This window comes from Ambystoma mexicanum, chromosome 4p (genome assembly GCF_040938575.1).
Source record: "Ambystoma mexicanum isolate Mex_15411 chromosome 4p, UKY_AmexF1_1, whole genome shotgun sequence".
NCBI lineage: Eukaryota > Metazoa > Chordata > Amphibia > Caudata > Ambystomatidae > Ambystoma > Ambystoma mexicanum.
Window position 1 is genome coordinate 40,297,756 of NC_090927.1, and position 576,716 is coordinate 40,874,471.

Below are 576,716 nucleotides of genomic sequence, written 5' to 3' on the forward strand. Positions count from 1 at the left end.
CTCAGGCGCAGTAAGATGTTTTATGACTGCACAGGTGGGGCAGTTTTTGAGCAGTTCTTCTACTAGTGAATCAAGGTAGGGGAACCACAGTTTTTGTCGCAATTTTTTTTTGAGGAGACTATACCCCTGTGTCCTTCGTGGCTTAGCTCAAGGACTTTCTGTCGCAGATTGCGTGGTATCACGAGTTTGGTGCCTTTGAGTAGCAGTCCCTCATCTGACTTCGCAAGTTCCTCCTTTACGGCTAGAAAACACGTGAAGCCTTGTCCTATTCCTTCACTTACTGTTTCTTTGAGTTGTTTCGCCTGTTTCCACCGACCCGTCTCCAGGCATCTTAATATGATTTGCAAGCCTTGTTGAATTCACAAATTATTTGGTCCAGGTCGAGACCCTGGGGTGTGTTGCTTTGGATGACGTATCGTATGTATTGATCTGCAATAGACAGCTCAGGCTTGCATCCTTCTCGTGGGTGACGTGAAAGAAAGTCCCTGGGGTTTTGCTCTTTGCCTGGTCTGTGTGTTACGGTGAACTGGTAGTCCTGGAGGCGGAGTGCCCACCTCGCTATTCTGGGCGGCATCTTGGCTTGTGGGTTGCCATAGATGAAGATCAATGCCTGGTGGTCCGTGACTACGGTGAACGGCTTTGCGTAAAGAAATAGATTAAAGTGTTTGTAGGCCTTCTCGGCTTGAGAGCATGCCTGCTCGGTCTTGGACAGGCTTTGGCTGGCATATGACACTATGTGTTTGTCATGCCCTTCCTTTTCATCAAGTTGTGTAAGTATGGCCCCAAGGCCTACTGGACTCGCATCTACTATGAGTTCTGTGGTTTTCCTGGGATCGAAGTAGGCCATGTTCCTGCCGTCTATTAGGAATTCGGCTGCTGTTTGGTTGATTTGGATCATGAGCATTGGGCTGTGTTCCTTCGCGGTGTTGTTTCCTAGTGCGTACAGATAACCCTTTTTCCAAAGCTTCTTCTTGGGGTCTCTCATTTCTCTGGGTGTTCTCTTCCGAGGGTGCACTTGATGCGCTGTCAGACAGAGATTGTTCTACGAGGTACCTGACGTACCGCCGTGGTCTCCTCCTTTGTCTGGATGCTGGAATCTTGTTTTCTCTCCACTCTCTTCTTTCTTGTATTCTCTCGGGTTGCTTGTCGCAGTGTCTGTGATGTGTTGTAGGGTTGGTGTGTCGTCCGTAGTCGGGTTTGCTGACATTGCTCCTGTTCTGGTGCTGATTTTCCATTCCTCCCTGCTCCCCGTATTTTGCTGTGAAAAATCAGGCACACAGCTTTGTAGTGATTTTCCCCTCCGCAGGCAGAGCATGTTTGGCCCATGGTAGGACATTGCCCCTAATGGGGGTACTCGTGCCCACACCTGTAGCAAAATGGGTCACGGTTGTTTCTTGCGACACCTTCTATCTTGTTAATGTTCTCTTGCTCCCCATGTGTGATTTTCATATCATCGAGGCCTTCCGCCTGTGCTGCCAGTGCGGCGTCCAAGCGAGCCAGGCGTAGTATTTTCTCCAAGTTGTGTGGCTTTTGCAGCAGTCGCTTCCTGAAGTCAGCGCTTTCACACCCTGCTATGATCTGTGACCGAAGGGCTTCTTCGTTTGAATAATTGTTGAAGTCACAGTGTTTCATTGTTAGTCTTAGCCTCATTACAAATGCGTCCATGGTCTCACCTTTGAGTTGTTTCATGGTGTGGAAGATATACCTTTCATAGTCCACGTTTTTGTGTGGGGTGTAAAATAGTCGGTGAGGGTTGTCTTTAAACTGGTGTAGGTGTCTATGTTGCTTTCCGGTATTTTATCTAGAATGTCCCGCACATTTGAGCCCACTGCGTGGTTGAGTAAGCTGTGTTTCTGCTCATCTTCTATGGGTCCTACCGCTTTTAGGCACACCTCGGAGTCCCTCAGCCACCTTTTCCATCGTGATCCAGTGTGCTGGTGTCGGTGAGGTCAAAGTTCGATGGTAGTTGGGACAGGATGCTGTCCGACATTATGTTAGGGAGTGATATGGCCGGGGTCACTGGAACAGTCAGTGACTCCTCCTCTGAAATGCTCATGTGGGGATACTCAGAAGGTGTAATCACCAGGCTGGTTTATATATATATTGTCTTTTTTTCTTTTTTCTCTTGCCTACTGTGCCTGAAGATGTTCCCAGCGTGTTTCCCTATGGGTAGAATGAGGTCCAGGTGGAGGCGCTGTAGTGGTGCAGTTGTTCGGCTTTCCCGCCTTGCGCTCAGGCCTTTGCGACCTGTGATTGATTTTGGCGGGAGAACATTTTTCTCTGATGAAGTGGGGCCCAGCGCTGGTGGGCGGGTCTTGTCCGCTTTGTTTGTACGCCTTTGGGGCCTTCGCGCCCTTTTTAGGCAGGAGAATATATATCCTCAACCGCTGCTGGATGCCAATAAGATGAAACAGGGAGCGTGCTGCTCTCTTACTGGTTTTTGTGCTGGAGCGGGAGGACCAGACGTCTACCGCTCCTCGGTGACTCTGCGAGCTGTTGCTGTCGGCGGGAACATCTCTCCTCGACCACCCGGAGCTTTGTAAGCGGGGAGCCGCTGCTCCACCCGCAGATGTTTTTTGCTGCCATCGGTAGGGTCCCAGCCCTGCCTGGATTCATACAGAGGTGGCCAGCTGGCAGGGAGCCGTTGCGCTCCTTCCTGCCTTCCTCGTGTGCCGCTCACAGTGCCGGCAGCTCGTATCTCCTGTGGCGCCCTGTCAGACGTGCCACAAGCGCAGAGCCTCTGAGATGGCTGGCTTGGTGGGGCTTCCGATTCGCCTTGTCGCCAATGTTGTGTCCATTGCTCTGTCATGCTCTGAACCACAGTCGTCCTCCACACCATACAAGGAGAGGCGGACACAGGAGCTGGGGTGCAACACAACTTTAATCATGACGTGACATGAGGGCGGTGACGGCACCACACTGCCCAATTCGAACCCCCATCACTGGGTCCTCCCTGTACCCCCCGACCCATACTCACCACCCTCCCCAATTCAAACACCCATCACTGGGTCCTCCCTGTGCCCTACCTACCCATACACAGAACCCTCGCCAATTAAAACCCCCCATCACTGGGTCCTCCCTGTGCCCTCCCGACCCATACACACCACCCTCCCCAATTGAAACCCCCATCACTGGGTCCTCCCTGTGCCCCACCTACCCATACACACCACCCTCCCCAATTGAAACCCCCATCACTGGGTCCTCCCTGTGCCCCACCTACCCATACACACCACCCTCCCCAATTGAAACCCCCATCACTGGGTCCTCCCTGTACCCCCGACCCGTACTCACCACCCTCCCCAATTCAAACCCCCATCACTGGGTCCTCCCTGTGCCCCACCTACCCATACATACCACCCTCCCCAATTGAAACCCCCATCACTGGGTCCTCCCTGTGCCCACCCACCTGTACTCACCACCCTCCCCAATTCAAACCCCCATCACTGGGTCCTCCTTTTTCTCCACTCCACCTCACACCTCTGTGTTTTACAACAGTTCAATCAAGACTGATAAAAACACAATGATAGAAAGTGCATTTAAATGACTACCATTAGTTTGTCATTGCACATCATGCAGCTTTAAGCAGCCCCCCTTCCAATCACACACCATTCGCACCTCTTAAGGGATATGCCCAGGACTATAGCCACCTCGCCTTTACCTGTATTGACACTGTCTGCAGCACTGGAATAGTGCTCTGGGTCAAATAAAGTCAGCGCACGATGGCGGTTTTACCTAAAAAAATAAGGGAACGTAGTACCCAGTAGTTCCCACACACTTTGACCTCTGTCCATAAATAACCAGTGTTTCTTCTTATGACAAAGCAAATTTATGAATTTCCTGGGCCATTTGTAACTATCTCACCCTAGGTTCTGACATAAGTTCTGACCCTAATATTAGACACTTAAATCAAATTTACAGTGAATGCTGCTCCATGAATATTATGTGTGCAGAATGACTAATCCCCCTCACTATCATGAGAGGGGGTTTAGATTCTATTAAAGACAAGGAGGCGAGTATTATGCAAAACAATCTTTACTACTGACACATAGCAGCAAAGAAAAAACATTTGTGACACCAATAACTTTTTTATGAAAACAGAAAAAACACAGTATTCTGTAGGAAAACACAGGGAAGAAACCCAGACCAAGATGGGGCTCAGGACAAGCCCATGCTACCAATCAACAGGGACCCACCTCCATAAAAGTCCCTTGCTCTAAACACAGCTCCTCTTCTGAAGCTGCATTCTGACGCCATTGCAAGTGAAACAGTATACGTCAACACCCCAAACTGATGATCAGCTCCGCCGTCCTCTTGTGACATATCATCCAGAGATCTTCAACAAATCATCTTACTTCAAACTCTTCAACCCGAAGCTGTAAATGAAAAAACAAATCAGCAACGGGTGGGTGGGTGTGATAATACTCGCCTCCTTGTCTTTAATATAATCTAAACCCCTCTCACGATAGTGAGGGGGGTTAGTCATTCTATGACACGACAAGGAGGCTTCATATTATGCAAGTTCAAAGCCCTTGCATTACATCAATTACAACCTTAACAATACTTCTATGATAAAATAACTTCAATGTGAACCTCCTCAACGAGTCAACTGCTTTCAACATTTTGTTCAACCTCCCTCCAGAGGATGCTATGACAACTCAAGGCCTCCTTTTGGCTGAGAAAGCCCCGAAGGAAGCAATATCAATCCCAGGAAGTTAATAACCCCCCAAACCCGCATAGTCAGGGAGGTGGGAGATATATGCCCTAAGGTTACCCTAGGAAAGCAGTTGAGAGGTACCTGGAGATCATAACACATTCACATTTCAAGAAATCTTAGAATCTTGAAAAAAAAACACCAATTGCTGCATTGTGAAATGTTGGATACCAAATAAGAAAAAACAAGCATTTATTTGATCTAGACACAAGGAAAAACTACCCCAATCAGGAGAAAAAACCTTATGCCAAATCCAAAGATCCAAACTGACACTCCTTAAATTGAAAGAGAGACGAACAAACATTGACAACTTGAGAACTATGGTATGATGCTATCTGACGTGTTGTTTACAACCTGCCTACGACACAGAGGCCCCTGAGCTACTCTTCCGAGACAGAGGACACACTATCGTTACGGGCCCCGAGAGAACAACCTAGGACCCTATTAACCTCCTAAGAACTTAAAACTTGCATGTAGGGGTAATCTTAATGCGGATGGACCTAAGGGCCTATCATACTAAAAAGGCGTCAAATTCAGGAAAAGTCCTGTAAGCCATGCCTCCCTTGAACCTTTCAACAAAAAAAAGAATTGCTCAATAAATCCAACAACTAACAACTTGTATAGGAGGAGTAGAAAAGGATAGAGGTGTCAAGCCAAACACCAGTTCACAAAGCAGACCTAAACAGATAAAGAAACGTACTAAGCGGAAGCCGCCTAAGAACTCTTGATGACAACAGAGATCTGCGAGAGTCCTCGAAAGCAGCTAAAGAGCTAACAAGCGTCCAAGGCATACGAGAGAAAAAACACCCCGGCAGGACCAGGACGTGAAGAAGACCCGCCAGGTCCGTGACAAGCCGTGGTCGGATAGGGAGAGGGCACGGGATACCATCCAGTAAGCTGCAAACTACACCAGAGATGTGCAACAAGTAACCGCAAATAAAAAATGTTATCAACTTCCTACACACTTGCCTCAGAACTCGACTACCACAGAGAACCAGGGAAATTCAAGGAAAGAGACCCTGCCCAACCTCGGGAGAAACAACGGACGTCAAAATGTAAAACCTGACCTGCAATTGCGAGAGTGAGGAGAGAAAGAGTAAACTAGATAAATGAGACGCTAGGTCAAAAGGAGTGCCTACGAGAGGAGCTTCTTACAAGTCAGAGTGTCAAAGCACCAGAACCTCCCAGGGGTGCCCCCTCCATTGCATCGTAGATCCCCTATTCCAAACTATCATTTGTAATGGATCAAAAAACCCCTTCAAGACCTGCTGGGCGGACATATGCCTGAGGTAACATATGAGCTATAACCTGGCCCAGGGAACAATACCACTACTTGAGAAAAAAATACACTGTCTGGTGAAAGCGTTTTTCCCCCCCAGGCGCTGCGACACACTGAACGGAAGGGAGCTGAAAAGACGGTCTGAATGGAAGCAGAAGCCTTTCCCCTCCCTTCTCTGAAAACTTGAGGGACACTATTCCAACCCTAAAAGAGGGGAAGTCCCCGCCTGGTCCTAGCTAGTGTACCCATTGTGAAGGCTGGGTCTTTCCACAATAATTAGAAAAACTAGGGCTAACCACAGGGACCCTATCAAAGCAGGAGAGATAGGAGAATCTAGAAAATTCTATGCTAAAAAGGAGCATGGAGTCCTGGAGAAAATAAAACACAAACCCCCTTTCCCAGAGACAGGTAATCACTGGTACGCTACGTAGGGGAAGCACCACAGGCCGGCAAGAGACCTAACAAAGCCGAAGGCAGAAACAATGCAGAAGTGGAATCCCGTCCCGGGAACCAGAGAGAAAAGGAGCCCCTTAAAAAAGGAAAAACTGGAACTACCACAAAAAATGTCTCTGAGGTCTAAACAGATCCTCTAATCCCCAGAGGGAAAAAAGGTGACCCCGAGAAGGCTAATTCCCTTCATCATGACGAAACTGGCCAACCCTTAAATAATTGGGAATGTAAAACTCAATGACAGGATGAAACCCTCCTGGGATTCAGAACCAGGAATCTTAGTGCTGAGAAAGAGGGAAAAGCTGTAAAGGTGGCAGGGATCTTGTCGAACAAGGGGGAAGGAGGAGGAGACAATTGACAAGGAGCAAAGAATTCCCATTGAAACTTCTGAAACATTTGTAACCACTCAAAGTCTGAGGAGAAAAGATCTGAGGGAAAAAACAAGTAAACCTATAAATACACATATGTGGTAGCACCTGGAGCGGACCGCGCTCTGCCAACACCCCTGTCAGCACGTTGTTACTATTGAAAATCTGTCTGGGGATAAAAGGCTACCTGGGATCCTCTAGAAGAGGGAGAACGATAAGCCCCTCGCGAAGGAACCTGGAAGGAAGGGCCGGAAGGGCGGGCTGTACATCACCCCAATTCATCTAAAATCCTGGGGGCAAAAACTTTGTCCAAATTTGATTGGCCCTTATCAAGTGCCGTGAAGGTATGCCCGTATGTAGAGAGATCTTTAATGAACCTGTCTCCAAACAGGTTACCCAGGGCCTCAGGCCCAGCCTCATACTCTGCCATATGCAGCAGATTACAGTCAATGCGCATAAGAATTAATTTGCGCCTTTCCCTGTTAATTCCAGCATTGGCGCTGCCGAGCAGGCATAGTGATCTCTGCACCCAACCTCTGAGTGCTTGGACATCTACTGGGGAATTGGTGAGAGTAGCATCTTCCGCCAATTCAAATATTGGAGCCAAGGGTCCCAACACGTCTAATAACTTATCCTGACAATTGCGAAGGACCCTGCCAATCCCTCGGTTAAGGTCTTTTCCCTTCTGAGACAAACAGGACAGTATGGAGTGATCGATATCATGGGTACAGGCTACATTATCTGGAATAACAGGTCTTGGGCATTTCGAAATGCAATTTGTTCCAATCCTCCTCAAGAAGCGGTCTCCGTACCCAATGATGAAGAAAAGTACAAACCGCCTCTGAAGGATGTCAATCCGCAAATCTTGGATGTTGGATGAGAGAGGGGTCAGAAAATGGGACCCCGCTACCAGCCGACAACCGCCCCTTAGAATTCTGGGATAAACCCACAGGGATCCCCTTATTTCTGCACCTCCAAGGCAGGCAATCAGAACTATCTCAAGTATCTGCAGAGGAAAAGGGAGAGGGGGTGGCCTGAGTCAAAGTAATCAGGTGAGAGAGACCCCCCCCACAGTTTACGTTTTTTCGGACCCTAACGGGGGGATTAGCAGTAGAGGGAGACCTATACCTAGGTCTGAGATGTCCTCTTAAATACCTCGACTTCCTTGAACACTTCCTATTGACCGAGGGGGGACCCAGATTAGAGCTGGGATGGAAATCAGCCACCCTTGCAATCAGCCTATCAAAAGCCGAGGCTAGAGTTAAGTTCAAATTAACTAGGGCAGAGTCCACACAATCCTGAACCGCCCTAGATAATGCCGGGGGGAGCCGCTAGGGAAACTTCACCTGAACCTCCCCCCCCCAGAATCCTCCCCAGGCCTTCCAGTTTTATTAGAAGCCCTAACTTGGAAAGAAACATCAGCCAAAGGAAACCCCTGGGAATCCTTGGATGAAAACATAATGGAAGAACCCAACAAGCAAAAGGGAAATATCAGCACACACAAAAATGATGTGAAAAAACACAACCAAGGGAGCACCTGGAAGCGAACAGGCTGAACAGTCAAAGAGAAAATAAACAAATGCCCTTTAATAAGAACACGCGGGCTGCAGTTGGCTAATTAGCAAGCCAAGCAGACAGTGGAACGCTTCACAAAATGATTCATTGTACCAGGCTAAGCCTGGCAACCAAGCAGGATAAGCAGAGCCCACAAAGGAAAAGGGAGCCGTTATCTCTTCCCCCCACTCCTACAAAGCAGCGTATAGTAATAATGAACAGGCAGATACACTTATATTCGCCGGGCAGGCGAGTATTCAATCCAACATAACGACGCTCCATCTCACCCTCGGTGGTCGTGCCATGCCATATTATAAGTTCTGACCCTATTTAAAGTGAAGGCTGCTCCATGAATATCATGTGTGCGGAATTGACGTGCATCACGTCTCGTCAAGAGGCGAGTGCTCATCCAGTCCTTTTTTCTTTCCATTCGTTTCCGTGTCTCAGTAAAACATAAATGCACACATTTTTCATCACCTGGGAGGGAATATTTGTCTCAGAAAGCAGGGAAATAACTATTTTCCATAGGATTATTTTAGGAGGGAGAAAGTAAAAAATAGCAAATTTGTTTTATAGAAATCTTTTGAGTCTCCTGCCTAAATTGGAAGGTTTGGCATGCATGTGAAAAATCCATGGCTTAAAGTCGCAGAAAGCAAAGATAACTCTGGATGGCGCTAAGATTTCAAAATGAGTTGAAATGGGCCAAACAAAGGGTGAACTGACCCTGGCCCGCCATTCAAATGCCTTTTTCACTTTAAATTCCCACCCGGGGAATCTCTCGCCCGCAACAGCATCTTCTATAGTTGTACATTTTAGCCATCATTTTATGAGGTTTTTATTTTTTAATTATATAACTGTTTAATGTTTTTAAATTAGATGTAATCCTCCATTTACTCAAAAATGTTCAATGAAATGTGATTTGAATCTTGTTGAGGATGTGATTGTTATTTTCACTTTATTGGTCTTGTTCCTGAAATAAAGCATTTTGGATGATGATGAAGAAGCTCTTTTTGAGCATCTCATTGAAAGAAATTGAGACTATTATTTTCTTACATTTACACTGGTTAGAAGGATATGATCAATGGCCTCACTGCTGTCGGTGCCCCTTCCAGACATTTATTATCGAGGCAGACGCATGTCCTAAAAGATTTATTGCTGTCTGCCCTGGCTGTTGTCAACAGCTATGTTCAGATCTTATTAATCAATCCTAGAATACATGGCAGCCTGCAATACTGGTATAAAAGCCTGTTGTAATTTGCAAAGTCAACATGCTGGGGCTTCAGGTAAGTGAATCACGTGGATCAGAGACACTCAGGACCCATTGGTCTCCACCACCAAGGTAGCTCTTCCAACTGGAGCTCCTGGAACCTCTTGGAAGGAATCTTCCACAATATGCATGCATTCCAGAACTCACTCATGACATCACCACTGCAGGCTCACCAACACAGAGGAGAGGAAGGGAATGCAAGACAATACACACCTCCCTTGCTTCCACAATATGCATGCATTCCAGAACTCACTCATGACATCACTGCTGCAGGCTCACCAACACAGAGGAGAGGAAGGGAATGCAAGATAATACACACCTCCCTTTCTTCCACAATATGCATGCATTCCAGAACTCACTCATGACATCGCCGCTGCAGGCTCACCAACACAGAGGAAAGGAAGGGAATGCAAGATAATACACACCTCCCTTTCTTCCACAACAAAAACCTACAGAAGGATAGGGTATGGGTATGGGGGCAGGATACCACCCACCTCCCTATCTTCCACAACAAAAACCTACAGAGGGATAGGGTACAGGGATGGGGGCACCCACCTCCCAATCCAAAGCACGAAGCATGGGGCCATCAAACACCATCCCAGCCCCAAGTACACAGAGCCTGCCTACTGAGCCTAACCCAGATCCACGAGCCAGGGACTGTCATTCGTGCAAGACCAGAGCGCAGATCGAGACGCCACGTGCGATTCCTTGTGGAACAATCCCCCACAGACTCTGACTCCAGCTCGTCAGGGAGTGATCAGAAGAAAAGGGCCAACGTGTACGCCCTAGGAAACGCCACGGCACACAGCCCTACAATCATCATCAAACTCAACGAGCGACCGACTGAGTTTCTCATAGACATGGGGACCACGGTGAACGTGGTAAGTGAAAACGTATATGCTGACCTACCTCAGAAGCCTAAGCTACACCCCGCAACCGTAGATATATATGCCTGCGGTGCCAGGGCACCCCTAAAGTGTCTGGGACAATTCAATGGTCTCTGTCGCTACAAAGGACACGAGATGAAAGTACCGATACAGGTTCTGGCCACAGAGACAGACAGCAGTTGTGTCCTAAGCTTTAAGGCTGCTGGCGACATGGGACTGATTCATATTTTATACAACGTAATGGTTCAGAAATACAATCGACCCGGTCGAAATGGTCAACAATCTATATCCCCGGATATTCAAAGGAATCAGAAAACTAAAAAACAGACAAATCAAGCTCCACATAGACAACTCCATACGCCCAGTGGCCCCGCCATATCGAGGAATTCCAGTCAACATCCAGAAGAAAGTTGAGGACAAACTCCACAAAAATCTGGAACAGGACATCATCGAACACGCCACGGGCCCCACCACCTGTGTGTTCCCAATAGTTCTGGTACCCGAGAAGGAGTCATAGGCCATAAGACTGTGTGTGGACATGAGGCGCCCAAATCAAGCCATCAGGCGGGAGAAACATTCAGAACCCCGCATCACGGATAGGATCCACTTACTGAATGGAACGAAGGTCTTTTCCAAACTAGACCTACAAAAAGGATATCACCAGCTGGTATTAAGTCCTGAAAGCAGAAACATCACAAAGTTTGTCACCCACATTGGCCTTTTCAGGTATAAAAGACAGCTTTGGGGTGTCCTCAGCTGCAGAAATCTTCCAGGCCGAGGTACATAATGTCATCAAACACATTCCGAACTGTCTCATCTACAATGACGACATAGTCGTATTCGGCACTGACGTAAACGAGCATGACAAAACCCTGATGAAAGTCTGCAAAACCGTGAACGAAGCGAACCTCAGCTTGAACCGATACAAGTGTGAGTTACGCAAGAGCACACTGAAGTTCTTCGGGCATGTATTCTCAGAATCAGGAATGACCCCAGACCCTGAGAAGGTAGCAGCGCTAAATGAAACCTCGGCCCCCGCCAAGGTATCAGAACTGCGTTCCTTCCTGGGCCTAGCCAGCTACTGCAATTGATACATCCAGGACTTTGCATCCGTCAGTGAGCCGCTGAGACGCCTAACACACCAAGACGTGACCTTCAAATGGACCGACGACTGCCAGAAGGCATTCAAAATCATAAGAGAGAGGGTTGCGAAAGCAGAAAACATGGCTTACTATGACCCCAGCAGGAAGACCGAATTAACAGTGGATGCCAGCCCTGTGGGCCTGGGAGCCATCCTTGCACAAGTAGACCAAACGGATCCGTCCCAAACACACATCGTGGCTTATGCCAGCAGGAGTCTTTCCACCACCGAGCAGGCATACTCTCAAGCAGAGAAAGAAGGCCTCGCAGTTGTATGGGCTTGTGAAGACTTTCATTTATTCCTGTACGGAAAGCCGTTTCAAGTCATCACGGACCACCAAGCCTTACTATTCCTGGACGGAAATCCCCAGGCCAAGATGCCACCTCGCATTGCCCGGTGGAGTTTGAGACTGCAAGACTATGCATTCGAAATCATGAACAGGCCAGGGAAAGGGGAAAACACTGCAGATTGTCTGTCCAGGAGACCACGGGAGGGGTTCACACCGGAACCCTCTGTGGCTGACAGATACCCCATGTATCTCATTCACCAGACCACCCCGGGGGGAGTAAACACTGAGATACTAGCAAGAGAGACCGAAAATGACCTAGCCTGCCGCATCATATGAGAGGGACTAGAGTCTGGACTGTGGCGCAGGGCAAAGGAAAGAGGGAAAGCCACAGGGGACGGGGTACGAGAGGACGTGGAGCACCTGATACAGGTGAAGGATGAGCTAACACTATCTGAGAATCATCTGCTGCTGAAGGATTGCAAATTAGTAATACCGGCAGCCATGAGAGCAAAAGTCATTGAGCTGGCCCATGAGAACCATCGGGGCATGGCCTCCACCAAGCGCATGCTCCGCCAGAAAGTGTGGTTTCCCCACATGGACACCATGGTGGAGGCGGCACTGAAAGCGTGTCCCACATGCTGCGTTATCACCCCAAATCGTCACCCGGAACCACTGATCATGTCCGAGCTTCCACAGGGAATATGGGATGCTTTCACCGCTGATTTCTTCTGACCCATCGAGGGAGGGAGTTACGTTTTAGCCGTGATGGATGAATACTCCCGGTACCCGGACGTTCTATTAATATCCTCGACGGCAGCTCACCATGTCATCCCAGCTCTGGACCACATCTTCTCGGCCTATGGAGTGCCTAAGGTGCTCAAGGCGGACAATGGACCCCCATTCTGTGGGCATCAGTTTGCCCAATTCGCCGAATACTGGGGGTTTCACCATCAGAAGATTACCCCCTCTGGCCCCAATCCAATTGGATGATTGAGCGCTTCATGGCGTATCTAAAAAGAGCCCTACAGATTGCCAGGTTGACGGGATAGCCATACGAACAAGTGCTAAATCAGCTCATGAGAGATTACTGGGGGACACCCCACAGTACCACGGGGAAGACCCCGGCGGAACTAATATTTGGACGAAACACCCAAACGAGAATTCCCCAAGCCGGTGAAATCAGCCAACCTCCTGCCTTAGATCAGGATGTGCGGGAGGGGGATGAGGCCACGAAGGCCCGCATGAAAGAGTATGCAGACACCCGCCATCGGGCACAAGCGCCGCAGATAGAGGTAGGAGATGTGATGGCAGTCAGGCAGCCCATGACGCACAAACACACGTCGCCATTTCGAAGGGAACCTTTACTTGTCACGCACAACAAGGGTTCCATGGTAACGGCTTAAGGTTCGGAGGGGTCAGTTACGCAGAACTCTTCCCACTTTAAGGAAATCCCACACCTGGGAGCCAGGCGTCTGAGTGGGCGGGTGCAAGCGCACCAGGACTATGAATCGGATAACCCATACCAAGGGGATCAGTGGGACTCTGAAGAGTCGGATCAGGAATCTGTGAAGGGGAATGAGGATGTTGGACAGTCCCCAGCAAGTTGTCATGCACGCCCGCAGAGAGCCCGGAACAGACCTCGCCGATGGATTGAGGAAATGGACTAACGGGTCCTCCAGACCGTCACCTGTTGTGAAGAGTCTGGTAACTGTTTAAAATGGGGGGGATGTCATGTTGACGTTGCCTTGGGAGCGGGAGGCGGGAGTTGGGGAAAGGGAACTGATGTAGGGAGGGGACGTGATGTGGGAGAGGGGCGGGGGAAAGGGCAGTTCAGTCTGGTGTAAGAAATAAAGAAGACGTGTTAAAGACCTCCTGTCCGCGTATTATGTGCTGCGCCATGCGCGCCCCAGTGCGAACTGCAAACATAACAACCACCCTCCCCAATTGAAACCCCCATCACTGGGTCCTCCCTGTGCCCCCCCGACCCGTACTCACCACCCTCCCTGTTGTGTCCCTATGTGGACCGCCTCACGCTCTGAACCGCAGTCGTCCTCCACACCATGCAAGGAGAGGCGGACACAGGAGCTGGGGTGCAACACAACTTTAATCATGAACCCAATACTAGGAACTGCCTTTTCGCTTTCCCTGCTTGCACCTCCCCTTCCCGCTGCCCCGGGGCCCTCCCCATGTGACATGAGGGCGGTGATGCCACTACACCGCCCCGTTACTACACATGAAGTCCTGTCTTCAATTAATTTCCTCAATGAGCCGGTGGGGTTTCTTTCTGGCTCTCTGAGAACGGATGTCCACCCTTGCAGATTGGTCTGGAGGTGCCCCAGGTGGCATTTCATTTCCGGAATCTTCTCTGTCCCCTTCATACGATGTATCCCAGATGTGGCTGGCATCAGGTGAACAAGTCTCTGCGGCAGGTATGATCGCTGGCATTCGCCTGAAGTGGGATGAGTTCCGTGTTGTAGATATTTGCTTTCCTTCCGCAGTGATGACTGACCCTTTTGTCTTGACAACCGTGAGGGGCTCCTCATTGAATGCGGCCATGTTCTTGCGACTTTGTGGTTGCCTGACTATGACGATGTCCCCGGGTGCCAGGTCAGTTTCCTTGGCCCGCCGTCTTGTGTCAGCGGCCCTTTTCATGTCTTCTTTCATGAAGGCATCTTTCCTTCGCATTTCGGGTTCGTTTTCATATCGGTCTTCATCTTCTGTGATGTGTGGCAATCTTGTTCTGAATGATCTTCCGAACATCGCCTCTGAGGGTGTTTTCCCGGGGGTGCTGTGTGGGGTATTTCTATAGCCTCGCATTAGTTGGCACAACAGTTTTTCCACGGGTTCCCCCATGAGCCGCGCAATTTGAGTGGTGCGCTTGACGTTACTCATAAATCTCTCTACCGTGCCATTGGCTTGTGGCCACAAAGGTGTTATTTTGCGATGTCGAAATCCCATGTATTCTGCAAAGGTTTTGAAGTCCTGCCCTGTGAAAGAGGGCCCATTATCGGTCTTCACGACTTTGGGAACGCCATATGTGGCGAACATCCTGTCTAGCGCAGGAATGGAATGGTGAGCTGACGTGGACGGTACTATCTGCAGGTCCAGGTATCGTGAGTACTCGTCAACTGCCACTAATATGTGCTCTCCCCCTTCCATTGGCCCAAAGTAGTCAACCGCTATCTCTTCCCATGCCCCTTCAGGAAGTGCTGTCATACACAGTGGCTCAGGCGCAGTAAGATGTTTTATGACTGCACAGGTGGGGCAGTTTTTGAGCAGTTCTTCTACTAGTGAATCAAGGTAGGGGAACCACAGTTTTTGTCGCAATTTTTTTTTGAGGAGACTATACCCCTGTGTCCTTCGTGGCTTAGCTCAAGGACTTTCTCAAGGACTCGCAGATTGCGTGGTATCACGAGTTTGGTGCCTTTGAGTAGCAGTCCCTCATCTGACTTCGCAAGTTCCTCCTTTACGGCTAGAAAACACGTGAAGCCTTGTCCTATTCCTTCACTTACTGTTTCTTTGAGTTGTTTCGCCTGTTTCCACCGACCCGTCTCCAGGCATCTTGCAAGCCTTGTTGAATTCACAAATTATTTGGTCCAGGTCGAGACCCTGGGGTGTGTTGCTTTGGATGACGTATCGTATGTATTGATCTGCAATAGACAGCTCAGGCTTGCATCCTTCTCGTGGGTGACGTGAAAGAAAGTCCCCGGGGTTTTGCTCTTTGCCTGGTCTGTGTGTTACGGTGAACTGGTAGTCCTGGAGGCGGAGTGCCCACCTCGCTATTCTGGGCGGCATCTTGGCTTGTGGGTTGCCATAGATTAAGATCAATGCCTGGTGGTCCGTGACTACGGTGAACGGCTTTCTGTAAAGAAATAGATGAAAGTGTTTGCAGGCCCAAACCACTGCTAGGCCTTCCTTCTTGGCTTGAGAGTATGCCTGCTCGGTCTTGGACCGGCTTTGGCTGGCATATGACACTACGTGTTTGTCATGCCCTTCCTTTTCATCAAGTTGTGTAATTATGGCTCCAAGGCCTACTGGACTCGCATCTACTATGAGTTCTGTGGTTTTCCTGGGATCGAAGTATGCCATGTTCCTGGCGTCTATTAGGAATTCGGCTGCTGTTTGGTTGATTTGGATCATGAGCATTGGGCTGTGTTCCTTCGCCGTGTTGTTTCCTAGTGCGTACAGATAACCCTTTTTCCAAAGCTTCTTCTTGGGGTCTCTCATTTCTCTGGGTGTTCTCTTCCGAGGGTGCATCTCTTCCGAGGGTGCACTTGATGCGCTGTCAGACAGCGATTGTTCTACGAGGTACCTGACGTACCACCGTGGTCTCCTCCTTTGTCTGGATGCTGGAATCTTGTTTTCTCTCCACTCTGTTCTTTCTTGTCTTCTCTCGGGTTGCTTGTCGCAGTGTCTGTGACGTGTTATAGGGTTGGTGTTTCGTCCGGAGTCGGGTTTGCTGACATTGCTCCTGTTCTGGTGCTGATTTTCCGTTCCTCCCTGCTCCCCGTATTTTGCTGTGAAAAATCAGGCACACAGCTTTGTAGTGATGTTCCCCTCCGCAGGCAGAGCATGTTTGGCCCATGGCAGGACATTGCCCCTAATGGGGGTACTCGTGCCCACACCTGTAGCAAAATGGGTCACCGTTGTTTCTTGCGACACCTTCTATCTTGTTAATGTTCTCTTGCTCCCCATGTGTGATTTTCATATCATCGAGGCCTTCCGCCTGTGCTGCCAGTGCGGCGTCCGAGCGAGCCAGGCGTAGTATTTTCTCCAGGTTGTGTGGCTTTTGCAGCAGTCGCTTCCTGAAGTCAGCGCTTTCACACCCTGCTATGATCTGTGACCGAAGGGCTTCTTCGTTTGAATAATTGTTGAAGTCACAGTGTTTCATTGTTAGACTTAGCCTCATTACAAATGCGTCCATGGTCTCACCTTTGAGTTGTTTCATGGTGTGGAAGATATGCCTTTCATAGTCCACGTTTGTGTGGGGTGTAAAATAGTCGGTGAGGGTTGTCTTTAAACTGGTGTAGGTGTCTATGTTGCTTTCTGGTATTTTATCTAGAATGTCCCGCACATTTGAGCCCACTGCGTGGTTGAGTAAGCTGTGTTTCTGCTCATCTTCTATGGGTCCTACCGCTTTTAGGCACACCTCGGAGTCCCTCAGCCACCTTTTCCATCGTGATCCCAGTGTGCTGGTGTCGGTGAGGTCAAAGTTCGACAGTCGTTGGGACGGGATGCTGTCCGACATTATGTTAGGGAGTGATTTGGCTGGGGTCAATGGAACAGTCAGTGACTCCTCCTCTGAAATGCTCATGTGGGGATATTCAGAAGGTGTAATCACCAGGCTGGTTTATATATATATTTTTCTTTTTTTCTTATTTTTTCTTGCCTCCAGTGCCTGAAGATGTTCCCAGCGTGTTTCCCTATGGGTAGAATGAGGCCCAGGTGGGGGCGCTGTAGTGGTGCAGTTGTTCGGCTTTCCCGCCTTGCGCTCAGGCCTTTGCGACCTGTGATTGATTTTGGCGGGAGAACATTTTTCTCTGATGAAGTGGGGCCCAGCGCTGGTGGGCGGGTCTTGTCCGCTTTGTTTGTACGCCTTTGGGGCCTTCGCGCCCTTTTTAGGCAGGAGAATATATATCCTCAACCGCTGCTGGACGCCAATAAGATGAAACGGGGAGCGTGCTGCTCTCTTACCGGTTTTTGTGCTTGAGCGGGAGGACCACACGTCTACCGCTCCTCGGTGACTCTGCGAGCCGTTGCTGTCGGCGGGAACATCTCTCCTCGACCACCCGGAGCTTTGTAAGCAGGGAGCCGCTGCTCCACCCGCAGATGTTTCTTGCTGCCATCGGTAGGGTCCCAGCCCTGCCTGGATTCATACAGAGGTGGCCAGCTGGCAGGGCACCGTTGCGCTCCTTCCTGCCTTCCTCGTGTGCCCTGTCAGACTTGCCACAAGCGCAGAGCCTCTGAGGTGGCTGGCTTGGTGGGGCTTCCGATCCGCCTCGTCGCCAATGTTGTGTCTATTGCTCTGTCATGCTCTGAACCACAGTCGTCCTCCACACCATACAAGGAGAGGCGGACACAGGAGCTGGGGTGCAACACAACTTTAATCATGACGTGACATGAGGGCGGTGACGGCACCACACTGCCCAATTCGAACCCCCATCACTGGGTCCTCCCTGTACCCCTGACCCGTACTCACCATCCTCCCCAATTCAAATCCCATCACTGGGTCCTCCCTGTGCCCCCCCTGACCCGTACTCACCACCCTCCCCAATCCAAACCCCCATCACTGGGTCCTCCCTGTGCCCTACCTACCCATACACACCACCCTCCCCAATTGAAACCCCCATCACTGGGTCCTCCCTGTGCCCCACTGACCCGTACTCACCAACCTCCCCAATTCAAACCCCCATCACTGGGTCCTCCCTGTTCCGCCCCCCACCTGTACTCACCACACTCCCCAATTTAAACCCCCATCACTTAGTCCTCCCTGTACCCCCCCGACCCGTACTCACCACCCTCCCCAATTCAAACACCCATCACTGGGTCCTCCCTGTGCCCCACCTACCCATACACACCACCCTCCCCAATTGAAACCCCCATCACTGGGTCCTCCCTGTGCCCCCCCAACCCGTACTCACCACCCTCCCCAATTCAAACCCCCATCACTGGGTCCTCCTTTTTCTCCACTCCACCTCACACCTCTGTGTTTTACAACAGTTCAATCCAGACTGATAAAAACACAATGAAAGAAAATGCATTTAAATGACTACCATGAGTCTGTCATTGCACATCATGCATCTTTAAGCAGCACCCACCTCCCAATCACACAGCATTCACACCTCTTAAGGGACATGCCCAGGACTATAGCCACCCCACCTTTCCCTGTATAGACACTGTGTGCAGCACCCCCTTCCAATCACACAGCATTCACACCTCTTAAGGGACATGCCCAGGACTATAGCCACCTCACCTTTACCTGTATAGACACTGTGTGCAGCCTCCCCTTCCAATCACACACCATTCACACCTCTTAAGGGACATGCCCAGGACTATAGCCACCTCACCTTTACCTGTATAGACACTGTCTGCAGCCTCCCCTTCCAGCCACACAGCATTCACACCTCTTAAGGGACATGCCCAGGACTATAGCCACCCCACCTTTACCTGTATAGACACTGTGTGCAGCACCCCCTTCCAATCACGCAGCATTCACACCTCTTAAGGGACATGCCCAGGACTATAGCCACCCCACCTTTACCTGTATAGACACTGTCTGCAGCCTCCCCTTCCAATCACGCAGCATTCACACCTCTTAAGGGACATGCCCAGGACTATAGCCACCCCACCTTTACCTGTATAGACACTGTCTGCAGCCTCCCCTTCCAATCACACACCATTCACACCTCTTAAGGGACATGCCCAGGACTATAGCCACCTCACCTTTACCTGTATAGACACTGTCTGCAGCACTGGAATAGTGCTCTGGGTCAAATAAAGTCACCGTACAATGGCAGTTGTTATGCAAAACAATCTTTACTACTGAAACATAACAGCAAAGAAAAAACTTTTGTGAAACCAATAACTTTTTTATGAAAACAGAAAAAACACAGTATTCTATAGGAAAACACAGGGAAGAAACCCAGACCAATATGGGGCTCAGGACAAGCCCATGCAACCAATCAACAGGGACCCACACCCTTAAATGTCCCTTCCTCTAAACACAACTCCTCCTCTGAAGCTGGATTGTGACGCCATTGCAAGTGAAACAGTATACGTCAACACCCCAAACTGATGATCAGCTCCGCCGTCCTCTTGTGACATATCATCCAGAGATCTTCAACAAATCATCTTCCTTCAAGCTCTTCAACCCGAAGCTGTAAATGAAAAAACAAATCAGCAACGGGTGGGTGGGTGTGATATTACTCGCCTCCTTGTCTTTAATAGAATCTAAACCCCTCTCACGATAGTGAGGGGGGTTAGTCATTCTATGACACGACAAGGAGGCTTCATATTATGCAAGTTCAAAGCCCTTGCATTACATCAATTCCAACCTTAACAATACTTCTATGATAAAATGACTTCAATGTGAACCTCCTCAACCAGTCAACTGCTTTCAACATTTTGTTCAACCTCCCTCCAGAGGATGCTATGACAACTCAAGGCCTCCTTTTGGGTGAGAACGCCCCAAAGGAAGCAATATCGTTACCCTAGGGAGGCAGTTGAGAGGTACCTGGAGATCATAATACCTTCACATTTCAAAACATCTTACAATCCTGAAAAAAACACACTAATCACTGCATTGTGAAATGTTGGATACCAAATAAGAAATAACAAGCATTTATTTGATCTAGACACAAGGAAAAACTACCCCAATCAGGAGAAAAAACCTTATGCCAAATCCAAAGATCCAAACTGACACTCCTTAAATTGAAAGAGAGACGAACAAACATTGACAACTTGAGAACTATGGTATGATGCTATCTGACGTGTTGTTTACAACCTGCCTACGACACAGAGGCCCCTGAGCTACTCTTCCGAGACAGAGGACACACTATCGTTACGGGCCCCGAGAGAACAACCTAGGACCCTATTATCCTCCTAAGAACTTAAAACCTGCGTGTAGGGGTAATCTTAATGCGGATGGACCTAAGGGCCTATCATACTAAAAAGGCGTCAAATCCAGGAACAGTCCTGTAAGCCATGCCTCCCTTGAACCTTTCAACAAAAAAAAGAATTGCTCAATAAATCCAACAACTAACAACTTGTATAGGAGGAGTAGAAAAGGATAGAGGTGTCAAGCCAAACACCAGTTCACAAAGCAGACCTAAACAGATAAAGAAACGTACTAAGCGGAAGCCGCCTAAGAACTCTTGATGACAACAGAGATCTGCGAGAGTCCTCGAAAGCAGCTAAAGAGCTAACAAGCGTCCAAGGCATACGAGAGAAAAACACCCCGGCAGGACCAGGACATGAACAAGACCCGCCAGGTCCGTGACAAGCCGTGATCGGATAGGGAGAGGGCACGGGATACCTCCCAGTAAGCTGTAAACTACACCAGAGTTGTGCAACAAGTAACCGCAAATAAAAAATGTTATCAAATTCCTACACACTTGCATCAGAACTCCACCACCACAGAGAACCAGGGAAATTCAAGGAAAGAGACCCTGCCCAACCTCGGGAGAAATGTAAAACCTGACCTGCAATTGCGAGAGTGAGAGGAGAAAGAGTAAACTAGACAAATGAGACGCTAGGTCAAAAGGACTGCCTAGGAGAAGAAGCTTCTTACAAGTCAGAGTGTCAAAGCACCAGAACCCCCCAGGGGTGCCCCCTCCATTGCATCGTAGATCCCCTATTCCAAACTATCATTTGTAATGGATCAAAAAACCCCTTCAAGACCTGCTGGGCGGACATATGCCTGAGGTAATATATGAGCTATAACCTGGCCCAGGGAACAATACCATTACTTGAGAAAAAAATACACCGTCTGGTGAAAGCGTTTTTCCCCCCCAGGCGCTGCGACACACTGAACGGAAGGGAGCTGAAAAGACGGTCTGAATGGAAGCAGAAGTCTTTTCCCTCCCTTCTCTGAAAACTTGAGGGACACTATTCCAACCCTAAAAGAGGGGAAGTCCCCTCCTGGTCCTAGCTAGTGTACCCATTGTGAAGGCTGGGTCTTTCCACAATAATTAGAAAAACTAGGGCTAACCACAGGGACCCTATCAAAGCAGGAGAGTTAGGAGAATCTAGAAAATTCTACGCTAAAAAGGAGCATGGAGTCCTGGAGAAAATAAAACACAAACCCCCTTTCCCCGAGACAGGTAATCACTGGTACGCTACGTAGGGGAAGCACCACAGGCCGGCAAGAGACCTAACAATGCCGAAGGCAGAAACATTGCAGAAGTGGAATCCCGTCCCGGGAACCAGAGAGAAAAGGAGCCCCTTAAAAAAGGAAAAACTGGAACTACCAGGAAAAATGTCTCTGAGGTCTAAACAGATCCTCTAATCCCCTGAGGGAAAAAAGGTGACCCCGAGAAGGCTAATGCCCTTCATCATGACGAACTGGGCAACCCTTAAATAATTGGGAATGTAAAACTCAATGACAGGATGAAACCCTCCTGGGATTCAGAACCAGGAATCTTAGTGCTGAGAAAGAGGGAAAAGCTGTAAAGGTGGCAGGGATCTTGTCCAACAAGGGGGAAGGAGGAGGAGACAATTGACAAGGAGCAAAGAATTCCCATTGAAACTTCTGAAACATTTGTAACCACCCAAAGTCTGAGGAGAAAAGATCTGAGGGAAAAAACAAGTAAACCTATAAATACACATATGTGGTAGCACCTGGAGTGGACCGCGCTCTGCCCACACCCCTGTCAGCACGTTCTTACTATTGAAAATCTGTCTGGGGATAAAAGGCTACCTGGGATCCTCTAGAAGAGGGAGAACGATAAGCCCCTCGCGAAGGAACCTGGAAGGAAGGGCCGGAAGGGCGGGCTGTACATCACCCCAATTCATCTAAAATCCTGGGGGCAAAAACTTTGTCAAAATTTGATTGGCCCTTATCAAGTGCCGTGAAGGTATGCCCGTATGTAGAGAGATCTTTAATGAACCTGTCTCCAAACAGGTTACCCAGGGCCTCAGGCCCAGCCACATACTCTGCCATATGCAGCAGATTACAGTCAATGCGCATAAGAATTAATTTGCGCCTTTCCCTGTTAATTCCAGCATTGGCGCTGCCGAGCAGGCATAGTGATCTCTGCACCCAACCTCTGAGTGCTTGGACATCTACTGGGGAATTGGTGAGAGTAGCATCTTCCGCCAATTCAAATATTAGAGCCTAGGGTCCCAACACGTCTAATAACTTATCCTGACAATTGCGAAGGACCCTGCCAACCCCTCTGTTAAGGTCTTTTCCCTTCTGAGACAAACAGGACAGTATGGAGTGATCGATATCATGGGTACAGGCTACATTATCTGGAATAACAGGTCTTGGGCATTTCGAAATGCAATTTGTTCCAATCCTCCTCAAGAAGCGGTCTCCGTACCCAATGATGAAGAAAAGTACTAACCGCCTCTGAAGGATGTCAATCCGCAAACCTTGGATGTTGGATGAGAGAGGGGTCAGAAAATGGGATCCCGCTACCAGCCGACAACCACCCCTTAGAATTCTGGGATAAACCCACAGGGATCCCCTTATTTCTACGCCTCCAAGGCAGGCAATCAGAACTATATGAAGTATATGCAGAGGAAAAGAGAGAGGGGGTGGCCTGAGTCAAAGTAATCAGGTGAGATAGACCCCCCCACAGTTTACGTTTCCGGACCCTAACAGGGGAATTAGCAGGAGCGGCAGACCTATACTTAGGACTGAGATGGGGGAACCAGATTAGAGCTGGGATGGAAATCAGCCACCCTTGCTTGCAATCAGCCTATCAAAAGCCGAGGCTAGCATTAAGTTAAAATTAACCAGGGCAGAGTCCACACAATCCTGAACCGCCCTAGTTAATGCCGGGGGGAGCCGCTAGGGAAACCTCACCTGAAGCCCCCCCCACCCAGAATCCTCCCCAGACCTTCCAGTTTTATTAGAAGCCCTAACTTGGAAAGAAACATCAGCCGAAGGAAACCCCTGGGAATCCTTGGATGAAAACATAATGGAAGAACCCACCAAGCAAAAGGGAAATATCACCACACACAAAAATGATGTGAAAAAACACAACCAGGGAGCACCTGGAAGCGAACAGGCTGAACAGTCAAAGAGAAAATAAACAAATGCCCTTTAATAAGAACACGCGGGCTGCAGTGGGCTAATTAGCAAGCCAAGCAGACAGTGGAACGCTTCACAAAATGATTCATTGTACCAGGCTAAGCCTGGCAACCAAGCAGGATAAGCAGAGCCCACAAAGGAAAAGGGAGCCGTTATCTCTTCCCCCCACTCCTACAAACCAGCGTATAGTAATAATGAAGAGGCAGATACACTTATATTCGCCGAGCAGGCGAGTATTCAATCCAACATAACGACGCTCCATCTCACCCTCGGTGGTCGTGCCATGCCATATTAGAAGTTCTGACCCTATTTAAAGTGAATGCTGCTCCATGAATATCATGTGTGCGGAACTGACGTGCATCACGTCTCGTCAAGAGGCGAGTGCTCATCCAGTCCTTTTTTCTTTCCATTCGTTTCCGTGTCTCAGTAAAACATAAATGCACACATTTTTCATCACCTGGGAGGGAACATTTGTCTCAGAAAGCGGGGAAATAACTATTTTCCATAGGATTATTTTAGGAGGGAGAAAGTAAAAAATAGCAAATTTGTTTTATAGAAATCTTTTGAGTCTCCTGCCTAAATTGGAAGGTTTGGCATGCATGTGAAAAATCCATGGCTTAAAGTCGCAGAAAGCAAAGATAACTCTGGATGGCGCTAAGATTTCAAAATGAGTTGAAATGGGCCAAACAAAGGGTGAACTGACCCTGGCCCGCCATTCAAATGCCTTTTTCACTTTAAATTCCCACCCGGGGAATCTCTCGCCCGCAACAGCATCTTCTATAGTTGTACATTTTAGCCATCATTTTATGAGGTTTTTATTTTTTAATTATATAACTGTTTAATGTTTTTAAATTAGATATAATCCTCCATTTACTCAAACATTTTCTATGAATCTTGTTGAGGATGTGATTGTTATTTTCACTTTATTGGTCTTGTTCCTGAAATAAAGCATTTTGGATGATGATGAAGAAACTCTTTTTGCACATCTCATTGAAAGAAATTGAGACTATTATTATTTTACATTTACACTGATTATAAGGATATGAACAATGGCCTCACTGCTGTCGGTGCTCCTTCCAGACATTTATTATCGAGGCAGACGCATGTCCTAAAAGATTTATTGCTGTCTGCCCTGGCTGTTGTCAACAACTATGTTCAGATCTTATTAATCAATCCTAGACTACATGGCAGCCTGCAATACTGGTTTAAAAGCCTGTTGTAATATGCAAAGTCAACATCCTGGGACTTCAGGTAAGTGAATCACGTGGATCAGGAACACTCAGGACCCAATGGTCCCCACCATCAAGGTAGCTCTTCCAACTGGAGCTCCTGGAACCTCTTGGAAGGAACCTTCCACAATATGCATGCATTCCAGAACTCACTCATGACATCACCACTGCAGGCTCACCAACACAGAGGGAAGGGAATGCAAGACAATACACATCTCTCTTGCTTCCACAATATGCATGCATTCCAGAACTCACTCATGACATCGCCGCTGCAGGCTCACCAACACAGAGGAAAGGAAGGGAATGCAAGACAATACACACCTCTCTTGCTTCCACAATATGCATGCATTCCAGAACTCACTCATGACATCACCGCTGCAGGCTCACCAACACAGAGGAAAGGAAGGGAATGCAAGACAATACACACCTCCGTTGCTTCCCCAATATGCATGCATTCCAGAACTGTCTCATGACATCACCACTGCAGGCTCACCAACACAGAGGAGAGGAAGGGAATGCAAGACAATACACACCTCCCTACAGAGGGTTAGGGTACAGGGATGGGGGCAGGATACCACACACCACCCTCTCTTCCACAACAAAAACCTACAGAGGGATAGGGTACAGGGATGGGGGCAGGATACCACACACCTCCCTTGCTTCCACAACAAAAACTTACAGATGGATAGGGTACAGGGATGGGGGCAGGGTACCACACACCGCCCTCTCTTCCACAAACAAAAACCTACAGAGGGATAGGGTACAGGGATGGGGGCAGGATACCACACTCCTCCCTTGCTTCCACAACAAAAACTTACAGATGGATAGGGTACAGGGATGGGGGCAGGATACCACACACCTCCCTATCTTCCACAACAAAAACCTACAGAGGGATAGGGTACAGGGATGGGGGCAGGATACCACACACCGCCCTCTCTTCCACAACAAAAACCTACAGAGGGATAGGGTACGGGGATGGGGGCAGGATACCACACACCTCCCCATCTTCCACAACAAAAACCTACAGAAGGATAGGGTACGGGGATGGGGGCAGGATATCACACACCTCCCTATCTTCCACAACAAAAACCTACAGAGGGATAGGGTACAGGGATGGGGGCAGGATACCACACACCTCCCTTGCTTCCACAACAAATACCTACAGAGGGATAGGGTACAGGGATGGGGGCAGGATACCACACACCTCCCTATCTTCTATAACAAAAATGTACAGAGGGATAGGGTCCGAGTCCTGAGTAACATATTCCTCTGGAATCTGGGACAACCCAGATCCTATATTCCAATGTGCATTCTGATGTAATCGTATGCAGTAGGATACGACACCTGTAAATAATGTTCTTATTACAGGCTTGTTGAGACCTCAATACTGGCCTGTAATAATAAAATGACATCACTACTGCTCTGTAATCAGTTATTATACTTCAGTTGTGATGCCATAATGCCTGCTGTTTGAGCCAGCTGTGAGGAGTCTAATGAAGCCATCACGGATCCCTGGTGGTGACCTCCTCCCACGTGGATGGGGAACTGTAGCCGCTACCTGATCCGGACCCTGGGGCTGGTAAAGTGGTAAAAATGCAGTACAGCGCAGTAAAAAGGCACAAACCTATCAGCTATCTAGCCCATTAAGAAGGGAGGGAGCTTCATTGATAGCCACACAGTTCTATGCACTAAGATGGAGAATGCCGTAAATAATTGTGTTTTAAGAAAAGAACATATACGCGGTAAAGATGGGTTACAGGTAAGTATACAGGGCCTAATATTAGACCGCAGCACTGTAAAAACAGGCCTCAGAGCATGCTTTTCATTAGAACCAAATTCACATTTTATTAACTTGCTTAGTAGCTGTAGAGGCTGGAAGCACATTGCAAATGACATGTTCCCAGGATCACAGAAATGAACAGCCTTGATACTTTCAAGGTCAGGAAGTAAAGCTCCTGGGTGCTGGAGAAAGGCAGTGAGTGCACCATCATTTTATAATTCACCATATTAGTTCATGAAACTGGTCTACTGACGGTTTCAAAGTGTCCCACGGCGGTTTCAAATTTCCCCCTTGCACATGCAAGCCTGGGAAGATGTTTGAAGAGTTCTTCAGATGCAACATTAAAACGGTAACTTGTCAATGGTTCAAGGCTTCTTCAGTGTCATGATCAGTTGCATTCCCATGAGAAATGGATGAAGAGGACCGGCAGCAGATGTCTCAATGTTTTGCCACTATGATGTGGTGTTTATAGACCAGTTTATCGCATCAGAAATGGATGATGATGACCGGCAGCAGATGTCCCAATGTTTGGGCACTATGATGTGGCGTTTATAGACCAGTTTATCGCATGAGAAATGGATGAAGATGACTGGCAGCAGATGTCTCAATGTTTGGGCACCATGATGTGGCGTTTATAGACCAGTTTATCCCATGAGAAATGGATGAAGATGACCAGCAGCAGATGTCTCAATGTTTGGGCACTATGATGTGGCGTTTATAGACCAGTTTATCGCATGAGAAATGAATGAAGAGGACCGGCAGCAGATGTCTCAATGTTTTGCCACTATGATGTGGCGTTTATAGACCAGTTTATCGTACGAGAAATGGATGAAGATGACCGGCAGCAGATGTCTCAATGTTTGGGCACTATGATGTGGCGTTTATAGACCAGTTTATCGCATGAGAAATGGATGAAGATGACCGGCAGCAGATGTCTCAATGTTTTGGCACTATGATGTGGCGTTTATAGACCAGTTTATCGCATGAGAAATGGATGAAGATGACCGCAGCAGATGTCTCAATGTTTGGGCACCATGATGTGGCGTTTATAGACCAGTTTATCGCATGAGAAATGGATGAAGAGGACCGGCAGCAGATGTCTCAATGTTTGGGCACTATGGTGTGGCGTTTATAGACCAGTTTATAGACCAGTCCTAAGAGCTCAACCCTGAGGAGGCCGTGTAGACACAAAGTTCACAAAGGTCTTCCTGGTTGAAACACTCCCTGCACTCACAAGGGGGTGCTGGTCTTAAAAGGAAGACTCCAGTGCCGAGAGGACTCGAGAATCTCCAAAGAAGGCTACATGAGTGTACCTGTGCATGAATGCGCTGGAGGAGGGATTATTTTTATGGTTTATAGAATGCACCCTCAAGCAGTGGAGGGCGATTGGCCACAGTAGTCATAGATTTTAGGTCCAATTACCCAAAAGGGAGTGAATGGGCGGTGGCACATCTGCGTTAGTGCAGAGGGTTGCGCAGCAAGAGGCAGACTTCGTTAGACGAGAGTTGCGGGTGGTGCAGGTAATTGGTATAGTTGCATCCAAGCTCAATTGTGATCTGCACACCAAATTAATGAGTAAGTCCAAAAATTAAAAACAATAAATATCATTGATGTTCGGATGCAGGGGAGAAAAAAACACGGCTCTGGCACTAAACGCTGTTACAATAACATGAACAATCACAGTGTCCTAAGGTAATGGACACTCCCGTTCCCTGCGCACCTTCCTAACTGAAAACAGTCACATGTTTAGTAAGGTTATTATAAGTATGTAATGTTACATATTTCAAGAGATCCTGCAATTGGATAGTTCTCAAGAAGATTCAATTATGAAGAAAACATCATCTTCCATATTTCATTTGTAGATTATTTAATCAACACACAAGTAGTTAAAATTAGGAGCTCGACACGTATCGGGCTAGGCCCTTCCTCAGGAGAAATTATATCTTGCAAAATGTATTTCTTCACTCTATGGGTCTGATCACGAGTTGGGCGGTATCCCGTCTGGGATACTGCCAAACTTTATTAGCATTAGCGCCCACCCATCTGGCAGTATTACTGCCGGATCACAGTTTGGGCATTAACTGTTACACCCCATTCTCCACTGGGTCCATTGGACCCAATGGGGAATTTTTGGCACAATTACCGTGCAGTAATACGACTGGTGGTAACTGCACCAACATTTTTTATTTTTCCAGCGTGTTTACCCACAGATCTGACCTAGGGTTAACACGCCAGACTCAAGATTTGGAGGACCCTTAACCCCTTCAGTGCCAAGGGCGAGCTATCTCGTCCTTGGAATTACTTCTGTATTGCCAAGGACGAGATAGCTCATCCTTTTTGGCACCTTGTTTTGTGTGATCCCTGCAAAGCAGGGATCACACAAAACTGTAATCCAACCCCCAGGCTATGTGAGGGGGAGGTCCCCTCTCACTGCCAGGGGGCTGGATTACCTTCAGTTTCATGTCGGCGTGCGTAAAGCACGCCGACGTGAAAGTGAAAATGCAAGGTGAGTGTTCACCTTTCTCCCCCTCGATCTCCATCTGTATTTCAAGCCAGAGATCGAGGGAGGTGTTGTTGGAAAGGGGAGATTCTCCCCTTTCCCCGCGACACCCTTTGTGACAGCATTGCTGGACGCGGATCGGGTGCAGAGCGCTTGATCCGCATCCGGCAATGCCACTGGACCACCAGGGATACGTTTGTGACGTGGGGGGCAGCTTACAATAAGCAGCCCCCCCTGGCCCTCAAAGCATGGGGGCACATGTGTGCACAGCCCTGGGGGCAGATGGCTGATCATCTTCCCCCAGGGAAGGGGGCACTTTTCTTTTTTTTTTTAAATGAAATGGACCGGTGGTGCGGGTGAGCGTGGGCCGGATTTATTTTGCCCCCCTGAAAGGGTGGTGGCCCTGCCCCTCCCACACCAAGTGGAAAGGGGGGGAACCCCTTGTAGCACTCCCTGGGGGCAGATTGCTGCCCCATGCAGGAGTACATGAGATGCCCCCCCATCCAATTGGAGGGGGGGCACCAGGAATAAGTGTCCAGGACCCCCAAAGGATGGGGCCTGCAGGTTAGGGCCCCCTGGGGGCAGATGGCTGATCATCTGCCCCCAGGGAAGGGGGCAAAAATAAATGAAAAAAATAAATGAAAAAAAACAAAAGGGAGATTTGGGTGGGAGTGGGGGGGGCCACTAGCCATCAGGTATTTATTTGATGGAAAAGGGGGGTGGCCCTCTCTCCCTCACCGCAAGGGGAAATGGGGCCATCCCTTTTAGCCCTCCCTGGGGGCAGATATCTGCTCCTAGGAAGGGGCATCTGACCCCAGGGAGGGCTGCATGAGATGCCCCCCTCTTATCTGCCCCAGGGAGGGCTACATGAGATACGCCACCCCTCCAATTGGGATGGGGGTGGAGAGGTGCCCCCCCTTCACATTAGAAAATTCCCCAGTGGTGTAGGGTGCCCCTCAGCCCCCGCTAAAGGACAGTCTGCAATTTTGTTCTATTTTCTTTGATTACTAAACTTGCCTTGTGCAGAGGAGCACATTGGTGTGCCAATCTGGCTCTGGGGTGCCCAAACCTTACTGCCCCACCCACTGGGGGGCCTATCCCACAATTTCTGGGGGTCCTCTTCCACCCCACCCCAAATGGACGGGGGTGTACCTCACACAGCCGTTTGTAGGAGGCCCAGGGCGGCCTGCACTGTATGGTGTGCCCGTCTGGAAAAATCGTGCAATTCAGATGTCGGAAAAGACTTGGGGTTAGGGGTGTGTTCGGCTTGCCCCTTGGGGCCCAGGTAGGTGCACCCACACATGTGAGGTACCGTTTTCATCGGGACACGTGTGGAAATGCGGGAAGGTATGACATTTGTTGTGTTTGTGTGGTTTTCATAATGTTTTGACCCATTTGCTGGTGCCCTTTGTCACACAACCCTTTAATTTCCCAATTGTGCCCTACATTTAGTCGCTGCTTTAGGCACCATACACTTTTGTAACCTGCACAAGTCGCCTACCCTTGAAAAGGTCTGCCTATGCTCTTTCAAAAAATGTATGCTTGCCATTCCTCACCACATTGGTATTCCTGATTTACACATGCTAAGTACGTCTGTTTAGGACCTTAGGCACAAAACACCTGTGTACCATAGCTCAGTGTTTGGCTTGTGGTATTGCTTGTTTTGTGAAACACTGCAAAAAAAAGTGTGCTTTCCTAACTGCAAGAGTTGGGGGAATGTAACAAAGCATTGTTTTTCTCAAAATTCATAGAAGCCATTGCCGTACCAAGCCAACCATGTACACCACATACCTTTTTTTCGGTCAGTTTCCCGCTTTTCCCCCAATCTATGGCATTTTCCCCTACCTGGTTTTTGCCTGACCTGCACAAATCACCCCTTCCTAAACTGAATTTTGTCTACTTTTCAGAAATGTATGCCTTTCTGGCCTCCAATTCGGCTTTCCTACCCTTTTCTTCCATTCCGTCCATGCATGTGCAATTGGCAAAAATGGCCAAAATCGCCTACCTCTCACAAAACGGTTGATAACCACATCAAAATAATGTTTTTTCATTTCCACTCAACCTGTTCTTGAAAGCCAGAAAATTGGGGAATTCAGCACAGCACAGCAAACCATTGTTCCTAGCTCTTACAAGGAAAAAACCACAGGCTTCTTTGTACATCATTTTATTCACATTTTTTGAAAAAGCACAACATTTTCACCCTTTTTGGTTATTTTCTCTCACCCCCGTACAGCAACCTAGGTTATGACCGCCTACATGTGGCAAAGAAATGGGCCAAATTTGGCCAAGATATCTCAAAAAAGTTACAAGGCATTGAATGGCCACATACCGAAATCACCAAAAAAGGCCTTGGCACGGGGGGAAATACCCATGGCACTTAAAGGGTTAAATTCCGGTGGTAACACAGTTACCGCCGCATTTAAGGGCTTCCGCCCAACTAGTGATCAGACCCAATGTATAATAATTTACAGGAAGCAATTTATTTGTTTTGTTTGCACAATATCTGTTAAGCACACTCATTATAGAGTATTGCCCGTTTTAATCACCTGGTTAGCAGGAATAGTTTTGTGTGTTTGTTTCTTTGTTTGGCGCATCCAACCCAAGGGTATCTCGGCACCTTTCACACAGAGGTTACAAGTATACTTTCAACTTAGTTACATTGGATGCAAAAATACAGCATATATACAACAGATAGTGTAAATTATACACGATAAGCAACTTTACAACGAATCAGCAAATATACAACAGGTGCAGTGAATTATACAGGATAGGTGAGGGAATATATTCATAGAGTACCGGTGCAGAAGAGAATAAACGGGTAGTTAGGGAGAAGTTACTTAGCAGAGTCAAGAACTCGGATATTATCGTCTGTACAAGACTAGAACTATCCATTTGTGTCATTGGTAACCAGCCACTTTATGGTATTGCGCCTAAACATGAAGAAGGGTTGGTTGGCTCTCAATGAGGGAGGTACGGTGTTGCAGTCTAATGCTGCCATAACAGGGAAGCTACTTCCTCCTGCTTTTATTAGTTTAAATCTGGGCACGACCAGACAGGATGAATTAACTGTCCGTGTGGGTCGTGAAGTGGATTTTTTATGTTTCTCTCGGTGAAGTAGCTAGGGGCTGCTTGATTAAGGCATTTATGCGTTAATGATAATGTTTTAAGCATAATTTTGTCCTTAGTAGAGAGCCATTTGATCAGTCTCCTCAGATGCGAGATATGTTCTCTCCTTGGTATGCCAAGAGCTGCTCTAAGAGCATTGTTTTGCAGAATTTGGATTTTTATTGGTGATGAATTTACTCACCCCCAAGTACAAAGAGTTACAGTAATCCAGCTTGGAGAGGATAAGTGTCATGACCACTGCTTTCAAGGAGTCAGGACCTACCCAACACCCTTGGAAACAGGCTCATAACATGCCTTATCGGCACCAGCAAGTCCCAATAGGGACCTTTTGGACCTTGTCCTGGCACCGGTGGTGCCAGGCTCATAGTAAGGACCCGTCCCGGCACAGGAAGCGCCGGGCTCATATCAAGTGTAAAAGTGCTTGGGTGAACCTACCTGAAGCAGACCATGCTGCTTACTTACCAGCCAGATGATGCTTTACTCTCTTCTAACAGGAACTACTTTTCTTTCTGGGTGGGGCAGGCACCATTCCCTGGATCACTGATGCTGGAACTCTTCTGGAAGCAGGAACTCTTTTACCTGGGCGCGGCTGCTGTGGAAGAAGACACCTAAGTACTCCTATGGGCTATTTAAACCACACCCGATTGGTACCACATGCTTCGCGTTATTCTGCATCTGCAGCAGGACGCTCACCGTGTCAGCTCCAGCGAATCTTCAGCTCCGGATCCTGTAGTTACGAAAATTACCTGCTGGGAACCAATCTTCAATCTTCAGCAGCTCCTGCAAAACAAAAGGCACAGGTTAGACAAAGGCAAAGTTAGCGCTTCAACTCACCCGAGCCATCGGCAGCATCCAAGTCGTTTTCTTTTCTGCATTCCGCGTCCGGCATCGGGCCTGCAAAGACAAAGAACATTGGTTAGTAACGTTCAGTTACAATACTGCTTACCTGTGTTGCGCTTGCTCCAACTTTGTTCGCGCTGCATTCCGGCACCTGTAAAAACAAAAGGGGACATTAAGGTGCATTCTACGGCCCTAAAGCAGTCTTCCTACTTACGTGCCTTCGAATTCACCATCTTCTTGTTACGCTCTCTGCCACGAATCTGGGAGAGCATCTTCTTTGGCATCGACAGCATCCTAAAAGCAAAAGACATAGACATAAGGAAAAAGACATTTAAAGAGAGCAATCCAAAGAGAACTTTAATACTTACAAGTCACGCTCGTGCAGCAAAACGGCGGCATCGCTCTCACCTACCCTCTGCAATCAAGAGGCGGAACTCACATCCAGTGAAGTAACTGGACCCAGCGCCCCTGCACAAGACGCAGGATGGAGAGCTCAACATTCACTTACTTAAGGTGAGCACAACAATCATCTGAGTACCACGGGGAGAAAGGGAGAGAGGGGCTAGGAACTTCTCCCATCCTTCCAGCCACTAATACCTTGATTTTCCACTTGCAGACACCTCACTCTGCAGGTCAAGCTTTCGGTGAGTAAGGGGCCAAATCCGGGAGCCAAACGAACCCTACGCCTAACTTTGAAGACGTTTGCAGCGCCCAGCCCAAGACCAGCGCCTCCGAGGGAACCAGGTGAGCGTTACAATAAGTGCTCTAGCTAGGATTGTACAGCTTTCTTTTGATAAGAATGGTTTGCAGGCCCTAATCAACTTGCAGGTGTAAACTGTAGCGGACGCCAGGGCATTAACTTGTTTGTTGAATGTGAAGGCAGAGTCGAGGTAAAAACCTGGAGTTTTTACTTCTTTTACCACTTTAATGGTATTACTGTCGATATTGAAGGCAGTATAGTTTGCGCTAAATTTGTTGAGGTTATCTGTGGTTCTGAGTATCAGGAGCTCGGTCTTATCATTCAAGCATAGGCCGTGTGAGACCATCCAGGCCTGAATGATAAGGTATATTTTATTCGGTACAACGTCTTTTAATCGCGGGATGTTTTTTCGCAGGTTTTTTTTCCGCTAATTTTTTAACAAAAAAAGCCATAGAAATTTTTAGGGAGTTTAGACAATTATATATATATGGGGTGTGGGTGTTTGTGAATAAATAACCAATTAAATCTACTGAGGGATTGGGGGGAACCCCCCACAAAAGTAATGTAAAACAAATTCGATGGGTTTTTTCATTAAAACAATTGCGGTAAAAAACCCGCGAAAAAACATCCTGCGATGAAATGACATGGAACCATTTTATTCACCAAGACCAGGTCCTTGTCATACTCTCCTGTGAGAGGTATGAGGATCTGGGTGTCATCTGCATAGTTAGTGTAGGTGACACCCAGATGGTCTAGGTCATCGAACAATGGCTTTGTGAATATATTATACATTGTAGGAGATACACAAGAACCTTGTGGCACACCACAAGTTATCGGGATAGGGTCAGCAGCTGCTAGTGGAGAGAAGACTCTCATAGTCCTGTTGTTCAGAAAAGATTTAATCCAGGTGATAGCGTCTTGTGAGAAATACGCCGTTGAGGCAAGGTGTTTACAGAGAACTTGGTGATCCACCAGATCGAAGGCAGCCGAGAGATCGAGGAGTAGCAGTAGTGCTGTTTTGCCTTGATCCTTGAGTACATCGTTCAGCGGTTTTAGGTCTATTAAAGCTGTCTCTGTACTGTGACGTGGTCTAAAGCCAGACTGGCGGGCACCAAGGAGGTGGTTATTCTCTAGGTACTTCTGTATTTGGATGTAAGCTACTTTGTCAAGGATCTTGAGTAAAAAAGGTACGGTAATAATTGGCCTATAGTTAGTAGGGATTCAATGGTCCAGTGATTATTTTTTCAAGAGGGGTAAGAACCCAGGACTCCTTTAAGTTACTAGGGACAGAGCCTGAAGTGAATGAGGAGTTAATTAATTTAGTTATAAATGGCGCCAGCTCTCTAGCGGCATCTTTAGTTATCTGTGCCGGGCAGCTGTCTCCTTGACACTTTGATGGTATGATGGAGATTATTTTTTCTACCTCATAGATGGATACTTGAGAGAAGATGAAATTATAGTGTGGTTTGTTGGACTGAGCTGTGGCTGTGCTACGCTTGCGTTAGTTTTTTGTTAGCAATCTTGCTTTGGAGGAGAGACATTTTATTCAATAGGGCATTCTGGATGTTTGTGCACCAGTTTGTCCTTCAGACTACAATGGTCATTGTAGTATGGAGATTCTAATCCGTTAAAGCCACGTAACGATATTCCAAAATGTACTTATCAGGAATAATACGTGTTTCATGTTCATTGTGGCTGCAGTAAACACGGAAGGGCCGGAGCTAAACTAATATGTAAATATTGGAGGAGCTGTGTAGCACGTGCAGGGGGCACGGTTGAACGGAGGGAGGAGCAATCAAGCTCTAGGCACACTAACATAGGACATCATTGTTAAGGTGGTGGGCCTGTGGATAGGGCCATTTGTGTATCGACAAAAATTAACAAGGATTTATTTTTTTATTTTTGTTGCTTACTTCCTTTCACGGACATCTTGTTGCTTCTACAAGGACCTTTGCCCTAGACAGCAGGTGACCTCCTGGACGCTCTCCTGATTTCACCACTGGTCATTTTTTGTGGATTTCTTTTCTTTTCGTATGGATTATCCTTGGGACACTCTGTTGAATATTTGTGGACGCTCTGCTGATTACCACAGAACTTAATTTGGCTCTGCTTCAGTGTGCGCCCTCGTGCCGTTCGGGTTAGGTGGCTCTACACAGACTTTCCTTTGGATTTTGGAAGTTTTTTGGCACCGACAAGACACTACACCCCATTTACTTATCTTCTGGCATCAAGTAGGTTTCTGGTTTTCTCCTTTACTCAGCAGGTAAGAGTGGGAATTGAGGGGGGTGGTAATTACGGTCCGGCATATTGGGTAATTATTCTGAACTGTTGTATTGTTCTTTATTCCCTTAGCTCTGTTGTTGCTGCTCCTGCCTTTTCACTCAAGCCCCGGTCTGTCAGGTGATTTACTATCCTGAAGGCCGCGCTCTTGTGGTGAAAGTCCTATATACGTCGATTCCAAGAATTTTTGAGTGAAATGTCCTTTTGAGGGTGTGTTGTTCTATTGACCACTCAAATTTGTGACAGATTAAGGAGCCTATTAACGCCTGTCCGGTATGGATCCCGGGGCTGATCCAATGGCTGCTCTTATGCAGGCTTTCTCTGCTTTGCGTACCGACATGGCGTCTGCCCATGCAACTTTGCATCAATGCATGGACGTGCTACAGAGTTTTGTGCAGCCTTTGCCTCATGAGGAATTTGGTGATGCCGCGGCTGCCCCCCCCCAGCACCCCAAGCTCAATCACCTGCTCCAACAACGGTTGTTTTGCCCTGGCCTTTTCCTTTGGCTCCCACGGAATGCTTTAGGGGAGATCCCAAAGCTTACCAGACTTTTGTGAACCAATGCCGGCTGCATTTCCTTTGTCGCCCATTAGCATTTCCAGATGCCACTACTAAAGCGGCAATCGTTCTGTCCCATTTGGGTGGAACTGCAGCGGCATGGGCTAACCCTCTGCTAGAAGCAAATGATCCGGCCCTGTATGACTTTGATGCTCTGATCCAGGCCATGAATGCTGTTTTTGATGTGCGACACAATCCGCAGGCTTCTGACCTTGAGTTTCTTGCCATAACTCAGGGCAAGGCAGACCTTTTAACCTATCTCGCTCGCTTTAACCAGTTGGCGGCCGAGACCACGTGGCCTGAATAAAAGAAAGCTGCCTTCATTATACCAAAACGTAGCATCTCCTGGTGGTTGTTTATTGAGAGCAATAGTTCCGTGGTTTGCTGGGTTATGGGTCCAGAAGACAGTGGTTTCCCATCTATCCCTTCGACTGCCTGGATTGTTTCTTTGGATTCTCGAGTAATATTGTGCTTTAAGGCCCATTTGTGGTCCAAGAATATTCCCATAGCACCACAATCCACTAGGGCCTGGATGGAATGAGTCTCCTTATTGGCGGAAGACAAGGATGCCTCTAGTACCACCAAGGTGTTTTGATGAAGACAGTTCAGGGAAGGAGAAGAAGCGTAACAAGTACCTTTCTCCCAAAGCTGGCCTCCGCTCAAGATCGGAAGCTGGCGTTTCCCGAACACAGAGGTGGGGCTATTGGACAGTTTCTTACGAGATGTTTATCAGAAGCACAATACATACAGAGTCCAGTGTTGATCCTGCAAATCCTTTCTTGTGGAGAGATTGGACCCCGCAAGGAGCCAATTTGCATAGGTTCAGGATCAGGGGAGTGAGCAGTGGTTGTTTCTTCAGGGCTAGGATAATCCACGGGAACCTTTGGTGGGACTGTTCGTGTCTTTTTCTCTGCCTTTCTGACTTGAATACGGAAGTCGATTTGCAGAGACAAATCTATCAAAGCCTGGAAGGAACCTGGACGGGCCACTCTAGCCAATTCATCCTTCATTTAATCCTCGACGAAACAAGGTAAAGCATACCTCCTGGGTCCAATCTGCCTCCTTGTCCAGTTGCTCAAAGCGGGTTACATAAGACAACATGTCTTGGTTTCCTTGTTGGAACTCCAGCAGCTTCCCCGGAGCACTGTACACTTGTTCAGGGCGGTCAAACATGGCTTTGAAGGCATCCACAAATCCGTCATAGTTGTCCAGGAGCGGTCACGCGCATTCACCAAGGGAGTTGCCCAGGCTAAAGCATTTCCAGAAAGGTGTGAGATTATAAATCCCACTTTGGCCTGGGTGTGGAAAAATAGTAGGGTTTAAATGTGAAATGCATCAGACAAGAATCGAGGAATGAACGCAGTGCCTTAGAGGAACCGTTGTATTTGTCCACTATGCCCCCTACCAAGGCACTTTCCTGGAATGCTGAGTCTCTGGATAGCACAAGTTGTTTTAGTGCTGCATTTTCGGCTTTGAGGTTCTGAACTTCTGTTGTTAATTCTTGCATTCCTCTCATGAGATCTTGGACAGCAGCCTCCATATTGAATTCTATATCAAGTCTTTGGCGTCTCAAACTGTCACACTCTGCCTCTTGTCTCACCTGTTTGTCCTGTGAAGTCTTTTTTCTCTGAGGTCTTTCTTTGTTTCTGGACATTCGAGACTTGTACAGGTACGGACGGGTATCCTTAGCCTCCAGTGTGTAGACCGGACACCAGCCTCAGAGAGATGGTAAGCGGTCAATATTCCAGGAAGATCAGGTGAGTAATAGTCTAAAGTCCGGGATGGGTCTAGGAACCAGGGAGGAGTCGAGGTACTTGCACAGTACAGAAGGCAGAATGCAGGCACGAAAGGAACAGGACCAAAGGCCTGGGAAGGAAGAGGAACGAGCGGACCCTCAGGTGGGAGCGTGAGGAGTAGCACAATTAGAAACCAGGACGGATATTTGGGAACCGCTAACTAGAAGGGGAGTAGCACAGGAGTAGAGGAAAGTTAGGTGGGCACTTGCGGGATACTCAGAAAGGTAGCGTTGAGATGCGCAGAGCAGCAGGGGCGTGCCTGTGTTCTAGGAAGTGGCAGGTCTTGTGGAAACACTAGACAGCAGCGGCTTCTCAATGGTGTCGGCCATGTTAGCGGGTATGATGTTGCAGTGCTGGATGGACCATGAAGTCCAGAAAGGGCAGAAACGGCGAATCATGACACGTAAATTGTCACCTGCCGAGCGCATTACACTATCATGGAAAGGGAACTCGTAGCTATTAGAGTGGCATTTAAAGAGTGGAGACTTCATCTTTTGGGGCGAGACACCCAGTAACGGTGTACACTGATCACCAGAACCTCCAAGCCCTGTCCCATGCAAATGCACCAACGCCCGACAAATACGTTGGCATCTGTTCTTCACCTTATTTAACTTCACCGTTACCTACCGCCCTGGCCCTCTATGTGGAAAGGCTGATGCTTTATCCCGCATTGGTACTGATCACGACACCCTGAAACCAACAACACAGATTTTACCCTCTGGCTCGGTGGTGTGTGTCTCTTCCGTTTCTCCATCTCTCTTAGATAAGGTGCGACAATGGGCCAGTGATCATGCCTCGTCTCTTGACAGTTTGGGTGCCACGCTTGTTTCGGGTCTTCCCTACGTCCATGGGCTGTTATACTTTCCGGACAATGGGACCAGGAGAAAGGCTCTCTAATGGTCGATTGACTCTCGTTTGGCAGGACATCCGGGTCAAGCCAAAACATAGGATCTGTTGCACCGATGGTGTTGGTGGCCCGGAATGAAGAAAGATACTGACCAGTACGTCTCTATGTGTGCTGTCTGTACACAGTGTAAGCGACAATCAGGGAAACCCATGGGACTTTTGATGAATATGCCTTTGCCTCCACACCCTTGGCATACCGTCACCCTTGACTTCGTGGTGGAACTTCCCTTGGTTAAGGGCATGTCGGCCATACTTGTGGTAGTTGATGTGTTCACTAAAATGGCACGGTTCATACCATGTCCTGGTGTACCGACAGCTTCCTTGTTGGCAACCCTGTTCTTTGATCATGTGGTACTGTTCTTTGGCCTACAGTAATGGTATCTGATCATGGCTCTCAATTTATGTCGTGCTTTTGGCGCGTCCTAACCAGTGCACTGGGTATTGATGCACGGCTGTCCTCGGTTTATCACCCGCAGTCCGACGGGCAAACCGAGCGTACTTGTTGGAGTGACTTGTGGGGTGTGAGTTGAGAACATCTTTTCCTCCATAGTATTTCTCTTCTGAGTGATGCAGCCCTAGTATGAGGTCATAGAATGTTGTTCATTAAGTTCCTTGTTGAGGGATAATAAAGGTTCTAACTTTGTCAGTTGGAGAGAGAGCTGGAGGAGAAGGGACTCTCAAAGGTTGGGGGTTTTCTCATGCTGTTAAGTATTAAATAAATCTTAAGAACCTCTTACCTGGCTGCGCCTGCATCTTTATAACAATGGCGACGAGGATGGGATGCAGTGGCTTCAGCGGTTAAGCGAGAGAAGACCCCCAGCAGCCAGTCGTGCCTGTCCAGCCCTGAAGGCTGGCCAGTACCCGTGGAGAGGAGGCCGCCGAGTACCCGCGGAGAGACGATCTCCACAGCCCCGGAACCCGGGTGAAAAAGGAGCGGCCGCCCCATTCCAGTCAGTCGGAGCTGCGGTTCGCCCTGGGCTGCTCCGCACCATCTGTGTGTTGAGCGGGCCTAGCGCGGACGACAGGAAGATCGCCTAAGTTAGTCGGCGTGGAGAGTCCCGTGAAGCAGCGACCTGCAGCGCCCCAACCCCGTGAAGAGAGGTGGCGGCCCGTCCAGTTGACAGGAGCCGCGAGTCGCCGTGGGCTGCTCCGCATCGCATATGCGTTGAGCGGCCCGTCACTAGACGCTGTGGGGCTGCTCCGTGTCACTTGCGCGTTGAGCAGCTCCCGGAGTGAAAGTCGGGACGCCGTCAGGAACTCCGCTTGTGGCCACGGGAGACATCGTAGCTGTGAAGTGGGAGCGAGCGGGCCGCGACAAGACCAGAGGCGCAAGGAAGGTTGTTGCTCCGCCCCGCTCCTGTGCCGAGCAGTCGCCCACCCTCGCAGGTTTAGGATGATGATGTTCCACAGGCGTTGAACGCCCACCAAGCACCTGCATCTCCTCCAAGTAAGTGCTGTATATTTCCGTGCGAGTTCCTACACGGGATACATCCCACAGTTGTTCGACCTGAAGAAGGAGGAACCCGGTTAACCAGATTACCGTAGTCCTTGTTAAAGAGGGGCAAGTTATGTCAGGAGGCGTCGTCACTACCGCAACAGGTGTTATAGGAGGTAAATGAAAAATAATTCATCATTCTTAATGTGTGACAATGATTGTGAGTTATTTGAGAGGGCGGTAGCTGGATTGTGACAGCAAGAAGAGTTACAGTGAATGCAAAGGTGGTCCCGGCGCTGGGTTGATATACAAGGATCCTCTTAGCTACAAGTGAAACATAAGAAAAGAGAAGCGTTACTCTTGACTGAAAGTGTAATTTAAGACATGGCAGCATTACCCGGCATATCTGGACCACCCACGTTTATGCCTACGCCAGGGGCGGCAAAAATTGCGTGGCCCCAATGGCGCAAGGGATTCATGCATTATATGAAGGCGGCAGGAGGAACAGCATATTCCAGTGAAAGGAAGTTAGCCTTATTGCTTCATTTTTTAGGTTACGAAGGCCAAAGAATCTTTGAGACTCTCCCTCAGTTAACAAGTGATGGAAGCGGAGATGAATTGAATGATTTCGAGTCGGCTCTGACGAGACTAGACAAACATTTCAACCCAAAAAGAAGCACGATCTTAGAACGTTACAACTTCCGCATGCGCGTACAAGCCCATGGGGAATCCGTTGAAGACTATGTGACTGCCCTCCGTCATCTGGCTCTGACATGCAAGTTTCAGGGGAGCTTTGACGAGCACATACGTGATCAGTTCATGACACATTGTAGGTCAAATAAGATACGCGAGGAACTGTGGTTGAAGGACGAGCCAAACTTGGACGAGGTATTGGACCTAGCGAAACGAGTAGAACATTCGCTGGCGTGCGTCGCCAAGTTATCAAAGACCGAGGGAGGAGACTCTAAAGAAGCCAAGCCGGAAGTATTGAGGGTGAATGAAGGGAAGAACAAGAAGAAGGGAAGAAACAAACAAAGGGAGAGGAATATTGTAGAAGAAAGAAGAAGTCAAGAGTCGACGCAGAGAGAAGATAGAAAGGATGAGAGATTGTGCTATAGATGTGCCAGTGCAACACATTTTGCCTCTTCAGTGGTGTGTCCAGGGCGGAAGGCAGTATGCAATAAGTGCAAGAAGAGAGGACACTTTGGGACGTGTTGCAAGAACTATCAATTTGGGCAAATGAATCAGAGGAAAGTTGTATATGTGAATGAAGAGGAGGAAGGGAGGTCATCAGAAGATGACACCGTACTGGCATTGCAAAATGTTATTGTGAACACGGTCAATGTTGTTGGTGGGGATAATGTCCTAGATGATTGTGAGTGTCCCTATACTGTTTTGACCGTAAATGGATGTAAGGTGTCAATGATGGCTGACTCGGGGTCAAAGATCACTTTGATATCAAAGTCCGCATTTGAGGATGAAATGAAAGGGGCAGTGTCGACGTTGGCGGTGCCGGACATTTGTCCAGGGGGGTACAACGAAGACAAGATTGAGCTGCTAGGGTATGTCTGGAGTAAGTTTGAATTTAAAGGACGATGTTGTGAAGGGAAGGTGTATGTGACTAAGAAAGGTCAATCCTTGTTAGGGTGGAGAGAGCAGAAGAATTTGGGAATCAGGTTGGATCCCAACCATCCTGATCAAGTGTTGCAAGTGTCAGAAGTGTGTTCGTTGTATAGCAAGTATGTGAGAGAGCATAAAAAGGTATTTGATGAGACATTGGGAAGAGTGAAGGGATTTCAGCACCAGATATTGTTGAAAAGAGGCAGTGTCCCTACCGTGGCGAAACTCAGGCCCGTCCCTTTTGTGTTAAGGGACGGAGTGAAGAAGGAATTGGAGAAACTTCTTAAGTCAGGTGTGATTGAAAGAGCTGGGGGAGTTGAGTGGGTTTCCCCGGCCGTCATTGTGAAGAAAAGTTCAGGAGATCTAAGGCTGTGCGTTGATATGCGCGAGCTGAATAAGTGTGTGTTGGTGGATAGACACCCGCTACCAAACATGGGTGAATTGTTAACCATGGTGGGTGGAGGGAAGTACTTTTCTAAACTGGATATGACCTCAGCATATCATCAGGTAGAGTTGGAGGAGGGATGTAGAACAGTTACGGCGTTTGTGACACACGAAGGAGTGTTTCAATTTAGGAGGATGCCCTTCGGGTTAGCCTCCGCTTCATCAGTGTTCCAGAAAATCATGGATCGCTTGTTGAAGGGGATTAGGGGTGTGTTCTGTTTTCAGGACGATGTGTTAGTCAGCGGAGTGACATTGGAGGAACATGATAGGAATTTGTGTAAGGTGTTGAAGATATTCGAGGAAAGAGGAATCACTCTTAAGGAAGAAAAATGCAAATTTGCGGTGACTAAAGTGTACTATTTGGGACATGAGGTGTCAGGAAATGGTATCAGACCCAAGGAAGAGATGGTGAATGCCATAAAGAGAATAGAAAGACCTATTGATAAGAGTGAACTACGCTCTTTTTTGGGAATGACGGAGTTTTAACAGAAATTTGTGATGAATTATGCTGATAAGATACATGAGATGAGGAAGATTTTAAGGAAGGGTGCTGAATTTGAGTGGAATAGTCAGTGTGAGGCGGAATTCAATGGTATAAAAGAGGAGATAAATTTAGCCCAACCATTAGGTTGTTTTGACACAAGAAAGACATCCATCATCACAGTGGATGCCAGTGTATGTGGTTTAGGTGCTGTGTTGTCTCAGAGACAAGACGACGGGTCCGAGGAGGTGATAGCTCATGCCTCAAGGGGCCTCAAGGGAGCGGAAGTGAGATATTCTGTTCTCGAGAAGGAGGCGTTGGCATGTTTCTGGGCGGTGCAGAGATTCAAAAACTTTGTGTGGGGTGTTGAGTTCGTAATTCGTACGGATCATAAACCGCTAAAAGCCATATTCGAGAACAAGGGCCTTGATAAGGTTTCTCGCAGGGTGGCAGGATGGGTTACCAGAATGCAAACGCATTGTTTCAAGATGGAGGTTATTCCTGGGAAGGAAAATATATTAGCTGACAATTTATCTAGGATGAGAGTAATTGATACTGATGTTGTGGAAGATGAAGATTTGGAATTAGTGTTCGTTAATACGGATGGTATTGTGTCCAAGCAGGAGTGGTTGGAAGGGATGCGGAACGATGAGAATATGAATAGAATAATTCCGTATGTTGTTTCCGCCGCATGGCCTAACAAAGCGGAAGTGGCGGAGGGCGCGAGACCGTATTGGGAAGTGAAGGATGAATTATCGGTCATTGGCGGGATATTGTTCAGATGGGGAAGGGCTGTGGTTCCAGTTGGACTGAGGAAGAGAGTGATAGAGCTGGCACACAGTGGTCACATAGGAATTACCAAAACCAAAGGGGTGTTGAGGGAAGACTATTGGTGGCCGGGCTTTGACAGGGAAATAGAAAATTGTTTAGAAAATTGTCAGTTTTGTGTCAAGAGTGGGAAGGGATCGGTGGCTAAGAAGCAACCATTTGTGGATGTGGGCCTTCCGTCCAGGATATGGAGTGATCTCGCCATGGATATCCTGGGTCCTGTGGAATTGGGATATGGACGTGGAAAGTTCATAGTCCTGGTGGTGGATCTGTTCTCGAGGTGGGTGAATTATAAAATTGTGAGAGATGTCACTGGAGAAACCATGATAATGACTCTGCAGGAAATATTTTCCAATGAAGGTCTGCCGGAAAGTTTATTGACAGACAATGGTCCCCAATTTGTAGGGGGGAATTTTACAAGCTACTTAAAGAAATGTGGAGTGCATCACAAAAGGGCTTCATTATATCATCCCGAATCCAACGGTGTAGTTGAAAGGATGAATAGATGTGTGATGGAGAGTGTTCGCATGGGGGAAGAATGTGGTTTGGATAAATTGGCTGTGATACAGTATAGGATCTGGGCCCTAAGAATGGCACCTCATTCTACGACAGGGTTGTGCCCATTTGAGCTTATGAGGGGCAGGAAGCCATATTCCATGGCGTGTCCGCCGTGGCTGGGTAGAAGTAGAGAAACCGATTTGGTTATTGATGAGGTAAGGAAGTCATTGGTGAGGAAGAAGTCTGAATGGGTGGCGCGTGAGAACCTGAAGAGAGGTAAGAAAGAGTTGCGCGTAGAGTGTGGAGATTGGGTTAGGATCAAGAAAGGAATTGTGAAAAGAAAAGGAGATTCCCTGTATTCGGATCCAGTCAGAGTTGTGGCGGTCATGAAGGGGGCCGTACGTGTGACTGGAGGGCAAGTATGGAATAAAAATAGAATTGCTGTGGTTAAGAGGGGGTATGTGTAGTATGTGCCGAAGACTAGAAAATAAAATTGAATGAGTTATTGAGGTCACTATTATGAGATCTCGAGATCATATTATATAAGCGAATTTAAAAAAAAAAAGGGGGAGATGTGTTGGAGTGACTTGTGGGGTGTGAGTTGAGAACATCTTTTCCTCCATAGTATTTCTCTTCTGAGTGATGCAGCCCTAGTATGATGTCATAGAATGTTGTTCATTAAGTTCCTTGTTGAGGGATAATAAAGGTTCTAACTTTGTCAGTTGGAGAGAGAGCTGGAGGAGAAGGGACTCTCAAAGGTTGGGGGTTTTCTCATGCTGTTAAGTATTAAATAAATCTTAAGAACCTCTTACCTGGCTGCGCCTGCATCTTTATAACAGTACTAATGCCACTATGGAACACTACCTTCGTTGCCTGTGCTTACAACATCAATCAGATTGGTTATCGGTTTTGGGAGCCGCTGAATTTGCATATAACAACTCCAGATACTCATCGGTGGGTTGTTCTCTGTTTTATGCTCTGTACGGTCTTCATACAAGGGTTCTTCCTCTTGTTCTACCCTCATTCGACCAAGTCCCTGCAGCCAAAACCGCTAGGAACTCACTTGTTGACATTCGTAACGTAGTCGTTTGTCATCTACGGGCTGCACAGTCTCGAATGAAACGGCAAGCAGATAGGCACCGTTCGCCTGCTCCTTCCTACGCTTGCGGCGATCGTGTATGGCTCTCTACAAAACATCTTGCCATTCCAGGAAAACAAGAACTGTTACCCTGTTATATCGGCACCCGGCTTCCTGCTGCCCCGGCTCCATTCCTCTCCAAATGCGAGAAAGAGTTGGGAGGAGCCCCTGAGTTCACTCATTCTGTTGAGGTAAAACTTCAGGGTTCGCCTGACGTCCAAGTTGTGCAAGACTTTCTCGGCATCCGATGCCGGGTTAGGAAAAAAGATGGGTAAGGAGATGGATTGGTTCAAATAAAAATTGGTAACCACTTAGGCAGGAAAGAAGGATGAGTACGGAGCACAAACTTATCCTTATGGAAGGTGAGGGACGGATGTTCCATAGAAAGAGTTTAGAGCTGGCTTACTCGCCTCGCCAATGTTACTGCAATCAAAAAAGCGACCTTCCAAGAAAGGTATTTGAGATCGGTAGTGGCCATGGGTTCAAATGGTTTATGGCACAACGCGGTCAGGAACACATTCAAATCCCATATGTGATGAGGAGTGCGCACCGGCGGGAAAAGATGCAGAAGACCCGCAAAATGCCTTTTAATTACCAGATTAATCAAAGAAAAGGAACAGCTGTCAGTGGACAGGTAGGCTGCAACGGCAGATAAGTAAGTCCTGCAAGACAAGACATGAATGCCCGAAGCTGCGAGGTGAGACACGACTGATAGAACAGTGTCCACCTTAGCGTGCCTGGGGTCAAGTTGCTTAACTAAGCACCAGTGGCAAAAACAGAGCCATTTGCTCCTATATTGAGCACTCCTAGAAGGTTTTCTGGCTGAACGATTGTGGGGAGGGGTGCCACATCTGGTGATCGCACTGGTGAAGCAGGTTGGGAATCGACAGCAATCTGATCGGAGGAAGAATCGACAGATGCTGAAGTTCCGAAAGCCAGAATCTTGCTGGTCATCAAGGAGCTATGAGAAGGAGAGTGCAATTCAATGCATTCCTGAGCTTGCAGAGTGACCGATGAATCAGAGGCAGTGGCATAAGCCTTCATGTTGTGCCATGGAATCTCAAGAGCGTCTCCCAGGGAGGACACCCCGAGACCGTCTCTGGTTGCACACAGAGGAAGCTTCCTGTTTGTAGAAGTCGCAAAGAAGTCCACTTCTGGAGTGCACCATTGGGGGAAAAATGGTAGAGTGAACATCTGTGTTCAATTCCCACTCGTAACTGGCTGCTGACTGGTGGCTGAGAGAGCATGAAGTTACATTGATGTGACCCGAAATGTGTACAGCCAAGTGCCAAACCTTGTGCTGGATGGTCCATTCCCAAATCTGTATGGCTAGGTCCACAAGGAGAGGTAACTTGGTGCCACCTGGCTTGTTGATGTAAAACATCACCACAGAATTGTCTGTGCAAACACGGACGACCTTGTTCATGATGGATGGTTGAAAGGCTTTGAGCACCAGAATAACAGCCAGGAGTTCAGGTTAATTTATATGAAACTGTCTGTCCTGAAGTGTCCAAAGGTCGAATACTTCGAGGTGACACATCGTTGCGCCCCACCACAGAAGGGAGGAGTCTGTGGTAACCGTCACTTGTGGGCAGGGCTCCTGGAAGGAGGCCCTCACTGAAAGGTTGTCGGTAGAAGACAACCATTGTAGATCCGCCGTCATGCAGGATCAAACTGGGATTATCTTGGAATCCGGGTCCGAAGCCTGAGACCAAGAGCTCCGAAGGGCCAGCTGAGTACACCTCATCTTCAGACGTGCAAGAAGAAGGGCTAGCACGCAAGAGGCCATGAGGCCCAGAAGTCTCTGGAACCACCAAGCAGTCCTGTGCGAAGACTGGAGGAAGAGCTGGCATGTGGCTGATGGGTCCGCAATCCTGTCCGCCGTTAGGAACACCTTGGTACTGATCGTATTCCAACAGAAACCCAGGAAAATCAGGTCTTGAGAGACCGTCATGGAAGATTTCCGCCAGTTCACCGACAGCCCAAGGTTGAACAGTAGCTGGAGGAGAGACTGGAGATTGATCAATGCCGTCTGTGGCAAGGACTGTATAAGAGCTGATAGTCCAAATATGGGTATACATGAACGCCCTACAGCCTGAGGAAAGCTGCGATGACTGACATCTTCGTAAAGACACGCAAAGGTGAGCTGAGACCAAACGGGAGCACACGGAACTGGAAATGTTCCCCTCCGAGGGAGAACCGCAGATATTTCCAATGCAGCGTTCATATCAGGATGTGCATGTATGCGCCCTGAAGGTCCGCTACACTGAGCCAGTCGCCCTTACGAAGAGAGGACTTATTTGGCAAGGCGTAATCATCTTGGTGGAGGGGGTCCAATAGGAAGCGGTGGAGGAGGTGGCACCGGGACCTGCGTAAAACCAGCCGGGGCAGAAGGTGGCACAGGAGGTTCAGGGTACATTTCCCTGAAAATATGTTTGATGGAGTCAGAATGCATGAGCATCTGAAACTTCCCAAAAGAAACTCATCCTCATCCAAAGTTTTTGGCTCTGATACAGGCAGAGGCCGCTCGGGAGGGGCATACCCTCATGAACGCAAGGAGGATGGTTACCAGGAGGGCCCACCACCGGCCGGATCCACATAGATAAGTGGTGCGGAAGCAGGAGGGAGCAAGACTGTATGAGGCAGCAGTGCCTGAGCATGCCAGTTAAATGAAGGGCGGAACATGTTTTTGTTGTCCACATAGAGTGGAAAAGGCTGCTCAGCTCCCAACATCAGACGTCGTGAACGTTGGTGTAAGAGAGGTATCCAAAATGGCCAACATGGATCATGGAGGTGGGCCGCCATTTTGTCAACACCTGAGGAGAACTGCGTCACATGCAAAGATGAGGTAATTGTCTCCTCAGGGGAGACAGGGGACTTAAGTAACACTTTAACCTTGACACAAGGACATCTTAGAAACTGCCCGAGAATCAGCCTCCAGTGGAGGAACCTGAGCAGAGCCGGTACTGGAAGGCCTATGGTCCATGACCGCCCTCTTTGCCCCCTCGATAGATCCAGTACCATCACAACCCTGAGCGTGGGACGGCTGAGGAACGTACCTCACCGACAAGATCTTCAAAGAGGATCTCTCGAATCCGTCAGTGCTGACTTTAGCCCCAAGAAGAGGAACCTCGTGTTTCAACCTGGGACGAATAGCTCCCTCAACAGGGGCCTCGAGCCGTAACTCGGTGTTGAAAGCTCCAGAAATGGAGACCTCAGGGCATACCCCGGTGTCCGTGTGGAAAGCTCTAGAAGTAGAGACCTCAGGGGGAACCCCGGTATCCAGAGCCACAGAAGAACTGAGATGAACTTTAGCACCCAAACGGTGAACCTCGTAACAGAGTCCTATTTTGGCAGGTCCGATGCGGGAACAGAGACCATAGCTCAGTGACAACGTGATCGCCTTGGAAGCAAGACGACATGGAGCAACACAGGTTCGATCCCTGGGTCTGCCCTTAGAAACGTCTGGGAATTAAGCACGTTATAAATAACCTATCATATCATATCATATATCATATCACTCCAGTGCACCTATTAGGCCATTGAGGCATCTCAGGGGAACCCCGGGTGACAGAGCTACTCGAGACCCTCCCTGACCTGGAAGACCCCGGGAAGGAGTCCCCTGTCCGGGGCACCCTAAAAAGTAAAGAACTTACTGGGCAGTTCTTCTTTTCATCAATGTAAAGCTGGAAATGAGGTTGAGGAACGCGCTGAAACACTTCCTCCCACCGAAGACGATGACGTTGGAGTGCCCGGACGGAGATGGAATCGCAATAGAAGCACGTATCCCAGCGATGCTCCGGGCCTAAACACTCCAAGCAAAGAGAATGGGGATCCGCCCTCGCGAAACGACATTCGCATGAAGAACAGGACACGAATCCCAGATGCTCTGGCATAGACAGAGGACTAGATGACCGTGGAACAGGAGCAGGAAGGAAGGACAAAGGGAATCAAAATAAAAATTCCTGGTGATGCTAGTGCATCCAGCCCCGACCGCACGAAGAAAAGGACTGAAGGGCCACGTGCGCTACCCCGCGTAAAAATAAAAGGACAAACATTCAATATTTTTCATGCTTTTTACAAGGACGGAATGTCCCCACAAGTATGGAGGAAAGGGGACGGGACATACGAGTATGCAGGGAAGATGTGGTGAATGCCAAATGAGTACTTGTTCAGACCAGAGATCCCTATGGACTAGAAAGAAGGGACAATAGTGCCAATAGAGATCAAGGCAATAATTCTGAGGGACGAGTGGATAGTAGTACATGGGATGGACGAGCATGGCAAGCAGTGGCAGAAGGGTGCAGGCTAACCACAGTGACAGACGAAGAACTTGTCAAAGATGACCGGTCAGCGCACGAGATGGTGTTCGAGATGAGTGTGACATACGGGCTGAGAACACACTACAGGGAGTTGCCACAGAGGATGGCAATGGTGCTGAAGGCACCACCATTCTTCTGTGAGAAGGATCTGGCCTAGGTACCCAGCATCCAATAGACCACATGTTCCTATGATGTGGGGCTTCTGAAAGTGATAGGGGGAGTGAAGCTAAAGTTAAAACCAGGAGCAATTTTACTCAGAGTCAAACAATATCCACTCTCAAAGGAGGCAGATGAGGGCATTTATGAGACGATTGCAGCTCTAGTGGAGCGAGGCATCCTAGTACCATTAGATTCCCCATGCAACATGGCTGTGTACCCCGTCAAGAAATCAATATAAGAATTGGGTTAGAAGCTATAGATATTTGCTCCTGCAAAAACAAGGGGAAGAAATGTTGCACGCTATTTCCTCTCAAAATTCAAAGAATTTCTAGTCACTTGTTAATCATGCAGACCCCTGTATTAATTGTACCCTAGAATCAGTGGGAGAAGAAGAGGCATGGGTGGCCCATTTCATAAAGGTTTATGCTCCGATTCTCTCTGAATCCCATTATTACCAGCAAGACTCCATATGGACTCTTAATTTCGAAGGTTCTTCCCTCGATGAGTTATGGTCTAGAGTGCGATCCACAGTCCTTTGAATTCAATTGGGAAAAAATTGTAGAAGACATTATGAGTTTGATGAAAAAATCTTCAAACTCAAGGGCACCAGGGCCAAATGGCCTATCGAATTCAGTTCCGAGAAATCATCCAGCTTTATGGGAAAGCCTACCGAAAATCTTGTTTGACAACATTATCAATACAAAAACAACTCCGGATACATGGAAACAGGCTATTATTATTCCGGTATATAAAAAGGGAGATCGGTCTCTGCCGATTAATTATAGGCCAATTTCCCTTCTGGATGCAGATGGAAAGATTTTCAGTGGTTTGGTCCTCTCAGAACTAGAGCATTGGGCATCCTCAAATGATATAATCCTCAACCAACAAACAGGATTTCGAAGAGGCTTATCAACTACTTTGAATATACTCATCCTCACTTGTATCTCTTCATTTTCCTTTGTCAAAAATGGTACTCCCCTTTTTGCTGCCTCGGTGGATCTCTCCCAGGCGTTTGATACCATCAATAGAAAAAGGTTGTGGGTCATATTAAAAAATTGGGGTTTGCCGGATGGCCTCCCTAATATTCTTATACACCTTCACGAAGACTCTGTCATCAGAGTTAGACTAACAAATTCAGGTCTTCTAACAAAGAATATTAAAACGGAGAGGGGGGGTCCTTCTTGGATCCTTTTTTGTTTATATTGTTCATGGTCGGACCTGTCAAATTGGTTGCTAGAGAAAGGATTGGTGGCGCCTAGGTTTGGGGGAGGTAAAATAGCGTGGCTTGCCTATGTAGACGACATAGTGGTTATGGACCACACACAAGTCGGGCTGCAGAGGCTTATGATGGCACTATCTGAAAACACTAGTCTGAATGATCTGACTATAAATCCAGCGAAATCTAGGATCGTAATCTTTAAACATCCCCTCAAAATAACTAAACACTATCCATGGAAACTGAATGATATTATGGTACCAACAGACAAGGAGGTTACTTATCTGGGTTGTTAGATTCCATCTTACGCATCCATTTCTCATCTCCTAATTACAACAGAACCCAAGCAAAGAAAATTGGGAGCCCAAATGAAAAAAAGTCTACATTAAATACTGTAAGTTCTCATTAATTCCACTGATAAAATTCTATGGGGCGAAGGTTCTTCCCTCGATGAGTTATGGTCTAGAGTGCGATCCACAGTCCTTTGAATTCAATTGGGAAAAAATAGAGTCTCAGCTATGAAAAAGGGTATTACTATTACCAAACTGCATACCAATGTCAAGCCTTAGATATGAGCTAGGCCTTGCTTCCCTGTTGTCCTTAATGGAATGGAAATGGGTAAGTCTATATAGACTAATATTGTGCCCTCAAAAAGGGACAATGTATCTGGATGCAGCAGATCAGCTGGAAAAGGGGGACAACACTTTTCTAAATACACTAAGCTCTGAAAATATTGGTAGCAGCAGATCCTTCCATTGATATTCTAATCCAGAATCCTTTAATGGTAAAGAAACATCTAACTCGAATGGATTGGATTAGAACTATCGCGAAAATGAGATAGGCCAAAATTTCGGCTTGCTGGAAAAAAATCGATAAGCCTATTCGATCTCTGCCGGCCTCAATCCTCAAATCCTCAAACCAGAGAATAATATCAGATTTCGTAATATTTAGACTAAATCTGGTCCTAACGCTAGAACTAAAGCCTATTAGAGATCCAATTGTTTATCCATGTAATATCTGTGATAAATGTGAAGAAGGTGTTAAGCAAAGCACGATCCATCTGTTGTCGGAATGTGGGGGGACGTGGACATTGAGACAGAAAAGATTTCAAAGATTTGTACACAACCTGCAATCACTCAACCCCACTCTCTTCTGGGAAAGACTCGTGCAAGGTCAATAAACTTTTCTTAGCTTTGAAGTAATCTGCTTTCTAACAGATATGAATTTATTGTCTGAGAATAGTTAAGGGAATGCCTGCTGTGCATTGTTAAGGCTGATAGCTAAATTCCTTTTCTGTTGGTGTTTGATTTGACTTTTCTCTGATTCTCCCTTTTCTTCTTTCTTCTTTTTCTTTTTTGGTTTTAGATATAGAAAAGTCAAATTTTAAATTGATTCTGCTTCTTACTGTTAACTGTTTTGTGATAATGTTTTAAGTATGTATCTATTTGTATGTGTAAAAAAACAGATTTTGACTAATACCACAGTAAAAAAAAAAAAAAATTAATAAAAAATCAAAAGGGGGGTGGGGTTTGTGGGATTAAATCCAGGACTTACGCCCCCCCCCCCCTAAACCACATTGTAGAAGCAGTATCCTTTGGTTCCAAATCCAGCGACAATTATGTGCAGCATTCCGGCGGAAGGCGGCTGCTTCACGGTTAGACTTGAAAAGCACAATTTTCTCTCAGTGCCACTACACGCAGACTCACAAGACTTGACATCCTTTACATATAGAAACCTCCTCAAGCGTACTGCGAGTCACCCTCTATATTTCACAGGGACCCCCAGATGGACCTAGCAAATTTACAGATGGAGAGCACGGTCCTGCAGTACATAGATGACATTTCATTTGCAGCATGACAGAAGACAAGTGTAGGAATGACTCAGTACACATGCTGCCAAAGGTAACAAGGTTGACAAGGCTAAACTAAAGTACTGTCAGAAAGAAGTACTATACATTGGGCAGACAATTTCCCAAAATGGCCGACATATCATGCCAGTGGGCGGAGACAATACATACAGAAACGTTCAACCCTCACCAGCACCTCCCTTCCTCCATGCTTTGCTACACCCACTCCAACATTAATCTTTCCTGTTCTTTATTGCCTTTGTACTAGAGTTCAGTCCAAAATGTAAGTGTTCTTTAGGGTACTGTATTTCCTTAATCCACATATTTGCAGTTGTGTTGTCACCCCACACTGCCAGCACACCAACACTGACCCTGCACAACATGCCCTGCTCATTCAAACCAGGCCTTCTCCATACGGGGCACCCAGCGCACCCTTAACCTCAATTTTCTTTTTTAAAATTCTTTCTTTATGATGCATTTTTGAGGTTAACAAAGCACATAAGAAAAATATCATCCCTCAAGTAACACGCATCCCCTCAAGAAGTGAGTGAACTTGGATACACATCGAAACGCATAACTTTGTATAGACAGACATGGGAGTCTAGTCTGCCCTCTAGTTTCTTAATTTCCTTGCCCAGTTTCTCCTTCTTAAACCTTCGCTCTCGTTTCTTCCTGGCTCCCTCCCTTATTAGAGCCCGCCATCCATGTTGCATTTCCTGCTTCCCACAGTGTTGTCTCCCCTACCTCCCCGTTATCGTTGATCTGGAAATATTCCTCTATTACAGCGGTGAGATCCCTGGCGAAGATTTTATCCCGCCACGAGTACTCGTTGCTGCGCCACTTAGAGTCACCTCTGTTTATGCCCTCCATCTCAAGGTCCATGGTGACCATATCGTGGTCTGACCAGCCCACTGAGCGGATTTAGCTATTTATTATACAGGACTTGTGCTCTCTGCTTATTTAGTAAATTCTCAATTCTAGTGAAGGTTGCGTGAACACTTGATAGGAATGTGTACCTCTTCCGGACTGGGTGCCAATACCTCCAGACATCTTGTAGGCCTCTGCTTCCCAGACTCTTTTTAAATTTGTCTCCTCCTCCCAATTGCGTCCCCCTGTGCATCGCTCTCGTCACTTGTCTGTCCATTTGTGGTCCAGCCCATGTGTTAAAGTCTCCTCCTATTATGAGTACCCCTCTACTCCTAGTCAGTATGGTGGAGAGAGCCTCGTCGTTGAAAGCGCTCTGGTCCTGGTTAGGGGTGTATATCAAGTAACACCCTTTCAAATTCCCGCACCACCAGGGATCTCTTGGTGGGAGAGTTCATACCCTTGATATTTAGCGTTCCCACCCTCAGGAGACTGTTCCCTTTCGCTTCCCCTAATTTTCCCTCCATTCCTGGGCTACCTCCTCTCGCTTATATCCCTGTGCCGTGGACCTTCCGTTTCCCCATCCGATTCTCCCCAACCCCTCACTTTTTGCTAGTCGACCCCATCCGTTTCCCCCCTATCCCCTACAAACTGATAACAAAACTAAGAGAGTATACCAACAATCGTGTGCCCCAACCATGGTACCCTGTGTTGAGATGCCCTCTTTGAACTGAGGGCCGCTAGGTTAGGAATTCCCCACTGCCTGGTGTCTTTTTAGTTATTCCCTTCCCCTTTCCCGTTTACCTCCTGGAGCTGTCTTTTTAGAGCTGGCTGAGTGCCCCCATCTGGGTCAGGGTGGCTTCGAAGGGGAGCTCAGTTTCACGTACTTCCTCCCCATTTTATTTCTTTTGCGCCTCTGATGTCTTACTTCCACAAAGGGGTACCCCCACCTGTACCATATTCCTTAGTCCGTGAGCCTTGTGGTGAGCGGCCTGCATTCACTTCTATGCCCCTAGGTGAGGCCCGACAGGTCCTAGTAGATTTTGACCTTGGATCCCTTGTAACCCTTAAATCCAGCGGAAGCGCTATTACCGCCGGATTTAACGGTCCGCCAAATCAAGGCTTCGGCGGATTTTGCCCCACCTCTGAGCTGGGAGGAAATCCGCTGAAAAAGTGCGCTAGTACCGCCGGCGGGAAATCCGCCAGCGGTAAGAGCGCAAATTTTCCCCTTTGAGCCCAATGGGGAATGGGGCATTCCCGAATGGGCTCAATGGGGAATGGGGATTTACTTCACCGCTGAACTCGTGATCCGGCGGCATTAGCGCCAGGGAGTTCAGCGGTAGGGCTAATACCGCCAGCGGTAATACCACTGGCGTTACCGCCCAAGTCGTGATGAGGCCTTTTGTCTGTTCTGTGGGGTGGCAGGGGGATTTTGCCGGGGCTCACCGCCCGGCCCGCGGGTCGCATTGTCCCCTTCATCCTAATTCAGTGGGGGGGTCGGTATGGAGGGTGATGCCGCCCCGCCCTGCATCTGCAGCGCTCTATGCGGGCCGGGGCGCCGGGCTTTCTCTCACCTTCATGCACTGGTCGGTCCGTGTTATTCACTGCTCCTCCGGGCTGCCTCGGCGGCTACCTCCACTTTGCCTCTATTCCCCAATGCTTGTTGCCGGGTCCGGGTTCTCTTGTGGCTCGCCTCGTTTCTTCGGTTTACTCTTCTCAACTGCTGGGTTTGCGTGCCTTGGATTAGCAGCACCTACCTCTGGTCGCCACACTTCCCCCACCTCTCGTTCGCTTCCCTCTTGTGGTGGGCCGCTGGTGACGGTTCAGTGGTGGTGTCAGAGCTTTTCTGTTTAGCTCACAGTATTTCTCCTTGACTCCTCGCCTCGCTCCGGGTTACCCCATGTCCTTCTGACACCACTCTTCGCCACAGCCCACACCGCAGGCTTTGGCGTTTGTGGATCCTTCTATTTCGGGGGAACTCCGGACCGTCCTCCGGGGTGGCGCCCCCCCCCTCTTCCTTGGTTACCACCTGTGGCCGTCCGTTGTTCTTGGCCTGGCCTCAGAGCCGGCTCCTCTAAGCTGCGTTGTTAGGTGTCCTTTTCGGGGTCCGCTATCACTTTGGGGAGCGCCGTGCACTCTTGAGACCATCCGGCATCTCGGCTCCCGCTGCAGCCGCTTTCGGGTTTCGTGAATCGCTTTTTCTCATCTCATGTCACCCTCAGGCTTGTGGAGCTCCGCTTCAGGGAACCATTGCCATCCGCGCCCCCTAGTGGTATCCCTTAACCTCAATTTTAAATGGTCTTTTTCACATCCCCCGGACAGTACAACCTCCAACATGAGTTTAAGACTGCTGCCCACCTACACAGCTACACACCATGCACAGCACTGACCCTCACTTAACCCAAGCCGCCAGGGCACCTCACCTATCGGACCCCCATGCAACTCTCCTGGGCTGTACCCTCAACCACTCTCTCCAAAAAACCTGATTACTATCCAGGGACCTCTGAAATATATGCAGGTCCTCTCCCTCATCTCCCACAGCTTGCTAATCAGCAGAACCAACAACATAGGAGCTCCTAGCCCAGCTTAATGCTTAGAAGCTGATACATCCCGGTAAGATATAACACAGAGCCCCTTTCCTGATGTGCCATACAGCAGCTCCACATCCCATCCGGGTGCAAGATACTATTAACCACCCACTCTGTTTTATCTCCCCCCCTTGGTGCTTTTTCTGTTCCACCATGTTTGACGTAACAACTGTTTAATTTGCAACGACTGTGTGTAAAAACTATAACCAATGCGATTATTCTAACCATGATGTTTTAAACACACACCCCGATAAAAATACAATCCATGTATACGTAACCAATTACTACTGCTACCTTGAACACCATGCTTATTATGCAATAACGCTCGTATCACCTTGCGGATCACATAACAATATCATGTCCAATGGAATACCACTACGCCTGTGTCACGTTACACATGTTTCTCCATCACAATGACAAATTGGTCATTACTCACCTCAACTCCTTACGTTGTCTCACGCACAATGCAAACTGCACTATTTCTGTACCACCACAGCCTTGATAAAGACCCTTGTTGGGTCGAAACACATGTCAGCACCTTGTATATTAATATTCTATCACTTGAACCCAACCAAAGTGACAAGGCTTCTCATTTGGTGCTTAATATACTCAAACCCAATTGGACAAACCCGAGTGCACGTGGTTCTTACAAACCTTTTCCTACCATTAACTGGGACAGAAGAGCACTGTACCCCAAGAACCCATCAATCGGCAGCAGGATTCACTACTTAAACTACCATGACCAGCGCAGTGATCTAGTTTTCCTGGTGCTCTACCCCCTACCTTGATGCTCAACCAGTGAGCCCATGATAAAAGGGTTGGGATACCAGGAGAAGTGTGTAATAACCTGAAAGGACACTGGAAAGGAACAAAAGAACCCTGTTGTTCCGTAGCAAACTATATGAAGTAAAATGCAGACTATAAAGTATAAGAAATGTTCTCGGGTGAGAAACCTCCCGCCAGTTATGAGAGGACTAAAAATCCCATGGCTCTGCTATCCAGCTGATACCATCCTTTTGGAGCAGACCCCCATTGGTTTACAGCGCTCCATCATTGCACTTAAGTCAAGGTGTATAGCACATCGATTGTCCCTGGTATTCTATACAGGGCTGTCTATCTGGACGAGGGGAATAATTCCTGGATGGAAAGGATAGAAGGAAACATTCTGAGATCTATTTTAGGAGAGCTCCATGGTGTCCCGGGTGAAGCACTTAGAGTGGAACTGGGGGTCTTATCGCTCAGATCTCTATGGCTCATCACCAGTTGTAAACTATGTCGCACCATTATTCTAGCAGGGGCGGGCACGCTTCTATCCCAGATTGCCAATATACCCTCTCCAGGGAAAAACTATTTTATGGCTAGACTTCAGTGTACTTTTTTCTTTTTCTTTGCATTTTTAAAGCGCTCACACAGCCCGGGTGCATTGGGGCCCGGTTACAGAAATATGGCTTAGTTGCGTATTTATAACACGCTTAACACCCAGAGGTTTCTAACCACGGACCCGGGAATCGAGTCTGTGTTGCTTCATGTCATCTTGTGTCCAAGGCGAGCATGTTGCCACTGAGCTATCCTCCTGGGACCAATACCCTAGTGGCAGGGGCATTTTTCACTGCAGTGCCCACTATCACTTTTGAATTGAATCAAATTACATTTTGATCCTTGGCAGATCAGAGGGGCGACGGAGCAGAGAGCAGCCATGGACCAGGGGGCAAGTGATCAAAGCAGCCAAGGATCAGAGGGGCGACGGAGCAGAGAGCAGCCAAGGACCAGGGGGCAAGTGATCAAAGCAGCCAAAGACCACAGGGGCAACGGAGCAGAGCAGACAAGGAGCAATGAAAAGTACCTCACCAGAGCTGCCAAGGACCCAAGGGGCAACAGCCAAAGCAACAAAGGATCAGAGGAAAGCAACTCACCAGAGCAGCCAAGGACCATAGAGGCAATAAACCAGAGCAGCCAAGGACCAGAAGAGAGTAACTCACCAGTGCAGTGAAGGACCAGAGGAGAGTAACTCACCAGTGCAGTCAAGGACCAGAGGAGAGTAACATACCAGTGTAATCAAGGATCAGCGGGGCCACAGACCACAGCAGCCAAGGGCCAGACCAGATCAGTCAAAGACCAGAGGGGAAACGGAGCAGAGCAGCCAAGGACCAGAAGAGAGTAACTCACCAGTGCAGCTAAGGAACAGAGGGGCAATAGCCCAGAGCAGCAAAGGATCAGAGGAAAGTAACTCACCAGAGCAGGCAAGGACCCGAGGGGCAACAGAGCAGAGCAGCCAAGGACCAGAGGAGAGTAACTCATCAGAGCAGTCAAGGACCAGAAGAGCATGGCCAACGCCTCACGCTCTATTACAGAATACCTCTCCTCAGCCCCTCTGAGCGGTCTGGAGGCAAACGCTATCACCCTTTCCACCTTGTTAACATCATACTGCAACAGCGTAGCCCCCAAACTCAATGTACTGGCATCAACCACAAGCACCGTACTGTCAATGGCATCAAATTTCCCTATGGAGGGAGCCTGTACAATTCCTTGTTTGATCAATCTCAAAGCTTCCTCACATTGTGTGGATCACTGAAACCTTACACCTTTTTTTAATAAGGCCCTTAATGGTGTGGAAATACACAAAGTCTCTCACAAACTTGAGGTAATATTGCGCTAACCACATGGAGGACCTGACTTGATCTTTATCACTGGTACATGCGAGCTTTCTGAATGGCATCCACTAGACTTAACTTGGGTTTAATACCTTCCCTTGACACCACATGACCTAAGTATTCAACACTATCTACAGGTAGTCTACATTTACTCCTTTTCACTGTGAGGCCAGCTTCACCCAACTTTGTCAATACAACTCAACAGCTTGGCATGCTCTCCACTAGACTCTGCATGTCACTAGACCCTTCCCCCTCCCTCTCCTCCTCCTTTCATTCATTTTCCTCCTTCTAATCTTCCTTTCTCCGCCCACGCTCGCAACTTAGTGTTAGGCAGAAACCTGTGCAGTTCCCTTAGGGAACACTGCAAAAGATTTAAGACTACAGATGTTGGCAGTAAACCCACTTGGTAGCAGTCTACACCACCCAGATTTACCTGGTAGCTGTGGCTGAGCAGTCAGACTTCCCTCAAGAAGAGTTAGACAGTATGCAAAGTATACACAATAGGTACCCAGATACAATAATACAAGCAAACACTGACCAGAGCTTTGGTATCAAAGTATATCATTATTTATTTAAAAACACAAGGTTTGAAACACTCCAGCACTCTTGTTGTAAAATATTCTAAACACAGTTACTATTGTAATATATACACCCCTTTTCCCTTATCAGATAAGTCACAGTAAACACCACTTATTTTCATACAGAGGTGAGCGCTTAACTAGATGGCACTCCAATAAGTTTGTGAGAAAGGGAGGGAAAAAGACAGAATATGGAAAGGTACACCACTCGAAGAGCAAAAGTCACTGGTGAGCCAAAGTCCAGAGGCTGGGCCCACTCTTAGAGAGAGCAGAGCACAAATGGGCCCAAGATCACACAGTTATACTAGGCTTTGAAAGTCTTGCAGAGGGTTCAAAAAGAGTTTAGAGAGGCTTAGGAAAGTTTAGCCAGGGTGTCCCAGGCTAACCCAGGTTCGAAAGCCGGGGGCTAAATCTACCCCGTACAGTCGGTAGCAAGGGAAGCCAGGTGGGACACGGTACCTTAAGTGGGAAGGATCCTCCAGCGGTGGCAGTTATTTCTGGTAGTGGGTGCAAGTTGCGTCGTCGTCCAGGGGAAGAGAAGATCTCAACTTGGGGGAAAGATGAAGGTCGTTGCACTACCAGGGAAGAAACCAGCCGTGGAGTTTTCCGGTTAAAGGTGGTACCTTTTTTTCACGGTCGTGGTAAAACGTGGTATCCCGGTTGCCGGGGTGCTTGGCACAGGCAAGGCGGCCACGAGGTACGTCGGGAAGGCGAAAAGACGGTGAAACTGGTTATCCCCACCAGTCAAAGGAAGAAGACTCTCTGGCGGGAGATCTCCTCTGTCGTTGGGAAAAGTGGTGAGACGGTCCAGCAGGGCTCCACCGGTGGTGGTGTCGTGGCAGGTCGGCTCAGCTTCTCTCTCGTCGGATTCTTAGGTCCTGTGGCGACTTCTGAAGTTCCAGTCCCCAAAGCCCTGCTTTTATGCAGAAAACCCCCATTCACTCAGCCTAGCTGTCACTCAAACATGCTAAGTGGTGAGCCGGCCGGCTCACCACTTGGGCCAATCAGGACGGAGTGCGACTTGAGTTGCCTAGGCAACTCAGTCCAGGGTGCCTAAATCCCCCTCCACCCCTCCTAAGTACCCCAGACAGAGTGGCACCACTTTGGAGGGCTTCTGTGGAGAAGCCTGCCAAAAAGTGGAACAAAGGGCTCGACTTGGGTTGGAGTCACAGAAGAGAACACAAACGCCATTTTAGAATCAAGTTTTGGCCAAAAATGCCAACCGGAGAATTAATATTAATTAAATAAACTGGCGGTATGTTCGAGGCTACCGTAAATAATTAAATAAAGATAGTAGCCTAAAACAATGGAAAATCCCATAGGAAAATATTCACGGTTGAATATAAAAAGTAGTATACACTGCTACCAGCCAAAACTCGATCAGGGGGGACGGAGACATGCCCCCTCGACTAACAGACCCTGGGGCAGTCGAATTGCCCCAGCCAGTACGTCCACAATATGATGGTTTGTACTGGTTCTGTTCAGAATTTAAAACTAGTAAAGTCAATGGTGACTTTAGATGCCCTGGGAGACAGTAGTCAGTCCCAGGGTACGGAGTCTATACTGGGGGTCACTATGACACCCCTGTGTCACTGCACTGAGGGTGCTGTGTAACACACATCACAAAAACACATGAAGCCCTATGGAGTAAAAGACCCCATAGCCCATTAAACACATCTAGATTCAAAGAAACACACTCAAATCATGCCCAAGAGTGAGGGTAAAAGAGTCTCACTCTTGGCAGGAGAAAAAAATAAACCCCAAAAATCCAGAAAAGCTGCTGGGGGACTCACTAGGTTAGGAAATTCAGCCTAAACAGAGAATTCTCCCTAACACTTAGGCATTCACTTTGACTCCTCTCTCACTTTTTCCCCATCGTATCTCTCTCACCTCTCGTGCCTGTCGCTACCACCTCTTTAATATTCACAAAGTCTGCCCCTCTCTTACTTTCCATGCTACTAAACTTGTAATCTCCTCCCTTATCTTCTCTCGCCTCTTCTACTGCTCCTCCTTACTCTTTGGTCTACCTACTTCTCATCTCGCCCCCCTCAAATCCATCTACCATTCTGCCATCCGTACCCTCTGTCTCCTCACCTCCCGTGACTCCATCTCTGCTTCCCTTTGCTCCCTTGGCTGGCTTCCCTTTCACTCCCAACTTAAATTTAATTTTCTCTGCTTAGTCTTCAAATCTCTCAACAGTCTTGCTCCCCCTTATCTCTCTTTCTACACTCCCTCTCGCTCCCTTCGCTCAGCTGACCACTTCCTTCTCACCGTTCCTCCTTCCCCTTGTGCCTCCTCCCGTTTCCGCTCCTTCCAACTCCTAGCCCCCCTGCACTGGAACTCCTTACCTCTCTCAATCCGCTCTATTCCTACCTTTTCCTCACATCCCTTAAATCACTCCTTTCCCCATGATCATCTCCCTCCACTTCCCCCTCCTCCCCATTCTCACCCGTTTACCCCTTCCGTTTTCCTCCTCTCCTCCTACCTATTCCTCCCTCTTCCTCCCAGTTCTACTGCACTACTCTCCCTCTTCCCTTCTGTCTAATTGCTCTACATACTGTTTTGTTGGTCTGATTCAAAATTGTAATTTGCTTCTACCGTTACTGTTAACTTGTTATTGTTATATGTATACTGTTGTTAAAATGTGCAGCGTTTTGGAGTAAAGCGCTATATAAACTTAATAAATACAATACATATACTAATATGTCATCCTGAAAAACTATCACATTCTGAACACCCTCCATCACCATCTCCATCACCCTCTGAAAGACAGCGGCTGCTGAAGCCAATCCGAACGGCATCCACCAGTATTTGAATGTTCCCTCAGTGGTGATGAAAGAAGTTAGGTGTTGACAGTCCTCAGAGTGGAATCTGATAATATGATTGTGATAAGTAAATTACTGAAAAGTTAATCGCCTTGCTCAATGTGGCCAACTCCTCACTGATGATCGGTAGAGGGTGACGATCCACCAACATATTATTAAGGTCCCTCAGGTCAACACAAAGTCTTATGTCTCCACTGGACTTTGTAGCTACAACAACTGGCGACAACCACTCCGATCATTCTACTCTCTCTATAGTGCCTCTTTGAAGTAATGCTTCAATCTCCTCCTTCACTTTGTGTTTGAGATTCTGTGGAACCAGACTGACTGTGTATTTTCAGAAAACAGCTCCCTTCTTTAGTCTAATTCGATGTTCATAACCTTCTAATCTCCCTAGCTCCTCAGTGAATACATTCGGAAACTCCTTTTCCCACTGGTCTCTCACTTCTGCAATCGTGACTGGACTCTCAGCTTTGGCTTGGATCTTTATCCCGAGCTTCTTCTGCTCACTCCAGCCTAACAATGAGGATCCTTCTTTGGTGACAAATACATTAGCTTCACAACTCCTTCCCTTCAATTTGATGATAGTTGGCATACGCGTAGGGTTCTATGCCCGGATGCTTTAATTGTTCAATGTTACCATTTGTGCACTTTTAGAAGGTTTGCCGAGACATTATTGTCCATGGGGAACAACTATCCACTTTCATGGTGACTACCCTGCCATTGACCATGAAGACATCAATTGGCCCCTTATCACCACTGGACACATCTCCAATTTCCAAAACATGCTTAACTTGTTGGTACTCTCCGGCATTTTCTTCCTGTTCCGGACATCTAACATTGGCATTGGCCTCTATGTTCTCCACTGAAGCATTCTCCCTGCAGACTCTGGCAAAATGCCCTCTCTTTTTACACTTGAGGCAATTTGCACTCCGTGCCGGACAGAATGGATTTGACGAGACATGCCATTACTGCCACACTTAAAACACTTCAAATTTCTTGTATTGTTGGGCTTCGTGCTATTTCTGATCGCTGCCACCTTGTCCGTCCTCATGCTAACCATGCATTTGGACGTTTCCCTCCATGCCCCTTGCAACTTCCACTGCTTGTTCGAGAGGTAGGTTCTTTGACAGCAGCGTTTCTTGCACCCTGCTATTGTTAGTGCACTGCACCAACTGGTCACGAATGAGTGATTCTGCCAAGGATCTAAATTCACATGAATGGCTGAGGGTTCAAAGTGCAGCAATAAAAGTTTCTACGGGTTCTTGGAGTTCTTGGCTCCTTGAGAAGAACTTGTGTCTCTCGAAGGTAACATTCTTCCTTGGCTCAAAATGTAGTTGTAGTTTTCTAATTCTATGACAAGACAGGAGGCACGCATTATGCTTTACTTTCTTTTTATTACTGCCAATAGCTTTTTAAATTCAACTTTAAAACATAACATTTGTGCTTTTTTTATTTCAAACATAAAAAATCTGCCAATTTTAGGTTTAAAAGTTCTTAAAGGATCTCTTCCATCTTTATTCTACTTAAACTAAAAGTCCCATAAACCTATGGCGTTTGGTAGTCTTGACCTTCTCCTCTGCACCTAGCCGCTCTCAGGTCACCCTATAAGAACCCTTTGCACCAGGTCCTTTCCGATTTCTTTTTTGCTGCCAGCAAAAGATAAGTACCTCACAGTATATTCTCTGTAGTATTGTGTGGGTTCTGGAATATTTTCATCTAAGAAAATGGGGTAGCGCGTAGGCAGCACGAGTAAATATGACCCTAGAAAGTTAACTATACATAATTTCCAAAGCGCGTGCGAGCGCGACTTTAGGCAGCGTATTCTGTCTGAGCACAGAGCCGAGGGAATCTCTGCAGCAGGTGAGTAACAGCATGTGGAGGAGGCTGGGCCGGCGCCGTGAGCGAATGCGCCCGCTTCAGGCACCCAGCCCCGCTCCTCGCAAGCCAGAGCCACGTCGGCGAACACAGCAGGCGGCAGGACCCAAGGGAGCTGGAGAGTCTAATTTCCCCGGCATCCCCTGGGAGCTCTTCCGCCCGTGCGCATTATTGATTGCGTAGCGCAGAGCGAAGAGAAATGACAGATTCTCCGTACCATTACCCAAAAAAAAAGGTTTACACCGGAGTGCTTGATTGAAAAGGGTGATTTACAACCATTACGCTGAGCAGCGGTTACAGGCCCGTCAGAAGACATGAAACATAAGCCTGAACTGTATAACCCCTTGCTGACAGCCTAGAAGTGGCCTTGCCACCAACAGTATGGCACATTGCAAAAGCCCCGGTGTTACTCCTTCTACCTCACCAGAATGGTCAGAAGAGGAGTGGGAAGAGGGTCCTTACCAGCAGGACAGAGACCTCTCGCAGAGCTTCAAAAAGGTACTAAGGGATTCTTTGTCAAAGGCAGTATCACAGGGTGTACAGCCTATTACCCAAAGATTGGACATGTTGGAAGCTATAATTCAAGAAGAGCAAGCGCAGCTTGCCAAGAGGAAGAGGGCAGAGAGCCCACAGAATTAGCTGTCAGCCAGACACCCCAGAGAAGGGGTTGAACCTAAGGGGCGGAAAGCAGCTCAGAAGAGTAAGCACTCTTTGACCCCCTCCCCCGAGCAATATGGATAGGGAGGATACTGCTCCCCAAGGAATAAGTGACCCTTTCGCTAGGCTAAAAAGAGCCTTCCTGAAAAAGAAACAAAGCCAGGACAGACCCCTACCCCAGGGGTGGACAATTTAGGGGACAATGATGAGGGCTATATGCCCGACGATGAAGGAGGTGACGATATCAACTCTGGTCGACGCGCAGGAGAGATAGTTGATCCTCAAGAAGAAGATTATACATCAGACATGTTTGATCCAGAGGCTATCAGACACCCGAAATTTTCGGAGTGGGTTCGATCGCCCAGAGTGGCCGCTTATATGGCAATTCAAATATGTAAACCTCTAGACAAAGAAGTAAGATTGCGTATGCGTTCAGAGTGTCCTAGGCCAGAGCTACCGGGGAAGCTAGCAGAGACACCGGAGCTAGACCCCAAGATGGTCACTTTTGTGACAAAAACGGCAAAAGATATATGCAAAGGTGTAGACTGCGCCTGGCGAGGTTGCCAGGATAAGCTTCTCAACATGGCGGGTCCATTAGCAAAAATAATGGACCTAGCGGAGATAGCGAAGGACACGGGCATGCCAGTTGATGGCTCCGCCCTAGCTAACTGGGCTCAAAGAGCTATTTGCTTTATGGGCAATGCGAACTGTGCCCTTTCATCTGAGAGGAGAAGGGGGGTACTTCTTAAGATTGACAATAAATTAAGAGATTTAACGTTGTATGAAGCAGGGGAAGGTGCCAAAGTCCTGCTTTTCGGCGAAGCTTTCGCCAAAGAAATGTCACAGTTTGTAGGCACTTATTCAGCGCTGGAAAGAGCACACAGCTCAATTAAGAAGATCTTTCCCGGTCGTGTTTTTTTTGGGAACGGACTTTACAGGGATCGTTTGTCCGGTCGCTCCATCTACCAGTGCAGACCCCAAGGGCCACGGGCCCAATACTGGGAAGGCAAACAAGACACCTTCTTTCCGTCCAGATCCAGGTTCCCCAGAGGCCGTAGAGGACGAGGTTCCTATCACCAACCCAATGCCTCAGGAGGTGAGTGCACTGAGCTTGAAAGTAGGAGGGAGAACCCTTCAGTTCCTGAGCGCATGGCAGGCGTTATCGCGCGATGCATGGGTGTTGCAGGCATTTGCGGGGCTGCGTCTAGATTTTGTGGGGGTCCCAGTCCAGAGCGCAGAACCCTATCCCATTCAAGTCTCAAAAGAGGAAGCAGCGTTGTTACACAATGAATTGCTCAAACTGGTAGACAAAAACGCTATACAAAGAGACGTTCAAGGGGGACCAGGTTTCCTCAGCAACATGTTCCTCGTACACAGAGGGGACAAAGTACGACTTGTGATAAATTTGAAAAATCTGAACAAATGGGTTGTGTACAACCACTTCAAGATGGAAGGAATCCATCTACTCAGAGATCTCCTCCAAGCAGGAGACTGGTTGGCACGGCTAGATCTGAAAGACGCTTACCTTACAGTCCCGATAGCGCAGGAGTTTCGAAAATACCTGCGGTTTCGGTGGAAAGGCGAGACGGGCTGGCATCAGCTCCTTGGGCTTTCCCCAAACTAATGAGGCCCGTGGCAGCGGCCATAAGGGAGAGGAGAATTTGCATGATCATCTACCTAGACGGCATACTAGTCCTAGGTTCAGACAAGACGTCCCTTTACAAGAACGTACAGTGGATCTTTTCGCTCTTGTCATCTCTAGGATTCTTAGTGAATCTAGATAAATCACAGCTAGTACCTGTCCAAAAGATAGAATTCCTAGGTTTCGATATAGATACTATCAAAGCGACCCTCGAGCTCCCTCAGCACAAGGTGAGAACAATAAAAAAGGAGCTCAGGGTAGTGATAGCGAGGAAGACCATCTCCTTACGAGCTCTCGCAAGAATTGTAGGTCTACTAGCAGCCTCGATTTAGGCGATATTTCCAGGCCCACTTCATTATCGAGCACTGCAAAGGCTCAAGATAAGACATCTACAAGGAGGACTCGGCTATCACCAGTTAGTGACTTTAGATCAAGAAGCAATATCGGAGTTACACTGGTGGCTTCACAACATGGAAGCCTGGAATGGCCGAGCAATCTTTGGGGACTCCCCGACCATCGTAGTAGAATCAGATGCAAGCAGATCCGGGTGGGGAGCCCGGTGTGAGAACATGGAGACAGGAGGAAAGTGGTCAGAGCAGGAACTCCAGCCCCACATAAACTGTCTAGAGCTATTAGCATGTTCTTTTGCAGTCCGCGCCTTTACGAAGGACAAGGTGAAATGTTGCGTGCTGCTCAGGATGGACAACATCTAAGCAGTTCGATACATCAACAAACTAGAGGGGGCAAGATCAAAGATGCTAGCAGAATTAGCAAAAGACTTCTGGCATTATTACCTAGAGAATCACACTGCAGTCACAGCAGAATACCTGCCGGGGACTCTCAACGAAGTGGCAGATAGGAACTCTCGTTATCTGGTAGACTCCAGCGATTGGAAACTACACCCAAGAGTGTTCAAGAGATTACAAGATCTCTGGGGTCCCTTTCACATAGATCCGTTTGCGTCCAGACTGAACGCACAGACACAGATGTATTTCAGTTGGAGGATAGACCAACGTGCAGCTGCCACGGACGCCTTTCTCCAGTCATGGCACGGAGCGATGCACTATGCCTTCCCTCCATTTCTCATGATAACAAGGACACTAGCGAAGGTTTGCAGGGAGAGGGCAAGCCTAGTATTAGTGCTCCCCATCTGGAAATCTCAGCTTTGGTTTCCAGTAGCGATGGAACTTTCTACGGATTTTCGAGGACAGTGTCTCATCAGCCGGACCTCCCGCTCGGCCCAGCCGGTCAGGTGCACCCACTGATAACAGTGGGCATTTTGCGACTGATGGCTTTCAAGGTTTCAGGAGAAAGTGGGAGTTGCCACGCATTTCGCAGCTCGCTGCTGACTGCATCAGAGATTCCTGGGCGCCTTCCACCAACAGGAGCTATAACGCTGCATGGAATGGTTGGGTCCAATGGTGCTCAGAACACAGTTTTGATCCCGTTTCTGCCCCTGTAGTACAAATTTCAAACTTCCTAGGAATGAAATTTCAAGCAGGCAGTGCCTTCAGAACAATAGGAGTGCTTAGATCAGCGATATCTGCAGGTCATAACCAAGTTGAAGGGACCGCGGTCGGCGAGCAGCCCACAGTACTACGACTTCTAAGGGGCATGAAATTGAGAAAACCGCCAGAGCCGAAATATACAAAGTTAGGGGATGTTAGAGAAGTATTCCAACTTTTCATGAGATGGCCAGATAACGGGGAGCTTTCCCGGTCACAATTATCAGGCAAGCTAGCGATGCTACTGTGCCTTCACGCTTGCCGAAGAGTATCCGATGTCAAAGCACTAGAGAGTGACAGAAAAATATCCTACCCGGAAGGAGTCGCTTTTACGATAGCTAAACGAACGAAAACAGACTCTCGAGTTATCTCATACCCATACTTTGCAGAAAATAAAAAGTTATGTGTAACCCAGTGTATCAAAGATTACCAGACCGCCACAGCGCAGTTGAGGCCGCAGGGTATGACGCAGCTACTAATAGTGTGTAGAAAGCCTTATCACGCAGTAGCATCAGCGACAATTGCTAGATTGGTCCGCGAAATTATGCATTGGGCAGGGATAGACTTGTCTCAGTTTGGAGCGCATTCGGCTAGGGGAGGAATGGCGTCTAGAGCTTTCATAGCAGGGGTTCCACTTCAAGATATAATGAAAGCAGCAGATTGGTCTTTCGGAGACCAACACATTTTTTTTTAAACACAATTATAAGTTTCAAGTCTATTCTACTGTGCCAATTTGGGTTGAAGCTGTGTACATGCACTCCGCTAGCCTATACGATATACACAGTGCAGTTAGATGCTGCAAGTATGAAGAGGTAATTTAAAAAACTAGGGAATGCCAAGCCCGCCCAGGAAAAGCTCACTGCCTCCTAGTACTGGGTAAGCTGATCAAACAAATGTGCTTGCCACTCTATTCCATAATATACAGTAATTGAAGAGCCAACTTATGCTTGTCGCTCTACCACAGTCATTATGGTATATGGTTCACAATTGGGGTTGTCGCTCTATCACAATCAATACTGCAGCTGAGGAACCAAGTTCCTGCTCTTCACTACAGCACCCTGCATCACTTGAGGCCAAACAAGTGGGCGGGGCAAGACGGGGAAATGTTGCCATCTAACGTTGGCCGCATCAACGCTCAGGGGAAGAGCAGAGCGGCTTGCACAGGAACAGCAACACAGCTGTCCCTAGCCTGGACCTGTGATGAGCCCCGTTGGCCGCTTCAACACCCAGGGTGAGGGGCGGAGTGGCTTGCGTGGGAACAGCGGTCACAGCTGTTCCCTCTCTGGATCTCCGGCGAGCCTCAGGCTATTTGTTTAGAAGCGCCTTACCGCACAGCCGTCTGCTGCTCGCTCGTACTGCTCGCCCAGGACCTTTGGTGACATGGAGCATGTGGCAGGCCCTCTGTGAACCTAGTCGCCAATGAAAAGAGGTACGGACTACGGAATAATGTAGAATTTAGTTTTAATCAAGCGGGCCCACCTCCTCACGGTTCCGCAACCGTTTCATATTAAAAACCGCATTCCAGTTCCATGAGCCAAAGCATCAGTGTTTGAAGGTTCTGCAGGACGGACTGCATGTGGGGTTCGCCTCATAGTAACAGTTACTGGTCAAAGGCATCAGTGTTTAAAGTTTCCGCAGGATGGACTGCATGGGTGGGGGTTTCTTCATAGTCCGCTTACTTGGGGAAGAGCAAGATCAACATTTTGATCTTAATGATTACCATTCAACAGCTGCGTTATCAGGGAGGAACTGGATGTCCATCTTCTTTCTGCCCTGAACCAACGTCTGCATTCTGATTGCAGTTTGTGAGCCTTTCCTGATATTTCATCATCTCTTCTCTCCTCGTGCACTCTTCTGTCTTGAATATCACACGTAGGGTCTCAAGCAAAGCGAATGGACTTTTCTCAATATGGCATTTATGAAATGCAGGCTTGTTTCTGTGATGTTGTGTAAAAGTGAATTCATGACAGACACTTGTCTGGCCTGGAAGTCAAACCGTTTTCTCCCATGTGGGCTCTTTCAGATTGAATTAGACCAGCGACCTGCAACCTGCAGCCTTCTAGGTGTTTTGAACAGCAACTCCCATAAACTCTTACCACCGACTATGCTCAATAGAGCTGATGGATGTTGTACTCCAAAACATCTGGAGATCCAAAACACTTATTTGAATTAACTAAATTGCTGGTCTGTTATCATAGGTTGTCTTGTGCGTAATGTGCGGTCTTGAATCTTTTTAGCACCCCCTATTACCTGTATGGTTTTTGGTGCATAATAAATAAAATCCAAAAGGTTGCAGGCCTCTGAATTAGACTTGCATCATATTTTCTGACATCCGTTACACAGAAAGGGATTTCTCATGTGGCCTTAAACTGATTTTGTAACTAAAGCATTTCAGACATGCAGTGAACTGACCAGCTTTGTGTCCTTTGTGTATTTTCTCCCATCTCGATTTTGGTTGCCTTTCTGACTCAGGCTTTCCTGATATTCAAAGCACTGAAGGTTCTACTCCTGTTTGGATGCACATGATTAGCTGCTTCATTTCTGGAAGATACTTCTCAGACACGCAGGGTGCTTCCCAGACATGCAGGGGGCTTCCCAGACATGCAGGGGGCTTCCCAGACATGCAGGGGGCTTCCCAGACATGCAGGGGGCTTCCCAGACACGCAGGGGGCTTCCCAGACATGAAGGGGGCTTCCCAGACATGCAGGGGGCTTCCCAGACATGCAGGGGGCTTCTCTGCAGGGTATTGTCCTCTGTAGTATGTCACAGAGAGAATAAAAGATTATTAAGGGCCGATTTTTTTCAGACATTCAGCGCTGTAGTATGGTTCTTTTGATGCATGGGTTTTTTGTATTAAGTTAGTTTAGATTTCTTGGCTGAAGATCTTCTGTCATTCACCGCAGGGGAGGTTTCTCCTGTGTGGCTTCTCTTATGGGTGGTTAGGCTGCTTTTTTGACTGAAGCATTTCTGACATTCAGAGCACTGATAAGGTTTGGCTCCTGTGTGGCTTCTCTCATGGGTAGTTAGGTTGCTTTTCACACTGAAGCATTTCTGACATTCAGAGCACTGATAAGGTTTGGCTCCTGTGTGGCTTCTCTCATGTATAGTTAGCTTGCTTTTCTGACTGAAGCATTTCTGACATTCAGAGCACCAATAAGGTTTGGCTCCTGTGTGGCTTCTCTCATGTCTTGTTAGGCTGCTTTTCTCACTGAAGCAATTCTGGCATTCAGAGCACTGATAAGGTTTGGCTCCTGTGTGGCTTCTCTCATGTTTAGTTAGCTTGCTTTTCTCAATGAAGCATTTATGACATTCAGAGCATTGATACGGTTTGGCTCCTGTGTGGCTTCTCTCGTGGGTAGTTAGTCTGCTTTTCACACTGAAGCATTTCTGACATTCAGAGCATTGATAAGGTTTTACTCCTGTGTGGCTTCTCTCATGGGTAGTTAGGTTGTATTTCTGACTGAAGCATTTCTGACATTCAGAGCATTGATAAGGTTTGGCTCCTGTGTGGCTTCTCTCATGGATGGTTAGGCTGCTTTTCACACTGAAGCATTTCTGACATTCAGAGCACTGATACGGTTTGGCTCCTGTGTGGCTTCTCTCATGGATGGTTAGGCTGCTTTTCACACTGAAGCATTTCTGACATTCAGAGCACTGATAAGGTTTGGCTCCTGTGTGGCTTCTCTCATGATTAGTTAGGCTGCTTTTCACACTGAAGCATTTCTGACATTCAGAGCACTGATAAGGTTTGGCTCCTGTGTGGCTTCTCTCATGGGTGGTTAGGTTGCATTTGTGACTGAAGCATTTCTGACATTCAGAGCACCGATAAGGTTTGGCTCCTGTGTGGCTTCTCTCATGTTTAGTTAGGCTGCTCTTCTCACTGAAGCATTTCTGACATTTAGAGCACTGATAAGGTTTGGCTCCTGTGTGGCTTCTCTCATGTTTAGTTAGGCTGCTTTTCACACTGAAGCATTTCTGACATTCAGAGCACCGATACGGTTTGGCTCCTGTGTGGCTTCTCTCATGGGTAGTTAGGCTGCTTTTCTGACTGAAATATTTTTGACATTCAGAGCACTGATAAGGTTTGGCTCCTGTGTGGCTTCTCTCATGGGTTTTTAGGCTGCTTTTCTCATTGAAGCATTTCTGACATTCAGTCCACCGATATGGTATGGATCCTGTGTGGTTTCTCTCATGGGTAGTTGGGCTGCTTTTCTGACTGAAACATTTTTCACATTCAGAGCACTGATAAGGTTTGTCTCCTGTATGGCTTCTCTCATGGGTATTTAGGCTGCTTTTCTCACTGAAGCATTTCTGACATACAGAGCACCGATACGGTTTGGCTCCTGTGTGGCTTCTCTCATGGGTAGTTAGGCTGCTTTTCTGACTGAAACATTTTTGACATTCAGAGCATTGATAAGGTTTGGCTCCTGTGTGGCTTCTCTCATGGGTAGTTAGGTTGCTTTTGTCGCTGAAACATTTCTGACATTCAGAGCACTGATAAGGTTTGGCTCCTGTGTGGCTTCTCTCATAGGCAGTTAACTTGCTTTTCCAACTGAAGCTTTTCTGACAATGAATGCACTGATAAGGTTTTACTCCTGTACGCATCTTCTCATGTAGAGTTGGATATGTTTTCTGGCTGAAACGGTTATGGCATTCTGTGTACTGATTAGGATATTCTCCTCCGTGGGTTTTCTCATTTTGAGCAGGATGGGTTTTCAGACTGAAGCTTTCATGGCATTCATTGTCCTGGCAAGGATTCTCTGGGGGTTTCATTTCTCCAGCTTGGATTGTGTTTAGCAAGAATGCCACAGCAACGTTAACCACATTACAGGGTCAGCCATTTGTATAGAATGCTCTATATTCATCCCTCAGTGCGCTCCTGGTTATAATTGCATTGTACAAAGGAAAGCTCTTTTTAGGAGCTTCGATTCTTCACCTCTGTGTGTCCATGCAGGTGGAATTTTTGACAACATCTCCCCATTTGGGTGTTCTCAGAGAATCTTACTGCTTTAATGTCTTATGTTGTTAGTATGCTGATTGGGAAAAGAACATGTGTGTTAGGGTTATTGGATCCAGCCTTGGTATGTAGTGTTCTCGAATTCAATGCACTGATATGGTTTTCAGCTATTTGCATTCTTTTGTGAATAAACATGCTATGAATTTAGAATTAAATAGTAATTCCAATTCAGCCTTGTTTTCAGGCCTCCTGCTCATCCATGCATTTTGTTTTATTTTTCAGAAGCATTTCCTTCTCCTGTTTACCTTGACACTCTGAATATGCAATGTGTGTGATAATAGAAATCCTTTTAATAATGCGTAGTTTCCTCCACTTCCAGTTCTTGACCAGATTGGCCTTCTAGAAACGTCCATTCCATGAGATATCCAATATCCTCCCTTTTGTTACAGATAAACCCATTCTTCGGGCATTTTACATCTTTAGCCTTTGCATTTTCTATGCAGGCTTTAGAAAACTGTAAAAGAAAATTGACACATTATCTTTCTAAACAATGAAAAAAGAAATATTAGACATGCACAGTTTATTTATTTTTGAAATAGTGTTTCATTGGCTTAGAAATATTTCACATGTCTTTAAGGCTTCAAATTCTAAACCAAAGTCGTAACATAGCCAAAATTAAGGAGACCTCCTTTCCCGTTAAAGCTCCAAGCCAGAAGAACTAGTTACTCTTACCTTGTAACGTTCTTTCGATGGGATGTTCCTCCGACGTATTCCTTATCTTAGATAGAAATCCTTCAGCTTTGCTGGCCTCGGAAAATTTTTTCGCCAGAGGGCGCTGCGCGTCGATGATCGCCGAGTCGATGACCCTCGACGGCCTCCGTGCCGACGTCGACGTCATCCTGCCTATAAAGGCCGCGCGCAGCGTCCGTTGCTCAGTTCCGTTTTGTAGTCCCCAGTAATATTTTTGGATTAGACTAATCACCTTGAAGGAGCATAGGCTGCAAACCCACAGGAAGTCATACTGCGGGGATGGATGGGAGGGTCGATAAGGAATACGTCGGAGGAACATCCCATCGAAAGAACGTTACAAGGTAAGAGTAACTAGTTCTTCGAAGGGATTGTGTCCTCCGACGTATTCCTTATCTTAGATAGACTCCCATAGCAGTGGTATTGTGACTGGAGGCGGGAGTAATAAAAGTTATGTTACCCTTCCAGAATGGACAGAGTGTAACACAGCCTTGCCGAATCTAGTTTCTTGACTAGAGGAGGAATCCAGGCTATAGAATTTGGTAAATGTATGTGCGGACGACCATGTGGCAGCCGCACATATATCTCGAATTGGCACCCCTCTTTGAAGGGCTGAGGATGTTGCGATACCCCTGGTAGAATGAGCCCTTAGATTTTGAGGAGGCTCCTTTCCTGCCAATTTGTAGCACTCCAGAATGGCTAAAATAATCCATCTGGAGATGGTTTGTTTTGTTATTGGAAGGCCCAACTTATGTCCTGCATAACCTACAAAGAGTTGGTCTGCTTGTCTGATCTTAGCCAATCTGCTGATATAGAAGCTCAAGGCTCGCTTAGGGTCCAGCCTGTGCAGTCTCTCTTCCTCCTTCCCCGGATGAGGAGGAGGGTAGAAAGAAGGTAATATAATCTTCTGAGTGATGTGAAACTCCGAGACTACCTTCGGGAGGAAGTTAGGCTTCACCTGAAGAACAACTTTGTCCTTGTAAAAGATTGTATGTGGAGGTTTACACGATAAGGCTTGCAACTCGCTAACCCTTCTAGCAGATGTCAATGCTATTAGCAAAACAGTTTTGAGGGTGAGAAGCTTCAATGAACAAGAGTGTAGTGGTTCAAAAGGGGCACCCTTTAGGAAGTTTAAAATTAGGTTTAAATCCCATAAGGGAACTTGAAAAGGTTTCGGGGGATAAACATTAGTTAATCCTTTTAGGTATTGTATTACCAATGGAATTTTGAAGTATGAAGGCTCCTCTGCAGTGCGCTTAAAGATTGATAGCGCTGCGAGATAGCCCTTAATTGTGCCAACCTGTAGGCCTGAATTAGCCAGGTAAAGTAAGAATGACAACACCATAGGTGTACCACAAGAAAAGGGTTCAATATTCTTTTCTCTGCACCAGCTGCAAAATTTGTTCCAACGGCAGCGGTATAGAGTTTTAGTTGCCGGCCTTCTGGCCGAAAGCAACACCTCCATAACATCATCCGGAAGGTCCCAATCCTTGTACCTCAACCTTTCAGACACCAAGCGTGAAGGTTGAGGGTCTTGATGGCTGGATGGAGAACCTGACCTTCCTTCTGCGAGAGAAGATCCTCTCTGTATGGCAGTCGAATTGGAGGGCAGATGGACATGTCTAGAAGGTCCGGGTACCACGTTCTCCTGGCCCAATCCGGGGCAATTAGGATCATGGTCTTCCGAAACCTTCTCAACCTCCTGATCATTTGAGGAATGACAGGGACCGGAGGGAACGCGTACAGAAGTGGGAACTCCCAGTCCACTACGAACGCATCTCCTAGAGCTCCTCTCGGGGGAAATTCCCTTGAGCAAAATCTGTCGCACTTCCTGTTGATACTGGTGGCGAACAGATCCACTTGAGGGGTTCCCCAAAGGGCGAAGATCTCTTGAAGGACTTCCTGAGCTATCTCCCACTCGTGAGAGACTGTGCTCTGCCTGCTCAGAGCGTCCGCTGTCAAGTTCTTCTCTCCGGCTAGGTGAATTGCCGATAGAGAGATTCCTTCCTGAATTGCCCAAAACCAGAGCTGCATCGCCTCTCTGCACAGTGGTAGTGAGCCTACGCCTCCTCTTTTGTTGAGGTAGTGCATGGCCACTGTATTGTCCGTCATTATTAGGACGTTTCTTCCCCGTACAGACGGCAGAAAAGCCTTCAGCGCTAGTCTGATGGCTCTCAGCTCCAACAGGTTGATATGTAGTCTGGACTCCGATGGAGACCAACGACCGCTGATGGTCAAGTCGTTGGCGTGAGCTCCCCACCCCGTGAGTGAGGCATCCGTGACTACTGTTATCTCCGGCCATGGTTGCCAAAACATTTCTCCTTTCAGGATGTTCTCCCGACAGGCCCACCACTGAAGGTCTCGGGCTACTTTGACCGGGATCCGAAGGAGATCTGTCATCCTTCCTGAGAACTGTGACCACTGAGTTCTCAGTGCCCACTGGAGGGATCTCATTCTCAGGCGAGCCTCCGGCACGAGGAATATGCAGGATGCCATGAGGCCTAGCAACCTCAGAAAGTCGTAGGCTGGGAGATATTGGGCATTCTGAAATCTGATGACCATCTGCAGAATATCTCGAGCCCTCACCTCTGGTGGCAAGGCTTTTCCCAGGGAAGTGTCCAGGACTGCTCCAATGAATTGGAGTCTCTGTGATGGTATCATCTGTGACTTCTTTAAATTGAGGGAGAAGCCCAGCTTGTGAAGGAAGTGGCAAACATAATCTAGTTGTCTCTGAGCCTGTTCCGAAGATACAGCTCTGATCAACCAATCGTCTAGGTAAGGGTAGACATGAATCCCTTCCCTCCTTAGACTTGCAGCCACAACCGACATTAGCTTGGTAAAGACCCTCGGGGCGGAGGTTAGCCCAAATGGCAGAACTCGAAATTGATAATGAGAGCTGCCAATTGCGAACCTCAGGTATCTCCTGTGCCTGGGATGGATCGGCACATGGAAATAAGCGTCCTGGAGGTCTAGAGATACCAACCAGTCCTGAAGCTGGAGGGCCTGAAGGATCTGAGAGAGAGTCACCATCTTGAACTTGTCCTTTCGGAGGAATTTGTTCAATTCCCGTAAGTCTAAGATGGGTCTCAGTCCTCCGTCCTTCTTCGGTATTATGAAGTAGGGGGAGTACCAACCCTTGTTCCTTTCCGCTACAGGTACCAGTTCTATGGCACCTTTCTCTAGCAGGTCTAAAACCTCCTGCAAGAGGAGCGGATCTGGAAGCTTCAAAGGGTTGTTCCCCGGTGGATGACTCTGAGGGATATGTAGGAAGGGCAGGCAGTAACCTTGGGCCACTGTCTCCAGAGCCCAAGCATCTGACGTAATAGCCTGCCATTCCGTCAGATGGTGAGTTAACCTGCCCCCTACTGGTGTTCTGTGAGGGGAGACCTCAGAGTGGTTTTGAAGCGGCTGATGCAGTTGCCGAAGGTAAAGTGGCTCCTGCTCCTGCGGGTGCGGCTTTCTTTCCCCTACCCCGTCCACCACGGGTAAATCTTCCTTGGCCTCTTTGAGCCGGTCGTCCCCTGCCCCTTCCATATGAGGAATAGTAACGAAAGGACCGTCCTCTCCACGATGATCCCGAAGGACGAAAGGTATTCTGACGGATAGCAGCTCCCAATGACTTGGCTGCTGCCTTGGACGTTTGCAGTTTCTCCAAACTGTCATCCGCCTTCTTTCCAAAGAGGGTAGAACCGTCAAAGGGCATATTCAAAAGCCTGGTCTGCACGTCAGAGGCAAAACCAGACTTCCTCAACCACGCATGCCTGCGGATTGTGGTACTTGCCGCCATGGCCCTGCTGATACTGTCAGCAGAATCTAGGCCAGTTTGTAGGGTCTCGCACATCGCATCTTTACCATCCCTGATGATGTTTAAAAATGCGTCCCTTTCCTCTCCTTCTTGGAGGCAGTCAGCCGCTGATGAAGCGCACTCCCAAAGGGTGTGGCTGAACCTAGCGAGCGTACAGGTCGCGTTAATAGACTTTAACGCCATGCTACAGGCAGAAAAAACCTTCTTAGCCATGGCATCATACTTTTTGTCATCCCTATCCTGCGGAGCAGTGGGGTATGCAGATGTGCTGCCTGATGAGGTTGCAGCCTGTACAACCAAGCTCTCAGGAGTAGGGTGTTTTGACAAATATTCAGGGTCAGAACTAGCCACCCTGTATTTTGTTGACAGTTTTTTATTTACTGCCGGGATAATTTCTGGCGTTTCCCAGTTTGTCAAAATCCTTCTCTGTAGAGCAGAGTGAAATGGAACCACAGGATCCTCCTGTGGGCCCTTGTCCAGTATGTCAGTGAGGTCATCCTGCTGAAAGGCAGGAGAAGGTGCAGACCAACCCATAAATTCTATGATTCTAGACATCAGAGCTCTATATGGAGTCTCCGCATGTTCTCCTGGGTCTGGTTTGATAAATTCTGCTTCAGGAGAAGTGTCCAAGCCACTAGCTTCCTGAAGTGCATCCTGAAGATTTTTTAATCTTCCTTCCTCAGAGGCGAAAGTCTCTGGCTCTGGTGATGTGGTCCTCTGTAAATCAATATCTTGGTCTGAATCCTCCCTTTCCTCAAAAATCGAGGTTAAAGGGGGATACATTGGTTTTTGGAATGGTATAAACCCCATTTCCAATGCAGAAGGAGCCATCATCACAGGCCTTGAAAACGTCGATGTCGTCGACACCGACGTGAAAGTACTCGAAGGCGCCGTGAAAAGCGTCGAGAAATGTGTACTAGGCCTCGAAGAACTCGAAAGGATCGGAGTCCTGCTCGAGAACGACGTCGACGTTCTCGGCGTCGAGTCGGAGGTCTTTTGTCTAACCGTTGGCTGTGGAGTAGCCGTGGTTCTTTCCTTCACCGGCGTCGATATCGGCGTCGACGTCGGCGTCGACTCGATCGACTGATGCGCCGATGAATCCTTCGACAACGGCGTCGATGGCGCCGACCTCTGTTTCGAAGGAGTTTTCGACGATGGCGTCGATGATGCTTTATCTCCCGATGGCTCGAGGCGCTTTCGGGTTGACTTTTCCGCCGGGTACTGCGACTCGCGGCGTTTAGATTTTTTGGGTTTTTTACCCGGGGTATCACCCTCAGCTGTCTTCGAGGGGGACGAGGCCGCTTTCTCGAAGACGCTTAGCATCTTTTTCCTGAATTCCTCCCACTCAGCTTGCGAGCTGCGTTTTGTGGGGCAATGAACTCTCTCAGGAGAACTCGACGAAGATGACGAAGGGGATCTCCTACGTCTCTTTTTCGAGTGTCTCGATGTCGACGAGTGGTGGGAGCCACTTCGTGATCTAGATCGAGAGTGTTTTTTATGGTGAGGAGACGAACGTCTCGACTCTACCGAAGAAGCTTTCGAGGAAGTTAAAGTTGACCTACCTCTCTCGAGCTTCCCCCTACGCTCCTTCAAGGCTTTCGCCGTCATGGAAAGGCATTCCTCACACTCCGAACTCTGGTGCGTGATTCCCAGACACCACAAACAGACCCTGTGAGGGTCCGTCAACGACATTTTCTTCCCGCAGTCTCGGCACTTCTTGAAACCGGACCGAGGGGTCGTCGGGTCGGAGGAGGATGCCATCGATATCGAGGTAAATAGTAGTTATTATATACGTTATCTTGACGAGAACTGAGCAACGGTGTTCCGAGGCACAACGAAGCGCGGAAAAACGGAACTGAGCAACGGACGCTGCGCGCGGCCTTTATAGGCAGGATGACGTCGACGTCGGCACGGAGGCCGTCGAGGGTCATCGACTCGGCGATCATCGACGCGCAGCGCCCTCTGGCGAAAAAATTTTCCGAGGCCAGCAAAGCTGAAGGATTTCTATCTAAGATAAGGAATACGTCGGAGGACACAATCCCTTCGAATATTGCATTTTTCCGATCATATTTCTCTACAAATCTCCTCTGCATTTTATTCAGTCTTTGTGCAGAGTACTAAAGAGGTGCAGATGCCTTAGTGACCCCACCCTTCCCTTTTCATTACATACTCTAAAAATACTTTCAATGTTTGGAATTTTAATACGATCTCCCAGTACCCGTCTTAACTGGATCCCCACAGCTCCTCTTTCAGTAATTTCAGAAATATACTGGGCTTCCCCAATGTCTTGTATCCAAATAAGAGTGCTCTTGTTCTACCTGGCAACCCATATATTAATACCAAACTCTGAATAAAGATATTCCATGCAGGAGACGTTCCCCAAGCCAAGGGATCATCTCTAAAGTGTGTCCTCTATGCATTTCAGTCAAGTGGCTACAGTACATTTCATCAAACGTCCACAGACCGTTCATAATCAGGGAGGTGTTTATTATTTCAGGCTCATGATTTACCCACATTATTCTAGAGCTTGGTTATTGCTACTTTTTCCTCATTCCAATACCAATTACACAGTCTATTGTACTTATGTGTAAAACTCAATATAAAAGGGTTATATTGATATTGGTCTTGGGTCATTAATTGGGAACACATTTCTGATGAGAAATAAGCATTCTTTGCAAGCTTATTGGCAGTGTAAAAAACATTTGTGCATCGCAACCACTAAAGATTTTTGTGCCTACATTTTTGGGTGGAAGTAATGGAAGTGGCCAGGATGCAACCCTGCTTTAGGTCACTGGTCATCTGACTATTGTGCACAAGCTCCACCCCCCCCCCCTTTAGTATCTAGACGCCCCTGAACTGGTGCTGTAATTAAGGCCAGTATTTTACCCGATACACATGATAAAATGATTCTGAGAAATCAATAGATGGAGGATATACTGGGTGTCAGAAGGCTGCCTTACCTGAGGCATCACTCGCTCTTGCAGCATTCGCCCCACTGGTGCTTGGGTGTGGGTTCAGTCTTGTTGCCACATACGCAGCATTCTTAAGCTTGGGGGTCTCCATGGTTTCCAAACTGCACATACGTGGGGGTATAATCAGCAGCACAGTTCCATGCATGTGCTTTGCCCAGGGCAGGAGTCAGTCCAGCTAGGAGGCTAACTCTCATGTGATTCACCATAAAACCCACAGGAGTTTCACAGGCATTTGTGTGACCATTGCTTTCAGTCTGCAAGGTGACACTAAGAGTTGGTGTTTTTAGCTTCCTGCTGCCTTGTGCCAGTTTTGCCCAGGGACCTCCTTGCCTCTTCCCAGCCCAATTTCTTCTCTTCCTAATAATTCCTCCACCATCTTCCATTTCCCTCCTTGGGACTAGTTTTTGGTAGTGAAAACACAAGGAGGGGTGGGCACAACCTTGATTTACTCAAACTCAAGATCTACTAACAATTACAAATAGGTATTAGGGCAAGGCAGCATTATCCACCTTTGCAATCAGGTGGCCTATATAATGTTAAAACCAAGACAAGGAAACATAACCCTGTGGTGCCACCTTATCCCTTGCAAAACTGCAACTGGTACTTTAACTTTCACCTGAAAAATCAAGCAACTGATCAGAAAATATATATCGCAGTACACCTTTCCCCATCAAGTTCTCAATTGGTCGAATTCCAAACGAGTTGTTTGTACAATGAAAAGGAGGCGATCAGATAATTCTGTGCCAAATGCATTTCAGATTTGTACTAGTCTTTCCTCAGGGACATCCCCAGAACATATTCCTTATTCTAAACATAAGCGATACATTAAAAAAAATACATGTAGAATATCAGAATCATCATAGAAAAAGAAAATAGGGCCGCTTCAATATAAAACGCAAAAAACAAAACACAAGGACACACATTTAACAATCAAGAGGAAAAAGAAAAAACATTGATAAACTAATATATACCTTTGTTTTCAGGTATATACTTAGTAAACAGACGCACCAGGACAGTGCTGTCACTAAATGCACTGTCATGAAAACTATAGACAGACTTACAGAGGGGGGCAAAGGACGGTCAACAAGGCTGAAGTTACCAGATATTGAACTATGTGGGCAAGTGAACACTGTAGATAGACACACCTACCCGATGCCGTCGTTATCAATAACATGCATGATAATAACAAACTCACCGCAATAATCTAATGCCGGGCTCCGGGGCCGAATGAAAACAAATATCCATATGCTATCTTCTGGTAGTCTCTGTCCTTCAATTCTGTCTCCCTTCTTTCTGGCTACCCTTGATCAGGGTCTATCACTGTTCCAATATCATGCTAATACGCAAGAGATCTTTCTTTTGTGGTACTGGGAGAAGGATCTTCAAACTAACAGGAGTGAGTCATTCAGTGCTGGGTCGAAGGGAGAGAGGGATCCCCCCACACACGGTCCTTCCACAAGAGCAGACTAGACTCTAGGCCTAGAACGCTACTCTGGTCCATCAGAAGACCCATGTATCTGGTACAAGGTGTGAGAAACCTGAAGGTGTCTCACTTACTAGTGCCCAGGGATCTGTCATCCAGGTGGCCGGGACACGGCCATCGCTATTGGATCCAGTTCCTGGGGGTGGACTACTAAGGGAGGATCACCTGAGGGATCCTCGGGAAGTGGAAGTGGGCCACCTAAGGGTGAGACGCGGTACCCCCTTCCTTTTGACACCTTTTCACCATCCTGACCAGTAGGATACTTAGAAACTCTACCCTCCCCCCTTTCCGACACAAACACGTTCTCACAATGTGAAAGACAACAAACTTACTCAAGCCATTTTCCCAACATGACCCAACAGAAGGGTCAGACAATTACCGACAACTACACACACCTGACTACCCATATGGATAACAGGCGGAGCACACAAGCACACTCTGTGCAAGGCCAAACGCACAACGAAGCAGCCATTCCAGGACGGCAGTTCAAACGGAGGAGAAAGGTGGTGAGAACAGAAAGGACGTCAAGGAGTGAGTTGCCGTTGTCCTTTTCAACCCAGACCCACAAAGCCTCTGATGAAAGATACGCAAGACCGGGAATCGCAGCTGGCAGGTGGTGCAACAGATGTCAGCGGTACATGGCACGCTCCCGCACTAATTGCCAGGGCGTGGAGGCGGGTGGCCATCAACGTTCCATCCTTGACTCCAGCGGCATAAAGGGACAAAGCAAGTCCAACATAGCCGGTGAGTCGGAGGCAACTGATAGTTGACCGGCTTGTGTTAGGCTCGAGGTTGCAGTAGCAACAGTAAGAAGATAAGTTAAACAAAAGGTTGTTGATGAACAAACTGGGTACCAGAGTCAGAGTGGTCCAGCGCCACATGGGCGCTCAGTCGAAGGTCTCTAGCTGGTGCCCCTCTCCTGAACGAAGACTGTGTTGAACATTGCGAGTAAAGGAAACTACAAGTGCCAAGAGGCCTTAAGGAAGGCCGGTATAAGGTGTTAAGGTGGTCATACAAGGGTCAAGTCAAATCCTTTGTATAATCGAAGTCCTTGACACACTAAAGAAGAGGTTTTGTTGTTGTGAACTAGCGTTGGCGCCCGACCGAGGGGAAAGCCGTACAAACTGTGAGGATAGGAAGCCAGTGCATGCCGTAGGCTAACAGAGTGACCCGGCGAGACGTGATCTCCCTTCTGAAAGTCTGAACGCGGACGAGGGGGGCCTAATCTGAACATTGTGCTACTGTTTAAAAAGACATTAAGACTTTTGATTATTGTAGGGGAAAAGAAAAACTAAAACAAAGGAACTGTGATACTGGGGCAAATGTGAACCTGACCGAGTGATGCCTGCTAAATCATAGCGATGATAGAACTATGTGAAGTCTGACTGGGGGCTTAAAAGAAAGCCTGACTGGGGGAAGTGAATCCTGCATAGTGTAAAGACACTTATGAACACTGTGATGACAAGTGTGAACTCGACTGAGGGATGTCCACAGTGAGTGGTTGGTCTGAACCTGATTGAGGGAGGCTGATGATTAAGAGAAGATCAGAGCCCGGCTGAGGGGGGTCCAAGGGTGACCGGTATTCACCCCATGTAATGATTACCAGAAGGTACTTTTATTTTTGTTATTTTGGCGTATCAGGCCCTCTGAAGCAAGAGACTTTGCATGAGAAGAGACTTCAGCACAGAAGCCCTGATACTGGAAAAGGAACTGTAACCTCGTGCTGGAGAAGCCCAGGAGTGTGCCGTGCTCGAGAATCCCACCTTGTCCCGTGCTAAAAACGTTGGGAAGGGAGACCCCGGCCAACACTTCTTCCTTTTCTTGTGAACATTATCCCACACACTTTTCTAACATAGCGGTAAGGATTGGCAATAGTTTATTTTTAGTATAGGCCCTAATTATTTGACTAGACTCCACTAGGACCGTATTATTATTTGATGGTCGTAGCTTGCTCCCATCTTAGAGTTAGGTTTAGCTTAGGTGTTTATCTCACCCGTTTTACAGAATAATAAATACCCTTGAACTGTGAGCACTTGTGTCTGTCTTGCTTTGATACCATGCCTTCCTTACAAAGGGGAGTGGGCCGCTTTACAGATTTTGACGCGCAACTAATCCTACGGAGCCCAAAATGAAGCATTGCAAGAACTATGGGATGAACTAGAGGCTCTCCACAAACCAACTCACAGAGCGCACCTCACAGTACTGCACTATTGGTAAAAGATACCAGCCCAAATGCTAGCTATCCTTAGGGCCTCATTACGACCCTGGCGGAATGGGTTTAACGGCACCAGTAAAGGTACCAGCGCCGTTAAACCCATTCCGCCCTATTACGAGGTCCCCTTGTGGGTCCCGCGAGGGGCCCAGCATGCTAACAACGGGCCTGTCATTAACGGGCCCGTTGTTAGCATGCTCCCCATTCCCATTGAGCCCTGTGGGGGCTCAAATGGGAATGGGGATGGTCCGGGTATGGGTTCCCTGAATGGGGAAATACGGGGCCCTCCAAAGTCGGAATGGCCCGGTATTTCCCCATTCAGGGACCACGGACCCGAGTTTGGAGGCAGCCATGCCCTTATTGAGGGCATGGCTGCCTCCAAACTCGTAATGAGGCCCTTAGTCTGTACAGCACCCACTGCTCTCGAAGTTGGTCTCCGCTTTAAAAAATAATAAAATACAAATATTAACCATGCGTATATAACTCCTTCAGAGTCTCACTTGGGATCACCTATTTTTCCTGTACATGAAAGAGGGAACCCTTCAGCCTTGCATTGATTCCAGGTTATTGAATGCAACGACACTCGAGGATATACCCATGTTCCTTGATAAAAGACATGCTGGAGTCCTCAAGGGAAGTCAAGATATATTCCCACCTGGAACTCTGTGGTGCCTATCATTTAGTCTGAATTAGACCGGGACACGATTGGAAAACTGCCTTCTAAATGCCTTTTGGGCATTACGAATACAACTGCTCTGGCAGAGTTGCAATGCTTTATGTGGGTTTACCTGGATGATATCCCTGTGTTGCCGCCCTATGAGTCATACGTGTGTCATGTTCAAGAAGTCCCGGAGCGCCTCAGGAAACAATTTATAGGCCAAACTGGAGAAATGCATGTTTGATGTCGCTTTTATGGACTTCCTGGGGTACATACTCAGTCCTAAGGGTATTGAAATGGATTTACAGGTACAAGCCATCATAAACTGGAAATGCCCTCCATGATTTGAAATCTGTTCAGCGTTTCTCGGCTTTGCAAATTATTACTGTGGCTTTATAGCAGACTCTGCATGGCTATCACAAGATCTGACCCATCTTCTGAGCACCGGACGAAGATTCCAGTGGGCTGAAATAGAAAGGGCGGCCTTCCAATCTCTCAAATAGGCCTTTATTACGACTCTGGCGTAGCACCCCGGACAATCCCCTACCCTTTGTTCTGGAAACTGATACCTTGGGCCAAGCCATGGGTGGCATTTTGTTGCAAAACAAAAAAAAAAAAAAAAAAAACTTGAAGTGGGAATCCTTAGATTGGAGGTCTGCAGAGATCACTGCAATCTTCAAACTTTCATACTCAACAATGCAGAAACAGTAGACAAGCCTTGTGGGTGTGACTGTTCACTGCAGTACTATCACCTTTCTTCCAGGAACTCAAAACAGAAAAGTGGATGCCTTGCCTCATTCTCTACATGAACCAGAGGAAAGAAATCCTGTGTTACTTCCTCTCACCCATAAACATATTCTAGCTGCTGTGATTCCCATTCTACGAGTACAGCATCACAAAGCAGTGAATGCAGCCTGGACGGACCCCTTACTAGTCCCTGGAAAACACATGGCTGGTAATTTTTGGTTTCTTAACAATTGTCTATAGCTTCCGAAGCTGATGTGCAACGTCAAGTTCTGTCTTTCTTGTGCGATTCAAAGCTCGCCATACACAGAGGGGTCCGAGGTAACAATGACCTCAGCTGCAGTTTTCTTGGCCCAAGATGGGTAATTTAAGTGCAGGAATATGTACGCTGTGTCCATCCTGCACCCAGGAGAAAGTAGAAAGAGATCCCACATACTCTACACTGAAAGCCCCAATCAGCCCATTAATGGCTCCCAGTGGCTCTACTTAACTGACCGACAGGCAGAATTGCATGCAGTACCCTCTGGGACCGCCACACACAATTAGGGCTACAGGTGTTAGCCAAACCAACCTTTGGTATAAGTCTGTACCACACAGTTTTTGGTAGCGAGCTGAGCAGCCAGGCTTATCTCAAGAGTGAATGTGAGCAGTACAAGAGGTTACACAGAGGTCTTTCAATCACAGTGGTTCAAGTAGACACTTATACTCAAGTTGTCTTGGTAAAAACACTTATTCATTGATTACACAATCATTTAGAAAACATTTCACTAGAAGGAGGTAACTTAATTATTATATACCAATACACTTGAACACAAAACTCTAAGATTTAAAGACAGTTAGAGCTCCCCTGAAATAGGAGCCAAATGGCAGTTCAGTTACTTAGAAGTGAGCAAAAGGGGCAAGGTAAGTAGAATAGTTCACATATGCTTGTTAAACAGTGCAAATAGTTTCAGTTCACCAGAAGAGCTCAATTCAAGTCAATAGGCCAGGCCAAAGTCAACGGGCTAGTGGAGCAGTTCTGGTATCAAACGGTAAAGTCTTTGCAAAAGTTCTCCAAAGTAATTTAGGCGAAAAAGAATCATATGTCGGGTCACAAGCTGATTCAGCCTGTAAATTGGGAAAGTTTCACAAACTTTCACCCTCAGAGTGGCGTTCTCTCAATCGGGTTGGCACAGTACCTTAGTATGAAGAAACACTTGCAGCTGAAGTCGGTGGTTCCTGGCAGTTCCTGCACATCTCACTGTTGCCTCAGTCGTGGTGACAAGAGGGAGGACGTTGGAGGACTCCTGCACTGCATGGGATCGTCGGAAAAAGCAAACAAGATGGAGTTACTTCAGTTTCAGTAGCTGTAGATTCAAGCACACAAGCTGGTGTCCCTCTCCCTGGTTATTCCTAACCAGCTCCGAGAATGGTATCCAGGTGGCTTATGAGTTGATTGGTCCCACCAACTCAAAGGTCGTCCTTGAAGGGGCTTCTCTTTCGAGATTAACTTGGCATTTCGGACCTGCAGCAGGGCTTCACCGGGCAAATCAACGGTCCAGGAGTTGCAGCAGCCGTCCTCTTCCAGCTCTTCTTCGGTTCTTTCGTTCCAGTGGTCGACTCTGCTCTCCAGTCCAAGAGACTCACTTTTTTAATAGTTGTCTCCCTTTCATTCCAGCCTAGCTGTCACTCACCCAGCAGGGTGGCTGTCCTTGCCGGACAGTCAGCCAGCCAATCACGCCAGAGTGCATTTGAGTCTCCTAGCAGACTAAGCACAGGGAGTTTCGGGCACCTCCCTCACTTCCTGCACACCCCAGACACTCAGACGCCAGAGGCAGTCTTCAGTCCAGAAGCACGCCAAAAGCATACGAACAAAGGGACCAAACCTGGTTTTGCGCCCAGAGACAAACACTAGAAGGACCTTTCCAAAAAGAAACTGTGAAAAAATAAGACAGGGACCTGTTTAAACAAAGGGGCTTAAGGCGCCATCTTGTAAAACATGACTCCCGTGATTTTTAGCTACCCGTTTTCGCGGTTGGTAAAAATCATGGTAGTTCATTGTAAAACCACTACCACCAGCCTTTTCAATAGGAAAGGGTAGCATTTGACTGCTACATGTGTATTTAGACACAGGGGACACTATGTAACCCCTCCAGCACTCCATGGTAAGATGGTGTGTGCTGGGTCTCGGAATTTGGAAAGACTAGTAAAGTCAATTTCACTCTACATTCTCTGGGAAACATTAGTTTATCCCAGAGAAGGTATTTAAACCTTTGGGAAGTCTAAAAGACATCCCTGTATCACTGCACTGAGGGTGCTGTGTAACACATGAAAAGATGATGCCCATGGAGTTATCTAAAACTCCATAATCAGAGAACACAAGTGTATAAAACACATCAAAATACATGAAAGAGTGAGGAAAAAAGGCTCGCACTCTTTCCAGGTAAAAAAATAAAATCCTCAAAAATCCACCAAAGTTGCTGCGAGTCCCTAAGGTGAAGGGAAATAGTACATATTATAAGAATTTGCCCTAACACGGACCATCTCTAATCTCCACCATCAATAAGCCAGGTACCACACCCCAACCAATGGCTCCAGCCAGGTGCAATTACTGCAAAATCTGTTAGAAAAAAAATGCTTTGAATCACCCCCACCCTCTTCAACCCCTGAGATTCAGGACATGTACCTTGAGGTTGAGCTGAGCGGGATTGAGCGGTCACCCGTAGCCCTTTGCGGCCAGCCGTGAGGCTGTCCTTTCCAGGCCCCGTTGGGCTTACAGTGAGTTTTTCCCATTAATTAAATCAGGCACTGTTGTTGTTTTCGTGCTCCGTGGGTGTTGTGCTGCCCCCTCCCTCCACCTCACTTCCTGGTCCTCCTCTCCCCTCTCCCTTCCCGCCTACCCCCCTCTGATTGGTTCTCCTCGTGGTCCCTCCAGGACTACGTGATGACCGCTCTCCACGCTCGCTTCTTTGTTGAGCTGAGCGGGATTGAGCGGTCGCCCGTAGCCCTTTGCGGCCAGCCATGAGGCTGCCCTTTCCAGGCCCCGTTGGGCTTACAGTGAGTTTTTCCCATTAATGAAATCCACTGTTGTTGTTTTCGTGCTCCGTGCGCGTTGTGCTGCCCCCTGCCCCCTCCCTCCACCTCACTTCCTGGTCCTCCTCTCCCCTCTCCCTTCCCGCCTCACCGTTTGCGCACACCCCCTCCTCCCCTTCCTCTCCTCCTGCCTTTAAATTTTACCCCCCCTGGGGAAGCCCCCTGCCCGGCAGCCCCATCGGCTAAGGGCCCCTTAGGCAAAGGGCGGCTCCTATGGCTGCGGCTCCCAGTGTGTCTGCAGGTGTCCGCAGGGGATGCCAGGTGCCGTTCCGTGTTCTATCTGGTTAGCTCCACCTGCTCGCCCAGCCCACCAACCTACACCTGTTCACTTCATTCGCATGGTATCTACACTCACTGTGTTCCGCAATTTGTGGTAAACTAGGGCTTTTTTCTCCCCTCGCAGGACTGTCAAACTTAGGTGGCCTCTACACTGGGTACCTAATACGCATTACTGTGTTACTGTTGCTCTGAAATTGTGATAAACTAGGGCTTGCCGCTCATTCCTGTCCGCTCGCTCTCGTCTGACTCCGCCCCCCACTCCCTCCTTATTCCATGGTGCTCTCTATCTCGCCTATCTTCTCTAACTGCTTCTCCATTGACTATCCTGCTCTCCTCACTAAATCTGGTAGGAAAAAGTTTAAAAAGGACATCCTGGTCTCCAACCCAGGCCTCCCTATCGCTGACACCTACACTAGTGCCTCCTCCAAGGAAACTCTTACTGACATCCTCTTTTTCGTGCCTTCCCCTGACCTGTGGACCCTTCATATGGTCTCTGTGCTCTCTCCCTTCTCCTCTTCTCCCATTAATGGTGGCACCCGTTGGGATGTCCTCTTGGCCACCTTCCGCTCCTCTAAGGCCATCATTAATGTCTACGCTAATGGGACCGTCTTGGTCCAAGGCCCTCAGGCCAACCTCCACCTCTTTGATAGATGCTTCCCGCGCCTCATCAACTTCCTTTCCTCTCCTGCTGTCCCCTCTTCTCTGTCCTCAGCTACCTTGCCTCCACCCTCTCACACTGCCCTCTCACAGGCTCCTTCTTCACCTCCACAGGGCGTACCTCTGATCTGTACCCCTCCCCGGAAGTCCTTCAAGGATGGCAACCTTCTCCACATTGCCACACTCAACTCTCGCTCTGCCGTCAAACATTCCTCTGATATCTGTCGCCTTCTTGAGGAATTGGACCTTGACATCCTCGGTCTCACTGAGACATGGTTCACAGCCAGCTCTGTCACCAGCTTTGACACACTCCTACCTGACGGTTACAAGATCCTCTCCGTGCCCAGGCCCAACCGTGCAAGGGGGGTGTGGCCCTTATCTTCCCCGAGTGGATTCCTGCCACTGTCACTCCTACGCAGACCTACTCCTCCTTTGAATGCCTTGTCTGCCGACTCTCTCTCTCTCTCCTAGCCATTCCCTTACCGTGGCTACTATCTATCGGCCACCTGGTCAAATTTCCTCCTTCCTCTTCGAGTAGGCGGACCTCTTCTCCTCACTCCTGTCCTCAACCACTCAACTCCTCTTTCTTGGAGACTTCAACATCCACCTTGATGCCTCCTGTCCCCCTTCTGGACTCTTTCGCGACCTCTGCGACTCTCACTCTCTATTCTCCCGTCTGGGCCGACCCATTCTGCAGGGCACACTCTTGATGCTCTGATCTTTTCTGACCTTCCCCTCTCTGTCCCCTCCACTCCTCTCTCCTGGAGTGATCACTTTCTCCTATCCTCCCACCTCACCTTCCCTACCCCACAGGCAAAGCCACCCTCATCACTGCCACCCACCTTCGCGGTCATCCAACCCATGAAGCGCATATCAGTTGAGGCTTTCGCTACCACCTTCTGGCCCCCCCACCCCCCCTTCGGCTCACTCCCACCCTGACAAAGCCCTCTCCACTCTCCACTCTGCTATATCTGATACTCTTAATATCCTTGCACCTGTCATGAGAATCCGCCTGAAGCCCAAAGCCAAATGTAACTCCTGGTATGACTCGGATCTCGTCACCCTTAAACACAAGTGCAGGGTGGCAGAGAGGAAATGGCGTGCTTCATGTTCATCCTCTGACAAACTGGCCTGCCGCCTGCTCCAAAGGCAATACCGGCTCTCCGTTCTCACCAAGAAGAGAGCCCTTATCCAAGCCTGCATCTCTGCGACATCTAACAATTCGGCCAAACTCTTTAAAATCTGCAAGGAGCTGGCCAACTCTGCTGCAGTCTCTACCTCTCCTGTCCCCTCCCAGGCCCTCTGCACGGCACTGGCCTCTCACTTCATTTCAAAAACTCAGGACATCCTGTCATCAGTCTCCTCCCATCACCCCCCCTCTATTCCCTGCTCTTCCTCTGGCCCTTCTGCAGCCACCCCTCCTCCCTCCTTCTATGCCTTTCTCCTTTTTTCTGCTGACGAGGTTTCGAGACAAGTCCGATCTATGAAAGTCTCGTCAAAACAGGTCCACCCCTGTTCCTCCAAAACTATCAAGGACCACATCGACTCCTTGGTGCCTGCCCTGGCTGACTTCTGCAATCACTCCTTCGCCTCTGGAGTCTTCACATCCCCCCTCAAGCACTCCCTTGTGCACCCCCTTCACCCAATCTCTATCACTCCCTTCCTGGCAAGCTCCTGGAGAAATTGGCCATCTCCCAGCTTAATCTCCATGCTGAATCTGTAGGTAGTCTTCATGACCATCAGTCTGGCCTCATAGCTGTCAGAAGCACGGAACCTGCTCTCCTGAACATCCGTGAGGACCTGCTCTAAAACCTTGACTCTAACACCCCTTGTGTTCTCATTTTGCTCGATCTCTCTTCGGCCTTTGACACTGTCAACCACACCATCCTGCTCAACCGTTTCCGTGATAACCTGGGAATCACTGGTCAGGCTCTGACGTGGCTGACCTCCTTCCTCTCCAATCGACCCTCCCAGGTCCAAATGGGGTCCTTCCTATCTGACATCTTTTTCTCTACCTGTGGTGTCCCCCAGGGATCTAACCTCTCCCCCTGGCAGTTCAACCAGTAGCTGGCACTTCTTTCCCACCGCATCACCGCTCTCTGTCACAACTTTCAGTGCTACGCGGATGATACCCAGCTCGTTTTCAGGCTACCCTCGGCCTCCTCTTCCCCTTCCCTCATCTCGGACTGTCTTTCTGCTATCCATGAATGGTGTGCCGCCAACTACCTTAATGCCAGTAAGACTGAGATTCTACTCATTGGCACACCCACTCCCTCCTTCCCTGCAGCTCTCTGGCCGGCCTCCCTTGGCCCTCTTCCTGCTCCTACCTGCACGGCAAAAAACCTCAGGGTCATCTTCGACTCCACACTCTCTTTCTCTCCTGACAGAAGTCACACTACCAGCTCCACCTCCTCAGAGGTATCCTTCCTTTCCTCTCCTTCCCCCAGAAGCTCACTGTCTCTAGAGCCCTGGTTCTCTCGAAGCTGGCCTACTGTAACAGCCTCTATCTAAATCTGCCTGCCTTTTCTCTCCGCCCTTTGCAACTCATCCAGAACAGGACTGCGAGACTTGTCCTTGGCCTGATGCCCAGGGACCGTATCTCTCCAGGACTGAAATCACTACACTGGTTTCCAGTGGCTGCGAGGATTAAGTTCAAAACCCTCTGCATTGTCCACAAGGCCTTCTGGGGCCTTGGGCCAAAATACCTTCAAGTCTCTCTTCCTAAATATCTTCCTTCTCGAGCTCTTCGCTCATCCACCTCCAACTTCCTCAGGGTCAGCCGTTTCTCCAAGCAACGAGTTGGGGGTAGATCTCTCTCCGCAGCAGGGGCCTCCCTCTGGAACAGCCTTTCTGCCTCCCTGAAACTTGAGGAGAACCATCTCCGGTTCCGGAAGCAACTCAAAACCTTCCTCTTTGCCTCTGCTTTCTCTCCCTCTCTCCCCTGCTAAAATCACTGAACCTGCACTGAATCTGCAACTGGGCCACTCACCGATCACGGTCCTTGTCCCAGCCACTCTTCCCTGCACTGCCTCCCTGCACTACGGGACTGTCTCTGTATCCTACAGCCCCTCCTCCCGGCACTTACCTTGCACTTGCCACCAGCTGGCCCTATCATTTTTCTTGTATTCTTCTAACCCTGTACTGCACTTACCCCTCTCCCTTTCCCCTTGCACTTTTCCCTTCCCCTCTACCCTTGCGCAATCTGAATGACACCTGGCCTAGTAGGATCGTTTTCTGTCTCCGCTTGTCCCCCCCCCTGCCTCGTCGCACCTTGAAACACATTTGTATAGGCGCGTTACAAATGCCATATCATATCAGATCATATCATACCTCATTATGTTGTAGACTCCTCAGTGCATCAGCTTTCAGGACTTGTCTTAATTAGCATCACATTGCTTTATGAACACTGAGTCCCGGCATTGAGACTCCTGCACCCTGGCTCCCCCAACCGGTCCTACAAGAGTACTCATTGCAGGGGAGGAGTGGTGGCAATAGTCCACAATCTGTTCCTTTAACCATCACGCACTGACCATCCCATGAACAGATAGGGTGGTTTATGTGGAGTGGGCACACAAACTGTTGCAGGCTCCTACCCAGCCATAGAACTCGACAACTGGAATAACAGAAAAGTCTCTGGAGCACAGGAACAGCATTTAAGATATCCGCCCGCCCCCGGTAACAAAACTGCAATGGTCTGACTAAACCATGCAGGTGGCAGGGCAAACTCTCAAATAAAGCTATGGCACTATTTATGATGACCGCCATATCCCAATTGATATGACCCATGTGTCACCTCTGCTGAGGAAGGGGATGTGTATTCTGGGCAGCCGGGTGGAGACTGCAAAATGGCAGGACGGGAACCTGGAGGACTGGGCCTATTTGGTCTCTTTTGTGAGGGCAGTTAACACCATCCACCAGAGACAGCCACACAGCAGGTAGCTGTCTTGGCCCAGGCAGCAAGGGAGCACACGCAAGTGGAAGGAGCAGTCTCACTCCATGGTGCTGCATCTCTAAAGGCCTTTGCTCTTGGAGAGAAGGGAAGGGGCATGATTAGAGTAGGCAGGAGTGCTCTGGTAAATGGAAGGAGACTTCCACCATATTGTTTCTCTCTGCCGCTCTCTTTCCTGTCCCCTCCACTTCCTCTGGAGCAAAGCACTTTGGGTGTGACATCAGAAGGGCAAAGTCTGCTCGGTTCAAGAATAGGGATTGGACCACTAAGGAAGGCTAGTTTTAGTCCAATCACCTGGGGACTTGCGTCATTATAAGAAGGGGACTCCAACCCCTTCTTCAGATTCTCTCAGATCCTCTGAAGACACAAACATTCGCTCTGGAAGAAGTCTCAGTACTTTGGGAAAGTTGAACTTTCCAAAGCCCTCAGCCTGAGGTGAAGGAGAAGCGGTCCAAGGCAGAGGATCCTTACCCACATTGGGACTAAACATTGCTGTAGAGCAGGACCTGTCACTCTACCCCGGAATCGCCTAAGCTGGAAGAGCAGACCCTGTACGGAGCCATCCTGTCCTCTAATCCTCCAGAGTGGGACTCACAGCAGCCTGAGGGCCAGACCAGCCAAAGTTCACGGTTCTGCTGCACCTTGAACGAGAGGGAAGACACTGGTTTTTGCACTCCTCCAGAAATCTTTCATGCGCTTCAAAACCAGCTCAATTTTGAGGAGGAACGGAAAAGTAGTAATGGGTCTGTAGTTGGTGGCGATGGAAGGGTCTAATGTATGTTTTTTAAGAAATGGTAGAACCCACGATTCTTTAAGATTTTAAGATTAGTTGGGACAGTGTTAGAGTTGAAGGAGGCGTTGATGAGTTTTGAAATGAAAGGAGCTAGCTCTCTGGCAGCATCCTTGATTACTTGCGCGGGGCAACTGTCACCCTGGCAATTGAAAGGTGTCAATGAAACTATAGCCTTTTCAGTATCCAGAATGGATATATTGGTAAATTTGAAAGGCGTAATCACGTGGGATATAGTAATGGGAGGAGTGGGGCGAGTCTCAGTAGGGCGCAGGGAGGCTTTTTTGGCCGCTATTTTGGACTGCAGAGTGGCTATTTTATTGGCTAAGGCATTTTGGAAGCTGGTGCACCATTGTTTGTTTTTCGGGACATTGCCTGTAGGTAGTGTGGGATTTTCCATTTCGCGAAGGATAGTGAAAAGCTCCTTAGTATTGGAATTAACTTTGGCGATTCTTTCATTAAAGGTGTTTCTTTTAGTGTGGATTATTTCCTTTTTATACATATTGGCAAAGTTAGTTAGTGTAGTTTTGTTCTCAATAGTAGGGGTGTGTCGCCAGATGGCTTGAAGCTTCCTCTTTTGTAGTGTTAATTCTTTAAGATGTGGGGTAAACCACGTATTGAGGTGAGCCTGTTTACTTTTGCGAAGTTTAGAAGGTACAATGGTATCAAGGGCTTTCAAAATAGTATCATTAAAGGTGGTTACTAGAGTACTGGGGTCAGTACTGTAGGTATTAGATAGCGTGGGTAGAAGTAGTGGGAGTAGTTTTTTCCGCTGTGATGTCTTTTTTTACTTCTGGTGAGGAGCGGTGGTACTAATACAGTGTTTTTCTGTTTTGGTGACTCTATGGCGGTTGAGAAGTTGATTAGATAGTGGTCGGTCCATAGTTGGGGGGTTATTTTGGTGATGGTGATGTCACAGTTTAGATTGGCTATCCAGTCTAAGGTGCGCCCTTTTTTTTTTTTCCCAACACTTTATTAGTTTTCTCATAAACAATAATAATAAGAGAAACAATGTTTCACAGAGAGTATAAGCATGAAACATACAAACTGACAAATGCATCTTAAACAGTTCATTTCAAGCTGAAAACCAACCATAGTGAAACAACCATCAAAGAGAATCACAACCACACCAGACAAGACAAGAAAAAAAAAAAAAAAAAAAAAGAACCCCACTCTCTACACCTCGAATACCATTACCACCAAGCAATGCAATATCCCCATCAGCCATACAGGTCCATAAAAGGACCCCACAATTTCAAATAATCTTCATCCTTATCTTTATTATGGAATGAAACCTTGTCATACTGCGCCAACACATGCAATTCTGTCAGCCATTCATCAACATTAGGTTTCTTCCTTGATTTCCAAACCCTGAGAATCAACTTAATAGCCACCATAATGGCCCTATCAATCCAGCAAGAATGACTCGCAATTCGACCTCTCCTATTTTTACTTGAAAGTAAGATGACATTCACTGCCGACCTCCGCAAAGTTACATCAAAAATCAAATCAATTCTATCAATCACTGCCGTCCAAAAGTCCAGCACTCTCGGGCAATCCCACAGTAAATGCACTAAAGTACCTCTATCCCTGTTACAACTCCAACACAAATCATCCGGTCGGAGCCCCAATCTAAACATCCTAACAGGTGTCCAGTACACTTTCCCAATAATTTTTGTCGAATTAACCGTAAGCCCATATCAGGACCCAAATGCAAATTAACCTTTAGAATGTATTTCCAATCTAATTCAGAAATCTCATCCAGAACATCATCAGACCAAGTAATTCTCAATCTAGACCATGCCTCCCGAAGTTTCTCATTAATAGACATAAATTGCATATAAGTACGCACTCCATATTCCGGACCTTCCAATAAGGTAGCAATCTCCGGTTTATTTCCAATAGACCCATCAGCCAAAACTAATCTACAAGTTACCAAATTTTCAAAAGCCAAGTATCTATTCAATTCACTTCGCCGCAAACCATATCTGTTCACTAATGCCTCAAAACTTAATAACCTATTCCCATCCAACACATCTGCCAATTTCAGGATACCCTTATTAATCCAACTAGGCCAATTCAAACATTTATTATCAATCTGCAAAACAGCATTGTACCATATAGAAGCATCTCTACTGAATCCGTAATTCATATCATTATCCCGAAACCACTCCCTAATTACATGTCTAGTAGCCACAATCGGGCGCAACTTCAATCTCTTAATCGGCAATTTATCCATACTATATATGGATCTCAAGTCAAAGGGAGCACAGACACCCCTTTCCATACGCAACCAAATTGGTTCATTCACCGCTCTATCCCTAAAGTAATATGAGCTTTTTTTAAGTACAAACGCGTTATAGTATTTCATCAAGTCAGGGAATCCAAAGACTCCATCCTCCACTCTTTGCACTAGCATGTATTTCGGAATCCGAGGTCTCTTACCAGAACCCCACAAGAAAGAAGAAAAAAGTTTCTCAATCTTAAGTAACTGTTTCTTATACAACAACAACGGGATGGATTGGATAACATACAAGACTTTTGGCAAAAGAACCATCTTAATTGCATTGATCTTTGCCCATAGGTTCAGAGTCAATTTCTCCCATCTCCTAATTAACAATGACATTTGCGCATGTACCAAATTAAGATTATATTGCTGTAATTTCTTCAAGTCCCCAATAATATGAATTCCTAGATATTTAACCCCCTCTGGAGACCATTTACAATTCCATGTGTTCAAAACCGTATTCACACGCCGACCAGACAAAGGAAAAACCTCAGTCTTGTCCCAATTCACTTTGTGTCCCGACAATTCACCCACTTCTTGAAACATTGATTTTATTACATCTCCACACACTTCCGGATTTGATATCATAAGGAGCATATCATCAGCATACGACAGAACTTTCACTTCAACCTTCCCAACATTAATACCCTTAATAATCTCACATTGTCTGAGATAAGTAACAAGAGGTTCCAACACCAAATCAAACAAAAAAGGAGACAACGGACAGCCTTGCCTCGTGCCCCTTAACAACTGAAATGGATCTGAAATCACCCCATTAACCAACACCCGGGCCCTAACATCATTATGAATACAATCTACCATCTTCATAAAAACTGGGCCAAAACCCATTTTCAGTAAAGTGAATTCTAGAAATTTCCAGTTTACCCTATCAAAGGCTTTTTCAGCATCAAAAAAACCTGACTTCATTTGTGGCCTTCCCAAATCGGTCATCAACCACATTTAACACGGTTCGAATATTGTCATAGCCATATCTCCCTGGGATAAAACCCACCTGTGACCCATCAACCAGATCTCTCATACAAAAACCCAATCTGTTAGCCCAAATTTTTGTGAAAATTTTAAGGTCCACATTTAGCATTGAGATAGGCCTATAATTCCCACATCTAGTGTGATCTTTATTAGGTTTTGGGATCACCACAATCATTGCCTCTTTCATGGAATCACACATCATACCCGATACTACAAAATCATTATAAAGGTCACACAACACAGGTGCCAACTGAACATCAAATTTTTTATAAAATTCTGAGACAATACCATCTGGACCCGGCGATTTTCCATCATTCATTTGCGATATAGCCAAACTAACCTCAGCAACCTCGATTGCAGCATCAAGAGAGGTACGTTGTTCCTGAGTCAGGCTTGAGAGTAAAATTTTTCCAAAAAATGTATCCAGCCTATCAGAAGTCGGGTCTCCATCTTCCCCATACAATGCCTCATAATAACCCTTAAAGTAACTACAAATATCGCCATTTCTATTTAAAGTAACCCCCCATCAGTTTGGATAGAAGTGACACATGAATCAGACACCATCTCCCTAAGTTTATACGCCAATAATTTGCCATTACGATCACCCGATTCCCAGGACTTCTGTTTCGAATAAAACAAACGCTTACTTGCCAGGTTTTGAATATGGGTCCCCAATTCCGCCTCCAACTTACGTAATTCCAGTTTGGATTGTCCTGAACCATTGGTAGCACAGACTCTCTGCAAATTTTTTATCTTGTCCTCCAAATCACCAATCAAACGTTGTTTTTTTTTCTTCAGATGAGCAGCTCTACTAATCAATTCACCCCTCAAAACCGCCTTAAAGCAGTCCCAAACAGTCTTAATACTGGCCGAGTCTAAATTTTCATTAAAGTAATGACCTATGAAGGTCTCCAAGCCCTCTACAACCAAAGTATCCTTCAGCATTTCAGCTTGCATCTTCCACCTCCTCGTCTTAGTACTCTTACTATCCAAAATCAGCTGGAGGTCCAATAGAGCATGATCTGAGATACCTCTCTCTAGTATGTTTGTCGAGATTGTTTGATCACTCAAAGTCATACTAATAAAGAAGTAATCAATTCTGGAGAAAGAATCATGAACAGGCGAATGAAAGGAAAACTCTTCTTCACCACGATGGAGTTCCCTCCATATATCAATAAGATTGTATTTGAACACAAATGCCCTGAGTTCCTCACTAATCCTCTCATTATAATACCTACACTCTGATCTACGATCTATTTTACTATCCATCACTAGATTAAAATCACCACCCAACACTAATGAATCACCCTCCATACCATCCAACAAAAGGCTCAATTGATCAAGAAAAGATACAGCTGGCGAGCATGGCGCATACACTGATCCAAATGTCATTTTTTTCCCATCTAGGAGCACATCAAGTAATAGGATTCTACCTTCCCCATCCATAACTGTCTTTTCAATCTTAAACAACAAGCCCTTCCTAAACAAGATACTTACCCCTCTAGATTTAGAATCATAACAATTCGAGACCGCTCTAGAATATTTCGAGTTGGCCAAGTATTTTTCAGTTTGTTCATCCAGATGAGTCTCTTGAAGAAAGACTATATCAGCACCACTTCTCCACAATCGTGCTAGAACCTTGCGTCTTTTCACAACATTCCCAATCCTCTTAACATTCCAAGAAACAAAAGTTAACGCAACCATAACTCCCAAATTAGAACAGTATCATAGGAGCAGTAACCATCAAGATCAGAGGCAGAGTTCCAAAAAAATAAAATAAAAACAAAGTGCATAGACACAACAACAACCAGACATTTAAACGAACAAACAGATAGCAAGTACAATCATTGCACAAAAAAACCACTCCGATAAGCAGCGGACCTAACACATTTCATATTATGTACATCGAGTAAACCATTCTGAACCATACCCACCAGAGACGAATCTCCAACCCAAACCTTATTTATAGTAATTCACAATAATATTCCACCCCCCGAAATCAATCCAGCTCATGTGAATTCCCTTTTTACCACCCCCCCCCACAACGTAATCAGGTAAAAAAAAAAAACTCAGTACACCATATATATACAATTCCCCAACCACAAAACCAGAGTCTATGCAAAGGCAACTACTAGACCCCCATAAACCCAATAGACCATTCCCCATTTAAACCCCACAGTCAACATGAGTCAAGTGGTCAATGAAATCAACATGTTAGCCCGCAAAAATCACAGTACTACACCCCCATCCCCCTATGAGACCGGACACGAGGGTGTGAAAAGAGATCAGTTTCCAAGTAGACCCATAGAACACAAAGCATTCAACCCATATTTAAAAAATATAGAAAAAGATGGAAGAGGGAATGAGTATAAGCAGCCGGAAGTCATAGAAACACCTCTAAAAAAAAACCGAGCGCTGAAGGTGTATGCCTCCAAGAACCTCTCGTATTCAAAGGACAGTTATGTGCTACCCCTTTCTTTAAAATATCTGCAACCATATAACTCATCCTTCAGGGGTACTGCAGTAACAATAAAGTCAATCAGGATGAAATTTCAGCATTCCCCCACCCCCTTCAAAAGATCAACAACAAACCACATGTACCCCATATACAACAGCATCCCAGAGATGAACCAGCAGGGAACATCGCAACTGTGGAATTTACATGAAATGTATAATGCAACTAATCATAACCACTTAAAGAAATAACATACTTATTACAAAAATGCATGCAAAACATCAGTCCCATATCCAATTTCCCAGCTGCAGCTCCAGTGTACAGTTCCAAAGTCCCATAACCAGAATATTCCTCAAAGCCAACACGTTTGTATTGGGTGGTGCCTGAAAGCCAGTTAATTCCTCCATACCACCTTAGGTCTTGTGAGAGTCTCCCAGAGTCTCCCTCCTTCCGATGTGACTCCGGTCCCTGTAACGAAGTTCAGCAGAATTCCTGAAGGGGGTTCTCTGGGGGTTACGATGCATCCATTGTCATTATAGGCAATGACTGTGGCATTATAGGCAAGTTACACACAATTAAATGTAGCAAGGCATTTAAGGGACACGTGCGTTTTCAAGTTATGCTATGAGCAGGAAGCACCAGTGAGTTCGTTGGAGGACAGCTACGGGTGCGCCCTTTTATGTGTGCCTGGGTGAGGACTTTTTGGGATAGGCCATGATCAGTCAGAATAGTTTCAATAGATAAACCATGCTTATCCCTGGGGTCGTTGAAACCCAGGTTGAAGTCACCTAATAGTAAGATCTGTGAGGTGTCTTCGATGTTATTAGTGAGGAGGCTGGAGAGGTCTTCTTCGAAGGTGCCAATTGGACAAGGTGGTCTATATACTAGAAAAATGGTTAAGGTGCTAATGTCAGAGATAGGGAGTTTAGCAGAGAGTGGTTCACAAGATCTAAGTTTGGGGGATGTAGATAGCCTCAATGCTAGTTTAGTTTTAGCTATGATGGCAAGGCCACGCCCTCTGGCATTGGGTCTATCCACTCTAAGTATTTGGTAGTCCTCGGGTATGGCTAACATGAGGGCTGGGCCAGCTGCATCTTGAAGCCAGCTTTCAGTCACAGCTAGAATGTCTAGATCATCCATAGAGAGTATATCTGCTATTTCTGTGGAGTGGGCCAGGGGGGATCTGGAGTTAATAATGGCTCCAGTGATGGTTGTCGCTTTGTGTTGCCCTGGGGTGGAGGGAGGTCTTTGTTTATGGCTGTAAGTTTTAGGATGGGTTTTGTACACACTTTCTGCAGGTTGTATGGGTAGGTAGACATGAGCATTTTTCATGTTATGCCGTCTGTCAGAGACTTGGGAGTTGAGGCTATTAGTCTTAGGTTTGTAAGTCTTAGGCAGTCTTGCTCCAAGTCTTGTGTTTCTTTCCTGCGAGGTGCAGGGTATGAGAGTAAGGTATGTGTACACTAAGACGTAGCAGCCGTGTAAATGTTAGTTGGAACTCAGGAATTGTCATGGTTTAGTTAGGCAGAGGGGGAGTAGGTGCCCCCAATGGTAAGTATCGCCGGAGTGAGCTAGGGGCAAGGTTAGTACATAGTAGGGGTATGTGCTACCAGATGGGAGGGTTAAGACACATCATTCCACAGTGTATCCTTACAAGTACAATCCATTCAAAATCAGGCAATGCGTATTAGGGTGCATGGAGGTGCAGTACAAGTTATTAAGAGTGTGTGCTAACAGGTATACACGTTCAATTCATAAAGCAAGTTCACGCAATACACTATTGAAGGTGCAGTAAGTTCACAGTGAGTTGGCAATGTGATGTTGGCAAGAAAGGCCAATTTGATTAAGACTGATGACAATAGGCTATTTATTTTTATTGTTTATAGTTTTTCAACCTTTACAAATTATATATACTAAAATCAGATATGAAGCATTCTTCAAACAGCAATATAAATACATATCACTTAAAACATCAACATTAAACATAAAACATACATTTGAAAAATGTAAACAACCTATCCATCACAACAGAATACCAACATCATATTTCATCAGATATCAAACATTTCATTACAAAAAATATAAAAACAATATATCACTCAAATCAATCAATTCACTAAAACCAGACCAAAAACCCATAAGCAACAAAATAACTATTCCTCCTCCCCATCAATCATAAGCAATGATTATGATGTTTCGAGGCCCAAACGAATAATACACCCGTGGTCTAGATCTCCAGAACAGATTACAAATTCAGCTGATATCCTCAACGTACTCACCATCCTCAACCAGTCAAATTCTTGGCTTTTTCAGATAATTTTTCTTCAATAATTAGCAAAATGTTTGTTAAACCAAGAATGAGCGTCTGGCTCCTTCCCCACATACATCTTTCCCAAAGCGTCTCTCTGCTCATACTAGATTCTGTGTAAAGATGATCACCAAATAGATGTTTCCTAACAGATTCAAAATACAAGCAATACACCGTAAGATGTTTCAAGGTTTCAATTGTCATTAGTATTGCAAAATCTGCATAACCCTCTATTTAACTTATTTTTATACTGATTCCACGACATCGGCTTCTCATTTGTGAGTAACTGATTCAATCGAAATCTCAAATAAGTTTTCCTCGCATAGTTACACGGGAAAATAATCTGATACTTTGGACGAAAACCCTACAGCCAGGTAAATTTGGCATATTCATAGAAGGATTGATAATTATTAATCTTCTCAATCAACAAACACCAGTGATACCTACAATATTTAAGTTTGCATGACGGTAAACCTAGTACCAGGTCATCGTGATTAATCATAGCGCTAGATAACAGTTCTTCCATCTTGATCCTAAATTTCAAGACGGAAGGAGGATGTCCTTTCGCTATCATAGTCGCGAAATCTTTGTATAATGAATTCTTAGGGGGAGATAACATTTTCCAATAATTAGTGAGTAATCGCCAATGCCATTTGACCGATAACGGTACTAAACCCAACTCATGACAAACAATGGCATTCAGCGTCGAAAGGGCCAAACCCAAACACTTTTCAACATTTTGCCCTGGATCAAGTCTAGCATACCGTCAAGTTCATACAGACATACATCCAGTGTATATAGCAGAATTGGTTAAAATTTTTGCAGATAGAATGTCAGCATAGGGAGGACCATAGAAAATTTCCCGAGTCGCTGGTGTATCAATTTCAACTGTACAGTAAGCGTTTTCGCTTTACTATTCAAGATCATCTTCCACCCATCAAGGGAAGAAGTACTTGCTGGATGATAGCCTAAGTAACGCATGGAAAGTGACCTGGGAATGGAGATACCATTAAGGCACCATGTAAATTTAGTGGATCTTTTCCGTCCTTCAACAAACGTGATAATGAAGGATTGTTCAGGATTAATCTGTAGATTGAGAGTACTGGCATATGTATGAAGTAAGCCCAGCTTCGTCTGTAGCCCAAAAGGGGTCCTATCAAAAAACAGTAAGTTGTCGGCAAAACTTAGCCAGTTGAGTACTATTGGACCCAGTTTCACTGGGAAAATGATGGCCTCCTTCCATTGCTCATCCAGATCTAATAGATATAAATTAAACAGGACTGCAGCAAGGTTACAGCCCTGTTTTAATCCAATTTCAGTGGGGATGGTGTCAGTAAGTGCACCGGCTTTAGTAAGACAGATTCGATAGGTTGTTTGTTTATGTAGGGCAGCAATGATAGAGTCCAGCTGAACAGAAAAGCCATATTTAATAATTTTTTTCCACAATAGTTCTCTAATCACTGAGTCGAAAGCAGCAGTCAGATCCAGGGCTGCCATATACACCGGCCCTGCATTAAGTGCTCTGGTCTGCTTGTAAACATGGGCAATAATAGTCACATTAAGTTAACAGCCCATGTAACGACGAAATCCAATCTGAAATTTAGACAATAGATTAGAGTTAATGATATGCTGATGGATAAATTGCAGTAAAAGACTTGTAAAAATGTTTGCTGAGGCATCCATCAGTGCTATTGGCCTAAAGTTCGCCGGTTCATTCATTGGACCCTTTTTATAAATCGGAATATAGTTGCAGAGCACCAGGTGCTAGGAATGTGCCCAAGATAATAAATGGCGTCAAATTTTATTTTGAAAATTCCCGCCCACAATTCAGGATTGAGTTTAAGACATGGTGGAATTCCATCAGGCCCCGGAGCCCTGGAGCCTTTAGATTTCATGATGGCCATATGTATGTCCACGATCGTCCACGGGCACCCACCAATGGAGGGACTAAATGAAGTCATATCTACATACAAACAAAAACCAGATGGCTTGGCAAACTTGGATTTAATATGACTGACCCAAGTAACAGCAGAGATGGCTGATTCTTCAATCAACTTTGCATTTCCAAGCAAAGTACGAATCGTGGCCCACACCTGTCTAGTATTTTTCGTAAGTAGTAGAGCAATGAGGTTCTGATTATCGGTATTAATTAACTCATGCTTCAGCATTTTTATTTGTCTTTTGTAGGTCCTAATAATTAGGGCCTTTGACTCATAGAACTCATAAGCAGCTAAATCTCGAGAGCCCAGTTGCCTAATAAGTTGGCGTTTCTCTTTCCGTAAGTCAACCACTTTTTGATTGTACTGATGGCGATGCGTGGTCGGCCAACTAGAGTCAGTGGAGGTTGTCATAAGTGACATATGAACGGCAATTCTTATCGAGTCCTGTATCTCTGCCGCAACACCAGATACTCCTCTTAACGACTTACTCAACATAAGTAAGGGGTCCTCTTGAATATTAGTACTGACTTTCTTGCACCTTTTAGAGGTCCACTTAACCGATAGTCGGACTCGATCAAATTCAATATCAGATAAAGTCGGGGCAACATCAAGGCTACTGACTTTCAATCTAAAGTTAGTATTCAATGCAAGATGATCTCCCCTAAGTAAGTTGCCAATCAGTATTGGATCAATAAATTGTAATAACCATGTAGATGCAAAGATATAATCAATCAATGAAGTCCACAGACCTCTTGCCCAGGTATAATGATAGGGTCCTATTTCAAACGGAACCATTTGAATATCCCAAGTGGTAAAATATTCCAACCACTTTTTACCATTCGCATGAGATTTTTTCTTCAAATCATGACTACGCTGGTTCCCCTCCTTATCGACAGCTACACAGGTGGCATTAAAATCTCCCCCAATGATTACATTCAAACTTACTTTATGGGCAAGTATCTGTTCAAAGATGAGATTCAAATGATTAGTGATCGTTTCAAAGGAAAGTCTAACATCATTCCAATACAGGTTAGCTACAAAAAAATCCTGGCATAGTGGCTTATTACTTGAAATTTCAACCACCAACAATGCGTCATCGGCCCACAACACACAGGATTTCAATCTCAAATTTTTATCGATTAAGATAGCTAGGCCGCCAGCCGGGCGGCCTAGAGTCCCTCTTTCAGCAGGCTGATGATAAGAATCAAACCCCTCCAACACTAAATCACCTGTAATCATAGTTTCTTGGATCAAGCAGATCCCTGGATGAGTACAGCTATCAAGCGAAGCATTCCATGACCTCAAGTTGGAACTACCACATGGGTTCCAAGACAGTAAGTTCATACAAAAGTTTTAATCCTACTTTTTACCCATAACGGTTGTAGTTTGAGGAGGATTCGAAAACCCCATACCCATCATGCCTAATAAAGAAGCAGCAAAGTTAATAAATTGTTTCAATACTTCCTCATTAATCAACGGTAGAGTTCCTGCTGAATTTAAGGGCTGAGGAGGATCTGGGAGGGTCGCAATGAACATTTCAGCAAGTTCTTCGGAATTAAATAGACAAGGGAAAAAGCGCAGTAATTCTAAGTCATCGCGCTGTGCCCAAATTAAACTTGCAATGATGTGTGAATGGTAGCCACATATCATTCGAGTTGGATTATTATGGGACAGGCAAACCTAGTCAATATCATCACTTCTTATGGTGCGTAAGGCTGGGATCGCCTGAAAAACCTTCAGCATTGCAGAACGATTTAGGCTCACTTTTGCGGAGGTTGGTTGCTTAATTTCCCAACCCATAATAGATGGCATATCTGGGGTTAACATCATTACCTCAGTCTTTGGCATCGGCTCGTAAGTATTAAGGTATGATTCATGGACCCCTGTCTGAGCTTCTGAATTAGATCTATCCCTGGTCATATTTATATTGTTCTTACAGGGTGACGAACCAAGCCCTTCAACTTTAACACCATGATCATTGACCACATTAAGAGCGGGTTCTTTCACCACACTGTTGGATAACACCTCCTGAACTGAGGCGTTATTGGGCAGTTCACCGTCCAGACTAATATGTGTATTTAAGGTCGTCTCATTCGATCTGATTGGTAAAGGTTTATTCACTGATGTTTTTTTCAAAGATTTGCTGGGCCCTGCCACTTTGATTTTGTTAGAAGCCTTCTTCATATAGAGGGCCGGAAAAAAATTTACCAGATCAGTTTGCTTTTGTTTGGTAACACAATGGTCTTCCACCTGAGCCGCAACTCCAAGCCCTTTTCCAGTCAGTTTGATCATCGGCAACTTTTGCGTGTCACCTGGGCTCTGAATTGCTTCAATGTTCAATAGAGCCCTTGATTCTTGGTTAAGTTGCAGGAGATCAATCTTCTCCACGTCAAGCGAGGAATCCTTTAGATCAACCTTTAAGGAATCTAGTATCACCTTGGGTGGATTTTGTTTGTTCCTCGACTTTATATTTTTGGCTTGTTTGAGCTTACGTTTGGTAGCTCTCAACAGAAGTCTGCTTCCTTGATAGTACCGGTTCGTACGGCTGATCCTCTACCGCAGTCTACTTCACTGATCCAGCCTGCTGATGAACTTTCTGTGCATCATCTTCGAAATCAATTAAGTTGGTCAAGGTCGAAGGGCTATCTGGTGGCTCATCTATACTTAGACAAGGCACCAGTGGTACTGAGTCAGCCATCACGTCGGCAGTAGGGGACTGCGACACCAGTAGTTGTTCAATAGGATTGGTCTTTGCTATACTTAATAGTATCTGTTGAATGGCCACTGCATTCGCCGATACCATCTCAGTCAACTGATCTGTTACCTTAGCTACAGCCCCATCTTTTTTGCTAGAATCAGATGCCGTAACTGCAGCAAAAGTAGTCATTGCATTGGGCCCCAATCTTAAATCAACTGGGGTTTGGGAGGCTTTAGTACACATTTGGGTGCTCTCCCTTTGTTTCCCCTTGGAAAGGGCAGCCACAGCATCACAAGTAAAAAGGAGCCCCTCGATTCTATTGACTTTGGTTAGCAGCTCAGTTATCATGCCATCCGAATACATAAGTTGCGCATGAGCATGGTCGTGTCCTTTATCAAGCAGATTAAGGATCCTAGACAGAATCGGAAAATCAACTCCGATGTCTGAGGACTCCATTAGATTACGGTCTGCTTCAACTTCAAGTTCAGAAAGGCTTGTTTGTTGTTCAGCAGGGGAGGGCGGCCTCACCGGAATAGACCCCGAGGCCGTATCAGCCAAGTCACGGGTATTTTCTATTTCCGAGGGCGAGCTAGTCTCTTGATTTTTAAACCCCTTATTAGCCACATTATTTGCAGAATGATCATCGAAAAAAGCATGTACCTGGGCTTGCGTCGCAAGCACGTAATCAGAATCAGTGTGCACATGCACATCTTCCATGCAATATTTGTTGACTTTAACCAGGGTAGAGGGCCGCCTGGAGAAACCCAGCCTCTTGTCCAAAAGTGCCTCAATAGCCGGGGCAATAATGGACACATCAGAGAATCTGGGTTTAGTTGTAATAATACCCATTTTAGCTAATAGTTCTTCATTAGGTGGAACTCCCAGGCCCCCACACATAGCCCCATTATTAAACCTAAAACATACGACTGGGGGACAGAAGTAAACATACAACAAACGCCACTCAGACTGACTGAACGTGATATTGACAAAATTAAAAGTTCTTGGGAGCAAAATCACAACAAAATCGGCAATAAAGATACTGAGGAAAGACCTAATTACTTGCCGCTATTACTTCCCTTTCATAAGAAAAGTTTAAACGGAACAAAGAAGATAACAAATAACATGCACACCTATAATAAAGAGCTGGTAAAAAAAAGACAGATTGTGCGCAGATTACTAAGATGTGCGAAGAAAACAAACAATACAGAAGACTGGACTAGTTGGCAACTGGAAGTAAAAAAGTATAAAACCTGGCTTAAACAGAACAGGGCCAGTCGCTATCAAAACGATGCCGAACAGATGACGTCCGCACTACAATCAAAAAAATCTAGTCAACTCTGGTCATTGATAAAAGACAACAATTGTACCAAGAGTTCGACTTTTACAAATGCAGTCCCAGAGGAAACCTGGATTCAATACTATACGACCCAATTCAAAAGGCCCCCAGATAACTCGAATGGGGTTACACCATTCCCAGACACTGTTTGGGCCGACCTATCAAATCCGGAAGACATCGAAACGGCCATTAGAAAACTAAAAACCTCCAGAGCCCCAGGCCCCGATGGTCTGACCAATGTAGACTTAAAGATCTCCCCCCCCCCTAAATGGGCTGCGGTAATCAGTAACATCTTTGACATCTGTGGCAGAACGAAGAAGATCCCAGAATCCTGGCAAAGAACCGTCATTGTTCCAATTTACAAAAAAGGACCAAGGCAGGATCCGGCTAGCTACAGACCAATAGCGTTGCTAGATATCCTGAGCAAATTATATGCCACTCGCCTTTTGGCCCACTTTCGGATCTGGGAGAAAAACAGCGAGGCCAATGACCACTTCCAAACGGGCTTTCAGAAACATGGTTCCACGACCATCAACCTTTTCACTTTGAACATCTTGAAAGCCAAAGTGAAAGAAGGAGCACCCAAAGTCTATCTGGCTTTCGTGGACCTCTCGAAAGCCTTTGACAAGATTGACAGATCTAGGCTATGGGCAAAGCTGCAAAGCTGGAGATGCCCGATGAAAATATTGGAGCCCATTATGGCACTTAACACGGATATAAAGATGAGAGTAAGACTCAATCAGCAGGGTGATCTGTCAGAAGAAATACCTGTGAAAAGAGGAGTGAAGCAGGGCTGCCCGTTCGCGCCAGCGCTATTTATCGCCTTTTTGGGCGACTATCAGCACTCTGAAGCAAAGATCCGAGCGTTCCCTCCAAAAATTGGGAAAGTCAAGATCCCTCGTCTACTGTACGCTGACGATATTACTATCATCGATCAAACCAAAGTGGGTCTCCAACGCAAACTATCTAACCTACAAAACTACATGGAGGACAACTTGTTAGAAATAAATAAATCCAAAACAAAAATCTTGGTATTGGAGAAACTGAAGGCAAAGGAAACTTCTAAGCCCAATATTTATCTGGACAATGAACATATCGAAGTGGTCACTAACTTTAAATATTTGGGGACACAACTGGACACTTCTAAAACAGACCTTAGTCTTCAAACTCAACTGTGGGCAAAAGTAAAATGCCTAACGGCTCAAATAAGGGCGATCGACCGTAAGTTCGGAAAGTTCTCCTTGTTACCAGCCATCCTGTTCTATAAAACGAAAGTAGTTCCATCCCTGACTTATGGAGCAGAAGCTTCGTTATATCTTCCTCCGCAAATCTGGACCAAACTGGAAGGATATGTGTGGAAAACGTTGCTGGGTCTCCCCAAGTCTACTGCAATAGCTGCCATCAGAAGGGAGCTAGGACTGGTTTCTTTAACATCCCTGGTAAACCAAAGCGCGATGCGCTTATATAGAAAAATCATCTCTGCGGACACACTACCGATTTTGAACATCATTCACGCAGAAACTTCCACCGGCAACTGTTTCGCACTAAAAAATTGGGTTAACAGGAGACTAGAAGATCTAGAAACGATCAAATGTTCCCCGACGGAGCTAAAGGAAAACCCAGATCGTATCAAAACAAAAATGGAAGACATGGATTGGATTACCACAATAGAGCAGACAACAAACAACAAACTATTGAGCCATCTACCACCCTCTTTTAACAAGCTGAAAAAAACCCTAAATTACTGTGCAAAATTTCCGGAAAAAAAACTGAGAAACGTCATTATGAGAGCCCGCTTTAACTTGCTACCAACCAGAGAGATATTGGCGCTCAGAAATCAGGGTTCTGTATTACTCTGTCGCCTCTGTAAAAACCCAAATACAACTGAAACACTAAAACATCTGATAATGGATTGCATCGCCATTAATGACATAAGAAATGTCTATCTACTCCCTTTGTCTGAGAGACTATGGTTTTTGCAGAAAGACGACATATGGAATAGACTAATTTCCGGGGAGAGCACCAAATGGTCTCAGGCACTGTCTAAACTGATCGATTTAGTCTTTACAAAAATCATGCAGACTAACGCCAATGTGTTCGTGGAAACTACCCCCTCATTGGCCTCAACAATGGCGGAATGACAAAAAGGAAGTGGTCTCTCTTCCTTTTTCTTCTCTCTTCTCTCCTTCTGCTGATCCCTGAAGAGTTTCGTCCTGGTCGGATCTGCTACTGTTTTCGTTGACAAAACTCAGTTTTAACTGTGTAAAGTTCAATAAAAAAAAAATTAAAAAAAAATAAAAAAAAAAAAAAAATAGCCCCATTATCCTGGTCTTGGTTCATCTCTTTAAGCTTAAAGGTCTTTGGTATCAATAAGGAATTAGTTTGCAAAGACAATAGTTCGTTGCTAAGCTCTTTTACATGTTCCAACACACTTTGAGAAGCATGACAGCTCACATCGCCCTGCAGTTCAACACACAGAGATGTTCCCACCTCATTGAGAGATCAATTTCATTATTAACTACTGTAGAGGTGTCTGCCATTATAATATGATTTCCTAAGGAATCATTCATAGCCTCACTCGTATTATCACGAACCTTACGCCCACTGCGGAGCCCGTTAACCATGTTAACTACCTGGTATCAGCAATACTTGCAAAGCCTTTGCGACGGTCATGCAGTACGACCAAAACCCGCAGCCTGCACCACGCGCCGTGAACAGTCAACAGTACTTCTCGTACTTCCCACGGTGCGTGCGCGAGTGCGCAGGCTGCTGGGATTAAGTAGAAACAGAAAAGGGGCGTCCAAATCCAAGGGGGCGGGACCCGGCAAGGAAGCCTTTAACCAAAAAAGAAACAAACAAATAATCAGTATCTCAGTGCTTCAAAACAGACAAGCACCACATTAAACACGCAGTGCACAGCGTACACGCTAAACACGCGTACACGCTGGGCCCACACATACGATTCAACAGTCACCTTTGTTAGTTTCCAGTAAATCAGGCAACAGCGGTGTTCACCGCAAAGACGTCCTCCAGAAGTTCTCCCAAAGCAGGTACAACTGCAGTTAACTGCGAATGCAGGACAAATCCGAAATAAAAAATCCAAGTCCACAGTTGCTACTGCAACCAGCACGACGAGACAGTCAACAGTACTTCTCGTACTTCCCACGGCGGACTGTAGGCTATTAAGTGGCAGGTTCGAGACACACACCGCACAGCATTCCGCGGTGTAGGCTTACAGGTGCATTCAGTTCAGAATCAATAGTGGAGAAAAGTGTGTTAGCACCGGAGGGCAGGTTTCAGAACAACATTGGTAACAATATAAGCTAACAGGTAGGCAAAGTTCTACTCATGAACAGGTCAAGGGTATATAATTGAAGGTACAGACAATTCACGGTAGATGTGCACTGTAAGGGTGGAGGGGATGGGCAAGTTCACTTTATCGGTAAAGACATTGGGCCTGATCACGAGTTTGGCGGTAACCCTTAAATCCAGCAGTCGCGCTATTACCGCCAGATTTAAGGGTCCGCCAAATCAGGGCTTCGGCTCTGAGCTGGGGGGAAATCCACTGAAACTTTGCGCTATTACCGCCGGCGGGAAATCCGCCGGCGGTAAGAGCGCGATAATTCCTCATTGAGCCCAATGGGGAATGGGGCATTCCCGAATGGGCTCAGTGGGGAATGGGGAATTCCAATACTGCCAAACCCGTGATCCGGTGCTAATAGCGCCGGGGGTTTGGTGGTAGGGCTAATACCACCAGTGGTAATACCGCCGGCATTACCGCCCAACTCGTGATGAGGCCCATTATGTATACACAATGGCTAGTTAGGCAGTCGTATGAATACAATGGTCTGGTTTGAGACGCTTAACAACACCATCTGTTAGTTTGAATGGGCGCACACTCTACAGTATACTGTTCATAACATCATAGTATAATAGGGGTTTATAGTAGCAGTGTTAACTGTCGTCAATATTTCCAATACTAGGCAGAAGTCTTTTATGCTATGCACATCAGATGGTGCAAACAGAAGCTCGAGAGGCAAGAATGGAGATATAACGAGTACAACATGATAACGAGTACAACATGCAGTGCTGAGTTGCTAGATCGCGAATCTGCCTATTGTAAAGGAAGCACAGTATGAACGTATGGGCTATAACATTGGCTTGTGCTGCGAGGTAATAGGTGACAGCCGTTGCAGGCGTAGTAGAGTTCATAGCTCAGTATGGAGGACATGTGGGGGATGTTCGTTGCCACGTAGATGGGGTAGAGGCGTGATAAGTTTCCAGTGTGGCCGTAGGTGCAAACCATGGATCGGGGCACTTGCTTGTAGAGCGCAGAAGGCGACAAAGCAAAGGTGAGGAATTACCTTAGTAGCGGTGTGTGCATCTATCCATTTGGTCCTGGACTGCCGGGCAGAGAGCCTGGCGGACGGCGTGATCGGCCGGGGAAAGGAGGGGAGCCTTCGTTGGAGTGCCGGCTTACGCCTGACGGCTGTGGATTGGTCCAAATAATGCCGTGGGCAGCCAATCCTAGCGCAGCCTGCAGGTTTTCCAGGTGGATAGGTTGAGATTGCACCTTAGGTGCGAGGAACGGCTATCTTGGACTGTAATAAGCCTCGTGGAGTACAATGGTGGATTGGGCACTTCGGGAGGGGATCAATAGGAAAAATTGTGTTTTCGGGCTGAATGGGACGCCGGCATACTTGCGGGCGCTGGGTAAAATCATGTGCAGCCACTGCTCCGGATACAAATAACAGCAGTCGCTGACAGAGGATGAATTAAGCCATGTGGCTTACCTCTTTGTTGCTGTAGGTCTTGGAGGAGCCACTGCTCCTGCAGTGATAGGAGCTCCAGCTCCACCGGGGTATCTAGCTGCTGAGTTTTTTACCCCTACTCATCCTCATACTCCTGTGGAGCAGAACCCAATTCGTCACAACTATATATTGGAGTAGTATAACGTGCTAATTCATAGGGATACGATTCAAAATGTAATGCAACGTTAATTTCCATAGCGCCTTTCACAATTGGTACGGTCTCAATGCGCTGTAGTATGAACGCAGTTGGGGGACAGAGGTCCATGTATAGGACATTTGTCAGGGAGTTGTAGAATGATATGATATGCTATGATAGGTTATTTAAAATGCGCTTAATACCCAGAGGTTTTTAAGTGCGGACCCGGGGATCGAATCTGTGGTGCCCCTCGTCGTCTTGTTTCCAAGGCGAGCACGTTGCCCTTGAGCTATCCTCCCGAGACAATGCGTGTATGCATTTTAGCCAAAACGAGGGAAGTAGGGTGGCTAAATCCATGTTAGTCACCCATGTCGAGCAGGCATGTAGATGGGTGCTAAAAGGGAGTTTGGAGAGAATGCGAGGGCAGGAGAGATATGATGTGTGCATCTAGACTGAATTTTGTCATGGGGGTTAGCTGCATTCTAATGGAAGATGTGCTGTTCACTGTGTCTTAGAGTGGTGCAGGATGATTTGAGAAAAACTAAACAGGACATTGGTTATGATACAAATGTGCAATATATACACATATATGCCATTCATCACTCACCGTAATCGTATTTCTGGTGCTAGTATCTGCTTAGATTCACATGCTGTGCATACAGTCTGACATCTAGTAGTAATCACGGAGTATTGCATCTTTTTTTGAAGATCGAAAAGGGATGTCGACCTGGGCGCGCCTGTAACACTATCCCTATTGTGACGTGTAGTGTACCCATGGTCCCTCACATGTCTAGGTCCCGAGGTCCCGCCAGTTGTTTTTGTTCTGCCATGAGGGAGCCTGAAGAGAATGCGTGAGCGAGTACAGAAGCAAGGAAGATGTAATATGTCCATGTTCCTTCAACTCCAAGAGCGGAGGAAGGGTGGACGCATGTGAATCTAAGGAGATACAAGCATCAGAAATACAATTATGGTGAGTAATAGATGTCTTCCGATGCTTGTGAATCTGCTTTGAAGCACATGCTGTGCATAGACTATCAAGCAGTGCCAGGAGATGGTGTTAGGAAGTGAGAAGGAACGACAATGAAGAGATGTCTTAACACTGCTTGACCCACCTGAGAATCAGTCTTAGAATGTGCATCTAATCAGTAATGTTGAGTGAAAGTGTGAACAGAACTCCAGGTAGCAGCCTTGCAAAGAGAATCAAGAGGAACATTTGCAATAAAAGCTATAGTAGCTTCTGTGCCTCGAGCAGAACGTGCTCTAGGCGTAAAGTAAAGGGTAACAGAGTAACACTTGACTTAGAGAGCGGGTCCCCCTTCTCTACCAGCGGCAACAGAGACAAAGAATGGATCCGTCCTTCATAGTGGTTTTGTCTTATAAAGGTAGTAAGTATACGACTGCTCTCCTAACATCTAGTGTATGGAGGCTTCTTTCAGCTTAGTTGGTGGGATGGTGAGAAAGTTGGGAGTTCAAGGGACTGGTTTACATGAAACCTGGAAATCAATTAAGGTGCAAACCGTGGGTGTGCGCAGAAAGCCACTTTGTCTTTATGAATAGTAACAAACGGGTCTTGAATTGAGAAAGCCTGCAGTTCACTAACCCTCCTAATGAAAGTAACAGCCACCGGAAAAGTAGTCTTATAGGTGAGAGGCTTAAGAATAGCCTTGTGCATGAACTCGAAAGGAGGAAATCGCAGTGTGGGTGTGTTTTAAAATACAGATTGTATGGGTTTAAACTTCATTAGAAGCAACTGTTGCCTCAATCTCACATCTAACACCTCGAACTACAATATCCAGGAGTATTGTAGTTTGCGGGTTATTTTTATTTGCTCACTGGCACGTGATAAGTCGGTCTGTGCCGGTCCGTGCTGTCAGTGCTGTGGGGCTACTGAGTGAGTAAGTACTTTGTTTTCTACACAGTACTTGCTTCCTGCTACTGGTTATGCATCCTTGGCAACTGATTGAGATGGCCAGAGCAAACTCTGAACTACATTCTCCTTCGCCTGTGCATCGCTGCACCACCACGCATTTCACCAATGTGCTGATTCAGCATACACAAAGTGTGTCCTTCCCCCCATTCTGTTTGGAATAAAACAAACAGTCGTGGAGAACGCGTACAAGGAAAGGGTTATTACACTCTTGAATCCAGTGTCTAATAACATGCAACCCTTTCCTCTCGCTACACAAGGACATGGCAAATGCAAAGACCTGCAAAACCCAGCTGTTCAGGGAGCCTATGATATGGCTGTCCATAGTCTCTTTTCAGAGCCCGTGATTACTCAAAGGGATGGGGCGCCCGTATCCAGTGATATTCCCCCCACTCCCTCTGCTAATGTCATACTGGACCCAGCTGTTCAGAGAGCCTATGATATGGCTGTCCATAGTCTCTTTTCAGAGCCTGTGATTACTCAAAGGGATGGGGCTCCAGTATCCAGTGATATTCCCCCCACTCCCTCTGCTAATGTCATACTGGATCCAGCTGTTCAGGGAGCCTATAATATGGCTGTCCATAGTCTCTTTTCAGAGCCCGTGATTACTCAAAGGGATGGGGCTCCAGTATCCAGTGATATTCCCCCCCACTCCCTCTGCTAATGTCATACTGGATTCTAATCGGAAGATGAAGTTAGCACTCCTGAACACTCGCGCCATCATTGAACATGCCACCGAGGTGGCAGACCTATTGACTATTCAGAATCTTGACATGATCTGTCTCACAGAAACTTGGCTAAATGCATAAACTAATCATGCTGCACTAAAAAGGGCAGAGGTGGTGGAGTTGTTGTGATTTTTTTTACATCCTGGATCCTGGCGAGCATGTTGTAGGCAATCGGACCTGGCGAATATAAAGCAGATTAAGATTTATCAAATTTGGTATAAAGGAAATCCACTTTCAAGTTCTGAAATCATAAAAAAACACAAATTATCTTTCAAAAAGTGAACACCACAATATGAATCTCTCCTGAGGAACCATGGCTAAAAGCTGTGGAGAAACATGTGTTGGGAGAAAAAGTGCTTGCATGTAAACTTAGATGATTGGAATGTATGAAACTAATACATGAAGAATAAAATCACCTATGAATACAAAAACTAAGAATCTATCGTATTATATTTGGTGCAGGAGTAGCACAAACTGCAAGTGACAACATATGAGAAAAAATATGTGGGATATAAAATGATCAGATCAGATCCTAAAAAGGGCAGAGGTGGTGGAGTTGCTGTGATTTTTTTTAAATATCATGTTCTTAGCACTAACATTCTTGATGGCTGTAAACATCTCTCCATTAGAATCTGGATGCTACGGCAAGATAGGAGGCGAGCGTTATGCTATAACTTCTTTATTATGGCTTCCAACAGCTTTTAAAACCTTCAACTTTTTCTCTTTCTTATTTCTTTTTTCAGTTTGCAAACTGCAATCACGAGAAAAAACAAACAAAACACAGAGAGAAAAGATAGCTAAGAAACTACAATCCCCATGAGTGCCTGCAGCATAGTAGTCCTGAGGCTCTGTCCTGCTGTCCAATCAGGGGTCTTCCTTAGGTTCAAATCCCTGCTGCTCTAGGTCCTTTCCTCTTCTTATTTGCTGCATCCGACAGCTAAGTGACTCTATACTACCTCACAATACAGTGTGTAGAATTTGGAGTATTTTCTAATAAGGGCTTAGCATTGCACGCGCTAATAATGTACAATATATTATTGATGTAGAACGTCGCATCGGTAGATGATACGCTTACGTTTCTCACCGGCACCCCTCATTCAGTGCCATCGAGCGCGTTGCGTACATACTATTCCAACAGCAGACCAGGCCTGCGAGTGATCGCTTGCACAGGGCTCCGGTCTGCTTTCACATTCCACTTTCACCTTCTGTAGTATTATTACGGTGCCTTACTTGACAGATTGCAGCCGGCCCGATCACACAGCGGTGATATTTATGACGCGCCAAACGGTAGCGCTAATACCGCCGGATTTAAGGGTCCGCCGAATCAGGGCTTTGGCGGATTTCGCCCCAGTTCCGAGCTGGGGGGAAACCCGCCGAAAATTCACGCTATTACCGCCGGCGGGAAATCCGTCGGCGGTAAGAGCGCGAACATTCCCCATTGGGCCCAATGGGGAATGGGGCATTCCCGAATGGGCTCAATGGGGAATGGGGAATTACTTTACCGCCAAACTCATGATCCGGCGCTATTAGCGCTGGGGAGTTCGGAGGTAGGGCTATTACCGCCGGCGGTAAGACCGTCGGCGGTAACGGCCAAGTCGTGATCAGGCCCAATGTATTCAAATACTGAACGAAGAACATCTGTTTAACTACATTGCATTAATGTTTAAGAAGGCCTGCATGGAAAACTTTAGAATACACAGTTATTGCATACGCTTGTTGATACATGTATTAAAGGCAAACCAGTTATATGCGGTTATTTGAGACTTGGCACGAACCCTAGATCAGTGATGTATTAAAAGGAATATTAACCCGAAGTGGGGCTGTGCATCGCGCCCACCAAATGTATAAAAAGCAAATGCATTCTAATGTACAGCGTCTCTCACTGAACACACTATACCACGCTGGAGTCCGTTGTGTTGTACTGAGGGCCGATAGCTATCTGATTTTGCTCTGTTTTTGTAACTGGATTCAGTATAAAAATAAAGTACTTTGTATGTTCCTTTGTAACCCGTGTTCGGTGTATTTCCTTTTGGGGTACTCAGCCTCGATATTCTTTTTCTGTTTTCACACACTGTGCTCAGAGAGACAAAGCTTCACCTCACTGATGAGGCACAACAAGGCTGAAACACGTGTATGGGGTTGCTTTTGGTACTCTTGTTCAGAGAGGAATTGCCATAGCATTTCAGTGCAGGACTGCCCATGTGGGCGGGACAAAGACTGATATGCAAATGGATATTTCCAATCTGTGAAAGGTACAGTAAGCAAAAAGCGTGTGCTGCAAACTCATCTCAAAACAGGTTATCATGCCATGTTCTTTCTGGAGAGAAGCGCCTGCTACCCTTTTTGAAATATTTGCAAGGAACTTGGGGTTGGTCACCCTGAGTTACATGGGGACAACCAGACGTGGACTCCCTGCTCAGAGAGAGAAAGCTTCACCTCACTGATGCGGCCCAACAAGGCTGAAACACGTGTATGAGGTTGCTTTTGGTACTCTTGTTCAGAGAGGAATTGCCATAGCATTTCGGTGCTGGACTGCCCATGTGGGCGGGACAAAGACTGATATGCAAATGGATATTTCCCATCTGTGAAAGGTACAGTGAGCAAAAAGCGCGTGCTGCAAACTCTCATCTCAGACCAAGTTATCATGCCATGTTCTTTCTGGAGAGGAGCGCCTGCTACCTTTTTTGAATTATTATAAACCATTACTTTACCACCTCACATGTCTAGTAAATGCTAAAGATACGCTCATTATTAACTTTCCAGAGGTCTCTCCAGCAGATTTCTCTGCCAAGTCTTTCATCAGGGCAATTGTGAAGGAGAAATGTATTCATTTGGGTGTAGAGGGGCCTAGTTCCTTTTCTAAGGCCTGAACAAACTAATGGTTCAGGCAAAGCAGCTGCCCATGTGGTAGAAACGTGTTCAGCAGGATCTCCGCCTTCAGGACAATGTTGCTGCTTTGGTTCAGCAGCTTCAGGGCATCCAGGAGGAACTTGACAACATGTGGAGAGTGCTCTCTGCCAACATAAGATTCTCCTCAGCATCGCATATCAGTGCAAGGCCAAGAGAGAGCATGCCCATCCACACGACTATCTTCCTTTCACTGAATGGGTCTCCAGGAGCCAGGCCGAACACTCCATAGTCAGTGTTGTATTGTGCCTGTCTGAGGTGAGGTAGCTTTAGATGTCATGTGGAATGTTTATGTGTGGATGATGGAATATTCTGAATGAGTGTTCTGTTTAGAGGCGGTTACAGCTGGCTGGCCCTGGGTGATGGGAGCCGGTGTTGTCACAGCTTATGTCCTTTATGTCTTCATGTGGATATGTAACTAAGAACTTGGAAATAAACTTACCTGAAGAAATCTTAAAGAGCCTGGAACCTGCTTTTTAACAATGGTGACCAGTCGGTCTTTGGTAACCTATGTGCCACAAGCTGATGGACTGAGGACCCTGCTGCGGGGGGTGCAGGAAGGACAAGCTTCTGGAGAAGGACAACACCGCCCCCAAAAACTGTAAGTCCCATCACCCAGGGCAGGGTGCAGGGGGAGCCGGAGGATTAAAGCCCCATCTTTGGTGGGACTGGCGCACATAAGTAGTGGGCAAGCTGGGCCCCAGGGAGAAGCTCTGACATGGCTCCCCAGAGCGCAGGGGCAGGAACAGGAATTGGGCCCCATTGCAGAGGGATCAGCTCCAGGAGAAGGAAGGAGGACTGCGTCCCAGGGTTCAGGGGAAGTCCAAGAAAGAGGCCCCTTTTTGGATGGGCAGCTCCTAAGTAGGAGGCAGAGCTCTGCCCTGGGGGCTGGAGATGGCGCTGGACCAGCAGGTGAAAGATAATCCTGGCAATACTGGGAAATTGATGTTGAAAGCAAACGCTGTACCCTGGTCCTCCATGAGATGTAATGAAGAGCTAGCCCACTGGGAGCAATGTGATGCTACTCTACGTTTTTTTAAAAGTTAGAATGGCAATAGAAAAAAAGAGACGCTGCTCTGAGTTTGGGAAATGGATGTGAATTTGACATGAACAAGGAGGACTGTTTGCCTGACTACACGTCACTCCCATGTCTTGTGCACTCATAGCAATGGGGAGCTGTTGTTTTAAACGGTGTCCTTCTCACGAGAGAATTGCAGGCTTTGAAGTTATGGGAGCCTGGCAGCACCGTACTGTGCTTATCGTGCACATCATGTTTTTGGCTGTCTGAAACTCTGGTGATTTATGAGCCTTTCGGGGCGAGGTCTCCTGGGAAGTGAACGACCGTTGGCCTATGAAGCTCTGCATAGCCCTGCTGAGCAGTAGTGACTGATGATGTCACACATGCAGCAGGGGGAGATGGTGAAGCGTAGAATGTCCTTTGGAATGTGCTATTGTTAGAGCTTCATATTATAAGTGCTGTTTGCCCTGAGGATGTAAAAGGGAAAGTACTTTAAGGAATCTGACGTTTGGCAAGACGTGTGTCTTAGAAGGAAGGAAGCAAAATAGGTGTGCAGCTATATTAAGGCAGGAATTAACAATGCTTAGAACAAGAGAACCCTATGATACGAATCGGATCCAAGAGACATGGTTTGTTTAGGTGCCAAATGCTGTGGTCTCTGCTTGGCAAAAGAGACATTTCCGGCGGATTGTGATGCTGGCATGCCGCTCCGTCTCAGTTAGTGAGGCGACAGGTAGCGGCCCACAAATAAGGTGACATTTTTAGGTCATGACAGTATGGTGGGGTATAGGCTTGTGCAGAGAGTAACAGTCAAAATGTTGGGTAGTTTGGAACTTTAATATACCTATTTAAAACTGACGGAGCATTTTGCATGTGCAGGATGGCGAGTGCCTTGGTGCGATGTGAATCTGTAGAATGGGGGCACTGCGAGGATGCAAATGAGTTTGTGTTTATAGAAGATATACATGCATCTTAAACGGCGCTGTTCTGTTATGTAAATGGGTAAGTGAAACGGTAACAATATAGTGTGGTAATATGTTGTATTGAAGGGTATTTAGCATAATTCATTTGAGGAATTGCAGGTTTCGAGTGCCAAGCACCATGGCACATGGACACTAATGTGCATAAATCGTTGCTGTTAGTGTAAGATGGGTGGTAATGTTTAATCATTTTGAGGATTTGCAGCTATATTGCACATGTCAGTAGAGCCTGTGTAAATGGCTATGGACTCATAGGTTCGCTTAAGAACCTACAAATGGCTATGGACGTTTTAGTTCATAAAAGTGTTAGTTTTGGGGATTTTACTTACTATGAGCAACATGGTTTTGTATTCAAATGTGCACAACGCAAATGCTTTCAATGCGGTTTATGTATTGTTGACAGCATATGGTTGCAGCATTCTATGATTTTGGAATGCATGTTATGATGAATCTGACTCAGATAGGTTGGAGAGAGTCAGTGAGTGTTGGGTATTGGGTGAACTCACATTCAGCATGGAAGTGTTGCAGTGTGAAATGCATGGTTTGAATTGTTTGGGTAATGTCAGTGGGGTATATAGTTTTCCTTACATTGTTTTGGTTTGGTTTGGTTTGGGTAGTTAACTGTCGTGGTAAAAGTTGAACGCCCATGCGATTGTTCTAGAGTGAGGTAGCGCCTCGACTCTTTCATTAAGGATGCTAGGATTTTCTAATTTCATGTGAGGGGATTGGTCTGGTTATAGGGGTTACCTGATTCCGGTAAAGGTTGAACAGCGATGAGGTTGTTCTGTGAGGGAGGTAGCGCCTCCTCTAGGTTTTTTTTATCCTTCTCATCACATTGGACAGTAGGTAGCTGGTGGTAAAGGGGTAGCTGGGGACGCCTGGTAATGACCCGTCGGTATTGAGTGTGGTAAGTCCTGAGATGATGAGTACATTGTTTTCTATGTTACTTGTGGTATTTATTGTGGATTTCGTTGTATCCATGGGTTCAACAGCTTGTTTTGGGTTAGGATGTTTTCCTTGCTGTAAGACCGTTTAGTTTTTACCAGTCATTGATGTTGGCATTGGGAGTGCGTGGCCACCACTCCCAATGTGTTTGGAAGGCTTGTACATGCTGGTCTGGTGTAATGAGTATGGTATTAAGACCATGGGTGTTTGTTATCTCAGTGATGTTGTATGTTTCCACTTTGTGAATCCCTGTTGGAGTGAGGTTGTGATTGTCTTTTTGGAGGCTTTGAGGTCTCAGTTCTCTAGAGTGGCAGTCTAGAGGCCTGCTGGGGTTCCAGGGTGGCAGACTGAATACCCGCGTTGTTGTAGGCGGGGCAGGTGGTAGGAGGTGTAGCAGTCTTGTGGTTGTTCAGGAATGTAGGTGAAGTAGCCAGTTTCAGAGTTGGCCAGGTCCTGGGGTGAGAGCTCAGTTGCTTGTTTGTGGCAGGAACAGGTAGATGGATGACAGTATTTTTGTTATTGGTACATGGAATGTAGTTTGTTAGGGTGTGATGTTTTGATGGTTGGGTTTGGCCGTGGAAGTGTCTGTCTGCCAGTTGAGTGTTACGTGTGCATATATCATGGAAGGTGGTAGTTGTGTTGTTCTGGTATGTGACTTGTTCTGTGCATGTATGGTTTATTAAAGGAGGGAGGTGTGTTGTATTGTGCCTGCCCGAGATGAGGTAGCTTGAGATGTCATGTGGAATGTTTATGTGTGGGTGATGGAATATTCTGAGTGGGTGTTCTGTTTAGAGGCGGTTACAGCTGGCTGGCCCTGGGAGATGGGAGCCGGTGTTGTCACAGCTTATGTCCTTTATGTCTTCATGTGGATATGTAACTAAGAACGTGGAAATAAACTTACCTGAAGAAATCTTAAAGAGCCTGGAACCTGCTTTTTAACAGTCAGCATCCCGCAGTGAAAAGGCCTCTTCGGGGGGCAGCTGAGGTGCAGCGTCAACCACAGGCTTTCCAGAAGCCTGGCGCAGTAGCATACATGATGGACCTGCCCCAAGCTTACGCTCCTCTACTTTCTGTTACACCCCCATCACCAGAACGGGAATGCCAAAGTACTCCCCGGCAGAACTGTCAGCGCCTTCCAGTGATGGTAGAGTGAAGTTCCCATCCAAGAAAGGGACCATAACAATGTCCAATGTCAAAGCAATTTTAATATCAAAGCATTTTTAGTGTCGAAACTTGGTACCTAAACAAAAAAAAAGTTCCCTCTTTGGAACCGGATACAAAGAAAAAATATGTTTTCCTCAATTCCTCTACATGTGTTTCACCATTGTAATCAAGTGGCTCGCCAGGAGGGATTGAAAGCAACTAATATGTGTCAATGATTATCTGTTATAGAGACTTGTGCATGCATTTTAATAGTTTCAAAACATGGTCGTATCCTGTGTCGCTCTTGATGTAAACAGTGGTGGGAAAAAGGGGAATCTTCCCTGTTGAATGGATAGCCCAGCAGCCCTGCTCCTTAATTTGATTACTTTACCTTGGATATTGGGCAGACAATATTTGAGGCCACCTTTCACAGTTAGAAAATAGAACTAAAAAAATAATCTTAAAGATTCCATCTACTCAGTAAAGTAGACAAGACTGAATAAGATTCTCCAACATTTCCATTACCATTTTGTGGTATGCTAATAGTAATAATGTGACAATCATCCCCCCGTTCCAGCCCCATGAAGGCCATCAGCACCCCGGATAAGGTAAGTAGGTGGGATAAAAAAAAGAATGGGACGGGGGATGGTGGGGAGGATGGCAGCGGGAAGAGCCGGCCGTCAGGCAGCTTGGAACACAAGCTTGTACCGGCCGTTCAAGCCCGCGTTCTTAGCCACCTAATTGGCTGGCTCCCCCACCCAGGGTACTAATGGACAATTGTATACTAGAGAAAAATATTAAAAGGACAACCTTTATAACTATCCACGGTCTCCACAGTCCCCGTTCCAGGCCATGGATCATTAAAAAGACCCGGATGGCACGTGGGCACCATCGCACAGGGCAGCCCTTCTACCCTTTTAAATCTTACATTTGTAACACTCGCTCAATGCCTGCCTACAAACAGTCACACATCCATCCACCAATCACTTCTAAAACATTTACAAATAACCCTATCACCTAGGAAGCTTCCACACAATAACCGACATTTAATCTTTTACAAATCTTGTGCATCTGCATTTCCCTTACTTATACAAAAGGGTTTTGCACAGTGCTCCTATAAATGCAATGAAGACAAGGTTGGCAATTAAAGGACAGTGAGATTCAGTGCACGGACCTGCGTAAAATAAGGTGGTGTGGAAAGCGCTGCAGGTGAGTGTAGGGGTGGGGACTTGCCACGTCCTGACCACAGTGGAACAGAGAAGGGTTGTTTTTACAAACACACTGCGCACACACACAAATTAAATGCAAGTTAATGTATATTTAGTCCGCAGCAAGGTAGCCTGACACGTGTTTCGAGCAACAAGCTCTTCTACTGAGGCTGTAATAGGGAAACCCTTTAATTGGGACAAAATGTGTGTGGTAAGTGTAAGGAAAAAAGGAAACTTCGGGCTCCACTTGAAATGCAGTTGCAAGCACAATTTTTTCCTTACGCTTACCACACAAATTTTGTCCCAATTAAAGGGTTTCCCTATTACAGTCTCAGTGCGCAGTGTGTTTGTAAAAACAACCCTTCTCTGCTCCTATAAATGCACATAACAATTGTGCAGTGAGAGACGTCGATAAATACAAGGATCAGTACGGATGGGCAAGTGCTCATGAGAATGCAGGGATGCCAAGGTGGGATGCCACTGGCTAACTACTGGAGCAGAGGAGCCCCAAGGGTGGGATCCATCTTCACCGTAACATCTGTGAGAAACCTGAGGGTATTCTCTCAAGTAGACCTCGAGAATCCCTTATTCAGGTGGCCAGGGGAGGGCGGGCGCTCTCAGATCCCAACCCTGGGGGTGGACGAGCAAGTGAGGATCACCTGGGCAGGGGAGCCCGGGGTCATGCTCAGGGAAAAGCTCCAGATGAGATGCGGTATTATGCAGAGGAAGCAGGAGAGGAGAACGAGATCTTTGAAACCTTTGTAGGTTGTACCACAGCTATCTCCCCTCCTCCCAATGACGCTTCCCTTTTAGAATTCCACCACCCATACACCTCTGGTAAACCAATTAAAAGCCCAAACTCATCACAGTAGTAAATAACCTCTCTCGGAATCCTATTTTTCTGTTGCCTGCCAGAATACTCCCGGTCATTTTTCTCCATGTCCCTCTGATAATTCATTCAAGAACACACAACCTATCCAGACAAAATACTACAGTTCTCACAATCCCCTCTGTTCGGTTTACGATCCCATTTGCTTCCTAAACCCTATCAACCACGTCTTTCGGATAATCATTTTCCGAATTCCCAGTCGAATCGGACCGACAACTACCATGCCCATAAACCCTCCTACTCATTTCACAAGCCCTACAAAAACCACCATTCCGAGATTACTCAAACCCCTAGGACAAGAACTATAATTCCATATAACACCTTTTTCCCTTCCGACCCTCCAGGATATTTGGAAACTCTACAACCGTCCTTTTCCAATACAAACACCTTCCCATACAGTAAAAGAAAACAGGCTAATTATAATGCTGTTTACCTGACATGTCCAACCCAAGGGCCAGGCAAAGTCAGGCAATTAACCGAATCATCTTTGTATTAGGTTTCAGCCCTTGTCGGCTTTTGATACTTCCTCTCTTGGGGCAAATCTTTGGTGCTAATATGTACTGGGGTCTGCACTCCAAGTTCCTTTATTGTGACTGAATCAATAACGAAAATCTATATTTCTCTTAGAGTGGTACCAATAAACACATTGGTTATTATTGATTGAACTAACGACTGGCATTGTTTTTCTGAGATCGCATATAATACAAGTACCACTCTAAGAGAAATTAACCAAATCACACACACCTGACGGCCCTTTCCTTTCCCCAAAGGGATAAAAGGTGGAGCATAATAGCACAAGATTCTGCTATCTGGTCGTGAGGAGGAAAGGCTGTCTAGTGGCTGTTCCAACGTGTTATTTTCTGCCGTACCGAGGAAAAACTCTGCCCACATTTTCAACAAAATCTCGCTGTGAAGAGGAGCCTGAAGTGGACAGTCTGCAGGCGGTAGGCGGTGGGCAACACGCTGCGGGCAATTGGTAAGATTGATAATATATGTCAATCCCCTAAACGTTCTCTGAAGTTTGGTTGCTGTCTTGATACTACGTACTTCTGAACTACGTTACAAGGAACTTATTGTTACTTGGTGATAATTCTGGAACGTTGAAAGTTGAACCTGGTATTTTCCTCCTATTATACTGGTTAAAAGCAACCTACGCTCTCATTCTAGTATGCGACTGTGCAGTTAGATAGTCTTTGAGCCGTCCTCAGTAAGTGCAGATCGCTGCTGTAACTGCAGTCCAGGTTTGGCAAGACTGGTTCTGCCTGCGTCTATTTTGAATTCATGTAATCAGGGGCAGTGGCTGTGGACTTTTAAGTCTTTGAGCCGCCCCTGATCCTGTGGCTCCCCCAGGGGGCTGAGTCAAAGTAAGAAAACCAATAATTGGTGTTATTGGTTAACTGGAAAGAGCTGATGGTGTGTTTCTGTTTGGCAATCATGAGACAAACAGAAATTTAACTCTAAAACAAAGGGGCACAATAAGTTGGTGCCGGTTCAGGAAGAGGCCGATTTGAATATGGCCTCCTCCTCGACAGAAAGAAAATCACTGATTTCTTTCTGGGGCCAGCTGTCACCACAGTACCCATTGAAATACACAATGAAGCAGCTGAATCAGTGATGCTGGTCGACGAGGCAGCCTGTACAACGCCCGAATTGGATAATAACTCACTCCTTAACCGCTGCTACAGCCTGGAAGGTCAAATGATCAACCTAGAAAAAGCGGCAGCTGAGAAAGCTGTAAAATCTACAACTAATGCCCTAAGTAGTGTTGGAGATGAATCTGTGCTTGGGAATCTCTGACTCTACACGTCTATCCTGCTCACCTCTGCTTACTGGACTAAATGATATAACATCTAATTCTATCAAAGATCAGGACCTTAACATTTCTAGGAATGAGCGGGAAACATGGGAAACTTTTTTGGGGGAAAAACCTAAAGAGAAAGAGGCACATTATGAAGCAACAAGCTTTGTCCTCAGAATTCTGTTAAAACTATCGCACAATATTGCATGTCAGATACAAATCAACGCAGTGCTTCTGGCTGGTCTGGGAAAGGGTAATCCCAACAGCCAGTGGTTTGGTCCCATTGGCCCTTCAACGCTGGTTGCAAATGTGAAGGTACGTTCCAAAGATAATGGCCCCCGCCTACCTGACAATGTGCAATCAACGAAAGTGGAGATCTTACTGGGTAGTGACAATGATGGGGGTAATGAAGATGCCATTTAACAAAGAGAGGCAGGGGGAGGAAGAAAGAGATGGTCATTAATGAGGCAGTAGGGGACAGTGGGGAGGATGACGGTAGTGAAGTCCCTGAATAGTAAACGCTCATGGACGCGCACTAGGAAGAAAGCAGCCAGAAGAGCCAAGAGGGCGGCCTCTAAATCAGGAAACCTCACTAACTGGCGTTTAGGAGGAGGAAATACCCAAAATAGAAGAAGAAATCCTGGAACGCTCCATTGATAGCTCTAAATCATCTCTGAATGGTAGCGCAATATCCATCGAAACCTCTGTGTGTGTGAATCCAATTATGAACCTGAAGAGGGGCTAAGAGAAGTGGTGACTACTTCCAAGCCCATGAAACAAAATAAAGTGGATTTTGGTGGAGGAAAACAAGAGCGTTCTTCCACTCATATCATTGAACATCAGGGGCATTACTAAAGGAAGGAGGAAACCTATCAACCCAAGTAGACTGCTGGACATTTTTATGTAGAACCAAAAGATGTCCACACTTTTGTGGAACTCTCCCGTCCCCTGCACACCCATTCAATTGTAAAAACAACCAATACTAAATAAACTTTGAATAGTAGCTATTTAGAAAACAATGCATAGAAAACAACTTTAGAAACCGATTATGTCAAAAAATACTAATCAATTTAATGTTGCTAAAAATCACATGCTACTAATTTGCATTTCAATGCATCGAGTTATTAGCTTCTGTATTAATATAATTTCAAAATTTCATGCAGTACATACATTTTCACATTTTTGAGTCACACACGTTCCTCACTTTTGTGGAGAAATGCCTTATAACATATACTGTTTATAGAAAGTGTTGATGTATAGTACTCAACGCGTTTCGGGGTTGGTTGTATCCCCTTCAAGAGTTGTTTGCCCTCTTTTGTCCTTTTTCTCATTCACCTATAATATACAATACAACAATCCGGTCTTACTCTTAAGGTTAACTAATATCTGTCATGTTATCTTGAATCACTGGTTCTATAATAATCACCTGGATGTCCAATGCTTTATCTCCTTTCTGGATGTTCACTAAGATTGTAGTCTTTTCAATTTAGACCAAAAGGTTGTATGGATTCACAATTGGTATGCAACCTATAAAAACAATAAAAATGGGCTAATTGTAAAAAAGAGTATTATCCTGAATTCTAACTTAGGCTTTTTATTCAAAAAGGAAGAAATACATAATCATGCTTGTATACTATGTGCATCTACATTTACCTGTCGTTTCCTAACGTCGGGTGCTACTTCATAAGGTGGATGGTGTGGCCGTTATCTGCTTAGAATACCCCGTGATTGGTAGGCTTCTATGCTGGCTAAGTCCCAAAGTATCTGCAAAACACAGACACATGTGCTTTTGTTATATATTCTTGTGCTGTAACCTACAGGCAGTGACTTCTTTTTTAAATAACACTTATAAGTTCATTGTCACACCTGAGGATACACTATTGGTCAAACCATTCTTTTTAAGTTATCCGCAGTAGCTTCCTGATAATGGTATTTATATGTTTTTTAAACGTTTTTTATTGGTTATTCAAACAAACAATACAAACCAAACTTGCAGTGTATACAATGGCATTTCAATTATACATCATTCAATTGTGTTCACTGCTTCCCTTATCCCACCCCCCGTTACGAGCCTACTTCTATCAATGTTCTGCATCTTGTGATAGGGTATTCCTCTCCATGGGTTCCGATGGGTCTCGGATTGACCCAAATAGTTCTGCTATCAGTAATTTCCAGGCCATCAGGGTCTCAGTCTCTTCCTCCCCCTCAGCACTGCTAGCTTCTTGCCATACCATGGTTTCCGCCTCCGCCCATTTCTGCAGATCCTTCCACCATACCTCCAATCGTGGTTTGTGGCATGTCTTCCACCCCATAGGAATCCTCCTCTTCGCCAGCGCGTATGCCAGGTCCTTCAGTTTGCTTACATGCCTAGGTTTCCATAGCCTAGGGAACCCCCCCCTAACAGGCAAGCCCACACAGTATCCACCACAATCTTAATACCCTTTTCTGCTAGTTTATGTGCGACCTAACCCCAGAAGCGCTCAATAACCGGGCATGACCAAAACATATGCCGCATTCTCCTCATCACATTTAGGGCATGCCTGCTGTCCTGCATTTTTTAACTTGGCTATTCTCTGGGGTGTCAGATAAGCCCTATGTGTAATATACAGTTGCATCTGTTTAAGTCTTGCGTTCCTCGACACCTTCTTGTGATACCCTTGGACTCATCCCCACATCTCATCCTCCATCGGGGTTCCCGCTTCCCCCTCCCATTCTAGTCTTAATTACGCCACCTCCTTTCCCACTTTGGACATCATCATCTCATATGTTCTAGATATCTCATGTCCCCCCTCTGCTATGTCATATATTATGTCTATAGTAGCATATGGTTCCTCCTCTAGCACCAGTTCGGGCCACGTTCTCTTAATCCTTCGCACCAGTCTATGATACATGATATACTGGCCAGTGTGTAACCCGGTTTCTGCCCATAACTCCTCAAAATCTGTTATGGTTCCCCCCTTGCCAAATATCCCCCACTGTCGCTATACCAGCCGGCTCCCAGTGGTTTCTGATAATCATCCTTAACTGCTCTTCTCCGCCCGCCAGTGCAACCAGTGGTACCTGTGGGGAACACGGGAATGGAATCTCCATCAATTGACAGGCATCATCTTTGTGCGCCCTTCCATCTCTGCTTGGGGCACCCACATAATCTCCTTTAGATAATATGGGCCACAGTCCCGCCTGAACAACCTGGATTCAGAGGTGACCTCCTCCGAAAGCCATTTGGCCACATATTGCAGCTGACTTGCAACATAATAAACTTCATAATTAGGCAGCTTTATACCCCCTTTCTCATAGAAATTCTGTAGCTTCCAGAGGGCCACTCGGTTTCGTGTACCATGCCACAGGAAATCCCTGCACATGCTGTCCAATCTACTGAAGAGCTTCTTTGGTATCAGGTGCGGGATATTCCCGAACTAATGCAAGAGCCTAGGCAAGACCACCATCTTCAACATTGCCCCACGTCCCATCATTGCTAAAGGGAGGTTTACCCAGAACCGCATGCAATTCTCAATTTTCTTAATGGCTACCTCTGTGTTGCGCTTATGCTCTTCTTCCACCGTGTGGTATATCTCTATTCCTAGATAGCGAAATGTAGTCGTTGCCCATGGTACCTGTAACACCGGTAATTGTTTTAAGGGGATCCCTTTATATCCACCCAATGGGAACATGCTAGACTTCTGAGGGTTCAGCGCTATACCAGACATTCCCGCATATCTTCCCATTACTTCCAAAATATATTGGAGGTTTTCCTCTGGGTGTCGCAAGTACAATAGTATGTCATCTGCATATAAGGATATCAGGTCTCGTTCACCTCCCACAGGGATGCCTATCGTATCATATTGTTGCCTTAAGTAGATCGCTAGGGGTTCCAGGGCCAATATATAAAGCATAGGGGACCATGGGCAGCCCTGTCTGGTTCCCCTGCAGAGTTTCCACCTTTCTGATATTACTGCCCCTGTTTTAACTCTGGCGAGTGGTTCACTATATAACATTTGAGCCCACTGTAGATATCCTGGACCCATCCCACAGCCTGCAGGGACGCCAACAACCATGGCCATTTGACCGAGTCTAAGGCCTTAATTGCGTCCAGCGACACAATTGCCAATTCGCCCTCGCTTTCGTTTCCATATTCATTGACTCTATGGAGCCTAAGATTATTGGATATGTTCCTATTAGGGACATAGCCCATCTAGTACGGGTGTATTAATTTGCCTATGACTCTCCTTAATCTGTTTGCCAAAACGGCAGTCAGAATTTTACTGTCTTGATTTAACATTGACAGGGGTCTATAAGAACTACAGCTATGCCCTGGCTTATTGGGTTTGGGAAGCAGTATTATAATCGCTTCTATGAGTGACTCTGGCTGTCTGCCTAGCTCATATGCCTCATTCAACATATCTAACAGCAGGGGGAGCACCTCATCTTTACATATTTTGTAAAATTCACTTGGGAGTCCATCCGCCCCCGGGGTCTTGCTAGTTGGCAACTGTCTCACCACCTCTTCTAGCTCCTCTAAGGTAATCGGTGTGTCCAGCTCCTCTCTCTCTTCAGCACTGATTTGCGGCAATCCTATGTCCTCCAGTGTTTCTACTATCATTGCGTGATTATCCTCCCCGTCATCTCCATATAACAGCCCATAATAGTTTGCAAACTCCTGATTGACTCCCTCTTGGGTATCCACCACCCCTCCGTCTTCCCTTGTTATCGATCTGATCGGGGGTCCAGGGGTTTCACTCTTGTATAACCATGCCAGGAGCCTTCCTGGTTTATCTCCTCCCGCATGCTGCCTCTCTATGTACTTTTTGTAGTTACGGTTACGCAATCTTTCCCAGTGCTCTGCGCACTTTAATGGTATTTATAAGTTAATTGTCACATTGGAAGATAAGTAACTGGTCTAGCCATTCTTCGTGAAAAATGGTGGATGAAAAAAACGTTTTTGCAGACACTTATCCCTTGCGTGTCCATATCGTGATTATTCTATTAGTCTAATTTCAGAGAAAACGCTGGTTTTCTCATTATGTCAGTGTACTACCACGTTACAATTATTTAACAGCTTCTATAGCCCCTCTTACCTTACTTAAGTGAACGAGCTCCAAGAGTAGTTGCTGCGTGTGACGCTGCTCGTCATCAATCCTGCCAAAATGGCCACTATTTATCTTGTGACGTCATCACGTCGAAGCGTGATGACATCACAATGTTTGCAACGTCAGCGGATGATGTGAATACGACCATGTTGACGTGGGTAGAACGTTCTGGTGAATATGATTAGTAACAAGTACTACTGTTAAAATGGCAACACTAGTGGATATTATGTGCCTGATGGGTCCTAGTCTTTTAACAGATGATTTAATCACAAAATCCAAATAGTACATATTGCTGTAATAGCATGATTGATGAAATCACTATGAATTTGAGAGTACAAATGTAGAAAATTGCATTACGTTGTAAATCGGCTCTCTCTATGATAGTATACATGAGGTATGTATACTCAGGGAGAGTTATCCTGATTTTAAGTAGATGATTTGTATCTCTGATCTATTTAAGATCTGTAAGTTGGTCTGCTGTGGAGCAATTATTGACAAATCTAGTCATGTGGGGTCACTGACTCCTTTCTCCACTTGAATTGTCATATTGAAGTGTAAAAATATATTGTCATTGGACATCCATATGTTTATTAACTCATAAAAATAACATGCTCACATTCTCGAGTTCACTCAAATTGCACTCTTCTAAGTCAAATTGATGACCATTTTTTTCAAAAAGGCATGATCCAAGCTCTCACAGATGTCATTTTGTACAGAATAATCATCCTTAACTTGTTTACAGTTTATTGGTTGGATCTAGAGCTGATGTCCATTGAGCAAGGTTCTGTATTGGGTCTCACTGTTAGGAATCTTATACTGACTTATAGGAATGAAGCTAGACTGTACTCCTCGTTCATCCTATGGGGCGCTAAACTGTTAAATTTTTCTATCCAGAAGATTTCCCTCCGATTCATCCGCCTTGCATGATTCCCACCTCTTTGAGCTTTCTTTACAATTTCCAGGATAATCACCTTCAGTTGGGCAATGCTGTGTTTTTTTTAGGGCAAAGTGTCTGGCCACGGGTGAGTGTATGTTGTTAGTTCTTATGTTACTTTTGTGCTCATTCCAGCGTTCCTTGGCTTTCCTCTGGGTCTGTCCGACATAATAAATGCCACATGGGCAGCTTAAACCATAGATGATTGATTTTGTGTCGCATGTTGCGAAGTCATGAAGGGGAATTTTGTTTCCATTGGACGGATGTCTCACATAGTTGCCTTTTATTATATTGTTGCAGTTGCAGCAACTCAGGCATGCAAGAGTGCCTGATTTTTCCTTTGTAAGTGTGCATTGATTGTCAACTCGTAGTCTTTCTGCTTTAACCAGGCTGTCCCTGAAATTACGGCCCCTCTTATAAGCGATGATAGGTGGTTCAGGGAATAGTCTCTTCAATTGAGGATCTAGACCGATTATTCTCCACTTCTTTTTGATCATCCTCGTTATATGATGACTCTGTGCTGAATACCTCAGTGTATAAAGGAATGGGATTTCCTGTGATTTATTCTTTGGTGCAAGTAGATCTTTTCTTTCCAGATTCTGTGTTTTCTCCTCTGCCTTCTTGATGATGGATTCGGGGTAGCCTCTTTCCTTGTACCTTTCAGACATTAGTAAATTTACATTTCGAGGGTATCTGTAGATGAGACAATCCTTTTCAGTCGAAGAAATTGGCTGTAAGGTAAATAGTTATTTACGTGTTCTGGATGGTGGCTCCTAAAGTGTAGGGGATTGTTGACATCAGTAGGTTTGTGGTAAATGCTTGTGATGATTCCTTCTGGACCAATCTCTAATTCCACATCCAAAAAATTTAATTTAGGGGTTCCAACTTCCATCGTAAATTTTATTCTTCCATGGCCTGCATTATTGTATTGTAGGAATTCTTCCAGTTCTGTATGTCCTCCGCTCCATATGACAAAAACATCATCGATGTATCTTTTCAAGGTAATGATTTTATCACTGTATTTTGTGTGTGTTAGAATCCATTTAATCTCTAAATGGTACATGAATAGGTTGGCGTAGGCGGGGGCCATTGCTAACCCCATTGAAGTCCCAGACGGTTGCAAATAGTATTGTGTTTTGTATCTGAAATAATTATTCACAAGTATAATTTTGCTCAAGTCCAAGATGCACATTTTATTTGCTTCACATTCATTCTGTAGTAGAGACCATTCAAGCGCTTCCAAGCCGTCCTGATTTGGGATATACGTGTACAGGCTCTGTACGTCAAATGAGACTAATAAATCATCTCCATTGATGTTTGTTAAAGTGTGCAAATGGTTAAGGAAGTGTGTGGTATCCTTTAGATATGTAGATGTTGCTTGCACTACAGGTTGCAGTGCTTTGTCTACGTAAAATGCCAATGGGTTAAAGATACTATCCGTCCCTGCTACTATGGGTCTAAGTGGAGGGTTCATCAGATGTTTATGTATTTTGGGGTGATAGGGTGGTTGTTTGTCAGGAATTGTCTGGTTTTGTTGGAGATCCATCCTTAATCTTCTGCTTTCTTGAGTGTTGTTTCAATGATGTCTGAAATGTGTTGAACTGGATCCTGTTGGATTTTGATGTATGTATTCTAATCTGATAGAAGTTCCAAGATATTTTCCTCATAGTAAGTAGTGTCAATGATCACTATGGCGCCTCCTTTGTCTGCGGGTTTAAGGGTCAGGCTTCTGGCATCCGCTAGATTTTTGATAATTTCATTTTGTCGTCTCCTGGTGTTATAGTTTCTGGACCTGGTAAAGTGTACTCTATTCAGGTCCTTTGTCATCTGTCCCTCAAACATTTTAATGGCTATTTTGTTGACTTGAGGGTCAAACTGACTCTTGGGTTTAATTTCTAAGTATTGATGTGGTTCTTGTTTGGTGTTCATTCCCATTTGTGTGTCGAAAAAAACTTTTAGTCTCATTTTGCGTGCTAGTCTGTGTAGATTAATTTTCTTTTACAATAAATTGGAGTTCTGAGTGGATATGAACCATAAACCTAAATTCAATGGGCCTCATTACACGGATGGCGGTAAGGATTTACAGCTACCTGTAAAATACCGGTACCGGTAAATCCTTACCGCCTTACTACGAGGTCCCTTTGCGGGTTGGGGGATTTAACGCCTGCTTTTTGCAGGCGTTAAAAACCAACCCGCAAAGGGACCCAGGGAGCTAATTACGGTACCGCAATTTACGGTACCGTAATTAGCGCCTTCCCCATTCCCATTGAGCTCTATGGGGCAAAAATGGGAATGGGGAAGGGCAATGGTGGAAGGGGGAATTACCGCCCCGCCAACCTTGGAATGGGGCGGTAATTCCCCTTTCTGCCAAGGCAGTGCCGGTATTTTACCGGCATGAACCATGGCGCTAGTAGCGCCATGGTTCTCCGCCATCCGTGTAATGAGGCCCAATGTGTCAGTTTGATCTTTAGTTAGTCGTTTGGATGAAACTTGAGTGTGACTGAAAAATGTGAAAATGTATGTACTGTTGCCACTCTGGGGAACTCACAAAAAGGGGTAATGAGTTGGACTTTGAATGTGTGAGCAAACAGGCTAAGAAAGGTAAACCGAATAGCAACAAGTATAATCATAAAGTGACCAGAAAAGGTGTGCAGTATGAAAAGACTAACAGCAGTAACATGGGCGACCCTAATGTAAGATCACACTGGGAATGGCTCAGTTCCTTTCTCCAGCGGTAAAATGGGCGACCCTAATGTAAGATCACACTGGGAATGGCTCCGTTCCTTTCTCCAGCGGCAAAATGGGCGACCCTAATGTAAGATCACACTGGGAATGGCTCCGTTCCTGGGAATGGCTCCGTTCCTTTCTCCAGCGGTAACATGGGCGACCCTAATGTAAGATCACACTGGGAATGGCTCTGTTCCTTTTTCCAGCGGTAAAATGGGCGACCCTAATGTAAGATCACACTGGGAATGGCTCAGTTCCTTTCTCCCCCCAATGATTGCTAATAACCGAGTGGACACCAAAATCATTACACGGAACACGAGAGGCCATAAGCATCTCTTTAAGAAGGATGGATCCCTTAGCCTAATATCTATGGCGGATTTACACTCCTCCAGGAGACCTGGCTCATGGCAGCAGCATCATGTCTTGATGCTTCATCTTATGGTTGTGGTGCCAGTAGGGGGAGGAAAGGGAGACCGTATGGGGGTTTGGTCACTCTGGTGGCCAATGATATTCCCTCTAGAGACCCAAGCTAGCACCAGCGATGATAATGTTCTGGGTGTTGACATCCTGATTGGAGGGCAACACAAGGTGCTGATAATCAATGTCTATGATCCTCCGGGGGGGGGGGGGGGGGTTGGATTCCCTCTGGGCATTCAGGGCACAATCTTTGAGTTGATCACTAGCAGTCACCTTCATGACGATGACATGGATATTATAAATGCCAGGGACCTAAACTCAAAAATCATATATGACAATGGGAATGTTGCCATTGTGAGCAAGCTAAGGAATGGGAACAACAACCATAGGTGGAAAATGTTTTTTGAAGAAATTGAGCTAAAAATGGTGAATGGTACAGATATACCCATGGGGGCGACATGGCACAACGATCACTGTACCTCTACCCTGGACTACATGTTTGTTAACACTGCAACTCTAGATAAAGCCTTGGAACTGCAGGTTCACTTTAATGAGTTCAGCGATCATGCAACCCTCTGTTTTAGCTTTGGTAACGTAAATGTGTGATGACAGTTATGAACTTGCATGCAAGGTGCACAGTGGACCTTATAGCCAATATAGGCTCACCCGTCTAAATTTGCCACAATACATCGTGGCATATCCTAGTGTCATTACCTTTGCACATACTTACTGAGGAAATGCAATTCCTGAGTAGCTCTTGAAACAATGGTAAGGAAAGGCGTGCCTAAAGAAATGTGCCAGTGTCGTCTATGTGGAGGCGATGACATTGAATCACTTTAACATTTGATAATTGATTGTGGAAGTCTGGCCAAGTTGGGTTATAAGGTTTTAAAATCCTATAATAACATGTTTGATTTTAACAACATTGCTGATGTGTGGAGCAAGTTCATGCAGGTGATGATATTAATCTTATTTATTTTACTGTATCTTTTTATCTCCAAATTGTGGATAAGGGTCTCTTGGAGCAAACAGTATTGTGATTTTAATTGTGCAATTTTGTATACTTGGCTGTGAGTCGTAATTTATGTTGTATGTGTATATACAAAGCCTCTTGGCTGAAAGTAGATTAATAAAAACTAGAACTTAAAAATGTAACCAATGGCCAGTGATCATGGCTTGCAGCCCTGGCCAGTCCCCAAATCCATGGGGCATGGGCTTCGGCCGAGGCGCAATCTCCAATAAGCAAATCAGAGCAATAATTTGCGTTTGCCGAGGGCCAGGCCCACTACCCAGACGCCAAATGTAGATCACTAGTTTTTCTATTTACATTCTTACACGTTGGAAAAATAAAACACAAGACATATATTCCAGAAACACGCCTTCAGGTCCTTGCTAAGGCCCACCGCACAAGCAGATTTTTTTTCCCCATTCAAACCTATCACAATTTCGGAAAACCTTACCACATAGTCAGTTCCCTGGTAGCCATGCCCACTTTAACCCCATTGCTGGTCCCTTCGTGGTCATGGCCAGTAGCCAGATTGTCCCTCGTTCATCAAAGTTATACCACTATTTTTCAAAAAATAAAACACAGACATTTGCAAAACCACGCTTTCAGGTCCTTGCAAATCCATGCAGGTTTAATTTTTTTAAAGTGTCAAAATGTACGTACATAAAATAGTCATAACTTAGCCCCTACTTGACAAAATCCAATCAGACTTTGGACAAACATTCGAGGTTGGGTCTATAATCTTTCTGAAAACGTCCACATTCGTCAAATGGCAACAAAGTTATAAGCCATCTAGAAATGTGGAAACCCTCCCCCCTCTAATTTTGCCTAGGTCTACAATACTTTTGCAAACGTTTGTGCAGATTCGTCAAATGGCACCACATTTATAAGCCTTTAAAATTATTTGGGACCCCTCCCTTAATTTTGTTCCCTCTTGACAAAACAGCACCACACAGAACAATTCAGAGTCAGGTCTAGAATTAAATTTCATAATTTCATTGAGTGGCGCCAAAGTTATAAGCCATCCAAAAAACTTCTTTTCACCAACCCTGCAATGCAGAAATAGGCATACATGTCCTCAAACATCTCCGATGTTCGTGAACATCACAGGACAGCCCCAGATTCCGGACTGTTCAAGGACATCGGAGAACAGAAACGCCAGTTCTTTGGGCTTTTTAAGGCCATATCCCATTCCATCCTCATCACCCCTCACACCTCTCCCGAGATTGTTTCATTAGTTTGACAAGTGCAAAGTTGTGTTTAATATGTTTTCACCGCAGTGTTCGCAGACATAGGCCGCTGTCTGCAAATCCAACATGGCGGGCGTTTCCAAAAATCTGACGCACCTCACACTTTTCACCATCCAATCAGCGGGCACGTCCAATGTCCGCAGACCTCATGCCGCCCTCTGGGCCAAAGGCCTATCCGCAGACCGATCAGGGAAGCGAGTCCACGGACCGAACAAAGATGTCACTCAATTTTTTAGTTTTACCTATATTTTGGCAGTTTTAGAAAAAAACTACGGGACGGATTTACACCAAATTTACAAAAGGACGCAGGACCAAGCTGCCGCTCCTGCTATGAATTTGGTGAAAATCCCTCTAGCTGTTTGGGCTGTAGGCGTGAGCAACATTATTTTCCATTGTGTTTATGGGAAAAACAGACATTTTGGAACCCACCCTATACCTTTGTCCCCCCCTTAACGAAACCTCAAACTTCACAGAATCGATCTGATGGGGTCATATAGAGTTTTTGCAAAGTTTTGTGAGGATTCGTCCAGGGGGGCAAAGATATAAGCTGCCCAAAAAGTGCTCTTCCTATGGGTTGAGCAACTCAACCATAACTAAACGGCCGCTAACGCAGCCCGTGTAATGAAAATGTGTGTGCCTGTTTTAAATGTTCAGCATACTTCCGTACATGCTACAAACCTGAAATTTGAAATGCGAGTAGGTTCCATAGTGTAGGTAATGTAAAATGTATAAAATATATATCATTCAGGTTTTTGCCATAGAACGAAAAACTTCTGCAGATCATTTTTCCTAAACTTTCCACACTATCAGCATTCTAGCTGACTTTAGCGGCACTCACTTTTGAAGTCATGCGGGTGACGTAAAATGGGGCTTTTGTGGTAATGTGAGTGACAGGAAACAATGCACGTCTCTCCACTAGTGTCTGCAATGACCCTGTCTGTCACATTGTGGTTAATATCTCATGAAAATTACAGAAACTTGACTCTCCTGCGTAGTTGATGAATGTATGCCATCTCAACAGTACAAAGCTTACATGCTTCATTCAGCCCTACATGTACGGCACGTACGTTGAGGTCGCTGCTGCCTCGGCTGTAGATCGGGACACCAATAATGTTGCTGCGCAATCTCAATACTCCAACTCAAAGTAGCTTGAATCGATTTACGGGATTCATGCTTTTCTCATGGACAGCTTTATGTGACTTTCTCCAGAGTTAGAAACAAAGACTATTTGTTCAAAGTGCCTGCTACAGGTAACACTAGAAATATTGTCTAAAAAGAAGCTTTGGTTTAGTTCAGTAAATAAACTTCAAACTAGGAATGAAGTAGGAATTACTGTGCGAATCACTTGTACACCTACAGGAAGTGATGTTGACATCCAGTACAAAATGCCAGAAGGCCCTCTGGCAAAATGGTCGTCATATTGAAATGGTGTAAAGACTCTTTTTAAAAATCAGTCTAGGTTAAACCACAAATGCCTGTATGCAGGCATGTGGAGCTACATTTACTGAAAAGAAGTGGTTGTGACCAAAACAAACCCAAAAGTAAAACGGTATAAACAAACAACTAAATAAGCTAAAATAATGTCAAAACTACAGTAAACAAAACGTTGACAAAGTAAAGAAGGACTACAAAACAATTAGATAGCAAGACTTGTGAGAAACAGTATGAAGAAAAAACAAGAAACAAATAGCAGCAATAAGTAACCCAACTGCATAAAAAACGTAAAAGAGGGTGTTTGCAGGAGTCCTAAGCCGGGCAGTCCAGCATCCCCACCGCCAATGGCAAAGCCAAGTGGCCCATCACAAAGTCCTGTGAGAAACCTGAAGGTGTCTCACCCGCTAGTCCCCGGAGAACTATCACCCAGGTGGCCAGGACACGGCCATCGCTATTGGATCCAGTTCCCTGGGGTGGACCAGTGTGGGGGGGGAAATCACCTGGGCGAGGGGTCTTCGGGGAGTGGAATTGGTACACCGACGGGCGAGATACGGTGCCCCATTCCCTGTAACACCTTTTCCCCATCCTATCCTGAAGGATATTTAGAAGGTCTACCCGTCCCCCCCTTTTCTGACACGAACACTTTCTTACACTGTAACAGACAATGAACTAACACCAGAGCTGTTTACCTGACATGTACCAACACACGGGTCAGGCAATTGACAATAACTACTTCACTCACAATCTTCAATACTTCACAATCACTGGCTCCCTGTGGCTGCAAGGATCAAATTCAAGACCCTTTGCATTGTTCACAAGGCTTTCTGGAGCCTGGGACCTACCGACCTGCAATGCTGCCTACCTAAATATTGTCCCTCACAAGCCCTCCGCTCATCTACCTCCAACCTTCTGCGAGTGAGCTGGTTTTCCAAGCAGAGATTTGGAGGGAGAACCTTATCCTCAGCAGTTGCCTCCCTCTGGAACAACTACCCTGCCACCCTATGTCTTGAGCTGGATCTCCTTAAATTCCGGAAACTCCTCAAGACTTTCTTCTTCTTCTCTTCCTTCTCTCTCTCTCTCTACCCTGCTAACCTAGTTCTCTGTTTTTTCCCTCTCTCCCTGCTCTTCCTTATAGCATGCTGACTGGCTGCCGGGAGTCTCACTGGTCCCTGGCACCCCCGCCAGTCCTCCCTCGCACTTGCCGAGACCCTACACCCCACCCACACTCAATGCACTTGAGACATTAACCCAAGAGAGTGGCTCTTTCTGCACTTACCCCAATCTCAACTGACCGGGTGCACTTGATCCTCCCCCGCCCTGTGACCATCTGTGCACTTGCTCGTTCCTTACGCACCTCGCCTGAAGATCACATGTCTGTTCTCCCTTGTCTTCACCCCTTAATTGCACTGTAAAATCTGCAGAATCGCCGTCAAGCCTATTTGCTGTATCCCAAACTGCTAAATGTATTTTGTACGCACTTACTCTGTCCGTGCAGGCTATTATCGTCTCCGAATTTCAAGGGCTCTGAGAGACTGTTTTCCCCCCCATGTTCCCACCCCCCTTGAGAGCTTTAAAAACCCTTGCCTGTGTATAGGCGCTATATAAATAAACAACACCATACCATGATAAGAGCATATCCTAGACTACTTAGGATTTACTTTGTACTCAAGATTCACAAAGCATTTGATACTATACCAGAGGGTCGGCCCATTGTAAGAGGGATAGGTTGGCTAACAGAAAAGTACTCAAGATACATCATATCTAAGGAAGTTAACAAGTTGCTTGCATACTTAAGAGATACCTTTCTATTATACCTATTACCTTTCTGTCCTACTCGTAAACGTTCTCAACCTTTTGCTCTATCCCCACCTGCGTTCCATGCGTCTTCTTCATGGCTGCGAAAGGCGTTGGCTCAAGACTAAATCCACGCCTGATTGTTTCTCTTATTTCTATTATCATTGTCTTTATGATGACTGTTTACTTACTGCTAAGCGTCTTTATTTTTCTGATCTTTTACAAACTCAGTCTACTCACCCTAGGCATCTTTTTCAAACTCTTGTACGTCTTCTCTCTCCTACTATTGATTATTCTGCTAATTCTACTCTGCCTCCGATTTTGCTCACTTCTTCTCCTCAAAAATTCTGGCTCTTCGTCAGGACATTGAAGCATCTAAGTCACCCCAAGAACCCTCTCCCTCTCCAGTTCCTAGTCCTTCTGTCTCTATTACTCACTTTGCTCCTGTTCCTAACTCTGATGTTTTTGTTTTGCTAGCTAAAGCTCACCCTACTGCTTCCCCTCCTGACCCGTTAAGGTTCATCCTATTCTTGTACCCTATCTTGTCTCCTTTTTCCAATATCTGTCTTTCCACCTCCACTTTTCCTTTTATCATTTAAGCACGCAACTATTATTCCTATTTTGAAGAAAGCCACTGCTGATCCACTTTCGTCCTATTTCCCTACTTCCTTATTTTTCTAACCTTCTGCAATGGCTTGTTTATTCTCAGATTCCCACGTTTGTTTCTAATTCTTCCCCAATTTCAATCTGGGTTCCGTCCCTTTCAATCTACAGAAACTGCTCTTCTCTCGGTGCTGAACTCTCTTCTTTCTGTACGATACTCTAAGCACTCATCCTTTTTCATTCTTCTTGATCCATCGGCTGCTTTCGACACTGTTAATCACTCCTTACTTTTGGCTTCACTTTCATCTTTTGGTCTTTCAGGTTCGGTCCTGTCTTGGTTTCACTCATCTCTCTAATAGAAAGTTTTTGTTCACTTGGGCGGGAAAGTCCTCTGAGTCATTCTCGCTTGCCCACGTTTTAGTCCTTTTTTATTTTCTCTCTATACTTCCAATCTTGCGGCTGTTATTCCTTAGGTCTATCTCGCCATTTCTATGCGGAAGACACCCAATTATTTCTTTCCTTCTCCTCTTTCTATCCTGAAATTCATCACAATCGTTCTGCTTGCTTGGTTGCAATCAAACCTTGGATGTCCTCCCATTATCTCACTCGTAATGCCAGCAATACCGAGGTGTTTCTTTTTCCTATCAAATCTCATTAACTTCCCGTTCCTGTCATTCATCTCTATAATATTTGCAAGGCTCATCCATTTCTTACCTTTCAAGAATCTAAACTTCTAATTTCTTCTTTAATTTTCTCCTGACTTTTTTACTGTTCATCTGCCCTGCTTGTGCTCCCAAACTTAAATCAGTGTTCAATTCTTCTATTCGTCTTCTGTGTCTTCTCTTGGCGCAGGACTCTATAACCTCTTCTCTTGTACAACTTTGTTGGCTACCTTGGTTGGCTACCCTTTCATTCTCAAATAAAATAACATTTTTTTGGTCTTGTTTTTAAATCTCTGTATGGTCTTGCTCCTAGCTATCTTACTGCTCTAATGTCTTTCTATATCTCATCACGTTCTCTTCGCTCTTCTTCTCAATTCCCACTTTTGGCTCCTCGTCCCCCCTGTTCACAGTCTCGGTTTCGTTCCTTTGAACTCCTTGCTCCTCTTCACTGGAACGCTCTTCCACTTTCTCTTTGCTTTATCTGTGTCTATTCTCCATTCCGTGGTTCCCTGAAATCTTACCTACTTCAACATTCTTGAGTTATTCCTTTCTGGATGTTATTGTTTATACATTTATATTGTACTGTTCCGTATACTATGTACAGCACTTTGGTTTAAGGCGCTTAATAAAATACAAATATACGATGCATTTATTACAACTGCTGGAATGTTTTGCATGGACGGAAGACGATTGCCTTGTCACATTAGATGTGAAAACTTTATATTACTTCTATTGAACATGTTTTGGCACTCAAGACCCTAGATCATATCTATGCTAGTAGATCTGCTTAGTACCTTTTACATATTACCATGTTAAAGGAACTACTGGAATTTACCTGACAGAACAATACTTTTCTATTTGATAATGGTAAAGGGGCCGGCGCCGTTAACCCTGTACCGCCTCATTACGATGTCTCCTCTCGGGACCCGCTCTGGACGTCCGGTCAGACCAGACGTACTTTGCGGGTCCCGCAAGGGGACCAGCATGCTAACAACGGGCCCGTCATTAACGGGCCCGTTTTAGCATGCTCCCCATTTCCATTGAGCCCCGTGGGGGCTCAATGGGGATGGTCCGGGTTCCCTGAATGGGGAAATACCGGGCCCGCCTAAGTCGGACTGGCCCGGTATTTCCCCACTCAGGGACCACGGACCCAGACCAGAGTTTGGAGGCAGCCATGCCCTCATTAAGGGCATGGCTACCTCCAAACTCGTAATGAGGCCCAAAGATTCACTATTATTGTGACATTGCAATTATAACATGAAATTATTTTTGTGTCCGGTGAGTTTTGGGCTTCATTAGCGTTAGAAGTGATAACTCTGTAACGTAATGATGTCACGTGCAGCGTGACATCACAATGCTAATTATATTAAATAAATAAGGTGGGATGTAAAATGACGGCCGTTTGTGACGCGAATCGCAGCAAGTGGCTCAGTTTGGAGAAGAGAGTTCTTACAGACTCTCTTTAATTGTAACTAACATCTCTTTTGTAACACTAAGATGTGTTCCGGTGGCTGAAAATTGTCTCGGCCGGCTTTTCTTGATCTTTAGATTTGGTTCAGTGGTCGACTACTTCTTCAGCTGCTAGGATCTGAACTTTATACAGGAACCTAGCCAATGAACAGGCGTGCAACATTCAAACCTGAGGGAGTGGCGGTCCTTTCAGAACAGCCAACCTCCCAGTTGCAACTGGTCCAAAGAAGGCAGGTTGGAAGACAAAGGGATGCAGAGTTTTGGACTCCTCCCTTGCATCCTGACTTCTCAGACAGTCTGGAGCCTGGGCGGGCTTGCCCAAGGTCTCCTGCCGAAGACAAAAGGCACACAAAGGCATTTCCCACCCCAGAGGGTAGGGGAAGGACCTGGAAAGGACAAGCAAATGAAAAATTGCGGAAAAAGAAGACAGGGGCCATTTTGGAAAAATGCCCACCAAAGGTTGCCTTACCGTAGTTGTGAAAACATCCTGCGAATAAGTTGCACAGAATCGGTAGTAAAGGTTCTCTGCCACCAGCCATTTAGGTTGAGCTTGTCACTGTAACAGAAAAGTCACAGGAATAGTGAGAACAGGGATACACTGTATCTCTCCCAGCACTCCACATAAGGTGAGGTGTGCTGGTCTCACAAAATATAATGTAGAGGATATAAATATCCTTTCTACTCTTGGGAACAGTTGTTCACACAAGGTAATACAGAGACAATAGAAAAGGGACTCCAAAGGACAACCCAGCAGCACTGCACAGAAAGTGTTGTGTGCTGCAACAATTAAATACATAATCCACCGGGTTGAGAATCACAAGGAAGATTCAAGATGACAATACAAATTTAAAAAGTACCTCTTTGTTAATTGCCTTTTTTTCAGCACACAATAGTTTCAAAAGTCACACACAGTTCAGCAAGCCACATTTCCCCTCGAACATGTTTCATAGTGCAGCAGCTGCCCACTGAACAGCTTGCTTTATGAAACACAAACAATAACCAATAGGGAACATATTAGCAGAGAAGTCTCGTCAACATACCTGGATGTTTATTTGTATTTTCTTTATACAGCTGAACTGGGCCTGTCACAGGACCCTATTCAAGGATTACCTCGGCCATCACTGATGTTTCACAGGTGCATTGTTTCTGTTAGAAATGACAATGTTCAATAGGTTTAATAAAGCAGCCACCTAGTGAGGCCTTAATGTAGAACCATTTGAAGCACAATTGCTCTCACGTTTGGTGAAATAACACGTATTGTACATACTGCTAGCTCCAGCATACAGTGATGAAGCCCGCACTGCAGACTATACTGCACCAAACCCTCAGCCCACTACCACTCTCCTCAACATTACCAATCCTAACACGGACACTCCACTCAGCTGAACCGGTCTTCACTGTACTCAGTCTAGGAACAAAACCCTCCCACTCAGCCTGTAACATCTAGTAAATTATTATTCCACCCCCTCAGTCACCTCCACGCCCCAGAGACCCATCCTGCTTTCCTCCACACAATCTCCTGACCACCTGCTTTCAATAGCCAATCCTCATTCCTGAAATGCCACACCTCAGAGCCCCTTCCTGTACCCTCGGAAGGGTTTCTGTGAGTCCTCAGAGTCTGTACCTTTGCATCTTAGAGCTCCTAAACTTTAGAGCCCCCGATCCTCAAGATCAATCCTCCCTGCCCAGATCCCCTCCTGGACCCGACAGAGAGGCTTCATTCATCTCCTCTTATAGCACCCATCCCCCGTCAGAACTCCAATCACCCTCCTGTGGCTGCAGAAAGCCTCTTCATACAGCCTCAGTTTTACCCAGTCCAGGGTATCTAAGTGCACATTTTAATTTCCCCATTATGACATATGCCAGTAAGTCCAAGCATACTAAGATTTTCCAGAAAAGGCAGCAGACGCCCCTCTCTGGTTTTTTCCCCACTTTGACAGTCCGCAGCCATCGCTTTTTGCTCACTGTACCTTCCACAGATGGGAAGTACCCATTTGCATATCAGTCTTTGTCCCGCCCACTTGGGCAGTCCAGCACCGAAATGCTCAGGTAATTCCCTTCTGAACAAGAGTACCAACAGCAACCCCATACACGTGTTTCAGCCTTGTTGGTCCACAGTGAGGTGGAGCTGTGCCTCGCTAAGCACAGTGAGTAGGGGGTCCAGGTCTGGATTCCCCCAGGTAACTCAGGGTGACGACTCCCAAGTTCCTTGCAAAACATTTTGAAAAATCCAAGCATACTAAGGGTTTGTTTAAGCGTCAGGACTGAATGCTGGGGACCATCATGACACTCCCGTTAGGCCACAGGCCTCCAAACCCTTCTCGTCAGTTTTCAGAGCCACCATCCACCTTTTTTCAGATAAATCCCAGGAGCCTGTTCAGGACGATAATCTCCCTCAAAGAATCCATTCACCTTTAAAGCCCCCTCTGACACCACTGAAAGCCCCCCTTCCCCATTGTTACCATTCATTCTCTGTCCCTTTAGAGTAGCCATGATCTACAGACACCTCTCAAATTACCCACATTTGGTGTGAGTCACCCTCTGTGGGCATATTGTCACACTCCCAACGCACCACTGTGTTCCAGAGATTTCAACAGGCTCATCCACACATGGGACACTTTCACCAACATTTAAAAAAATGTAATGTTCCCATTGAGGTCAATGTAGTCACACGCCACACGCCCCTAAGCACAACTGATTTCACAAGCACTGGAGATAGGTTGAGAGTTTTGAAAACTCCCAAGTATGACACAAATACATTACTACACACCACATTCCTTTGGGCAGATGAAGACACGCTACTTTTCTTTTTCATTCATTAATTGGAAGCCATAAAAATGCAGTAAGGCATTATACAAATATAAAATAAATGTAGTTTTGCTTTTCCAAACATAGAACCAGGAATGCAAGTGCCAGAAAGCAAAGAAAAAATGCAGGAATGGATGAACAAATCCTAAATGATGCAGAGTATTTTGCCACATAGGAACCACCCCCATAGGACAGTTCTCCAGATCAGCCAAACATCTCCAGTGCCAGCCTAACTGCAAGGCTCCTGGAAACGCCCAAACATGATCCCAGGGTGACCACCTGCCTTAGGGCCCCTCACCCACCCCAGAGAGAAAACTTGACTGCATAGCTTTGCCTCCTGAGGTGGACAACCGTCCATTTTTCGCGAGACTGTCCCAAAATGACAGCTTGGGATCCCGCGCCCCCCCCACCCCCAGGGGCACCATAAGTCCTGCCTGAGAGGTGTTGTGCAGGACACAAACTCAAAGCAAAACCTTAATAAATGTTTATATCAACTAAACGTGGGAACATATGTATCTACTTGTTCACCTCCTGGTTTCTCCATTTAACCAAAATATGTGATCCTAAGCAAGTCATTGAATCACACTATGTCTTATCTGGAGCATCTGTGAGTTATTCAGTTCACAGCTCATGTTAATATCATGCAAGTATACAGAGCTGGCCTTAGAGGTGGGCTGCCCGGGTCACCCAGCTATTGGCTCTTGGGAGCTGAGCGCATTTAACAACAATAGGGAGTTGATCAGTGCCTATTGAACAGTTTGCATCCCCACCCGCCTCAGGCATGACCAGGGGCGCACTTGAGGGGAGGGGGAGCACCACATTTTTATTTTCCCGCCCAGGGCACTGCAGCCGCTACGGCCAGCCTTGCTAGTATATAGCAAAAGCAATGACTAGAAAATGGCCTCCTCCGGGACCCCCGCCTTGGAGGCTCAGACACAGGGAGAGCCCAGGATAGCACGGCCTCCCCCTGGGACCCGCGCCCTGGAGGCTCAGCCACAGGGAGAGCCCAGGATAGCATGTCTCTCCTCTGGGACCCACGCCCTGGAGGCTCAGCCACAGGGAGAGCCCAGGATAGCATGGACTCCCCCTGGGACCCGTGCCCTGGAGGCTTAGACCCAAGTTAGCATGGCCTCCCCCTGGGACCCGCCCCTGGAGGCTCAGCCCCAGAGAGAGCATGGCCTCCCCCTGGGACCCGCGCCCTGGAGGCTCAGCCCCAGGGAGAGCCCGGGATAGCATGGCCTCCCCCTGGGACCCGCGCCCTGGAGGCTCAGCCCCAGAGAGAGCCCGGGATAGCATGGCCTCCCCCTGGGACCCGCGCCCTGGAGGCTCAGCCCCAGGGAGAGTCCAAGACAGCATGGCCTCCCCCTGGGATCCGCTTCCTGGAGGCTCAGCTCAAGGGAGAGCCCAGGATAGCATGGCCTCCCCCCTGGAACCCGCGCCCCAGAGGCTCAGCCCCAGGTAGAGACCAGGATTGCATGCCCTCCCCCTGGGACCCACGCCCTGGAAGCTCAGCCCCAGGATAGCATGGCCTCCCCCTGGGACCCGCGCCCCGGACGCTCAGCCCCAGGGAAAGCCCAGGGTAGCATGGCCCTCCCCCTGGGACCTGCCCCTGGAGGCTCAGCCCCAGCGAGAGCCCAGGGTGGCATGGCCTCCCCCTGGGACACGCCCATGGAGGCTCAGCCCCAGAGAAAGCCCAGGATTGCATGCCCTCCCCCTGGGACCCGCGCCCTGGAAGCTCAGCCCCAGGACAGCATGGCCTCCCCCTGGGACCCGTGCCCCGGAGGCTCAGCCCCAGGGAGAGCCCAGGACATGATGGCCTCCCCCTGGAACCCGTGCCCTGGAGGCTGAGCCCCAGGGAGAGCCAGGGATAGTATGGCCTCCCCCTGGGACCCGCCCCTGGAGGCTCAGCCCCAGGGAGAGCCCAGGGTGGCATGACCTCCTCCTGGGACACGCCCATGGAGGCTCAGCCCCAGAGAAAGCCCAGGATTGCATGCCCTCCCCCTGGGACCCGCGTCCTGGAAGCTGAGCCCCAGGATAGCATGGCCTCCCCTGGGACCCGCGCCCTGGAGGCTCAGTCCCAGGGAGAGCCCAGGACAGCATGGCCTCCCCCTGGGACCCGTGCCCTGGAGGCTCAGCCCCAGGGAGAGCCCAGGACAGCATGGCCTCCCCCTGGGACCCGTGCCCTGGAGGCTCAGCCCCAGGGAGAGCCCAGGACAGCATGGCCTCCGCCTGGGACCCGTGCCCCGGAGGCTCAGCCCCAGGAGAGCCCAGGACAGCATGGCCTCCGCCTGGGACGGGTCCCGGAGGCTCAGCCCCAGGGAGAGCCCAGGACAGCATGGCCTCCCCCTGGGACCCGCACCCCGGAAGCTCAGCCACAGGGAGAGCCCAGGACAGCATGGCCTCCCACTGGGACCCGCGCCCTGGAGGCTCAGCCCCAGGGAGAGCCCAGGACAGCATGGTCTCCCCCTGGGACCCGCACCCTGGAGGCTCAGCCCCAGGGAGAACCCAGGATAGCATGGCCTCCCCCTGTGACCCAAGCCCTGGAGGCTCAGCCCCAGGGAGAGCCAGGGATAGCATGGCCTCCCCCTGGGAAACGCGGCCCAGAGGCTCAGCCCCAGGGAGAGCCAGGGATAGCATGGCCTCCCCCTGGGACACGCGCCCCAGAGGCTCGGCCCCAGGGAGAGCCCAGGACAGCATGGCCTCCCCCTGAGACCCGCGCCCTGGAGGCTCAGCCCCAGGGAGAGCCCAGGACAGCGTGGTCTCCCCCTGGGACCCGCACCCTGGAGGCTCAGCCCCAGGGAGAGCCCAGGACAGCATGGCCTCCCCCCCTGGGACCCGCGCCCTGGAGGCTCAGCCCCAGGGAGAGCCCAGGACAGCATGGCCTCCCCCTGGGACGGGTCCCGGAGGCTCAGCCCCAGGGAGAGCCCAGGACAGCATGGCCTCCCCCTGGGACGGGTCCTGGAGGCTCAGCCCCAGGGAGAGCCCAGGACAGCGTGGCCTCCCCCTGGGACCCGCACCCTGGAGGCTCAGCCCCAGGGAGAGCCCAGGACAGCGTGGCCTCCCCCTGGGACCCGCACCCTGGAGGCTCAGCCCCAGGGAGAGCCCAGGACAGCATGGCCTCCCCCTGGGACCCGCACCCGGAAGCTCAGCCACAGGGAGAGCCCAGGACAGCATGGCCTCCCCCTGGGACCTACTCCTAAAGGCTCAGCCACAGGCAGGTCTCCCCACCAGACTACATTCGTCTGCCTTAAACATATAAAAAAACAAAACATTGCACATTTACCGTCCTCGAAAGCAGAGGGCACAAGAGTGGCCAATTTGGAGGAAGAACTTTTTCCTACAGAGCATGCGCAGATCATCGCTTCCGGCCCCATACCTGTGAAGTGGCTTTGCTAAGAGCATGCGCAGATCATCGCTTCCGGCCCCATACCTGTGAAGTGGCTTTCCTACAGAGCATGCGTAGATCATCGCTTCCGGCACAATATCCGTGAAATGACTTTGCTACAGGGCATGCGCAAACTCGCGATTCCTACGCACTTTCATAGTGTCTATAAAAAATTTTGCTACCCTTTCCAATCACGGTCTTTGCCACGTGTCATTCTTTTTATGAACAATGTGTAGAAAAAAAACGAAGTGCAAAAAAAGAAAAGAGAAAGTGAATCTATATGTGCCGCCCCCTGAGTCCCGACCCGTTCTCACCAGCCTCCCCAATTCAAACCACCATCACTGGGTGCTCCCTGTACCCCCCTGACCCGTACTCACCACCCTCCCCAATTCAACTCCCATCACTGGGTCCTCCCTGTACCCCCCTGACCCGTACTCACCACCCTCCCCAATTCAACTCCCATCACTGGGTCCTCCCTGTACCCCCCTGACCCGTACTCACCAGCCTCCCCAATTCAAACCCCCATCACTTGGTCCTCCCTGTTGGGGGCTGCTCCGGGTCACCGGGCAGCCCCATACTCAGGTCGGGGGACACCCAACAGGACACACTGATGTGCGGCGCTCATGCCGCAGACACAAGGGTGGGGGTCACCTCACCCGCTCCGGGACACCGGAGCTCCACACGTGGGTGGGGGCACCCGGCGCACCGCGGCCCCGGCTCTGAGGGCATCCAGGCCGGGGTTGCCTCCCCAACCCGCCTCACAGGATTAGGGGGACCCACAGGGACGGCGTTGGCCGGCAGGGGCACAGTCCGGACGGCGTTGCCCGGCAGGGGCACCGTCCTCCAGCCGGGCCCCGTCCTTGGGCCCAGCACACACAGCGGAGCACCAGCATGGTGCTCCAAGAACGACGCTGGAGCCTCGTGATGGAGTGACTGGCGAGCCGGAAGCGGCTTGCTGCTTTTATTGTGTTGGTCACGTGGCTGAGCCACGTGACCCCTCACAACATCCTGGGAGCTACCATGCTCCCGGTGTCAATCTGGAAAAATGAATACCCTTCATTTGAATGATAGACGTAACTTGATGGCCGTGGGCCAACCGTCTTATGCACCGAATTATAGAAATATAAACTGCTATGCTTGACCGACGAGCGGCCATTTTAAATGTAGCAAGAATCGCCATTTTGCTTGTTAACCATTGCTCATTGCTTTCTGTCTAAAAACTGCTTTGCAGCTTGCAATTCTTGCGGATTCTGCTTACTCTGCTCAACTGTTAACATTGTTGTCTGAATATGAAAGGACAAGGTTGCGGGACTGAAGAGTTTGCTGAAACTCCTCATGAGTAGCCCAGAGAGGAATGCCCAGGCTCCCTCTCTGTAGCCTTGGGAGGGAGCTGCAGGGCATTTAATCACTTCACAGCTGCCAGCCAGTCTCGTACGATGGTAGACTATGTTAGCATAATAGAGCTAAAGGCTTGATTTATGCTTTTCTTACGGCCCCCCTTTGCAAAACCCTTTAGAACGTGTCGGCTCCCAGGACACGAATAGTACCTCATAGATAGCAAAGCTTGGAATGTGGCTCTTCCCCCGTGTGCAGCTTGCTTCCAAGAACAGAACCACCGTGTTCTGTTCAACAACTAAAAGATGCCTCCGCACTTTCTAATTGCACATTGTTACTAGAATAGACATCGAAAATGTTATAATCGTCATACTCGTTGGATATGTCCATCGTCATCCCGAGTTCAAAGGAACTTAATAAAGAAGGGTGTTGAACATGACTTTGCTGATTGTATGATATGCATTTTGTATATATGTAACTGATGTACGTAATTCGCTCTCTTGCATCCCTCGAGGTCTAGGAAACTCACGTCGCGGGGCGTGAGATCAGAATTGGCCAATTGATATTATCTTTTGCTTACAATAAACCCTAGCATTGGGAATTTGAACCTTGTGTCTGGCGCATCTTTTTGTGTATGGTTATTGCCTTGTTTCCATAGCACGAGGGACTTCTAGGGGCCCCTTTCAAGATGGCGCCCGAATCGGGACCCTCCCCCACTTGCACCATCGTATACGTTGTAACGGAGTAAAGGCGGAAGAACCACAAGGACGGGACAGTCGAGCCGGGATCAAGAAGTGTACGGGGCGCCCTGTAGAAGAGAGGAGAGATTCCTTCCGCAGATCTGCACACATCTGATCCCTGATCGACGTACCGGGCCAGAGGGCAAAGGAGGCGAGGGTCCCGAGACGAGGCAGAAGCCAGAGAAGCGCAGAAACGACGTTGGGAGAGGTTGCGTTAGAACAGGTGACTTGTTTTATCAGGTGAGTCATTCCCCGATTCAAAGAGAAACCTGATTTTTGGTAGAGTGTTGATTTTGCAAACTCAAACGTCCAGGTAAAAGTGGCTAACCAAATGGGAAGATTAAAGAAACATGCCTGAAGTACTGTCCACTTTAGCGGGGCTTTTCAGCTGTGGTAGACAGTCCTTGGAATATGGCCAAAGTGCACCACCTGGGGGAACGCCGGCTTATGATATGTATGCAAAATATGGTGTGGGTGCGATAATATTTTGTGAAATTTGGCATAGGCAAACTAGAAAGCAACCCGACCATCAGTGGCCGATTAATGGTAGTTTTGAGATGGGGAGGATAGATAACCTAGAAAGGGTGCTGATTAGAAAGAAAGCGCGACCTGCAGCTTTTGAGACCGTCAAAGATTGGAGGAGGGAAGCAATACTCCGACTTAGGAGTAGAGAGAAGCATGCGCGTAGGCACAAAACGAAGCTTGAGATAGCAGAAGAGAAGGAAGAGGAGGAGTGGACTGCGAGTCTAAGACGGGAAGGGAGACGTGACCAGATGAACATAGACAGAATATACCCGCAGCGGGAACTACACATAGCAGACAAATTAATGGACCATTTGTTAACTAACACGGGTCGAGGCCCAAAACCAGAATCGAAACCAAACACGCCAGCAGTGACTGCGCAGGCCCAACCAGTAGCTCTCATACCCCCTCCCGCAGCCCAAGCACTTCCCCTCACGCAAGCGTTACCCAAGCCCCGCCCACAGCGCGAGCACTCTCACAAGTGCAGACCACGGACACACAATTTCCCAGCACCCAGCAAGGCCCTTCACAGATGCCACCTGTGTCACTTGTCCCATCCGCACCTCCCGCTAGAGACAGATTCAGCACCATCCGCCCCTCCAGAAGTCGAAATTGAGACCGGGGAGGCGAGATGCGGGGCTGAAGGAACAGGATTTGGACGGGTAACTCGAAGCGCGATCAGCAAAGAAAGAAAGATTGAATTACGGCAAGAGGCAGAAATGTACATAGAAGGAAATGATGAGACGGCAGCATTGGCCTCATTGTATGGGTACCGAAGAAGCAACGAGAGACAGGTAGTGTTGGAATTCATGGGGAAAATCTTGGTGGGAGAATGGAAAAAGATACTTGGGAATTTACCGCCACAGCGATTGTTAGATTTGAATAAATTAGTACGCAGTGAGCAAAGAGATGAGGATGTAAGAAAAAATGTGCACAAACTGATTGAAGTAAAAAATGAAATGGAAGATAGATATGCGGAAATGTTTGCTACACCTGAGTATAGTAGAGAATTTATTAAGAAAGGTAGGAAGGAGGGGTCAAGGTTGAATATGAAAAAATCATGGCAGAGAGTTTTTCCAGGTAGTACAAAGCATTTGCCGGTACCGGGACAAATAGGCGATAAACAAAGATTGCAGGTATGGGTAGGGGAAACAATGTGATGGATGTCGAGCAAAAGAACGTCAGTAAAGGAAGTAAGTGAGATATGTAATGGGTACCCATTAGAGATGAGAAAAGAAGCGATGCAAACGATAGTAGGGGTGTTACTGCAGCAGGTCATTGGATACAATAGAGGTAGAGGAAACACACAAGGCAGGGGAAATTTGAATAATATGCAATAATATGCATGGGGTGTCATTGGGATTAAATCAATGTGCGTATTGTAAGGAGGAAGGACACTGGCGAGCGCAATGCCCGCACCTACAGAATAGAGGTGGGTTTGGTCAGAGAAGGCCTCATAGAGGACATCAGGGGTCAAACGGCCCAAGAAGAAATAACATGCAGCAGCAGCAGCAGGGATATACCAATGGAGGTACTCAAACCCAATCATATGGTCAAAACCAAGCACAACAGAACCAGACACAGAACCAAAGTGTTTCGAACCAAAATCAGGGCGGTCAGGGCCAACAGAGAAATGATCAGAGTGGAGGACATCGAGGGGGAAATGGGAATATTTTTGATGCACAACCAAACACGTATTATAGCAGTAGAGATGACTACACATCGGACGATGTGTTATTTTCGCGATAGGACAAGCCAAGACAGGGGTCGGAACCAGTGTCTATTCCCGTGAATCAGAGAGGACCCTACGTAGAAATGAGAGTCGGGAATAAGGAGCACCGTTTCCTTGTAGATACAGGGGCACAGAAGTGCTCGATAGACCACCACTTGGTTCCGGAGATACCACTGTCGGGGCAGAAGAATGTTTCTGTAGGGTTCTCAGGTACACCAGTAATTAACCCCATGTCCGAAGCTGTCCCAATTACAATAGGACCATTTACGGAACAGTGTCCATTTCCTTTGACAGAAAATTGTGGAGAGAACTTGCTAGGATTAAATTTGTTGAGAAAATTGGGGGCAGTCATACATTGTACGGCAGACGGGGTGTTCCTCACGATGTGGCCTCACGATACACAGGTGACGGAATTTATGTCAAAAGAATTGCCAGAAGAGTTAAGTAGAGTACCAACCTGTCTGTGGGCAATGCATGACAATAATGTAGGATGCTTGAAAATAGAGCCAGCAAAAATAACTTTGAAAGAAGGTTTCACACTACCACGAATTCCCCAGTATAAAATTTCTGTTGAAGGCGAGAAGGGATTGAAAAGCATTGTTACTGACCTGGTGAGATTGGGGGTGGTTGAGGAAATTGCAGGTAGCACATGCAACAGCCCGATTCTTCCAGTTTACAAGAAAGGAGGCAATGAGGTACCCTATCGTTTCATAATTGATCTGCGCGCATTAAACAAAGTGGTAGACCCACAATTCCCTTTGGTCCCAGATGTCACAACAATACTGACAATGATACCGGCCACTGCAGAATACTTTAGTGTAGTTGATCTGAAGAACGCGTTCTTTAGCATTCCAGTGGATAAAAGCAGTAGATATCTGTTCGCGTTCACTCTAGGAGGTCGATCATTCACACGCATTCCACAAGGATACTCAGAAAGCCTGAGCATTTACAGCAGAGCGCTAAAAGAGCAGCTAGACATGCTAGAATTACCCGAAGGTTGCGTACTCTTGAGGTACATAGATGACTTGTTATTAGCTGCTGACACGAAAGAGATCTGTAAAGAAAGTACTATATTATTATTGACACACTTAGCGACCCATGGTCATAAGGCAAGTTTGAAGAAATTCCAGTATAATCAGAAGGAGGTGTCTTATTTGGGTTACCTACTTTCGAAAGAAGGGAGAAGATTAACACCAGAACGCATAGTAAGTATTTCTAGTATGCCTATTCCAAAAACTCAAAAAGGAGTGAGAGCTGTAATAGGCATGGCCTCTTATTGTCGGCAGTGGATCAGTAATTTTGCGTTGATTGTGAAGCCGATGATAAAGTTGACAAAAAAGGATGCAGAGATGCCTTTACAGTGGGATGAGGAATGTCAGAAAGCGTTTGAACAATTGAAAGCTGCATTGTGTGCTGCGCCAGTTTTAGGCACTCCAAACTATAAAAAGATCTTCAGACTATTTGTGAGTGAGAGTGAAGGATGTGCATTGGCGGTTTTGACACAGGAACAAGGTGGAAGAAATAGGCTGTGCGGCTATTTTTCTTGCGCGTTGGACCCTGTAGCGCGCGCACTACCACGATGTTTGCGATCCGTCGCCTCGGCTGCTGCGTCATTAAAACAAACGGAAGGAATGGTATTGGGGCACACTTTAATTCTGATGGTGCCACATGCTATAGACGTTCTATTAAATAGGACGCAGACGCAACACCTCACCTCGGCTAGACTGACAAGATATGAGCTCATCTTGTTTGCACCCTACATCCAAATTATGAGGTGTAGCGCATTGAATCCTGCAGAATTAATGCCACTGCCCATAGCAGAAATTGGTGACAAGGAATCACCACCCCATGATTGTTCAATGATCACTGAAGAAGAAACAAAGCAAAGGATTGATTTTAGCAATATCCCACAAAAAGAGCCAGATGGGGAGTTATTTTGTGATGGCTCTTGTTTTAAATTACCTGATGGCACATCAACGGCCGCATATGCAATTACTACCCTAAAGAGTGTTGTAGAAAGCAAAAGAATCCCCTACAATTCGCAGAGCAAGCCGCAGAAATAATAGCACTGACCTGAGCCTGTGAACTCTCTGAGAATTTGAACGTGAATATTTATACTGACAGCCAGTACGCCTTTGGCGTGGTTCACAACTTTGGCCGACTTTGGGCTGAGAGGGGTTTCTTGACATCACATGGAGCCAGGATTCAGCATGGCCCTTTGATTGTGCGATTGTTGTCTGCACTCACGTTTCCAAAGCGCCTAGCTATAGTGAAGTGCGAGGCGCATGAGAAAGTAACATGTAGAGTGGGAGAGGGAAACGCATTTGCAGACAGGATTGCAAAGCAAACAGCCACAGATTTGGGGAATAAAATGATGACAGTACAGACTGAGGAAGTACCTTGTATGATAGAGAATGGAGTTGCCACAGTCAAAGAAATGCAGGCTGAGGCCACGACCGAAGAGATTCAGGGGTGGGCTGAGGGCTCTGCTGAGTTAGATTTGGAAGGATGTTGGGTGGACAAGGAGACAAAGAACTGGATGTTGCCAAATTGTTATGTAACTGCAATGGTTATAATGGCGCATAGCCCTACCCACATTTGCGCGAAGAAGATGGTACAGCATTTATCCACAGTATGGAAGAATGAGCACATAAAAAAGAATGCAGAAAGACTAGTGCAGAATTGTATTACGTGCCTGCAACACAATGTAGGGAAGGGAACCGTAACTCCAGCAGGTAGTTTCGGCCCATCCTCTATGCCGTTTGAGGTGGTCCATTTTGATTTCATAGAAATGGAAAGGTGCCAGAACTACAAATATGTGTTAGTGGTAATCTGTGCATTCAGCAAGTGGGTGGAGGCATATCCTTTAAAAGACTGTACTGCCATGTCCACAGCAAAAGTAATGCTAAAGGAGTATTTCTCCCGGTTTGGGTTGCCCCGTGTCCTGTGGTCAGACAACGGCCCCCACTTTGTGGGCGCAGTAGTGCTACGGATCTGTGCAGGTCTGCAAATAGAGAAGCGATTCCACAGGCATCCCAGTTCTGCCGAGCTTGTGGAGAGACATAACGGAATCTTGAAGTCAAAGATAGCAAAAATTTGCCCTGGGAGCATGTTGAGTTGGGTGGATGCATTACCCCTAGCGCTGTTGTGTATGCGCACGTCTGTGCAGGCTAAGACTGGGCTCTCCTCCTATAAGATTATAATGGGGAGACCAGAAAATGTATGGTGCGCACCGCAGCCCAAAAGATTATGTGCGGTCAAGCATCCTATGTTAAGCACTTATCGTGGACTTTTAATACAGAAGTTGCGTTTGATTCATCAGCAGGTGCAGGAGGCGTTGCCAATGCGATATACCGGACCGGGGCACTCGCTGGAGCCTGGAAGCTGGGTGTTAATTAAAAACTTTGAATGGAAGACAGCATTAGCACCCAGGTGGCGCGGCCCCTATCAAGTACTTTTGGAAACGCAGACGGCCATCCGAGTAGAAGGACGGAAGGCATGGATCCACACGACACATGCCAAAAGATTCCCAGGATGGCTGACAACTTCCGACGACCAGAGAAAGGAAACGGTCTCGGAAACGAAAGAAACTGTTGCCAGTCCAGTGCCACAGCATCAGCCTGAGCGAGAAGTGAAAGTTGAAACAAAGCGCAAACGAGAAGTGAAACTCGAAACAGAGCCTGAGGAGGCTGCCAGTAAGGGGAAAGGGCGAAAAGTGCCCCAACGTTACTGAGCGGAAACAACATCACTGCCGAGCGACACAAACCCTACATTGCAAACACGAGCAGAAACAACGCGTGTACCCCTTTGGCGCCCACCAGTTCCCGCGAATGCACCAAAGCCAAAGAAAGAAACTACATAATTGCCACAACGCTTATCGCTGCCCATCATTGTGCCACAGGCTGACACTGAGCCTGATACTAGAAATGCAACGGCACTATTCACGGATCATACAATATCAGGAGTGAATCGGTATAATTTGCCGCCTCGACAGGCAAAGTGATCCACAGATCTTTGGTGCTGTTCTTTTTGCCTTTGGTTCCACTCACGGACGGAGTAGGAACTAGGGGCGTAGAGGAGAGAAGTGTGAGAATTGTCGGACAATTCAAGACTCACGGCTCCTCGGTGCGCTTATAAAAGTACATGTGTCAGGAGCCAGAACAGGACAAGCTGGACGCACATAAGTACTAAGGTTGATAGAGTACATGTGTCCTAAGCCAGAGCGGGACAAGCTGGATGCACATAGTACTCTATCAACAAAGAACTGTCCGGAAATCGTCTGAGCAGTGGGAGAAAGAACAACTAATCTTGCTCGGAGTGGATAGATGATCCAGGCTTTGAAAAGGCTGGCAGAATTGAACTGTGACATTACTCGTTGAACTTTTCTGGCATCAAGAACGAGAGACATTCGCGACGAACTTTGCCAGCAAGAAGAAGGACGATGAAGAACAAGTCAAGACCGGTTTCAGCTTCCTCCTGCACCCCTGCTGAAAAGATAATAGACGTAGAGACTGTAAATTTAGGGGAAAAGCATGGTAAAAGGAATAAGGTACTGATTTGGACATTAGTCCTATGTTTTTTAAGTATGATAGTACCAACAATGACAGCTATTACACTATGGTTCCTGGAGTGCGTACACCCATTAGAAACACTTTTGCCAAAAGCAGCTACTGAAAGCCCGGTTCATGTAATCACTGGTACTTTGCCCCCAATGGAAGAGAGACATAGAGAAGTGTACGGCAACAATACATTGTTGCTCATCATGAACATGACCCATGCGGTTTTAAAGAAAAAAGATTGCTGGGTTTGCGCCTATTTACCACAGCACGGTGGGAAAGGGATAGGCTGGTATGTACAACCGTTGCCATTGATTTATTCATGTGAAGTAACATTAAGTGCAATGTTCTTTGGGAAATGGAACAAGAGTAATACGGGTCAGCTAGATGAGACCAATATGAATGAATTTGAGGAAGTGATCATGAGACCTGTGGGTTGTTCCATATTCCAAAAAGCTCGCGTGTTTGCACTAGAACCCATGAGAAAGAATGCACGAAAAATAACAAGACTAGATAGATTACATAGGCAGAATAGACCAACCCCGCCAGCAGAAAGAACATCAGTAATGACATATCAGATGAGGGATGAATGGAACAAAGATGCTGTGCCCCCTGCCTATACAGTGGATCACAGCCCACAAACTGCTCCCCTATGTCTACAGAAAAAGGGTTCCTATAAAGTAGGAACGTTTAGAAACTGCCTGAACACAGTGCTTTTAAAACACGAAATAGAACTCGTGTACATAGGAGACCCTCTTTACTTTATATGTGGCGAAAAAGCATATCCATGGTTACCTAGAAACTGGGGAGGTACATGCTACCTAGGTCTACTGTTTACAGGAGTGTTCCTCTTGGAGACAGCAGAAGTAGCCAAACGAACAAAAGTAGAACTCAAAGCAGTAGTGAGGATGGAATGATAGCAATGGATATAGCCAAATCATTTATACCGTTCTTGTCCCAAATAGAAAATTCTTACAATATAAGAAAACTGTCTGGAATATTACAAAAAACAATAGATTCCACAGCAGATATTTTATTGAATATGACGTTAGAAGAAAAAGGAATAAGACTAATGGCACTTCAAAACAGGATGGCTCTCGATATAATATTAGTTGATCTTGGGGGAGTTTGCAAGCTCGTAAAAACTGCATGCTGTGTGTATATAGATGACTACTCCCCTACGATATTTAAAGCGATCCGGAAATTACATGTCATAAATTCCACACTCTCTACTGAAGAAGGGGGTTGGGGATAGGATCCTGGTTTTGGGGATTATTGCGGTCTTGGAGATGGTAGTTAATTTCGATACTAATGATGGTACTCGGGATATTCATAACATGCTGCTGTTGCATACAATGCTTACCAATAGTTTGCACTGAAATAACTGATGGATGTACTAAGGGATGTGTGCACATGGTGTCGAGAGGAAAACAAACACATGGCCGGAATAACAGAGACACTGAGGAAACAAAAATAGTAAAACAATTCATGGCGATAGACATTAATGATGAAGATGATTCAGATGAAGATACCCCAGACCTATCCTCATTAGAGGAGGATACAATGAATAAATAAGACGTTTGGCACACGGCCAAAAGGAGGGTTTGTCAATCTGGAAAAATGAATACCCTTCATTTGAATGATAGACGTAACTTGATGGCCGTGGGCCAACCGTCTTATGCACCCAATTATAGAAATATAAATTGCTATGCTTGACCGACGAGCGGCCATTTTAAATGTAGCAAGAATCGCCATTTTGCTTGTTAACCATTGCTCATTGCTTTCTGTCTAAAAACTGCTTTGCAGCTTGCAATTCTTGCGGATTCTGCTTACTCTGCTCAACTGTTAACATTGTTGTCTGAATATGAAAGGACAAGGTCGCGGGACTGAAGAGTTTGCTGAAACTCCTCATGAGTAGCCCAGAGAGGAATGCCCACGCTCCCTCTCTGTAGCCTTGGGGGGGAGCTGCAGGGCATTTAATTACTTCACAGCTGCCAGCCAGTCTCGTACAATGGTAGAATATGTTAGAATAATACAGCTAAAGGCTTGAATTATGCTTTTCTTACGGCCCCTTCGCAAAACCCTTTAGAACATGTCGGCTCCCAGGACACGAATAGTACCTCATAGATAGCAAAGCTTGGAATGTGGCTCTTCCCCCGTGTGCAGCTTGCGTCCAAGAACAGAACCACCGTGTTCTGTTCAACAACTAAAAGATGCCTCCGCACTTTCTAATTACACATTGTTACTAGAATAGACATCAAAAATGTTATAATCGTCATACTCGTCGGATATGACCATCGTCATCCCGAGTTCAAAGGAACTTAATAAAGAGGGGTGTTGAACATGACTTTGCTGATTGTATGATATGCATTTTGTATATATGTAACTGATGTACGTAATTCGCTCTTTTGCGTCCCTCGAGGTCTAGGAACCTCACGTCGCGGGGCGTGAGATCAGAATTGGCCAATTGATATTATCTTTTGCTTGCAATAAACCCTAGCATTGGGAATTTGAACCTCGTGTCTGGCGCATCTTTTCGTGTATGGTTATTGCCTTGTTTCCATAGCACGAGGGACCCCTATGGGCCCTTTCCACCAGGAGGGGTTGACATGCAACACCACTCCATTTTTTAATAACAACAAAAAACAAAATGTATAGTACTGCATGCTACTACTCCTAGGACCACTCTACTAATACACCCTTTATTAACCTGGGTGAGTGGTGCTAACTTATCACACAAAACACCAGTGCTACCCACTGGCACCACACACATCATTGTGCATGCGCAGGTATGCCCAACATCACATTGCCCAGATACTGGGCTAGTTAAGACAAGTCCATGGGCCTCATTACGACCCAGGCGGTAAGTTACCGCCTGGGTTGTACCTTTACCACCATGGCGTAAACTATGTTTACGCCATGGTGGATGGTGGATTTACCGCCCCATTCCGAGGTTGGCGGGGCGGTAAGTCCCCATTAACCCATTTACCCTTCCCCATTCCCATTTTTGCCCCATAGGGCATAATGGGAGTGGGGAAGGCGTTAATTACGCCACCGTAAATTACGGTGGCGTAATTAACAACAAGGTCCCTTAGCGCCATGGATTTTAACACCTGCTAAAAGCAGGTGTTAAATCCTCCATGGCGCTAAGGGACCTCGGAATCAGGCGATAAGGGTCGGCGTTGTTTACGCCGCCTTAAACCCCTTAACGCCTGGGTCCTAATGAGGCCCCATGTCTGCAGGCCCCCGGTCTTCACAGGAATGTCAATGGTGACGTCCATCATTCCACGCTCGTGGATTCGCCGGAAACCACCTCGTATCCTCACCAGAGTTCTTTTAGGACAGTCACAACGCAGTCACGAGGACCGGCAAAGCCGCACCTGGGGAGGCCCAGGGGCCACATCGGTCTAGGTCCACTTGTATGGGGGCAAACCCGCAGCAGGGCAGCGATGACGGACAAACAGGCCACTTTACGCACCTCCCCCTTCACATGGGGGCTGCTGGCATTATGTTTGGCCATTCATATCTCCTGCAGCTCTTCTTGGCGGGGTGCTGTGGATCACCCTTTCGGCGGGTGCCCGGATTCATCGTCGTATCCTGACCGAATGCCGGGCTGGTGGCCGGATGGCAGGCCAGTGCCCTTAAGTTGCTGTTGATCCCAGCCCAGGGCGCACACAAGCACTCATGAGAGCTGCAACCCTCCTCCATGCCCGCTGCCCTCATTTCCCATGCTGCTGCAAGGGCCCGTTGAATGTTGGCCGGCATCACAGTTTTTATTTTTCATTCACCGCCGCGGGCCCAGTTGAAAATTAGGCCCGCCCGCGGTGTGGGCAGATCTCCCTCCTCACACGGCATCCGCTGCTCTTTTCCTCTGGAGGTATGCACCTCCCCTCCACCACCGCGGGCGACAACCTGCTCTTCCATGTCTCAGTGGGGGAGGGGCAGCCAGCCACGAGGCCGGCACAGCTCCAGTGCGAAATATTTTTTTTCCGTGCGGGCCCAGTTGTTGTTGGGCCCGCCTCCCATGGGGCCGCGTAAGCTGTTTGGCGGCCCCATCGTGTTTGGGGCATTCTCCACTTCCGCATGGAGCAGCGCGCGTGGGGGAGGGGCAGGCAGCTCACCTCCTCATTTCGTTTTGTTGCGGCTGAGGCCGCAGAGCATTCCCCCTCCCACGGATGCCGCCTTTACACACCGCGGCTGCAGGGTGTAACAAAGTGGACCTCCAGTACTTCAGGTAAGTTACAGGTTCCTTTATTGTCCATGTCCAGTACTCTTCATCAAGACACAGGGATGGTAGGGGACACAAGATGACAAGGAAAAACACCGGGCTCACCCCCACACCCATCTTCTCAGCTCACTCTTCACTCTCACTCCCAACCGTCACTCACAGAACCCTGCACACCAACATTCTACATAAACATTCCAAGTAGGTGATGTCACACACCCACCTAGCCTGAAAGCAGATTACTACACAGGGCAGGGCAGAGGGGCCGCACACACGCCGCTCCATCTTGCGCGGCTGGGGCTCACCTCCCCCCCATCACAGCCGACGCCGCACCCGATATGTCTCTCTCGGATGGGAGAGAGGTAGCGCTCACATGGCCGACGCCGCCGACCCCCCTCCACACATGGGCAGCCACCCCATCTTTACGTCCATTGCGGGCCCAGTTGGAGTTGGGCCCGCATCGTCCTTTTCTTACGGCGATGTTTGCCGCTCATTCCTTCCACATCTCGCCGGTGGGGGAGGGGCAGCGTCCCCTCTTCTGGCGCACCTCGCCGCTCCTCCCTCCCATGGCAGGTGCGGGGGGAAGGGGCAGCGCCTCCTCATTTTGGGGCAGCCGCCCACATGTTCATTCTCGGGGGGGCCAGATCCTCCCCCCCAGGGGCCGCCGCAGCTGTTAGGCAGCCCCTCCTGGCTGCGCCGCGGCCAATGCCGCTCGTGGCCGCCCAGCTGTTCAGCAGCTCCTCCTCAGGCAGCAAACCCTGCTGCCACTTCCGTGCGGCCGACACCGCACTTTCCATGCCGGGGCCCCAGGCGGCCCGTGTTGACATACCCGGAGCCCTGGGCCACCTCCAGCACCTTCACGCCCAGAGGGTCGACCGGGTGCCCGCTAGACACCCGCGGGTCCGGGCGATCCTCGTCGCCATTGTTGGGGGCTGCTCCGGGTCAATGGGCAGCCCCATACTCAGGTCGGGGGACACCCGACAGGACACACTGATGTGCTGCGCTCATGCCGCAGACGCAAGGGTGGGGGTCACCTCACCTGCTCCGGGACACCGGAGCTCCACACATGGCCGGGGGCACCCGGCGCACCGCAGCCCCGGCTCTGGGGGCATCTAGGCCGGGGTCGCCTCCCCAACCCGCATCACAGGGTTAGGGGGACCCACAGGGACGGCGTTGCCCGGCAGGGGCACCGTCCGGACGGCGTTGCCCAGCAGGGGCGCCGTCATCCAGCTGGGCCCCGTCCTTGGGCCCAGCACACACAGCGCAGCACCAGCATGGTGCTCCAAGAACGACGCTGGAGCCTCGTGATGGAGTGACTGGCGAGCTGGAAGCGGCTCGCTGCTTTTATTGTGTTGGTCACGTGGCTGAGCCACATGACCCCTTACAACATCCTGGGAGCTACCATGCTCCCAGGAGGGGTTGACATGCAACACTCCCTGTGCCCCCGACCCGTACTCTCCCCACCCTCCCCATTTCAAACCTTGATCACTGGGTCCTCACCCCCACACGTAATCACCACCCTCCCCAATTCAACCCCCATCACTGGGTCCTCCCTATGCCCTCCCCGAGCTGTGCTCACCACCCTCCCCAATTCAACCCCCATCACTGGGTCCTCCCTGTGCCCCACCGACCCGTACTCACCACTGTCCCCAATTCAAACTCCCATCTCTTGGTCCCCCCTGCATCTCCCCATACTCACCACCCTCCCGAATTCAAACCCCCATTCCTGGGTCCTCCCTGTGCCTCCAACCCGTACTCACCACCCTCCCCAATTGAAACCCCCATCATTGGGTCCTCCCTGTGCCTCAACGACCCGTACTCACCACCCTCCCCAATTCAAACCCCCATCACTGGGTCCTCCCTGTGCCCCCACTGACCCGTACTCACCACCCTTCCCAATTCAAACGCCCGTCACTGGGTCCTTCCTGTGCCCCTCCGACCCATACTCTCCCCACCCTCCCCAATTCAAACCCCAATCATTGGGTCCTCCCTGTGCCCCTCGAATTGTACTCACCACCCTCCCCAATTCAAACCCCCATCACTTGGTCCAGACTTAAGCCCCTTAGAGGGAAAGTTCCCCAAAGAAATCTGGAGATGGTCATTTTTCCATAGGATTGCATTGGCCATATAGTTATTTTAGGCGGGAGACAGTAAAGAATTGTGCAATTTTTAGTTGCAAAATCGGGAGTCTCCCGCCTGTGGCGCTGCCCCTTTTACAGGGACACGCACGTGGCGGTGTGACGTTGCACGCCGCCGCATGCAGCATAATAAAGGGGGCGTTCCCGGACGAGAGCAGAGCGACTGGGAAGCCCGAACAGCAAGGACGTGTGTGTGTGTGGTCCTTGCGAGGTTGGGGGCTTATGGGCATTGCATGGGGGGCCTGGACAAACCCCCAACAGTGGTGACGGGTGGATAATGATGCCTGGGCCCGGCGGTGACGAAGTTGTATAATTTTTTCCTTGAAGCGGAATCAACGGACATTTCGTTTCGTGCCATGGCCGTGCATCGCACACGCGGCTGGCGGGCATTTTGTCAATGAGGCCGTGGAACTTCACTGAGCTCCGGTTTGGGCGGTGAGTGGCATCCAGGCCTAATTTTGGACACACTGCTAGCAGGCAGTAATACCTGCATACCCATGCCCGATTTTTGATTTTTTTTCAAAATGTGGGTCTCCTACGTCGAGTGTAAGCAAGGAGAGGGGCTATAATTGCTGGGCCTGCATAGCCCAGCTCTCTTTCTTTGTCTCAATTTTTGGGACTCCTACACCCACTGGGTGCTACTGCAGCTAGGTGCTTCTTCATCCCCTTCATCATCAGGCTGCTGAGGCTTCTTTCTTCATCCTCTTCATCATTAGTGAGTGTTAGGGAGAATTCTCTGTTTAGGCTGAATTTCCTAACCTATTGAGTCCCCCAGCAGCTTTGCTGGATTTTCTGGGTTTATTTTTTCTCTCCTGCCAAGAGCGAGACTCTTTTACCCTCACTCTTGGACATGTTTGAAGTGTGTTTCTTAGGTTTGCCTTGTGTTGAATGGGCTATGGGGTCTTGTACTCCATAGGGCCTCATGTGTTTTTGTGAAATGGGTTACACAGCACCCTCAGTGCCGTAACCCAGGGGTGTCCTAGGGACCCCCCAACATAGACTCCATACCCTGGGACTGACTACTGTCTCCCAGGGTCTGTAAAGTCACCATTGACTTTACTAGTCTCAAATCCTGAACAGAACCAGTACAAACCATCATATTGTGGACGTACTGGCCGGGGCAATTCCATTGCCCCGGGGTCTGTTAGTCGAGGGGGCACGTCTCCGTCCCCCCTCATCGAGTTTTGGCTGGTGGCAGTGGAAACTACTTTTTATATTCGACCGCGAATATTTTCCTTTGGGATCTCCCATTGTTTTAGGCTAATACCTTTATTTATTTATTTACGGTAGCCTTGAACATACCGCCGGGTTATTTCTTTATTATTATAACTCCGGTTGGTATTTTTTGCCAAAACTTGATTCTAAAATGGCGTTGGTGTTCACCTCTGTAACTCTGACCCAAAGTGGAGCCCTTTGTTCCACTTTTGGCGGGCTTCTCCACAGAAGCCCTCCAAAGTGGTGCCACTCTGTCTGGGGTACTTAGGAGGGGTGGTGGGGGATTTAGGCACCCTGGACTGAGTTACCTTGGTAACTCAAGTTGCACTCCGTCCTGATTGGCCCAAGTGGTGAGCCGGCCGGCTCACCACTTAGCATGTTTGAGTGACAGCTAGGCTGGGTGAATGGGGGTTTGCTGCATAAAAGCAGGGCTTTGGGGACTGGAACTTCAGAAGTCGCCACAGGACCTAAGAAGCCGAAGAGGGAGAAGCCGAGCCGACCTGCCAAGACGACACCACCGGTGAAGCCCTGCAGAACCGTCTCACCACTTTTTCCGACGACAGAGGAGATCTCCCGCCGGAGAGTCTTCTTCCCTTAACTGGTGGGGACAACCAGTTGCTGCCTTCTTTTCGCCGTCCCGAAGCATCTCGTGGCCGCCTTGCCTGTGTCAAGCACCCCGGCAACCGGGATACCACTTTTTACCTCAACCGCGAAAGAGGGATAAAAATCCTTTGTGACCGGAGAACTCCACGGCTGGCCTCATCCCTGGTAGTGCAACGACCTGCAGCCTCCCTCCCCGTCGAGATCACCTCTTCCTCGGGACGACGCCGCGACTTGCACCCACTACCAGGAACGACTACCACCGCTGGAGGAATCTTTCCACGTTTAAAGGTACTGTGATCCGCCCGGCCTCCCTTGCCACCGATTGTACGGGGTAGATTTAGCCCTCGGCTCTCGAACCTGGGTAGGCCTGGGTCACCCTAACTAAACTTTTCAGAACCGTAGTAAAACCTTTTTCTCTCACCTGCAAAGACTGAGGACATTGGCCCTCATTACGACCCTGGCGGAAATTGACTGACCGGACCGCAACAGCGTAAATAGCGTTTCCGCCATAGCACGAAGGAGCAAAGTGCGGCCAATCACGACCCATCGGGCACGAGCATTACGCCATGGCGGAATCCGAAAGGCTGCGATGGCGGAAATGACCCCAAAACGGCCCTTACCGCCGCCGTACGCTGCACCAGGTGCAATACCGCCACCCATCTTAGCGGTCACCGTAATGAGCGGTCACCGTAACGAGCGTGCACCGCAAATTACGGCCACCGTAAATATACGGAAACGGAAGTAAAAGCATGTGGCCGGAACGGGAAACAGCACGCCGCACAACTATAAAATCCGAATCCCAACACAACCATAAAAAATCCGACCCTGACACACATCCCAACCCGTTAGCAACCCCAGTTAAAAAAATAAATATGGGAAAGGTAGCCAAGAAAGCGTGTGACCGCAAGCGGCAGGTACACTTCTCCCGAGAGGAACTGACCGTGCTCACCGAGACCCTACAGGAAAATGCCGCCGTCGTCTTCTCCAGTCAAATGACCAGGACGGCCCTTGCCAACAAGAAGGCCATATGGGTCCTGGTGGCACAGCGCGTAAGTGCGGTGGGGACAACACCCCGCACGCCACAGCAATGTCGCAAGCGGTGGGACGACCTGCGGATCCGCGTACGCAGCATACTTTCTGCGAACAGGAACATCGCCACAGCTACCGGGGGGGGTTCAGAGTCGCCCATCAAGTTGACCCCCTGGGAGGAAATCTGCGCCTCCACCATAGGAATGGAGAGCATAGAGGGAGTCGGAGGGATGGAGAAAGGAGTGCCGACATCCGGAGAATCAGGTAGGTTGGCCAAGAGAAACAATGCGAAATCCACAAACCACGAACATGTGCAGTACCATGTGACCCCATAGTGCAATACATACTTAGCCCTGACAGCGCCCTCTAAAAGTCAGAATGAACAAACAAATCAATCAAGAAGCCATAAACAACCCCTACATGTGCAGCATGCACCCCCTAACTGCAGGCAGCCAAATGAATGCATCCTCAATCCACACGAAAATGAGACCACCTCCAAGGCCCAGTCCCAAATCAGCCTCATGTACCACCCCAATGCATTTGATACGTTGCCATTCCGAATCCGACAGACCCATAACTAACGCTCGCCCCTCTTTACTCCACCACAGGGTCCGATACCAACGACGAGCTGCAGGACACCCCTACCAGCACGCCTGCAAAGAGGGCCAGGACCAACGTCCCAAGAGCCTCCACCTCAGGTGCAAGGATCAAGACACGGCAGCAGCAGGAATCAAGTGGCAGCACACTGGAGGGGACTGCAACAGGCACCCCAGCAGCCAGCAAGTCCACAACCCCAGCACCACAGGTCCCCCCAAAGAACGTATCTGATGGCACTGCCTCTGGTGGTAGCAGCACCATAGGTGACACAGCTGTCATGCCAGCATGCTCCGACACGGAAAACAGTGCTGGCGACGTAGGTACCATCCATGACCTTTCCCAATCCCCCTGCATGTTCCATCCCCTACACCATGACGAAACCACGCAGGGGCACCCTGAAGACGACGACTGGCCAACCCCCACAAGTCCTGTGCCAAGGCAACATGTGTTGAGCAGCCCCCCTGTCACACCACCGCAAATGTCCATGGCCCAGCAGAGGCAACAGTCCCTCGACCTGCTGATCGAGCAACAGCAGGAAGCGTCCACGCTACTCAAGGACCATGCAAATGAATGCGGGGGTTCCAGGGCAGCCATGGAAACATCCACCGAGACACTCAGGGCACAAATAGAGAAAAGTAGTGAGAGCCTCAGGGGAGAAATGGAGAGAAGCACCGAGAGCCTGAGAGCACAAATGGAGAAAAGCACCGAGAGCCTGAGGGGGGAACTGCATGCGACGTCCAAAGACGTCTGTGCTGAACTTGCTGCTGTGCGCCGTGTGCTCTCGGAGCTCTCACAAACCCTCAGAGACATGCATGGACGCGAGCAGGCAGAGACCTCATCCGTGGCAAGTTCCGTCCAGGGCAGCCCCCAACGCAGATCTGGCAGGAACCTGCGCTCCACGGGCAGGGGTGCCCCTGATACCCGTAGAGGGGGCTTGCAATAGCGTCTACCCACGGACAGCATGCATATTTGGACACTGGTGTTGGGGGGGGAGGTAGTAGGGTGGAGGGGGTGTGTTGGGCTTCACTGGGTGGCGGGTCCATAGGGTGTATAAATCAAATCACATCAACAATACAGCACCTCATTATCATCCAATGACATGTGTGGACATTGATATTTGCGTACGAGGCCTTCATAGGCGTACAGTCCACAATGTGCCTGTACTACACACACACAGTGCCACAGGTCCCCTTTCCGTGTAATAGGCACCATGCGTGGTTGCTAGAAGCATGCATCTATGATGCTCTGTCGGATTGCACGTGCATCCTGTGCCTCATGGACTCCTTGAGGTGCCTCCACATCCCCACCCTCATCATCATCATCATCTTCAGGTGCATGCAGTACAGCGTCAGGGGGCATGGGCACATTCCTACGTATGCACATGTTGTGCAGCATGACACATGCCATGACCATCTTAGAAACCTTCTCATGGCTGTATATGAGTGCCCCGCCAGACCTGCTGAGGCTGCGGAAACGAGCCTTCAGTAGGCCGAATGCCTGTTCAATGACCACACGGGTACGTGAGTGGGCATGGTTGTAGTCCTCCTCATGCTCGTTCTGTGGGTTCCGGATTGGTGTAAGGAGCCATCTCTTCAGTGGATACCCGGCATCACCTGTATGAGACGAATAAAGGGTGTCAGTGGAATGATAGTGCTAAGTAGCCCCCCCCCCCCCTGCAAGGTCATTGACGCATCAAATGGGCCACGATGTCATGCATGGAATGAGACTCACCGAGTAGCCAGGATCTGTGCCCTGCGTGTCGCTCCATGTAGCGTGGTATTCTTGTGTTCCTCAGGACCATAGAATCATGGGTAGATCCTGGAAATCTGGCACAACAATGCGTAAATATCTTGTTGGAGTCACACACCATTTGCACATTGATTGAATGAAATTGTTTCCGGTTGCGGTACTGGACCTCCATGGCATGTGGGACAACCAATTCAACATGGGTGCAGTCGATGGCACCAATGCAACCCGGGATGCCGCCAAGTGCATGGAATCCCACTTTAGCGTTGGTAATCTCCTGGTACGTGCGTGGTAGTGTGATGTGGTCGTCGGCGTGCTTCAGGAGGGCATCGTGCACTTGGAAGAGTGTCCGTGAGAACAGTGGCTGTGAAATGCCATGCAACTGTCCCACTGTGTGCTGGTAGGTGCCTGTGGCCAGGAAGTGGAGTGCAGACACCACCTTCAGTAGGGGTGGGATGGCGGTTGGGCTATCTATCATGCTCACGAGGTCAGCATGTGTCATGTCCACAATGGCGATTATGGTGTCCCGGTCCAAACGGTAGAGGGTGTGGATCTGCTCAGCAGTGAGGTTGAACGGATCGGCTCGGAGGCGTGGGATTGCGGGCCGCCTGCGTGGTGGTAGTGGCAGTGCTTGTGGGCCTTGCTGACCCTGCCTTGCCCTCCTCCTCCTCCTCCGTCTCCCCTGTGCGCCCGGTTGTTGTACCTGTTGTTGTTCGTCGTCTTCTTGTAGTTGTAGCACTTGCAGTGCTATCTGGTACCCCAGGCCCAACATCGCTAGTCCTGCCGGTAGCATTTTGGAGTGGGAGTGGTTGTGGGAGGGGTTTGGGTCTGCAATATATGTGCTGTCGGCCTGTATGGCCTCCACCTGTGCTGATTGAATGAATCTGTGGCAGATGCAATCCCTTCTGGTCGAGCACGGCCCGCACGTAAGGCTGCATTTGGCCGCATGGCATCTTGGGATTGGAATCATGTATCAAATCCCGATGGCAGTGTGATGTACTTTGACTGATCTTCATGGTATGCTCCCATTGTTACACATGCTATGATTGCAGCCGCTTACATACCTGTGAAGAGTCAGTGGTATGTAGGGCTCGATCGATGGCCGACCCTCATGCAGCACAGTAACGTACTTCACCGACGGGCGTGGCGTCCCATTTGTGATTGCAGCCAGTTAGCATCATGACACACAGCCGCACTACATTGATGTAATTGTGAATGCAAGCGTTCACAGAAGCCTTTTCGACGTAATGTTGCAAGTGAGGAATTCGAAGGCCAGCATTTTGGGTTTTGAAGTAGCGGCGAGGATACGCCCACAGGTCTGGCTGGAAATGTAACGTTCTATTGTAGAATGTCCTTGGGACATGGCCCATAACGAGCAGGCAATGAATGATATGAATTGAAGGGGATGCGCAATAGCGTAGTGGACGATGAGGCAGGACGTTCCCAAATCCATCTTGCTTCACAACACTACAGATCCGGCCAGGGGCACAGTGGTTTTTGCGGACTGCATTACGCACAGACGCGATGGAAGTTTCACATATTATGTGAGTGAATATTCATGCGTTTTCATTGCGGGATGAGGGAATGATGTGTGGATACATGGACTGATGAATCCGTTTAGGGTCTGCCATGTACATGGGTTTTTTGGTTCACTCCCCTTGCCCTGCGTTATGTGATGCAAGGCTGCCATAGTGGGACATACGTCTCTCTGCCCTTGTCGGATCCTCCCTGTCTCGACGCGCCTTCATACACTTGTGTCTAGGCACGTTACTAATCCCATGTCATGGGTTCTATCTTGACGGACGCATGCACAGTAACCGACGTTGCCAATGGTGTATTTAGCTCGATTGGTTTCGTTGTGATTCGATACTGGATTAGGGGTGTGTATATTCCTTTGGAGTGGGCTAGCATGCATATGGGTGTGGATTTGGTGTGTTGAATGAAGATTGTAATGCATCATGAGTCCCGTAATGCAATCGGTTGATTTGTGTTTCTTTTGGGTGACAGGTATCTCCTGCCCTATTGCAGATGCCATCTCTACGCCACTCCTCCAGATGGTTTTTACTCTCGACTCCTGCAGCTTCGGGTGAATCAGTGGAGCACCATTTCGATCATATGGGACGATCGCCAATGGGCCACATGCCCTTACGCTGTACTGGTGGCTAGGTGCAACATTTCGGCCTTTCAGCTCGACTAGTGCCTGCCTCATGGGACGGACCTGCGGTTCTTGCCGCTTCCATGTTGCCTTTTGGAACGTTGATGTAAGCCCTGTGTGCCATGATGGTACAGGGCGTCACACAAGTGGAAGCCGGTCAATTATTGCAGATGCAGCCCTCGGTGATGATGGTTGTTTTGGTGGGATTTTGCAAATTGATGTGGGGCCTTTGTCATTTGGATGTGCATTTAAATTGTATTCCGATATTTGTCGTGTTGCGTTGTTCTTTGCAGGTGATGTGGCGATTTTCGCTTTGTGGCGGTATGTATTGCGTGTTGATCTGCTTTGTGTTCCGCCTTCTGAGTTGAGTTGTGTGGTACAGTACTGGCCGCGTTTGCCTACGTAGCACAGTATGGTCACGGATAGAGGCTGCCATTGTGTCTGTTTACATGATGTGCTGTTCAGGGGCGGGGGATTGGCTTTTGGCCGACTGGTGCCTGTCAGCCAGGTCGATTGGTGGAATGATGGGTTGTTCAGAATGTGGCTGGTCACAGGTGACTGTGTTTGCGTGCGTTTGTTGGAGGGGGACTGGGGTCATGTCCATTGGAATAGCTTCTGTATTGATGCCATCTGTGCCCTGCAGCTCACATCGGCCCCTCTTGGGATGAGCCTGGCTGCTCAGTCACTCTGCCGACTTGTGTGGTACATGCTTCTGCTGATGGTTGGTTTGTTTACTGGCATGAGTACAGGGCTGGTGCAATCCCCCTCAGGATGCTGTTGTGGATGTTGCCTTGCGCTGGTGGCAAGCGATGGGGGACTACTGTTGTTTTGTGTCATGTGTTCTTGATTTTCATTTTGATGTGTTGTACCTTCACATGCCTGTGCTGCGTCAGTACGGCTATGGTGACATGCCGTACATGGATGCCCACTCACGGGGCGCTTTGAGCCCCTGCATGCTTTTCTACGTTGGCATGCATGGGTGAATCGTGGATTTCACTGGTTGCATAGTGTGAGTACATTGCGCCTGCCAGGAGTTGTGCAATGAGGCCAGGGAGTGGAGTACAGGCACTCAGTGGGCCATTTACGGTTGGTTCGCGTTGCCGTATTTCTCGCCATGGCGGAATGGTACTTTACGACGTGCTTGATGGCGTTCAGTACATGTCCGCTAGGGTCAGAATTCGCGTACCGTTGCGCCATGGCGGTGATTCCGGTTTTGCAAGGCGCGCGTGCGCGTACTTGGTGCAGTTAGCGTTGCCGTTCACTGCGGTGTCGCTAATGGCATCGTACTTTACGGTGACGGGTCATGATCGCAACGAGCGGTGTTCGATGGCGGTATTGCATTTCCGCCATCATTTTTCCATTTCCGCAAGGGTCGTAATGAGGCCCATTGTGTGATCTTGGGCACATTTTTCGCCTGGCTCCCTCTAAAGCGGGCCCCAAACTAATTCTCCTGGTTCCACCATTGACTGCCTTTGCTAACCTTATGTGAAAAGTGTTTTACCTTACTGCTCTCTTTATTTCCGCCTTTTCCCTCCCTTTTGGTAATACTTGTTGGAGTGTCATCTAACGTTAAGCGCTCACCTCTGTTTGGAAATAAGTGGTATTAACTTAGAATTGTCCAACAAATGATTAGGGATGTACATATGAGTAATAGTAACTGTGTTTGACTTTCTTATCTTTTCTAGTGTGCTAGTGTAATTTATGAGTGTACCTTTAATAAATACGTTTATACTTTTACACCTAGCTCTGGTTAGTGTTTGCTTGTGCTACTGTGCCTCTGTACCTATTCTGTATCCTCTGTATACTGCCTAACTCTTCTTGAGGGAAGTCTGGCTGCTCAGCCACAGCTACCACAGTGAATCTGTGCGGTGCAGACTGCTACCAAGTGGGTTTACTGCCAACACCTGTAGTCTTAAATCTTTTGCAGTGGTCCCAGAGGGAACTGCACAGGTTTCTGCCTAACACTGGTGTACAGCGGTGGGATCTGTATTGAGTATACACTTTAGAGTACTTTTGAGATACCTTAGTGCAACTAACCACAAAGCTTAAGCACAAGAAAGAAAAAGTCATTTTTTAACCTGTCTACTATGGAAAGTTATAGTCAAGAGTCCCTTGCTACAAAAACTACTGATTGTCTAAGACTTCTCTGTAAGCATAAGAATCTCATGACTAAAGGAAAGAAAATAGAGCTAATAGAAAGGTTGTTAGAAAACCAAAGTCTGGAGGATGGTCCAGAGGGACCTATCACTCCAGCAAATGTAGAAAGCAGCAATGATCTTGATATGGCACAAAGTATTGATGATCTTGGGTCAGAACCAGAAGAGGAGGATGAAACTGTTGTAGATAGTCCCTCTAGGCCTCTGTCTGCTCTACCAGCTGTACCTACTGGACCTTTGCCAGGTCCCACATTTAGCCCTCAATACTTTGAACTAGAGAGAATGAAACTTGAATTAGAGTACAAGAAACCTAATGCTCAAACTGACAAAGAACTAAGGCTAAGGGAAATGGAGCTCAAGTATGAGCTAGAAATGAAGAAATTGTCTGTTGAGAATGCTTCTCTCTCTGGCTCCTCTAGAAGTTCCAGTCCTAAAAGACCCCGGATGCCTAAGGAATTGATTGGTATGTATGAGCCTAAGTTGGATGTGTTGGATTGGTTGTCTATGTTTGAGTAAAATCATGGGCTCCAGAACATCACAGGCAATGGGTTACTCACCTGGTTGTTCTCTAGGCTTCCCCCTGTTGCAACTGATGTGGTAATGGAGTTGGGGGAGGAGGATAGGAAAGAGTATGAATGTGTGAAACTAGCTTTGATAGCTAGGTTTGGGAAAACCCCTTCCCAGTATCTTAAGAGGTTTAGGAGCCTCAAAAAGCATGATGGTACCCCTTGGGCTACCTGGGTGTGTGAAGGGCTGAAAAACTTAGCGGGATGGATTAAGGGTTACAAGGTGAACACTTATGAAGGAATGAGAAATCTTGTAATGATGGAGTCAATTTATGATGCCTGCTCCCCTGAGCTCAGACAGCACTTGGCTGATTCACAGGAATTAGATCCTAGGAAGCTAGCTAAGGCTGCTGACTTGTGGGTTGCCAACAGGGCTACTCACAAGGATTCTGGGGTAACTCAGAAGAAGGATGAGGGAAGACAGCCTAAGAAAGACTCCAAAGAGAATTCTAATAATCCTAATTCCAAAGAGGGCCCCAAACAAAACCATAAGGGTAAGCCACCTGGGAAACCACAGCAGAGTAGTATACCTTCTGGTGCTACACCAGAAGGAGGTCAGAACAAGCCTCCATTCCAAAGGGCCTTTGGGGCCTGTTATGTTTGTAAGGCTACTGACCATGTGAAAGGAGATCCCAGATGTAAGGGTAAACCTTCCGGGGTCCAACTTGTCTCCTTAGCCTTCGCTCCAGAGGAGGAAGTCACTATGGCAAGTAGAAACTTTCTACTACTGGCTGATGAACCCACTGGAGTCTCAGCCAGTGTTTCTTTAGTCTCTCTGGGGTTGTGGGAACAACAAAATTTAGATGTGTATAATTCTATCCCAGATAATACTAAAGAGTATTATAAGGACAGTGTCCACGTGAATGGTCAGGAGACCCCTGCCATCAGGGACACTGGGGCCAGCATAACTGTGGTGGATGAATCATTTTTCAAGGCAGAGGATGTTGCTAAGGCACCCAAATGCCTCACCAAGTTAGCTGGAGGGCCTGTGCAGATGTGTCCCCAGTTACCAGTTCTCATCCAGTGTAATGATATGGCTGTGAAGATACCTGTCAGTATACAATGTGAAGTGCCAGGAAGAGTTCTGCTAGGAAATGGCCTGAAAGCTCTGGGAGTTGTGTCACATACCCCCAGACCTCCTAGTAAAAGGTTACGGGAGCTCACCAAATCTGCAAGAGAGAAAACCCTGCGAGGGTTATCTCAGGAGATGATGACAGAAATCACTCCTCTCCCACTGGAACAACTTACTGCAGTAACTACCAGACCAGGAGCGAAGGGGCCACCCAAGACTCCTAGGAAAAAGCCTACAGCAAGCACTCCAGTGCTTCCAACAAGGACTTCCCCGAGGTTGTCCAAAGTTACACCTGTAACTCCACCTCCAGCTGAGGCTGAGAGGGAGGTACAACCCTGTGTGGTTGAACTAGACTCTGAAGAAGAGCTAGTAGGAGGCCCAGAACTTATTGGAGACCTGGACCCGGCTGACCATCCTGAGCTGCAGTCTTTACTGGCAGAAGGTGGACCCAGCAGGACAGCTTTTCGTAAGGGACAAAGAGAATGTCCAACTCTGGAGGGCCTTCGCCAACAGGCAGCTTCTCAGGCTAATGGGCAAGAGCCTGGGAAGTATAGGTTACACTGGGAAGATGGCCTCTTGTACAGTTCTACTGAATCTGAACCTGGAGCCTACCAACGCCTGGTAGTGCCCCAAGAGAACAGACAACAGTTCTTGCAACTAGCCCACGAGATTCCTTTGGCTGGTCACTTGAGTTTCAAGAAGACCAAGGAAAGGCTCTCTCTCTACTTTTATTGGCCAAAAATGGGGGCTGAAGTAGATAGGTATTGCAGGAGCTGCCATACCTGCCAGACTTCTGGTAAGGTTGGTTCCAAGAATGTGGCACCTTTAGTGCCTCTCCCAGTTGTGGGAGTCCCATTTGAGAGGGTAGGGATTGACATTGTTGGTCCCCTTGATCCCCCAACCTCCTCAGGCAACAGGTTTATCCTTGTTGTAGTAGACCATGCTACTAGGTACCCTGAGGCAATTCCTATGAGGACTGTTACAGCTCAGGCTGTGGCTAAGGCCCTCCTTGGTATCTTTACCAGGGTTGGGTTTCCTAAGGAGGTGATCTCTGACAGGGGGACCAATTTTATGTCCAACTACATGAAAGCCATGTGGAAAACCTGCGGAGTTACCTACAAGTTCTCAACCGCCTACCACCCTCAGACCAACGGGTTGGTAGAAAGATTTAACAGAACCATGAAGAGCATGATAGGTGCCTTAGAAGAACCCCTTAAGAAGAAGTGGGACCTTCTACTGCCATGCCTTCTATTTGCTTATAGGGAAGTCCCTCAGGAGGGAGTGGGTTATTCTCCCTTTGAACTTCTCTATGGCCATCCCGTCAGAGGCCCCTTGGCCCTGATTAAGGAGGGGTTGGAGAGTGCTCCTTCCCCCAAGCCAGTCAGAGTGACTGACTATGTGATAGGTCTCGGAAGGAGAATGTCACACATGATGGCAGAAGCAAGTGACAACTTGAAAGCTGGCCAAGCTCTGATCAAACATTGGCATGATCAGAAGGCTAACATGGTTGAGTTTACTCAAGACCAGCTAGTTCTAGTTATGCTTCCAACAAGGCAGAGGGCCTTGCAAGACAAATGGATGGGACCCTTCAAGGTTGTGGGAAAACTTGGAGAGGTCAACTATCTGGTGGATCTGGGCAAACCCAGGGAAGCTCCCAGAGTCTTCCACACCAACCGCCTCAAAGCCTATGTCTCTAGACCAGAAGTAGGAGCATTGCTCCTAGCGTCATCAGAAGAGGAGGAGGAGAGTGAAGCTCTACCTGACCTCCTGAAAGGCTTACCTTTGGACGAAAAGGTTGAAGGAGTTAATCTCTCTTCAGATCTGACCCCTGAGCAACAGGAAGAGTGCAAAGCTATGTTAAACCAGTTTGCCTCCCTGTTCTCACTTTCACCAGGCTTGACCCCTTGGGGACAGCATGAGATACTCACTGGTGACTGCCTGCCAGTCAAAAGCAGGGGATATAGAATGTCAGAACATGTCAGAACCCACATCAAAGGGGAGGTCAAGAAGATGCTTGATCTCGGGGTAATATAGCCCTCTACTAGTCCATGGTCTAGCCCAGTAGTGTTAGTACCAAAGGCAGGATCCAAAGAGTTGAGATTCTGTGTGGACTATAGAGCTCTTAATGCAGTCACCAAGACTGATGCCCACCCTTTGCCAAGGACAGATGAGTTGGTGGATAAACTTGGTGCAGCCAAGTACCTCAGCACACTGGACCTTACGTCAGGCCACTGGCAAATAGCCCTGACAGACCATGCCAAGGAGAAAACTGCATTTTCTACCCCAGTTGGCCTATACCAATTCAAGGTTATGCCTTTTGGACTGAAAAATGCACCTGCAACATTCCAAAGGATGGTGAACCAAGTTCTGGCGGGGACGGAGGACTTCTGCATGGCATACTTGGATGACATTGCAGTCTTCAGCCACTCCTGGGCAGAACATGTGACCCACTTAGGACATGTTTTGCAGGCTCTTGAACAGGCCAATCTGACCATAAAGGCAAGCAAGTGCCAAATTGGTCAGAGTAAAGTGGTCTACCTTGGACATGAGGTAGGAGGTGGAGAAATAAGGCCTTTGCTCAGCAAGATTGAAGCTGTGCAAAATTGGACAACACCTACTACTCAGACCAAGGTGAGAGCCTTCTTAGGCCTCACTGGGTACTACAGGAATTTCATTGAGAACTATGGGACCATAGCTTCTCCTCTGAATGTGATCTCCTCTCCAAAATTCCCTAAGAAGGTCAAATGGACGGAGGAATGCAATCAGGCCTTTGAAAACCTGAAGAAAGCTCTCTGCCAAGCCCCAGTACTCAGAGCTCCTGACTACCACCAACCTTTCATTGTACAAACTGATGCTTCCAATGTAGGTATAGGTGCAGTTCTTAGCCAACTGGATGAGAAGGGTAGAGAAAACCCCATTTGCTTCATCAGTAGAAAACTGAAGGAACCTGAAACAAGGTGGGCAACAATCGAAAGAGAATGCTTTGCTATTGTGTGGGCACTGAAGAAGTTTAGGCCATACTTGTATGGTTCTACTTTTGTCATTCAGACTGACCACCAACCCTTGAGATGGTTAATGCAAATGAAAGGGGAAAATCCAAAACTATTGAGATGGTCAATCTGCCTCCAAGGGTTTGATTTCACCATTGAGCACAGGTCAGGGTGTCACCATCAAAAATGCGGATGGACTCTCTAGGATGTATGTCATCGACTAGAGGTATGAGGTTCATCCAGGAGTGGATTAAATCCTCCTGTCCCTTAGTCTGGGGGGGGCGAGTGTTAGGGAGAATTCTCTGTTTAGGCTGAATTTCTTAACCTATTGAGTCCTCCAGCAGCTTTGCTGGATTTTCTGGGTTTATTTTTTCTCTCCTGCCAAGAGTGAGACTCTTTTACCCTCACTCTTGGACATGTTTGAAGTGTGTTTCTTTGGTTTGCCTTGTGTTGAATGGGCTATGGGGTCTTGTACTCCATAGGGCCTCATGTGTTTTTGTGAAATGGGTTACACAGCACCCTCAGTGCCGTAACCCAGGGGTGTCCTAGGTACCCCCCATCATAGACTCCATACCCTGGGACTGACTACTGTCTCCCAGGGTCTGTAAAGTCACCATTGACTTTACTAGTCTCAAATCCTGAACAGAACCAGTACAAACCATCATATTGTGGACGTACTGGCCGGGGCAATTCCATTGCCCCGGGGTCTGTTAGTCGAGGGGGCACGTCTCCGTCCCCCCTCATCGAGTTTTGGCTGGTGGCAGTGAAAACTACTTTTTATATTCGCGGTATTTTCCTATGGGATCTCCCATTGTTTTAGGCTAATACCTTTATTTATTTATTTACGGTAGCCTTGAACATACCGCCGGGTTATTTCTTTATTATTATAACTCCGGTTGGTATTTTTTGCCAAAACTTGATTCTAAAATGGCGTTGGTGTTCACCTCTGTAACTCTGACCCAAAGTGGAGCCCTTTGTTCCACTTTTGACGGGCTTCTCCACAGAAGCCCTCCAAAGTGGTGCCACTCTGTCTGGGGTACTTAGGAGGGGTGGAGGGGGATTTAGGCACCCTGGACTGAGTTACCTTGGTAACTCAAGTCGCACTCTGTCCTGATTGGCCCAAGTGGTGAGCCGGCCGGCTCACCACTTAGCATGTTTGAGTGACAGCTAGGCTGGGTGAATGGGGGTTTGCTGCATAAAAGCAGGGCTTTGGGGACTGGAACTTCAGAAGTCGCCACAGGACCTAAGAAGCCGAAGAGGGAGAAGCCGAGCCAACCTGCCAAGACGACACCACCGGTGAAGCCCTGCAGAACCGTCTCACCACTTTTTCCGACGACAGAGGAGATCTCCCGCCGGAGAGTCTTCTTCCCTTAACTGGTGGGGACAACCAGTTGCTGCCTTCTTTTCACCGTCCCGAAGCATCTCGTGGCCGCCTTGCCTGTGCCAAGCACCCCGGCAACCGGGATACCACTTTTTACCTCAACCGCGAAAGAGGGGTAAAAATCCTTTGTGACCGGAGAACTCCACGGCTGGCCTCATCCCTGGTAGTGCAACGACCTGCAGCCTCCCTCCCCGTCGAGATCACCTCTTCCTCGGGACGACGCCGCGACTTGCACCCACTACCAGGAACGACTACCACCGCTGGAGGAATCTTTCCACGTTTAAAGGTACTGTGATCCGCCCGGCCTCCCTTGCCACCGATTGTACGGGGTAGATTTAGCCCTCGGCTCTCGAACCTGGGTAGGCCTGGGTCACCCTAACTAAACTTTTCAGAACCGTAGTAAAACCTTTTTCTCTCACCTGCAAAGACTGAGGACATTGTGTGATCTTGGGCACATTTTTCGCCTGGCTCCCTCTAAAGCGGGCCCCGAACTAATTCTCCTGGTTCCACCATTGACTGCCTTTGCTAACCTTATTTGAAAAGTGTTTTACCTTACTGCTCTCTTTATTTCTGCCTTTTCCCTCCCTTTTGGTAATACTTGTTGGAGTGTCATCTAACGTTAAGCGCTCACCTCTGTTTGGAAATAAGTGGTATTAACTTAGAATTGTCCAACAAATGATTAGGGATGTACATATGAGTAATAGTAACTGTGTTTGACTTTCTTATCTTTTCTAGTGTGCTAGTGTAATTTATGAGTGTACCTTTAATAAATAAGTTTATACTTTTACACCTAGCTCTGGTTAGTGTTTGCTTGTGCTACTGTGCCTCTGTACCTATTCTGTATCCTCTGTATACTGCCTAACTCTTCTTGAGGGAAGTCTGGCTGCTCAGCCACAGCTACCACAGTGAATCTGTGCGGTGCAGACTGCTACCAAGTGGGTTTACTGCCAACACCTGTAGTCTTAAATCTTTTGCAGTGGTCCCAGAGGGAACTGCACAGGTTTCTGCCTAACAGTGAGGATTGCTGCAGTGGTGGACCCTCCATTTTAGTTTCTTCTTCTGGTTCTTCGTCAGGTCCAGTTGCTGTGTAGGCGCATAAGGCGGCCTGGAGTCAGAGGCATTGCACCATCATCATATTCCCCCAGGTTGGGTTTTTCATTTTCCTGGGGGGGGCATCAGAACTGTGCTGTGGTGGTGGGCGATTGAGTTGCGGCCCCCAAGGTCCAAGGTGGGGGTGCCTGTGCGCTCAGACCCATGAGTGATTCTGAAGATCAAGACGGTGGGCTCCCAGCAGCCCAACAGCTCCCCCAAGACGGTGGACAAGCAGTGGCTCAACAACAAGTCCCTCTAGCTCCAGCAAGGGGTCAGGTCCCTGTGCCTCCGGTGCAGCCACAGATAGCAGCTCCACAGAAACTCCCTCAAGTTCAAGCAGGTGGGTAAGCTCCTTTGCCTCAGGCGCCGCCGGTGGTGCAGCGGATTGCTCAGCAAGGGCCTCCCATCATGGCCCAGGCACATGCTCAGGCAGCCCTACAGCCCATCCCTGAGTTCGACATATCGGGCCCGCCATCCAGCATTGGGCCCAGATGAAAGAGGTGGGTCGACCGCCTCGACATGTTCTTTAGAGCTGCACAAGTGACAGATGATGACAGCAGGCTACCAACTATGCTGTATTCGGCGGGGCCTTCGGTCCAAGAGATATTTGAGGCGCTTCCACCAGGAGATGGCTCCTATGACGCAGCTAAGACTACCCTACAGGCTCATTTTCTGCCTCTCGCCAACTCAGACTATGAAAGGTTTGTGATGCTGTCGGCGAAACAAAAGGAAGATGAGACGCTGGATACCTTTTATGGACGCCTGCGTCGCCTCTCGCTGGCATGTGCGTGGGAGATGCAGAGGACATGATACGAACTATGCGTGCTCCTCGGGCAAACTCAGAAGGCAGGTCCTGAGAGAGCCGGGTCTCACTCTCCCCCGCATCCTTGAGCTGGGCCGGTGCCATGAGGTGGCGGAGGCTCGGGCAGCCAGGATGGAGGCGGGGTCCCACTCAGTCAAGTCTGAGGAGGTGTGTGCCATGTGGCGAGGTAGCAGAGGAGTCAGAAGACCGGGGGCAGGCCCCCGTGACAGAGCAGGAGGAGCGGGAGAATCGTGCCAGAAGTGTGGGTATGATCTTCCTCACCCAACTGAGTGTCCGGCGGCTGGGAGGACATGTGGTAGGTACGGACTGCCTGACCATTTCTCGAGGGTGTACAAGGCAGCCCTGCCCGTAATGGTGCCGAGAGGCCCGGCCCGGTCTGGGTTCCAGCGCCAAAGCCGCCCGCCAAATTTAGCTCAGGTGGACCAGGGTGAGGAGGATGCCCAGGTGGAGGAGGCAGAGGAGGAAGAGGAAGAGAATGTTTTCTTTGTCTCCAGCGTGGGAATCCTGAGAGGAAAGAACCGGAGAAAACCGAGGTGTGTGGTGGAGGTCAACAACTCGCCAGTCCCGGTCCTGGTAGATACGGGGGCATCGGTCAATGTGATGGCCCGGGGACATTATGATGCCATGGACTCGCCCCCCAATCTACTAACACCGGAGGCTCGCATATTTGCGTTTGGGGGACTGGAACCGATGCCACTGGATGGGGCCTTTGTGGCGAAGGTGGAGCACGAGGGCTCACAGATCAAAGCCCGATTCTACATGACGCCAGTAAGCAACAACACTCTGCTGAGCTGTGCCGCCGCTGAGGCTCTTGGAATTGTTAGCTTTGCGTACTCGGTATACATCGAGGACATCAACGACCTGCTCGAGAAGTATGCCGCTCTCTTCAACGGTATTGGGCTGATGACTGGCGACCCCGTGAGGTTGCATATTGATGACTCTGTGCAGCCCATCGCCCTGAAACACCGCAGGGTGCCGTTCCATCTCCGTGAACAGGTGGACAAGGAACTGGACAACCTGGTGGACCACGACATCATTGAGAAAGTAGAGGGCCCGATCCCCTGGGTGTCCCCGATTGTCGTGGCTACGAAGCCCAAGCAACCTGACTCTGTCCGCATCTGTGTAGATATGAGGCTGCCGAACAAGGCCATCAAGAGGGAGAGGCATCTTACCCCTACCATCGATGACATTATTGCAGAAGTGCAGGGGGCTCGCTTCTTTTCCAAGCTGGACCTCCGGGCGGACTACCATCAAATGGTCCTCTATCCTGAATCGAGGTACATCACCACATTCACCACCCACCGGGGACTATGCCGCTACAAAAGACTGAGCTTCGGAGTGTCCTCGGCAGCGGAAGTCTTTCAGAATATAATCAGAGGGGCTGTCAGGAATAAGGGCCTGTGGTGCAGGAGGAAGCAGGTACGGCATATCTAAAAACTATAATTCCCAGCAGTCATGGGGAATGTGTAGTTCCTTGGGCCTGCCGGTACTCAGCGGCCCGCACTTTGCAATTAGGGATTGGGCTCTTAACGGCCGCCCACCTGTGCTCATTTGCTGTTGATTAATGTTGCAGAGCACGGCGGCGACGGCAGGAGCGAAGCAGCAACGCTAGAGGTGTAAGCGGGCGGCGTGAAGGAGTCACGCCGGCTATGCCACCAGGCATCTTTATTCCCCGGGTTGCGGCGGTGCACACTTCTTAACCTGCTCCAGTGCTACAGGTCCAGGTCAGCCGCAGGAGGCTCCCGGACCATCAGTTAAGTGTTTCTGTGTTTGTTTGTTTTGCCGGGTTGTGGTGGTGATATGGAGTGAAACAGATGCTTCAAGCATTTATGTCCGGACGTAACAAGGAAAACGTCCGGACCATGAGTTAAGTGAACTTTCATAAAATCATTGGTCTAATGTGATAACGAGGTTTTGGGCAAGATAAACGCCAGTCTGGTTGCAGGCACATTGTCTTCTTCACGTTCTAATACCAGGGAAAAAACAACCCTACTAATCTGCATTTCCAGTTATTTGGCTTTTCTACATGAGAAAAGCGCCTTTCTATGTACAGTGTGTTATGCTAATCCATGTGTGTGAGGCATGTGTATGTCTCAATGTTCTCTGCTCACGATCTGTGTATTGTGGCTTTAAGTCTTGAGTGCTAACATCCCTACTAATCCGCATTTCCAGTTATTTGGCTTTTCCACATGGAGAAAAGCGCCTTTCTATGTGCAGTGTGTTATGTTAATCCATGTTTGCTCACGATTGTGTATGGTGGCTTTACGTCATGATTGCTAACATACAGGAGGTCATGTATAATGAGTTATGTATGGTATGAAGGTTATGTTATGTTCTACTAATTACTGAAGATAGAGTCAGGTCAGGTTGCAGGAGTATTACGCTATCTGGTCAGGAATTGTAGGGGTCTTTTGGCTGTTTATGTCTTGTTGTCTTCCCTTCCTTCCCTTTATTTGTCCATCCCCTTTCCCTAACTCCTTCTTCCCCCCATTGGCTGCCACGTGGCTACCTGTAATTCGAACATCCAGGCGTCCTTGCCAACCACGGTGGGAGGGGTCGATCCATTCGGCTTCTGTGGTTCGGGAGAGGGGATTGAAATCCTCCTCCCTTAAGTTCAGTTGTGACAGAATCAACAGCCCCCGATTTCGGGATTACTGAACCACCCAGGCCAAATATATAACCCTCCCTTGTTAGCGGAAGTGCTAAAGGCACTACAGGATATTCAGGTGGAATTGATACATGTCAGACAGGAATCTAGCACTTTGAAGAATCAAGTGCAAGGATTGGTAGCACAAGGGACTCCGTTGGAGGAAGCAGGGTCTTCTACTGGTAGAACAGGAACAAGAACGCCCACTGTTGTGGTTCAAGCTCCCAGTAGTGTGCCCTTGGCAGCGCCCGAAAGGTTTTCTGGGGACACAAAAAAATACATGACGTTCTTGACCCAGTGTAGGTTACATTTTCTGTGTAAACCATCGGCCTTTGAGACTATTCAAGCAAGAACTGCCTTTGTAATTTCATACCTAACAGGAGATGCGGCCGCTTGGGCGATGCCATTGGTACAGTAAGATGATCCATTATTGTATAATTGGGATAATTTTCTGGCAGAATTTGGTCGATTGTTTGACCGAAGGGAAGTGTCATTGGCACAAGACAAGGAGTTATTGGCACTAAAACAGGGTACCAGAGATGTGGTTTCTTATGTGGCACACTTCAATAGACTGGTAATTGAAACAGATTGGCCAGAGAATAAACAGACAGTTTTATTCTATCAGGGATTGAAAGAAGAATTAAAAGACGCTATGGCACAGGTGGAGCCTCAGCCCAACACATGTACAGCTATGATTGATTTGGCATTAAGGTTGGATCATCGGATGAATGAACGAAAGGGAGATAGGAAAAAACCAGAGGTGGTACCTTTTGTACGATTGGATAGAGGAAGGGTGAACAGAAACGGTGAAGGTGAACCTATGCAGATTGGAGGGGTGAGGGGACCTTTATCGGCTACAGAAAAGGAGCAGAGGAAGGTTAACAATTTGTGCTTGTACTTTGGTCAACCTGGACATTATATTTGTACTTGTCTAAATACTCCCAAGAGGATAGGTGGTGGAGATAAGAGCAAAGGCGAGTCGGGAAAAGGATTGGGCCGGCCTTAGGGGGAACACAGATGTCAGGCTCAGTGGTTGAAAAGATCCCCACTTGGGTAGCAAATACTTCACGAAAAGGTAATTCTCATTTGTATATTCTGGTAACTTTATTTTTTGCTTGTACAAAACAGACGGTGTCAGCCATGATAGATTCAGGGGCAACTGGAAACTTTATTGACATTGATTTGGCCAAAAGACTGGGGTTGCCATTGAGAGAAAAGACTCAGGTGGAAGGGGTGCAGTCGGTGATTGGGTCGCCTTTAATTTCAGGACCCATTTGTCAGCAAACTCAACCCATAGAAATGAGGTGTCAGTCTGGACATGTGGAGGACATTGTACTGGATGTAATCGCAGCTCCCCAATTTGTTCTTATTTTAGGAATTCCTTGGTTGACTCAGCATAATCCAAGAATTGATTGGGTAGCTAGAGAGATTTTTTTTGAGAATCCAGAATGCATTGGTCACATTGAGGAGGAGGTGAGCCCTGCATTGTTTTTGGCAGATCAGCCACAGGCAGTGCAAGTGGGGGTGGCTGTGGGGTTTCAGGTTCCGGCTCAATATTAAGAGTTTGTAAATGTGTTTGACAAAGGAGGAGCGGAACAATTGCCTCCCCATAGACCATATTACTGTGTTATAGAGTTAGAACCCGGGGCTAAACTGCCATGTAGGAGAATCTATGCATTAACGGAAACTGAAAACCAACATCTGAGAGAGTATTTGGATGATATGTTAAAGAAAGGATTCATTCGACATTCCACATCACCAGTCTCATCCCCATTGTTTTTTGTGCCAAAAAAAGAAGGTACGTTGAGGACATGTATTGATTATCGTGCATTGAACAAGGTGACAGTAAAAAACAGATATCCACTCCCTTTAATTTCTGGACTGCTGGATCAAGTGAAAACAGCAGTGGTGTACACAAAACTTGATTTACGTGGAGCTTATCATTTGATTCGTGTCAAGGAAGGTGATGAGTGGAAAAGTGCATTTATAACTAAGTTTGGATTATTTGAATATTTGGTTATGCCTTTTGGTTTATGTAATGCTCCTGCGGCATTTCAATTTTTTATGCAGGAGGTTTTGAGTGAGTTTTTGGACATCTTTGTTATTGTATATATTGATAACATTCTAATTTATTCCAATTCACAAGAACAGCATGTGAGCCATGTAAGGGCACGGTTAAAGAAATTACAAGAACATCAGTTATATGTGAAATTGGAAAAATGGGCCTTTCATGTGAAAAGAGTGGAGTTTTTGGGCTTCATATTGACCCAGGAAGGGATAATTATGGACAAATGCAAGGTGTAAGCAGTCCTGGATTGGCCCAAACCCCAGTGTGTTAAAGATATTCAATCTTTTTTGGGTTTCGCCAATTTCTATAGACGATTCATTACTAATTTTTCTCAGATTGTGGCACCTATAACAAGATTATTAAGAAAGGCAACAAGTTTTTGTTGGGATGTGGGGGCGGAAAAAGCTTTTCAAGAATTAAAAATGGCATTTACCTCAGCTCCAGTATTACGACATCCAGATTTGGATAGGATGTTTCAAGTAGAAACTGATGCATCCAATGTGGCCATAGGGGTGGTGTTATCTCAGAAGGATCCAGAAGGGAGTTGGCATCCAGTAGCCTACTATTCATGAACGCTCACTCCATGTGAACAAAATTATTCCATCACTGATAAAGAATTGTTAGCTATCAGGGCAGCATTCTTGGAATGGAGACATTATTTACTGGGGGCTAAACATCAGGTGTTGGTAGTAACAGACCATAAAAACCTACAGTACTTTAAGACGGCTCACACATTGAGTCCTAGACAACTACGGTGGTCTCAATTCTTCAACGAGTTTGATTTTGTGGTGACCTTCCGCCCGGGAAAAAGAAATGGAAAGGCAGATGCCTTATCACGCCAACAAAACATGGACAACATGGTATCTGAAACAAAATCTATAATTCCGGCAGAGAGGGTTTTAGGGGCCGTAGTCTCTAAGTTGATGAAGCAGGTGAAACAGGCAATGAGGAATCAAAAGAATCAGAGTTGGGGAGTGAATAACCCTTTGGAAACATTTAAAGAGAATCTCCCTTATTATGATGGAAGATTATATTTGCCTACTTTGGAACACCAAACGAAGGCTATGCATTGGTGCCATAATTCCCCTATGGCTGGACATTCAGGGAGTAAAAAGACACAGACTCTAGTGGAAAGATACTTTTGGTGGCCCAATTTGAGACAAGAGGTAACCAGGTACGTGCAGGAATGTGAAACATGCGTACGAAGTAAAGCTGATCACACCAAGAAGTCAGGTTTACTTAAACCATTGCCCACTCCCACCAAAATATGGACACACATATCAATGGACTTTATCACAGACTTACCACCGGATGATCAGTACGATACGATATGGGTGATAGTGGATTACTTATCTAAACAGGCTCACTTTGTGCCTTGTAGAGGCATTCCAGGAGCAGGGGAATTGGCAGAATTGTTTTTGCAGCATGTGGTTCGCCTTCATGGACTACCACGTACTATTGTGTCTGATAGGGGACCGCAGTTTACATCAAGGTTTTGGAGCGCTTTCTGTCAGATGTTAGGAATCAATTGTGCCCTGTCCACTAGTTATCATCCTCAGACCGATGGACAAACTGAAAGAGTTAACCAGACGCTGGAGCAATACTTGCGCTGTTATTTACATGAAGGAATGGAGTCGTGGGTTCAAGCATTATGGTTAGCTGAATTCACCTATAATAATGCTGAACATGCTTCCCTGGGAATGGCTCCCAATGAGTGCTTGTATGGGCAGGTACAGGAAATGTTGCCGGAGCAGTTACCAAATGTTGAAAACTTTCCAATACTCCAAAACAGAAAACAATTGCTTCTAACCATCAGACAGAAGGCGCGAGATAATCTTGAATATGCAAAAACTCAATATAAGATGTATGCAGACAAAAAGAGACGGGAGGCTCCTCAGTACAAGGTGGGGGATAAGGTGTGGCTATCCACACGCAATTTGCCTCTAATAGGATTCTCGAAAATGTGCTCCTAAATTTATTGGACCATATGAAATAGTAAAAATTGTGTCAGAAGTTGCTGTGAAATTGTGTTTGCCTAAGTCTCTTAGAATCCACCCGGTATTCCATGTGTGTCTGCTTAAACCCGCAGCGCCTGGAACACGCGTGCAGAGACCTCCAGCCATCCACAAAGAGGGTCATGTGGAATATGAAGTAAAGCAAATTTTGGACTCAAAAAGGAGGAGACAAGTGTTGTGGTATCTGATCCGGTGGGCTGGATATGGACTGGAAGACTGCTCCTGGGAACCTGCTAGTGCAGTGCATGCACCTCGTCTGGTAAGAATGTTTCATGCAAAATATCCGGAAAAAGCAGGTCCTGGGAAGAGCCCTGGAAGGGGAGGTAATGTCAGGAATAAGGGCCTGTAGTGCAGGAGGAAGCAGGTACGGCATATCTAAAAACTACAATTCCCAGCAGGCATGGGGAATGTGTAGTTCCTTGGGCCTGCCGGTACTCAGCTGCCAGCACTTTGCAATTAGGGATTGGGCTCTTAACGGTCGCCCGCCCGTGCTCATTTGCTGTTGATTAATGTTGGAGAGCATGGGCGGCGGCGGCGACGGCAGGAGCGAAGCAGCAACGCTAGAGGTGTAAGCGGGCGGCGTGAAGGAGTCACGCCGGCTATGCCACCAGGCATCTTTATTCCCCGGGTTGCGGCGGTGCACACTTCTTAACCTGCTCCAGTGCTACAGGTCCGGGTCAGCCGCAGGAGGCTCCCGGACCATCAGTTAAGTGTTTCTGTTTTTGTTTGTTTTGCCGGGTTGCGGCGGTGATATGGAGTGAAACAGATGCTTCAAGCATTTATGTCCGGACGTAACAAGGAAAACGTCCGGACCATGAGTTAAGTGAACTCTCATAAAATCATTGGTCTAATGTGATAACGAGGTTTTGGGCAAGATAAACGCCAGTCTGGTTGCAGGCACATTGTCTTCTTCACGTTCTAATACCAGGGAAAAAACAACCCTACTAATCTGCATTTCCAGTTATTTGGCTTTTCTACATGAGAAAAGCGCCTTTCTATGTGCAGTTTGTTATGTTAATCCATGTTTGTGAGGCATGTGTATGTCTCAATGTTCTCTGCACACGATCTGTGTATTGTGGCTTTAAGTCATGAGTGCTAACATCCCTACTAATCCGCATTTCCAGTTATTTGGCTTTTCCACATGGAGAAAAGCGCCTTTCTATGTGCAGTGTGTTATGTTAATCCATGTTTGCTCACAATCTGTGTATGGTGGCTTTACGCCATGATTGCTAACATACAGGAGGTCATGTATAATGAGTTATGTATGGTATGAAGGTTATGTTATGTTCTACTAATTACTGAAGATAGAGTCAGGTCAGGTTGCAGGAGTATTACGCTATCTAGTCAGGAATTGTAGGGGTCTTTTGGCTGTTTATGTCTTGTTGTCTTCCCTTCCTTCCCTTTATTTGTCCATCCCCTTTCCCTAACTCCTTCTTCCCCCCATTGGCTGCCACGTGGCTACCTGTAATTCGAACATCCAGGCGCCCGTGCCAACCACGGTGGGGGGGTCGATCCATTCGGCTTCTGTGGTTCGGGAGAGGGGATTGAAATCCTCCTCCCTTAAGTTCAGTTGTGACAGGCGCCCTCGCAGATCTGGAGGGCGTACTAAACATCAGTGATGACATCTTGGTGTTTGCAAAGACTGAGGTGGATCATCTGAGGAAGCTGGCGAGGACGTTCGAGAGACTGCAGTCACCGGGACTCACCCTTCACAGGGATAAGTGCAAATTCCTGCGCCCCTCCATTGAGTTCTTCGGATTCGTATTCAAAGAGGGAGGGGTATCGCCGGACCCCAAGAAGGTTCAGGACATCAAGAAGGCGCAGCCGCCCGAGTCAGTGTCCGATGTCGGGCGCTTCCTCGTAATGGTCACTTAGTGTGGGCGGTTCATTCAAAACCTTGCCTCCAGGTCTTAACCTCTCAGGGCACTAACAAAGAAGGAATCCACCTGGCACTGGGGCCCACTTGAACAGGCGGCGTTCGAGGACATCAAGGGTGCGCTGGCGGCTGAGGACACAATGGCGTTTTTCGATCCTGCATTGCCATCGGAGATCATCGTGGATGCCAGTCCGTTTGGCCTGGGCGCCGTACTGACTCAGATAGATCGTGACGGGGTGTCCGGCCAGTGGCATACGCCAGCAAGGTGCTGTCCGAGACTGAGCAAAGGTATTCACAGATTGAGCACGAGGCACTGGCAGTTCTCTGGGGCTGCAGGCACTTCTGGCTCTATGTCCTGGGGCGGCCGGTGACGGTCGTGACTGACCATAAGCCCCTGCTTCCTATTTTGGCTGGGTCATCATCGAAGCCACCGGCGAGGATCGAGAGGTGGATGCTCGCCCTTCTGGAGTATGGAGTCACCTTGGTGTACAGACCTGGGGCCAACAACGCAGCAGACTATCTCTCCCGGCACCCGGGAGTGCGTGGGGGAGTGGAATATGACACCTGTTCGGAGGAGGCTGACGATCATATCCGAATGGTGGTGGAGGCGGCTACTCCCAACGCCATGCCCCTGGCAGAGCTAGAAGCGGCAGCTGCCGAAGATGAATGCTTTTGAATCCTAAAGCATTCCATGCAACAGGGGTCGTGGAAGTCAGTGCTAGAATCTTTGGCAGGGCAGACTCAGGAAGCCAAGACCGGACTGGAGCAGCTGTGGAAGGTCAGGGAGGAACTGTCATTCTCGGCGTCGGGCCTGCTGCTCTGAGGTGACCGGATAGTAGTCCCCCAGTCGAAGGTGAAGGACGTGATCAGTCTAGCTCACCATGGACACCAGGGCGCTGCGAAGACCAAAGCCAGGCTGCGGCTGAAGGTTTGTTTCCCGGAACTCTAACAGAAGGTCGATGACTTCGTAGCGGCCTGTGTGTGGTGTCAAGCGGCATTCCCATTACAGAGGGAACCTGCCATTGACGCAATGCCCCGGGGCACACGACCTTGGGAAGTGGTCCATGCGGACTTTGGATCAACGACATTGGGCACCAACTTCCTGGTAATGGTCGACGAGTACTTGAGATATCCAGAAGTGGAGTTTGTGGAGTCTGTGGCGTTCGAACATGTGGTGGTCGGCGTGGAGAAAATGTTTGCGGCCCACGGGTTCCCTCACACGCTGTGCTCCGATAACAGGGCGCCCTTCCAGAGTGAAAGGTTCTCGGAGCTGATGGAGAGCTGCGGAGTACGACACCGGAAGATAACCCCGTTGTGGCCCAGGGCGAATGGAGAGGTGGAAAGGCTAATGCGGACACTCAACAAGACCTTCAGGATCGCCCAAGGACAGGGACAGTCCCTCCAGAGAGCTCTTTATCAGTTTCTGCGGGTGTACCGCACCACCCTGCATGCTTCCACGGGCGTGGCTCCGGCAGAGGCATTGTTCAGGCACTGCCCGCGGGGTCTGCTTCCCGAGGTTGGGGAGAAGGAGCCGGGGGTGATTGACAACCAACAGGTCGAGGCAGACCGGCGGGTGAGGATCAAGCAAGAGAACTTGCGAAGGGGGCTTCGCCCGCAGCGGCTGGAGCCCGGGGACGAAGTGCTCATCCGCAATGGACACCCCCACGGGAAACTCTCCCTCCCCTATGAGCCATAGCCGTTGGACGTTGTGACGTTGGACGTTGTGGCCGTCAAAGTGTCAATGGTAACTGCCTCTGAGGAATGTCAGTTTCTTTAAGAAGCTGGGGGATCCCAGAACTGAACCACTTCTGGAACCTGACTTGGTGGAGATACCGGACGATGGAGGAGGCCCTCCCAGCACTCCAGAATCCCCTGTCTGGGGGGCGTCGTCGGAAAGACTACTAGTGCCGGAGGAAACCAAGAGGTACCCCCAGAGGGCTCGGTGAGGGAAACTCGCTTACCTCAGCAATTACGTGCTGGGACAATTGTCGGATCAACCTGAGTCCGGGGAGTGTTGAGTAAGGGGACCCGGGTGGTTGATAATAAAGGGGCCAGTGGGGAAACTGTATTGATCGGTTGTGTTAATAACTTTGTGTGGTTTGCACTGTGTATTATTCTAGTATTTTGTGTGTCCTCCTGAAAAAGGAGGAGTGTGGCGCTGCCCCTTTTACAGGGACGCGCACGCGGCGGCGTGACGTTGCACGCCGTCGCGTGCAGCATAAATAAAGGGGGCGTTCCCGGACGAGAGCAGAGCGACCGGGAAGCCCGAACAGCAAGGACGTGTGTGTGTGTGGTCCTTGCGAGGTTGGGGGCTTACGGGCATCGCATGGGGGGTCTGGACAAACCCCCAACAGTGGTGACGGGTGGATGATGATGCCTGGGCCCGGCGGTGACGAACTTGTATAATTTTTTCCTTGAAGCGGAATCAACAGACTTTTTGTTTCGCAACACCGCCTAAATCGGGAGGTTGGCATGTATGCTTGGTCCCACATGTTCTCCCCCATACTCACCACCCTCCCCAATTCAAACCCCCATCAATGGTCCTCCCTGTGCCCCACCGACCCGTACTCACCACCATCCCCAATTCAAACCCCCATCACTTGGTCCCTCCTGTGCCCCCCCATACTCACCACCCTCCCCAATTCAAACCCCCATCACTGGGTCCTCCCTGTGCCCCCCGACCCATACTCACCACCCTCCCCAATTGAAACCCCCATCACTGGGTCCTAATTGTGCCTCACCGAGCCGTACTCACCACCCTCCCCAATTCAAACCCCTATCACTGGGTCCACCCTGTGCCCCACTGAAACGTACTCACCAACCTCCCCAATTCAAACCCCCATCACTGGGTCCTCCCTGTGCCCACCCGACCCGTACTCACCACCCTCCCCAATTCAAACCCCCATCACTGGGTCCTTCCTGTACACCCCCACACGTAATCACCACCCTCCCCAATTCAAACCCCCATACCTGGGTCCTCCCTATGCCCTCCCCAACCTGTGCTCACCACCCTACCCAATTCAACCCCCATCACTGGGTCCTCCCTATGCCTCACCGACCCGTACTCACCACCATCCCCAATTCAAACTCCCATCTCTTGGTCTCCTCTGTATATGCATGCCAACATTCTCGAGGACCTAGGAGGGAGATTTTGCGACAGAAAGCGGGAGAGTCTCTGGCCTAAATCGGGAGGGTTGGCATGTATACCTGGTCCCCCATGTTCCCCCCCATACTCACCACCCTCCCCAATTCAAACCCCCATCACTGGTCCTGCCCCACCGATCCGTACTCACCACCCTTCCCAATTCAAACCCCCATCACTTGGTCCCTCCTGTGCCCCCCCATACTCAACACCCTCCCCAATTCAAACCCCCATCAATGGGTCCTCCCTGTGCCCCCCCGACCCGTACACACCACCCTCCCCAATTGAAACCCCCATCACTGGGTCCTCCCTGTGCCCCCCCCGACCCATACTCACCACCCTCCCGAATTCAAACCCCCATTCCTGGGTCCACCCTGTGCCCCCAACCCATACCCACCACCCTCCCCAATTGAAACCCCCATCATTGGGTCCTCCCTGTGCCTCCCCGATGCATACTCACCACCCTCCCCAATTCAAACCGCCATCACTGGGTCCTCCCTGAGCCCCCCTGGCCCGTACTCAGCACCCTCCCCAATTTAAACCACCATCACTGGGTCCTCCCTGAGCCCGCCCCTGACCCGTACTCACCACCCTCCCCAATTCAAACCCCCATCACTGGGTCCTCCCTGTGCCCCACGACCTGTACTCACCACCCTCCCCAATTCAAACCCCCATCACTTGGTCCCCCCTGCAATCCTCCCCATACTCACCACCCTCCCCAATTCAAACCCCCATCACTTCGTACTCCCTGTGCCCCCCGACCCGTACTCACCACCCTCCCCAATTGAAACCCCCATCACTGGATCCTCTCTGTGCCTCACCAACCCGTACTCACCACCCTCTCAAATTCAAACCCCCATCACTGGGTCCTCCCTGTGCCCCACCGACCCGTACTCACCACCCTCCCCAATTCAAACCCCCATCACTGGGTCCTCCCTGTGCCCCCGACCCGTACTCACCACCCTCCCCAATTCAAACCCCCATCACTGGGTCCTCCCTGTGCGCCCCACCAACCCGTACTCACCACCCTCCCCAATTCAAACCCCCATCACTGGGTCCTCCATGTGCCCCACCGACCCGTACTCACCACCCTTCCCAATTCAAACCCCAATCACTGCGTCCTCCCTGTGCCCCCCGACCCGTACTCTCCCCACCCTCCCCAATTCAAACCACCATCACTGGGTCCTACCTGTGCCCCACCGACCCGTACTCACCAACCTCCCCAATTCAAACCCCCATCACTGGGTCCTCCCTGTGCCCTCCGACCCGTACTCACCACCCTCCCCAATTCAAACCCCCATCACTGGTTCCTCCCTGTGCCCCACCGACCCGTACGCACCTAGGAGGGAGATTTTGCGACAGAAAGCGGGAGAGTCTCTGGCCTAAATCGGGAGGGTTGGCATGTATGCCTGGTCCCCCATGTTCCCCCCCATACTCACCACCCTCCCCAATTCAAACCCCCATCACTGGTCCTGCCCCACCGATCCGTACTCACCACCCTTCCCAATTCAAACCCCCATCACTTGGTCCCTCCTGTGCCCCCCCATACTCAACACCCTCCCCAATTCAAACCCCCATCAATGGGTCCTCCCTGTGCCCCCCCGACCCGTACAGACCACCCTCCCCAATTGAAACCCCCATCACTGGGTCCTCCCTGTGCCCCCCCGACCCATACTCACCACCCTCCAGAATTCAAACCCCCATTCCTGGGTCCACGGCTGGTCACCATGCTGCAATATTTCCCAGAGAGGTTACAGAAAGGATTCAAAATGAATGAGCAAGATAATTAAACAAAGAATCATTGTTTTTGCCCCTGATGAAGAGTGTCGGTTTCACTCGAAACGCGTTGGGCCTACCACAGCTCCACCACCAAGAATAAATAATGAAGATTGTTTCTTGTGACCTTAAACGATTGAATGTTGTCCTTTGTTAAGAATTTGGATTTTTTTCATACCAACACGTCCTGTATTAAGACTTTATTACATAGAGTTACTCTACTACTCTTTCTATAAATGTTGGTCTGGTCATCCAGATACTAGATAGTGTGCAGGGGACGTAAGTTCCTATCTTGGGAACTTATTTTTGTCCTGTTATTAGAGCAACCTAGGTGTCAAGGTTGCCTTTCTCTCCTCTGCACCTCTTACCTCTTTTTACTTAGTTTCCTAACAAACTTGAAACCTACCCCATCTTCTCAAATTTACTACTCCTGTTACTAGGGTGTGCCTATGGGTCCTACTCTCCTCTTTCCACCCTGTGCCCCCAACCCATACCCACCACCCTCCCCAATTGAAACCCCCATCATTGGGTCCTCCCTGTGCCTCCCCGATGCATACTCACCACCCTCCCCAATTCAAACCGCCATCACTGGGTCCTCCCTGAGCCCCCCTGGCCCGTACTCAGCACCCTCCCCAATTTAAACCACCATCACTGGGTCCTCCCTGAGTCCACCCTGACCCGTACTCACCACCCTCCCCAATTCAAACCCCCATCACTGGGTCCTCCCTGTGCCCCACGACCTGTACTCACCACCCTCCCCAATTCAAACCCCCATCACTTGGTCCCCCCTGCAATCCTCCCCATACTCACCACCCTCCCCAATTCAAACCCCCATCACTTCGTACTCCCTGTGCCCCCCGACCCGTACTCACCACCCTCCCCAATTGAAACCCCCATCACTGGATCCTCCCTGTGCCTCACCAACCCGTACTCACCACCCTCCCCAATTCAAACCCCCATCACTGGTTCCTCCCTGTGCCCCACCGACCCGTACTCACCAACCTCCCCAATTCAAACCCCCATCACTGGTTCCTCCCTGTGCCCCCCGACCCGTACTCACCACCCTCCCCAATTGAAACCCCCATCACTGGATCCTCCCTGTGCCTCACCAACCCGTACTCACCACCCTCTCAAATTCAAACCCCCATCACTGGGTCCTCCCTGTGCCCCACCGACCCGTACTCACCAACCTCCCCAATTCAAACCCCCATCACTGGGTCCTCCCTGTGCCCCCGACCCGTACTCTCCCCACCGTCCCCAATTCAAACCCTGATCACTGGGTCCTCCCTGTGCCCCCCCTGAACCGCACTCACCACCCTTCCAAATTCAAACCCCCATCACTGGGTCCTCCCTGTGCCCCCCCGAACCGCACTCACCACCCTCCCCAATTGAAAACCCCATCACTGGGTCCTCCCTCTGCCTCACAGACCCGTACTCACCACCCTCCCCAATTCAAACCGCCATCACTGGGTGCTCCTTGAGCCCCCCCTGACCTATACTCACCACCCTCCCCAATTCAAACCGCCATCACTTGGTCCTCCCTGAGCCCCCCCTGACCCGTACTCACCACCGTCCCCAATTCAAACCCCTATCACTGGGTCCTCCCTGTGCCCCACGACCCGTACTCACCACCCTCCCCCAATTCAAACCCCCATCACTTGGTCCTCCCTGCAACCCTCCCATACTCACCACCCTCCCCAATTCAAACCGCCATCACTGGGTGCTCCTTGAGCCCCCCCTGACCTATACTCACCACCCTCCCCAATTGAAACCCCCATCATTGGGTCCTCCCTGTGCCTCCCCGATGCATACTCACCACCCTCCCCAATTCAAACCGCCATCACTGGGTCCTCCCTGAGCCCCCCTGGCCCGTACTCAGCACCCTCCCCAATTTAAACCACCATCACTGGGTCCTCCCTGAGTCCACCCTGACCCGTACTCACCACCCTCCCCAATTCAAACCCCCATCACTGGGTCCTCCCTGTGCCCCACGACCTGTACTCACCACCCTCCCCAATTCAAACCCCCATCACTTGGTCCCCCCTGCAATCCTCCCCATACTCACCACCCTCCCCAATTCAAACCCCCATCACTTCGTACTCCCTGTGCCCCCCGACCCGTACTCACCACCCTCCCCAATTGAAACCCCCATCACTGGATCCTCCCTGTGCCTCACCAACCCGTACTCACCACCCTCCCCAATTCAAACCCCCATCACTGGTTCCTCCCTGTGCCCCACCGACCCGTACTCACCAACCTCCCCAATTCAAACCCCCATCACTGGTTCCTCCCTGTGCCCCCCGACCCGTACTCACCACCCTCCCCAATTGAAACCCCCATCACTGGATCCTCCCTGTGCCTCACCAACCCGTACTCACCACCCTCTCAAATTCAAACCCCCATCACTGGGTCCTCCCTGTGCCCCACCGACCCGTACTCACCAACCTCCCCAATTCAAACCCCCATCACTGGGTCCTCCCTGTGCCCCCGACCCGTACTCTCCCCACCGTCCCCAATTCAAACCCTGATCACTGGGTCCTCCCTGTGCCCCCCCTGAACCGCACTCACCACCCTTCCAAATTCAAACCCCCATCACTGGGTCCTCCCTGTGCCCCCCCGAACCGCACTCACCACCCTCCCCAATTGAAAACCCCATCACTGGGTCCTCCCTCTGCCTCACAGACCCGTACTCACCACCCTCCCCAATTCAAACCGCCATCACTGGGTGCTCCTTGAGCCCCCCCTGACCTATACTCACCACCCTCCCCAATTCAAACCGCCATCACTTGGTCCTCCCTGAGCCCCCCCTGACCCGTACTCACCACCGTCCCCAATTCAAACCCCTATCACTGGGTCCTCCCTGTGCCCCACGACCCGTACTCACCACCCTCCCCCAATTCAAACCCCCATCACTTGGTCCTCCCTGCAACCCTCCCATACTCACCACCCTCCCCAATTCAAACCCCCATCACTGGGTCCTCCCTGTGCCCCCCCGACCCGTATTCACCACCCTCCCCAATTGAAACCCCCATCACTGGGTCCTCCCTGTGCCTCACCGACCCGTACTCACCACCCTCCCCAATTCAAACCCCCATCACTGGGTCCTCCCTGTGCCTCACCAACCCGTATTCACCACCCTCCCCAATTGAAACCCCCATCACTGGGTCCTCCCTGTGCCTCACCGACCCATACTCACTACCCTCCCCAATTCAAACCCCCATCACTGGGTCCTCCCTGTGCCCCCCCGACCCATACTCACCACCCTCCCCAATTCAACCCCCATCACTGGGTCTTCCCTGTGCCCCCCTGACCCATACTCTCCCCACCCTCCCCAATTTAAACCCCGATCACTGGGTCCTCTCTGTGCCCCCCCGAACTGCACTCACCACCCTCCACAATTCAAACCCCCATCACTTGGTCCCCCATGTTCCCCCCATACTCACAACCCTCCCCAATTCAAACCCCCCTCACTGGGTCCTCCCTGTGCCCCACCGACCCATACTCACCACACTCCCCAAATGAAACCCAAATCACTGGGTCCTCCCCGTGCCTCACCGACCCGTACTCACCACCCTCCCCAAATAAAACCCCAATCACTGGGTCCTCCCTCGGCCCCCCGAACTGCACTCACCACCCTCCCCAATTCAAACCCCCATCACTGGTCCGCCCTGTGCCCCACTGACCTGTACTCACCACCCTCGCCAATTCAAACCCCCATCACTTGGTCCCCCCTGTGCCCCTCCCATACTCACCACCCTACCCAATTCAAACCCCCAACACTGGGTCCTCCCTGTGCCTCACCGACCCGTACTCACCACCCTCCCCAATTCAAACTCTCATCACTGGGACCTCCCTGTGCGCCCCTCCGACCCGTACTCACCACCCTCCCCAATTGAAACCCCCATCACTGGGTCCTCCCTGTGCTCCCCCGACCCGTACTCACCACCCTCCCCAATTCAACCCCCATCACTGGGTCCTCCTTGAGCCCCCGTGACCAGTACTCAACACCCTCCCCAAATGAAACCCCCATCACTGGGTCCTCCCTGTGCCCCTCCTGACCCGTACTCACCACCCTCCCCAATTGAAACCCCCATCACTGGGTCCTCCCTGTGCCCCCCGACCCGTACTCACCACCCTCCCCAATGGAAACCCCCATCACTGGGTCCTCCCTGTGCCCCACTGACCCGTACTCACCACCCTCCCCAATTCAGGCCCCATCACTGGGTCCTCTGTGTGCCCCACTGACCCGTGCTCACCACCCTCCCCCATTCAACCCCCATCACTGGATCCTCCCTGTACCCCCCACCCGTACTCATCACCCTCCCCAATTCAAACCCCCATCACTGGGTCCTCCCTGTGCCCCCCCGACCCATACTCACCACCCTCCCCAATTCAAACCCCCATCACTGGGTCCTCCCTGTGCCCCCCTGTCCCATACTCACCACCCTCCCCAATTCAAACCCCCATACCTGGGTCCTCCCTGTGCCCCACTGACCTGTACTCACCACCCTCCCCCATTCAACCCCCATCACTGTATCCTCCCTGTACCCCCCACCCGTACTCACCACCCTCCCCAATTCAAACCCCCATCACTGGGTCCTCCCTGTGCACCCCCGACCCGTACTCACCACCCTCCCCAATTCAAACCCCCATACCTGGGTCCTCCCTGTGCCCCACCGACCACCTGTCCCATCTCTCCTTGTCCCCAATGCCTCCTGAACGTTACGTGTATTGTTCTTCAACTACATGACTCAAGCTTCTCCAAAAACCAACACGGTCTGAGTGACGTCTTTTAGTTTTAAAGTTCTCTTCTTTTTCCCCTGTGTTGGGCTTTAAGTGATGGTATTGAACTGTGTTCTGTAATTGAGTCAGGGTTTGGATTTGTTGCTGCTCCTACTGCACCTGGAATCACTTTGGCCTTAGGGGGATGGCCTAGGCTTGCATCTGATCTGCCCGCCATATTGGATGCCACTTCTCCCTCCCTTCTACAATCTAGTCTTGCCTTACAGGACCGATGTGCTCTGTTTACTCTCAGCATGTGACCTGAATATTGGAAAAACTCTTTGGCAAGTTTTTAAAATACCCTAAATGTGTAGATGAAAATGGGCCTCATTACAAGTTGCTAGGCCGGGGAAAAAAGTGGCAGTAACTCGGACGGAGTTACTGCTGTTTTTCACAAACAGTGGAATCATGCATTTGGAGGTAAAGTGGAGGATTTACCTCATACAACAAGCTGGAAGTAAATCTGCCACTTTGCACCACCTCCACCCCCACAAAAAAGTGAATTTACCAGGCAATAAATCTGCCAAAAATCCCTATGGACTCCAAAAATTACGATTCACCACCACTTGTAATCCTGTGGTAAACCTATTTGACAAAGTGGCGGTAACAGTAATCACATTTGGTGGGAATTCAGTAGATTTACCACCAAATTACCTCCAAACTCGGAATGAGGCCCAATATATCCTCAGCGCAGGAACTCTGCACCATGAGAAAATGATTTGATAACTTTCTATCACATGTGGAGAATTCTGTGTTTGATAAACTGAGCTTGCAACATTGCATTAAGCAGGGATTGCAAGAGCTCACACAGAAACCATGTTAAATGGAATGCCAAAAGTAAGATAGGCTTCTCCATGCAATGTCACCCATAACAAGAGTGGCTTGAAGCTATGAAGCAACCCAGATTTAATGGGTGCCACCCTTACAACACCAGTAACGTCCACCCCAGTACTCTAGGTGACCAAAACACGATGTCTGCATCACAGGAGATTATACAAGTGATAAATGCACACAAACCGGAAACTGTACAAACAGTTAAACCCTGGGAATGTACTCATAGATTGCTTGCACAAGTTAGATTGCCATATGCCCATCTGGAGATCCAGTTTTAGAACAGCTGGGAAGTGTGAGAAACCAGAAAATGTCCCACCCGCCAGTCCCTAGGGATCTGTCATCTAGCTGGCCAGGACACGGCCATCGCTTTTGGATCCAGTTCCAGGGGGTGGACCAGTGCATCAGGATCACCTGGGTGAGGGGTCTTCGGGGTGGCAAGATGCGGTATCCCCTTGCATATAATACGTTTACCCCAGCCTACCAGGTAGGATACATAGGAACTCTGCCCCCCCCCATTCCTACACGAACACTCACACGGACAGCCCGCTCTGGGAGAAAACAGACTAACACCCTAGCAGTGCAGTATACCTGACATGTTCCAATGCAATGGTCAGGTGTGGTCAGGCAATTACTGACCATTACTCACACCCGACTTCCATTGAACACACCCACACGGATAAAAGGCGGAGCACGAAAGCACACCCTGAGCGAGGCAAAGAAGACGAAGGGACAGCAGTTCCGAGATGGCAGCGGAAAAAGGGGAGAAAGACATCAGATCGAGAAGGGTTCGCGAGGAGGGAGATACCCTTGACCTTTTTGACAAAAAAACATTGCTTTCAAGAAATCATCAGATTAAAAAGTAGAAGGCCAGGAAAACAGGCTGAAGAACCCTGCATTGTGTGTCAGAGATATCCGGGGCACTCCCGCGTGACTAATCGAGTTGGGGAGAATCTGCAGCCACCGTGGTACTCTCCTTGGCTCCACAATCAAAGAAGCGCCAAAGAGATCAACACAGCCGGTGAGTTGAGGAAACTGATACAAGGCCGGTCTGTGTTGAAGCCAAGGTTGCAAGCAGCAACATGGTACAACGAGTGGTGGAACAAACATTGTTAAAACGTGTGTGATGAAAGACGCGAGTAAAGTTCAACTGCTGATGAATGCTTGAACTTTGAAAGGAAAGATACAAAATCATTGGCAGAGTGGTCCGTTACTACATGGGTGCTCAATCGAAGGTTTCTGTACGGTACCCAGCTGAGGAGTGACAGAAGTGAAAGTTAAAGTGTAATGAGAAAAGAATTGTGAATCAAAGTGGTCCTGCGAAAGGTCGAGCCAAATCCTACGCACAGTCGAAAGTCTTTGATTTTTGATACAGAAAGGAAGGTTTGGAAAATGAGATAAAATGGTTCGAGCCCAGTAGAGGGAGACCAATTGAGAACACTGTATTAAGGTGGGTCTGATACCGGCAGAGAGGGACCCTGGTTGAACAAAGAATCGCCTGAGAAATTGGGCTTAAGGAAATCCTGAGAAGAAAGGAACTTTGAATATTTGCTTGTCGCATCAGGCCCTCTGTAATAAGAGATTTGGAATGGCAAAGAGACTTTGGCACAGAAGGCCCTGATATTGAGGTTTTGAAATGCATCCTCGTGCTGAAGAAGCCAGAGAATGTGCCAAGCTCGAGTGTGCCGCCTTACCCGTGCTGAAAACGTGGGAAGGTGAAGCCAACGGCTCAAATATCCTGACATAATTTCTTGAACACTTCTTTTGTAGAACATCCGTTTTCCACATCATTTGTATTTAGAAGCAAGTATTGGCAATAGGTTTATTAGTATAGGCCCTTTTATTTTGACAAGACTCTACTAGGACTGTGTTATTTGATGGCCGTAGCTTGCTTCCATCTTAGACTTAGGATTGGATAGGCAATCAATCCATTGAAGTCCAATAAACACCCTTGAACTGTGATCACTTGTGTCTGTTTGATACCATGCCTTCCTTACAGAAGTTACATTTAGTTGCATGTACTTTGAAAGTTTTCTTGTGTCACAAAGTGTTTCTCATAGATCTCACCTCAGATGGAAAATCGTAAGAAACAGTAACTTGAGAGTTAGGCCATCTGAAAACCTTACACCTTATAGATTCAAATATGATATCATTCACTGCTCATCTCAAACAGTTCACTTAAAACCGTGACTAGTCAAAGTCTGTTTTTTGATTGCTCACTGAAAAAGTCATGTAACTCACCCACTTTTTGAGCAAATGTCAATAAATCAATCAACACCTGGGAGGTCATTTTAAGAGTGTTATCGCTGAAATGTCTCATTTTCCAGCATTGGTCTGAGCGCGAGGATGCTTCATCTATTTTTACACTCCAGCTGCAAGTTTCTTCCTAGAGCTTTGATGTGGCCACATTCACTGAATAAAACCACTTCATAGATTTCTTTTACAACATTTTCACAGATGCTGGTTTTAACCTCTAGACCAGGGGTTCTGGAACCTTTGGCAGTACAGATATTTTGGACTAAAACTCCATCAGCTCTAGCTAGCCTAATCAATGGCCGTGATCATGAGGCCAAATCGGGAGAGCCTTGGGTTGCACAGTGCTGCTCTACACTAAGTTTGATTTAATTATTTGTACCCTTTATTCATAAGCTTTCCTTGAGGCACTTTCATCTTAGATAGCATCGAAGATACACGATTACTGCTCAAAGGCATCAGTGTTTGAAGGTTCCACATAATGGATGCATGGGGGGTCTGCTTCATAGTCACCATTACTGCTCAAAAGCATTAGTGTTTGAACGATCCACAGGATGGACTGCATCGGGGGGTCAGCTTCGTAGTCACCGTTACTGCTCAAAGGCGTCAGTGACTGAAGGTTCCGCAGAATGGACTGCATGTGGGGTACGCTTCATAGCCACGGTTACTGCTCAAAAGCATTAGTGTTTGAACGTTCCACAGGATGGACTACATGTGGGGTCTGCTTCGTAGTCATGGTTACTGCTCAAAGGCATCAGTGTTTGAAGGTTCTGCAGGATGGACTGCATGTGGGGTCTGCTTCGTAGTCATGGTTACTGCTCAAAGACATCAGTGTTTGAAGGTTCCGCAGGATGGACTGCATGTGGGGTCTGCTTCATAGTCACGGTTACTGCTCAAAAGCATTTGTGTTTGAATGTTCCAGCGTATGGACTGCATGTGGGGTTCACTTCTTAGTCACGGTTACTGCTCAAAAGCATTCGTGTTTGAACGTTCCACAGGATAAGACTGCATGGGGGGTTCGCTTCGTAGTCATGGTTACTGCTGAAAGGCATCAGTGTTTGAAGGTTCAGCAGGATGGACTGCATGGGGGGGTCTGCTTCGTAGTCATGGTTACTGCTGGAAGGCATCAGTGTTTGAAGTTTCCGCAGGGTGGACTGCATGGTGGGGTCTGCTTCGTAGTCATGGTTACTGCTGAAAGGCATCAGTGTTTGAAGGTTCCGCAGGATGAACTGCATGGGGTGGGGGTTGCTTCGTAGTCTGCTTACTTAGAGTAGAGCAGGATCATCATTTTGATCTTAATGATTAATTACCATTAAACTGCTGCGCTATCAGGGAGGAACCAGATGTCCATCTTCTTTCTGCCCAGAACCAACAACTGCATTCTGATTGAAGTTTGTGAGCCTTTCCTGACTTTTCATCTCTCCTCGTGCACTCTTCTGTCTTGAAAATCACACGTGCATATATCTCATGCAAAGCGAATAAACTTTTCTCAAAGTAGCATTTCTGAAATTCAGAATTGTTTCTGTGCGTTTTCTGTGATGTTGTGTAAAAGTGAATTCATGACAGACACTTGTCTGGCCTGGAAGTCAAACCGTTTTCTCCCATGTGGGCTCTTTCAGATTGAATTAGACCAGCGACCTGCAACCTGCAGCCTTCTAGGTGTTTTGAACAGCAACTCCCATAAACTCTTACCACCGACTATGCCCAATAGAGCTGATGGATGCTGTACTCCAAAACATCTGGAGATCCAAAACACTTGTTTGAATTAACTAAATTGCTGGTCTGTTATCGTAGGTTGTCTAGTGCGTTATGTGCGGTCTTGAATCTTTTTAGCACCCCCTATTACCTGTATGGTTTTAGGTGCACAATAAATAAAATCCAAAGGTTGCAGGCCTCTGAATTAGACTTGCATCATATTTTCTGACGTACATTACACAGAAAGGGATTTCTCATGTGGCCTTAAACTGATTTTGTAACTAAAGCATTTCAGACATGCAGTGAACTGACCAGCTTTGTGTCCTTTGTGTGTTTTCTCCCATCTCGATTTTGGTTGCCTTTTTGACTCAAGCTTTCCTGATATTCAAAGCACTGAAGGTTTTACTCCTGTTTGGATGCACATGATTAGCTGCTTCATTTCTGGAAGATACTTCTCAGACACGCAGAGGGCTTCCCAGCCATGCAGGGGGCTTCCCAGACATGCATGGGGCTTCCCAGACATGCAGGGGGCTTCCCAGACATGCAGGGGGCTTCCCAGCCATTCAGGGGGCTTCCCAGACATGCAGGGGGCTTCTCAGACATGCAGGGGGCTTCCCAGATATGCAGGGGGCTTCCCAGACATGCAGGGGGCTTCTCTGCAGGGTATTGTCCTCTGTAGTTTGTCACAGAGAGAATTAAAGATCATTAAGGGCCGATTATTTTCTGACATTCAGCGCTGTAGTATGGTTCTTTTGATGCATGGGTTTTTTGTATTAAGCTAGTTTAGAATTCTTGGCTGAAGCTTTTCTGTCATTCACTGCAGGGGAGGTTTCTCCTGTGTGGCTTCTCTCATGGGTGGTTAGGCTGCTTTTCACACTGAAGCATTTCTGACATTCAGAGCACCTATAAGGTTTGGCTCCTGTGTGGCTTCTCTCATGTATAGTTAGCTTGCTTTTCTCACTGAAGCATTTCCGACATTCAGAGCATTGATAAGGTTTGGCTCCTGTGTGGCTTCTCTCATGGGTAGTTAGGTTGCCTTTATCACTGAAGCATTTCTGACATTCAGAGCACTGATAAGGTTTGGCTCCTGTGTGGCTTCTCTCATGGATAGCTAGGCTGCTTTTCTGACTGAAGCATTTCTGACATTCAGAGCACCGATAAGGTTTGGCTCCTGTATGGCTTCTCTCATGCGTAGTTAGGCTGCTTTTCACACTGAAGCATTTCTGACATTCAGAGCACCAATAAGGTTTGGCTCCTGTGTGGCTTCTCTCATGTTTAGTTAGGCTTCTTTTCTGACTGAAGCATTTCTGACATTCAGAGCACTGATAAGGTTTGGCTCCTGTGTGGCTTCTCTCAAGTTTAGTTAGGCTGCTTTTCACGCTGAAACATTTCTGACATTCAGAGCACCGATATGGTTTGGCTCCTGTGTGGCTTCTCTCATGGGTAGTTAGGTTGCATTTGTGACTGAAGCATTTGTGACATTCAGAGCACCGGTAAGGCTTGGCTCCTGTGTGGCTTCTCTCGTGGGCGGTGAGGCTGCTTTTCACACTGAAGCATTTCTGACATTCAGAGCACCGGTAAGGTTTGGCTCCTGTGTGGCTTCTATCATGTTTAGCTAGGCTGCATTTTTGACTGGAGCATTTCTAACATTCAGAGCACCGATAAGGTTTGGCTCCTGTGTTGCTTCTCTCATGTATAGTTAACTTGCTTTTCTCACTGAAGCATTTCCGACATTCAGAGCATTGATAAGGTTTGGCTCCTGTGTGGCTTCTCTCATGGGTAGTTAGGTTGCCTTTATCACTGAAGCATTTCTGACATTCAGAGCACTGATAAGGTTTGGCTCCTGTGTGGCTTCTCTCATGGATAGTTAGGCTGCTTTTCTGACGGAAGCATTTCTGACATTCAGAGCACCGATAAGGTTTGGCTCCTGTGTGGCTTCTCTCATGCGTAGTTAGGCTGCTTTTCACACTGAAGCATTTCTGACATTCAGAGCACCGATAAGGTTTGGCTCCTGTGTGGCTTCTCTCATGGGTAGTTAGGTTGCATTTGTGACTGAAGCATTTGTATGGGAGCGAGGGGCCAATGGGCCCCTCTCTGCCATCACTTCTTAGTACAAAACTCGGACCAAGTGCCTCTAGTGGTGGGTACGCCCCTCGCCCTTACGCGATGTTAACTTTGGGTTACATTCACGTAGATGGGACCGCCGAGTAGGACACGGGGCATCCATTTTGTGTACCCCCTTTCGACTCCATATTGGTGACCATGCCTCATTGCGATAGTACAAAATGCCTCTCTCCCTTTTCCCCACCGCAGCAGCTCGGAGCACATGGCCCCCACCCTCGTTGCCACTCCGACTGGAAAACTCAGCAGCTGCATTCTCACATTGAAGCCGGAGATGCTTGCAACAAATAATAAATGTAACACATCTCTTTTCCTCTGAGATCACTGTCCTGCATGTGAACCAACATGAGCCAAGCACATAGCTCGTCCATCTCCACAAAAGTGTCCTTCCCCTCTCACCCTCGCCAGTTGAAACTTGCCATTCTAACCCTGTGTCCTGGCAAGTTATCCCTTTCATGTGCCCGACCGCTGACCATGCTATGAAGCCCACCCAACAGACCCCCAACTAACATTAGACCCCTGCTGCAGTATATTGTGCCCAATACTAACAAATGCCACATACCTGAGATTTTTGTGAGACTAACCCTACAGTCCAATGACAGTATTATAGTGGTCAAGACTCGTAGACCTGTGATCCGTATAACCCAAAGGTCATGGATGTTATAGATACCTGTGTGATTTGTATAGTGACATGGTAAACTACTGTGTGGCCCTCATTACGACCCTGGCGGAAATCGGAAAACGATGGCGGAAATGCAATACCGCCATCGAATAGCGCTCGGTGCGACTATGACCCGTCATCGCAAAGTACGAAGCCATTAGCGACACCGTAGTGAACGCCAACGCTAACTGCACCAAGTACGCGCGCGCGCGCCGTGGCAAACCGTAAATACCACCATGGCGCAAGGGTACGCGAATTCCGACCCTAGCGGACATGTACCTAACGCCATCAAGCATGGCGGAAATCACCATTCCGCCATGGTGAGAAGTACGGCATCGCGAATCAACCGTAAACGGCCCCACTGAGTGCCTGTACACCGCTCCCTGCCCACAAAGTACAAGTCCCCGTAGGTGCAATGAAGTCACAATGCAACCAGTGAAATGTACAAGTCACCCATGCATGCCAACGAACAAAAGATTCACAAGAGGGGCCAATGGGAGCTGCAGGGCACAGATGGCACGAATACAGAAGCCATTCCAATGGACATGACCACAGTCCCCCCCCCCCGAAACGCACGCAAACACAGGCACCTGTGACCAGCAACATTCCGAAAATCACAACATTCCACCAGTCCACCTTGGTGACCGGCGTCTGTTACACAAAACCCAATCCCCCGCCCCTGAGCATGACAACATTCAAACAGTCATATTGGCAGCCCCCATCCCTGACCTCACTGGGCTCCGTAGGCAAACGCGCCCAGCACAGTACCACGCGACTATACTCCGAAGCCGGAACCCAATGCAGATCTCCTCACAATACATCGCTCCCCAAATAGGAATATGCCACATCACTCGCAAAGAAGAACGCTACACGGCCCATATCAGAATAGAAATTTAATGCACAACTAAATCACCAAGCTCATACAGCCATTAGTCCATGAACTCCAAAACACATATCACCTTCGTGGGCTGCATCCGCAAGGAATGACCAGCTACTACTTGTGTGACGCCCTGTTCCATCATGGTACACAGAGCCACATTCACGTACGAAAAGGCAACATGGAAGCGCACAGAACCGCAGGCCCGTCCCAATGGGGAGGCACTAGTCCAGCTGAAAGGCCGAAATGTTGCTCCGAGCCACTAGTACTGCGTAAGGGCATGTGGCCCATTGGCGATCGTCCCATAAGATCGTAATGCTGCTCCACTGATTAACACGAAGCAGCAGGTGCCGGGAGTAAACGCCATCTGCAGGAGTGGCATACAGATGGCAGTGGCAAAAGGGGAGGAGATATCTGTCAACCAAAAGAAAAGAAAAAGAACAGAATGGCCATCAGAACTACATTCCAACAACTCACTTCAATGATCACACTAAATCCACAGCCATATGCATGCTAGCCCACTCCAAAGGATCATCACCACCCCAAAACCACTTGCGACTCATAACTATCCATATCGAGGTGTAAACACCATCACAAACGAGTGTACCTGTGCATGCGTCTGTCAAAACAGATTTCATCAGATGGGAATGTTAACGTGCATGGACACAAGTGTCTGAAGGCGCGTCGAGACAGGGAGGGCTCAACAAGGCCAGAGAGACGATGGTCCCACTATGTCAGCCCTGCATCACATAGCGCAGGGGAGGCGGATACATTCCAAGAAGCCCTGTACATGGCAAACCCTGTATCAAATCACCTGCCCATGCATCCATTCATCATTCCCTCATCCTGTCATGAAAACGCCTGAATATATACTCACAAAACATTCGAAATTTCCATTGAGTCTGTGCGTTATGCAGCCTGCAAAATCCACAGTGCCCCAGCCCGTAATTCCAGTGTTGTGGAGTTACATGTATTTGGGAACGTCCGGCCTCATCGGCCACGTCACTATTGCGCATCCCAAACTATTCATATCAATCATTGCTTCCTCGCCATGGCCCCTGTCTCAAGGACATTTAACAATAGAACGTTATATTTGCAGTCAGACCTGTGGGCATCTCCTCTCCGCTAGCTGAATACCGAAAGCGCCGGCCTTCGAATTCCTCATTTGCAACATCACGTCGAAAAGGCATCTGTGGCCGTTTGAAATCACAAATTATTCCAGCTAGTGCGGCTGTGTGTGAAAATGTCAACTGCCATCACCCACTAATGGGACGCCCCGCCCGTCGTTGCAACTCGGTACAGTGATGCATGAGGGCCCACCGTTACTCGAGTACTACGTTCCACTGACCCATCACAAGTCTGTTCGCGACTGCAAAGATTGTATGTGAAACAATGGGACCATAGCCGAATGTACATCTCAACAAATGTTACACGGCCATCGGGTACAAACACATGATTGCAATAGCAAGATGCCATTCCTCGATTCGCAGTGTTGTGTGCGGGACGTGCTCGCCCAAAGGGGAGAGCAGCTTGCACAGGTGGAATGAATCACCACAGGTGGAGGCCATACAGCCTGAAAACACATAAAATGCACACCCAGTCTCCTCCCACAACCACACCCACTCCGAAATGCTACCGGCAGGACTCGCGATGTTGGCCCTGGGGGACTTGATAGCACTGCAAGTACTGCAACTCCAAGAAGAAGACGAACACCAACTACAACCGGCCGCACGGAGGAGACGCAGGAGGAGGAGGAGGCCAAGGCAGGGCCAGCAAGGGCCGCCAGCACAGCCACTACCACCACGCAGGCAGCCCGCAATCCCACGGCTCCGAGCACATCCGTTCAACCTCACTGATGAGCAGATCCACACCCTCTACCGTTTGGACAGGGGCACCATAGCCGCCATTGTGGACATGACACAGGCTGACCTTGTCAGCATGATAGATAGCCCAACCGCCATCCCACCCCTACTGAAGGTGGTGTCTGTACTCCACTTCCTGGCCACAGGCACCTACCAGCACACAGTCGGACAGTTGCATGGCATTTCTCAGCCCCTATTCTCACGGACACTATCGCAAGTGCTCGATGCCCTCCTGCAGCACGCAGACGACTACATCTCTCTACCACGCTCGGAGCAGGAAATTACCAACACAAAAGTGGGATTCCATGCACTTGCCGGCATACCGGGTTGCATTGGTGCCATCGACTGCACCCATGTGGAATTGGTCGTCCCACATGCCATGGAGGCCCAGTACCGCAACCGAAAACAATTTCATTCCCTGAATGTTCAGATGGTGTGTGACTCCAACAGGATCATTACACATTGTTGTGCCAGATTCCCAGGATCAACCCATGATTCTATGGTCTTGAGGAACTCTACTATACCACGCTACATGGAGCGACACGCAGGGAACAGATCCTGGCTACTCGGTGAGTCTCTTTTCATGCATGATGATGTGCTGTATGTGATGCGGCAATGACCTGGCAGGAAGGGGGGGGGGTGTGCGTACGTAGCAATGGCATTCCACATCATACGTTTATCGTCCACATACAGGTGATGCTGGGTATCCACTGAAGAGATGGCTCCTCACACCAGTCCGGAACCCACGGGACCAGCAAGAGGAGGACTACAACCATGCCCACTCACGTACCCGTGTAGTCATTGAACAGGCATTCGGCCTACTGAAGACTCGTTTCCGCTGCCTCAGCAGGTCTGGCGGGGCACTCCTGTACCGCCATGAGAAGGTTGCTAAGATGGTCATGGCATGTGTCATGCTCCACAACATGTGCGTACGTAGAAATGTGCCCATGCCCCCTGACGCAGAACTGCAAGCACCTGATGATGGTCATGATGAGGGTGGGGATGTGGCAGCACCTCAAGGAGTCTGCGAGGCACCGGAGGGCCGTGACATTCGTCAGCATCTCATTGATGCATGCTTCTAGCACTCACGCCTGGTGGCTGATACATGGACACGGGACTCGTGGCACTGTGTGTGTCTGGTACATGCACAATATGGACTGTACGCTTATGATGGCCTAGTACACTAAAATCATTGTCCACACATCTCATTGGTTGATCGTGCACTGTTTATGGCATATGTGATGTCATGTTGAACACCCTATCGACCCGCCACCCTAGTGAGCCCAACACACCCCCTCCTACCTCCCCCCCGAACACCAGTGTCCAAAGATGCTCATTGTCAGTGGGCTGTCGCTATTGCAAGCCCCCTCTGCGGGTGTCAGGGGCACCCCTGCCTGTGGAGCGCAGGTTCCTCCCAGATCTACGTTGGGGGCTGCCCTGGACGGAACTTGCAACGGATGATGTCTCTGCCTGCTCACGTCCATGCATGTCCCTAAGGGTTTGTGAGAGCTCAGTGAGCACACGGCGCACTGCGGCAAGTTCGGCGCATACGTCTTTGGACGTCGCATGCAGTTCCCCCCTCAGGCTCTCGGTGCTACTCTCCATTTGTGCCCTTAGTGTCTCTGTGCTTCTCTCCATTTCTGCCCTGAGTGTCTCAGTTGATGTTTCTATGTCTGCCTTAGTGCGCCCACATTCATCGGCATGGTCCTTGAGGAGCGTGGCCAGTTGCTGCTGTTGCACGATTAACTGGTCGAGGGACTGTTGCCTCTGCTGGGCCATGGCCATTTGCGGGGGTGTCACAGAGGGGCTGTTGACCTCATGTTGACTTGCCACAGGGCTTGTGGGGGATGGCCAGTCGTCGTCTTGTGGGTGCCCCTGCGTGGTATCCTCATGTTGTACGGGATGGGACAGACAGGGGGATTGGGACAGGTCATGGATGGATCTGACTTCGACATCCCCGTCTTCTGTGTCGGAGCATGCTGCCATCATTGGGGTGTCACCTATGGTGCTGCTGCCACCAGAGGCAGTGCCTTCTGTGGCATCCGTTGGGGGCACCTGTGGTGGTGGTGGTGTGGGCATGCTGGCTGCTGGGGTGCCTGTTGATGTTCCCTCCTGTGTGCTGCCACCTGTTGTGTGCAGCTGCCGTGTCTTGATGCGTGCAGCTGAGGTGGAGGGTCTTTGGCCGTTGGTCTTGGCCCTCTTTGCAGGTGTGCTGGTAGGGGTGTCCTGATGGTCGTCGTTTGGATCGGACCCTGTGGTGGAGTAAAGGAGGGCGAGGGTTATTAATGGGTCTGTGGGTATTGGAATGGCATTGTATCACATGCATTGGGGTGGTACATGAGGGTGATTTGGGTCGGTGCCTTGGAGGTGCTTTCATTTGTGTGTGGAGTGAGGGTGCAGTTGTTTGGCAGCCTGCAGTTAGGGTGTGCCTGCTGGACGTGTGGTGGGTGTTTTAGGGGTTTTTAATTATTTATGTATTTATTGTGAGTTTTAAAGTGCGCTATCAGGGCGAAGTGTGTGGACGTTCTCCTGGACATGTGTTTCTGTTGCACTATGTGGACACATGGTAGTTCACATGATTGGACATTGTGGATTTAGCATTGTTTTATCTGGCCCACCTACCTGATTCTTCGGATGTCTGCACTCCTTTCTCCATCCCTCCGACTCCCTCTATGCTCTCCATTCCGATGGTGGAGGCACAGATTTCTTCCCAGGGGGTCAACTTGATGGGTGATTCTGGGCCTCCCCCGGTGGCTGTGGCAATGTTGCGGTTGGCAGAGAGTATGCTGCGGACGCGTATCCGCAGGTCGTCCCATCGCTTTCGGCATTGCTGTGGGGTGCGGGGTGCGGTCCCCACCGCACTTACCCGCTGTGCCACCAGAGCCCATATGGCCTTCTTGTTCGCAAGTGCCGTCCTGGTCATTTGCGTGGAGAAGACGACGGCAGCATTCTCCTGGAGGGTCTCTGTTAGCACGGTGAGTTCCTCACGGGAGAAGTGGACCTGCCGCTTGCGGTCGCACGCTTTCTTAGCTACTTTTCCCATTTTTCTTGGTTTCGCTAGGGTGGTTGACGGGTTGGGGTGTGTCTCGGGGTAGTGTTTTTAGTGGTTGTGTGGTTTTAGTGGTTTTATAGGTGTACGGCGGGATGTTTCCCGTTCCAGGCCCATGTTTTTACTTCCGTTTCCGTATGTTTCCGGTCACCGTACTTTCCGGTAGGCGCACTCTGCGGTGTCCGCTGTGATGGGTGGCGGTATTGCACCTAGGGCGACGTACGGTGGCGGTGTGGGCCGTTTTGGGGTCATTTCCGCCATCGCGGACTTTCCACTTCCGCCATGCCGTGGTGCTCGTGCCCGATGGGTCGGAATGGGCCGCTCTTTGCTCCTTCGTGCAATGGCGGAAACGCTATTTACGCTGTTGCGGTCCGGTCAGTCACTTTCCGCAAGGGTCGTAATGAGGGCCTGTGTCTTTTGATCAACCATTATTTAGTGCATGCATTATTTAGAATATATAGCTTAGATAGTGACCACCATGTTTCACAGCAACCTGACCTTCACCCATCCGGAGTACAGAAGTCTGACGTCCATCCTCCCGCCAACCAAGCAAGCAACCAGGAGGAAGAGATGATGCCCACACCTAAGACACCACCCTGGCTGACCAATCCGGGTCCAACGTAGCATCATGTGTTAAATATGCCAAGGTACTATATAATATGGTGTAACTTTGATGTGGTCAGAGCACTCTCAGAGATCTAGATAAACTTTTCCTTGAACTCTCGCAGCCTGCTCTTCTGTGCCTTATTCCCTGTCCAAGGAGTATCTGTTTTATTATTTTCTACACGTATAAGTCAGGAAGGGCACAAACATTTGGTGACCCCCTGCGACGTGATCGGAGAGGTGCCTCAAAGCCGGTGCCGTGCGGTGAGATCCGGGACGCCCCCCAGCAAAACCATTGCCTCTGCGGCCGACCAGCCTGTGCGCACTACGAAGAAGGGTCAAGGGTTCCCGGTTGACGAATACTCGACTGAAAAGCTGCTCGCCGAGGCGGACCACGGCTTAGTTGGGGTGCGAGCCTGCCTGGGGTCGGACTGCGAGCGGCGACCCTCGAGTCACCTGACTGAACACGTGAGTGCCGGTTGCGAAGGTTACGAAGGAAAGGCAAGGGGTAAATAGGGGGGACAGGTGGTAATGGGTTATAGGGAAGAGTAGGGCCTGTGTGAGTGATGATGAGGCTTTTCTGATCTGTCCTTTAGATGGCCATTAGGTTTTTGTAAGAAGTGAAGAGAAAAAGAGAAGTGGTATCCTAGCCCGAACGTGGTAGAAGGCGGCGGCGCGTAGCATTGTCTCGTCCAGTGCAGAATAAATAAGAGAAGATACAGAGAAAATAGTAGGAGTCTCGTATATTGAGTAGACTCGGAGTAGTTATTTAGAACATTCTTTTTCTGGGTACGAAAGGATTCTTGGAAAAGAGCAAAAGGGTGTAAGAGGTGGGGAGTGAATGAGAAGAGTAGGCGAAACGGGGAAAGGGTGGTAAAAGAACAGACGGGAAGAGAAAAAGCGCGCAGGTAATGCATGTGCATGATATGTGTTATATGTCTTTTGGGTTCTGTCCATTTTTGTCAAGGATATCCAAGTACTGTGATTAATTTGTGGTTAAAGTGGCAAAATACGCAAAAATGAACTGTTGAATTTGAAGATGCAACAACCATAAGGTTAACGTTGAAAAGCGATTCATATATCTATCTTGATACATATGTGTGCAGACCACCTATAAGTAATTGAAAAGATTCGGGGTATATCGTTCAGCTAGAAGAAAAGAAAGGCAAGTGGAGAAGTGATTAGAGGGAAAGAGAGGTTGAAAGGCAAGTACAGACAAAGGGAAAGAAGAAAAAATATTTTCATGGGGGGAATAACACCACTAGCACATATCTGTCAGCACCTTCCGTTATACAGTGAGAAGATACAAAAATACCACGATCAATGGTTGACGGAGACAGTGTGACGCCAATTTGGCCAGAAGGTGGGTCATTCGATAAAAGGGTGTTAGATTTAGTATCCACACACTTGTTAGCAAGGTATAAGGGGAAACAACTACAGAATAGAAGAGAAGTACTAGACCTGTGGCGAATGTTTGAAGAAGTTACGCCTACAGCAGAGGTAAATAAAGAAAGAGCGAACGAAACCCAGAAAATGCAGGAAGAGGTAAGCGAAACGCCAAAGGGCGAGTGCACAACCACTACAACTGAAGGCGATACAAGAAAAATATATCCTTTAATGTCAAGGCCAGCAGTAGGATACAGTGATCCCCTGTACATACCAGCATGTCCCACCTCCGCACCCTCAACCGGAGCAGTTGCCACGGCACCGCCACCCTATGATAAAGGAGGTTTGCATGGCCCAACAAGCACACCCCCCGTGAATTTGGCACACTTAACTGGAGAATTAGACCGACAGCTAGCGCATACACAAATGGAAATATCGCGGCTAAAAGCATTGTGCGATAGAGGCCAAATGCTGCCAGGGGGAGGAGAGGTGCCACCATTATCCATGGCGGATCTAACGCCAACATTGAGCACAGCGGGGGAAGTGGCGCAAGCAATCTCAGAGCCAGTGCGATCAATATCATCACAAGGAACACGCATACCACAAGGGCAAGAGAAAGAGTGGCGTCAGGGGCGTTCCTGTTTCATCTAAATGACAAACCCGTGAGGATTATACGCCCACCCACCCCAGAAAGTGAGAGAGGGGAAGGATGTGAAGGAAACAATGAGCTAGAATCAGAAATAGAAGAGGTGTGGAGTGACTTAGATGAATATGAAGAGGCAGCTGGGAAATGGATACACGCCTTTGAGAAAAACACAGCAGGAGTGCCTCTCGCAATGGGGGATGTGAAAAGTTTATTAGTGTCAGCAATTGGTGACCAAGCAGACGCAGTGTGGGAAAAGGCCGGATTCCCCGGAGTAACGATGAGTTGTGACCGCCACGATGTATCGGCGTTCAACAACGTTCGAGCACAAGTATGGAATGCATTGCGGCGCACGTTTCCTGATATTCCAGATTTACATTTTGTGATGCAGTGCACAATGGAGGAGAACGAGGATCCTACGCAATTCATACTGCGGGTTCAGGATTTATGGAGAAGCGAAACTGGCACGGCGTGGAACCAGTCCACCGCCTTGTTTTATTTTATCATCAAAAAGGGGCTCCCGAAGGAGGTGCAGAAGGCCTTGGACAAAATAGCTGGGATAGAAGCCAAGGGCTGGCCTGAAATACAGAGCATAATTGTGCACCACTGTAGGAGGATCAAAGAGAGAGAAAAGGAGATAGCACAAGAAAGGCTGGCAGACGAGGCGAAGCTGGTACAGAACAAATTAGTGAAGGTCGGCGCCATCAATGCCAGCATAGCCACAGACAGAGAAAACGAGGGGGATGAAGGAGTGGGTAAGAGACCAGCAACAATAGCGGCACAGCGGGCCACAGGAGGACAAGGACAGTGGAACGGAGAAGAGCAGTACGGTGGACAACAGTGGCAAGAAAGACCAGCAAGAGGAAGAGGTGGGTGCCGTGGCCAGAGAGGGGGGTTTGGAGGTATGGGGAATAGAGGATTTGGTGGTCAAGGAATGAGAGCCGGACCACAAGGGTCATGCTGGAATTGTGGGAGATGGGGACACTATTCCAGAGATTGTACAATGCGGCCTTCAGGGTATTTCCAGGGGCAACAGCCCATGGAGAACAGACAAGGTTGGGGGTGCCCACACCCAGGTAGCCCCTATGGACTACCGATGAGAGGAGGGGGACAGCAGTACCAACGCTATAACGAACCTCAGATGCAGCAAGGACAGCAACCACTGCTACAACCTATGGCAAGACAAAAAGCGGTAGGAAACACAAACAGCAATTGTTTTGCGACAGCCGCAAACAGTGCGCCCGCACCATACCATGGCGTAACAGTGGTTGGAGACAATGGGCCTCATTACGACCCAGGCGGTCCGGAAATAACAGTGATGGTAAACCCGCCGCCACCGTTGTTTCCGGACCGCCTGAGTCTGACCCCTGCAGGCGGGAGGTGATGTTCCCGCCAGGTCTGACCTGGTGGGTTTAACACCTCCCGCATGCAGGCGGACGAGGAAACACCGGCAGCATTACGAGATGCTGCCGGTGTTTCCATGATCCCCATTTCCATCGAGTCCCATAGGACTCAATAGGAATGGGGATTTACACCATTCCTCCTCCGTGATTCCCGGAAAACCGGGGTTGTAATGCCCCGGTAATTCCGGGAATCACGGAGGCGGAATGGTAATACGAGTCCGGCGTTAACCAGGCGGTTTTATCCCCTCGGTTAACGCCGGACTCGTAATGAGGCCCAATGTCTTTTCAGTGCCAGGGCAAGAAAGACATTCAGATTAGGACAGCCTACAGGGAACACTTGCGTGTCCAGTCCTATCTACCACCCTACGTGCAGTAGAGGAACCACTAGTGGGGGCAGAGATAGGAAATAAGCAGTTTATCTTTATCGTAGACTCAGGAGCGGAGAAATCATGTCTTATGGAAGGGCGGTTTCCGCTCGCAGGCGGGAATTTAGAGATGCAGGGGTTCTCTGGGGCTATTTTAAAAGTTCCTTACACTAAAGATCTTGATATAACGGTGGGGGGGAAAAACCGTGCGCGCACCCTTACTGTACCACGAAGACGCGCCAATAAAATTTGCTGGGGAGAGATTTGTTAAGTGAACTAAATATGACCATCTCGTTTACAGAACAAGGAATAGTATGTTCAACTCCAGGAGTGTGCCCAGTACGAGCTATGTTGATGATCAGCACAGTAATGAATGAAGTTGTGGTGAGAGGAATACCCATTGATATAAGTTTGTTTATTTATGGCATCAAGGTATAAGCACGAGCGGTGCCAGAGATAATGAGAAAAGAATGGAGAGCACCATCAGATTTCATATTCCGCCCAATTGCACACACAGACGTCGTGCCAGGCACGATAATGTCCATAGATATCGAGGCATTTCAAGTATCCAGCAGACGTATTGTGGTCATAGGACTGGACGCGCATGGGTGCGAGTGGAGAACTGTGTTATGCATAGATCCAAACATAATGCTATGAGACATAACAGACGCGGAATTATTCACTGATGGTGAAAATGACGGAGAAATAATAATGGAAATAAGTATACCATGTGATATTATGATCCAGTACAGAGAGGTACACAACCCACTCATGGCTAGCATCAATGCCCCACTGACTATATTCGAGGAGGACATGGCAAAGGTAGCACCTGAAATTTGGACCACAGGGCCCCACGATGTAGGGTTACTGCATGAGGTGACACCAATAAAAATAAAACTCAAGCAGGTGCAATACCGCTGAGGGTAAAGCAATATCCCATATCGAGAGAAGCAGAGGAGGGAATTAGGGAAACCATAAATGCACTCCTAAAATAAGGCATCATAGTGCCATCAAACTCCCCATGTAATACAGCGACTTTCCCGATCAAAAAAGCAAAAGGAGAGGCGTGGAGGATGATCCAGGATCTCCGCCCACTAAATTATGTCATTCAAAAAGAGTTCCCATTAGTGCCTAACCCGGCATCAATATTGTGCAGCTTACCAAAAGAATCAACATGTTTCACTGTAATTGACTTGAAGAATGCTTTCTTCTCCATACCACTTGACCCAGGATCCCATTACCTGACAGCGTTCACATTACGGAACAACAAGTATGAACACAAGGGTATTGCGAAAGCCCCAGCATTTTTAACAGGGTGTTACGTGAGGACATTGGAAACATAGATGTAGAGAGTACCATCATCCAATACGTAGACGATTTACTTGTCTGCAGCCATACAGAAGAAAAGTGCAGAGAAGACTCGATAGCACTACTGAATGTGTTAGCTAACAAGGGGTACAAGGTGGACAAAGGAAAATTGCAATACTGCCTCGCTGAGGTTGTATACCTCGGACAGCTAATATCAAAAGATGGGAAGCGAATACTCCCAGACAGAGCAGCTGCTATACGCAACATAATAATCCCAAAAACTGTGAAAGATATGCAAAAGTTTCTTGGCATTTGTAACTATTGCCGAGCATGGATCCTTGATTACACGGCATACACACGTCCCTTACTACAAGCATTAAAAGAAGCACAGAAAAATAGAGCTGCAATAAAATGGACGCATGAAATGATGACACAGTATTTTAAATTAAAAGACCTCATTGCTGATGCCCCAGTTCACGCGAACCCAGATTATGAGAGGGAATTTTTCTTGTTTTCACACTGTAATGGGACACTGATGACGGCAGTACTGACACAGAAAACATCACTAGGTCACAAACCATTGGCTTATTGCAGCGGGACACTAGATCCAGTAATGCAAGGCCATTTCGCGTGCGAACAGGCTCTAGCAGCTGCGGCCTTCGTGATTGAAAAGAGCGCCACCATTGTCAAGGGATGTTCAGTAACGCTATATGCGGAGCATTCCCTATTCGCCATCCTTGAGCAATCAAAATCAACGCTAACAACACAGAGAGCAACAGCATATGAAATAATAATTTCGAGCCCCAACGCACACGTTGTAAGTTGCAAAACAGTAAACTCAGCAACATTCATTACAGAGCCATGCACGACAGAAGACATACAGGAACACGATTGTGCCACATATGAGGGGGAAGGTGATGACATCACAAAAGCAAGTGAAAATGCCCGACAGGAGGGAGAAATATATTTCATAGATGGGTCAGCATCAATAAACCCCGAAACAGGGGAAAAACACGTAGGGATGGCGGTAGTGCGCATGGAGGAAGATGACTATGAGACAATTGTGCAAAAGCGTCTCCCATCCCATTACTCAGCACAGGCAGCCGAACTAACTGCCCTGATCGAAGCATTGCACATAGCCAAGGGCTGCGCGGTGACAATATACTCAGACTCAGCATATGCAACTACCAAAGTGCACTCAGGGTTGTCACGGTGGCGTAGATGGGGATTCAGGAGGGCAGACGGTTCTCCGGTACAGCATGCAACATTGTCGAATGAGTTAATAGATGCATTAGCAGTACCATCGGTAGTGGCAGTGGTGAAATGCCAAGCCCATACCAACAACACAGATGCAATCTCATTGGAAAACGCGGCAGTCGATGCAGCAGCGAAGGAGGCCTCGTATTTCAATGTAACACCAACACTCGAATGCATTGTAAAAGCAACCACCACAGACCCACTAGAAGAAGCCTACAGTAATACCCCAATAGCACAGATAATAGAATTACAAAGTAGAGCACCACAGGAGGAGCAAGAACTGTGGAGCAAACAGGGATGTAAACAATCAGCCACAGATCTCATTTGGAGACAGGAGACAATAGGAAAGGTTGTAATGCCCATAGAGTTACTAGAAATAGCATTCTAACAGTTGCATTTCCCCGGCCATGTAGCAAAACAACACATTGCCGCAGACATCCAGGAACACTGGTCCGTCCCCAGTTTGCAAGAGCACCTGTCAAAATTCATTGTAGAATGCATAACATGCCAAACATATAATTCAGGAATGACATTGAGAACACGGCGCGGTACCTTGCCCCGACCAACAAGACCATTTAGAGAGCTCCATATAGACTATGCTGATATGGGAGAGCGGTGTAATGGAGCAAGATATTTGATTGTGGTTGTGTGCCCCTTTTCAAGATGGGTGGAAGCGGGCCCATGTCCCCACCCAGACGTGAAGTGTGCCGCCAAATTCCTTGTTCGGGAAGTGTTTTCCCGATGGGAAATATGCAATGTGATAAGATCAGACAACGGTACGCACTTCGTGAATGACCTCTTTAAGGAAGTGACATCACTCTTGGGGGTAAAACACAAACTATGCTCAATTTATCACCCGATGGTGAATGGAGTGGTAGAAAAGATCAACGGACTGATAAAGAGTAAGTTATCTAAGTTGTGTAACATGCTGAAGAAGAACTGGGTGTATTGCTTGCCCCTAGCACTGTTCCAACTCACGACGCAACCATGTAAAGACCACCATCTGAGCCCCCACGAAATTGTAACTGGGAGGCGAATACACACGCTAGTATCCCCGATTAGAAGAGCATCGGATGCACACAGGGCTGCCACAGTGCTTGGGGAAGAGTTCAAGGAATACCTGACCCAGTTAACACACGCAGTATGCAGCATAGCGCGACAAATAGCACCACCTTTTACTGAAAATGTGGCGACTGATACTACCACACCGGCCACAGACAGTTTAAGCGGGCCACTGATGCCAGGAGCACACGTGTACGTCCGCAGCTTTGTAAGGAGGTGGAATACACCCAAGTTTCATGGCCCTTACAAGGTCAGCTATATAGCACCCACTGCAATCAAGGTGAAAGGATTGAAGTATTGTGTGCACTTATCAGGCGTGAGGAGGGCACACGATAGTACAATCCCCCAGGAGGAGCAAGATGGTGCCACTGGTACCACAAATGAGGTTGAAAAAGGATAACAAAATTGTCAGTAAAGAGAACATGCAGAGATAAAAGTTATGATATGTATTTTGTTCTGCACGACTTATCTCCTACTTCCTTCTCTTCTATGTTTTCCTTCTTTCCTTTTTGATTGATCGATATCCTCTCCATACACCTCAACTCTCTCTATCTCCCACCTTCGTTTCGATTATTGTTCCACGCTTTTCTCCATCACTGTTTTACTATCATTCTCTCCATAGCAAAAGTAAATGTGTAATAGAGTAAAAGAACAAACATGACTAAAAATGATGATTAAACATGAAGTTGAACAAAAAATGTAAATACATGTATATATTGTGGTGACTTAACAAATTTATATTGCCCCTCCAGGTGACAAATGGCCCAATGAACTACAATCGCTGAGACCCAATTAATGCTAGATAGTGATAGGGACGCCATTAGGGCTAAAAGGTTCAGTAACGTTGAATGTGTTTTGAAATGTGCTGCAGTTTTGATGTCAGTAATGTTGTTTTTCACAGCTTGGTATTATACCCTTTTATCTTTGGTTAATGACATGCACAGGGGAGGAAGCGGGGCTAACATGATACGAGAAGGGTCGCACTTGATATGGACTGGGGTGAAGACTATGTGGAAAGAATCACATGAGATTAACATGAACACTACAGATGTGATGCAACCTTCAGGACACACCACTGTAGGACCAACAAGAGTATCATTGTTACGTCTGAACATAAATATAAGTGATGATTATGAATTTAACGAATACGATGGAGATTATTATTGGCCAAATGACCAAGAAGTATGGGTGGATCTAGATGGGGATGGAGGAATTTACTTAATGGGTACACCAGAAGAAGTGTATGCAGAGCGTGGATGGCAATAAAAGGCACCCCCGCGTGGGACGAGGCTGTGCGGAGTACTACCAAAGGGAGAATGAAAAGAATAAAAAATAGAAGTATTTGTTACTTTAGATGTAACGAAACGGGGGAATGTGTGGGAGCGAGGGGCCAATGGGCCCCTCTCTCCCATCACTTCTCAGTACAGAACTCAGACCAAGTGACTCTAGTGGTGGGTACGCCCCTCGCCCTTACGCAATGTTAACTTTGGGTTACATTCGCGTAGATGGGAGCACCGAGCAGGACACGGGGCATCCATTTTTTGTACCCCCTTTCGACTCCATCTTGGTGACCAGGCCTCACTGCGATAGTACAAAATGCCCCTCTCCCTTTTCCCCGCCGCAGCAGCTCAGAGCACATGGCCCCCACCCTCGTTCCCACTCCGACTGGAAAACTCTGCAGCTCCATTCTCACGCTGAAGCCGGAGATGCTTGCAACAAATAATAAATGTAACACATCTCTTTTCCTCTGAGATCACTGTCCTGCATGTGAACCAACATGAGCCAAGCACATAGCTTGTCCATCTCCATAAAAGTGTCCTTGCCCTCTCACCCTCGCCAGTTGAAACTTATTGCCATTCTAACCCTGTGTCCCGGCAAGTTATCCCTTTCATTTGCCCGACCGCTGACCATGCTATGAAGCCCTCCCAACAGACCCCCAACTAACATTAGACCCCTGCTGCAGTATATCGTGCCCAATACTAACAAATGCCACATACCTGAGATTCTTGTGAGACTAACCCTACAGTTCAATGACAGTATTATAGTGGTCAAGACTCGTAAACCTGTGATCCGTATAACCCAAACGTCACGGATGTTATAGATACTACTGAGTGTCTTGTGATCAACCATTATTTAGTGCATGCATTATTTAGAATATATTTTCTTAGCTTAGATAGTGACCACCATGTTTCACAGCGACCTGACCTTCACCCATCTGGGCCAAGTAAACAAACAACCCGGAGGAAGAGATGATGCCCACACCTAAGACACCACCCTGGCTGACCAATCCGGGTCCAACGTAGCATCATGTGTTAAATATGCCAATGTACTATATAATATGGTGTAACTTTGATGTGGTCAGAGCACTCTCAGAGATCTAGATAAACTTTTCCTTGAACTCTCGCAGCCTGCTCTTTTGTGTCTTATTCCCTGTCCAGGGAGTATCTGTTTTTTTCATTTCTACACGTATAAGTCAGGGAGGGCACAAACACATTTCTGACATTCAGAGCACCGATAAGGTTTGGCTCCTGTGTGGCTTCTCTCATGGGAAGTTAGGCTGCTTTTCACACTGAAGCATTTCTGACATTCAGAGCACAGATAAGGTTTGGCTCCTTTGTGGCTTCTCTCATGGTTAGTTAGGCGGCTTTTCACACTGAAGCATTTCTGACATTCAGAGCACTGATAAGGTTTGGCTCCTGTGTGGCTTCTCTCATTGGGTAGTTAGGCTGCTTTTCTGACTGAAGCATTTCTGACATTCAGAGCACTGATAAGGTTTGGCTCCTGTGTGGCTTCTCTCATGTATAGTTAGCTTGCTTTTCTCACTGAAGCATTTCTGACATTCAGAGCATTGATAAGGTCTGGCTCCTGTGTGGCTTCTCTCATGGGTAGTTAGGTTGCATTTATGACTGAAGCATTTCTGACATTCAGAGCACTTATACGGCTTGGCTCCTGTGTGGCTTCTCTCGTGGGTGGTTAGGTTGCTTTTCTGACTGAAGCATTTCTGACATTGAATGCACTGATAAGGTTTTACTCCTGTACGGGTCTTCTCATGTAGAGTTGGATATGTTTTTTGGCTGAAACGGTTATGGCATTCTGTGTACTGATGGGGATTTTCTCCTGTGTGGGTTTTTTTCATTTTGAGCAGGATGGGTTTTCAGACTGAAGCTTTTATGGCATTCATTGTCCTGGCAAGGTCTCCCTGGGGGTTTCATTTCTCCAGCTTGGATTGTGTTTAGCAAGAATGCCACAACAAAGTGAACCTCATTACAGGGTCAGCCATTTGTATAGAATGCTCTATATTCTTCTCTCAGTGCTGTGCTCCTGATTATAATTGCATTGTACAAAGGAAAGCTCTTTTTAGGAGCTTCGATTCTTCACCTCTGTGTGTCCATGCAGGTGGAATTTTTGACAACTTCTCCCCATTTGGGTGGTCTCAGAGAATCTTAATGCTTTAATGTCTTATGTTGTTAGTATGCTGATTGTGAAAAGAACATGTTTGTTAGGGTTATTGGATCCAACCTTGGTATGTAGTGTTTTCGAATTCAATGCACTGATGTTCTACTATTTGCATTCTTTTGTGAATAAACATGCTATGAATTTAGAATTAAATAGTAATTCCAATTCAGACTTGCTTTCGGGTCTCTTGCTCATCCATGCATTTTCTTTTACTTTTCAGAAGGATTTCCTTCTCCCGGTTACCTTGACACTCTGAATATGCAATGCACGTGAAAACAGAAATCCTTTTAATAATGCGTAGCTTCCTCCACCCCCAGTTCTTGACCAGACTGGCCTTCTAGAAACGTCCATTCCATGAGATATCCAACATCCTCCCTTTTGTTACAGGTAAACCCATTCTTCGGGTATTTTACATCTTAACCCTTTGCGTTTTCTGTGCAGGCTTTAGAAAACTGTAAAAGAAAGTGGACACATTATCTTTCTAAACAAAGAAAAAAGAAATATTAGACATGCACAGTAGTGTTTCATAGGTTTACAAATATTTCACATGTCTTTAAGGCTTCAAATTCTAAACCAAAGTCGTAACATAGCCAACATTAAGGCAACCTCCTTTCCCCTTAAAGCTCCAAGCCAGAATATTGCATTTTTCCGATCATATTTCTCTACAAATCTCCTCTGCATTTTATTCAGTCTTTGTGCAGAGCCCTAAATGGGTGCAGATGCCCTAGTGACCCCACCCTTCCCTTTTCATTATATACTCTAGAAATACTTTCAATGTTTGGAATTTTAATGCGATCTCCGAGCACCAGTCTTGATTGGTTCACCCACAGCTCCGCTATCAGCCATTTCAGAAATATACTGGAGTTTCCCCAATGTCTTGTATCCAAATAAGAGTGCTCTTGTTCTACCTGGCAACCCATGTATTAATACCAAACTCTGAATAAAGATAATCCATGCAGGAGACGTTCCCCAAGCCAAGGGATCTTCTCTAAAGTGCGTCCTCTATGCATTTCAGTCAAGTGGCTTCAGTACATTTTATCAAACGTCCACAGACCATTCCTAATCGGGGAGGTGTTTATTGTTTCAGACTCATGATTCACCCACATTATTCTAGAGCTTGGTTATTACTACTTTTTCATCATTCCAATACCAATTACACAGTCTATTGTACTTATGTGTAAAACTCAATATAAAAGGGTTATATTGATATTGGTCTTGGGTCATTAATTGGGAACACATTTCTGATGAGAAATAAGCATTCTTTGCAAGCTTATTGGTAGTGTAAAAAACATTTGTGCATCGCAACCACAAAATATTTTAATTGCCTCCATTTGTGGGTGGAAGTAATGGGAGTGGCCAGGATGCAACCCTGCTTTAGGTCACTGGTCATGTGACTATTGTCCACAAGGTCCACCCCCCCTCCACCTTTAGTATCTAGACGCCCCAGAACTGGTGCTGTAATTAAGGCCAGTATTTTACCCGATACACATGATAAAATGATTCTGAGAAATCTGTAGATGGAGGATAGACTGGGTGTCAGAATGCTGCCTTACCTGAGGCACCACTCGCTCTTGCAGCATTCAACCCACTGGTGCTGGGGGGGGGGGTTGGGTGCGGATTCAGTCTTCTTGCCACAGACACAGCATTCTTAAGATTGGGGGTCTCCATGGTTTCCAAACTGCACAGACGTTGGGGTATAAACAGCCGCACGGTTCCATGCATGTGCTTTGCCCAGGACAAGAGTCAGCCCGGCTGGGAGGCTTACTCTCATGTGATTCACCATAAAACCCAAAGGAGTTTCACAGGCCTTTGTGACACAATGGCCTTCAGTCTGAAAGGTGACACTTAGGGTTGGTGGTTTTAGCTTCCTGCTCCCCCCTCTAAATTTGCCACAATACATTGTGGCGTATCCTAGTGTCACTACCTTCCGCACATACTTACTAAGGAAATGCAATTCCTGAGTAGCTCTTGAAACAATGGTACTGAAAGGCGTGCCTAAAGAAATGCATAAGTGTCGTCTATGTGGAGGTGATGAAATTGAACCATTTAAACATTTGATAATTGATTGTGGAAGTCTGGCCAAGTTGCGTTATAAGTTTTTAAAATCCTATAATAACATGTTTGATTTTAACAACATTGCTGATGTGTGGAGCAAGTTCATGCAGGTGATGATATTAATCTTATTTATTTTACTGTATCTTTTTATCTCCAAATTGTGGATAAGGGTCTCTTGGAGCAAACAGTATTGTGAATTGAATTGTGCAATGTTGTATACTTGGCTGTGAGTCATGATTTATGAGTATGTGTATATACAACGCCTCTTGGCTGAAAGTATATTAATAAAAACGTGAACTTAAAAATGTAACCAACGGCCAGTGCTCATGGCTTGCAGCCATGGCCGTCCCCCAAATCCATGGGGCATGGGCTTCGGCCGAGGCGCAATCCCCAATAAGCAAATCAGAGCAATTATTTGCATTTGCCGAGGGCTGCACCCACTACCCAGACACCAAATGTAGATCACTAGTTTTTCTATTTACATTCTTACACGTTGGAAAAATAAAAGAAGACATATATTCCAAAAACATGCTTTCAGGTCCTTGCTAATGCTCGCCACGCAAGTCTGTTGTAATCTAGTCCACCACTTCAGTTTCGCATTCAAACCTACCGCTTCGCCATGCCGAAATGCCCCAATAAGCAAATTACAGTACACATTTCTCAATGCAGACGGCCAGGCCAATTGCCCAGACACCAATGTTTTATCACTGTGTTGTGTACATACATTTTCACACTTCTGAAAAAAATAAAAACACAGGATATGTTTGCAAAACCATGCTTTCAAATTCTTGCTGACCCTTCTCGTGCATATTTGCTGTAATCCCATCCAGCGCTTCAACATGTACCCACAAGCAGATTTTCTTTCACCATTCAAACCTATCACAATTTCGGAAAACCTTACCATATAGCCGGTGCCCTGGTAGCCAAGCCCACTTTAACCCCATTGCTGGTCCCTCGTGGTCATGGCCAGTAGCCAGATTGTCCCTCGGTCATCAAAGTTATATCACTAGTTTTCTAAAAATAAACACAGACACATTAGCGAAACCACGCTTTCAGGTCCTTGCTAATGCTCCTTACAAGAGTTTCCTGCAAATCCATTTGAAAAGTATAAAAATTGTACATACATAAAATAGTCATAACTTAGAAAATCCATTCAGACTTTGGACAAACATTCAAGGTTGGGTCTATAATCTTTCTGAAAACGTTGTCCACATTCGTCAAACAGCAACAAAATTATAAGCCATTTAAAAATGTTGAGACCCCCCCCTCTAATTTTGCCTCCTCTTGACAAAATCAAAAACCTTCATATCTAGATATACAATACTTTTGCAAACCTTTGTGCAGATTCGTCAAATGGCACCACATTTATAAGCCTTTAAAATATTGTGGGACACCCCCCACCCTTAATTTTGTTCCCTCTCGACAAAACAGCACCACACTTTGCAGAACCATTCAGTCAGGTCTAGAATGAAATTAAGTAATTTCATGCAGTTTCATTGAGTGGCGCCAAAGTTATAAGCCATCCAAAAACTGCTTTTCACCAACCCTGTAATGCAGAAATAGGCCTATATGTCCCTAAACATCTCAGATGTTCGTCAACATCACAGGACAGCCCCAGATTCCGACTGTTCGCGGACATCGGAGAAGAGAAATGCCAGTTCTTTGGGCTTTTTAAGGCCATATCCCATTCCATCCTCATCACCCCTCACACCTCTCCCGAGATTGTTTCATCAGTTTGACAAGTGCAATGTTGTGTTTAATATGTTTTCACTGCGATGTTCACGGACATCGGCCGCTGTCTGCGAATCAAACGTGGCGGGGGTTTCCAAAAATCTGACGCCCCTCACTCTTTTCACCATCCAATCAGCTGGCACATCCGATGTTAGAGGACCTCATGCCGCCCTCTGGGCCAATCAGAGGCCTGTTCGCGGACCGAACAGGGAAGTGAGTCCGTGGACCGAACCCGGATATCACTCCATTTTTTTACCCACGTTTTGGCAGTTTTAGAAAAAAAACTACTGGACGGATTTACACCAAATTTACAAAAGCACGCTTTCGGGACCAAGCCGGCGCTCCTGTCGCAAATTTGGTGAAAATCCCTCCATTGGTTTGGGCTGTAGGCGTGAGCAACATTTTTTTCTATTGTGTCTATGGGAAAAAACACACGTTTTGGAACGCCCCCTATACCTGTGTCCCCCCTTAACGAAACCTCAAACTTCACAGAATCGATCCAATGGGGCCATATACTATTTTTGCAAAGTTTTGTGAGGATTCGTCCAGGAGGGCAAAGATATAAGCCGCCCAAAAAGTGCTCTTCCTATGGGTTGAGCAACTCAACCATAACTACACGGCCGCTAACGCAGGCCGTGTAATGAAAATGTGTGTGTCTGTTTGAAATGTTTGGCTTGCTTCCCAACATGCTACAAACCTGAAATTTGGAATGCGAGTAGGTTCCATAGTGTAGGCAATGTAAAATGTATAAAATATACATTATTCTGATTTTTGCTGTAGTATGACAAACATCAGCAGTTCATTGTTCGTAAACTTTCCACACTATCGGCATTATAGCTGACATTAGCGGCACTCACTTTTGAAGTCGTGCGGGTGACATAAAATGGGGCTATTGTGGTAATGCGGGTGACGGGAAACGGTGCATGTCTCTCCATTAGTGTCTGCAATGACGCTGTCCGTCACATTGTGGCAAATCTCTCATGATAATTACAGAAACTTAGTTTTCCTCCGTAGTTGATGAATGTATGCCATCTCAACAGTACGAAGCTTACATGCTTCATTCAGCCATACACGTATGGGTAAGGCACTTGAAGCTTACACAATTCAGCCCTACATGTACGGCACATATGTTGATGTCGCTGCTGCCTCGGCTGTAGATCGGGACACCAATAATGTTGCTGCGCAATCTCAATGCTACAAATTAAAGTAGTTGGCATAGATTTATGGGATTCATGCTTTTCTCATGGTCAGCTTTATGTGGCTTGCTCCAGAGTTAGAAACAAAGTAAATTTGTTCAAAGTATCTCCTACAGGTAAGACTAGAAATATTGTCTACAAAGCAGCATTGGTTTGGTTTGGTTTAGTTCAGTAAATAAACTTCAAACTAGGACTGAAGTAGGAATTACTGTGCGAAGGACGGGTACACCTGCAAGTAGTATATAACAGGAAGTGATGTTGACATCCGGTACAAAATGCCAGCAGGCTCTGTGGCAAAATGGTCACCGTATTTAAATGGTTTAAAGACTCTTTTTAAAAATCAGTCTAGGTTAAACCACAGATGACTGTATGCAGGCATGTGGAGCTACATTTACTAAAAAGAAGCGTTTGTCACCAAAAAAAACCCAAAAGTAAAACGGTATAAACAAACAACTAAATAAGCTAAAATAATGTCAAAACTACAGTAAACAAAACGTAGACAAAGTAAAGAAGGACTACAAACCAATTAGATAGCAAGACTCCCTGCAACACCTTTTCCCCATCCTACCCTGAAGGATATTTAGAAGCTGTACCCCTCCTGCCTTTTCCGACAGGAACACATTCTTACACTGTAACAGACAACGAACTAACACCAGAGCTGTTTACCCGACATGTCCCAACAAATGGGTCAGGCAATAGACAATAACCACGCACACCTGACAGCCCTTTACCTTCCCCACAGGGATAAAAGGCGGAGCATGAAAGCACACTTCGAGCAAGGCTAAACGCACGAGGAAACAGCTACACCAAACTGGTGTCACGACCCTCACCCCGAAGCGCCCCTGGCCTACCCATGGGCCAGGGGGGAGCCTTGACCCCAGTCTCCACTAAATCCCAACCAAGGCCTTCTTGGGGCCAGTCCTGGCACCTTTGGCGCCAGGCTCATACTTAATAATGAGTTTGTGCTTGGGAACTACTTTTTGTTACTGTCATTCAATGAGGAAGCATCCACAGAATCAGGCTTCTTGGAACCTGGCTTGCAGAAGGATGATTTGGGTGTGGCACCTTGGAACTCTTTTACCTGGACTTCTTTCTTGAAGCTATTTAAACCAAGCCCGACTGGACTGACACGCTTCGCGTTAGTTTGCAATACTGCAACGTGACGCTCACCGCATTCAGCTTCAGCCACGAACCTCGGATAAACAGCATCTGCAGAAAAAGAAAGAAGACATCGTTAGAAAAGGTTGCAGCTTACCTGAATTCCATCATTAGCGATCCTCAGCTCTTCCGACCGGCATCCTGGAACCAGCGCTCCTTCGGATCGACGGACCTGCAGAAAGGGAAAGACAAGGCTTTAGACATTTTACACAGTTAACAAACTCCGCCAAAAGGCTTACCTTCCCACTCGCACTTCATTCCGCAACATCTCTGGAATTCTACACTCCGGCAGAGCACCGCGACCTGTGAGGACAAAAGATAACAGGTTAGCAAAGGCAAGGCATCTTAGCGCTGCGTTAAGCACCAACTCGCTGCGTCTAGGTGCTCCAAAAACGCTAATACTTACTAGTGAACCCCGAATCTAATCTTCGCCACGAATTGGACTTCCACGTACCTAAGGAAGAGAAAAAGACATTGTTAATTCCAGAAAGGCATGCTTGGACAGCAAAAAATCATAGCAATAAGACCTACCTGAAAGACTCACGTCGGGCCGGCATCAGTGAAGTAACTCGACCGCCATTGCCCGCAAAGCACCATGCGCCCCTGCCGAGACAGCAGGACGGAGAACCCGCCAACATCAGGAACAAGGATTCTTCCGCTGGTCACTACTGGGCATCGCAGGGTGGGATACCTGGACACCGATTGCTGGGTGGCGCCCCCGTGGAACCAGGTGAGCGTAACAGAACGCGAAGCCTCCAAACTAAAATCCACCTGGGCGTCATGGAAACCTCAGAACTAGACCAATTGGCCCATCTGATAGGAGAATTACGCGCTGAGGTTCAATCTGCCTGTCAGGAGACTAATGCTCTCCGAAGAGATTTAATTGTGACTAAGGAGCGCACAGGAGACCTTAGCAGACAATACTTGCAATCACAGGCAGGCCAGACACCTCTGCCGGGAGGCAATCCAACGATGCAGAACCCTACACTGCCTTTCGCTTCTTCAACTCTGGTGCAAATTACTCTAGCAGGAGCAGTTCCTTTAGCCCCACCGGAACGATTTACAGGTGATCCACAGAAATATGCCTCTTTCATAACTCAATGTCGCCTTCACTTTCTTTGCAGGCCAGGAGCATCTCCAAATGACCAAGCTCGGGTGGCCTTTGTTCTATCGTATTTGAGCTGTAGCGCAACAGATTGGTCAGTACGATTAGTGACCCTTGATGATCCTATATTACATGACTTTGGGGGATTTCAGAGGGAGATGGAGAAGCTGTTTGCCCGTCACACTCGAGAACAAGCAGTGGACAATGAACTCCTTTCCCTCCGACAGGGAAATCAGGATTTGGTAACGTACATCGCAACTTTCAACAGACTGGATGCGGAAGCTAGGTGGCTTGAAAACAAGAGAACCACATTGTTTCATCGGGGGTTAAGGGGAGAGTTAAAAGACGTTCTAGCTCAAGTAGTGGACCCCCTTCGGGACTGTTTGGAGTTCATAAACTTAGTCGTGCAATTAGATCATCGGCTGCAAGACCGAAAAGCAGATTGCTCCAAAATGGATCCACGGGCAGTGTATGTTCGGTCAAGAGACAATGTAACTCATGCACCAGAAAACCCTGTGGAGCCCATGCAGCTTGGGGGAGTGTGACCCCCGTTAACAAACAAGAGCGAGACAAAAGAAGGCAGAAACAACTATGCCTGTACTGTGGAAAATCAGGACACTTTCTGAAGGACTGCCCAGTAAAACCCCCTAGGAAGGTCGTCGGGGCCACTGAGAAAGATGAGGAAAAAGAACCTAAGTCGGAAAACTACCCAGCTCGACAAACGTAGAGGTCAGTTTGTCGACTGAGAGAAAGGAGCCACCGACCTCACACTTTGCAATACCAGTGATCCTAATCAACAACCAACGGTCCTCAAGAATGCATGCCATTGATGCTCACATCGACAGTGGGGCAGTCAGAAACTATATTGATCAGGATCTGGTTACAGAGACGGGACTCCCCTTATGTTCCAAGCCGACTACTGATAAGGTGACTACAGTTGATGGAACTGAAATTGCTTCCGGACCCGTTACCCAATGCACAGCTGAAATAACATTTCTGTGTCAGGATGGGCATAGAGAACTAATTTCGTTTGACATCATCAAAGCGCCTCAATTTCGGCTTATACTAGCAATGCCATGGTTAGTCGCTCATAATCCTTTGATTAACTGGTGAGACAGGAAATTAACCTTCCCCAGTGACTGTTCTTTAACCTGTTATTACCAAGAACTGAAGACAGCTTGCAGTAGTTCAACAACTCCCCGAACAACGACATCTGTCTTGGGTGCAATCAGTAATCTGCCTGAGGAATACCGCGATTTCCAGGATGTATTCCAGAAGGACCAGGCAAATATCCTGCCACCCCACAGGCCCTATGGCTGTCAAATCGACCTTGTCCCTGGTGCCCAAGTCCCCTGTGGGAGAATCTATGCTCTAACTGAACCCCGAAAACCTTCCCCTGAAGTCCTATTTAGACCAATACCTTGCAAACGGATTCATCCGTCCGTCGAAGTCCCCTGCAGCCAGTCCTTTGTTCTTCGTACCGAAAAAAGAAGGGGTCTTAAGGACCTGTATTGACTACTGCTCATTGAACCAGATCACTGTAAAGAACCGTTACCCTTTGCCACTCATTCCGGAAATGCTGAACTAGGTCAAAGATGCTCAAATTTACACCGAATTGGACCTGTGGGGAGAATATCACCTGGTTCGGGTCAGAAGCGGTGACGAATGGAAAACTGCTTTCCGTACTAAATATGGTTTGTTCGAATATCAAGTCATGCCCTTTGGGTTATGCAACGCGCCGGCAGCATTCCAATACTTCATGAATGACGTCCTGAGAGAGCTAATTGATGTCTGCGCCTTAGTGTACATTGATGACATCCTGGTGTACTCAACTTCCAAACAAGACCATGTCAAACATGTCTGTTCAGTCCTCCCAAACTCCGTGAACATCGTTTATTTGCCAAGATGTAAAAGTGCCATTTTCACGTAACCGAACTAGAGTTTCTAGGCTTCATTCTTACTCCCGGAGGCATCAAGATGGACCTGCACGAAGTCGACTCCGTTCTGAAATGGCCATCACCAACGTCTGTGAAAGGAGTACAAAGCATGTTAGGCTTTGCAAACTTTTATCGCCGGTTTATACCAGACTTCTCCCAAATCGTACACCCAATCACTGCATTACTGCAAAAAAATAAAAAATGTGCCTGGACTGAAGACACAGAAAAGGCTTTTCAGGAACTAAAAAAAAATTCACCTCAGCACCAATCCTGCGACATCCACGTCCAGACCTCCCGTACATCGTGGAAACGGACGCTTCCAGTATAGCAATGGGAGCTGTCCTCTCTCAAAAGGATCCCGAAACTGGCCAGCTACATCCCGTGGCCTTCTGGTCAAAGAAGTTCTCACCCCCAGAAAGAAATTATGCAATAACAGACAAAGAACTCTTGGCAATCAGGTTCAGCCTTTAAAGCCTGGCGACACTACCTTCAAGGAGCCAGACACACCATTACAGTAATCACAGACCATTGAAACCTGCAATATCTTAAGATAGCCAAAGCCCAATATTCACGCCAGCTGCGATGGGCTCTCTTCTTCGCCTAATATGATTTTGTCATAACGTTTCGACAAGGCGTCAAGAATGGAAAGGGTGACGCACTTTCTCGTACTGACACTAATGACTTGGTTTATACGGCTCCAGATCCAGTCCCCATCATACCAGTAGACAAGCTCTTAGGCCTTACTACTGCCTTAACCCACACAGAACTGAAAAAAGAAATTCAACAGAGCATGAATCCGGATGCCAACCTTGCGTGGCAAGCACAAGGAGAACAGTATTCCGTCCAAGACCAATTAGCATTCTTCAAGAATCGCTTATACATACCCACCAAGAACTTACAGCAACAGGTTATTTCAAGTTACCATGACTCCCTAATCGAGGGACACCCTGGAATTACCAAAACCTTAGCCAAGGTTAAACAGAACTTCTGGTGGCCTACCTGGCTGAAGAGATATCATCCAATACATTCAGTCTTGTGGAGTCTGCACACAGAATAAATCGCAAAAACACAAACCATCTGGCCTTTTGAAACCTTTGGACATTCCTCCAGCACCATGGCACACTCTTTCCCTTGATTTCATCACTGAGCTACCTACCAGTCAAGGGTTTAACACCATTCTTGTAGTTGTCGACCTATTCTCAAAAATGGCCCTCTTTATTCCACTCAAGGGTCTTCCAGATGCATCCACATTAGCCAAGGTATTTATGGACAATATTATTAAATTACATGGCTTTCCGACAGTCCCGATCTCCGATCAAGGTAGTCAGTTTGTTTCTAACTTTTGGAGGAAGTGCTGTGCTATGGCACAAATTCACGATCGACTATCCACTAGCCATCACCCTCAAACAGACGGCCAGACCGAAAGGACCAACCAAACCCTAGAGCAGTATCTGCGGTGTATGTTACATCACAAGCTAAGATACTGGAAAGACTTGCTATGGATAGCAGCGTACGCTTATAACAACTCCTTAGATTCCAGCACGGGACAACCGCCCTTTTATATTCTTTATGTCAGACATCCACGTACCTCGGAATTGGACCTCCCAACTAGATTAGAAATGCCTGCGGTAGTAACCCTTTACACCAACTCAAGCTTTTGAAAAGGCCAAAGAACATCTAACGCACGCCAAAGACAAACAAAAACAATTAGCCGACCAACACCGGACTACGGCACCCACTTATCAAGTAGGAGACAAGGTCTGGTTAGCCACCAGATTTATGCCCATCAAAGGAACCCGGACCTTTCAACCTAAGTATGTGGGTCCCTGTACTATCAAGGAAATTATCAATCCTGCGGCCGTCCAATTAGATTTGCCACCCAATCTACATATCCAACCAGTATTCCATGTGTCCCTGGTAAAACCGATGCAACCTGGCACATGTATTGGAACGGCACCTAAACCCATTCTTGTCGACGGGGAACCAGAATTTGAAATGAAAGGTATACTGGATTCTAAGTACTCTAGGGTCAAGCTATACTATCTAATCGATTGGAAGGGTTTTGGACCCCAAGATAGATCCTGGGAACCCAGCGAAAATGTTCACGCACCACGTCTAATCAAAAGGTACCATCAAAACTTCCCGACTAAACCTGGACCGGACAGAAGGAACACCTTGAGAGGGGCCTTGGGGGGAGTGCTGTCACAACCCTCACCCCGAAGCCCCCCTGACCTACCCATGGGCCAGGGGGAGCCTTGACCCAGTCTCCACTAAATCGCAACCGAGGCCTTCTTGGAGCCAGTCCTGGCACCTTTGGCGCCAGGCTCATACTTAATAATGAGTTTGTGCTTGGGAAGTACTTTTTGTTAATGTCATTCGATGTGGAAGCATCCACAGAATCAGGCTTCTTGGAACCTGGCTTGCAGAAGGATGGTTTGGGTGTGGCACCTTGGAACTCTTTTACCTGGACTTGTTTCTTGAAGCTATTTAAACCAAGCCCGACTGGACTGACACGCTTCGCGTTAGTTTGCAATACTGCAACGTGACGCTCACCGCATTCAGCTTCAGCCACGAACCTCGGATAAACAGCATCTGCAGAAAAAGAAAGAAGACATCGTTAGAAAAGGTTGCAGCTTACCTGAATTCCATCATTAGCAGTCCTCAGCTCTTCCGACCGGCATCCTGGAACCAGCGCTCCTTCGGATCGACGGACCTGGAGAAAGGGAAAGACAAGGCTTTAGACATTTTACACAGTTAACGGACTCTGCCAAAAGGCTTACCTTCCCACTCGCACTCTATTCTGCAACATCTTTGGAATTCTACACTCCGGCGGAGCACCACGACCTGTGAAGACAAAAGATAACAGGTTAGCAAAGGCAAGGCACCTTAGTGCTGCATTAAGCACCAACTCGCCGCGTCTAGGCGCTCCAAAAACACTAATAGTTACCAGCGAACCCCGAATCCAATCTTCGCCACAAATTGGACTTCCACGTACCTAAGGAAGAGAAAAAGACATTGTTAATTCCAGAAAGGCATGCTTGGACAGCAAAAAAATCATAGCAATAAGACCTACCTGAAAGACTTGCGTTGGGTCGGCATCAGTGAAGTAACTCGACCGCCATTGCCCGCAAAGCACCATGCGCCCCTGCCAAGACAGCAGGACGGAGAACCCGCCAACATCAAGAACAAGGATTCTTCCGCTGGTCACTACTGGGCATCGCAGGGAGGGATACCTGGACACCGATTGCTGGGTGGCGCCCCCGTGGAACCAGGTGAGCGTAACAACTGGCAGTTCAAATGGAGGAGAAAAGTGACGAGACCTGGAAGGACGACAAAGGGGGGGAACTACCCTTGCTCTTTTCATCTCAAACCAGCAAAACCTCCGAGAGGGAAATCATAAGACAGGGAGTTACAGCTGACGCGTGGAGGAGCAGATGTCAACGGTGCACAGGGGCCTCCCGCATTAATAGCACAGGAGGGAGGCGTGCTTGCTACCGTGGTACTGTCCTTGACACAGAGGCAAGACCAGCCAACGGGTTCAACACAGCCGGTGAGTCGGATAACAAAACTTACATGTGTTGAGTCCGAAGTTGCAAGTGGCAACATTTGATGAATGTAGGAACCAGAAACTGAGATCTTGTGTATATTCGAACATTTGTGAAAGCCCAGAGAAGGGCCAGCTGCAGAGTGGTCAGGCGCCCTAGGAGTGCTCAGTCGAAAGACTCTTGCTGGCCCCTTTTGCGTTGAGGACTACAAGTACCAAAAGCCCCTGGTCCTACAAAGGTAACGTCAAATCCTTTGTACAATCAGAAGTCTCTGACTGTTGGTTGAGAGAGAAGGCTAGGGGAAGGGAACCCCGCTTTCAGAGAAGATTGTTAACTGTGAAATAAGGAGAAGGAAACCCCTGCTTCCTGAAAAAAATGAGAAAAACGTGAACTGTGTTAGAAATACATGAACTGTGTTAAAGAAAGGCTGAAGTAAACCAGACGGAGGGAGGTACAGTTGCAAGGAGGATCTGAGCCCGGCGCAGGGCGATCCTATGGGCGAAGAGCAATCGCCCAAAGTGCAAGACTGCCGAAAGAATCTGTATTTATTGTTTTGGTCCAGCAAGCCTTCGAAGGAAAGAGACTTGGCCCTTGAAGGTTCTGGTATCGTTGAACTGGAATCGTGAGTCTCGTTGGAATTGTGAGTCTCGTGCTGGAGAGGCTCAGGAGTGTGCAGGGATTCTGGGAGACATAGTGTCCTAGTGAATTTGGGTAAGGGAGATTCTTTGGGTGGAAGGGAGATAGATGTGGAATAACCTAAAAAGGCCTCAGGGACTTCGTCCTTCTTGCCTTCGTCCCTGGTATAATACTGCGTCTCACCTGGGGGATTTCCCCCAAGCATAACCCAGGACTCATCTACCCAGGTGATCCTCCCTCCCTCGTCCACCCTTGACTCCAGAGACAAGAAAAACCAAGCGGTTAATCACAGCCAGTGAGTTGGAGTGAGAACCGATAGTAAAGGAACTGTGATTGAGCGAATGTTGCAAGTGGCGACGTAATGTGAATCAAAGAACAAAATACAGGGTGTGTTGCAGAACTGTTTTGAAAACCTAAGGGGAGACCAGTGTGATGCTGGAAATGCATTGGCGGGACAGGGCCTCCCTGTCCTTGCCCTGTAGTCCTTTATCATTGTGTTCTGTATTGTTTTCTGCCCAGGAGTCCATGTGGGACTCCTGGCACTGCAGCTCTTCTTGTTTTTGGTTTGGTGTACAGCCTCATGGGATACCCTTATGGCACCCATGGGTGGGGGTACAACCCTGTGCCCCTAGTGTATGGTTTTGGACACCTGTGGGTGGCCCACAGAGCAGGTTATGGGCTGGTGGCAGCTCCATGCTGAATTTGACAGGTGCGCTGAGTATCCTCCATTTTGGGATACCCAGACCCTGCCATTGGAATCAGTTGATTCCTGATGTAAAACAAGATGGCCCCTGTGGCCTCTTGCTTTCTATTGCCTGTTACCTTGTTTTCCCAAAGTCCTGGGAAGCCCTCACTCTGTCACTTCCCCCTGACTGGCTGTTGGGTGGAAGTTCCATATATGGTGTTGTTGTGAAGTCCAGTCCAGACTGGCTGGAGCCTTCCCAGTGACTGTATGTTGTGGGTACACCCTGTGGGTGGGACCTGGGTGAATGGAGTGTGTGACCAATATGCACTTCTTGTTGTGGCTGTCTGGTTTCTGGTATGAGAGACAAAGACTGAGACAGCCCGGCCCGAAACTGGCCTGAATGCAGTGTGTAGTGTTGAATGGCTGGGTACTTGTCCCAATCCACATTCATTGTTTTGAGTGTCTGAGAGGGAGGAGGATGGCCTGAATGCACTGTATGCCTGATTGGCTGATTGACTGCATGAATGCCCTTCTGTATGATTGTCTGCTGAGAGTGACCCAGCAGTGTGGATGAGAGACAGGATAGTATATCTGGTGACCTCTCACCACTGGAAATTGTTCAGAAGCTGTGTCTACACTTGAAGAGTAACTGAAACTGCTGATCCTCGACGCCCAGCTTGAAGAAGAAGACTTGCTGTTGCATTTGCTTCAACCTGATCTGAAAGCTGCCGAATTCGTCGAAGACTGATCCGAGAGAGGACCTGGTAAGGCGCCCTCTTCCCGTGCTCCGAGGGACCATCGAGCACCGCTAACCTTCGCCGATGCTCCCTGGAAGTCAGACCCTCGAAAGGCTGCCGACCGGAGACGGGGACCGCTGAGGAGAACGAAGTGATGCACCAGGACTTCGCCGCTGTCGAAGTCCATTGCCGTCGACCAGGATTTGGCAGGTTTGTGTAACCGCGGGAGGCCCGTCGAAGTCGTGTTGCCCCAGAAGAGGGGACCGCTTGACGCCATTCCGCCGACGACCAGAGCCGCCCACTCCTTTACCTAAGAACATTTGAACCGAAGGACTCCCTTGTCCGCAACGTCGGCCGGTTTGTCCTGCCGGAGAAAGTGAAGGCCGCCGACACGCCGAGGAGAATCCGCTGGTGGGTTTCCCGCCACCTGAAGGCCACAAAGACTTCGACGACTCAACGCCCTTGCTGGGCCACAGTTCTTCAGAATCTCTTTGCGGTCCTCAACAACCAATTGCCGAGGTGCCCCGCACCCTCATCCTCGCAGGACGTCGCCGACGAGCAACGCCTGGATCGACGTTGTAGTCTCGGCACCCTCGAACTTCTCATCGACGTCGTCGACGCCAAGTTCACCTTCTTTGATCCGTGGCTCCTGCTTTAAAGGGAGTCACTCAAGAAGGATCTGTTGACACTTCTTAGAAGAACTCTACTCCACCAGGTACATTGGGGGGGTAAAAACATTATAGGAGAGAACAAGACTATTGAGCAATATATGGACTGGGCTTGTGCTATATATCTTTATTTTACAGGTTGCCCAGGTGGGGGGATCTCCACACAGCTGTGTCTAGGTAACGGGGCCAGTATTCTGCCTATTGTTTCAACCATCTTGCTTTTCCTCCTATCTCTATTGCTGGTTTCCTTGTTATTGATCTGTGGGACATTCTAACAGTACAGCTGATGCACTTTAATGAGATCTGATAATATTGGTGGTACCACTTTAGAACTGTATATATTTGCTATTGTTGACTTCTGAGTACAAAGTGAGTTATTGTGAAAGTGTACATACCTTTGAATATTAATTATATAAAGACTGTGTTTTCAGTAATACAGTGTGTAGACATTCCTTTGTGGGGGCTTGGGGACTACACTATACTTAAGAACCAGCCTGTATCACCTCCTGAGAAGCTAGGCCTTGATTGCTCGACCACGTACCAATAATAGAGAATCTTGGCTGGGGTCCTCTGTGCCTCTCCTCTACCATATAGAGAGCAGAAGTACAGACACCCCCTCCAGTCTTTACACTGGTGGCAGCGGTGGGATGCTTATAGTTTTAAGAATCAGTCTATAACCGTGCCAGGCTGAGCTGATAGCTGCCCTGGTGGACTACCAGACTGATGGTGAAACTCTTAATGAGGGGGGAATGCAACCAATGAGGACTCTGCCCCTGGGCTTTCTGCTGAATCTGTTTGTGGGAATGCCACCATTCCTGCTGCCTCCGTTCCAAACCCCAGCACTGCTCTTCAGGGGGAAGCCCTGAAGATTGAACTTTTAAAATTGGAGCTACAACGGGAACAGTTAGCCTTTCAATACAAAAAGCTGGCAACCGAAGCTGAGTTGAAGAAAGAGGAGTTGGCACAGCAAGTGATACTCAAAGATAGGGACACTGAGCACCAAAGAATCCAGCTAGAGAAAGCTAGAGTGGAGACTTAAGCAAAAACAAGTTGAGAGTGGCAGGTCTCCAGCCACCAGGTTTATGAAAGATTTGGTTGGTGTGTTTGCGGAGGGTTCTGATGTCCTCCAATGGATTGAAGCATTTGAAATGGCTTGTGCAATTCATGATGTTGACAAAAGAGATTGGGCTAAGTGTTTGTTAAGCAGAGTGCCTCAGACTGGGCATGACTGTATTCTGAAACTGAGTGTGGAAGACAGGGGTCGGTATGAGTGTATGAAATCTGCTTTGATTGCCAAGTTTGGCAAGACCCCTACCCAATACCTTGAAAGGTTCAGGGAATTTAAGAAAAGAGAGAATGGGCCTCATTACGACCCAGGCCGTCTGGAAATAATGGTGGCGGTAAACCCGCCGCCACCGTTGTTTCCGGACCGCCTGAGTCCGACCCCTGCAGGCGGGAGGTGATGTTCCCGCCAGGTCTGACCTGGCGGGTTTAACACCTCCCGCATGCAGGCGGACGAGGAAACACTGGCAGCATTACGAGGTGCTGCCGGTGTTTACATGATCCCCATTTCCATCGAGTCCCATAGGACTCAATGGGAATGGGGATTTACACCATTCCGCCTCCGTGATTCCCGGAAAACCGGGGTTGTAATGCCCTGGTAATTCCAGGAATCACGGAGGCGGAATGGTAATACGAGTCCGGCGTTAATCAAGCGGTTTTACCTCCTCGGTTAACGCCGGACTCGTAATGAGGCCCAATGTGTCTTGGGTTGACTGGGTGAGTGCTGCGCACATGAACATGATGGGGTGGATTGATGGTTACTGTCAGACGCGCTCTTGCCCTCGTAGTGCAGTCGAGGAATTCTCCTAGCCAATCTACCAAACTGGTTGATGAACTAAACAACCAGAACAGCGGATTGGCGAAAAGATGGAGTACCAACGACGAACCCGGAACAACAGGGAACAGGATACTGCGACAAGATGTATCCTAGGAGCACAGGTGAAGACCCCAGGCAACTGCAAGAAGAGCAATGATAAGAACAATGCAATTCGTAGCAGTACTTGATTAACAAACCAATCACTAACCTGTTCAGTATCGCGAGACACCGGAAGGCTGTAGAAACCGGGTAAGTAACTTCGAGGCAGTCCAGACACAAACATTGTACACCAGATGAATAAACAGGAAGAACAAGAGAAAATCCAAAAGGTTCTTAAAAGGTCCAAAATCCACAAACCTAATCCGACGGCACGCGGACGCCTAAATGGTACACCAAGGCAGTCTCTAGTCTGTGTACCGGAGTGTGCAAGAACACTCTAGCAATCCAAAGTCATGAAGTATTCCAAAACAGGCAGCAGTCTCCAAGAAAGGATGCATGCAACGGCAGAGCCGGAGGTTCGTGAGGGTTCTGCTGTAAACAGGGCGAGTGATTTAGCAATCCAAAACGTTCCGTGGTCGAGCAGCAATGCGAGCAGCAAAAGTACAAGGGGCAAGGCGAGGCAATTCCAATAGCGGTCCGTGGTCGAGCAGCAATGCGGGCAGCAAAAGTACAAGGGGCAAGGCGAGGCAATTCCAATAGCGGTCCGTGGTCGACAAAGCCAGAAAGATCAACAGAATGACGGGGATTCCAAAAGCAAGCCGTAGAGCAGTCCAGGTCAACAATGGGAGAGCCAAAGAAACAGGGGAAACAAGGGACAGAAGCAAGAATATTAGGGACAAAGGCAACGCCGTCAGAATACAAGATTCAGAAGCGCCGGTATGATGTAAAGGCGGGGCTTAAATAAGCGGTCACATGATGTGTGCAAAGCTCCTCAGCGTGCCAGGCGAAAGCAAGAAGCACTGGCAGGACGCCAACGTTTCCATGCCAACCTCCAAGCTCCCGGCAGCCGAAGTCTTAAAGGAACAGTAACCACAGATCCTTTGCATACACGAGAGTCAGTACACCCACGTTTAGTAACAGCTTTATCCTTATTGCGGCCCAACACAGTTGAATGTTGCCAATACCTGACAGTTACAAGGTGAAAACTTTTGTTAAATTGTCCCACCTGTTGTGTTTTGAGCATTTTTCTGAAGCCTGTTCACCAGAGCTGCGTCAGTATGTTGCTGACCAGAACATTTTGGATCCCTTTAAGCTGGCTAGGTTGGCTGACAAGTGGGTCTCCCACCGGGTGTCCCCTAAGGACTCCAGTGGGAAGGACAAGGACAAAGAAAAGGGGGCCTCTCAGAAAGCTGAGGAGTCCCAAAAGCAGTCACAGTCCGGTAAACCTAAACCCTCCTCTACTAAGACCCAAAAATCTAGTGGGGATAAGTCATATGGGGGTAGGAATAAGAGTAGTGGTCTACCTACTGCAAAGCAGGCCCCCAGTGGTTCCAGTACCGTACCCCGCACTCCCGGCACTTGTTGAGATTATGGGGCTCTGGATCACAGGAGGGGTGACTCCAAGTGTAAAGGTAAGGCACTTGGAGTACAGGCTATCAGCCTGACCTACCCTTACCCCATGTCTGAGGTGGAGACCACTGTCCTCCCCTCCTCTACAGGGATCACATTTGGTGCTCCTGTAGAGATTTCCTTAGTGTCCCTTGGGGTCTGGGACCAGTACGCGGAAGTACTGGCGACTATCCCACAGAACACCCGTAGATTTTTGAGAAGTGTCCCCTTGAATGGCCAGCCTTCTACTGGTTTGAGAGACACTGGGGCAAGCATGACAGTGGTGGACAGGACCCTGCTCAAGCCATAGGACTATGTAGGTGCTCCTCTGAGAACCACCAGGTTAGCTGGTGGGCCTCCGAAATTATCGCCTGTAGCCTTAGTCACATTCACAATTGGAGACAAGCCAGCAAAGCTTCCTGTCCTGGTTCAGGACAATGTCCCTGCTAACATTCTGTTAGGTAATGATCTAGTAGAGTTGGGGTTGATCTCGGATGGTCTTCCCCTGACTGCTGCTGCAGTCACTAGGTCGCAGGTGATACAGGGTCTGGCTGTGAGTCAGGTACCCGAGCCAAAGGCGAGGCCTAAGGCAAGACGAAGGAAGAACAAGAAGGCAATCTCTGTGCCAAGAGCCCCTTCTCTTCCTGCTGTTCCTGCAGCACCCATTGGGATCCATGCTCCGGACGGGCTGGGACCAGTGTTAAACCCTGTCTCAGCTCCTGGGGGAGAAGAGCCAGAATACTCACCTGTGGGAGAGGTTCTCAACCCGGAGGATCATCCCGATCTTCAATGCTTGTAAGCTGAAGGGCGACCCTCCTGGGCAGACTTCTGTAAGGGACAGAGAGAGTGCCACTCTCTTGAGGGTCTGAGGAAACAGGCCCTGTCCCAGGAACAAGGAGAAGTGCCTAGGACCTTCCGGATATATTGGGAGGGTGAGCTCCTTGTTAGTGAGCCCACTAAGCCTGAACCTGGTGCCCTCAAGAGGTTGGTGGTACCCCAGGTTTACAGGCCCTTTCTACTGCAGTTGGCGCATGAGGTGCCCTTGGCAAAGCTTTCTGTCCTGGTTCAGGACAATGTCCCTGCTAACATTCTGTTAGGTAATGATCTAGTAGAGTTGGGGTTGATCTCAGATGGTCTTCCCCTGACTGCTGCTGCAGTCACTAGGTCGCAGGTGACACAGGGTCTGGCTGTGAGTAAGATACCCGAGCCAAAGGCGAGGCCTAAGGCAAGACGAAGGAAGAACAAGAAGGCAATCTCTGTGCCAAGAGCCCCTTCTCTTCCTGCTGTTCCTACAGCACCCATTGGGATCCATGCTCCAGACGGGCTGGGTCCAGTGGTAAACCCTGTCTCAACTCCTGGGGGAGAAGAGCCAGAATACTCTCCTGTGGGAGAGGTTCTCAACCCGGAGGATCATCCCGATCTTCAATGCTTGTTAGCTGAAGGGGGACCCTCCCGGGCAGACTTCTGTAACGGACAGAGAGAGTGCCACTCTCTTGAGGGTCTGAGGAAACAGGCCATGTCACAGGCACAAGGAGAAGTGCCTAGGACCTTCCGGATATATTGGGAGGGTGAGCTCCTTGTTAGTGAGCCCACTAAGCCTGAACCTGGTGCCCTCAAGAGGTTGGTGGTACCCCAGGTTTACAGGCCCTTCCTACTGCAGTTGGCGCATGAGGTGCCCTTGGCAGGTCATCTTGGTACCAAGAACACTAAGCAGAGGCTCTCTGCCCATTTCTACTGGCCTCGGATGGGAGTAGAAGTGGAGTCCCACTGCAGGACCTGCCCAACTTGTCAGTTGTTTGGCAAGACTGGAGGCAGTGTCATTGCCCCACTGCAGCCATTGCCAGTGGTTGGCACACCATTTGAGAGGGTGGGCATCGACATCGTCGGTCCCCTCAACCCTCCCACTTCAGGTGGACATCGGTTCATCCTGGTTTTGGTAGATCATGCCACCAGGTACCCTGAGGCTAGACCCCTTCGGACTGTAACTGCAAAGGTGGTTGCCAGGGCTCTCCTGGGCATTTTCACCCGTGTTGGATTCCCTAAGGAGGTTGTCTCTGACAGAGGATCCAACTTCATGTCTAGTTAAATGAAAACCATGTGGAAAGAGTGCGTGGTAACCTATAAATTCTCCACCTCTTACCATCCCCAGACCAATGGTCTGGTTGAGAGATTTAATAAAACTCTCAAGGGCATGATATGTGCTTTGGAAGAGCCGCTAAGGAGGAAATGGGATCTCCTCCTGCCATGCCTGCTGTTGCTTACAGAGAGGTACCTCAAGAGGGTGTTGGTTTCAGCCCCTTTGAGTTACTCTTTGGACATCTCATGAGGGGGCCCCTCACCTTGATCAGAGAAGGCTTGGAAGCCACCCCTCCAGGTCCCGCCAAGCAAGTGGGGGACTATGTGTTAGGCCTCAGACGGAGGATGACACAGATGATGGGTCAGGCAACAGCGAATCTCAAGGCCAGCCAGGAATTGAATAAGTACTGGCATGACCTTAAAGCATCGCAAGTGGATTGGACTCCGGGACAGGAGGTCCTCGTGATGGAACCCACCAAGCCTCGGGCGTTGGCAGATAAATGGACTGGACCCTTCAGGAGAATCTCCAAGATGGGCGAGGTCAATTATCTGGTTGACATGGGAATCCCAGGGGAAGCCCCTCAGGTATTCCATGTTAACAGGCTCAAGCCTTTCCACAGGCGAGCAGAAGTCTCATGTCTCTTGCTAGCTTCAGAGCAAGAAGAGGATGAGAGTGAGCCCCTTCCTGATTTGCTGTATAGTAACCCTCAAGATGGCTCAGTGGAGGGAGTGCATCTCTCTCCCAATTTGACAACAGAGCAGCAGAGGGCCTGCAGGACTTTGCTCCAACAGTATGCCTCTCTGTTTTCACTGACGCCAGGCCTTACACGGTGGTGTAAGCACGAGATTGATACTGGTGACAGTGTGCCTGTCAAAAGCAGGAGCTACCGTATGTCAGATACTGTTAAGAACCACATCCAGGCAGAGGTCTCCAAGATGTTGGATCTGGGTGTTATTGAACCCTCAACCAGTCCCTGGTCCAGTTCCGTGGTCCTTGTCCCCAAGGCAAGTTCCCAGGCAGGTACCAAGGATTGGAGGTTCTGTGTGGACTACAGAGGAGTCAATGCCGTCACCAAAACTGACGCGCACCCATTGCCCAGGGCTGATGAGCTCGTGGACACCATAGGTGCTGCCAAATCTGTGAGCACCTTTGACCTCACCTCAGGCTATTGGCAAATAGCTCTGACGGACCATGCCAAGGAAAAGACGGCGTTCTCAACACAAGAGGGACTCTACCAGTTTAGGGTCATGCCTTTTGGGTTAAAGAGGCCCCTGCCACCTTCCAGAGATTGGTCAACCATGCGCTCAGTGGGCTGGAAGCCTTTTGTGTGGCTTACTTAGACGACATTTCCGTCTACAGTTCCACTTGGGGGGAGCATTTGACACATCTGGATAAGGTGTTGCAGGCCTTGAAAAGGGCTAACCTCACTATCAAGGCCACCAAGTGCCAGATAGCTCAGGGGAAAGTCACATATCTTGGTCATGAGGTAGGAGGGGGTCAAATCCAACCTCTCCCCAGTAAGGTACAGGATGTACAGGACTGGGAGACTCCCACTACTCAAACCCAGGTGAGAGCCTTCTTGGGCCTCACTGGGTATTATCGTAATTTCATGGCAGACTATGGAACCATACCTGCACCCCTGACAGCTCTGACTTCACCCACACAACCTAGGAAGGTTGATTGGACTGAAGACTGTCAGAGGGCCTTTGATGGCTTGAAAGAAAGTCTGTGTAGGGCACCTGTGTTGTGTGCGCCTGACTACAGCCGACCCTTTATCGTCCAGACGGATGCCTGCGTCCTGAATTGGAGCTGTCTTGTCCCAGTTAGATGACAAAGGGAGGGAACATCCTATCATCCTCATCAGTAGACAACTCAAGGGTAGAGAACTTATGTGGGCTACTGTTGAGAAGGAATGTTTCAGTTTAGTTTGGAGCCTTAGGCGTTTTAGGCCCTACCTTACGGGGTCTACCTTCAAGGTCCAAACAGATCATAAGCCCCTGAAGTGGCTTATGCAGATGAAGGGTGAAAACCCAAAACTGCTCAGGTAGTCCATTAGCCTGCAAGGGCTAGACTTCACCATAGAGCACAGACCAGGGAAGAGTCACGATAATGCAGATGGCCTTTCCAGAAGGTGTGTTGACCGTCTGGATGAGGGTGGGAGATTAGGCACCCTAACCTCAGTCTGGGGGGGGGCGACTGTGATGCTGGAAATGCATTGGAGGGACAGGGCCTCCCTGTCCTTGCCCTGTAGTCCTTTTTCATTGTGTTCTGTATTGTTTTCTGCCCAGGAGTCCATGTGGGACTCCTGGCAGTGCAGCTCATTCTGTTTTTGGTTTGGTGTACAGCCCCATGGGATACCCTTATGGCACCCATGGGTGGGGTACAACCCTGTGCCCATAGTGTATGTTTTTGGGCACCTGTGGGTGGCCCACAGAGCAGGGTATGGGCTGGTGGCAGTTCCATGCTGAATTTGACAGGTGCGCTGAGTATCCTCCATTTTGGGATACCCAGGCCCTGCCATTGGAATCAGTTAATTCCTGATGGAAAACAAGATGGCCCCTGTGGTCTCTTGCTTTCTATTGCCTGTTACCTTGTTTTCCTAAAGTCCTGGGAAGCCCTGACTCTGTCCCTTGCCCCTGACTGGCTGGTGGGTGGAAGTTCCATATATGGTGTTGTTGTGAAGTCCAGTCCAGACTGGCTGGAGCCTTCCCAGTGACTGTATGTTGTGGGTAAACCCTGTGGGTGGGACCTGGGTGAATGGAGTGTGTGGCCAATATGCACTTCTTGTTGTGGCTGTCTGGTTTCTGGTATGAGAGACAAAGACTGAGACAGCCCTGCCCGAAACTGGCCTGAATGCAGTGTGTAGTGTTGAATGGCTGGGTACTTGTCCCAATCCACATTCCTTGTTGTGAGTGTCTGAGAGGGAGGAGGATGGCCTGAATGCACTGTATGCCTGATTGGCTGATTGACTGCATGAATGCCCTTCTGTATGATTAGCTGCTGAGAGTGACCCAGCAGTGTGGATGAGAGACAGGATAGTATATCTGGGGACCTCTCACCACTGGAAATTGTTCAGAAGCTGTGTCTACACTTGAAGAGTAACTGGAACTGCTGATCCTCGACGCCCAGCTGGAAGAAGAAGACTTGCTGTTGCATTTGCTTCGACCTGATCTGAAAGCTGCCGAATTCGTCGAAGACTGATCCGAGAGAGGACCTGGTAAGGCACCCTCTTGCCGTGCTCCGACCGACCATCGAGCACTGCTAACCTTCGCCGAAGCTCCCTGGAAGTCAGACCCTCGAAAGACTGCCAACCCGAGAAGGGGACCGCTGAGGAGAACGAAGTGAAGCACCAGGACTTTGCCGCTGTCGAAGTCCATTGCCATCGGCCAGGGTTCGCAGGTTTGTGTAACCGCTGGAGGCCCATCGAAGTTGTGTTGCCCCAGAAGAGGGGACCGCTTGACGCTGTTCCACCGACGACCGGAATCGCCCGCTCCTTTGCATAAGAACATTTGAATCAAAGGACTCCCTTGTCCTCAACGTCGACCGCTTTGTCCTGCCAGAGAAAGTGAAGGCCGCTGACACGCCAAGGAGAATACGCCGGTGGGTTTCCCGCCACCTGAAGGCCACAAAGACTTCGACAACTCGATGCACTTGCTGGGCCACAGTTCTTCAGAAACTCTTTGCGGTCCTGAACAACCAATCGCCGAGGTGCCCGCACACCTCATCCTCGCAGGACGTCGCCGACGAGCACCGCCTGGATCGACGTTGTGGTCTCGGCACCCTCGAACTTCTCATCGACGTCGTCAACGCCAAGTTCACCTTCTTCGACGCCTCTCGACGATCCGTCACTCAAGAAGGATCCGTCGACGCTTCTTCAGAGAACTCTACTCCACCAGGTACATTGGGGGGGTAAAAATATTATAGGAGAGAACAAGACTATTGAGCAATATATGGACTGGGATTGTGCTATATCTTTATTTTACAGGTTGCCCCGGTGGGGGGATCTCCACATAGAACTGTGTTTAGCGGTAGGGGCCAGTATTCTGCCTATTGTTTCAACCATCTTGCTTTCCCTCCTAGCTCTATTGCTGGTTTCCTTGTTATTGATCTGTGTGACATTCTAACAGTATAGTTGATGCACTTTAATGGGATCTGATAATATTGGCGGTACCACTTTAGAATTGTATATCTTTACCATTGTTGATTTCTGAGTACAAAGTGCATTATTGTGATAGTGTACATACCTTTGAATATTAATTATATAAAGACTGTGTATTCAGTAATACAATGTGTGGAGATTCCTTTGTGGGGGCTTGGGGACTGCACTGTACTTAAGAACCAGCCTGCATCACCTTCTGAGAAGCTAGGCCTTGATTGCTCAACCCCGTACCAATAATAGAGAATCTTGGCTGGGGCCCTCTGTGCCTCTCCTCTACCATATAGAGAGCAGAAGTATAGACACCCCCCTCTAGTCTTTACAACCAGGTGCAGAGTGGTCCAGTGCCACGTGGGCGCTCATTCGAAAGACTGACCGGTCCCCTTCTTGTTGAAACTACCGATACCAGAAAGCCCTAGGAGTACCGACGCATGTGGTCAAAGTGGTCATACAAGGGTCGAGTAAAACCCCTTGTACACTCGAAAGTCTTGGACCCGTAACCCAGAGGAAAGCAAAGGGAACAAATCCCACCTTGTGTAAAGCAAGACGTACTTTACCATTGGCAAATGTGAACCTGGCTGAGGGATGCCTGCTGAACGGGGTGAGGTACAATAACCCTGTTAACACTGTGGTGACAAGAGTGAAACCGGCTGAAGGATGTCTGCAATGAAACATTGTTTAAAAAGACATTGAGGTTCGTGAATACGACAAGAGAAAGAGTCTGAGGAAAGGCTGTAGTGAACCCGACGGAGGGAGGCTAACATTGCAGAAGGATCTAAGCGCGGAAGAGGGGGATCCCAGGGTGAAGAGTCATCACCCAACGTGCATACAGAAAGGAACTTTGTTTTGTTATTCTTGGATACACTATGCCCTCAGAGGAAAGAGACTTTTGCAGAAAGAGACTTAATCTCATGCTCCAGGCCTTGATGGGATTCCATCGTGTGTATATAGGTCTGATCCAATCTTCTGGAGTACGATCTTAAAAATTAAGTTTGATAGCATTATAGTAAGTGGCACCATTCCTATGTCCTGGGTTACTTCTATTCTGATCCCACTTTACAAAAAAGGTGACTCTAGCTTACCTGAGAATTATAGACCTATTTCTTTGACAGATGCAGCGGTCTTCTCTATTTTAGTGATCTATGAGCTTGAAAAACATCTAGCTACCTATAAGATCTACTCCAAATGCCCAGTGGGATTTAGACGCCAGATGGGAACAACATTAAATGCTACAATAATGGCGCACTTGATTGCCGGAGTTAAAAAAAAGGAACCATTTACATTGCCTCGATCGCTATGTCTTCTGCGTTCGACACTGTCGTTCGCAATGTATTATGGTCTAAAATGCGTAAATTGGGAATTCCTGAATATTTTATATATTGAATTTCCAAATTTCACACCAATGCATCGTGTAGAATTCGTTTAACTCAAGGGGGTTCTCTGACTGACCCTGTGCTATTACATCTTGGGCTAAAGCAAGGCTGCAATTTTGCGGCTTTGCTGTTTAACCTCGATCTCTCTGATATAGATGGACTTTAGAAGTCCACTGTTACTTTTCCTGCAAGGCTATGCTCATTAAGATTACACTGGCTAGCCTTTGCAGATGATCTTATTTTTTTGATCTAACCCCAGCTGGTCTCCAATCTAAGTTAAATATATTTTCAGAGTTTGCTTATCATCACAATCTCGAACCTAATCCTTCTAAGACAAGTATAATGATCTTTAAATCCAGTAAGAAACTTAAGAAGTATAGTTGGAATATCAAGGGCATTTCTATACACAAATTACAAGAAACTATTTACCTAGGATACCTCCTGAGCAACGTGACCTCTATTAACTCATGGGTAGATTATCTGAAGCAAAAAGCTAGACCTCTCAGAAGCCAAATGAAATTTATTTTTACAAAATTTTGTAAATATTCTGTGACACCGTTACTCGAGTTCCTTACCCTAAAGGTAGAACCAATTCTTATATATGCATTCTGCATAAGCAACTGGATTCTATACAGGGTAGTTTGGTGAAAGAATCTTTGCGTTTGTCTCCAGCAATTCCTAACTGTTATCAGACATGAGATGGGCTTGGTTTCTCTATCTACTAGACTACCCTGGCGGGCTCTATCTAACTATTGTAAAATTCTCAACTGCCCCGATAATTCAATATATCAAGATTTCTTTGAATTTAGGAAGGGATGCTCCTCTAGTTCCATTGTTGGTTACTATGAAACTATGAGAAAAACTATGAATAATCTGAGTGTTGACCTAGATGATTTATATATCCATCCAAATTATGTTAAACAGAAATTATTTGAGAACGATTGGTGTAAAACCCTAGATGAAATAAAAACACTGAGAAGATACAAAGAATATGCTAAATTTCCTCATAAAAGAGATGGCTGTTGTGGTTATCTTACTATATTTCCATGTAATGTAACTAGAATGCATTATATGAGATTTAGATTAAATCAGTACCATACTCTTGAACGAACAAAACACTGGGGAACTATTAATGGAAATCAGGGTGATTCCAAATGTTGTTTTTTGAATTGCCTAGAACAAAATGAAACTTTAAAACATTTGATCTTAGAATACTCATATTGTAGAGATGTAAGGACTAAGCTCTTTTTACGATTTGTAAATGTGAATTATGAAGATTGCATGGAATCAATTTGGAATCGACTCATGCATGGACATGAGAGAGCATTAATCTTTGCATTGGTTGATTTTCTGAAAGTAATAGAAAAGGAGATTTCGTTATTTTAGTGTTACATTTCTTTCTCTTCTTAATTAAGTAATATAATTGCTGATTTGGATCAAATTGTTTCTTTTTTAAAACCTGCTTCAATTTTACTCTTTAATAATCAATTGTTTTATATTGTGATATGTAATAATGTATTGATGTGCTCTTTTGTAAAGGTTCTTTGAACCACACACAAATAAAAAAATAAAAAAAGAGACTTAACCGCCAAAGGTCCAGATATCGGGGAAAGGGACTGTAGCCTGTATCTGTTGAAAGGAACTTTTTTGTTTTGTTTTGTTATTTTGATACATCAGGCTCTCGGGACAAGAGTTTGTGGGAAAGACTTGATCACTGATACTGATATTGGCAAGAACAATAGTCTTGTGCTGAGGAAGACCAGTTGTGGGCTGTGCTCAAGAGGCTCGCCATGTCCTGTGCTAAAAACGTGGAGAAGGGAGATCCCAGCTATAACATCTTGACATATTATTTGTGAACACTTCTTTCTTTTCTTGTTATCCCACACTGTTTTGTAATTTAGCGTAAGGATTGGAAATATATATATTTTTTTATTATAGGTCCTTTTTATTTGACAAGATGCCACTAGGATTGCCTTATTGTTTGATGGTCGCAGCTTGGTCCCATCTTAGATTTAGGTTTAGATTGGGAGTTTTTCTCACCCATTTAGACAGTTTGATAAACACCCTTGAACTGTGATCACTTGTGTGTCTTTACTGGTGCCATCCTGAGTTCCTTACACATCCATAATAGTAAAAGCACAAGGATCAAACACGATTCACAGCGTGGTTTTCAAAGAGAAGGGAGAAAAGCATATATTAGTACCCTTTGTAGATAGCACATACAATAATATCATTTCCAATGTAATAACCATTTATACTGTTTGTTATGCCATTGTGGGAACTAGCAAACAAAGGCTCTACCAATTTCTTCATTACCGTTATTTGGAGTGAATGTTCTATATTAACATCAGTTATAAAGCATCAATTTTGGTTTCCCAACTCGCAGGCCTTGCGTCAGAAGTGGCGGTAGCTCTAGGCTTCATGCGGTTTGACACAAGGTTGGGTTCCTTTCTTTAACGCCTTACATCTGTTGTGCTGTTGGCGGCGGCGGCTCGCCCCACGGCGGCGGAGCTTTGGAGAGCTGCGTCTTCATGGAGATGTCCCCCCGCGCCTTCCTCCTACACCCCAGGCATCCGCGCACACCTGTAGTCCTGAGTACACCGATAGTCCTGAGGTTTGTTTGTTTGGGCTGGGAGGAACGCGGAACATCTTTGTTGGGGTGTCTGTTGGGACATCCTGTGGAGCTGCTTGACGAGGAACATCTTGGTGCGGTAAGAACCCCACCACGTGATTTGCCGTCACTGGGGAAACAGTCCTACCTGTGGTAGGGTAGTTTTTTGTCCATCTTTTGCTGCTGTTAGAGCCCACGGATTATTATGGTTATGTTTTTAGTGGACTGCTAATATGAGTACCAGGATGGCTGCATATAAGAAGGGGGTCATAGCAGACTCTATGGCCTCATTTCCAGAGATTAACAGGGTTCGGGAATCTGAGGTTTTAGCTCTCAGTGAGCGCAGGAGACTGAGAGTGCAACATAAACAGAGCAAACTCCCTGCCATAATAAAGTCTTTATCTGAAGACCCTGTTTCCCCTTATAAAGAGTTAAGCTCAACTCAGTATCTAGACAGTCTTCTTGTGAAGTCCAGTCCTGTAGTAATAACACCTCCGCTCGGTTTACATAAAACGGGCCCCATGAACCACAGGGGGCCGGTACCGACCTCAGATGTTCCACTTTTGGTAAGGTCTGAGACACCTATAATACCATTACCTTCTACCCGCCAAGGGAGGGTTATGCTGAATCTAGTTCAATCCGAGTGGCACGCGCTTATGGCCAACATTGCCAAAGATTTACTTCTATGTAAAGACCCATTTGACCTTGGCTTGCTGGCTGATGCCTTGAATGATTAGGCAATCGAATACACGGCTGCCCAAAGTGAACACCGCCTCCCAGACCTATGGGCCTATTTGGTCAGGCATACTGCCACAGGCATCTAGAGTGAACACTGCCTGCCAAGCCCTTATACGAAGGGAAATAACAGACCAAGCTATTCAAACGGATTCCGGTAGTAAGGAGTCTTTGGTGCCCACTGGGGAAGCATTGGTTTGCAAGGAAAAAATGTGTATCCCCAACTTGGTTGAACCACAGGAAACATCTCCATCGTTAATGCAACCAGAGTCGATCCTTGTATACAAAGAGGTTAAACAGCCTATAACTTTGAACACTAAACTGAGGAGGGTATTCTCACAGGACTTACAACACAAATAGGCACAAATGCCATTAATAAAGGACACGATTACATATGACTTTGTAATGGATCCGAGAAATTAAATTTTAACCAACATCCGGAAAACCAAAGTAAAAGACTAAAGAAGCCCTGCACAACAAGGTTCTTGCCTGATTGCATCAGAGAACAGGTCCAGAGGTGGTCAGACGTACTGACTTAATGATCATTCGCAGGATAGATCTGAGCGATTGGTGTTCGCAACCTAATAGTTTTTGTATCATTGTGGGTTGTGGGGCTAGCACCCTACCTGTCTTTCTTAGACGTTGTAAGTATCTGCCCAAAGGTGCCTCACACTGTAATCTCATCCGTTTCAGGAATCTGTTCCTTTAGTATCCTAATATATGTAGGATTAATGTTTGGGAACTGCTTCTGGGAGATATGACTCATTCCTACTGGGGATTATTCTGTGTCCCATGTCGAATGTACTCATTATTACATGTTTATATGTTTTTTTTTATGTTTGTTTGTTTCTGTACTTGCGCCATCATGCATGTAAAAAAGTAAAGTAATTCTTTGACATGTATAATGTTCCCCTTGCCTAAAAAGATAAACAAATATTCAAGTACCTACATATCATATGGTCCAAAGAATTAGGAATGATAAATTATATAAATAAATAATTCAATGCCTTGGTAATCTTGTACCAATCTCACATATATGTAAGGTCTATCCTGAGTGTAACTACTGCAACGTGTTTGCAAGGTATCATCTAGCCGTGTCAATATATCTGTTGAAAATAAAAGAAAGCACACAGACACTAGTATCCTCAACTCCATGCAAGCTCTAGGAACTCCACCACACAAAATGCACAAGTTGGACAGGGGTCCTTACCTTCATAGATAATCTTGATTGTCAAAAAATGAATTAAATTCCAGTGAAAGGCCTCTTCTTGCCTCTAATTCAGATAGTTATTAATCCCATCCTAACACAAGGCACACCAATGTAATGGCCTAAAGAAAACGTACACTAAAGCAATACGTAACATTACTGCGACTCAAATCCAGAATTCAAGGATAAACCACCACCAAACCACTAATCAATTCAAAGTCCTCCTACCTCCTGTTCATGAAATGCTCGTCAAAGGTTCAAAGAGAGGTCATTTTAATTCCTGGAGGTTTCAACCTGATAAAGTGCCACAGATGCCATAAGCATGTGCCTGCAACCCTCAAATCCTCAAAAGAGGGAATCTTAAAACGCATCCTAGTGTTATAAAGAGATGTTACTTACAATTAGAGAGAGTCTGTAACATGTCTTTAGTAATCTGACCAAGATTGAACGACAAGCAATTGTTAAACAGGCTGATAAAGGAGGCAATGTGGGGATAATGGATAGGAAGGATACTGGGCCTCATTACACGGTAGGCGGTAAACCATGGCGCTATTAGCGCCATGGTTCATGCCGGTAAAATACCGGCAAAGCCTTGGTGGAAAGGGGAATTACTGCCCTATTCCAAGGTTGGCGGGGCGGTAATTCCCCCTTCCACCATTGCCCTTCCCCATTCCCATTTTTGCCCCATAGGGCATAATGGTGAAGGCGCTAATTACGGTACCGCAAATTGCGGTAACGTAATTAGCTCCACTGGTCCCTTTGCGGGTTGGTTTTTAACGCCTGCAAAAAGCAGGCGTTAAATACCCCAACCCGCAAAGGGACCTCGTAGTAAGGCGGTAAGGATTTACCGGTACCGGTAAAATACTGGTACCGGTAAACCCTTACCGCCTACCGTGTAATGAGGCCCTATATATCCATGGCTGAAACCCATCTGAAGGTACCAGGTATGAGAAACTGAAATCCAAATCTATTCAAGAGATTATGAACGCGTCAGCTGATAAATGGACAAGAACAGGATTGACAGATGATGATTTGCATTTTTTTTTACATTAGCGCTCGTTTTGATCCGTGCTTCCTGTTTTGCTGTACACTGTTGCTCTCCTACCAACTTGGGGCAGCATACACTTGGTCAAAGTGGAGTCTCCACGTGGCCCGAGAGGCAATTCCAAGATGGCTACCACCTGCCCAGTAACCTAGAAGGACCCTCAGAGTCCTCCTCTTCCCACCTGCATGTCTGCTGATTGGGTGGGAGATTATACACAAATTGGCCTATTGTGGACCCGCAGGCTTTAGCCGGCCTGCTCTCCTAAAGCCCACTTTCAAAGGCCCTGTCTGTTCCCCTGTCCGGGTCTGAGGGTCCTCTCCTACACCCTCCCACGTAATGGACAACTTATAATTTCTCTGAAAGTCGGTTCCTTTAATTAACCTCATCGATCCTTGTCTTCACACCTAGGACTGTTCGCCCTCTCATGTCACCTCACCTGGACTGTGACTAATTTAGCCTTGCCCAGTTGCTGAATGCGTTTCACCTTGCCCTGCAGAAATTCATAGTTAGCTTTGCATAGGTGCTGCATGTATTTCACCTGTTCTGCTGAAAACCGAGTTTAGTTGTGCCTTGTGTGTTGCTTGTGTTTTTCACTAGCTGGTGCTCTTCCCTCTGTCTCCCCCCTCCCTTGTGCCCCCCACCGCTGCCTACCCCCTACCTACAAGTGTATCAGTGCTTCAGCCTGGTAAGTGTCTCCCCCCTCCATTTCAGCTAACCATGTCACTATCTATCTCTCCTATACTTCTATCACTAAATCTGTCTGGAAGAAACTTAAGGACATATTGGGCTTTAACCCACGCCATCCTATGGCACGGCTTCCGCCAGAGAGACTATCACTGACATCCTCTTCTTCGTTAACAACTGATCTTTGGACTCACTACATGGTCGGCTTTCTCTCTCATCTCTCCTATCACCTCTTCTCCCATTAATGGTGGCACTCGCTGGGAGGTTCTCCTTGACCTCTTCGTCATTTCCAGAGTCGTCATTAATGTTTATCTCAATGGAACCATCATGGTTCAGGGTCCTCAACCCAACCTTCTTCACTCCAACAGGCTCCTTCCTCGCCTCTTTAACCTCACCTCTCCCTCTACCCAGGCTCCCTTGCCCTCTGTGCCTTCCTCCTCCTCTGCACAGGCTCCCTGGCCCTCTGTGCCTTCCTCCTCCTCGGCACAGGTGCCCCTGCCCTGCCATACTGTCCCAACTCCCTTGGCATCCTTGGCTCCTTTGCCATCCTCCACTATCCCCCTGGCCCTCTTGCCACCCTCTGGGGGGACCACTTCCCCGTGCCCTCCTTCCCCCGTTGAAGACCCTCAAAGATGGCAAGGTACTCCACATTGCCACTCTCAACACTCGCTCTGCCGTCGAACACTTGTCTGACATGCGCAACCTCCTCGAACTCATGGATCTTGATGTGCTCACCATCACCTCTGTCACAAGCTTTGACACACTACTCCCTGAAGGCTACAAAATCCTCCCTGCACCTAGGCCTTAGTAGACAGGTGGGGGAGTGGCGCTTATATTTCCAGAATGGATACCCTTGTCCATCATTCCCTACTCAGGCCTACTCCTCCTTCGAGTGCCTAGTTGCAGACTCTCATTATCCCTAAAATCTTCTCTCATTATGCCACCTTCTATCGGCCTCCAGCTCAGTCCACTCTCTTCCTCTCTGAAATGGCTGACCAAGCCTCCTCCCTATTCTCCTCCCCTACATGCGTGATCTTAACATCCATCTGGACTCTCCTGACTCCTCAGGTCCTTTCCGCAACCTTTGTGACTCTCTCGCCCTCGCTATCCTACCACGCACACTGCAGGCCACACCTTGGATGCTCTCATCTCTACTGACATCCTCTCTCTATCCCTCTCACTACCTCCCTCTCTTGGACTGACCACTCTCTTCTTTCAACACACCTGAAGCTCTCCTCTCCTCTTACAGCAATACATCAGGCACAGCCACTTGGCTTCAAAGTCACCAGACCCATGAAAAAAGTGACAGTAGCTGCTTTTCCCTCCTATTCTCCTCCACCCATTCCCTCGGCTGACTCCCACCATGACACAGCCCTCGCTAACCTCAATCTCTCTATCTCCAACACTCTTGACACTCTTGCCCCTGTCATGAGGGTCCGAATAAAGCCTTCCAAAAAGTGCAACTCTTGCTATGACTCTGACCTGGCTGCCCTTAAACGCAAGTGTAGGGCAGCTGAGCAGAAATGGAATGCGTCGTGTGAACCATCTGACAAACTGGCCTGCCGCCTCCTGCAAAGGCATTATCGACTCTGCATCCGCACCAACAAAAGTCTTTATTCAAGCTTGCATCTCTGCGGCTTCAAACAACACGGCCGACCTTTTCAAAGTCTGCAAGGAACTGGCCAATCCTGCAGCTGCCCTGGCTGCACACTTCACCACAACAACCCAAGACATCCTTTTCACCCTCTCTTCCACATCACAACATACACCAACACCAGAGCCTCCCTTGGCCCCCCCTCCACTTACCCCCTTTTCTCTCTCACCCATCACATCGGAAGAGGTCACCAGACAAGTCTGATCTATAACAGCTTCATCAAAACAGATGGACCCCTGCTACCCCCAAAACCATTAAAGACAATATCGACTCCCTCGCCCCAGCCTTGGCTGATCTCTGCAATCTCTCCTTCTCCACTGGAGTTTTCCCAACTGCCCTTAAGCACTCCCTTGTGCACCCTATGCTCAAAAAACCCTCTGCCGACCCCTCCATTCGGGCTAACTACCGGCCTATCTCCATCACTCCTTTCCTGGGCAAACTCCTGGAGAAACTGGCTATCTCTCAGCTGACCGACCACACTGAATCCATTGGTTCCTTTCACGACCATCAATCTGGCTTTAAAGCATCCAGAGGCACGCAGCCTGCTCTTTTGAACACCTGTGAAGAACTGCTCTCAAATCTTGACACTAACACCCCCTCTATCCTCATTCTCCTCGACCTCTCCTCTGCCTTCGACACAGTTAACCACAACATCCTGATCGCATGTCTGTGACACCCTGGGAATCACAGGTCAGGCTCTGGCGTGGACAACCTCCGTCCTTGCTGACCGCCCATACCAGGTGGAACTCTGACTTTCACTTGACTATCACTCTCTCAACCTGTGGTGTTCCCCAGGGATCTAACCTATCCCCTGGTTTTTCAACGTCTATATGGCTGCTCTGGCACATGTGATGGCCACTTTCACCTTTTAACTTCCAGTACTACGCGGATAACACGCAACTATCTTTGAGGATACCTTCAGCCGCCTCCTCCTCCTCGCTTATATCTGATTGTCTGTCCGCTATTCAGTCATGGTGTGCTGCAAACGACCTCTGCATCAACGTCACTAAGACTGAGATCGTTCGCACTGGGACCCCGGCTCCCTCTTTCCCACTCTCACTCTGGCCAGCCTCCCTTGGCCCTGCACCCACACTCCCCTGTGAAGCAAGAAACTCAGAAACTCTTTCTTTGACTCCACTCTCTCCTTCTCCTCACATTTCAGACATCTCTAAAAAGTCTAACTATCATCTACACCTCATCAGAGGTACTCTACCTTTTCTCACTTTCCCCAGAGCCCTGGTTCTCTCAAGGCTGGACTATTGCAAGAGCCTCTTCCTCAGCCTCCCTTCTTCTGCCCTGTGCCCTCGGCAAATCATCCAGAACAGAATTGCAAGACTTATCCTTGGCATCAAGCCAGGGACCGCATCTCTCCAGCGCTGAAATCCCTTCACTGGCTCCCCATGGCTGAAAGGATCAAATTCAAGACCCTTTGCATTGTTCACAAGGCTTTCTGGGGCCTGGGACCTACCTACCTGCAACGCTGCCTACCTAAATACTGTCCCTCACGAGCCCTCTGCTCATCCACCTCCAACCTTCTGCGAGTGAGCCGTTTCTCCAAGCAGAGATTTGGAGGGAGAACCTTATCCTCAGCAGGTTCCTCCCTCTGGAACAACTTCCCTGCCACCCTACGTCTTGAGCCGGATCTCCTTAAATTCCAGAAACTCCTCAAGACATTCCTCTTCCTTCTCTCTCTCACTCTACCCTGTTAACTTAGTTCTCTGTTTTTCCCCTCTCTCCCTCCTCTTCCTTACTGGACTGGCTGCCGGGAGTCTCACTAGTCCCTGGCACCGCCCCCAGTCCTCCCTCACACTTGCCCCAGGACCCTACACTCCATCACACTCAAGGCACTTGAGACATTAACCCAAGAGAGTAGCTCTTTCTGCACTTACCCCAGTCTCAACTCCCCCGCCCTGTGACCCTCTGTGCACTTGCTTGTTCCTTACGCACCTTGCCTGAAGATCACCTGTCGGTTCTCCCTTGTCTTCGCCCCTTAATTGCACTGTAAAAATTGCAGAATCGACGTCAGGCCAATTTGCTGTATCCCAAACTGTTAAATGTATTTTGTACACGCTTACGCTGTCTGTGCAGACTATTATCGTCTCCGAATTTCTAGGGCTCTGAGTGACTGTTTTTCCCTCATGTTCCCACCCTCCTTGAGCGTATTGAAAACACTTGCCTGTGTATAGGCGCTATATAAATAAACAATACCATACCATGATAAGAGGTATTTATCAACAGCAAATATTTGAATACTTAGGATTTACTTTTTACTCAAGATTCACAAAGCATTAGATACTATACCAGAGGGTCGGCCCATTGTAAGAGTGATAGGATGGCTAACAGAAATCTACTCGAGATACATCATATCAAAGGAAGTTAGCTAGTTGCCTGCATACTTAAGAGATACCCTTCCATGATACCTATTACCTTTCGGTCCTACTCGCAAAACTTCTCAACCTTGGCTCTCTCCCCACCTGTGTTCCATGCGTCGTCGTCTTCGTTGCTTCGAAAGGTGTTGGCTCAAGACTAAATCCAAGCATGATTGCTCCTCTTATTTCTCCTATTCTCTTTATGATGACTGTTTACTTACTGCTAAACATCTTTATTTTTCTGATCTTTTACAAACTCAGTCTACTCACCATAGGCGTCTTTTTCAAACTCTTGCACGTCTTCTCTCTCCTACTATTGATCATTCTGCTAATTCTACTCTTTCTGCCTCTGATTTTGCTCACTTCTTTTCCTCAAAAGTTCTGTCTCTTTGTTAAGAAGGATTTCTGACCTGGAGGGGCAGAGGTTCAGAAGGCCAGCCTAGTTTCTTTGAACAGAGTAACCTCTGGACAAGCCAGACCAATCAGGGTAGCGATGGCGGCGGTCAAGACTGAGTCTCAAGAGGGGTGAGGGTGACTGAAAGACCTCAATAAGCATACAAAGCAAGGACACTTACAAATTACAGTAATACTAAAGTAAACCAACACATCTACATCAATACAATATATATACAAGACCGAGGGGTCTAAGGAGTTAACAGCACGAAATATGTAGACCACCTAGATGGGGAGGAAAAAAGGCAGTGCAAGTAATCTTTAGACCCAGTTCGACATCGGAAAAGCACCTAACTAAGAGGCAGTCCAAGCCCTACGAAGAGAGGAGCCTTATGCTCAATAGTACCTGCACGCGCTGGTGCCAATGGACAAAATAGGGTCTCTTCAAGGGTCACTAGCAGCTCAGGAAGGTGGAGGCGGTCGATGAAGAACGGGTCCCCACTACTCAAGCAGGACCTCCACTTGCGGGCAGAGGCAGGTTGAGAGGGCGGGATGGAGTCGCTGTTTCGCAACAGCGGTAGCACAGAAATGGGCTCCTGCGCGAGGGGCCACTGGTTGGGGTATGGACTACTCACCGGTCCCCGACGCAGGCAGACCCAGAATTCGCCAGTTCAGTTCACATTGCTGGCAGTTTCGGATGCGACAATCAGGACGTCTCGACACTGTGTAGATTCCGCGGTAGCAGGATTCAGGGTCAAGGGGGTCACCAATACAGCGAACGTGCACAGGTCGTTACCACAGCAGGGCAACATGGCAACCGTGTTTACTCTGGTCCGGGCGCACTCGTCTCACTTCAGACCTGGGAATGCCAAGTGTACGAAATTCGGTGTGAGGGTGCCGTGGACACAGAGTTAGCAGTAGGCCAAGTTTCGAGGGCTTCCCCGAAACGGCGGCGGTGACAGAGCAAACGTCCCGTGTAAGCTGGTCAGCCCACTGGTTAGCCCAGGGACACACTCCGAAGAGGCTTACTTGCAGGGTTTGATGAAGGTGCCGAGAATAGTTGGTCCCACTATTTCAATGGGTCGAAGAGCCTTTGCAGACCTTCTAGGACGATCAGATGCAGAGGGGTCTCGCAGGACGACAGCGGGCTCAAGGTGCCAAACCTTCCAGCGGATCACCAGCGGTTCGACTCAGCTTCTTGTTGCAGGATACTTGACTCCTTATCCCTTGTTCGGTGTGAACTCAGGAGATCGACATGGTAGTGGGGTTTTCAGCCTCCTCTTATCCAAAGTTCCCTTCGCGCCAAAACGGAGAGGACCCAATGGGAGATCTGCTCACAAACACTCACTCCATACGTGGACCAATCATGGACCACAGTGGTTCCAGGCATTCAATACACTCCAGACTCTCTGGCACCCAGGATGTGTATTGGGAACAGACATCCCAGCCCACATCCTGGAGGCACACACACAAGGCATGCAGAAGCCCGCGAAAGCATTGGGTTTCGCGGGAAAGTGCATGACCAAATAAGGACTGACCCGGGTCGACTCGACCTGGGGAAGGTGAAGGGGCAAGATGGCCAAAGGACAGGACAAAGAACCTCGTGGCATGGCCATTTTGGAGCCAGGCCACCTATTCGTGCCAAGCGCGTTTAGCGCGGTTTAACATGGCAAGAAAGGGTTACAAATACATGTAAACGATAGCTGTTACCAGTCCTGTCCCTGACACATCCTCACATTTCATAAAAAGTCCAGCAAGAGTTTCTAGGGCCTTTGGAAAGACTAGAGACCCAAGTGTACTGTAAGGTAAGTTACATTGTACACTTGTTACATGTTGCAAAAAAGTTGCAACATGAGGAAAGGAATAAGGAAAACAAAGTCTCCCAGTACTGACTGTCTTAAGGGCATGTCAGTTTCCCCATAAAAAGTGAGCGAAAGCCCAGAGGAGTGCAGCTGAGGGCTGTGGTTCTCTGGCAAAGTTTAGTTACAGGTTTTTAAACAGCAGCAAAAAGTTTGGGGGTTGACACATGGAGGGAAAATTACATTCAAATATGAAATCTTTCCTAACACTCTTTGTCAGGACATCGAAGCATCTAAGTCACCCCAAGGGCCCTCTCCCTCTCCAGTTCCTATTCCTTCTGCCTCTATTACTCACTTTGCTCCTGTTTCTAACTCTGATGTTTTCCTTTTGCTAGCTAAAGCTCACCATGCTGCTTCCCCTCCTGACCCGTTAATTCCAAAGGTTTATCCTTTTCTTGTACCCTATCTTGTCTCCTTTTTCAATATCTGTCTTTCCACCTCCACTTTTCCTTTTATCATTTAAGCACGCAACTATTATTCCTATTTTGAAGAAACCCACTGCTGATCCACTTTTGTCCTATTTCCCTACTTCCTTATCTTTCTAAACTTCTGAAACGGCTTGTTTATTCTCAGATTTCCACGTTTGTTTCCAATTCTTCTATTCTTCCCCAATTTCAATCTGGTTTCCGCCCCTTTCAATCTACAGAAACTGCTCTTCTCTCTGTGCTGAACTCTCTTCTTTCTGTACGATACTCTAAGCACTCATCCTTTCTCATTCTTCTTGATCCGTCGGCTGCTTTCGACACTGTTGATCACTCCTTACTTTTGGCTACACTTTCATCTTTTGGTCTTTCAGGTTCGGTCCTGTCTTGGTTTCACTCACTCTCTAATAGAAAATGTTTTGCCACTTGGGCGGGCAAGTCCTCAGGTCATTCTCGCTTGCCCATGGAGTGCCTCAAGGGTCGTGTTTGAGTACTTTTTTATTTTCGCTCTCTACATCCTATCTTGCGGCTGTTATTTCTTCCTTTGGGCTATCTCGTAATTTCTATGTGGAAGACTCACAATTATTTCTTTCCTTCTCCCCTTTCTCTCCTGAAATTCATCACAATCTTTCTGCTTGCTTGGTTGCAATTAAATCTTAGATGTCCTCCTATTATCTCACCCTCAATGCCGGGAACACTGAGGTATTCTTTCTCCTCAACTTGCACCCTATTTTATATCCTTTCCTCTATCTCAGCTATCACCATTCACTCGTAATCTGGGTCTTTACTTTGACACAATTTTTTCTTTTTCCTATTGCATCTCATTAACTTCCCGTTCCTGTGATTCATCTCTATAATATTCGCAAGGCTCATCCATTTCTTACCTTTCCAGCATCTAAACTTCTAATTTCTTCTTTAATTTTCTACTGTTCATCTGCCCTGCTTGGGCTCCCCAACTCTCGTCTTGCACCTCTTAAATCAGTGTTCAATTCTTCTATTCATCTTCTGTGTCTTCTCTCATCGCAGGACTCTATAACCTTCTCTTGTACACTTGGTTGGCTACCCTTTCATTCTCAAATTAAATTACATTTTTTCGGTCTTGTTTTTAAATCTCTGTATGGTCTTGCGCCTAGCTTTCTTATTGCTCTAATATCTTTCTATATCCCATCACGTTCTCTTTGCACTTCTTCTCAATCCCTACTTTTGGCTCCTCGTCCTCCCTGTTCACAGTTTCGTTTTCATTCCTTTGAACTCCTTGCTCCTCTCCACTTTCTCTTCGCTTTATCTGTGTCTATTCTCTGTTCTGTGGTCCCCTGAAATCTTACCTACTTCAACATTCTTGAGTGATTCCTTTCTGGATTGTATTGTTTACACATTTATATTGTACTGTTCCGTATCCTATGTACAGCACTTTGGTTTAAGGCGCTTAATAAAATACAAATACAAATATACCATGTATTTATCACAACTGTTGGAAAGTTTTGCATGGACGGAAGCTTATTGCCTCGTAACCTTGGATGTGAAAGCTTTATATACTTCTATTGTTTTGGCACTCAAGACCCTAGGTCATACATATGCTAGTAGATCTGCTTCGTACCTTTTATATATTAACATGTTAAAGGAACTACTGGAATTTACCTGACAGAACAATATTTTTCTATTTGATAATATCTTGTACAAACAAACTAGGGGGTGGCCATGGGGGCCAATTATGCTCCATCTCTGGCCAACGGCTTCATTTTTTTAAAAAACATCTTTAGATATTCTGAGACTGATTATACACCAAGAATAAAGTTGTGGGTCAGATATATAGAGGACGTATTTATGATCTGGCAGGGTACAGAAAGAAATGTATCTGAATTTGTTCGGTTTTTTAACAACAACACTTTTGGTATACAATTCAGATCCCACTGAGATTGATTTCTTGAATGTTCATTTACATGTCTCAGGCAATGTCATTATGTCTCAAACCTTTACGAAAACTACAGAAGTAAATTCGGTACTAATAGCGAGTAGTTGTCACAAACTGAGTATGATTCGGAACATTCCAACAGGAGAAAATATAAGAGCACGCCGAAATTGTAGAGAGCTGCCAGTATTTGAGAATGAATGTAATATTTTTGACAAAGGTTTGGTGCTTGAGGAAACAAAGATATTGTGATGAATGCAAAAAAGAAAAGTCTTTCTTTGAATAAAAGTGATTTTCTTAAACCCAAACAGTCTAAAACACAGTCCATGCAGACTGTAAGAATGGTGACACAATATCCAGTTGAGAACACCAAACTGTGCAAGATACTACTGAAACACTGGAATATTCTGTTGCTTGATTCTGACTTGCAGCCATATCTGATGGATTGACCCACTTTGGTATTTACACAAGCCCCGAATCTTAAAAGGCAATTCAGCCCTTCTTTTTTTAAACCATTGCATGGACCCAAAACCTATCTAAGCCAGGGTATTACAGGGTTTTTCAGTTATAGAATAAGTAAAATGTGCGAGTACACCAACAAATGTAAATCCATTAAGATTAACATTCATGAATGAACATTATAAGTTTGAACATCACAAGTTTCATTAACTGTAGGACCAAATTCGTTGTCTATTCTATTATGCGTCTGTTCAGAACTCAGATTTGAACAAATAGGCACAGGATTTTGACCATGACTGATTTGTGCTGTTTTGGGAATCAATAGTCATGGGAAGGTTAAAACCTTTGTTGAATATCTACTTAAGAAATGTAATAGTTCTCCATTACCCTTAATAATAGTGAATTGGGCATGAAAACATAACTCTCATCTTATGGGGTGTAGCTGAGAAGGACTTGTTGTGTTAGGGGAGTTGCCAATTAGATTGCAGTTAGTTGCTTAATAATGTGAAATATGAGCGGTTCTAAGGGCTCGTATTAACTATAATCTTTTCTCAATGTAGCCTTGCTGTTCCCTCACCACTAATGTAAGGTGTGGGAATTAATGGTCAGCTAAGTTTGCACGTTTTGTAAAATTTTGGAATATTTACTTTGGCGAGTGCACTCCTTCTCTTTTGTATGTGTCGAAAATACTGAGAGAATAATACATTTTTGGGGCCCCTAGATCATATATTTCCCCAGATATTGGCGACTTATCTATAGACAAAGATTCACTATTATTGTGAAATGTGCAATTATACCATTACATTATTTTTGTGTCCGGTGAGTTTTGGGCTTGATTAGCGTTATAAGGCATTTCCCACCCTGAAAGGCAGGGGAAGAACCTGGAAGGGACAAGCAAATGAAAAATGGTGAAAAACGAAGACCGGGCCATTTTGGAAAAATGGTCACCCAAGGGTGCCTTACCGTAGCTGTGAAAACAGCCTGTGAATAAGTTGCACAGAATCGGTAGTAAAGGTTCTCTGCCACCAGCCATTTAGGTTAAGCTTGTCACTAACAGAAATGTCACAGGAGTAGTCAGAAAGAGGATACACTGTATCTCTCCCAGCACTCCACATAAGGTGGGGTGTGCTGGTCTCACAAAATATAATGTAGAGGTTATAAAGATCCGTTCTACCCTTGGGAACAGTTGTTCACACAAGGTAATACAGAGAAAATAAAAAGGGTACCCCAAAGGGCAACCCAGCAGCACTGCACAGAAAGTGTTGTGTGCTGCAACAATAAAATACATAATCCACTGTGTTGAGAATCACAAGGACAATTCAAGACGACACACATTTTTAAAGAGTATCTTTGTTAATTGCCTTTTTTTTTAGCACACAATAGTTTCAAAAGTCACACACAGTTTAGCAAGCCACATTTCCCAAACAAATCCAAAGCTGTGTATTGCTACCCAGCAAGCCCAGATGCACTCAACAGGGACAATAAGTACCCTCTATTTTAAATCAAAATTCATTTAAACAGTTGGCGCCAACAGGGTGTAAATTCTACGGTGTACAAACACCGCCTAAGTTTCTCTAGTTTCCAAAAGAAAATGTCATTACACAATTTAACGGTGTTAATAAGGATAAATTGTAAACACAGGTGTAAAATGAATGGAACAATCAGAACCAAGACATTAGAGTTAACCTTTGGATTTTAATCCTCTTAATCCAATAAGTCGTACATGAATAAACAAAAAGTAGTACGATCAGTGTACCCTATTTACATATGGAGAGAGCACTTGTGGGTGTTCCATATAACACAAGTAGGAACAAACGGCGTAGATAGAAAACAGCTCGTATAGAGCAGCACAATTGCAAATCTGTATAGCAGTTTACAGTTTACAAAGCTCTAAATGCATAGGTTCAACCATTCAACAATTTACAAATGAAGTCTCATATTTAGATATAACAAATGAGGCCGACGCGTTTCGGTTCAAAGAACCATCTTCAGGGGATAGACTTCATTTTTCATCTTCATAACCATTAAGTCATAGCACAGTCTCTTTGGAGCAGTGAAAGAAAGAAGATTTCTCAGTAGAACTCTTCAGTTTGTACGAAATCCATTATCAAAGTGAAAAGAGTCAAAGTCACTAACCCTCTTCTCCTCAGTCCAACAGCAAGCATGTGCACCACCCACGCGTACTCACCACCCTACCCAATTCAAAACCCATCACTGGGTGCTCCCTGTGCCCCCCTGACCCGTACTCACCACCCTCCCCCATTCAGCCCCCATCACTCCATGTGCCCGCCCCCGACCCATACTCACCATCCTCCCCAATTCAAACCCTGATCACTGGGTCGGCCCTGTGCCCCCCCCGAACCGCACTCACCACCCTCCCCCATTCAGCCCCCATCACTGGGTCCTCCCTGTGCCTCCCCCTCTCCCCCATCCGTACTCACCACCCTCCCCAATTCAAACCCCCATCACTGGGTCGGCCCTGTGACCCCCCCACCTGTACTCACCACACTCCCCAATTCAAACCCCCCATCACTGGGTCATAGTCTGTCACTGGACACTTGCCCACAAGGCGGTGATGACGTCACAACGTCATTCACGTTTGGCCCACCCCTTTTTTAATAAATTTGTTTTTAATGGTTCTTAATTCATGGCTTCATTGAAATGCAAATGGTTTGTCCTTGGGAGGTGATGGTCACGTTTTTTAACTGCAAACTTGACCATCACGACCCTGGGAACAAAGCATTAGCATTTCAATTAAACCAGGTGTCAGAGCGTTACAGCTTGACCTGTAGGCTCAAAAGGAGCCAGGGCTGCAAAGCTGCCCAGAGAAAGAAAGCAGCAGGCAGCAGCGCCGTGCTGTGTTCATGGCCACTTCAGTTTGCAGAGTGGCTGTGCGGGAGGCAGGTTGTCCCGGCCGAAGTCGGGACAACCTGCGTCCCGCACAGGCACTCTGCAAACTGCGGGACGGAGTCCCTAATTGCGAGACAATCCCGTGAAATCCGGGACAGTTGGCCACCCTACTGGGTCCTCCTTTTCCTCCACTCCACCTCACACCTGTGTTTTACAACAGTTCAATCAAGACTGATAAATATAAATAAATACAATACAATAAAAACATAATGAAAGAAAATGCATTTAAATGACTACCACGAGTCTGTTGCGTGCAAAACCGGGATTTGCGTGCTATTCTGGGCGCAAATCCCTGTTTAATGAATGGGGATTCGCGGGCAGAATGGCACGCAAATCCCTGTTTTACACGCACATAATTCCATGAATCAGGGCCTTAGTGTACTTAGGAACAATGCTATTTGATGCCACTTCCTGTTTTGTCAAGGGTTGAAAGGTCGTGTTTCATTGCTTCGCGGGATGTAACTTTGGGGTGGGCATCAAATGACATCACTTCCGGTGATGTCATCAGAGGTCAAGGGTCGGGAGGTGAGGGGTGGGCCACTTTTTTTGGGTGACCGGGTCTATTTCTTGTCCCAGCCCGACCCTGCCTCTGCCCATAAATAACCAGTGTTTCTACTTTTGACAAAGCACATTTATGAATTTCCTGGGCCATTTGTAACTATCTCACCCTTGGTGGTCGTGCCATATTAGAAGTTCTGACCCTATTTAAAGTGAATGCTGCTCCATGAATATCATGTGTGCGGAATTGACGTGCATCACGTCTCGTCAAGAGGTGAGTGCTCAACCAGTCCTTTTTTCTTTCCATTCTGTGACTTGCAGTTTTCTTGTCTCAGTAAAACATAAATGCACACATTTTTCATCAACTGGGAGGGAACATTTGTCTCAGAAAGCGGGGAAATAACTATTTTCCATAGGATTATTTTAGGAGGGAGAAAGTAAAAAATAGCAACTTTGTTTTGTAGAAATCTCTGGAGTCTCCTGCCTAAATCAGAAGGTTTGGCATGCATGTGATAAATCCATGACTTAAAGTCGCAGAAAGCAAAGATAAAAACATAAGATCGAGGCAAATATAACTCTGGATGGCGCTAAGATTCCAAAATGACTTGAAATGGCCAAACAAAGAGTGAACTGACCTTGGCCCGCCATTCAAATGCCCTTTTCACTTTAAATTCCCACCCGGGGAATCTCTCGCCCGCAGCAGCATGCGTGTGATTCACTGAATATCACATCTTCTTTAGTTGTACATTTTAGCCATCATTTTATGAGGTTTTTATTTTTTAATTATATAACTGTTTTATGTATTAAACGAGATATAATCCTCCATTTACTCAAAAATGTTCTATGAAATGTGATTTGAATCTTGTTGAGGATGTGATTGTTATTTTCACTTTATTGGTCTTGTTCCTGAAATAAAGCATTTTTGATGATGATGAAGAAACTTTTTTGCGCATCTCATTGAAAGAAATTGAGACTATTATTATTTCACATTTACACTGATTATAAGGATATGATCAATGGCCTCACTGCAGTTATTGCCCCTTCCAGACATTTATTATCGAGGCAGACGCATGTCCTAAAAGATGTATTGCTGTCTGCCCTGGCTGTTGTCAACAACTATGTTCAGATCTTATTAATTAATCCTAGAATACATGGCAGCCTGCAATACTGGTATAAAAGCCTCTTGTAATATGCAAAGTCAACATCCTGGGACTTCAGGTAAATGAATCACGTGGATCAGGAACACTCAGGACCCATTGGTCCCCACCACCAAGGCAGCTCTTCCAACTGTAGCTCCTGGAACCTCTTGAAAGGATCCTTCCACAATATGCATGCATTCCAGAACTCACTCATGACATCACCGCTGCAGGCTCACCAACACAGGGAAACGAAAGGAAGGCAAGACAATACACACCTCCCTTTCTTCCACAGCAAAAACCTACAGAGGGATAGGGTACAGGGATGGGGGCAGGATACCACACACCTCCCTATCTTCCACAACATAAACCTACAGAGGAATAGGGTATGGGTATGGGGGCAGGATACCACACACCTCCCTATCTTCCACAACAAAAACTTACAGATGGATAGGGTCCGAGTCCTGAGTAACAGATTCGTCTGGAATTTGGGGCAACCCAGATTCTACATTCCAATGTGCATTCTGATGTAATCGTATGCAGTAGGATACGACACCTGTAAATAATGTTCTTATTACAGGCTTGTTGGGAGCTCACTACTGGCCTGTAATAATAAAATGACATCACTACTGTTCTGTAATCAGTTATTATACTTCAGTTGTGATGCCATAATGCCTGCTGTTTGAGCCAGCTGTGATGAGTCCAATGAAGCCATCACGGATCCCTGGCGGTGACCTCCTCCCACGTGGATAGGGAACTGTAGCCGCTACCTGATCCTGACCCTGGGGCTGGTAAAGGGGTAAAAATGCAGTACAGCGCAGTAAAAAGGCACAAACGTTTCAGCTATGGGACTAGCCCATTAAGAAGGGCGGGGGCTTCATTGATAGCCACACAGTTCTATGCACTAAGCTGGAGAATGCCGTAAATAATAGTGTTTTAAGAAAAGAACATATAAGCGGTAAAGATGGGTTACAGGTAAGTATACAGGGCCTAATATTAGACCACAGCACTGTAAAAACAGGCCTCAGAGCATGCTTTTCATTAGAACCAAGTTCACATTTTATTAACTTGCTTAGTAGCTGCAGAGGCTGGAAGCACATTGCAAATTACATGTTCCCAGGATCATACAGTAAGAAATGAACAGCCTTGATACTTTCGAGGTCAGGAAGTAAAGCTCCTGGGTGCTGGAGAAAGGCAGTGAGTGCACCATCATTTTATAATTCACCATATTAGTCCATGAAACAGGTCTACTGACGGTTACAAAATGTCCCACAGCAGTTTCAAATTCCCCCCTTGTACATACAAACCAGGGAAGAGGTTTGAAGAGTTCTTAAGATGCAACATTAAAACGGTAACTTGTCAATGGTTCAAGGCTTCTTCAGTGTCATGATCAGTTGTATTCGCATGAGAAATGGATGAAGAGGACCGGCAGCAGATGTCTCAATGTTTTGCCACTATGATGTGGCGTTTATAGACCAGTTTATCGCATGAGAAATGGATGAAGATGACCAGCAGCAGATGTCTCAATGTTTGGGCACTATGATGTGGCGTTTATAGACCAGTTTATCGTATGAGAAATGGATGAAGATGACCGGCAGCAGATGTCTCAATGTTTGGGCACTATGATGTGGCGTTTATAGACCAGTTTATAGACCAGCCCTAAGAGCTCAACCCTGAGGAGGCCATGCAGACGCAGAGTTCACAAAGGTCTTCCTGGTTGAAACACTCCCTGCACTCACAAGGGGGAGCTGGCCTTAAAAGGAAGACTCCGTAATCGAGAGGACTCGAGAATCACCAAAGAAGGCTACATGAGTGTAGCTGTGCATGAATGCACTGGGGGAGGGATTCTTTTTATGGTTTATAGAACGCACTCTCAAGCAGTGGAGGGCGATTGGCCACAGTAGTCATAGATTTTAGGTACAATTACCCAAAAGGGAGTGAATGGGCGGTGGCACATCTGCGTTAGCGCAGAGGGTTGCGCAGCAAGTGGCAGACTTTGTTAGACGAGAGTTGCGCGTGATGCAGGCAATTGGTATAGTTTCATCCAAGGTCAATAGTGATCTGCACACCAAATTAATGAGTAAGTCCAAAATTTAAAAACAATATATATCATTGATGTTCGGGTGCAGGGGAGAAAAACACAGCTCTGGCGCTGAAAGCCGTTACAATAACATGAACAATCACAGTGTCCTAAGGTAATGGACACTCCCGTTCCCTGCACACCTTCCTAACTGAAAACAGTCACATGTTTAGTAAGGTCATTATTACATATTCCAAGAGATCCTGCAATTGGATATTTCTCAAGAAGATTCAATTATGAAGAAAACATCATCTTCCAAATTTCCTTTGTAGTTTATTTAATAAACAAACAAGTATGATATGATATGACATGTATAACACGCCTATACACAAGTGTTTCAAGGCGTAAGTTCAAGTAGTTAAAATTAGGAGCTTGACATGTTTCGGGCTAGGCCCTTCCTCAGGAGAAATAATATCTTGTGAAATGTATTTCTTCACTCTATGGGTCTGATCACGAGTTGGGCAGTATCCCGTCTGGGATACTGCCCAACTTTATTATCATTAGCGCCCACCCATCCGGCGGTATTACTGCCGGATCACGGTTTGGGCGTTAACTTTTACCCCCCCCATTCTCCATTGGGTCCATTGGATTTACCACACATTGTTTAACGAAAAAAAGCCATCAAATTTTTTAGGGGGTTTAGACAATTATATATGGGGTGTGGGTGTTTGTGAATAAATAACCAATTAACTGTACTGTGGGTTTGGCGGGGAAAAGAACCCCCCACAAAAATAATGTAAAAAAATTTGATGGGTTTGTTAATTAAAAACAATTCGGTAAAAAACCCTGCGAAAAAACATCCCGCGAGGAAATGACATGGAACCATTTTATTCACCAGGTCCTTGTCATACTCTCCTGTGAGAGGTATGAGGATCTGGGTGTCATCTGCATAGTTAGTGTAGGTGACACCCAGATGGTCTAGGTCATTGAACAATGGCTTTGTGAATATATTATACATTGTAGGAGATACACAAGAACCTTGTGGCACACCACAAGTTATCGGGATAGGGTCAGCAGCTGCTAGTGGAGAGAAGACTCTCATAGTCCTGTTGTTCAGAAAAGATTTAATCCAGGTGATAGCGTCTTGTGAGGAATACGCCGCTGAGGCAAGGTGTTTACAGAGAACTTGGTGATCCAGCAGATCGAAGGTGGCTGAGAGATCGAGAAGTAGCAGCAGTGCTGTTTTGCCTTGATCCTTGAGTACATCAATCTGCGGTTTTAGGTCTATTAGAGCTGTCTCCGTACCGTGACATGGTCTAATGCCAGAGTAGCGGGCACCAAGGATGTGGTTATTCTCTAGGTACTTCTGTATTTGGATGTGAGCCACTTTGTCAAGGATCTTGAGTAAAAAAGGTACAGTAATAATCGGCCTATAGTTAGTAGGTATTAAAGGGACAGTGATTGTTTTTTCAAAAGTGGTAAGACCCAGGACTCCTTTAAGTTACTAGGGACAGGGCTTGAAGTGAATGAGGAGTTAATTCATTTAGTTATAAATGGCGCCAGCTCTCTAGCGGCATCTTTAGTTATCTGTGCTGGGAGGCTGTCTCCTTGACACCTTGATGGTGTGATGGGGATTATTTTTTCTACCTCATAGGTGGATACTTGAGAGAAGCTGAAATAATGTTGTGGTTTGTTGGACTGAGCTGTGGCTGTGCTATGCTTGCCTGTGTTAGGTAGGTTAGCTTTTTTGCTAGCAATCTTGCTTTGGAGGAGAGACATTTTATTCAATAGGGCATTCTGGATGTTTGTGCACCAGAGTTTGTCCTTCAGATTACAATGGTCATTGTAGTATGGAGATTCTAATCCGTTAAAGTCACGTAACGATATTCCAAAATGTACCTATCAGGAATAGTCAAAAAGTGACTGTAAGTATAAGTGATTTACTGTGGTTCAACTACACGTACGTAGAAAACAACAAGGAAAATCTTCAGGGTGAAGTACCTTTTCGACCAGTAAGGGCTGACACTCTGTCTCAATAGCCGTCAGGTAGACATATCGATGTGTGTGGAAAAATTGTTGCGTCATTTTTTATTAACGGGTTGAGAAGTATTGAAATGGTGTAGAGAAAAAGAAAAGATATATTTATTAGTGTTTAATGTAGAGGAAGAAGTCTGTTGTGATAAAGTGAAGTAATACGTCTTTCATGTTCATTGTGGCTGCGGTAAATACGGAAGGGACGGAGCTAAACTAATATGTAAATATTGGAGGAGCTGAGTAGCACGTGCAGGGGGCGCGGTTAAACGGAGGGAGGAGCAATCAAGCTCTAGGCACACTAACATAGGGCATCATTGTTAAGGTGGTGGGCCTGTGGATAGGGCCATTTGTGTATCAACTAAAATTAACAAGACAGGCCTGTGGAGGGCCTCAGTGTGTGTAAGTGGTGGAAATGAGGACAGGCCTGAGGATAAGGCCAGTGTGAACGAAATAGGTTGAATGAGTGTCACGCCTCGGGTACCTGTGTGGCGGCATCTGGGCACCCCTCACAGTTCCTGGAGGTTGCCCGGAATGCTTTACGGGAGATCCCTAAGCTTACTGGACTTTTGTGAACCAATGCCGGCGGCATTTCCTTTGTCGCCCGTTAGCATTTCCGGATGCCACTACTAAAGCAGTATTTGTTGTGTCCCATTTAGGTGGAACTGCAGTGGTATGGGCAAACCCTCTGCTAGAAGCAAATGATCCGGCCCTGTATGACTTTGATGCTCTGATCCAGGCCATGAATGCTGTTTTTGATATGCGACACAAGGCACAGGCTTCTGACCTTGAGTTTCTTGCCATAACTCAGGGCAAGGCAGACCTTTTGACCTATCTCGCTCGCTTTAACCAGTTAGCGGCTGTGACCACGTGGCTTGAACAAAAGAAAGCTGCCGTCTTTTACAAGGGGCTCTCTGATGAATTAAAAGATGCTCTGTCCGTGGTACCATCTGTACCAGCTGGTTTCCCTGAGTTGCTGGACCTGGTGTTACAGGTGGATAGCAGGCTTCGGCAAAGACGGGGCGAACGTCGGGTCTTCGATATTTGCATCTCATCCGAGTCAGATACAAGTACTCCTGCCTCGTCAGGAGAGGTTGAACCTATGCAGATAAGGGCAACCAGAGGTCCGTTAACAAAGGCCGAACGGGACAGATGCATGGCCAATAATCTGTGCCTGTATTGTGGCCAGTCAGGGCATTACATTCGAGTATGCCCTAAGAGACCAGTCAAGGCATCGGGAAACGCCAAGACTCGTCCTTAACCCGGGCCTGTAGGATGAGTCAGTTAACGGACGGCCTGGGGGAGCACTCCTTCTCTCATATCTATCTTTCCATGTGCTTCACAGCCCCAGGTTCTATATCCCTCTCTAGCTCAGTCATGATTGATTCCGGCGCCAGTGGTAATTATATGGACATACAATTAGCCAAGGGCCATGGGCTACTTATGTTTCCCAAGGATAAACCAGAAGAAGTACATGCAGTAGAAGGCTCTCGTCTAATATCGGGATGGGTAACGGAGCAGACAGGACCACTTCGGATGTCTACTCCGGAAGGCCATTCTGAACAAATTGTGTTTGACCTTATTTCTGCTCCGCAGTTTGGGATTATACTCAGTCTATCTTGGTTACAGGCCCATAACCCTGTCATTGGCTGGGTCCAGCAGACGGTGCGGTTTTCCTCTGCTTATTGTAATCAGCAGTGTCTTCCGACCCGGGACGTAGCTGTTCTGTCGCCTTGTCTAGAAATGGTGCATAGCATTCCCTTTATTAGTGCAACACTGTGAAATCCTACCCCAGAGCTCCCTTCGATATACAAGGAGTATTCTGATGTTTTCGACAAGAGTGTAAAGGATCGCACTGGAGGGGGGTAGTCTGTACTCCTGCTCTCTATATGGTAGAGGAGAGGCACAGAGAACCCCTGCCAAGATTCTCTATTATTGGCATCGTGGTCGAGCAATCAAGGCCTAGCTTCTCAGGAGGTGATGCAGGCTGGTTCGTAAGTACAGTGTAGTCCCCAAGCACCCACAAAGGAATGTCCACACACTGGATCGGTTAAAACACAGTCTTTACATAATTAATATTCAAGGTCATGTACACTATCACAATAACTCACTTTGTACTCTGAAAATCAACAATGGTAAATACATACAGTTCTAAAGTAGTACCACTAACGTTATCAGATCTCATTTAAGTGCATACGGTCAGAATGACACACAGATCAAATAAAGAGGAAACCAGCAGTAGGGAGAGGAAGGAAAGCAAGATGGTTGAACAATTGGCAGAATACTGGTCACTACCGTTAAACACAGTTCTGTGTGGAGATCCCCCCACCTGGGAAACCTGTAGAAGAAAGATACAAGCCCAGTCCATATATTGTTCCCACTAGACTTTCCAATAGTTCTGCAACCCCAAAGTACCTGGCATAGTAGTGTTCCACGTCGGGGAATCGATGGCCCTTCTTGATTGTCCTCCCTTTCAGACGGAAGTCACGGGTCGTCGAACGTCTGACAGAGAACAGGTCGAGCTACGACGATGAAGTGGCTGCGTCTTTCCTATCGGTGCTCATTGTAACGCTCACCTGATTCTCGCAGAGGCGCCGGTCTTGACTGGGCGACTACCATATCTTCAAAGGTGATGTGCAGCACCCGGTTGGCTCTTTGGGCTGGACCTCTGTGCCCTGTATGCCTGACGTGCAGAGAGGATGTCTGCAGATATAAAATACGGGGTTAATGAACTGGGGTTATTGGGGTGTCCCTATCTCTTTCCTCTTCTCCTCTCCTGTAGACCCCCACAGGTTAACGCTCTCACCTTAGGTAAGTGAATGCCGAGCTCTCCATCTGCCTCGGGGCAGGGTGCTGTAACCAGTTCCTTCACTGGATAGGTAGCGCAGGCCTCTTGACTTCAGAGGACTGCTGTCCGTTGTTTACTGCACGAACGGTAAGTTTCGAGTAACTCAAATGTCTTTAAAGTCTTTAATAATGATGTCTCTTGTTTTGCAGGGTTCCGGCGATGGCGGATGACGGGTTGAAGTGAGTTGAAGATGGAGCCCGTGTGATGAATAGAAGCGCCTGGAAGCACGTAAGTAAGCGCTTGTTGCCAGCTTCACGATGCGCTCTAACTGTCTTTTATTTTGCAGGTACAAGTTCGGAGCGGCTGCAGGGTGCCGGGATACCCACTGGGTTAGATGTGGAAAGGAGTAATGGCACGTGAGTATTAAAGTTCCCCAATGTCTTTAAACGCACCTTGTTTTGTCTTTCAGATGCGGGATGCAGCGCCGACGGCCTCCGGAGCGTGCGAAGAGTTGGTAAGCTTTTGTCTTTCAGATGCCGGAATGCAAAGTGAAGACCTCCGGAGCGCACGAAGAGTAGGTAAGCCTTTGCCTTTCAGATGCCGGAATGCTAACCTGTTCTTTCTTGTCTTTATAGGAGTTGCTGAAGACTGGATTCAGGATGGTAAGCCTTTTTCCTTAGGCCCAGGACCGGATGCAGAAGACACGATGAGCGTTCTGCTGCAGAGGGTGCAGAATAACGCAAAGCAAGATTCATCCACCGGGTGTGGTTTAAATAGCCTCCTGTAGTGCTTAGCTGTCTTCTTCCACAGCCACGCCTAAGTAAGAAAAGAGTTCCTGGTAAGAAAAGAGTTCCTGCCTTCCAGAAGAGTTCCAGTGTTCTGAATCTAGGGAGTGGCTCCAGCCCCACCCAACAGGAAAAGTAGTTCCAAACAGAAGAGGATCAGAGACTCAACTGGCAGGCAAGTAAGCAGCATGGTCTGCTGCAGGTAAGTCCACCCAAGCATTATGAGCCCGGCGCTTCCAGCGCTGGGACTGGGCATATTTATGAGCCTGGTGCCACTGGCGCCAGGACTGGGTCCAAAAGGTCCCAATTGGGACCGGTTGGCACTCGGAACCTGGGTTATGGATCTGCTTCCAAGGGAGTTGGGAAAACCCTGACCTTTTGGAAGCAGAGACCATGACAGTACCCCCCCTCAAGGCCCCTCCCAAACCGGGCTTCTCCGGGGGTTTTGGCTTGTCAGGGAATGTTCGGTGAAATCTTTTGATTAGGCGAGGAGCGTGGATATATTCAGCAGGTTCCCAGGATCTCTCTTGGGGGCCGTAGCCTTTCCAGTCAATTAGGTAGAATAGTTTAGATTTGGAGATCTTGGAGTCCAGAATGCTTTTGACTTCAAACTCGAGTTCTCCATCAACTAGGATAGGTTTTGGAGATTTGGTTAGTCGGGTTTGAGGTTGCACGGGTTTTAATAGAGAGACGTGGAAGACCGGATGTATCTTCATGTGCGGTGGCAAGTCCAACTTGACCGCTACTGGGTTTACTATGGTAGTGATGGAATAGGGACCAAGGTATCTTGGGTTGAATGTGCGTGGCCCTTTTAGAGATAGATATTTGGTGGATAACCAGACTTGATCCCCTACTTGGTAGTGAGGGGCTTCCTTCCGATGTTGATCTGCTCCTTTCTTGTATTGTTCTTTAGCCCTTTGAAGGTGAGAAACAGCTTCCTTAAAGGCTTGGGTGATTGTAGAATGCAGGTAGTCTACTGCTGGTGTTTCAAGATCTTGGAGGGGATCCAACTCCGAGGTTCGAGGGTGACTGCCGTACAAAAGAAAAAACGGGGTTTTCCCAGTTCCCGAATGGACAGAGTTATTGTAGGCATACTCGGCTATCCAAAGGATATCTTTCCAAGTTTTTTCAGTTTGTTGCAGCATGCAGCGTAAATACTGTTCCAGAGTTTGATTGGTCCTCTCGGTTTGTCCGTCGGTCTGAGGGTGGTGACTGGTCGATAGTCTCACATCAATTTGAGCCGACCGACAGCAACTTCGCCAAAAATGAGAAATAAATTGACTACCTCGATCCGAAATTAGAACCGAAGGAAAACCGTGCAGTCGGACGATGTTTTCGAGAAATTCTCGGGCCAGAGTTGCTGCTGTTGGCAAGCCTTTGAGCGGAATGAAATGCGCCATCTTGGAGAATAAGTCCACGATTACTAGAATCGTATTGTATCCGGAGCATGGAGGTAGATCGGTGATGAAGTCCATAGAAAGCGTATGCCAAGGGCGAGGTGGGATGTCAATAGGGCGTAAGAGGCCTGCTGGTCTTTCCTTTTGACTCTTGCTTTGGGCGCATACTCCACGGGACATTATAAAGTCTCTGATATCTTTTTTCCAAGACGGCCACCAGAAGTAGCGCTTGATCTTTTCTGAGGTCTTGGCTATACCGGGATGACCTTCCATTAAAGAGTCGTGATAACAAGAGATTACTTTTTTCTGTAAATATGTGCTGGGTAGGTATAATCGTTCTTGGAAATACAATAAGTTGTCCTTTACTGCAAAGTCCTTTCCCTGCAGATGCCAATTCTGTATGTCTGCTGGAGTTACCAGTTGCCTGGCTTTACCCTTAACTTCCTCTATGGATTCTGTGGCGATTACACCCAGAATTCTTTGTTCGGGAATGATTGGTACAGGTTTAGGGTTGATCAAGTGTTCTTCCACTCCCATCCGAGAAAGGGCATCGGCTTTACCGTTCTTTGTACCAGGTCGATAGGTAATTATGAAGTCAAACTCGGCAAAGAATAATGCCCAACGGAGTTGTCTAGAGGATTGGGCTTTTGCGGTTTTCAAATATTGCAGGTTTCGGTGATCCGTAATCACAGTAACGGTGTGTCGGGCCCCCAGCAGATAATGCCGCCAAGCCTTAAAGGCAGACTTGATAGCCAGAAGTTCCTTGTCAGTAATCGTGTAATTGACTTCAGGAGGCGAGAATTTGCGGGACCAAAATGCCACGGGATGCAACTGATTGGTTACCGGGTCCTTTTGTGATAGAACTGCCCCCATGGCAAGGCTTGAAGCATCAGTTTCCACGATGTAGGGGAGTTCGGGGCGAGGGTGTTTTAAGATTGGTGCAGAGATAAATTTAGTCTTCAAATCCTGGAAAGCTTGTTCCGCCTCGGTAGACCATTCAAAACGTTTGTTTTTCTTTAACAAGGCAGTGATGGGCTGGACTATTCGAGAGAACTCGGGGATAAACCTGCGGTAAAAGTTAGCGAAGCCTAACATGCTTTGCACACCTTTTACGGAGGATGGTGATGGCCATTTGAGAACTGCATCGACCTTCTTTGAATCCATACGCACTCCGCCAGGTGATAATATGAATCCCAAGAATTCAACTTCAGTCACGTTGAAAACACATTTTTCCAACTTAGCGAAAAGTTTGTGTTGACGCAATCTTTCGAGGACCATTTTCACGTGTTTCCGATGTTCAGATTCCGATGAAGAATAAACGAGAATGTCGTCGATGTAAACAACAACACACACATCTATGAGCTCTCTGAGGACATCGTTCATAAAATATTGAAAGGCGGCTGGGGCATTGCAAAGTCCGAAGGGCATGACCTGATATTCAAATAGCCCATACTTGGTGCGGAAGGCCGTCTTCCATTCATCGCCCTCTTTTACTCGTACCAAGTGGTAAGCTCCTCTAAGATCCAGCTTTGTATATATGCATGCTTTTCTGACTTGGTCCAGGAGTTCAGGGATCAAAGGTAACGGATATCTATTCTTAACGGTGATCTGGTTCAGGGAGCGATAATCGATACAAGTTCTAAGGTCTCCTTCCTTTTTTGGAACGAAGAACAAAGCTGAAGAGGCAGGGGACTTGGAAGGACGAATAAACCCCTTTGCCAGGTATTGATCCAGGTATTGTCTAAGGTGAAGGTTCTCAGGCTCGGTGAGGGCATAAATTCTACTACAAGGAGGAGTAGATCCAGGTATCAGGTCTATCTGGCAGTCATAAGACCTATGAGGAGGTAGAGAGTTAGCCTGCTCCTTCCGGAAAACATCTTGGTATTCTAGGTATTCGGGAGGTAACTGGGGAGTCTCTGAAGAAATTGCTGCCAGTGCAACACCAGGTGGAGGGTGACAAGTAGAGACACATTCTGGAAACTGGACCGTTCTTGCTCGCCAATCGATCAGAGGATTGTGTTTCTCTAACCAAGGTATTCCTAGAATAATCTGGAACTGAGGGGCCTTGATCACATCGAACACGATCTTCTCATGGTGTCCATCTTGACTTACTAGCGTCACCTCTTGAGTGGTATGCGTTACTGGCCCGGAGGCTATCTCCGTACCATCCACCGTAGTAATGACATCCTTTACAGCCTTGGGACAAAGAGTTAGATTCATCCTCAAAACCATTTCATGATCCACATAATTGCCGATGGCACCGCTGTCGACGTAAGCTTCAATTGCATGTAATCGATCCGGATTATCAGGGCTAATGAGGACCATAGGTATCACGAAATGCGAGGTCACGGAACTGGTTTTCACGCTCGGCAAGAGGACCTCTATTCTTGTCGGGCGCGGTCGTTTCCCTGCTCAGAGTTTGTAACTGTGGTAACTGCAGCTCCTACTGCCTTCTTGGCAGGTTTCACCGGACAGTCTCGAAGAAAGTGCCCTGAGTTTCCGCAATATAGGCATAATTGCAACTGTTTTCTCCTTTCCCGCTCCCTTTGTGTTAGAGGACCTTTCAGACCCCCTATTTGCATGGGTTCCCCGGAGTCTACTCCTTTGGATGGAGTTGGCGGTTTGGAAAATACTCGAGCATCAAACTTGGAACGATCGGCCTTCCTGTTCTGCAGTCTGTGATCTATTTGAACGACTAAGTCTATATAGTCCGAACAATCTTGTGGGGGATTCACTACTTGGGCTAACACATCTTTGAGCTCTCCACGTAGACCTCTATAAAACAGCGTAATCCTTTTGTCCTCAGGCCATTGAGTTTCCACTATTAGTCTATTGAAAGATGCAATATAAGCCAAAAGGTCTTGATTACCCTGTCGCAACGAAAGAAGCTCATTGTCCAAGGCCTGCCCCTGTGCATGTCTTGTGAACAGTTTTTCCATACTAAGCTGAAAGGCTTGAAAATCATGGAGAACCGGATCATCTTGATTAACTAGAGGGATCGACCAGTCTGCCGCATTGCCACTAAGGTACGAAAGTACAAAAGCTACTTTAGCTTGATCAGTTGGAAAGGCTGCTGGCCGGCATAAGAAGTGCAACCGGCACTGATTGATGAATACCGCAAACCTCTTTGGGTCACCAGAAAATCGTTCGGGCGGAGCCAAAGGTACATTCCCAGGTAGGTTGATCTGCACTGGATTCATAGAGGATGTTGAAGGAAGATTTGCCCCTGATGCGGGTAGCGGGGTCTGTCCGGCTTGTGACTGTAGCAATTGTCTAGCAAGATCATCTGTTCTCTCCTTGGAAATAATTAGTTCCCTTCTTAGAGCGTTCGTTTCCTGACGAGCTGCATGCACTTCTGCCCTTAGTTCCCCAAGTAACCGGGCTAGGTGGTCAGTATCCGAGGTTTCCATAGCGCCTGGGCGAGAGTTTTGCGGTAGGCTTTGCGTTCTGTAACGCTCACCTGATTCTCGCAGAGGCGCCGGTCTTGACTGGGCGACTACCGTATCTTCAAAGGTGATGTGCAGCACCCGGTTGGCTCTTTGGGCTGGACCTCTGTGCCCTGTATGCCTGACGTGCAGAGAGGATGTCTGCAGATAGAAAATACGGGGTTAATGAACTGGGGTTATTGGGGTGTCCCTATCTCTTTCCTCTTCTCCTCTCCTGTAGACCCCCACAGGTTAACGCTCTCACCTTAGGTAAGTGAATGCCGAGCTCTCCATCTGCCTCGGGGCAGGGTGCTGTAACCAGTTCCTTCACTGGATAGGTAGCGCAGGCCTCTTGACTTCAGAGGACTGCTGTCCGTCGTTTACTGCACGAACGGTAAGTTTCGAGTAACTCAAATGTCTTTAAAGTCTTTAATAATGATGTCTCTTGTTTTGCAGGGTTCCGGCGATGGCGGATGACGGGTTGAAGTGAGTTGAAGATGGAGCCCGTGTGATGAATAGAAGCGCCTGGAAGCACGTAAGTAAGCGCTTGTTGCCAGCTTCACGATGCGCTCTAACTGTCTTTTATTTTGCAGGTACAAGTTCGGAGCGGCTGCAGGGTGCCGGGATACCCACTGGGTTAGATGTGGAAAGGAGTAATGGCACGTGAGTATTAAAGTTCCCCAATGTCTTTAAACGCACCTTGTTTTGTCTTTCAGATGCGGGATGCAGCGCCGACGGCCTCCGGAGCGTGCGAAGAGTTGGTAAGCTTTTGTCTTTCAGATGCCGGAATGCAAAGTGAAGACCTCCGGAGCGCACGAAGAGTAGGTAAGCCTTTGCCTTTCAGATGCCGGAATGCTAACCTGTTCTTTCTTGTCTTTATAGGAGTTGCTGAAGACTGGATTCAGGATGGTAAGCCTTTTTCCTTAGGCCCAGGACCGGATGCAGAAGACACGATGAGCGTTCTGCTGCAGAGGGTGCAGAATAACGCAAAGCAAGATTCATCCACCGGGTGTGGTTTAAATAGCCTCCTGTAGTGCTTAGCTGTCTTCTTCCACAGCCACGCCTAAGTAAGAAAAGAGTTCCTGGTAAGAAAAGAGTTCCTGCCTTCCAGAAGAGTTCCAGTGTTCTGAATCTAGGGAGTGGCTCCAGCCCCACCCAACAGGAAAAGTAGTTCCAAACAGAAGAGGATCAGAGACTCAACTGGCAGGCAAGTAAGCAGCATGGTCTGCTGCAGGTAAGTCCACCCAAGCATTATGAGCCCGGCGCTTCCAGCGCTGGGACTGGGCATATTTATGAGCCTGGTGCCACTGGCGCCAGGACTGGGTCCAAAAGGTCCCAATTGGGACCGGTTGGCACTCGGAACCTGGGTTATGGATCTGCTTCCAAGGGAGTTGGGAAAACCCTGACCTTTTGGAAGCAGAGACCATGACACTCATTGACGGGGAAGCGTAAACGTCCTGACAGGAAGAGGTGTGCGGGACACCTCGAGGTCAATAGTTCTGGACCGCAAAGAGTTTGAAGAACTGTGGCCCAGCAAGGGCGTCGAGTCGTTGGCGTCTCTGTGGTCTTTGGGTGGCAGGAAACCCACCAGCGGATGCTCCTCGGCGCGTCGACGATCAGGCCTTCTCCAGCAGGATACAGCGGCGACGAGAGAGTCCTTGGATCAGATGAAGTTCTTAGGCAAACAGGAGCACGGCGGCTCCGGTCAGCGACGGCAGTCGTCGACAGTGGCGGAGAACAGTCTGGGCGCTTCTCCTTGGAGTTCCGCAGCAGTCTCCGTCTCGGGTCGGCAGCCTGTCGAAGGTCTGTCTACCAGGGAGCTTTGGCAAAGATCAGCTGGTGCGCGATGGTCCCTCATAGCTCGGAAAGAGGGTGCCTTACCAGGTCCTCTCTGGGTCAGTCCTTGGAGGCACAGTGGCTTTCAGATTGTGAAGGAGAGCCACAGCAATTCTTCTCGTCCAGCAGGGCTTCAAGGTCAAGCTTCAGTTACTCCAGTTACTCGTCGTAGTGGACTTCAGCTTCTGAACACGATTCCTAGCAGTGAGAGGTCCCCAGATATACTGTGGATCTCCCATTCATTCCGCTGGGTCACACTCAAGCATCCAATCACGAGTAAGGGCATTCATGCAGCAGGCAGCCAATCGGGCACACAGTGCAGTCAGGCCATTCACTTCTCTCCAGACACTCACAACAAGTTATGTGTATTGGGACAAGTACCGAGCCATTCAACACTCCATACTGCATTCATACCGGTTTCGGGCAGGGCTGTCCCAGTCATTGGGCCTCATTACACGTAGTGCGGTAACGGATTACCAGTACCGGTAAGGGCACCAGTACCGGTAAACCCTTACCGCCTTACTACGAGGTCCTTTTGCGGGTTGGTACTTTAACGCCTGCTTTTTAGCAGGCGTTAAAAACCAACCCGCAAAGGGACCAGGGTGCTAATTACAGTACCGCAATTTGCGGCACCGTAATTAGCGCCTTCCCCATTCCCATAGAGCCCTATGGGGCAAAAATGGGAATGGGGAAGGGCAATGGGTGAAGGGGGAATTACTGCCCCGCCAACCTTGGAATAGGGCGGTAATTCCCCTTTCCTCCAAGGCGGTGCCAGTATTTTACCACCTTGGTCCACCGCCTACCGTGTAATGAGGCCCACTGTGTCAAACACCAGATACTAGACACCCACAACATAGAATGCGTATTCATCACACACTCCATTCACCCAGGTCCCACCCACAGGTGTACCCACAACATATGGTCGTTGAGAAGGCTCCAGCCAGTCTGGTCGGCACTTTCCCTCACTACCATTTATGGAACTTCCACCCAACAGCCAGTCAGGGGGAAAGGACAGAGGCAGGGCTTTCCGGGACTTCGGGAAGATCAAGGTAACAGGTGATGGAAGGCAAGAGGCCATGGGGGCCATTTTGTCTCCATCAGGAATCTACCGATTCCAATGACAGGGCCTCGGCATCCCAAAATGGATGACGCTGAGGGCACCAGTCATTTCATCACGGAGCTGCCACCAGCCCGTACCAAGTTCTGTGGGTCACACACAGGTGCCCAAAAACATACACTAGGGGCACAAGGTTGCACCCCTACCCATGGGTGCCATAAGGGTATGCCATGGGTCTGTTCACCAAACCAAAAGAGAGAGCTGCACTGCCAGGAGTCCCACATGAACTCCTGCGCGGAAAACACGACAGAACGCATGATAAAAAGCAGTAAAGGACAAGGATACGGATGCCCTGTCCCTCTGATGCATTTCCAGCATCACAGTGACTTTCTAAAAAACTCCCTCCACATCGGAGTTATGATTGCCACATTGATCTGTTGCCCGGGGCAGTCATTCCATATGGTCATATCTACTCCTTGACACAAAAGGAGGAGGCCCATTTACGAGAATACGTGGATAATGCATTGTGTTTGGGACACATACAGCCATCTCGATCCCCGGCAGCCTCTCCGATGTTCTTTGTACCAAAGAAAGAGGGGGACCTACGTCCTTGTGTGGATTATAGAGCTCGTAATAAAATCACAGTTAAAAACCAGTACCCACTGCCTCTCATATCAGAACTGCTTGACAAGTTGACTTCATCCACCATATTCACTAAGCTTGACTTAAGGGGGGCTTATAATCTTGTGAGAGTGCAAAGCGGGGACGAGTGGATGTTAGGCAGAATCCTGTGCAGTGCCCTTAGGGACCACTACACACAATTAAAGGATAGTTCCGGGACTTTTTTTTTATTGTCCCTACGGGTCGGCCATGTGTTTGTAAGCATAAATCGGTAGATCGTAGAAAACTTTCCTATGGACCTTACCCGACTTTTCGCCCATTATCGCACTCGAAATCAGCCTCCATTTTGTGATAATCCTATCATTTCCCCACATCTACCTGGCTCACCTGCCTTTGCGGCACTAAATCAAATCCCCCGCCCCTGAGCCTGACATCAGCAGACGCGTACTGCCCATTTCCCAACGCCAAAGCACGTCTCGTGTCAACAATCGCTGCGCCTCAGCTAATGACGTGTCGCCATGGAAATGGCAGGACGCCTCTTTCCCCAATAAGTATAAACAGACCGTTTCACAACACACAGCAGCAGATTTTCGATTCCATTCCTCTCTCTGTGTTACTTTGAGTATTCTGTGACTCGTTTCTGTGCTCTGGTCAGCTACCTTCGCCGCTTGTAGCCCGTGTGAACACCTGTACCATCTCTGTAAATTATTTTACTATCTTTACCGCACAATGGCCACAATAATGCTGTATATGTACGAGCCCGAGTACACCGAGGAGGAACTACTGGAAAGGCAAGCACGCGAAAACGATGGGGATTCGGACGGCAGTTGGGAGGACCAGTCAACGGATGAAGAGCCTGGACCATGTTGCATGGACGGCGTCTCCACCTGGTGCACGTGCAATCGGTGCGAGCTAATGCCAACTGAGGAGGAGAACTGCTGCTGCCGTGAAAATTCCGGGTGCTTGGCCTACATTTCGGAAAGCGAGCAAAGTCTGCAGGAAGGCGAGCAAAGTCCGCAATGCATCACCGAGCTGCCAGAGTTCAGGGAAGCCTGCCTCTCACGGACCGTGTTGAGGATGATGATGGTGCTTATGCACGAACTTCGCGGCACTGTTTGTCCGCGTAATCCGAGTAACGAGTAAGTATACTCTGGTTGTGATGTCAGTGATGCCACTACTATTTCATGGTCGTCTCCCACATATATAATTCCATCTACATATCATTCGAACGCATGTAAATTTGTTCCATATAGTGCATTTTCTAGATATAATTTTTTTCTAAGAAAAATGACATGTTTTACCTAAATCGACATTGATAAGAAAGTTTTGTCAGTTTAATACAGTTTGCATCTTTCTTTTTCAGAGGTGGTACAGGCTGGTGGCCTATCGTTGCTTCACTTGGTGGCTTCACGGGAGGCTCGGACACCGCGTTCGGAGAGTAATACCTGCCTGTGCGGTACTTGCCATTAGACAACATTTCCCCAGTGACAGTGGACAATACCGCGGATTTTCCCTCGATGTGCTGCAACCTCAACTTTACAATGTGTAATGTTTATTATTTATGTTTAATTAAAATCTAAAATAAAGGCCAACATATATTTTAACAATGGTTGTTTTGATTTTTTAAATGAATCTAGTGTGTCTCCGTTGAATAGCCTTCCAGTGCCTTGTCTTGTCACACCACATGTCTCCGGCCAGCATCCTCCCTCACGCTGGCCGCACACCTTCAATCCACATAACCGTTGAACCCATATATGCAGCAGTCATACATATATTATTTTGTGGGTTGGCATCAAGCGTTGGCAATAAAAAGCTGTTGGATTTTTATTGATACAAGACATGGTTATAGGTAAATAATAAATATGGTTGATCATAATAAATCCTCCTTTTGGGCACCGGGTACAGAGATGACCCCCATATATTCTCCTGGGAGGGTGAGGTATTTATAAACTCACCCCCCAGCCTTCCATGTAGTAGATCCTGCAGCCATCCTCTTACATTCAGTTAGATGGCCTCTCCTTGGTGAGGCCCTGCGGCAAACGGGTCTTGTCTGCACGACCACCGCCCCAATCCACCCCCCCGCCCTATCAAAGGCAGTTCGCACCAGGGTACTTGTGCTGGCAAGTGGAGCTGTCAGGGAGCGATAAAGGCCAAGAGGTGCCAAAGACCATGTACACTTCAAAGTGGTCTATAGAGCATGGGTTGTTGTTCCCATGTCTACCTCCAGACCCCGTGTCTCCTGCCAAGCATCCCCCCTCACGCTGGACGCCCCCCTGCAATCCACATAAGTGTGTCTCCATTCACGAGTCTTCCTGTGTCTTGTCTGCACGACCACCGCCCCAATCCACCCCCGCCCTATCAAAGGCAGTTCGCACCAGGGTACTTGTGCTGGCAAGTGGAGCTGTCAGGGAGCGATAAAGGCCAAGAGGTGCCAAAGACCATGTACACTTCAAAGTGGTCTATGGAGCATGGGTTGTTGTTCCCATGTCTACCTCCAGACCCCGTGTCTCCTGCCAAGCATCCCCCCTCACGCTGGACGCCCCCCTGCAATCCGCATAATGCCACGACATATACACGTCATTCATTCACAAACACACCCCTGTTTCGAATTCTTTATAACCCACTTCATATTTCTAATGAGAACTTCTTTGCGCTTTGCTAGTCAACCCGTGAAGGTGCTGGTTATCTGCTCTTCGTCTCTGTGAACTTCCGTGACCACTTTGAGCAAACTCGTCAGTTTGCAACCTGTGAACTGCTCCCTGTTCTACGACAAGAAACTACTCTGATCCCTGCATCTAACTGTTTGTTCGTCAAGGTAAGTCCATGTACCATAATCATTTTGCGTCCAATTTTTTAATTTATATCTATTTGCTAGTAGTCATCAAATTGCATCCATGTTTTCTTTTCGTTCACGACAGTACATGCAAGGAACTAGTCACATGTTCTGAGTTTAGTCAAATTATTTTTCTATTTTTTGAAAGTTATTGAAATACTTATCCGAATGTGAATAACGTGTATAGTTCCAAGAACCAAAACGAACCTTGCATTGAACCTTTTATGTGTCATTTAATGTTTTAACACATTGGTATTCATAGAGAATTGTTGATCTTTACTTTTCAGAACTTTCCACAATGCCTGCCTGTTCCATTGGCGGTTGCCCTTCGAAGACCCATAACAAATCTGAAGGTACTATAATGCATGTTTTCCCTAAGACAATAGATCAGATAAGAGAATGGGTCCGATATTGCGGATATCCAGCCTCTGAGCTAGAAAGTAGAGTCCTAGAAGTCTTTGCGGACAAGAGGGGTGATCGATACCGCATCTGCAGCAGGCACTTTAGCTCAGACATGTACTCCACATCATTGCTAATAAAGAAGAAAACACTGCGAGCGAGGCGAAAATTGCTCTCAACCGCTATTCCCACTCTATTCGTCCACATCCCTCCACTGGTGAGTCAAGTTTACGGATTTAGCTCTCGGCCTTGCGGTAGTGTGTAGCATTAGCTAACAATAATTTCCCCATTTATGTATCCACTCAATATGAAGGCGGAAGATTCTCCATCCGTGTCGTTATTGCAGTCATCAGCCACTTCAAGCGCCTATCGGGTAATCTTACTTAGCTATTCTGCCACTGACTTGTTTTAGGCATGTAAATCAATAGTTTTAATTTATCGTGTAATTATTTTACCTAATGGTACACCACAGTACTCGTCCTCTAGTCTTTGTTTTCAGTTATAATTATTGTTATCCAAAATAATGCAAGTACTGTCTTTCAGGGAGATGCTGAGGAGTCCAACGCATTGACGACAACCGTTGATGTCACTCAGATGCTCGAGGTACGTTTCCGGACAGTTCCATCGATGGAGATCATCAGATCTTGCATTCTTGTAGCGTGATTGTTACACACAATGTTTCTTTCGTTTTTAGCCATTGGTATGTCCTTCTGTCGTCGCCCTCCTATGTGTCTTCTTTTTTCAATGTTGTGTTCATTACTAATGAAAGTCCTATGTTTCAGGGAGTCGATGGAGCATTAGTCCAAGAAGAAGGGGGAGCATGCAGTTACGGGTCGGCGCAACAGCTTGCAGAAGTGTGCACCACAGTTACAGCGTCCCTTGATGTTCTTATGCATTTCGAGGTATGGATACTGACAGATCGATCAAGCGAGATCAAATGACGTGATTACATCCGCTATACTTCCTTCTTTATTAACGCAAGTACTATGTTTCAGGGAGCTGACGGAGCTTCTTCTACAAGAACATCACCCCTAGTAGTTGATGCAGATCTCTGGGTGGTGACACTTCCAACGATGGAGCAAATCGAATCATATTTAGATATCCATTCTTTATTTTAGACAACTCATCAAAGATTGTGCAGGTCTATTTAGATGAGCCGTTGACGCCTGCACAAAGTTTATGTTCTTTTTAACAAACTAGAAAACCATACTAATGCAATTACTGTGTTTCAGGGAGTTGCTGAAGCGTCATCTTCAATAATATCATCAATGGAAGTCTATGCGGAGCACGAGGTATGGATCTTGACAGTTCCATCTAACTAGATCAACAATGCGTGAACTATTGTCGTTTGAATGTTCTACACAATGCATTCATTCGTGTTTTGCTATTGAGATGTACGTATGGGTATTGGTCCCCAAGTACATTTTGTGTTTTCAATATTATTATACATACTAATGAAAGTTCTATGTTTCAGGGAGTCGATGGAGCGTCAGTGAGTGATGGATGTGCTTATCATGAAAATATAGTCGTTGCAGCGCGAGAGGAAGTGGAGACATGCACACACGAGTCGGAGCAACAGCGTCCAGATGTTGAAGTTCGAGGCAAGAAAGTTTCAAAGAAAAGAAAGCAAAAGAAGGTTAGTGTCCTGTTCACTATATTATGTTGTTTTTCACTGTCAATAGTTCAATACTGTAAGTTGTGTTTAAACTGGACATCCCTTTTCCAATCTGTCCTCTAGTTGCGAGTGAGTGTAAGAACTAGATCTACACAGACAGTGAAGCGAACGAGAGATGTTGCTTGTCAAACCTTTTGGCAGGGACTTGAGACTGGAGATGCATCGTGCCAATGGGAAGAATATGAAGTGATTGACAACGGAGCTATACCACCACCAGCCATTGATAGTGAATGTCCTCCTGGTAGTTTGGATGCAGTCGGAGTTCAATTCACAGAATCCACACCCGCAAAAAATAAGAGCGCGAGAAAGTTGAAGACATTGTTTTTTTCTCCCATCTCCGGACAAGGAACAGTTGTTGCAGTGGAAGAGAATGAAATGGACGACAATGAAACACCATCAATATCACTCAGCATAGCGGAAGACGATATCAGAGATTGTACCTTTCATGTGAGTGACATGTCCTCAACGTTACAGGCCGAACCAGCTGGGATGCAGAGTGACAGTATAAGGAAAGAGGCCAAATTCATTGTATTCGATAGCTGTTTGATGGATATTATTATGGTGATGAAATGTGGGCATTGGGTTGGTGGGGAAGTATGTGGGGAGCCATTGATTAATGTGATTCGTGCAATTCGAGGCACTAACCTTAAAATACATGCCACCTGTACACAATATCATCCGTTCGCATGGTCTGCACAACCCATGCTGGGGCAACTGCCAGCAGGCAATCTACTTTGTGCAGCGGCCGCACTTTTTAGTGGTTCAAGTTTTTAAAAGTTACAGTATTTCTTTCAGTTTGTGGGAATCCATTTCATTGCGAAAACTCAGTTCTACAAATACCAAACCGATTATCTATTTCCAGCCATCAGCGAAGCTTGGAGAATGGAAAAAATGTCAATGGAAAGTACATTCGCGGGCAAACGGTTCAGGCTAGCCGGTGATGGACAGTGCGACAGCCCAGGATTTTCAGCCAAGTACTGCACCTACCACTTTCAGGACATGGAAAGTAAAAAAATTGTGAGTTCGGTGGTCGTGCAGGTGTCACAAAGTACATCCTCAGTGGCCATGGAGAAAGTTGGCTTTGTAGCATCATTGCAAGAACTACAATCGCGGGGAATGGTGATCGACCTGATAGCCACGGACAGACACGTTTCAATTGCCAAGACAATGAGAGAAGAGTACAAAAATATAAATCACCAATTTGACGTATGGCATCTTGCAAAAACAATCAATAAAAAATTGTCGGCTGCAGGAAAAAAAAAAGATATGCAAGGTATTTCACAGTGGTCCAAGTCAATCAGCAACCATCTTTGGTGGAGCTCAAAAACATGTGAAGGGTCGTTGGAAATTCTACTGGAAAAATGGCGGTCAGTAATGTTGCACTGTAGCAACGTACATCGATGGTCGACAAACCAACATTTCCACAATTGTGAACATGGCCATTTGTCCACAGAGGAGGCACGGAAGAAGAAGTGGTTGATTCCTTCATCACCCACTCACAAGGCCATTGAAAAGATTGTATTTGATAAAACTATAACAAGAGATTTGAGGGGACTCACGGAATTCTGCCACACAGGAGATTTGGAGGTGTTCCACAATATGTGCCTAAAGTACAGGCCCAAACGATTGCATTTTGGCATGGAAGGCATGATAAATCGGACTCTTCTAGCGGTCTTGGCACATAACCATAATGTTGGCCGTCAACAAAGTAGGACGACCGGAACTTTAGGTACGCTTCGCTACAATAAGGCCTTCACTAAAAGAAGTAAACAATGGGTGATCAAACCAGTGTTTGAGGATATGCAATATGAGTTTATTGAGAGACTTATCGTAGATGTCCTCGATAGGCACATACATGGAGTGGTGAACGAACCTATGCAGGGGACAACTGCATTGCCACCCAACATTGCCTCTGTTCCATGTCCACCTAAAGCAGAGCTCATTGAGAAATACACATCACGGTTTAAATGATTGTAATTGTAATTGAAAGTGATTGCTCAGTGTAAATGCAATGTGTCTCTCGAACCTTGTTCATTTGCGCATTAAATTAAACCAAACAGTAATATAAATCATTTTTACAAAAAATATAGAATGTTTCCGTATTACAAACACATGGCCGACCCATAGGGACAATAAAAAAAAAGGCACGCAGACAAGATGCCCTTACACTGACTGCAGCTAACTAGAAATGTGTGCTCGCTCAAAGTGAAGGTCAGCTGCTTTGATGTTTTGCTCGGGTGGCGGAACGGCCCACGACCCAGTATAAGGTTCTATTGTGATTTGACCTTGACAGGCCGGGACCATCCCGAAAGACTAAGAAAAGATAATGAATAAAATTTCAGAAACGAAACGATAGCCATGTTCATTAGAAGAAGTAACGTCGGCAAAGGAGTGGTGTTTCGGGTCTGCCCTACACAGAGACACAATGGAAAATGCAAATATAATGTAAGTAACTTTTGATGAGTTTATACCGCAATTTAATTACTATACAGTGGCTTTAAAGACGGGTTCAGTTGTACTTGTTCGTTCTATGTGGCATATTGTTTTCTACCGCGCACTATCTTGAGGAGAACCATCTGCTTTTACTGAAGCACCTCAAAACCTTCCTCTTTGCTTCTGCTTTCTCTCTCCCTCTCCCCTGCTACAACTGGTCCACTGTCTGCGACCTCGGTCCTGGGCCCTTCCACTCTCCACCTGCACTGCCTCCCTGTCAACCCCTGCACTGGGGGACTGTCTCAGTATCCTACAGCCCCCCCTTCCCAGCACTTGTTCTGCACTTACCTTGCACTTGCCACAAGCTGGCCCTATTTATTTATTATTTTATGCTACTTACCTTGTACTCCACTCCCCCCCCCCCCCTCCCTGCCTTGCCACGCCTTTAAACACTTGTGTACACCCAGTAGCGCTGTCCTAGCTATGAAATGAATAATTTTAATAAGGATCTGATGGTGAGACTAATTTCATTTTTTATGTTTTTAGGTACGTCATTCACTACTGTCCGTGTCACGAGTACCAGACACCGGCGGACGTTTTTTTTAACCGTCAGTTGCTTCTCCGCGTGAACAACGTTACCACCCTGACCATTTTATGGGACGATCGCCAAGTACAAGTATGCCCTTACGCGGTACTAACGGTTAGATGCAACATACCTACCGTTGTGGTGGCCTAGTGCCTCGTTGTTGGAACAGCCATGCGATTATCAGTGCGACCGAAGAGCTTATTTTTATCGTAAACCAACACCCTGTGTACTGCACACGAACATCGCTTCCCTCAAGACGAACTAATTTGGATCAAGAGCAAAGAAAAATGCAAATCGCTGAATATTCTCTAAACATTTGATGTCCAATAAATGTACTTTGCCAAATGTACAATCTTGCCGTTTGCTTTTAAACCACGGTTTCACATTCCGAATTGTGGCGCTGTATTGTGAGATGATCTAAGACCCTGTGTACAGCAAAGGAACATCGCATGCCCCAAAACAAACTTTTTGGAACGTGAGCAAATAAAAATGCAAATCGCTGAATATTCTCTAAACATTTGATGTCAAATAAATGTACTTTACCACATTTACAATCTTGCGGTTTGATTTAAAAGTACAGTTTCATATTCTGAATTGTGGCGCGCTGTGTTGTGAGCTGATCTGTGTTGATTTCCGGGTTCTGTGTGGAGTCGCGTAGAAGACGCCTGGGCGCGTTTGCCTACGCAGCACAGTCAGGTCACGGGGAGAGGCGGGGAATATGAATGTTTTGATAAAGTCTGTTTCAGGGGCGGGGGATTTGATTTAGTGCCGCAAAGGCAGGTGAGCCAGGTAGATGTGGGGAAATGATAGGATTATCACAAAATGGAGGCTGATTTCGAGTGCGATAATGGGCGAAAAGTCGGGTAAGGTCCATAGGAAAGTTTTCTACGATCTACCGATTTATGCTTACAAACACATGGCCGACCCGTAGGGACAATAAAAAAAAAGTCCCGGAACTATCCTTTAAGACTACAGGTGGCCATACAAGTTTTACCTTTGGTACAAGCCTGTACTACTATGTTAAAGTGGTAGTGACTCAAGCAAACACTGACAAGGTTTCAGGTAAAAAAATATAAGTACATTTATTTTTAAACCATTTGTTATAAACACAACACTTCTATTGAATTCAAAACCACACGTAAAATACACTACAACTAACCAATTCACTTTGTACGGTATAAATCAAGGTAAGTACTCTGTGTTTAAGCGGACCGGTATTATGAAACAAGACACGTATCCGTGAATACGATTGTGATCAATTTTTGACAGTTCTGTCTACTAAATAAACGTGTATCCGCGGCAAGAAATGTTACCGGGGCAAAAACACACTTAGCACCTGAGATACCCAGAGGGAGTTGCGGGCAAAAATCATAGGCAATATATTAGTTAGGCAGACAGACTCGAAGAACACTCATAGACAGGAATTCAAGAGTCAAAAGGCCGGAGCCAAAGTCAAGTGACACCGGGTGGCTGTTGTCGAGGATCACACAGTCGTACAGTTTACGATTCAACATAGCCAAGGGTACTTTGATATTGTCCATTTTTGGAAGCAAAAGTTATAAGAAGGAGGGAAAAGTAAGGACAAGCCTTGAAGAAGAGAAATAGGGATTCACCCAAATTCCTCAAGCAGGACACAGTACCTTTTTCAAAGAACGAAGCTGGTGCCACAGCAGTTGTTCCTGGTAGATTCCTGCAGACCCACGATTCCTGGAGCTTCGGCACGAAGAAGGACGATGAGGAGGTCTGCACCACACAGGGATGAGGCCGGCAGCAGCGAGAATGAATAAAAGGTGCGCTCCTTTAAAAACAGGAGAGGCTCTTCAGGTGGCTATCCAGACCACTACAGCAGTGTGAAGCGATTTCGACCACGACGGGATTCATCTGACTGAAGACGACGAGCTGGTTATCCCCACCAGGCTCAAGATAAGAAGACTCCGGACTGGATCTTCTCTTAGTCGTTGAAGGGTAGATAGCTCAGGACTGCAGTAGGGCTTCACCGGTACGGGATAGTTGCAGCAGTCAACCTCTCCTCCGCTTCTCTTCGGTTCCTTGTAGTTCCAGTGGTGACTCTCTGACTTCCAGCCCAAGAGACCTGCCTTTTATGCGAAAATCCCCCATTCACACAGCCTGGCTGTCAATCACACAGCAGGGGGGTTGTCCAGCCCGGACAACCACCTCGGCCAATCATGGAAAAGTGCGACTTGGGTTTCCTAGGATACCCTGTGCAGGGGGTGACTACACCCCTCCCTCACATTCAGCCCACCTAGACACCCAGGCGCCTAGAGGAGGGCTTCTTGGCAGAAGCCCACCAAAAGACAGTGAACAAAGAAGGCAAATCTGGTTTGCCGCGCAAAGTAAAACACAAGAAGGAGTTTAACAAAAAGAAATGGTGAATAAACCGCACCGGAGCCAAACGAAATAGCATTTGGTCAAGCGGGTTTAAGTTTAAGGCTAATACAATAGCCTACAATACTACCACGTTTATAAAAGATAACCGCGGTAGAAACGTTTAGGGTAGATACCATGCCACCAGCCAATTCTAGATGTTAAAAGAGAGAAACAATGCTCTAGGAGGTACATATACAATGGGCTAAGAGTTAACCCTTCCAGTACTCCATGTAAGATGGTTAATTTGACTAAAGTTAATGGCAACTTTACCCATTTCTGGTGGACAGTAGTCATCACAAAAGAAGGGGGCCACTGAAGTGGTGTACTCCAGAGCTCACAATCATACAAACAGGTAAAAGACACATAGCAAAACCTGAGCAAGAGTGGGGGAAAAGCTCACACTCTTACCAAGTGGAAAGAAATAGCTCCAGAGATCCAGCAAAGCTGCTGAGGGACTCACTAGGTAAGGGAAATTAGCCATGAAATGAGAAGTCTCCCTAACAGTGGAAAACCACATTCAAGACAAAATTTGGACTCTATGAGTATTGCCTCATGCCCTTTGGGCTATGTAATGCCCCAGCCACTTTTCAACATTTTGTCAATTAAATTTTCAGAGACATGTTGGATTGTTATGTGGTGATATATCTGGATGACATCCTGATATTCCCGGATTCACACCAACAGCACGTTCAACGTGTCTGTTCTGTCCTGCAACACCTCCCTGAACATTCTTTGTATGCAAATCTGGAAAAATGTGTCTTTCATGCATCTTCGGTTGAGTTCCTGAGATTCCAAATATCTGGGAAAGGGGTGCATATGTGTGCTTCCAAGGTCCAGGCATTTTTGGATTGGCCTGTCCCGACCTCAGTAAAAGCACTGCAGTCTTTCTTGGGCATCTCAAACTTTTATAGGCGTTTCATAGCCTCATTTTCTAAGATTGTGGCTCCACTTATCCGTTTTACCAGTCCCAATGTTCCATTCCGTTGGGATCCCGAAGCGCAGTCAGCCTTCCAAGCCCTGAAAGAAGCTTTTACTACCGCTCCTGTTCTGCAGCATTCCAACCCATCTCTTCCTTTTATAGTGGAAGCCGATGCCTCTGCTATTGCAGTAGGGGCTAACCTTTTGCAGATCTGTCCTTCTACACGGCGACTACATCCAGTGGCCTATTATTCCCATAATGTCGCACTCTGCCTCTTGTCTCACCTGTTTGTCCTTTAAAGTCTTCTTTCTCAGAGGTCTTTCTTTGTTTCTGGACGTTCGGGACTTGTACAGGTACGGACGGGTATCCTCAGCCTCCAGTGTGTAGACAGGACACCAGCCTCAGAGAGATGGTAAGCATTCAATATTCCAGGAAGATCATGTGAGTAATAGTCTAAAGTCCGGGATGGATCTAGGAACCAGGGAGGAGTCGAGGTACTCGCACAGTGCAGAAGGCAGAATGCGGGCATGGAAGGAACAGGACCGAAGGCCCGGGAAGGAAGAGGAACGAGCGGACCCTCAGGCGGGAGCGCGAGGAGCAGCACAATTAGAAACCAGGAAGGATATTTGGGAACCGCTAACTAGAAGGGGAGTAGCACGGGAGTAGAGGGAAGTTAGGTACGCACTTGCCGGATACTCGGAAAGGTAGCGTTGAGACGCGCAGAGCTGCGGGGGCGTGCCTGTTTTCAAGGAATTGGCAGGTTGTTAGGGAGAATTCTCTATTAAGGCTAATTTCCCAAACCTAGTGAGTCCCCCAGCAGCTTTGCTGGATTTTTGGGGTTTATTTTTTTCTCCTACTAAGAGTGAGACTCTTTTTCTCCCACTCTTAGGCATGATTTGAGAATGTCCTTTGACTGTGAATGTGTTTTATGGGGTATGGGGTCTTTTACTCCATGGGGCTTCATGTGTTTTTGTGATGCGTGTTACACAGCACCCTCAGTGCAGTAACACAGGGGTGTCACAGTGACCCCCAAACATAGACTCCATACCCTGGGAATGACTACTGTCTCCCAGGGCATGTAAAGTCACCATTGGCTTTACTAGTCTCAAATTGTGAACAGAACCAGTACAAACCATCATATTGTGGAAGTACTGGTAGGGGTAATTCGATTGCCCCTGGGTCTGTTTTCCAAGGGGGCACTGTCCAGTCCCCCTTGTCGAGTTTCTGGCTGGTGGCAGTGAATACTACGCTTATGGGATTTCCCATTGTTTTTAATGCACCACTTTTTGGTGCAATGTTAAAGATACCGCTGCTTTATTTATTTAATATTAAATTCACGGTTGGGTCTTTTTGCCAGGACTCGGTTTTAAAATGGCGTTTGTGTTCGCCTCTGAAACTCTAACCCAAGTCGAGCCCTTTGTTCCACTTTTTGGCTGGCTTCTACACAGAAGCCCTCCAAATGGTGCCACTCTGTCTGGGGTCAACAGGATGTGTGGGAGGGGGAATAGGCACCCTGGACTGAGTTGCCTTGGCAACTCAAGTCGCACTCTTGTGTGATTGGCCCAGTGGTGAGCCGCCCGGCTCACCACTTAGCATGGTTGAGTGACAGCTAGGCTGCTGAATGGGGGTTTTTCTGCATAAAAGCAGGGCTTTGGGGACTGGAACTTCAGAAGTCGCCACAGGACCTAAAGAATCCGAAGAGGGGAGATGCTGAGCCATCTACAACGACACCACCAGTGGAGCCCTGCTGTACGAACTCGCCACTTCCCCGACGACAGAGGAGATCTTCTTCCAGGAGAGTCTTCTTCCCTTTGAGCTGGTGGGACCAACCAGTTCGCCTTTTTCGCCTTCCAGGATGTCTCGTGGTCGAATCGCCCGTGCCAAGCACCCCGGCGGCCAGATAGCCACGCTTCACCACTGACCACAAATAAAAGGGTTGTACCTTTTAATCGGGAACTCCATGGCTGGTTTCTTCCCTGGCAGTGCAACGACATCCAGATTTCTTCCTCGTCGAGATCATCTCTTCCTCTGGTCGAAGCCACGACTTGCACCCGCCGCCAGGAACAACTGCCACCGCTGGAACTTTCTCACCATTTCAGGTACTGTGTCCCGCCTGGCCTCCCTTGCAACGGACTGTCCAAGGTGTCCCGTAAATCCTTGACGTTCCAACTGGGTTGGCCTCCAAACCTTCTAACTTCCTTTTTCTGAACTGATCCAACCTCTTTTTGACATTTGCTGCAAAGACTTTTGAGTGCATTTCCACTGTGTGATCTTGGGCACATTCTGCCTTGCTCTCTCTAAGGGTGGGCCTGGCCTATGAACTTTTGGCTCTACAGTAGACCCTGCCTTTCCTGACTTGTTGTGGTTCCTTAAAGGTGTTGGTACTGTGTTATTTCCATACTCTGCATTTTCTCTCCCTTTTTAACGAATTATTGGAGTGCCATCTAAGGTTACGCGCTCACTTCTGTTTTGCTAAATAAGTGGTGTCTTAACCTGGACTTGTCGAATAATTATCTAGGGAGGTGTATATACTTATAGTGACTGTGTTTGAACTTGCTTGATATATTAGTGCCAGTGTATTTCCATAAAGTGTGTTTTAAATAAAAAATAATATACTTTTAATACAAAGCTCTGGTCAGTGTTTGCTTGTGCTACTGTATTTTTTGCCCTATTGTGCATACTCTATATACTGCCTAACTCTTCATGAGAGAAGTCTGACTGCTCAGCCACAGCTACCAGGTAAATCTGGGTGGTGCAGACTGCTACCAATTGGGTTTACTGCTTACTCCTGTGGTCTTAAACATTTTGCAGTGGTCCCTAAGGGAACTGCACAGATTTCTGCCTAACACAGGTCTTGCAGAAACACTAGACAGCGGCTTCTCAATGGTGTCAGCCATGTTGGTAGAATAGCGGGTATAACGTTGCAGTGGTTGATGGACCATGAAGTCCAGAAAGGGCGGAAACGGCGAATCATGACACGTAAATTGTCACCTGCCGAGCGCCATTACACTATCATGGAAAGGGAACTCCTAGCTATCAGAGTGGCAGATTGGAGACATCATCTTTTGGGGGCGAGAAACCCAGTAACGGTGTACACTGATCACCAGAACCTCCAAGCCCTGTCCCATGCAAAATGCACCAACGCCCGACAAATACGTTGGCATCTGTTCTTTACCTTATTTGACTTCACAGTTACCTACCGCTTGTTAGGCAGAATCCTGTGCAGTTCCCTTAGGGAGCACTACAGAAGCTTAGGACTACAGGTGAGAGCAATAAATCCCCTTTGGTACCAGTCTGTACGAAAAAGATTTAGTTGTTAGCTGTGGCTGAACAGTCAGACGTATCTCAAGAGGGAGATGAGCAGTATTCAGGGTTTACACAATAGGCCCTCAGTACAATGGAACAAGGAAACACTGACCAAAGCTTTGTAGTAAAAAGAATATATATATATTTATTTTATACACTTCTAGTCAAACACATCTATCACAGTTCTTAAGCAAGTTAAATTCGGTCAAAGAAAGTATATACAACTCCCTAGTTAAATTGTAGACATGTTTGAGCAAGAGTGAAAACTGAGCAAAACGGCACAGTGAAAACCAAACACAAATGGCACTCTAGCAATTTCTCACGAGGGAGGGAAAGCACAAGTTATACAGAAATATCTTCTTACACACCCTAGCAACACTTCCCATAAGTTTGTGAACCAGTTTAGGCAAGGCAGTACTTTAGCATGGAGAATACTTAAATGAAAACCGAGCAAAATGGCACTTCAAAAGGTTTAAAAGCGGGAGGAAAGGGTGATTAGAAGAAGTAGGTGCACCAACACAGTTCTAGTTGAGAAGCAATCTAGAGAAGGCAGTTCTAACAAATTTAGCCAGAGTCAGTAGGCCTGTGCCAGAGTCAGTGGTACAGGGCAAGGGCCCAGGAGCAAAATGTTCTTGTAGCTGCAGTCAAGTCTTTGGTTAACGATGTTGAAAAGGTGGATGCAGAAGGTGAAAGACAATGTTAAGAGAGAGGGGCATCCAACCCAACAGGTAGGTAAAGGATTTAAAACACCTTTAGCTCTACCGCGCAGAAAGGGAGGCCGGGCAGAACAATGTACCTTTAAAATGAAGAAGTGGCTCCGGCGGTGGCGGTTGTTCCTGGTAGTTCCTGCAGTTCCGGGGATCCATCAGAGGAAGAGAGGCTCTCATCATGGAGGAAGGTTTGAGTTACTGCACTACCAAGGGATGAAACCAGCCGCGGTGCTGCCCGACGAATAAAAGGTACGCTCATTTAAATCACGGTCTGGGTGGACTGGTGCCTGGCTATCAGGCCTCCGAGTACAGGGTACTGGCGATTCTACCAAGGCAGGTCCGGGAAGGCGATTGGCAAACTGGTTGGCCCCACCAGCTCAAGGGAAGATGGCTCTTTCAGATGAAGATCTCCTCCTGTCGTGTGGAGAAATGTGGTGAGATGCTGCAGCAGGGCTTCACCGGTGGTTTCTTCGTGCAGATGTCTTTGGCTTCTCTCCTCTTCGGCTTCTTAGTTCCAGTGGCAACGTCTTGCCCTTCCAGTCCTCAGGACCCTGCTTTTATTCAAAAAGATCCCCATTCATACAGCCTAGCTGTCACTCACACAGTGGAATGGTCATCTTGGCGGGAGACCCTCCAGCCTATCAGGATGGAGTGCGACATGGGTTGCTGAGGCAACCCTGTCCAGGGGTCCTACTCCCCCTCCCACACAATGGACCCACCCCAGACTCAGTGGCGCCGAAAGGAGGGCTTCTTGGCAGAAGCCCGCCAAAAGGACGAACAAAGAATCCCCGACCTGGTGTAGGAGTTTAGAGAAAGACACGAGAAAGAAGTTATATTAAAGTTCTTGCAAATAAAACCTACTGGAGTAAAGTTAATATAAAAATACACCGGCGGTATGTTAGAGGCTGTCAGAAAATGTCGTAGCCTCGAACAATGGGAAAATCTCATAGGAAAATATTCGCTGTTGAATATTTAAGGTAGTAACCACTGCCACCAGCCAGAAACTTTTCAGAGAGGGACTGTACGGTACCCTCTCGAAAATGAACATAAGGGAAAAACTATTAAGTCTTTCCAGTACCTCCATAGTAAGATGGGTTGTACTGGTTTAGTTAATAAAAATTGACTAGCAAAGTCAATTGGGACTTTACAGGCCCTGGGAGACAGTAGTCAGTCCCAGGGTATGGAGTCTATGTTTGGGGGTCGCTACGACACCCCTGTGTCACTGCACGGAGGGTGCTGTGGAACACATGTGAATAAAGATGGTTCCTATGGAGGTGAGAAAAACACCATAGACATTAAACACAAAAATAGCCTAGAACACACATAGCAAAAAGGCCTAAGAGTGATAAAATTAGTCTCACTCTTAGCAGGAGAAAAAAAAACCTTTCAAATCCAGCAAAGCTGCTGGGGGACTCTATAGGTAAGGGAAATTAGCCATAGAATGAGAATTCTCCCTAACAACCGCCCTGGCCCTCTACATGGAAAGGCTGATGCTTTATCCCACATTGGTACTGATCACGACACCCAGAAACCAACAACATTGATTTTACACTCTTGCTCGGTGGTGTGTATCTGTTCCGTTTCTCCATCTCTCTTAGATAAGGTGCGACAATGTGCCAGGGATCATGCCTCGTCTCTTGACAGTTTGGGTACCACCCTTGTTTCGGGTCTTTCCTACGTCCATGGGCTGTTGTACCTTCCGGACAATGGGACCAGGAGAAAGGCTCTCGAATGGTCGCACGGCTCTCGTTTGGCAGCACATCCGGGTCAAGCCAAAACATAGGATCTGTTGCACCGATGGTGTTGGTGGCCGGAATGAAAAAAGATACTGACCAGTACGTCTCTATGTGTCTGTACACAGTGTAAGAGACAACCAGGGAAACCCGTGGGCCTTTTGATGAACATGCCTTTGCCTCCGCACCCTTGGCATACGGTCAACCTTGACTTTGTGGTAGACTTTGTCGGCCATACTTGTGGTAGTTGATGTGTTCACTAAAATGGCACGGTTCATACCATGTACTGGCGTACCGATAGCTTCCTTGTTGGCAACCCTGTTCTTTGATCATGTGGTACGGTTCTTTGGCCTACAGTAATGGTATCTGATCATGGCTCTCAATTTACGTCGCGCATTTGGCGCGCCCTAACCAGTGCACTGGGTATTGATGCACGGCTGTCCTCGGCTTATCACCGGTAGACCGACGAGAAAACTGAGCGTACTAATGCCACTATGGAACAATACCTTTGTTGCCTGTGCTTACAACATCAATCAGATTGGTTATCAGTTTTGTGAGCCACTGAATTTGCATATAACAACTCCAGACACTCATCGGTGGGTTATTCTCTGTTTTCATCTAAGGGTTCTTCCTCTTGTTCTACCTTTATTAGACCAAGTCCCTGCAGCCAAAACCGCTAAGAACTCGTTTATTGACATTCATAACGCAGTCGTTTGTCATCTACGTGCTGCACAGTCTCGAATGAAACGGCAAGCCGATAGAGAAAGGTTGAACTGGGAAGGATCGAGGATAGTGTGCAGGCCAGCCCAGTTGGGTTTGGGCACTGTGAACAGACAGGAGTAGAAGCCCTCCCCTTGCTCCCCGAGGGGAACAGGCTCCACCGCTCTGAGGTCTAGAAGTTTCTGTACCTCGGCTCTGAAGGAGGGCGTCCCGATCTGCTGGAAGGGAGGGTTCAAGGGTGGGGTATGGGGGAGGGGCAAGCGAAAGCCCGCCCGAGCGACGGACAAAACCCACGGTCTTCGGTGATGATCTGCCACGCCTCCAGATGAGACGAGATTCGTCGTCCCACCAGAGTCTTGTGCGACCGACCAGATATATCATTTAGATGATTTGTCAGCAGGGAGACTATCTGTCCCTGGAGAGGAGGCTGATGGGCAAGAGAAAAACTGACCACCTTGCCGTTGTTGCTTTCGATGGGGCCTGCCAAGCAGAGCTTCAGTACCGCACGCAGGGGATCCAGAAACCCCCTGAATCCAGAGAAGGACCAAGTCTGGGACCCTGACCTCTTTGTATAAGGGGCCTTAGCTGGAGCTGAAGCCAGGACCGATAAAGATTTGGCAGTTTGGGTACTCGTTTTCGTCTTTGTGAGTTCCTCGTCTGTAGAAGAATGGAACAATTCATTGCCATCAAAAGGAAGGTCCAGTACTTTATCTTGCACTTCCTTTGAGAACTTCATCGTGTGGAGCCACGCCTGGCGGAAGAGGTCAACCCCGGCCATTAGGCCTCGAGCTGAGCTATCTACGTGGTGTACTGCAGCTTACAGTATATCCTGTGCCAACACTTTGGCGTCCAACAAACCGGCTTTAAAGTAGTTAGCCTATCTGCAGGAATACACTCATGGAAATCGGCAAGCTCTTTCCACAACCTCAGATTGGCTGCTACCAGGATGAGCTTGTTGTTAGCTTGACGAAGTTAGCGCTCCGAATTGACAAAGCCTTTCTTGCCCAAGGCCTCCAGGAGCTTATCCTCTGCTGTGGAAGATGCAGAGGCTGGCTTGGACTGGAGGGTGGCTGCTGCCACCACCGTTGAGGAATGGAGCGGACAGGCCGATAAGGCTATCTCCTCAGAGGCGTGAACCTTTTATCGAGCGTCAATCCTCTTGTTGAAGTGTAGCCCGGAATGGGGTTTAACCCAGACCTTATGGGCCTCAACCAAGATGTCCTTCTGGAGGAACAGGTCGGTGTGCTCCTAAGGTTACATGGTAAAGGCTCCAGAAAGCACTCTCTCCTATGGAGTGGGGGCCTCAGGTACTGGAATATCAAGGAGGGCCATCGTATCCAGGACACGGTCATGGAATGCTCTAACAGAGCGGTGCTGCTCATCGCTATCCTGATGCGCTTGAGGCTCATCCAACAAAGCGGGAACAGAAGACTGGTCCAACATGCGTACCACCTCAGGTTTTAAAGTGTTGTCCCGCTCTGCCAGTGTCTTCTCTATAGGAGACAGCGGGCGCAGAGGAGGGAGTGGTGGAGGAGGTCCAATAGGAAGCAGTGGAGGAGGTGGCACCACCGGGACCTGCGTAGAACCAATCAGGGCAGAAGGTGGCACAGGAGGTTCAGGGTACATTTCCCTGAAAATACGTTTGAAATACGCCTTCATGGGGTCAGAATGCATGAGCATCTGAAACTTCCCAAAAAAACTCATCCTCAGCCGAAGGTTTTTGCTCTGGAACAGGCAGAGGCCAATCGTGAGGGGCATACCCTCATGAACGCAAGGAGGATGGTTACAAGGAGGGCCCACCACCGGCCGGATCCACATAGATCAGTTGTGCGGAAGCAGGAGGGAGCGAGACTGTATGAGGCAGCAGTGCCGAGCACGGCAGTCGAATGAAAGGCGGAACAGGTTTTTGTTGTCCACATAGAGTGGAAAAGGCTGCTCAGCCCCAAGAGAAATGCTCCCAGAATCAGACGTCGTGAACGTTGATGTAAGAGAGGTATCCAAAATGGCCACCATGGATCATGGAGGTGGGCCGCCATTTTGTCAACACCTGAGGAGAACTGCATCACATGCAAAGATGAGGCAATTGTCTCCTCAGGGGAGACAGGGGACCTAAGTAACACTTTAGCCTTGACACAAGGATCCTCGGCCGAGCCAGTGCTGTCAGGTCTTGGATGTTTACTGAACATCTTAGAAACTGCCCTAGAATTAGCCTCCAGTGGAGGAACCTCAGCAGAGCCGGTACTGGAAGGCGAATGGTCTGTGACCGCCCTCTTTGCCCCCTTGACAGAACCGGTACCCCCACAATCCTGAGTGTGGGACGGCTGAGGAATGTACCTCACCGACAATATCTTCAAAGAGGATCTCTCGAATCCGTCTGTGCTGACTTTAGCCCCAAGAAGAGGAACCTTGGGTTTGAACCTTGGATGAATAGCTCCCTCAAGAGGGGCCTCGAGCCGTGACTCGTGGGTGAAAGCTCCAGAAATGGAGACCTCAGGGCGTACCCCGGTGTCCGTGTGGAAATCTCTAGAAGTAGAAACCTCAGGGGGAACCCCGGTATCCAGAGCCACAGAAGAACTGAGCTGAACTTTAGCACCCAAACGGTGAACCTCAGAACAGAGTCCTGTTTTGGCAGGACCGATGTGGGAAACCTTGGAGACCACACCGGTGCGCCTATTACGCCCTTGAGGCATCTCAAGGGAACCCTTGGTGACAGAGCTACTTGAGCCCCTCCCTGACCTGGAAGGGCGAAATGTCCCGACAAGTATGGAGGAAAGAGGACGGGACGTATGAGTATGCAGGGAAGATGTGGTGAATGCCAAATGAGTACTTGCTCAGACCAGATTTCCATATGGACTTGAAGGAAGGACAATAGTGCCAATAGAGATTGAGGCAATAATTCTGAGGGACGAGTGGATAGTAGTACATTGGATGGATGACACAGGACGAGCATGGCAAGCAGTGGCAGAAGGGTGCAGGCTAACCACAGTGACAGACGAAGAACTTGTCAAAGATAACCGGTCAGAGCACGAGATGGTGTTCGAGATGAGTGTGACATACTGGCTAAGAACACACTACAGGGAGTTGCCACAGAGGATGGCAATGGCGCTGGAGTCACCACCATCCTTCTGTGAGAAGGATCTGGCCAAGGTACCCAGCATCCTATGGACCACATGTCCCTATGATGTGGGGCTTCTGAAAGTGATAGGGGGAGTGAAGCTAAAGTTAAAACCAGGAGCAATTTTACTCAGAGTCAAACAATATCCACTCTCAAAGGAGGCTGATGAGGGCATTTATGAGACGATTGCAGCACTAGTGGAGCGAGGCCTCTTAGTACCATTAGAATCCCCATGCAACACGGCTGTGTACCTCGTAAAGAAATCAAAGGGGGGTGGGGTTTGTGGCGATTCATCCAGGACTTACGCCCCCTAAACCACATTGTAGAAGCAGTATCCTTTGGTTCCAAATCCAGCGACAATTATGTGCAGCATTCCGGCGGAAGCCGGCTGCTTCACAGTTAGACTTGAAAAGCACATTTTTTCTCAGTGCCACTCCACCCAGACTCACAAGACTTGACGTCCTTTACGTATAGAAACCTCCTCAAGGTTACTGCGAGTCACCCTCTATATTTCACAGGGACCCCCAGATGGACCTAGCGGATTTACAGATGGAGAGCACGGTCCTGCAGTACGTAGATGACATTTTCATTTGCATCATGACAGAAGACAAGTGTAGGAATGACGCAGTACACATGCCGACAAAGAGTAAAAGGTGGACAAAGCTAAACTACAGTACTGTCAGAAAGAAGTCCTATACATTGGACAGACAATTTCCTAAAATGGCTGACAGATCACGCCAGAGAGCGGAGACAATACAAACAGAAACATTTAACCCTCACCAGCACCTCCCTTCCTCCATGCTTTGCTACACCCCCTCCAACATTAAGCTTTCCTGTTCTTTATTGCCTTTGTACTAGAGTTCAGTCCAAAATGTAAGTGTTGTTTAGGGTACTGTATTTCCTGAATCCACATATTTTCGGTTGTGTTGTCACCCCACACTTCCAGCACACCAACACTGACCCTGCACAACACGCTCTGCTCATTCAAACCAGGCCTTCTCCATACGGGGTGCCCAGCGCACCCTTAACCTCAATTTTCTTTTTTTACATTCTTTCTTTATGATGCATTTTTGAGGTTAACAAAGCACATAAGAAAAATATCATCGCTCAAGTAACCTGCATCCCCTCAAGAAGTGAGTGAACTTGGATACACATCGAAACGCATAACATTGATTCTACACATGTCTGTCTACACAAAGTAACCCCTTATCTCCCTCTCCCACCCCGGGGTCGAGATGGGTCAAGAGTTTCAGATGGTGATCATGGGGTTTGGAAGGGCCGGCGCAGGGCCCGTGTCTAGACCCGGGGGTGGCTTATTTGTATACATTGAGGAAGTGTACACATTCCATTTTGTTCCTCTGGTGAGGTTGTGGAGGTCCCCTGTAATGTTCTCCATCTCGTAAATCTCTTTGGTTGGCTGGGCCCACATTCTTTCAGATGGGAGTGTCTGGGCTTTCCATCTTATTGTGAGGCATACTCTTGCCATCAGTAGTAGGAAGTGCGGCATGTGCGGGAGGCGTGACCATCGGCCCTCTGATTCCTCCAGCCCAAATAAAACCAACCTGGGGTTGCCTCAGCGTTCCACCCCATCTATGTTTTTAATCCACGCCAGAACTTCCTTCCAGAATGCCTGTGCATTTGGGCACGACCACCATACATGCCAGTAATCGGCTTGCTCGCCACACCAGCATAGTGGACTCGATCCTCGGAACATCTTGAGAGGCGCTTGGGGTCATATTGCTACTGATGAAGAAGCTTCATTCTGTGTAGCTTGAATTGGCACGAGGTGGAGGTTTTATGAGCGTTGTTGCAGAGGCGCTCCCAAAGGTCTTTGTGAATTGGGTCACCCAAATCCTTTACCCATCTTTTCCTGAGGGATTTGTTTGTGCTCCTCTCTTTGCTCAAAAGGACTTTGTACATTTGAGAAATGAGGCCCTTCGATGATGTGGCTACGCTCAATATCTTTTCCAGCGGAGTTAAGTCTCTTTGCAGTTTGTCCTTCCATTTCGGGGACATCAGGACCCCTTTCGGTTGGAGGAAGTAGAAGGACGGTATGGGTTTGATTTGTAGCCCCTCTTCTAGTTCTTGGAAGGAGATGCATAATTTGCCTTTTATCATTTGACCAACTCTTTCCGGGCCTGCTTCGTACCATTCTTGTAAGCTCTGTGGGTCTTGAATCTCATTTCTTATCTGCGGGCTCAGATGTGGCTCATGGGGGAAGGCTATGTTGTGTGTCCCTTGATTTCGCTTTTGTTCCACCAAAGTTTAAGGCGCGAGCCTAGTATCCTGTGGTTTATTGCCTTTTTTGGGTATGCTGATTTCAGTGCCGAGAGCCATTCCCCCAGTGACACTGGCCTTAATAATTTTCTATTTACACTGAACTGGGAGACTCCAGCTCTTTAAGACAAGGTAGCCATACCCTTGAGATGGATGGGGATGCAGAAATTATTCAAACATCAAAAGATAACTGTTTTAATAATAATTATCTAAAACAGGGAGTACAACAGACATCAACGGACGTCTCAGCGCAAGTTTCTCTAACTACATCTTAAAAGAGCGTTTTTTTAGAACAAGAATTCGTCATAGGTGACGTCATCCTACGTATTTAGTAACGTCATCCTACGTGGCAAACTACAAAAACCTAGTGGCAATTGTGATAGGGTCTACGAGAACAACTAAGTATATGTTCCATACTAGTTTAAGAGAGTGAGAGAAAGTGATAGGTTTCTTAACATCAGGTGGGGCAACTAAGCCCTCCTCTTAAACAGGTCACTATGAACGTCACTAAATACACAACGTCCCATTGGTTACACAAACTATAAGACACTTAATCCTGCGGCCCCCTACAATTGATTGGCACTCTAACCTCCGTCAGTACTTTCCCACCTACGTTAGCAGCACGCAGGCTGGGCTTCCAGGTGCTGGTGAGCTCGTCTTAACCATAGCTTCCCACCAATTAGCATAATCGTCTATCATCACCTCAATGGTCTGCTGTCAATTAGGCCTTTAAACATGTCCTTAGGAGTGTTCTTTGTTCTGGAGAATTCAGGGGAGTGAAGGCATGCTCTGCCTTGATGCGTAGGTGTTGTCATCATGTTCGTCCAACTTCATCCTTCCACGTGACTGAAGACCACAAAAATCGAGCTTCTGGTGCATTTAAAATACTATTTTCGAATGGACATCTGACGTCTTCCTTGCTTTTGTCCATATCTTCTGAACAGGAGTTTCGTTCTTTCACACGATTCGTATCCAATGCCTGCTAACCAAAGCCTGATACGACCTTGGCGTCTTGGGGCTCATCCAACCTTGCCTTTCTGAGATTCACTTTGTAATCCAATTGTTTTTAACTGTGACACACTGGAAAAAAGACCTTCCTTTTTTTAGTCCAGCTCTGCTAAATTACGTAGTGGAAACATCCATTCTTTACTCACTCCAATGCATGTACATGTTGGCGCATGCCGCAATCTATTCACTATAAAGCTAGCCTCACGAATACTTCGTCTGCTTGCGTTTCTTTGCATCTGTACACGTGTAAAATGACCTGATATCTTCATCAGTTCTGTAGCATAAGTTTCCTTCATCTTGATCCCAAGATGTCCCTTATCTTTGATACTTTCTTGATGCCTTATAGAATATCTTCATTCTCTAGTCTCTGCATCTCTTCTATGTACGTCAGCTCGGTTCTGTGTGACGTCACCATTCTTCTCTGCCATTCATTTGCTCTGCTTCTTCTGGGATTTCATTCAAATGGCCATCATACTGTCTCAAAGGTATGTATGGTTTTCTCAATGGGAACCTTGCTTCCAGGATTCTCCTTGGTATCAGTATTTTCACTGGTACCGCACATGTCTCACACTCTGGTTCCCAACATATATGCAATATGGGTGAAGTGGTTGAGGTAGGGATACTTGGCTCCTTCTCTACACCACCCGCTGCTTGTCTTTGTCTCCTCTGAGATGCGGCAGCAGGGCCCAGAGATGGCATGCACAGTAGTACGAATAACAGTCAGGAAGGCCTACTCCCCCCTCTTCTTTGCCACGGATCAGGGTATTGTATGCTATCCTTTGCTTCTTCCCTTGCCATAGGAATTTGTTTGTTTTGCTTTTCAGTTCGGTTAAGTGGGTCCCTGGGATCTCTACTGGGAGGGAGCCTCTAGTAGTATTAGATGACTCTGGGGAGGATTGCCATTTTGATCGCATTGAGGCACCCCAGACAAAAATGTGTCAGTTTCCACCACCGGTCAAGCTCGGCACTTAGCTCTGTCATAAACGGGGGAAGGTTTTCTTCGTAGAGGTCGCTTGTGTCTTTTGTGATGTTAATTCCCAGGTATTTAATCGTTTCCGGGGCAAATGGGATTCCTAATCCTCTGCTGCGTTCATCCGGTTGCTGTACGGAAAGAGTTTGGATTTCTTTATATTGACCTTCAGTCCCGTCCATCAGTCGTAGTTCCTTATGGCCTGGAGTACTCTCTGTGTGGAGGTGGTCATGGTCGCCATATACAGGAGCATGTCATCAGCGAACATACCCAGCCTATATTCACAGTCCTCCACCCTGATACCCTCAATGGTGGGGTCTTTCCTAATCATGTTCCCAAGGGGTTCTATGTAGAGGGTGTACATGAGGGGTTGTAGCAGGCAGCCCTGCCAATTCTCTGGAGGCTTTCCCGTTGACTACCACCCATGTCCCGGGAGGATAGCTCAGCGGCAACGTGTTCACCTTGCAAGCCAGTAACTCAGGTTCGATCCCCGGGTCCGCGCTTAGAAACCTCTCGGTGTTTAAGCGTGCTATAAATAGGCAACTAAGACAAAAAAAATAAAAACAATTACGCAACTAAAAAACAACCAATTCCTGTGACAGTGCCTCGATGCCTGCGGGCTATGTGAGTGCTTTAAAAATGCAAATAAATTCAAAAAAAATAAATGAACCGATCCCCGAATCCAAAGCTCTCCAATGTGACCCAGAGGAACTCCCACTCCACCTGATCGAAAGCTTTCTCCAAGTCTAAACTGAGCAGTGCATGGTTCCTCTCCCTGCCCTCTCGAGTGCTCCATAATGTCTAGGGTTTTGCGCATGGCGTCCGGTCCCTGTCTGCCTTTTATAAAGCCCTCTTGGCCCGGGTGAATGTCATGATGCCTACCCCTGGGGACCCAGACCAGGTCCAGCAACCCCGGAAGCAGGCATCAAGTTATTTAGAGCAAGCCCAAAAGCCCCTGTTAGGGGCTGTTTGGGAGCGGTCCTAGCGCCTTTGGCGCCAGGCTCATATGGAGAGTCAGTCCTGGCGCCGTAGGCACCAGGCTCATAGAGTAGAACTTACCTGATGCAGACGATGCTGCAATCTTACCTGATGCAGACCATGCTGCAAGAGCTCCAAGCCAAATGAGGCTTGGAAGGGACTATTTTACCTTGGGACTATTTTTTACTCGGGTGGGGCTGGGGAGGAATACTTACCTGGGACTACTTTGGAGGCTATTTAAAGCAGCACATGCTTTGCGTTATTCTGCATCCAGCAGCGTAACGCTCACCGTGTCTGCAAGCCTGCATCCAGTCTTCTGCCACGCCCGCCTCGAGTCTGCAGCTCCTAGAAAAAAGGTAAACAGAAGGAGAAAAGGTTAGAACAAGAGCAATACCTTTGATCCTTACCTGAATTCCGGATCCACCGCGCCTTCGAGCTGGAAGAAAGAAGTATTTCACGCGCGCCGCCTCGCCTGCTGCAGCGCCGCGCTGAACTCGCCGGCCTTCGCAGCATTCTCACGATCCACCACTTCCTTCTGCACGTTCCCGCCGCACTCCTGCACCTAAGGGGAACACAAGAACAGCAAAGGTGAGCCAAGGGAATAAACAGAGGCAATAGTAACTACCCCCATAGACTTACCTGATTTACCACCGGGGGTACTATTCCTCTTCACGGGTCGGCGCAGCCTCCATAGCATCCTCGCCGTGCCCCGGCCCCTAAGGGGAACAAAAGGACAACAAGGTGAGACAAAGGGACAAACAAGGGGAATCCTTCTCACCACAATAGACTTACCTAATTTTACCGCCGGAGGCATTATTCCCCGAACTTCATATTTTCTCTCCGCACCTGAATAAGAGAGAAAGCATTCTGGCCTTATTTTATTGAACTGTGTTGGATAAGACAAATCCTTACCTGAACTTCGTCAGCTACCACGAGGAACTCTTCGCTGGGGTCAAGCTGCAAACTGAAAGGAATCGGACAAGAGTGAAAGTCAGACATTTGAACTCTTACGAACTACAATGTTCTGAAACTCACCAATTCCTTCTAACCAGTGAAGCAACTGGTTTTCTACGCGTCCCTGCGCTCGATGCAGGATGGAGAGCTCATCCTTCCAAACCATCAGGTGAGACTTTATGGAGGGACATTAGAGGCGATCAGTGGGGAGAACAGCAGGGGGAGGTGGGGGTTAACTCTCAACTCCACGGGTGGTTAATTCCCTTTCTCCATTTACAGAAGAATACTCCTACGGGCCAAGCAAACCAAGCTGGGTGGGCCAGTCCAGTCTGTCATCTCGGCGCTACACGTTACATTGGTGGAGACCGCAGCCGTCCAGTTTGGATCGACGCCCCTGTGGGAGCCAGGTGAGCGTAACAGTGAATTAGGCGGGCCAAGATTCCTTCCATACGGGTGGCCAGGACTCGGGTATAGAACTTTGCGTCTATGTTTTTTTTTTTAAATCATATTTTATTGGCATTTTTTGGTCATCACATCATTCATTATGGTTCAACAATATTCACCTTGAAAACATTACAACAATAACCCTTACCCACAGCCCTCCCCCCACCCCCACCCTCAGCCATGGATCGAGCACTGGTATCTAGTTCGTCCGACGAGCTCACGGGAAACGTTTCGAGGCACAAGCTATCAGTTCCTTGCACACTGGTGTCTTGGGCTCAGCTTTTTTTGGCCCCTGTAGGGTGATTATTTGTGTGGTGCCTCGTATATGTGGGGTATCATCCCTGGTGGCCATTGATGTCTGGGTTGGTCCCCGGGCGTGCTATTGTCACTTCAGGCCAGATGCTCATACTTCTCAAAAAAGGGGATCCAAAGTTCTTCAATGTTAGATCTGGATTCATCAGTGAGGTGTGTCAGAAACTCCATGTCGTAAATGGCCCAGACTTTGGTGACCCAATCTTTTTCTCCTGGCATGTGTGGGCTTTTCCACTTCTGGGCCAGAAAACACCTGGCCGACACCAGCATGACCTGTAGCATGTGGCCCTGGGTATCCTCATGGTCCCCCCCACATCGATCCCGTAGAGGAGAAGCCAGGGGCACATGGACCTACCCACTCCATCGACCCCTTTAATCCAGGATAGAACCTCTCTCCAGTATGTCTGGCCCATGGGGCATTTCCACCACATGTGTATCTAGTCACCTTTTACTTTCCGGCATTTCCAACAGTGCAGGTCGTATCCCGCCCTCATCTTGGCGATCCTCTGGTGGGGGTAATGCCACCTATGCAGTATCTTCAGGGCCTGGTGTCGGTATTGAAGCGAAGTCGTTGATCGGTTGGCCCGGATGCACATTTTGGACCATCTTTTGTCATCAAATGCCCCCCCCCCAGGTCCCTTTCCCATTGTGTCCGGGATGGCGGGAATTCCCCAGGAGCCGAGAGCAGTAGGAGTTTGTAAAGATGAGATATGACCCCCCTGGAACCTGGGTGGATATTAGAAGTTTCTCGAAATCTGTCAGGTCTCTCCTAAGAGTGTCTCCCCATGAAGGTTCAGTGAGGACTCCCTTGAGCTGGAGGTAGTGGAACGGTGATAGTCTGCCCAGCCCCAAGGCCTCCTCCAGGTCTATTAGGGGCATGAAGGATCCCTCCACCCATAGCTGACCTGCCCTGGTATGACCTGCCTCGTACCATTGTTGGAATGCGGCTGGTTCGGCTACTTTGTCTATGAACGGGGGGCCCAAATGCAACTCAGCGTTGAGGGCCAGGTAGTGAGCCATCTGTAGTAGCCTCCTTCCCTCCAGATCGACCACAAGACCCCCAGCACCGGGTGGTGCAGGACCCTTCTTGGAATGCGTGATCTGGGGACTCATAACCAATCATCTAGCGTGACCGGGGCAAGTACCTTGTTGTCCATTGCCACACACCGCTTTTCCGTCCCGGGGTTGAAATGATCTGTCAGGACCCTCAACTGGGCAGCCTTGTAGTATGTTTCGAGGTCCGGGAACCCCACCCCTCCGTCTTCCTTGGGCTTCGTTAGGACCTGGTATGAAATCCTTTGCTTCTTGCCCACCCAGAGGAATCTCAAAAGGGTTTGTTTTAATTCCGTTAGGAAGGTCTTAGGTACCTGGACGGGGAGCATCTGGAATAGGAATAGGAATTAGGGAGGACCACCATTTTAATCAAATTAAGGCGTGCCATCCATGAGAGCCCAGAGCTTGCCCATCTCTCTACATCCCTCTTGACATCTATCCAGAGTGGGGTAAAGTTATTGGGGAAGAGGTCTGTTGGGTCGCTTGTGACTTGGACTCCCAAATATCGGAACCCGTCCCTCTGGAGTCGGAAGGGGAGCTCTCCCACGTACTCTGTCTCTGTGTCTGATAGATTTCCCCCTCTGAATGCCACCGACTTCCCAAGGTTAACCTTGAATCCCGAGAATTCTCCATAGCACGCTAGGCCCTGCAGCACATGTGGGACCGTCTGGGATGGTTTAGTGATGTAGAGGAGCACAGCGTCATCAAATAGGCTAATTGTAAAGTGGGAGTCTCCTATCAGTACTCCGCTGATTGCCTCATCCTTTCGGACCAGGGCTCCATAACCAGCACATATATTAGGGGGGATAGTGAGCAACCCTGTCTCGTGCCTCTCCCCAGGGGAAAAGCCCTTGATTCTGTCCCATTTGTGACCACCTTAGCTGAGGGAGTGGAATATAATGCCGACATCCAGACCAATCATCTCGGTCCCATCCCCACCGCTGAGAAAACCTCCCCCATGAATCCCCAGCTAACCCTGCCGAAGGCCTTCTCTGCGCCGAGTGCCAGCAGTAGGGCCCCTTCGTTTCCGGACGGTCCTTGAATTTAGTACATGGAGGGTTTTGCGCATGCTGTCGGAGCCCTGTCTGTTTAGGATGAATTCCGCCTGATCTAGATGGACCAGACGGGGAAGGCATCTCCCTAGTCGCATTGCTAGAATTCTGGCAAAGATCTGAGCGTCTAGATCCAGGAGGGAGATAGGCCTGTATGATCCACATTCTGCCAGGTCTCTGCCCGTTTTGGGTATTACAGTGATGAGGGCCTGTAGGAAGGTGGGTGGGATTGTGTCTCGGTTTCTAATTTGATTGAACAGTTTGGCTAGGGGCTCTGCTAGGATGGTTTGGCACTGTTTGTAGAAATCCGCCATAAACCCGTCTCCACCCGGGGCTTTTCCCACCTTTAGCCTCTTGATGGCGACTTTCAACTCCTCCACTGATATATCCCCCTCCAGCCCCTGTAGCTCCGGCTCGGTCAGTCGGGGTAATGGGTGTTCCGCTAAATATGCCCAGATCTCCTCCACTGATACCCCCCCTTGTTTTGTGTAGAGTTCCCTGTAGAAGTCAGCAAAGCATTCTAGTATTTGCTCCTTCTTGTTGCACTCGTTGCCCCCTCTGTCTCTGGTGGGTCCCACCCTCCTTTCCATTCTACATCCCCCTGGATTTGCGCGCCAGCAGAGTCCCCACTCTGTCCCCCCTTTCATAGTATCCTTTTGTCACGTATATCTCAATTTCTTAACCAGTTCCCCTATGAGGACCGTGTGCAATGCTTGTCTCTTCTCTTGCATCTCTACCAGGAGGGTTTCCCTATCTTCCCCGTTGAGGCCGAGCTTTGCGCGCAGGGCCTTCAATTCTTCTCTGATCTTGTTTTCAATAAGCTCTCTCTCTCACTTGCGCCTGGAGCCCTCGGCTATCAGGAGACCCCGGAAGGTGGCCTTTGCGGCTTCCCACACCATCACCATGTCGGATTCCCCATTGTCGTTCGTCTGAAAGTAGGCTACCATCTCCTCCGTTAGGAAGTCTCTGAAGACCGGGTCTCTCAGGAGTGTGTTGTTGCAGCGCCATCGAGAGGATCTCGGGGACAAGGGGAGTGACTAGTTTGCCACCAATAACTCGTGGTCGGACCATGTTATTGCTTCCACCCTAGGGAGCGTGGCCACCCCTCCCCCTTCCTCTGAGGTTAGGAGCAGATCGATTCTCGTATAGGTGTAGTGTGGGGGAGAGAAAAAGGTGTATCCCCCGGGCCTGGCCACGCCTTGCGCCATACGTCTGCCCAATAGTGTTCTCTTAGGAGAGTCTGTGGGGCTAGATTATCTTTGGTGACTCCCCTTGACCCCGTTCCTCTTGCCGTCCACCAGTCCAGTTTGGGGTCCATTATGAGGTTGAAGTCACCTCCTAGTATCATGGCCCCCTCTGCCCATTCGTCGATAACCCTGAAGATCTGGGTCAAGAACCATATCTGGCCTGAGTTGGGCGCATATAGAGTGGCCAGTGTGATGCGTTCACCCTCGCGGGTGCCCTTGATCCACAGGAATCGCACCCCAAAGCCCCTCTTGGTTTCTATGCTTGTGAGGTGGAGTGTCTTATTCAAAAGAATGCCTACCCCTTCCTTCTTTCCTCCCAATTTCCTTTCCTTTAATCGGCGACTCTTTGTAGTGGGTTTCCTGTAGAAAGAGTACCATCAGATGTTGTTTGCGGAACATGTTGCTAGTCAATGATCTTTTATTTTGAGAGTTTAAGCCCTTGACATTGAGTGTGCCTATCCTGCCTTCAACCATTATCGTCCTTGGTCTTGTTTTCTTTGTGCTCCTTTCTTTGTTTCCGATGTAGGGCCCATTGTGAAGCAAGGAGCCCTGCTGGCCCCCTTCCCCTTGACCCTTGCGGGTGTCTCCCCTCCCCCCGTTCTTTTGTCTTATCCCCCCCCTGCACCCACCCCCTCCCCGGTTCCCTCCCCCCATTCCCACTTTGAGGTGTTCGTTTTCATCCCTCGACGGTCGTCAGGACTGATCAACAAACCACCAGGGCTTCTTCCCTTGCCCCGGGTATCAAAGTTTGTCGGGATTCCCCAGCTTCGACTTCATGCCAGAGTCATTGCCCATTTAGGTTTGTCAGTGGATATCCCACTCAAGTCTTCTAAATTCTACCCCCTTTCCTCCGCCCACCTTACTAGTATTTCTTTAACAAGACCGTGGGCCCAACCATGCCTCGGCTTTCGGCAGCGAACATCAACTGGCTCCTCTGACTCAGGAGCTAACCTGGCACCAACATGGCGTTTGAATGTAGTTTTTAGGGGCCTCTGCCCTCGGCATCTCCAGTGCCTTTGTGCGTGGCCACCCAGCCAGAAGCAATTCAGACCAGGAGCTATATCACAGCCTCAGAGTAATTTTGAGTGTCCCTCGGCAGCCGAGGAGGGGTGTCTAGTTTTTTGGAACTTGCGGGCCCCTTTCACCTTTGCCTTGCCTCTGAAAGTGTCTCGGCCACTAGGGCCGCGAACCGGGTCCCGCGCGTCTCCGTCACGGCTGGCTGAGGTGCCGGCCCGGTCGCTCTGTAAGTCTTCCGTGACCCTCTGAATGTCTTCCTCAGATATGAGATGATATTTCTCTCCCTTCCATTTGAATGCTAAGTAGAAGGGGGGGCCCCAGCGGTACCTAAACCCCCTCTCCTGGAGCCATTTGGTGAGGTTACCACATTTCTTCCTCATCAGCAAGGTGAGGGCCAAGAGGTCTTGGAAAACGGCCACCTTTGAGTCTGCGTATTGTATGTTCCCAAGGATCCTGGCCTTCTCCAAGATCTTAGCCTTGTCTCTGTAATAGTGTAATCTTGCTAACACCGAGCGAAGACCCTTGCCTCCACCTCCAGCGTGGTGAACTCTGTCCATTTTGATGTCTTCAGTGGCTTCCGTGCCCAGAATAATCCGTATGATGTCGTGTACCTTGCCCTCTAGGCCAGGCGGGCTCTCTCCCTCCGATTCCACCAGCCCGAAAATGCGTAAGTTGTTTCACCTTTCCCTGTTTTCCATATCATCGACCTTGAATCGTAGTTCCTCTTCGCGTCGTTGGACCTCCATGAACCTTGCTTCCATTTGAGTCTCTATGAGTGCTGTGGAGAGTTGGTTGTTTTCGACCCCTTCCATGCGGTCCTCCAGAGTTGTTACTTTCGTTGTGAGGTCTGCCAGCTTGGCTCCCATGTCTGTTCTTATCCCCCAGATTTCCTCTAGGATCATCTGGATATTGTTCTGGATCGTGCCCAGGTCCGGAGCCGGGGTGGATAGGCCTCCAGACGCCATCTCGTTCTCGCCGGCTCGGAATAGGAATTTGGAGTGGGCTTCCTTCCAACTCATAGAAGTTGTGCCGCATGCCGGGCATGGGGGTAGCCCTATGTCACGCGTGTGGTGGTAGCTGTACCACCAACCTTGTCCTGTTTCTCCCCCAGCTGGTGTTTCAGTGACTCCGGTGGTTGGGTTGTCCTGCCCATGGCTAGTGGGTCCGAGGAGTGGTTGGATCGTGGATGGGCTGCTTGTTGCTCGTCTGTGCTTGTTTCTAGATCTCCTTCCAGAGGTCTCTGGATCCTTATGGGCCTGATGTGGCAGCTAGCGAGGGATGCAGGGCTGCCTAAGGTCTGAGGAGCACTGGATCCAGGCGTGTGGGCCTTATCGAGATGAGGATGGGCTTCGTGTAGAGTGAGCATGGGGTCGGGGCCTTCTGCTGATCAGGTGGTGCATCTTGTCGTGGCCCAGCTTTGGAGGGGGCAACTTAGTTGGTGGTCGACCATCGGGACCCCTCCGTTGTTTTTCTCACCAGCGGTGTGAGAGGGTACGCTCTCACGACAGCCCAAGCTGGAGTGGAGTCCTGTTAGAGATAATGAGCCCTTTCCTGGTGTCGCTGGGCACGTGTGGATGCCCCTCCGGAGGTCGGGGTTGGTGTTGTGGGCCCCCATGGCTGGAGATCGGGATCTGGGTGCGTGGGTTTGCAGTTTCTGTCCCTCTGATGGTAGCCGCAGCTCAGCAGTTGATTAGTCCCCCACGTGTGGGTTGTGGGGGTCCTTGGTGTCTGCTCGGGGCCCCCTCCATACTGCCTCCTCACCTTATCTCCTGTGTCCCCGCGGTGCCGGGTTCCTCACCAGCCAAAGTGTAGGTGCGCTCCCGCGTCGGTCCAGGCTGGGTAGATCCTGATAGGGGTATAATGTATGCCTCCCGGGTCTGGTTTCATGGGTTTATAGGATCTTGAGTTTCTCTGGGCATGGGCCTTTCCTTTCTCGTGGCTGCCACTCAGTTGCGGCGCTGCGGGCCCCCTATGTGAGCCGTGGTGGTCGTTGGTGTCCGTTAGGGGCTCTCTCCCAATCGCCTCCTCGCCTTTTCACCCAGCTCCCCGCCAGGCCGCCACCCCCACCGGCAGCGGTGCGGGCGCACTCCCGCGTCGGCCCAGGAGACAGTCTCTGGCTGTGGGTAGGCACCGGGAAGTGTGGCCCCCGCCCCCTGCTCCGGTTTCCTGTGGCGTCCTCGCCGATGGGGGTTGGGGGGTGTTGTCCGGGACGCACAAGCCCATGGGGACTCCGGCAGCTCGCCTGCTGTTGCGCTCCCCGTGGTGTGTCTCCCCGCCTGTCCTCCTCCGCGGCGCAGCGTGCGGTCCTGGAGGGGGAGGGGCGCCCAGGCTCTCAGCCGTACAACTCTGGCTTGGGGCACCTCCGGACTTCAGACTTCGATCCGTCTGTTGGGCATCGGTTCCGACGGCTTCGTCATGGCATCATCAACGGGCTGGGGCCCTTTTACTGTCATTTCTCCATGAAATTCCCGGGGCTTGAACGGGAGCTCTCGGCTCAGGCGGCCATCTTGCTTGCGCCCCCTGGTGGCCTCGCGTCTATGTTTAAGAGGGATAGCGGGTGGTATGACTTACAGCTTGTGGGGTCTTTGCCGTTTTTGGGAATGATTACTATGTGTGCTTTTGTAAAGGATGGTGGAGCTGGACCTAAATCCTATATGTAGTTAAATAATCTAGTCACGTGGGGGGCCAGGGTTCCTGCACATTTCTTATAAAATTACTTTGTGTATCCATCTTCCCCTGGGGCCCCTCCCGTTGGCAGTCTGTTTATCGCCACCTTTACTTCTTCGGGGGTGAATGGTGACTCTAGGATAGGGGTCCACAACTGATTTTGCCAAAGGGCCAAATGAACCTTACATACTGCCTATAGTGGGCCGAAATGTAAGTGTGGGTGGGGCGGTGGGCTTTTTCAAACCCCAATTTTTATTTAACACCTTGAATATGTTTTTTAGGTGCATCAGTCTTGATTCAAACTTCAATTTTGTACTAAACATTTTCAATTTTTATCATTTCCTTCTTTCATAAGGACAATTGGCAATAATAGACAAAGTAGGCAAATCCTTCAGGAGAAAAACACTGGAAGTTAGGAGAGAAGGCAGAGATCAAATGGGCTAGGGGACAATGTAGATGTTGAAAATCCTAGGCGAGAACAGAATAGAGCCCTGTTAGACACCACAGGTGGCAAATGAGATGCAGGAGAGAAAAGGGCCAAGTTGAAATTCGGAAGGTCGGTCCGAGAGGAAGGAAGTCAACCAGCCCAGAGCCAGGTCCGTGATGCCAAAGGTATCACGGAGCCGATTTATAAGGGTGGCATGATTGACCACATCAAAGGCAGAGGAAAGGTCAAGAAGGATGAGAACGGAAGGAGAGTTGGAATCGAGATTTGTGAGCAAGTCTTTGCGAGTGTTCAGGAGTGAGGTTTCCGTGCCTCTGGCCGCTCTGAAGCCAGACTGGTGGTCATGGAGACAACCAACCAATTCAGTGTGGTGGACAAGCTGGGAGATGGCTAGCTTCTCCAAGAGTTTGCCCAGGAAGGGGGTAACGGATATAAGGCGGTAGTTAGCCAGACAGGAAGGGCCACATGCCGGAGGGGAGCAATGGTTGCCCAGTATACAGAAATAGATTAGGGAGAATATGGATAGATAGCCCAAGACAAAGGGGGGTGGGGTCCATCAGGCTATGCAGCATGGTCGCAACCTCATTGTATGATGGGCTTCCAGCAACCACGTGGTTGCTGGGAGCGCATTTCACTGAGAAAGGCTGGTGAAGGGCACGTCTCAGTGAAGTGACTGAAAAAAACAGCATTCCCATCCCTGTTTTGGGGCGGGGTTCCATTTCAGGCCCTGGAGACTGGCTAGGCCACACTAACCCCTTTTTTGGAATGGAGGTTGAGGGGAAGGTATGATTGATATTCTGGTTCCTAATCCCATGCCACCTACTATGATATTTCTGGAGGCAATTAAAAGGTGAGAGGGACAGAGGAAGTTGGCAGGAAACCCAGTTGTGAGTGAAGGCATGGGGAGGGAGGGTCTGTTCTTTGCTGTTCTTTGCTGAAGCAAGAAACTATTATTATTATCCGATCTGAGGAGGTAAAACAAAAGTATCCTTTAACATGCATGAATAACTAGGTGCAAAGAAATATGTTTTACAGTTAAAACATTTGTGCTCGCTTATCAAGTATGCCCATTGACAATGGCAATTACTTTTTTACTCCCTAATAAATAAGTGTCCTCCCAAATTTAAATAGGGCATAAACTACTCCTACTTCACGATCGTGTCTGGAATACTGCCGAAAACCCGTTCTGCTCCATCCATATTTGTCTTTCAGGGGCAACCACCTTTAAATGTGCCTATTAGAGAGTTCACCTCTGTAACCAGGGACTTGAAAATAACCCAATGGTGAGCTGTGCACCAGCCACTTTTACTCCCTAAGAGGCTCGCAGAAGATTTTGCCCATGCTTCCACCTACATAGCATCCCAAATAAGGCAATAGCTCATTATTGGGTGCATTAGAAGGCACACAGTGGCTAAACATGCCACATAATGTGAGTGTTGGGCATGTGATGCCAATAAGCGGCAAACAGCGAGTGTGTCTTGCCATGCACTGGAAAATGGGCTGAATATTTGGGAACAAGATAGCAAGCAATAACTTGTAAATGATGCAGGGACTTGGCTAGACATTGCTAAGCCCATTTAACTGTTTTAAGTATCTGTCCATACAAGAGCAATACCTGCCATATGGTGTACCTGGGCATAGAGTAGCAATAGCTGGCATATGGTGTACCTGGGCATAGAGTAGCAACAGCTGGCACATGGTGTACCTGGGCATAGAGTAGCAACAGCTGGCATATGGTGTACCTGGGCATAGAGTAGCAATACCTGGCATATGGTGTACCTGGGCATAGAGTAGCAACAGCTGGAAAATGGGGTGTGCCTCTGGGCATAGAGTAGCAACAGCTGGCATATAGTGTACCTGGGCATAGAGTAGCCAACAGCTGGCATATGGTGTACCTGGGCATAGAGTAGCAACAGCTGGCACATGGTGTACCTGGGCATAGAGTAGCAATACCTGGCATATGGTGTACCTGGGCATAGAGTAGCAACAGCTGGCATATGGTGTACCTGGGCATAGAGTAGCAACAGCTGGAAAATGGGGTGTGCCTCTGGGCATAGAGTAGCAACAGCTGGCATATGGTGTACCTGGGCATAGAGTAGCAACAGCTGGCATATGGTGTACCTGGGCATAGAGTAGCAACAGCTGGAAAATGGGGTGTGCCTCTGGGCATAGAGTAGCTACAGCTGGCATATGGTGTACCTGGGCATAGAGTAGCAACAGCTGGCATATGGTGTACCTGGGCATAGAGTAGCAACAGCTGGCACATGGTGTACCTGGGCATAGAGTAGCAATACCTGGCATATGGTGTACCTGGGCATAGAGTAGCAACAGTTGGCATATGGTGTACCTGGGCATAGAGTAGCAACAGCTGGAAAATGGGGTGTGCCTCTGGGCATAGAGTAGCAACAGCTGGCATATGGTGTACCTGGGCATAGAGTAGCAACAGCTGGCATATGGTGTACCTGGGCATAGAGTAGCAACAGCTGGCACATGGGGTGTGCCTCTGGGCATACATTGTCAGAAAAAGTGCCACCAACCCCTTATATATGAGAAAATGAATTGGACATGGTTTAATGTCCTGGCAGTACCCTGCAGTGATGCGAGCACTTTGCCAAAGCATGGCATTACTTCACGTAGCACCTGGGCACAGCATGGCAATACACTGACATTGAAGGCAGTCTCTGGGCATGGGCTGTGAAGAGTCAGAAATGGTTGGGGATGCCAGTTCATTCAATGTCCCCTGCCCGACCACATGTGCAAATGTATTGGTTTTGGCAGAACGTGTTTCTCTTTTACCCACAATGCAGTGCTCACAGTAAACACATCACCCTGGTAAAATGGCTGTGGTTTGGTTCAGGTATCAGCTGGTGGTTCGCAGATTTGCAGGTATAAATGCTGATACAGGCAGCTCCACCTTTCAACCTGGAGATCGCGATAATGTCAGGGGTAATCGGCAGGCTTTTCCCACAGCAGCTGATCGTTGCGTGGGTCCAATTAATAAGCACAGTAGTGGAGAGAGAGGGGGAAGTCGGAGGGGAGTGGGAGGGGGGTAAGCCAGCTGCTGACACTGGGAATTCATTTCACGCCTTGATAACTATCCAGCAGAGACCATCACAGGCTCCCCTCCCTTTCTTTGCTTGCAGAGGATCTGTAAGGTGCATGCGGACACTGTCCCGGCTGTTTACTAGAGCTACTGCAGGGAAGGGGCCGGGGAGGAAAGAGTTGAACATAAAAAAGGTAATAGACATTATGCATCCAGCGCCTGCTACGAACACGGCTACAAAACACCTCAGGACAAGGAGTAAGTGCTTTATTGGTAAGGTAAAGGGTGCAAACACAGCAGTGCATGCCCCCCTCCCCCCTCAAGAATACACTTACCTAGTAGGCGGGAGGGAGGCAGAGGACCTCTCCGAAAACATGTGCTGCGGCTGGCATGGCGAAGCTGAAATGACTTTCCGTCAAGAAGCCGCTCCATACCAGCCCAGTGCTGACCCTCTAACAGTGGAGCACATGCACTGTGTGACTCGCAAGAGCCACATAGTGAATGCACTGCACCAATAGAGGGTCACTACTTTTCCCGGCCCGCCAAATCAAACAAAAGACTTTTCTAATGGAGGGTGGGCATTGCTGCTTGCGGCCCGCACTCCATAAGCAAAGTGTTTGATCCTGGCGGGCCGGGAAAAACAACATGCCGGGCCGCACTTGGCCCGCGGGCCGTATGTTGTGCACCCGTGCTCTAGGAGGTCTCTCTCAGCTGTGGTCAGTTGCGTCACCCCTGCCCCAGTGATATATTCATGCATCTCTTATCTCTCCCTGGAGCCTTCACTTTTATAAAGACCTTCGTAGTAATTGGCAAACTGGTTCGATACCTCTCCCGGGGAGGTGGCCCACTGTCCGTCTTCCCCCTGAACTTGTTCCACCCATCTCTCTGTCCTCCGAGCCCTCAGCCTGGCGGCCAACATCTTATCCGCCTTGTCTCTCTTTCCATAACATTTTTGCTTTAAGAATTTTAATTTCCATACTGTGTCCCCTCCTCCCAGCACACTCAATTCATCCCCTTTTTGTTTGAGTGCTCTCAGGTCTTCATCTCAGTAGGTCCCCTGGGAGTGTAGTCTGCCCTCTAGTTTCTTAATTTCCTTGCCCAGTTTCTCCCCCTTCAACCTTCGCTCTAGTTTCTTCTTGGCTCCATCCCTTATTAGAGCCCCTCCCCTCCATGTTGCTTTTTCTGCTTCCCACAGTGTTGTCTCCTCTACCTCCCCGTTATCGTTGATCTGGAAATATTCCTCTATTACAGCAGTGAGATCCCTGGCGAAGATGTTCTCTCGCCACAGGTACTCGTTGCTGCGCCACTTGGAGTCACCTCTGTTTATGCCCTCCATCTCAAGGTCCATGGCGACCATATCGTGGTTTGACCAGCCCACCAAGCGGATTTCGCTATTTATTATACAGGACTATACAGGACTTGATAGGAATGTGTACGTCCTCCAGACTGGGTGCCGGGACCTCCAGACATCTAGTAGGCCTCTGCTTCTTTTTAAATTTGTCTCCTCCTCCCAATTGCGTCCCCCTGTGCATCGCTCTCGACACTTGTCTGTCCATTTGTGGTTCAGCCCATGTGTTAAAGTCTCCTCCTATTATGAGTACCCCTCTACTCCTAGTCAGTATGGTGGAGAGAGCCTTGTCGTTGAAAGCGCTCTGGTCCTGGTTAGGGGTGTATATCAAGTGACGCCCTTTCAAATTCCCGCACCACCAGGGATCTCTTGGTGGGAGAGTTGATACCCTTGACATTTAGCGTTCCCACCCTCAGGAGGCTGCTCCCTTTCGCTTCCCCTAATTTTCCCTCCATTCCTAGGCTACCTCCTCTTGCTTATATCCCTGTGCCGTGGACCTTCTGTTTCACCATCCGATTCTCCCCAACCCCTCACTTTTTGCTAGTCTCGACCCCATCTGTTTCCCTCTCTGCCCCCTATAAACTGATAACAAAACTAAGAGTACACCAACAATCATGTCCCCCAACCATGGTACCCTCTGTTGAGACGCCCTCTTTGAACTGAGGGCCGCTAGGTTAGGAATTTCCCACTGCCTGGGGTCTTTTTAGTTATTTCCTTCCCCTTTCCCGTTTACCTCCTCGAGCTGTCTTTTTAGAGCTGGCTCAGTGCCCCCATCTGGGTCAGGGTGGCTTCGACGGCGAGGGGGAGCTCCGTTTTTTTACGCACTTCCTCCCCATTTTACTTCTTTTACACCTCTGGCGTCTTACTTCCACTTGTATTGTCCTGGGAGAGCAAGCCCCCTGTGGGCCTGTTAGCGCACTTGTATCCGTGCTCTCTGTTACGTGTTGCAGGACTTGCTTTACTTACTCTGCTGTGGTGACTGTATCCCCCTCCTTTGGCCTCAAACAGCAGGGAAAAGGGGTACCCCCACCTGTACCGTATTCCTTAGTCCGTGAGCCATGTGGTGAGCGGCCTGCGTTCTCTTCTACGCCCCTAGGTGAGGCCTGACAGGTCCTGGTAGATTTTGACCTTGGATCCCTGATACTCAATTTCTTGTGCCTGCTTCGCCCTGAGTAGGACTTCTGTCTTTTCTCTGTATTGCAGAAATGTCCCTACTGCGGAGGATGGGCCACCGCTGAACGTTCTTCCTCCTCTGTGGGCTCTTTCAATCTGTACCTTTTTCCCTCCTTCCACTTGCTAGGGGAGGTTCACTATGTCCTGTACTTTCTTCTCAACCTGGGCCGGCGATTCTCCTTCTGTTTCTTTCAGGCCGGTTATCCGTATGTTCATTCTATGTTCTATTTTCCAGGTCGTCTAGTTTCAGCATGAATTCTTCCTCCCTCAACTCAATGTCTGTCATTCTGGTGTTCAATTTCATCTCCACCAGGTCGACGTTGATTGGGTTGTGCTCAAGGTTCTCCACCTTTCCTTCCATTTTCTCCACTTTTCCTCGCAGCTCTGCAATGGATGTTTGAATGTCTGTGCGCAGGGCTCTTATCTCCGCCATTACCCCCGCTATGTCCTCCTTTATCGATGCGTCGCTCATTTTTGGGATCGAGTTGGGCGTGTCCCTTGTTTGGTGGACCTCTTCCCTTCTGTACTGTTGGAGTGCTTCCAGTCCTTTTGAGGGCGGCGGCCTTGCATCGGCCACCGCTCTCCTTTTTTGTGAGCCTATGTTGGTGCTCTGTTTGTCCTATCCCAGGAACTCTACTGTGGGCCGGTGCCTGTCTCCTACGGCCTTGTTTCAATGGGCGCTGTGTTTTGTTCTTCGGGTGGAGGGGGGTCTGGCACTCTCTCTTTGGTGTTCCCTGTGCAGTATACTGCTGTTTGGGCCTGCTTTTTGGTGGCGCTTTTTCCAGGGGCTGGAGTGTTGCCTCACCGCTCTTAGCGCCTCTTTTGCTGCTGTGAGTGAGTCCAGTGTGGGGTGATGCCCCCGTACTTTTGTTGCTGATTGCAATGTGAGGGGGGGGGGTTGATCAGTGGTGGGGCTCCTCCGCCCTCCTTGACAGTTTGTCTCACTCCTCCCCTCCACCGCCCCTTATGCTGTTTCTGCTGGTGGGCTACCCAGGTGGGTCTCTCCTCTAGGTTTCCCTGCTTCCTGAAATGGGGGGGTTGTTCACTCCTGGCGCCCTCACCTGTCCTCTTGCTTTGCATGCCTCGTAGTGAGCCCCCATGGCGTGGGCTCCGTGGGTTTGGTCAAGCTTTGCGGGAATATGTCCCTTTTTTCAGCTGCTGGGTCAAAGGGATTGGCTTTTAGGGGTTGTGTGGGCCCACCCTGACTCTCATCCACTTTTTCCTCGCCCCCTTTGCAACCGGCAGAGTTTTTGTCTGTTTTGTGGGGGGGGGGAGATTTTGCCGGGGCTCACCGCCCGGTCCTCAGGTCACGTCGTCCCTTTCATCCTAATTCAGTGGGGGGCTCCGTATGGAGGGTGATGCCGCCCCACCCTGCAGCGCTCTATGCGGGCCAGGGCGCCATGCTTTCTCTCACCTTCATGCACTGGTCGGTCTGTGTTATTCACTGCTCCTCCGGGCTCCCTCGGTGGCTATCTCCTCTTTGCCTCTATTCCCCAATGCTTGTTGCCGGGTTCTCTTGTGGCTCGCCTCGTTTCTTCTGTTTACTCTTCTCAACTGCTGGGGTTGCGTGCCTTGGATTAGCAGCACCGACCTCTGGGCTTCCACACTTCCCCCACCTCTCCTTCGCTTCCCTCTTGTGGTGGGCCGCTGGTGATGGGTCGGTGGTGGCATCAGAACTTTTCTATTTAGCTCACAGTATTTCTCCTTGACTCCTCGCCTCACTCCGGGTCACCCCATGTCCTTCTGAAAACGCTCTTCGCCACAGCCCATACCGCAGGCTTCAGCGTTCGTGGATCCCTCTATTTCGGGGGAGCTCTGGACCGTCCTTCGGGGTGGTGCCCTTCCCCCACCTCTTCCCCCACCTCTTCCTCGGTTCCCACCTGCGGCCGTCCGTTGTTCTTGGCTGGCCTCAGAGCCGGCTCCTCTAAGCAGCCGCTTTCAGGGTCCGGGAATTGCTATTTCTCATCTCATGTCCCCCTCAGGTTTGTGGAGCTCCGCATCAGGAAGCCATTGCCGTCCGTGTCCCCTAGTGGTATCCCTTAACCTCAATTTTAAATGGTCTTTTTCACCCCCCCCAGACAGTACAACCTCCAACAGGAGTTTAAGACTGCTGCCCACCTACACAGCCACACGCCATGCACAGCACTGGCCCTCACTTAACCCAAGATGCCAGGGCACCTCGCCTATCGGACACCCATGAAACTCTCCTGGGCTGTACTCTCAACCACTCTCTCCAAAAAACCTGATTACTGTACTAGCCAGGGACCTCTGAAATATATGCAGGTCCTCTCCCCCTTCTCCCACAGCTTGCTAATCAGCATAACCAGCAACATTGGAGCTCCTAGCCCAGCTTAATGCTTAGAAGCGGATACATCCCATTAAGATATAACACAGAGCCCCTTTCCTGATGTGCCATACAGCAGTCCCACATCCCATCCGGGTGCAAGATACTATTAACCACCCACTGTGTTTTATCTCCCACCCTTGGTGCTTTTTCTGTTCCGCCATGTTTGACGTAACAACTGTTTAATTTGCAACGACTGTGTGTAAAAACTATAACCAATGTGATTGTTCTAACCATGATGTTTTAAACACACACCCCAATAAAAATACAATCCATGTATACCTAACCAATTACTACTGCTACCTTGAACACCATGCTTATTATGCAATAACGCTCGTATCACCTTGCGTACCACATAACAATATCATGTTCAATGGAATACCACTACGCCTATGTCACGTTACACATGTTTCTCCATCACAATGACAAATTGGTCATTACTCACCTCAACTCCTCACGTTGTCTCACGCACAATGCAAACTGCACTATTTCTGAACCACCACAGCCTTGATAAAGACCATTGTTGGGTCGAAACACGTGTCAGCACCTTGTATATTAATATTCTATCACTTGAACCCAACCAAAGTGACAAGGCTTCTCATTTGGTGCTTAATATACTCAAACCCATTTGGACAAAATAATTCATATCCAGCGCCCGAGTGCACGTGGTTCTTACAAACCTTTTCCTACCATTAACTGGGACAGAAGAGCACTGTACCCCAAGAACCCCTCAAACGGCAGCAGGATTCACTACTTAAACTACCATGACCAGCGCAGTGATCCAGTTTTCCTAGTGCTCTACCCCCTACCTTGATGCTCAACCAGTGAGCCCATGATAAAAGGGTTGGGATACCAGGAGAAGTGTGTAATAACCTGAAAGGACACTGGGAAGGAACTAAAGAACCCTGTTGTTCTGTTGCAAACTACATGAAGTAAAATGCAGACTATAAAGTATAAGAAATGTTCTCGGGTGAGAAACTTTCTGCCAGTTATGGGAGGAGTTAGAATCTCATGGCTCTGCTCGATGCAGACGATACCATCCTTCTGGATCAGACCCCCATTGGTTTACAGCGCTCCATTACTGCACTTAAGTCAAGGTGTATAGCACATCGATTCTCCCTGGTATTCTATAAAGGGCTGTCTATATGGACAAGGGGAATAATTCCTGGATGGAAAGGATAGAAGGAAACATTCTGAGATCTATTTTAGGAGTGCCCCATGGTGTCCCGGTTGAAGCACAGAGTGGAACTGGGGGTCTTATCGCTCAGATCTCTATGGCTCATCGCCAGGTTGTAAACTATGGCAAACCATTATTCTAGCCGGGGCGGACACGCTTCTATCCCTGATTGCCAATATACCCTCTCCAGGGAAAAACTATTTTATGGCTAGACTTCAGTGTACTTTTTTCTTGTTCTTTGCATTTTTAAAGCGCTCACACAGCCCGGGGGCATCGAGGTGATGTTACAGGAATATGGCTTAGTTGCATATTTATAACGCGCTTAATAACCAGAGGTTTCTAACCACGGACCCGGGGATCGAACCGGTGTTGCTTCATGTCATCTGGTTTCCAAGGGGAGCACATTGCCACTGAGCTATCCTCTTGGGACCAATACCCTGGTGCCAGGGGCATTTTTCACTGCAGTGCCCTCTATCACTTTTGAATTGAATCAAATTACATTTTGAACATTGGCAGATCAGAGGGGCGACAGAGCAGAGAGCAGCCATGGACCAGGGGGGGCAAGTGATCAAAGCAGCCGAAGATCATAGGGACAAGTGATCAAAGCAACCAAGGATCAGAGGGGCGACAGAGCAGAGAGCAGCCAAGGACCAGGGGGGCAAGTGATCAAAGCAGCCAAAGATCATAGGGGCAAGTGATCAAAGCAGCCAAAGACCACAGGGGCAATGGAGCAGAGCAGACAAGGAGAAAAGGAAAGTACCTCACCAGAGCAGCCAAGGACCATAGGGGCAATAAACCAAAGCAGCCAAGGACCAGAGGAGAGTAACTCACCAGTGCAGTCAAGGACCAGAGGAGATTAACACACCAGTGCAGTCAAGGGTCAGCGGGGTGACAGACCACAGCAGCCAAGAGCCAGACCAGATCAGTCAAAGACCAGACGGGCAAGTGATCAGAGCTGCCAAAGACCAGAGGGGTGACAGAGCAGCCAAGGACCAGACCAGATGAGAGCAGCCAAAGGCCAGAGGGGCAAGTCATCAATGCAGCCAAAGACCAGAGGTGCAACGAAGCAGAGCAGCCAAGGGCCAGAGGAAAGTATCTCACGAGAGCAGCCGAGGACCCGATGGGAAACAGCCAAAGCAGCAAAGGACTAGAGGAGAGCAACTCACCAGAGCAGCCAAGGACCATAGGGCAATGAACCAGAGCAGCCAAGGACCAGAAGAAAGTAACTCACCAGTGCAGTCAAGGACCAGAGGAGAGTAACTCACCAGTGCAGCTAAGGATCAGAGGGGCCAAGGACCAGAGGGGCCAAGGACCAGAGGGGCAATAGCCCAGAGCAGCAAAGGATCAGAGGAAAGCAACTCGCCAGAGCAGCCATGGACCCGAGGGGCAACAGAAAAAACAGCAAAGGATCAGAGGAAAGCAACTCACCAGAGCAGCCAAGGACCATAGGGGCAATAAACCAGAGCAGCCAAGGACCAGAAGAGAGTAACTCACTAGTGCAGCTAAGGATCAGAGGAGCGACAGACCAGATGGGTCAAGGATCAGAGGGGCAATAGCCCAGAGTGGCCGAGGAGCAAAGGAAAGTACCCCACCAGAGTAGCCAAGGACCCGAGGGGCAACAGCCAAAGTAGCTAAGGATCAGAGGAAAGCAACTCACCAGAGCAGCCAAGGACCATAGGGGCAATAAACCAGAGCAGCCAAGCACCAGAAGAGAGTAACTCACCAGTGCAGCTAAGGATCAGAGGGGCACCAGACCAGAGGGGCCAAGGACCAGAGGGGTAATAGCCCAGAGCAGCCAAGGATCAGAGGAAGGCAACTCACAAGAGCAGCCAAGGACCATAGGGGCAATAAACCAGAGCAGTTAAGGACCAGAGGAGAGTAACTCACCAGTGCAGTCAAGAATCAGAGGGGCGACAGACCACAGCAGCCAAAGGGCCAGACCAGATCAGTCAAAGACCAGAGGGGCAAGTGATCAAAGCAGCCAAAGACCAGAGGGGCGACAGAGCAGAGCAGCCAAGGACCATAGGAGCAACAGAGCAGAGCAGCCAAGGACCAGAGGAGCAACAGAGCAGAGCAGCCAAGGACCAGAGGAGAGTAACTCATCAGAGCAGTCAAGGACCAGAAGAGCAACTAACCAGAGCAGAGTGACTCACCAGGGAGTCATGGACCAAAGGGGCGACTGACCAGAGGAGCATCTCACAAGGGATTAGGTGTTGCCAGGTGACTCCATGTGATGGGGGTCACCCGAGTGCATTCATGGGCTTTGCTTTTACCTTAGATTTTCACATGTCCATTTTATTCAATGGAAGTGACTTCTGCCAGATGATTACTGTTATTAATACCAAGTATATGGAGTTTAGAGTACGACTATTGGGTTGCCCAAACTATCGAATTTCCGTTTTGCTCAATTACTGCTATCTATAGGGAAAATCATGTATTAAGAGAGAGAATGCAGTAATGGTATAAAATGAACATGAAAGCATCGCCTGTCATAGCTGTATTGACTTCCTGTACTATGCATGTAGGGACATGTCATGTTCACCTACTAGTCCTGTTCTAATTTCATGCCAATAACAATGTGTTAAGTGTAAATGAAGACTCACAGATAACACTAAAAACGTATTCTAAATGTTTGACAAATAGCATGCCGATTACTTTGCATGCATGGTTTCGGTCAACGATTTCCATTTAGTACTGTAATGCTTAGATGTATCTGTTGGGGATGAATCAAGTGCCATGTTTTAGGATTCCAGGCTCTGCCTCGTCAGGCCCCAATGCAACAATAGCCAATGAAGTGTAGGTGCCTTTCCCCGGCTTACTACGTGTGAGAGAAAATAATATAACCAACACCACCCCTGTCGGGGAAGGAGGCACTGAGACCCGGCTGCAAGAGTTCAAAGGATGGTTTATTTCTCCAGCTAGGAAATAACCCAAAAAAACCCTACCAACATTTACATCATTACTCATATATATCAATTAAAGTAACTCTAACAAAAAATACTAAATGGACCCGATTGGCCAGGCCGTGTGGTGCTGTAGGTGTGGGTGGCATCTCTTCCTTCTGATTGGCTGAGTGGCTGACGAGATGATGGACGTCAAATATCTTGTGCTCCACGCAGGTCAGGGTCCGGTCACTGTGGTCACTACCTAAGCTAATATGTTGCATTCGTAAAACACTAAATAACAAATTATCTAAACATTTTATGCTACTTTTCATATTTCTACACAAGTCACACATAGTAATTATTGTCAGTACAATTGGGTCATTCGTAGTTTTAATTGGAGGCCTTGACCTTTATTGTGCATGTAAAAAGAATCAAGCTGTGTTTCACATATCTCCTAAGCTTTAGACCTATTAGTATAAGTAAAAACATATATTGTGGTAAGATGCTTAAGGTTAGTAGTGGGTGTGTTGGGTGGGTTTCGCAGCACAGGCGAGGGTCTGGCACTTGAAAGAAATACCTTTCAGGTAGCGCAGGGTCAGGATGGCAATAAATTGCTCTAAATGGGGGTGGGTGGCTTGCACGTTTATGGGGACGAACGAGCAGAAAGTGCTTAGCTCATCCTGGTTCACATGCTGGTTCTCATACTAGCAGTGATCTCAGAGGAAAAAAACGGTATCATATTGGTTGTTGCAACTTTCTCCGGCTTTAGCGTGAGAATGGAAGCGCAGAGCTTTCCTTCGCAGGGGGAGTGCAAGGGTGGGGGCCAGCCAGCTGCCTGCGCGCCTTGTATGTGTGTGTCTCTGTCCTTGGCTGCTGCGGTGGAAGAGGAGCTGAGCATTGCTGTACTATCGCAGTGAGGCCTGTTTACCCAAGATGGAGTCGAAAGGGGGTACAAAAGATGGATGCCCCGTGTCCTACTCAGTAGTCCCATCTATGTAGCGGTCAACCGTGGTTAACTTTACATAAGGGCAAGGGGCAATCCCACTACCGGAGGCACGTGGTCCAAGCCTTGTACTGAGGAGTGTACGGCGCGAGGGGGACTGGGGGCCCCTCACTCCCATACATTCCCCCCTTTCGTTACCTCTAAAGTAACGAACTACTTGTCTCGTTCTTTCCGTTTTCCCTTCAGTAGCGCTCAGCTTCAGCCACAGCCTCATCCCAAGCGGGTGTACCCTTTATTGGCATCCATGCTTTGCACACACTTCTTAAGCTGTTACCTCTTCTTGCGTATTCTTCTGGGGTGACCATTAAGTATATCCCACCATCCCCATCTAAATCTATCCAAACCTCGTTATACCACAGCAAGTCTTTTGGTTCTTTAATGGTAGTGTGATGTAGATTATCGACCACGTCCCCATACTGCCTATAGATGGCAGTCATTCTATACTGTGGTGTGGTGTATTCTCCAGTTTGTACTTGGGCATCTATCATGGTAGCCACCGTTGTCTGTCGGCCCACTGTTACCATCATCATCGCTGAATTAGGCATATTATTTTCACAGCATCTTAGTCCCAGTTGGCACACACAGAATATTAGGAGAAGAAAGACAATAATGGGAATGAGTATCTTCGCTGCTAGGTTCAACCATGATGGTATCCAGCTGAACAGATTGTCGAACCACGTGTTGTTGTCTGCTCCACCTTCTGTTCTCATTCTTTCTCCTAAATTATGCACTGCTGTTATCATGTGTGACAGTGTCCCGTTATCAGCATCTGAAGTTGGTGCGAACGTGCAGCACGCCCCCCCCCAATTTTTTTGCAAACACCGCCGTCCATCGCCGTGATAAGATCTAAGACATATCTGTTTTGCATCGTCATCAGGCACAGTGCACGGAGCTATTTTTACGATGTTGAATCCTTCTTCAGTGTCGTTAGCCAGCTGGATGAGCTCCCAGCGTGTTATCTGCAGCCATTTCATGTTTGTCCTTGCTTGAACGCCTGATGCTAGAAATGATGCAAAAAATGTCTCTGCAGATGAGAAAAGCTTGTACTGCTGCAGGATTTCAGCAAGGAGTTCTGACGATTTGGACGAAATATAATTTGATCTTTTCCTGCGTGACAACTTGGTTCTCAATGTTTCTTCTGACAATAGTTCGTATGCTGGGGGCTCCGTGATTGTCTCAACGGGCGCTGTCAATGGTTCAGCCGATGCCCTGCTGCCGATATGTCAGCCGATTGGCCTGCTGTCGAACTGTCAGCTGAAGGCCTTGCTGTAAACTCGTGGCTCTCTGGTATCACCATTAGTGCTGAGTGAAATGTGGCTAGGGCACAAGTGCCCCTCCAGGATGCTGGGAGATGCAGGTAAGCTCGTTTGCCACAGATCCAATATATGTCCATTAATGCAGCAGTGCCTTTTTTCATATCTGGTATTATTAAAGTCTTATTGCACTGCTGTGTGTTTCCCATATTCACCTTCCCTTCTCCATGGAAGCAAATTTCGTGCTGTATTTCCTTTTGAATCTTTATGGGTCTCTCCAGGGGTGTGACCCATGTCAGCTTGGTGATATGCTGTGACCAGATGGGGATGCACGTTTCTTTTTCCCACTCGTATGTTTCGTCTGGCAGCCCTCGAAGCCCCTCAGCTTTGCATTTAATCGTTTCATCATGCCACTTGTCCTTTGCATACCTTGTCCCTTTTATGGTGAAAAATGGCTCTTGGAGGCAGAGTACTCCTTGTCGTCTGCTGGTGCATGTTTGTTCGTTTTCCAATGTTTCCATGGTGACTGTGTGTGCCTGAAATGTCTTTTTTATTCTACACAGCATCAGATGAATCAAACATTGGGCCTCAGACAAGGGTACTTTCTGTGGAACTAACATTTTTGGGGTTCTAGTTGCATGAGGAATATGTGAGCACACGTAGCAACTTTCATTACTTGCTTGCTTTGCTGCGGTGCTCATGTCTGAATACCATTTATTTGATTAGTCAGGGTGTCGGGGGTCCTCTATTTCATCTAACCCCAGGTTGTGATAAATATCATATCTGTTTTTTTCCCGCCTCCCTTTTTCTCCTCCTTCTTTTGTTTTTTAATTGGGTACCAACTCGTTGATATTGCAGCGGGAATATTCTGGACCATGCATAATCAATGTTGTTCATGGTGACATGTGTGTATTCAGTAGTGGTTTCTGGTGCCGTGTGTGTGTGCATGCTTGTATTTCTGGAGTTAGTCAACCATTAGTAATTGTCATTTACATTCCATCCAAGCTCTATTTCCTTGGCCATAGTATTACTCAACAATGGAATAGCAGTTTTGTTCACATGCAATTGGTTATAGGGTGGCGTTGCATTTATACTATTCAAGTCAATGTTATAAGTGTCCTTCAAAATGGTTGTTACTCCAGTCCATATTAGTTTAGACCCTGGTTTTGTCATATTAGCCCCGCTCCACCCTTTGTTAATCTCATTTGCCACAAATAAAACAACGTTATACCAAATAAAATAAAACATCATTATTGCAAATAGTATGGCAGCATATTTTATAATGCATTCTACATTGCTCAGTCTACTGGCCCTAGTGGCATCCCTATTTCTTTCTAACATTTCAGCCTGCTCAGCCGTTTCATCGCATTGGCTCATGTTGAACCTATGTGGGCGAGACAAATTCGTTAAGTCATCATGAAAAGAAACATATTTGCAATTGTTCATTCTTTTTCATCTTTTTGCTCAATTAGGCATTTAACAATTTCTTTCCATTTATCATAAAAACAATGAAGAAAAATAGAAAAAATAACACGATTCATATGAGAAAAAAAGAGAGAGAAAGAGAGAGAGAGAGAGAGAGAGAGAGAGAGAGAGAGAGAGAGAGAGAGAGAGAGAGAGAGAGAGAGAGAGAGAGAGAGAGAGAGAATATGTAAAAAACATTTAGCTTTTTCACTATACTTTCCCTGTCTTAGTTGCAATTTTCATCATGTCAGACTGTGTCATTCACACAGTCTGTTTCATTTTGGGGGAGTTCGACACCGCGCGCCCTTCTCACGTCTGAGAGGTGCACCCAGTATTTCAGTCCCTTCACTTTAACTGCAGTTTGGGTGCTGTACACCACTGTGTATGGACCATGAAATCTTGGTGAATTCCACCTTCTTACAAAACTTCTAACATAGATGTGTTCCCCTGGCATTAAAGGGACCTCCGGGCTATCTGCTGCCGGCATGGAGGTGTCTGTTGCTACATCTTCAGTAAATGGCAGAGCAATTTGTTTTGCTATGCTGCATACTGCGCGTGTTAGCTGTGCTAGGTATTCCTTAAACTCTTCCCCCAACACTGTGGCAGCCCTGTGCGCATCAGACGCCCTCCCAACAGGAGAGAGCGGCGTGCGCATTCTTCTTCCTGTCACGATTTCGTGCAGGCTCAAATGGTGATCCTTGCATGCTTGATTTCTGAGTTGGAACAGTGCTAGGGGCAGACAATATACCCAATTGTTTTTCAACGTGCTGCATAATTTCGATAAATTGCTTTTGAGCAGCCCGTTGATCCTCTCCACAACTCCATTGGCCATTGGATGATAAATCAAACATAGTTTATGTTTCACCCCCAGAAGGGAGGTTACTTCTTTGAAGAGATCATTCACAAAGTACGTGCCGTTGTCTGAACGGATCACGTCACAGATTCCCCACCGCGAGAATACTTCTCGCACAAGGAACTTGGCAGCACATTTGGCATCAGGATGGGGGCAGGGGCCCGCTTCCACCCATCGTGAAAAAGGGCATACCACCACAATCAAGTATCTCGCTCCATTACATCTTTCTCCCATATCGGCGTAGTCGATATGTAGTTCTCTAAATGGACCTGTAGGGCGTGGCAAAGTGCCACGCAGAGTTCGTAATGTCATTCCTGAATTGTAAGTTTGGCGTGTAGTACATTCAATCACAAATTTAGACAAGTATTCGTGCAGATTGGGAACAAACCAATCCTCCTGAATGTCTGAGGCGATGTGTTTTGCAACGTGAGCTGGGAAGTGCAGTTGTTGGAATGCTACTTCTAATAATTCTACAGGCATCACTACCTTGCCGGTCATTTTCTGTCTCCAAATGAGATCTGTGGCTGATTGTTTACTCCCTCGTTTGCCCCACAACTCCTGCTCTTCCGGTGGGGCCCTTCTCTGGAGTTCTATCAATTGTGCTATGGGCGTGTTACTGTATGCTTCTGCTGGTTGTTCTGCTGTGGCTGTTTTTACAACGTAGTCTGATGTTGGTGTCTTATTGAAGTACGAGGCTTCCTTCGCTGCTGTGTCGGCTGCCGCGTTCCCCAATGAGACAGCGTCTGTGTTATTGGTATGGGCTTGGCATTTAACCACTGCTACTACCGATGGCTCTGCTAAAGCTTCTATTAGTTCATTTAGCAACATGGCATGTTGTACGGGGGACCCGTCTGCTCTTCTAAACCCTCCCATTCGCCAGCGTGATAGCCCTGAGTGAACTGTGGTGGTGGCATAAACTGAGGCTGAATATATTGTTACGCCACAATCTTTGGCTGTGTGTAACGCGCTGATTAGTGCAGTCAGTTCGGCTGCTTGTGCAGAGTAATGTGAGGGGAGGCGCTTTTGAACAATCACTTCGTATGTGTCTTCTTCCATGCACACTACTGCCATCCCCACATGTTTCTCTCCTGTTTCTGAGTTTATGGATGCTGACCTGTCTATGAAATAGATTTCTCCTTCTGTAAGGGCATTTTCTCTTGCTTTGGGAATGTCATCGCCCTCTCCCTCATATGTGCTACAATCGTGTTCCTGTAAATCTTCAGTTGTGCATGGCTCTGTAATGGATGTGGCTGGGTTCACTGTCTTGCATCTGATGTGTACATTTGGACTGGATATTATTATTTCATAAGCAGATGCTCTCTGTGTTGTGAGAGTAGATTTTTATCTTTCCAAGATAGCAAATAATGAGTGTTCCGCATATAGCGTCACTGAACATCCCATTACGATCGTGGCACTTTTCTCAATGGCGAAGGCTGCTGCAGCGAGGGCCTGTTCGCAAGCGAAATGTCCCTGCATTACTGGGTCTAATATTCCACTGTAGTATGCTAATGGTTTGTGGCCTAGCGATGTCTTTTGTGTCAATACTGCTGTCATCAATGTTCCATTGTTGTGTGAAAACAGGAAAAATTCCCTTTCATAATCTGGATTTGCAAGGGCTGGGGCGTCTGCAATAAGGTCTTTTAATCGGGAGAATTGGGCAATTGTCTCATGTGTCCATTTTATTGGGGCCCTGTTCTTCTGTGCTTCCTTCAGTGCTTGTAGCATTGGCCGTGTGTATGCTGCATAATCGAGGATCCATGCTCGGAAATAGTTACATATGCCAAGAAATTTCTGCATATCCTTCACTGTTTTTGGTATGATAATGTGTCGAATGGCAGCTGCTCTGTCTGGTAGTATTCTTTTTCCATCTTTAGATATTTGCTGGCCGAGATATACAACGTCTGCAAGGCAGTATTGTAACTTTCCTTTGTCCACCTTGTATCCCTTGGCAGCCAATACATTAAGCAGTGCTATCGAGTCTTCTCTACACTCTTCTTCTGTTTTGCTGCAGACGAGTAAATCGTCTACGTACTGTATAATGGTGCTCCCTACATCTATGTTGCCGATGTCTTCTCGTAGTACTCTGTTAAAAAGGCTTGGGCTCTCGCAATACCCCTGTGGGAGTCTGCGGTGTTCATATCTGCTGTTTCCTAATGTAAAGGCTGTAAGGTACTGTGATTCTGGTGCAAGTGGCACAGAGAAAAAAGCATTTTTTCGAATCAATGACAGTGAAGCAAGTTGCCTCTTTTGGTATACTGCACAATATTGATGCCAGGTTAGGCACTAATGGAAACTCTTTTTGGATGACGTCATTGAGTGGGTGGAGATCCTGGACCATTCTCTACGCCCCTCCTTTCGCTTTTTTAATCGGAAAAATCGCTGTGTTGCATGGGGAAGTTGATGGCACTAAGATACCTTGGCTTAGGAGTGCATTCACTGTTTCTCTAATACCTTCCTCTGCTTCTTTGGATATTGGGTATTGTTTCACTCTGGGTGGGAGGGCACCTGGTTTCAGTTTTATCTCATGCAACAATCCCACATCGTGTGGCCCTGTAGTCCAAATTTCAGGTGCTACCCTGGCCATGTCTTCCTCAAATATTGTCAGTGGGGCCTTTATGTTAGCCATGAGTGGGTTGTGTATTTCTCTGTATTGGATCATAATGTCACATGGTATGCTTATTTCCATTATAATTTCTCCATCCCCCTCGTAATCCGTAAACAATTCTTCATCAGTTATATCTTTTAGCATTATGTTCGGCTCTATGCATAGCACACTTTTCCACTCACGTCCCTGTGCGTCCAGGCCTATGACCACAATGCGTTTGTTGGAAACTTGAATTGCCTCAATGTCTATAGATATAATTGTGCCTGGCACTACATCTGTTGGTGGGATTGGGCGGAATATGAAGTCTGATGGTATTCTCCACTCTTTTTGTGTTATTTCAGGCACTACTCAGGCTAATACCTGTATTCCATAGACGAACATGTCCATGTCAATGGGGATCCCTCTTACTGTAATTTCCTTTGTAATCGTGCTTATTATCAGGAGTGCTTGTACGGGGCATATCCCTGGCGTCGAGCACACTATCCCTCTTTCAGTAAAGGCTATGGTCATGTTTAACTTACTGAGCAAGTCTCGTCCCATCAAATTGATTGGCGCGTCTTCGTAATACAATAAGGGTGCGCGCACTGTTTTTCCCCCTACTGTTACATCAAGATCTTTTGTATAAGGAACTTTTAAAATAGCCCCAGAGAACCCCTGCGTCTCCAAATTTCTTCCCGAGAGCTGAAACCGGCCTTCTGTGAGACATGATTTTTCTGCTCCAGAGTCTACCATAAAGATAAACTGCTTGTTTCCTATCTTTTCCACCACTAGTGGTTCCTCATTTGCACTTTGTGTGGTGGATAGGACTGGACACGCAAGTACTCCCTGTGGGCTGTCCTAGTCTTGGTATCTTTGCTGACCTGGCACTGAAAAAACGTTGTCACGGGTCATAGCAGTACTGATCTTGTTGCCCCCCCCTCCCCATTGGAGCTCCACAAGGACTACCTGGGTGTGGGCAGCCCCACCCCTGTTCATTGTTCATGGGCTGCTGCTGCCCATGAAAATACCCTGATGGTCGCATTCTACAACCTTGTGAATAATGTCCCCACTTTCCACAATTCCAACATGACCCCTGTTGTCCTCCTCTTGCTCCTTGCCCACTATACCCTCTGTTTCCCATTCCTCCGTATCCTCCCCTCTGCCCACGGTACCCACCTCTTCCTTGGGCCGGCCTGTTCTGCCACTGTGATCCTTGGCATGGCTGTTCCTCTCCGTTCCGCTGTCCTTGATTCTCTCCAATCCACTGCGCTGCTATCCCAATGGGTCTTCCTCCCGCGTTTTCCTCTCCTTCGTTTCCTCTGTCTGCGGTTACACTGGCAGCAATGGCGGCGACCTTCACTAATTTTGTCTGCACTAATTTTGTTTCGTCGGCCAGCCTCTTTTGTGTGACCTCCTTTTCCTTCTCTTTGATCCTCCTCCAATGGTGTACAATTATGCTCTGAATTTCAGGCCACCCTTTAGCTTCAATCCCAGCTATTTTGTCCAAGGCCTTCTGCACCTCTTTCGGCAACCCCTTTTTAATGATAAAACAAAATAAAGCTGTTGATTGATTCCATGCCGTACCAGTTTCACTTCTCCATAAGTCTTGTACTCGCAAAATGAATTGCGCAGGATCCTCGCTCTCCTCCATCGTGCACTGCATCACGGCATGTAAGTCTGGAACGTCTGGAAATGCACGCCGCAATGCATCCCACACTTGTGCTCGAACATTGTTGAATGGTGATCCATCGTGGCGATCACAGCTCATTGTTACTCCCGGGAACCCTGCCCTTTCCCAGATTGTGTCTGCTTGGTCCCCGATGGCTGATACTAATAAGCTTTTCACATCACCTATAGCTAACGGCACGCCTGCCGTGTTCTTCTCAAATACATGTATCCACTTACCTGCTCCTCCCGTCAGCAGGGGGAGGAGTTTTAACAGGTTGTTTTTGTCCATTTGGGCCCACGGAATATAGTTTGGCCTACCTGCTCCTTTATGTATCAGTGGCATTTGTAGTTTCTGTTTCTTTCCTGTTTTGCTCGTTCCCCCTTTTTTCATTTTACTTACCAGTATGTTCCCTGTCTTCCCTGTTCGTTGTCTTAATCTACTCTGCCATAATGGTGGTGTGATTGTGTCTGGGTAACGGCAGTTTGGCAGTGGGGAACCCTCTGCGGCAGCTGCCTCTTCGTATTCATCTAAATCATGGGTGCACAACATACGGCCCGCGGGCCAGTTGCGGCCCGCCATGCTGTTTTGTCCGGCCCGCGAGGCACAAAGACTTTCCTAATGGAGGGCGGCCCGCAAGCAGCATCGGCCGCCCTTCATTAGGAAAGTCTTTGTTGGCTTCCGGGGCGGACAAAACACTGGCCGTCAATAGCTCAGCACACACGCACCACGTCACTCCTACGAGCCACGTAGTGCGTGTGTGCGGCACCAATGGAGTGCCAGCACTACGGCTGGCGTGGCCAGTAAGGCTTGATGCCGGAAGGAATTTCAGCCTTGCTTGCCACGCCACCCGTAGTACGATTCCACTTACCTCGCCAGTGTTCCAGCTTACCTGCCTTCCAGCACATCTCCAGTAAGTGGTCTGTGTGTTTGTGTGTCGGGTCTGTTCTGCTTTATGTTTGTGTTGTGTATGTTGAGATTGGGGGGGTGTTGGATGTGAATGAATGTTTGTTTTTGAATGTTCGTGTTATGTATGTTGAGATGCATGTAAGGGGTGGGGGGGTTCGGGTCTGTATGGGTGCATGGTGTATGCTTGAGAGTGTGTGCTGATTTGAGGGGTGGGGGGTTCGTGTCTATGGGTGCATGTTTGAGAGTGTGTGTGCTGAGTTGGGGGGTGGGGGATTCGTGTCTATATGGGTGCACGTTCGAGAGTGTGTGTGCTGAGTTGGGGATGGGGGTTCGGGTCTGTATGGGTGCATGTTTGAGAGTGTGCTGATTTGAGGGGTGGGGGGTTCAGGCCTGTATGGGTGCATGTTTGAGAGTGTGTGTGCTGAGTTGGGGGGTGGGGGGTTCGGGTCTGTATGGGTGCATGGTGTATGCTTGAGAGTGTGTGCTGATTTGGGGGGTGGGGGTTCGTGTCTGTATGGGTGCATGTTCGAGAGTGTGTGTGCTGAGTTGGGGGGTGGGAGGTTTGGGTCTGTATGGGTGCATGTTTGAGAGTGCTGATTTGAGGGGTGGGGGTTTGGGCCTGTATGGGTGCATGTTTGAGAGTGTGTGTGCTGAGTTGGGGGGTGGGGGGTTCGGGTCTGTATGGGTGCATGGTGTATGCTTGAGAGTGTGTGCTGATTTGTGGGGTGGGGGGTTCGTGTCTGTATGGGTGCATGTTTGAGAGTGTGTGTGCTGAGTTGGGGGGTGGGGGGTTCGGGTCTGTATGGGTGCATGTTTGAGAGGGTGCCGATTTGAGGATTGGGGGTTCGGGTCTGTATGGGTGCATGTTTGAGAGTGTGTGTGCTGAGTTGGGGGGTGGGGGGTTCGGGTCTGTATGGGTCCATGTTTGAGAGTGTGCTGATTTGGGGGTTCGAGTCTGTATGGGTGCATGCTTGAGTGTGTTTGGGGCATAGTGTTTGGTTGGGGGTGAGGGGGCCATGGGGCATAGTGTTTGGTTGGGGTGAGGGACAGGGGGCATAGTGTTTGGTTGGGGGTGGGAGCCATGGGGCATACTGTTTGGTTGGGGGTGAGGGAGCCATGGGGCATAGTGTTTGGTTGAGGGTGAGGTGGGCATGGGGCATAGTGTTTGCTTGGGGGTGAGAGCCATGGGGCATAGTGTTTGGTTGGGGGTGAGGGGGCCATGGGCATAGTGTTTGGTTGGGGGGTGAGGGACAGGGGGCATAGTGTTTGGTTGGGGGTGGGAGACATGGTGCATAGTGTTTGGATGGGGGTGAGGGGGCCATGGGGCATAGTGTTTGGTTGGGGGTGGGAGCCATGGGGGATGGTGTTTGGTTGGGGGTGGGGGCCATGGGGTATAGTGTTGCACTCCAAGAGTGAACCCAATAATAAAGCTAAAACAGGCACAGTTAGGAGATGTACATCCTTTGCTTTTTTGAGGAAACCTGACTCAACGAAGGCCATACTCCTCTTGGGCAACCCAAATAGCAAACTATAGCAGTCCAAAATAACGGAATGTCCAATCAAGGGTCAATAAAATATATATAATTTAATTAAACAGACGATATACAATAACTACATTGAAATAAATGATTACAATGGAAAATGTGTAGTACAAATTGTAAGTTTGAAATGCAATAAAAATCGTTACCCCTCAAAAACATATTCTTTTTCCATGTGTTTAATACAAATTGGGGGTTGAAAAAGCCTCCTGACATGTCCCGCCTACCGCCCCGCCCACTTTTACTTTTCGGCCTACTATAGCCCTTATGTAAGGTACTTTCGGCCCTCTGTCAAAATCAGTTGTGCACCCCCTGATCTAAATCATCCCATACTTCTATTTCTGACTCGGGCTCGTTATTATCCTCCCAGTTTTCCTTGGGTTCACTTCCTTGTCTTTCACCCTGATCTCCACTTTGTTGACTCTCCGGTGTATCTGGGCATATAATTCTCACTGGTTTGTTATTCAATTGGAACAGGAACTGTCCTGACTGCCACTCTTGTTCTTGTCTTTGCTGTGATGACGTCCCTTGTGATGCTATGGATTGCCCTGATACTGACTGCTGGGGTTGCATTGCTTACTGCCCCTATCGTGGGTGTGAGATCGGCCAGTGACAGCGGGGGTACCTCCCCTCCCCCTGGCAGCATTTGCCCTTTGTCACATAGAGCTCTTAACCGTGTTATTTTCATTTGTGCGTGTGCTAGCTGGTGATTTAAATCACCTGTTAAACGTGCTGTGTTCACAGGAGGCGCACTCGTGGGGCCGTACAGGCCTCCTTTGTCATATGGCGGGTGTTCAGGGGCTGTTGCCCCGCACTGAGCAGTGGGGGTGGGTGGTATATACAGGGGCTCACTAAACCCTACTGCTGGCCTGGTCATTAAGGGATAGATTTTTGTTACTTCGTTCTCGGTTGTAGCTGTTGAGCACTCCCCTTTTGGTGTCCCGCTTACTTCTTCAGGTATTTTCTGCTTTTCTATCATTCGGCTTGTACCTACCTCTGCCATGGGGCTAACTTCCTCGAACATTCGCCATAAATCTAATACTTTTCTCCGGTTCTGTAACTGTTTCCCTTTGTATCGTGCTAGCAAATGTGTTGATACTAGGTCCAACACTCTTTTGTCGAATGACCCTCCTGGCCAAATTGTTATAACCCCATCTCCTTTTTTCTCTGTGATCCACTGATCGTGATACTTCTGTATCCTGTCGCTATATAGTGGAAGGTGCTGGCAAATATGTGCCAGTGGCGTTACTCCCCCCATGGCAATGCTTCTTTTCCTTTCTTGTGTGTTCTGGTACCCTTGAGTCCCTTCCCACCTCTCACTTGGTATGTCAGTTACAATATGTGAAAATACGTTCTTTATCAATGCTCACAATTATGGTATGTCGCATTAGCTGTTCTTCTTGAGAGGTGTTACCTGGTCACCTCTCACAATTTATTTCTTTGCCTATTATTCATTAATCACAAGTTACTTGTACTGAAATACTTTGGCGTGTTCAACAGGACATATACACAAAGCAGACCGACAAACATATAATCATGCAACATAAACATGCACCGCCTGCGTGCGTTTGTTCTTTCCCTATTCCCGTTACTGTCCCCGGTTTTTCTTCTTCCCTATTCTACCTACTATTTCGCATTCACTCCCCACCTCTTTCACCTTTATTATGTCTCAAGATTTCTTACCTCCACGGAAAAAGAATATTCTAAAACTACTCCGAGTCTACTCAATATATGAGACCCCTACTATTTTCTCTTTATCTCTATTCTGCACTTGGTCGGGACAAATGCTACGCAGCGCCACCTTCTACCCCGTACGGGCTAGGATACCACTTCTCTTCTTCTCACTTCTTACAACACCTAATGGCCATATAAAGGATAGATCAGAAAAGCCTCACCGTCACTCACACAGACCCTATTCTTAACTACCTTCCCTTTGTTTGTTAGTTCCCTTCTTCCCGTATTGTCCCCTTACCTTCCTTTGGGGTCTTTGCAACCGGGAGTCCACGTGTTCAGTCAGGTACTCCAAGGGTCACCGCTCACGGCCGGACCTCGCTCAGGTCCGTCCCCCAACCAAGCCGTGGCCTGCCTTGGCGAGCAGCGTTTCCGATCGGGTATCCGTCAACCGGGAACCCTTGACCCTTTCTTCTTGGTGTGCACAGTCTGGTCAACCACGGAGGCGATGGTCTTGCTGGGGGCGTCCTGGATCTCGCTGCCGGGCGTGCAGGCCTCAAGGCACCTCTCTAAATCACGTCGCGGGGGTCACCAAAAATGTAGGTGCCTTTCCCTGGCTTACTACGTGTGAGAGAAAATAAAATAACCAACAACACCCCTGTCGGGGAAGGAGGCACTGAGACCCGGCTGCAAGAGTTCAAAGGATGGTTTATTTCTCCAGCTAGGAAATAACCCAAAAAAACCCTACCAACCATTTACATCATAACTCATATATATATATCAATTAAAGTAACTCTAACAAAAAATACTAAATGGACCCGATTGGCCAGGCCTTGTGGTGCTGTAGGTGTGGGTGGCATCTCTTCCTTCTGATTGGCTGAGTGGCTGACGAGATGATGGACGTCAAATATCTTGTGCTCCACGCAGGTCAGGGTCCGGTCACTGTGGTCACTACCTAAGCTAATATGTTGCATTCGTAAAACACTAAATAACAAATTATCTAAACATTTTATGCTACTTTTCATATTTCTACACAAGTCACACATAGTAATTATTGTCAGTACAATTGGGTCATTCGTGGCTTTAATTGGAGGCCTTGACCTTTATAGTGCATGTAAAAAGAATCAAGCTGTGTTTCACATATCTCCTAAGCTTTAGACCTATTAGTATAAGTAAAAACATATATTGTGGTAAGATGCTTAAGGTTAGTAGTGGGTGTGTTGGGTGGGTTTTGCAGCACAGGCGAGGGTCTGGCACTTGAAAGAAATACCTTGGAGGGAGCGCAGGGTCAGGATGGCAATAAATTGCTCTAAATGGGGGTGGGTGGCTTGCACGTTTATGGGGACGAACAAGCAGAAAGTGCTTAGCTCATCCTGGTTCACATGCTGGTTCTCATGCTAGCAGTGATCTCAGAGGAAGAAAACTGTATCATATTGGTTGTTGCAACTTTCTCCGGCTTCAGCGTGAGAATGGGAGCACAGAGCTTTCCTTCGCAGGGGGAGTGCAAGGGTGGGGGCCAGCCAGCTGCCTGCGTGCCTTGTGTGTGTGCACCTCTGTTCTTGGCTGCTGCGGTGGAAGGGGAGCTGAGCATTGCTGTACTATCACAGTGAGGCCTGTTTACCCAAGATGGAGTCGAAAGGGGGCACAAAAGATGGATGCCCCGTGTCCTACTCAGTAGTCCCATCTATGTAGCGGTCAACCGTGGTTAACTTTACATAAGGGCAAGGGGCAATCCCACTACCGGGGGCACATGGTCCAAGCCTTGTACTGAGGAGTGTACGGCGCGAGGGGGCCTGGGGGCCCCTCACTCCCATACAGAAGCTTGCAAACCAAAGGTAATGGCCGTCCTTCCCTGCTTCCGCCTTTTTGGATGCAGACACACACAGTCACTGTATCAGAGGAGAAGAAGTCTGCCTTGAATGGTCTGTTAGGTAGGTACTAGACAGAGCATAACCCTCCACTAGATAGGTCCTAGACATAGCAGAATCCTGCCTAGCTGGCCCCTAGACTAGAGCGAGAGTCCTCACTATATTGGCCCTAGACAGAGCACAATCCTTCCTAGACCACCCCTAGACTAGAGCCAAACACACCACTAGATGGGTCCTAGACAGAGCAAAATCCTTCCTAGACCACCCCTAGACTAGAGAGACACACCTCACTAGACAGGCCCTAGAGTGAGACACCACACTAGATGGGCCCTAGACTAGAGTGAGACACCACACTAGATGGGACCTAGACCCAGCACACTCCTTCCTAGACTAGAGTGAGACACCACACTAGATGGGCCCTAGAAAGAGCATAACCCTTCACTAGACAGGCCCTAGATCAAGCACAATCTTTCCTGGACATGCCCAAGACTGAGCACAGTTTGTCCTATACATGCCCTAGACTATAGGGAGACACTTCACTAGAGAGGCCCTAGACTAGAGTGAGATACCACACTAGATGGGCCCTAGACTAGAGTGAGACACCACACTAGATGGGCCCTAGACCCAGCACAATCCTTCCTAGACTAGAGTGAGCCACCTCACTAGATGGGCCCTAGAGAGCATTACCCTTCACTAGACAGGCCCTAGATGTTGAGGAGCACCTGGCAGTGATTGATTTGCCTAGTGATGATAATCTGTTGCATGACCCTCAAACCTTGCCTGACCTTAGAAGGAAAACAGCAACTTGGGATGTTCACAAGAGTTTATCCAGCTTACTCTCAAAGAAGATGTATAAGATATACGCTGGACAGAGTTTTACTAATAACCACCCTTGCTCATACCCATCAATATACAGCTTAGGCAATTTACTGCCTATTTACGATTTGATATCCTACCCACTAATGAGCATCTGGGTAGATGGAGAGGGACTTCTCATGGCTAAAAGGTTATGAAGGCTGTGCAAGGGGAATATTGAAACAAGACATATTCTTGTTTGATAAAGAATTTTTTATTCTTATATTTGGTTAGTTGATAAAATTAACCTTTCAAATGCATTTCATTACATCAAAACATCATATTTCAAAATTCATAATAGTTCCAAAATGAACATAAAATATACACATAAGCTAAGGTTTTACCATCCACTACAAAACCAAAAATGTTAGTGCTCCAAAAAGAATTATTATTTCATAATTAACATTTCTAAACAAAATGGATATGCAATTATAAATGGATCCTGGTTTGCTTTCATTCTTTAATTTAAGGTGGTGTTTGTAAGCAATTACTTGTCATTTTTTTCTCTAGATCTGGGCAAAGCCATATCTAAGAATTGCACTATAGCAACTCTTATAGCGAGTTTGGTGGAAGTAAATATGGCTTGCCAGATCTGATCAGAATCCATCGGACAATATGATATCATAAGATCTTTAAAGACAAGTTCTCGCAACGTGGATAATCCAGGACAATCAACAATTATGTGCGGCAATGTTTCTTTTTGATGTTGGTTCAAGCAGAATCGAAAGATGTTTTGATCGTTAGGTATTAGTTGTCTTCTTGCCTGCACCTCTTTGGTATGCCACAGATTAAATCTGAAGCGCAAATATTGGCTTCTAATATATGGAGATGGAAATTTTTCTAGGTTATCAGCCATTACTCGATATGTTTTGCTGCCAAAGAGGTGTATATTAAAGTCTTTGTATATAGTACAATTGGCTTGGTTGCAAATCCAATCAAATTGAAACAATTTAGCGTGGCACGCCCTGGATTCTCTATTAACAGATCGAGTGTGATTGAGGCATCAGCTAGGGCGTTTAATGTGCGAGTACGCCAAAGGTGAGGAAAGGTATGATTAGATGTTAAAAGATAATTTGCGATCACACTAAGAATGTTATTCACATCTGTTCCCAAGAATTAAATGAAAGAACCAGGAGAAGGGAGTAATTCCCGCCAGGCCTGTGAACTTTGTAAAACAGTGTGCTGTCAAGAGGTGAGAGGCATTCTCTTGGCTTACTAGGATTTGAATATTGCTCAGGTGCGAACCAACCAGGGGAAGGGAGCTAGTGCCTCTGGCAGAGAAACTATGTGCTAATAAGAGGAGGGAGGTACAATGTGTTCTTGGATCAAGACCAGGGGAAGGGAGCCATTCCCCTTGGAACTGTGTGCTACTATTATGGAACTTTGTTTGCTTTTGGACACTTTCACATTGAAAGGAACCTCATTTTTGAACACTTTGGCCCTACACACTTTAGACAGTTTTGCAAGGAATATGATAGGTTTTGGACACAGGACATATTTTGGTTCGGGACATCCTGACATTGACTGCTTCACTAGCCTGTTTTGTTGAGGCAGGGAAATCCTCATATCTTACCAATACGATAGGCCTTTCTTCCCCGACCTTGTCTTTTTCTTTTAATAAAAGATTTTAGCCAAAACATGACCTCTTTGTGTCTGTCTCATTCCTGAATACTCTGACGTCAAAGCCAGGTTCTTGTTTTGGAATTTCAAAACAAACGACCAGTACTCCACAACATACATCCCGCTTTCATTTGATGCAAAATTACCTTGGTACTTGCCCACTTGCCCAAGGCCTAGCATCCCGAGTACATAGCTTCCTTCAGGGCATTCCCTAAGATTGGTGAGATGCAACCTAAAAACCTCTGAGCGCAGATACCCAAGCCAGGGAAGTTAACAAATCCATTCAGACGCAGGCTTTTTAGTGAAGCTTGGTATATAGCAGCGTTTGGATTAGAGCACATCCGCAACCAATAAAACAATGGCTTGATCCCAACAAGAGCGATTGGGTAAAGATTACACTCCAAACGAAGGCTAGCTAGGGGGGCTCCAGAGGGTTGCATAAGAAGTGCACTAATGAAGTTGTTCTTCGAAACAGTGAGGAATCCTTTGCATGACGCCATAGCTGTACGACATAAGCAGCTGAAGATCGGGCCTAGGACTGATACAGATGTAGAGCAGGTGTTATTGCTCTCCTACCATGAGTAGCGAAGAACTTCCCCATTCCACCACTGTATTTGTCCAATGTCACAGTGGCTTTCAAGAGATGAGACCACAGACAATTCTCTGAGGATCGTATGCCCAAGTAATCATATGTGGGCACTTGTTCCAAGATGGTACCATTAGCTTCAATGTTTAGTTTGGTCCGCTTGGATGCCGTATGCCTGAAGACCATTGATTTGGTCTTTTCAACATTAAGCACAAGGCTCAATTACTTACATTTTTTGTTAAAGATAGCCAGGTTATGTCGTAAACCCACTGGGGTAGTAGACAGGATTACATCGTTGTCTGTGGAAAAAGTACGAGAAGCCGGTCAGAGCCCAATTTGGGCGGATCAAGGTATTGGTCCAGTAACTCCTCAACTAGCTCATTGATTTATATACAGAAGAGAAGGGGGGCCAACACACAACTCTGTCGGACCCTGCTGTCTGCCTCAATAGGTTGTGTTAGTTCCCCTCCCAATCCCCAACCGACTGTAGCCTTATTGTCAGTATTGAGTTTTAATATTGGCAAGTGTATTCCCAGGAATAGCTTGCTTTAACAGTACTTGTAAAAGATACTTACGAGGAATAAAGTCAAAGGCCATCCAAAGGTCAACAAAGCTATCATAAATCTTGACCCGGCTTAGAGAGACCTACTTATCCAGTATCAGGTCTAATCTAAAGCTCTGATCAACTGTGCTTAATCCCCACTGGAAACCAGACTGTAGAAGGCTGATAACCTTGCACGCATTTGCCCACATTTGTAAACTACTGAGTAACACCTTGGCATAGGTTCTACTAGCTGCATCCAACAAAGAAATAGTTCCTTGGGATACTTCTGACCCCCTTCTTATGAATGGGCAGAATCTTCGCCTCACACCAAGACTATGGAACCTTAACTATAACAGCAGCCGAGTTAAACACACAACAAAACAGGCGCCCAAATGGACTTCTCATCTTTGTAGAGGTCAATGGTGATTTTATCAGGGCCTGTGGCCTTCCTGGTTTCTATTGTAGGAAGGGCTTCCTCTACTTCCTTCACTGATATTGTAACAGATCCCACCCCCATGGGTGGATAGCTCCAAAGGTCTACTACCTTGGGCCCCTCCTGGGGATCCCCATGTAAATCGACAAAGTGACGGTGCCATATGTCCGGTAGAATTTGACATTTCGGAGTCTCCAGCTTGTTCAGCTCCTTCCCTCAACCAGCGTCCAAAAGGAAGTGGAATCTCCCAGTCTACATGCAGACGGCAAGTCATCCCACCTATAATCAGCGTAAACATCCTTCCTTCGAATGACGTCTTTATACAAGGACCTCTGAACTCTCACTGCTGTTTATCGATACACGGTCCATGTTTCAGATGTAATGATAGTCTATCTTTGGCTTCTTTACATTCCTCATCAAACAACCCCTTTTTCTTCATGGCAGTCTGTTGAGCCCTTCTTGCCGGTTTGATGAAGAAGGAAAGGAGGCTATGTACCAACATGTTGTAGTTAGTCAAAATGCTCACGTCATCAATATTTTCTTGGCAAATCACTGCTATATATGGTTCAATAGTTCTATAGATGCTATGTTTAAAAGAGGAAAGATCAATAGAGGGCCTCATTGCCTAGCATGGCCTGTTAGAGCGACTGTGTTGGCGCGAGATACACTTGTACTATTAGCCTCACAACGGATAACACTGTGGATTTGGGTAGTGGTCACTGTCACAGCGCTTTAAAACCTCAAGACGGGCTACATTTTCACCATCGTTAGCACTGATGAAGGCATAGCCAATCCTAGAATGCCCATTATGCCGAGCATAAGTAAACTCAGATGGTTGGTCTGGTTTAATCCTGCCATTACAAGCTCTTAGGCCAGCATCATTAAGGATGCGTGCTGCCTCTATTGCAAATTGGTAGATTGTAGATGGACGAACACACTCTAAAGCTGGTATACACCATACGCTGTCCTGATCGTCCCACATGGGCTTGAGCTGGAGTTTCATATCACCCATTGGCAGCACAAGTGGGGGTTCCATAACCTGACGTTCGTAGTCCCGGATAATGTCAAGCATCCTATGTAAGCTCTCCAAAGGTGCTACACCATATGGCTGGTTGTAGATGTTAAACAGGACTATAGGCCTACCTTCCTTGGTTTTAGCTTCTAGACATTGGGCCTCATTACGACCCTGGCGGCGGCTGCGGCGCCGTTAACCCATTAGCGCCCGATTACGAGGTCCCTTTGCACGACCCGACCTTACTACACCAGCCGTTAAAGAAGAGACCCGCAAAGGGACCTTGGTGCTAAGTACGGTACCGCAATTTGCGGTACCGTACTTAGCGCCTTCCCCATTCCCATTGAGCCCTATTGGGCAAAAATGGGAATGGGGAAGGGCCATGGAGGAAGGGGGAATTACCGCCCCGCCAACCTTGTAATGGGGTGGTAATTCCCCCTTTCTCCATGGCGGAGTCGGTAAGTTACCGGCATGGACCATGGTGCTATTAGCACCATGGTTTTCCGCCTGGGTCGTAATGAGGCCCATTGCATATCACAGGACCCTGTTGGGCGGCTTTTGAAGGATACATTTAGAGGACCAATCCAAGTCAGCAGCCCACCCTTAGGTCTCCCCCTGCGGCCATTTGGAGCAGAAATTATGTGGGAACAAAAACCCTGGATCTCCTCAACCTCCAGGTACCAAGTTTGCTGTAAGAAAGAAATATCAAAATCATGGATAAAATGAATACAGGTAGGATCGGTCATATGTGTCTGAATGCCAGCTATGTTCCATGATAACATATTGCATCCAGGCAAACTTAGCTGCAGAAGAAACAAAAGGCAATGATAAATTAGCTGGTATGGGGACAGGGGCTAAACAGGGAACAGTCAGCAGTGATGTTCAGTCAACACCCTCCATTCAATCCTCTCCCTGCTTTCCCCGGCCGAGAATAACTGGACGGCTGACAAACAACTTCACCCGAGCATGCCTGCGAGAGACAGAGGATTGGATCAAATGATTGCATAGTGATCTTCGAACCCACAGGAGGACAAGTAGGAAGTTCTATTGGCAAAAGACCCTCGACCAACAATCGGTTAAGCAGATGATAAAATCATCCTGGCCAGAGGTCACATTGCCCCTTACACATTCAAATATGTCTGCTCTAATAACAGATCTACATCCCCTGATGTGATGCAACCAATGTATATTTTGTTGACAAGGGCTTCTTGGTTTTCATATTGCTCATCTGACAGCCTAGGCACATTGTACATATAGATGCAATCAAAGTCCTTCTGGGCCAAATGACCTTGATGGAATAGGGGGTATAGTACTTGCCTCGAATGAACAGCCATGGAGGTTCCATTATTAAAATACCCTTTGGGCAGATTCAACCGAGAATAGTTATCTACAGTCTCAGATATTGACCTCAATTCACAGTGAGTCGCCCTGAACACAGAGTCAGATGTTGAGCACTCAGAGGAGGTTGGGATTGAAGTTCAGAGCATCATGCTTAGGCCGGTAGCAGAGGCAAGACAGATTGGCTACTTCCCTTGCCATACAGGATACAGCTTCATTCAATTTGCTTAATTCCTCTAGAACTTCTTTTTAAAATATAATTCCCACCACATCCACAATCACAACAGGGAACAGCTCGTGTACAGTCTCCAAGGGCCCTGGTGGGTGGATCAGTTGTTACAGGTGCGGCCCCGGCCTTCTTGCCCTGGCCCTTCCCTATACTCCCCCGAGCGTTGCGTTCATCGCCATCTCTACAGGTTCCTCGCTTGCCATTTCCCCTAGTGGCCCAACTCTGTTACATAAGAGGACATCCGGTGCAATGACGCCCTGCTTGCCTGAAAGCTCTGAGTCATGGGCAATGGCTGAGCAGCATCCTGGTTGATTGATAGGAGCCTGGTTCATGCCTGGACACAGAACCACGCCCAAGGTTGTGTCCACCTCCTTCTCAAGCTCAGCTATATTATACCCCCCCACTACCGGACCGGCAGAAACTATGCCCTGGATGTGGATGACATTTGACCGCCCCTCTGCCTGGGCATGCTTCTGGTCCGGATACCGGGAACACATAGTTCCCCCCCAATCCCCCCCCCGACTTGGTCACCTTTTTTACCCACCACAAAGGCCTCAAGGACATCTGGTATGGGTTTGTCTTTATTACTGCAAATACCAACCAGCATCACTTTAGACCCAACGGCTCCATCTTCCAACATGATGAGTTTGTCAGAGGAATGTGAACACACTGCACGATTGGGTTTAGCCCCCCGCAAATCTACAATATCTAGGGGCTCCTGCGCCCTCTAGGGATGTACTGGGCCAGCAGAGTCAATACATCAATGTCTTCCAATAAATCTCGCATTACAGTCATTGACATCCTTAATAGGCTTAAACAGCTTAAAAAGCTTCCTTCTACCTTCTTCAGCTTTTCTGTTCACCATCTTGAGGAAAGAAGGATCAAAAACATAATCTGAATACTTAGGCTTAGCTCCAGTAACTATAAATCACTGTGCTTCCGGTTATAATGCACTGCCCACTTAAAAGTGCAGGTTTACGAATGGGAGCGTTTTAGCCCAACGACAGCAGCACACTGGTTCAGGTAATAAGAAAAGGCGTCACCACCTCAGGGTGCTGATCACCTACGATGACAAACACTGCGCCCTTGCCCCATGGGCTTCACCCTGGCGGGCCGGTGCAGCGGCAGTAGAAAACCATGGCATAGCCTGGGATCAGCTCCCAGCTGACTGCTTCCTCTTTCTCATACGGTTGCAAACACTGTGCCCTTGCACCGCGGGCTTCCATCCACTGCATGGCTCTGCCACCTGCAGCTCTCCAGAGGTTTTAGTCTAGGACTCCCATAATCCCCTCACCATTGACTATGCTGGCCAGGGCTGATGGTAGTTGTAGTCCAGAACATTTGGAGAGCCGAAGGTTGCAGACCCCCGATTCAATGTATGGCTGTCACACCTACCGATGTACAGACTCTGGCTACCTGAAGCCAGATTCATGCTCAAATACCCAGATGAAAATATAAAAATAGAGCAGACATCACAACACATAGCACAAGCATCGCCTGCTGCTTAAGAGTTATCAAATGTTCTATTTTAAATGGAGTTACAAAATTACAGTTGAAGAAAAATATTTTCAGGTCTACTAAGCAGATAATTATTAATGTATTCATGATTGATTTATAAAGTGCCATCAGTGAAACGCAGTCCCTTCTTGGTGTCATGTGTTGGGAGGGGGTTGGGGCTTTGGTCATTCACAGCCTTGGTACATGGAGGACAGATAAGTGCCCATGGAGAGGGGTAGAGAGAAAGAGCACAGCAAAACAGCACTGTAAACCATTAACAGAAGAGAATGGAGCGAGGAACAGCATCATCAATACTCTCAGGAGGCCCTCAAGGGCTAAACAGCAGAGTACACCATTAACAAAAGAGAATGGAGGGAGGCACAGCATCATCAATACTGTCAGGAGGCCACAAGGGCTAAACAGCAGAGTAAACCATTAACAGAAGAGTATGGAGGGAGGCACAGCATCATCAATACTGTCAGGAGGCCACAAGGGCTAAACAGCAGAGTAAACCATTAACAGAAGAGAATAGAGAGAGGTACAGCATCATCAAAACTGCCGGGAGGCCCACAACAGCTAAACAGCACAGTATACCATTAACAGAAGAGAATGGAGGGAGGTACCAATACTGTCAGGAGGCCTACGAGGGCTAAACAGCACAGTAAACCATTAACAGAAGAGAATGGAAGGAGGTACAGCATTGAAGGTACAGCATTGAAAAGAGGTACAGACTCATGTATAATTTAGTTTTAATCAAGCGAGCCCACTGCCTCACTGCTCCGCAACCGTTTCATATTAAAACCCGCATTCCAGTTCCACGCAGAACGAGTCACGTAGCTTGTGAAACTGGAACGCGGCCAGTTCCTTACATATCTTCCACCTATATAACAAAGTAAAACACTCAATGTGAAACACAACAAAGGAAAATAACTTAATAGTTGCTAAGTAGCAAAGGGGAAAGAAAGACAACTGAAATGTATACTAGTAAAACTATACAAATACAACATGAAGTAAAAATGAAAACTGCATTGTAGAGAAAGCAAATACTTCTCACTTAACAAAGTCCTTCATCCAATTGGTCTTGCGTGTGAGTCTCTTATTACCGTCACCATTATTGCCTATTTGGACACGCATGGTTGCAGGATTTTCCCTTTCCCTTTGCTCTCCTGACAATCGCTCCTCACTCTCATTCTGCACTTTCTCACCCTCTCCACCTCCGATATTTTCAGCTCTTGCCAACCTGCCCTGCGACCAGACTTCTCCTCCGTCCATGATGACAACACTGCCACGCACTGAAGCAATTCTTTTAGGCCGCAAAAATTCACTTTCCACACACTTTTGTGCAGACCTGGGATTTTTTTACCCATACCCAATCTCCGCACTTCCACTCTCTACTCTTGACACACTCCCTCCTGTCAAATGACTCTTTGTTCCTTGTTTGACTTTTTGCAATCAACCTCATAATGGAGCCTCTATCCACTGCAACTGTCCCTGCCAAACCTAACCACACAGGGCACAACTTGGTTCCAGGCTCCCTTCCCTTAAGTGAAACAAAAGGTGATATATTAGTAATGGAGTGTGGGGTCGTTAGATAACTCCACATCATGTGATTCAATACCTCCCTCCATGGTTGTCCATTGCACATAGCAAGTTGAATCTCCACTTTGATATCTCCATTTACCCTCTCGACCAAACCATTCTCTCTTGGGTAATAAAGAGCTGTTCTGATAGGTTTGATTCTGTCGTCCTCCAAAAATGTCCTCATGAAACGAGAGACAAATTGTACACCATTGTCCGAAACTAATTCAGCAGGGCAACCTTCCCTGAGGAAAACTCTTTTGAATAAAGAAACCAATTCTGTTGCCGTGCCTTCTCTGACCGCTTCCCATTCCACCCATTTAGAATGGAAATCCACTAAGACAAAAATGTATTTAAACTCATCTCCTAACCTTGCCAGAGGTCCCAAGATATCCACTGCTAGCTTCTGCCATGGTTGACTTAGTACCGAATTGGGTAACAAAGGTACTTCCCGCACTACCTTGTTTTTATCACCCAGTTGACACGCATTGCACTGTTTCACCAAATACTCTGCCATTCTGTCTATCCTGGGCCACCAGTAGCTATGTCTTGGTAGCTTCCTCACCTAGATGACCTTGGTGTGCCAACTCCAACAAGCTTCTCACTCCTACTGGAGGAACTATGCAACATCCCCTCTATAACCGGTCACCCACTAGACTCAACTCGTCTCTTATTTCCCACCATATCTCAAACCTTTTTTCAAGCAATTTTTTATCAGGCCACCCTTCAACCGTCCACTGCTTTATAGGTCTAAAATCTTGATCTGCCAGCTCAGCTTGTTCCCACTCCTCTCGGTCCACACTCACTAATTCAGCAACAACAAACTCTTCTTCACCATGCTGCACATGAACTGTTTGCGCTTGATCCACTGCCAATCTCGATAGACAATCCGCTACCAGATTTTTTTTTCCTGGCAAAAAACAAACTTCAAAATTGTATAGCTGAAGACCGAGACCCCATCTGCTTATTCTTGGTGATCCAGTAGCCCACCTGCCACTATTAAACAACTGCACTAAAGGTGTGTGATCTGACCGTACTGTAAACCTCCTTCCCCAAAGGAAATATTTGAAATGGTTGGCTGCCCAGAACATAGCCAACGCCTCACGCTCTATCACAGAATACCTGTCCTCAGCCCCTCTGAGCGGTCTGGAGGCAAACGCTATCACCCTTTCCACCTTGTTAACATCATACTGCAACAGCGTAGCCCCCAAACCCAATGTACTTGCATCAACCACAAGCACCGTACTGTCAATGGCATCAAATTTCCCTATGGAGGGAGCCTGTACAATTCCTTGTTTGATCAATCTCAAAGCTTCCTCACATTGTGTGGATCACTGAAACCTTACACCTTTTTTTAATAAGGCCCTTAATGGTGTGGAAATACACAAAGTCTCTCACAAACTTGAGGTAATATTGCGCTAACCCCAAGGAGGACCTGACTTGATCTTTATCACTGGTACATGCAAGCTTTCTGAATGGCATCCACTAGACTAAACTTGGGTTTAATACCTTCCCTTGACACCACATGACCTAAGTATTCACCACTATCTACTTTTCACTGTGAGGCCAGCTTCACCCAACTTTGTCAATACAACTCACAACAGCTTGTCATTCTCTTCACTAGACTCTACATATACCAATATGTCATCCTGAAAAATTATCACATTCTGAACACCCTCCATCACCATCTCCATCATCCTCTCAAAGACAGCAACTGCTGAAGCCAATCCGAACAGCATCCTGCAGTATTTGAATGTTCCCTCAATGGTGATGAAATAAGTTAGGTGTTGACAGTCCTCCGAGGGTGGAATCTGATGATATGCTTGTGATAAGTCAATTATTGAAAAGTTATTTGCCTGCTCAACGTGGCCAACTCCTCACTGATGATCGGTAGAGGGTGACGATCCACCAAAATATTCTTATTAAGATCCCTCAGGTCAACACAAAGTCTTATGTCTCCACTGGACTTTGTAGCTACAACTGGCGACAACCACTCCAATCCTTCTACTCTCTCTATAATGCCTCTTTGAAGTAATGCTTCAATCTCCACCTTCACTTTGTGTTTGAGATTCTGTGGAACCAGCCTTACTTTGTATTTTTCGGAACAGCTCCCTTCTTTAGTCTAATTCGATGTTCATAACCTTCTAATCTCCCTAGATCCTCAGTGAATACATTCGGAAACTCCTTTTCCCACTGGTCTCTCACTTCTGCAATCGTGACTGGACTCTCAGCATTGGCTTGGATCCTTATCCCGAGCTTCTTCTGCTCGCTCCAGCCTAACAATGAGGATCCTTCTTTGGTGACAAATACATCAGCTTCACAACTCCTTCCCTTAAATTTGATGATAGTTGGAAACTTTCCTAGCAACTCTATTTTGACGTTACCATATACGTAAGGTTCTATGCCCGGATGCTTTAATTGTTCAATGTTACCATTTGCACACTTCTCAAAGGTTTCTCTAGACATTATTGTCCATGGGGAACAACTATCCACTTTCATGGTGACTACCCTGCCATTGACCATAAAGACATCAATTGGCCCCTTATCACCATTGGACACATCTCCAATTTCCAAAACATGCTTATCTTGTTAGTACTCTCTGACATTTTCTTCCTGTTCTGGACATCTAACATTGGCATTGGCCTCTATCTTCTCCACTGAAGCATTCTCCCTGCAGACTCTGGCAAAATGCCCTTTCTTTTTACACTCGAGGCAATTTGCACTTTGTGCCGGACAGAATGGATTTGACGAGACATGCCCATTACTGCCACACTTCAACACTTCAAATTTCTTGTATTGTTGGGCTTCTTGCTATTTCTGATCGCTGCCACCTCATTGATCGGTTTGTCCGTCCTCATGCTAGCCATGTATTCGGACGTCTCCTCCATGCCTCTTGCAACTTCCACTGATTCTTCGAGGGATAGGTCCTTTGACAGCAGCTTTTCTTTCACCCTGCTATTGTTAGTGCAGCGCACCAACTGGTCACGAATGAGTGATTCCGCCAAGGATCTAAATTCACATGAATGGCTGAGGGTTCAAAGTGCAGCAATAAAAGTTTCTACGGGTTCATGGAGTTCTTGGCTCCTTGAGAAGAACTTGTGTTTCTCGAAAGTAACATTCTTCCTTGGCTCAAAATGTAGTTGTAGTTTTCTGATTGCCACAGAGAACTCATCCTCCTCTCCTTGACCTCTCTCCCTGGGCTCCGACAGACCATCAAAGACACTGTGTCCTTCAGTTCCCAAATTGTGTAGTAATACAGCCTCCTTCCTGGCCGGAGCAAACTTATCTCCCCCAATGGCAATCAATTAAGTATCAAACAACTTCTTCCATCCGTCCCATCTGATGGGCGGAGTGCCTGGTTCAGGCACGAAAAGTGGGGGTGGTGGAAATACTGGCAGCTGCCATGTTTGTTTTTTATTTAAACACAATTATATGTTTCAAGTCTCTATTCTACTGTGACAATTTGGGTTGAAGCTGTGTACATGCACTCCGCTAGCCTAGATGATATACACACTGCAGTTAGGTGCTCCAAGTATGAAGAGGTAATTTAAACAACTAGGGTATGCCAAGGCCGCCCTGGGAAAGCTCACTGCCTCCTAGTACTGGTAAGCTGATCAAACAAATGTGCTTGCCACTCTATTCCATAATATACAGTAATTGAAGAGCCAACTTATGCTTGTCGCTCTACTAGTCATTACGGTATATGGTTCACAATTGGGCTTGTCACTCTATCACAGTCAATACTGCAGCTGAGGAACGAAGTTCCTGCTCTTCACTACGGCACTCTGCATCACTTGAGGCCAAACAAGTGGGTGGGGCAAGACGGGGCAACGTTGCCATCTAACGTTGGCCACGTCAACGATCAGGGGAAGAGTGGAGCGGCTTGCACGGGAACAGCAACACAGCTGTCCCCAGCCTGGACCTGTGATGAGCCCGGTTGGCCACTTCAACGCCCAGGGGGAGGGGCAGAGCGGCTTGCGTGAGAACAGCGGTCACAGCTGTTCCCTCTCTGGATCTCTGGCGAGCCTCAGGCTATTTGTTTAGAAGCACCTCACCACACAGCCGTCTGCTGCTCGCTCGTACTTCTCGCCCAGGACCTTTGGTGACATGGAGCATGTGGCGGGCCCGCTGTAAACCTCGTCGCCAATGAAAAGAGGTATGGACTACGGAATAATGTATAATTTAGTTTTAATCAAGCGGGCCTACCACCTCACAGCTCCGCAACCGTTTCATATTAAAAATCGCATTCCAGTTCCACTAGCCACGCGAAACGAGTCACGTAGCTCGTGAAACTGGAACGTGGCCAGTTCCTTACAAGCATCATCAATACTGCCAGGAGGCCCACAAGGGCTAAGCAGCACAGTACACCATTAACAGAAGAGAATGGAGGGAGACACAGCATCATCAATACTGTCAGGAGACCCACAAGGGCTAAGCAGCACAGTACACCATTAACAGAAGAGAATGGAGGGAGGTACAGAATCATCAATACTGCCAGGAGGCCCACAAGGGCTAAACAGCACAGTAAACCACTAACAGACGAGAATGGAGGGAGGAACAGCATCATCAATACTGTCAGGAGGCCCACAAGGGCTAAACAGCACAGTAAACCATTAACAGAAGAGAATGGAGGGAGGCACAGCATCATCAATACGGTCAGGAGGCCACAAGGGCTAAACAGCACAGTAACCCATTAACAAAAGATAATGTAGGGGGGGTACTTCATCATCAATACTGTCAGGAGGCCCACAAGGGCTTAACAGCAGAGTAAACCCTTAATCGAAGAGAATGGAGGGAGGCACAGCATCATCAATACGGTCAGGAGGCCACAAGGGCTACACAAAAGTCAGGACTCATGAATTATAGAACCCAGGATTCATTTACATGCAAGTCAAGTAGGCTGAACAGGATGTGATGCGGTCTTACTTCTCAGATGCATGGCTGGTTTTTCCAAGAGTTCCTGAACCCTTGATAGTCGCGTGGTTGTTAATGAAACCTATTACCAGCCCTAGTTCCACACGATTTACCAAACAATTCCTGTTGGTACCACATCCAACTAAACATAGGTGTAGTTCCCGTCAGGTTGAAGTGACCAGACGCAGGCATCTCCCCATCCTAACACCCCATGCATACCCAGTCACAGACACCCTCCTTCTACAAGGTTTGTAGCTTTTTCCCCTTTGCCATCCTGACGATTCCTCCTCTGGACTCCTTGCCCGATCTTGTACCGTCTCCTGAGCCTGCCTTGGGACATCCTGGCCTGCTCCTGTCCTTCTGCTAAGTCTTGTTAGGGGGACACTGCCTCTTCTCAAGCCTGATCTCAGTGCATGTTATTGACTCCTCCTTACTACATCCACTGTCCCATCTCTCCTTGTCCCCAATGCCTCCCGAACGTTACGTGCATTGTTCTTCAACTACATGACTCAAGCTGCTCCAAAAACCAACACGGTCTGAATGACGTCTTTCAGTTTTAAAGTTCTCTCCCTTTTCCCTGGTTTGGGCTTTTAGTGATGGTATTGAACTGTGCTCTGTAATTGTGGCAGGATTGGGATTTGTTGCTGCTCCTACTGCACCTGGAATTACTTTGGCCTTAGGGGGTTGGCCCAGGTTTGCATCTGATCTGCCCGCCATACTGGATACCACTTCTCCCTCGCTGCTACTCTCTAGTCTTCCCTTAGAGGACCTATATACTCCGTTTTCTCTCATCCTGTGACCTGAATATTGGAAAAACTCTAGGTAAGGTTTTAAAATACCCTAAATGTGTAGATGAAAATAGGCCTCATTACATGTTTGGTAGGCCGGGGAAAGAAAGTGGCAGTAACTCAGATTTTTGGGGTCGCAACGGAATTACTGCTGCTGTTTTTCACAAACAGTGGAATCATGCATTTGGAGGTAAAGTGGAGGATTTACCTCATACAACAAGCTGGAGGTAAATCTGCCACTTTGCCTCGCTCCCCACCCCTACAAAAAAAGTGAATTTACAAGGCAGTAAATCTGCCAAAAATCCCTATGGACTCCAAAAATGACGATTTACCGCCACTTGTAATCCTGTGGTAAACCTATTTGGCAAAGTGGCGGTAACAGTAATCCCATTTGGTGGGAATTCAGTAGAATTACCACCAAATTACCTACAAACTCAGAATGAGGCACAATATATCCTCAGCGCAGGAATGCTGCACCATGAGAAAATGATTTGATAACTTTCTATCACATGGGGAGAATTCTGTGTTTGGAAAACTGAGCTTGCAACATTGCATTAAGCAGGGATTGCAAGAGCTCACAGAAACCATGTTAAATGGAATGCCAAAAGTAAGATAGGCTTCTCCATGCAATGTCAGCCATAACAAGAGTGGCTTGAAGCTATGAAGCAACCCAGATTGAATGACTACCACCCTTACAACACCAGTAACGTCCACCCCAGTACTCTAGGTGACCAAAACACGATTTCTGCATCACAGGAGATTATACAAGTGATAAATGCACACAAACAGGAAACTGTACAAACAGTTAAGCCCTCGGAGTATTCAAATAGATTGCTTGCCTAAGTTAGATTGCCATATGCCCATCTGGAGATGCAGTGTTAAAACAGCTGGGAAGTGTGAGAAAACAGAAGGTGTTCCACCTGCTACTCCCTGGGGATCTGTCATCTAGCTGGCCAGGACACGGCCACTGCTTTTGGATCCAGATCCTGGGGGTGGACCTTTGCAGGAGGATCACCTGGGTGAGGGGAGTGGGACACTGGATGGCGAGATGCGGTGTCCCCTTCCCTGTAATACCTTTACCTCATCCTACCAGGTAGGATACGTAGGAACTCTGCCCCCCCTTTCCTACAAGAACACTCACACGGACAGCCCGCTCTGAGAGAAAACAGACTAACACCCTAGCAGTATACCTGACATGTCCCAATGTAATGGTCAGGTGTGGTCAGGCAATTACTGACCATTACTCACACCCAACTTCCACTGAACTTTCCCACATGGATAAAAGGCGGAGCATGAAAGCACACTCAGAGCGAGGCAATGCACACGAAGGGACAGCAGTTCCGAGATGGCAGCTGAAAAAGGGGAGAAAGACGTCAGATCGAGAAGGGTTCGCGAGGAGGGAGATACCCTTGACCTTTTCGGCAAAAAAACATTGCTTTCAAGAAATCGTGAGATTAAAAAGCAGAAGGCCAGGAAACTAGACTGAAGAACCCTGCATTGTGTGTCAGAGATATCCGGGGCACTCCTGCATGACTAATTGATTTGGGGAGAATCTGCAGCCACTGTGGTATCGTCCTTGGCTCCACAATCAAAGAAGCGCCAAAGATCAACACAGCCGGTGAGTTGGGGAGACTGAAACAAGACCGGTCTGTGTTGAAGCCAAGGTTGCAAGCAGCAACATGGTACAACGAGTGCTGAAACAAACATTGTTAAAACGTGTATGATGAAAAACACGAGAGCAGTTAAACTGCTGATGAATGCTTGAACTTTGAAAGGAAAGATACAGAATCATTGGCATAGTGGTCCAGCACTACATGGGTGCTCAATCGAAGGTCTCTGTACGGTACCCAGCTGAGGAGTGACAGAAGTGAAAGTTAAAGTGTTGTAATGAGAAAAGAATTGTGAATCAAAGTGGTCCTGCGAAAAGGTCGAGCAAAATCCTACGCACAGTCGAAGGTCTTCGTTTTTTGATACAGAAAGTAAGTTTTGGAAATTAGATAAAATTGTTCAAGCCCGATAGAGGGAGACCAATTGAGAACACTGTATTAAGGTGGGTCTGAGACCGGCGGAGGGAGAACCTGGTTGAACAAAGAATCACTAGAGAAATTGGGCATAAGGAAATCCTGAGAAGAAAGGAACTTTGAATATTTGCTTGTCGCATCAGGCCCTCTGTAATAAGAGATTTGGAATGGCAAAGAGACTTTGGCACAGAAGGCCCTGATATTGAGGTTTTGAAATGCATCCTTGTGTTGAAGAAGCCAGAGAATGTGCTAAGCTCAAGTGTGCCGCCTTTCCCGTGCTGAAAACGTGGGAAGGTGAAGCCAACGGCTCAAATATCCTGACACATACTTTCTTGAACACTTTTCTTTTGCATAACATCATTTCCCATATCATTTGTATTTAGAAGTAAGGATTGGCAATAGGTTTATTAGTATAGGCCCTTTTATTTTGACAAGACTCTACTAGGACTGCGTTATTTGATGGTCGTAGATTGCTTCCATCTTAGACTTAGGATTGGATAGCAGTTTAATCAATCCATTGAAGTCCAATAAACACCCTTGAACTGTGATCACTTGTGTCTGTTTGATACCATGCCTTCCTTACAGAAGTAACATTTAGTTGCATGTACTTTGAAAGTTTTCTTGTGTCACAAAGTGTTTCTCATAGATATCACCTCAGATGGAAAATCCTAAGAAACAGTAACTTGAGAGTTAGGCCATCTGAAAACCTTACACCTTATAGATTCAAGTATGATATCATTCACTGTTCATCTCAAGCAGTTCACTTAAAATTGTGATTAGTCTGTTTTTTGATTGCTCACTGAAAAAGTCATGTAACTCACCCACTTTTGGAGCAAATGTCAATAAATCAATCAACACCTGGGAGGTCATTTTAAGAGTGTTATCGCTGAAATGTCTCTTTTTCCAGCATTGGTCTGAGCGCGAGGATGCTTCATCTATTTTTACACTCCAGCTGCACGTTTCTTCCTAGAGCTTTGATGTGGCCACATTCACTTCATAAAACCACTTCATAGATTTCATTTACAACATTTTCACAGCTGCTGGTTTTAAACTCTAGACCAGGGGTTCTGGAACCTTTTGCAGTACAGATATTTTGGACTAAAACTCCATCAGCCCTAGCTAGCCTAATCAATGGCTGTGATCATGAGGCCAAAATCGGGAGAGCCTTGGGTTGCACAGTGCTGCTCTACACTAAGTTTGATTTAATTATATGTACCCTTTATTCATAAGCTTTCCTTGAGGCACTTTAATCTTAGATAGCATCGAAGATACACGATTACTGCTCAAAGGCATCAGTGTTTGAAGGTTCCGCAGGGTGGACTGCATGTGGGGTCTGCTTCATAGTCACCATTACTGCTCAAAAGCATCAGTGTTTGAAGGTTCCACAGGATGGACTGCATGTGGGGTTCGCTTCGTAGTCATGGTTACTGCTCAAAGGCATCCGTGTTTGAAGGTTCTGCAGGATGGACGGCATGGGGGGGGTCTGCTTCGTAGTCCTGGTTACTGCTCAAAGGCATCAGTGTTTGAAGGTTCCGCAGGATGGACTGCATGGGGGGAGTTGCTTCGTAGTCTGCTTACTTAGGGAAGAGCAGGATCATCATTTTGATGTTAATGATTAATTACCATTCAACTGCTGCGCTATCAGGGAGGAACTGGATGTCCATCTTCTTTCTGTCCTAAACCAACGTCTGCATTCTGATTGCAGTTTATGAGCCTTTCCTGACATTTCATCATCTCCTCGTGCACTCTTCTGTCTTGAATATCACATGTAGACTCTCATGCAAAGCGAATAAACTTTTCTCAATATAGCATTTCTGAAATTCAGGAGTGTTTCTGTGAGTTTTCTATGATGTTGTGTAAAAGTGAATTCATGACAGGCACTTGTCTGGCCTGGAAGTCAAACCGTTTTCTCCCATGTGGGCTCTTTCATGTTGAATTAGACCAGCGACCTGCAACCTGCAGCGTTCTAGGTGTTTTGAACAGCAACTCCCATAAACTCTTACCACCGACTATGCTCAATAGAGCTGATGGATGTTGTACTCCAAAACATCTGAAGATCCAAAACACGTGTTTGAATTAACTAAATTGCTGGTCTGTTATCATAGGTTGTCTTGTGTGTTATGTGCGGTCTTGAACTTTTTAGCACCCCCTATTACCTGTATGGTTTTTGGTGCATAATAAATAAAATCCAAAGGTTGCAGGCCTCTGAATTAGACTTGCATCATATTTTCTGACGTCCATTGCACACAAAGGGATTTCTCATGTGGCCTTAAACTTATTTTGTAACTAAAGCATTTCAGACATGCAGTGAACTGACCAGCTTTGTGTCCTTTGTGTGTTTTCTCCCATCTCGATTTTGGTTGCCTTTCTGACTCAGGCTTTCCTGATATTCAAAGCACTGAAGGTTTTACTCCTGTTTGGATGCACATGATTAGCTGCTTCATTTCTGGAAGATACTTCTCAGACATTCAGGGGGCTTCCCAGACATGCAGGGGGCTTCCCAGACATGCAGGGGGCTTCTCAGACATGCAGGGGGCTTCCCAGACATGCAGGGGGCTTCCCAGACATGCAGGGGGCTTCTCTGCAGGGTATTGTCCTCTGTAGTTTGTCACAGAGAGAATTAAAGATCATTAAGGGCCGATTTTGTTTCTGACACTCAGCGCTGTAGTATGGTTCTTTTGATGCATGTGTTTTTTGTATTAAGTTAGTTTAGAATTCTTGGCTGAAGCTTTTCACTGCAGGGGAGGTTTCTCTTGTGTGGCTTCGCTCATGTTTAGTTAGGCAGCTTTTCTGACTGAAGCATTTCTGACATTCAGAGCACTGATAAGGTTTGGCTCCTGTGTGGCTTCTCTCATGTTTAGTTAGGCTGCTTTTCACACTGAAGCATTTCTGACATTCAGAGCACTGATAAGGTTTGGCTCCTGTGTGGCTTCTCTCATGGGTAGCTAGGTTGCTTTTATCACTGAAGCATTTCTGACATTCAGAGCACTGATAGGGTTTGGCTCCTGTGTGGCTTCTCTCATGGGTAGTTAGGCTGCTTTTCTGACTGAAGCATTTCTGACATTCAGAGCACCGATAAGGTTTGGCTCCTGTGTGGCTTCTCTCATGTTTAGTTAGGCTGCTTTTCACATTGAAACATTTCTGACATTCAGAGCACCTATAAGGTTTGGCTCCTGTGTGGCTTCTCTCATGGGTGGTTAGGTTGCATTTGTGACTGAAACATTTCTGACATTCAGAGCACCGATAAGGTTTGGCTCCTGTGTGGCTTCTCTCATGGGAAGTTAGGCTGCTTTTCTGACTGAAGCATTTCTGACATTCAGAGCACCAATAAGGTTTGGCTCCTGTGTGGCTTCTCTCATGGGTATTTAGGCTGCTTTTATCACTGAAGCATTTCTGACATTCAGAGCAGTGATAAGGTTTGACACCTGTGTGGCTTCTCTCATGGGTAGTTAGGCTGCTTTTCACACTGAAGCATTTCTGACATTCAGAGCACCGATAAGGTTTGGCTCCTGTGTGGCTTCTCTCATGTTTAGTTAGGCTACTTTTCACACTGAAGAATTTCTGACATTCAGAGCACCGATACGGTTTGGCTCCTGTGTGGCTTCTCCATGGGTATTTAGGCTGCTTTTCTGACTAAAGTATTTCTGACATTCAGAACAATGATAAGGTTTGGCTCCTGTGTGGCTTCTCTCATGTATAGTTAGCTTGCTTTTCTCACTGAAGCATTTCTGACATTCGGAGCATTGATAAGGTTTGGCTCCTGTGTGGCTTCTCTCATGGGTATTTAGGCTGCTTTTTTCATTGAAGCATTTCTGACATTCAGTGCACCGATACGGCTTGGCTCCTGTGTGGCTTCTCTGATGGGTAGAAAGGTTGCTTTTCACGCTGAAGCATTTCTGACATTCAGAGCACTGATAAGGTTTGGCTCCTGTGTGCATTCTCTCATGGATAGTTAGGCTGCTTTTCTGACTGAAACTTTTCTGACATTCAGAGCACTGGTACGGTTTGGCTCCTGTGTGGCTTCTCTCATGGATAGTTAGGTTGCTTTTCTGACTGAAGCTTTTCTGACATTCAGAGCACCGATAAGGTTTGGCTCCTGTGTGGCTTCTCTCATGGATAGTTAGGCTGCTTTTCACACTGAAGCATTTCTGACATTCAGAGCACTGATAAGCTTTGGCTCCTGTGTGGCTTCTCTCATGGATAGTTAGGTTGCTTTTCCAACTGAAGCCTTTCTGACAATGAATGCACTGATAAGGTTTTACTCCTGTACGGGTCTTCCCATGTAGAGTTGGATATGTTTTTTGGCTGAAACGACATTCTGTGTACTGATGGGGATTTTCTCCTACGTGGGTTTTCTCATTTTGAGCGAGATGGGTTTTCAGACTGAAGCTTTTGTGGCATTCATTGTCCGGGCAAGGTTTCTCTGGGGGTTTCATTTCTCCAGCGTGGATTGTGTTTAGCAAGAATGCCATAGAAAAGTGAACCTCATTACAGGGTCAGCCATTTGTATAGAATGCTCTATATTCATCTCTCAGTGCTGTGGCCCTGGTTATAATTGCATTGTACAAAGGAAAGCTCTTTTTAGGAGCTTCGATTCTTCACCTCTGTGTTTCCATGCAGGTTTAATTTTAGACAACTTCTCCCCATTTTGGGTGTTCTCAGAGGATCTTAGTGCTTTGATGTCTTAAGTTGTTAGTATGTGATTTTGAAAAGAACATGTTTGTTAGAGTTATTGGATCCAGCATTGGTATGTAGTGTTTTCGAATTCAATGCACTGTAAAATTATTTTTTACTTTTCAGAAGCATTTGCTTCTCCCGGTTACCTTGACACTCTGAATATGCAATGCGCGTGATAATAGAAATCCTTTTAATAATGCGTAGTTTCCTCTACTCCCAGTTCTTGACCAGACTGGCCATCTAGAAACGTCCATTCCATGAGCTATCCAACATCCTCCCTTTTGTTACAGGTAAACCCATTCTTCAGGCATTTTACATCTTTACCCTTTGCTTTTTCTGTACAGGCTTTAGAAACCTGTAAAAGAAAATTGACACATTATCTTTCTAAACTAAGAAAAAAGAAATATTACACATGCACAGTAGTGTTTCATTGGTTTACAAATATTTCACGTCTTTAAGGCTTCAAATTCTAAACCAAAGTCGTAACATAGCCAAAATGAAGGTAACCTCCTTTCCCCTTAAAGCACCAGTCTTGACTTGTTCACCCACAGCTCCGATATCAGCCATTTCAGAAATATACTGGAGTTTCCCCAATGTCTTGTATCCAAATAAGAGTGTTCTTGTTCTACCTGGCAACCCATGTATTAATACCAAACTCTGAATAAAGATATTCCATGCAGGAGACGTTCCCCAAGCCAAGGGATCTTCTCTAAAGTGTGTCCTCTATGCATTTCAGTCAAGTGGCTACAGTACATTTTATCAAACGTCCACAGTCCATACATAATCTGGGAGGTGTTTATTGTTTCAGACTCATGATTCACCCACATTATTCTAGAGCTTGGTTATTACTACTTTTTCATCATTCAAATACCAATTACACAGTCTATTGCACTTATGTGTAAAACTCAATATAAAAGGGTTATATTGATATTGGCCTTGGGTAATTAATTGGGAACACATTTCTGATGACAAATAAGCTTTCTTTGCAAGCTTGTTGGTAGTGTAAAAAAACATTTGTGCATCGCAACTATGAAATATTTTATTTGCCTCCATTTTTGGGTGGAAGTAATGGGAGTGGCCAGGATGCAACCCTGCTTTAGGTCACTGGTCATGTGACTATTGTCGACAAGCTCCACTCCCCCTTTAGTATCCAGACGCCCCTGAACTGGTGCTGTAATTAAGGCCAGTAGTTTACCCGATACACATGATAAAATGATTCTGAGAAATCTGTAGATGGAGGATATACTGGGTGTCAGAATGCTGCCTTAACCAAGGCACCACTCGCTCTTGCAGCATTCGCCACACTAGTGCTGGGGGGTTGGGTGCGGGTTCAGTCTTGTTGCCACATACGCAGCATTCTTAAGCTTGGGGCGCTCCACGGTTTCCAAACTGCACAGACGTGGGGGCATAATCAGCAGTACGGTTAATAAGCGATACATACAAAAAAAATACATGTATAACATCAGAATCATCATAGAAAAAAAAGAAATCGGGCCTCTTCAATATAAAACGCACAAAAACAAAACACAAGGACACACATTTAACAATTAAGAGGAAAAAGAAAAAACCTTGATAAAAAGACTAACTAATATATACCTTTGTTTTCAGGTTTATACATAGTAAATGGACGCATCAGGACGGTGCAGTCACTAAATGCACTGTCATGAAAACTATAGACAGACTTACAAAGGCGTGCAAAGGACGGTCAACAAAGCTGAAGTTACCAGATATTGAACTATGTGGGCACAGTAGACAGATGCACCTAACTGATGCCGTCGCTATCAAGACTAACATGCATACTAATAACAAACTCACTGCAATAATCTAATGCCGGGCTCCGGGGTCGAATTATCAAATATCCGTATGCTAGCTTCTGGTAGTCTCTGTCCTTCAATTCTGTCTCCCTTCTTTCAGGCTACCCTTGATCAGTGTCTTTCACTGTTCCAATATCGTGCTAATACGCAAGAGATCTTTCTTTTGTGGTATTGATAGAAGGATCTTTGAACTAACAGGAGTGAGTCATTCAGTGCTGGATCAAAGGGAGAGAGGGATCCCCCCCACACACGGTCCTTCCACAACAGCAGACTAGACTCTGGGCCTAGAACGCTACTCTGGACCATCAGAAGACCCATGTATCTGGTACAAGGTGTGAGAAACCTGTAGGTTTCTCACTTACTAGTGCCCAGGAATCTGTCATCCAGGTGGCCAGGAAACAGCCATCACTATTGGATCCAGTTCCTGGGGGTGGACTTGTAAGGGAGGATCATCTGAGGGATCCTCGGGAAGTGGAAGTGGGCCACCTAAGGGTGAGACGCGGTACCCCCTTCCTTTTGACACCTTTTCCCCATCCTGACCAGTAGGATACTTAGAAACTCTACCCTCCCCGTTTCCGACACAAACACTTTCTCACAACGTGAACGACAACGGACTCATACTCGAGCCGTTTAACTGACATGTCCCAACAGAAGGGTTAGGCAATTACTGAAAACTAGATACACCCGACTACCCTTTCCCTTACACATAGGGATAAAATGCGGAGCACACTCCGAGCAAGGCCGAACGCACGACGAAGCAGCCATTCCAGGGAGGCAGTTCAAACGGAGGAGAAAGGTGGTGATGGCACGCTATCCTCCCATTCCGTCCCTATTGCACAAACATCCAGGACAGACAACACTCACAATGCATCAGTTACCCCAGCCAGGTTCCCATTTCATGTCATTCACAGTGGACGGGTGTCACGTGAGCGGGTTTACCCCAAGGGCCACATATGCAGACTCAAGGATTCCCCGTTCCTTCACTGGTGTCTGCCATGGCGTCTGCAGGAGGGAGCTCGCAGACGCCGGCTGCAGGACGATGTGCGCAGAAAGTCATTTCCGTGATCATTGGGATCATTGAGATCTAAACAACGCTCACGTGTCTCGCTTGCGGGTCACGTGAAGCGTTCATCCGTCTCACTCGCGGATCATGTGACGCTGAAGCATCCACTACTTAAGCGCTGAACTTCCGCGCTTCACAGCTGTTCTTTGGAGGACTCTGTACGGCGGTCGGATACTTTGCGTTTCACGGCTCTTGACTCTTGGACTGTTATTCAGATTTGCTTTGCTCACGTCCTTTGGGTCTGTTTTCTGGATCATCTGAACTCGGAACGCCTTTTGGACTGTCTTGGATTACCCTGAATGGACTTGGCATTTTCCTCTTCATTGCATTACGTTACCAAGTACTTTGGATTTTGGTCCTTTCGTTTCATCAGTTACAGGAGGGCAGGTTGGAGTCTACAGTTCTTCTCCCTACTGTCATCAGGGAAACCAGCTCACGTGCCCCTCCATGGAATTATCACCCATCATAGGATTCTGAGCTCCATCACCCATCAGTTTAGGTAAGCACTGCTCTTTATCCTGCTTGTTTGCTTGTACTGTACTCATTTGATTGCTAATAAAGGTTTTCCTTTACAGCTGCCTTGGGTTCCGTGGTTCCGGGCTTCAAGAACTACCAACCTGTGGCCTCAATGATCACATAGGGAGTAATCTTGTATTCTCTCTCTGTGGTACTTGGGGACGGAGGTATCATACTGTTCACGACAATCAAGCAACCTGACAGGTGAGACCAGAAAGGATGTCAAGGAGGGAGTTGCTGTTGCCCTTTTCAACCCAGACCTGCAAAGCCTCAGATGAAAGATACGTAAGACCGGGAATTGCAACTGGCAGGTGGAGAGACGGATGTCAGCAGTAAATGGCACGCTCCTGCACTGATTGCCAGGGCGTGGAGGCGGGGTGGCCATCAACGTACCATCCTTGACTCCAGTGGCAGAAAGGAACAGAGCGAGTCCAACACAGCTGGTGAGTCGGAAGCAACTGATAATCGACCGGCTTGTGTTAGGCTCCAGGTTGCAGTAGCAACAGTAAGAAGATAAGTTAAACAAAAGGTTGTTGATGAACGAACTGGGTACCAGAGTCAGAGTGGTCCAGCGTCACATGGGCACTCAGTCGAAGGTCTCTAGCTGGTGCCCCTCTCCTGAACAAAGAGACTGGGTTGAACATTGCGAGTAAAGGAAACTACAAGTGCCAATAGGCCTTAAGGAAGTCCGGTATAATGTGTTAAGGTGGTCATACAAGGGTCAAGTCAAATCCTTTGTACAATCGAAGGGGCTTTGTTGTTGTGAACTAGCGTTGGTGCCCGACTGAGGGGAACGCCGTGCAAACTGTGAGGATAGAAAACCAGTGCGTGCCCTAGGCTAACAGTGACCCGGCAAGACGTAATCGCCCTTCGGAAGGTCTGAGCCCGGACGAGGGGGGCCTGATCTAAACATTGTGCTACTGTTTAAAAAGACATTGTGACAACCTGACAGAAGCTCCAGACACGGAAAACCCAAAGGAGGGTTGGTGGGGACAAGAGACAGAAAATAAAACAGTGCTGGATCATGAAAATGAAACACACACAGGCCCTGATATTCACGGCTGCGACCGTACAAGTACAGACTTCATAAAAGCACCAGCTCAGGCAGCAGCGGGAAAAGACATGATTCATGTAAATAGTTTACACATCAAAGGCAACACGTTCCCTCTGAAGTCAGCACCGAGGGAAAAACTTGTTTTCCGATTAACGGTAGCAAGATCCTTTCGAAGTCAAACCGCAGTTATAATAACCGGAACAGAAAACCATACGAGCGTGTTAATAAACAAAAGAATGCACCACAGAAAACTGTAGAAAACAGCATTATTGTATCACAGAACTTACCGTGTACTTTTACAATGAAAACCTGCGTTCTCCACGAGGCACCAGTGCCGGCTCCATTATGGCGACCAGGATCCTCCAGGGAAGGGGGCGGGGCTTGGAGGGGCTTATCAAGCTTTCGAGCGGGGAAGCATCCTGATTGGGTGGAATTGTCCAAGCCTCTATATAAGGGAGGAGATAAGGAAAAACTGACAGATTCATTTCCTTTCTGTTGCAGAGGCCAGCAGAGAGTGAGGAAACAGCCGAGAGGTTCCAGTGGGCATACGAAGACTAAACTACGGTTTTTCCCTTGTACTCTAACCAAGCCTGCTGATAACGAATTTTGGACTCTAAACAGGGGTTCTTACCCAACTTAATTTTCTTTTGTTATCATTTTTGAAGTCAATAAAGACACATTTTTGTTAACCTAACTCCTGCTCATAGTGATCCCTTATAGCCATTAAGACTTTCGATTATTGTAGGGGAACAAGAAAAACTAAACAAAGGAAATGTGATACTGGGGCAAATGTGAACCCGACCAAGGAATGCCTGCGAAATCAAAGCGATGATAGAACTATATGAAGTCTGACTGGGGGCTAAAAAGAAAGCCTGACTGGGGAAGTGAATCCTGCATAGTGTTAAAACACCTATGAACACTGTGATGACAAGTGTGAGCTCGACTGAGGGATGTCCACAGTGAGTGGTTGGTCTGAACCTGATTGAGGGAGGCTGATGATTGAGAGTAGGATCGGAGCCCGGCTGAGGGGATCCAAGGGTGACCGGTATTCACCCCATGTAATGATTACCAGAAGGAACTTTTATTTTTGTTGTTTTGGCGTATCAGGCCCTCTGAAGCAAGCTTTGCATGAGAAGAGACTTAAGCACAGGAGGCCCCGATACTGGAAAAGGAACTGTAACCTCGTGCTGGAGAAGCCCAGGAGTGTGCCGTGCTCGAGAATCCCACCTTGTCCCGTGCTAAAAACGTTGAGAAGGGAGACCCCGGCCAACACTTCTTTCTTTTCTTGTGAACATTATCCCACACTCTTTTGTAAAGTAGCGGTAAGGATTGCCAATAGTTTATTTTTAGTACAGGCCCTCTTTATTTGACTAGACTCCACTAGAACCATATTATTATTATTTGATGGTCGTAGCTTGCTCCCATCTTAGAGTTAGGTTTAGCTTAGTTGCTTATCTCACCCATTTTACAGTATAATAAACACCCTTCAACTGTGATCATTTGTGTCTGTCTTGCTTTGAAACCATGCCTTCCTTACAAAGGGGACAAATGGGAGTTGCCCACTTTACAGATTTTGATGCGCAACTAATCCTACGGAGCCCAAAATGAAGCATAACAAGAACTATGGGATGAAGTGCAGGCTCTCCACAAACCAACACACAGACCACACCTCACACTACTACACTACTGTTAAAAGATACCAGCCCAAACACTGGCTCCCCTCAGTCTGTACAGCACCCACTGCTCTCGAGGTAGGTCTCTGCTTTATTAAGAATAAAATACAAATATTAACCATGCATATATAACTCCTTCAGAGTCTCATTGGGATCGCCTATCTTTCCTGTACAAGAAAGAGGGAACCCTTCAGCCTTGCATTGATTCCAGGTTATTGAATACAATGACACTCAAGGATATACCCATGTCCCTTGATAAAAGACATGCTGGAGTCCTCGAGGAAAGCCAAGATATATTCCCACCTGAACTCTGCAGTGGCCTTCATTTAGTCAGAATTAGACCGGGACATGATTGGAAAACTGTCTTCTGAATGCCTTATGGGCATTACGAATACAAGGCACTGCCCTTTGATCTTGGTACTGCTCTGGCAGAGTTGCAATGCTTTATGTGGGTTTACTTTGAGAATATCCCTGGCTTTTCGCCCTATGAGTCATACGTGTGTCATGTTCAAGAAGTCCCAGAGCACCCCAGGAAATAATTTATAGGCCAAACTAGAGAAATGCAGGTTTGATGTTGCTTTCATTGACTTCCTGGGGTACATACTCAGTCCTAGGGTTATTGAAATGGACTTCCAGGTACAGGGCTGTTACGCTCGCCTGGTTCCCACAGGGGTGTCGAGTGTAACTGGACAGCCACGGTCTCCACCAACGTGATGCGTAGTGCAGAGATGACTGACTGGACTGGCCCACCTAGCTTCGTCTGCTTGACCCGTAGAAGTAGTCTCCTAAAGGTGGAGAAAGGGAATTAGCCACCCGTGGATTTGAGTAATAGCCCCCTCACTGCGTCCCCATTTATCACCTCTGATATTCCCGTTCACAAAGCTCACCTTATAGTTTTGAATGATGAGCTCTCCATCCTGCGAGGAACGCAGGGGCGCGTTGATGGCCAGTTACTTCACTGGCTTGAGGATATTGGAAGAGACCTAGACAAATCTTGGCTCCAAACCTCCTGACGAAGGACCGTAAGTATATAGTTCTGAAGAGTTCAAAAATGTCTGAATAATCACTCTTGTCCAATTCCTTTGTTTATCTTGCAGCTTAGACCCAAAAGAAGATAGTCTTGTGGCAGCTGAAAGCGTTCAGTTAAGAGTCTGTGTTATTCCACACTGTCCGTTAAATGATGCCAAGGCTTAACTCGCTGCTTTCTCTTTTCTTACAGGTGCGTTGTAAGAAGATTTGGCGTGCTGGTGAATAATACCTCTGGCGGTAAAATCAGGTAAGTATATGGTGGCAAGAGATTGTCCTTGTTTGTTCCCTCAGCTCACCTTGTTATTTTCTTGTCCCCCTTAGGTGCTGGAACGCGGCAACATAATGATGGAGACTGCGCCGGATCATAGAGATGCTGCGAGGAACGGTGAGTATGGCGCTGCGCTGCTTCTGGCGATGCAACGTGTTTAAAATAAAGTCTGTTTCTGGTTCAAAGGTGCGATGAATCCGGAATCAGGTAAGAAACCCAATAATGTTCTTGTTCTAACCTTTCATCTTCTTTCCCTTCTTTCTAGGCGCTCTGGACTCGAGGCGGGCGTGGCAAGAGGCTGGATGCTGACTGCAGGCATGGTGAGCGTTACGCTGCAGGATGCAGAATAACGCAAAGAGTGTGCTGCTCTTCGGGCGTGGTTTAAATAGCCTCCAAAGTAGTCCCAGGTAAGTATTCCTCCACAACCACACCCGAGTAACAAAATTGTTCTAGGTAAAGTAGTCCCTTCCAAGCCTCACAAGGGCTTGGATCTCTTGCAGCATGGTCTGCATCAGGTAAGTTTTAACATATGAGCCTGGCGCCCATGGCGCCAGGACTGATGCCCCATATGAGCCTGGCGCCATAGACACCAGGACTGTACCTATATAGCCCCTAACGGGGGTTGCTGGGCTTTCTCTGGGTAACATGATGCCCGCTTCCGGGGTTGATGGACTTGGTCTGGATGCCCGGGGGTAGGCATCGTGACAAGGCCATCATAAACTGGAAAGGCCCTCCGTGATCTCAAATCTGTTCAGCGTTTCTCGGCTTTGCAAAATATTACTGTGGCTTTAGTGCAGACTCTGCACGGCTATCACAACATCTGACCCATCTTCTGAGCACCAGACGAAGATTCCAGTGGGCTGAAATGGAAAGGGCAGCCTTCCAATCTCTCAAATAGGCCTTTATTACGGTTTTGGCGTAGCACCCTGGACAATACCCTTCCCTTTGTTCTGGAAACGGATACCTTGTGCCAAGGCATCGGTGCCATTTTGTTGCAGAAATAAAAAATAAAAAAACTAAGAAAACTTCAAGGGGGAATCCTTAGTGTTGAAATCTGCACAGATCACTGCAATCTTCAATATTTCATACTCAACAATGCAGAAACAGTAGACAAGCCTTGTGGGTGTGTCTGATCACTGCAGTACGATCACCTTTCTTCCAGGAACTCAAAACAGAAAAGTGGATGCCTGGCCTCATTCTCTACATGAGGAAAGAAATGCTGGGTTATAACCTCTCACCCATAAACATATTCTAGCTGCTGTGGTTTCCATTCTACGAGTACAGCATCACAAAGCAGTGAATGCGGCCTGAACGGACCCCTTACTAATCCCAGGAAACTGCATGGCGGGTAATTTTTGGTTTCTTAACAATTGTCTATAGCTTCCGACAGCTGATGTGCAATGCCAAGTTCTTTCTCTCTTGTGCGATTCAAAGCTCGCCATACACATAGGGGTCTGAGGTAACAATTACTTCAGCTGCAGTTTTCTTGACCCAAGATGGGTTATTTAAGTGCAGGAATACGTACACTGTGTCCATCCTACACCCAGGGGAAAGTAGAAAGAGATCCCACATCCTCTACACTGAAAGCCCCAATCAGCCCATTAATGGCTCTCAGTGGCTCTACTTGCGCCTTGTAAATACTCAAATCAAATCAAACCATCAATAGGCAGGTACCACACCCCAACCAATGGCTCGAGCCAGGTGCAATTACTGCAAAATCTCTGTTAGGCAAAGAATGCTTTGAATCATCACCCCCACCCTCTTCAACCCCTGAGATTCAGGACATGTACCTCATTATGTTGTAGACTCCTCAGTGCACCAGCTTTCAGGACTTGTCTTAATTAGCATCACATTGCTTTATGACCACTGAGTCCCGGCATTGAGACACTTGCACCCTGGCTCCCATAACCGGTCCTACAAGAGTACTCATTGCAGGGGAGGAGTGGTGGTAATAGTCCACAATCTATTCCTTTAACCATCACACACTGACCATCCCATGACCTGATTGTGTGCCCACTCCACATAAACCACCCTAACTGTTGCAAGCTCCTAGCCAGCCATAGAAAGTCAGCTGCCACCTCAATTCTTTACAGATGCACACCATTTTGCTTAAGTCAATTACTTCTAGCCGATGGCTAATGGCAAGTGCCCCTTTTGCACTGAAACTGCTATTGTGAGGAATTGCCATCTGGCAAGGGTGCAAAGCCTTAGCTTTTTAAATAAATTGTTATTAACACAAAAATGTTGCAGGTAATTCCATCCCCAAAAGGGGAATTGCTAACCTGACTCCACTGGTCTTCAATTCCATGCCAAAAGCATAGTGTGCTTGTGCCGTGCTGCCTCAGTAGCCTGATCTGCAGCGCCTGCTCTAACCGTGGCATAGAGCAGGTTCCAAGGTCTCAAGATGCCCACTCGACAGAAACAGCAACAGCAAAGTCTCTGCAGCACATGAGCAGCATTTAAAATATCCCCCCCCGTAACAAAACTACAATGATCAGAAGTAACCCATGCAGGTGGCAGGGCAAACTCTCAAATAAAGCTATGGCACTACTTATGATCATGGCCGACACATCCCAATTGATATGACCCATGTGTCAGCTCTGCTGGGGAAGGGGATGTGTATTCTAGGCAGCCGGGTGGAGACTGCAAAATGGTGGTACGGGAACCTGGAGGACTGGGCCTCTTCTTTGGTCTCTTTTGTGAGGGCAGTTAACAGCCTCCATCAGAGTCAGCCACACAGCAGGTAGCTGTCCTGGCCCAGTCAGCAAGGGAGCACATGCAAGTGGACGGAGTAGTCTCACTCCATGGTGCTGCATCTCTAAAGGACTTTGCTCTTAGTGAGAAGGGAAGGGGCGGGATTAGAGTAGACAGGAGTGCTCTGGTCAATGGTAGGAGACTTCCACCATCTTGTTTCTCTCTGCCGCTCTTTCCTGTCCCCTCCACTTCCTCTGGAGCAAAGCACTTTGGGTGTGACAACAGTAGGGCAAAGTCTTCTCAGTTCAAGAATAGGGATTGGACTACTAAGGCAGGCTAGTTTTAGTCCAATCTCCTGGGGACTTGCGTCTTTATAAGAAGGGGACTCCAACCCCTTCTTCAGATTCTCTCAGATCCTCTCAAGACACAAACATTTGCTCTGGAAGAAGTCTCAGTACTTTGGGAAAGTTGAACTTTCCAAAGCCCTCAGCCTAAGGTGAAGGAGAAGCGGTCCAAGGCAGAAGATCAGCTCTTTACCCGCTCGCAGGGCACATTGGGACTAAACTTTGCTGTAGAGCAGGACCTGTCACTCTACCCTGGAATCACGAAAGCTGGAAGAGCAGACCCTGTACGGAGCCATCCTGTCCTCTAATCCGCCGGAGTGGGACTCACAGCAGCCTGAGGGCCAGACCAGCCAAAGCTCACGGTTCTGCTGCACCTTGCACAAGAGGGAAGACACTGGTGCTGGTTTCTGCACTCCTGCAGAAATCTTTCATGCACTTCAAAACCAGCTCAACGATGCATCATGCCCCAACTGAGCCAGTCCCCTGCTAGGGCCGGATCAACTGCAATGCTGAGACCCTGATCCGAGTCACTGGGGAATCACATAGATACTCTGATCATGGGTAACAACCAAGGCTCAACCTGGCTAGCCCTTGAATGGTTGCTTCACCGACCAGCACATAAGACCACCACATCGACGACTGCCGCCCGCTGACTCAAACCAGTGGAGCGTCACTCGCAGCCAGCTGCTAAAGCCAGACTCAGCCTGGCCCAACTGCAAAGAGATGCTGGGACCGCCCGACCAGCATCTTTGAAAGCCGCCTACCACAGAGCAACCACATTCACCTGCTACTCAACGCTGGCTTGCTGTTTCGGGCCATATGATTGAACATGACCAAAATGAACTTCATCCGCTCGCATGAACGTTTGCTAACCCACTAAGAACCAAATCCCGGTACTGCTGACCACAAACTGACCCCACTCGGTCCACTTGGGGTCTAGAAACTCGTTAGGACACGATCGCATTTGTTAATATATCTTGTTTGTGGTTAGTAACTTACCTACTACCCCTGGGAATCACGCTCAGGGTGCTCCTTTCATCAGTCTGTGGCATCTTCTCTGTCCTTCCTATAATGTGGGTTTTTGTACAGAATTTCCATTTGTTCTATTGCATATGGTGTGTCCAATTAAAGTATAAATATTTGTTTAGAACGTTGACCGGACGTTCCCTTTATTTTGCACTGTGTTTGGATCACTACTGGTTCACTTTCACACCCCTCTTAAGAGCACAGCCTTACCTCTGCCCACGTTACCAAAAAAGGCAAGGTGGCATTTCTCTTAACTGTCCCTGTTTTACCTTTACAATTGTGCTGGTATGGTCTCAATGCGCTGTAGGTTGAACGCAGTTGGGGACAGAGGTCCATGTATAGAAAATTTGTCAGGGAGTTGTAGAATGATATGATATATGATCGGTTATTTAAAACGTGCTTAATACCCAGAGGTTTCTAAGCACAGACCTGGGGATCGAACCTGTGGTGCTCCGTGTCGTCTTGTTTACAAGGTGAGCAAGTTGCCCTTGAGCTATCCTCCCGAGACAATGGGCCTCATTACACGGATGGCGGAGAACCATGGCGCTATTAGCGCCATGGTTCATGCCGGTAAAATACCGGCACCGCCTTTGCGGAAAGGGGAATTACCGCCCCATTCCAAGGTTGGCGGGGCGGTAATTCCCCCTTCCACCATTGCCCTTCCCCATTTCCATTTTTGCCCCATAGGGCATAATGGAAATGGGGAAGGCGCTAATTACGGTACCGCAAATTGCGGTACCGTAATTAGCTGCCTGGGTCCCTTTGCGGGTTGGTTTTTAACGCCTGCAAAAAGCAGGCGTTAAATCCCCCAACCCGCAAAGGGACCTCGTAGTAAGGCGGTAAGGATTTACCAGTACCGGTATTTTACCGGTACCGGTAAATCCTTACCGCCATCCGTGTAATGAGGCCCAATGTGTGTGTGCATTTTAGCCAAAACGAGGGAATTAGGGTTTCTAAGTCCCTATTAGTCAGCCATGTCGAGCAGGCAGGTAGATGAGTGCTAAAAAAGAGTTTGGAGAGAATGCGAGGACAGGAGAGATATGATGTGTGCAGCTAGACTGAATTTTGTCGTGGGGGATAGCTGCATTCTAAAGGAAGATGTGTTGTTCACTGTGTCTTAAAGTGGTGCATGAGGATTGGAGAAAAACTAAACACGGCATTCCGTATGATACAAATGTGCAATATATAAACATATATGACATTCTTTACTAACTGTAATCGTATTTCTGGTGCTTGTATCTGCTTAGATTCACATGCTGTGCATACAGTCTGACATCTAATGCTAATCACAGAATAGTGCATCTTTTGTGCGAAGATTGAAAAGGGACGTCTAGCTGTGCGTGCCTGTAACACTATCCCTATTGTGACGTGTAGTGTACTCATGATCCCTCACGTGTCGAGGTCCTGCCAGTTGTTTTTGTTCTGCCATGAGGGAGCCTGAAGAGAATGTGAGCGCGAGTACAGTAGCAAGGAAGATGAAATATGTCCATGTTCCTTCAACTCCAAGAGGGGAGGAAGGGTGGACGCATGTGAATTTAAGCAGATACAAGCATCAGAAATACAATTACGGTGAGTAATATATGTCTCCCGATGCTTGTGAATCTGCTTAGAATCACATGCTGTGCATAGACTATCAAGCAGTGCCAGGAGATGGTGGTAGGAAGTGATAAGGAGCAACAATGAAGAGATGTCTTAACACCGCTTGACTCACTTGAGAATCAGCCTTAGAATGTGTATCTAATCAGTAATGTTGAGTGAAAGTGTGACCAGAACTCCAGGTAGCAGCCTTGCAAATAGAATCAAGAGGAACATTTGCAATGAAAGCTATAGTAGCTTCTGTGCCTCAAGCAGAACGTGCTCTAGGCGTAAAGTAAAGGGTAAATTTCTCTTAGCCACAGAGTAACACAGTGTCCCCCTTCTCTACCCTCGGCAACAGAGACAAAGAATTGATCCGTCCTTCATAGTGGTTTTGTCTTATAAAGGTAGTAAGTATACCACTGCTCTCCTAACATCTAGTGTATGGAGGCTTCTTTCAGCTGAGTTGGTGGGATGGTGAGAAAGGTGGGAGTTCAAGGGACTGGTTTACGTGAAACTTGGAAATCAATTAAGGTGCAAACCGTGGGTGTGCGCAGAAAGCCACTTTGTCTTTATGAATAGTAACAAACGGCTCTTGAATCGAGAAAGACTGCAGTTCACTAACCCTCCTAATGAAAGTAACAGCCACCAGAAAAGCAGTCTTATAGGTAAGAGGCTTAAGAATAGCCTTGTGCATGAACTCGAAAGGAGGAAATCGCAGTGTGAGTGTGTTTTAAAATACAGATTGTATGGGTTTAAACTTCATTAGAAACAACTGTTGCCTCAATCTCACATCTAACACCTCGAACTACAATATCCAGGAGTGTTGTAGTTTGCGTGTTCTTTTTATTTGCTCACTGGCACGTGATAAGTCGGTCTGTGCCGGTCCGTGCTGTCAGGGCTGTGGGGCTACTGAGTGAGTAAGCACTTTCTACACAATACTTACTGCCTGCTACTGGTTATGCATCCTTTGCAACAGATTGAAAATCGGAACTACATTCTTCTTCGCCTGTGCATCGCTGCACCATCACGCGTTTTGCCAATGTTCTGATTCAGCATACACAAAGTGTGTCCTTCCCTGACTTTGTTTGGAATAAAACAAACAGTTGTGGAGAACGCGTAGAAGGAAAGGGTTATTACACTCTTGAATCCAGTGTCATATAACATACAACTCTCTCCTCTCGCTACACAAGGGCCCTCATTACGACCCTGGCGTTGGACCATGGTGCTAATAGCACCATGGTCTATGCCGGTAACTTACCGACTCCGCCATGGCGGAATGGGGAATTACCGCCCCATTCCGAGGTTGGTGGGGTGTTAATTCCCCATGCCGCCATGGTCCTTCCCCGTTCCCATTTTTGCCCCATAGGGCTCAATGGAAATGGGGAAGGCGCTAAGTACGGTGCCGCAAATTGCGGCACCGTACTTAGCACCAATGTCCCTTTGCGGGTTGGTTTTTAACGCCTGCAAAAAGCAGGCGTTAAAGTCTCCAACCCACAAAGGGACCTTGTAATCAGGCGCTAAGGGATTACCGGTACGGGTACCCTTACCGGTACCGGTAATCCCTTAGTGCCAGGGTCGTAACGAGGCCCAAGGTCATGGCAAATGCAAAGACCTGCAAAACCCAGCTGTTCAGGGAGCCTATGATATGGCTGTCCATACTCTCTTTTCAGAGTCCGTGATTACTCAAAGGGATGGGCTCTAGTATCCAGTATTATTCCCCCCACTCCTTCTGCTAATGTCATACTGGATTCTAATCCGAAGATGAAGTTAGCATTCCTGAACACTCGCTCCATCATTAAACATGCCACAGAGGTGGCAGGTGTATTGACTATTCACAATCTTGACATGATCTGTCTCACAGAAACTTGGCTAAATGCATAAACTAATCATGCTGCACTATTGGCAACACCTGTGGAATATAAAATGATCAGATCGTATAAAGGGCAGAGGTGGTGGAGTTGCTGTGATTTTCTTAAATATCATGTTCTTAGCTCTTAGCACTAACATTCTTGATGGCTGTAAACATCCCTCCATTAGAATCTGGATTCTACGGCAAGAACGGAGGTGAGCATTATGCTATAACTTCTTTATTATTCAGACCCTTCAGCTTATAGCGATTTTGCGATCCTGCAAAATGCCGCAAAAAAGGCTGTTTTTACTCAGGGTGCCAGGTTCTCAACTTTTTTTTTTACACAAGAAATGAAATGCGCTAACACATCTCATCACTTGCGCCCCAAAAAAGTGCAGCCCAATCCACAAGGGACACATGGGCACATTTTATATGCACGCCCATTCAGATGGCCTTTTTCACCTCCTTGATCGTCGGCATTTCCAATAGTGCTCTGGCCCTGTGCAGCTATGTAAAAAGTAATGGGTTACAAATGAATATGCTGAAAGCCCAATTCATGGCAATTGGTCAGAAACGCACATGTAAACAATGCATTAACACCCCGCTAGGTACTATTGACAGATCAGAGCATTAGAAGTACCTGGGTCAGGATCTATTATCGGAAAAGAGAACAAGTGTTTGTCTGCATGAAAACAGGAAATTAAAAGCATTGGGCCTCATTACGACCCTGGCGGTCCGGAAATAACGGTGGCGGTAAACCCGCCGCCACCGTTGTTTCCGGACCGCCTGATCCCGACCCCTGCAGGCGGGAGGTGATGTTCCCGCCAGGTCTGACCTGGCGGGTTTAACACCTCCCGCATGCAGGCGGACGAGGAAACACCGGCAGCATTACAAGATGCTGCCGGTGCTTCCATGATCCCGATTCCCATTGAGTCCCATAGGACTCAATGTGAATGGGGATTTACACCATTCCGCCTACGTGATTCCCGGAAAACCGGGGTTGTAATGCCCCGGTAATTCCGGGAATCACGGAGGCGGAATGGTAATACGAGTCCGGCGGTAACCAGGCGGTTTTACCGCCGCGGTTACCGCCGGACTCGTAATGAGGCCCATTGTCTACAATGATGGCGACAACTGCTTTTGCAAACAGAACTGCGTGCTATTCTTTGATGGGTGTACTGAACATTTATAAACAGAAACTGGTGGCAATATTTCTATGTGGCTTGGAAGCTTGCTATGTTCACTGGGAAAACTGGGCCGACAAATTATAGGGGGTGGTATGGCGAAGAATTGTGGGACTCACTAACTACACTCCGATTGAGGCAATAAGGTTGGAGCTTGGACTCACCTCCTTGGCCACCCATATTAACATAAATAGAGGGTTTCTGTATATAAAGATTATGAATGCAAAAGATCATTCCCTGCTGTCAAAAATGAAAAATGCACTCCACAAAGGTAACAATGATAGTATGCAAAAATGTAAGAAAATGAATGAAAATGTCTTTGATAAAATATGCTGGGATTTTGTGTAATGTGTTAAGTTTTAATATAAACTAATATACACAATAAAAAAATGTAATTAAAAAAACACAAGATGAGCAAGGCAGATCACACGACGTGAGAGCTAACTCAGCACGGCAGTTCAAGAGGAGGAGTAAGATGGCGCAGACCGAGAGGGTGACAAGGAGAAGCGACCTTGCCCTTTCCGACCAAGGCCTGTGAAACCTCTGCAGAAGGAAACAAGTCTGCGAACAATAGCCAGCATGTGTTGCAACAGATGGAAATGGTACACGAGACCCTCCTCCGCTGATTACCAAGCCGTGGATGGACGCTTCCCATGAACTCACCAAACTCAATGGGCTTACCCCTAGCGATGTGGGCTCTGCGCCCACTAGGATTGATGGCAGGTCTGCCGCCACCTTGGACTATGTTTTTGCCAACAATGGTGGATTGAAATTACTCAAGAACATGAGTGTAGTCAGTCGTGAGGAGAGTGACCACCTCCCGCTATGGTCCTTAATGGCAGTCTCAAACGTTAGTTAGCAAAATGTGGACTACGATTGTAATGGCCAAATACATCTTAATAAGGGTTGAAATCGTACATACATTGGAATTGACAAAATCTAGACTCTGCCAATAGGGTAGTCAAAGACCAGGTTCCTCGATTTATATCAGAGGGACCTAAAAGTGCTAATACCAACGAAATGATTATAACCAATTTCACTACGATGTTGACAAGCATCCGCACGCAGGTGCCATCAAAACGGTGTTACAAATCCAGTATGGAAAGATCAAACAAACTGGATCCCCAGAGGCCAGGAAATGACCAGCTGGTAAGGGTAGACAAAAAGACGATGCGCTGTGAGATAGCAACATTATAACCCTACATAATAACATAACTGAGGCCAAGTCTATATCCTCTATGATTCATGAAGTGAAAAAGAACTATAGACAATGATTAAAACAGCACAAGCGGCAGTGCGAGATTGAGCAATGGCAAAACATTGCCAATCTAGCACTCACGAAGAACACCTTGGGGATTTGGCAATTACTGCAAAGTGGAAATTAAGAGACTTATCAGTAAATTGCATCCCAGAAGCACAATGGAGTGCCCACATTGAAGCTACCCTTGGCCATGCTGAAGATGCAAAAGACAGTTTTCCACTGCTGATAGAAATTTGGGAGTGTAAAGTTTCAGTGTTAGATTTAGTATTGATAAACGAAAAGCTTAACAACTCTCGGGCGGCCGGCCCGGATGGCCCATGTAACCTATTGCTGAAAATGGAGCCTGAATTATGGGTAGTGGCTCTCCATTTATTATTCACACAAATAGGTAAGCTGAGTATGATCCAAAAGTCATGGACGACAAGTCATATACTTACAGTGTACAAGAAAGGCACCTGGGATAACCCGGCACATTTTCATATGTTGGCTATGTTAGACATCTCTCGTGAATACACTGTATGGGCCTCATTACGACCCTGGCGGAAAGGGGTTTGCGGCAGCGTTAGCTGCGCCAACCCCTTTCCGCCAATTACGAGTTCCCTTTCCGCCATGGCGGTTTTTACACCTGCTTTTAGCAGGTGTAAAAAACCATGGCGGTAAGGGAACTTGGGGCCTCATTACGACCCTGGCGGAAAGGGGTTTGCGGCAGCGTTAGCTGCGCCAACCCCTTTCCGCCAATTACGAGTTCCCTTTCCGCCATGGCGGTTTTTACACCTGCTTTTAGCAGGTGTAAAAAACCATGGCGGTAAGGGAACTTGGTGTTAATTACGCCACCGTAATTTACGGTGGCGTAATTAACGCCTTCCCCACTCCCATTATGCCCTATGGGGCAAAAATGGGAATGGGGAAGGGTAAATGGGGATTGGGGATTTACTGCCCTGCCAAGGTCGGAATGGGGCGGTAAATCCCCTTACCGCCATGGCGTAAACGTAGTTTACGCCATGGCGGTAAAGTCACGGCCCAGGCGGTAACTTACCGCCTGGGTCGTAATGAGGCCCTTGGTGTTAATTACGCCACCGTAATTTACGGTGGCGTAATTAACGCCTTCCCCACTCCCATTATGCCCTATGGGGCAAAAATGGGAATGGGGAAGGGTAAATGAGGATTGGGGATTTACCGCCCCGCCAAGGTCGGAATGGGGCGGTAAATCCACTTACCGCCATGGCGTAAACATAGTTTACGCCATGGCGGTAAAGTCACGGCCCAGGCGGTAACTTACCGCCTGGGTCGTAATGAGGCCCTATCTCTCCCAGCACTCCACATAAAGTGGGGTGTGCTAGTCTCACAAAATATAATGTAGATGATATAAATATCCTTCCTACCCTTGGGAACAGTTGTTCACACAAGGTAATACTGAGAAAATAGAAAAGGGGACCCCAAAGGGCAACCGAGAAGTACTGCACAGAAACTGTTGTGTGCTGCAACAATAAAATACATAATCCACCATGTTCAGAATCACAAGGACAATTCACATTTTAAAGAGTACCTTTGTTAATTGCCTTTTTATCAGCACAAAAGTTTCAAAAGTCACACACAGTTCAGCAAGCCACATTCCCCCCCGAACATGTTTCATAGTGCAGCGGCTGCCCACCGAACAGCTTGCTTTATGATACACAAACAATAACCAATAGGGAACATATTAGCAGAGAAGTCTCGTCGACATACCTGGATGCACTTCCCTTATTTGTAATTTCTTTATACAGCTGAACTGGGCCTGTCACAGCACCTATTCAAGGATTACCTCGGCCATCACTGAAGTTTCACAGGTGCATTGCTTCTGTTAGAAATGACAATGTTCAATAAGTTTAATACAACAGGCGCCTAGTGAGGCCTTACTGTAGAACCATTTGAAGCACAATTGTTCTCACGTTTCGGTGAAAGGACATGTACTGTATATAATGCAAGCTCCAGCACACAGTGATGTAGCCCGCACTGCAGACTATACTGCACCAAACTCCCAGCCCACTACCACTCTCCTCAGCATTACCAATCCTAACACGGCCACTCCACTTAGCTGGACCGGTCTTCACTGTACTCAGTCTAGGAACGAAACCCTCCCACTCAGCCTGTAATATCTAGTGAATTATTATTCCACCACTCAGTCACCTCCACGCCCCAGAGACTCATCCTGCTTTCCTCCCATAATCTCCTGACCACCTGCTTTCAATAGCCAATCCTCATTCCTGAAATGCCCCATCTCAGAGCCCCTTTCTGTAACCTTGGAAGGGTTTCTGTGAGTACTTTGTTGACTCTCCGCAGAGTCTGTACCTTTGCATCTTAGAGCTCCTAAACTTTAGAGCCCCTGATCTTCAAGATCAATCCTCCCTGCCCAGATCCCCTCCTGGACCCTACAGGCTTCATTCATCTCCTCTTATAGCACCCATCCCCCTTCAGAACTCCAATCACCCTCCTGTAGCTGCATCTTCATACAAACTCAGGTTTACCCAGTCCTGGGTAACCAAGTGCACATTTTAATTTCCCCATTATGACATATGCCAGTAAGCCCAAGCACACTAAGATTTTCCAGAAAAGGTAGCAAACGCCCCTCTCGAGAAAGAGCATGGCATGATAAGCTGTTCTGTGGTTTTTTCCACACTTTGAGTCCGCAGCCATCGCTTTTCGCTCACTGTACCTTCCACGGATGGGAAATATCCATTTGCATATCAGTCTTTGTTCCGCCCACATGAGCAGTCCAACACCGAAATGCTCAGGCAATTCCCTTCTGAACCAGAATACCAACAGAAACCCCATACACGTGTTTCAGCCTTGTTGGTCCTCCTCAGGGAGGTGGAGGTGTGCCTCTTTGAGCACAGTGAGCAGGGGGTCCAGATCTGGGTTCCCCCAGGTAACTCAGGGTGACCAACCCCAAATTCCTTGGAAAACATTTTGAAAAATCCAAGCATACTAAGGGCTTTTTTTTTTAAAGTATCAGGACTGAATGCTGGGGACCCTCATGACACTCCCCTTAGGCCACAGGCTTCTAAACTCTTCTCGTCAGTTTTCAGAGCCACCATCCACCTTTTTTCAGATAAATCCCAGGAGCCTGTTCAGGACGCTAATTTCTCTCAAAGAATCCATTCACATTTAAAGCCCCCTCTGACACCAGTAAAAGCCCCCCCTTCCCCATTCTTACCATTCATTCTCTTTCCCTTTAGAGTAGCCATGATCTACAGACACCTCCCAGCTCGGTCTCCCACCAGGCCACATGCTTCTGCCTTAAACATATAAAAAACTAAACACTGCACATTTACCAGCCTCGAGAGCAGAGCGCACAGGAGGAAGTCCTGCTCCAACAGCGCCTGTACTTCTGAGCATGCGCAGATCTTCGCTTCCGGCACCGTAGCCGTTAAGTGGCTTTACTATCCAGCATGCACAGATCTATTTTTCCGATTTAGCGCTAAGTATTCTACACATTCTTGGCGCATGCCAGACTCGTGATTACCACGCGCTTTCATAATGTCTCTAAAAGATAGTTTTTTTTTTTTTAACCCCCATTTGCCACACTTTCCAAACACGGTATTTGCCACTTTGTGGGGACTTCACGTGATCGTGGGAGTGAGGTCTCCCGAGATCTCGTTCCGACGTGATCTCGCGGACCTGCGCCTGTGAAAAGAACGTTGCCGCTAGTGGCAGGGGCAGAGGCCAGCCAGACAGTGGCCTGACAAGCGCTGCGCGTTGTTGAGGGTTCCTCCATGCCCCCATGCGGTCCCGTAGCCCCCATCTAGCAAGGACGACACTTCCACACGCGTCCTTACTGTTCGGGCTTCCCGGTCGCTATGCGCGGCTGGGAAACGCCATTTATTTATGTTGCACACAGTGACGTGCAACGTCACGCCGCTGCGTGCGTGCCCGTCATCGGGCAGTGCCACACTCCTCCTTTTTCCAGGACAACAAACATCACGCGCTACAACTATGCACTGCACACGACACTTCATAACAATAACACTTTAACATTCCCCATTGTCAGAAACACCCCTTTATTACCAGCCACCCGGGTCCCCTTACTTCAACAGTGATTACCACTACAGTAGTCAGCAAAATGTCCAAGTATGTAATCGGTGAGGCGAGCAGGTTTCCCTCGCCCAGCACTCTGGGGGTACCCCCTGCTCACCTCCGGCACGGGTGATCTGTCCACAGGTGTTGGTCTGGCCGGAGACTCAGGCAGGCCCAGTGTTTCATCAGTGTCCTCTGGGAGCTCCCCGGGGTTGGGCTCAGGAGGCGGGTCGGTTCTTGGATCCTGTAGCTTCTTGAAAAAGCTGACATTGCGCGTGACCGCAGACCGGCCGTCCGATGCAGTTATCATGGACCCTTTGACCGCGACAACGTCCAACGGTTCTGGCTCATAGGGCAGAGAGAGCTTTCCGTGTGGATGTGGTTGCGAATGAGGACCTCGTCACCTGGTTCCAGTCGTTGTGGGCGAAGCCCTCTCCGAGCATTCTCCTGCTCGATCCGTGTTCTTCGGTCTGCCTCGACCTGCTGATCATCGATCACGCCCGGTTCCTTCTCCCCCACTTCAGGTAGCAGGCAACGCCTAAACAGTGCCTCCGCCGGGGCCACTCCAGTGGATGCGTGGGGCGTGGTGCGATAAACCCTCAGAAATTGGTACAACGGTCCCTGCAGCGGCTGTCCCTGCCACCTGGGCAATTCCAAAGGTCTTATTTAGAGTGCTCTGGAATGGTGCCCCATTGTCCGAGCACAACGTCTGAGGGAATCCATGGGCCGCAAATATTTTCTCCACGGCGACCACAACGTGCTCCACAAATTCCACCGCTGGATATCTTGAATACTCGTCAACTAGTACCAAGAAGTGGGTGCCCATCGTGGTGGATCCGAAGTCCGCATGGATGACCTCCCATGGTCGCGTCCCGCGAGGCATCGCCTCTATCTCCGGCTCCCGCTGTAGTGGAGAAGCCGCCTGACACCACACACAGGCCGCCACAAAGTCATCCACCTTGCGCTCGAATTCCGGAAACCACACCTTCAGCCTTGGGCGGGCCTTGGTCTTGGCGGCACCCTGGTGACCACGATGTGCCCGCGCAATCACGTCGCCCACCTTCGACTGGGGTACCACAATCCGATCACCCCTGAGCAGGAGCCCGGACGTTGAAAATGATAGTTCTTCCCGGACTTTCCATAGCTGCTCCAGCACAGTCCTGGCCTCCTGAGTGCGCCCTGCCAGGGCCTCCAGCACCGACTTCCAAGAGCCTTGCTGCATGGACTGCTTCAGAATGTTAAAGCACTCATCCTCAGCTGCCGCCGCCTCAAGCTCCTGAAGAGGCATGGCATTCGATGTCGCCGCCTCCACTACCACCCGGACATGTTTTTCGGCTTCCTCTGCGCAAGTGTCTGGGTCTCCTCCACCGGGTGCCCCCGGGTGTCTGGAGAGGTAATCGGCCGCGTTATTCGCCCCAGGCCGATAGACCAGAGTGACCCCATACTCCAGCAGGGCGAGCATCCATCTTTCAATCCGCGTGGGTGGCTTGGATGATGACCCCGCCAGGATAGGCAGCAACGGTTTGTGGTCCGTCACGACCGTCACCGGGCGTCCGAGGACATAGAGTCGGAAGTGCCGGCATCCCCAGAGAACCGCCAGTGCCTCCCGCTCAATTTGCAAGTATCGTTGCTCCGCCTGCGACAGTGCCTTGCTGGCGTATGCCACCGGGCGGATGCCCCCATCAGGGTCTACCTGGGTCAGGACGGCGCCCAGTCCGAACGGGCTGGCGTCAACGATAATCTCTGATGGTAACATGGAATCAAAGAAAGACATGGTGTCCTCAGCTGCCAGGGCGCCTTTGATGTCGTCAAACGCAGCCTGCTCCAGTGGGCCCCAGTTCCAGATCGTGTCCTTTCTCGTTAGTGCCCTGAGCGGTTCCGACCTGGAGGCAAGATTGTTGATAAACCGTCCACAGTACGTAACCATGCCCAGGAAGCTCCGTACCTCAGACACAGACTCCGGAGGCTGCGCCTTCTTTATGTCCTGCACCTTCTTGGGATCAGGAGACACTCCCCCCTCCTTGAACACAAAGCCAAAGAATTCTATGGATGGTCGCAGGAATTCACACTTTTCTTTGTGCAGGGTAAGGCCCAAGGACTGCAGTCTCTCAAATGTCTTTGCCAAACGCCGCAGATGATCGACCTCCATTCTCGCGAACACCAGAATGTCGTCGCTTATATTCAAAACTCCCTCCAAGTCCGCTAGGGCACCCCGGATAATATTCTGGAATACCTCCGCCGCCGAGGAGACACCAAAACTAAGTCTCTTGTAATGGTAGAGCCCCCGATGTGTGGTGAAGGTGGTGATATATCTCGACTCGGGGTGGAGGACAACCTGGTGATAACCCGCCCTGAGGTCCAGTTTCGAAAAGAAGCGAGCACCTTGTACCTCTGCAATGATGTCATCTATCGTCGGAGTGAGGTGCCTTTCTCTCCTGATGGCCTTGTTTGGGAGCCTCATGTCAACGCAGATCCTGACAGCGTCGGGCTGCTTGGGTTTTCGTGCCACTACTATGGGGGACACCCAGGGGGTGGGGCCCTCCATCTTCTCTATTATGTACAGATACACCAGGCTATCCAGCTCTTTATCGACATGTTCTGGAAGGTGAAACGGCCCCCTCCGATTCTTCAGGGCAATGGGCTGCACCGACTCATCAATGTGTAGTCTCACCGGTTCTCCAACCATCTGTCCAATCCCCTTAAACAGTGCCGCATATTTCTCCAACAAGTCATTTATGTCCTCCAAGTAGACAGAATACGCGAAAGTGACAATGCCAAGGGCCTCCGCTGCAGCACAGCTCAGCAACGTGTTGGTGCTCACAGGTGTCACATAGAACCGTGCTTTGATTTGAGAGCCATCATGCTCCACCTTGGCCACAAATGCACCATCCAGGGAGATAGGGTCATGACCACCAAAAGCAAAGATGCTGGCCCTTGGCGTAGCCAACTTGGGGGTTGGTCCATAACATCATAATGTCCCCGTGCCATTACATTGACGGATGCCCCAGTGTCCACGAGGACCGGAACGGGAGACTGATTCACCTCGATCACACACCTGGGCTGTCTCCTGTTCTTACTCTTCAGGACCCCCACACTCGAGACAAAGAACACATTTTCTTCCTCGTCCTCCTCCACTTCCTCCACCTGGGCATCCTCCTCGCTCTGATCTACCTGAGCGACGTTGGGCGGCCGACCCTGGCGGACAAAGCTTGCCCGCCCTGGGCCTCTCGGTACCAGCACAGGCGTGGCCGCCTTGCATACCCTTGAGAAATGGTTCCGGCAACCCACACCGTCCACACGTCTTTCCGGCCGCCGGGCACTCTGCTGGGTGGGGCAGGTCGTATCCACACTTTATGCAAATTTCCCCTGCCCTTCCGGCCCTCTCTCGGGGAGCACCTCCAGGCCTTCTGACACCCCTGCCGCCGCGCCACATCGCACATACCTCCTCAGTCTTGATGGAGCGCGACCCTGCCTCCATCTTGGTTGCTCTGGCCTCTGACACCTCATGGCACCTCCCCAATTCAAGGATGCACTGAAGCGTGATGCCTGGTTCTCGTAGCACCTGGCGCCTGAGCTTGCCCGATGAGCACGCCTGGATGAGCATCGTCCTAATCATGTCCTCTGCATCTCCCCAGGCGCAGGTTAAGGAGAGACGCCTCAGGCGTCCATAGAAGGAGTCCAGTGTTTCATCGTCCTTCTGCTTGACCGATAGCATGACAAAACGTTCATAGTCCACGTTGGCAAGAGGCAAAAAGTAAGCTTGCAGGGTGGCCTTCGCCTGACCATATGATCCATCCCCAGGCGGCAGTGATTCAAAAATCTCCTGCACGGACGGTCCCGCCGAATACAGCATGGTTGCTAGCCTGGTGTCATCATCCACCACCTGGGCCGCTCGAAAATACATGTCCAGACGGTCCACCCACCTTCTCCATCTGGGCCCTAGGCTAGATGGTGGGCCCGGCACATCAAACTCGGGGATGGGCTGCAGAGCCGCCTGGGTACGCACCTGGGCCATGACAGGAAGGATCTGTGGAGCAGCCGGCCCTGCCGCTGGCTGTACAAGAGGTGGAAGACCTTGAGGAGCCGCCTGAACAAGTGGAGGTTGCTGCACAGGCTGCCCTTGAGGTAGCGCACGTGGCGGGGGCGGAGGAGGCCGCTGAACTGCCGCTGCACCACCTTGGTCCGCAATGTCACTCATGAGTCTGAGCGCACAGGCACCCCAGCATGGAACACAGGGACCGCAACTCAAACTCCACAGTCACTGCAACACCTTGTGATGATGAAGAGGGTGAAGATCAGCGTGGCCACCAACCTGTTGATGAAGATGCACCACCTTGATGATGAAGAGGATGAAAACAGAGTGTATCCACCAGCCTGATGATGAAAGAGATGAGGATGAACTGTTCAGCTTTCAAATGTTCCAAAAATTAGAAGAAGAAAAATGCGTGGGTCATGTAGACCCTAGGCCCAAAGCCTTCTTTCTTGCTTTCACTCGATGTAGGAAACCCAAGGAAAAGCCAAAATTGAAATTAGGCATATATTCTTGCAGGTATGCCTTCCTGCTGTCAAACCGGAGCCTCGTGAAGTCCCACAGCTTGTTTGCCAAAATGGCCGCCAGCCGCGTGGGTAACGCACTACCCGCAGCAAAGAAACAAAGTGTTGCATCCACCTCGTTTCCCATCTAGCAAGGACGACACTTCCACACGCGTCCTTACTGTTCGGGCTTCCCGGTCACTCTGCGCGGCCGGGAAACGCCACATTTATTTATGTTGCACGTGGCGACGTGCAACGTCACGCCGCTGCGTGTGTGCCCGTCACCGGGCAGCGCCACACTCGTGATTGTGAGCCTACGCACTTGGGTCCCTGACAGCTTGCACACCAAACTTCCAGGGCATAAGTCCAATGCCACCGGATGGGGCCCTGGAAGTCTACAGCGTGCAGTACCACTGCACACCCTGCTTCCAGTGAAGTAACTGGGAGGCCCAGCCTGACATTGTGAGTACCTGCTCCTGACCAGCATATGGACCATTGAGCTCACCTGTTCTGTTATATGTAATAAAGCCAGTTGGAACTGTCCAAGCGTCCTGTCGTCCTTGGAGGCCACAACACACTTGTCAATCTTTTTATGACCATGTGTAAAAAAGACGAAGTGCAAAAAAAAAAAAAGTGGATCTCTGTTCCTGTCTCCCCCCCCAGGCCCTGCACCCGTACTCACCACCCTCCCCAATTCAAAACTCCATCAGTGGGTCCTCCCTTCCCCCACCAACCCATACTCAGCACCCTCTCCAATTGAAACCCCCATCACTGGGCCCTCCCTGTGCCCCCAGACACCCTGTACTCACCACTGTCAAGTTGACGCTGTCTTGGGAGCGGGAGTTGGGGAAAGGGAACTGACGTAGGGAGGGGAAGTGATGTGGGAGGGGGCGGGGGGAAAGGGCAGTTCAGTCTGGTGTGAGAAATAAAGAAGACGTGTTAAAGACCTCCTGTCTGCATATTATGTGCTGCGCGACGCACGCCCCAGTGCGAACTGCAAACATAACAATAGCGACGAAGGTGGGCAGCGTGGGAAGCGCGGCCGCTCTCATGATGAGAGTCTAACGGCCGCTCAGCACGCCATCCGACACACGCCAAAGCCTCACGGTACCCACACGAGCGCAGGAGCGGAGTGCACGAGGACATGGGCCTGCTCGAGTTGTCGGCTCTAATTTGAGGAAACCCGGGCTGCGGTGGTGAGTGCAGGAAGAGGGGAGGGGCTACCGAGAGCAGCAGGGGAAGCAAGGATCGGAGAGGCTCCCATCCTGCACGTGTCTAAAGCACGAAGGCCAACACAGTACACGGCCCGCTGTGACGGAGTGAACAGCACAGCACGCATAAATGCCAACATTTTGCCACAGCTGGGAGGGAGATTTTGTGACAGAAATCGGGAGAAGGGAATTTTCCCATTGGATTGAATTGAGGTTACAAATATTTTAGGAGGGAGAAAGTAAAAATGAGCAACATTTTTGATGAAAAAATCGGCAGACTCCCGCCTCAATCGAGAGGGTTGGCATGTATGCAGCACGTGCGCCACATGGAGCGGGGAGGCTCCCATCCTGCACGTGTCTACTCCCATGGAACGAGGAGCTCCGGAGCACAGTAAGTGCTACAGATCCCCACCCACAAGGCCAATTGACTCCACTGATGGTGCTCGTGCCACTCCTGGCGGCCATCCAATCACCATAAGCAGGCTGGGTCAGGGCCTGCGAAGGAGGGAGAGTGGAGCAGAGGAATTCCACACAGGATCCACCCCAACTTATGGTGCTCGTGCCATAGTGGCGGCCATCAGGGAGAGTGAGTGGGTGGCAAGCAGCCAGGAAAAGCCAGAAAGAATACCTCAGGCTAAGTTACCCCCACATTGTAGACACGCTGGCCACCCAGATGACAGGCGCTTTATGATGTTACTAACACCAGCAATATGGGTCGCAGATGGACCAAGTGGATCAGAGACTTTGATCTATGCATGGTAGCCACAGGGACAACCGCTGACGCCAGGCAAATCTGCCTACTAAAAGTGTTGGTTGGATCCGCCACACGTGATATCATCGATGAAATGCCCCCAGACTCCATAGACTCAATCTAAGTCCTCAAAGACGCGCTGGCCGCATTGCTCCACACACTAACGTGGATTATGAAAGACATCTATTCCACAGCACCAAACAATCAAAAGGGGAGACAATGGATGCCTATGTAATGCGACTGCGTACCAAGCTAAAACATTGTGATTTCGCCAACTACTCGAACACTGAGGCGCTGAGATCACAAATCATATCGGAATGCGAATCACAGACATTCTGAAGGAAACTGCTTCAAAAGAGTCGAGAGGGTCATTGACTCCCAAGTAGAGAGTTTTGGAAACCCAATTCCAGGAGAAAACCTGCACAGGCTCCAGCTGCAAAGGAAGGCTGAAGAGCTCTTTTGCTACAAATGCGGGTTTGAATACCCCCAAGAGGGAACGTGCCCCGCAGTAGGACAACGCTGTGCTTCCATGTTACGCTCACCTGGCTCCCACAGAGGCGTCGATCTGGACTGGACTGCTGCGGTCTCCACCAATGTGATGCATAGGGCTGAGATGACTGACTGGACTGGCCCACCTAGCTTCGTTTGCTTGGCCCGTAGGAATATTCTTCTGCAAGTGGAGAAAGGGAATTAACCATCCGTGGAGTTCAGCGTAAATCCCACCCACCCTGCTGTTCTCCCCACTGATCACCTTGGATGTTCCCTCTTATAGTCTCACCTGATGATTTGAAAAGATGAGCTCTCCATCCTGCATTGAGTTCAGGGGCGCGTAGATAACCAGTTGCTTCACTGTCTCGAAGGAATTGGTGAGTTCCAGGACAATATTGACTCTGATATTCCCGGCAAGACACCGTAAGTATGTAGTTCGTAAGAGTTCAAATGCCTGACTTTCACTCTTGTCCGATTCCTTGCAGGTTGCAGCTTGACCCTACTGAAGAGTTCCTCGTGGCAACCGGTAATGTTCTGGTAAGGATTTGTATTATCCAACACAGTTCGATAAAATAATGTCCATATGTAACCTGTTGCTTTCTCCCTTATTCAGGCGCTGAGAGAAAGTATGAAGTCTCAGGGAATAATGCCTCTGGCGGTAAAATCAGGTAAGTCTTTTGTGGTGAGGAGGGTTCCCCTTGTTAGTCCCTTGTTTCACCTTGCTGTCCTTTTGATTCCCCTTAGGGGCCGGGGTTCGGCTAGGATGCAGTGGAAGCTGCGCCGACCCGTGATGAAGAGTAGTACCCCCGGTGGTAAAATCAGCTAAGTCTATGGGGGGTATTCCTCTGTGTATTCCCTTGGCTCACCTTGCTGTTCTTGTATTCTCCTTAGGTGCCGGAGTGCGGCGGTAACATGCAGGAGGATGCGGTAAAATGTGAAGATGCTGCGAAGGCCGGTGAGATCAGCGCGGCGCTGCAGCAGGCGAGGCGACACGCATAAAACAACTTCTTTCTTCCAGCTCGAAGGCGCAATGGATCGGTAATTCAGGTAAGGATCAAAGGTATTGCTCTTGTTCTAACGTTTTCTCCTTCTTTCTCCCTTTTTCTAGGAGCTCCAAACTAGAGGCGGGCGTGGCCGAAGACTGGATGCAGACTTGCAGGCACAGTGAGCGTTACGCTGCTGGATGAAGAATAACGCGAAGCGTGTGCTGCTCTTCGGGCATGGTTTCAATAGCCTCCAAAGTAGTCCCAGGTAAGTATTCCTCCCCAGCCCCACCCGAGTAAAAAAAATAGTCCCTAGGTTAAATAGTCCCTTCCAAGCCTCGTTTGGCTTGGAGCTCTTGCAGCATGGTCTGCATCAGGTAAGTTTGCAGCATGATCTGCATCAGGTAAGTTTTAATCTATGAGCCTGGTGCCTATGGCGCCAGGACTGACTTTCCACATGAGCCTGGCGCCATAGGCGCCAGGACTGCACCCAAATAGCCCCTAGCGGGGGCTGTTGGGCTTGCTTGGGGTAACTTGATGCCTGCTTCCGGGGTTGCTGGACTTGGTCTGGGTCCCCGGGGGTAGGCATCATGACAGTGACCTTCAAATGGACCGACGACTTCCAGAAGGCGTTTGAAATCATAAGAGAGAGGGTTGCGAAAGCAGAAAACATGGCTTACTATGACCCCAGCAGGAAGACCGAATTAACAGTGGATGCCAGCCCTGTGGGCCTGGGAGCCATTCTTGCACAAGTAGACCCAAAGGATCCGTCCCAAACACACATTGTGGCCTATGCCTGCAAAAATATCAGCATGCAAAAAAATTGCTGAAAAATTGCCGTTTTTTGTGGGGACATTATTGCATGGAACATGCGGGTGACACCCCTGCAACCCCCAAACCCTTTATTTATTGTTTTTTTTGGCTGCCCCTGTCCCCATATATATGGTCACCCATATAATATCGCCACAACCTTTTCCCGGCGATATTATATATGGTGACCATATATATGGGGATAATATTACCTGATACCGCCAGCAGGAGTCTTTCCACCACCGAGCAGGCATACTCTCAAGCAGAGAAAGAAGGCCTCGCAGTTGTTTGGGCTTGTGAGCACTTTCATTTATTCCTGTACGGAAAGCCGTTTCGAGTCATCACGGACCACCAAGCCTTACTATTCCTGTATGGAAATCCCCAGGCCAAGATGCCACCTCGCATTGCCCGGTGGGGTTTGAGACTGCAAGACTATGCATTCGAAATCATACACAGGCCAGGGAAAGGGGAAAACCCAGCGGATTTTCTGTCCAGGAGACCACGGGAGGGGTGCGCACTGGAACCCTCCGTGGCTGACAGATACCTCAGGTATCTCATTCACCAGACCACCCCGGAGGGAGTAAGTACTGATATACTAGCAAGAGAGACCGAAAATGACCTAGCCTGCCGCATCATATGCGAGGGACTCGAGTCTGGACTGTGGCGAAGGGCAAAGGATAGAGGGAAAGCCGCAGGGGACGGGGTACGAGAGGACGTGGAGCGCCTCATACAGGTGAAGGATGAGCTAGCACTATCTGAGGATTATCTGCTGCTGAAGGATTGCAAATTAGTAATACCGGCAGCCATGAGAGCAAAAGTCATTGAGCTGGCCCATGAGAACCATCGGGGCATGGTCTCCACCAAGCGCATGCTCCGCCAGAAAGTGTGGTTTCCCCACATGGACACCATGGTGGAGTCGGCACTGAAAGCGTGTCCCACGAGCTGCCTTATCACCCCAAATCGTCACCCGGAACCACTGGTCATGTCCGAGCTTCCACAGGGTATATAGGATGCTGTCGCCGCTGATTTCTTCAGACCCATCGCGGGAGGGAGATACGTTTTAGCTGAGATGGATGAATACTCCCGGTACCCGGATGTTCAATTAATATCCTTGACGGCAGCTCACCATGTCATCCCAGCTCTGGACCACATCTTCTCGGCCTATGGAGTGCCGAAGGTGCTCAAGACAGACAATGGACCCACATTCTATGGGCATCAGTGTGGGGACATCACATGATCGCGGGAGCGCGATCTCACGAGATCTTGATGCAACGGGATCTCGCGAGCCCGCGCTCCATGACAAAACATAAGGGAGAACGTTGCCGCCAGTATTGGCAGAGCGCCAGACCAAGAGGTCTGCACACAGCGCTGCTCCTGTTAAGGAGCCACTATAAAAGAGGCCCATAGAAGTCTCTACAGTCCAGCTTCCAGGGCTATGTCCAATGCCTCAGGAGGCCACATGGGGGCCCTGGAAGCTTACAGCGTGCCATCCTTGAGCACACCCTGCCTCCAGTGAAGAAACTGGTAGGCCCAGACTGGAACTGTGAGTGACGTCCCTGCCCTGCTCAAGGACAAGTTATGCCCACCAGTTTGTCTGGTTATTAAAGACAGTTAAGACCCATCTGAGCGTCTTGTCGTACTTAGAGGCCACTACATAATTGGCGATGAGGATACCAAAAGACCCACGGGCCCACTATGCAAGACGCCACACCGCCCCCTGTGTTCCTCCCTTCACCTGGGACCCCGGCAATTCCGTGGATGCAATGGGAGCCCCTTTTCACCACGGATCTGGAGGCTGTGGGCGGCACGGGATATGCCCCCGCCAGGAAGAAGGCGATGCTGCTGAACGCAATGGGGGTTGAAAGTCAGCGCATTTTTGCCAGCTTAACAGCCATACTAGTAGTCGATGACGACGACGACATCTACAAGGGGGCGACCCGTCGCATTGTGAAGAGGTTCACCAATAAGGAGAACGTGGTGCTACACAGGCTGAGGTTCTACACCCGTAAACAAGAAGGGAGCGAACCCGTGGACGACTATATCACCAGGATGAGGGAGATGGCTTCTCTTTGCGCGTTGGCTGAAAACGCAGAAAAAGATATCTGCGACATGCTGGTCGATCACACTCACTCCAGGAAAGTGCAGGACAAGTTCATCCAAGAAAAAGAAGTGACCCTCGACAAGGCCATCCAAATTGCCAGGGCAGAGGAAGAAACTTCCAGCAGGCGCAAAGAGGCGGGAAGCCACCTGCCCGTACCCGAACTTGCGGCGCTGCAATGGAGAGGGCGCAGAGACAAGCAAACCCGCAACAGCCCCAGAGACAAAGGCCCCAGACAAAAGGATCGGCAGAAATGTTATAGATGCGCCAGTACCAAGCACATGGCGAATGATCGTGACTGCCCCGGCAAGAATAAGGAGTGCTCCAAGTGCGGACGCATTGGTCACGTGGCCCCGGCATGTACGTGGCGTGAGAAAACCATTTCCCGCATTGATGGCGACCGCGCCTCAAGCGATGATGACGAGCTACAGGACAGACCCATGGTCATCATGGTCAACGCCCTCCACGCCAGGAGAGAAAAGCCCCAGTGCAACATTAAAGTGGACGGAACGGAAACATGTGTCATGGCAGATTCGGGATCAGACCTCACAATCCTCCCCATCGACACGTATAAGGAAATGATGGGACAAGCACAAGTGGAAATCAAAATGACCAGGCAAAAACCGACGGTCTTCGGAGGTGCAACTGTCAACCTGCTGGGCTACATCAGAGCCCGGATTGATTTCAATGGGAGGTCTACCACCACCAAAGTGTACTTCTCGCCCAAAGGCCCATCCGTGCTTGGATGGGACGATCAACATAGACTCAGCATTAAACTGGATACCAGCACTCCGGAACAGGTACTCATGGTCTCCTCAGGAGCAGTGCAGAATTTCAAGGAGATGTTCCCTAGCCTGTTTTCCGAGAACCCGGGGAAAGTGAGAGACTTGGTCCACAAGATTCGTTTGAAGCCCAATGCGGTGCCGGTGAAACACAAGGTTAGAGCAGTACCTGCTACGGCGAGACCTGCATTAGATGCCCACCTTCGGAAAATGGTTGAAGAAGGAACCATCGAGACTCTGGAATCCTCCGAATGGTTGAGTCCAGTGGTTCTAGTTAAAAAGAAATCCAGCAATGACCTCCGAATATGCATCGACCTGAGAAGCCTGAATCTCGAGGTTGTCACCGATAGCTTTCCGCTCCCCAGCATCAGCGAAATTGTCCTCATGATGAAAGGGGTGGCAATCTTTTCGAAGCTGGATATGCGTGACGCCTATCACCAGATTCCTCTACACAAGTCTTCACGCCCCCTGATGGCGTTCATCACTCCGTTCGGCACCTTTCAATATACCCGCATGCCTTTTGGGTTGTCTTCGGCAGTGTCTGCATTCCAGAGGAAGATGAATTCCCTACTTAAAGGACTCACAAATGTTTCATTCTTTCAGGACGACATCCTTGTGTACGCCAAGGAAAACGAGACACATGACAAAGCACTCAGGGCAGTCCTGAGCAAGCTTCAAGACGCAGGCGTCCATCTACGCCATGAGAAATGCGTTTTGGGAGTGAGCAAGGTAAAATACCTTGGGTACTGCATCTCAAGCGAAGGGGTTAGGCCCAAGAAGAATCTTATGGAGGCCATTACAGATGCCCCGTTCCCGATGTCCAGAGAAGAACTACGCTTGTTCCTGGGCCTAGCCGAGTACTACGCAAAATTCGTCCCAAGGTTCTCCGAAACCACGTACCCCATGATGGAGCTTCTGAAGAAGGGGGCAGATTACTCCCGGGGGCCAGAACAGAATGAAGCCTTCACTGAAATCAAAAGGGGAACTCTACACGCACCATGCCTAAAACCGTTCAACCCTGAATGGGACACCTGTATCACAACGGACGGCAGCGCATACGGGCTGGGGGCCACCCTGACCCAGAAGAAGGGCGACACTGAAAACATTGTGGCGTTTACATCAAAAGCCCTATCATCAGCGGAGCATAATTACTCCACCGTTGAGAAAGAAATGTTGGCATATGCCTGGGCCGTCGACTATTTCAGATCTTATGTTTGGGGCACGAAATTTAGACTGGTCACCGACCACAAACCCCTCATTCACATGTTGAGCCCGGGCGGCACCAAGACTGCCACCCCGAGACTGGCCAGGATCGCTGCAAAACTGCAAGAGTACACATACGAGATAGCCCACATTGCTGGTTGGAAAACGCGCAAGCGGATTGCATGTCCAGGCTCCTCAACCAAAATGCCCCTGGGACCACATTCTTGGAAGATGAATGTGTCGTAGCCTCTATAAGTGACTTGAGGAACGCCGAGTACATGGATCTCAGTGAGCGCCACTGGCAGGAAGAGTTTGAGCAGGACGATGCTCTAAGGCGCGTAGCAGCCTGGGCCCGCGAAGGCTGGCCTGACGAAAGAGCAATCCCTGAAGGCCTACATCCATACTGGAAGGTGAACGACGAAATCACCACCATGAACGGTCTCATTCTGAGAGGCGACCAAGTGATCCCGCCCAGCGGAATTCGCAAAGTGATCCTGTGCAGAGCACACTCAGGCCATCTGGGATGCAACAGGACCCGACGCAGGATACGCAAAACCTACTGGTGGCCAGGCATGGATCAGGACATACGACAAATGGTCGAAAGGTGCCATGAGTGCACAAACAGTGACAAGCGTCTGGCTGTGAGACAAGCCCCAATGCTGCCCACCGAAGTCCAAAAAGGGGTGTGGCGCAAACTAGGGTTGGATTTCATCGGGCCTCTGGACAGCATGCCCCCAGAACATAAATATGGGATAGTCACGGTTGACTATTTCTCCAAATGGGTCGAAGTCGACGTCACCTCGGACATCACCACAAGCACAGTCATCGAAGCACTCACCACCATATTCCAGCGCGAAGGCCTCCCCGAGGAAATTGTGACGGACAATGGAGTCCAGTTGGTCTCTCGAGAGATGGAGAAATTCCTCAACCTCAACAACATTCGGCAGCGGAGAGCAAGTCTCTACCATCCACAGGCCAATGGCCTGGTCGAGCGGGCGAACCGCTTAATCAAAGGGGCGCTGCAACTAGCGCATGCCTCGGGCCTAAACCCGTACAAGACGGTCAAGGAGGCTGTCGCAGCCCACCGCATCACCCCCAATGCCATCACTGGCGTTTCACCTTTCCATCTGCTAAGGGGGAGAAGGGCAGCATCCACACTGGTACCACCTTGGCTCCATCAAGTGAGGGCTGACGAAGATGTGGACATGGAAGATGTGGTTTTCCGTATGCAGCGTAACAAAGAAGCCATGAAGGCTCAAGGGGACATGCGTCGAGCTGCTCGGAAGACAGCAGTTAACAAAGGCGACCTGGTAAAGATACGTCTTCCTCACAAAGACACTTCGACCGGCTCCAGATACAGCAGTCCCATAGAAGTAATCGAGAAAGGGTCAAACCACATCTGCACCAGCGACGGAAGGAAATGGAATCTAGAAAGGGTGGCCATGTACTGCAGAAAAGAATCTGTTGAGCAGCCACAATGGGAAACCGGAGAAGACCCAGACCAACAAGAAATCCCTCACCAGTCAGGACGAGATGCCTCGGAGTCACTCTACGGCGACGAGTTCTCAAGTGTCCACTCCCCAACTCCACTCAGGGAGTCACAGCGAAGGGCAAGACAAGGAGAACCTGAATCACCCGCACCTCCACACAGCCCTGCCCCGTTTCCGGATCAAGGCAGACCGCAGAGAGAGAGAAAAGGAAACCCAGCAAGTTTGCAGACTTTGCCATGGAATTACCTTCTATCCTTTTTCCAGCAAAGGAGGTGTGTGGGGACGTCACGTGATCGCAGGAGCGCGATCTCGCAAGATCTCGATGCAACGGGATCTCGCGAGCCCGCGCTCCGCGACAGAACATTGGGGAGAACGTTGCCGCCAGTATTGGCGGAGCGCCAGACCAAGAGGTCTGCACACAGCACTGCTCCTGTTAAGGAGCCACTATAAAAGAGGCCCATAGAAGTCTCTACAGTCCAGCTTCCAGGGAATATGTCCAATGCCACAGGAATCCACATGGGGGCGCTGGAAGCTTACAGCGTGCCATCCATGAGCACACCCTGCCTCCAGTGAAGTAACTGGGAGGCCCAGACTGGAACTGTGAGTAACTTCCCTGCCCTGCTCAATGCCCACCAGTTTGTCTTCTTAATTAAAGACAGTTATGATCCATCTGAGCGTCCTGTCGTCCTTAGATGCCACTACAATCAGTTTGCCCAGTTCGCCGAATACTTGGGGTTTCACCATCGGAAGATTACCCACCTCTGGCCCCATGCCAATGGGATGACTGAGCGCTTAATGGCGTATCTAAAAAGAGCCCTACAGATTGCCAGGTTGACGGGACAGTCATACGAACAAGTGCTGAATCAGCTCATGAGAGATTACCGGGGGACACCCCACATCACCACGGGGAAGACCCCGGCGGAACTAATTTTTGGACGAAACTCCCAAACGAGAATTCCCCAAGCCGGTGAAATCAGCCAACCTTCAGGAGGTGCGGGAGCGGGATGAGGCAGCGAAGGCCCGCATGAAAGAGTATGCAGACACCCGCCGTCGGGCACAAGCGCCGCAGATAGAGGTAGGAGATGTCGTGGCAGTCAGGCAGCCCATGACGCACAAACACACGTTGCCATTTCGAAGGGAACCTCTACTTGTCACGCACAAGAAGGGTTCTATGGTAACGGCTCAAGGTTCGGAGGGGTCAGTTAGGCGGAACTCTTCCCACTTTAAGGAAATCCCACACCTGGGAACCAGGCGCCAGAGTGGGTGGGTGCAACCGCACCAGGACTATGAATCGGATGACCCATACCAAGGGGATCAGTGGGACTCTGAAGAGTCGGATCAGGAATGTCTGAAGGAGAATGAGGGTGTTGGACAGTCCCCAGCAAGTTGTCATGCACGCCCGCGGAGAGCCCGGAACAGACCTCGCCGATGGATTGAGGAAATGGACTTGTGAAGAGTCTGGTAACTGTTTAAAATGGGGGGGGTGTCATGTTGACGTTGCCTTGGGAGTGGGTGGTGGGAGTTGGGGAAAGGGAACTGACGTAGGGAGGGGAAGTGATGTGGGAGAGAGGCGGGGGAAAGGGCAGTTCAGTCTGGTGTAAGAAATAAAGAAGACGTGTTAAAGACCTCTTGTCTGCATATTATGTGCTGCGCCACGCGTGCCCCAGTGCGAACCACAAACATAACAACCACCCTCCCCAATTGAAACCCCCATCACTGGGTCCTCCCTGTGCCCCCCCCAACCCGTACTGACCACCCTCCCCAATTGAAACCCCCATCACTGGATCCTCCCTGTGCCCCCCCTGACCCGTACTCACCACCCTCCCTGTTGTGTCCCTATGTGGACCGCCTCACGCTCTGAACCGCAGTCGTCCTCCATACCATGCAAGGAGAGGCGGACACAGGAGCTGGGGTGCAACACAACTTTAATCATGAACCCAATACTAGGAACTGTCTTTTCCCTTCCCCTGCTTCCTCCTCCCCTACCCGCTGCCGCGGGGCCCTCCCCACGTGATATGAGGGCGGCGATGCCACCACACCGCCCCGTTACTACACATGAAGTCGAAGTCCTGTCTTCAATTCATTTCCTCAATGAGCCAGGTGGGGTTTCTTTCTGGCTCTCTGAGGACGGATGTCCACCCCTGCAGATTGGTCTGGAGGTGCCGCAGGTGGCATTTCATTTCCGGAATCTTCTCTGTCCCCTTCATACGATGTATCCCAGATGTGGCTGGCATCAGGTGAACGAGTCTCTGAGGCAAGTATGATCCCTGGCATTCGCCTGAAGTGGGATGAGTTACTTGTTGTAGATTTTTGTTCTCCTTCCGCAGTGATGAGGGATCCTTTTGTCTTGACAACCGTGAGGGGCTTCTCATTGAATGCGGCCATGTTCTTGCGACTTTGTGGTTGCCTGACTATGACGATGTCCCCGGGTGCCAGGTCTCTTTCCTTGGCCCGTCGTCTTTTGTCAGCGGCCCTTTTCATGTCTTCTTTCATGAAGGCATCTTTCCTTCGCATTTCGGGTCGTTTTCATATCGGTCTTCATCTGCTGTGATGTGTGGCAGTCTTGTCCTGAATGATCTTCCGAACATCAACTCTGAGGGTGTTTTCCCGGGGGTGCTGTGTGGGGTATTGCTATAGTCCCGCATTAGTTGGCACAACAGTTTTTCCACGGCTTCCCCCGTGGAAAAAGCGCAATTTGAGTGGTGCGCTTGACGTTACTCATAAATCTCTCTACCATGCCATTGGCTTGTGGCCACAAAGGTGTTATTTATCGATGTTGAAAACCCATGCATTCTGCAAAGGTTTTGAAGTCCTGCCCTGTGAAAGGGGGCCCATTATCAGTCTTCACGACTTTGGCAACGCCATAGGTGGCGAACATCCTGTCTAGCGCAAGAATGGCATGGTGAGCTGACATGGACGGTACTATCTGCAGGTCCGGGTATCGCGAGTACTCATCAACTGCCACTAATATGTGCTCTCCCCCTTCCATTGGCCCAAAGTAGTCAACTGCTATCTCTTCCCATGCCCCTTCGGTAAGTGCTGTCATACACAGTGGCTCAGGCGCAGTATGAGGTTTTATGACTGCACAGGTGGGGCAGTTCTTGAGCAGTTCTTCTACTAGTGAATCGAGGTGGGGGAACTATAGTTTTTATCGTAACATTCTTTTTGTGGACACTACACCCGTGTCCTTCGTGGGCTAGCTCAAGGACCTTCCGTCGCAGATTGTGGGGTATCACGAGTTTGGTGCTTTTGAGTAGCAGTCCCACGTCTGATTTTGCAAGTTCCTCCTTTACAGCTAGAAAACACGTGAGGCCTTGTCCTATTCCTTCACTTACTGTTTCTTTGAGTTGTTTCGCCTGTTTCCACCGACCCGTCTCCAGGCATCTTAGTATGATTTGCAAGCCTTGGTCCGTGTTGGATTCACAAATTATTTGGTCCATGTCGAGACCCTGGGGTGTGTTGCTTTGGATGACGTATCGTATGTATTGACCTGCAATGGACAGCTCAGGCTTGCATCCTTCTCGTGGGTGACGTGAAAGAAAGTCTGCTGGGTTTTGCTGTTTGCATGGTCTGTGTGTTATGGTGAACTGGTAGTCCTGGAGGCGGAGTACCCACCTCGCTATTCTGGGCGGCATCTTGGTTTGTGGGTTGCCATAGATGAAGATCAATGCCTGGTGGTCCGTGACTACGGTGAATGGCTTTCCGTAAAGAAATAGATGAAAGTGTTTGCAGGCCCAAACCACTGCTATGCCTTCCTTCTTGGCTTGAGAATATGTCTGCTCGGTCTTGGACAGGCTTTGGCTGGCATATGACACTATGTGTTTGTCATGTCCTTCCTTTTCATCAAGTTGTGTAAGTATGGCCCCAAGGTCTACTGGACTCGCATCTATGATGAGTTCTGTGGTTCTCCTGGGATCGAAGTAGGCCATGTTCCTGGCGTCTATTAGGAATTCGGCTGCTGTTTGGTTGATTTGGATCATGAGCATTGGGCTGTGTTCCTTCACCGTGTTGTTTCCTAGTGCGTACAGATAACCCTTTTTCCATGGTTCCTCTTGGTGTCTCTCATTTCTCCAGGCGTTCTCTTCCGAGGATGCACTTGATGCGCTGTCGGACAGTGATTGTTCTACGAGGTACCTGACGTACCGCCATGGTCTCCTCCTTTGTCTGGATGCTGGAGTCTTGTTTTCTCTCCACTCTCTTTTTTCTTGTCTTCTCTCGGGTTGCTCGTCGCGGTTTCTGTGACGTGTCGTAGGGTTGGTGTGTCGTCCGGAGTGGGGTTTGCTGACATTGCTCCTGTTCCGGTGCTGATTTTCCGTTCCTCCCTGCTCGCCGCATTTTGCTGCAAAAAATCAGGCACACAGTTTTGTAGTGATTTTCCCCTCCGCAGGCAGGGCATTGCCCCTCATGGGGGTACTCGTGCCCACACCTGTAGCAAAATGGGTCGCTGTTGTTTCTTTGGACACCTTCTAGCTTGTTAATGTTCTCTTGCTTCCCCATGTGTGATTTTTATATCATCGAGGCCTTCCGCCTGTGCTGCCAGTGCGGCGTCCGAGCGAGCCAGGCGTAGTATTTCCTCCAGGTTGTGTGGCTTTTGCAGCAGTAGCTCCCTGAAGTCAGCGCTTCACCCTGCTATGATCTATGACCGAAGGGCTTCTTCGTTTGAATAATTGTTGAAGTCACAGTGTTTCATTGTCAGTCTTAGCCTCATATCAAATGCGTCCATGGTCTCACCTTTCAGTTGTTTTGTGGTGTGGAAGATATGCCTTTCATAGTCCACGTTTGTGTGGGGTGTAAAATAGTCGGTGAGGGTTGTCTTTAAACTGGTGTAGGTGTCTAGGTTGCTTTCTGGTATTTTATCTAGAATGTCCCGCACATTTGAGCCCACTGCGTGGTTGAGTAAGCTGTGTTTCTGCTCATCTTCTATGGGTCCTACCGCTTTAGGCACACCTCGAAGTCCGTCAGCCACCTTTTCCATCGTGATCCCAGTGTGCTGGTGTCGGTGAGGTCAAAGTTCGATGGTAGTTCGGGCAGAATGCTATCCGACATTATGTTAGGGAGTGATATGGCCGGGGTCACTGGAACAGTCAGTGACTCCTCTTCTGAAATGCTCATGTGGGGATACTCAGAAGGTGTAATCACCAGGCTGGTTTATATATATTTTGTCTTTTTTCTTTTTTTTCTTGCCTCCTGTGCCTGAAGAGGTTCCCGGCATATTTCCCTATGGGTAGAATGAGGTCCAGGTGGGGGTGCTGTAGTGGTGCAGTTGTTCAGGCTTTCCCGCCTTGCGCTCAGGCCTTTGCGACCTGTGATTGATTTTGGGGGAGAACATTTTTCTCCGGTGAAGTGGGGCCCAGGCGGGGGCGCTGTGTCCAGTGCTGGTGGGCGGGTCTTGTCTGCTTTGTTTGTAGGCCTTTGCGGCCTTTGCGCTCAATTGTAGGTGGGAGAATATATATCCTCAACCGCTGCTGGATGCCAAGAAGATGAAACGGGGAGCGTGCTGCTATCTTACCCGTTTTTCTGCTCGATCGGGATGACCACACCTCCACCGCTCCTCGGTGACTCTGCGAGCCGTTGCTGTTGGCAGGAGCATCTCTCCTCGACCACCCAGAGCTTTGTAAGTGGGGAGCCGCTGCTCTACCTGCAGATGTTTCTTGCTGCCGTCGGCAGGGTCACGGCCCTGCCTGGATTCATGCAGGCAGGGCTGGATTCATGTGGCCAGCTGGCAGGGAGCCGTTGCACCCCTTCCTGCCTTCCTCGTGTGCCGCTCACAGTGCAGGCAGCTCGCGTCTCCAGTGGCGCCCTGTCAGACGTGCCACGAGCGCAGAGCCTCCGAGGTGGCTGGCTTGGTGTGGCTTCCGATCCGCCTCGTCGCCAATGTTGTGTCCCTATGTGGACCGCCTCACGCTCTGAACCACAGTCGTCCTCCACACCATGCAAGGAGAGGCAGACACAGGAGCTGGGGTGCAACACAACTTTAATCATGAACCCAATACTAGGAACTGCCTTTTCCCTTCCCTTGCTTGCTCCTCCCCTTCCCGCTGCCCCGGGGCCCTGCCCATGTGACATGAGGGCGGTGACGACACCACACTCCCCAATTCGAACCCCCATCACTGGGTCCTCCCTGTACCCCCCGACCCGTACTCAACACCCTCCCCAATTCAAACCCCCATCACTGGGTCCTCCCTGTACCCCCCGACCCGTACTCAACACCCTCCCCAATTCAAACCCCCATCACTGGGTCCTCCCTGTGCCCCACCTACCCGTACTCACCACCCTCCCCAATTCAAACCCCCATCACTGGGTCCTCCCTGTGCCCCACCTACCCGTACTCACCACCCTCCCCAATTCAAACCCCCATCACTGGGTCCTCCTTTTCCTCCACTCCACCTCACACCTCTGTGTTTTACAACAGTTCAATCAAGACTGGTGAAAACACAATGAAAGAAAATGCATTTAAATGACTACCATGAGTCTGTCATTGCACATCATGCAGCTTTAAGCAGCACCCACCTTCCAGCTACACAGCATTCGCACCTCTTAAGGGACATGCCCAGGACTATAGCCACCTCACCTTTACCTGTAAAGACACTGGGCCTCATTACGAGTCCGGCGGTAACCGTGCTGGAAATTCCGGCAGGTTACCGCCAGACCCGTAATACCATTCCGCCTCCGTGACTGCCGGAATCACCGGGGCATTACAATTCTGTTAATCCCCATTCCCATGGAGTCCCATAGGACTCCATGGGAATGGGGAAGTGGAAACACTGGCACCATGCTGTAATGGTGCTGGTGTTTCCATGTCCGCTTGCAGGCGGGTGGTGTTAAACCCACCAGGTCAGACCTGGCGGGAATGACTCCTCCCGCCTGCAGGACTCTTAATCAGCCGGTCCGGAAAGAACGGTGGTGGCGGATTTACCACCACTTTTCTTTCTGGACCGGCTGACTTGTAAGGAGGCCCAGTGTCTGCAGCACTGGAATAGTGCTCTGGGTCAAATAAAGTCACCGTACAATGGCAGTTTTTCCTCAAAAAGTAAGGGAATGTAGTACCCAGTAGTTCCCACACACTTTGACCTCTGCCCATAAATAACCAGTGTTTCTACTTTTGACAAAGCACATTTATGAATTTCCTGGGCCATTTGTAACTAACTCACCCTCGGTGGTCGTGCCATGCCATAAGTTCTGACCCTATTATTAGACACTTAAATCAAATTTACAGTGAATGCTGCTCCATGAATATTATGTGTGCAGAATGACTAATCCCCCTCACTATCATGAGAGGGGGTTTAGATTCTATTAAAGGCAAGGAGACGAGTATTATGCAAAACAATCGTTACTACTGACACATAGCAGCAAAGAAAAAACTTCTGTGAAACCAATAACTTTTTTATGAAAACAGAAATAACACAGTATTCTATAGGAAAACACAGGGAAGAAACCCAGTCCAAGATGGGGCTCAGGACAAGCCCATGCAACCAATCAACAGGGCCCGACCCCCATAAAAGTCCCTTCCTCTAAACACAACTCCTCTTCTGAAGCTGCATTCTGACGCCATTGCAAGTGAAACAGTATACGTGAACACCCCAAACTGATGATCAGCTCCGCCGTCCTCTTGTGACATATCACCCAGAGATCTTCAACAAATCATCTTCCTTCAAGCTCTTCAACCCGAAGTTGTAAATGAAAAAACAAATCAGCAACGGGTGGGTGGGTGGGATAGCACTCGCCTCCTTGTCTTTAATATAATCTAAACCCCTCTCACGATAGTGAGGGGGGTTAGTCATTCTATGACACGACAAGGAGGCTTCATATTATGCAAGTTCAAAGCCCTTGCATTACATCAATTACAACCTTAACAATACTTCTATGATAAAATGACTTCAATGTGAACCTCCTCAACCAGTCAACTGCTTTCAACATTTTGTTCAACCTCCCTCCAGAGGATGCTATGACAACTCAAGGCCTCCTTTTGGGTGAGAACGCCCCAAAGGAAGCAATATCAATCCCAGGAAGTTAATAACCCCCCAAACCCGCATAGTCAGGGAGGTGCGAGATATATGCCCTAAGGTTACACTAGGAAAGCAGTTGAGAGGTACCTGGAGATCATAACACCTTCACATTTCAAGACATCTTACAATCTTGAAAAAAACACACCAATTACTGCATTGTGAAATGTTGGATACCAAATAAGAAAAAAACAAGCATTTATTTGATCTAGACACAAAGAAAAACTACCACAATGAGGAGAAAAAACCTTATGCCAAATCCAAAGATCCAAACTGACACTCTTAAAATTGAAAGAGACGAACAAACATTGACAATTTGAGAACTATAGTATGATGTTATCTGACGTGTTGTTTACAACCTGCCTACGACACAGAGGTCCCTGAGCTACTCTTCCGAGACAGGGGACACACTATCGTTACGGGCCCCGAGAGAACAACCTAGGACCCTATTAACCTCCTAAGAACTTAAAACTTGCATGTAGGGGTAATCTTAATGCGGATGGACCTAAGAGCCTATCATACTAAAAAGGCGTCAAATTCAGGAACAGTCCTGTAAGCCATGCCTCCCTTGAACCTTTCAACAACAAAAAAAGAATTGCTCAATAAATCCAACGACTAACAACTTGTATAGGAGGAGTAAAAAAGTATAGAGGTGTCAAGCCAAACACCAGTTCACGAAGCAGACCTAAACAGATAAAGAAACGTACTAAGCGGAAGCCGCCTAAGAACTCTTGATGAAAACAGAGACCAGCGAGAGTCCTCGAAAGCAGCTAAAGAGCTAACAAGCGTCCAAGGCATACGAGAGAAAAAACACCCCGGCAGGACCAGGACATGAACAAGACCCGCCAGGTCCGTGACAAGCCGTGATCGGATAGGGAGAGGGCACAGGATACCTCCCAGTAAGCTGCAAATTACACCAGAGATGTGCAACAAGTAACCGCGAATAAAAAATGTTATCAACTTCCTACACACTTGCCTCAGAACTCGACCACCACAGAGAACCAGGGAAATTCAAGGAAAGAGACCCTGCCCAACCTCGGGAGAAACAACGGACGTCAAAATGTAAAACCTGACCTGCAATTGCGAGAGTGAGAGGAGAAAGAGTAAACTAGCTAGATGAGACTCTAGGTCAAAATGACTGCCTACGAGAAGAAGCTTCTTACAAGTCAGAGTGTCAAAGCTCTTGTTATATCCACCAGAACCTCCCACGGGATCCCCCTCCGTTCCATCCTAGATCCCCTATTCCAAACTATAATTTCTAATGGATCAAAAAAAACCTTCAAGACCTTCCGGGCAGACATATGCCTGAGGTACCATATGAGCTATAACCTGGCCCAGGGAACAATACCACTACTTGAGAAAAAATACACTGTCTGGTGAAATAGTTTTTCTCCCCCCCCAGGCGCAGCGACACACTGAACGGAAAGGAGCTGAAAAGACGGTGTAAATGGAGGCAGAAGCCTCTCCACTCCCTTCTCTGAAAACATGAGGGACACCATTCCAACCCTAAAAGAGGGGAAGTCTCCTCCTGGTCCTAGCTAGTGTACTCATTGCGAAGGCTGGGTCTTTTCACAATAATTAGAAAAAACTAGGGCTAACCACAGGGACCCTATCAAATCAGGAGAGTTAGGAGAATCTGGAAAATTCTACGCTAAAAAGGAGCATGGAGTCCTGGAGAAAATAAAACACAAACCCCCTTTCCCCGAGACAGGTAATCACTGGTGCGCTACATAGGGGAAGCACCACAGGCCGACAAGAGACCTAACAATGCCGAAAGCAGAAACAATGCAGAAGTGGAATCCCGTCCCGGGAACCGGAGACAAAAGGAACCCCTGAAAAAAGGAAAGACTGGAACTACCAGGAAAAATGTCCCTGAGGTCTAAACAGATCCTCTAATCCCCTGAGGGAAAAAAGGTGACCCTGAGAAGGCTAATGCCCTTCATCATGACAAACTGGCCAACAACCAAATAATTGGGAATGTAAAACTCAATGACAGGATGCAACCCTCCTGGGATTCAGAACCAGGAATCTTAGTGCTGAGAAAGAGGGAAAAGCTGTAAAGGTGGCAGGGATCTTGTCAAACAAGGGGGAACGAGGAGGAGACAATTGACAAGGAGCAAAACTATCTGAAGTATCTGCAGAGGAAAAGTGAAAGGGAGTAGCCTGAGTCAAAGTAATCAGCTGAGAGAGACCCTTCCCCACAGTTTACGTTTCCGGACCCTAACGGGGGAATTAGCAGGAGAGGGAGACCTATACCTAGGAGTGAGATGTCCTCTTAAATACCCAGACTTCCTTGAACACTTCCTATTGATCGAGGGGGAACCCAGATTAGAGCTGGGATGGAAATCAGCCACCCTTGCAATCAGTTTATCAAAAGCCGAGGCTAGCGTTAAGTTCAAATTAACTAGGGCAGAGTCCACACAATCCTGAACCGCCCTAGTTAACGCCGGGGGGGCCGCTAGGGAAACCTCTCCTGAACACTCCCCCTGCCCCCCGGATTCCTCCCCAGACCTTCCAGTTTTATTAGAAGCCTTAACCTGGGAAGAAACATCAGCCGAATGAAACCCCTGGGAATCCTTGGATCAAAACATAATGGAAGAACCCACCAAGCAAAAGGGAAATAGATAAAATAAACAAATGGAAAGAATGTGCATGTACAAAACTGCCCTTTAATAAGAACACGCGGGCTGCAGTGGGCTAATTAGCAAGCCAAGCAGGCAGTGAAACGCTTCACAAAATGATTCATTGTACCAGGCTGAGCCTGGAAACCAAGCAGGATAAGCAGAGCCCCACAAAGGAAAAGGGAGCCGTTATCTCTTCCCCTACTCATACAAACCAGTTTATACTAATAATGAAGAGGCAGATACACTTATATTTGCTGAGCAGGCGAATATTTCAATTGAAAAATAAATTACATTAGCCGAGCAGGGGAGTATTCAATCCAACATTCGACGCTCTATGAGCGTTACTCCGCTGAGCAGGCGCGAGCGAATACTGAGGATAGAAAGCTGACTGGATGCCGAGGGGACGTCCTGCGTCGTATAAAAAACAAGCGCTAACAAGGGAAGGTGGGAGGGAGGAAGGGGGAGGCGGACGAAAGGGAAAGCTCCGGCTTGCCCGCAGGCACGAAGGGCAGATCAGAGGGCTCTGCCTTCCCACGCGTAAGAGCAGCGTGGGAAGGCCAGGGAGGCCTCGGCTTAGAACGCTGATGTAGCGTAACAACACACGTGACCACTGATGGGAAAAGAAAGCAGCTCAGTGGTCGCGTAACACAATAAATGCAATAACAATAATATCTTCATAAAAACAAAAAGTATCACATAAAACAGCAAAGTGCAAGCGTGACAAGAAGTGTACTTAGCTCATGCGTCAGCAGCAAAGAAAGAGGAGGTGTGTTTAGAGGAAGGGACTTTTATGGGGGGGTGTGGGGGTCCCTGTTGATTGGTTGCATGGGCTTGTCCTGAGCCCCATCTTGGACTGGGTTTCTTTCCTGCATTTTCCTATGGAATACTGTGCTTTTTCTGTTTTTATAAAAAAAAGTTATTGGTTTGACAAAAGTTTTTTCTTTGCTGCTATGTGTCAGTAGTAAAGATTGTTTTGCATAATATGAAGCCTACTTGTCGTGTCATAGAATTGACGTTCAAGAGGCGAGTGCTCCTCTAGTCCTTTTTTCTTTCCCTTGCAGTTTTCCTTGTCTCAGTAAAACATAAATGCACACATTTTTCATCACCGGGGAGGGAACATTTGCCTCTGAAAGCGGGGAAATAACTATTTTCCATAGGATTATTTTAGGAGGGAGAAAGTAAAAAATAGCAACTTTGTTTTGTAGAAATCTCTGGAGTCTCCTGCATAAATCGGAAGGTTTGGCATGCATGTGAAAAATCCATGACTTAAAGTCGCAGAAAGCAAAGATAAAAACATAAGATTGAGGTAAATATAACTCTGGATGGCGCTAAGATTTCAAAATGACTTGAAATGGCCAAACAAAGAGTGAACTGACCTTGGCCCGCCATTCAAATGCCCTTTTGCCTTTAAATTCCCACCGGGGAATCTCTCGCCCGCAGCAGCATGCGTGTGATTCACTGAATATCACATCTTCTTTAGTTGTACATTTTAGCCATCATTTTATGAGGTTTTTATTTTTTAATTATATAACTGTTCAATGTATTTAAATGAGATGTAATCCTCCATTTACTCAAAAATGTTCAATGAAATGTGATTTGAATCTTGTTGAGGATGTAATTGTTATTTTCACTTTATTGGTCTTGTTCCTGAAATAAAGCATTTTTGATGATGATGAAGAAACTTTTTTGCGCATCTCATTGAAAGAAATTGACACTATTATGTTTTTACATTTACACTGGTTAGAAGGATATGATCAATGGCCTCACTGCTGTCGGTGCTCCTTCCAGACATTTATTATCGAGGCAGACGCATGTCCTAAAAGATGTATTGCTGTCTGCCCTGGCTGTTGTCAATAACTATGTTCAGATCTTATTAATCAATCCTAGAATACATGGCAGCCTGCAATACTGGCATAACAGCCTGTTGTAATATGCAAAGTCAACATCCTGGGACTTCAGGTAAGTGAATCACGTGGATCAGGAACACTCAGGACCCATTGGTCCCCACCACCAATGTAGCTCTTCCAATTGTAGCTCCTGGAACCTCTTGGAAAGAACCTTCCACAATATGCATGCATTCCAGAACTCACAATATGCATGCATTCCAGAACTCACTCATGACATCACCGCTGCAGGCTCACCGACACAGAGGAGAGGAAGGGAATGCAAGACAATACACACATCCCCATGCATTCCCGAACTCACTCATGACATCACCACTGCAGGCTCACCAACACAGAGGAGAGGACGGGAATGGAAGACAATACACACCTCCCTTGCTTCCACAACAAAAACCTACAGAGGGATAGGGTACAGGGATGGGGGCAGGATACCACACACCTCCCTATCTTCCACAACAAAAACCTACAGAGGGATAGGGTACAGGGATGGGGGCAGGATACCACACACCTCCCTATCTTCCACAACAGAAACCTACAGAGGGATAGGGTACAGGGATGGGGGCAGGATACCACACACCTCCCTTGCTTCCACAACAAAAACCTACAGAGGGATAGGGTATGGGTATGGGGGCAGGATACCACACAACTCCCTTGCTTCCACAACAAAAACCTACAGAGGGATAGGGTACAGGGATGGGGGCAGGATACCACACACCTCCCTATCTTCCACAACAAAAACCTACAGAGGGATAGGGTACAGGGATGGGGGCAGGATACAACACACCTCCCTATCTTCCACAACAGAAACGTACAGAGGGATAGGGTACAGGGATGGGGGCAGGAGACCACACACCTCCCTATCTTCCTCAACGCAAACGTACAGAGTGATAGGGTACAGGGATGGGGGCAGGATACCACACACCTCCCTATCTTCCACAACAAAAACCTACAGAGGGATAGGGTATAGGATGGGGGCAGGATACCACACACCTCCCTATCTTCCACAACAAAAACCTGCAGAAGGATTGGGTACGGGGATGGGGGCAGGATACCAACCCAGATTCTACATTCCAATGTGCATTCTGATGTAATCGTATGCAGTAGGATACGACACCTATAAAACATGCATTACTCACCGTAATAGCATTTCTGATGATTGTATCTGCTTAGATTCACATGCTGTGCATATGGTCCGACATCTAGTGGTAATCGCAGAGTATTGCATCTTGTCTTTCGGGGACCGAAAGGGGACGTCGGCATAGGCGTGTCTGTAACATTATCCCTATCGTGACGTGTGTAGTACCCAAAATCCCTCACGCGCCTAGGTCCCTCCGATTGTATTTTTTCTGCCATGAGGGAGCCCAAGGCTATAGTGAGTGAATACATAAAGAGAGAAAGTAGTAAGACGTCTATGTTCCTTCCACGCCGAGCGGGGAGGTAGGGAGAGCGCATGTGAATCTAAGCAGATACAATCATCAGAAATGCTATTACGGTGAGTAATGCATGTCTTCTGATGCTTGTTAATCTGCTTAGAATCACATGCTGTGCATATCTAGCGAGCAGTACCCAGAGTTGGAGGTGGGTTGTGAGAAGGAACAGTAGAGAAAAGATGTCTTAGAACTGCTTTTTCCATCTGAGAATTAGACCTAGAATAAGTGTCTAGGCAATAGTGTTTTGTAACCGTGTGTACAGAACTCCAGGTTGCCGCTTTGCAAATGGACTCAAGAGGAACATTTGCAATGAATGCTATGGATGCCCCAGTGCCTCGAGTAGAGTGTGCTCTAGGCTTGAAGGGCAGTTCTCTCTTAGCAAGAGTGTAACATAGTGTGATGAATTTGACAATCCACCTAGAGATAGCTGATTTAGAGACAGGATCCCCTTCTCTACCAGCTGCCACTGAAACGAAGAATTGTTTAGTCTTCCTTAGTGGTTTAGTTCTTTCCAGGTAAAACATGACTGTCCTGCGCACGTCTAGTGTGTGAAGGATTCTTTCGGCCATGTTAGTAGGGTTCTGGAAGAAAGTGGGTAGTTCGATTGACTGGTTCACATGGAACTTCGAAATTAATTTAGGCACAAACCTGGGATGTGTGCGCAGAACGACCTTATCTTTGTGGACTGTAACAAAGGGGTCAAAAACAGAAAGAGCCTGTAGTTCGCTAACTCTTCTGATAGAAGTGATAGCCACTAGGAAGGCTGTCTTATAAGTCAGGTCTTTCAGACTTGCTTTATGCATAGGCTCGAAGGGAGCTCCCATGAGCCTGGTCAAAACCACATTCAGATCCCATCCAGGGGCTGGGTGAGAGATGGGAGGATAAATCCTCTTAACCCCTTCCATAAAGGCTTTAATTACTGGTATTTTCCACCACAATACTTTTTGCTGTGATGTGGTGTAGGCTGACAGAGCAGCCAGATGATCCTTTAGGGAATTGAAGACTAACCCAGAGTCCAACAGGTGGGTTAGATACAACACAATGTGTGAGGGTGAGCAATCGATGGGATTGACGCCCTTGGAATTGCACCAGATGACAAAATGTTTCCATTTGCTGGCATAGCAATAACGTGTATTAGGCTTTCTCGCTTCCCTGAGTATGTCCATGCATCTCTGAGGGAGTTGCAGGTGTCCAAACTCTATGACCTCAGGAGCCAGGCTGCTAAATTCAGAGTTTGTGGGCATGTGTAAGGTCTCCCCCCTGTCCTGAGACAACATGTTATACGGGCAGGGCAACTTGACTGGTGGGGAGAGGGACATTTCCATCAGGTGCGCGAACCAGGGTTGGCGGGCCCACATGGGAGTCATCAGTATCATGGTAACTGGTTCCTGGTGCATCTTGTGCACTATCTTGTTGAGAAGGGGAGTCGGGGGGGAAAAGCGTAGACAAATTTCCCCGACCAAGTTATCCAGAGACTGTTCCCCTTGGATCGGTTCTCGGGGTACCTGGAGGCGTAGTCTTGGCATTGGGCATTCTCCTGAGTAGCGAATAGGTCGATCTCTGGAAAACCTCATTCTGCAAAGACGTTGGACACAATGTCTTCATGCAGCCGCTATTCGTATTCTTCTGGCAGAGGAAAATCTCTGCTGAGTACGTCTGCCAGAAGATTGAGTTCCCCTGGAACATGTTGGGACAACAAAAACATCTTGTGTTTGAGAGCCCATATCCAAATGTTTTGGGACAGCTTGGATAGCCCTGGAGAGTGAGTGGCCCCCTGTTTGTTCAGGTAATACATTGCTGTAGTGCTGTCGGTTAGGATCAGCACTGTCTTCCCTTGCAGTTGCACCTGAAAGGCTTTCAATGATTTGAACACCTCTAGTAGCTCCAGTAAGTTTATATGGTTGGACGCTACTTGAGGGGACCACACTCCATGTGCTGTCTACTGAAGTAGGTGAGCCCCCACCCCGTGAGAGATGCATCTGTCGTCAGAGTGGCTTCCACTGCAGGGGTGGTGAAGGTCTTCCCCTTTAAGAGGTTTTCTCTTGACCACCACGGTAGAGAAAGAACGAGGGCTGGCGAGACAACTAACAGATCTTCCCATTGTCCGCTGGCCTGACACCACTGGCTGTTGAGCCACTCTTGCATGAGACGCATGCGCAGCCGCGCGTGGGGAACCAAGTATATACATGACGCCATCGTTCCTAGCAAATGCATCGCTTTGCGTACCGTCACCTCCCGACTGGCTACATATTGAAAAATCTGAGAGAACATGTTCTGAACCCTCTTGCTGGAGGGGAAGACAAGGCCATCTTCCGTCCAAATTAGTGCTCCCAGAAATTGTTTTACTTGGCTGGGGACTAAGCTGGATTTCTTTTCGTTGATTTAAAAACCCAGCCTGAAGAGGAGATCTACTGTTTTTTGGGTGTTCGAAAAACAAGCGTCGAACGAGTCCCTCATAATGAGCCAGTCGTCGAGGTAAGAGTATACTGGGACTGATAGTCTGCGCAGGTGTGCTGCTGCCACTGCCAGGACTTTGGTAAACACCCTTGGCTCCGAGGCGATGCCAAAGGGGAGTACTTTGAACTGGTAGTGTTTGTCCTGAATCATGAACCTTAGGTATTTTTTTTTTTTTTTATTTGAAAAACTACAGTTTTAAATTGTGTTACAAACTTTTGTTTCACAACAGCCAAATTAACTTTTTCGAACCACCACCAACAGATGAAATCAGAATCAAACACATCAAAACAATCTAAAAAGAAGAGAGAACAGATGCGAAACAAGGAAGGAAGGAAAAATTTGACATTAAATATCTGTTTTCAATATCATATCCAAATAGTTCACAGGCGAAACAACGAAGGAAGGAAAAATTTGACATTAAATATCTGTTTTCAAAATCATATCAAAATAGTTCACAGTTGCACAAACAAGTTGTGTGCTGTGACCAGAGATGATCCTAGCCCACCACGTCTCCATGTCATCATCCAGAGGTGCAAATTGACCCAGATGCAACGATCGCTGGATAGTTGTTCGCTGACATTCAACTAGTAGATGTTTAGTGGTTTCTATCGAAGATTCACAAAAACGACACAGATTGTCTTTTAAGGATGGCTCCCTTCTTTGCCATAGGACTTCCTTGGTTTTTAGGATGTTGACTCGAAACCGTAAGAATTGAGCTCTATGATAGCGGGATGGGCAATGTAAAAGGTAGCAAGCTGGTTCGTTAAGTTTCCTAGAGTCATGATCCATCACTTTTGTTGACTTCAGCTTTTTTCTTTCATCATTATTGATGCTCCATGCCCAATAATCACATTTCTTTTTTGCATGTTGTGGCCGAAGTAGGAGTTCTTCATTGATGATGTTTGCTGCAGATAGATACACCACTAATTTGCAAAACCAAGTATTAAGAAGATCGGACTTTTTTGGCATCTGGTTGAAAGCAAACAATTTGTATGCGAGTGCCGGCGCCTCCAAGGACATTTTACGCAGCGTTGCTAATGAGTTCCATACCATTTTCATGTGTAGGGAGTTAATGGCTAGTTCATCTCACAATAGCAATAGGAGTGGACTGTGGGAGCTTCAAAACCCTCCGCCAAAAGTGACCTTCTAAAGCATGCCAGGTTTGCTCACTTATATTCCAACCTGGCACCACTTTTTGCTGATAGAATTTAATGACAGGTTCCAGAGAACATTTACCGTAGTTCCTGTTAATTTTTACAGCTTGCAGTGTTAATTTCTTCATCTTAGAGGTTAGTTCTGTCACCCATTGCTGTTCTCTGATGGAATTATTGAATTGTATACCCAAGTATCTTATTGAGTCAACAGATGAAATAATAGCTTCGGTAATTTTCCACCTAAAGGATTTATCCTTTTTTCCTTTGACATTTCCAATTGAAACAATCTTTGTTTTTGTGGTGTTTATGGTTAGTTCATTTAGATCCATATATTTTTGCAGACCTGTTAGTAGCCTCTGCAGCCCAATTTGCGTTCGGTCCATCAGTACCAAATCGTCCGCATATACGATACATTTGATTGCGGTTTGGTTTAATTTGGGGGAGAAGCATGGAATTTGCATGAGAAAGGTTGGTAAGTCTGCCAGAAACAACTTAAATAGCTCTGCGGCTAAGGGGCAACCTTGCTTGACACCTTTTTGGGTCATGATGGAGTTGGTAAGCAGCCCGTTATTATTCAACCTCACTTTGATTGAGGTATGGGCATGTAACGCCATTATTGGTTCCAAGATAGATGCAGGACAGCACCACTTCCGTAGTTTTGCCCACAACAGGTTGCGATTTACACCATCGAAAGCTTGTTTCAAATCGATGAAGGCAAGATGTAGTTTGCCATTTGATTTCATGGTTTCCAATTTTAAGATTTTTAGGATGAGTAAGTTAACATCAACCCCAACACCTTTTGTGAATCCGGTTTGCCATATGTCATTTATTAGCAAAGTTTCTGCCCATTTGGCAAGTTTGATGCGCAGGTTTGAGCCAAATAGTTTACCGATCGTATCTAGCAGGGCAATTGGGCGATAGTTCTTTGGGTTGTCCCAACTGCCCCGCTTATGAATCGGAACGATAATCGCAGTTTTCCAGGAGTCAGGCACTTTTTTAGCCAATCTGATTTTAGCGAAGAGATTTCCAATAAAAGCTGCCCACTCTTTTGGATATCGTTTTAGGTCGATATTTGAAATCAAATCTGGCCCAGCAGCGCGTGAGTTCTTTAGCGCCTTGATAGCAATGATAAGTCTGTCGTGTTCCATTAGCACGTCCCATTGTGTATCCACAGAGCTAGGCGTTGTCACATCGTTACCATCTGTGTTTTGGAAGACCAAAGAGAAATGCGATTCCCATATGTCTCCTGAGATGGTGTTTATTACATATGGGATGCTTTTGGAGAAGTCCATATTCAATATCTTCCAAATATCACGAGTGTTCTTTGTCATGATTAGGCCTAACATGTGTTCCGCACGATCTTGCTCTATTATTTTTGCCTGCGACCTTGCCCAATTTCTATACCGCGTACGTCTAGCTTTTATTGCTTGTTGAGCCTCGGATTTTGGTAAGCGTTTCTTTAATCGCCTTAAATCATTCCGCATTGCCTTTTTCTCATCGTGCAGCACCTTACAATAAATATGTTGGTGAGACCGACCTTGATTTTGAGACCCAACTCCAGGCATTTTGAAGGCAGTCAGCAGGGCAGTATAATCTGCCCCATGATTAGCTGGAATGTTCATAAGCTTTGTGCTGAGCCCTTGGATCTGGTTGCCGCTTAATCGTAGACGATTTCCACCTGAATTTACTTCCAAAGTGATGTTACTTGAGCAATCTGGCAAAGGCATTTCCATCACCATGCAGAGTTGTAACAGGCAGTGGTCACTATATTTCATTTGTTTTATTTTCAATTCAGCAATCATGGTTGCAAGATTACTTGAAATCCATATGTAATCGAGAATGCTGTTTGTGGATTCACGATGCCACGTTGGCTTAGCAGGGATGTCTCCTTTAGTTGTTCCATTTAGCATGTGTATATCACGAATCGACATGGCAGTCTGCCAACAGCTCTCTCTATCGTCAATCAAGGCGAGAGGGACCAACTGATAATTCCCCGACGAATGTTCGAACCTGAACCAGTTGCAATTCAAGTCCCTGCAGCAAATCACTGATATGTTGGTGTAGGTCAGCATTGCGACGTCGATTAATTCAGCAATTGTGGATATAAAGATGTCTGACCTGATCTTTGTCGGGTTCCAGTAAGTGTTTATAATCAGAAGGTATTTTCTCGCGTTAGCTTTTTTGACCGTTGTTTGCATGATTGTACCTTGTACATATGGATTGGGATTTTTGGACTCAAGTACGGCCCATGATCTTGAAATCCTCACCATGGTTATAAGGCCAGAGCTTGGACGGCCTTTTGCATTTTTTACTGCTGGATTTAAAATTACAGTAAATCCATCGCAGATGGGAGGTGAGCAGAGCCAAGTTTCTTGCAAACATATAATGAAGACATTTCCTAGCGGTGTTTCAAAATCATTAAATAAGTGCTTGTATCCACATGTGTTCCAGGAAATGAAAAAGATTGAATTGCCAGAATTGTTCAGTCATGGCTAATATTGGTTTCTAGGCCCATTATCTTTGGTATTTTTTACAGTAGCTTTTCTTTGTGGGACTTGATGTGATCTTGAGGACAGTGTGTCACACATCTATTGTCTTAGCGCAGCCGCATCAACTGGTTTCAATGGTTTCTTAGATCCATCTTTGGAGCATTCAGGTCGATTTGAAACTTCACAATCTGGTTCAACCAGTATTTCAAAACCAAAAAACAACAGTTCATCACTTGCATTTAGAAGGGTGCTGCGTACAGTAGCTGAGTTGATATGTAACAAGACCTGGTCTGAACATTTTTCAGTAGCATACTCCACGATTCGTATATCGTCAGAGACGATAGTTCGCAGCGAAGGTACGCACTTGAACAGTTTCAAAATGTTCGTTCGATTTAAATTTACTTCAGCTTCGTCGCTTTGGATGGTTTGTAGCCGCAACTTGCGGCAGCCGCTTTGCTCTCTGCGGTTAGTCAACTCATGCACTCGACTTTTAAAGTGATTACGTAGGTTGCTTTGATTTGAAGTAAATTTAGGATTCAACTGTGACACCACTGCTTGTGCCTGGAAAGATTTTTCGGAGCCTCTCGAACCTCTTTGCCTGTGCGCCATCGTTGGTTTTGTTGGTTTTGCCGTGTCCTTATTTGGACTCGCATCAGAGGACTGAGAGGGGGCAGCACGAGAGCAGGACAACCTGTCTGCTACATCGTGCTCATCTTGCAATGAATAGGTGGACAGATCACAAAGATTTATTGATGTAGAGACAATTGTTATGTTACTAGACTCCGACTCAGAAATTATTCTTCTGCGTTTCAAGGCAGGTTTGAGTTTGGCCTTAATTGGAGGAGGGCAAGCCACTCTTTGCAATTCAGCGTCGGTCTTTGACTTTTTGTTGTTTTCTTTCCATTTAAATAGGCTCTATCTTGGTGGCGTTGAAAGATTCCTTATAAACGCTTTAGTCTTTGAAGTGCCAGCTGGTTTAGAGCTTTTTGAAAGATTTTTTGATGATCCACAACCTTGTTTCCCGATTGATTTAGTAGCAACCAGTGATGGCTCAGTTGACATGGCTTTGGCAGGGCCAGTAAAAATGCCAAAAGACGAAAACTGGCCATCTGTGGCTACAGGTTTTGTTTGACGTTTGTCCAAGAAATTCTCAGTGCTGACGCCTATTATAGATATTGCTTTCGATTGAACTACAAGAGGTCCTGCACAAGATTCATCAGCGATAGGAGAAACTGCAGTAGGTACACTAGGCAAAGACTTCGCTCCTTCAATCGCGATTTCGTTGTTAGTATTTTTTTTGTTGGGATTTTTTTGTACCACTTTATCATTAGATTTTGGGGAATTTCTCACAATTGTTAGATTAGGATTATGAGATGTAAGGCCCCCAACTGGACACGTGTTAGTGCTGTTATGACAGGGAGCGACCTTCTCACATAACATGTGGCATTGACAGTGTCGTGATTGTTTCATCAAGTCAAGTACGTCATCGACAGGTTTCTCATGTTTTTGGCTATTTCGACGCGCTAGGTCATGGTGCTGTTGTTGCCATTCAATTGTTCGTTCCACTTCTCCCTGGATCATATTTTTGAGATACACGTTTGATGTTTCCACCTGACCCATGAATAGAGGCTTGAGCATTGCCTGAGAGACAGACCGTCGCCTTGAGTATAACAGCTTCACCTATTTTGTCGTCATACTGAGCGGTGGCTCTTACAGATCCATTAGGTTTGGTCACAGGAGGACAGGTATCATTGTCCTTGGCCGGTGCCTGTCCCGGCTCTCTGTGCACATGGCCAGTCAGCTCAGAATTATCTGAACATTTTTGGAGAATGTTGGTTTCTAGACTTGATAAGGGAATTTCAGCATGCTCATTTGATGCAGAGACACCGTGAGACGCTGCCATCAAGTCGGCATCCGTAATTTCAAATGGAGAAAAGAACGTTTCCGGAGAAATGGGGCTCGATGTAATTTCGTGAGGTGCACAGATCGATTGTGAATGTGATAATGGCGTTAAGTTGGACAAAGATAACAGCCTCAGTAGTGGTGGCAAAGGTGCAGACTCCTGGGCGGGCTCCTGTTGCAGGTCAAGTGCGGGGAGACCACTGCATTCATATACGGGGGATACCACAACGTTATTAAGTGGTTCAATGTTCACAGGGGTTGCGTCCGATGAGCCAGTTTGGTCAGGGTGCAGAGTTGAACTTAATAGAACAACCTGTGCCCCCGCAGACAATGGAATCCCCCCCTGCACTCAACACAGGCGCTGTGAGCGTATCTAGCACGTTGGATAAGCCACTGCTAGTTCTGACAGGTGATTTCCTTGAGAGCTCACTTGGAGTAGCCGGAGTCGTCAAGGTAACAATTTTTTTGCTTACCTTGTCGTTCAGTATTGCAACTTTTTGTAAGGCGGTCCAAGGATTCAGCATGCAACGCTGCTGAAGTGTTTTATGGCGAGTCTGCGGTCCAGTTTTCTTGCTCGTAGGGTCCGTCATGGTGCGGTCTGGGGCAGACTGGGAAACTCGCCATCGAACTCCGCGCTGCGCTCCGCACTGACACAGTGTTTAAATAGTAAACACAAAGGTAGGACTCTGGCAGCAAAGTCACGTCGTGCAGCTCCTCCAAGGAAAAACAAAAGCAGACTGGGGCAGACTGGGAAACTCGCCGCCGAACTCCGCGCCACGCTCCGCGCTGACACAGTGTTTAAATAGTAAACACAAAGGTAGGGCTCTGGCAGCAAAGTCACGTCGTGCAGCTCCTCCAAGGAAAAACAAAAGCAGACTGGGAAACTCGCCGCCGAACTCCGCGCAGGTGTGCTGCTGCCACTGCCAGGACTTTGGTAAACACCCTTGGCGCTGAGGCGATGCCAAAGGGGAGTACTTTGAACTGGTAGTGTTTGTCCTGGATCATGAACCTTAGGTATTTTCTGTGGGCTGGCAACAATGAAATATGAAAGTATGCATCTTTCATATCCAATGTTGCCATGAAGTCCCCTGTTTCAGCAATGGGATCACCTCCTCTAGTACAAAAACTTCTGGGGTTTTATAAACTTGTTCGCTGGGCGCAGATCCAGAACAGGACGCATGGTGAGATGCTTTTTGGGTACAAGGAAGTACACTGAATAAATACCCTCATTTACCTGAAGAATAGGGACGGCTTCTATGGCGTCCTTTCCCAGCAGTGCTTCCACCTTTTGGATCAGGATCTCCAGATGGTCCGGTGAAAGGCGCCGTGAGCGAGGCAGTCTGAACTGTGGAGGTCGGGCGAATTCCACGCAATAACCGTGGGCGACCGTCTTTAAGACCCACTGGTCGGAAGTTATCCCCTCCCATGCCTTGAGGAAAGATGTTAATCGCCCCCTGACCGGGGAGACATGGGAGGGGACCTGGACTTGGTGGTCATTTCTGACCAGAAGCTGTGGCTCCTCTGGGATTGGGGCATCTGCCTCTACCTTTGCCGCGCTTCTGACCCCTTGAGGGGTAGTACGCAGGGCTTCCGGATGCTTGCTTCGTATTGAAGTTACCCGTGCCGTAGTTGTTCTGACTGGCACGGGCTTGTCCTCGAAAGGACAGCCGAGAATTATTACCCCTCTGGGAGGAGGATTTTTGTGTAATTTGGTGCAAAGACCTGATAGTCTTGTGCTCCTTCTTGGCTGTCTCCAACGCTTCATCTACTGCTTTCCCGAAGAGGTTAGTCTCCCCAATGGGTTTATTAATGAGGGAGGAAACAAAGTTGGACGGATATGGCACAGTCTATTAGTAGAGGTAGTCCTGTAATGGATTAATGTGTAAAGTAGGAAATTGAAAGAAATTAGGGAATAGATGTGAGGTGCAGAGGAGAGATAAGCAACCTTGACACCTAGGTTGCGTAAAGTAATAAGAATCAACAAAAGTTCCCAATTAAGGAACTCACGTCCCCTGCACACTTTCCAATATCTGGATGACCAGACCAACAATTAATTTGTATTTTAAACAGTATTTCTAATAATATCTTTATAAAGAAACATTTAGCGTAAAAAAAAGCTTAGGGAAGTCAATTATTGAAGAAATCAACATTCAGTCAGAGTAGGTCACAAGAACCGAACTTCATGTTTATTCTTGATATTGAAATTGTGGAAGGCCCAACGCATTTCGAGTGGTACAACACTCTTCATCAGGGGCAAATCAAACAGTTCTAAGGAAAGATATGTACAAAATTTGCATTAGAATAATGTTTTCCATTGACAACAATTTTACAAAAACAGCTTGTACATCCAACTTGAAAACAGTATATAGGCTAATTAAATGAGCATTATTGTCGCTAAATATCATGCTTTCGAGGTGAATTGACACCCAAGGGCTAACTTTTTCAAACTCAACAGTTCCCTTAATGTTACAATTTACAAAACAAAGTGAGTCAGCATCATGAGCTTACTTAATAGACTGGACTGTGTTTTAAGAAATATTGTAAGGTCATGTGGTGGTTATAACAGAAGTGGACTGAAAAACAGAAAAGGAAATTCTAACCTTGTTAATATATAAGAATAACTTCAAGCGAAGAGATGGTGGATCCAGGAAAGGGATCCCAAGTAATCGACCAAGCAGTACTAGATTAGTAATGTCAACGCACTCATATCTGTAGAAAAGGAGTGGGTATCAGAGACTGGTAGATAAGGGCAGTAATCAGGAAAGGCTCGAGCAATAATCAACCTAAAAATACACTGACAATTGGTAGCGATCTATCTGGGTAGTGGAAAATCATCTTTGGCCATGGTGTGGTAATCAGGAAACCAAGAAGGTGGCTTGGAAAAAATTAAATTGTAGCCTGTGACTGGGGGATTTGTTCAACAGATGTCCACTGTCACTAAAAGGAATAGAAATAGAGAGGTGGGATAGTATCAAGGTCTAGCTGAATTTAAAGGTGGTAAAAGGCGACGTAGGAACAAGATTCTGCATAGGGAGTGTAATTGGAGGTGAGGAGCTCTTACCTGTGTAACCACAGCACTGCCAACTGGAGACAGGAGCCCGAAGGAATGCCAACGCTATTGTCAATGCTGTGTTTGTTAATATTGTGTTAAAAGGCGTGACGTCATCACGCAGATGCGTGTGACGCTACGTCTTCAAATTAGATAATTATCGGAAGATGTGCTACAGATAAAAGAATAAAAGACAGGGTATCACAATAGTGGAAATATTGTTACTACCATTGGGATAGTGCCGAGTTTAAAAAAGGAGCGAGGCAGCAAACCAAGGGGTCTGGGATGTTAAACACATGACGTCATCATGCAAACACGTGCCTGACGTCATGTGTAAACAAACACAGGCCGGGTAACTACATGTCCGTGCAGGGAGAGGTGAAATGTTAAGGCAAATGAGCTGAAAACAAGTAAGCCACATATTGATAGTAGCTTGGATCAGCCTAACAGTGCGAGCAGCACCTAAATAGTCTCATCAATACTCTCGGGAGGTCCACAAGGGCTAAACCGCACAGTAAACCATTAACATAAGAGAATGGAGGGAAGTACAGCAGAGGCCCACAAGGGCAAAACAGCACAGTAAACCATTAACAGAAGAGAATGGAGGGAGGCACAGCATCATCAATACTCTCAGGAGGCCCACAAGAGCTAAACAGCACAGTACACCATTAACAGAAGAGAATGGAGGGAGGCACAGCATCATCAATACTGTCAGGAGGCCCACAAGGGCTAAACAGCACAGTAAACCATTAACAGAAGAGAATGGAGGGAGGTACAGCATCATCACTACTGTCAGGAGGCCCACACGGGCTAAACAGCAGAGTAAACCATTAACAGAAGAGAATGGAGGGAAGTACAGTAGCTTTCATGGGCGCTACTCCCGAGGGGCCAGGACTGGCCCAGAGCCCTCGGAAGCAGACCCGTCTTCCACTACTCCGGACCCAGCAGACCGCTACAGGGGCCCTTTGGACCGTGTCCTGGCGCCTTTGGCGCCAGGCTCATGAAGGGTTTCAGTCCCGGCGCCATAGGCGCCGGGCTCATATTGATAAACAGTGTAATAATGCTTGGGTGGACTTACCTGAGGCAGACCATGCTGCATATTTACCCAGAACAATCCAGTCTGGTTGAAGTCCCCAGCCATCAGGGCTGGGAGGAACTATTCCCTCCATTCAGGAACTCTTTTCTTACCTGGGTGGAACAGGTGGAAGAACACACACTTGAAGCACTTCTCTGCTATTTAAACTACGCCCGATGGAAAACACGTGCTTCGTGTTATTCTGCAGCAGCAGGACGCTCACCGAGTCGGCTCCTGCATTCCAGGTCCAGAGTCATCTTCAGCTTCCGCGCAGCAACCTGTGGATGAAGAAAGTCACAGAGCAATACTTACCAGATCCCAGAATCCAGTCACCGGCAAAACCTGCAAAGAATAAACATAAGGTTAGAAAAGTGCAACTCGCTCGCAGCCGCGCCCACTTGCCTGATCCATCCGTGATTGCAACGGAGCTAACCGCGGCCTTCTCTTCGGCAGCTTCTCTGCACCTGAAAGGCAAAGGACATAATTAAAAAGGGGTTCGGGTGAAGGCAGTCGCATTCATCTTAACTTACCAGTTTTTGCATGCGCAGAAGCGGCCGCATCAACCGCAGCATCCCGGCACCTGAGAACTAGAAAAAGGACATTATTAGAGGTGCCATTAAAAGCGGCCAACGATCATTATACTTACGTGCATCGGCACGTGCAGTGGCAACGGATGTAAAGCCCGCAGCATCCCGGCACCTGAAAACTAGAAAAAGGACATTATTAGAGGTGCCATTAAAAGCGGCCAACGAACGTTATACTTACGTGCATCGGCACGTGCAGCAGCAACGGAAAACTACGCCCACAGCATTCCGATGCCTGAAACAAAGGAAAAGGGACATTATTGAGGTACCCATCTTTTAAAGCCTAAAGACTACAGTATACTTACAGGCATCCGCTCGTGCAGTAAAGGCGGCATCGCTCTTCGGCATCACAGCACCAGTGCCACGACTAAGGCCGCAAAAGACTTGAGCCTCAACACTGAACTCATCCAGTGACGTAACTGGAATCCACGCACCCCTGCACCAGACGCAGGATGGAGAGCTCAGCATTTATACGCCTAAGGTGAGAGCTCGCCGAGACAAGTAGAAAGCTAGGCTGTGGGAGAAACTGGCGATTGGTGGGAGAAGGAATCCCATCAAACGGTGATTAACCCTTTTTCTTTCACCTGCAGAAAACTTACCCTGCAAGTCAGACATTCGATAAGAGGAAGCCCAGTCCTGAGAGTCGTCCGAGATCTACGCTTCTCAATTGAAGAAACGATAGCAGCCCAGCCGGGATCAGCGCCTCTGTGGGAATCAGGTGAGCGTTACAGAACGCGAAGCCCACCAATAACCTCCTACCCAGGCGCTATGGAAACTTCCGACACAGACCAACTGGCCCAGTTATTAGGGGAATTAAGAGCTGAAGTTCATGCTGCCCGCCAGGAAACGAATACCCTTAGGAGGGAATTGTTAATATCAAAAGAACGAACTGATGATCTCGCCAGACAGTTATTACAGACACAAGCGGGGCAAACCCCGCTACCTAATTCAGGAGGGAGCTATATCCCAGCGGCTTCAGCCAATCCTGTTCAAATCAACCTACCCGGAAATGTGCCATTGGCACCGCCTGAACGCTTCTCTGGTGACCCTAAAAGGTTTGCAGTGTTTATAAATCAATGCCGATTGCACTTTCTTTGTAGACCTGCAGCCTTTCCGACTGACCTGACTAAGGTAGCCTTTGTGCTTTCGTATCTTAGCGGCAGTGCCGCTGATTGGTCGATCCCTCTGGTTACACAGGATGACCCGATCCTTCGTTATTTCCCGACCTTCCAGGCAAATATGGAAAGACTTTTTGCAAGGCATTCCCAGGGGCAGGCCCTGGACAACAAACTCCTTTCCCTACGACAGGGCAATCAAGATCTTTTGGCCTACATTGCATCATTCAATAGGCTAATCGTGGAAACCAGATGGCCTGAGGACAAAAGAATCACGCTTTTTCACAGGGGTTTGTGTGGCGAACTCAAAGACGTCCTTGCCCAGGTAGTGAATCCTCCGCAGGATTGTTCAGAGTACATTGATTTGGTGGTCCAATTGGATCACAGACTACAAAACAGAAAGGCGGATCGATCCAGGTTTGAAACACGAGTGTTCCCTAAGCCTCAAAGTCACACCAAAGGAGTTGAAGCCGTCAAACCTATGCAAATTGGGGTTTTAAAGGGTCCCCTAACCCAGAAAGAACGCGACAGGAGACGACAAATGCAACTATGTCTCTATTGTGGAAATTCAGGACATTTTCTTCGAGATTGCCCGGTGAAACCACCTAAGAAGACAGTGGGAGCTTCTGATAAGAGTTCTGAAAAGCCTGAGCCGGGAAACGACCTCGCCCGACAAGTGTAGAGGTCCGCTTGCCGAGCGTAAAAACCAGTTCTTTGACCTCGCACTTCATAATGCCAATGGTCCTCGTAAACCCAGAGCAACCGGATCGTTTGCATGCAATTAAGGCATACATTGATAGCGGAGCAGTTGGAAATTATGTGGACCGCGAATTGGCTTCCAGGATGAACTTACCTCTTTGTCCAAAGGTGGTTAAAGACGTCATTACCACGGTGGATGGGACGGAAATCGCCTCCGGACCTGTGACCCATACCACTACTGAAGTGACGAAACTAGGCCAAGACGGGCATCAGGAGGTAATTGTGTTCAACGTGATCAAGGCTCCTCAATTCCAAGTAATTCTAGGGATTCCTTGGTTGGAGAAACACAATCCTCTGATTGATTGGCGAGCAAAGACGATAAAGTTCCCAAAGTGCACACCAACTTGTTATCCACGACCCAACATTGGCCTAGCGTCAGTAAAGGCTGACGGTCCACAATTACCTCTAGAGTATCGAGAGTTCCAAGATGTTTTTCAAAAGGAACAGGCTAACACCTTGCCACCCCACAGATCATACGATTGTCAGATAGATTTGCTACCCGGTGCAACTCCCCCTTGCAGTAGGATTTACGCCCTTACCGAGCCTGAGAACCTTCATCTGCGACAGTATTTAGACCAGTACCTGGCCAATGGCTTTATCCGTCCGTCGAAGTCCCCTGCATCCTCGGCTCTGTTCTTCGTACCAAAAAAAGAAGGTGACCTCAGAACCTGTATAGATTATCGTGCTCTGAACCAGATAACAGTAAAAAACCGGTACCCCTTACCTCTGATCCCGGAACTCCTTGACCAGGTAAAAAAACGCCTGTATTTATACTAAGTTTGATCTCCGGGGAGCTTATCACTTGGTACGGGTCAAGGAAGGAGATGAATGGAAGACGGTCTTTCGCACTAAGTATGGGCTATTTGAATACCAAGTGATGCCCTTTGGACTATGCAATGCACCGGCCGCCTTCCAATATTTTAGGAATGATGTCCTCAGAGAGCTCATTGATGTCTGCGTTGTCGTCTACATAGATGACATTCTTGTGTACTCATCTTCATAAGCTGACCATCGAAATCATGTTAGGGCGGTCCTTGAAAAACTTCGCCAGCATAAACTTTTTGCCAAGCTCGAAAAATGTGTTTTTCATGTCACTGAGGTCGAATTTTTGGGATTTATTCTGACACCCAAAGGAGTCCACATGGACTCGAGAAAAGTAGACGCTATCCTCAAATGGCCGTCGCCTACTTCCGTGAAAGGCGTTCAAAGCATGCTAGGCTTTGCCAATTTTTACCGTAGATTTATTCCAGAGTTTTCACGAGTTGTACAACCCATCACCGCCCTCTTAAGAAAAAATAAACGCTTTGAATGGTCCGCAGAAGCAGAACAAGCCTTCCAAGAGCTAAAGGCTAAATTCACCTCAGCGCCAATACTGAAACACCCACGCCCGGACCTCCCTTACATCGTTGAAACCGACGCCTCCAGCTTAGCAATGGGAGCAGTCCTATCACAAAGAGATCCAGAGACTAACCAACTGCATCCTGTGGCATTCTGGTCTCGGAAGTTCTCGGCGCCTGAGATCAACTACACCATCACAGACAAAGAGCTTCTAGCGATCAAATCCGCCTTTAAGGCATGGCGGCATTATCTCCTCGGGGCCAGACACACCGTCACAGTGATCACCGATCATCGAAATCTGCAGTATCTGAAAACCGCCAAGGCTCAATCCTCCAGACAGCTTCGCTGGGCTCTATTCTTTGCTGAATTTGATTTCGTGATCACTTATCGCCCCGGCAACAAGAACGGCAAAGCGGATGCTCTTTTCCGAATTGGAATGGGTGATAACGTTGCCAATCCAGAACCTGTACCAATAATTCCTGAACAAAGGATCGTGGGTCTGATTTCTTCACAATCCATTGAGGATATTGAAGAAAAAACTAAACAACTTGTAACCTCACCAGACTTACTGAACTGGTTACAAAAAGGAAAAGATTTCACCGTAAGCAATGACTTGCCTTATTTCCAAGGACGATTGTTCCTACCACACGCCGATTTACAAAGACAGGTAATCTCCTGCTATCATGATTCATTAATTGAGTGTCACCCTGGCCTTGCCAAAACCACAGAAAAGGTGAAGAGACACTTCTGGTGGCCTTCGTGGAGAAAAGACATAAAGGAATTCGTGATGTCCTGTGGTGTGTGCGCTCAAAACAAGGGTCAGAAGAAGAGGCCGGCTGGTCTTCTGCAACCATTAGACATCCCACCGTGTCCCTGGCATACCCTTTCCATGGACTTCATCACAGACTTAACCTCCTGTTCCGGGTACAACACCATTCTTGTTATTGTGGACCTGTTTTCTAAAATGGCCCACTTCATTCCGCTAAAAGGCTTACCTTCAGCATCAGTCCTATCCAAAGTATTTCTTGAAAACATCGTCCGGCTACACGGCTTCCCGTCAGTACTAATCTTAGATAGGGGGAGCCAGTTTATTTCCCACTTTTGGCGTAGCTGTTGTCGATTAGCTCAAATCGATGTAAGACTTTCGACCAGCCATCATCCCCAGATCGACGGGCAAACCGAGAGAACAAACCAGACTCTCGAGCAATATTTACGATGCATGCTACAACAGTCGGAGAGTAACTGGAAGGACATCCTTTGGATAGCTGAATATGCTTACAACAATTGAGTTCATTGGGGTACCGGGAAGAGTCCCTTCAACATCTTGTATGGGATTCATCCTCGAACCTCCAACCTTGATCCACCTCAAGATCTTGGAACACCCGCCGTGGATCAATTGCACATCGTTATTACCCAAGCTTTTAAGGAAGCGACTGCACATCTACAACAAGCTAAAGAGAGGTACAAAAAAGGAGCAGATCAACACCGAAGCAATGCCCCTCAATACCAGGTTGGGGATCAAGTCTGGCTGTCCACCAAACATTTATCGCTTAAAGGGCCTCGCACCTTCAACCCCAAATACCTGGGACCATATCCAATTACGGCCATAATTAATCCAGTGGCCGTTAAATTAGAATTGCCAACCCATATGAGAATACATCCTGTATTTCACGTATCTCTTTTGAAACCCATACAACCTGGAACCAGATTGACCAATCCTCCAGAGCCCATTCAAGTGAATGGGGAGCCCGAATTTGAAGTAAAAGACATTTTGGACTCTAAAATCATCAGATCGAAGCTATTCTACCTAATCGACTGGAAAGGCTACGGACCTCAGGAAAGGTCATGGGAACCCTATGACCACGTCCATGCTCCTCGTCTAGTCCAGAAATTTCACTGAACCTTTCCCGATAAACCAAAACCCCTGGAGAGGACAAGTTTGGGAGGGGCCTTGAGGGGGGGTGCTGTCATGGGCGCTACTCCCGAGGGGCCAGGACTGGCCCAGCGCCCTCGGAAGCAGACCCGTCTTCCACTACTCCGGACCCAGCAGACCCCTACAGGGGCCCTTTGGACCGTGTCCTGGCGCCTTTGGCGCCAGGCTCATGAAGGGTTTCAGTCCCGGCACCATAGGCGCCGGGCTCATATTGATAAACAGTGTAATAATGCTTGGGTGGACTTACCTGAGGCAGACCATGCTGCATATTTACCCAGAACAATCCAGTCTGGTTGAAGTCCCCAGCCATCAGGGCTGGGAGGAACTATTCCCTCCATTCAGGAACTCTTTTCTTACCTGGATGGAACCGGTGGAAGAACACACACTGGAAGCACTCTCTGCTATTTAAACCACGCCCGATGGAAAACACGTGCTTCGCGTTATTCTGCAGCAGCAGCAGGGCGCTCACCGAGTCGGCTCCTGCATTCCAGGTCCAGAGTCATCTTCAGCTTCCGCGCAGCAACCTGTGGATGAAGAAAGTCACAGAACAATACTTACCAGATCCCGGAATCCAGTCACCGGCAAAACCTGCAAAGAATAAACATAAGGTTAGAAAAGTGCAACTCTCTCGCAGCCGCGCCCGCTTACCTGATCCATCCATGATTGCAACGGAGCTAACCGCGGCCTTCTCTTCGGCAGCTTCTCTCCACCTGAAAGGCAAAGGACATAATTAAAAATGGGTTCGGGTGAAGGCAGTCGCATTCATCTTAACTTACCAGTTTTTGCACGCGCAGAAGCGGCCGCATCAACCGCAGCATCCCGGCACCTGAAAACTAGAAAAAGGACATTATTAGAGGTGCCATTAAAAGCGGCCAACAATCATTATACTTACGTGCATTGGCACGTGCAGTGGCAACAGATATAAAGCCTGCAGCATCCCGGCACCTGAAAACTAGAAAAAGGACATTATTAGAGGTGCCATTAAAAGTGGCCAACGAACATTATACTTACGTGCATCGGCACGTGCAGCGGCAACGGAAAACTACGCCCACAGCATCCCGAGGCCTGAAACAAAGGAAAAGGGACATTATTGAGGTGCCCATCTTTTAAAGCCTAAAGACTACAGTATACTTACAGGCATCCGCTCGTGCAGTAACGGCGGCATCGCTCTTCGGCATCCCAGCACCAGTGCCACAACTAAGGCCGCAAAAGACTTGAGCCTCAACACTGAACTCATCCAGTGACGTAACTGGAATCCACGCACCCCTGCACCAGACGCAGGATGGAGAGCTCAGCATTTATACGCCTAAGGTGAGAGCTCGCCGAGACAAGTAGAAAGCTAGGCTGTGGGAGAAACTGGCGATTGGTGGGAGAAGGAATCCCATCAAATGGTGATTAACCCTTTTTCTTCCACCTGCAGAAAACTTACCCTGCAAGTCAGACATTCGATAAGAGGAAGCCCAGTCCTGAGAGTCGTCCGAGCTCTACGCTTCTCAATTGAAGAAACGATAGCAGCCCAGCCGGGATCAGCGCCTCTGTGGGAATCAGGTGAGCGTTACAGTATCATCAATACTCAGAGAAGGTCCACAAGGGCTAAACAGCACAGTAAACCATTAACAGAATAGAATGGAGGGAGGCACAGCATCATCAATACTCTCAGGAGGCCCACAAGGGCTAAACAGCACAGTAACCCATTAACAGAAGAGAATGGAGGGAGGTACAGAATCATCAATACAGTCAGGAGGCCCACAAAGGCTACACAAAAGACAGGACTCATGAATTATAGAACCCAGGATTCATTTACATGCAAGTCAAGTAGGCTGAACAGTATGTGATGCGGTCTCACTTCTCAGATGCCTGGCTGGTTTTTCCAAGAGTTCCTGAACCCTTGACAGTCGCGTGGTTGTTCATGAAACCTATTACCAGCCTTAGTTCCACACGATTTACCAAAAAATTCCTGTTGGTACCACATCCAACTAAACATAGGTGTAGTTCCTGTCGGGTTGAGGTGACCAGACGCAGGCCTCTCCCCATCCTAACACCCCATGCATACCCAGGGACAGACACCATCCTTCTACAAAGTTTGTAGCTTTTTCCCCCTTTGCCATCCTGATGATTCCTCCTCTGGACTCCTTGCCCGAATCTTGTACCGTCTCCTGAGCCTGCCTTGGGACATCCTGGCCTGCTCCTGTCTTTCTGCTAAGTCTTGTTAGGGGGACACTGCCTCCTTAAACCCAATCTCAGTGCATGTTATTGACTCCTCCGTACTACATCCACTGTCCCATCTCTCCTTGTCCCCAATGCCTCCCGAACATTACGTGTATTGTTCTTCAACTACATGACTCGAGCTGCTCCAAAAACCAACACGGTCTGAATGACGTCTTTCAGTTTTAAAGTCCTCTTCCTTTTCCCCTGGGTTGGGCTTTAAGGGATGGTATTGAACTGTGTTCTGTAATTGCGGCAGGGTTGGGATTTGTTGCTGCTCCTACTGCACCTGGAATCACTTTGGCCTTAGGGGGTTGGCCCAGGCTTGCATCTGATCTGCCCGCCATATTGGATACCACTTCTCCCTCCCTGCTACTTTCAGGTCTCACCGTACAGGACCTATATGCTCCGTTTACTATCAGCACGTGACCTGAATATTGGAAACACTCTTGGTAGGTTTTTAAAATACCCTAAATGTGTAGATGAAAATGGGCCTCATAACAAGTTTGGTAGGCCGGGGAAAAAAGTGGCAGTAACTCAGATTTTTGGGGTGGCAACGGAATTACTGCTGTTTTTCACAAACAGTGGAATCATGCATTTGGAGGTAAAGTGGAGGAGTTACCTCATACAACAAGCTGGAGGTAAATCTGCCACTTTGCACCACCTTCACCCCCACAAGAAAGTGAATCTACCAGGCAGTAAATCTGCCAAAAATCCCTATGGACTCCAGAAATGACGATTTACCACCACTTGTAATCCTTTGGTAAACCTATTTGACAAAGTGGCGGTAACAGTAATCACATTTGGAGGGAATTCAGTAGACTTACCACCAAATTACCTCCAAACTCAGAATGAGGCCCAATATATCCTCAGCGCAGGAATGCTGCACCATCAGAAAACTATTTGATAACTTTCTATCACATGGGGAGAATTCTGTGTTTGGAAAACTGAGCTTGCAACATTGCTTTAAGCAGGGATTGCAAGAGCTCACGGAAACCATGTTAAATGGAATGCCAAAAGTGAGATAGGCTTCTCCATGCAATGTCACCCATAACAAGAGTGGCTTGAAGCTATGAAGCAACCCAGATTTAATGAGTGCCACACTTACAACACCAGTAACGTCCACCCCAGTACTCTAGGTGACCAAAACACGATTTCTGCATCACAGGAGATTATACAAGTGATAAATGCACACAAACAGGAAACTGTACAAACAGTTAAACCCTGGGAGTGTACAAATAGATTGCTTGCGCCTAAGTTAGATTGCCATATGCCAAGCTGGAGATCCAGTTTTAAAACAGCTGGCAAATGTGAGAAAACAGAAGGTGTCCCACCTGCTACTCCCTGGGGATCTGTCATCTAGCTGGCCAGGACACAGCCATCGCTTTTGGATCCAGTTCCCGGGGGTGGACCATTGCAGGAGGATCACCTGGGTAAGGGGTCTTCGGGCAGTGGGACACCAGATGGCGAGATGCGGTATCCCCTTCCCTATAATACCTTTACCCCATCCTACCAGGTAGGATACGTAGGAACTCTGCCCTACCCTTTCCTACACGAACACTCACACAGACAGCCCGCTCTGGGAGAAAACAGACTAACACCCTAGCAGTATACCTGACATGTCCCAATGCAATGGTCAGGTGTGGTCTGGCAATTACTGACCATTACTCACACCCGACTTCCATTGAACTTCCCCACACGGATAAAGGCAGAGCACAAAAGCTCACTCTGAGCGAGGAAAAGCACACGAAGGGACAGCAGTTCCGAGATGGCAGCTGAAAAAGGGGAGAAAGACGTCAGATCGAGAAGGGTTCGCGAGGAGGGAGATACCCTTGACCTTTTCGGCAAAAAAACATTGCTTTCAAGAAATCATCAGATTAAAAAAGCAGAAGGCCAGGAAACCAGGCTGAAGAACCCAGCATTGTGTGTCAGAGATATCCGGGGCACTCCCGCGTGACTAACCGAGTTGGGGAGAATCTGCAGCCACTGTGGAACCGTCCTTGGCTCCACAATCAAAGAAGCGTCAAAGATCAACACAGCCGGTGAGTTGGGGAGACTGATACAAGACCGGTCTGTGTTGAAGCCACGGTTGCAAGCAGCAACATTGTACAAGGAACGCTGGAACAAACATTGTTAAAATGTGTGTGATGAAAGACGCGAGTAAAGTTCAACTGCTGATGAATGCTTGAACTTTGAAAGGAAAGATACAAAATCATTGGCAGAGTGGTCCGGCACTACGTGGGTGCTCAAACGAAGGTCTCTGTACGGTACTCAGCTGAGGAGTGACAGAAGTGAAAGTTAAAGTGTTGTAATGAGAAAAGAATTGTGAATCAAAGCGGTCCTGCGAAAGGTCGAGCAAAATCCTACACACAGTCTTAAGTCTTTGATACGGAAAATGAGATAAAATGGTTCGAGCCCAGTAGAGGGAGACCAATTGAGAACAGTGTATTAAGGTGGGTCTGAGACCGGCAGAGAGGGACCCTGGTTGAACAAAGAATCACCTGAGAAATTGGGCTAAAGGAAATCCTGAGAAGAAAGGAACTTTAAATGTTTGCTTGTCGCATCAGGCCCTCTGTAATAAGAGATTTTGAATGGCAAAGAGACAGAAGGCCCTGATATTGAGTTTTTAAAATGCATCCTCGTGCTGAAGAAACCAGAGAATGTGCTAAGCTCGAGTGTGCCGCCTTTCCTGTGCTGAAAACGTGGGAAAGTGAAACCAACGGCTCAAATATCCTAGCATATAATTTCTTGAACACTTTTCTTTTGTATAACATCGTTTCCCACATCATTTGTATTTAGAAGTAAGGATTGGCAATATGTTTATTAGTATAGGCCCTTTTATTTTGACAAGACTCTACTAGGACTGCGTTATTTGATGGTCGTAGCTTGCTTCCATCTTAGACTTAGGATTGGATAGGCAATCAATCCATTGAAGTCCAATAAACACCCTTGAACTGTGATCACTTGTTTCTCTTTGATACCATGCCTTCCTTACAGAAGTAACATTTAGTTGCATGCACTTTGAAAGTTTTCTTGTGTCACAAAGTGTTTCTCATAGATATCACCTCAGATGGAAAATCCTAAGAAACAGTAACTTGAGAGTTAGGCCATCTGAAAACCTTACACCTTATAGATTCAAATATGATATCATTCACTGCTCATCTCAAACAGTTCACTTAAAATCGTGATTAGTCAAAGTCTGTTTTTTGATTGCTCACTGAAAAAGTCATGTAACTCACCCACTTTTGGAGCAAATGTCAATAAATCAATCAACACCTGGGAGGGCATTTTAAGAGTGTTATCGCTGAAATGTCTCATTTTCCAGCATTGGTCTGAGTGCGAGGATGCTTCATCTATGTTTACACTCCAGCTGCAAGTTTCTTCCTAGAGCTTTGATGTGGCCACATTCACTGAATAAAACCACTTCATAGATTTCTTTTACAACATTTTCACAGCTGCTGGTTTTAAACTTTAGACCCGGGGTTCTGGAACCTTTGGCAGTACAGATATTTTGGACTAAAACTCCATCAGCCCTAGCTAGCCTAATCAATGGCTGTGATCATGAGGCCAAATCGAGAGAGCCTTGGGTTGCACAGTGCTGCTCTACACTAAGTTTGATTTAATTATATGCACCCTTTATTCATAAGCTTTCCTTGAGGCACTTTCATCTTAGAAAGCATCGAAGATACACGATTACTGCTCAAAGTGTTTGAAGGTTCCACAGGATGGATGCATGGGGGTCTGCTTCATAGTCACCATTACTGCTCAAAGGCATCAGTGTTTGAAGGTTCCACAGGATGGATGCATGGGGTCTGCTTCATAGTCACCATTACTGCTCAAAGGCATCAGTGTTTGAAGATTCCGCGGAATGGACTGCATGGGGGGGTCTGCTTCATAGTCACCATTACTGCTCAAAGGCATCAGTGTCTGAAGGTTCCGCCAGATGGACTGCATGGGGGGGTCTGCTTCATAGTCACCATTACTGCTCAAAGGCATCAGTGTTTGAAGGTTCTGCAGGATGGTTGCATGGGGGGGTCTGCTTCATAGTCACCATTACCGCTCAAAGGAATCAGTGTCTGAAGGTTCTACCGGATGGACTGCATGGGGGCGGGGGGGAGGTCTGCTTCATAGTCACCATTACTGCTCAAACGCATCAGTGTTTGAAGGTTCCACAGAATGGACTGCATGGGGGTCTGCTTCATAGTCACCATTACTGCTCAAAGGCATCAGTGTCTGAAGGTTCCACAGGATGGACTGCATGGGGGGTCTGCTTCGTAGTCATGGTTACTGCTGAAAGGCATCAGTGTCTGAATGTTCCGCAGGATGGATGCATGGGGGGGTCTGCTTCATAGTCACCATTATGCTCAAAGGCATCAGTGTTTGAATGTTCTGCAGGATGGACTGCATGGGGGGGTCTGCTTCGTAGTCCTGGTTAATGCTCAAAGGCATCAGTGTTTGAAGCTTCTGCAGGATGGACCGCATGGGGGGGTCTGCTTCGTAGGTATGGTTTACTGCTGAAAGGAATCAGTGTTTGAAGGTTCCGCAGGATGGACTGCATGGGGGGTGTCTGCTTCGTAGTCCTGGTTACTTAGGGAAGAGCAGGATCATCATTTTGATGTTAATGATTAATGACCATTCAACTGCTGCGCTATCAGGGAGGAACCGGATGTCCATCTTCTTTCTGTCCTGAACCAACGTCTGCATTCTGATTGCAGTTTGTGAGCCCTTCCTGATATTTCATCATCTCCTCTCTCCTCGTGCACTCTTCTGTCTTGAATATCACATGTAGTCTCTCATGCAAAGCAAGTGGACTTTTCTCAATATAGCATTTCTGAAATTCAGGCTTGTTTCTGTGCGTTTTCTGTGATGTTGTGTAAAAGTGAATTCATGACAGGCACTTGCCTGGCCTGGAAGTCAAAGCATTTTCTCCCATGTGGGCTCTTTCATGTTGCATTAGACCAGCAACCTGCAACCTGCAGCGTTCTAGGTGCTCTGAACAGCAACTCCCATAAACTCTAACCACGGACTATGCTCAATAGAGCTGATGGATGTTGTACTCCAAAACATCTGGAGATCCAAAACACTAGTTTTGAATTAACTAAATTGCTGGTCTGTTATCATAGGTTGTCTTGTGCGTAATGTGCGGTCTTGAATCTTTTTAGCACTCCCTATTACCTGTATGGTTTTTGGAGCATAATAAATAAAATCCAAAGGTTGCAGGCCTCTGAATTAGACTTGCATCATATTTTCTGACGTCCATTACACAGAAAGGGATTTCTCATGTGGCCTTAAACTGATTTTGTAACTAAAGCATTTCAGACATGCAGTGAACTGACCAGCTTTGTGTCCTTTGTGTGTTTTCTCCCATCTTGATTTTGGTTGCCTTTCTGACTCAAGCTTTCCTGATATTCAAAGCACTGAAGGTTTTACTCCTGTTTGAATGCACATGATTAGCTGCTTCATTTCTGGAAGATACTCAGACATGCAGGGGGCTTCCCAGCCATGCAGGGGGCTTCCCAGACATGCAGGGGGCTTCTCAGACATGCAGGGGGTTTCCCAGTCATGCAGGGGGCTTCCCTGCAGGGTATTGTCCTCTGTAGTTTATCACCGAGAGAATTAAAGATCATTAAGGGCCGATTTTATTCTGACATTCAGCGCTGTAGTATGGTTCTTTTGATGCATGGGTTTTTTGTATTAAGTTAGTTTAGAATTCTTGGCTGAAGCTTTTCTGTCATTCACTGCAGGGGAAGTTTCTCCTGTGTGGCTTCTCTTATGGGTAGTTAGGCTGCTTCTCTGACTGAAGCATTTCTGACATTCAGAGCACTGATAAAGTTTGGCTTCTGTGTGGCTCCTCTCATGTTTAGTTAGGCTGCTTTTCACACCGAAGCATTTCTGACATTCAGAGCACCGATAAGGTTTGACTCCTGTGTGGCTTCTCTCATGGGCAGTTATGGAGCTTTTCTGACTGAAGCATTTCTGACATTCAGAGCACTGATAAGGTTTGGCTCCTGTGTGGCTTCTTTCATGTATAGTTAGCTTGCTTTTCTCACTGAAGCATTTCTGACATTCAGAGCACCGATAAGGTTTGGCTCCTGTGTGGCTTCTCTCATGGGCAGTTATGGAGCTTTTCTGACTGAAGCATTTCTGACATTCAGAGCACTGATAAGGTTTGGCTCCTGTGTGGCTTCTCTCATGGGTAGTTAGGTTGCTTTTATCACTGAAGCATTTCTGACATTCAGAGCACCGATAAGGTTTGGCTCCTGTCTGGCTTCTCTCATGGATAGTTAGGCTGCTTTTCTGACTGAAACAATTCTGACATTCAGAGCACTGATAACGTTTGGCTCCTGTGTGGCTTCTCTCATGGATGGTTAGGCTGCTTTTCACACTGAAGCATTTCTGACATTCAGAGCACATATAAGGCTTGGCTCCTGTGTGGTTTCTCTCATGGATAGTTAGGTTGCTTTTCACACTGAAGTATTTCTGACATTCAGAGCACTGATAAGGTTTGGCTCCTGTGTGGCTTCTCTCATGTATAGTTAGCTTGCTTTTCACCCTGGAGCATTTCTGACATTCAGAGCACTGATAAGGTTTGGCTCCTGTGTGGCTTCTCTCATGTTTAGTTAGGCTGCTATTCACACTGAAACATTTCTGACATTCAGGGCACTGATGATGTTTGCCTCCTGTGTGGCTTCTCTCGTGGGTGGTTAGGCTGCTTTTCACACTAAAGCATTTCTGACATTCAGAGCACCGATATGGTTTGGCTCCTGTGTGGCTTCTCTCAAGCATTTCTGACATTCAGAGCACTGATAAGGTTTGTCTCCTGTGTGGCTTCTCTCATGGGTAGAAAGGTTGCTTTTCACACTGAAGCATTTCTGACATTCAGAGCACTAATAAGGTTTGGCTCCAGTGTGGATTCTATCATGGGTAGTTAAGCTGCTTTTCTGACTGAAATATTTCTGACATTCAGAGCATTGATACGGTTTGGCTCCTGTGTGGCTTCTCTCATGGGTAGTTAGGTTGCTTTTATCACTGAAACATTTCTGACATTCAGAGCACCAATAAGGTTTGGCTCCTGTCTGGCTTCTCTCATGTTTAGTTAGGCTGCTTTTCTCACTGAAGTATTTCTGACATTCAGAGCACTGATAAGGTTTGGCTCCTGTGTGGCTTCTCTCATGGGTAGTTAGGCTGCTTTTCTGACTGAAGCATTTCTGACATTCAGAGCACCGATACGGCTTGGCTCCTGTGTGGCCTCTCTCATGGGTAGAAAGGTTGCTTTTCACACTGAAGCATTTCCGACATTCAGAGCACTGATAAGGTTTGGCTCCCGTGTGGCTTCTCTCATGGGTAGTTAGGTTGCTTTTATCACTGAAACATTTCTGACATTCAGAGCACCGGTAAGGTTTGGCTCCTGTGTGGCTTCTCTCATGTTTAGTTAGGCTGTTTTTCTCACTGAAGCATTTCTGACATTCAGAGCACTGATACGGTTTGGCTCCTGTGTGGCTTCTCTCATGGATAGTTAGGTTGCATTTGTGACTGAAGCATTTCTGACATTCAGAGCACCGATAAGGTTTGGCTCCTGTGTGGCTTCTCTCATGGATAGTTAGGTTGCTTTTCTGACTGAAGCATTTCTGACATTCAGAGCACCAATAAGGTTTGGCTCCTGTGTGGTTTCTCTCATGTACAGTTAGGCTGCTTTTCTCACTGAAGCATTTCTGACATTCAGAGCACTGAAAGGGTTTGGCTCCTGTGTGGGTTCTCTCATGGGTAGTCAGGTTGCTTTTGTGACTGAAGCATTTCTGACATTGAATGCACTGATAAGGTTTTACTCCTGTACGGGTCTTCCCATGTAGAGTTGGATATGTTTTATGGCTGAAACGGCTATGACATTCTGTGTACTGATGAGGATTTTCTCCTGTGTGGGTATTTTCATTTTGAGCAGGATGGGTTTTCAGACTGAAGCTTTTATGGCATTCATTGTCCTGGCAAGGTCTCTATGGGGGTTTCATTTCTCCAGCTTGGATTGTGTTTAGCAAGAATGCCACAGCAAAGTTAACCACATTACAGGGTCAGCTATTTGTATAGAATGCTCTATATTCATCTCTCAGTGCGCTCCTGGTTATAATTGCATCATACAAAGGAAAGCTTTTTTAGGAGCGTCGATTCTTCACCTCTGTGGGTCCATGCAGGTTGAATTTTTGACAACTTCTCCCCATTTGGGTGTTCTCAGAGAATCTTAATGCTTTAATGTCTTATGTTGTTAGTATGCTGATTGTGAAAAGAACATGTTTGTTAGGGTTATTGGATCCAACCTTGGTATGTTGTGTTTTCTAATTCAATGCACTGATATTGTTTTCTACTATTTGCATTCTTTTGTGAATAAACATGCTATGAATTTAGAATTAAATAGTAATTCTAATTCAGACTTGCTTTCGGGTCTCCTGCTCATCCATGCATTATTTTTTACTTTTCAGAAGGATTTCCTTCTCCCGGTTACCTTGACACTCTGAATATGCAATGCGCGTGATAATAGAAATCCTTTTAATAATGCGTAGCTTCCGCCACTCCCAGTTCTTGACCAGACTGGCCTTCTAGAAACGTCCATTCCATGAGATATCCAACATCCTCCCTTTTGTTACAGGTAAACCCATTCTTCAGGCATTTTACATCTTTACCCTTTGCTTTTTCTGTGCAGGCTTTAGAAAACTGTAAAAGAAAATTGGCCCATTATCTTTCTAAACAAAGAAAAAAGAAATATTAGACATACACAGTAGTGTTTCATTGGCTTACAAATATTTCACATGTCTTTAAGGCTTCAAATTCTAAGCCAAAGTCGTAACATAGCCAAAATTAAGGCAACCTCCTTTCACCTTAAATCTCCAAGCCAGAATATTGCATTTTTCCGATTATATTTCTCTACAAATCGCCTCTGCATTTTATTCAATATTTGTGCAGAGCCCTAAATGGTGCAATTGCCTTAGTGACCCCACCCTTCCCTTTTCATTACATACTCTAGAAATACTTTCAATGTTTTGAATTTTAAGGTGATCTCCCAATACCCGTCTTGACTCGTTCGCCCACAGCTCCTCTTTTAGCCATTTCAGAAATATACTGGGGTTTCCCCAATGTCTTATATCCAAATAAGAGTGCTCTTGTTCTACCTGACAACCCATATATTAATACCAAACTCTGAATAAAGATATTCCATGCAGGAGACGTTCCCCAAGCCAAGGGATCTTCTCTAAAGTGCGTCCTCTATGCATTTCAGTCAAGTGGCTGCAGTACATTTTATCAGACGTCCACAGACCGTTCATAATCAGGGAGGTGTTTATTGTTTCAGACTCATGATTCACCCACATTATTCTCGAGCTTGGTTATTACTACTTTTTCATCGTTCAAATACCAATTGCACAGTCTATTGTACTTATGTGTAAAACTCAATATAAAAGGGTTATATTGATATTGGCCTTGGGTAATTAATTGGGAACACATTTCTGATGAGAAATAAGCTTTCTTTGCAAGCTTATTGGTAGTGTAAAAAAACATTTGTGCATTGCAACCACAAAATATTTTATTTGCCTCCATTTTTGGGTGTAAGTAATGGAAGTGGCCAGGATGCAACCCTTCTTTAGGTCACTGGTCATGTGACTATTGTCCACAAGCTCTGCCCCGCCACACCCCCTTTAATATCTAGACGCCCCTGAACTGGTGCTGTAATTAAGGCCAGTATTTTACCCGATATACATGATAAAATGATTCTGAGAAATCTGTAGATGGAGGATATACTGGGTGTTAGAATGCTGCCTTACCCGAGGCACCACTCGCTCTTGCAGCATTCGCCCCACTGGTGCTTGGGGGCTGGGTGCGGGTTCAGTCTTGTTGTCACATACGCAGCATTCTTAAGCTTGGGGGTCTCCATGGTTTCCAAATACATGTATAACATCAGAATCATCTTAGATTGGAAGTCTGCACAGATCACTGCAATCTTCAATATTTCATACATAACAATGCAGAAACAGTAGACAAGCCTTGTGGGTGTGTCTGTTCTCTGCAGTACGATCACCTTTCTTCCAGGAACTGTCGTGTCTCCCAACATTCACCACCTCCAAAACTCACGTGATATTCGTATCCCTGCACTCGATCGGCGGCGATCTCCTGCCAAACAAAGGAGAACCGGGCGTTACGGCCCGAGGGCTCTTCGCCCCTTCCTTCACTGGCACCTCCCATGGAGACTTTCACACGACTGGCGCTGCCGATTGGGCACACACAGACCCGCACGTCACGTGACAAGGCATCCACAACGGCCTTCGTCATCATCACGGGTCATGTGACACGGACTTCCCTCCCCCGTGATGTGAATCACGTGATCTTCCCACAAGTTAAAGGGAGCAGAGAAACACGGAAGCACCGCTTCACAGCTGCTTCCTTCACGGATTGCTTTGGCGTTTTCTTTGGATATTATTGCTACCACGACTACTCAACCACGGAACTGTTTACGGATTGCTTCATCTTTTGTCCCGGATATCACGCTGTCTGTCTACTACTGGTTTTTTGACCCGGAATTGTTTATTGGATTGCCCACGGATATCCCATTGAACACTGAACTTTTTGGTTATTGACCTCGGAACTGCTTCTTGGATTGCTCACGGATTGTCCCATATACCTCAGGTGTTTCCCATCTCAAGTCCCGCCAGAAACACAACCGACCAGTGCCTGCTTTACACCTTCTACCCCTGCATACACCTCAGGCCACCCCCTCCTTCATATTTGGGTAAGCCCATTTCTGCTCTCCTATATTACGGCATTGTTGTTCATTCCCTGTTGTGATTAACCCTCCGTTGCCTTACAGTGGTCAGGGGTCCTTTGGCGTTTCTGGTTCCTGATTAAGACGACTTTCTTCACCTGTGACTTCAAGCGCTGCACGGCCAGTGTTATTACTCCTGTCCGTGTGGTGCTTGGGGACGGAGGTAGTTTCTAATCTGCACGACCATCAAGACCTGAACAGGAACTCAAAAGAGAAAAGTGGATGCCTTGCCTCATTCTCTACATGAACCAGAGGAAAGAAATGCTGGGTTATAACCTCTCACCCATAAACATATTCTAGCTGCTGTGATTTCCATTCTACGAGTACAGCATTACAAAGCAGTGAATGCAGCCTGAACTGACCCCTTAGTAATCTCAGGAAACCGCATTGCGTGTAATTATTGTTTTTTAACAATTGTCTATAGCTTCCGACAGCTGATGTGCAACGTCAAGTTCTATCTTTCTTGTGCGATTCAAAGCTCGCCTTACACATAGGGGTCCGAGGTAACAATGGGCCTCATTACGAGTCCGGCGGTAAAACCGCCTGGTTACCGCCGGACTCGTATTACCATTCCGCCTCCATGATTCCCGGAATTACCGGGGCATTACAACCCCGGTTTTCCGGGAATCACGGAGGCGGAATGGTGTAAATCCCCATTCCCATTGAGTCCTATGGGACTCAATGGGAATCAGGATCATGGAAACACCGGCAGCATCTCGTAATGCTGCCGGTGTTTCCTCGTCCGCCTGCATGCGGGAGGTGTTAAACCTGCCAGGTCAGACCTGGCGGGAACATCACCTCCCACCTGCAGGGGTCGGGATCAGGCGGTCCGGAAACAACGGTGGCGGCGGGTTTACCGCCACCGTTATTTCCAGACCGCCAGGGTCGTAATGAGGCCCAATTACTTCAGCTGCAGTTTTCTTGGCCAAGATGGGTAATTTAAGTGCAGGAATATATACACTGTGTCCATTCTGCACCCAGGTAAAAGTAGAAAGAGATCCCACATACTCTACACTGAAAGCCCCCATCAGCCCATTAATGGCTCCCAGTGGCTCTACTTAACTGACAGTCAGGCAGAATTGCATGCAGTACCCTCTGGGGGCACCACACACAATCTCCACCATCAATAGGCCAGGTACCACACCCCAAGCAATGGCTCCAGCCAGGTGCAATTACTGCAAAATCTCTGTTAGGCAAAGAATGCTTTGAATCACCCACACCCTCTTCAACCCCTGAGATTTAGGACATGTACCTCATTATGTTGTAGACTCCTCAGTGCACCAGCTTTCCGGACTTGTCTTAATTAGCATCACATTGCTTTATGAACACTGAGTCCCGGCATTGAGACTCCTGCACCCTGGCTCCCCCCACCCGGTCCTACAAGAGTACTCATTGCAGGGGAGGAGTGGTGGCAATAGTCCAACTCTATTCCTTTAAGCATCACACACTGACCATCCCATGAACTGATTGTGTGCCCACTCCACATAAACCACCCGAACTGTTGCAAGCTCTTAGCTGAAACATGTCTGGGGATGCTTGTGGTCTCGTGCAGAAGGGATGTGACCTAGCATTTCGGGCTGGACTGCTCCTTTTGGGGGTAGGACCAAGCCTGATTTGCATATGGTTTTTCCCCTTCTGTAATGGCTTGGCAGGCTGAAAAATGGTGGTCTGGAGGGTTGCCCAGAGCTTTGCCCGTGGTTATGATTAATTCAAAACCTTCCAGCCATCACTTTTCTATTTCGCTAAAGTTACCCCGAGTGGGACGGGTATGCCCAGACGTGGGTCCCGAGTCTGCCGGGCCTAGAGAGCCAAGCTACTTCTCACTGATGACGCCCAAAAAGGCTGAAACATGTCTGGGGATGCTTGTGGTCTCGTGCAGAAGGGATGTGACCTAGCATTTCGGGCTGGACTGCTCCTTTTGGGGGTAGGACCAAGCCTGATTTGCATATGGTTTTTCCCCTTCTGTAATGGCTTGGCAGGCTGAAAAATGGTGGTCTGGAGGGTTGCCCAGAGCTTTGCCCGTGGTTATGATTAATTCAAAACCTTCCAGCCATCACTTTTCTATTTCGCGCAAGCTCTTAGCTAGCCATAGAAAGTCAGCCGCCACCTCAATTCTTTACAGATGCACACCATTTTGCTTAAAGTCAATTACCTCTAGCTAATGGCAAGTGCCCATTTTGCACTCTAACTACTATTGTGAGGAATTGGCATCTGGCAAGGGTGCAAAGCCCTGGTTTTTCAAATAAATTGTTATTAACACAAAAATGATGCAGGTAATTCCATCCCCAAAAGGGGAATTGCTAACCTGACTCCTCTGGTCTTCAATTCCATGCCAAAAGCATAGTGTGCTTGTGCCGTGCTGCCTCAGTAGCCTGATCCGCAGAGCCTGCTCTAAGCACAGTGCAAAGGAAGCACCAAGGTCTCAAGATGCCCACTCGACAACTGGAATAACAGAAAAGTCTCTGCAGCACAGGAACAGCATATAAGATATCCCCACCCCGCCTGGTAACAAAACTGCAATGATCAGAAGTAACCCATGCAGGTGGCAGGGCAAACTCTCAAATAAAGCTATGGCACTACTTATGATCATGGCCGCCACATCCCAATAGATATGACCCATGTGTCAGCTCTGCTGCGGAAGGAGATGTGTATTCTAGGCAGCCGGGTGGAGACTGCAAAATGGCAGGACGGGAACCTGGAGGACTGGGCCTGTTTGGTCTCTTTTGTGAGGGCAGTTAACACCCTCCACCAGAGACAGCCACACAGCAGGTAGCTGTCCTGACCCAGGCAGCAAGGGAGCACACTCAAGTGGAAGGAGTAGTCTCACTCCATGGTGCTGCATCTCTAAAGGACTTTGCTCTTAGTGAAAAGGGAAGGGGCGTGATTAGAGTAGGCAGGGGCGCTCTGGTCAAAGGAAGTAGACTTCCACCATATTGTTTCTCTCTGCCGCTCTCTTTCCTGTTCCTTCCACTTCCTCTGGAGCAAAGCACTTTGCGTGTGACATCAGACGGGCAAAGTCTGCTCGGTTCAAGAATAGGGATTGGACCACTAAGTCAGGCTAGTTTTAGTCCAATCACCTGGGGACTTGCGTCTTTATAAGAAGGGGACGCCTTCCCTTTCTTCAGATTCTCTCAGATCCTCTCAAGACACAAACATTCGCTCTGGAAGAAGTCTCCGTACTTTGGGAAAGTTGAACTTTCCAAAGCTCTCAGCCTAAGGTGAAGGAGAAGTGGTCCAAGGCAGAGGATCAGCTCATTACCCACTCGCAGTGCACATTGGGACTAAACTTTGCTGTAGAGCAGGTCCAGTCACTCTACCCCGGAATCGCCTAAACTGGAAGAGCAGACCCTGTACGGAGCCATCCTGTCCTCTAATCCTCCGGAGTGGGACTCACAGCAGCCTGAGGGCCAGACCAGCCAAAGCTCACGGTTCTGCTGCACCTTGACCGAGAGGGAAGACACTGGTGCTGGTTTTTGCACTCCTCCAGAAATCTTTCATGCACTTCAAAACCAGCTCACCAATGCATTGTGCCCCAACTTGGCCAGTCCCCTACTAGGGCCGGATCAACTGCAATGCTGAGACCCTGATCCAAATCACTGGTGAGTCACCTGCATACTCTGACCAGGGGTTAGAACCAAGGCTCGACCTGGTTAGCCCTTGAATGTTTGCTTCACCTACCAGCACATAAAACCACCACATCGACAACTGCCGCCCGCTGACAAACCAGTGGAGCGTCACTCGCTCCCAGCGGCTAAAGCCAGACTCAACCTGGGCCAAATGCAAAGAGATGCTGGGACCGCACGACCAGCATCTTTGAAAGCCACCTACCACAGAGCAACCACATTCACCTGCTACTCAACGCTGTCTTGCTGTTTCGGTCCATATGATTGAACATGACCGAAATTAACTTCATCCGCTCGCATGAACGTTCGCTAACCCACCAAGAACCAAATCCCGGTACTGCTGACCACGAACTGCCCCCACTCGGTCCACTTGGGGCCTAGAAACATTTTAGGTCACAATAGCACCTGTTAACATATCTTGTTTGTGGCTAGTAACTTACCTACCACCCCTGGGAACCACGCTCAGGGTGCTACTTGCCACAGCCTGTGGCATCTTCTCTGTCCTTCCTATGAGGTGGGTTTTTGTACAGTATTTTCCATTTGTTCTATTGCAGATGGTGTGTCCAATTAAAGTATAAATATTAGTATAGAACCTTGATCGGACGTTCCCTTTATTTTGCACTGTGTTGTTTGGATCACTACTGGTTCACTTGCACACCCCTCTTAAGAGCACAGCCTTCCCTCGGCCCACGTTACCAAAAAAAAGGCAAAGGTGGTATATCTCTTAACTGTCCCTGTTTTCCTTTATGATTGTGCTGGGTTTTGGTTTAGAAGTGTGAGGGCTTAGTTGGACATTTTACCCCTACTCATCCTCATACTCCTATGGAGCAGAACCCAATTTGTCACAACTATATATTGGAGTTCTATAACGCGCTAACTCATAGGGATACGACTTCAAAATGTAATGCAATGTGCATTTCCATAGCGCCTTTCACAATTGGTACAGTCTCAATGCACTGTGGTTGAACGCAGTTGGGAGACAGAGGTCCACGTATAGGAAATTTGTCAGGGAGTTGTAGAATGATATGATAGGTTATTTAAAACGCGCTTAATACCCAAAGGTTTCTAAGCGCGGACCCGGGGATCGAATCTGTGGTGCTCCGTGTCGTCTTGTTTCCAAGACAAGCACTTTGCCCTTGAGCTATCCTCCCGAGACAATGCGCGTGTGCATTTTAGCCAAAACGAGGGAAGTAGGGTGGCTAAGTCCCTGTTAGTCACCCATTTCGAGCAGGCAGGTAGATGGGTGCTAAAAAAGAGTTTGGAGAGAATGCGAGGACAGGAGAGATATGATGTGTGCAGCTAGACTGAATTATGTTGTGGGGGATAGCTGCATTCTAATGGAAGATGTGCTGTTCACTGTGTCTTAGAGTGGTGCATGAGGATTTGAGAAAAAATAAACAGGACATTGCATATGATACAAATGTGCAATATATGAACATATATGACATTCATCACTCACCGTAATCGTATTTCTGGTGCTTGTATCTTAGATTCACATGCTGTGCATACAGTCTGACATCTAGTGGTAATCACGGAGTATTGCATCTTTTTGTTCAAAAATCGAAAAGGGGCGTCGACCTGGGCGCGACTGTAACACTATCCCTATTGTGACGTGTAGTGTACCCATGATCCCTCACGTGTCGAGGTCCCGAGGTCCTGCCAGTTTTTTTGTTCTGCCTGAAGAGAATTTATAGCATGTGAATTTAAGGAGATACAAGCATCAGAAATACAATTATGGTGAGTAATATATGTCTCCCGATGCTTGTGAATCTGCTTAGAATCACATGCTGTGCATAGACTATCAAGCAGTGCCAGGAGATGGTGGTAGGAAGTGAGAAGGAACGACAATGAAGAGATGTCTTAACACCGCTTGACCCACCTGAGAATCCATCTTAGAATGTGTATCTAAGCAGTAATGTTGAGTGAAAGTGTGAACAGAACTCCAGGTAGCAGCCTTGCAAATAGAATCAAGAGGAACATTTGCAATGAAAGCTATAGTAGCTTCTGTGCCTCGAGCAGAACGTGCTCTAGGCCTAAAGTAAAGGGTAAATCTCTCTTAGCCACAGAGTAACACAGGGTCCCCCTTCTCTACCAGCGGCAACAGAGACAAAGAACCGATCTGTCCTTCATAGTGGTTTTGTTTTATAAAGGTAGTACACAACTGCTCTCCTAACATCTAGTGTATGGAGGCTTCTTTCAGCTGAGTTGGTGGGATGGTGAGAAAGTTGGGAGTTCAATGGACTGGTTTACATGAAACTTGGAAATCAATTAAGGTGCAAACCGTGGGTGTGCGCAGAGAGCCACTTTGTTTTTATGAATAGTAACAAACGGGCCTTGAATTGAGAAAGCCTGCAGTTCACTAACCCTCCTAATGAAAGTAACAGCCACCGGAAAAGTAGTCTTATAGGTGAGAGGCTTAAGAATAGCCTTGTGCATGAACTCGAAAGAAGGAAATCGCAGTGTGAGTGCATTTTAAAATACAGATTGTATTGCTTTAAACTTCATTAGAAGCAACTGTTGCCTCAATCACACATCTAACACCTCAAACTACAATATCCAGGAGTATTGTAGTTTGCGTGTTCTTTTTATTTGCTCACTGGCACGTGATAAATCGGTCTGTGCCGGTCCGTGCTGTCAGGGCTGTGGGGCTACTGAGTGAGTAAGCACTTTGTTTTCTACACAATACTTACTGCCTGCTACTGGTTATACATCCCTTGCAACTGATTGAGATGGCCAGAGCATAATCTGAACTACATTCTCCTTCGTCTGTGCATCGCTGCACCACCACACATTTTGCCAATGGCGCTGATTCAGCATTTCACAAGGAAAGGGTTATTACACTCTTGAATCCAGTGTTGAGTAACATGCAACCCTCTCCTCTGGCTACACAAGGTCATGGGAAATGCAAAGACCTGCAAAACTTTTTTTTTTCAGAGCCCGTGATTACTCAAAGGGATGGGGTTCCAGTATCCAGTGATATTCCCCCCCCCACTCCCTCTGCTAATGTCATACTGGATCCAACTGTTCAGGGAGCCTATGATATGGCTGTCCATAGTCTCTTTTCAGAGCCTGTGATTACTCAAAGGGATGGGGCTCCAGTATCCAGTGATATTCCCCCCCCCCCACTCCCTCTGCTAATGTCATACTGGACCCAGCTGTTCAGGGAACCTATGATATGGCTGTCCATAGTCTCTTTTCAGAGCCTGTGATTACTCAAAGGGATGGGGCTCCAGTATCCAGTGATATTCCCCCCCACTCCCTCTGCTAATGTCATACTGGATCCAGCTGTTCAGGGAGCCTATGACATGGCTGTCCATAATCTCTTTTCAGAGCCCGTGATTACTCAAAGGGATGGGACTCCAGTATCCAGTGATATTCCCCCCCCCACTCCCTCTGCTAATGTCATACTGGATCCAGCTGTTCAGGGAGCCTATGACATGGCTGTCCATAGTCTCTTTTCAGAGCCCGTGATTACTCAAAGGGATGGGGCTCCAGTATCCAGTGATATCCCCCCCCCTCCACTCCCTCTGCTAATGTCATACTGGATCCAGCTGTTCAGGGAGCCTATGATATGGCTGTGCATAGTCTCTTTTCAGAGCCCGTGATTACTCAAAGGGATGGGCTCCAGTATCCAGTGATATTCCCCCCACTCCCTCTGCTAATGTCATACTGGATCCAGCTGTTCAGGGAGCCTATGATATGGCTGTCCATAGTCTCTTTTCAGAGCCCGTGATTACTCAAAGGGATGGGGCTCCAGTATCCAGTGATATTCCCCCCCACTCCCTCAGCTAATGTCATACTGGATTCTAATCGGAAGATGAAGTTAGCACTCCTGAACACTCGCGCCATCATTAAACATGCCACCGAGGTGGCAGAAGTATTGACTATTCAGAATCTTGACATGTTCCGTCTCACAGAAACTTGGCTAAATGCATAAACTAATCATGCTGCACTATTGGCAACACCTGTGGGATATAAAATGATCAGATCGGATCGTAAAAAGGGCAGAGGTGGCGGGGTTGCTGTGATTTTTTGTAAATATCATGTTCTTATCACTAACATTCTTGATGGCTGTAAACATCTCTCCATTAGAATCTGGATTCTACGGCAAGACCGGAGGTGAGCATTATGCTATAACTTCTTTATTATTGCTTCCAACAGTTTTTAAAACCTTCAACTTTTTCTTTTTCTTATTTTTTTTTCAGTTTGAAAACTGCAATCACGAGAAAAACCAAATAAAACACAGAGAGAAAAGATAGCTAAAAAACTACAATCCCCATGAGTCACTGCAGCATAGTAGTCCTGAGCCTCTGTCCTGCTGTCCAATCAGGGCTCTTCCTTGGGTACAAATCCCTGCTGCTCTAGGTCCTTTCCTCTTCTTTTTTGCTGCATCCGACAGCTAAGTGACTCATGGGGATTATTAGCGCTAATAATGTACAATATATTATTCATGTAGAACGTCGCATAGGTAGATCATATGCTTATGTTTCTCACCGGCATCCCTCATTCAGTGCGATCGAGCCCGTCGCGTACATACTATTCCAAAAGCAGACCAGGCCTGCGAGCGATCGCTTGCACAGGGCTCCGGTATGCTTTCACATTTCACTTTCACCTTCTGTAGTATTGTTACGGTGCCTTACTTGACAGATTGCAGCCGGCCCGTTCACACAGCGGTGATATTTATGATGCGCCAAGCGTCGGACGGCGCATGCGCATTGGTTCATAACACATAATGTTCCAAATCGAACTCGGAACACAATTCCACCGCTCCACAGGCCCTAAAGCGGCTATAAGAAGAGTGAACACAGCGTTTCAACAGCAATTAAGGGGCTAAACGACTATTTTTCAATATAAAAAAATATACATATATAGATTACACGGCCCATGGTAGCGGCCGTGAAGTTTTGGTTAAGTTGCTAAACCCATAGGAAGACCACTTTTCGGGCGGCTTATAACTTCGCTCCTCCTGGAGGAATCCTCACCAAACTTTGCAAAACAAGTATATGGCACCGCTCTGAATCTTTTCTGCAAGTTTGGTGAGGATTCGTGCAGGGGGGACAAAGTTATAGGGGGGATCCCACATTTTTTTTTTCCATGAATGGGCAAAAACTTTGCGCACGGCTACAGCCCAAACGGCTGGACGGATTTCACCAAATTTGCAGCAGGAGTAGTTCTACCACTCTTTAAACAAGCTTCACTGGACCCAACCATCCAGACTAATTATAGGACTATCACAATGGTACAGTTTTTACTCAAGATATTAGACAAAGCAGCGTACCTACAGATCCAAGCGTATCGGGAGACGAATAACCTTTTAGACCTGCAACAATCAGGTTTGTGGCAAATTCCTTGAATAGACAACTCGGAAGTAGGTAGTTTGTTAGATTAGTTGTTTATTGATTGACACTCTTTCGAGGCTAGTTTTTAGAATCAAAATAATTGGCTATTTTGCCATAGATCACATATTCATTAGTGGATTCTGTTTTTACCATAACGGTTCAATAAGTCAAATACACTAACTGGTTCGTTTTGTCCAATGTCAAAGCAATTTAAATATCAAAGCATTTTTAGTTTCCAAACTTGGTACCAAAACAAAAAAAGTTCCCTCTTTGGAACCGGATACAAATAAAAAATATGTTTTCCTCAATTCCTCTACATGTGTTTCACCACTGTAATCAAGTGGCTCGTCAGGAGGGATTGAAAGCAACTAATATGTGTCAATGATTATCTGTTGTAGAGACTTGTGCATGCATTTTCATAGTGCAAATAACATGGTCGTATCCTGTGTTGCCCTTGATGTAAACAGTGGTGGGAAAAAGGGGAATCCTCCCTGTTGAATGGATAGCCCAGCAACCATGCTCCATAATTTGATTACTTTACATTGGATATTGGGGAGACAATATTTGAGGCCACCTTTCACAGTTAGAAAATAGAACTAAAAAAAAATTATCTTAAAGGTTCCATCTACTTTAGATTTCTCAGTAAAGCAGACCGACTGAATAAGATTCTCCAGACTGAATAAGATTCTCCAACAATTCCATTACCATTTTGTGTTATGCTAATGGTAATAATGAGGCATTCATCCCCCCCCGTTCCAGCCCCATGAAGGCCATTAGCACCCCAGGTTGCCAAAGCGGTAACCTGGGGTGCTAAAAATAAAATAAGGTTTTAAAAAAAGGATTTTCCTTCCTACAGTGGATGCGGCGGTGGCACCCGCCACCGCCGAAATAAAGTAAGTAGGGGGGATACAAAATTAAATGGGACGGAGGGTGGGGGGGAAGATGGCAGCGGGGAGAGCCGGCCATCAGGCGGCTTGGAACACAAGCTTGTACCGGCCGTTCAAGTCTGCGTTCCAAGCCAACTTATTGGCTGGCTCCCCCACCCAGGGTGCTAATGGACAATTGCCCAGACACCAATGTTTTATCACTGTGTTGTGAACTTACATTTTTGCACTTCTGAAAAAAATAAAAACGCAGGACATGTTTGCAAAGCCATGCTTTCAAATTCTTGCTGACCGTCCTCGTGCATATTTGCTGCAATCCCATCCAGCACTTCAACCTCGAAATCCCACGATACAAGAGAGAAAAGAAGGGGGCAGTAGTTTCAAAGTACTCGCCCCTAAGCACTGGAACGCCCTACCCATCAACATCAAGAAGGAAACATCCTTCCCACACTTTAAAGAATTGCTCAAAACAAGGTTATTCAACCAGTTTTAACACAGCCTAGTCACTCGTCTCCAATACTATCTCTTTATCCCCATTGTATATAAATGGATATAACTGTATATAACTGTATATATTGTAGAAATGTAACCAAAAGTGTACTACCTCTCTGTAGAGAGCACCACTAATACTGTACCTGATTGGACTGTAACTATGCCGCGATACCTCAGGGTCTGGGCATATAATAAATGTAATAAATAAAAAATAAATAAACCTGTACCCACAAGCAGATTTCTTTCCCCATTCAAACCTATCACAATTTCGGAAAAGCTTACCACATAGCCGGGTCCCTGGTAGCCATGCCCACTTTAACCCCATTGCTGGTCCCTCGTGGTCATGGCCAGTAGCCAGATTGTCCCTCGGTCATCAAAGTTATACCCCTATTTTTCAAAAAATAAAAAAACACAGACATTTGCAAAACCACGCTTTCAGGTCCTTGCAAATCCATGCATGTTTTATTTTTTGAAAAGTGTCAAAATGTACGTACATAAAATAGTCATAACTCAGCCCCCACTTGACACATATCCATTCAGACTTTGGACGAACATTCAAGGTTGGGTCTATAATCTTTCTGAAAACCTTGTTCACATTCGTCAAACGGCTACAAAGTTATAAGCCATCTAAAAATGTTGAGATTCCGGACTGTTCGCGGACATCGGAGAAAAGAAACACCAGGAAGACAGGGTATTCAGGGCTACAGATGAACAGTGACAATCACAATGAAACACCAGTTCTTTGGGCTTTTTAAGGCCATATCCCATTCCATCCTCATCACCCCCTTACACCTCTCCCAAGATTAGTTTGACAAGTGCAATGTTGTGTTTAATATGTTTTCACTGCGATGTTCGCGGACATCGACCACAGTCTGCAAATCCAACATGGTGGGCGTTTCCAAAATCTGACACACCTCACACTTTTCACCATCCAATTGGTGGGCGCATCCGATGTCTGCGGACCTCATGATGCCTTCTGGGCCTATCAATGGCCTGTCCACAGACCGAACAGGGAAGCGAGTCCGCGGAACGAACCCAGATTTCACTTAATTTTTTGTACATACCTTTAGAAAAAAACGACTGGACGGATTTACACCAAAATGAAATGTTCAGCATACTTCCCAACATGCTACAAACCTGAAATTGGAATGCGAGTAGGTTCCATAGTGTAGACAATGTAAAATGTATAAAATATACACTATTCAGATTTTTGCCGTAGTCTGACAAACTTCAGCAATTCATTGTTCCTAAACTTTCTACACTATCAGCATTCTAGCTGAAATTAGCGGCACTCACTTTTGAAGTCATGCGGGTGAATGTAAAATGGGGCTTTTGTGGTAATGCGGGTGACAGGAAATGGTGCATGTCTCTCCACTAGTGTCTGCAATGACGCTGTCCGTCACATCGTGGCAAATCTCTCATGATTATTACAAAAACTTAATTTTCCTCCGTGGTTGGTGAACGTATGCCATCTCAACAGTATGAAGCGTACATGCTTCATTCAGCCAAACACGTATGGGTAAGGCACTTCAAGCTTACACAAGTCAGCCCTACACGTACGGCACGTATTTTGAGGTTGCTGCTGCTTTGGCTGTAGATCGGGACATCAATAATGTTGCTGCGCAATCTCAAAGCTCCAACTCAAAGTAGTTGGCATTGATTTACGGAATTCATGCTTTTCTCATGGTCAGCTTTATGTGGCTTGCTCCAGATTCAGAAACAAAGACAATTTGTTCAAAGTACCTCCAACAGGTAAGACTAGAAATATTGTCTACAAAGAAGCATTGGTTTAGTTCAGTAACTAAAGGGAGACCCTGCCCTACCATTTTGGCTTATCATTTTGAGAACACTTTCTCACACTCTTTTTGTAACTTATTGGTGAGGATTGGCAATCGTTTATTTAGGTATAGGCCCTTTTGTTTTGACAAGACGCTACTAGGACTGCCTTACTATTTGATGGTTGTAGCTTGCTCCCATCTTAGCTTTAGGTTTAGATTAGATGTTTTTCTCACCCCTGCATACAGTTTAATAAACAAACTTGAACTGTGATCACTAGTGTCTGCCTTTAACATGGAAAGGCACCCAGTTTACATCAATTCAACTGTCTAATAGCTTCACATTCTGCATGTACCAGTGATTTCCACAATTAAGCTGTATTTTTATAAGCAAAATGGGTTTGTCAGGGAACAGATTAGCAGTGATATCATCATGCTGCAAAATATTCCAATGTTTAGAGATGATTTGCTTGACTCGATTACGTTGACGTAAGTAGGTGTAAGTGTAAACCAAATTAGCCAATTCACACCAAAGTCATTCTTGAAGTAGTGTATATCGTGGCAATGCATCAGCTTTGGCTTTAGCAACTGATAAGTCTCCGTCATCATAGTACCTTGCTCTAAAGCGCTCCAGCATCTGGTTACATTGTTTCTCATATTCCATTGGGTTAGAAATTATCCAAAGTTTTACCAGTTGACTAAAGGCTAACCCTTTCATTGTATTCGGAGGATCAAAACATTTTGCATGTAGGAAGCTGTTCTAATCAGTTGGCTTGGTATATAGTGAAGTACATTTCCCCTCACTGAATTGCAGATGGGTGTTTAGGAAGCGCATTGCTGTCTAGTCTGTGCAAAAGGGAATTGAATGCAGTCATGTAGAAAATTAATTCAGTCTTGGTACCTTGACAGACACAAATGATATCATCAATATAACGTCTAAAGAAGATTATGTGAGATTGTGCCCTCTCTGTTGTCAATATCAGATACTGCTAGAAGTAATGCACAAATACACTGGCATAACCTGGGGCCACACTTGCCCCCATGGAAGTACCAGTCCAGAGATGGGACTATTCTAAAAGCAGAAAAATATATTCAAGACCAATTAGAGTAGTGCAAGTACAAAGATTTTGTCTGCTCCTATATTGTCATGTTGGAGGATGAACCACTCCATGGCGCTCAACCCCACTTTGCATGGTATTGGCTGGTCACATCACTCGCGAACAACAATATGTTAGTGTACGTTGGTGCCAGAGAATACAATTGCCTCAAGAAATCTCCTGTGTCCTTCAGGAAGGTGGGGGTAGATGTAATCAGTGGTTGTATGATCTGGTCTATTTATTTGGAAAGAGGTTCAAGTATGCTGCCTGTCGCTGCCACAATCGGACAACCAGCAGGGATTGATTAAAGACTATTGAATCTGGGAGTAAGAGGATGGTTTGCTGTAAAATAAAATTGCATTTTAGTTGAAATGAATTTGTTCAATTCAGCTTGGTCTAGCACTTCTTTGATAACTGCTTGTATGGAACATGTTAGGGGCTGTTTCCTAAAGTCCAATTAAGGGCTTCACAAAACGGTCCACTCAGGCAGTACACAACTTTGCTCTTAGTATTAGGCTATACCCCCTGAGTATTTGGTAGCGTAGACAAAGCAGCCAGGCTTATTTTAGGAGGGAGAGAGGGCTGTAGGGAAGTACAAAGAACCTGTAGCATACAAATGGTTCAAAAGAAACACGTCAACCCAGAAGTATCATATAAAAATGAAGGTTTATTTTAAATACAAGTAGGCCAAGATAAATCTTGGGGAGCCAGGGGGAGTAAGCACTTTGTCATAGAATCATAAACACACTATAAAAACACAACACAATGCTTACGGTACACAGACCAAAGCAGAGACCTTATTCAGAATACTAACCGAAATTCTAGGTAAATCCAACCCAATTAACCACATTTAGAATAGAACACATCTATTCAAGGGAGTCAAACCATGTTACTGTTAGATTACTTTTTGTAATGCAAGGGTAGTAGACATTTTCAGTTATACCGTGACACTCAGTTGTAGAAATCACATAGTAAACCAAGCTACAAGTATACTTTTCTTAATAGTAAAACACAAATTCATGGAACAGTATGAACCTACTACTTTTAGGATAATAATGAGTGTGAATGGGCTACTACATCATCAAGCTAATACCTAATTATAGAAAACAGTCTTTTCATACAAATCAAAAAGGTTTCATACAGGTCAAGGGATTGGAGAGCAACGCACTGGTCAATCTACCTGACACTAGCCCTAAATCATGAATGTATCAGTAAAATAGAAAAAAGTGACCGTATGTGCTATATCCTACAATTATAAATCAATCTTATACAAAACAGAAGCACTGTTCCAAAGTTATTGCCAAGTCGTTTCTCTTTAATGGACTGCTGCCAACACATGTTTCGACCTTTACCATCAGGTCTTCTTCAGGACTACAATCATGTGCATCTGATTCAAATGATATCATTCACCAAACGCATAATTTATTATACCAAGAATTGTTGCATATTATACATTACCACCATATTAGAAAAATAAATCCATATGTCCCGTAACATCTGTAAGAAACCTGAGGGTATTTTCTCAAATAGACCTTGATAATCCCTTATTCAGGTGGTCAGGGAAGGGCTGGTGTGCTCAGATCCCAGCCCTCGGAGCAGACGAGCGAGGGAGGGAGGATCACCTGGGTAGATGAGTCCGGGGTTATGCTTGGGGAAATCCCCTAGGTGAGATGCAGTATTACACCAGGGACGAAGGCGAGGAGAACGAAGCCCCTGAGGCCTTTTTAGGTTATTCCACATCTATCTCCCTTCCACCCAAAGAATCTCTCTTACCCAAATCCAACGACCCCTCCATATCTGGTAAATCGAATAGAAACTCAAAACCCTCTGCACTAGGACACTACATCTCCCAGAATCCCTGTTCTACAGTTGTGTACCCTTAAACTCCCAATCATTCTACGGAAGCAGCCTGCAGTGTACCCAATTAACACACGCTGCAAGTGAGGGCGGGCAAGATCGGCCCGCGACCGGCGCTGAGCATAAAAAGGACATTGGTGATTGGGCCAAGACGGAATGACCCAAAGGTGCACAGCCCTAATCAAGTTGTTGCGGTATGAGACCACACTGCTTGGGGAAGTAAGCAGCCAGGGGAGTGTTGGAAGAATTGCCCCATCGTAACAGGCCTGCACCGCAGCGCATATTGACCCCATAAGGAAGACCCTCAGAATCCAGGAGTTTCGGCCCCCTACAAAGCGGATTGGGATAGTGGGCAAGTGAAACACAGGCCCGATGGAGCTGTAGCAGGCCGCAACTACACAGTAGGAGCAGCAGGGGGGCAGGGCTCTCATGTCATAGAAGAGATGGACACTGATATAAAGGCGAGGCGGCACAATGTCGGTAAGAGGAGGAAAGACCAAGGGCAAGCAGCCCACTATGGACATCTTTGCCAAGTCGCAACAGACCCCCACCACCCCAGCACAGGGTGCAACAGCCGCGCCTGCAGAGGCAACTTCGCCAAGAGAGGATCACCTGATACTAACAGCTATCACAGATTAGAGAACTTTGTGGGGGACAGCGATGGCTGACCTAAGAACCGCTCTGGAAACCAGAATAGATGCGGTGGGGATAGAGGTCAACCTGCTGCGACAAGACGTGAGAGCGCTGGCGGAAAGAACGAGCGGCCTAGAGAGTGTGGTGAAAACCAACACGAATACCAGCACAAACAATGCCAAGGAAGTCCACATACTGAAGCAACAAGTGGCCAAAATAGGAGAACCGCGCGGAGGAGGACGAGGGGAGAGCGAGACGTAACAACATAGGGGGAGGAAGGCCAAGACCCGACAGAATATGTAAAAAATATGCTTTTACAGGAAATAGGAGCCAGCAAGCTCTCACAAGGCTTTGCGGTAGAACGGGCGCATAGGTCCCTGATGAGGAAACCACAACATGGAGCCCCCCTCGGGCAATCATAGCAAAGATCCTTAATTATAAGGACAGAGAGAAGATCTTGGAGTTCTTTTGCAAAGGAGGGACAATAAAAAGGGTGTCTGCAACCGTCACCGCATATCCTGACTACACAATGCTAGTGCAGAGACAGCGTTATAGCTACATAGCGATCAAAAGGAGACTGCGCACGGCTGGGATCAAATACATGCTTTGTACCCTGCAAAGCTTAAAGTCTTACACAAAGGCAAGGCATATTTTTTCGACGCCTCAGAGGACGCAGCGACATGGTTGGATACACAGGACAACCTGGAGCAGAACGAGGAGCAAGACCGCGAAGAACACGATAAGTGAAGCAGATACAAGAAGTATGGTCTAGAGATGGGGAGGGGGAGCCCCGGGGAAAAGACTGGACCATAGATAGCAGGGATGTGGCTAGAAAAGATAATAATGAAAATTGTAATGTGGGACACTTGAACTGGTTGGACTAGAATATAAAATGTAAAGTAAATTGGGGAGCATTAAGCGCGCTTAGTTTGAAGCACAAAATAGGAGCAGAAGATGGAGACAATCTGCCCCCAGGACTTAGAGTAGTAGGATCACCATTAGGGCGATATCTCCCTGCTGAGCCATAAGTACGGGCTATTACCGGAAAAAGGGCTAGATGCGGGGGTGCCTAAGATCCAGGGATGGAGCTGGGCAGCAGTTGGGGAGGGAGTTGGGGTGGGGGGAATGGGAGGAACCGAGTTAGGCTGGGAAAGGAGGTGGGAGGGAGGGCGGTTGGGGAGTTTGAGGTGTTTATGGTTTTGGGAAGTTTATGTTGGGGAACGAGCCTACACGGAAGGAAGAGACTTAGGGCCTCATCATGAGTTGGGTGGTAACGGCGGCGCTAATAGCGCTGGCGCTATCTGCCCTACCGCCAAACCCACCGGCGCTATTAGCGCCGGATCACGGGTTTGGCGGATTTGGAAATCCCCATTGAGCCCATTCGGGAATGCCCCATTCCCCATTGGGCTCAATGGGGAAATTTCGCGCTCATACCGCCGGCGGATTTCCTGCCGGCGGATTTCCCGCCGGCGGTATGAGCACGAATTTTCTGCAGATTTCCCCCAGCTCAGAGCTGGGGAGAAATCCGCCAAACCCCTGATTTGGCTGACCCTTAAATCCGGCAGTAGCGCTGTTACCGCCGGATTTAAGGGTTACCGCCAAACTCGTGATGAGGCCCTAAGACTGTACTTGCGGAGGGAAGAGTGGGAACCTAATATGTCATGGGAGACCTTAAAGTAGTTACCTGGAATGTGAGGGGGCTCAATAGCTATTTGAAAAGAAATAAGGTTATGATGTACCTGCGCAGGCAGAAAATTGATATAGCCTTGCTGCAAGAGACTCACCTAACGCAAGAAAAGCTAGAGGTGGTCCGAAAGAAGTGGAGGGGGACTGTCGTGGGTGTAGCATATTCAGCCTATGCTAGAGGGGGGATTAACTGGGTTGCACCGCATCTCCCGTTTCAGTTACTGCACTCTACGGTCGAGCCGGATTGGAGGATGGTAATAATAAAGGGGTTGGTGGAAAGCAAGGAAATATGCATCATAAATACATATGCCCCGAATCAGGATACAGTGGCATACTTTAGAACTCTATATAGCAAACTCAGCGTGAGCCTTGGGGGGGTGGTGATCTGGGGAGGGGACTTTAATTGTGTACTAAACCCGAAAATAGATAGATCTGACACCAAAATAGATAGACCCACCCCAGCTGCCAGGACGTTGCAGTCCCTGTTAGCGGATTTCAGGTTAGAGGATGCATGGAGGTCACACCATCCACAGGATAAACAATATTCACACTATTCAGCCCCCCAGAACCTACACACTAGATTGGACTATGTGTTCATCACACATGAACTAATGACAGAAATAGCACAGGCAGAATACAAAGCGAGGGTCCTCTCAGACCATTCGACATTGATGCTAGTATGGCAATACCGACCCCCTAGAGCGAAGATACCGACATGGCGCCTCCGAGCAGAAGCGTTGAAAGACATGAGAGAGGAAATAATAAGCTATTTTGAGATCAATACTGGCAGCGTGGAGAAAGCAGGTATGCTCTGGGAAGCCTTTAAAGTAGTAGTGAGAGGGATTGCCATAGCCAAGTCCAAGGGGCTGCAAGGAGGGATTTTGGTGGAACTACAAGAAGCTGAAACGGAGCTAGAAATAGCGCTGAAGAGGGGAGGTAATACTAAGGAAGATAATGATGCAATACTTAGGCTGCAGCAGAAATGCGCGGGATACTGGGAAAGGTTGTGCAACCTCAACTATAAAAGATACATAGAGAGGCAGCATGCAGGGGGGACAAAACAGGGAGAGTCCTGGCATGGCTATACAAAAGCGAGACTCCCAGGCCTACAATCAGAACGATTGTGAAAGATGATGGATGTATAGTAGACACTCAGGAGGGAGTTGATCAGGGAATTTGTAGATTATTACTGTGTCCTGTATGGAGATGCGGGGATAGTAACAGCAAGGAAATAAGGGAAACACTGGAGGATATTGGACTGCGAAGAGAGGGAGGAGCTAGACGCACTGATCACTCTAGAGGAACTGGAAGAAGTAGTGAGGCAATTACCCACTAGCAAGACACCGGGGTCTGATGGACTCCCCAGCGAATTTTATAAGATGTATAAAAATGAGATACTCCCCCCGCTCTTAGAGATGCTAAATGAGGCATATGAGGTCGGAAGACTACCAGAGTCCCTAAGAGAGGCGATTATCATACCACTCCCCAAACCCAATAAGCCTGGCTGCGAGTGCGGCTCCTATAGACCCCTGTTGATGTTGAATCAGGACAGTAAAATATTGACGCGGTCCTGGCAAACAGAATGAGGAAAGTTATTAATAAATTAATACACCCCGACCAGACAGGCTACGTCCCCAACAGGAAAATATCCAACAATCTTAGACGACTCCACCGAGTCATAGAACATGCAAACGGGGATGCGGGTGAGATGGCAATAGTTTTGTTGGACGCAATAAAAGCCTTTGACTCAGTCAAATGGCCATGGCTGATTGCGGCCCTGGCCAATTATGGAATAGGACCGGGGTATCTCAGATGGGCCAAACTATTATATAGCGAGCCGCTGGCCAGGGTTAAGACAGGAGCGGTAATATCAGAGAGGTGGCAACTTGCCAGAGGCACTAGGCAGGGATTCCTGTGGTCCCCTATGCTGTACATTTTGGCTTTGAAGCCCCTGGCGATATACCGGAGGCAGCAATATGACATAAAAGGCATCACCATAAAGGGGGAACCGCATTTAATTTCCTTGTATGCTGATGACATGTTGCTGTATTTACGCTACCCTGAGGAGAACCTTCAGTATGTCCTGGAAGTGATGGAGCGATTTGCAAGGCTTTTAGGCATAGCTGTGAACCCCAAAAAATCTTTCGTATTTCCACTGGGCAGATACAAAGGGATCCTGTTAGAGCAGCTACCGATCCTGCAGATACCATGGGAGGTCAGCACGTTCCAATATCTTGGGATAGACATATATCATACGGTGGAAGCAGAGCATCAACACAACACTGAGAAAGCTATTAAAAATATTGAAAATAGTATGAAGTTCCGGGTGAAGCTCCCCTTGATGATGATGGGACGAGGGGCAATGCTTTAAATGGTGGTCCTGCCAAGACTGTTGCACTATTTTGGGAACATCCCATATTTGATACCTAGGCGATTCTTTGTCAGGCTAAACAGCATATGCAGGGAATTCATGTGGCATGGGACAAGGAACAGAATGGCCCTTTGGAAGCTACAAAACCCACATGAGAAAGGGGGTATAAAATTACCAAACTATGAGATTTATTATATAGCAAGTCAACTACAATATGTAGCTAAATGGCTCTCTGAGGAGCCAACCTCAGAATACAGGCTGTTCCGCCCCATTCTTCCTAAAATAAATGATGTGGTTGCCCAGATCGGATATAGAAGGACACCCACGGATGATGATACTTGGGTGGGAGATATGGCGGAGAACCTGTCAGATAATGGAGAATCCATCCACGTGCTCCCCGCAGGTTCCACTAGTCGCTCTGGCGGGAAAAGAAAAGCAACTAAGACTAATGATTAGGAAGCACTGGGAACCAGTGGGGATAGCAACAGTGGGCGACATGTGGCAAGAGGGGAGTATAAAGGACTTTGAGGGGCTGGTGGAGGAAACGGGGTTACAGGCGGGGCAGTATATCACATACCATAGGGTGGTGCAGCGAATTAAAGCAATATTGGTCCGAAGTGGTACTAACAGATGAACCGGACACCACTATAGACACAATATATGACATAGCAGAGGGGGGACATGAAATATCTAGAATATATGAGCTGATGATGACCAGAGCGGGGAAGGAAGTGGTACAGGTTAGACAGGACTGGGAAGAGGAAGTGGGTGTCCCAATGTGTGATGGGATGTGGGAGTGTGCTCAAGGATATCACAAAAAAGTGTAAAGAAATGTTAGATTAGAACAGATACAATTATATATAACCCACAGGGCGTATATGACCCCCCAAAGGATAGCCAAATTCAAAAATGCAGGAAGACAGTCATGCCCCAAATGTGACGAGGAAAACGCTGGAATGGTATACATGTTCTGGTCATGCCCAATAATAGAGAGATTCTGGGGAGAAATAGCACATAGGATGGAAGAAAAAGGGATTTAAATGGTGGTGGATACAGTATGGGCTTGCCTGATAGGAGGGTTTCCTAGACCACGTAAACTCAAGCATGTGAGTAAACTGAAAGACTTGGCGTATGTACTAGCAAAGAGAAGAATCGCTATGAGGTGGAAGGCATGTCATAGACCAAGAATAGAAGTATGGTGGAACGATCTACAGAAATGGGCAGAGGCAGAGACTGCAGTATGGCAGGAAGCAAGCAATGCTGGGGGGGATGAAGAGGCTGGTAACTTGATAGCTTGGAAACAACTAATAGCTGACCTATTTGCAACCACGCATGATGAAGCAAGTCACCAGGATCCAACAGAAAACACTGAAAAGGAATCCCTACTGCAAGACGGGGAAACAGAACATGAGGGAGAGTAGGCTTGGGAAGGTGGGAGGGAATGGGTGAAACAGTGGACACGAATAAAGCGATGTATATTTAAATTTTATTATATGCACTGTATGTTGGGTTTGTGTTGGTTGTTAAAAAAATAAAATCAATAAAAATTGTTTTAAAAAAAACTATCTTTCAGGCTACCCTCAGCCGCCTCCTCCTCCTCGCTTATATCTGATTGTCTGTCTGCTATTCAGTCATGGTGTGCTGCAAACAACCTCTACCTCAACGCCACTAAGACCGAGATTGTTCACACTGGGACCCTGGCTCCCTCTTTCACACTCTCACTCTGGCCGTCCTCACTTGGCCCTGCGCCCGCACCCACCTGCGAAGCAAGAGACTTTGGGGCCATCTTTGACTCCACTCTCTCCTTCTCCTCTCACATTTCAGACATCGTTAAAAAATCTAACTATCATCTATACCTCCTCAGAGGTACTCTACCTTTACTCACTTTCCCCCAGAGGCTCATTGTCTCCAGAGCCCTGGTTATCTCGAGGCTGGACTATTGCAACAGCATCTTCCTCAACCTCCTTTCTTCTGCCCTGTGCCCCCGGCAACTCATCCAGAACAGAATCGCAAGACTTATCCTTGGCATCAAGCTAGGGACCACATCTCTCCAGCGCGGAAATCCCTTCACTGGCTCCCCGTGGCGGCAAGGGTCAAATTCAAGACCCTTTGCATTGTTCACACGGTTTTCTGGGGCCTCGGACCTACCTACCTGCAATGCTGTCTACCTTAAATACGGTCCCTCACGAGCCCTCTGCTCAACTACCGCCAACCTTCTGCGAGTGAGCCGGTTCTCCAACCAGAGATTTGGAGGGAGCACCTTATCCTCAGCTGGTGCCTCCCTCTGGAACAACTTCCCTGCCGCCCTACGTCTTGAGTCGGATCTCCTTAAATTCCAGAAACTCCTCAAGACTTTCCTCTTCTCCTTTTCCTTCTCTCTCTCACTCTATCCTGCTAATCTAGTACTCTGTTTTTTCCCTCTCTCCCTCCTCTTCCTTACAGCATGCTGACTGGCTACCGTGAGTCTCACTGGTCCCTCCCTCGCACTTGCCCCAGGACCCTACACCCCACCCACACTCAATGCACTTGAGATATTAACCCAAGAGATTGGCTCTTTCTGCACTTACCCCAGTCTCAAATGACCGGGTGCACTTGACCCTCCCCCGCCCTGTGACCCTCTGTGCACTTGCTTGTTTCTTACGCACCTCGCCTGAAGATCACCTGTCTGTTTTCCCTTGTCTTCACCCCTTAATTGCACTGTAAAAACTGCAGAATCGCCGTCAGGCCTTTTTGCTGTATCACAAACTGTTAAATGTATTTTGTATGCACTTACTCTGTCTGTGCAGACTATTATCGTCTCCGAATTTCAAGGGCTCTGAGCGACTGTTTTTTTCCCATGTTCCCACCCTCCTTGAGCGCTTTGAAAACCCCTGCCTGTGTATAGGCGCTATATAAATAAACAATACTATACCATGATAAGAGATATGTATCAACAGCAAATCCTAGAATACTTAGGATTTACTTTTTCCTCAAGATTCACAAAGCATTTGATACTATACCAGGGGGTCGGCCCATTGTAAGAGGGATAGGTTGGCTAACAGAAAAGTACTCGAGATACATCATATCTAAGGAAGTTAGCAAGTTTCCTGCATACTTAAGAGATACCTTTCTATGATACCTATTACCTTTCGGTCCTACTCGTGAACCTTCTCAACCTTGGCTCTCTCCCCACCTGCGTTCCATGCGTCGTCGTCTTCGTTGCTTTGAAAGGCGTTGGCTCAAGACTAAATCCACACCTGATTGCTCCTCTTATTTCTCTTATCATTCTCTTCATGATGACTGTTTACTTACTGCTAAGTGTCCTTATTTTTCTAATCTTTTACAAACTCAGTCTACTCAACCTAGGCATCTTCAAACTCTTGCACGCCTACTCTCTCCTACTATTGATCATTCTGCTAATTCTACTCTTTCTGCCTCCGATTTTGCTCACTTCTTTTCCTCAAAAGTTCTGTCTCTTCGTCAGGACATTGAAGCATCTACGTCACCCCAAGGGCCCTCTCCCTCTCTAATTCCTATTCCTCTGCCTCTTCACTTTGCTCCTGTTTCTAACTCTGATGTTATCATTTTGCTAGCTAAAGCTCACTCTACTGCTTCCACTACTGACCCGTTAATTCTGAAGGTTTATCCTTTTCTTGTACCCTATCTTGTCTCCTTTTTCAATGTCTGTCTTTCCACCTCCACTTTTCCTTTTATCATTTAAGCATGCAACCATTATTCCTATTTTGAAGAAACCCACTGCTGATCCACTTTCCTCATATTTCCCTACTTCCATATCTTTCTAAACTTCTGAAACGGCTTGTTTAGTCTCAGATTTCCACGTTTGTTTCTAATTCTTCTATTCTTCCCCAATTTCAATCTGGTTTCTGCCCCTTTCAATCTACAGAAACTGCTCTTCTCTCGGTGCAGAACTCTCTTCTTTCTGTACGATACTCTAGGCACTCATCCTTTCTCATTCTTCTTGATCCATCGGCTGCTTTCGACACTGTTGATCACTCCTTACTCTTGGCTTCACTTTCATCTTTTGGTCTTTCAGGTTCGGTCCTGTCTTGGTTTCTCTCATCTCTCTAATAGAACATTTTTGGTCACTTGGCAGGCAAGTCCTCCGAGTCATTCTTGCTTGCCCATGGAGTGCCCCAAGGGTCGGGTTTGAGTCCTTTTTTATTTTCGCTCTATGCATCCTATCTTGCGGCTGTTATTTATTCCTTTGGGCTATCTCGCCATTTCTATGCGGAAGACACCCAATTATTTATTTCCTTCTCCTCTTTCTCTCCTGAAATTCATCACAATCTTTCTGCTTGCTTGGTTGCAATTAAATTTTGGATGCCCTCCCATTATCTCACCCTCAATGCCAGGAATACTGAGGTATTGTTCTTTCCCGCCAACACTCTTTCTCCTCATCTTGCACTCGCTTTTATATCCTTTCCTCCATCTCAGCTCTCTATCTCACCATTCACTCATACTCTTGGTCTTTACTTTGACACAAATCTTTCTTTTTCCTATCACATCTCATTAACTTCCTGTTCCTGTCGTTCATCTCTATAATAATCGCAAGGCTCATCCATTTCTTACCTTTCAAGCATCTAAACTTCTAATTTCTTCTTTAATTTTCTCTCGACTTTTCTACTGTTCATCTGCCCTGCTTGGGCTCCCCAACTTTTGTCTTGCACCTCTTAAATCAGTGTTCAATTCTTCTATTCATCTTCTGTGTCTTCTCTCGTCGTAGGACTCTATCTATAACCTCTTATATTGTAACACTTGGTTGGCTACTTTAGTTGGCTACCCTTTCATTCTCAAATTAAATTTAATTTTTTCAGTCTTGCTTTTAAATCTCTGTATGGTCTTGCTTCTAACTATCTTACTGCTCTAATATCTTTCTATATCCCATAACGTTCTCTTTGCTCTTCCTCTCAATCCCTACTTTTGGCTCCTCGTCCCCCCTGTTCACAGTCTCGTTTTTGTTCCTTTGAACTCCTTGCTCTTCACTGGAACGCTCTTCCACTTTCTCTTCGCTTTATCTGTGTCTATTCTCTGTTCCGTGGTCCCCTGAAATCTTGCCTACTTCAACATTCTTGAGTGATTCCTTTCTGGATTGTATTGTTTATGCATTTATATTGTACTGTTCCGTATCCTATGTACAGCACTTTGGTTTAATGCACTTAATAAAATACAAATATACGATGCATTTATAACAACTGTTGGACGGAAGATTATTGCCTTGTCACCTTAAATGTGAAAGCCTTATATACTTCTATTGAACATGTTTTGGCACTCAAGACCCTAGATCATATCTATGCTAGTAGATCTGCTTCGTACATATTACCATGTTAAAGGAATTATTGGAATTTACCTGACAGAACAATATTTTTCTATTTGATAATATCTTGTACAGGCAAACTAGGGGGGGTGGCATGGGGGCCAATTATGCTCTGTCTCTGGCGAACCGCTTCATGTTTTTTCTTTTTTTTAAACATCTTTATATATTCTGAGACTGATTATACACCAAGAATAAAATTGTGGGTCAGATATATAGAGGACATTCATGATTTGGCAGGGTACAGAAAGAAATGTATCTGAATTTGTTTGGTTTTTGAATAACAACACTTTTGGTATACAACTCAAATCCCACTGAGATTGATTTCTTGGATGTTCAAATATATGTCTCAGGCAATGTCATTATGTCTCAAACCTTTAGGAAAACTACAGAGGTAAATTCAGTACTAATAGCGAGTAGTTGTCACAAACTGAGTGCGATTTGGAACATTACAACAGGAGAATATATAAGAGCACGCCGAAATTGTAGAGAGCTGCCAGTATTTGAGAATGAATGTAATATTCTTGACATAGGTTTGGTGCTAGAGGAAACAAAGATATTGTGACGAATTCAAAAAAGAAAAGGCTTACTTTGTATAAATGTGATTTTTCTAAACCCAAACAGTCTAATAACACAGGACATGCAGACTGTAAGAATGGTGACACAATATTCAGTTGAGAACACCAAACTGTACAAGATACTACTGAAACACTGGAATATTCTGTTGCTTGATTCTGACTTGCAGCCATATCGGATGGATTGACCCACTTTTGTATTTACACAAGACCCCACGCTTAGAAGGGAATTGAGCCCTTCTTTTTTTTTAAACCATTGCAGGGACCCAAACCTGGCTAAGCCAGGGTATTACTGGGTTCTTCAGTTGTAGAATGAGTAAAACATTAACATCCAAGAAGAATTGAACATTATAAGTTTGAACATCACAAGTTTCATTAACCTTAGGACCAAATTTCTTGTCTATTCTATTATGCGTCTGTTCGGACTTCATTATATTGTCAGCACGATCCGGGAGTTAAAGATTCATATTGGCAGCACTTAAATACATTGAACAAAGATGATCCGAAACTCCCTTTGTCTGTTCATTAGCAAGAGAGCCATCAAATGGACTGGAAGGCAGATATTACAATTACTGAATTTTAACAATACCAAAGAACCTCAAAGGGGGTGACAGAAATGGCTCTAAGGAGGGCGGAATCCAGGGCAATATTCAGATATAAAACTGTGTTCATGGGTCTGACCACGGAATAGGAGATGAGCTAATTTCTTTAAATGGGGTCTCCTGTATGAGATAGGGTACGATGACTTGTTTTGGATGAGGATACTGTGTTTGTAGGGTTAAATTGTTCATGCCAACATTTGAATGCCAATGATAGTAGATTTCCTTAGTTGTAGATGTTTTAATAACCAGATGATGTACTACTAGGAGATGAATGTGAGGTGCGAGGGCCATCATGCTAAAGGGGAGCATTGTGTAACAATGGTGGTGGAATGATAGAAATACTAATTGGATACACAGAGTTGAAAGTATTGGTTTGGATGACCATGGGTCCACCAACAAGACTGTGCCTTTGGATTTGAACATATAGGCACAGGATTTTGACAATGGCTGTTCTGCGCAGTTTTGGAAATCAATAGTCATAGGAAGATTAAAACCTTTCTTGAATATCTACTTAAGAAATGTAATAGTTCTCCAGTACCCTTAATAATAGTGAATTGGGCATGAAAACATAACTCGCATTTTATGGGGTGTAGCTGAGCAGGACTTGGCGAGTTAACGGAGTTCCTAGTTAGACCACGGTTAGTGGCTTAATAATGTGAAATATGAGCGGTTCTAAGGGCTTGTATTAACTATAATCTTTTCTCAATGTAGCCTTCCCGTTCCTTCACCACTAATGTAAGGCGTGGGAATGAATGGTCAGGTAAGTTTGTGCGTTTCATAACATTTTGGATAATTTACTTTGGCTGAGAGTATAATACATTTTTGGGACCCCTAGTTCATATTATTTCCCAGATATTCTATATTATCTATAGACAAAGATTCACTATTATTGTGACATTTGCAATTATAACATTACATTATTTTTGTGTCCGGTGAGTTTTGGGCTTGATTAGCGTTAGAAGCGATAGCTCTGTAACGTAATGACGTCACGTGCAGCGTGACATCAAGATGCTATTTTTGTAAATAAATAAAGGTGGGATTGTAATATGGCAGCTGTTTGTGCCGAGAATCGTCGCGAGTGGCTCCATTTGGATTGGAGAAGAGAGTTCTTACAGACTCTCTTTAATTGTAACTAACATCTCTTTCATAACACTAGTATGTGTTCCGGTCGCTGGAAATTGTCCTACCTGGCTTTTCTTGATCTTTGGATTTGGTTCAGTGGTCGACTACTTCTTCAGCTCCTGGGATCTCAACTTTATACAGGAACCTAGCCAATCAAAAGGCGCGCAACATTCAAACCTGAGGGAGTGGCAGTCCTTTTAGAACAGCCAACCTCCCAGTTGCAACTGGTTTAAAGCAGGCAGGCTGGAAGACAAAGGGCTGCAGAGTTTTGGACTCCTCCCTCGCTTCCTGACTTCTCAGACACTCAGGAGGCTGGGCAGGCTTGCCCAAGGTCTCCCGACGAAGACAAAAATCACACAAAGGCCTTTCCCACCCTGAAGCGTAGGGGAAGGACCTGGAAAGGACAAGCTAACGAAAAATGTCAAAAAAAGAACACAGGGGCCATTTTGGGAAAATGGTCACCCAAGGGTGCCTTACCGTAGCTATGAAAACAGCCTGCGTATAAATTGCACAGAATCGGCAGTAAAGGTTCTCTGCTAACAGCGATTTAGGTTAAGCCTGTCACTAACAGAAGTGTCACAGGAGTAGTGAGAAATGGGATACACTTTCTCCCCCAGCACTCCACATAAGGTGAGGTGTGCTGGTCTCAAAATATAATGTAGAGGATATAAATATCCTTTCTACCCTTGGGAACAGTTGTTCACACTAGGTAATACAGAGAAAATAAAAAGGGGACCCCAAAGGACAACCCAGCAGCACTGCACAGAAAGTGTTGTGTGCTGCAACAATTAAATACATAATCCACCGTGTTGAGAATCACAAGGACAATTCAAGACATTACACATTTTAAAGAGTACCTTTGTTAATTGCCTTTTTTTTCAGCACACAATGGTTTCAAAAGTCGCACACAGTTTATCAAGCCACATTTCCTCCCCAAACAAGTTTCATAGTGCAGCAGCTGCCCACTGAACAGCTTGCTTATGAAACACAAACAATAACCAATAGAACATATTAGCAGAGAAGTCTTGTTGACGTACCTGGATGCATTTTCCTTATTTGTATTTTCTTTATACAGCTGAACTGGGACTGTCATAGCACCCTATTCAAAGATTACTTCGGCCATCACTGATGTTTCACAGGTGCATTGTTTCTGTTAGAAAGGACAATGTTCAATAGGTTTAATAAAACAGCCACCTAGTGAGGCCTTATGTAAAACCATTTGAAGCACAATTGTTCTCACGTTTGGTGAAATGACACGTATTGTACATACTGCAAGCTCCAGCATACAGTGATGTAGCCTGCACTTCACACTATACTGCACCAAACTCCCAGCCCACTACCACTCTCCTCAGCATTACCAATCCTAACACGGCCACTCCACTCAGCTGAACCGGTCTTCACTGTACTCAGTCTAGGAAGGAAACCCTCCCACTCAGCCTGTAATATCTAGTGAATTACTATTCCACCACTCAGTCACCTCCACGCCCCAGAGACCCATCCTGCTTTCCTCCCATAATCTCCTGACCACCTGCCTTCAATAGCCAATCCTCATTCCTGAAATGCCCCACCTCAGAGCCCCTTCCTGTACCCTCGGAAGGGTCTCTGTGAGTACTTTCTTGACTCTCCGCAGAGTCTGTACCTTTGCATCTTAGAGCTCCTAAACCTTAGAGCCCCCGATCCACAAGATCCATCCTCCCTGCCCAGATCCCCTCCTGGACCCCACAGAGAGGCTTCATTCATCTCCTCTTATAGCACCCATCCCCCTGCTTATAAGATGTGCTTTCCCCCTTCAGAACTCCAATCACCCTCCTGTAGCTGCAGATGGCCTCTTCATACAGACTCAGTTTTACCCAGTCCTGGGTACCTAAGTGCACATTTTAATTTCCCCATTATGACATATGCCAGTAAGCCCAAGCATACTAAGATTTTCCAAAAAAGGTAGCAGACGCCCCTCTCCAGAAAGAACATGGCATGATAACTTGTTCTGTCTTTTTTTCCCCCACTTTGAGAGTCCGCAGCCATAGCTTTTTGCTCACTGTACCTTCCACAGATGGGAAGTACCCATTTGCATATCAGTCTTTGTCCCGCCCACTTGGGCAGTCCAGCACCGAAATGCTAAGGCAATTCCCTTCTGAACAAGAATACCAACAGCAACCCCATACACGTGTTTCAGCCTTGTTGGTCCTCATCAGTGAGGTGGAGCTGTGCCTCGCTAAGCACATTGAGCAGGGGGTCCAAGTCTGAGTTCCCCCAGGTAACTCAGGGTCACCACTCCCAAGTTCCTTGCAAAACATTTTTAAAGATCCAAGCATACTAAGGGCTTTTCTTTTTAAGTGTCAGGACTGAATACTGGGGACCCTCATGACACTCCCCTTAGGCCACAAGCCTCCAAACCCTTCTCGACAGTTTTCAGAGCCACCATCCACCTTTTTTCAGATCAATCCCAGGAGCCTGTTCAGGACGATAATCTCCCTCAAAGAATCCATTCACCTTTAAAGCCCCCTCTGACACCACTAAATGCCCCCGCCCCTTCCCCATTCTTACCATTCATTCTCTTTCCCTTTAGAGCAGCCATGATCTACAGACACCTCTCACCTTACCCACATTTGGTGCGTGTCACCCTCCTTTCAATAGGCTCATCCGCACATGGGACACTTTCACCAACATTAAAACATGTAATAGTTCCCATTGACGTCAATGTGGTCACGCGTCACACGCCCCCAAGCACAGCTGATTTCACAAGCACTGGAGAGTCAATAGGTTGAGAGGTTTGAAAACTCCCAAGTATAACACAAATACATTTCTGCATGCCACATTCCTTTGGGCAGATGAAGACATGCTATTTCCTTTTTCATTCATTAATTTGAAGTCACAAAAATGCATCAGGCATTATACAAAAATAAAATGACAAAACACAGACATGTAGTTTTGCTTTTCCAAACATAGATCCAGGAATGCAAGTGGCAGAAAGCAAAGAAGAAATGCAGGAATGGATGGGCACATCCTGAATGATACAGAGCATTTTGCCACGTAGGAACCCCCCCCCCCCCCAATAGGACAGGGACAGTTCTCCAGGTCAGCCAGGCCTCTCCAGTGCCATCCTAACTGCAAGGCTCCTGGAAACCCCCAAACATGCCCCACTGATCCCAGGGTGACCACCCGCCTAAGGGCCCCACACCCACCCCAGAGAGAAAACTCGACTGCATAGCTTCGCCTCCTGGGTGGACAACCGTCCATTTTTCGCGAGACTGTCCCCAAAATGACAGCTTGGGTCCCGCGTTGTGCAGTCACCCCTGTTGGTGTCAATGCACATGCAAGTTATGAGGCGTGCATGCATTTGGCCCCATAGGCCCTGGACAGAGCTCGGCTAGGTGACTTCCCTGCATGTGTAATGAGGCTAGTTGTGCAGAGTCACCCCTGTGGGTGTCAATGCACATGCAAGGTAGGAGGCTTGCATGCACTTTGCCCCATAGGCCCTGGACAGAGCTCGGCTAGGTGACTTCCCTGTATGTGTAATGGGGCTAGTTGTGCAGAGTCACCCCTGTTGGTGTCAATGCACATGCAAGTTAGGAGGCTTGCATGCACTTTGCCCCATAGGCCCTGGACAGAGCTCGGCTGGGTCACTTCCCTGCATGTGGAATGGTGCTAGTTGTGCAGAGTCACCCCTGTTGGTGTCAATGCACATGCAAGTAGGAGGCTTGCATGCACTTGGCCCCATAGGCCCTGGACAGAGCTCGGCTAGGTCACTTCCCTGCATGTGTAATGCTGCTAGTTGTACAGAGTCACCCCTGTGGGAGTCAATGCACATGCAAGTTAGGAGGCTTGCATGCACTTTGCCCCATAGGCCCTGGACAGGGCTCGGCTAGGTCACTTCCCTGCATGTGTAATGGGGCTAGTTCTGCAGAGTCACCCCTGTGGGTGTCAATGCACATGCAAGTTAGGAGGCTTGCATGCACTTTGCCCCATAGGCCCTAGACAGAGCTCGGCTAGGTCACTTCCCAGCATGTGTAATGGGGCTAGTTGTGCAGTCACCCCTGTGGGTGTCAATGCTCATGCAAGGTAGAAGGCTTGCATGCACTTTGCCCCATAGGCCCTGGACAGAGCTCGGCTAGGTCACTTCCCTGCATGTGTAATGGGGCTAGTTCTGCAGAGTCACCCCTGTGGGTGTCAATGCACATGCAAGTTAGGTGGCTTGCATGCACTTTGCCCCATAGGCCCTGGACGCAGTCTGGCTAGGTCACTTCCCTGCACGTGGAATGGTGCTAGTTGTGCAGTCACCCCTGTTGGTGTCAATGCACATGCAAGGTAGGAGGCTTGCATGCACTTTGCCCCATAGGCCCTGGATAGAGCAGGCCTAGGTGACTTCCCTGCATGTGGAATGGGGCTAGTTGTGCAGAGTCACCCCTGTTGGTGTCAATGCACATGCAAGTTAGGAGGCTTGCATGCACTTTGCCCCATAGGCCCTGGACAGAGCAGGCCTAGGTCACTTCCCTGCATGTGAAATGGTGCTAGTTGTGCAGAGTCACCCCTGTTGGTGTCATTGCACATGCAAGTTAGGAGGCTTGCATGCACTTTGCCCCATAGGCCCTGGACAGAGCTCGGCTAGGTGACTTCCCTGCATGTGGAATGGGGCTAGTTCTGCAGTCACCCCTGTTGGTGTGTTAGGCAGAAACCTGTGCAGTTCCCTTGGGGAACACTGCAAAAGATTTAAGATTACAGGTAGAGCAGTAAACCCCTTTGGTAGCAGTCTGTACCACCCAGATTTACCTGGTAGCTGTGGCTGAGCAGTCAGACTTCTCTCAAGAAGAGTTAGGCAGTATGCAAAGTATACACAATAGGTACCAAAACACAATAGCACAAGCAAACACTGACCAGAGCTTGGTTTCAAAAGTATATAGTTATTTATTTAAAATACACATAAGTTAAAAACACTCTAGCAAAATATAGTAAACACTTCAAACACAGTTATAACGAAAGTAGATTCAATCCTTTCTCCTATCTAGACAACTCTAGGTTAACACCACTTAATTAAAACAGAGGTGAGTGCTTAACGTTAGATGACACTCTAGTAGTTTCCAAGAAAGGGAGAGAAAAAGCAGAAATGGGTTAAACACACCACTCTAAGGTCCAGAACACTTGCAATAGGCTTTAAAGAAGAACAAAGTCACAGGTGAGCAAAAGTCACTAGGCAGGGCCCACTCTTAGAGCAGCCGGAGCAAAAATGTGCCCAAGATCACACTGTTAGTTAGGGATTCAAAGTCTTGCAAAGAGTCAAAAAGAGTTTAGAGTGGCTCAGAAAGTTTAGCCAAAGTGTCCCAGGCACTCCCAGGTTCGAAAGCCGGGGACTAAATCTACCCCGTACAGTCGGTGGCAAGGGAAGCCAGGCGGAACACCGTACCTTAAACGGAAAGGATCCTCCAGCGGTGGCAGTTGTTCCAGGCAGTGACAGCAAGGCTCGACGTCGGTCAGGGGAGAAGAAAATCTCGCTGAAGAGCAGAAGAGAAACGTCGTAGCACTGCCCGGGAAGAAACCAGCCGCGGAGTCCTCCGGTTAAAGGGTTGTACCGACTTTTGCGGTATGGGGGTAAGGTGTGGTATTCCGGTTGCCGGGGTGCTTGGCACAGGCAAGGCGGCCACGAGATACCTCCAGGAACGGAAAGAAGGCGAAAACTGGTTGTCCCCACCAGTCAAGGGAAGGAGCCACTCCGTTAAGAGTTCTCCTCGGTCGTTGGGAAAAGTGGTGAGACGGTTCAGCAGGGCTCCACCGGTTGGTGTCGTCGAAGCAGGTCGGCTCAGCTCTTCCCTCGTCGGATTCTTGGTCCTGTGGCGACTTCTGAAGTTCCAGTCCCCAAAGCCCTGCTTTTATGCAGCAAACCCCCATTCACCCAGCCTAGCTGTCACTCAAACATGCTAAGTGGTGAGCCGGGCGGCTCACCACTTGGGCCAATCAGGACGGAGTGCGACTTGAGTTACCAAGGTAACTCAGTCCAGGGTGCCTAAATTCCCCTCCACCCCTCCTAAGTACCCCAGACAGAGTGGCACCACTTTGGAGGGCTTCTGTGGAGAAGCCCGCCAAAAGTGGGACAAAGGGCTCCACTTTGGGTCAGAATTACAGAGGTGAATACCAACGCCATTTTAGGATCAAGTTTTGGCAAAATAACCCGACCGGAGTTATAATAATAAATATATAAACCGGCGGTATGTTTAAGGCTACCGTAAATAAATAATTAAATGTGTTAGCCTAAAACAATGGGAAATCCCATAGGGAAATATTCGCGGTCGAATATAAAAAGTAGTTTCCACTGCCACCAGCCAAAACTCGATCAGGGGGGACGGAGACGTGCCCCCTCGACTAACAGACGCTGGGGCAATCGAATTGCCCCAGCCAGTACGTCCACAATATGATGGTTTGTACTGGTTCTGTTCAGGATTCAAGACTAATAAAGCCTTTGGTGACTTTACATGCCCTGGGAGACAGTAGTCAGTCCCAGGGTATGGAGTCTATGTTGGGGAGTCCCTAGGACACCCCTGGGTTACTGCACAGAGGGTGCTGTGTAACCCACATCACAAAAATACATGAGGCCCTATGGAGTAAAAGACCCCATAGCCCATTCAACACAAGGTTTGTCCAAGATAACACAGTTCACATGTCCAAGAGTGAGGGTAAAAGAGTCTCACTCTTGGCAGGAGAAAAAAAATAAACCCCAGAAATCCAGCAAAGCTGCTGGGGGACTCACTAGGTAGGGAAATTCAGCCTAACCACAGAATTCTCCCTAACACGGTGTCAATGCACATGCAAGTTAGGAGGCTTGCATGCACTTTGCCCCATAGGCCCTGGACAGAGCTCGGCTAGGTGACTTCCCTGCATGTGTAATGGGGCTAGTTGTGCAGAGTCACCCCTGTGGGTGTCAATGCACATGCAAGTTAGGAGGCTTGCATGCACTTTGCCCCATAGGCCCTGGACAGAGCAGGCCTAGGTCACTTCCCTGCATGTGAAATGGTGCTAGTTGTGCAGAGTCACCCCTGTTGGTGTCATTGCACATGCAAGTTAGGAGGCTTGCATGCACTTTGCCCCATAGGCCCTGGACAGAGCTCGGCTAGGTGACTTCCCTGCATGTGGAATGGGGCTAGTTCTGCAGAGTCACCCCTGTTGGTGTCAATGCACATGCAAGTTAGGAGGCTTGCATGCACTTTGCCCCATAGGCCCTGGACAGAGCTCGGCTAGGTCACTTCCCTGCATGTGGAATGCTGCTAGTTGTGCAGAGTCACCCCTGTGGGTGTCAATGCACATGCAAGTTAGGAGGCTTGCATGCACTTTGCCCCATAGGCCCTGGACAGAGCAGGCCTAGGTCACTTCCCTGCATGTGAAATGGTGCTAGTTGTGCAGAGTCACCCCTGTTGGTGTCATTGCACATGCAAGTTAGGAGGCTTAAATGCACTTTGCCCCATAGGCCCTGGACAGAGCTCGGCAAGGTGACTTCCCTGCATGTGGAATGGGGCTAGTTCTGCAGTCACCCCTGTTGGTGTCAATGCACATGCAAGTTAGGAGGCTTGCATGCACTTTGCCCCATAGGCCCTGGACAGAGCTCGGCTAGGTGACTTCCATGCATGTGTAATGGTGCTAGTTCTGCAGTCACCCCTGTTGGTGTCAATGCACATGCAAGTCAGGAGGCTTGCATGCACTTTGCCCCATAGGCCCTGGACAGAGCTCGGCTAGGTGACTTCCCTGCATGTGGAATGGGGCTAGTTCTGCAGTCACCCCTGTTGGTGTCAATGCACATGCAAGTCAGGAGGCTTGCATGCACTTTGCCCCATAGGCCCTGGACAGAGCAGGCCTAGGTCACTTCCCTGCATGTGGAATGGTGCTAGCTGTGCAGAGTCACCCCTGTGTGTGTCAATGCACATGCAAGTCAGGAGGCTTGCATGCACTTTGCCCCACAGGCCCTGGACAGAGCTCGGCTAGGTCACTTCCCTGCATGTGGAATGGTGCTAGTTGTTCAGAGCCACCCCTGTGGGTGTCAATGCACATGCAAGGTAGGAGGCTTGCATGCACTTTGCCCCATAGGCCCTGGACAGAGCAGGCCTAGGTCACTTCCCTGCATGTGGAATGGTGCTAGCTGTGCAGTCACCCCTGTGTGTGTCAATGCACATGCAAGTCAGGAGGCTTGCATGCACTTTGCCCCACAGGCCCTGGACAGAGCTCGGCTAGGTCACTTCCCTGCATGTGGAATGGAACTCGTTTTATTTTTATTTGTTCTCTGTGTTAAAATGCCATCTGCAACTAATGTTTAGCAGCCTCGAGAACAGAGCGCACAAGAGCGTCCAACTCGAGAGGAAGTCCTGACCTAACGCACCATACCCGTAACCTGGCTTTGCTAACGAGCATGCGCAGATCTTCGCTTCCGGCATCATATCTGTCACGTGACTTTACTAATGAGCATGCGCAGATCTTCGCCTCCGGCATCTTATCTGTAAAGTGGCTTTGCTATTGAGCATGCGCAAATCTATGCTTCCGGCACCATATCTGTCACGTGGCTTTACTATCGAGCATGCGCATCTTCGCTTCCGGTACCATATCTCTGAAGTGGTTTTGCTATCATGCATGCGCAGATCATCGCTTCCGGCACCGTATCTGTAAAGTGACTTTGCTATAGCGCATGCGCAGATCAATTTTTCCGGTTTAGCTCCGACTAAACGAGACATACTGGGCGCATGCGCAGACCCGCGACTGCGCCTTTTCATAGTGTCTCTAAAAGATTTTTTTTAACACCCATTTGCTACCCTTTCCAAACACTGTATTTGCCACGTGTCAATATCTTTTTATGACCATGTGTGTAAAAAAAAAAAAAAAGTGTATCTATGTTCCCCTCTTCTCCTCAGTCCAACAGCAACCGCCCCTCCCCAATTCAAACCCCCATCACTGGGTCGTCCCTGTGTCCCCCACCCGTACTCACCACCCTCCCCAATTCAAACCCCGATCACTGGGTCCTCCCTGTGTCCCCCTGACCCGTACTCACCACCCTTCCCAATTCACTGGGTCCTCCTTTTGCTCCACTCCACCTCACACTGTGGTGTCACGTGCCCTGTTAGTTCCGGGCCACGTGACACTAGGAAAATAAAGGAATCCCCAGAACTGGCGTCAGCGCGCCAGTCCGGGTTTATGCACTCCAACCGTGTGGTCTTGTTATCTTTGCCCTACGTGCTGCGCACCATCTGTGGCCCATATGGCCTATCCTTGGATGTCGGGACTGCCTGCTGACAGCAGCCCGACATCACACTGGCGACGAGGAAGCGGAGGAGAGAGCCACGTGTGGCCGCCCCATCAGACCGGCACATCAGCGGAGCCACGCGGTCCGACGCGCACCAGTTGGCCCGTACCGCCTGCACGGCGGCAACAGAAAACAGAGCCGTGTGTTGGCTTGGACCAGCGTCGCGAGACGCACGGAACACACACTGCACCAGCACCCGGTGAGACACCGCGCAAGACAGCCGCGTAGCATACGCGCACCGACCAACCACGTGTGGCCGACCGCGTGTAACACGTGCAGCAGGAGTGCCCATTAAGGGAGGGCGCGTCGACCACCGCATCTCCGGCACACCCGCCGGCCTCAATAAGGTCAGAAATCAAGTGCCCCAACGTCTCCAAAGAGCGCGCATTAACACGCGTGAAGGCCGCGTATCGATACGCGCTGCAATAATAAGTGCCCCAACAGTATAAACGTTGATACGCACCGCTACAACGCTAAATGTGGGAAAGCGTCCTGCATTCCTGAACGTGGTCGTGTCCAATGGGACAACATTGCAACACCATCCCTAACAAAAGACAAGAGGGAAAAGACTTCTAACACATCCAAACGGGTTTTTCACGTCAGAGGCGAAAGCTCAGGACAACTTGCGTTGACACTGGGAGGTGCAAACACCGGTGAAGTGAACCCACATAACCACCCTCACCGAAAGGGCCACACCATCAGAAACTCCCAAACAACATGTCAAGCTCTGAAACTAGCCCTGTGAGGGCCAGCACGAGCACATCCATCAGGAAGAGCCTCACTACTGACCACCCGGACCCAGCACTAACCACGCTCATGCCGCCATTTGACCCATTTACCACGGGAGCAGCCATCAGATGGGAAATCTGGTTACAACAATTTGAAATGCACCTTGATGCCAGAGACATTACCATACCGAAGAAGAAGCGCACTTTCCTTTTACTCAACGTCGGATCAGCCACCCTGCGCCTTTTCAACGCTACCCCAGACCGCGGAGATCACAACAACTACGACGCGGCCAATACAATCCTCACAAACATGTTCAAACCAGATCTCAACCCTGACTACGAACGCTTCCATTTCTGCATGGCCAGGCAGCGCGAAAAGGAAACCGTGGACAAATTTCATGCTCGCCTCCGCGAAATGGCAGTAGGCTGTGAGTTCCCAGACGAAGAATTCGCAATCCGCCTCCAAATAATTAACGGCATTTCCTCAGGAATACTAAGAAGAGCGATACTCTCAGAAAGGAACATGCGCCTGTCCCGCATTCTAGAAATGGCGCGCCTCCGTGAGCAAACTGAAGACCAAGTGGCGGAGATCAAAGCAGCGATCCAAAGACTCCTGCTGGACAACCCTAAGCCGTCGGAAGACGTCGCAACCATATCCAAACACCAGAACACTTGCATGAAATACAGCCAGAAGACACAGGCGCTGCCAGAACGAAGCAATGCCTGCAAATGGTGTGGCGGCCCGTGGCACAAAGGGGAATCCTGCCCAGCATGGGGATCCACGTGCAGGAAATGCAACCATCTAAACCACTATGCTGCAGTCTGCCTGAACCCACCAAATCGGAGTGGCAGAGAAACTGCGTCACGACCGGCACCCGGGCGCCGAAACAAGTTCGCACCGAGGGAACCATCGCACCGACAGGACCGGAAAGGAAAAGCCAGAGCCGTTGACCACTCCCAAAGATCCCCAGACACAAGTGATAGCTACGACAGTGACGATAGCATATCACCTGAGTGGAAAGAGAGACGGAAGAAAGGAAGCAAACGGATACACCGAGTACATCTCATATCAGCCGTCGAGCCTCACCGGTCAAGACAAAGGAAGAGACCATACTGTACCGTCATCGCCAACGGTGAACCGCTGAAAGTAGTCATTGACACCGGCGCAACAGTGAATGTAATGCCAGCGACAGCGTTCAGCAAGCTTAACCCGAAGCCCAAGCTTCACAAGAAGAAGGTCCGACTGTATGCGTATGGATGTAAGAAACCCCTACCCGTGCAAGGGTCCTTCAAGTCAGACTTCACCCACAAGAACACTAACTGCAGGGCGCGCATCTATGTGGTGGACGCTAGCTGTGAGACACTGCTCAGCTGCAGGACAGCTGAAAAACTTAAACTAATCCACTTCGCATTCAACCTCCAACACAACGAACTTGACGATCTACTTCAGCAACACAAAAAACTATTCCAAGGCATAGGATGTCTAAAAGGCCGCACTATCAAACTTCACATAGACCCCACCATAGAGCCGAAAGCCGTGCAACACCGACGGATACCTTTCCACCTGAGAGAAGCTGTGGAGAAAGAACTGACGAAGCTCGAAGAAGCAGGGCATCAGGACCAACCCCATGGGTATCACCAATGGTGGTGGCCCAAAAACCTAAACAGCCCAACGCTGTAAGAATTTGCATAGACATGAGACTTCCCAATGCAGCGATTGGAAGAGAACGCCACATAACCCCAACGATAGACAAGCTCATCGTGGACCTCAATGGAGCAACAATCTTCAGCAAACTAGACCTTAGATCTGGCTATCACCAGCTCAGATTAGCAAAAGACTCAAGGTACATCACCACATTCTCCTCTCACCTTGGGCTAATGAGATACAAGCGGCTTAACTTTGGAATATCATCAGCTGCCGAGGTATTCCAGTATGAAATCCACAAGGTCATCACAGGCCTAGATGGCACCACAAACATTAGCAACGACATCCTTGTGTAAGCATCGAATGAGAGAGAACACCACAAACGCCTGGCCACAGTCCTGGGAAGACTGGAAATGGCAGGCCTAACGCTGAATCCAGAGAAAAGTGAATTTGCAAAAGAAGAACTGTGTTTCTTTGGATATATCTTCAGTGCCAAGGGCGTGTCCCCGGACCCTTCCAAGGTAAATGACATTAAGAACACAAAGGCACCTCAATCAGCAACAGAGGTGAGAAGCTTTATGGGAATGGCGACATACTGTGCGCGGTTCATTCCAGACCTCGCCAACATCGCAAGCCCGCTCCGTGAATTGACCAAAAAAGACCAGAAATGGGAATGGACATCGGTCCACCAACAAGCATTCCAGCAAATCAAGGACACATTATCAGCATCCACAACCATGGCGTTTTTCAACGTAGAAAGTCACACTGAACGCCCAGTAGACGCCAGCCCGGTTGACCTGGGAGCTGTACTAACCCAAACGGACAATGAGGGGAACGTATTCCCTATTGCATTTGCCAGTCGGGCGCTCACCAAACCAGAGCAAAACTATGCTCACATAGAGAAGGAATCCCTTGCCATCCTGTAGGGATGCCGCCATTTCAAAGTATACCTGCTCGGGAAGAAAGCAAAAGTCTATTCCGATCACAAACCATTGTTCCCGATATTCTGAGGCTCCGCTCCCCATCCGCCAGCACGAATTGAGAAAAGGATGCTGCAGCTACAGCCCTATAACATAGAGGTCGACTACCGTCCAGGGACAGACAACCCAGCGGACTACTTGTCCCGTCACCCGAGACCTGCCACCGAGGGAGAACAACACCACTCGAGGGAAACCGATGAACACGTATGCCACGTGGTCGCCTGCGCCCGACCGCGCGCCCTCACCATACGGGAAGTAGCCAGTGAAACAGAGGCAGATACCATCTTACAGCACACCACTGCTGCCATCCAGTCAGGCAACTGGAAAACCTACCTCACGTCCATAGCTCAGCGCACCACATCAGGACAAACCAAACTCCGAGCACTGTTTGGGATACGACACGAACTCGCCATCGCCCCCGAAGGAGTGCTCCTCAAGGGTCACCGCATTGTACTACCCGAGTCATTGGAGAAGAGAGCCCTCCAGCTAGCGCACAGCAGACACCAAGGCATCATCAAAACAACGGCATACCTCAAATCCAGAATGTGGATGCCCAATATACTACAAAGGGTAATGGAGCTCGTAGAGTCATGTGCGGCGTGCCAAGCATCCAGGAGACCGGAAAACCCCAAGCCCATCAGCAGCGCTCCGAGAAGCAGCAAGCGATGGGATGCAGTTAGCATGGATCACTGCACAATCGCTGGCGAAGGATACCTACTCGTAGTGATCGACGAGTTCAGCAGATATCCTGAGGTAGAACACGTTGCATCCACAAATGCAGAAACCACGATTCTCACGTTGGAAAAGATCTTCGCGACACATGGAATTCCGAGGAAAGTGAAGAGCGACAATGGCCCATCATTCACCAGCCAAGAACTGCGAGATTTCTTCAAGGACATAAACGTCAAACACCAGCGTATCACCCCCAGATGACCCCAAGCAAATGGCGATGCAGAAAGATTCATGGGGTCGCTGAACAAAGTTATTTGCATCGCCAAAGAAAAAGGACATCCCTGGCTGAAGGCTGTCTATCGGTTTCTAAGAACGCATCGGCAAACCCCACAATCATCCACCGGCGTCAGCCCAGCCGCCCTCATGCTCGGGGTCCCGATACAGGCAGAGCTCCCCATACACCCTCTGTGGGTAGCCCCCGAACCCAACATCCCAGCCATGGACGCGATGCGACTGAGGCGGAACGAACAGGAAAGCATCGCCCGACGAGCCCGCCACAGAGAGCTAACACCAGGTGATACAGTAATCGTCAGGAACCGAGCAACACCCCAAAAAATGTCCCTTAATTTTGAGCTACAACCGTGGACAGTCAGTGCAAAAAACCCCAGCATGGTCACCGCCACCCGTGGAAGTGAGACCGTGACAAGAAACGTGTCGCATTTCAGGAAAGTACCAGTTGAACTATGGGAAGAACAACCAGCGTCCCCAAGAAGCGAGGCGACATCACCGAACACACCCCAGAGCCAAACATTGCCCAAAGCCCGCACCACGACACCAACCTCCAGAACACCGGTCCAGCAAGATGACCCAGCTAGGCCGGGAGCCCCAAGAGCGGAGGCACCTGAGAGAAGTAGCACTCGATACCTGCTGAGGGAAAGACCCCGACCGTCGTCCCATCTTCAAGGGTACGTGGTGGACGGAATCTACAGACAGACTCGGAGACAGGAGAACAAGTCATTACCCTGTTAGACCACTTATGTTGAACAGTTGTGTAAACACCTCCAAGTTGGGGAGGAATGTGGTGTCACGTGCCCTGTTAGTTCCGGGCCACGTGACACTAGGAAAATAAAGGAATCACCGGAACTGGCGTCAGCGCGCCAGTCCGGGTTTATGCACTCCATGTGGTCGTGTTATCTTTGCCCTACGCGCTGCGCACCATCTGTGGCCCATCAAAGCCTGTCCTTGGATGTCGGGACTGCCTGCTGACAGCAGCCCAACATCACACACACCTCTGTGTTTTACAACAGTTCCATCAAGACTGATAAAAACACAATGAAAGAAAATGCATTTAAGTGACTACCATGAGTCTGTCATTGCACATCATGCAGTTTTAGGCAGCCTCCCCTTCCAATCACACACCATTCACACCTCTTAAGGGATATGCCCAGGACTATAGCCACCTCACCTTTACCTGTATAGACACTGTCTGCAGCACTGGAATAGTGCTCTGGGTCAAATAAAGTCAGCGCACGATGGCGGGTTTTCCTAAAAAAATGAAGGGAACGTAGTACCCAGTAGTTCCCACCCACTTTGACCTCTGCCCATAAATAACAAGTGTTTCTACTTATGACAAAGCACATTTATGAATTTCCTGGGCCATTGGTAACTATCTCACCCTCGGTGGTCGTGCCATGCCATATTAGAAGTTCTGACCCTATTTAAAGTGAATGCTGCTCCATGAATATCATGTGTGCGGAATTGACGTGCATCACGTCTCGTCAAGAGGTGAGTGCTCATCCAGTCCTTTTTTCTTTACATTCTGTGACTTGCAGTTTCAGTCCTAGAATACATGGCAGCCTGCAATACTGGTATAACAGCCTGTTGTAATACACAACAAAAACCTACAGAAGGATATGGTACAGGGATGGGGGCAGGAGACCACACACCTCCCTATCTTCCACAACAAAAACATACAGAGGGATAGGGTACAGGGATGGGGGCAGGATACCACACACCTCCCTTGCTTCCACAACAAAAACTTACAGAGGGATAGGGTACAGGGATGGGGCAGGAGACGACACACCTCCCTATCTTCCACAACAAAAACCTACAGAGGGATAGGGTACGGGGATGGGGACAGGATACCACACACCTCCCGATCTTCCACAACAAAAACATACAGAGGGATAGGGTACGGGGATGGGGGCAGGATACCACACACCTCCCGATCTTCCACAACAAAAACCTACAGAGGGATAGGGTACGGGGATGGGGGCAGGATACCATACACCTCCCTATCTTCCACAACAAAAACATACAGAGGGATAGGGTACGGGGATGGGGGCAGGATACCATACACCTCCCTATCTTCCACAACAAAAACATACAGAGGGATAGGGTATAGGGATGGGGGCAGGATACCACACACCTCCCTATCTCCCACAACAAAAACATACAGAGGGATAGGATACAGGAATGGGGGCAGGATACCACACACCTCCCTATCTCCCACAACAAAAACCTACAGAGGGATAGGATACAGGAATGGGGGCAGGATAACACACACCTCCCTATCTTCCACAACAAAAACCTACAGAGGGATAGGATACAGGAATGGGGGCAGGATACCACACACCTCCCTATCTCCCACAACAAAAACATACAGAGGGATAGGATACAGGGATGGGGGCAGGATACCACACACCTCCCTATCTTCCACAACAAAAACCTACAGAGGGATAGGGTATAGGGATGGGGGCAGGATACCACACACCTCCCTATCTCCCACAACAAAAACCTACAGAGGGATAGGATACAGGAATGGGGGCAGGATACCACACACCTCCCTATCTTCCACAACAAAAACCTACAGAGGGATAGGGTATAGGGATGGGGGCAGGATACCACACACCTCCCTATCTCCCACAACAAAAACCTACAGAGGGATAGGATACAGGAATGGGGGCAGGATAACACACACCTCCCTATCTTCCACAACAAAAACCTACAGAGGGATAGGATACAGGAATGGGGGCAGGATACCACACACCTCCCTATCTCCCACAACAAAAACATACAGAGGGATAGGATACAGGGATGGGGGCAGGATACCACACACCTCCCTATCTTCCACAACAAAAACATACAGAGGGATAGGGTCTAAGTCCTGAGTAACAGATTCCTCTGGAATACTATATTCCAATGTGAATTCTGATGTAATCGAATGCAGTAGGATACGACACCTGTAAATAATGTTCTTATTACAGGCTAGTTGGGACCTCACTACTCGCCTGTAATAATAAAATGACATCACTACTGCTCTGTAATCAGTTATTATACTTCAGTTGTGATGCCATAATGCCTGCTGTTTGAGCCAGCTGTGAGGAGTCCAATGAAGCAATCACGGATCCCTGGTGGTGACCTCCTCCCACGTGGATGGGGAACTGTAGCCGCTACCTGATCCTGACCCTGGGGCTGGTAAATTGGTAAAAATGCAAGTACAACGCATTAAAAAGGCACAAACTCAGCTACGGGATTAGCCCATTAAGAAGGCAGGGGGCTTCATTGATAGCCACACAGTTCTATGCACTAAGCTGGAGAATGCTGTAAATAATTGTGTTTTAAGAAAAGAACATATACGCGGTAAGGATGGGTTACAGGTAAGTATACAGGACTTAATATTAGACCGCAGCACTGTAAAAACAGGGCTGAGAGCATGCTTTTCATTAGAACCAAATTCACATTTTATTAACTTGCTTAGTAGCTGTAGAGGCTGGAAGCACATTGCAAATTACATGTTCCCAGGATCATACAATACGAAATGAACAGCCTTGATACTTTCGAGGTCAGGAAGTAAAGCTCCTGGGTGCTGGAGAAAGGCAGTGAATGCACCATCATTTTATTATTCACCATATTAGTTCATGAAACCGGTCCACTGACGGTTTCAAAAAGTCCCACTGCGGTTTCAAATTTCCCCCTTGCACATGCAAGCCTGGGAAGAGGTTTGAAGAGTTCTTAAAATAGAACATTAAAACGGTAGCTTGTCAATGGTTCAAGGCTTCTTCAGTGTCATGATCAGTTGTAGTCCCATGAGAAATGGACGAAGATGACCAGCAGCAAATGTCTCAATGTTTTGGCACTATGATGTGGCGTTTATAGACCAGTTTATAGACCAGTCCTAAGAGCTCAACCCTGAGGAGGCCGTACAGACGCAGAGTTTGCGAAGGTCTGCCTGGCTGAAATACTCCCTGCACGCACAAGGGGGTGCTGGCCTTAAAAGGAAGACTCCGGTGCCGAGAGGACTCGAGAAATCTCCAAAGAAGGATATATGAGTGTACCTGTGCATGAATGCACTGGGGGGAATGATAATTTTTATGGTTTATAGAATGGACCCTCAAGCAGTGGAGGGGCGATTTGCCACAGTAGTCATAGATTTTAGGCCCATTTCCCCAAAAGGGAGTGAGTGGGCGGCAGCACATCTGCGTTAGCACAGAGGGTTGAGCAGCAAGTGGCAGACTTCGCTAGAAGAGAGTTGCGCGTGGTGCAGGAAATTGGTATAGTTGCATCCAAGCTCAATTGTGATCTGCACACCAAATTAATGAGTAAGTCTAAAAATTAAAAACAATATATATCATTGATGTTCAGATGCAGGGGAGAAAAACACAGCTCTGGCGCTGAAAGCCGTTACAATAACATGAACAATCACAGTGTCCTAAGGTAATGGACACTCCCGTTCCCTGCACACCTTCCTTACTGAAAACAGTCACATGTTTAGTAAGGTTATTATAAGTATGTAATATTACATATTCCAAGAGATCCTGCAATTGGATAGTTCTCAAGAACATTCAATTATGAAGAAAACATCATCTTCCATATTTCATTTGTAGATTATTTAATCAAACACAAGTAGTTAAAATTAGGAGCTCGACGCATTTCGGGCTAAGCCCTTCCTCAGAAGAAATTATATCTTGCGAAATGTATTTCTTCACTCTATGGGTCTGATCACGAGTTGGGCGGTATCCCGTCTGGCATACTGCCCAACTTTATTAGCATTAGCGCCCACCCATCCGGCGGTATTACTGCCGGATCACGGTTTGGGCTTTAACTGTTACCCCCCATTCTCCATTGGGTCCATTGTGAATTTTTGGTGCAATTACCGTGCAGTAATACCACTGGTGGTAATCGCGCCAATAATTTAAATTTTTCCAGCGTGTTTACCCACAGATCTGAGCTGGGGTTAACACGCCAGACTCAAGGTTGGGAGGACCCTTAAATTCCGGTGGTAACTCAGTTACCGCCGCATTTAAGGGCTTCCGCCCAACTCGTGATTAGACCCAATGTGTAATAACTTACAGAAAGAAATTGTCAATCAATCTTATATTATTCACATTTGTTGTGTTTGCACAATATCTGTTAAGCACACTCATTATAGAGGATTGCCCTTTTTAATCACCTGGTTAGCAGGAATAGTTTTGTGTGTTTGTTTCCTTATTTGTTTGGCGCATCCAACCCAAGGGTATCTGGGCGCCTTTCACACAGAGGTTACAAGTATATTTTCAACTTAGTTACAGTGGATGCAAAAATACAGCATATATACAACAGATACAGTAAATTATACACAATAAGCAACTATACAACAAATCAGCAAATATACAACAGGTGCAGTGAATTATACAGGATAGGTGAGGGAATATATTCATAAAGTACCGATGCAGAAGAGAATAAATGGGTAGTCAGGGAGAGGTTACTTAGCAGAGTCAAGAACGTGGATATTATCGTCTGTACAAGACTAGAACTATCCATTTGTGTCATTGGTAACCAGCCACTTTATGGTATTGTGCCTAAACATGAAGAAGGGTTAGTTGGGTCTCAATGAGTGAGGTAAGGTGTTCCAGGCTAATGCTGCCATAACAGGGAACACACTTCCTCCTGTTTTTTTTAGTTTAAATCTGGGCACGACCATACAGGATGAATTAACTGTCCTTGTGGGTCGTGAAGTGGATTTTTAATGTTTCTCTCGGTGAGGTAGATAGGGGCTGCTTGATTAAGGCATTTATGCGTTAATGATAACGTTTTAAGCATAATTTTGTCCTTAGTAGAGAGCCATTTGATCAGTCTCCTCAGATGCGAGATATGTTCTCTCCTTGGTATGCCATGAGCTGCTCTAAGAGCACTGTTTTGCAGAATTTGGATTTTATTGGTGATGTATTTACTCACCCCCAAGTACAAAGAGTTACAGTAAACCAGCTTGGAGAGGATAAGTGCTCTAGCTAGGATTGTACAGCTTTCTTTGGATAAGAATGGTTTGCAGGCCCTAATCAACTTGCAGGTGTAAGCTGTAGAGGACGCTAGGGCATTAACTTGTTTGTTGAATGTGAAGGCAGAGGCGAGGTAAAAACGAGAGTTTTTACATCTTTTACTAAAAATAATGTAAAAGAAATTCCATGGGTTTTTTCATTAAAAAAATTGCAGTAAAAAAACCCTGCGAAAAAACATCCCGCGATGAAATGACATGGAACCATTTTATTCACCAAGGCCAGGTCCTTGTCATACTCTCCTGTGAGAGGTATGAGGATCTGGGTGTCATCTGCATAGTTAGTGTAGGTGACACCCAGATGGTCTAGGTCTTCGAACAAAGGCTTTGTGAATATATTATACATTGTAGGAGATACACAAGAACCTTGTGGCACACCACAAGGTATCGGGATAGGGTCAGCAGCTGCTAGTGGAGAGAAGACTCTCATAGTCCTGTTGTTCAGAAAAGATTTAATCCAGGTGATAGCATCATGTGAGAAATACGCTGCTGAGGAAAGGTGTTTACAGAGAACTTGGTGATCCACCAGATCGAAGGCAGCCGAGAGATCGAGGTGTAGCAGCAGTGCTGTTTTGCCTTGATCCTGGAGTAAATCGGTTTGCGTTTTTAGGTCTATTAAAGCTGTCTCTGTACCGTGACGTGGTCTAAAACCAGACTGGCGGGCACCAAGGAGGTGGTTATTCTCTAGGTACTTCTGTATTTGGATGTAAGCCACTTTGTCAAGGATCTTGAGTAAAAAAGGTACGGTAGTAATTTGCCTATAGTTAGTAGGAATTGAAGGGACGGTGATTGTTTTCTCAAGAGGGGTAAGACCCAGGACTCCTTTAAGTTACTAGGGACAGGGCCTGAAGTGAATGAGGAGTTAAATAATTTAGTTATAAATGGTGCCAGCTCTCTAGCGGCATCTTTAGTCATCTGTGCCGGGCAGCTGTCTCCTTGACACCTTGATGGTTTGAGGGAGGAGATGATTTTTTCTACCTCATAGGTGGATGCTTGAGAGAAGCTGAAATAATGTGGTTTGTTGGGCTGAGCTGTGGCAGTGCTACGCTTGCCTGTGTTAGGTAGGTTAGCTTTTTTGTTATCAATCTTGCTTTGGAGGAGAGACATTTTATTCAATAGGGCTTTCTGGATGTTTGTGCACCAGAGTTTGTCCTTCAGACTACAATGGTCATTGTAGTATGGAGATTCTAATCCGTTAAGGTCACGTAACGATGTTCTAAAATGTACCTATCAGGAATAGTCAAAAAGTGACTGTAAGTATAAGTGATTTACTGTGGTTCAACTACACGTACGTAGAAAACAACAAGGAAAATCTTCAGGGTGAAGTACCTTTTCGACCAGTGAGGGCTGACACTCTGTCTCAATAGCCGTCAGGTAGACGTATCAATGCGTGTGAAAAATAGTTGTGTCATTTTTTATTAACGGGTTGAGAAGTATTGTAATGGTGTAGAGAAAGAGAAAAGATATATGTATTAGTGTTTAATGTAGAGGCAGAAGTCTGTTGTGATAAAGTGAAGTAATACGTGTTTCATGTTCATTGTGGCTGCGGTAAACACGGAAGGGCCGGAGCTAAACTAATATGTAAATATTGGAGGAGCTGCGTAGCACGTGCAGGGGGCATGGTTGAACGGAGGGAGGAGCAATCAAGCTCTAGGCCCACTAACATAGGACATCGTTGTTAAGGTGGTGGGCCTGTGGATAGGGCCATTTGTGTATCAACTAAAATTAACATGACAGGCCTGTGGAGGGGCTCAGTGTGTGTGAGTGGTGCAAATGGGGACGGGCCTGAGGATAAGGCCAGTGTGAACGAAATAGGTTGAATGAGTGTCATGCCTCGGGTAACTGTGTGGCGGCATCTGAGCACCCCTCGCAGCTCCTGGAGGTTGCCCTGGTGTCTCGCTATGCGTCACACGATCCGCGGTTCTAATCAGACCACAATTCCCAGCAACCTTCGCCCATAGTGGTCATGTGACACGCACCTAACGTGCTTCTGCGTCCCTATGCGGTTTTACCATATAATGCTTTTCAAGCCGCAGCACGGGTGCTCCTTAACTGAGTTTCCTGCTTAGTTCCCGAGTGCTCGTAATTCTGTTTCCTCGTTGTGATTCTGGCTTCTGACCCTGTTCGCTCATACAGATTCTGCATTCTGTTATTTCCTTTGATCTCCGACGCTTGGTCCCCTACGCTGGTTCCCCTGGTTACCGGATGCTAGCTTTTGTATCCACAGCATTCATCCTGCTCAGCCCTATTGTTATTACATTCTTAGGCTTCTTTGTTCCGTTCCGTGTGTCAACGCTTCTTTTATTTAGCGCTTGACATCCATGTAGATAGCATTGCTTTCCCGTGCATAAACAAATAAAACTGCCTTGAACATACCCTCGTGCTTCACGCCCTACCACTTTTCAATGAGGATTTATTTTTAATTTTTGTCGCTTACTCCCATTCACGGACATCTTGTTGCTTCTACAAGGACCTTTACCCTAGACAGCAGGTAACCTCCTGGACGCTCTCCTGGTTTCACCACTGGTCACTTTTTGTGGATTTCTTTTCTTTTCTTACGGATTATCCTTGGGACGCTCTGCTGAATATTTGTGGACGCTCTGCTGATTACCACAGAACATAATTTGGACTCTGCTTTAGTGTGCGCCCTCGTGCCGTTCCGGGTTAGGTGGGTCTACACAGACTTTCCTTTGGATTTTGGAAGTTTTTTGGCACCAACAAGACACTACACCCTGTTTACTTATCTTCTGGCATCAAGTAGGCTTCTGGTCTTCTCCTTTACTCAGCAGGAGAGAGTGGGAATTGAGGGGGGTGGTAATTACGGTCCGGCATATTGGGTAATTATTCTGAACTCTTGTATTGTTCTTTATTCCCTTAGCTCTGTTGTTGCTGCTCCTGCCTTTTCACTCAAGCCCCTGGCCTGTCAGGTGATTTACTATCCTGCAGGCCGCGCTTTTGTGGGGAAAGTCTTATATACGTTGATTCCAAGACTTTTTGAGTGAAGTGTCCTTTTGAGGGTGTGTTGTTCTATTGACCACTCAAATTTGTGATAGATTAAGGAGCCTATTAACGCCTGTCCAGTATAGATCCAGGGGCTGATCCAATGGCTGCTCTTATGCAGGCTTTCTCTGCTTTGCGTACCGACATGGCGTCTGCCCATGCAACTTTGCATCAACGCATGGACGTTCTACAGAGTTTTGTGCAGCCTTTGCCTCATGATGAGGAATTTGGTGATGCCGCGGCCGCCGCCCCACCCGCCAGCACCCCAAGCTCAATCACCTGCTCCAACACTGGTTGTTTTGCCCGGGCCTTTTCCTTTGGCTCCCCCGGAATGCTTTACAGGAGATCCCAAAGCATACCAGACTTTGGTGAACCAATGCCGGATGCATTTCCGGATGCCACTACTAAAGCGGCATTTGTTCTGTCCCATTTGGGTGGAACTGCAGCGGCATGGGCTAACCCTCTGCTAGAAGCAAATGATCTGGCCCTGTATGACTTTGATGCTCTGATCCAGGCCATGAATGCTGTTTCTGATATGCGACACAAGGCGCAGGCTTATGACCTTGAGTTTCGTGCCATAACTCAGGGCAAGGCAGACCTTTTGCTCGCTTTAACCAGTTAGCGGGCGAGACCACGTAACCTGAACAAAAGAAAGCTGCCGTCTTTTACAAGGGGCTCTCTGATGAATTAAAAGATGCTCTGTCCGTGGTACCATCTGTACCAGCTGGTTTCCCTGAGTTGCTGGACCTGGTGTTACAGGTGGATGCCAGGCTTCAGCAAAGACGTGGCGAACGTCGGGTCCTCGATATTTGCAACTCGTCCTAGTCAGATACAAGTACTCCTGCCTCATCAGGAGAGGTTGAACCTATGCATATAGGGGCAACCAGAGGTCCGTTAATGAAGGCTGAACGAGACAGACGCATGTCCAATAATCTGTGCGTGTATTGTGGCCAGTCAGGGCATTACATTTGAGTATGCCCCAAGAGACCAGTCAAGGCATCGGGAAACGCCAAGACTCGTCCTTAACCTGGGCCTGTAGGATGAGTCAGTTAACGGACGGCCTGGGGGAGCACTCCTTCTCTCATATCTATCTTTCCATGTGCTTCACAGCCCCAGGTTCTATATCCTTCTCTAGCCCAGTCATGATTGATTCCGGCGCCAGTGGTAATTATATGGACATACAATTAGCCAAGGGCCATGGGCTACTTATGTTTCCAAGGATAAACCAGAAGAAGTACATGCGGAAGATGGCTCTCGTCTAATATCGGGACGTGTAATGGAGCAGACAGGACCACTTCGGATGTCTACTCCAGAAGGCCATTCTGAAAAAATTGTGTTTGACCTTATTTCTTCTCCGCAGTTTGGGATTATACTTGGTCTATCTTGGTTACAGGCCCATAACCCTGTCATTGACTGGGTCCAGCAGACGGTGCGGTTTTCCTCTGCTTATTGTAGTCAGCAGTGTCTTCAGACCCGGGATGTAGCTGTTCTGTCGCCTTGTCTAGAAATGGTGCATAGCGTTCCCTTTATTAGCGCAACACTGTGAAATCCTACCCCAGAGCTCCCTTCGATATACAAGGAGTATTCTGATGTTTTCGACAAGAGACTTTCTGAAAAACTCCCTCCACATCAGAGTTATGATTGCCCCATTGATCTGTTGCCCGGGGCAGTCATTCCACATGGTCGTATCTACTCCTTGACACAAAAGGAGGAGGCCCATTTACGAGAATATGTGGATAATTAATTGCGTTTGGGACACATACGGCCATCTCGATCCCCGGCAGCCTCTCCGATGTTCTTTGTACCAAAGAAAGAGGGGGACCTACATCCTTGTGTGGATTATAGAGCCCTTAATAAAATCACAGTTAAAAACCAGTACCCACTGCCTCTCATATCGGAACTGCTTGACAAGTTGACTTCATCCACCATCTTCACTAAGCTTGACTTAAGGGGGGCTTATAATCTTGTGAGAGTGCGAAGCGGGGACGAGTGGAAAACCACATTCAAGACTAAATTTGGACTCTATGAGTATTGCGTCATGCCCTTTGGGCTATGTAATGCCCCAGCCACTTTTCAACATTTTGCCAATGACATTTTCAGAGACATGTTGGATTGTTATGTGGTGATATATCTGGATGACATCCTGATATTCCCGGATTCACACCACCAGCACGTTCAACATGTCTGTTCTGTCCTGCAACGCCTCCGTGAACATTCTTTGTATGCAAAACTGGAAAAATGTGTCTTTCACGCATCTTCAGTGGAGTTCCTGGGATTCTAAATATCTGGGAAAGGGGTGCATATGTGTGCTTCCAAGGTCCAGGCCTTTTTTGATTGGCCTGTCCCGACCTCAGTAAAAGCACTGCAGTCTTTCTTGGGCTTCTCAAACTTTTATAGGCGTTTCATAGCCTCATTTTCCAAGATTGTGGCTCCACTTATCCGTCTTACCAGTCCCAATGTTCCATTCCGTTGGGATCCCGAAGCGCAGTCAGCCTTCCAAGCCCTGAAAGAAGCTTTTACTACCGCTCCTGTTCTGCAGCATCCCAACCCATCTCTCCCTTTTATAGTGGAAGCTGATGCCTCTGTTATTGCAGTAGGGGCTATCCTTTCGCAGATCTGTCCTTCTACACATCGACTACATCCAGTGGCCTATTATTCCCGTAATGTCACACTCTGCCTCTTGTCTCACCTGTTTGTCCTTTAAAGTCTTCTTTTCCGGAGGTCTTTCTTTGTTTCTGGACGTTCGGGACTTGTACAGGTACGGACGGGTATCCTCAACCTCCAGTGTGTAGACCGGTCACCAGCCTCAGAGAGATGGTAAGCGTTCAATATTCCAGGAAGATCAGGTGAGTAATAGTCTAAAGTCCGGGATGGGCCTAGGAACCAGGGAGGAGTTGGGGTACTCGCACAGTGCAGAAGGTAGAATGCGGGCACGGAAGGAACAGGACCGAAGGCCCGGGAAGGCAGAGGAACGAGCGGACCCTCAGGCGGGAGCGCGAGGAGCAGCACAATTAGAAACCAGGAAGGATATTTGGAAACCGCTAACTAGAAGGGTAGTAGCACGGGAGTAGAGGAAAGTTAGGTACGCACTTGCTGGATACTCGGAAAGGCAGCGTTGAGATGTGCAGAGCCGCGGGGGCGTACCTGTTTTCTAGGAAGTGGCATGTCTTGCAGAAACACTAGACAGCGGCTTCTCAATGGTGTCAGCCATGTTGGTAGAATAGCGGGTATAACGTTGCGGTGCTTGATGGACCATGAAGTCCAGAAAGGGTGGAAACGGCGAATCATGACACGTAAATTGTCACCTGCTGAGCGCCATTACACTATCATGGAAAGGGAACTCCTAACTATCAGAGTGGCATTTAAAGATTGGAGACATAATCTTTTGGGGGCGAGAAACCCAGTAACGGTGTACACTGATCACCAGAACCTCCAAGCCCTGTCCCATGCAAAATGCACCAACGCCCGACAAATACGTTGGCATCTGTTCTTCACCTTATTTGACTTCACGGTTACCTACCGCCCTGGCCCTCTACATGGAAAGGCTGATGCTTTATCCCACATTGGTACAGATCACGACACCCAGAAACCAACAACACTGATTTTACCCTCTGGCTCGGTGGTGTGTGTCTGTTCCATTTCGCCATCTCTCTTAGATAAGGTGCGACAATGGGCCAGGGATCATGCCTCGTCTCTTGACAGTTTGGGCGCCACCCTTGTTTCGGGTGTTCCCTACATCCATGGGCTGTTATACCTTCCGGACAATGGGACCAGGAGAAAGGCTCTCGAATGGTCGCACGACTCTCGTTTGGCAGCACATCCGGGTCGAGCCAAAACATAGGATCTGTTGCACCGATGGTGTTGGTGGCCCGGAATGAAGAAAGATACTGACCAGTACGTCTCTATGTGTGCTGTCTGTACACAGTGTAAGAGACAACCAGGGAAACCCATGGGCCTTTTGATGAACATGCCTTTGCCTCCGCACCCTTGGCATACGGTCACCCTTGACTTCGTGGTGGAACTTCCCTTGGTCAAGGGCATGTCGGCCATACTTGTGGTAGTTGATGTGTTCACTAAAATGGCACGGTTCATACTATGTCTTGGCGTACCGACAGCTTCCTTGTTGGCAACCCTGTTCTTTGATCATGTGGTACGGTTCTTTGGCCTACAGTAATGGTATCTGATCATTGCTCTCAATTTACGTCGCGCTTTTGGCACACCCTAACCAGTGCACTGGGTATTGATGCACGGCTGTCCTCGGCTTATCACCCGCAGACCGACGGGGAAACCGAGCGTATTAATGCCACTATGGAACAATACCTTTGTTGCATGTGCTTACAACATCAATCAGATTGGTTACCAGTTTTGGGAGCTGCTGAATTTGCATATAACAACTCCAGACACTCATCGGTGGGTTATTCTCTGTTTTATGCTCTGTACGGTCTTCATCCAATGGTTCTTCCTCTTGTTCTACCTTTATTAGACCAAGTCCCTGCAGCCAAAACCGCTAGGAACTCGCTTGTTGACATTCATAACGCAGTCGTTTGTCATCTACGGGCTGCACAGTCTCGAATGAAACGGCAAGCCGATAGGCATCGTTCGCCTGCTCCTTCCTATGCTCACGGCGATCGTGTATGGCTCTCTACGAAACACCTTGCCATTCCAGGAAAACGAAAACTGTTACCCTGTTTTGTAGGCCCATACAAAATCCTACATTGTCTCAACCCAGTTGCTGTCCGTTTGAACATTCCATCCCATTGGAGAGTACATCCTGTGTTTCATGTCTCCCTCCTCCATCCTTTCGTGCCCGGCACCCGGCTTCCTGCTGCCTCGGCTCCAATCCTCTCCAAATGTGAGAAAGAGTTGTGAGGAGCCCCTGAGTTTACTCGTTCTGTTGAGGTAAAACCTCAGGGCTCGCCTGATGTCCAAGTTGTCTAAGACTCTCTCGGCATCCGATGGCGGGTTAGGAAAAAAGATAGGTAAGGAGATTGATTGGTTCAAATGAAAATTGGTAACCACCTTAGGCAGGAAAGAAGGATGAGTGCGGAGCACAACCTTATCCTTATGGAAGGTGAGGAACGGGTGTTCCACAGAAAGAGCTTAGAGCTTGCTTACTCGCCTCGCTGATGTCACTGCAATCAGAGAAGCGACCTTCCAAGAAAGGTATTTGAGATCGGTAGTGGCCATGGGTTCAAACGGTTTATGGCATAATGCGGTGAGGAACACATTCAAATCCCATTTGTGATGAGGAGTGCGCACCGGCAGGAAAAGATGCAGAAGACCTGCAAAATGCTTTTTAATTACCGGATTAATCAAAGAAAAGGAACAGCTGTTAGTGGACAGGTAGGCTGCAATGGCAGATAAGTAAGTCCTGCAAGACAAAACATGAATGCCCGAAGCTGCGAGGTGAGACACGAATGATAGAACAGTGTCACCGTAGCATGCCTGGGATCAAGTTGCTTAGCTAAGCACCAGTGGCAAAAACAGAGCCATTTGCTCCTATATTGAGCCCTCATAGAAGGTTTTCTGGCTGAACGATTGTGGGGAGGGGTGCCACATCTGGCGATCACACTGGTGAAGCAGGTTGGGAATCAACGGCAAACTGATCGGAGGAAGAATCGACAGATGCTGAATTTCCAAAAACCAGAATCTGGCTGGTCATCAAGGAGCTATGAGAAGGAGAGTGCAATTCAACGCATTCATGAGCTTGCAGAGTGACCGATGAATCAGAGGGAGTGGCATAAGCCTTCATGTTGTGCCATGGAATCTCAAGAGCGTCTCCCAGGGTGGACACCCCGAGACCATCTCTGGATGCACTGAGGAAGCTTCCTGTTTGTAGAAGTCGCAAAGAGGTCCACTTCTGGAGTGCACCATTGGGGAAAAGGGTAGAGAGAACATCTGTGTTCAATTCCCACTTGTAACTTGCTGCTGACTGGTGGATGAGTGAGCATGCAGTTACATTGATGTGACCCGGAATGTGTACAGCCAAGTGCCAAACCTTGTGCTGGATGCCCCATTCCCAAATCTGTATGGCTAGGTCCACAAGGAGAGGTGACTTGGTGCCACCTTGCTTGTTGATGTAAAACATCACCACAGAATTGTCTGTGAAAACACGGACTACCTTGTTCATGATGGACGGTTGAAAGGCTTTGAGCACCAGAAACACAGCCAGGAGTTCCAGATAATTGATATGAAACTGCCTGTCCTGAAGTGTCCAAAAGTCGAATACTTCAAGGTGACACATCGTTGCGCCCCACCACAGAAGGGAGGAGTCTGTGGTAACGGTCACTTGTGGGCAGGGCTCCTGGAAGGAGGCCCTCACTGAAAGGTTGTCGGTAGAAGACAACCATTGTAGATCTGCCGTCATGCAGGATGGAACTGGGATTATCTTGAAATCCAGGTCCGAAGCCTGGGACCAAGATCACCGAAGAGCCAGCTGAGTACACTTCATCTTCAGACGTGCAAGAGGAAGGGCTAGCATGCAAGAGGCCATGAGGCCTAGAAGTCTCTGGAACCACCAAGCAGTCCTGAGAGAAGACTGGAGGAAGAGCTGACACGTGGCTGATGGGTCCGCAATCCTGTCCGCCGTTAGGAACACCTTGGTACTGACCGTATTCCAACGGAAACCCAGGAAAATCAGGTCTTGAGAGACCGTCATGGAAGATTTCCGCCAGTTCACCGACAGCCCAAGGTGGAACAGGAGCTGGAGGAGAGACTGGAGATTGATCAATGCCGTCTGTGGCAAGGACTGCATAGGAGCTGATAGTCCAAATATGGGTATACATGAACACCCTAGAGCATGAGGAAAGCTGCGATGACCGACATCTTTGTAAAGACATGCAGCGGTGAGCTGAGACCAAAAGGGAGCACACAGAACTGGAAATGTTCCCCTCCGAGGGAGAACCACAGATATTTCCGATGCAGCGTTCATATCAGGATGTGCATGTATGCGCCCTGAAGGTCCACTACACTGAGCCAGTCGCCCTTCCGAAGAGAGGACTTCATTTGGCAAGGCGTAATCATCTTGAATTTCTCTTGGGGAAGAGAAAGGTTGAACTGGGAAAGATCGAAGATAGTGCGCAGGCCAGCCCAGTTGGGTTTGGGCACTGTGAACAGACAGGAGTAGAAGCCCTCCCCTTGCTCCCCGAGGGGAACAGGCTCCGCCGCTCTGAGGTCTAGCGGTTTCTGTACCTCGGCTCTGAAGGAGGGCGACCCGATCTGCAGGAAGGGAGGGTTGAAGGGTGGAGTACGGGGGAGGGGCAAGCGAAAGCCCGCACGAGCGATGGACAAAACCCACGGTCTTCAGTGATGGTCTGCCACGCCTCCAGATGAGACGAGATTCGTCCTCCCACCGGAGTTTTGTGTGACCGACGAGATATATCATTTGGATGACTTGTCAGCAGGGAGATTATCTGTCCCTGGAGAGGAGGCTGATGGGCAAGAGAAAAACCCGACCACCTTGCCGTTGTTGCTTTCGATGGGGCCCGCCAACCCGAGCTTCAGTACCGCGCGCAGGGCGATCCAGAAACCCCCTGAATCCAGAGAAGGACCGAGTCTGGGACCCTGACCTCTGTGTATAAGGGGCCTTAGCTGTAGCTGAAGCCAGGACCGATAAAGATTTGGCAGTTTGGGTACTCGCTTTTGTCTTTGTGAGTTCCTCGTCTGTAGAAGAATGGAACAATTCCTTGCCATCAAAAGGAAGGTCCAGTACTTTATCTTGCACTTCCTTTGAGAACTTCATTGCGTGGAGCCACGCCTGGTGGGAGAGGTCAACCCCGGCCATTAGGCCTCAAGAAGAGCTATCTACGTGGTGTAATGCAGCTTACAGTAGATCCTTTGCCAACACTTTGGCGTCCAACAAACCGGCTTTAAAGTAGTTAGCCTATCTGCAGGAATACTCTCCTGGAAATCTGCGCGCTCTTTCCACAGCCTCAGATTGGCTGCTACCAGGGTGAGCTTGGTGTTAGCTTGACGAAGTTGAAGCGCCGAATTGACAAAGCCTTTCTTGCCCAAGGCCTCCAGGAGCTTATCCTCTCTGGAAAGGATTTGGGCTGCTGCTGTGGAAGATGCAGAGGCTGGCTTCGACTGGAGGGTGGTTGCTGCTGCCACCACCGTTGAGGAAGGGAGCGGACAAGCCAATAAGGCTATCTCCTCAGAGGCGTGAACCTTTTATCGAGCATGAAAATCCTCTTGTTGAGGTGTAGCCCGGAATGGGGTTTATCCCAGACCTTATGGGCCTCAGCTAAGATGTCCTTCTGGAGGAACAGGCCGGTGTGCTCCTAAGAATACATGGTAAAGGCTCCAGAAAGCACCCTCTCATGTCGAGTGGGGGCCTCAGGCACTGGAATATCAAGGAGGGCCATCATATCCAGGACCCGGTCATGGAATGCTCTAACAGAGCGGTGTTGCTCATCGCTATTGTTATTGTTATTGTGCTTGTACTGCACCAAAGCCCATAGGCATCCAGGCTCCGAGAGACAGAATACAGTGAGCAAAAGACTACCGCAGAAGTTTACACTAATTGAAAAGATACGTTTTAAGTTGTTTTCGGAAGGCAAGAAGGTCTTTTGTCTTACGCAGGGATGCAGGCAATGCATTCCATGCCTTGGCTCCCTGGGTGTGGAAAGCCCTTCCAGAACCTCGGGAGCGTTTCACCCGGTGCTGAACCAATAGATAGCCTTCAGCCGACCTAAGATTTCTTTTAGGCTGGTAGATGCTAATGACATCCTTTAGGTAAGCAGGAGCACTACCAAAGATGCATTTATGGCATATTGTTATCAATTTAAATTGAATTCTGCTTTCCGCAGGAAGCCAGTGCAATTTTTTTCTGGCTGCAGTAGTAGGTTCTGAGCGCTTCATTTGAAAAATGATGCGGGTGGCTTTCTTTTGTATTTTTTGTAAATCCTGGATTTCGGCTTTACCTGCACCGCCTAAGAGTGCATTGCAATAGTCTACTCGTGGCAAGATGACAGCTCTCACGAGTTTAATACGGTTTTCAACCGAGACTAGTGGTGCAGCCTGCCTAAGCACTTTAAGATGATAGTGCTAGTGATAATGGCTGCAACATGGGCTTCACAGTCTAAACTGTTTTCCATGAATGTGCCCAAGGTTTTAACTTTTTGCACGACGTTGATAAGACTACCATCTATCCTGAAACCAGTATACTCCTGGCCCAACTTGATTTGTGCCTGACGTGGGCCAAAAATCACGAGCTCAGTCTTTGTGGCATTCAGGCAAAGGCAGTTAGTGGACATCCACTGTTTTATCAGTTGATAGACCGCATTTACTGTAAGTTGATCCGTATCGTAATAGCCGGTGATGTTGAGGACCAGCTGGAAGTCATCAGCATAGTTACAAAAGAAGGTCTGGAAAAGATCTAATTCGTAGCAGAGGGGAAAAATATAGATATTAAATAACAGTGGGGAAAGACATGCCCCCTGGGGCACTCCACACGTTATAATTTGTGACCCAGAGGCACTGTCCCCCCAATGCACCTGGGACCGACGGCCCTCCAGAAATGCTCTCAACCAGGCTATGGCATTATCGGAGAGGCCCCCAACAGTCTGCATTCTTTCAAGTAAGATTTTGTGATCTAGCAAGTCGAAGGCTGCTGATAAATCCAATAACATCAGCAGCCCTGACTTGCTATCTTCCAGCCTAGAGAGCATATATGTCTGTAGGTCCAGAAGGGCACTCTCTGTGCCATGATGACTTCTGAACCCCAGCTATCCTGATGCCCTTGAGGCTCATCCAACGAAGCGGGAACAGAAGACTGGTCCACCAAGCGTACCGCCTCAGGTTTTAAAGTGTTGTCCCGCTCTGCCGGTGTCTTCTCTATAGGAGACAGCGGGCGCAGAGGAGGGAGTGGTGGAGGAGGTCCAATAGGAAACATTGGAGGAGGTGGCACCCCCGGGACCTGCGTAGAACCAGCCGGGGCAGAAGGTGGCGCACGACATTCAGGGTACATTTTCCTGAAAATACGTTTGAAATACGCCTTCATGGGGTCAGAATGCATGAGCATCTGAAACTTCCCAAAAAAACTCATCCTCAGCCGAAGGTTTTGGCTCTGGAACAGTCAAAGGCCGATCATGAGGGGCATACCCTCGTGAACGCAAGGATGATGGTTACCAGGAGGGCCCACCACCATCCGGAACCACATAGATCAGTGGTGCGGAAGCTGGAGTGAGCGAGACTGTATGAGGCAGCAGTGCTGAGCACGCCAGTCGAATGAAAGGCGGAACAGGTTTTTGTTGTGGAAAAGGCTGATCAGCCCCAAAAGAAATGCTCCCAGCATCAGACGTCGTGAACGTTGGTGTAAGAGAGGTATCCAAAATGGCCACCATGGATCATGGCGGTGGGCCGCCATTTTGTCAACACCTGAGGAGAACTGCGTCACATGCAAAGATGAAGCAATTGTCTACTCAGGGGAGACAGGGGACTTAAGTAACACTTAGCCTTGACACAAGGATCCTCGGCCGAGCTGGTGCTGGCAGGTCTTGGATGTTTACTGGACATCTTAGAAACTGCCCTAGAATTAGCCTCCAGTGGAGGAACCGCAGCAGAGCCGGTACTGGAAGGCCTATGGTCTGTGACCACCCTCTTTGCCCCCTCGACAGAACCGGTACCACCACAATCCTGAGTGTGGGACGGCTGAGGAATTTACCTCACCGACAAGATCTTCAAAGAAGATCTCTCGAATCCGTCTCTGCTGACTTTAGCCCCAAGAAGAGGACGCTCGGGTTTCAACTTGGGACGAATAACTCCCTCAAGAGGGGCCTCGAGCCGTGACTCTGTGGGTGAAAGCTCCAGAAATGGAGTCCTCAGGGCGTACCCCGGTGTCCGTGTGGAAATCTCTAGAAGTAGAGACCTCAGGGGGAACCCCGGTATCCAGAGCCACAGAAGAACTGAGCTGAACTTTAGCACCCAAACGGTGAACCTCAGAACAGAGTCCTGTTTTGGCAGGACCGATGCGGGAAACCTCGGAGACCACACCGGTGCACCTATTATGCCCTTGAGGAATCTCAAGGGAACCCTTGGTGACAGAGCTACTTGAGCCCCTCCCTGACCTGGAAGGGCGAAATGTCCCGACAAGTATGGAGGAAAGAGGACGGGACATATGAGTATGCAGGGAAGATGTGGTGAATGCCAAATGAGTAGTTGTTCAGACCAGATTTCCATATGGACTTGAAAGAAGAGACATTAGTGCCAATAGAGATCGAGGCAATAAGTCTGCGGGACGAGTGGATAGTAGTACATGGGATGGACGACACAGGACGAGCATGGCGAGCAGTGGCAGAAGGGTGCAGGCTAACCACAGTGACAGACGAAGAACTTGTCAAAGACGACCGGTCAGAGCATGAGATGGTGTTCGAGATGAGTGTGACATACTGGCTGAGAACACACTACAGGGAGTTGCCACAGAGGATGGCAATGGCGCTGGAGTCACCACCATCCTTCTGTGAGAAGGATCTGGCCAAGGTGCCCAGCAAGTCCCTATGATGTGGGGCTTCTGAAAGTGATAGGGGGAGTGAAGCTAAAGTTAAAACCAGGAGCAATTTTACTCAGAGTCAAACAATATCCACTTTCAAAGGAGGCAGATGAGGGCATTTATGAGACGATTGCAGCACTAGTGGAGCGAGGCATCCTAGTACCATTAGAGTCCCCATGCAACACGTCTGTGTACCCCGTCAAGAAATCAAAAGGGGGTTGGGGTTGGGGTTTGTGGCGATTCATCCAGGACTTACGCCCCCCTAAACCACATTGTAGAAGCAGTATCCTTTGGTTCCAAATCCAGCGACAATTATGTGCAGCATTCTGGCGGAAGCCGGTTGCTTCACGTTTAGACTTGAAAAGTGCATTTTTTATCAGTGCCACTACACCCAGACTCACTAGACTTGACGTCCTTTACGTATAGAAACCTCCTCAAGGGTACTGCGAGTCACCCTCTATATTTCACAGGGACCACCAGATGGACCTAGCAAATTTACAGATGTAGAGCACAGTCCTGCAGTACGTAGATGACATTTTCATTTGCAGCATGACAGAAGACAAGTGTAGGAATGACTCAGAACACATGCTGACAAAGGGTACAAGGTGGACAAGGCTAAACTACAGTACTGTCAGAAATAAGTACTATACATTGGACAGACAATTTCCCAAAATGGCCGACAGATCACGCCAGAGGGCGGAGACAATACAAACAGAAACGTGCAACCCTCACCAGCACCTCCCTTCCTCCATGCTTTGCTACACCCACTCCAACATTAAGCTTTCCTGTTCTTTATTGCCTTTATACTAGAGTTCAGTCCAAAATGTAAGTGTTCTTTAGGGTACTGTATTTCCTGAATCCACATATTTGCGGTTGTGTTGTCACCCCACACTGCCAGCACACCAACACTGACCCTGCACAACAAGCCCTGCTCATTCAAACCAGGCCTTGCGCCCAGGGCACCCTTAACCTCAATTTTCTTTTTTAAATTCTTTCTTTATGATGCATTTTTGAGGTTAACAAAGCACATAAGAAAAATATCATCCCTCAAGTAACCCGCATCCCCTCAAGAAGTGAGTGAACTTGGATACACATCGAAACGCATAACATTGATTCTACACATGTCTGTCTATACAAAGTAACCCCTTATCCCCCTCTCCCACCCCGGGGTTGAGATGGGTCAAGAGTTTCAGGTGGCGATCATGGGGTTTGGATGGGACGGCGCGGGGCTCGTGTCTAGACCTAGGGGTGGCTTATTTGTATACATTGAGGAAGTGTAGACATTCCATTTTGTTCCTCGGGTGAGGTCGTGGAGGTTCCCTGTAATGTTCTTCATCTCGTAAATCTCTTTGGCCTTCTGGGCCCACATTCTTTCAGATGGGAGTGTCTGGGATTTCCATCTTATCGTGAGGCATGCTCTTGCCACCAGTAGTAGGAAGTGCGGCATGTGTGGGAGTTATGACCATCGGCCCTCTGGTTCCTCCAGCCCAAATAAAACCAACCTGGGGTTGCAGCAGCGTTCCACCCCAACTATGTTTTTAATCCACGCCAGAACTTCCTTCCAGAATGCCTGTGCCTTTGGGCACGACCACCATACATGCCAGTAATCGGCTTGCTCGCCACACCAGCATAGTGGGCTCGACCCTCGGAACATCTTGAGAGGCGCTTGGGGTCATATTGCCACCGATGAAGAAGCTTCAATCTGTGTAGTTTGAATTGGCACGAGGTGGAGGTTTTATGAGCGTTCTTGCAGAGGCGCTCCCAAAAGTCTTTGTGAATTGGGTCACCCAAATCCTTTACCCATCTTTTCCTGAGGGTTTCGTTTGTGCTCCTCTCTTTGCTCAAAAGGACTTTGTACATTTGAGAAATGAGGACCTTCGATGATGTGGCTACGCTCAATATCTTTTCCAGCGGAGTTAAGTCTCTTTGCAGTTTGTCCTTCCATTTTGGGGACATCAGGGCCCCTTTCGGTTGGAGGAAGTAGAAGGACGGTATGGGTTTGATTTGTAGCCCTTCTTCTAGTTCTTGGAGGGAGATGCATAATTTGTATTTTATCATTTGACCAACTCTTTCCGGACCTGCTTCGTACCATTCTTGTAAGCGCTGTGGGTCTTGAATCTCATTTCTTATCGGCGGGCTCATGGGGGAAGGCTATGTTGTGTGTCCCTTCATTTCGCTTTTGTTCCACCAAAGTTTAAGGCGCGAGCCTAGTACCCTGTGATTTATTGCCTTTTTTGGGTATGCTGATTTCGGTGCCCAGAGCCATTCCCCCATTGACACTGGCCTTATTAATTTTCTATTTCCACTGAACTGGGAGACTCCAGCTCTTTAAGACAAGGTAGCAATACCCTTGAGATGGATGGGGATGCAGAAATTATTCAAACATCAAAAGATAACTGTTTTAATATTAATTATCTAAAACAGGGAGTACAACAGACATCAACGGACGTCTCAGCGCAAGTTTCTCTCACTACATCTTAAAAAAGCATTCTTTTAGAACAAGAATTCGTCATAGGACGTCTCAGCGCAAGTTTCTCTCACTACATCTTAAAAAAGCATTCTTTTGTGATAGGGTCTATGAGAACATCTAAGTACATGTTCCATACTAGTCTAAGAGAGTGAGAGAAAGTGATAGGTTTCTTAACATCAGGTGGGGCAACTAAGCCCTCCCCTTAAACAGGTCACTATGAACGTCACTAAATACACAACGTCCCATTGGTTACACAAACTATAAGACCCATAATCATGCGGCCTCCTGCAATTGGTTGGCACTCTAACCTCCGTCAGTACTTTCCCACCTACGTTAGCAGCACGCAGGCTGGGCTTCCAGGTGCTGGTGAGCTCGTCTTAACCATAGCTTCCCACCAATTAGCATAATCGTCTATCATCACCTCAATGGTCTGCTGTCAATTAGGCCTTTAAACTTGTCCTTAGGAGTGTTCTTTGTTCTGGAGAATTCAGGGGAGTGAAGGCATGCTCTGCCTTGATGCTTATTGTCATCATGTTCGTCCAACTTCATCCTTCCACGTGACTGAAGACCACAACAATTGAGCTTCTGGTGCATTTAAAATACTATTTTCTAATGGACCTCTGACGTCTTCCTTGCTTTTGCCCATATCTTCTTAACAGGAGTTTCGTTGTTTCACATGATTTGTATCCAATGTCTGCTCACCCCAGCCTGAAAAAACCTTGGCTTCCTGGGGCTCATCCAACCTTGCCTTTCTGAGATTCACTTTTTAATTCAATTGTTTTTAACTGTGACATGCTGGAAAAGAGACTTTCCTTTTTTTTAGTCCAGCTCTGCTAAAGTACGTAGTGGAAACATCCATTCTTTACTCACTCCAATATATTTACATGTTGGCGCATGCCACAATCTATTCACTATAAAGCTAGCCTCACGAATACTTCATCTGCTTGCGTTTCTTTGCATCTGTACACGTGTAAAATGACTTGATATCTTCATCAGTTCTGTAGCATACGTTTCCTTCATCTTGATCCCAAGATGTCCCTTATCTTTGATACTTTCTTGATGCCTTATAGAATATCTTCATTCTCTAGTCTCTGCATCTCTTCTATGTACGTCAGCTCGGTTCTGTGTGACGTCACCATTCTTCTCTGCCATTCATTTGCTCTGCTTTTCTGGGATTTCATTCAAATGGCCATCATACTGTCTCAAATGCATGTATGGTTTTCTCAATGGGAACCTTGCTTCCAGGATTCTCCTTGGTATCAGTATTTTCACTGGTACCGCACATGTCTCATACTCTGGTTCCCAACATATATGCAATATGGGTGAAGTGGTTGTGGTAGGGGTACTTGGCTCCTTCTCTACACCACCCGCTGCTTGTCTTTGTCTCCTCTGAGATGTGGCAGCAGGACCCAGAGCTGGGCTGCACGGTAGTATGAATAACAGTCAGGAAGGCCTACTCCCCCCTCTTCTTTGCCCCGGATCAGGGTATTGTATGCTATCCTTTGATTCTTCCCTTGCCATAGGATTTGTTGATTTTGCTTTTCAGTTTGGTGAAGTGGGTCCCTCGGATCTCTACTGGGAGCATCTGGTAGTGATAGATGACTCTGGGGAGGATTGCCATTTTGATCGCATTGAGGCACTCCGGCCAAAAATTCTTCAGTTTCGACCACCTGTCAAGCTCAGCACTTAGCTCTGTCATAAACGGGGGAAGGTTTGCTTCGTAGTGGTCGCTTGTGTCTTTTGTGATGTTAATTCCCAGGTATTTAATCGATTCCGGGGCAAATGGGATTCCTAATCCTCTGCTGCGTTCCTCGGGTTGCTGTACGGAAAGAGTGTGGATTTCTCTATATTGACCTTCAGTCCCGCCCATCAGCCGTAGTTTCTTATGGCCTGGAGGGCTCTCGGTGTGGAAGTGGTCAGGTTGGTCATATACAGGAGGATGTCATCAGCAAACATACCCAGCTTATATTCACAGTCCCCCACCCTGATTTCCTCTATGGTGGGGTCTTTCCTAATCATGTTCCCAAGGGGTTCTATGCAGAGGGTGTACACGAGGGGTTGTAGCAGGCAGCCCTGCCCGGTTCCTCTTGTGAGATTACATTCTCTGGAGGCTTTCCCGTTGACTACCACCCTTGCTGTGGGGGCATTATATATCGCTCTAATCCCTGTCATGAACCGATCCCTGAATCCAAAGCTCTCCAATGTGACCCAGAGGAACTCCCACTCCACCCGATCAAAAGCTTTCTCGAAGTCTAAACTGAGCAGTGCATGGTTGCCCCCCTCTCCTCTCGAGTACTCCATAATGTCTAGGGTTTTCGCATGGCGTCCGCTCCCTGTCTGCCTTTTATAAAGCCCTCTTGGCCCGGGTGAATTAGGCGGGCCAAGATTCCTTCCATACGGGTGGCCAGGACTCGGGTATAGAACTTTGCGTCTAGTTTTTTTTTTTTTAATCATATTTTATTGCCATTTATTGGTCATCACATCATGCATTATGGTTCAACAATATTCACCTTGAAAACATTACAACAATAACCCTTACCCCCAGCCCTCCCTTCACCCCCACCCACCCCCACCCTCAGCCATGGATCGAGCACTGGTATGTAGTTCGTCCGACGAGTTCACAGGAAACGTTTTGAGGCACAAGCTATCAGTTCCTTGCACACTAGTGTCTTGGGTTCAGCTTTTTGCGGCCCCTGGTGGGTGATTATTTATGTGGTGCCTCGTATATGTGGAGTATCATCCCTGGTGGCCATTGATGTCTGGGTTGGTCCCCAGGAGTGGTATTGTCACTTCAGGCCAGACGCTCATACTTCTCAAAAAAGGGGAGCCAAAGTTCTTCAATGTTAGATCTGGATTCATCAATGAGGTGCGTCAGAAACTCCATGTCGTAAATGGCCCGGACTTTGGTGACCCAATCTTTTTCTCCTGGTATGTGTGGGCTTTTCCACTTCTGGGCCAGACAACACCTGGCCGCCACCAGCATGACCTGTAGCATGTGGCCCTGGGCATCCTCATGGTCGTCCCCCACATCGATCCCGAAGAGGAGAAGCCATGGGCACATGGACCTACCCACTCCGTCGACCCCTTTAATCCAGGATAGAAACTCTCCCTAGCATGTCTGGACCATGGGGCATTTCCACCACATGTGTATGTAGTCACCTTTTACTTTCCGACATTTCCAACAGTGCAGGTCGTATCCCGCCCTCATCTTGGCGATCCTCTGGTGGGGGTAATGCCACCTATGCAGTATCTTCAGGGCCTGGTGTCGGTATTGAAGCGAAGTCGTTGATCGGTTGGCTCGGATGCACATTTTGGACCATCGTTTGTCATCAATTGCCCCCCCAGGTCCCTTTCCCATTGTGTCCGGGATGGCAGGGGTTCCCCAGGAGCCGAGAGCAGGAGGAGCTTGTAAAGATGAGATATGACCCCCCTGGAACCTGGGTGGATATTAGAAGTTTCTCGAAATCTGTCAGGTCTCTCCTAAGAGTGTCTCCCCATGAAGGTTCAGTGAGGACTCCCTTGAGCTAGAGGTAGCGGAACAGTGATAGTTTGCCCAGCCCCAAGGCCTCCTCCAGGTCTATTAGGGGCATGAAGGATCCCTCCACCCATAGCTGACCTGCCCTGGTATGACCTGCCTCGTACCATTGTTGGAATGCGGCTGGTTCGGCTACTTTGTCTATGAACAGGGGGCCCAAATGCAACTCAGCGGAGAGGGCCAGGTAGTGAGCCATCTGTAGTAGCCTCCTTCCCTCCAGATCGACCACAAGACCCCCAGCACTGGGTGGTGTAGGACCCTTCTTGGAATGCGTGATCTGGGGACCCATAACCATTCATCTAGCGTGACCGGGGCAAGTACCTTGTTGTCCATTGCCACCCACTGCTTTTCCGTCCCGTGGTTGAAATGATCTGTCAGGACCCTCAACTTGGCAGCCTTATAGTATGTTCGAGGTGCGGGAACCCCACCCCTCCGTCTTCCTTGGGCTTCGTTAGGACCTCGTATGAAATCCTGTGTTTCTTGCCCGCCCAGAGGACTCTCAGGGTTTGTTTTAATTCTATTAGGAAGGTCTTGGGTACCTGGACGGGGAGCATCTGTAACAGGAATAGGAACTTAGGGAGCACCACCATTTATTTTTTTTCAACTTAAGTTTTATTGATTTTGACATTGGAAATGAACATACAGGTGGTTGTATACTATGCAATAACATTTACGTCAGAGTACTACTTTGTGCCACCTTAACAGTGCATAACAACATTGACATGTTTCGTTCCAACGGAAGTGAATTTGAAACCCTACCCCCCTTCCGCCCACACCCCCTCCCAACTCAAGAGTCTGCTTTGGTCGTGACAATGCTATGGTAGACCGTATTGGGCTGCATGACGTTCATTTTTAGTGATTCTTGGATCGTGCAGCTCTATTGGCGTTAGTGACTGGCATGGGTAATTGGCAATGAGATATAAAGTGTTCAGGTACTGATGGCGCAGAGTGGGTCCTAAGTTCTTTGTTGCGTCGAGTCATTTGTATCCGGGCGCGTGATATATTGCTCGACAAAGTCGCACCAGGCTTCTTCATGTCGTGCGGCCTTGTCGTGGAGTATTGCCGTTATTTTCTCCATTGTGTAAATGTTCGTGGCGATCTGTATCCAGTCCTTTTTATCCGGAAGGCGTGGAGATTTCCATTTTATAACTAGACCTGCCCTCGCCGCGATTAGCAGGGGAGACACAGGTCCTTTTATCCTAATCAGTTCGTCATCTTCCTCTTCAAGGCCAAAAAGAATCAGGAGGGGAGATGATTCCCTCTCTATGCCGTCAACCTGCTTAATCCATCCTAGGACCTCTTGCCAGTAGATGCGAACTTTAGGGCAGTCCCACCACATGTGCCAGTAGTCGGCATCCATACCGTATTGTCGCCAGCATCTCGGGCTGGAGGTTTGGAACATTTTGGATAACCTGTGTGGGTCGTGCTGCCACCTGTGGAGTAATTTTATAGCGTGGAGTTTGTATTGGGCTGCAATTGATATTTTGGATGGGGTTTCGCAAATTTTGTCCCACGCCTTCTGGTCGAATTCTCTGACAAAGTCTCTTTCTCATCTTCCCTTGAGACGGAGACTTGGGGTGTCATCTTTGGTGATTAGGGTCCTGTACATTCGCGCTATTAGACCTTTGGAGGTGTTGGACGTGTCCAGGATCGTCTCAAAGGGCGTGAGTTCCCTTTGTGTGATGGCCTTCCATTCCCTTCTGGACAGTACGCCTTTCAACGGTAAGTACAAGATCGGAATCGGGTGAATTTGGAGGGCTTCCTCTAGTTCGGTAATCGAAATGAATTTCCCTTTTTTCCACAGCTGGCCGACTCTCTCAAGGCCGGCATTAAACCAGGTTTGGTATCTGTCGTGTTCTGGGATTTCTTCTCTGATTCCAGGGGACCAGAGATGGCTCAGGTGTGAAGGCCACGTCGTAATTCCTGACATTGCTTTCCCTTTTTTCCATATGCTCCACATCGTTCCCAATATTGGATGATTGCGTAGTCTTCTTGCAAGCTTCGATCTGGGGACCCATAGCCATTCTGCTAGGGTTACATTGAATAGAATGTTATTATCCAACTGGAGTTGTGTAGCCTGATAGTAGCGTTCTATGTTGGGAAGGCCCACTCCACCTAGCTCCTTTGGTAATATTAAGGTGTCGTAGGGAATCCTGGGTTTCTTTCCGTTCCATAGAAATTCCAATATGGCCTTCTTGACTTGTCTAAAGAAGTGTTCGGGGATCGTGATGGGCAGGACCTGAAAAGGGTACAAGAACCGCGGGAGGCTCACCATTTTTATTGAGTTTAGGCGCCCCATCCAGGAGATTGTGAGTGGTTTCCATTTCCTGAGATCAGCCTTGAGGGCTTCAAGAAGTGGAGGAAAGTTTGCCTCATAAAGGCTATCGAGGTGTCGCATTAGGTTGATCCCCAAGTACCTCAGTGTTGGGCCTCCGATAATCAGCCCAAGGCGTTCAAGAGCTTCTTGATGTTCAGCAGATGGTTCGTGGAGTGGGAAAAGAGTGGATTTGGTTTTGTTAATTTTGAAACCTGAGAGTGTACCATATTCTTCTATCAAATGGATCGCCCGTGGGATTGAAGTCGTTGGGTTTAATACGTGGAGCAGGATGTCATCTGCGTACAAGGTCAGCTTATATTCTCTGCCGTTTACCTGAATTCCCTCCACGGCAGGATCTGCCCAGAGCGTTAGGGCGAGAGGCTCCAGGGATAGCGCGAAGAGTATTGCCGAGAGGGGACAGCCTTGTCTTGTACCCCTACTGAGGGGAAACCAACGGGAAAATTGGGAGTTCACTGCCACCGATGCTCTTGGGGCCGTATAGACAGCCTTGATTCCTCGACGGAGCGTGGGGCCTAGGCCTATCTTCTTTAATGTGGCTTCTAGGATAGTGCCATTCGACTCTGTCGAACGCCTTCGCAGCATCGATCGAAAATAACGCTGGTGTGTTCAACGAATTTTGGGCCTCGTGAATCAAGTGGAGGGTCTTACGGGTGGAATCTGCGCCTTGTCTGCCTAAGATGAAACCCACTTGGTCGTTGTGAATTATTGCGGGCATGTGTGACTCCAGCCTTGCAGTGAGGATTCTAGTGTAGATTTTAGCATCGATGTTTAAAAGGGATATTGGACGGTAGGAAGCGCACAACTTTATGTCCTTACCCTCCTTGGGGATGACTGTTATTAGAGCCTCTGAGAAGGATTCGGGCGCGACGCCGGATTGAAGGATGTTGTTAAAGAGGTCAACCATGAATGGGAGGAGGGCATCTTTGAAGGTTTATAGAATCCCGCTGTGTAGCCATCGTTCCCGGGGGCTTTCCCCGTTGGGAGTCGTTTGATCGCTTCTTCAATTTCTTCTCCTGTGATGGGAGCTTCGAGGGTTTGTACTGTATCCGGTGGGAGGGCAGGCAAGGATATTTTGTCCATGTAGTCTGTTATCGCTTCTGGATGCGGGGCAGCCTGCGATGTGTATAGTTTTTCGTAGAAGTCAGCAAAGGCTTCGGGGATACTGGGGGGGCGTGGGTCGCAGGGATCTCCTTCATTGTGGATCGTGGGCACCCACCGCTCCTGGCGTTGACCAAGGATGCTTGCGGCAAGTAAGACACCTGCTTTGTCCCCATGGTCATAATGCTTTTGCTTCAGGCATTGGAGTTTGCGGGCGATGCTACTCGTCTCCATCTGTCGTAATTCTTCCCTTTTGTCGTTGGCTTGCTTAATCTTTTGTGGTCTGTCTTGGTCTGCAGATTGTGCCATTATGTCGAGTTGGGTAATTTTGTTTCGGAGCCTGGTTTCTATGAGTTGCCGCTCTCTTTTCTTCGCTGCTCCCTCTCTAATGAGTTGTCCTGTCCAGGTAGCCTTGCCAGCTTCCCATACTGTGTTCGTAGAAACTTCGCCCGTGTTATTGTGCTCAAAGTAATGGGTGATATCTTGCTCGAGCTGCTCCCGAAAGATTGGATCCTTAAAGAGTGTCTCGTTGCAGCGCCATTTAGAGCTCCTCTGAGGGAGAGCCATCCGATCAATGGTGACCGTGATCATGTCGTGGTCCGACCACGTGACGGGAATTATGGCAGCTTCGGACATTGCTGCATTGAGGTCTGAGGTTAAGTATGCATAATCTATTCTGGAGAATGTCACATGCGGTGCTGAGAAAAAGGTAAAGCCAGTTCGGTTGGGATTCATATATCTCCATGCATCGGTGAGATTGTAGGCACCCATCATGTCCGCAGCAGGCGGGCGTCCAGAGCCCAATGGGGGTGCCAAAGAAGAATGGCCTGCTTGCCTGTCCTGATTCAGATCCATCCACGTGTTCAGATCACCCCCTAATATTACTTCTCCCTCCGCTTCGCTCATGACTTTCGGGATCATTTGCTGTAGAAATCTAGATTGTCCTGTGTTGGGCGCGTACACTGATGCAAGGGTAATGACGGTGCCCTGTATCTTGCCCACTAATACTAATGCTCTGCCACTCACATCCCTCCACGACTTTAGGAGTTCAAATTGGATTGTTTTATTGACTACAATGCCGACTCCTGCTTTCTTTAGTGGGCCGGAGCCCCAGAATTCTGTGCCTAGTTTGGCGTGTAGGGCCTTCCTCTCTTCTCCTTTACTATATCGGGTTTCCTGTAAAAAGAGTACATCTAGTTTCGCCCTCTTAAACTCTCTGGATACCAGCGACCTTTCGGTGGGGGAATTTAGTCCTTTGACATTCAGCGTGCCAGTTTTGAGTGTGCCATGCCAGTCACTTGGTTCGTTATAGTTGCGGATCAGTGCTTTGGTCGTAGAAATCATTTGTCACGTCATGCTGCCCATTGCATGAAATTGCCACGGCGAAAGCAGTGTGGTAGCTGCTTTCAGTTAACGGAGTCTTTAAGATTAGGTGTGCTCTTTCCCTCCCCACCCCCCACCGGATATTAAACATCATACCCATAGTCCCCAGTTTCAGCTGTCTGCCCCTCATTTCCTTCATGGGGATTTGTGCCCTAGTTAGATGGCGTCCGAGTTGGACCAGGTGTATACAGCGGGTCTACTGTCGGACCACTAGTGAGGGTCGTAACCACACGACCCCGACCACTACTAACATCTGTGTAACATTCTGAGCCCCCCCTTTTCCATTTTGTTTTGTGTCCCGATCTTAACAACACATTAACAAACAAAAATAGATGCAACTGTGAACTAGTAAGTGAATTGATATGTGCAATTTTTAGAGTTCATCTCCACCGGTTGCTCGTCTCTGCTTTTCGGATGGTGTTCTCATCATATGCCAGAGCAGACCCGACCACTGTACCGGTCTTCGAAGTGCAAGTAGCCACCAAGAGATGGCGTGGAGGCATATGACACTGTGATAAGGGACCTGTATATGCCATTTCATTTGCTACTGTCTGGTGTGTCGTTAGGTCGTCTGTACTTCCTAGATCCCTTGACCCTTTTTCTTCTCGGGCCCTGGGGTCCGCTTCTCGCTCTGTTCTGTAGTGATTCCTCCTGCATTTCGTCACTTGGGTCGGTCTCAAGCAGGTCTGCGATACACTCACGGTTGTCCTCTTCCGAGCGGAGGATTACCTTCCTACTTCCGTGCTCGAACGTGAGGGAGAAATGGTATCCTCATCTATATCTGGTCCCTTGTTCTTTTGGCCATTTCGTTAGGGGGCGACAGAGGCGCCGCAAGGCCAGGGTGAGCGAGGATAGGTCTTGAAAGATAGTTATATGGGCTCCACCCAGGGTGAGAGCATCGCAGGACCTGGCCTTCGCGAGTATCTTGGCTCTGTCTTGGTATTTATGAAATCTGGCAAGGACGGATCTCGGGCCACCCGGAGGACCTCCAGCTCTATGTATTCTCTCTATTGTCGGTTCATCTATGTTCTCGTCTGCAGCTAGGATTCTAATGATGTCATGCACAGTTTGTTTGAGATCTTCCTCTGTCTCCCCTTCACGTTCCGGAATGCTGAAGAACCGTAAGTTATTTCTCCTTTCTCTGTTTTCTAAATCATCGGTTTTCAGATGAATTTCGTCTTCCCTCTTCTCTATATTGCGCATTCTGAGGTCTAGTTGGGTTTCTAGTGTATCTATTGAGGCTTGATTGTTTTCAACCCCCTCCAGTCTTCCCTCAATTTTGTCTACTCTCTGGGTCATCTTGTCCATTTTGCTGCCGAGGTTCGCACCCATGTTACGGATTTCACTCAGGAGGGCAGCGATGTCTCCCTTTGTGGCTGGCGTTCCCGTCTCCACTGAGTCCACTGACATTGTGGTGTTCGTGTCCGGTTCGACGTGCTGTGGGTTGTATGCGTACCTGGCCAACTTGCTATGGGTGTTCATATGGTGCTTGAGTGCGAGGAGGCAGACTCCCCTGGGGTGGGGAATGTAGAGTTCTCAGACTGCGTAATGGAGCTCCGCCCTAGGAGTCCGGGGTGTTGGGAGCGTGGTGGTGGGAGGAGGCACACGCCCTGAAACCATGGTCAGTTCCCTCCACTTGCGTCGGCTTCTTACGCTGAGATCGCTGTACCTTCAGGGGGGTCTGATGCGTGGACCGGGCTCGGTGGTGGGCTCAGAGGCAGTTGCGGTGGACGGGTCCCGCGACGGGGAGCTCAAGCTTTGGAGAGGCTCAGAGGGACACCCCCCCAGGTATTCAGTCCATGCTCGTGGTGATCTGCCTGCGTGGCTCTTAGGGGTGTTATTAACTGATTGTCACACGGAGGAGGGCACACGCCCCACACGTGGGGGCCCAACCCTCCGTGTGGTCCTCTATCCAGGAGCCTGCTTCTCGCGGGTCGTGGCGTAGTACTCGTAATGTGTCCACACAGGGTTCGTTTCCTCGGGCTCGAGCACAGGGACACAGACCGTGGCTTGTGGTGATACGGTCCGGTGAGGGCGGGCCGAATCTGATTCGTGGTACTCCTGCCCAAAGAGCACCTTATGTGGGAGCCAGGAGGTTTCAGTGGCTATGCTCTTGTCCTTACCCCCTGGGAGGTGGTGCAGCCGTGGGCCTCCTTGTTGGGATGGTGGGGAAGGGGGAGATCTTTTATCCAGTACAGTACTGGATGTGGCACGCGGCGAGTTGTCGTGGCTGTGCTTGGGGGACAGGAAAGGTGCTTGGGGCACTGGATGAGGTTCGGGACCTCCGCCCTTAGGCCTGCTAATCACTTGTCTTCCAGGGCCTCTGGGGTTCTTGGAATAGGTGGCGTAGGGAGTTTACCCCGTGGTGGCGCCTCTCCTGTGCAGGGGAGAGGCGGGTGCCACCTCCCTCATCGGCGGGCGAGAGACAAGGTCAGGTGCGGAGAGCAGAAGAGGCCCTCTCCTCTGCAGAGAGGGCCTAGGAAGGCACCCCATAGGGAGGCGCAGGTTGGGGGGGCGCAGGAGGCTCCCACCGGGTGTACTGCGCAGTTCCTCTCAATGGGGCACCGGGCGGCTCAACGGGGAGTATGTGCGGAGCTCCTCGCAGCTCCTCGACCAGCTCCGCCCGAGTCTGTAATACGGGCAATGGAGCGGAGAGCGCCCGGGCAGGCCGTAACGAGGTCCTCGCTTTCTGCTAATGGGTGGCAGGAGGTCTTGTCTCTCCCAGAGTCTGTGGTGGTGTCCCGGTCGGGAACGGAGAACAGGGGAGGCCCCCCTCCTGCAGAGAGGGCTTTGGAAGGCACCTTGGGGGCGGCGTGGCCGTGGCCGCGTTGTTAGCCTGGGTCCGCTAGGTATTCCGGGGGGGGACCAGGGGGGCACTCACCGCATGCACTATGCAGCTCCTCTCAATGGGGTGCCGGGCGACGAGTTCTGGCCAAGTCTGCGATACGAGCAATGGAGTGGGAAGGCCATAGCGAGGTCCTCGCTCTTCGCGAGTAACTGGTGGGAGGTACCGCTGCCTCAAGGTTCGTGCTGGCACCGCCGTCGGCCTGTTTACTGCGTGTATGCTCGGAGAGGGGTGTTAGGCAGAAACCTGTGCAGTTCCCTCTGGGACCACTGCAAAAGATTTAAGACTACAGGTGTTTGGCAGTAAACCCACTTGGTAGCAGTCTGTACCACACAGATTCACTTGGTAGCTGTGGCTGAGCAGTCAGACTTCCCTCAAGAAGAGTTAGGCAGTATACAGAGTATTCACAATAGGTCAAGAGAACACAGTAGAACAAGTAAACACTGTCCAGGGCTTGGTGTAAAAGAGATATAATTATTTATTTAAAACCACATCTAGAAAAACACACAGGAACTAATAGTAAGCAATTCAAAAACACGGTCACTAAAAGATATACACTCCCTTAAAAGAATATTAGACAAGTCTTAAGTAAAGCCCCACTTATTTTCAGACAGCGTTGAGCGCTTAACGTAGATGGCACTCTAACAGTTCGTTTTTTAAAAGGGAGAGAAAAGCAGGGAATAAGTTGAAACAGATCCCAACACTTTCACAAGAACATAACAAGAGAGGAAGGCAAAGTAAAACCGTGAAGTTAGAGTTCAATAGGCCAGATCCACTTTAAGAGGATCAAACGAAATCTGTCCAAGGTCACACGGTTGCAGTGCACAAAAGTCTTGTAACGGTTCAAAAAGGAGTTGGACCAAAGAAAGGGACCAGTCAGAGGGTCAAGGCGGCCAGCCCAGTCCAGAAGGTTAAGGGGTTATTATTACCTTGTAGCAATCTTTAGAAAGGGAGGCCTGGCGGACACGGTACCTGAAAAGTGGTGAGAATACTCCAGCGGGGGCAGTTGCTCCTGGCAGCGGATGCAAGTCGATGCTTCGTCCGGGGGAAGAGAGGATCTCGTCGTGGAGGAAGACAGGAGTCCGTTGCACTGCCAGGGAAGAAACCAGCCGCGGAGTTTCTCGGGTACAAGGAGCGGTTCAGTGGTGAGTGGCTATCCGACCGCCGGGGTGCTTGGCACGGGCAGTTCGACCACAAACCGGTCTGGGGTGCGAATAAAGAAGGTAAAACTGGTTGTGCCCACCAGTCAGGGGAAGAAGCCTCTCCAGCCGGGAGATCTTCTCTGTCGTCGGGAAATGGTGAGTCGGTTCCGAAGGGCTCCACCGGTGGTGTCATCGTGGTAGGTCGGCTCAGCTTCTGCCTCGTCGGATTCTCAGGTTGTGAGGCGACTTCTGAAGTTCCAGTCCCAAAAGCCCTGCTTTTATGCAAGAAACCCCCATTCACTCAGCCTAGCTGTCAATCAAACATGTTAAGTGGTGAGCCGGCCGGCTCACCACTTGGGCCAATCACACAAGAGTGTGACTTGAGTCACCAAGGTAACTCACTCCAGGGTGCCTAAACCCCCTCCCACACCCTCTGTGGTACCCAGACAGAGTGGCACCACTTTTGGAGGCTTCTGTGGAGAAGCCCGCCAAAAAGTGGAACAAAGGGCTCGACTTGGGTTGGAGTCACAGAAGAGAACACAAACGCCATTTTAGAATCGAGTCCTGGCAAAAAAATACCAACCGGCGAATTAATATTAATTAAATAAACCGGCGGTATGTTCGAGGCTATGAGAATTAAATAATTAAAGTTGGTAGCCTCGAACAATGGGAAAATCCCATAGGAAAATATTTGCAGTTGAATATAAAAAGTAGTTTCCAATGCCACCAGCCAAAACTCGATCAGGGGGGACAGAGACGTGCCCCCTCGACTAGCAGACCCCGGGGCAATTGAATTGCCCCAACCAGTACGTCCACAATAGGATGGTTTGTACTGGTTTCTGTTAATAATTTGGGACTAGTAAAGTCAATGGTGACTTTACATGCCCTGGGAGACAGTAGTCAGTCCCAGGGTATGGAGTCTATGGTGGGGTATCACTATGACCCCCCTGTGTTACTGCACGGAGGGTGCTGTGTAACACACATCGTAAAAACACATGAGACCCTATGGAGTAAAGGACCCCATAGCCCATAAAACACATTTAACAGTCAAAGGAACACCATAAATCATGTCCAAGAGTGGGAAAAAAAAAAGAGTCTCACTCTTGGCAGGAGGAAAAAACAAACTCCAGAAATCCAGCAAAGCTGCTGGGGGACTCACTAGGTTAGGAAATTCAGCCTAAATAGAGAATTCTCCCTAACAAGGGGAGGCTCACATCGTTGGTCTTTTCTCCTGGCTGAATCCGCCGTTTTGCTCCGGAGTTTCGATAATCCAGTGGAGGAACGGTTCACACTGCTGGGGGTGTCACTATGATCCCCGGGGGGGGAGGGTCAAAAACGGGGGCTCAGATCGCTTTTGGGGCCCGTGGGCTCGGAGCTCACACGGATGTGTTGCTCATCCGTGCGCCCCCTGGTGGCCGATGAGCACCACCATTTTAATCAGGTTAAGGCGTGCCATCCATGAGAGCCCAGAGCTTGCCCACCTCTCTACATCTCTCTTGACTTCTGTCCAGAGTGGGGTAAAGTTATTGGGGAAGAGGTCTGTTGGGTCGCTTGTGACTTGGACTCCCAAATATCGGCACCCGTCCCTCTGGAGTCGGAAGGGGAGCTCTCCCACGTACTCTGTCTCTGTGTCTGATAGATTTCCCCCTATGAATGCCACTGAATTCCCCAGGTTAACCTTGAATCCCGAGAGTTCTCCGTAGCGCGCTAGGCCCTGCAGCACATGGGGGACCCTCTGGGATGGTTTAGTGATGTAGAGGAGCGCATCGTCAGCAAATAGTCAAATTTTACAGTGAGAGTCTCCTATCAGTACTCCGTTGATTGCCTCATCCTTTCAGACCGAGATCGGCCAGGGCTCCATAACCAGCACATATATTAGGGGGGATAGTGGGCAACCCTGTCTCGTGCCTCTCCCCAGGGGAAAAGCCCTTGATTCTGTCCCAATTGTGACCACCTTAGCTGAGGGAGCAGAATATAATGCCGACATCCAGCCCAACCATCTCGGTCCCATCCCCACTGCTGAGTAAACCTCCCCTATGAATCCCCAGCTAACCCTGTCGAAGGCCTTCTCTGTGTCGAGTGCCAGCATTAGGGCCCCTTTGTTTCCGGACCGTCCATGTCCGTACATGGAGGGTTTCGCGCATGCTGTCAGAGCCCTGTCTGTTTAGGATGAATCCCGCCTGATCTGGGTGGACCAGACGGGGAAGGCATCTCTCTAGTCGCGTTGCTAGAATTCTGGCAAAGATCTTAGCGTCTAGGTTCAGGAGGGAGATAGGCCTGCATGATCCACAGTCTGCCAGGTCTCTGCCCGGTTTGGGTATTACAGTGATGAGGGCCTGTAGGAAGGTGGGTGGGATTGTGTCTCGGTTTCTAATTAGATTGAACAGTTTGGCTAGGGGCTCTGCTAGGATGGTTTGGCACTGTTTGTAGAAATCCGCCGTAAACCCGTCTCCCCCCGGGGCTTTTCCCACCATTAGCCTCTTAATGACGCCTTTCACATCCTCCACTGATATATCCCCCTCCAGCCCCTGTAGCTCTGGCTCGGTCAGTTGGGGTAATTGGTGTTCCGCTAAATATGCCCGGATTTCCTCCACAGATACCCCCCTTGTTTTGTGTAGAGTTCCCTGTAGAAGTCAGCAAAGCATTCTACTATTTGCTCCTTCCTGTTGCACTCGTTGCCCCCTCTGTCTTTGGTGTGTCTCACCCTCCTTTCCATTCTACATCCCCTGGCTCTGCGCGCCAGGAGAGTCCCCACTCTGTCCCCCCTTTCATAGTATCTTTGTCGCGTATATCTCAATTTCTTAACCACTTCCCCTATGAGGACCATGTGCAATGCTTGTCTCTTCTCTTGCATCTCTACCAGGAGGGTTTCCCTATCTTCCCCGTTGAGGCCGAGCCTTGCGCGCAGGGCCTTAAATTTTTCCTTGATCTTGTTTTCAATAAGCCCTCTCTCCCGCTTGCTCCTGGAGCCCTCGGCTATCAGGAGACCCCAGAAGGTGGCCTTTGCGGCTTCCCACACCATCAACATGTCAGATTCCCCATTGTCGTTTGTCTCAAAGTAGGCTACCATCTCCTCCCTTAGGACGTCTCTGAAGACCGGGTCTCTCAGGAGTGTGTCGTTGCAGGGCCATCGAGAGGATCTCGGGGACAAGGGGAGCGACCAGTTTGCCACCAATAACTCGTGGTCGGACCATGTTATTGCTTCCACCCTAGGGAGCGTGGCCACCCCTCCCCTTCCTCTGAGGTTAGGAGCAGATCGATTCTCGTATAGGTGTAGTGTGCGGGAGAGAAAAAGGTGTATCCCCCGGGCCTGGCCACGCCTTGCGCCATACGTCTGCCCAATAGTGTTCTCTTAGGAGAGTCTGTAGGGCTAGATTATCTTTGGTGACTCTCCTTGACCCCGTTCCTCTTGCCGTCCACCAGTCCAGTTTGGGGTCCATTATGAGGTTGAAGTCACCTCCTAGTATCATGGCCCCCTCTGCCCATTCGTCCATTACCCTGAAGATCTGGGTCAAGAAGGAACAAGTTACTTACCTGTAACTGTTGTTCTCCAGCATGGGTCTGGCATGGATTCACATGCTCATGAATATTCCCCGTCGTCAGGCTGGGAATCCTCGGTAAAGAAAAAATCAGTTTCAGTTTTGTTTCTGAACTGTCTTTCTAGTAGTAACCAATCACTGGTCTCTGGGTCATACTGCCCCCAGCCAATGACTGCCCTCTACCTAAGCCACTACTCTGGCAGCCATCCTCAGATTTGGTAGCACGTAAAGTGGCAGTAGGACCAAGAGAGGAGCAGCAGAGGGTTAGGAGGGAGGGTTCGCATGTGACTCCATGCCAGACCCATGCTGGAGAACAACAGTTACAGGTAAGTAACTTGTTCCTTCTCCAGCATGGGGTCTGGCATGGATTCACATGCTCATGAATACAAGAATACATAGCACTACACACATGCACAACCACGGGAGGGGGCAAGGCTCAACATTAAGCACATTAAGCATCTCATACCCCTTCACCAGGCCCACCTTCAAGCGAACAGGTTGCGCAGCACTGCCTGACCGACTCTGGACTCCTCCCTGGAATCCCGCTCGACGCAGTAGAATCTTGTGAAGGTGTGCATCGACCTCCACGCAGCAGCCCTGCAGATGTCCAGCAAGGGCACACCAGACAGGAACGCCGTGGTAGCAGCGATCGCTTTGGTTGAATGGGCTCTCGGACGGCTGGGCAACGGTCGGTTTGCCAACCAGTGACAGTGCATGATACAGCCAGACAGCCATCTGGAAATGGAAGCCTTCGAGAGGGCCTTCCCTTGGTTCACAGGTCCAAAGTTCACAAACAGCTGTGATGTCTTCCGGAAACTCTTTGTGCGTTCCACGTATAACTTCAGCGCTCTAGCCACATCCAGCGAGTGCAAAGTCCTCTCGGCCGGCAACAAAGGCGACGGGAAGAAAACAGGTAACACCAAGGGCTCGTTGAGATGGAAGTCCGACGGCACCTTGGGCATGAAGGAGGGGTGCGTTCTCAGCACCACCCTCGTCTCGTGGAATGTCAGGTAGGGTGGTTTACAGGAGAGGGCCTGGATCTCTCCCACTCATCATGCGGAGGTGATGGCCTCAAGAAACGTTGTCTTCCACGATAAGAACTTCAACGGTGCCGAATGCAGAGGCTCGAATGGCGGCCCCATGAGCCTGCTCAGCACTACGTTCAGCTCCCACGCCGGAGCCTTCACCGGCGGGAATGAACGGAACAGTCCTTTCATAAACTCCTTCACCAGGCGATGAGACCACAGAGATTATCGCCCCGGGGTTCTGGTGTAGCAGGAGACCGCCGCTAGATGTATCTTAATGGAGGCATGAGCTAGCCCCGCCTTGGCCAGCGACAGCAGGTACGGCAGCACTTGAGGGGCCGTAATTCGCAGAGGGTTCATCTTCTGTGCACGGCACCAGACAGAGAACCTCTTCCATTTGTGTCCATAGCACTTGAGAGTTGAGGACGCCCTGGCCTTCGCAAGCACCTCCTTGCAGTCCGCCGGGATATCGTACCCTCCAAACTCTAGTGCTGCAGGAGCCAGGCCTGCAAGTTCAGCAACCCCGGGTCGTGGTGGAGGATGGCACCTCCTTCTCTGGCGAGGAGATCCGCGTCCATCGACAGTTTGACTGGGGAGGACGCTGACATGTCCAGAAGGTCCGGGAACCAGATCTGTCTCGGCCACGCCGGTGCGACGAGGATCATCCTGCACCGGGTCCGTCTGAGATGGTTGATGAGTCGCAGCAGCAACGGCAACGGTGGGAACGCATACATGAACAGGCCGTCCCAAGGGAATGAGAAGGCATCGCCCATGCTCCCCAGCTGGGGAAACCTGCTGACAAACCTCCGGCACTTGGTGTTCGTCGCCGTCGCAAATAGGTCGATCTGGGGATTGCGCCATCGTTGGAAGAGTAGATCCACTTGATCCTGATGCAGTTCCCACTCGTGGCACGAGCGCAGCTCCCTGCTGAGTGAGTCGGCGATGGTGTTCTTTATTCCTACCAGATGGAAGGGTTCCAGAAACATCCCTTGGGTGACGGCCCAGTGCCACAGATCCTGGGCCTCCTTGGATAGGGCTGGGGATTTGGTGCCTCCCTGCTTCCAGATGTAGAACATTGTGGTGGTGTTGGGCCCAGAACACAGCTCGGAGCTCCAGGACATTGATGTGTAGTAACCTCGCCTCCGGGACCCCATTGGCCTCTTGCGTGGAGATCTCTGGTGTGCGCTCCCCATCGCTCCAGGGAGGCGTTTGTCGTCACCGTCTCCTGATGCATCGGGGTCTGGAAGTCCATACCCGCCGCCAGAAGTGCGCAGGTGCCCCACCACCGGATTGCTTGGCAGAAGGTCTCGTTGAGCGAGATCCTGTCTTCGAAGTTGCCCGCTGCCTGCATCCAACGTGCGTCGAGGAACTCTTGCAGTGGACGCATCCGCAGCCTGCACAGGCGCACGAGGTAGATGCATGAGGACATCATGCCGAGCAGGGACTTGATGGACCTCACCCTGGCCACGTCCATGGTCGACAGCCGTTGCACCTTGCCCAGGATGGCCTTTGTCCTTTCCTCCGACGGAGAAGCAAATCGTGCCACTGTGTCGAGCCTGGCTCCCAGGAACAGGGCAACTTGCAACGGTACCAAGTGGGATTTTGTGAAGTTGATTGAGAATCTCCGATCGGTGAGCAGTTGGACGGTCTTTGCTGTATGCACGACGGCGAGTTCTCTTGTCTTTGCTTGGATGAGCCAATCGTCCAGGTAGGGGTAGACGTGGATCCCCTGCAGGCGCAGCCACGCCGCCACTGGTGCTAAGCACTTGGTGAATACCCTGGGCACTGACTTCAATCCGAAGGGAAGAGCCTTGAACTGATAGTGTCGCCCTTGGACTACGAATCTCAGGAACTTTCAATGTCCTTTTAGAATGGGGATGTGAAAGTAGGCATCCTCCAGGTCCAGCGACGATAGGAAGTCGACTTCCTCCAGCTGTCCCAGCACGTGCTGGAGGGTGACCATCAGGAACTTCTGGGACTTGATGTACTTGTTTAGATGACGAAGGTCCAGGATGAGTCTCCAGCCGCCGGTCTTCTTTCTTACGAGGAAGTATCGTGAGTACACTCCGGAGCTCCGGAGCCTCTTTGGGACGAGCTTGATGGCTCCTTTCTTCAGCATCGCCCTTACTTCCAGCAGCAGTTGAGGGACGTGGTTTTCATTCCTGGCCACGGGTGGAATGCGGGGGCACTTCTTTAGAAACTCGAGAGTGTGCCCGCGGGCCAGGGCATCCAGCACCCATCGGTCGGTGGACATGGACTCCCACACGCTGACGAACTTCGCAAGCCGGCCTCCCACCGGGCTACTCAGGTGGGGGCCCGACGGTATGGCCGGTTCAGTCCTGCTTGTCAGCGGCCTTGCCGCCTTGGGCTCCTTGGCGACGACGACGAGATCCTCCTGACTTGCCGCGTCCTCTGTAGGCCTCCTACGGCGAGGAGCGGGCCGCCTGGCAGTAAGTCGAGGAGCCGCCGCCGAATCGTTTGGAGGCACCTTGCTTGCCTCCGGAGTTCCGAAAGGGCGGCCGTCGTTGTTGCAGAACACCCAAGGCTCCGTGTCGGCCTTGATGGCCTGCAGTGACCCGTCCACTGTCTTGCCAAATAGGTTGTTCCTGTTGAAAGGCATGTCCAGAACTCTGGTCTGCACGTCTTGACGGAAATCGGTTGCCTTGAGCCAACCACACCGGTGAAGGCAAACGCTGTTGCCCATCTGGTGAAAACCGGTGTCAGCAATGTCCGTGGCCACCGTTATGGCATGGTCCGATGCCACCTCGCCTTCCTGTAGGATCTCCAGGGCCTCAGCCCTCTTGCCGTCCAGCAGGGGAGCGATCTTAAACCACAGCTCCTTGTCGTAGCGGGCCACAATCGCGAGTGCGTTGGCCGCTTTAATCGTCGTCGCCGCCGACGAGATAACCCGGCGTCCCATGGTGTCCAGTTTCTTCCCCTCGCCGTCCGGCGGGGAAGTTGAAGCTGTTGCCCCCGCTGCTTTCTTCTTGGCCGCCGCGGAGACGACCGAGTTCGGGGTCGGCTGCGCCCTAAGGCACATGGGGGCAGAATCCAGGACAAGGTACTTCTTCTCGTACCGGTCTCTCTTGGCCGGGGTCGTGGACGGGTTCTTCAGGAGCGACAGCCCCTCGTCCCAGATGTCATCAAGTAACGGGACTGAGAGGACCATCTTCCTCTTGGCCTCACGCCGTTGGTAGAGGAAACCTTCCTTCTTCTGTTCCTCGGGGCAGAGCTGGAAGAGCTCGGGTGCCCTGGCAATCATGGCGTGGAAAGAGCCAATTTCTTCGGGCGGGGAGGCCCGAGGAGGTGGTGATGGAAGGCCCATCCTGTCGTCACCACCGTCGTCATCCGTCCCTGTCGTGGCCGTCTCCGTTCCTGTGTCATCCCTCGGATCCGGGGAAGGAGAAGAAGGCTGCAAAGTCTGCGAGGGCTGGAAGGGGGGGTGGATGAATTCTCCTCCGCTTACTTGGAGGGCATCCCGACGGTCCAGGCTCCGTTGGATCGTCCATTGCTGGTAAGGGCAACCTTGTCCTTATCTCCGTACACAAGGCCTGGATCGCCATCAAGATGGCCCCCGAGTTGTCTTGTGGCTCAGGTAGCGGCTGCGACGGGCACAACGGTTGGGGAGTGGAATCCTCCGCCTCCACGGGCTCCTCGTCGGCACCACCATCGCTTTCTTCATCCGCCTCGTAGGGATCACTCCCGTGGGACCGGACCTCCTCTAACTTCTTGTTCAGGATCTTCGCGACTCCAGCCAGCTCCTCCTCAGAGGCTGTATCTGTGTCCCTGATGGCCACCGGGCCCCCCTCTTTTTCCACCCGGGGTTTCATGGGGGTCTTATTGATGGGCTGAAAGGAGGATTCCCTCTGCGGTGGCAGGGAAACTCTAGGCCCTGAGGTCGTCTCCACTGGGGTAGCCTCCACAGGCTTCGCCAGGGCCGCCACGACTCCCTCGATAGAGGCCTTGGCCGGGTGAATCAGGGCCTTCACGACTCTAGGCGCGCCTGAGGCCTTCACCTTGGGGGGAGGGTCACTGCCTCGCTCCCCCTCGGCTGTCGTCGGGATCGACCGGGCTTCTCCCGAAGCTTACCCGGGTTCTCCGATTTCCTCTTCTCCGAGCCAAAGCGTTGGCTCGTTGTTGATGGCGTCGGTGAAAATGTGCCCTGTCTGGCAGCCGAGGAGCCCGACCGATCAGCACTCCCAGTGCCCGCAGACTCGCAGTGCTTTGCCTTTTGTTGGGCCCCCGTCGCCGGAGCGCCTTCAAAGGTTTTAGAAGACCGCTCGGACTTCTTCTTCTCACTTACTGCTGGGCTCTTCCCTTCCAGCCAGTTGGTGAGGCGGATACGCCGATCCTTCATAGTCCGTTCTGACATATTCTTGCAAAACGCACAGTCCATCTCCACGTGCGTTTTGTCTTCGTGAAGGCAGTAGAGGCATCTGAAATGCTCATCCTCCTTGAAGACATTCTGCAATCCGCATCCAGGGCAGCTCCTGAACAGTTTGGATCCGGTCGTCGTGTTTCCTTTGTCCTGGGCCATGTCCACGCGGGGTAGGCCTCAAAGATCTTCAGGAATCCTCCAAGAAGTGAAACTTGACGAGAACTTTGCCCTTGAGGGGCGTAGAAAATTCCAAAACGGGTCCCCGTTGATCGGAAGTAGAAATGGTGGAGCTTGAGGCTTGACTGACCGAAAAAATTAGTTTAAACTCTTTGAAAAATCGCAAAATGCAGCAAAAGCTCAAGAGCTATAGCACGAGGACTCCCAACACTTGAACGTGCAGTACAAATCTGAGGATGGCTGCCAGAGTAGGGCCTTAGGTAGAGGGCAGTCATTGGCTGGGGGCAGTATGACCCAGAGACCAGTGATTGGTTACTACTAGAAAGACAGTTCAGAAACTAAGCAAACTGATTTTTTCTTTACCGAGGATTCCCAGCCTGACAACGGGGAATATCCATGAGCATGTGAATCCATGCCAGACACCATGCTGGAGAACCGTATCTTTTTTTTTAAAATTAATTTTATTGGTTTAAATTCAAACCTTTAAAATATTTCACAATGCAAAATTAAGAATTAAAAATTTAAAATAACACATTAACCTTTATCATTTCTCCCCAATTAACCTCCTCCCTTTTATCCCCAAATCTTGACATTGCTCGATCATTCTTAAAGTACATATAACGCTTGGTCTAGCCGTCTCCTAATTACTCATTGTTGTCCTTTAAGCTCTCTTCTATGTTGGCCAGGAAGGAGGTCAAGGGTATGATTAGTTTCATGTCCAAACCATTCCACATGCTCTGCCACCACACATCAGCGCACGCCGACTGATGATCTTCGTGCCACCGGCCCAGATGAATTGATCTTACATCTTTCAACGCTGAACAAGAAAGGACTAAATGTCTAAGGGACTCCGGCTCCTTTTTACACAACCGATAGATGGGATTTAGACCCACATTGCACGGCCAGTGACAAATTCGATCCCTGGTTTTCATTGCATTTAGCCGAAATAGCATAAATGATCTTCTAGCTTTCGGATTCGGAAAGCAAGTCAGATATTTTTGAAGGATGTTGTACCCTCTTGCTTCGGCAGGCGAATCTTTCATCATGTTTGCAGCTAGACGTTCAGAACATGTATTTATCCAGTCAGCGTGCCATAATGTCACTTTAGCTGCCGTTGGATTTGTGTGAAGAGTTTTCAAGTTGATGTTATTCATTACTAAAAGATCTTCACATCGTTTAACCCATTGCGAGAGGATATTTGGACCTTCAGGTGGAGCATGATGGAATATCTGAAATTGGAATATTCCTTCCTCTGCTCTGGTTTTTCGAAACAGTGCTAGCTGGTTCCAGCATATCCTGGCGTGCAGTGAGATTAGAGCTAATTCATATCTTATACAAGCTGATGCAATTCCAGGCGGTAAGCTTAAGGAATTAGTCCAGAACATATGTTCCAGTGAGGCCCAGTGAGTCGACGGGCATCCAAAAGCATTTTCCGCACCGTAGGTCAAGATCGGGACAACTTTTTGTTCATAAAAATTGCGCAGCGGTTGCATTGAGAAGTGCCCGTATTTTCTGTGTATCACTAGGCCCTGACAAGCCAGCTGGCCGCACTTTCACTTTGAGTCTGCTACCCAAGGCTCGTCGCAGATACTGGAGTTTAGAATCATGCCGAGATATTTTACACTTTTTGAGAGTTGCAATTTCTCTTGATTTAAAGACCACACATGTCTTAAGCCCCTTGATTTCCGGCTTGTTTTTAAGTTCTCAAAAACCAGTATTTCAGTCTTGGTAGTATTGATCTTTAAGTTGTTTTGGCACACATATTTTTGAACTGCTTCCAGTTTGCGTTGAAGCCCAATTGGTGTCAAGTCTAGGATTACCAAGTTGTCAGCATACAACAGCCAGCTTACCTTTGATGAATTGAGTTTTGGTGGAAAAGATCTCACAGATCAGAGATAAAAAGGCTGAAAATTGCTGCTGCTAACGGGCAACCCTGCTTGACACCTTTATGCGTCTTGATTTGAGCAGATAAGGTCCCAGATTGATCGAGCCGAATTGCAATTGAGGTGTCAGTGTGAAGTTCTTTAATTGCTGCAAGTAATCCGACTGGACAGGCCCATAATTCCAATTTTTGCCACAACACTTCACGGTCGATCATGTCAAATGCCATAGAAAAGTTAACAAATGCAAGATACACTCTCGTGTTTGTTCTTAGGGCGTCCATTTTCAGCAGATTTAATACAAGCAGGTTCAGAGAGCACACAACAGATTTCACAAAACCTGCCTGTCTTTCGTTCACTCTATTCGCTGTTTTCGCCCAAGCAGTCATTTTTATTTGCAACAGAGATGCGAAAATCTTGCCCAGAACATCAAGCAAGGCCACCAGTCGGTAGTTTTTTCGGTGATGATCTATTACCTTTCTTGAATATAGGTACTATTATCCCTGTCTTCCATGAGGCTGGTATTTGATTTTGCGAGTTGATTCTTACAAATAAATCACAACACAGGTCAGCCCATAAGTCGGGAAACTGTTTAATCATACAGTTCGACAACCCATCCGGGCCAGGTGCCCGAGAGTTTTTTGCTCTCACGATTATCTCACGGATGTCGTCTTTTGAGAACTGTAGATTCCATGATATTATGTTGGAAGTTGACTTATTTGGATCGAGATCTTTATGATATAAGACTGTGAAGTGGTTCACCCACTCTATTTCTGGAACCGGGCAAGCTTGCAGGGCCACTTGCGGGGTTTCCATGCAATTGATTGTTCGCCTGAACTCACCACTGTTTTTATTCATTAGAATCTTCATCATTGCTTTGGCATCATTCTGGTGTAATATTGCTCGATGGCTTTTAATCAAATTTTTGTAGGATTGTCTAACTGCTTTGTTTTTCGCTGCTATTTCTCCCTTTGGGCCTTGATTATTTTTTCGAATTTCCACTCTCATCATTCTTTTTCGTAGTTTTATCATAAGATCAAAACTATGTCTTTTCTGAAAAGACCAGTTTTTCAGACCAATATTTTTTGTTTTGAATTGCGTCAAGATTGGCATATAATCAATCTCCTTCGACGTTGACTTGAATTGGTTGCAGATTGTGATTACCTCCTTTTCTTCCAGCTTTAAACGAAAGCAATTTGGTTCCACTGAAATTTTAGTGGTCCATTTTTTACTCTGCGGGCCTCTTAAATCTTGAAATTTTAGTTCCAGCATTTCGTGGTCATTGTTGTTCATTGTCCGAATTTTCATTGAGTTCATTTTCCCATGCATGGTGTCAGAAACGAAGATATAGTCAAGGATGGAACTTTGGCCTTCTCGCTGCCATGTCCGCTTTGCCGGTATATCACCTTGCGTGCAGCAGTTTAGCATTGAGAGACCTCTTACTTCCATTTCGTCTAACCATGATTTTGCTAAATGACCTTTGAGGGAACTCTGTGGATTAAAGAAGTCAATATTTAAATCACCACAGACAATCAAGCCACTTCCAGTACTGGACTCTTAACAAATTATCAAGAATAGCGGTAAACTGATCAATAAAAGGTTGTATCCCAGTTCGTTGGTGGTTCCAATATAAATTAATAATATGGATCGCATCGCAAGCCTTTTGAGTAACAATGGATTTTCTTATCTCGCAGACTTGAATGTAAGGCGTGTAATTCACTGATTTCACCAACCGGTATCCTGACGACCGTTTGATCATTGTCAAGAGACCAGCTAAAGGGCGGCCCTTCTCGGCCTTAATAGCTGGGTTCAGCGCACATTCAAAGTCTGTGATAGTTGGTAATTCACACATCCAGGTTTCCTGGAGACAGATCAGTTGTAACTCATGTGCCCAGTTGTTGTTTAAGAGATGTAAGAAGCCACGTGTGTTCCATGAAGAAAAGGAACATTCCTGAGTTACGTTAGACTTTAGGCATTAGCTGTTCGAATTTGTATTTAACGCAGAGGCCATCCAGTTCCAATCTTCCCCTGGGGTATGTGCTCTTTGGTTGCAAGATTGTATAGAAGAGGGTTTATCGGATAGTCTCTCATTATCTATGGTAATTTTGATTTTCTCCATAGGACTTGTTCTGATCTTCGAATCCAATTCTATCGCCGCCGAACTTTGAAGCGGGAAGGCGTTTAGCTGGACATTACAAACTAGTCCACTCTTACCAGATTGAAGCTGCCAGTTTTGGGCCATTTGATCCCTCATTCTCAAGTCCTCCAATGGCGCGGAATCACACTTGCTAGAAAGCAATGGATCCCCTTGACTAATTTTCATCTCTTCTTTTTCACATCGTTACGGGTCCAGCACTTTGTAGGTATCAAAACCTAGCGATAGCAGCTCTTCATCTGCATCCAAGATTACGTTTGCAATTAAATTGGAGTTTAGATGTAGAATCACCTTGTCAGTACACGAGTCATCTGGAAATTCAGCGATTTTCAAGTCTTTTGACTCGAGAGAACGTAGTTGAGGAACATGATGCAACAACCTTAACACATTTGTTGGGTTCAAAATTAGTTTATCAGTGCCCTCCAGTCGCTCTAACATTAGTTTAATCAGAGAGGACGGCTCCGCCAATCGTGCCGGAGGCAGCCGGTTTCTGTTTTTCTGATTTTGCGCCAGCATTTCTGAATGGTGGAAGTCCAATTTCTGAAACTTAAGTGCTTTGGCGTTTGAGTTGGCACTCGCCACTAATTCGATTCCTCTCTTCAAAATCACCCCATTCGGAAGACGCTGACTTAAGCCATCAGCATTCAGGGTTTTAGATTGTTCTTGGGTCCTTTGTCTATCTCTTTTTTCTTGTAATGTGATGAACTCCGGACTCCTTGGTTCACTGCCTTCATCCGTTGTCTCTGCAGCAGGAGGAATTATCTCACACACTCTTGTCTCTAACCTCCCGTGTAGGATTGGTTGAGAAATCCTGCCACTTCTGTGGTACACTCGGTAACTGATTTTGGTTCTTAGAATTTGGTTCTGATGAAGATCCGGCAACTCTTTGAGTGTCACTTATTTCCACAGGAGCTTTCACAACTTCGACGTCATCCTCAACCTTGTCTGATAGTTCCATTAAGTCCGCCTGTATAGCCAATTCCTCTTCGAGCGGACTCTCCATAACATTCGACTTTTCATCCCCTTGATCGAGGTGAGCGATTTTAGTCTCTTTAATTGTGTCTGCTAATTTTAAGATTGTAGAAATAGCCTTGCCAACTAATTGAAAAATATTTAGATTACGCAGAAATTTTCGGGCTCCTTTTTGTTGCGATTTTTTTCGGGCTGGCATGTTTTTTTGCTTTTTTGTTTGGGGGAGATTTTTCTTTACACCTACCGTCAGAGTAGGTTGCGCTTCTGCATCTGAGTTTCCAAAAATGGGAAATAGACCTGCCGGCTTTGGTTGACCTAGCGGCGCATCTTGCAGGACGGAGACCAAGTCCGATATTTTCTGACAAGGGGCTGAGCCAGAAGCCGTTTGAAAGTCCACCAAGGCTGGATTCGATGCATTTTTTGCTCGTAGAAAAGCTGTATTAAACGAAGTTTCAAGCAAGTTCATTTGGCTGTCCCGTTTATCGTGTGACTTATTGACCGTCGGCTGATTTCCCACCTCAGGATCCGTCAATGAGGCACCCACTTTAGGTCCTTCATTAACCAAGTCAACCACTTCAGTCGGCGAGCTTTCAGGTAACCTGTTAGCTTGGAGAGTAAGGTTATGCGGTTGGGCCGGCTGTGTTTGGCAAACAGACTTCGTGGCCAGCTTGGGAAAGTTAACTACAACAAATGAGTTGGAAACTGAAGCTTTACTTCCCAAGTCTTTCTGATTTCCGTCAATCTTCAACTCTTCTCTTTTTTTGCACTATATGTGACTTATGAAATAAAGACAAGGCTTCCTTCGCCGCTTCTGCGAACAGCTTTTTGTCGAGCATATCATTCTGTTTGGCTTCATTTAAAGCTTGTATGCCTGACAAAATTTGATGGTTCACTTCGTTTTGTTTGTATCCGTCCGTCCCCTGCTTTGCCTCTAGGTGAACCAATTTTGAATTCATCATTGCTAATAGCGTCGTGAAGTCCTTCACATTTTCATTTAATGTTTCATACAACTTGGTGAATGGAGTGAGGGAAATTGCCATTGCAGATGTTAGAGCTATTAATAAGTCATTAGAGGGCACGTGGACACATGACACTGGGTGCATGCTTTCAGTTCTCTCCTGTGAATCACGTGTGATTCGTCTAGAGCATGCCCCTTCTCTCCTGATCTTTGGAAATGGACGTTCACCAATCGAGGAGTCCGTTGTTTCAGAATCGTCTGATGAGTCTTCACAAAATGAACTTATACTTCTATTAAGTTGGTTCCTCTTCCTATTAGGCAGCCCAGCATTGTAAGGGATGCGCACTCTTTTCTGGGAATCAGCCACATTTCCCTCCTGTGACTGTACTGAACCGGCAGGAGACACAATCTCTCGTGGTTTGTGTTTTTTGTAATTATCAGATCCCCAGATACCTCGATTAATATCGGTGACGTCCATACAGTGCCTTTTCTGGGTGGCTTTATGTGGTATATCATGGGTTGGAGTAGATACAGCCAACCGATCAGAGGTTCTGGATTTGTTCAGGCTTATCAGGTTTTGCAAAACTGCTGAGACCACCTCTAACGAATTTCTTTTGTCATTAACCACAGCAGAAGAAGCCTTTTCTACCCCATTCTGGACGTTTTCCTTCTGCCGTGTTGTATTTACAGAAGAGTCTTTATGAAGAGTGTCCATAAGGGACGGCTTGGGAATGTGGATCATAGCATGAGGAATGGAGGAAAAAGTCTCACGCTGAGAATCGTTTATAGCATGAATCGGTAACATAAGTGAAGCATGGGATGCACTTACTTCATGTGCAGGGACCGCTCTGGCACTCCCTGAATGACATGGCGACATGGTCCGACCAGGAACGGACTCAGGTCGAGTAGTCGCAACATCGCTCGCATTCACATCCAGCGGAGCGACCCGGCGCTGCGTGAAATCTGCTCCGCGTGAGATTTCTGCAGCCGCGCCGGGCTCTCCCGCTGCCACAGGCCACACCCCGCAATCTTGCTTACCAACGTCATCCGTGGATGCTGCGGCCGGGGCTCGAGTCGCGTCCTCCATCGACCGCTCCGCCGGCGCTGCATCAACCAACACGGCCTCTCCAGACCCACACGGGGATCGTGACACCGCAGCCCCACCACTCGGTGAGTCAAGTTCACTATTGCTATTGCCGACGAAAACATTGGCAACCTTTCTGTTCTTCTTTTTTGATGTTATCAACAAACCCTCCTCTACCAGGTCGGCTAATGAGAAGCCAGGGGGAGGCACTGTGGCGGGAGGGGTTAGATTTGGCTGCACGGGCGAAGGCGTCGAAGCAGCATAATTTGGAGGCAGATTCTCCTCCTCCGGTTTTGAGGGTTCAAACACATCCTCCGTCAGAACCACAGATGGATCTTCAGATAAATCTGTTTTATCAGTTGCCGATCCACAAGAGAAGTATTGGCTCGTCTTTTTAGTTCTCAATCGTTTTGCAGGCATTGCATCTGAATTTGCAGTTCGTTTCACTTGGGCTCTAGTTCTTAAAATCTGATTTGTTGACATTAGATTAGATGGATCCATTAGTCGCTGGTGCTACGATCTGTGTATTACACCTTGAGCCACTCGCCAAACAGCAAACAGCGATATCCTCAGCCCTTTGCACCTCAGGGCTTAGCGCCACAAGGACGGATGAGGCGGCCTTAAGTACCAGTTTTGCCTGGTCAGGTGACTAGGTCAGTCAAGCAGTTAAAGGCACAGGTTCAGGCACACGCACCTCTTTTCCTCTCCTCCTCTCTTCTGGTCTTCACTCTCCACTTCACTCCTCTTCACTTGGAAGAAACGCTCGCCACAGCAAACAGCGATATCCTCAGCCCTTTGCACCTCAGGGCTTAGCGCCACAAGGGCGGAAGAGGCGGCCTTAAGTACCAGTTTTGCCTGGTCAGGTGACTAGGTCAGTCAGGCAGTTAAAGGCACAGGTACAGGCACACGCACCTCTTTTCCTCTCCTCCTCTCTTCTGGTCTTCACTCTCCTCTTCACTCCTCTTCACTTGGAAGTAACGCTCGCCACAGCAAACAGCAATATCCTCAGCCCTTTGCACCTCAGGGAACTGTATCTGGCCTGAGTTGGGCGCATATAGGGTGGCCAGTGTGATGCGTTCACCCTCTTGGTTTCTATGCTCGTGAGGTGGAGTATCTTATTCAAAAGCATGCCTACCCCTTCCTTCTTTGAACTTCTGTGGGAGGCCCAGAAGTTGCTCCCAATTTCCTTTCCATTAATCGGCGACTCTTTGTAGTGGGTTTCCTGTAGAAAGAGTACCATCAGCTGTTGTTTGCAGAACATGTTGCTAGTAAATGATCTTTTATTTTGAGAGTTTAAGCCCTTGACATTGAGTGTGCCTATCCTGCCTTCAACCATTATCATCCTTGGTCTTGTTTTCTTTGTGCTCCTTTGTTTCCGATGTAGGGCCCATTGTGAAGCAAGGAGCCCTGGCTCGATCTGGCTGACTCCCTTCCCCTTGACCCTTGCAGGCGGTTTCCCTCCCCCCCGTTCTTGTGTCTTATCCCACCCCTGCACCCACCCTCTCCCCTGTTCCCTTCCCCCATTCCCACTTTTTTTCGAGGTGTTCGTCTTCTTCCCTCGACGGTCATCGGGACTGATCAACAAACCATCAGGGCTTCTTCCCTTGCCCCGGGTGTCACAGTTTGTCGAGATTCCCCAGCTTCGATTTCATGCCGGAGTCATTGCCCATTTAGGTTTGTCAGTGGATATCCCACTCAAGTCTTCTAAATTCTACCCCCTTTCCTCCGCCCACCTTACTAGTATTTCTTTAACAAGACCGTGGGCCCAACCATGCCTCGGCTTTCGGCAGCGAACATCAACTGGCTCCTCTGACTCAGGATCTAACCTGGCGCCAACGTGGCGTTTGAATGTAGTTTTTAGGGGCCTCTGCCCTCGGCATCTCCAGTGCCTTTGTGCGTGGCCACCCAGCCAGAAGCAATTTAGACCAGGAGCTATATCACAGCATCAGAGTCATTTTGAGTGTCCTTCGGCAGCCGAGGAGGGGTGTCTAGTTTTTTGGAACTTGCAGGCCCCTTTCACCTTTGCCTTGCCTCTGAAAGTGTCTGGACCACTAGGGCCGCAAACCGGGTCCCGTGCGTCTCCGTCACGGCTGACTGAGGTGCCAGCCCGGTCTCTCAGTAAGTCTTCCGTGACCCTCTGAATGTCTTCCTCAGATACGAGATGATATTTCTCTCCCTTCCATTCGAATGCTAAGTAGAAGGGGTGGCCCCAGCGGTACCCAACCCCCTCTCCTGGAGCCATTTGGTGAGGTTACCACATTTCTTCATCAGCAAGGTGAGGGCCGAGAGGTCTTGGAAAACAGCCACCTTAGAGTCTCCGTATTGTATGTTCCCAAGGATCCTTGCCTTCTCCAAGATCTTAGCCTTGTCTCTGTAATAGTGTAATCTTGCTAACACTGAGCGAGGGCCCTTGCCTCTACCTCCAGCGTGGTGAACTCTGTCCATTTAGATCTCTTCAGTGGCTTCTGTGCCCAGAATAATCCGTATGATGTCATGTACCTTGCCCTCTAGGCTAAGCGGGCTCTCTCCCTCCGATTCCGCCAGTCCGAAAATGTGTAAGTTGTTTCTCCTTTCCCTGTTTTCCATATCATCGACCTTGAATCGTAGTTCCTCTTTGCATCGTTGGACCTCCATGAACCTTGCTTACATTTGAGTCTCTAGGAGTGCTGTGGAGAGTTGGTTGTTTTTGACCCCTTCCATGCAGTCCTCCAGAGTTGTTACTTTCATTGTGAGGTCTGCCAGCTTGGCTCCTATGTCTGTTGTTATCCCCTGGATTTCCTCTAGGATCATCTGGATATTGTTCTGGATCGCGACCAGGTACGGGGCTGGGGTGGATAGGCCTCCAGACGCCATCTCGTTCTCGCCGGCTCGGAATTGGAATTTGGAGAGGGCTTCCTTCCAACTCATAGAGGTCGTGCCACAGACGGGCGTGTGGGTAGCCCTATGTCATGCATGTGGTGGTAGCTGTACCACCAACCTACTCCTGTTTCTCCCCCAGCTGGTGTTTCAGTGACTCCGGTGGTTGGGTTGTCCTGCCCGTGGCCAGTGGGTCTGGGGACTGGTTGGATTGTGGATGGGCCGCTGGTTGCTCGCCTGTCGCCTGTTTCTGGATCTCCTTCCAGAGGTCTCTGGATCCTTCTGGGCCTGATGCGGCGGCTAGCAAGGGGTGCAGGGCCGCCTAAGGTCTGAGGAGCACTGGGTCCAGGCGTGTGGGCCTTATCCGGGATGAGGATGGGCTTCGTGTAGAGTGAGCGTGGGGCCGGGGCCTTCTGCTGATCAGGTGGTGCGTCTCTTCGTGGTCCAGCTTTGGAGGGGGCAACTTAGTTGGTGGTCGACAGTCAGGACCCCTCTGGTGTTTTCCTCACCAGCGGTGTGAGAGGGCGCGCTCCCACGATGGCCCAAGCTGGAGGGGAGTCCTGTTAGGGATAATGAGCCCTTTGCTGGTGTCGCTGGGCACATGTGGATGCCCCCCCGTAGGTCGGGGTTGGTGTTGTGGGCCCCCGTGGCTGGGGATCGGGTGCGTGGGTTTGCAGTTTCTGTCCCTCTGATGATAGCCGCAGCTCAGCAGGTTGATTAGTCCCCCACATGTGGGTTGTGAGGGTCCTTGGTGTCTGCTCGGGGCCCCCTCCAAACTGCCTCCTCACCTTATCTCCTGTGTCCCAGCGGTGCCGGGTCCCTCACCAGCCAAAGTGTAGGCGCGCTCCTGCGTCGGCCCAGGCTGGGGAAGTCCTGATAGGGGTATAATGTATACCTCCCGGGTCTGGTTTCATGCGCTTATAGGATCTTGAGTTTCTCTGGGCATGGGCCTTTCTCGTGGCTGCCACTCAGCGGTGCTGCGGGCCCCCCCGTGTGGGCTGCTGGTGTCCGTTAGGGGCTCTCGCCCAATCGCCTCCTTGCCTTTTCACCCGAATCCCCGCCAGGCCGCCCCCCCACAGGCAGCGGTGCAGGCGCACTCCCGCGTCGACCCAGGAGACTGTCTCTGGCTGTGGGTAGGCACCGGGAAGTGCTCAGGCGGCCATCTTACCTGCTCCCCCTGGTGGCCTCACGTCTATGTTTAAGAGGGATAGCGGGCGGTATGACTTACAGCTGGTGGGGTCTTTATCGTTCTTGGGAATGATTACTATGTGTGCTTTTGTAAAGGATGATGGGGCTTGACCTTTGTGTATCGTCTTCCCCTGGGGCCCCTCCCGTTGGCAGTCTGTTTATTGGTACCTTTATTTCTTCGGGGGTGAATGGTGACTCTAGGACAGGGTTGCACAACTGATTTTGCCAAAGGGCCAAATGAACCTTACGTACTGCCTATAGTGGGCCGAAATGTAAGTGTGGGTGGGGTGGTGGGCTTTTTCAAACCCCAATTTTTATTTAACACCTTGAATACGTTTTTTTTTAGGTGTATCAGTCTTTATTTGTGTTTCAAACTTCAATTTTGTACTAAACATTTTCAATTTTTATCATGTCCTTCTTTCATAAGGACAATTGGCAATAATAGACAAAGTAGGCAAATCCTTCAGGAGAAAAACACTGGAAGTTAGGAGAGAAGGCAGAGATCAAATGGGGTAGGGGGCAATGTAGATGTTGAAAATCCTAGGCGAGAACAGAATAGAGCCCTGTTAGACACCACAGGTGGCAAGTGAGATGCAGGAGAGAAAAGGGCCCAGTTGAACCTGGGAAGGTCGGTCCGAGAGGAAGGAAGTCAACCAGCCCAGAGCCAGGTCCGTGATGCCAAAGGTATCACAGAGCCGATTTATAAGGGTGGCATGATTGACCGCATCAAAGGCAGAGGAAAGGTCAAGAAGGATGAGAATGGAAGGAGAGTTGGAATCGAGATTTGTGAGCAAGTCTTCGCGCGTGTTCAGGAGTGAGGTTTCCATGCCTCTGGCCGCTCTGAAGCCAGACTGGTGGTCATGGAGACAACCAACCAATTCAGTGTGGTGGACAAGCTGGGAGATGGCTAGCTTCTCCAAGAGTTTGCCCAGGAAGGGGGTAATGGAGATAGGGCGGTAGTTAGCCAGACAGGAAGGGCCACATGCCTGAGGGGAGCAATGGTTGCCCATTATACAGAAATAGATTAGGGAGAATATGGATAGATAGCCCAAGACAAAGGGGGGTGGGGTTCATCAGGCTATGCAGCATGGTCGCAACCTCATTGTATGATGGGCTTCCAGCAACCACGTGGTTGCTGGGAGCGCATTTCACTGAGATAGGCTGCTAAAGGGCATTTCTCAGTGAAGTAACTGAAAAAAAACAGCATTCCCATCCCTGTTTTGGGGCGGGGTTCCATTTCAGGCCCTGGAGACTGGCTAGGCCACACTAACCCCTTTTTTGGGATGGAGGTTGAGGGGAAGCTATGATTGATATTCTGGTTCCTAATCCCATGTCACCTACTATGATATTTCTGGAGGCAATTAAAAGGTGAGAGGGACAGAGGAAGTTGGCAGGAAACCCAGTTGTGAGTGAAGGCATGGGGACGGGGGTCTGTTCTTTGCTGTTCTTTGCTGAAGCAAGAAACTTTTATTATTATCCGATCTGAGGAGGTAAAACAAAAGTATCCTTTAACATGCATGAATAACTAGGTGCAAAGAAATATGTTTTACAGTTAAAACATTGTGCTCGCTTATCAAGTATGCCCATTGACAATGGCAATGACTTTTTTACTCCCTGATAAATAAGTGTCCTCCCAAATTTAAATAGGGCATAAACTACTCCTACTTCACGATCGTGTCTGGAACACTGCCGAAAACCCGTTCTGCTCCATCCATATTTGTCTTTCAGGGGCAAACACCTTTAAATGTCCCTATTAGAGAGTTCACCTCTGTAACCAGGGACTTGAAAATAACCCAATGGTGAGCTGTGTACCAGCCACTTTTACTCCCTAAGAGGCTCGCAGAAGATTTTGCCCATAGCATCCCAAATAAGGCAATAGCTCATTATTGGGTGCATTAGAAGGCACACAGTGGCTAAACATGCCACATAATGTGAGTGTTGGGCATGTGATGCCAATAAGCGGCAAACAGCGAGTGTGTCTTGCCATGCACTGGAAAATGGGCTGAATATTTGGGAACAAGATAGCAAGCAATAACTTGTAAATGATGCAGGGACTTGGCTAGACATTGCTAAACCCATTTAACTGTTTTAAGTATCTGTCCATACAAGAGCAATACCTGGCATATGGTGTACCTGGGCATAGAGTAGCAATAGCTGGCACATGGGGTGTGCATCTGGACATACATTGTCAGAAAAAGTGCCACCAACCCCTTATATATGAGAAAATGAATTGGACATGGTTTAATGTCCTGGCAGTACCCTGCAGTGATGCGAGCACTTTGCCAAAGCATGGCAATACTTCACGTAGCACCTGGGCACAGCATGGCAATACACTGACATTGAAGGCAGTCTCTGCGCATGGGCTGTGAAGAGTCAGAAATGGTTTGGGATGCCAGTTCATACAATGTCCCACGCCCGACCACACAGTACACATGTTCATCATTAAAATACATGCAAATGTATTGGTTTTGGCAGAACATGTTTCTCTTTTACCCACAATGCAGTGCTCACAGTAAACACATCACCCTGCTAAAATGGCTGTGGTTTGGTTCAGGTATCAGCTGGTGGTTCGCAGATTTGCAGGTATAAATGCTGATACAGGCAGCTCCACCTTTCAACCTGGAGATCGCGATAATGTCAGGGGTAATTTAATAAGCACAGTAGTGCAGAGAGCGGGGGAAGTCGGAGGGGGTTGGGGGAGGGGGGGGCAAGCCAGCTGCTGACACTGGGAATTAATTTCACGCCTTGAGAACTATCCAGCAGAGACCATCACAGGCTCCCCTCCCTTTCTTTGCTTGCAGAGGATCTGTAAGGTGCATGCGGACACTGTCCCGGCTGTTTACTAGAGCTACTGCAGGGAAGGGGCCGGGGAGGAAAGAGTTGAACATAAAAAAGGTAATAGACATACACTTTATTATGCATCCAGCGCCTGCTACGAACACGGCTACAAAACACCTCAGGACAAGGAGTAAGTGCTTTATTGGTAAGGTAAAGGGTGCAAACACAGCAGTGCATGCCCCCCTCCCCCCTCAAGAATACACTTACCTAGTAGGCGGGAGGGAGGCAGAGGACCTCTCCGAAAACATGTGCTGCGGCTGGCATGGCGAAGCTGAAATGACTTTCCGTCAACAAGCCGCTCCATACCAGCCCAGTGCTGGCCCTCTATCAGTGGCGCACACGCACTATGTGACTCGCAAGAGCCACATAGTGAATGCACTGCACCAATAGAGGGTCACTACTTTTCCTGGCCCGCCAAATCAAACAAAAGACTTTTCTAATGGAGGGTGGGCATTGCTGCTTACGGCCCGCACTCCATTAGCAAAGTGTTTGATCCTGGCGTGCCGGGAAAAACAACATGCCGGGCCGCACTTGGCACGCGGACCGTATGTTGTGCACCCGTGCTCTAGGAGAGTGTTAGGGAGAATTCTCTGTTTAGGCTGAATTTCCTAACCTAGTGAGTCCCCCAGCAGCTTTGCTGGATTTCTGGAGTTTGTTTTTTTCTCCTGCCAAGAGTGAGACTCTTTTCTTCACACTCTTGGACATGATTTGAGGTGTTCCTTTGATGATCTATGTGTTTTATGGGCTATGGGGTCTTTTACTCCATAGGGTCTCATGTGTTTTTTCTATGTGTGTTACACAGCACCCTCAGTGCAGTAACACAGGGGTGTCCTAGAAGACCCCCACCATAGACTCCATACCCTGGGACTGACTACTGTCTCCCAGGGCATGTAAAGTCACCATTGGCTTTACTAGTTCCAAATTACTAACAGAACCAGTACAAACCATCCTATTTTGTTTGTACTGGTAGGGGCAATTCGATTTCCCCTGGGTCTGATGTTCGAGGGGGCACTGTCCAGTCCCCCCTCGTCGAGTTTTGGCTGGTGGCAGTGGATACTACTCTTTATATTCGACCGCAAATATATTCCTATGGGATTTTCTTAACATAGCTTCTAACACACCGCCGGTTTATTTATTTAATATTAATTCACCGGTTGGTATTGTTTGCCAGAACTCGGTTTTAAAATGGCATTTGTGTTCTCCTCTGTAACTCCAAACCAAAGGTCGAGCCCTTTGTTCCACTTTTGGTGGGCTTCTACACAGAAGCCCTCCAAAGTGGTGCCACTCTGTCTGGGTACCACAGGGGGTGTGGGAGGGGTTTAGGCACCTTGGACTAAGTTGCCTTGCCAACTCAGGTCGCACTCTTGCGTGATTGGCCCAAGTGGTGAGCCACCCCGCTCACCACTTAGCATGTTTGATTGACAGCTAGGCTGAATGAATGGGGGGTTTCTTGCATAAAAGCAGGGCTTTTGGGACTGGAACTTCAGAAGTCACCACAGGACCTGAAAATCCGAAGAGGGAGAAGCTGAGCCGACCTGCTACGACGACACCACCGGTGGAGCCCTGCTGAACCGACTCACCACTTCCCAACGAAAGAGGAGATCTCCCTGCTGGAGAGTCTTCTTCCCTTGACTGGTGGGAACAACCAGTTTACCTTCTTTTCGCTTCCAGGACGGCCAAGTGGTCAAATTGCCCGTGCCAAGCAACCCGGCAACCGGATAGCCACTTAGCACTGAACCGCGAATAAAAGGACCGCTCCTTTTAATTGAGAACTTCACGGCTGGTTTCTTCCCTGGCAGTGCAACGACCATCTGCTCTCCTCCACGACGAGACCTTCTCTTCCCCCAGATGAAGCACCCTCTTGCACCCGCTGCCAGGAACAACTGCCTCCGCTGGAGCGTTCTCACCATTTTAAGGTACTGTGTCCGCCAGGCCTCCCTTTCTATAGATTGCTAAAAGGTGACAGTAAATCCTTAACCTTCTGGGCTGGGCAGGCCGCCTGACCCTCTAACTGGTCCCTTTCTTTTGGTCCAACTACTTTCTGAACCTTTACAACACTTTTGTGCACTTTTTAACCGTGTGACCTTGGACACATTTCGTTCTGATCCTCTTAAAGTGGATCTGGCTTTCTGAACTCTAACTTCACGGTTTTATTCTGCCTTCCTCTCTTGCTGTGTTCTCCCGAAAGCGTTGGGACCTGTTTCAATCTATGCTTTGCCTTTCTCTCCCTTTTAAACTAAGTTATTAGAGTGCCATCTTTCGTTTAGCGCTCACCGCTGTCTGAAAATAAGTGTTGCTTTACTTAAGACTTGTCTGATAACCGTTTAAGGGAGTATGTATACTTTAGTGACTGTGTTTTTGAACTGCTTGGTATTAGTGCCAATGTGTTTATCTAGATGTGGATTTAAATAAATAATGATATCTCTTTTACACCAAGCTCTGGTCAGTGTTTGCTTGTTCTATTGTGTTCTTTTGACCTATTGTGTATGCTCTGTATACTGCCCAACTCTTCTTAAGAGAAGTCTGACTGCTCAGCCACAGCTACCAGATAAATCTGGGTGGTACAGACTGCTACCAATTGGGTTTACTGCCAACCACCTGTAGTCTTAAATCTTTTGCAGTGGTCCCTAAGGGAACTGCACAGGTTTCTGCCTACCAGAGGTCTCTCTCAGCTGGGGTCAGTTGCGTCACCCCTGCCCCAGTGATATATTCATGCATCTCTGATCTCTCCCTGGAGCCTTCACTTTTATAAAGCCCTTCGTAGTAATTGGCAAACAGTTTTGATACCTCTCCCGGGGAGGTGGCCCACTGTCTGTCTTCCCCCTGAACTTGTTCCACCCATCTCTCTGTCCTCCGATCCCTCAGCCTGGCGGCCAACATCTTATCCACCGTGTCTCCCTTTTCATAACATTTTTGCTTTAAGAATTTTAATTTCCATACTGTGTCCCCTCCTCCCAGCACACTCAATTCATCCCCTTTTTGTTTGAGTGCTCTCAGGTCTTCATCTCGGCAGGTCCCCTGGGAGTGCAGTCTGCCCTCTAGTTTCTTAATTTCCTTGCCCAGTTTCTCCTCCTTCAACCTTCACTCTTGTTTCTTCTTGGCTCCCTCCCTTATTAGAGCCCGCTCTCCAAGTTGCATTTCCTGCTTCCCACAGTGTTGTCTCCCCTACCTCCCCGTTATCGTTAATCTGGAAATATTCCTCTATTACAGCGGTGAGATCCATGGCGAAGATTTTATCTCGCCATGAATACTCGTTGCTGCGCCACTTGGAGTCACCTCTGTTTATGCCCTTCATCTCAAGGTCTATGGTGACCATATCGTGGTCTGACCAGCCCACCGAGAGGATTTTGCTATTTATTATACAGGACTATACAGGACTTGATAGGAATGTGTACCTCCTCCGGACTGGGTGCCGGGACCTCCAGACATCTAGTAGGCCTCTGCTTCTTTTAAAATGTGTTTCCTCCTCCCAATTGCGCCCCCCTGTGCATCGCTCTCGTCACTTGACTGTCCATTTGTGGTTCAGCCCATGTGTTAAAGTCTCCTCCCATTATGAGTACCCCTCTACTCCTAGTCAGTATGGTGGAGAGAGCCTCGTGGTTGAAAGCGCACTGGTCCTGGTTAGGGGTGTATATCAAGTGACGCCCTTTCAAATTCCCGCACCACCAGGGATCTCTTGGTGTGAGAGTTCATACCCTTGACATTTAGCGTTCCCACCCTCAGGAGGCTGCTCCCTTTCGCTTCCCCTAATTTTCCCTCCATTCCTGGGCTACCTCCTCTTGCTTATATCCCTGTGCCGTGGACCTTCTGTTTCACCATCCGATTCTTCCCAACCCCTCACTTTTTGATAGTCTCGACCCCATCTGTTTCCCCCTCTACCCCCTACAAACTGATAACAAAACTAAGAGTATACCAACAATCGTGTACCCCAACCATGGTACCCTGTGTTGAGACGTCCTCTTTGAACTGAGGGCCGCTAGGTTAGGAATGCCCCACTGCCTGGGGTCTTATTAGTTATTTCCTTCCCCTTTCCCGTTTACCACCTGGAGCTGTCTTTTTAGAGCTGGCTCAGTGCCCCCATCTGGGTCAGGGTGGCTTCGACGGCGAGGGGGAGCTCCGTTTTTTTACGCACTTCTTCCCCATTTTACTTCTTTTACACCCCTGGCGTCTCACTTCCACTTGTATTGTCCTGGGAGAGCGAGCCCCCTGTGGGCCTGTTAGTGCTCTTGTATCCGTGCTCTGTTACGTGTTGCAGGACTTGCTTTACTTGCTCTGCGGTGGTGACTGTATCCCCCTCCTTTGGCCTCAAACAGCAGGGCAAAGAGGTACCCCCACCTGTACCGTATTCCTTAGTCCGTGAGCCATGTGGTGAGCAGCCTGCATTCTCCTCTACGCCCCTAGGTGAGGCCTGACAGGTCCTGGTAGATTTTGACCTTGGATCCCTGATAGTCAATTTCTTGTGCCTGCTTCGCCCTGAGTAGAACTTCTGTCTTTTCTCTGTATTGCAGAAATGTCCCTACTACGGAGGATGGGCCACTGCTGAACGCTCATCCACCTCTGTGGGCTCTTTCAATCTGTACCTTTTTCCAGTCTTCCACTTGATAGGGGAGGTTCACTATGTCCTGTACTTTCTTGTTAACCTGTGCCAGCGATTCTCCTTTTGTTTCTTACAGGCTGGTTATCCGTAGGTTCGTTCTACGTTCCCTGTTTTCCAGGTCGTCTAGTTTCGGCATGAATTCTTCCTCCCTCAACTCAATGGGCCTCATTACGAGTCCGGCGGTAAAACCGCCTGGTTACCGCCGGACTCTTATTACCATTCCGCCTCCGTGATTCCAGGAATTACCGGGGCATTACAACTCCAGTTTTCCGGGAATCACGGAGGCGGAATGGTGTTAATCCCCATTCCCATTGGGTCCAATGGGACTGGATGGGAATGGGGATCATGGAAACACCGGCAGCATCTCGTAATGCTGCCGGTGTTTCCTCGGCCGCCTGCAGGCGGGCGGTGTTAAACCCGCCAGGTCAGACCTGGCGGGAACATCACCTCCCGCCTGTAGGAGTCGGGATCAGGCGGTCCGGAAACAACGGTGGCGGCGGGTTTACCGCCATCGTTATTTCCGGACCGCCTGAGTTATAATGAGGCCCAATGTCTGTCATTCTGGTGTTCAATTTCATCTCCACCAGGTCGACGTTGATCGGGTTGTGCTCAAGGTACTTCACCTTTCCTTCCATTTTCTCCACTTTCCCTCGCAGCTCTGCAATGGATGTTTGATGTCTGTGCGCAGGGCTCTTATCTCCGCCATTACCCCCGCTATGTCCTCCTTTATGGATGCGTCGCTAATTTTTGGGATCGAGTTGGGAGTGTCACTTGTTTGGTGGACCTCTTCCCTTCTGTACTGTTGGAGTGCTTCCAGTCCTTTTGAGGGGGTGGGTGGGGGTGGGCAGTCATAAAGTCGAATTAATAAAGTCGAATTACAAAAAAACGGGGGGTTGGGGTGGAACACCCCCATTTCGAATAAAAAACGTAGTAAAAAAGTAATTTGACATTTTTTTTTGGACATTTTTTCGACTTTATGACTTTCGACTTTATTTAATACGACTTTATGACTATAAACCGGGGGTGGGCCTTGCATCGGTCACCGCTCTCCTTTTTGTGACCCTATGTTGGTGCTCTGTTCATCCTATCCCAGGAACTCTACTGTGGGCCGGTGCCTGCCTCCTACGGCCTTGTTTCAATGGGTGCTGTGTTTTGTTCTTTAGGTGGAAGGGGGTCTGGCACTCTCTCTTTGCTGTTCCCCGTGCAGTGTACCTCTGTTTGGGCCTGCGTTTTGGTGGGGCTTTTTCCGGGGGCCTGAGTTTTGCCTCACCGCTCTTAGCGCCTCTTTTGCTGCTGTGAGTCCAGTGTGGGGGGAATCCCCCGTACCTTTATTGCTGACTGCTAAGTGGGGGGTGGGGGATTGCTCAGTGGTGCGGCTCCTCCGTCCTCCTTGACAGTTTTTCTCACTCCTCCTCTCCACTGCCCCTTATGCTTTGTTTCTGCTGGTGGGCTACCCAGGTGGGTCTCTCCTCTGGGTTTCCTGCTTCCTGAAATGGGGGGGTTGTTCGCTCCTGGCGCCCTCACCTGTCCTCTTGCTTTGTATGCCTCGTAGTGAGCCCCCTTGGCGTGAGCTCCGTGGGTTTGGTCAAGCTTTGCGGGAATATGTCCCTTTTTTTCAGCTGCTGGGTCAAAGAGATTGGCTTTGAGGGGTTGTGTGGGCCCACCCTGACTCTCATCCACTTTTTCCTCGCCCCCTTTGCAACCGGCAGAGTTTTTGTCTGTTTTGTGGGGGGGGGGGGGGAGATTTTGCCAGGGCTCACAGCCCAGTCCTCAGGTCACGTTGTCCCTTTGATCCTAATTCAGTGGGGGGGCTCCGTATGGAGGGTGATATCGCCCCACCCTGCAGCGCTCTATGCGGGCCGGGGCGCCGGGCTTACTCTTACCTTCATGCACTGGTCGGTCCGTGTTATTCACTGCTCCTCTAGGCTCCCTCAGCGGCTATCTCCTCTTTGCCTCTATTCCCCAATGCCTGTTGCCGGGTCCGGGTTCTCTTGTGGCTCGTCTAGTTTCTTCTGTTTAATCTTCTCAACTGCTGGGGTTGCGTGCCTTGGATTAGCAGCACCAACCTCTGGGCTTCCACACTTCCCCCACCTCTCCTTCGCTTCCCTCTTGTGGTGGGCCGCTGGTGACAGTTTAGTGGTGGCGTCAGAGCTTTTCTGTTTAGCTCACAGTATTTCTCCTTGACTCCTCGCTTCGCTCCGGGTCACCCCATGTCCTTCTGAAAACGCTCTTCGCCACAGCCCACACTGCAGGCTTTGGCGTTCGTGGATCCTTCTATTTCGGGGGAGCTCCGTGGCGTCCTTCCCCCACCTCTTCCTCGGTTCCCACCTGTGGCCGTCCGTTGTTCTTGGCCTGGCCTCAGTACCAGCTCCTCTAAGCTGCGTTGTTAGGTGTCCTTTTCGGGGTCCCCTATCACTTTGGGGAGCTCCGTGCGCTCTTGAGACACTCCGGAGTCTCGGCTCCGGCTGCAGCCGCTTTCGGGGTTCGGGAATCGCTATTTCTCATCTCATGTCACCCTCGCGCCCCCAAGTGGTATCCCTTAATCTCAATTTTAAATGGTCTTTTTCACCCCCCCAACCCCCGGACAGTACAACCTCCAACATGAGTTTAAGACTGCTGCCCACCTACACAGCCCCACGCCAAGCACAGCACAGGCCCTCACTTTACCCAAGAAGCCAGGGCACCTCGCCTATCGGACCCCCATGCAACTCTCCTGGGCTGTACCCTCAACCACTCTCTCCAAAAAACATGATTACTATCCAGGGACCTCTGAAATATATGCAGGTCCTCTCCCCCTTCTCCCACAGCTTGCTAATCAGCAGAACAAACAACATTGGAGCTCCTAGCCCAGCTTAATGCTTAGAAGCTGATACATCCCAGTAAGATATAACACAGAGCCCCTTTCATGATGTGCCATACAGCAGCTCCACATCCCATCCGGGTGCAAGACACTATTAACCACCCACTCTGTTTTTCCTCCCCCCTTGGTGCTTTTTCTGTCTCACCTTGTTTGACGTAACAACTGTTTAATTTGCAACGACTGTGTGTAAAAACTATAACCAATGCGATTGTTCTAACCATGATGTTTTAAACACACACACACCGATAAAAATACAATCCATGTATACCTAACCAATTACTACTGCTACCTTGAACACCATGCTTATTATGCAATAACGCTAGTATCACCTTGCGTACCACATAAAAATATGTCCAATGGAATACCACTACGTCTATGTCACGTTACACATGTTTCTCCATCACAATGACAAATTGGCCATTACTCACCTCAACTCCTCATGTTGTCTCACGCACAATGCAAACTGCACTATTGCTGTACCACCACAGCCCTGATAAAGACCCTTTTTGGGTCGAAACACGTGTCGGCACCTTGTATGTTAATATTCTATCACTTGAACCCAACCGAAGTGACAAGGCTTCTCATTTGGTGCTTAATATACTCAAACCAAATTGGACAAAATAATTAATATCCAGCGCCCGAGTGCACGTGGTTCTTACAAACCTTTTCCTACCATTAACTGGGACAGAAGAGCACTGTACCCCAAGAACCCATCAACCGGCAGCAGGATTCACTACTTAAACTACCATGACCAGCGCAGTGATCTAGTTTTCCTAGTGCTCTACCCCCTACCTTGATGCTCAACCAGTGAGCCCATGATAAAAGGGTTGGGATACCAGGAGAAGTGTGTAAGAATCTGAAAAGACACTGGGAAGGAACTAAAGAACCCTGTTGTTCGGTAGCAAACCATATGAAGTAAAATGCAGACTATATATAAAGTATAAGAAATGTTCTCGGGTGAGAAACTTCCCGCCAGTTATGGGAGGACTAAGAATCTCATGGCTCTGCTATGCGGATGATACCATCCTTTTGGATCAGACCCCCATTGGTTTACAGCGCTCCATCACTGCACTTAAGTCAAGGTGTATAGCACATCGATTATCCCTGGTATTCTATACAGGGCTGTCTATCTGGACGAGGGGAATAATTCCTAGATGTAAATGAAAAAAAAGGAAACAGTCTGAGATCTATTTTACGAGTACCCCATGGTGTCCCGGTTGAAGCACTTAGAGTAGAACTGGGGGTCTTATCGCTCAATCTCTATGGCTCTTCGCCAGGTGTAAACTATGGCGCACCATTATTCTAGCAGGGGCAGACACGCTTCTACCACCGATTGCCAAAATACCCTCTCCAGGGAAAAACTATTTTATGGCTAGACTTCAGTGTACTTTTTTGTTTTTCTTTGCATTTTTAAAGCACTCACACAGCAGGGGGCATCGAGGTGCTGTTACAGGAATATGGCTTAGTTGCGTATTTAAAACGCGCTTAATACCCAGAGGTTTCTAACCACGGACCCGGAGATCGAACCTGTGTTGCTTCATGTCATCTTGTTTCCAAGGCGTGCCCTCTGTCACTTTTTAATTGAATCAAATTACATTTTGAACATTGGCAGATCAGAGGGGCGACGGAGCAGAGAGCAGCCATGGACCAGGGGGGCAAGTGATCAAAGCAGCCAAGGATCAGAGGGGTGACGGAGTAGAGAGCAGCCAAGGACCAGGGGGGCAAGTGATCAAAGCAGCCGAAGACCATAGGGGCAAGTGATCAAAGCAGCCAAAGACCACAGGGACAACGGAGCAGAGCCGACAAGGAGCAAAGGAAAGTACCTCACCAGAGCAGCCAAGGACCCAAGGGGCAACAGCCAAAGCAGCAAAGGATCCGAGGAAAGCAACTCACCATAGCAGCCAAGGACCATAGGGACAATAAACCAAAGCAGCCAAGGACCAGAAGAGAGTAACTCACCAGTGCAGTCAAGGATCAGCGGGGCGACAGACCACAGCAGCCAAGGGCCAGACCAGATCAGTCAAAGACCAGAGGGGCAAGTGATCAGAGCAGCCAAAGACCAGAGGGGCAACGAAGCAGGGCAGCCAAGGGCCAGAGGACAGTACCTCACGAGAGCAGCCAAGGACCCGATGGGCAACAGCCAAAGCAGCAAAGGACTAGAGGATAGCAACTCACCAGAGCAGCCAAGGACCATAGGGGCAATGAACCAGAGCAGCCAAGGACCAGAGGAAAGTAACTCATCAGAGCAGTCAAGGACCAGAGTAGAGCAACTCACCAGAGCAGCCAAGGACCATAGGGGCAATGAACCAGAGCAGCAAAGGACCAGAGGAAAGTAACTCACCAGTGCAGTCAAGGACCAGAGGAGAGTAACTCACCAGTGCAGCTAAGGATCAGAGGGGCGCCAGACCAGAGGGGCCAAGGACCAGAGGGGCAATAGCCCAGAGCAGCAAAGGATCAGAGGAAAGCAACTCACCAGAGCAGCGAAGGACCCGAGGGGCAACAGCCAAAACAGCAACGGATCAGAGGAAAGCAACTCACCAGAGCAGCCAAGGACCAAAGGGACAATAAACCAGAGCAGCCAAGGACCAGAAGAGAGTAACTCACCAGTGCAGCTAAGGATCAGAGGGGCGCCAGACCAGAGGGGCCAAGGACCAGAGGGGCAATAGCCCAGAGCAGCCAAGGAGCAGAGTAAAGTACCCCACCAGAGTAGCCAAGGACCCGAGGGGCAACAGCCAAAGTAGCAAAGGATCAAAGGAAAGCAACTCACCAGAGCAGCCAAGGACCATAGGGGCAATAAACCAGAGCAGCCAAGGACCAGAAGAGAGTAACTCACCAGTGCAGCTAAGGATCAGAGGGGCGACAGACCAGAGGGGCCAAGGACCAGAGGGGCAATAGCCCAGAGCAGCCAAGGATCAGAGGAAAGCAACTCACCAGAGCAGCCAATGAACATAGGGGCAATAAACCAGAGCAGTCAAGGACCAGAGGAGAGTAACTCACCAGTGCAGTCAAGAATCAGAGGGGCGACAGACCACAGCAGCCAAAGGGCCAGACCAGATCAGTCAAAGACCAGAGGGGCAAGTGATCAAAGCAGCCAAAGACCAGAGGGGCGACAGAGCAGAGCAGCCAAGAACCAGTGGAGCAACAGAGCAAAGCAGCCAAAGACCAGAGGGGAGTAACTCATCAGAGCAGTCAAGGACCAGAAGAGCAACGGACCAGAACAAAGTGACTCACCAGGGAGTCATGGACCAAAGGGGCGACGGACCAGAGGAGCATCTCACAAGGGATTAGGTGTTGCCAGGTGACTCCATGTGATGGGGGTCACCTGAGTGCATTCATGGGCTTTGCTTTTACCTTAGATTTTCACATGTCCATTTCATTCAATGGAAGTGACTGCTGCCAGATGATTACTTTTATTAATACCAAGTATATGGAGTTTAGAGTATGACTATTGGGTTGCCCAAACTATCGAATTTCTGTTTTGCTCAATTACTGCTATCTATATCGAAAATCATGTATTAAGAGAGAGAATGCAGTAATGGTATAAAATGAACATGAAAGCATCACCTGTCATAGCTGTATTGATTTCCTGCACTATTCATGAAAGGACATGTCATTTTCACCTACTAGCCCTGTTCTAATTTCATGCCAATAACAATTAAGTGTAAATGAAGACTCACAGATAACACTAAAAACGTATTCTAAATGTTTGACAAATAGCATGCCAATTACTTTGCAAGCATGGTTTCGGTCAACGATTTCCATTTAGTACTGTAATGCTTAGATGTATCTGTTGGGGATAAATCTAGTGCCATGTTTTAGGATTCCAGGCTCTGCCTCGTCAAGCCCCAATGCAACAATAGCCAATGAAGCTTGCAAACCAAAGGTCAAGGCCGTCCTTCCCCACTCCCTCCTTTCTGGATGCAGACACACACAGTCACTGCATCAGAGGAGAAGAAGTCTGCCTGGAATGGTCTGTTAGGTAGGTACTAGACAGAGCATAACCCTCCACTAGATAGGTCCTAGACATAGCAGAATCCTGCCTAGATGGCTCCTACACTAGAGCGAGAGTCCTCACTAGATTGGCCTTAGACAGAGCACAATCCTTCCTAGACCGCCCCTAGACTAGAGTCAAACACCTCACTAGATGGCCCCTATACAGAGCAAAATCCTTCCTAGACCGCCCCTAGACTAGAGAGACACACCTGACTCGACAGGCCGTAGAGTGAGACACCACACTAGATGGGACCTAGACCCAGCACAATCCTTCCTAGACTAGAGTGAGACACCTCACTATATGGGCCCTAGACAGAGCACAATCCTTTCTAGACCACCCCTAGACTAGAGCCAAACACCTCACTAGATGGGTCCTAGACAGAGCAAAATCCTTCGTAGACAGGCCCTAGACTAGAGTGAGACACCACACTAGATGGGCCCTAGACTAGAGTGAGACACCACACTAGTTAGGACCTAGACCCAGCACACTCCTTCCTAGACTAGAGTGAGACACCTCACTAGATGGGCCCTAGAAAGAGCATAACCCTTCACTAGACAGGCCCTAGATCGAGCACAATCTTTCCTGGACAGGCCCAAGACTGAGCACAGTTTTGCCCTAGACTATAGGGAGACCCTTCACTAGACAGGCCCTAGATGTTGAGGAGCACCTGGCAGTGATTGATTTGCCTAGTGATGATAATCTGTTGCATGACCCTCAAACCTTGCCTGACCTTGGAAGGAAAACAGCAACTTGGGATGTTGACAAGAGTTTATCCAGCTTACTCTCAAAGAAGATGTATAAGATATACGCTGGACAGAGTTTTACTCCTAATCGCCCTTGCTCATACCTGCTCAAGCCCATCAATATACAGCTAAGGCAATTTATTACCTATTTACGATTTGAGATCCTACCCACTAATGAGCATCTGGGTAGATGGAGAGGGACTTCTCTGGCTAAAAGGTTATGAAGGCTGTGCAAGGGGAATATTGAAACGACAAGACATATTCTTTTTTGATAAAGATTTTTTATTTTTTTTATTTGGTTAGTTGATCAAATTAACCTTTCAAATGCATTTCATTACATCAAACCATCATATTTCAAAATTCATAATAGTTCCAAAATGAACATAATATATACACATAAGCAAACATTTTACCATCCACTACAAAACCAAAAATGTTAGTGCTCCAAAAGGAATTATTATTTCATAATTAACATTTTTAAACAAAATGGATATGGAATTATAAATGGATCCTGGTTTGCTTTCATTCTTTAATTTAAGGTGGTGTTTGTAAGCAATTACTTGTCATTTTCTTCTCTAGATCTGGGCAAAGCCATATCTAAGAATTGCACTATAGCAACTCTTATAGCGAGTTTGGTGGAAGTAAATATGGCTTGCCAGATCTGATCAGAATCCATCGGACAATATGATATCATAAGATCTTTAAAGAAAAGTTCTCGCAACCTGGGTAATCCAGGACAATCAACAATTATGTGCGGCAATGTTTCTTTTTGATGTTGGTTCAAGCAGAATCGAAAGATGTTTTGATCGTTAGCTATTAGTTGTCTTCTTGCCTGCACCTCTTTGGTATGCCACAGATTAAATCTGAAGCGCAAATATTGTCTTCTAATATATGGAGATGGAAATTTTTCTAGGTTATCAGCCATTACTCGATATGTTTTGCTGCCAAAGAGGTGTATATTAAAGTCTTTATATCTAGTACAATTGGCTTGGTTGCAAATCCAACCAAATTGAAACAATTTTAGCTTGGCACGCCCTGGATTCTCTATTAACAGATCGAGTGTGATTGAGGCATCAGCTAGGGCGTTTAATGTGCGAGTACGCCAAAGGTGAGGAAAGGTATGATTAGATGTTAAAAGATAATTTGCGATCACACTAAGAAAGTTATTCACATCTGTTCCCAAGAATTAAATTAAAGAACCAGGAGAAGGGAGTAATTCCCGCCAGGCCTGTGAACTTTGTAAAACAGTGTGCTGTCAAGAGGTGAGAGGCATTCTCTTGACTTACTAGGATTTGACAGATTCTGGCAGAGAAACTATGTGCTAATAAGAGGAGGGAGGTACAACGTGTTCTTGGATCAAGACCAGGGGAAGGGAGTCATTCCCCTTGGAACTGTGTGCTACTATTTTGGAACTTTGTTTGCTTTTGAACACTTTCACATTGAAAGGAACCTCATTTTTGAACACTTTGGCCCTACACACTTTAGACAGTTTTGCAAGGGATAGGATAGGTTTCGGACACAGGACATATTTTGGTTCGGGACATCCTGACATTGACTGCTTCACTAGCCTGTTTTGTTGAGGCAGGGAAATCCTCATAGCTTACCGATAGGATAGACCTTTCTCCCCCGACCTTGTCTTTTTCTTTTAATAAAAGATTTTAGCCAAAACATGACCTCTTTGTGTCTGTCTAATTCCTGAATACTCCGACGTCAAAGCCAGGTTCTTGTTTTGGAATTTCAATACAAACAATCAGTACTCCGCAACATACATCCCGCTTTCATTTGATGCAAAATTACCTTGGTACTTGCCCACTTGAGCAAGGCCTAGCATCCTGAGTTCATAGCTCCCTTCAGGGCAATCCCTAAGATTGGTGAGATGCAGCCTAAAAAGCTGTGAGCCACATACCCAAGCCAGGGAAGTGAACCAAATCCATTTAGACTCAGGCTTTTTAGTGCAGCTTGGTATATAGCAGCATTTGGATTAGAGCAAATCCGTACCCAATAAAACAATGGCTTGATCCCAACAACAGCGATTTGGTAAAGATTACACTCCAAACGAAGGCTATCTAGGGGGGCTCCAGAGGGTTGCATAAGAAGTGCACTAATGAAGTTGTTCTCCGAAACAGTGAGGAATCCTTTGCATGACCCCATAGCTCTACTACATAAGCAGCTGAAGTACGGGCTTGGGACCGATACAGATGTAGAGCAGGTGTTATTTGTCCAAGGTCACAGTGGCTTTCAAGAGAGGAGACCACAGACAATTCTCTGAGGATCGTATGCCCAAGTAATCATATGTGGACACTTGTTCCAAGATGGTACCATTAGCTTCAATGTTTAGTTTGGTCCGCTTGGATACCCTATGCCTGAAGACCATTGATTTGGTCTTTTTAACATTAAGCACAAGGCTCAATTCCTTACATTTTTTGTTAAAGATAGCCAGGTTATGTTGTAAACCCACTGGGGTAGTAGACCGGATAATAGCGTTGTCTGTGGAAAAAATACGAGAAGCCGGTCAGAGCTTAATTTGGGCGGATCAAGGCATTGGTCCAGTAACTCCTCAACTAGCTCATTGATGTATATACAGAAGAGAAGGGGGGGCCAACATACAACTCTGGCGGACCCGGCTGTCTACCTCAATAGGTTGCGTTAGTTCCCCTCCCAATCCCCACCCGACTGTAGCCTTATTGTCAGTATAGAGTTTTAATATTGTATTCCCAGGAATAGCTTGCTTTAACAGTACTTGTAAAAGATACTTATGAGGAATAAAGTCAAAGGCCATCCAAAGGTCAACAAAGCTATCATAAATCTTGACCCGGCCTTGCCCATTTGAGCAAGGCCTAGCATCCTGAGTTCATAGCTCCCTTCAGGGCATTCCCTAAGATTGGTGAGATGCAGCCTAAAAAGCTCTGAGCCACATACCCAAGCCAGGGAAGTGAACCAAATCCATTTAGACTCAGGCTTTTTAGTGCAGTTTGGTATATAGCAGCATTTGGATTAGAGCAAATCCGCACCCAATAAAACAATGGCTTGATCCCAACAACAGCGATTTGGTAAAGATTACACTCCAAACGAAAGCTATCCAGGGGGGCTCCAGAGGGTTGCATAAGAAGTGCACTAATGAAGTTGTTCTCCGAAACAGTGAGGAATCCTTTGCATGACCCCATAGCTCTACTACATAAGCAGCTGAAGTACGGGCCTGGGACCGATACAGATGTAGAGCAGGTGTTATTTGTCCAAGATCACAGTGGCTTTCAAGAGATGAGACCACAGACAATTCTCTGAGGATCGTATGCCCAAGTTATCATATGTGGACACTTGTTCCAAGATGGTACCATTAGCTTCAATGTTTAGTCTGGTCCGCTTGGATACCCTATGCCTGAAGACCATTGATTTGGTCTTTTTAACATTAAGCACAAGGCTCAATTCCTTACATTTTTTGTTAAAGATAGCCAGGTTATGTCGTAAACCCACTGGGGTAGTAGACCGGATAACAGCGTTGTCTGTGGAAAAAATACGAGAAGCCGGTCAGAGCCCAATTTGGGCAGATCAAGGCATCAAATTTTCCCACATTTGCAAACGACCGAGTAACACCTTGGCAAAGGTTCTACTAGCTGCATCCAACAAAGAAATAGTTCCTTGGGATACTTCCGACCCCCTTCTTATGAATGGGCAGAACCTTCACCTCACACCATGACTGTGGAACCTTAACTATAACAGCAGTAGAGTTAAACACACAACAAAACAGGCGCCCAAATGGACTTCTCATCTTTGTAGAGGTCAATGGTGATTTTATCACGGCCTATGGCCTTCCTGGTTTCTAATGTAGCAAGGGCTTCCTCTACTTCCTTCACTGATATTGTAACATATTCCACCCCCATGGGTGGATAGCTACAACAAAGGTCTACTACCTTGGGCCCCTCCTGGGGATCCCAATGTAAATCGACAAAGTGACGGTGCCATATGTCCGGTAGAATTTGACATTTCGGAGTCTCCAGCTTGTTCAGCTCCTTCCCTCAACCAGCTTCCAAAAGGAAGTGGAACCTCCCAGGCTACATGCAGACGGCAAGTCATCCCACCTATAATTAGCGTAAACATCATTCCTTCGAATGGCGTCTTTATACAAGGACCTCAGAACTCTCACTGCTGTTTATCGATACACGGTCCATGTTTCAGGTCTAATGATAGTCTATCTTTGGCTTCTTTACATTCCTCATCAAACAACCCCTTTTTCTTCATGGCAGTCTGTTGAACCCTTCTTTACGGTTTGGTGAAGAAGGAAAGGAGGCTATGTACCAACATGTTGTAGTTAGTCAAAATGCTCACGTCATCAATATTTTCTTGGCAAATCACTACTATAGATGGTTCAATAGTTCTATAGATGCTAGGTTTAAAAGAGGAAAGATCAATAGAGGGCCGCATCACCTAGAATGGCCTGTTAGAGCGACTGTGTTGGCGCGAGATACACTTGTACTATTAGCCTCACAACGGATAACACTGTGGATCGGGTAGTGGTCACTGTCACATTGCTTTAAAACCTCAAGACGGGCTACATTTTCCCCATCGTTAGCACTGATGAAGGCATAGCCAATCCTAGAATGCCCATTATGCCAAACATAAGTAAATTCAGCCGGTTGGTCTGGTTTAATCCTGCCATTACAAGCTCTTAGGGCAGCATCATTAAGGATGCGTGCTGCCTCTATTGCAAATTGGTAGATTATAGATGGACGAACACACTCTAAAGCTGGTATACACCATACGCTGTCCTGATCGTCCCACATGGGCTTGAGCTGGAGGTTCATATCACCCATTGGCAGCACAAGCGGGGGTTCCATAACCTGACGTTCGTAGTCCCGGATAATGTCAAGCATCCTATGTAAGCTCTCCAAAGATGCTACGCCATATGGCTGGTTGTAGATGTTAAACAGGACTATAGGCCTACCTTCTTTGGTTTTAGCTTCTAGACATTGCATATCACAGGACCCTGTTGAGCAGCTTTTGAAGGATACATTTAGATGAGGACCAATCCAAGTCAGCAGCCCACCCTTAGGTCTCCCCCTGCGGCCATTTGGAGCAGAAATCATGTGGGAACAAAAACCCTGGATATCCTCAACCTCCAGGTACCAAGTTTCCTGTAAGAAAGAAATATCAAAATCATGGATAAAATGAATACAGGTAGGATCGGTCATGTGTGTCTGAATGCCAACTATGTTCCAAGATAAAATATTGCATCAAGGCAAGCCTAGTTGAAGAAACAAAAGGCAATGATAAATTAGCTGGAAAGGGGACAGGGTCTAAACAGGGAACAGTCAGCAGTGATGTTCAGTCAAAACCCTCCATTCAATCCTCTCCCTCCTTTCCCCGGCCGAGAATAACAGGACGGCTGACAAACAACTGCACCCCAGCGTGCCTGCGAGTGAGCAGGGATTGGATCAAATTATTGCATAGTTATCGTCGAACCCACAGGAGGACAAGCAGGAAGTTCTATTGGCAAAAGACCATCCACCAACAATCTGTTAACCAGAGTCAGCCGGATAAAATGATCCTGGCCAGATGTCATATTGCCCCTTACACATTCAAAATATTTCAGCTCTAATAACAGATCTACAGCCCCTGACGTGGTGCAACCAATGTATATTTTGTTGACAAGGGTTTTTTGGTTTTCATATTGCTCTTCTGACAGCCTAGGCACGTTGTACATATACATGCAATAAAAGTCCTTTGGGCCAACCGACCTTGATGGAATAGGGGGTATAGTACTTGCCTCGAACGAACAGCCATCGAGGTTGCATTATTAAAATACCCTTTGGGTGGATTCAACCGAGAATAGTTATCTACAGTCTCAGATATTGACCTCAAATCACAGTGAGTCTCCCTGAACACAGAGTCAGATGTTGAGTTTGCTGGTTTTATCTTACATGATCCTTGCTACTCCACCTTCAAGTTGCCTATAGCTATATGTCTCTTCAAAATGTCTGAGAAGCTCAGCGGGGTGGATTGACTCCCACCCACGCTAAACGGTGGCAATAAGAGGTTAGCACTATTCAACTTACTCAGAGGGACTTGGGATTGAAGTTCAGAGCATCATGCTTAGGCCGGTAGCAGAGGCAAGACAGATTGGCTATTTCCCCTGCCATACAGGATACAGCTTCATTCAATTTGCCTAATTCCTCTAGAACGTCTTTTAAAATATAATTCCCACCACATCCACAATCACAACAGGGAACAGCTCGTGTACAGTCTCCAAGGGCCTTGGTGGGTGGATCAGCTGTTACAGGTGCGGCCCCGGCCTTCTTGCCCAGGCCCTTCCCTATACTCACTCCTGTGCGTTGCGTTCATCACCATCTCTACAGGTTCCTCGCTTGCCATTTCCCCTAGTGGCCCAAATCAATCTGTTACATAAGAGGACATCCGGTACAATGACTACCTGCTTGTCTGAAAGCTCTGAGTCATGGGCGATGGCCGATCAGCATACTGGTTGATTCAAAGGAGCCTGGTTATTGCCTGGGCACAGACTCGTACCTAAGGTTGTGTCCACCTCCTTCTCAAGCTCGGCTATATTATACCCCCCACTACTGGACCGGCAGAATACTATGCCGTGTATGTGGATGACATTTGACCGCCCCTCTGCCTGGGCACGCCTCTGGGTTGGATACCGGGGAACACATAGTTCTCCCCCCCACTTGGTCACCTTTTTTACCCACCACAAAGGCCTCGAGGACATTCGGTATGGGTTTGCCTTTAATACTGTAAATACCAACCAGCATCACTTTAGTCCCAAATGATCCATCTTCCAACATGATGAGTACTTCTATTGAGTCAGAGGAACGTGAGCTCACTGCACGATTGGGTTTACCCCCCACAAATCTACAATCTCTAGGGGCTCACCCCCCACAAATCTACAATCTCTAGGGGCTCCTGCACCTTCTTGGCATGTACTGGGCCAGCAGAGTCAATACCATCAATGTCTTCCAATAAATCTCGCATTACGGTCATTGACCTCCTTAATAGGCTTAAACAGCTTAAAAAGCTTCCTTCTACCTTCTTCAGCTTTTCTGTTCACCATCTTGAGGAAAGAAGGATCAAAAAAAGAATCTGAATGCTTAGGCTTAGCTCCAGTAACTATAAATCACTGTGCTTCCGGTTATGATGCACTGCCCACTTACAAGAGCACGTTTACGAATGGGAGCGTTTTAGCCCAACGACAGCCCCGCGCTGGTTCAGGTACTAAGAAAAGGTGTCACCACCTCAGGGTGCTGATCACCTACGATAACAAACACTGCACCCTTGCCCCACGGGCTTCATCCTGGCGTGCCTGTGCAGCAGCAGTAGAAAACCATGGGGCGTAGCCTGGGATCAGCTCCCAGCTGACTGCTTCCTCCTTCTCATACGGTTGCAAACACTGCGCCCTTGCACCACAGGCTTCCATCCACTGCAGGGCTCTGCCAACTGCGGCCCTCCAGGGGTTTTAGTCTAGGACGCCCATGATCACTCACCATTGACTATGCCACATGTAGCCATCTAGTGCAGGTCTCTGCCACATGCAGCTCTCCAGAGGTTTTAGTCTAGGACTCCCATAATCCCTCACCATTGACTATGCTGGCTAGGGCTGATGGTAGTTGTAGTCCAGGACATTTGGAGAGCCGACAGTTGCAGACCCTCGATTCAATGTATGGCTGTCACACCTACCGATGTACAGACTCTGGCTACCTGAAGCCAGATTCATGCTCAAATACCCAGATTAAAATATAAAAATAGAGCAGACATCACAACACAGAGCACAAGCATCGCCTGCTGCTTAAGAGTTATCAAATGTTCTATTTTAAATGGAGTTACAAATGACAGTTGAAAAAAAACATTGTCATGTCTACAGAAGTATTAAATGTACATTTATATTTCACATAAGCAGATAATTATTAATGTATTCATGATTGATTTATAAAGTGCCATCAGTGAAACGTAGTCGCTTCTTGGCGTCACATGTTGGGAGGGGGTGGGGGCTTTGGTCATTCACACAGCCTTGGTACACGGAGGTCAGATAAGTGTCGAGGGAGAGGGGTAGAGAGAAAGAGCAAGGAAGGTACATGTAGGAACCCACACATTTCAATGAAAGGCCACAACAGAAATGCAAGACAAAAGAGCCACAGCAAAACAGCAGAGTAAACCATTAACAGAAGAGAATGGAGGGAAGAACAGCATCATCAATACTGTCAGGAGGCCCACAAGGGCTACATAGCACAGTAAACCATTAACAGAAGAGAATGGAGGGAGGTACAACATCATCAATACTGTCAGGAGGCCCACAAGGGCAAAACAGCAGAGTAAACCATTAACAGAAGAGAATGGAGGGAGGTACAGCATCATTAATACTGTCAGGAGGCCCACAAGGGCTAAACAGCACAGTAAACCATTACCAGAAGAGAATGGGGGGAGGCACAGCATCATCAATACTGTCAGGAGGCCACAAGGGCTAAACAGCACAGTAACCCATTAACAGAAGAGAATGGAGGGAGGCACAGCATCATCAATACTGTCAGGAGGCCCACAAGGGCTAAACAGCACAGTAAACCATTAACAGAAGAGCATGGAGGGAGGTACAGCATCATCAATACTCTCAGGAGGCCCACAAGGGCTAAACAGCACAGTAAACCATTAACAGAAGAGAATGGAGGGAGGCACAGCATCATCAATACTCTCAGGAGGCCCACAAGGGCTAAACAGCACAGTAAACCATTAACAGAAGAGAATGGAGGGAGGCACAGCATCATCAATACTGTCAGGAGGCCCACAAGGGCAAAACAGCATAGTAAACGATCAACAGAAGAGAATGGAGGGAGGTACAGCATTGAAAAGAGGAACGGACTAATGAATAATTTAGTTTTAATCAAGCGGCCCAACCGCATCACGGCTCCCCAACCGTTTCATATTAAAACCCGCATTCCAGTTCCACGCGGAACAAGTCACGTAGCTCGTGAAACTGGAACGCGGCCAGTTCCTTACATATCTTCCACCTATATAACAAAGTAAAACACTCAATGTAAAACACAACAAAGCAAAATAACTTAATAGTTGCTAAGTAGCAAAGGGGAAAGAAAGACAACTAACTGAAATGTATACTAGTAAAACTATACAAATACAACATGAAATAAAAATGAAAACTGCATTGTAGAGAAAGAAAATACTTTCACTTAACAAAGTCCTTCATCCAATTGGTCTTGCGTGTGAGTCTCTTATTACCGTCACCATTATTGCCTATTTGGACACGCATGGTTGCAGGATTTTCCCTTTCCCTTTGCTCTCCTGATAATCGCTCCTCACTCTCATTCTGCACTTTCTCACCCTCTCCACCTCCGATATTTTCAGCTCTTGCCAACCTGCCCTGCGACCAGACTTCTCCTCCGTCCATGATGACAACACTGCCACGCACTGAGGCAATTCTTTTAGGCCCCAAAAATTCACTTTCCACACACTTTTGTGTAGACCTGGGATTGTTTACCCATACCCAATCTCCGCCCTTCCACTCTCTACTCTTGACACACTCCCTCCTGTCAAATGACTCTTTGTTCCTTGTTTGACTTTTTGCAATCAACCTCATAATGGAGCCTCTATCCACTGCAACTGTCCCTGCCAAACCTAACCACCCAGGGCACAACTTGGTTCCAGGCTCCCTTCCCTTAAGTGAAACAAAAGGTGATATATTAGTAATGGAGTGCGGGGTCGTTAGATAACTCCACATCATGTGATTCAGTACCTCCCTCCAAGGTTGTCCATCGCACATAGCAAGTTGAATCCCCCCTTTGATATATCTATTTACCCTCTCGACCAAACCATTCGCTCTTGGGTAATAAAGAGCTGTTCTGATATGTTTGATTCCGTAGTCCTCCAAAAATGTCCTCATGAAATGAGAGACAAATTGTACACCATTGACCGAAACTAATTCAGCAGGGCAACCTTCCCTGAGGAAAACTCTTTCCAAAAAAGAAACCAATTCTGTTGCCGTCCCTTCTCTGACCGCTTCCCATTCCACCCATTTAGAATGGAAATCCACTAAGACAAAAATGTATTTAAACTCATCTCCTAACCCTGCCACAGGTCCCAAGATATCCACTGCTAGCTTCTTCCATGTTTGACTTAGTACCGAATTGGGTAACAAAGGTACTTCCCGCACTACCTTGTTTTTTATCACCCAGTTGACACGCATTGCACCGTTTCACCAAATCCTCCGCCATTCTGTCTATCCTGGGCCACCAGTAGTTATGTCTTGGTAGCTTCCTCACCTAGATGACCTTGGTGTGCCACCTCCAACAAGCTTCTTCTCACTCTTACTGGAGGCACTATGCAACACCCCCTCCATAACCTGTCACCCACTAGACTCAACTCGTCTCTTATTTCCCACCATCTCTCAAACTTTTTTTCAAGCAATTCCTTATCAGGCACCCTTCAACCGTCCACTGCTTTATAAGTCTGAAATCTCGATCTGCCAGCTCCACTTGTTTCCACTCCTCTCGGTCCACACTCACTAATTCAGCAACAACATACTCTTCTTCACCATGCTGAACATGAACTGTTTGAGCTTGATCCACTGCCAATCTCGATAGACAATCCTCTACCAGATTTTTTTTCTTCTGGCAAATAACAAACTTCAAAATTGTATAGCTGAAGACCGAGACCCCATCTGCTTATTCTTGGTGATGCAGTAGCCCACCTGCCACTATTAAACAACTGCACTAAAGGTGTGTGATCTGACCGTACTGTAAACCTCCTTCCCCAAAGGAAATATTTGAAATGGTTGACTACCCAGAACATAGCCAACGCCTCACACTCTATCACAGAATACCTCTCCTCAGCCCCTCTGAGTGGTCTGGAGGCCAACGCTATCACCCTTTCCACCTTGTTAACATCATACTGTAACAGCATAGCCCCCAAACCCAATGTACTGGCATCAACCACAAGCACCGTACTGTCATTGGCATCAAATTTGCCTATGGAGGAAGCCTGTACAATTCCTTGTTTGATCAATCTGAAAGCTTCCTCACATTGTGTGGATCACTGAAACCTTACCCCCTTTTTTAATAAGGCCCTTAATGGTGTGGAAATACAGGCAAAGTCTCTAACAAACTTGGGGTAATATTGCGCTAACCCCAAGAAGGACCTGACTTGATCTTTATCACTGGGACATGGAGCTTTCTGAATGGCATCCACTAGACGTAACTTGGGTTTAATACCTTCCCTTGACGCCACATGACCTAAGTATTCAACACTATCTACAGATATTCTACATTTACTCCTTTTCACTGTGAGGCCAGCTTCACCCAACTTTGGCAATACAACTCACAACAGCTTGTCATGCTCTTCACTAGCCTCTGCATAT

The 576,716-nt window shown here is 47.8% G+C and overlaps 1 protein-coding gene and 1 long non-coding RNA gene across 2 annotated transcripts; both read right to left on the reverse strand.

The window, feature by feature from the left end:
* Positions 1-70,035: 70,035 nt before the first annotated feature.
* On the reverse strand, positions 70,036-451,244 carry LOC138452729 (uncharacterized). Its single transcript, XM_069605077.1, is given in 16 exon segments — positions 70,036-73,421; positions 104,975-105,856; positions 106,730-107,299; positions 107,469-108,507; positions 205,507-205,694; positions 207,574-208,807; positions 216,286-216,290; positions 225,843-226,067; positions 226,069-226,338; positions 362,457-362,461; positions 371,376-372,188; positions 372,191-372,792; positions 414,753-414,762; positions 448,914-449,792; positions 449,825-451,022; positions 451,200-451,244. Coding segments are annotated over 16 exon segments (9,942 nt in total). The 3' UTR covers positions 70,036-71,444.
* Positions 128,467-150,984, reverse strand: LOC138452939 (uncharacterized). Its single transcript, XR_011260327.1, has 6 exons — positions 150,896-150,984; positions 145,845-145,950; positions 145,274-145,360; positions 129,074-129,184; positions 128,847-128,947; positions 128,467-128,755 (listed from the first exon to the last, which is right to left on the reverse strand). It is a non-coding gene; the product is annotated as an uncharacterized lncRNA (long non-coding RNA).
* Positions 451,245-576,716: the final 125,472 nt, after the last annotated feature.